General features: G+C 39.2%; 6 protein-coding genes, 4 long non-coding RNA genes and 1 pseudogene across 17 annotated transcripts in view; 4 read left to right on the top strand and 7 right to left on the bottom strand.

The window, feature by feature from the left end:
• The window catches only part of LOC129727465 (acyl-CoA synthetase short-chain family member 3, mitochondrial), a 279,456-nt gene extending 249,164 nt beyond the window's left edge, over positions 1-30,292 (top strand). Inside the window, exons 8-11 of the mRNA XM_055685325.1 lie at positions 14,603-14,748; positions 19,514-19,647; positions 29,537-29,748; positions 29,814-30,292. Of these exons, the coding sequence (XP_055541300.1) occupies positions 14,603-14,748; positions 19,514-19,647; positions 29,537-29,748; positions 29,814-29,977 (656 nt within the window). The 3' untranslated portion in view covers positions 29,978-30,292. The remainder of the gene's footprint in view (positions 1-14,602; positions 14,749-19,513; positions 19,648-29,536; positions 29,749-29,813) is intronic.
• Positions 30,293-105,517: 75,225 nt separating this feature from the next.
• LOC129730690 (uncharacterized) lies at positions 105,518-107,624 on the top strand. Of its 2 annotated transcripts, none has more exons than XM_055690217.1 (5): positions 105,518-106,030; positions 106,090-106,272; positions 106,378-106,413; positions 106,471-106,805; positions 106,957-107,624. In XM_055690217.1, the coding sequence occupies exons 4-5, from the start codon at positions 106,665-106,667 to the stop codon at positions 107,494-107,496; spliced, it is 681 nt and encodes a 226-aa protein (XP_055546192.1). In that variant the 5' UTR covers positions 105,518-106,030; positions 106,090-106,272; positions 106,378-106,413; positions 106,471-106,664; the 3' UTR covers positions 107,497-107,624. The 2 variants fall into 2 exon arrangements, with proteins under 2 accessions (XP_055546192.1, XP_055546191.1); XM_055690216.1 differs by having other exon boundaries at positions 106,324-106,413.
• A 6-nt stretch (positions 107,625-107,630) lies between these two features.
• LOC129730691 (uncharacterized) lies at positions 107,631-110,291 on the bottom strand. The gene is made up of 4 exons (XR_008728911.1): positions 110,051-110,291; positions 109,546-109,780; positions 109,434-109,484; positions 107,631-109,372 (listed from the first exon to the last, which is right to left on the bottom strand). It is a non-coding gene; the product is annotated as an uncharacterized LOC129730691 (long non-coding RNA).
• A 65,950-nt stretch (positions 110,292-176,241) lies between these two features.
• Positions 176,242-178,519, bottom strand: LOC129730688 (uncharacterized). Of its 2 annotated transcripts, XR_008728910.1 has the most exons (4): positions 177,575-178,519; positions 177,316-177,434; positions 177,137-177,250; positions 176,242-177,068 (listed from the first exon to the last, which is right to left on the bottom strand). It is a non-coding gene; the product is annotated as an uncharacterized LOC129730688 (long non-coding RNA). The 2 variants fall into 2 exon arrangements; XR_008728909.1 differs by lacking the exon at positions 176,242-177,068 and having other exon boundaries at positions 177,187-177,434; positions 177,575-177,906; positions 177,977-178,507.
• A 35,415-nt stretch (positions 178,520-213,934) lies between these two features.
• LOC129728811 (uncharacterized protein K02A2.6-like) lies at positions 213,935-218,024 on the bottom strand. Its single transcript, XM_055687278.1, has 2 exons — positions 216,243-218,024; positions 213,935-216,133 (listed from the first exon to the last, which is right to left on the bottom strand). Exons 1-2 carry the CDS (start codon positions 218,022-218,024, stop codon positions 213,935-213,937), a joined length of 3,981 nt encoding a protein of 1,326 aa, XP_055543253.1.
• Positions 218,025-232,015: 13,991 nt separating this feature from the next.
• LOC129730687 (uncharacterized) lies at positions 232,016-232,935 on the bottom strand. Its single transcript, XR_008728908.1, has 5 exons — positions 232,800-232,935; positions 232,642-232,741; positions 232,409-232,559; positions 232,218-232,277; positions 232,016-232,160 (listed from the first exon to the last, which is right to left on the bottom strand). It is a non-coding gene; the product is annotated as an uncharacterized LOC129730687 (long non-coding RNA).
• Positions 232,936-245,641: 12,706 nt separating this feature from the next.
• On the bottom strand, positions 245,642-384,707 carry LOC129730686 (uncharacterized). The gene is made up of 4 exons (XM_055690215.1): positions 384,563-384,707; positions 313,770-313,925; positions 248,375-248,440; positions 245,642-248,314 (listed from the first exon to the last, which is right to left on the bottom strand). Exons 1-4 carry the CDS (start codon positions 384,588-384,590, stop codon positions 245,643-245,645), a joined length of 2,922 nt encoding a protein of 973 aa, XP_055546190.1. The 5' UTR covers positions 384,591-384,707; the 3' UTR covers position 245,642.
• A 1,189-nt stretch (positions 384,708-385,896) lies between these two features.
• LOC129730685 (uncharacterized) lies at positions 385,897-387,354 on the top strand (annotated as a pseudogene).
• A 45-nt stretch (positions 387,355-387,399) lies between these two features.
• LOC129728810 (uncharacterized) lies at positions 387,400-388,398 on the bottom strand. Its single transcript, XM_055687276.1, has one exon. The coding sequence runs from the start codon at positions 388,396-388,398 to the stop codon at positions 387,400-387,402; it is 999 nt and encodes a 332-aa protein (XP_055543251.1).
• Positions 388,399-390,491: 2,093 nt separating this feature from the next.
• On the bottom strand, positions 390,492-390,979 carry LOC129730684 (uncharacterized). Its single transcript, XR_008728907.1, has 3 exons — positions 390,871-390,979; positions 390,677-390,736; positions 390,492-390,619 (listed from the first exon to the last, which is right to left on the bottom strand). It is a non-coding gene; the product is annotated as an uncharacterized LOC129730684 (long non-coding RNA).
• A 4,789-nt stretch (positions 390,980-395,768) lies between these two features.
• On the top strand, positions 395,769-509,858 carry LOC129730678 (3-phosphoinositide-dependent protein kinase 1). 6 transcript variants are annotated; one of them, XM_055690208.1, is made up of 6 exons: positions 395,769-395,990; positions 437,888-438,091; positions 469,577-470,013; positions 479,921-480,913; positions 496,429-496,709; positions 509,714-509,858. In XM_055690208.1, exons 3-6 carry the CDS (start codon positions 470,007-470,009, stop codon positions 509,807-509,809), a joined length of 1,377 nt encoding a protein of 458 aa, XP_055546183.1. In that variant the 5' UTR covers positions 395,769-395,990; positions 437,888-438,091; positions 469,577-470,006; the 3' UTR covers positions 509,810-509,858. The 6 variants fall into 6 exon arrangements, with proteins under 6 accessions (XP_055546183.1, XP_055546182.1, XP_055546181.1 ...); XM_055690207.1 differs by lacking the exon at positions 469,577-470,013 and adding an exon at positions 396,552-396,686; XM_055690206.1 differs by lacking the exon at positions 469,577-470,013.
• The last annotated feature ends 66,858 nt before the right edge of the window (positions 509,859-576,716 follow it).

Genomic DNA, 576,716 nt, shown 5'->3' with positions numbered 1-576,716 from the left:
CGTTGCTCTCAAAACCATGTTGCTCAACTGGTGGTACGATTTTCTCAGCATCTAGTGCGCCGATTTGGCTGAATTTTTTTTACAGCTGCTTGTAAAATTCTAGCCAAATCGGTTTGTAGATGCTGAGAAAAACTTACCATCAGTTGAAAAAGCATGGTTTCGAGAAAAACACTGCCAATAGCGTAATACTCACTATATTTGCACCCACGGTACACAAAATGCATCTTCAAATATACCTTAATCAATAGCCGAAATGCCCGAACACTTCACCTTTCTCTAAACATCCAATTTTCCAAATATCACGAACGTTCATTATTTTTCAACTTTTCAGAGTAGAGTCCTCTCTTAATACTGTGCGTAGTTCTACGTCGGTTGTGCGGTCGTTTCTTGGATACAACCTCCTACTTTTTTGCCTTTTTTGAATTTATTTGGAATCCAGTTTTTTCCAGTTTTTTCTTCAGCCTTTTTCCAGTTAAATCAAAAATTTTATTGGCAACTCTGTGGATCACAGAGAAACTTGCCTTGGCGGGATCCGATTAACCTGCCTCCTTATCCTGATCGCTGTCGTTTGCTTAGACTCGACACTCTTGATTGACGCAGGAAAATTGAGCAAGCGCTTTTTGTTGCTAAAATTATTAATGGTGAAATTGACTCCCCGAAACTTTTGTCACTGTTAAGCAGGTATTACACGAAGCAAATATTTGCTATTTTTGGTACGGATTTTATTTTGTGCAAATGCAATTTGTGTTTTATTTATTTATTTGCAACCAAACCCCTGAGGTGACCAACCTCAGGGAATGTGGGGTTGGTTTGAATCAGTGACCGGACCCACTAAAACCCCTCCTGTCTCCAGCCTATAATACTCCCAGGGACGACCGCTAAGTATTGCTTCGGGGAGCGGCTTTTATGCTTTGAGCAACCTCCTGTCTCTATAAATCTTTTAGCTAATTAGCTAACTAACCTGGAGACTGGCCGTTAGCTAACACTGGCGTGTTGGTGGTCAACCTGTCGCCTGCTTTGCAACTCTAGGACTATTTGAGAGGCGGCTGCACAAACCGCCCTCCAGATGTTCGAGTCTTCACACATCCTATGAACTAGGTTGTCCGGAGTAGTGTCTGGCTCGCTCATAGCCATCATGTCGCTCCGCGCACGCCCAAAACGAGGACATACGAAAGAGACATGCTCAGCAGTCTCTTCCGCATCCAGGCACTCGGGGCACATGGGGACTCCGCATGCCCGAACCTGTATATGTACTGCCTGGAGCAACCATGACCCGACAGAATCTGTGTCAAGTGGAAGTTGACTTCTCCATGGCGTCTACCGACCCACCCGGATACCACCGGAATAAGTCGGTGCGTCCATCTACCTTTCGTGGAGTTGGACCAACCCTGCTGCCATCTGATCATCGATAGTGATCTTCTGGTACCTCGTATGCCCCTTGTGTCACGTTGGTCGAAGCATTCTACGTCCTCCCTAATTGCTATGCTGATAGGCATCATGCCGGACAGGACACAAATTGCGTCGTATGACACTGTACGGAACGCACTCGCAACCCTCAGGCACATGAGCCTGCAGGTACTTTCCAGTTTGCCACGATAACTTTGAAAGACAAAACTGTTATCTACAACTTTTCCAAAGACTCTTTAAATATTTGTAATCATCAATACCTATCTTTGCCTATGAAAACGTCTATGCAAAGTTTCAGCAAATTGGCACGTTCACGTTCTGATGATCTAAACTTGACAGAAAATGTATGGTCGAACTGCTAAAACGACGCAAACCCAGAAACAACGAGTCATTTGTGTTACGTATCTGATTGAGATCCCTATACTCTCATTATCACTGAATAACATCGATACAGTCTATTGTCCGATTATCTAAGCCAGATCACTGTGTGTTCGATCAAGTGTTGGCAAAGGACATTATTGTGGTGAATAAAACGAATACATTATCTAGTACAACATTTGAAAGAACAAGTACAAGTGTCCTAGAGAGTAGATTTTTCAAACAACAAAAAACCAATTCCATCAGTTTCCACCGTTTCATGTACTTTAAGACACAATCGAAAACATTTTGATATGAATGATATGACATGATATGAAAGCATTCAACATTTTCCGCGCAATATTATGAACCACCCTAGGTCGAATAAATGGACCACCCTAGAGAAACATAATGTATTCGATGCTAGTTATAGTGTATATCATTATACAGGCTATTTCGAGAGACTAGCGATCAATTTCATTAAATAGATTCTAAATGTTTTAAACTCCGCCTTCCACAATTGAAAAAAACGACTAAGTCCCAGAGAGTCGATTTTTGCAAAAAAAAAAAATTCAGATGACACCAATTCTCGACATTTCATGCGTTTTTAAGTCATTTGGCATCAAAAAAAAATTGGAAAACCGAAATTTCACGTACCCCACTTTAGTGATTTTTCGGTTTTCAAAAAGGCCAAACTTCAATCGCTGTTCGCCACCCCATTTTCAGTCCGATTGAGCTGAAATTTGCACAGGGTGTTTTTTCGAGCAGGTGAACATTTTGTATAGGGTTTCTTTTTGAAATTTTCTGGTCACTTTTTTTCCATACGATGATTGGCACCCTAATGTTGACAGAGCCGTTCGTGGTCCTCTGTCAAGGAATCCAAATGTTTCGCCAACGTTTGCTTAGCAGAACCGTTCGCGGTCTTGAAGAAAAACTTCTTTCCTGCTTTCTTTACAAATGATCTTGTTTTAGGGGACAACGACAGACGGTCGTGTCCCGGTTTTACACTCTACCTGTTTTTCATTTCATTCAACAGAAGGCTTACTTTCTTTCGAACTAAGTTAAAATGTACCGTATGACAAAACCCTACGTGACGGAACATAAGGTATTTTTGCGCCGGGTGTGACGTCACATATATACAGTATTTAAACATAAAGACATAGTATTAAGATATTTCTTTTTAACTTTTTTCGATTTTTTGTTACAACACTAGCGTTTACAGTTTTTTCTCTCTCTGACAACTCTAGCGTTCTTAGTAAATATTCTGTCTGAGCATGAAACGACTTGAACTGTCTTGCAGCAGGTCTACATCTTATCAACAGCTCAAGGCTTAGTCTTAGACTACCAAGAGATATTGGAAATTTTCCGCTTTCAACTGGTAATCTTTTTAAAAAGTACCTGTCAAATCGCAAAGTACCAAATCTGTATTAAACTAGTGTTAAATGACAAAACTTGTTTCGATTTATTTCTGCTGAAATTTGAGTGAAATCTATAATAAAGTCAAAGAAAAGTGAATTATTCGAAAAACCAGGACGAACCAAAAAAGTACGCTTTGATGCGGATACAATAAAACGTGAGGCTTCTCCTCCAAATGATACCAAATTTAGTAGTAAATTTTAAACCTTCTTATTCAGAACTTCAATCATTTCTCTCAGGTGTAAAAGTTAATTTTGTAATTGGCCACCGAGGCGAAATTCGTGATTTTTTACAGGTCTTAGAAAATTTCGAGCTTGGGGCCAATGGCACATATATAGAAAAAATCAACTTCCGAATCTCGTTTAGCGGTAGGGCTCAAAAGTTTCGCCTTCTCGAAAAGAGTCCCCATGCCAAATTTCAGCTCGATCGAACATCGGGAGCACGTGCCTCCGCTAAACGAAATTACCCTACCGCTAAACGAAATTCGAAAGTTGATTTTTTATATATTTGCCATTCGCCCCAACCTCAAAAATTTTCTAAGACCAAGAAAGTTGATTTTTCAGAAAAAAAAATTGAGTTTAGAAAAAAAAAATTGATTTTAAATATAATTTTTTGAACTTTTTCACGCAATTTTTCAATTTAATTTAAAATTTGCCGCGTATTTTTATAAGAAACATACCACAAATATACTGTAATTTTGAAAGTATATTCTATTCCAAATCAATTGAAAGTAGTTTTGTGGAAATCGGTTGATATTTGGCTAAGTTATATATTTTTTAAGAAAACCAGAATTTTTGGTTTCTATCGCACAATTATTTCACGGGGCTACAAATGATGAAAAAAAGCAAGAACTTTTGATGTGACTTAGAGTGGGCTGTAGCTTTAGTCAAATGTTACTTGCGCGTTTACTTGAAGTTTTTCAAATACCCCAGAAATTATTACTTATGGTCAAAACCCTGTTTATTTACCTTAGCTCACATTTTTATTTTTAATTCGGTTATTTTTCAACCGATTTTTTATATTTTGGCTGTTGTGGAAAGGCGAAGAATAGAACTCTTGAAACATAGAAATATGTCTGAAGAGTTAACCTATATGTGATGAATAGTTATAAATAAAATAAGATGATTTATATTTAATAAAATAAGATGATTTATTTTTTCAAATTTTACCTATATGTGATGAATAGTTTTCAAATAAATAACATAGTTTATGTTATACTCAAATTTTTCCAAATTTATTCACAATTTTTCACACATTTTTGTAAAATTTGAAAAGCATATTTAGTGCCAAACGAAAACAGTAAGTGTTGTTTATGAAAATCTGTTGTAATTTAGCTGAGATATGACTTGATGTATTCCACCATATACTCAGGTTTCATCAAATCATTTCTCAGCCAAATTTTAACAGATTTTCATTAACACCTATTATTTTCGTTTGGTACTAAAAAGAACTTTCAAAATTTTACAGCTATTAAAGCTCCATCATTAAAAAACTGTGTGAAAAATTGCGAATAAATTTGGAAAAATTTGAGAATAACATAAACCATCTTATTTATTTTAAAACTATTCATCACATATAGGTAAACTTCTTATACATATGTTTATATTTTAAATGCTCTATTTTTCGCCTCTCCGAAACAGCCAATATATGAAAAATCGATTGAAAAATAACCGTATTAAACATAAAAATGTGAGCTAAGGTAAATAACAGGGTTTTGAACATAACTTATAATTTTCGGGGTATTTGAAAAACTTCAAGTAAACGCGCAAGTAACACTTGACTAAAGCTGCAACCCACACTAAGTCACATCAAAAGTTCTCGCATTTTTTCATCATTTATGGCACATAATTGTGCGATCGGAACCGGTTTTCTTAAAAAATTTATAATTTAACCAAATTTCAACCGATTTTCACAAAATTACTTTCATTTGATTCGAAATTGAATATACCTTCCAAATTATAGTGTATTTGTGGTATGTTTCTTACACAATAGACGGCAAATTTGAAATTAAATTGAAAAATTGCGTGAAAAAGTCTAAAAATTTAGATATAAACTCAAATAGCTTAACATGTTTTATTGATATTAGAACAAACCTGTATGTATTTCGAAGGCTCTATTTGTCCTCTTTCTAAAACTGCTTAAATATTGAAAATCGGTTAATAAATTACTGAGTTAAAAAATAATCTATGCGCTGAGGTCCAAAAAACCGTATTTTGACCATAACTCCAGATTTGGAAATTTGGAAAGATTTGGGTGTTTGGAAAATTTCTAGTATGAGCGAATGTTACACTCAACAAGACCTACAACCTACACTAGGTCACTTCAGAAGTTCTTGCATTTTTTTTTTCATTTGTAGCACAGTGTTATTGAAAACGTCACATATCGCCCTGATGGGTTTGTTTTGACTATATTATATGTAGAGACAGTGGTAATTCGCGGCAAAAAAGTTGAAAATTCGAGGGTGGCAAAATAAAAAATTTTCAAATTTCGCGGAAGTTTCGCGGCAACCAATTTTTTTTAGAAAACACTAAAAAAAGAGAATTTTTCTGGTAAAAACAAGAAACAACTGTTCTATTTAATTACATGTACGATAATTCAACCGTACGATTCATTACTAACTAAAAGCACATGCTGTGTAAAATTCTTGCAGTTATATTCTGGTGTCGGTAGTTATACTGGCTTACGCTGCGTTCCGTATGTACCGATTTTCCGGAAATCAAAAACTTTTAAATGCAGACCGGGAAAATTCAGGAAAACTTTCGCGATATAAGTATTTGATAGGTATTCGGATACCTGCCAAAGTTTCAATACCAATCTCAATGTCGATTATTTCTAAAAATGCTTGCTTGTATGTCCCTGATTCATCTTGCAACTTGGATTTTTTGGCTGCACACCCAAGAATTTTATCTTGCAGGGCACCAATCGCCAAAACTGTTGAACCGTCCGAAATTCAACTAAGGCTGACAAAGTCGCGTTTAGCATTGGGCGATACGACGGAGAGTATCGATACTTCAGTATCGATACCCGAAGAACCAAAAGTATCGAGATACTCAAAATATCGGTCAAAAAGTATCGATACCAGAAGTATCGATACTATAGCTGAGATCATTTTTTGAATTTTTGATAAATACATTTACTCAGGGTGGCCACTTTACCGGAAAAACGGGAAAAGCGGGGAAAAGCCGGGAATTTTAAATCACCGGGAATAAAATACGGGAATATCGGGAAATTAGGCTTCACGCCGGGAAAATCATCCTCCTTCATGTCTGCCGCTTTATTTGTTCAACAGTTTCTGAGGAAATGTCAACATGAGACCCTGTTTTTTATGTTTACCTAACTGGCATGATTCTGCCGGATAGGGGAAAGCTGGTTGTTGGTTTCAGTTAAAGTCGACAGCGGCTTCGCAGCAAGATCTGCGTCAAATAAAATCAGTCTTGATCAGGTGGATAAATTTACTGTTCCGTAACATATATTGTCAGATTTTAAGGAAGTCAAAAAGTTATCAGCGTCGCGGGAGGCGTATTGAAACTTCTTGTGAATAGTGTTCGACATCGCATCGGGGAGAATCCGGTCAAAAGTCAAATAGGACCGGAAACTTCGAGTCTCGATTTTATTTCGAACCGGACAGGAACGGAGCTACCCGGTTTGTACTTCCCGATTTTTGGTATGATTTTAACCACAAGCAGCAAAAAAAATTTTTTTCATTCTGTGTTGGACCTTTTGACTACTTGATTTTGTTGGGGAAAGACGCCACCTTGAAGAGCTATTTGTTAAAGATTTCTCAGATTTTTTCTATATCAAAAACAAAAAGTAGCTAAAATATTTTTTTTTTGACGTAGGACTACGTCTTCGTTTTCTATACTAGATTACACTTTGTGAAAATGAAAATGAAACTGGCAAATGTTGCGTCAGATTTCAAACGGTTATAGCAAGCGAACGACTCAATGCATCTTAGTCATTAATATGTCGGTGGATAGATAAAATGTGTAACAATTTTTTGATATTATGTTCAACATTGTTTCTTTACTGCTTAATGGTGGAAAAAGGTGAAAAGTTCCAAGGTCAAGCTTTCCCATACATTTCCCTTGTTCTTGGCTTGCTTCCCAAGCACAGATAACAATAACATGGATGAAATAAATTCCACTGCCTACATATTTTGACTCAACAAAGTGTTTTGGTTTGTTTGTCTTTGTCTAAGCTGCGTGGCCACGCCTTAATGGTAAAAATCTACGCTGAACTCGATACAAAAGACGGCGTGTGGAAAATTCAGCCACAGTTTAGTTTGTTCCACAATAGCGAGTACGGTGCAGCTGTTAAGCTTTGCGACATTAAGAAACGAGAGCTGCATACGAGTCAACTTCCAGGCACCGCGGAGCATGTTACCTGTATTCTGCACACGGCAGCAACAGTTACCATCGTACGCTGCAGGATATTTTGCTGGCACAGCTGCTGGAGGGCACAGCGGAGAGCAAATTTTATACGCGGCCAACAAAATAATCGATGCTACCGGTGGTGGTGTGATTATCAGCATTCTGTAGCATACATTTCGAGCTGAAGATTATCGAATCGGTTCTTCTTAGAACTATAAATGCTTGAAGATAGAGTTATGAGAATTTTCACAACTACTACTAGTGTGAAATATTCATCTATTTCTAAATAATCATTTTTAGAATAACGACCAGGACACACCAAAGATAAACGGTAGTGTTACTTATGAATAGTTTGTCACAAGATATAACCCTCATTTCAAGAATTTTCACTGCTAAATTGAGTGATTTTCCGGTTTAATTGTTTGTTTGTGTTCACTCGAACACCGTTATCAGTCAAATATCAGCAACGAAAATTAGTTAATCTAAGAACCAGAGTGATTTTCGCATCGGGAAAGCAAAAACTTTCTTTTGATGCTTATGAAAATCACTCAGTAGTATTGAAGATGTATTGGTTTGTTTCTCTTTCTTTCTATAAGCTACGTAGCCACGCCTTAATGGTGAAATCTACGCTGAACTCGATACAAAAGACTGCGTGTGGAAAAATTAGCTTCAGTTAAGTTTGTTCCACAATAGCGAGAGCGGTGCAGCTCTTAAAGCTTTGCGACATTGAGAAACGAGAGCTGCATACGAGTCAACTTCCAGGCACCGCGGAGCATGTTAATTTTATTTTGCTAACGGCAGCAACAATAACCATCGTACGCTGCAGGATATTTTGCTGGCACAGTTGCTGGAGGGCACAGCGGAGAGCAAATTTTATACGCGGTCAACTAAATAATCGATGCTACCGGTGGTGGTGTGATCATCAGCATTCTGTAGCTACATTTCGAGCTGAAGATTATGAAATCGGTTCTTTTCAGAACTATTAGATGATGAAGATAAGAGTTATGAGAATTTTCACAACTACTACTAGTGTGAAATGTTCATCTATTTCTAAATAATCATTTTTACAATAACGACCAGGACGCACCAAAGATAAACGGTAGTGTTACCTATGAATAGTTTGTCACAAGATATAACCCTCATTTCAAGAATTTTCACTGCTAAATTGAGTGATTTTCCGGTTTAATTGTTTGTTTGTGTTCACTCGAACACCGTTATCAGTCAAATATCAGCAACGAAAATTAGTTAATCTAAGAACCAGAGTGATTTTCGCATCGGGAAAGCAAAAACTTTCTTTTGATGTTTATGAAAATCACTCAGTAGTATTGAAGATGTATTGGTTTGTTTCTCTTTCTTTCTATAAGCTACGTAGCCACGCCTTAATGGTGAAATCTACGCTGAACTCGATACAAAAGACTGCGTGTGGAAAAATTAGCTTCAGTTTAGTTTGTTCCACAATAGCGAGTGCGGTGCAGCTGTTAAAGCTTTGCGACATTGAGAAACGAGAGCTGCATACGAGTCAACTTCCAGGCACCGCGGAGCATGTTACCTTTATTTTGCATACGGCAGCAACAATAACCATCGTACGCTGCAGGATATTTTGCTGGCACAGTTGCTGGAGGGCACAGCGGAGAGCAAATTTTATACGCGGTCAACTAAATAATCGATGCTACCGGTGGTGGTGTGATCATCAGCATTCTGTAGCTACATTTCGAGCTGAAGATTATGAAATCGGTTCTTTTCAGAACTATTAGATGATGAAGATAAGAGTTATGAGAATTTTCACAACTACTACTAGTGTGAAATGTTCATCTATTTCTAAATAATCATTTTTACAATAACGACCAGGACGCACCAAAGATAAACGGTAGTGTTACCTATGAATAGTTTGTCACAAGATATAACCCTCATTTCAAGAATTTTCACTGCTAAATTGAGTGATTTTCCGGTTTAATTGTTTGTTTGTGTTCACTCGAACACCGTTATCAGTCAAATATCAGCAACGAAAATTAGTTAATCTAAGAACCAGAGTGATTTTCGCATCGGGAAAGCAAAAACTTTCTTTTGATGCTTATGAAAATAACTCAGTAGTATTGAAGATGTGTTGGTTTGTTTCTCTTTCTTTCTATAAGCTACGTGGCCACGCCTTAATGGTAAAAATCTACGCTGAACTCGATACAAAAGACTGCGTGTAGAAAATTCAGCTTCAGTTTAGTTTGTTACACAAAGGTGAGAGCAGTGCAGCTGTTAAAGGTACGCGACATTGAGAAACGAGAGCTGCATACGAGTCAAATTCCAGGCACTGCGGAACTATGTTACACCTTTATTTTGCATACGGCAGCAACACTTACCATCGTTCGATGCAGGATATTTTGCTAGCACAGCTACTGGAGGGCACAGCGGAGAGCAAATTTTATGCGCGGCCAACAAAATATTTATGGTGCGATTATCAGCGTTCTGTAGCACGAATTTCTAACTGAATATTATGGAATCGGTTCTTTTCAGAACTATAGATGCTTGAAGATAAGAGTTATGAGAATTTTCGCAACTACTACTAGTGTAAAATTTTCATGTATTCATGCATCGTTAGTTTTAAAATAACGACTATCAAAAACAAACGGTAGTGATACCTATGAACAGTTTAGCGCAGCATATAATAATATTTAGTTAGCATATATTATATATTTAGTCCTACGTCACCATTTCAGACAACCCCTAGGGTTGTATACCTTGTAGTATTTTCAAATTGTTTATTCAGAGTGTCAGTTGAATTTATTTTACGGACCATGAGAAAATTTCTTATACATTACATTGACCCCAGCTCGAAAATTTTAAAGTCCCAGGATCGAAGTTTTTCGAAAAAAAATTGTTTTGAAATAACAGATCTCAACGTTTCATGCATTTTGCAAAATGCATCTAGACAGTTTCATGTGCATTTTTTTCATTGGTCACTCTGAGGCTCTTCTTCCCAAAGTCCGCTTGAAGTTTTGCCTGAGGACATTTTTCTAGAAGACAAAAACTCTATGCCCCAACTCTTGAATTTATCCCACGCATTTCATTGGCATCCTGATACAGAAGCACTGCAAGCTCGAGAGAAGCAAAAAAGCGCGAGAAGGCAAAGATTGTCAACGATTTGGAGATAAAGAGGGCGAAAATTGTGCAGCAGATCACCATGAAGGTACTTGCTAAAGTCGACAAACAGCTAAACACGATGAAGGAGGAATGTTTTTCATAGTTTTGTAACACTATTTTTGCAAGACACAAATAAGCATGTGAAAATTGATTTTTTTCTCATATGTTTTAAAAATAAAACACCGGGAAATTTCACTAAATATCATCGGGAAAACCGGGAAAAAACCGGGAAATTGAAAATTGATATTGAGTGGCCACCCTGAATTTACTGAAAACCAGTATTCGATTCAGTGATTCGCGAAAATACAGCAAAACTATTTGCTGAACAGAAAGCAGTAAATGAATGGTTGCTGGAATCCAGCAAAAGAATTGATATGTCAAAAAATTTACGTCAAGCTGTCATTAGTAAAACGCGCCAACTCGCTGTGCAGCTGGTACGGGATCATCGCTAAGCTCCTGATAGCGAATAGGGACCATAGCTAAGTCCTTGTTGGGCTAGATGAACTTAAAAGTTGAAATGATAATCATACATCTCTAGTTCTACAGTAATTTGCCTATGATCCGATGGGCGGATGGAATCTGGTGCCTGACGAAAACATGGTTCCCTTGAATTAACTGGTTAATCAGCAAATTGATTTATGCTTTGCTGAATGAACAGCAAATTGTCATAGCTGACAACCAGCAAGTTGTATTATGTTTTACCGAACATGCAGCAAACGACCTGTCACTTTTATGCAATTGAGCATTACTGAATAATTAGCAAATTTCATTTTGCTGAACAGATTGCTGGAAGCACAGCACACCAAAAATCAGCAAAATTTTGGTGGTTTCCAGCAATGAAAATTTGATGTGCCGACTTTTTGTTGTTTTTCTGGTATCTATCCGCATTCTCTAGAGCAGCATGAATCAAATGACTTCACAAACAAATACATACAGGTAATGCCGAAATTCTGAGCTTTGGCAAACAAATGAATTAAACATCTTATATCTTCAAGATTTGTATTCACTGGCCCAATGGGCTGTGAAGCTCCCGTCTTATTTGTATAAATTATTGACACACTTCCATATTAATTGATGAGGAAGTTGATGACATAAAAAAGTTAGATATGTCAGCGAAAATAAGATAGTGAAGTCTACCGCTGAATTTTTCTAACTAATAAATATTGCAATTTTTTTTCACTTGTACTCTAACTTGTGTCGACGGAAGCATGAGTTAGTTTCCGCTTGCAAATATTCGATCTGAACAGTGTAACCAGAAAACTTATATTTGTTTTTAAAATACAGTCAAATTTCGCTCGTTGGGCTATGTTTAGTTGGGCTACGTTTTAGTTGGGCTCCCGCTCGTTGGGTTATAGCCCAACTAAATCGAAGCCAAACATCATTTCTGATAACGTTGAATTTCGTTTGAGGGGTTTGTGGATGCATTTTAACGCAGAAAGTAGAATTAATTGAAATAAAAACAAATGAAGCTTAGTATAAATGTAAACAAACAATATTTTAATCAATTGTCAGAGAAACAATATAAGTTTTGTGCCTTAATAATGCAACGTAGAGCTATGCCTATTCTTGAAAGTATTTGAGAACACGTTATTATTGAGCACTCCTTTTTGGCTTTAAATGTGTGGCTTAAGTAAAACAAATTTCGAATTTGGCCCTATGCTGCGTTTGGCTCAGATTTTGACAGTTCGTTTGGCTCACAACATTCTCTCTATCTATTTCTCCATCTAAAGCCTGTAGTACACTCTTTGTCTAATGGTCAAATTTTTGACCTTCTGACATAATGGTCAAATTTATTTGACATCATGGTTGTTGTTTGCCCGTGTTTGCCTCATGTTAAAATTGCAGAGTGACAAATAATTATCTTCGACCAAATTTTTATCTGTCAAAAAGTGCCAAATATTTGACGCTTGGTCAAAAAGTGTAATACAGGCTTAAGTTTTGCTAGTGCAAATAGACTTGTGCGATACTTATACTGACAGTGGCAGCTTTTCAGTGGTTAAAGCTCGTATCAACTAGCTGGCATCTCCATCCGATTTGCTTTGCTTTATCGCAGCCAACATCGCAGCGGTTCTACGATGTGTGGGCTTCACTGACGCTGACAGACAGCATAACATAGCGTATCAAAAGTGGCGGTGATCTCGTGTACACATTGAGATGTTAGCCCTTGTAACATGTCAGCTAGCTGGTCCGTATGCATAAAAGAATATCGATACCAATATCGCGTTTTTCAGTATCGATACGGTCGAGTATCGGACGCTTGTGTATCGATCCAAAAAATCGAAATATCGTCTCAAAAGTATCGATATTTCCGATACCGATACAATATCGCCCATTGCTAGTAGTACTGTTTCATGTTATTCGTTGCGTAGAAAAAGGCCTTCCGTTGCCATCTAGATGCCCATTTATCTTTAGCTTTGTCCTTGTTGCTAGTTTTTATGAATTTCTCAAGTTACAAATCGAAATGTTTCATGATTGTGAATGTTGCTGTTCCATTACTTTCGCGGGTTTCTGAGAATTTCCCTGTTAATGCTAGATTTCGCGGCTTCCGCAAAACCGTGAATTTGACATATTATATTCAAAATTTTATTATATTACATATATTGATAAATTGTAATTGCTCCGCTTGCCAAAAAAAATGTCTTTTAAAAAGTACATTTTTGTGTCTAAATGATTGAAAGTAGTGAAAAAATGAGAAAACCACTACGGTGAGTTCTTATTGATAAAGCCCTCGGGCACCAAGAAGTTTAGACGGTTTTTAGAAAAATTGTATTTTGAGTAATTCTTGATCTTTTTATTCATCTATTTCTCTTAAATTTGAGTCCCCTACAACCAGCACATCGTTTCGAAGGGGAATGATAGTGCTTCCATTTGAAGTGGAACAATATTTTACAACTTATAACTACAAGTGAGCAATATACACTACACACAGAAACACACCACAGCATATTGCACAGCACGTGCTGGTTGTTGGGGCTTCAAGGACGAATTCAAAAGAAATAGATCAATAAACAAGAATTGTTCAGAATACAACTTTTCTAAAAAACCCCTTTGACCCCTTGGAACCCGAGGGTTCTATCAATATGAACTAACTCAGGTGGTTTTCTCATTTTTTTCACTACTTTCAATCGTTTAGACACAAGAAACATCCTCTTCAAAGACCTCGTGTCACCAGTCGGACGTTTTTAGCGTGAATTGCTCTGCCATAATCTCGCAGATTGACGTTAGCGCCAGATATGCCCAGATATCATAATAGAGGTAATGTATTAATGATAACGAACTTAGCAGTAAATTGCTTTAAAAAATGGTCCTATGTAACATTCACAACTATTGAAACTTGAATAGTTGTATTCAAGTTTTCAAAAAATTACAAAAAGAGCTTGTTTCGTGATACCAGTAGATATTTCCCTCAATTTACCGCGATAGACTGAGATCGCTAAGAAAAATGAACGTTATTATAAATAGGTCCAAACCATACTTCAACCGATTGAAAATAAAACCAAAAAAAATCAATACTACCAGCACAGACTACCAGACGTAACACTGGAATCTAGCTCCATCGCCACAATAAAACGACCATTTCAAATTTTCAATCACATAATAGTCATCGGGCGACAACACCGTCTGCGGCGCTATCAAGCCATTTCATATATATCCTGTGATTCCTATTTTGACACATGTACGTACGCTAGCGCTGATATCGAAATACAAGGTGCAGAACGAAAACTGAAGTAGATTGTGCTAGTGTTACTAACGTAAAGTACTGATTTCAGCCGAACGATGATGTTATTGAAAATTTGTTCAAAGTGTTATGTCTGTTGGTCTGATCAGTATTAACAATTGATGGGAAGCTAACTTTTGATTTTAAAATACGCTATCAATGTAAAGGTGATTTATTTCAACAATTTGTGTTTTTACCCCAGTACGCGTATTACAGCCAGACGGATCGGAATCAGCAGCAAACGAACTTGGTCGTATAGTTGTGAAACTACCGCTACCACCTGGAACAATGTCAACGTTATACAAGAATGACGATTTGTTCAAGAAAGTATATTTCACCAGATATCCAGTAAGTTTCTAGAAACTATGTTTTACAGACTGATTGGGCCACAAGTGACAGAATCTAGCGAAACTTTTTTGGTGTTTAATCTACGTCTCATAAACCACCTTTGCCAGCTTTGTTTTCCAAAAATCAATCTGTACTTTCAAAACGGGCCTGATTCTTCCGTCTTTCTTAAACCAAATATATAACTAATACACTACACACATATAACCTGATATCCCATACAATCGAGCTGTCATCGGGTATCACCTCGGCTACATGATATCGCTGATATCATGTTCGAAAACCAATAAAAACCAGATTTGCAGCAGTTGGCAACACGGCCAAAAGACATTTGACGCAACCCTACAAACTTCGCGATTCGCGTTGCATGCGAAAAAGAAGGAAATATTTTTGCTTTTGTCATCCCGCACATTTTGTCCATTGAGTTGTTAAGATATATAAGTTTTTTATGTCATCTGAAAGAGGTGCATTTTCTAAACAAAACGTGATTTTCAAAAATTTTTTATCGTTGTGATTCAATTTTTAAATCACGAATCGAAACTGCTCGAAATCGCTACAATGACAGCCTAAATATCTAATATCATTGTAGCGATTTGGAGTGATTTTTATTTTTCATTTAAAAATCGGAGGACAATGATATAAAATTTTCAAAAATCACGTTTTGCTCAGAAAATTACACTCTTTCATCGGATATATAAAAATCAGAAATTCGTGAGTAGCTAAACAACCCAACTGCATACCAGAGTTTGCGTTGATACGAGCCAACTAGTTGACACCTCTATCCTAATTGCATTGCTCTTGTTGTCTTGTTTTTGCTTTGACCTGTTTTTGTTTTCTTCTCTTTTCTATTACCAAACCAAATGTCAAACTATTATCATCTCACTGTAGTGTAAAAAACCCGAAGTGATATCATCTGGCGATATCATGTGATATGCGGTGTAGTCTGAACAAGGTATAAGAAGGTAGTCGGTTTTCCGGAACCAAACTTTTTTGGTTCTATTTAAGGCCTCGAAACTACCAGAAGTCAATTTTTATCTACGTTTGGCGCATTGCAATTCAAATTTGTATGAAGATTTGTATGGGAAACCTTACTTTTTAAATTCTAATCTCTAATGCTCTACATTCGAATGCCTAACAACTTTGCTGAAGATACTAAAGAGCTCGGATGTTGTTTATTTTTCCAATTTTATATTCCCTTTTTGACATTTAAACAACAAGTTGATTGACCCATAATTGTAGAGTGACTGTAGGTGTTCCAAGTTAAGTATGTCGAATTTTTACTGCTAACATTACCAGTGTACCGACGTCAGTAGATTTCCTATCAGAAGTGTCCTGTCGTATTGGGTTTGCTAATTTAAACAAACAAATTTGGGTTAATATACTAGGCGTAGGTAGGAAACGACAACATTTTGCAGAGTTTACGTCTGATGAAAATCTGGCTGACGCTAGCACATTGCTAGTGCTGGCAGAAAAAATGATTTCTCGCGTAATTTTTCAAGTCTGCGTAAGTCACAAAATGTAAACAAACGAGGTTTCAATGTTATGGTTTTTTTTTCCTCTGTGTAGACTCATCACTGCGATCAGAGAAATTTGATCTATTGTGATATTGCCCAGGTGTTTTTTGTACTCCGCACTTCATATTTTTGGCAGTATCACTGTTGAAGTAAATGATACATTTTTCTTTTATATCCGTGCTTGTGTGTGAGAGTTTACCCTTTCGTTTCAAGCTTACTGCTCTATTATACCGAGCTTCTTCCTATCCTACCAATATCGCAAAATTACAGTTCCTTGGACTGTTCGTTCCTCTCTGGCCAGGTTAATTCTAAGAGGGACTTATATTATGTCAAAAGGAAGGAGTCATATCAGAAACTCGTTCCCCGTGCCAATATCGCCAATTACAATTCCCTGTGGAGTATATATATTCCTGAGATCAGTTTTATTATAAGAAGGACTTATTTTGTCAAGAGGAAAAGTCTTATCGAAACCTCGTTTCTCCTACCAACACCACATCACAATCACAATTTTCTAAAGAGACACTCAATGCTTCACCTCTGGTCAGTTTTACTATAAGTAGGACCTATATTTTTGTGGTCCCCGTGGCTCTGTGGTTAAGCGATGTCGGTCGGCTAGCTCTCCCACACGGTTGTGATATCGGGTTCGATTCCCGATCGAGTCGAGGATCTTTTCGAGCAGGAAATTTTCTCGACTCAGCACTGGGGCACGGTGTATCGTTGTACTTATCCTACACATGCAAAATGTGCCAAAAACAATATCGATAACGAATTCTCTCAACTAATCTAGTTGATCGAGACCGCTATTAGCCCCCAAGGCTAAGCGTGCGATATTGTTGTTATATTTTTTCAAGAGGAAGGAGTCTTTTCGAAACCTCGTTCATCCAGCCAAGACCGCGCCATAATTACAATTCCCTGAAGAGAACTATTATACGTTACTCAGACCAGTTTTATTATAACAGGGACTTTTTTGTTAGGATTAAAGTCAGCAGAGGTACTAAAGAATTCAACTTGGAGGAAGGGTATGTAGTAGAAAGCCTGAGAATAAACCCATGTTAAAGTCCTCTGACAACCAAATGGCCTGATTCTACTAAGATTCGAACCCATGACCACTCGCTTATCAAAGCAGACTCTGTAACCTAGCGGTTAACCTAGGTAACCTAGTTATTAGGCTAACCAGATGAACCGTTTTGAACGGCACAGTACTGTTTTTTCGTTCATTTTTTACCCGTCCCGCTTTTTAACCATTTTGTACCAATTTTTTGGATATTCCTTTAAAATTTTCGAAATAAAACTTTGCAAAAAAAAATTGTTGTATTAGAAAATAAGTTTCTAGACGGCCAAGAATTTATTAATATTACTGAATAAATTTTGTGCCTTCAAGGCAGTACCGCGTCACTGGAAAGGTCCTTCTCAATCGCGAACGGTATGTGGCCTGCGAAATAAAAAATTATCCGATCTTATCGTCAAAAATCACCACCTGAAATTTTATCAAATGCTACAAAATGTACAAAATGTACTGTACAAAATGAGGCAGGTTTATGAGAACAATGATTATTTGTTTGTATGCTTCAGCTAATAATCTGTTTTAAAGATGAATCTTCCCATGTGTCCCGTTTTTGAACCCATTTGTCCGATGAAATCGATAAAATCAGCCTAGTCAGCCTCGTTATTATGCAACATGTAACGAAGTAATGTAAAACATTAGTTAGAAGTACTCTTGAGAAGTATCAATTTAAATAAGTATTGTTTCGTTTTTGAATAAGAAATATTGAATAAAAACTTTCAAAGTTGATTTTCTCAGTTCGATGTAAATGTTGGATTGGTCGAATTTAAAATAACGCGAGATTACTATCTTATGACATTCATAGCATTTCTAGAGACATCCTAGCACTTAAGTGTCTTTGACAAAATTATTAGGCATTAAAAACATATATTTCACGAAACGTATGTTTTAAGCCATTCTCAGCTGTCTAGAAAGAAAAATACAAAACGTAGGATTTTTCCCTTAGAATCTCCAATAAAACTTGAAACGCAATGCACCAATTGGAAACATCAGCAATCGCCTTTCGATAAGTTCAAAATTGTTTGGGGCTCAAATGGAACCATTAAAACTTGGTTATGGCTTTGTACCACAGAGAACAGACATTCATGTTCATATAAAGAAATTTGAAAATCGTGTGTAAAAATCTGGATCAAAATACGTTTATACACTAACGACATTTGGCTTGTTGTGCTCCATTTACACTGCATAAATATTTTTGTATCGATATTTTATCGATATCAGTGCTTGGTTTGCCAGTGACACGAGCGCCAGATAGCGGGAGCATTATACCACTTACTGTTAAATTAAATTAAATAATTAAGTTAAATGTAAGATAAGATGAACGTCTTTTCTTTGTATTTGTACTGTCAAGTTTCAATTTCTCCATATAACGATGACTGTATTTTACAACCTCTCGCTTCGTATTTTACTGATTCAATATGAAACTTAAAACCAGTTTGTATGGCTTTTTTAAGTTTAAAATTATCTGTGTTCTGTTAATGACAGAGCAAATATTTCACAGCAAAGCTATGAATAGAGCACTCAACATGACCTAACATGCAAATTTATTTATAACATTAACTGTTGGAAAGATTTCATATCACAATAAACACTAGTGTAACCAAACATGCAGAGCTCTAGAAGTAAATTAATTAGTAATTTATTTAAACAGCAGTAATCGAGATCCTCTCACACTGGCACTGGTTTGTATTAAACATCAGCCAAGAGATATTCTAGTACCAAACATTTCTAAAATCATGCATCTTACGAGAAAGTAAATGGTTGTTTCTAAAGGATCTTTGCCGTTATTAGGTTATATTTTTATTGAAGATGGGAAATAAAACTTCCTTTTTGAAAAGTTTGTTCAAATTGGTTCTGGAAAAAAACAAAGCATACAAAATTGCTCAATTGGATAATAGGCCGTATGGATAAAAACATTTGCTATACTCATCTCGTCCACATGTTATGGGAGAAATATAGTGAATTCTATTATTCGAACTGCCTAAAGTGTCTACACCCAAAATGTTTCATTGGATTCTTAAAGGGTACCATATCTATATGTAAGTTGGTACAAAATCCATCATTAGAGTTCTCTTTTATTGCAGTATTAGCTTTGATTTGTTTGTATAATTCAAAAAAAAATATATGAAATAGTTTTATATCTTTGGAACGCAGATAAACCAAATTCTCCTCTGATTATGCACTGTTACAGGGATTCTATGACACAATGGATGCTGGATACAAAGACGAACAAGGTTATGTGTTTGTGACTGCAAGAGATGATGATGTTATCAATGTTGCTGGGCACCGAATATCTACTTCCAGCTTGGAAGATGCAGTGTTAAGGTAATTAACATTTTTTTGAGATCAAAAATCAATAACTACAGTCAGTTGTAATCTGATAAAAGCAGCATACAACATGCAGTGCTATCCATTCCATTTTAGTTTTTCATAGCTCTCCATAAAAGTTTGCAAATCGTTTCTCATTGATAAAATTCATTTTAATTCGCCCTTATACGATTGTTCAGTATAGTGAAAATTTTTATGTGATGAAAAGTGGCGCTTCATATTTTATATCCATGCTTCCAACTTTTATATTACTTGCAGTCAAGTTAATTTCAATTGACCATTTTCGATGTGGCTGAAACATTGCACAGATGACCCTTTGGGTTCATCTAATATTCCAAAATGTCATTTTGGAATATTAGTATTTTTTTTCAATCTTGACTGATTTGTGGAAAGGATTTATACAAAAGAGGTATTTTTTATTACAAATATTCTTAGAGCCAGAACGGTTTACTTGATCAGTGTGACGTCGGCAAAGTTGTAAAAAGTAGTTTTGTCTTTCCGAAAAAACACCGTAAAAAATATAATAATATAATTTGAAAACCCCATTTTTCCCCTAATGTTATAAGATTGCCAAAGCATTAATGGTTCTCTTATCATGGATAAATGAAAATCAAAAAAGTTGAATTGTCTTATTGGTATAACGTAGACAGTAATTTTGTCCTCCAAGAAAAAATATACACAATAAGCCAAAAAACCTAAATTAATCCACCTAGCGGTCAGACCCAGCCTCATTCAAACTTTTATTTGTAAAAATAGATTTACATGAACGCTTCAATTCAATAAATGTATATTCACTCTTTAGGTTCTAAAATATTGATGTTGTAATCTATACATATAAAAATGTAGTCCGGTCTGTCAGTCTGTTTGATCCATATAGGCTCGAAAACTACCGAATCGATCGACGTGAAAATTTGTATGTAGGGGTTTTTGGTCCCGATAAAGGTTCCTATGATAGTTTGAGACCCCTCCCTCTTCTGGAAAGGAGGGGTCCAATACAAATAAAACATACATTTCTGCACAACTCAAGAACAAACCAAGCAAATTAAACCGAATTTGGCATGTGGATGTTTTAAAGGGTAATAAATATGTCCATAATGGTTCGACGCCCCTCCTTCTTATGGAAGCACATGTGTCTGCACAAATTTCTGCACATCTCGAGAACTAATCAACTAAATGGAATCATATTTGGCAGGTGATTGTTTTTAGTGGTAACAAATGATACACAGCTGCTGAAATCGACCACAGACCCCATTTTGGATTCTAGGTTGGCGACTTCCGGTTCCTGGGAAACAGCGGAAAATGATCGAATTACACCCAATATGGGTGTTTCTTCAACCAGAATGACGCTCAGAGGCCAGAAATTAATTTAAATACCATTTTGAAATCCAAGATGGCGACTTCCGGTTCGTGAAATACAGCCTAAAATAACCAAATACCATCCAATATGAGTATCTCTGGAACCAGAATGATGCAATGAGCTAACAATTGACCTCAGGCACCATTTTGAATCGCTAAATGGCAACTTATAGGAAACAGTCGAAAATGACCAAATAATACTCAACATGGATATTTCCATAATCGAGATGATGCATAGAAACCAAACATTGACCCTTGACACCAATTTGAATTTAAAGACGACCACTGTTAGTTTCTGGAAAACAACCAAAATAACTAAATACCTCCCAATATGGGTATTTCCGGTGTCAGATTGCTGCCAGAAAATCTGCTGAAATTGACTTTTTTTGACTTCGATCATATCCTATGGCCGATTCGTCGTGCATTTGCAGACTTTAAACACATCGCAAGGAATCAAAGAATTTGGAACGTTCAAATAGTACAAAACCACATTTAAATTATGTTGAGACCACATATATCAATCAAAGCAGGTATAGTTTTAAATAGCCTTTGAATTTCTTTTCTTTCCATAACTTTTGAGCCACATATCAAATTGTTATGAAGTTTGTTATTTGTAAGTTTGAGAGATGACTTGTTCGTATGACACTATTTATGTTCAAATCAGTCATGTAATCTTTGAAATACAGTGCTTTTTCGATTTTATCACGGTCAAAAAAAAATTACCGTGAATTTGGTGAAACCGTGAATTTAGCGAAATGATAAAAATTTCATTTTTTGTGTTGGATTCTATTGAAATTTATGATATTTTGAGTAAAATGATGCACTTTTATAGTTGAATGGAATATAAGTTCAAGATACAAATGAATAAAGAAGAAAAGGTTAGGTTCTGATGCTTTCTCCATTGCATTTTCGCGGACTGTCTCACGGCTATAATACATGCAATATCAATATGATTTGAACTGCCCATTTTTTAACATAGCTAACAGAGTCTAATGCTTGTTTATGTGAAATTGTGGAACCGCTAGATTTTATAATTTTTAAATCCACGTTCTATGAGGACCAAACTGTAGGGCTATTTGAGTTGTTAACAGATCTTTTTTCTCAACTGCTTCAAAGTCAATGAAATACGTATTTCGGTTCGGTTCGTATTCACGGTTCATTTTTCTCAAAATTATGACACAATTTTTTTGTAACAGATATGACACTTGGTTGCCTCAGAAAATTAATCAAATAAATTGAGTTCATGAAACTATACACATGCAAGGACACAAGGCACAAGTGAAAATGATGTTTCGAATACATTTTCTTACAATTGGAAGTGCATTATTCTTGATTTAAAGTTTTTTTGAAAAAGCGTGATAAAAACAAAAAAAAAACGTGAGAAAATCGAGCGTGCATTTGGCGAGTAGTGATAAAAACGACTGTTGACAAAAGCGAAAAAGCACTGTAATAGACTTTCGTTGTTTTATTAACAATTTAATATATAACGATGACTTAAGTTCAATTATAATCAAATGAAATGGGAACGTATAGGGCAGCCAAATTTTGAAACCACGTGTTCAATCATAATTCATCAGTTAACCCTTAACTAGCCCGCTAATCTGATATTAATATTTATCAAATCGGTTGTGTAGTTTCTGAGATAATGAAATTTCGTGATTTTCACATTTCGGTACTTTACAGACGAAGTTACAGTCCGATTACAGCAAAATTCAATAGGGTGTTACGAGGCAGCTAGACTCATTAGTTGACACTAATTTTGTAGAAATCAGGTCAGCCATCACTGAGAAAAGTTAGTGAGTTCAAGTAGTCTTCGGAATATGTTCCTTTTCATAGCTGGATTTCACATTTTTAAACATGACAGGAAAAGTAATAGTCTGATTAAAAAACAAATCAACAGGGTCTTATGGGGCAACTAGATCTTCCATTTGACATTGATTTTATAAAAATCGGTCCAGCCATCTCTGAGAAACATGAGTGAGATTAGGTAGTCTTCAAAACACGTTTCTTGTTATAACTTTTGAACCACAAGTTCAATTATTATGAAATTCAAAAGTTAAGGGTATTTCAGGTAGTTCGTTCATTTGAAATCAATTTTGTTTAAATCGGTTGTGTAGTTTTCGAGATAATGATGTTTCATGTTTTTTACATTAAGAACCATAACCTCTAAATTAAAAATCCGATTACAATGAAATTTAATAGCGTTTTATGGAACAACGAGACCTTTCAGTTGCAATTAATTTCATGAAAATCGGTCCAGCCATCTCTGAGAAAAGTCAGTGAGAATAAAAATCTGCACATACACACACATACATACAGAAAATGCTCAGCTCGTCGAGCTGAGTCGAGTGATATATGCCATTCGGCCCTTTGGAGCACTTTTATACTTTCGGTTTTGCAAGTGATTGCTATACCTTTCTAAGAGAAAGACAAAAAGGTCCAAGCCGTTTTATTAATATTATTGTTTTTTGACAGCGTACATATATGCTTGATTTTGCAACAAACAAGTCCAGTGACAGCGAGAGTGACGTCAAAAGGCAAACGAAATGAAAAAAAAATAAGAATAAAATGTGATTTTTCAACATCTATTAGAGTGCAGGTTACAAACATGCAAACTTCTGGGTTTTTTATTCACGGTGTTATTTATTTTTCGTGTTCGGTGTGGTGAGGGAAAAGACGTTCTTGATAACAGTTTACTAGCAGCTTCAATTTTTGGTTAATTGAACTTTTTTCATATTTTATATTTTTTGTGTTCTTCTTTCCTATTCATCCGTAAAAAATTCATTTAATACTGAAATGATAAATACGTCCGTAATAATTAATTTGTTACATTTAGGACACCACGAACATTACAATTTAAATGAATTTTTTACGGATTGATAGAAAAGAAGAAGAATCTATAACTAAATATAAGTTTGAACCAGCTGCATGTATTTTCAATTAATTGCATGACAATGCATATTCACCTAATTCACTGCGTGGAATTCACTCATATCTTTTAATTTACTAATCCATAATTTTAATTTACTAATCTTATCAAAAAACGGATTTACTGATTCTACTAATAAAAGGGGTTTATCAGAAAAGATTTCCATTGTACGGCCTTTTTGTCTTTTTATAATGATCTGTCGGTTTATGCTGGGGTAATAAAATGGACGCCTGCCTAAATCTCGATTATTACGTTGAAAAACAATACAAATTTCATTGGCCTTATCTTAGAAGCACTAGAAGCTATTTCGAGCATGAAACAGTCAACGTCAATGGCGTTGGAAAAAAAAATCACCTATTTCTTATCATTAGTGTACACCACAACACGTAATTTTCAATGTACACAACTCGGTATATGAAATTATTCTTGCAATGTGCTGTAGGCACCAAGCGAACAATTAGGGGAGCTCTTATCCTCAAGGTAACAGAGTCTACTTTGGTAGGGGAACGGTTATGAGTTAGAGTCTCAGTAGAATTTATGTTGAATTCAGTTTCGCGGTTTAGCTACACTTTTCCGGACTTCACTTTGCATTTACAGATAAAACATTTTCAGTGTAGTTGCATTGGTATGCGTAATAATAACTATATCTTTCAATTTGTTTTGTTTTGGTCATTATCTCCATCATCATTTTATCTCGTCTCCATTTAATATGTTCATCTCGCAATTGTGCTGAAAAAAATTTACCTGACACTTTACCACGTGGAACAAGAACCAGAACAAACCAGTTTTGACACATACGTGTGAATTTGATGGTAACTTTCTACAGTACACTCTGCTTTTTTCGGGTGTAGTCCGGGACAGAAAAAGTGTAGTCAGAGACAGAAAAAGTAACAGGAGGTGAAATAAAACATGTAAGGTGTCAAAAGTGTAGTCCGAGTGTAGCTACACCGCGAAAACGAAAACGACATTAGTACGTTCGATGTCAGAGTGACTTTTACGCATGGGTTTATTCTTCCATCTCCTACTTTGACCCTTCCTTCACGCTAAATTCCATAAAAAAGTCACACGCAGTGATTGATTCATTCCAGGCAGTAGTAATTGTCGATACTTGGCAGGTACCTAACGAGGCTCGACAATGAAGAGCAGTATATAAGAGTGTAATGTGGGAAGAGTAAAGGTATAAACGTCCGTCTGGATGGAGAAATTCAAAACTTGTTTGGTAAAACGGTATATCTCGAGATTGACTCAAATTACTTCGGGGTGTTAGCTGTTTCTTACGTGAAATTTTCCAAGGAACACGAGAAGTTATCAAATTTAAAATAAAAGTGGCTGCATTTGCCGAAAATGTAAGGTTAGTTTTCAAATATAAAAATAATCTATCTGACAACACATCCGTACATGTTTTATGAATTCCTTAGTTTATTATCTTTAAAAATCATCCATCAGTACTTTGCGCACATCTAACGATAAGAATTGTAAGAAAAAGAATAAAGAGATTTTGAACAAAAAATACCTGACTTTGCAACAAAGAGGGTGGTCCTACAGAGCGAGGGGTATTCCAATGGATACCAAAATTGGGATTTTTTCAAAGTGAACCTAGATGAATAATTCCCCCAACTTTGGGCCAAATCCGTATGCCTTACATTGATATAACTATCGATATACGGTAATAACCGGCTGAAAGCGGTTTATTTCATGTTGTCTTACGATTCCACACCTAAAATCGTAAATCATTCAGCTTCCGGCACGATATACGATAAAAAACTAACTTCTACGCATGATAACAAGCATTGTATACGATTTCGACTTCGTTGAGATATATCTACGATAATTATCATTCATTGATTTACGATTTGTGGTTGACTGGGCTCCGAAGAACCACGTATGGAGAAAAAAGCAACAAGCGTCTTGCTTCGCTTCGACTTTGAATTCGCTGGCTGATATAGTCTAATCGTGTATCTGTTTTCACCGACAAACCAATTACCAAACAAGCATTTCATTACGGATTGTGAGGATTCCAGTTTATTCGCAATCTGTACAGATCATGATTTGTGCAGCTGAAGATAAAGCGACGTTTGATTGCAGATGCGCATCTAAAAATCGGTTCAGGTTCTCAATTTTACCCGTGATTGCCTTGATTTGATGGCCATCTAACCATCACTATGTTTTCAACATATACTTCTCATCAGGCAAGAAAGAGTAACACGGTTTTTTCGTGCAATTATGCGTAACAGGGTTTGGGATTTTGGAATGCGAACGTAAAAACGAAAAACCTGAACAGGTTTGACTTCCGCTGAGACGTTACAGTTTACCGTAACTGAAATGATGGAGGGTAAATTAATTGGCCTTCCGAAATAAAAAAGGTTAATTTGCCTCACACACTGATCAACATACCCCATCTGAGGGACTGGTTAACGAATTTAAAATCTACTCATAAAACATAAAACACACAATTGCAAACTGTTTCAAGTAGTTCATATTTTTGCCTTTCTCCTAGAAAGGTATAGCAATCACTTGCAAAACCGAAAGTATAAAAGTGCTCCAAAGGGCCGAATGGCATATATCACTCAACTCAGCTCGACGAGCTGAGCATTTTCTGTATGTGTGTGTGTGTATGTGTGTGTGTGTGTGTGTATGTGCAGATTTTTATTCTCACTCACTTTTCTCAGAGATGGCTGGACCGATTTTCATGAAATTATTTGCAAATGAAAGGTTTTGTTGTCCCATAAGACCCTATTAAATTTTATTGTAATCGGATTCTTAGTTTAAAGGTTATGTATCAAAATGTAAAAATCACGAAACATCATTATCTCGAAAACTACACAACCGATTTGAACATAATTGATTTAAATGAACGGGCTACCTTAAAAACCCTTAACGTTTGAATTTTATGAAGATTGAACTTGTGGTTCAAAAGTTATGAAAAGAAACGTGTTCTGAAGACTGTTTAATCTCACTCATGTTTGTCAGAGATGGCTGGACCGATTTTCATAAAACCAGTGTCAAATGGAAGGTCTTGTTGCCCCATAAGACCTTATTGATTTGTTTTGCAATCGGACTATTACTTTGCCTGTTATATTTAAAAATGTGAAATCCATCTATGAAAAGGAACATATTCCGAAGACTACTTGGACTCACTCACTTTTCTCAGAGATGGCTGAACCGATTTTCACTAAATTAAAGTCAAATGAGAGGTCTAGCTGCCTCATAACCCCCTATGAATTTAACTATAATCGAACTGTAACTTTGTTTGTAATGTGTCGAAATGTGAAAATCACGAAACTTCATTATCTCAGAAACTACACAACCGATTTGATCAATATTATCAATATTATTATCATATGAGCAGGCTAAGGGTTAACTGATGAATTATGATTGAACACGTGGTTTCAAAGTTTGGCTGCCCTATACGTTCCCATTTCATTTGATTATAATTAAACTTAAGCAACCGTTATGTATTAAATTGTTAATAAAACAACGAAAGTGTATCATCTCATAGATTACATGACTTATTTGAACATAACTATTGTCATACGGACGAGTCATCTCTCGAACTTACAAATAACAAACTTCATAACAGTTTGATATGTTGCTCAAAGGTTATGGAAATGAAAGAATTTCAAAGACTATTTAAAACTGTACCTGCTTTGATCGATATATGTGGCCTCTACATAATTTAAATGTGGTATCGTACTATTTGAACGTTCCAAATTTGTTGATTCCTTGCGATGTGTTAAAAGACTGCAAATGCACGACGAATCGGCCATAGGATAAGATCAAAGTCAAATAACAAATACTTTGAAATGATTGGGTTTATCGAAATGACAATATCCTCGACTTTTGGCTTCTGTACATCGCCTTAATCCTGAATGTATTCATATTTGAGGTATTCGGTGATTTTCAGGAGATTTTCTGGCATCAATCTGACACCGGAAATACCCATATTGGGAGGTATTTAGTTATATTGGTTGTTTTCCAGAAACTAAAAGTGGTCGTCTTTAAATTCAAATTGGTGTCCAGGGTCAATGTTTGGTCTCTATGCATAATCTCGATTACAGAAATATTCATATTGAGTCTTATTCGGTCATTTTTGACTGTTTCCTAAAAGTTGCCATTTAGCAATTCAAAATGGTGCCTGAGGCCAATTGTTAGCTCATTGCATCATTCTAGTTCCAGAGATACTCATATTGGATGGTATTTGGTTATTTTAGGCTGTATTTCACAAACCGGAAGTCGCCATCTTGGATTTCAAAATGGTATTTTAGATAATTTCTAGCCTCTAGACGTCATTCTGGTTGGAGAAACACCCATATTGGGTGTTATTCGATCATTTTCGGCTGTTTCCCAGGAACCGGAAGTCGCCAACCTAGAATCCAAAATGAGATGTGTGGTCGATTTCAGCTGCTGTGTAACATTCTAGATCCGGAGATACTCATGTCAGACGGAAATCGGCCATTTTTGGCTGTTTTCCAGAAACCAGAAGTTGCCATCCTACAATTCATAGTGGTGTTCTTGTCACATTCTGGCTCCGGAGATACTCATATTGGGTGGTATTAGGTCACTTTGGGCTGTTTTTCAGAAACCGAAAGTCGTCATTTTGAACTTTGAAAATGCCTGTGAAATTTCTGTCATCTGGGCGTAATTCTGGTTCCGAAAACATTCATATTGAATGGTATTTGGTCACTTCCGGCTGTTTGCCAGACATCGAAAGTCACCATCTTAAAATTCGAGATTGTGTCTGTGACCAATTTTTAGCTTCTGTGCATCTTTCTGGTTCCGGAGATACTCATATTTAATGGGAATCGTCCGTTTCAGGCTGATTTCCAGAAACCGGAAGTTGCCATCTTACAATCCAAAATGTTGCCTGAGGTCGATTATGGAACATATTTTTTACTACTAAAACATTCACCTGCCAAATTTGGTTTCATTTAGTTGGTTAGCTCTCGAGATGTGCAGAAATTAGTGTTTCATTTGTATGGCATCCCTCCTTTCCAAAAGAAGGAGGGGTGTCAAAACATTATGGACATATTTTTTACCCTTTAAAACATCTACATCCCAAATTCGGTTTTATTTGCTTGGTTTGTTCTTGAGTTGTGCAGCAATTTATGTTTCATTTGTATGGGACCCCTCCCTTCCAGAAAAGGGAGGGGTCTCAAACTATCATGGGAACCTTTATCGGCACCAAAAACCCCTACATATAAATTTTCACGCCGATCGGTTCGGTAATTTTTGAGCCTATATGGATCAGACAGACAGACAGACAGACCGGATTGCATTTTTATATGTATAAATTACAACATCAATATTTTTTAAGAGTGAATATACATTTATTGAATTGAAGCGTTCATGTAAATCTATTTTTACAAATAAAAGTTTGAACGAGAAAGGCTGGGTCTGACCGCTAGGTGGATTAATTTAGGTTTTTATAGAAGCTATTAGGTTTACACAACCATCTCATAAATGAGTTTTTACCATAATTTTACCTATAAAAAGATACGAAACATTACTACCAAAAATGACCAACTAGCCCCGTCCTACCCTACATCTAAGAAGTTTCCGGAAAACTACACATATTTTGTCACTCGTGTTACCACCCAACAGACACCCAGATGTAGCGGATGTAGCGGTTTTCGGCGTACCAGAGCCGACAAAGGGACAAATACCGCTTTGCCTATATGTAACTAAGGATGGAGTTGACAAAACCACCGCTAAATTATCAGTTGAATTGATAAACCTAATTCGTGAGGTAATTGGACCGATAGCGGCATTCAAACTGGTTGGAAAGGTGGAAAGTTTACCTAGAACGCGTTCAGGTAATATAAATATAAGACAATGCAATTATGCAAATAAATCAAGCCATCATTCATTTATTTTACAGGGAAAACTATGCGCAAGGCAATGGCAGACCTTGCCGCAAATAAAAAGGTAATGCTACCTGGAACAATAGAAGATGCAAGTGTGTTTGAAGATATCCAAAGAGCTCTTCAAGAACTTGGTTATGCAATGAATGCTCCAACACCAAAAATTGCAGTTAGAACCTAATTACACTTAAAATAATTCTATTTAGTTATTAAACATCTATGCAGTAAGTGTATATACCCATTAACAAGATGATATGGTGTTCTTTTTTAAACAGTTAACACTAAAAAAACGTAAAACACGTGAAGAAATATTTCGCTCAAGATTCCGCAATTTTGAAAACTTAGGATGTTCGATTCAAGAAACTTGATTTTTAACATCACTTATTTCTAACACGGTTTTACTATAATTCACACGAACCTTAACCTTTATATTGAAATGTTTGTGGTAAACTAAATTAATAGAAACATGGGGATAGAATAAAAACCATTATACTTATGACTCAGCTTTTTCTTCGTAAAATTTACTTATATGTGCTTGTTAGCAAAGCAAAGCAGCAAAGCAATTCCAATTCGGAACTCGACCTTCTGTTTATTATACACAGACTTCGCAGCCAACTGTTTAGTGTATAAGACAATTGTGGAGCTAGCACTACGATTCTACTGACACTAACAGTCTCTCCCGCGCCGAGACTCGAACCTACGACGACTGGCTTGTTAGGGCAGCATCGTACCTCGAAACCAACTGGGAGTGTATATTATATATATGCATATATTATGTGTATATATACTAAAAATAGAAGCTTAGAATCGATTTTTGACCAACATACTGGTATTTTTAGTAGCATTTCTATCACAAGTCAAATCGAGTTTTTACACTCAGCTGAATTAAGGGGTAATATCCACCAAAAAAAAATTTATTTTGTCATCTTTTTTATTGCCTTAAATCATGCTTAAACTATTCTGTTATCAAAATCTTCATCGCCCAAGTACTGATCTAAACTCAAAGCTTATACAAAATTGATTTAATTTTCACCGAACAACTTTTATGCTCCAAATCACATTTTCCGTTGATTTTACCGATATTTGTTTTTTTTTTTTAATTTTGGGGCTTTGTAAACTAGTAGAAGTTACCTATAATCGATATCGTATTTTAAAATTGAAGTATAGAGGTTGCTGCATCGAGGTTTCGACCGTTGAAGCGACTCTACAGTACGTGTTTGCTCACAATTTCCCTTTGTTTAGTCGATCAGCCGTTCTCGTTGTGTACGTTCTCTGGACTTAAAAGTACCTAGACATAAGTGACAAGTTTGAGTTTTGCGTGACACCGGACGCCAACCGCGTCAAAGACGCTAAACATTGCATGTCCGAAATTGCGAAAGAGGCTAGGCGCAGCCTTACATTAGATAAAAAAAACCCAAATTAATCCACCTAGCGGTGAGACCCAGCCTTTCTCATTCAAAATTATTATTTGTTCAAATAAATTTACACGAACACCTCAATTTCCAGAAAAAATACACGCTTATATGCTGGATTTATTTACCACTCTAAATAACAAGTTTTTGGTTGCCAACAGTGGAACTGTATCGAACATTCAGAACTTAACATTCAAACACATATGACCATACATTAACACATTACATTAACAACATGTCCAATTTTTATAAAATTTTAAAGTTAAGGGTTTTTTAGGTAGAACGTTCATTTAAACCCAATTTTGTTAGAATCGATTGTGTAGTTTCTGAGATAATGAACCTTCGTGATTGTCACGATTGTCACATTTTTTTTTTCACACAACATTTATTTGACACGGCACAATACAAATTAATGTTTTACGGAGCCAATTAAATCTAATGCCTTATGGTCTCAAATATCTTATAAGCTAAAGGCAAATTTTTTATCCTCGCTGCCGACTACGAGCTGAAACTAAATCTATTACTAAAACTAACATGTTTTTTTTATCCGAGATTCGTTTCGCTGTTGAATGGGCACCTTGATGCTCTTCAAGTAGCTATAAACAAGTAGCATGTATGGCAAGTTTCGCTGAGCGAGGATATCACGAACTGGCACATAGGGCTGTATTCCTCGGGCCCTGAGGGTATCCAAAGGTAGAGATCTGGCGCCGCGGAATTCAGCACACACCCAAACCACGTGTTCAATGTCTTGGTACCCCAATCCACAAACGCAATGATTACTGCTCGCCAACCCAATACGCAGGAGATGTGCATCTAACCCGTAGTGGTTGGACATAATCCGAGACATCATGCGAATGAAATCACTCAGATGTTCCCGTATTTTCCACAGGAAATACGGAGAGTGCCTTACATCCTTCATCGATCGGAGAGCCTCAATAGAACTGAGACTGTCCGTAAAGATGAAGCAATGGTCCGTGGGCGTTTTTTCAATAATCCATAAGGTATACTGAATTGCAGCCAATTCTGCGACGTAAACAGAAGCAGGATTATCGAGCTTGTAGGAGGCGGTAAAATTATTGTTGAAGATACCGAAGCCAGTGGACCCGTTGAGAAGTGATCCATCAGTATGAAACGCATTGTCGCAGTTGATGTTTTTAAATTTGTTATAAAATATTTTAGGGATCTGCTGCACGCGTGAATGATCCGGGATTCCACGAGTTTCTTCCATCATGGATGTATCGAAAAACACAGTAGAAACAGAAGTATCTAACAAGTTGACACGATTGGAGGTGTATGAGGAAGGATTTATACTTTGAGACATGTGATTGAAATACACAGTCATGAAACGGGTTTGAGAATTAAGTTCAACTAGCCTATCGAAACTTTCAATTACCAAGGGGTTCAAAACCTCACATTTGATGAAAATACGAGTAGTCAGATCCCAAAAGCGGTCTTTCAATGGGAGAATGCCCGCCAAAACTTCCAAACTTATCGTATGGGTCGAATGCATGCAACCTAAGGCAATACGCAAACAACGATACTGCAATCGTTCCAGCTTGATTAAATGGGTGGTTGTAGCGGAGCGGAAGCAGAAACATCCGTACTCAAGCACCGACAATATCGTTGTTTGGTAAAGCCTTATATGGTCTCCTGGGTGGGCGCCCCACCCTGATCCAGTAATTGTCCGGAGAAAATTTACTCGTTGTTGACATTTTTTCATCAAATACCGAACGTGACATCCCCAGGTGCCTTTTGAATCGAACCAGACACCAAGATATTTATATACCAAAACCTGAGAAATCGTTTCACCTATTAACTGTAAGTGGAGCTGAGAAGGCTCGCGCTTCCTATAAAAAACTACTATCTCAGTCTTCTCCGGAGATAATTCGATACCTAGCTGTAAAGCCCAAGCAAACAAATTGTCCAAGGTATCTTGCAATGGTCCTTGCAAATCGGCAGCTTTGGCTTCTGTAACAGAGACCACGCTGTCATCTGCAAGTTGTCTTATCGTGCATAAATTTGCCAGACATGCGTCAATGTCATTCACATAAAAATTGTAAAGAAGGGGGCTCAAGTATCAGCCCTGGGGAAGACCCATGTAGCTAATACGAAATGTTACCAAATCACCATGCGTAAAATGCATATGCTTTTCGGACAACAAATTATGCAAAAAAATTTTTAAAATTGGTGAAAATCCTTGTCGGTGAAGTTTGCCCGAAAGAATGTCAAAAGAAACGGAATCAAAAGCTCCCGAAATGTCCAGGAACACAGATGCCATTTGTTCTTTGCGAGCATAGGCTAGCTGAATATCTGTAGAAACGCAAGACAATTATTCGTTCCATTGGCACGGCGGAAGCCTAATTGAGTATCTGATAGTAGACCGTTTGATTCAACCCAATGGTCTAAACGACGGAGTATCATTTTCTCCATCAATTTCCGGATACAGGATAGCATTGCAATCGGCCTATAAGAGCTGTGATCAGAAGCTGGTTTTCCCGGTTTTTGGATGGCGATCACCTTCACTTGCCTCCGACCCTGCGGTACAATGTTTTGCTCCAGGAACCTATTGAACAAGTTCAACAAGCGCCTTTTGGCATTGCCGGGTAGATTCTTCAACAAGTTGAATTTGATTCTATCTAACCCAGGTGCGTTATTGTTACAGGACAGCAGGGCAACTGAAAATTCTGCCATCGTGAAAGGTGACTCTATCGCGTCGTGGCCCGGAGACGTATCGCGAACAAAGTTTTGCGCAGGAACAGAGTCCGGACCTACTTTCCTGGCAAAATCAAATATTCACCGACTTGAAGACTCCTCGCTTTCGTTGACCGATACGCGATTCCGCATTCTTCGGGCTGTGTCCCAAAGAGTGCTCATTGATGTCTCCCTCGACGTCTCGTTTACGAACCGACGCCAATATCCGCGTTTCTTTGCTTTAGCCAAGCTTTTAAACTTGGTCTCAAGCTCCAAATACCGTTTAAAGTCGTCGGGTTTACGTTTCACCCGAAAGAAGGCCTTAAACGCGTCGGATTTTTCCGTGTACACATCGGAGCACTCTTGTCCCACCACGGAGTGGGAGGCCGTTCTTTGATCGTAACGCCGGGATATTTCTTCGCTTGGGCTTGCAACGCGGCGTCAAGAATCAAGCCCGCGAGGAGGTTGTATTCTTCAAGTGGTGGGTGATGTTGAATCGACTCGACAGCTTCAGCAATCATTTCCTCGTATAACTTCCAATCGATATTCCGTGTGAGGTCATACGGAATATCAACTGATCGCGTGCGTGTTGAACCATTATCAATTGAAATTTAAATAGGCAAATGATCGCTACCGTGGGGATCAAGGACTACCTTCCATACGCAATCCAACCGTAGCGATGTTTAACATAAAGATAAATCTAAAGCACTGGGGCGCGCTGGAGGTTTCGGAACGCGTGTCATGTCCCCGTTGTTTAATATTGTCATATCGAAGTCGTCGCAGAGGTTATAGATCAAAGAGGGACGGTTATCATTAGAAGGGGAACCCCAAGCCACGCCGTGAGAGTTAAAATCTCCCAAAATCAAACGTGGCGAGGGAAGAAGTTCTATTAAATCAAAGAGCAGCCGTTGCCCAACCTGTGCTCTGGGAGGAATATATATTGAGGCAATACAAAGCTCTTTACCTTGTATTGTCATTTGACATGCGACAGCTTCGACGCCTGGGACCGAGGGGAGGTTAATACGATAGAAGGAATAGCACTTCTTAATCCCTAGAAGCAGGGTTGCCATATTTATATCTGTATTTATCTTTGAAAATATCTGTATATCTGTATCTCGGGCCAAAAAATCTGTATCGAGCAAACTCAGAATCTTGGATGGAAAAAGTTTTCTTGTAGAACATATTTAAACAAATTCATTCTTCTCTACGTGATGTTCATACAGGTTTTTGTTAAATTTAGTTTTTAAAGTTTTCGTTAATTTAATATTAGAATCTCCTCCTTGGTCTGAATCGTAGCTTTCAGCTTTTAAAATTGAGATCATTAGCTTAGGGGCCATGCAATTTCTGGTTTTCAATTATATATTAAAAGTATGCGTTCTAAACAAGCAGAGGAGTGTAGATTCATATAAAAAAATCTCACAAATGATCTGTAATAGGAACTTGAAATAACTAATGGTGTTCAATAGCTTAGACCAAGTTAAGTCATTTGTTTCAATGAATCTTCCGGTCAAAAAGTTTTTTTCAAGCGTGCGAAATTCGTTAGACATCCCTTGTCAGTCAGTTATTGTTAATTGTATCATTTAAATTTTCAAATTTCACGAACGATTTAAGATTACTTAAAGCTGCCTTTTTTATATTAGGATCGGTGAAATCGCACCTCTTCGCAATTTGTTTTACGAATTTTGAATAGAAATCCTGACAAATATTTCGAAACGTTCGTTTTCGGGTTTCGTTCAAGTCACATTCCATTTCTTATTCATCGATACCTATATAATCGATATAATCCCAGCGTTGCAAATCGAGCGAATGAATAGAAATATATCGTAAAGAAGGAGAGCAAAAAGAGTGCACCAGCACCGATACTTTGTTTTTCGCATACTGACGCCGATGTCAACGCATCCTAGGCTTGTTTTATATGTATTCATTAATCGCTAGAGGTGATTTTTTTCCTTCGCCGCTAGTGAGTAGGAGTACTCGACTAAAACGTGTGTTGGAATACCAGTGACCCGTAGCTCTGCCCGCATTAAAAAAGTCGACCAACTTACGGTAGATCCAACTTCGTTCTTTCTTCCGTGCTGCGAGGAATGCCAATCGTTAGTCTCTACGACATTTGAGGTGAAAACGCTAGCGGTGCAACAAAAGGTGATTTTAAAGCAGCAAAAAGAATTGGTCGATGCCAACCAGCGCATTGCTGCTGACATAAGCAAACTTAGTGTAATGGGTGCGTTGTTTTCCGATATGGAACAACAAATTAAAGAAACTGTGTCAGTGGTCAACCTCAACACAACAACAAAAATTGAAAATGCGGTGTCAACATTATCGCGGGACATCGAAGCCACTAACAATATGAAATCAAATGATCTCGTGGACATAAAAAAAACCATTTGACGACCCTCCTTAACATTTCTTCTGAGGCAACGAGGGATCGTATGGATAAGTATGTAAAAGATCTCACAGACGACTTAGAAAGGGAGTTGAAGCGCATTGCTAAAGAAGTGCACGACCTGAGCTCTGTCGCAGTGGATATGGCAGTACACTGCACTGAACACAGCTCGGCTCTATCGCACACCGCAGAGGAAGCGTCTAATCTGTTAAAAGAGAATGTTTCATCTGAAGTGAAATCTCTCGGTAATGCGATATTGAATCTAGAGCACGAATTGAAAAGCGCTGTTAATCAGAATATTAAAGCTCCATCTGAAACACTTCTAAGTTTGTAAGCTGAACTTCATGTAGAAAATGCTGACAAATCAGGACGGCGCCTCATAGGCAGTAAAAGAATTTGGAAACCGGATAGGACCGACTATGACGAACGAAAAATGCAGTCGGATGCAGCAGCAAAAGAATGCAGAAGCAGCCAGGAAACGAAGGAACCGACGGAAACAGGCATATCTTAACAATACCAATAACAATGCTCACAACAACAACTACAACAACAACCGAAACAACAACTGCAACAACAACCGCAACACCTTTGTGCCGTGTCAAATAAACTATAGACGAAGAAAAAAAAACCGCAACACCAATAACAACAACTACAACAACAATCGCAACAAAAACAACAGCAACAATAACAACAACAACAATAACAACTACAACAATAGCAACTATAACAACAACCAGAATTACAATCGCAACCTCAATAAAAATTACAACCGACTACCGCCTGACCGTGTGCTTCTCGCTGCAGCGAAGGACCAGTTTTCCCGACCTCCACCCAATCTTCAGCTTATTCCTTTTCAACTTGGTGAAGTACTGAATCCGTACCCGGCAAGTTATGAATCATCCTCCTTCACACCTACTGCCTCAACGCGCCCGTTCAACATGACGATTCCTGGGACCTCTTCAGCTGTACCGTGTCCTTACCATTTGGCTGGTGGCCACAACAATAACAACAATTTTAGGTCAACAAGTTTCCCGTGTGATGGATGTTATTGTAAGCATTCGTGTTTTCAAAATCAGTGACGCTCAGAGATAGAAAAAACAACGCCAGTAGTCAGTGAAGTTTTGATTTATGCTCAAAATTTCAACAGGATGCGCAGTGCACTCAAAATTAATCACATTAATAACAGAATAAGTGGATGTTCATACTCAATCATCTTAGCAACGGAAACGAACTGGAACGAAGATATTAATAGTGAAGAAGTTTTCAAAAGTTCCTTTAATGTGTTCAGGAGCGATCGTGATATATCACTATCTGATAAGAAATCAGGTGGAGGAGTGCTTGTGGCTGTTGGGGTTCAGCATGATTCTGAGCAAATCATAACCCAGAAACATGCCGAATTTGAAGATGTCTGGGTTAAAGTTCTGTTGAAGGGTGGAATCCATATTTTCGTATCTGTTTACTTTCCACCCCACTTTGCCAAAAAGCAATCATATGAAAAAATTTTAAGGACGGTAGAATTAGTGAATGATTAATCCAACACTAACTCAAAAATTCGTATATATGGAGATTTCAATCAAAATGATGCTGATTTTATTGTAAATTATGATAATGAATCGCTTTCACCTCCTGTAGTAGGAGAAAACAAACTCTGCAATTTATTTTTGACGGATTTAGTCAACTTGGATTAAATCAGGTAAACTCAATCCGGAATGAGCGAAACTGTTTTTTAGACTTTTTATTCACCAATTGCACGGAAGATTTTAGTGTTGACAAAGCAGAATATCCCCTATGGAAAAATGAAAAATTTCATACTGCAATTGACTACTCGCTAATGATTGATACCGAGAGATCACGACCCTCTGATCATGAGCCTGAATATAAATATGACTTCACTAAAGCAAATTTTGAACTAATCAATCGTAAATTAACTGACATCGACTGGCAGTCACTTCTAAAAAATGAAACAGATATGAACAAAGCGGTTGATAATTTTTTATCATCACTGTACGGAGTTTTAGACTCAACTGTACCAAAATCAAAAAAGAAAATGGCTAGCTCAAAAGATCCCATTTGGTTTACCAGAGAAATTAAAAATTTAAAGAATAGGAAACAAAAAGCTCATAAAACTTACAAAAATCTTAAAGACCAAGGAAATTTAGACAGATATCTGAACATATGTAATGAACTGAATACTAAAATATCTATAGCGTATGAGAATTACAACATAAGGGTAGAAAATAACATTAAATCAGACCCCAAACAGTTTTTTAAATTTACAAACGATAAAATGAAGTCTAATAACTTCCCTTCTCGCATGCAATATGAAGACTTTGCCAGTACTGACTCAAAGCAAATCTGCAACAAGTTTGCGAGTTTTTTCAAACCGTTTATAAAAATAGCGACGAAGTCAGGGACTATGAGTACTTTTCGCACTTGCATGAACAAATAAATAACGTATCTGTTAAACAAATAACTGTTCAAGAAATCCTCGCAACACTAAAAGAACTGGATGCTTCAAAAGGTCCAGGACCAGATGGAATTCCACCCTCACTTATGAAAAATCTTGCCCCTGTTTTCGTAAAACCATTGTTTTGGCTTTTCAACTTATCAACTTATTTCTTACTTCCGGACAATTTCCATCAGTCTGGAAAAAATCTTTTCTTATACCGATTTTCAAGTCAGGTAAGAGATCTGACATCAAAAATTATCGTGGCATTACAATAATATCATGTATCCCCGAACTTTTTGAAGCTATCGTAAACCAAAAAATATTTAATCAGGTAAAGAACCGCATAACGTGTAACCAACATGGTTTTTACAAAGGAAGGTCTACGGCTACCAACTTACTTGAATTTGTTGGTTTCTCTCTTGCGTCTATGGACAGAGGCAACTTCGTGGAAACCCTATACACGGATTTTAGCAAAGCTTTTGACAGAGTAGGTATTTCCATGCTTATGTTCAAATTAAAAAAACTGGGATTTGAGACAGAGCTACTTAGATGGATTGAATCTTATTTGACGAAAAGGACACAAACGGTTAGGTTTGACGGACACCTCTCTGTACCAGTAAAAGTGACTTCTGGAGTTCCACAAGACTCCCATTTAGGCCCTTTGCTCTTCATTCTATTTGTTAATGACGTTACCCTTGTGTTGAATCGTCTCGAAGTATTGATATATGCCGATGACATGAAATTGTACATGGAAATAAGAAACAAATCAGACATCTAACAATTCCAACAAGAGGTTGACATTTTCTACGTTTGGTGTAAAAAAAGTCTTTTGATCTTAACGTAAAGAAATGCAATATTATATCCTACACAAGGAAGAGAAATCCTGAACATTCCAGTTGCACTCTTGGACATCAAATTGTAGAAAGGTGTCATCAAATTAGAGATTTAGGAGTGATTATGGATTCTAAGTTAACATTCATTGATCACTACAATATGATCATCAATAGAGCCAACAGTATGCTGAGTTTTATAAAAAGGTTCAGTTATAATTTCGTAGACCCGTATACTATAAAAACTCTTTTTGTTACATATGTTAGATCTATTTTAGAATACTGTAGTGTTGTTTGGTCGCCTTATCAAGACGTCCATTTCAATAGAATCGAATCCGTACAAAAACAGTTTTTGTTATATGCTCTAAGAAAACTAGGTTGGAACTGACTTCCTCTCCCTTGTTATGAATCGCGTTGCATGCTCATTAATATAGAAACGCTTGAAAAAAGAAGAGAAATTGTTTCGGTAACTCTTGTCAACGATTTAGTTTCACAACGCATATGTTCGGTAAATTTGCTAGGAAAACTAAACTTTTATGCTCCTACACGCTCATTAAGAACACGAAAAATTTTTGTATTAAATTCTTATAGAACAGAATATGCCATGGCCGGGCCAGTTAATAGTATGATGAGTCTTTTTAATAAATATTGTGAAGTTATTGATTTATCGATGTCGCGAAATGCTCTTAGGAAAAAAAATAAACACTATAATTAGATAACTATATTTGTGATGTTAGCAATAGTTTTAAGATGTAGTCTACTATGATTGACGTAAATAAATAGAACTAATCAAATTGCTTGAATAGGAGGAGTACTTGAAAAACTGTGCTCGAAAACGAAAATGCTTTCTTACCGACATGCACCGACGACAGCCGACAGTGGGGTAACGTGTAGGGTATCGGACTGCTTCGATAAGTTTTTTACAGCAGTCTAATGCAAAACCAGCCGAAGCGAACCGCTGCCGAAGTAATGCGATACCCTATCATTTTTTTCCCGCTGCAACCATCGCAAAGCATCTTGAATCAATTGTCTTCGGCTGGTCGTTCTCACGAGTTGGGGAGTAGGTATACACGAGTACACACGGGCATCCCTGCCTAGAAGTACTCCTCCGTAAGGGGTGTCTCGGTCAAGGCGAATTATGTTAAAATCATGAAAGCTAAGATCTACATTTGAAGTGAGCCAAGTTTCACAGAGGGAAAATTCATCTCATTTATGCTTATCAATCAAAACTTTAAATGAATCAATTTTGGGGATGATACTTCTACAATTCCACTGTAAAATAGAGATAGAATCCTTCATCTCAGCCGATTTATTAGCCATCGAAGGATACGATCGCTGCAAGGAGGGGCCATTTAGCAGTCAACTGCTTCAAAAACGTTTTAACTGTTGGTAGAAATGCCAGCAGAAGACTTCTCTGTCCTTTCCTAGGAAGTCTAGGGGAAGAAAGGTTTTTCCTCTTCCTAGATTTCCCGGGTTCAACAAAAGAAGGTTCCCCAACTGAATAGTCAGAATCAGACTCATCGGATGACAAGACCTCAAAAAGATTCGGGGAAACCAGTTTGGTGGCAGCGGCCTCTTTGAGCATTTCTGCGAAAGTGCGCTTAGAGCGCTCTTTCAGAGACCGCCTGATCTTTTATGGTATGGCCCAACTGTTTGCACTTGAGGCAATTCATTACCCGCGGTACAAACAAGCGCACGGGTAGACGTACCTTATCCACGAGCACATAGCTCGGCAGAGCAAACCCGGCGAAAGTCACGCGAAAAGAGTCTGATGGGGTGTAAGTTTTTACACCCTTGTCGAGCGATACTGAATGTAATTGCTTACATTCGAGTATCTTGACTGGTTTAAGACTGGAATCCTTGAAAATGCCTTCTCCAGCCTTCGACAGGTCCTCGACGGTCAGACTCGATTCGCTGACCACACCGTCAATCTCAACTACGCGAGCTGGAATGTACACGTGGTACTCCCGCGTGAAGAGCTCACAAGCAGCAATCTCGTTTGCTTGCTTGAGGTCGGACACCAAAACACGCAGTTTATTCGGGCGTACTTTGGTTATTTCAATCACGGCTGTAAACCGTGCCAGATCTCTACAAATTTGCATTGTGTTCAATACTTTTACTTTCGCCCGGAAAAATACAGCCCCAATACCAGCTTTGCCCTCCGGATACTGCTTTAGCCGATGGGTAGCTTCCTGCGGGGCTCCATTTTTAACCCTTGGAACTTTGTATCCGGGAGGGCTAGGCGGTGGAACGAGCGGGTTTTCATCCCCGCGTTCGTCGTCCATGTTGGACGCGAAAACCACACACGCAAAATGCCAATCAACAAATTATATTGTAGAAAAAAACCATGAAAAAAAAACTACTAAGCTTCTGCAGCCGCTCTCCACCGCAATCAGCGCACGGGCGATGCCAATCTCCAGTCCTTCACACAAGAGTCCGGGAGCAGAAGCTGCAGCTGTTCCAGCCACACAGCAGCACCAATACAGCCAAACAGCCGTGCGCCGGGTATTGGATTTCTCCAAGTAGCGACACAACGCACGGGCTATTGTTGACTTTTTCTTCCTTGTGCAGTGCACACGCAATATAATGCACGGTGACCTTGAAGGCGGATTACTGGTCGTCACTATCGAGATCGAAATAAAATTGCGACCGAACACGACGAGAGCACAACTCGGAATGATTGTCATTTTGGAAAATAACATACAAACTAAAAATCCGATTACAATAAAATTTAATAGGGCTTTATGAAGCAACTAGACTTTTCATTTGAGAATAATCTCATGAAAATCGGTCCAGCCATCTCTGAGAAAATCGAGTGATATTGAAAAGATGCACATACACACACATACAAAAAATGCTCAGTTCGTCGAACTGAGTCGTGATTTTCACATATGTCATTCGGCCCTTCCACATATGCCATTCAGCCCTCTGGAGCACTTTTATATCTTCGTATTTGCCAGTGATTTCTATACCTTTTTAGAAGAAAGGCAAAAAGTCAAATTTGATGCAAGGGCCTTACACACTTAATTTATCTCGGCAAACTTCCCAACAGCTGATTGAGCTCGGCGAAGTTTTCAACGAATGTCAGCAATATATTTCGACGAACATTCAGCAAATATATCGATTTACCGTAAACCAGCAAGTATTGACGTTTCGTTTGCCGAAGTTCTTAAAATTCTGCCGTGAAATATTACTGAATGTTTCAGCAATGTGGAATGTCATTCGTTTTGACGGTACTTTGCTGAATTTTCAGCAATGTGAAATGTCATTCATGTTTGGCGGACTATTACTGAATTTCCAGTGAACGTCCGTTAAATTACTGAAATATCAGTTCAGTGGGAATTCTTCGTGTAGATTTTAAAACACGTTGGAAGTCGATTTTCTGCTTATTATTTATTAACCTTTCACCATGTCACAAAGATAAATTGATCCTCGAATAATGTGTCGCCCGAGTCCGATCCGTTCACCCGATGTCCTTTTGCCATCTTCCTTCACTGAACTAAAGAAAAACAAGATTAATTAATTTTTTCACTCTCCAAACACTTCCTTCACGTCTCAACGGTCGGCATTCAAGTCTTACAAGCCTTTTTTACGCCTTTTTACCCGCGCACATGCCTTTTTTACGAGCGCGGACTAAATATATTGATAACAAGCACAATTTTTTTCATTTTGAAAGTATATTCAGTGATCGAAGGAAAGAATGCTGAATTTCGGTAAACCAAAACGAATCGCTGAAGTTTCAGTACACATTTAAATTACTGAAAATTCAGTACATGGTTTTCATTTTTGAATTTCAGTAAAGATTGCTGAATCTGACTTCGGGAATTTGGTGTGCATGCAGGTCATAACAAAATGTCTCTTCATGGTTCAGCAAGCATATCAGCAAACTACTAGTTTGCTGGTTAACAGCATTCTTTCCAAAATGTTGTGTATTTCAGTTCCAAAATTTGCTGAATTTTATTCAGCAATTTTATTTCTACTATCAACCTAAAACAGGACGTGACAAGAGAAACCAAAAATCACCCACAGTTCTGTCAAAGCGAAAGCCCTCTCTGATTGGTCGATTTTATTAAGCGCACTGTTAAGTTTTATTACTAGTCAGTACGGTTGGCCGTGCTGCGAAAGCTATCAATATTTTTTGTTTACACTGTTTTTGCTTACCAAGTGAATGAACAGCTTTTGGTTTAACAATTTTTTGAAACTTTTTCATACACTAGACTGTGTAATGTCTATAAAAATAAACATTCGAAATGTTGTTCATGTTTTTGAAACTACGTATGATGAACAGTAGTAGATTCATTTCGTGAAAAGCAAGAGGAATCCGAAATGAGTTGAAATTATGGCTAGTTCAAATAAATTTAACATACATCTTTAAATCAATTGAAGATTAAATCATGAACTAGCATTATCAAATGAATTAATTAAAATTGGAAACCAGAACTTAGAAAATCCTTGATGTTGATATTTTCTTTATTTAACATTTTTGGAAACACTGGAGAGGGTCGTGCAGAAAAATCACAATGTTTCATGAGGACAATTTTGAACGAAAAGAAGAATAACTAGAAGCCACTTGTCACGTCCTGTGCTAGCTATTAACCAATATTGAATTGATTAATTTACTGAAAACCTGTAGTCGATTCAATGATTCACGAAAATACAGCAAAACAATTTGCTGAACACAGAAGAGAAAATTAATGTTTGCTGGAAATAGCGAGCTAATCGATGTGTCAAAAATTTTCACGTCAAGCTGTTATCAGTAAATTCCGCCAAACTGCTGCGAAGCTCGTACAGGATCACAGCTAAGTTACTGATAGCCGGTACGGGACCATAGCTAAATTACTGTTGAGCTAGATTAACGTAATAGTAAATATGACAAATACACAAAACCAGCAATTCATCCAGCTTGAATTCAACTACTGAATAATCAGCAATGTAATTTTGCTGTACATTCAGCAAAGCAAAGTAAATTCTGCTGGTAAACCCAGTTAGAGTAAAGGAACCATGTTGCCCTCAACCGTCACCATTTACCCACTCACAGCCACAGCATCAGAACCAAATTACTGTTGAACTATAGGGTGTCATGAGAAACTGTTTTCTCGATTTTGGTAAAAATGGCATTTTAGCCAATTTTTGAATTATGGCCAGAGTAGGCATGGCCGTTGAAAAGATAAATGTTTCCGCGAAATTCACCAAACAGCAACCAACAAGAACCACTAAGATCTCCGCCAACAACAAATCCACCTACCCAATCCGACCAAGGCCAAGAAAAAGACACCGAAAACACCATCCAGCCAGGAGCATCCGAAAAAGATACCCAAGAACAACTTAGAGATTGTCCCAGCGTCACGCAGCACTGTGGGGCAGAACCCAGTTTTGTTGAAAATAGGTTCGTAGGAGGCATAGTATGTAAAACAAGCTTTTCTGGATTTTTTCCTCATTTTAGGCAATATGAAAAACAAAAAGTTCTACGTTGTTCTGCTATGACACTATTATTGAACTAAAATACAAGGTATTGACTAGTACTAAACCAAAAATCAGCTGCTACTAGTTGCGACTTACCGAGTAATTCGAGTTTTTGAAACGATTGTTTTCTTGTCACTTCATGTTAAAAATCGTTAGTCAGCAGTATCCGTATCAAGGTTTTCCTACAATAGGCTTTGCTGAATGCCGATGTATGCCACACGACCATAATTGTGTTCGGGGGTCTTTCAAAACTGACGTACATTAGTATGAAGACCCCTCGGAAATAATTATTAGTACTAGGAAACATTTGTTATTGGGTAAACAGTGTTTTAACCAAAAGCAAGCGTTTAGTATCCATGCGAAATGGAATAAAATTAAGCAAGAGAAGCTCTTAGAAAGGAAACATGACCAACTAATCTTCAATTGAATAATGTTCCTATTTGAAATATTTTGTCACAGTCATGGCATAGTTAGCCCGCACGAGCATGCCGTCCAAGAAGTAATAACTAGAGTCGTCGATCTTCCATCAATCATTCCCGATGAATCTAAAACATCTGTTGATGAGGTGTTAGCTGCTATCAAGCGCACCAAGAACATGAAGGCCGTGTAACGGGCCTGAAATACCGCACTCCCAAAATCTGCGGTTCCGTTCCCCGTATCTTCAAGCAAGTGGCTTAAGCGCCACCTCAAAGGACCACTTGTCTGTCTTGGCTTGCCCGGTCAAAAACTCCGCCTTGTTGATATGCAGACCTAATCTATTAGTTTTCATAAGAAAGTCCAAGTAAGCTTTGTTGATTGAATTTTCTATAAATACCCCCAGCTCTGTTATATATCTAACTAGTTGCTAATAAATCATCACTGCGATAACAACTCGTATATCTCTACAGGTTATGGGCTCCCACAGCAGAAATAACCATAGTAACAGTTGCGTTGATTTTTAATTTTTTCGTCGAGCTCGAAGTAATTTTTTTTCCGGAAGTCTTATTGTAACTCAAACGTCGCGAAATATCGTTGAAATGGAGGAAGACCGTACTCAACGAGTGTACCTGTTCGATGGGCGAAATTTTTCCAATTGGAGTTTTCGGATGGAAGCATACCTGGAAGAGGTTGGTTTGCTGCATTGTATCCAGAAACCTCTGGAAGAGGAAGATTTTTTCCCAAATAACGAGGCAGAAGCTGCAGAAGTTGTTGCGGAGAAGGAGAGGAAGCAAATTCGGCGGAAGCGAGAAGACGCCGAATGCAAGTCAATCCTGATTCACAAAATTGCAGACTCTCAATTGGAGTATATTCGAGGTGCGCGATCTCCAAAAGCCATTTGGACAACGCTGAAGCACACGTTTGAACGAAAAGGAGTTTCTGGAATTTTCTTTTTACTGAAGCAGCTGGTCGGAATCAAGTACAACGATCATTTACCAATAGAAGATCATATTTTGGCGTTCGAAAAAGTAGTTCGAGAATTGGAATCTGCGGAAATGAATTTTGCTGAGCCAGTGGTGGTATTTTTCCTTTTGCAATCAATGCCAAAGTCCTACAACCAATTGATAACTGTATTGGAAACGTTACCAGTAGAACAGTGCTCTATGGAATTCGTCAAAACGAGGCTGCTTAATGAAGATGTCAAGCAGCAACACAGTGGTGAACAGCTGGAACCTGGTACGGCGTTTGCTGGTGAAGGTGGAAAATTCACTTTTAAATGTCACACTTGCGGAAAACCTGGTAACAAACGAGCAAACTGTCCAGAAAACAAACCGGGACAATTTTCGGGAAAAGCTGGAAAGCAGAGGAAACCAAAAGCCAATCTATCGGAAATGAACGACGATGTGGCTTTCGTTACAGCAGAAGATAAATCCGGAGACGAGTTTCGCTGGGCTTTAGACAGTGGAGCATCGGAACATATGATAGGTGACAAGGAATATTTAGTGAATACTCGAAAATTGGAAACACCAGTAGTGATAACTGTGGCAAAATCTAGAGTTTCACTAACGAGCAGCTTTGTCGGTGAAGTTAAAATGGTTGCAGCTGTTGAAAATAGGAAACTGAATTGCACAGTTCACAATGTTTTTTATGTACCTGGTTTATTCACCAATTTATTTTCGGTAAAGCAAATCGCAGGGAAAGGAATGGAAGTTGTATTCAGTCGAAATAGTACACGCGTTATGAGAGGCTCAGAATTAGTTTGTACAGCTAGTCGTTAGGGCCGATTATATGAACTTGACGTGGAAGCTAAACGTAACAATTTAGCTATGATTGGAAAATCGAAAGAAAAAATGTCTTTGTGGCACCGACGGTATGGACATATAGGAAATGCCGGTCTGCAGAAGGTAATTCGTTGCAACATGGTGAAGGGCATCGATATTGGAACAGATATTTCATTGGATTCGAAAGTTTGTGAGTCTTGTATGAAAGGAAAGCAAACGCGATTGTCGGTCAAAGATGTTGTTAACCCTCGTTCTACTCGTCCTCTCGATTTGATTCACACATATGTATGTGGTCCGTTCACGCCTGCTTCCTGGAATGGCTACAAGGTGTTTGTGAGTTTTATTGACGACTACTCGCATTTTACCGCTATTTGCACACTGAAAGCAAAGAGTGATGTACTGGAAGCTTTTAGAAAGTATGCAGCAATGGCTACTGCACATTTTGAAACAAAAATTGCTAGGTTGAGAAGCGACAATGGAGGAGAATATATCAACGAAGAACTCATCGCATATTGTGAAAATGCAGGAATTATCATGGAACCGACTGTACCATATACGCCGCAACAGAATGGCGTTGCAGAAAGGATGAACAGGACAATAATGGAGCGCTCGAGGGCGATGCTTGATGATGCCGGATTTAAAAGGTCCATGTGGAATGAAGCTGTAATGGCTGCTGTTTATGTTATTAATCGTAGTCCATCGGCTGCACTGCTGGAGTCTAGAACACCATATGAAATGTGGTTCGGGCACAAACCAACTGTGTCAAAGCTACGAGTATTAGGAAGTAAAGTATTCAGTCATATTCCAAAGGAAAAACGATCCAAACTTGGAGCCAAAAGTCAGATCTGCTACTTGGTTGGTTACGGAATAAATGGATATCGGCTTTGGAATCCAGCTCAGCGGAAAATTATAATATGTCGAGACGTGGTAATAGAGGAAACTAAATCAAAGGTTACTCATTGTCAAGATATGTATACAGATGATCATTTGGTAACAGATCAATTACCGTTAAACGAGAACGAGCAAAATCTTGATACTGGAAACGCAGAACAGCAGATACAAGGAGCTGAAGATAAACCCGATGTTGATATGGATGAAAGTGATGTAGAAGAGCCTGTTACAATTAGACGCAGCTTGCGTGAACGTAGGCCTCCAGATCGTTTGGCGTAATTCGATACATGTGTTGCTTTTGCTTTAAATGCGGAAACTTTTGTGGAAGACATACCGCAACAAATTGAAGAGCTGCAGAAACGCGACGATTGGCTGTTATGGAAAGCTGCTATAGACGAAGAAATGTGTTCATTGGAGAAAAACAATACCTGGTATCTCGTAGATTTTCCAACGAACAAAAGAATAGTTTCGTGTGAGTGGGTGTTCAAGATTAAAGCAGGTGATGCAGTTCCCAGGTATAAAGCACGATTGGTAGCGAAGGGGTGTTCTCAACGCTACGGTTTCGACTATCAAGAAACTTACGCACCAGTTGTGCGTATGACTACTGTTCGGATACTGCTGTCAGTAGCGTTGCAACAAAATCTTCATCTACACCAAATGGATGTGTGTACTGCTTTTCTCCATGGCGAGCTCACAGAAACAGTCTACATGCGGCAGCCACCAGGATTTGAGAGGGGGAATAAGGTTTGCCGTCTGAACAAATCACTGTATGGCCTAAAACAAGCACCGCGTGGTTGGAATGAAAGGTTCAACAGTTTTCTGCTGAAACTGTGATTTAGGAGATCAAAATATGACGCCTGTTTGTATGTAAAAAATACGAAAGGCGTATGCATTTACCTAGTGCTCTATGTTGATGATATTGTGCTAGCTTCTAATTCTCTGGATGAAATGATGCTTATCAAGAAAAGTTTACAAAGAGAGTTCGAGATGAAAGATATGCAGGAGCTTTGCCATTCCATTGGTTTGAACATTAATTTAAATAGAAGCAAAGGCACGTTGTCTGTTAATCAATATAAGTATATTGGTGATTTGCTGAAGCGTTTTAGGATGGAAAACTGTAAACCAGCACACTTAAAACTGGATCTCGAGCTCGACAAAAAACATCCGAGTTCACTCGGCAACTTTGGATTCAACCGGTATTTCAGCAAAAAAATGCCGGTTGCCGACAGTTGTCAGATCATTTTGCCGAGACTTCGTCCAAAAAACTAAGCTTGACGAATCTCGTCTATATTTTTTGCCCAATTTATCGTTAAACACTGTTGATGCCGAGGTCAGCAAAACATTACAGGTATCTCGGCACAAATTTTACTCGTTGCCGTGTTTCGGCAATACAGCTGTCATTCTCATGAACGAGTTGCCGCCATTTTTCTTAGTGCAAATTTATGCGTGTTACGGGTGAGCAAACAGGAATCGGATACAAGTTTGGCTGAAATTTGTGCAAATTACAAGTGTTTACAATCCGGTAGCAGAAAAAAATGTAGTACAGTTTGGGGGGAAGTGGCTTGAACTTAAAAAGTGTAGTTTCAAATCGTGTGAATACAATATTTTATTTGTTTTTGGGATAGGCATTAGACGTAATTTTAGATTAGATGTTTAGCTCAATGCCCTACTGGCGAGCAAGATAAAGATAAGTATTCAAGATTTAGTATGAATAAATTTCTTTACTTACTAAAACACATCGAGCTTATAATTTATCTTTTGAAAGAAAACTACCTGATTCACAGCAACACTATTTTCTGCGATTGGATTCCACTGAAAAAACGGCTCTTTACTGTGCCGAACATTCAGCTTATATAACCGAAAGGTCGTTAGACTGGTTTGCCGCTTCTCGGCTGGATTTGCCGAGAGCACAGTCAACTGTGTACCGCGATTCTCGGCATAAAATGACATCTGTCAAATATTGGTTTTCCAAGATTCTCGGCAAAAGAGATTCAGCCGAGATGGTTGCCGAGCACTCGGCTGTCAAAATCTCGGCACAAACAATGCCGAGATTCGGCGAAATTTTTTAAGTGTGAGTATCTACCCCGATGGAAGTCAATTTGAAATTGGAAAAACTTAAAGAAAATGAATCAACAACTTGTCATCCATACCGTGAACTTAGTGGATGTCTAACCTATCTGATGCTGTCTTCTCGCCCTGACATAAGCAACGCGGTAAACATTCTAAGTCGATTTCAAAGTAGTGCATCCGATTCACATTGGACTCATCTCAAGCGAATCTTGCGGTATCTTCAGGGGAGGAGAAATTACTCCTTAATTTACCAACGAAGGAATAACGTCGAGCCGATTGTTGGATTCGCTGATGCTGATTGGGCCAGTGACATTATCGATCGTCGGTCAACATCTGGATATCTGTTCCAGGTTTTTGGGAATTCGATTTCGTGGGGAACAAGGAAGCAGTCTACTGTGTCATTAAGTTCCACCGAGGCTGAATACATATCTCTCAGTCAAGCTGCATGTGAAGCAACCTGGTTGAGGTATTTATTATCTGAGTTCAACGTCATTTTGAAAAACCCTACAGTAATCTTCGAGGACAATCAATCATTTATCCACATTGCAACTGAACCACGAGATCAAAAGCGCATGAAACATTTGGATATACGGTATAACTACATCCGTGAGTGCGTTCAAAATGGTTCTATATCTACTCGAAAGCAGCTTGCTGATGTCTTTACGAAAATTTTACCTGCCGCAGTATTCAACGTGCACAGAAAGGCGCTTGGTCTGAGAAGGGGTGTTGATATGCAGACCTAATATATTAGTTTTTATAAAGAAGTCCAAGTGAGCTTTGTTTAATGATTTTTTTATAAATACCCCCAGCTCTGTTATATATCTAACTAGTTGCTAATAAACCATCACTGCGATAACAACTCGTATATCTCTACACGCCTCAGGGCGGGTCAGGGTAATAAACTGAGGGGAAACGAAAAGGCAGATGCACTTCATTAAGGTACGCAGTCTCATGCGTTCAATACCGCAGAAATTCGTAACAAATATTCCTCAATCTCAAAACACCGAGCTCGTGTATTCTCCTCACTGGACCAATTCTGAACGATCAGATTGCTGCCCAGTTTATAGAAAACAGAGTGCGGGACGGTATTCCCAAGCCGTCCACTTGGAGTAACAACACTAACAACGAACGCGAGACGTGAGTTACCTCAGGAAACCTAAATCACACTAAACATTACTCGAACTATATAAGTTAACATTTATTATACATACATGATTTGTTTTAATCTAAATAATTTTGGCCATCTAAACTATCCTACTTATCTATTGTGTGCGTGGGTGGAGACTATTGCTTATGCCATAAAGCTAGTTAAAAGGTGGGGATCTTGGCTAAACTTTTGCCCGGCGCCGGGACTTTATAGTTTGTTACTCACTCGTCGCCAGCTACTTAACCTCGTGGATTTTTATGCGGCAGTCATCCAACGGCGTCGTTTATCAATGTACCATTCAGGCACCGATCACGGCAGCGTCAGCAATGGCGGCTAATGATTATCTCCGCTGCAAATGCCGGTCGGTCCAATCAGCGGCTAAGAGGATAACGCCCAACGGCGGTTGATGTTGAAGGCGGCAAGGTCCGATCAGCGGATAGTTTTGTACGACGGCTTGTTTGGATCCTAGTGCACCGTAAGTCCAGCAGTGCAGGGTAGGAGGGCGGATAAACTTTGCTGGCGGTGGGTATAGTAGCTTCGTCATGCGCTTATAAATGAAACATAAAAAGTGGAAGAGGTTGTTTATAAGAAACGACCGCAAGGTTAACGTAGAATTACGACAGCCTGTCTTATGTCAATAATTTTTGCAATAGCTTTGGAAATACACTCGATTATGGTTAATCATTTTGATGGTGTGAAGCGATATATTTTTCCGTATATGTTTCGTATATTATTTTTGCTTTAATGGAATGGAATGGAATAACTGGAAAAATAGGTGTGATTAAATTATTTCCAGTTATACCATTCTACAACGTTCGAAAAAAATACATCTCATTCATCCTGGCTCAGAGCGATCATTCGATAAGCTCCACCTTTATTTTTAGTTTTCAAGTTTTTCCTCAGTTCCGTAGCACGGATGTACGAAAATGATTTCTTGTGGACAACTGTCGAGCCGGACCGATAGCACTCTCATGAAGGCAACAAAATAACATGTATTGTGTCGTGTTGCGTGGCTTGGAAGGAAAAAAATGTTTCCTTCCCCGTGTCGCATGGAAGTAGATTATTGCGTGTTTGATACTGCCGACGGTAGACAATAGTATGAAGGTGGAAATTCTGCTGTGATGTCGAGCAATAACCGTCTTCTTCAAGACGTTACATCCATGTTAATTAAGTGTTATGAATTTTTTAAAACGGACTCATCACCGTGAACAGAACTTGCTGAACTTTTCTGTTTGAAATCGGATTTGTTTCGCATATACCGCTTGTTATGCACAGTATCAATGAATCGTAATATACATCACACTTCTGCGCAATTGCAGCAGCATCAAACTGCAATCAAAGTTGCAGTTTAGTAATGACCATTCATTATGCTCTTCCAAATACATTTAGAAGCCTTGAAAAAGGATGGTTGCTGCAGTTGCAAATTTCATTCAACTATCGCATAAATGCTTCATGGTCCAGAAAGCGCGCGATAGCGGCTCTGACATAGATTTTTCGCACGTTGTGGAATGGGATAACTGGAAAAATTATTTCCAGTTATACCATTCTACAACGTTCAAGAAAAAAACACAAGAAGGTTGTATGCAAAGCCACGACCGCAAGGTTGAAGTAGAATACTTTTACAAGAAAGATAACCCGGCTGCTTGCGTGTCAGTCATTTTTTCTAGTAAATAAACGTTGATCGTTCATTGGCAGTATTGTAATTTTTTTTTGTTTGATATTTTAAATGAAGTTCATTGAATTTTTTTAAATTTTGTGCAAATGAGAAGCTGAAGTGCTGCCGAATTGTAATATGCACATTTAATACGACATCATTAAACGGGAACAGAACAAAGGCTACGGTTATGCAGAAAGCGAATGCCGGCGCGATGCGATTCGCCTTACCGTGGTGAAATGTACAGCTCTTCTTAAGGCGAAGTAGAGCTATACATTTCAACAGATTTCGTTTTGCCGAATCGCATCGCGCCGTTATTTGCGTTCTGCATGACCGTAGCCAAACACTAAGCGACGCAAACACGTAAAAATAGTCAGAGTATGCATGTAGATGAAGATAAGTAACTTTGGATTATAGCGCAAAACGAGAAAATATTAACTCTTCAAATATTCAGATGTGTTCTTCAAATTTCAGTTGTTCAATTTAATATCCGATGAAATGTCTGTTTATTATCTGATGAAGCTCTTATATAGGCCAAATGATGCATTCCCAATTTACTAGGTCCATAACTCTGCCGACCGTGCTTGGGAAAGCGCGGTATAACGACCAATCAGAGGTCGAACTTTGTGTTTTGACAAGGCTTAAGAATTTTCAATAGTACAATAGTTCGAATGATAAAATTGCAATTTCATGCATTTGGTAAGAATCTTAGAAGATTTTCTAATCGATTGCTGCAAAAACGAAGGAAATCCATCGAAAACTAACCGATTTATTAGCATTTGAAATTTTTTTCAGTTTTAGTTTTTCATTTCACATCCCTATGTAGCCGAACTTCCTGAGAGAAGTATTCTACTTCAAAATTAAATCTTCATTAATTCATTTGTTGTCCTTATAAGGACAATTCGTCGGTTTCGTGCAACACTGGCACAACTCAAAAAACATAGTTTCGAGAAAAACGCGTTTGAAAATTTGCGTCGAAAATTTATTTTTCGATTTTCAAGAAAACTTTGAAGTTTAAGATTACCAATCCTTATTTAATCCTTAATCCTTATTTATTTCCTTATAACACCTTTGGGTCTATTATGCACATATTACGTGCTCACGTTGTCCAAGTTACTCATAACTCTGGAATTTTTGTGATTTTCGAAATGGGATTTCGTGTGATGAAACTTAACAGAATTTGGCATCGTTTGCCATCAAAAACTCAAAAATGCAAAATTTTGAGTTGTGCCAGTGTTGCACGAAGCCGATGAATTGTTCAATTTATCATAGGATGTAGTGTTTATCTTACATCTCTGTGTTACCTTGATAGTGAGGACTAAGGCGCACGGTCAACACAATAAGAAAGGTGTTTTCACATTGAAAACTAGACACGGCTTTACTGGAGGAAGTGTTGGCAAATGCATCTACCGCTAACACCACCGCTATCATACGAAAGCGCGTCGTATCATGTGGGGAATATCAACAACGAAAAATGACGCGCGTCTAAGCATAACCCGAACTGTTTCGCCGTGCTGCTCCCATTTACTTCCACATCGGCCTCAGGGAAGTACCGGCTGCATCTGCATCTACCGCTGAGGCTTGTGCTATACTGCTATTGGTACCAAAAGCTATTAACTCTTCAAATAAGTTTTTTATTTGTTCTCAAAAGAACAATTGTTCAATTCAAAATCGAAATTACGCAATCGCATCTTTGTAATATTACCGACAATAATATTCTTCTGAACAAAATGATGCGACTTTCCCATTAGGCCTCTGCCATAATAGACGCGAAAAGCGACGCGAACCGATTCGCTCGGCTGTAGGTTAATGTACAGCCATCAGTAGAGCTGTACATTAACCTACGGCCGAGCAAATCGTTTCGCGCCGCTTTTCGCGTCTACTATGGCAGGGGCCTTAGAGAAAGTTGCTGGCTGATGTTTTCACTTCATGCAAGCCTGCTGCTGATGCTGATGCTTCCCGCTACCACACTGAAACAGCATTTTAGTGAAGGGAGTGTCGTTGCATCAGCTGACCCTGCTACTATCGATGCTGATATACCCGCTGGAACAGCTACGCTATCCATAGCCATACCACAGTTGTGGCCGCTATTCGCTATCGATGGTATCCACTGCACTGCTGCTAAGGGAGAACTGCTGTTGTCGCTGTTCAGAACTATTATGAGCGGCTTCGACTAAAACAAGTTCTTATATAGGGATGAAAATAGGAATGAATTATTTTTCGTACGTGGTGGAATGATATAACTTGAAAAATATGTGTGACTTCATTCTGGCTCAGAGCGATCATCTGATAAGCTCCACCTCTTTTTTCAGTTTCTAAAGTTTTTCCTCAGTTTCGTAGCACGGATGTACAAAAATGATTTCTTGTGGACATTCTGTCGAGCCGGACCGATAGCACTCTCATTGAAGCAACAAAATAACATGTTTTGTGTCGTGTTGCGTAGCTTGATTGAAGAAAATGTTCCCGTTCCCGTGTCGCATGGAAGCAGATTATTGCGTGTTTGATATTGCCGATGGTAGACATGAGCTGCTGTGATGTTAAACTTCAACCGTCTTCTACAAGACGTTACACCCTTGTTAATGAATAGTTGTGATTTTTCTAAAATAGACTCAGCATCGTAAGCAGAACGTGCTGACTGCTGTACATTTGCAGCAGCATTAAACCTCAGTTGCAGTTTATTGATAACCATTCAATATGCTCTTCGATACATTAAGTAGCATTGAAAAAGGCCGATTGCTGCAATTGCAATTTTAATTCAATTATTGCATGAATGCTTCATAGTCAGATAGCGTGCAATATCCGCTCTGACATAATAATTGTTTCGAATGTTGTGGAATGATATAACTTGAATAATTTGTGTGACTTAATCATTTCCAGTTAAACCATACTACAACGTTCGAAAAAAATACATATCTTCATTCTGGCTCAGAGCGATCATTTGATAAGCTCCACCTCTTTTTTCAGTTTCTAAAGTTTTTCCTCAGTTTCGTAGCACGTTTGTACAAAAATGATTTCTTGTGGACATTCTGTCGAGTCGGACCGATAGCACTCTCATTGAAGCAACAAAATAACATGTTTTGTGTCGTGTTGCGCAGCTTGGTTGAAGAAAATGTTCCCGTCTCCGTGTCATATGAAAGCAGATTGTTGCGTGTTTGACATTGCCGATGGTAGACATGAGTATGAAGGTCAAAATTCTGCGGAGGTATCAAAATATAACCGTTTCAATTGAAGACGCAAGAGCGTAAGTGCTGCATTTCTGTTATCTGCTGCCATCCAGCACGAGAACAAGTATAAATTATAACCGGTCCTTCTCAGGGCCACCAACACGTTCTTGGGGCAATGTTGAATTTTTTCTCGCTTGCAAATGCTGAAATTCGCGGTTTTCCGTCTGTTACACACGATGAAAAATTTTAACTACTTCAATCACATAGTTGAAGAGCACCAAAAGGTGCTATTATATTTCACAACAGTAACAACACTGGCAAGTTTGTTCAATTATCATCATTCCGGATAACCATTCGCCGATGATTCTAGATCTCCCGGTTCCTCTAGTAGAATTGCCTGTCATTTCCAATAATTCTGCAGCTACCGAAAACTCCATAACAGCCGCCAGATAGACAGATGCTCAAGTATCAACGCGCCCAGAACGATCAGCCAGAAATTGAAACCCGGCTTTTCTTTCTTCTTCACGATCAGCAACCAAGTCCGTGTGGTATCTGCACAATCATGGAATGAATTATACATAAAACACAAAGCGCGCATTCTTAGTCAATTAGGTATATTCTGTCGACCTTGTTAGGGAAAGAAGCATTGTGCTACCAATCAGAGGTCGACATTTGCGTTTCGACAAGGCTTGACAATTTTCAATAGTACAATCGTTCGAACAATCAGATTACAACTTTCTGCATTTGGACGGGTGCTTGGTTGATTTCCAATCGATTACTGCAAAAATAACGAAAATCGGTTGGAAACTGACTGAGCTTAAAACGGTTGAAAATGGACAATTTTTGTGACGCTCTCGATGTTTTTGGTTTTTAGAAATTGGATCCCTGTAATGAAATTGGTCCCTTGTATATGTTGCCGTAAGACGTAATTCTACGTCAAAAATTTTCCCTCGTCCAGACGGGATTCGAACCCGCAATCTCCGTTGGCTCCGGCAAGGTGTTTTGGACAATTAAACTACTGGGAAAGGAATAACTAATTCTAAACCAAAGTCGAGTCACCCTCTACTATTGTGTTCCCGTATCTCAGCACGCCAACGATGAACTGCACACACTGCCCGGAGGGAGTTTATTTTTGTAACTGAGAGAGTGATCTCTTCACGCACACAGTGTATAACGACTTATTATATCTACAGTTGCGCAAGCGATGAGACACGTCAGTTGCTGGCTAGACTCCAAACGCATATCACGGAAGAGCTCCGTTGGCTAAATTTACTTTACGAACTAATTTCTTTTTTTTTTTGTAATATGACTTACATTTTAAGTTTAGTAAAGCGGGCAATGTATGCAGTTTGCGAGGATGCGAAAATGAACGGGAATGGTGTGACTTTTTAGGCTTAGAAAAAATTTTCCCTCGTCCAGACGGGACTCGAACCCGCCATCTCCGTTGTCTTCGGCAAGGTGTTTTGGCCAATTAAACTACTGAGAAAGGTATAACTAGTTCTAAACCAAAGTCGAATCACCCTCTACTATTGTGTTCCCACCGGGCAGTGTGTGCAGTTCATCGTTGGCGTGCTGAGATACGGGAAGCCACACACGCTACATGGCAATAATACATGCACAGACACGCGGCAAGTAACCAATCAAAGATCGACATTTACGTTTCGACAAGGTTCAACAATTTTCAATAGTACAATAGTTTGAACAATCAGATTACAATTTGGAAGGGTGCTTAGATGATTTTCCAATCGATTGCTGCAAAAATGACGGAAATCGGTTGGAAACTAACTGAGTTAAAAACGTTTGAAATTGAACAATTTTCGTGACGCTCTCGATATTCTCGGTTTTCGAATTTGGATCTCTGTATTGAAGTTGGACCCCTATATATGTTGCCGTAAGACGTATTCTACGTCAAAAGCCGTCGAATGGCTGTTCGACGCGGTAAGCACACTTATAAGCCAAAATCCTATAATTTTTTTTCCCTTTTTTTTCACCACACTTGCTTGCAAAGTTTCCACCACTAACTCTTCCTAACTGCGCTAACCCTATTAACAAAGTAACATTTAAATATAACTGTCGTGATTTTCGGTGATTTGTTTATCCTTTGATGTTATCGTTTTATATTTTGTAGATGCTGACAGGCCGTTATTAGCCCACGTGCATGGGGTAATCTTTTTCTCTCTCCTTCTTTTTGGTTCCATCGACCGCTCCTTGTTGCGATCGACGGGCGTGACGACTTGTGGATGCTCCATTTTGCTGGGGACTCCTATATGCCACCTATTCGTATTGCTGCCTCGTATTGCTGATGGGGCTCCTTGTTGTCTCCAATTGTCCTCGACAACGTTCGAAAGCGGAATGAGTATGAAAGCTCAATCGCTGTCGTATTTATAGCGTGTAGGGCGCCTTGTTGCCACTAGTTAGTATTGATGATGGGGCTGCTTGTTGCCACCAACTGTCTTCGCCAACGTACGAAAGCGGAATGAGTATGTAAGCTCAATCGCTGTCGTATTTATAGCTGGTAGGGCGCCTTGTTGCCACTAGTCCCTATTACTGATGGGGCTCCTTGTTGCCACCAACTGTCCTCATCAACGTTCGAAAGCGGAATGAGTACGAAAGCTCAATCGCTGTCGCATTTATAGCTGGTAGGGCGCCTTGTTGCCACTAGTCCGTATTGCTGATGGGGCTCTTTGTTGCCACCAACTGTCCTCGCCAACGTTCGCAAGCGGAATGAGTATGAAAGCTCAATCGCTGTCGTATTTATAGCTGGTAGGGCGCCTTGTTGCCACTAGTCCGTATTGCTGATGGGGCTTCTTTTTGGTAAACTCCTTAATATTTGAATCGAATACTTATCCGGCGGAACGAGGGTTTTCTTTTCTTAGCGGTGACGGAGTTGACGAAAGTCAAAACCGTTCGCAATGATAAAACCTCTTATGCTTAAAGCTATTCCGGTGAGATGAACTGGAGTAGACCAGTCGCTGCGGAATGCTCATTGATTTATTCTATCGCTTTATTGAAAATCATTCGCTTTTATAGGCAAATGCAATTGCTAGAATATTTAATTCTATGTGTTACATGTGTGGCCAGCTTGGGCCCCTACTGGAAAACAGCTGGAGAGACGAGCATTAAAATTGCAACGTGTATTTTGCGTGCTGTATGAATCAGGCACCAAACGTTGCGGTACACTCGGCATGGCATGGTAGCGAGTGTGCTGTAACGCTTAGGCTTTCAGTAAGTAACGGAACTTACTTGCGCGGGTCAGTGGTTTGAATCGAAATTTGTTTGTTTATGGCTTACGGTGCCGTACAAAAGAGTTGGTATACGACACCATCCCTCTTTACGAGAGTAATTTTATGGAAAATGAAATTGCTCTAAAAAAAAGTTTAAACGTCTGTCTCCAGTTGTTTTTCACAAATTTTGATAAGTTTGATAAATGTGTATAATATCCTTTTTTTTTGTAGTTCATGAAATAACATATAAATACTTCTTAATATGTACGTTTTTTGTTTCTATTGAATTTATCTAATAATAATTTGATTGTGTTTGTCACACTTGAATCGAAAGATTTTGTTCATGTTTTGATTAGCCTGTTTCTGTTTTTGTTCTTGTATGTTGAATTCTGCAATTGGGGTCTAAAATTTCTTTTACTATATATGAACCTTCGTAAAATGGCCCAAATTTTCTTCTGTTTTCTATTTTTAAATAAACTGTGTCATTGATTTTTACATGGATTGGGTTATAATGTACATTGGAATTTTCTGTTCTTTGTATTTTATGCTCGATTAATTTGGTTCTTGCTATTTCGTTTGCTTTTTGCAGCTTAAACTTCAACTCCTTACTGTATTGATCGAAGTTGTATACGGGGTCTATCCCTTGTTTGAATATATCTTGAGGTAACTTTATTTTATTTCCAAAAACGAGTTCGTGTGGTGAGTATCCGTGGTCTGAGTGTGGTGTCGAATTGTAATTAAATGAATAAAATTTCAACCATTCATCCCAGTCAGATTGATGTTCGTTGACAAAGGATCTCAGATATTCGTTCAAACATCTGTGATTTCTTTCCAACGAACCAATTGTCTGTGGATGATAAGCTGTGCTAAATTTTTGTCTGACTTTTAACATTTTGCATATTTGTTCCAAAATTTCATTGTTGTATTCTGTTCCTTGATCTGATCGTAAGATTGAAAATGTTCCGAACGTAAGTAAGAAATCGTCAACTAAGGCTTTGGCTATTACGTTAGCTTCTTTTGTAGGTACAGGGATTAGTACGACATATTTAGTTAAGTCGCATTGGATGCTAACGGCATATCCCAAGTAACATTCAGAATGCTTCAAGAATTTATTCTGGTTTTATTTTTGTTTCAAGTTGGCTTGCATGAAAACCTTCGATTGTGAGTAGATTTTATTTGATAGTCATGAAATATGTTCTGCAAATAGGCTTTACAAACCATCATATGTCTACCATAATACAACTTAGCCTCACAGTTTTAAAAACGGTCATAAATTAGTTTTATATTGACTTTCATAACAACCAAATAAAACCAAAAATACATACCCCGTGGAGTTGTATGATAGTCCCTCCTAAAGCTAAGATAAATTTTCAAGTTGTGATTTCCTTTTGAACAGAATTTGTTATGGCAACCCCGCCATGTAGGTTATTATTGTGGCTTGAATAAAACTTCATGATCGGAACATAGCCAAACGTATGCTATGATAGGTTGACTTAGGTTATGATATGCTATGTTCTGATCAAATTATAAGAATTCGTTATGACGAAGATTTTAAATTCATCCGGGGTTTTATTCTAAAACAACATGTCGTATTGAATGAAAAAATTGCAAACTTTTGTAATTATATCTGAAATCAGCATTTTCTTTTACGAGAATAACAAAACCACTCCATTGTTTCGAAAATATAATGATAGATAACGGCACACATTTAACAAAATGCTCCAAATCATGGCATTTATTTATTTATCACCTTAGTTTAGAGGAACTGAATTTCAATTAAATATTCATTTCCTACCGAATTCCTGCGGCGCGTATCATTTGCGATGAAATTCGTGGCCGGTTTCACCATAAATATTTTATGGCATGTGTTTTCTCATGCACGAAAACAATTAAAAGGCAACAATATATTCATTAATCAGTCAAGATGGAAATAAAAATTTACACAATTTTGTTTTCGCGACACTGCTGGAAAAAAACCCTGTCATAAAGAAATAAAGCCAAGATAAATTCAATACATCACACGTAATTTGGAGAATATATCTCAATTAAAATTTCGAGGCCATTATGTGGTAAGTAAATCGGGTTGTATAAAACATCAGGTCCTATGTTGGAGCGTATATGAAGTTTTGATGACTGCAATAAAGCTGGGCCAACTAGCCATAACACATGTTTGTAGCTGTTGTAAGTAGGTTGTTATGACCGCATGGTCGGAATTAAGGGTTTTATGTTTTAGTTGTATCATATACTAAACAACTTTGATATAACCGATTTTGTTACTTGGGAATATATTCATTAATCAGTCAAGATGGAAATAAAAATTTACACAATTTTGCTTTCGCGACACTGCTGGAAAAAACCCTGTCATAAAAAAACAAAGCCAAGATAAATTCAATACATCACACGTAATTTGGAAAATATATCTCAATTAAAATTTCGAGGCCATTATGTGGTAAGTAAATCGGGTTGTATAAAACATCTGGTCCTATGTTGGAGCGTATATGAAGTTTTGATGACTGCAATAAAGCTGGGCCAACTAGCCATAACACATGTTTGTAGCTGTTGTAAGTAGGTTGTTATAACCGCATGGTCGGAATTGAAGGTTTTATGTTTTAGTTGTATCATATACTAAACAACTTTGATATAACCGATTTTGTTACTTGGGATCTATTGTTATTATTGCTTTTGGGTAGTGGTCCAATGGTATCTATTGAAATAATTTCGAATGGGTGTGAAGGTGTGGTTGTTATTAATTCTTTTTACTTAGTGTGTTTTATGACTTTGTTTCGTTTGCATGATTCGCAGGCCATTACGAATTCTGCAATCGAACGTTTCATATTATTCCACGTGTATATTTCTCTTTTTTTGAGGTACAGTCGGTGCTGACCGATGTGTCCTCCTGTAGGTGTATTATGAAAATCGTGTAAAATTTTCCGTATCATTTCTTGTTTTGTCACCTTTGTTGGTGGCTTATATAAAATAATTTGAATCGAGCACACTTGCGTGTTCGCAATAATTTTAAAGTTTTCAATTGATATATTTTTGAATGTTTCGTCGTTTGTCGACAGCGCTATTTTATTTGTTCTAATTCTAGAAGAGCAGAGCCGAGTGTCTGACTTCCATTCATATTTTGGAGCACTTGTGCTACTATTTTGTTATTTCGTCTCAATGTAAATATTATTTCATCTTTGAATATTTTCGTTTCTCATTTAAATAATTCGTTTGTTTCCGACGGATTGTTAGTTATGTATGTTGAGAGGTGATCAATCTCTCTTGGTACATAAGTGTGTTCCGTATTATTTTCGTCAATCTTTCGGGTCATGGACCTTGTATTCACCTTAAAAATATTTGTTTGTTTTAGCTCATCCGAAGATGTTACTATTCTCGACAAAGCGTCCGACATTTTCCTTTCCTGGTATATATTCTACCGTAAAAACGTATTCCTCCAAATCAAGCCTTGTTCTAGTTAATTTGGAAGATGGATTTTTCATTCCGAACAGATAGACTAAAGGTCTGTGATCTGTGCGAACTGTAAATTTCCTTCCGTACAAATATGGCTTAAAGTAATTAATTACCCAATGTATAGCCGTTAATTCTTTCAAAATTACCGGTTTATTTTTTTCTCCGGGTGTAAATGTTTTACTTGCGAATGCAATTGGTAAATTTCCATGTTCAGTATGTTGTGAAAGAACGGCGCCACAGCCTATGTCTGAAGCATCCGTGACTAAAATAAATTCCTTCGTAAAATCGGGGTATTGTAGTAACATGGGTGAAATTAGGGCATTTTCCAAAGTGTTAAATGCTTGTTGGCAGCCCTCTGTCCAAACAAAAGTTGCATTTTTTTTTAGAAGTTGATTGAGCGGATGTGCTATTATAGCAAAATTCGGGACGAATTTTCTGTAGTAGTTGCAAAATGCTACAAATCGTCTTACTTCATCCGCATTGGATATTTTACTATTGGACTAAATTTTGAATCATCAGGTAGCATACCTTGATCTGTTATTTTGCGTCTAAGATAAGTAACCTGTGTACTGAAGAATGTGCACTTTTTTGCATTGAGTTTTAAATTATGAAATCTCAGTCGTTCAAAAACTTGTTGTAAATTTGCAAGGTGATGATTGACTGAACATCCGATAACTACGATGTCGTCAATGTAAATGAAAGCTTTTTTCGGCGTTAAGCCTGCCATCGCAATAGTCATCATGCGTTGAAAACTATTTGGGCTTATATTAAATCCGAATGGTAATCTGGTAAATTGGTAATGACCATTCTTCGTGGCAAATGCTGTGAATTTCCTAGATTCATTGTCAAGGAGTATTTGATGGAACCCTGACATGAGATCTAATGTTGTAAAAAATTTTGCTCTACCGAGTTGATCCAGTATATCGTCAATTCTCGGTAGTGGGAATTTATCCGCTAAAATCTTTTTATTCAGCTGTCGAAAATCGACAACTAGACGCCAATTCTTGTCTTTGTCATTAGTTTTTTTTGGAACTAGTAAAATCGGAGAATTGTACGGTGATATGGAGGGTTCGATTATATTATTGTTCAACATATCATTAACTTGTTTCTTAATCTCGTCATGCTGTGCATGGATTGTTTTATGATTAGGAATATATACAGGAATATTGTCATTAAGAGTAATATTCTGTGAGTAATATTCTGTGAGTTCTTTGTAACTGCTTCTTCTGGTAAGCAAAAAATATCTTCGTATTGATTAATTAAATTTTCAAATTTTTCCTTAGCATATTGTGGATTTTTTTCCATAATAATATCATTTGAAATTCGCTCATGCCTATCTGCATGTTTATTTCTATTAACATTAAGTATAAAATAATCAGTTAAACGACTTAGCGTAGGTTTGAACTGAGAGTAGGCTATGTTTTGTTGCTGAAATAATAGTATTTCCGCAGAAAACTCCTGGGCTTATTTCTTCAGAGTGAATTACCATATCTTCTGATATGTTTAAATATGGTATTCTTCTGACGACTTCGCTCCGGCTTGGTAGCATAAAGCCTTCGTTAAGCTTGTCTTCTATAGGAATAGATATTTGCACCTTTTTTATATTAAAGTTAAGTAACCAATATTCGTAATCTATCATGCACTTATATTTAATCAAGAAATCTCGACCTAAAATACCATCAGCTTTGATTGGTATATTAGGGGTTACTAAATGAAAATTATGATTTACATTCATAGCATTATAAAAGTAGATTGTTGTGTTTGTTATCCCTAAAGTTTCTATACTACCAACGGTTATTCCGTTTAAGAAAATTTTGTTATTTGTATTTACACGTTGATCAGGGCGAATATTGTGTGCTTTATACAATGAAATATCCGCACCTGTATCGATTATTAAATTGCAGATTTCATTTCCAGTCATGTGCACTTTGACCTGAATGAAATTTGAAGCATTTAAATTGATGTTTAGGATGGGTAAGCCTGCCGGTAACAATTGTCCAGACTGTCGACGTCTTTGATCAGTTGTTACTGGTGGGCTAAAAAATGATTTTGAGTTTGCATGTTGTTGGTTACTTGTTGGTTAATTTCCTGAGTATAATCTGGATTTTGCTGATAGTGTGGTGAATTATTGGGTATTTGGTAATGTGGAGGAATGTCCTGCTGGTTTGCAAGGTACATTCTTGCTGAGTTGTAATTCTGGTTGGGATTCCTATTGAAATTTTGATTGGAATTTCGGTATTGGTTGGTAGGTGTAAAATTTCTGTTAGAATTTCTGCTGTTGTTGTATGTCGGGTGTTGATTGTAGTGGTTATTATGGTTTCTATAGTTGTTAGTTGGATATCGTGGTTGATATCTATTGTTTCTTAGATTGTTATTAAATTGGTTTCTTTGATTACTATTCCTTTGTGGTGTTCTGTTTGTGGGATAATTTTGGTATCTATTGTTGTCACGTGTGGTGTTTAGTACCACTGCGTTTGATTGTTTAATTGTGGGTTTCTCATTTTCCACCATAGTATTAATGGCTTCTTGGAGATTTGTAAATTTTCCCACTTTTAACATTATTTTTGTTTCAGTGTTAGACGAGTTGGCTACCATCGTTTCAATAGCAGCTTTTTGGGACCATTTCCTTGCTACTTCGCTGGGGATTTGCTCCCTAATATATGTGTCTGTTAATTTTTCCGCAAGTAGGTCTATTTGTTTCGTAAAGCTCTGGATATCATCTGGTGATTTTAATTTCAGGTTGTTCAGAGTGCTTTTCGCTGAATCCGATGAACTTTTATCGCTGCAATTATTTTGTACTTTGGTGATTATCTCGTCGTAACTGGCTGGGGTGTTGGAAAAAAGGTTTCTAGCTTTCCCACTCAGTTTTGTCAGAATGTTCTGTATCGCAGCGATTTTATTGGCTTCTGGTACGATTGTTTTGGCTAGGTTAATTGCGTCTATGAAAGATTTTACACCGTTTGTGTTTCCGTCATAGGCGGGAATTAGCGTTGCTAATTCAGAAGCAGTTTTTATAGCCAGCGCCATGTTTACTTTGTTATGGATTTTTAAACTCCAAATGATGATTTTACTTAATATTTTAAGACTGAATTCTCTTTTGGCTAACTTAATGTCACTGTTTGATCTCGACGAGTTAGCGTCAATAATGGGTTTAAAGAAATCGTTAGACTTGGTTTGTAGTTCTGGTTCGGTGTCGTATTCTCTATTAGTGTTGACTATTGTGCTATCTAAAATTCTGATGCACTCTGAAAAAAATATTTTTATCGCCCCATATGATTCTACCTCTATATTCCATTCACACGGACTGAGTCTAAATTGAAAAGTTTTAAAGATTTGTTTGTACTGAGAAAAATTTTCCTCTAATTGCTGTTTCTTGAGCAGAATATTCTCAAGCGTTCTGCTTCTGTGTTTGTTTTTCTTAAGGTTAGAGTATTCTTTTTTATATTGTGTTCAATAGTTCTTAGTTCTTCCATTTAAGTAGGAAATTGGTCGAACATGTTTGTGTTTGATGCTTTAAAAAATTTTTACTCACGACATTATAATAAATTGTTTCTCGGTGATTGTTATTCGTTTGGTTGCTGTAGATGATGTAGATGATGATGTTACTGTTGCTGCTGTTTGATGACGTTGCTTCTGCTGGTGCTGTTTACCGCTTGTTGATGACGTTGTGGCTGTTGTTGTAGATGAAATAGCTTTTGATCGACTGCTGAAGTTGTTGATTATGTTGCCATAGGTGTTGTAGTTGCTGTTGTGGCGCTGCTGCTGTTGTTTCTGGTTGCTAGTTATTACCGTTAATTATCCACCGTAGCGAGAGGCATTTCGCACCCTCTTGCTGCTCCACTCGGTGCGAGAGGCTTTTCGCACCCTCGTGTTGGTCGTATTTATTTTCGTTTTGACCGTTGGTTATAACAGCTAGTCTTCATCACCAATGCATCAAATAGTCAAAAAAAAAATCACTAGCAACAAATTTTACACATGTAACCATCGTCTTCTTCTAGTCAGGAAAACGACGTTTTTATTTTTCACTACACCAAGTTCATTATTAGTATGCAACTAAGCACGAAACATTCCGATGAAAAGTTCAAATTATTTGCGGTCGCAAGCTGCATGTTCGTGCATAAGTATGTATGTTTTAACCAGCAAGCTTAGGTTCACTTTTAATATAATTGTTCGTTGGTTATCGGTTGGTATTTCATTGATTTTTCTTCACCTCTAATGTCTTCAAACTTTATTGGATATCGGTTTTCATTTATTAGAATTTTCACTAAACTCATTGATTAGAATTTTCACTAAACTCTGTTATATGAAAGTTTGAAATGTTCTTCTTGGTTACTTATTATGTTTATAGTATTGTCTCCACTTTGTGTCCTCGTCGGGCTCGAATTTTTATTGTCCATTTTGCACTGTTATTCATTTATTTTACCAGCCACAGGATCGCGTTAACTTTTTTGCGCTCGTTTATAGTATTATTAGTAGCAGTACTTTTCACTTCAGCGATGCGTCACATTTTTCACGGTCGCGAACTCCGCAATCCGGTGATTTGCAGGTTTTTCACTTACGGTCGCCATTTGGTAAACTCCTTAATATTTGAATCGAATACTTATCCGGCGGAACGAAAGTTTTCTTTTCTTAGCGGTGACGGAGTTGACGAAAGTCAAAGCTGTTCGCAATGATAAAACCTCTTATGCTTAAAGCTATTCCGGTGAGACGAACTGGAGTAGACCAGTCCTGTCACGGTCGCCATTTGGTAAACTCCTTAATATTTGAATCGAATACTCATCCGGCGGAACGAGGGTTTTCTTTTCTTAGCGGTGACGGAGTTGACGAAAGCCAAAACCGTTCGCAATGATAAAACCTCTTATGCTTAAAGCAATTCCGGTGAGACGAACTGGAGGAGACCAGCCGCTGCGGAATGCTCATTGATTAATTCTATCGCTTTATTGAAAATCATTCGCTTTTATAGGCAAATGCAATTGCCAAAATATTTAATTCTATGTGTTACATGTGTGGCCAGCTTGGGCCCCTACTGGAAAACAGCTGGAGAGAAGAGCATTAAAATTGCAACGCTGCATTTTGCGTGCTGTATGAATCAGGCACCGAACGTTGCGGTACACTCGGCATGGCATGGTAGCGAGTGTGCTGTAACGCTTAGGCTTTCAGTAAGTAACGGAACTTACTTGCGCGGGTCAGTGGTTTGAATCGAAATTTGTTTGTTTATGGTTTACGGTGCCGTACAAAAGAGTTGGTATACGACACCTTGTTGCCACCAACTGTCCTCGCCAACGTTCGAAAGCGGAATGAGTATGAAAGCTCAATCGCTGTCGTATTTATAGCTGGTAGGGTGCCTTGTTGCCACTAGTCCGTATTGCTGATGGAGCTCCTTGTTGCCACCAACTGTCCTCGCCAACGTTCGAAAGCGGAAAGAGTATGAAAGCTCAATCGCTGTCGTATTTATAGCTGGTAGGGCGCCTTGTTGCCACTAGTCCGTATTGCTGATGGGGCTCCTTGTTGCCACCAACTATCCTCGCCAACGTTCGAAAGCGGAATGAGTATGAAAGCTCAATCGCTGTCGTATTTATAGCTGGTAGGGCGCCTTGTTGCCACTAGTCCGTATTGCTGATGGAGCTCCTTGTTGCCACCAACTGTCCTCGCCAACGTTCGAAAGCGGAATGAGTATGGAAGCTCAATCGCTGTTGTATTTATAGCTGGTAGGGCGCCTTGTTGCCACTAGTCCGTATTGCTGATGGGGCTCCTTGTTGCCACCAACTGTCCTCGCCAACGTTCGAAAGCGGAATGAGTATGAAAGCTCAATCGCTGTCGTATTTATAGCTGGTAGGGCGCCTTGTTGCCACTAGTCTGTATTGCTGTTGGGGCTCCTTGTTGCCACCAACTGTCTTCACCAACGTTCGAAAGCGGAATGAGTATGAAAGCTTGTTGTTTAAATTTATCTATATTTTTAAGTATTCGTTTGGGCTTTAACATGGTTTTATATGTACAAATGATTTACATTTTTGTTTTCATCTTTGAGTTCGAGGATATGCTTATTGTTACAGTTTACTATAGATATTTGGAAAATTTGTTTGAGAATTTGTTACCTTGGTGGAGTTGGTTTTGTTTTAAAATTTGAAAAAGAAACTACTTAATACTACTATATACACCCTAAACACCAACCTACTATATACAAGCCGCTTATTAGAGCGTATTCTGAAATTTGGCATTTTCGTATAAATTTGACTTTAGTGTCTAAGACTCTCATGTCTACTCTTTGAATAGAAGTCTCCTGGTGGAGGTCTGTAACTCTGGTGTCATAGGGACAATCGAGGATCATACGTAAGATTCGGTTTTGCGCGAGCTGTATTTTGTTCCCACACTGGGGCCGCGTAAAAGACTGCTGGGGCAATTATTTGTTTGTAGACTGCCAGTGGAGGGGGCTTCAGTTTGGGGGATTGTCGATGGAGGAACAGTATTGCTTGGGTTTTGGAAGCGTTGATCTTGATTTTCCAGGTGTTAGCACACTTGACAAAGGCGTCTAGACATCGCTGAAGTTTGTTGGTGATCTCACGAGGCATTCTTCCCTTGACGGCAATTGCAGTGTCGTCTGCGAACAGGAAGAGCACGCAGCCATCTCCCAGGAAAGGAATGTCGGAGGTGTAAATGTAGTTGACGGATCTGACAACCATCGCCTTGATGGAGTGCAACATCATAAAGCTCTTAGCATTTGGTTGTAATGTAGTTTGTATAGCAACCAAATGAAAAATAAAATTTTATCATTACTAGTTCAACCTCAAGCAAGAGTAGACGTCTTTTCCTTTTGTTCCCGAAGATTCCCTGCCTAACTGTAACAGGTTATAGCGACTCGTTGGCAGATGGACAACAGTACCAAAGTCTGATCGGTGCTTTGTTGTACATTGCTGTCAATACGCGTCCAGATATAGCCATCTCAACTTCCATTCTCGGGCGGCGTGTCACCAAACCAACATCGGCGGACTGGAACATCGTATGCGGAATTGCAAGGTGTTCTTGGCTGAAAACAGTGCTAAAAACGATAGGAAGAAACAATAGGCCAAGGCTAAAACAGTGCGCGAAAGCGGCTCAAAGTCGTTCACGTTTATGGTACGGTCCGGTCAGCGTGAGGACGATAGTGCGTGGGTGATCGATTCGGGTGCCACGTCACATTTGGCGAGAAACCGCAGTTCGTTTGTGCGTATCGATGAAAGTGTTCGTCCGGAAATTTCGACTGCTGATGGTAAAATGCTGGAAACAGCAGGACTATGACAACATCGCCAGGCGGGTGCCGGTATTACATGACAATGATTGACGACCATAGCCGCTACACGGTCGTTTATTTCTTAAAGCAGAAATCCGAGGTAGCTGACAAGATTCGTGTGTATGTGAGGTTCACTGAGACTCAGTTCGGTCGAAAACCAAAAGTCATCCGCTCAGACCTAGGTGGCGGGTACACCAGCAACGTTTTGCGAAAATTCTACATCAATGAAGGAATTAAGGCCGAATTTTCCGCTGGGTACGCACCTCAGCAAAATGGCGTAGCTGAAAGAAGGAACAGGACCTTGAATGAGATGGGACTGTGCATGCTGTTGGACGCTGGCTTACCTCGACGTTTTTGGGCGGAAGCCGTTAACACCGCAACGTATCTTCAGAACCGATTGCCGTCGTCAGCGATTGGTTCGACGCCGTACGAGATTTGGTTCGGCCAAAAACCAGATTTACAACACTTGAAGATCTTCGGTTGTGATGCATACGTGTGGGTTCCACCGCAGAAGAGACAGAAATTTGAAGGCAAGTCCACTAAGATGACCATTGTCGTATACGCGTCGGACAGTAAGGCCTATCGGTTGCTGAATAAGTCAACTGGGCAAATCGTTATCAGCCGTGACGTACGTTTTTAGGAACTCGACGAGAAGGACAAGAACATTAACGATGGGACAACCCATGAGTTACCAAGTGAATCCACCAACGAAAACAAACATATTGCGGTACCATTGTTTAATCGTAGACCTGACGAGGATGAAAAAGACGAATTTTTCGAATTTGATGAAGAAAACGAGCATGGTTTCAACGAGGAGGAAGTGCAGGAAAAGCAACCTTCAAAAGCTACCGCCGTTGTGCCGCTGCAGGAGGAGCAACCTGCGGTAACTCTTGGTGCACAAGGTGGCTTGCGACGATCAGAGAGAGCGAATTGCGGTGTCCCACCGGAGCGATATACTGGTACGATTGGTCTGGCAGTTAACACGTGCGCAGAGCCAAGAACGTACAACGAAGCGATCACAAGCCCGGTCAGTGCAAAATGGAAAGCGGCCATGGATGAAGAAATGGCATCCCTACGTGACAACGGAACGTGGACCCTGGCCAAGTTACCCCAGAATCGCAATGTTGTTGGCTGTAAGTGGGTGTATAAGTGCAAAGAAGATGAGTCCGGGAAAATTGTGCGGTACAAGGCCAGATTGGTCGCGCAAGGCTTTTCCCAAAAATTCGGCACTGACTACGATCAAGTGTTTGCGCCAGTTGTAAAGCAGATCACGTTCCGTACCGTGCTGACGATAGCAAGCAAACGGAAATTGATCGTGAAACACATCGATATTAAGACCGCATATCTGCATGGCATCCTGCAGGAGGAGGTTTCTATGAAGCAGCCTCCGGGATATTCGAACGGCGATCCGAGTACCGTGTGTTCCTTGAAGCGAAGCCTGTACGGACTGAAGCAAGCAGCGCGGGTTTGGAACCAGCGGATTGATATGGTTTTAAAGCAAATGGGGTTCCACCCGTCATCGGCGGATCCGTGCCTCTACTTGCGGATTACGGACGGTGTGTACACGTACATACTGATCTACGTGGACGACATCGTTATTGCAAGCAGCACGATGCAGGAGTATCGGCGATTGGTCGGTGCATTGAGCGAGAGTTTCAAGCTCACGGAGCTGGGTGACTTGAAGTTTTCCCTGGGAATCCACGTTTGCCAGAAAGCTGACCGGTTCGTGTTGGATCAGAAGTCGTATGTGCTAAAGATCCTGTCGCGATTCAACATGGAGAACTGCAAGCCTTCTCGTGTCCCGATGATCACAGGTTTTGTACAACAAAAGGAGGAGGATAGCGACTCGTTGGCAGATGGACAACAGTACCAAAGTCTGACGCGTCCAGATATAGCCATCTCAACTTCCATTCTCGGGCGGCGTGTCACCAAACCAACATCGGCGGACTGGAACGCGGCGAAGCGGGTGCTACGTTACTTGAACGGTACAGCAGACCACGTGCTACACTTGGGTGGCGCAGGTAACCTTCAACTGGAATGCTTGAAGTCGACAACAGGGAGTCCAACACTGGCTACATTTTCAAGTACGGTGGCGGACTAGTTGGATGGGGAAGCAGAAAGCAGACGTGCGTATCTCTTTCCAGTACCGAGGCAGAGTATATCGCACTGGCAGAATGCTTGCAGGAGCTGCAGTGGCTGCGTCGATTGGTGGACGACCTGGGCGAGCATCTGATGTTACCTATTGTCGTCAATGAGGACAACCAGAGTTGCATTGCACTTGCAGCAGCAGACAAAACCTCAAAAAGATCGAAGCATATCGACACTAAGTACTGCTTCGTGAAGGATTTATCAGAGACTGGTATCGTATCCATTCGGTACTGTCCCACGGAGCAGATGGAAGCCGACCTTCTCACCAAACCTTTGGGTGCAGTGAAGCTACGACAACTTCGAGAGGCAATCGGAATTCGACCACATGATGTTGAGGAGGAGTGTTGACGGATCTAGGCAACCATCGCCTTGATGGAGTGCAACATCGTAAAGCTCTTAACAATTGGTTGTTTTGTAGTTTGTATAGCAACCAAATGAAAAATAAAATTTTCACATTACTAGTTCAACCTCAAGCAAGAGTAGACGTCTTTTCCTTTTGTTCCCGAAGATTTTCTGCCTAACTGTGACAAATGTTGTACATCAAAGGGCCCAGCAGACTGCCCTGTGGGACCCCTGCTGGGATGGAAAAAGTATTTGATAAACAATCATTCAGCTATAACCTGAACGACCTCTGCCGAAGGTAGCTACAGATGATTTTTGTCAAATATGGTGGAAAGTTGAAGGCACAGAGCTTGTATACCAGTCCATCATGCCTAGGGTGGTCGGTATTACCGACTTTTCAAAAAACCGGTATTTCGGTTTCCATAAAAATAGAAACCGGTAAAACCGGTAAAAACCGATATTTTAATTTTTTTCTTACTAATACAAACCAGGGGCGACTCGTGATCTTTGAACCTACTTGTTCAACTGCAAAATTCTGAAAATCATAGTTTGGGGAAATAATGACAATCATGTCCGCGGAAAAGCGCAAGTCATTTTCTCTGTACTATTTGAAACTAAAACTGAAAAATAATTGAATATATACAGATTTTTGGATTTGAAATTTAATTTTTGCCTAGCGTTTTAGGTCGCATCTATGGACGAGTCGCTGCATAATTATGTTTTTGTATTTATGAGTACCTATGCTTCATTTCGACCCAGTTTTTTTCTGTAAGATTTGGACCACTTGTTTTCATATTTTGTGGTGTTATACCACCCAAATACAACACTGGTTAAATTTAATAGTGTTTGGAAAACTCTAATGCAGAATTCCTGAAATCTCGCTCGCACAAAGAAGAGACAGTGTGCTTTGCGCTACAAGTCTCGTTTCTCATTCAGTCGCTTCGTGCTATGTGCAGCGTGCGAGCGAGAAAACTTACCATTCGTACGAGCCATGTCTCGTCACATGGGAATTTTTTTGCGACGTACACGAAGATACCTCGTTTCTCAACTTAACGAGTGCGGTGCATGGGCGACGCGTACTTGAGACAGCTTGCGTGCAAAATCTCGTGAGCTCGTCTCACGAGCTTGGCTCGCATGTTGCTTTGCGCTAATGGTGCGAGAAGGAAATTGATTTTGCGCAGAAGGATACAGGCAGGGGATTTTCTGTTTTTTTTTAATTACGGTGTTATAGCAGCATGCATCAGAACACCGTTAGAATTATCAATTATATTACCTAGTTCATTTATTTATCAATTCAAAATTCTATGATTAATTCATCCGACTTTTATTAACATGAATTAAGAACGTTTTGCCTTTCTCCTAGACAAGTATAGCAATCACTGGAAAAACCAAAGGTATAAAAGTGCTCCAAAGGGTCGAATCTCGTATATCAATCGACTTAGTTTGACGAGCTGAGCATTTTCTGTATGTGTGTGTGTATGTAACGCTCTCCCAATCTCACTCGATTTTCTCAGAGATGGCTGGACCGATCTTCATGAAAATAATTGCAAATGAGAGGTCTAGTTGCCCCATAAGACCCTATTGAATTTCATTGCAATCTGATTTTAAGTTTAGAGGTTATGTTTAAAAATGTGAAAATCACGAAACATCATTATCTAAGAATCTACTCAACCGATTTTAACAAAATTGGTTTTAACTGAATGAGCTACTTAAAAAACTCTTAACTATTGAGTTTCATGAAGATTGAACATGTGGTTCAGAAGTTATTTAAAGAAACGTGTTCTGGAGAGTGTTTAATCACACTCATGTTTCTCAGAGATGGCTTAACCGATTTCCACAAAATCAGTGTCAATTGGAAGGTCCAATTACCCCATAAGACCCAATTGATTTTTTTTGCAATCGGACTATTACTTTGCCTGTTATGTTTAAAAATGTGAAATCCAGCTATGAAAAGAAAAAGAAATAGAATATTCCGAAGACTACTTAAACTCACTCACTTTTCTCAGAGATGGCAGAACCGATTTCCACGAAATTAATGTCTAATGAAAGGTCTAGCTGCCTTATAACACCCTATGGAATTTTAATGTAATCGGTCTGTTACTTTGTCTGTAATGTATCAAAATATGAAAACCACGAAACTTCATTAACTCAGAAAGTACACAACCGGTTTGAACAATATTGGTATCAAATGAACGGTCTAGTTAAAGGTTAATTGATGAATTTTATAGTGATTAAACACGTGGTTCAAAAATTGTGGAAAGAAACATGTTCCGGTGACCTATCAAATTCACTCGTTTTCCCAAAAATGGCTGGACTCAACAATTTTAGTGTCAAATGAAAAGTTTGGCTTTCCTATAGGTTCCAATTTTATTTGACTATAATCGTATTTGTATTAAATTGTTAAAACAACGAAAGTCTATTACCTCAAAGATCACACGACTTATTTGAACATATCTACTGTCATTTGAACGGGTTGTCTCTCAAACTCACAAGTAAGAAATTTCATAGCAATTTGATATGTGGTTCAAAAGTTATGAAAAGAAACGGAATTCTAAGACTATTTAAAACTGTAACTGCTTTGATCAAAACATATGGCCTCAACAAAATTTAAATTTGGTATTGTGCTATTCGTACATTCCCGGTATTGCTCGTTGAAGTATACGAATTTCAAAGTAATTTTTTTTATTTCGCTATTTTTTTAGCACGAATATTTTACTTCTAATTAATAGATTTTTCAACTTTTTGCCTTTCTCCTAGAAAGGTATAGCAATCACTTGCAAAACCGAAGATATGAAAGTGCTCCAAAGGGCCGAATGGCATATATCACTCGACTCAGTTCGACGAGCTGAGCATTTTCTGTATGTATGTGTGCGTGTGCGTGTGTGTGTGTATGTGCAGATTTTTATTCTCACTCACTTTTCTCAGAGATGGCTGGACCGATTTTAATGACATTATATGCAAATGAAAGTTCTAGTTACCCCATAAGACCCTATTAAATTTCATTGAATATGGATTTTTATTTAAGAGGTTATGTTCAAAAATGTAAAAATCACGGAACATCAACATCTCAGAAACCACACAACCGATTTCAATAAAATTGGTATCAAATGAACGGGCTATTTCAAAAACCCTTAACGTTTGAATTTTATATAGATTGAACATGTGGTTCAAAAGTTATGAAAAGAAACGTCTTCTGAAGACTGTTTAATTTCACTAATGTTTCTCAGAGATGGCTGGACCGATTTCCACAAAATTAGTGTCATATGAAAGGTCTAGTTACCCCATCAGACCCTATTGATTTTTTTGCAATCGGACTATTACTTTGCCTGTTATGTTTAAAAATGTGAAATCTAGCTATGAAAAGAAACAAATACCGAAGAATACATAAACTCACTCACTTTTCTCAAAGATGGCTGAACCGATTTTCACGAAATTAGTGTCAAATGAAAGGTCTAGCTGACTCATAACACCCTATTGAATTTTACTGTAATCGAACTGTAACTTCGTCTGTAATGTACCGAATTGTGAAAATCACGAAACTTCATTATCTCAGAAAGTACACAACCGATTTGATCAATTGTATTATCAGATGAACAGGCTAGTTAAGGGTTAACTGATGAATTATGATTTAACACGTGGTTTCAAAGTTTGGCTGCCCTATACGTTCCCATGTCATTTGATTATAATCGAACTAAGCCACCGTTATGTATTAAATTGTTAATAGAACAACGAAATTCTATTATCTCAAAGATTACACGACTTATTTAAACATTACTAGTGTCATACGAACGAGTCATCTCTCAAAGTTACAAATAACAAACTTCATAACAATTTGATATGTGGTTCAAAAGTTATAGAAAGAAAAGAAATTCAAAGGCTATTTAAAACTGCTTTGCTAAATATATGTGGCCATAATATAATTTCAATGTGGTATCGTACCATTTCAATGCTCCCGGTATCGCTCGTGATTGAATTGTTCGAAATTAAGAGTCATTTCTTTTATTTCGCTATTAATTGAGCATTTACATTACGTCAAATTTCATATTTTATACTTCTATTATAACATCATTAATTTAGAACCCAAAAAGTGAATACACATTTATTGGATTGAAGCGTTCATGTAAATCTATTTTTACAAATAATAAGTTTGAATGAGAAAGGCTGGGTCTGACCGCTAGGTGGATTAATTTAGGTATTGTTACTATACTTATTATGCTAACGGTACGAAATGAGTAATATTTTTCTTTTCACCGGATGCAGAGTGTTACGTTGGTTAACAGAAGTGTTTCTTTCGTCGGTTTAGATGTCATTGACTACCTTATGATAGAACTCTGTTTTGTAGTTCTAAGGATAAAAACCTAAATTAATCCACCTAGCGGTCAGACTCAGCCTTTCTCATTCAAACATATTATTTGAAAACATAGATTTACATGAATGCTTGATTCCAAAAAGGTATATTCACTCTTTGGGTTCTAAAATATTGATGTTGTAATTTAAGTATAAAATATGAAATGTGACGTAATGTTAGTGCTTCAGAAATAGCGAAATATAAGAAATGACTCTTAATTTCGAACAATTTAATCACGAGCGATACCGGGAACGTTCAAATAGTACGATACCACATTTAAATCATGTTGAGGCCATATATATTGATCAAAGCAGCTATAGTGTTGAATAGTCTTTGAATTTCTTTTCTTTACAAAACTTTTGAACAGCATATCAAATTTTTATGAAGTTTATTATTTGTAAGTTTGAGAGATGACTCGTTTGTATGACACTAGTTATGTTCAAATAAGTCGTGTAATACTTGAGATAATAGACTTTCGTTGTTTTACAAATTAAAACATAACGGTTGCTTAAGTTTGATTACAATCAAATGAAATGGGAACGTATGTGGGAGCTAAACTTTGAAACCACTTGTTCAATCACAATTCATCAGTTAACCCTTAACTATCCCGTTCATTCGATATCAATATTGTTCAAATCAAAATCTGTGTAGTTTCTAAGATAATGAAGTTTAGTGATTTTCACATTTCGATACAATACAGACGAAGTTACATTCCGATTACAGCAAAATTCAATAGGGTGATAAGAGGCAGCTAGACTTTTCATTTGATACTAATTCTGTGAAAATCGGGTCAACCATCTCTGAGAAAAGTGAGTGAGCCCAAGTAGTCATCAGAATATGTTTCTTTTCATAGCTGGATTTCACATTTTTAAACATAACAGGAAAATTAATAATCCGTTCGCAAAAAAAAATCATTAGGGTCTTATGGGGCAACAAGACTTTCCATATGACACTGATTTTATGAAAATCGGTCCAGCCATCTCTGACAAACATGAGTGAAATTAAACAGTCTCCAGAACACGTTTCTTTCTGTAACTTCTGAACCATATGTTCAATCTTCATAAAATTCAAACGTTAAGGGTTTTTAGGTAACCCGTTCATTTGAAACCAATTTTGTTCAAATCGGTTGTGTAGTTTCTGAGATATTGATGTTTTTACATTTTTACATTTTGATACATAACCTCAAAACTAGAAATCAGATTACAATGAAATTCAATAGGGTCTTATAGGGCAACTAGACCTTCCATTTGCAATTGATTTCATTGAAATCGGTCCAGCCATCTCTGAGAAAATCGAGTTAGATTGGGAGAGCGTTACACACACACATACAGAAATGCTCAGCTCGTCGAACTGAGTCGAGTGGTATACGACATTCGGCCCTTTTGAGCACTTTTATACCTTAAGTTTTTGCAGTGATTGCTATACCTTTCTAGGAGAAAGGCAAAAAGAGAAATGATAGAAATGACTTTTGATTTCAACTTCAATCCCGAGCAAGGCCGCAAACATTAAAATAGTACAATATTAAATTTAAATGATGTTGAGGCCACATAGTTTGAACGTAGTTATAGTTTTAAACAGTCTGCGGGTTTCGTTTCTTTCTATAACTTTCAAACCACATGTTTGAACATTATGAAATTCATTGTTTAAGGGTTTGAAAGCCCATTTATTTGAATTAAACTATGTTCATAGCTTCTGAGATATAAGAGCGTTTTTAACATTCTGACGCAGCGCCAAAACTAAAAGTTTGATTACAATGAAATTCAATAGCAACCTAAGCGGCAAATAGACCCTTCATTTGACACCAAGATAGAAAGAATCGGTCAGACCATCTCTGAGAAAAGTGAGTGCGAAAGAAAGGTGCACATACACACGTACACACCCACACACAAACCTATACACCTATACATGCATATATGCAGAAAATGCTCGATTCGTCGAACTGAGTTGAGTAGTATATGACATTCGGCCATTTTATTCATTTTTCTACTTTTTAATTAGCCAGTGATCGTTAGGAGAAAGTCAATATGCTTACTTTCATTATGTAATTTCACATTTTTATGAACAACGGACACAGTTACAATCCGATTGCAATGAAATTCAATAGCAACCTATGAGGCAACTAGATCTTTCATTTGACACTAATTTTATGAAAATCGGTTCAGCCATCACTGAGAAAAATGAGTGAGTTTAAACAACCTCAGGATAACTTTTCTTTACATAACTTTTGAACCATATGTTCAATCATAACAAAATTCAAAAGTTAAAGGTTCTGGGGACAGCCCAATCATTTGAAACCAGTTTTATTGAAATCGGTTGTGTGGTTTCTGAGATATTGATGTTTCGTGATTTTTACATTTTATACATAACCTCTAAACTAAAAATCCGATTACAATGAAATTCAATAGCAACCTATGGCGCAACTAGACCTTTCATTTGCAATCAATTTTATGAAAATCAGTCCAGCCATCTCTGAGAAAAGTGAGTGAGAAAAAAAAGTTGCACATACACACACACACACACACACACACACACACACACACACACACACACACACACACACACACACACACATACACACATACATACAGAAAATGCTCAGTTCGTTGAAAGAAGTCGAGTGGTATATGACATTCGGCCATTGGGACCACTTTTATACCTTCGGTTTTTCCAGTGATTGCTATACCTTTCTAGGAGAAAGGCAAAAATGTGGTTTGAAATTACAACATAAGTTTTTCGGGAGTTAAAAATAGTAAAACCATTAAAATTGTTTATAATTTCTAGTACATGTTGATGTTGGATAGAATTTTCGAATTGAGTACACTAAAGTCGCTTTTTATGCGGGGGATACATGCCGCGTAAATTCCGGAATCCGCGTAAAAAAACCCGCGTAAATTCTGCAATCTGAGTGAAGAGGAACCGAAATCCGCACGAAAACAAATACCGCGTAAATTCCGGATTCCGCGTAAAAACCGCGTAAATTCCGGAATCCGCGTAAAAAGCGACCTTAGTGTATAGATATTGCAAATCAGGTTCTGAAGGTTCGTGATAATCTGATCGTAGTAATATAGTTTTGTGAATTCTTCCGATTTATACACCTTCAGAAGGGTCTGACGGCATATATCGTATGTAGGTACGTTAGACAGCCTATACACCAGAGAGACGCAGAGACACTCACCGTTAAGGCAACTGTCAACATCAAAACGGATAACGGCAATGCAAAATTATACAGCTCCCCCGTTTTGATGTTGACAGTTTCCTTAAAGGTGATTGCTTTGTCATTTCTCTAATATACAGGTTCACTAAGGTACAGTACGGGCGTCTCTCTCAGTTCGTAAAGCGATTAGACATCGTCTGGTGCGCCGCAGTCTCTAACCGAAAAAAAAGAAAAGAAACCTCTCGTCGCTTGAGTAAAAAGCGCGTGTACAGGAAGTAAGTGTACACGAGAAAGTCTCACGAGCTGTAGCGCACGAGCTGTATCAAGTATGTACAGTACGGGCGTCTCGCTCAGTTCGTAGTGCGATGAAACATCGCCTTGCGCATCGCAATCCGAACCGAAAGAGAAGCGAAAGAGCAACCTGCAAATTGCATGTGACGTGTCTCGTCTCGTCGCACATACATGGAAATTCTACGAGCGAGAGAAAGATTTCTCTCGTCGCTTGAAAAAAAGCACGTGCACAGGAAGTCTGCTCTAATGAATGTATCCAGTGATATGATTTAAAGATGCACCGAATAATAGGGCTGGGAAAAAGTTATTTTTGAAAATTACCGAATATTAGGATTATCGAATAATGATTTAAACTAGACTTTGTCAGAGGTAATCCACTTTAATTCATGACTAATTTGGTTTTTAGTTTTTCTTATTTAATCATCATGTTCTGTCGAATATTCGGCTGAACAGACGGCCGAATATTCAACGAAACATGATGAAAAGATGAGAAAAACATAAAACCAAATTATTCTTGACTTAATGTGACTTACCCTAAACAAGCTCAAGTTAAAACCATTATTCTGAAAATTGAAAATTCGGTACTTTCCACAAAAAAAAACTTTTTCCCAGCCCTATTATTCGGTGCAACGCTAATATGATTACGAGGAACATAATTTCGAAACTCATATTAATAAAAAAAACATGCATATTTTTATTTCAAATTTCTTTTACATCGCGAAATTTAATTTTAAATTAATGAATAAATTGAAAATTCTTAGAGGAACAATTCTTGAAACAGTTGAGAAGAGGAAATGAATGAAGAAGAAAATGAAATGACGATCAAACAAGAATTTACATTCTACGAATCCAAAGAAATCGAAGGTAAATACTTCTCTATTCTGTTTGTTGCTCTATCAACAGTTCTTCCAAATTTAGTAAAACCTGAGAAAGCTTCGTCTTTGACCATGCTACAGCTATTTTAATTTCACTTTCTCAAGAATAAGGAGCAGTAATTTTTAAGACGAAATTCTTTACTGATTGACTATTCCATCCTGTAAACTAGGTGCAACCTGTGCAATGCATACGAAGACGCCAAACAAAAATTAAATTCCTAATCCAAATGTATATTTACACTGGGGTCTTTTTTTACGCGGGTTATTTTTATGCGGTTTTTTTATACACGACTTTTTTTACGCGATTTTTTACAATAACGCGGATTATTTTTACGCGGTTTTTTTGAAATAACGCGGATTATTTTTACACGATTTGATAGATTATTTTTATGCGGTATTAAATAAGTTTAGTATAAGTAAATCCAATAAAGTAAAAATCAATCATATGGTTCATGACAATAAGATATTCTTTTTAATTAATCTAAAAAATGCATATTTTTTATATATTTACTGTAATAATCAAAAAATAGGCAATTTCCGTTGATTCGGTAAGAAGAAACAAAAATACATTAATAATTGTGCAACGATACGAGTCAGGGTCGTTGCGATTTACTTCCTTTTAAGAAACGAAAGCTTAAACATGTAGCAAAATTATTATAAAAAAGTTATTGTCATGTTCTTCAATGAATTTTTATTTTAGAATCACTAAAACTTATTTTGTGTGTTTCGTTACCATTTTTATATTATTTTTCATGTTTATATTTACTTACGTGCCATTATTTTTAATCGGATCTTATTAATGAATGGAGTTTTATTTTAACGATTTTTTAAAATTACGCGTTTTTTTTATACGCGGATTTTTTCAACGCGGTACAACCAACCGCGTAAAAAAAGACCCCAGTGTATACATTATTTTTTTAGTTTTACCTTTGAATAGCACAAAACGAATAATGACTTACGTTTGTTCGCGGACAAGATTGTGATTACTGCCCCAAACTATGATTTTCAGAATTTGTGGTTGAACTGGCAGGTTCAAAATCCACGGGTTGCATCTGTAAGTATGAGTGTGTGAAGAGATTTGCTGTTCTACTTAAAGAATAAATGTCTTGCTTTATTGATATGAAGTCTTTTGGCATATTATCGATACACACGAATACATCATCTGAATCCAAGCAGAAAAAACAAGAAGGAAACAAAAATTGATAAATAGGTAGGTTAGAGTAAATTAATATTCAAGGTTGCTTCTGTCTAAATATTTTTATTATATACACCGTCATGTGTTTTGTAACGCCTACCTAAGAGGGAAGCATTCATTAACCTTACAATGATTAATGAATATTGTGACAATTATTTTATTAATTTTAAGAAAAATACCGGAAATACCGTTTTTTTCGCCTCTCCAATACCGGTATTTCGGTATTGGAAAAAATATCGGTTTTACCGGTTTTGGTTTGCCGGTAAACCACCCTAGTCATGCCAGACATTGTCAAACGCCTTTTCGACGTCCAACAATGCCATGGCTGTGGACTTGGATACAGCCCTGTCCCTTCTGAAGTTGTTCATCACCCGCACCAGCTGGTGCGTGGTGGAGTGACCCTTCCTAAACCCAAACTGTTGGAGCAAATCGCGTAAAAAAAGATCGCGTCGTTACAAAACCTTTCGCTATGTGGTAAGTGTGTGTATGTATGTCTATGTGTGTGTATGTTTGTGTGTGTGTTACATATTGGCCCATAAACAATATTTCCCATGTCACACATCGCGTAATTTCAAGAAAATCACATGAAAAAATCGCGTAATTTCGAGAAAATCGCGTAAAAAAATCGCGTAAAATAAAATCACGTAAAAAAAAGTCGCGTAAAAAAAGAATTCAGTGTAGTGCAATTCCAAGCATCTTTTGAAGATAGAGCTCAACAACAGGTGAACTCTGTTGCTGAGCTTTTTTAAGACCATATTGAAGACCCCATCAAACTCAGGAGCCTTCATGTTCTTAGTACTCATCAGCGCTGAGCAAACCTGTTCTGCTGTGATTTTATGTTCTTGAGGAATGGTACAAGGGAAGTTATCGAGGTTGCGGACGCACTGCTCGACCTGGTCTTCCATGGGACTAGCCATGGTCGAACCAAGCAAATGCGATGAGGCAATGTGATCACCTACCGCATTTGCTCTCTCGACCGGCGCAACAAGAAGCCTCTCTCCGACCCTGAGGGGAGGAACTGGTTTGGGGTGCGATTTCAGCACTTTGGCTACTTTCCAGAATGGCCTGGAGCGGTCGTCCAAACTTTGGACTACACGTCCGAAATTTTCATTCCGGAGTGAGACCATTCCGGAAGCAATTTGCCTATTCAGGTCTGTCACCTCGAGCTTCATGTCCAGATTCCTGGTCCTCTGGAACTGGCGTCTACGCACATTTCGCAATCTAATTAGCAGCCGGGTATGGGAATCAATGGCAAGGAACTTACCCCTCACAGGAACACGTCGCACACACACCTCATCGGCCACGTTAATGGCTCGATGGAGACCCTCCAACGCCTGGTCGATGTTTTCCCCGCTGTCAAGCGGCGGCGCCTCGTCGATGTTGTTGTCCACCATTCGAGCAAAGCGCTCCCAGTCGACATGGTGGTAGTCTTTCCGCAGACAGCTGGCAGGAGCAACACCGATTCCCACCTCAGCAACGACAGGTTGGTGGTCTGAGCTCAGATCGTTGTGGGCCACTGGTTTGGAGAGCTCGATGTTGGCCAGAAAGAAGTCCAGGGTTGAAGGGTTCCCCGCTGGGGAGATGAAAGTCGGCTCATCCGGAAACTGCACCGTGTAAAAGCCATGCTGCGAGTGTTCGAAGAGTTGGCGACCGTTCTGATTCTGCCGATAATTTCGCCAAGTCTCGTGCCGAGCATTTAGGTCTCCTCCAATGACGAAGCGGGAGTTGGTCCTGGTGATGGTTGCCAGGTCGTTCTTGAACTGGGTGGCTGTACCGTTGCTAATTTTACACTGGAGAGGACAGTAGACGACGATGAACCGGATGAACCCGGTAGCTGATTTAACCTCCACACTAAGGGCTTCGATGATGGCGGCGCGGATGTGCGGCAAGATGTTATATTTCATCCCCTTTCTGACGATGATCGCGATACCACCCCCCCTGGAGTTGCACACTGTTTCCAAAGCAGCAAAAACGTGATCGCAATTGTTTTGACCCAGAAAAAATGATTTTAGAGATACACTGGGGTCTTTTTTTACGCGGGTTATTTTTATGTGGTTTTCTTATACACGACTTTTTTTACGCGATTTTTTACAATAACGCGGATTATTTTTACGCGGTTTTTTGAAATAACGCGGATTATTTTTACATGATTTGATAGATTATTTTTACGCGGTATTAAATAAGTTTAGTATAAGTAAATCCAATAAAGTAAAAATCAATCATATGGTTCATGACAATAAGATATTCTGTTTAATTAATCTAAATAATGCATATTTTTAATGTACTGTTATTATCAAAAAATAGGCAATTTCCGTTGATTCGGTAAGAAGAAACAAAAATACATTAATAATTGTGCAACGATACGAGTCAGGGTCGTTGCGATTTACTTCCTTTTAAGAAACAAAAGCTTAAACATGTAGCAAAATTATTATAAAAAGTTATTGTCATGTTCTTCAATGAATTTTCATTTTAGAATCACTAAAACTTATTTTGTGTGTTTCGTTACCATTTTTATATCATTTTTTATGTTTATATTTACTTACGTGCCATTATTTTTAATTGGATCTTATTATTGAATGGAGTTCTTTTACGCGATTTTTTAAAATTACGCGGTTTTTTTATACGCGTATTTTTTCAACGCGGTACAGGCAACCGCGTAAAAAAAGACCCCAGTGTGTATAGTGTCTTCGGAGAAGAGGTTCCATTAATTATTCTCCATGTCATAGAAGTTGCGATTTTGTGATTGATCCACCTAAGAGTGAGATACGAATTTTACTTTGCTTATTTTTGCATATAAAAATCCAATTTGTTCGCAAAGTTGTGGCAAATTTTATAAGAAATGACTTTGCTGAAGATACCATACTCCTATCTGCCTATTAAAATGGACTTTTGTAGAGTTTTCTACAGAATGCCCCTTAAAATCTATTTTTACCACATAACTTTTTATAGTTATCTTCTACAATTTTTCAATGTTCTACAATGTTGTTTGTTATAACAAAACACACAATTTCTCTTAAAAACGTTTATTTTTATCTCCTATATTTATTCAGTTATTGAAGATTTTTATTAAAATAATGTACTATTTCACTGACAAATATCTACCAAATCTGCAAATATCTGCAGACCAAACCATTTCTATGTTGATGTATAAGTTAAACAGTATTCAACCCAGACATCGGCATTTGTCTCTCGCTGTCTCCTGCATTCGAGAACATGCGCTCAAATATCGACTACTCAGCACGGTTACTGTCGCTCAATTTCTATTTTTACAAGTTATGGCGCTAATTTGCGTCAAGGAATGGCTCTCGGATTATTAAAGTAAAAGAGAGAAATTATTTTGAATATATGTTTATGTCAAAAAGTTATTTAAACTCAATCTATGTGGGATCATTTTTCGCTGTCACTATCACTCTCAGTAAAAATTTCGTCATCAGAAACGACCAAAAGCGATCTTGCTTCCTGCGACAGTAGGCTTTCTTTTTTTTTCCTCTAATAGATGTTATTACTGGATCCGATGTCTCCAACAACCTATGTATGAGATCCGTATTCGTTGCGACTCTGGAGAACTTTCTAGTATGATCTTCTCTGTAGTTGCCAATATCCTTGTTCCGGGACTCTTGGGCCTCTTCCGTCAGCTGGGCAATAGGGATAGGAAAACTTGAGATCACCTTAGCCCCGTGAACAAAAACTTTATGCACCGATGGCGGCATTGGGTACCAATCATAAAGACTAACGAGCAGACGAGCGGTTTTCAATGCATATGCTTCGAATTTTTCACAGTTGATTTCGCATCCTGAAAACAAAACTTTATAAGGTTAATAAAAATTTGTATTTCAAGCATTACCAGATGCTAGTGTTTCAAGTATTATTTTACAACTATATATGGCATCAGGATGAACTCCTGTGATCTGTGCTGATATTTTCCAATTTTTAAAAAATCGTCGTGCGGTATTGCCATCGTTACTATTGCCGCCACCCGTGCAAACAGAAATTGAGCGACCGTAACCGTGCTGAGCAGTCGATATTTGAGCGCATGTTCTCGAATGCAGGAGACAGCGAGAGACAAATGCCGATGTCTGGATTGAATACTGTTTGACTTATACTTTAACATAGAAATGGTTTGGTCTGCAGATATTTGCAGATTTGGTAGATATTTGTCAGTGAAATAGTACATTATTTTAATAAAATTCTTCAATAACTAAATAAATATAGGAGATAAAAATAAACGTTCTTAAGAGAAATTGTGTGTTTTGTTATAACAAAGTAACAAACAACATTGTAGAACATTAAAACATTGTAGAAAATCACTATAAAAAGTTTTGTGGTAAAAATAGATTTTAAGGGGCATTCTGTAGAAAACTCCACAAAAGTCCATTTTAATAGGCAGATAGAAGTATGGTATCTTCAGCAAAGTCATTTCTTATAAAATTTGCCACAACTTTGCCGAACAAAGTGGATTTTTATATGCAAAAATGAGCAAAGTAAAATTCGTATCTCACTTTTAGGTGGATTAATCACAAAATCGCAACTTCTACAACATGGAGAATAATTAATGGAACCTCTTCTCCGAAGACCCTTTTTCTCTAAAATCATTTTTTCTGGGTCAAAACAATTTCGATCACGTTTTTGCTGCTTTGGAAACAGTGTGAGTTGGTGCGATCGAGACGGATGATGTTGTGATCCGGCAGCCAAAAACTGTCTCCGGATTTCAGGTGGTTTTCTGTGAGTAGGCCCACGTCGATGTTATACTTGCGGAGAAAATCAGCAAGCTCGATACTTTTGCTCTAACAGACCAAGCGTTCCATGTGACGATGGAGATGGGCTTAGGATCCATACTGAATGATAAATTTACCGAGCACATAGATTTGCTCGGGCTTGTTGCGACACGCACGAAGGGCATTGGTCATGCTGCAAAAGATTTACAGCAGTTCATCCGCAGAGTACTTCTCGGGCTCAGCGCTCGGTGGTGATGTGGGTGGACGCCAGTAGCCAGGGGGGGGGGGGGGGAAGTGACCGTTGACCGGCTAACCCACCGGATGATGAGTGTGGAAGGTCAAGTTGCGCATGCGTACTAGGTTGTCCTGCTTGCGGGGTGGAACGCAGAGGAGGAAAATCTTCCGACCTGAAGACCGGTGGTTTGTCTTTCTTCCTGCCCGGCTGGTTGTTTGTCGACGCCTGCTTGCGAATGTGCTTGAAGCTTTCCCTTTTCGGGCACTGTCGATCAGAGCTCTGGTGATTGCCGCCACAGTTTGCACACTTAAACTGTACCGCACCGGCACCGTCCACAGGGCAATCCGACGCAGAGTGGTCCTTAGCGCAGATGTTGCAACGCGGTTTGATGTTGCAGTTCCGGGTACCGTGACCGAAGTTAAGGCATCTCTGGCACTGCGTAACATCTCGACGGCCACCACGATAGAGCTCCCAACGGATGATAATGGAGAACAAAGAGCGGATGGCTCGCAATGCGCTCAGTGATACTGTCCCTTCCGGAAAGTGGATCAGAAAGAAGCAGTCCGGGTATTTCCTTTCGTTTTCATTCCTGCGTTTGATCGGATAGACAGCAATTGGGGCCAATTTGTACCGATCCTTTATTTCGGCTCCGATCAGCTTGGGGTCGAAACCTGGCAAGCCTCTGATGACAACCTTGAATGGTTTTCCCCGGGAATGTCGTGGGTGAAGAACTCAGTTTTAGAACTTTCCATGAACGTCATGACCTTCGCAAAGTCCACCTTCGTGTGCAGCATGACCTTCGTGCCAATACCGCACAGTTTGTATTCGGCTGCAACGCCCAGCGATACAAAGTCGCTAATAAGCTTGTTAAGTGGGACATTCTTCACTAGCAGCGGGGGAAGCTTCACTTTCACCGTATTGGGGCTGGCTGAGTCCGGAATATCAGTCGGCCCGCCAAAATCTCCAACGTCGCTTATGTTTGTCACCGTGTCGCAATCAGCCACACTTTTCGAAGTGCAACTGCTTCCGCCTTGTTTTTTCTTTTTACTGCCACCTTCAGCAGCGGGGTTTTGCTTCGAAGGGCTGAAGCCTGCTTTTCTTTTCTTCTTTGACATCTCACACAGCGATGCAAGCGACGAACTGTCGCACAAAACGAAATACGATTTTTAACTAACCGAGCGTTCCAGAAATTGAACCGTACTACTGAATAGTCGGAGATAGCATTGGGCGATACGATGGAGAGTATCGATACTTCAGTATCGATACCCAAAGAGCCAAAGGTATCGAGATACTCGAAATATCGGCCAAAAAGTATCGATACCAGAAGTATCGATACAATAGCTAAGAACATTTTTGTAATTTTTGTAAACACAAGGTAAATAATGAGGACTTATTCGTTGTTTTTCTATCCGCATTCTCTAGAGCAGCATGAATCAAATGACTTCACAAACAAATACATACAGGTAATGCAGAAATTCTGAGCTTTGGCAAAAAATGAATTAAACAACTTAAATCTTCAAGATTTGTATTCACTGGCCTAATGGGCTGTAAAGCTCCCGTCTTATTTGTATAAATTATTGACACACTTCCGTACAAATTGATGAGAAAGTTGATGACATAAAAAAGTTAGATATGTCAGCGAAAATAAGTGAAGTCTACCGCTGAATGTTTCTTACTAATCAATATTGCAATTTTATTTTTCACTTGTACTTAAACTTGTGTCGACGGAAAGCATGAGTTAGTTTCCGCTTGTCAATATTCGATCTGAACAATGATACCAGAAAACTTATATTTGTTTTTGTAATACAAATCTTTTTACTTTTGTCCTGTGTCAAAATGTCATACGGTCATATGCCGTCTAAGAGAGAGAGAGAGTTAGACGATGAAAAAATCACCAATTTGGCAACTGGGTTTTACATGTCAAAGGTGCCAGATCTCTTCTCAAAACGCAAAGTTGAATGACTTTTCATTTGATTCGTATAACCGGTGGTGACGATGAAAGTACTGGGGAGTATTGTTGATTGCGGGAGAATTTATCTCGCAAGGTGCATGAAAAACGCCGTAGAAGTGCGCGGGTATAACCAATCATGTTGGTGTCTTCTACAAAAAGTGCGCAAATTCAATTTCTGCACTTTTTGTAGAAGATATTACCGCGATTGGACGTACCCGCGCACTTCAACAAGAATTTTTCGCGAGAAAATTTGTCGCAATCAACAATAATAAAGTGCATCGCAATAACCGTTAAGGTGTTTAATTCTATGTTTATGTTTAATTTTCACCAAAACAATAGATAATTACTTTGTTAGCTATAAAAGACTTGTCAACCTCCGGCTAAAAATCCCTGTGATAATGCAATTTTGAAACATTCTTATTAATTGTCTAGCAATAGACCTCTCCAATCGTGTATGTATTGGTGCACTTTACACCGCGTGAGTCGGATGTAAAAAGACGCAATCAAAGTGCTGTCAAAATACTTGCATTGATTCCGAAATTTTTATTTACTTTCGCTGACTTGAAAGTTACTTTATTCCTACGCGGATTGTGTGACTTGTTTATGGATAGTATCTTACAAAATGAATATTTAATTTACAGTACCGAGTAACCAAAGCTAAGCAAATTGAAAAATATATAGACTATAGACTATAGACTATTTTTACTTTCGCTGACTTGAAAGTTACTTTATTCCTACGCGGATTGTGTGACTTGTTTATGGATAGTATCTTACAAAATGAATATTTAATTTACAGTACCGAGTAACCAAAGCTAAGCAAATTGAAAAATATATAGACTATATTTTTCGATTTACTTAACCCCGGTGAAGTAAAGCAAGAATCATTCATGAGGCAAACACAACAATATTGCACGCTTAGCCTTGAGGCTAATAGCGGTCTCGATCAACGAGATTAGTTGAGAGAATTCGTTATCGATATTGTTTATGGCACATTTTGCATGTGTAAGATAAGTACAACGATACTCCGTGATCCAGTGCTGAGTCGAGAAAATTTCCAGCTCGAAAAGTTCCTCGACTCGATTGGAAATCGAACCCGATATCACAACCGTGTGGGAGAGCAAGCCGACCGACATCGGTAACCACAGAGCCACGGGGACCATAAGGCAAACAACCCGAATTAAGTGTTTGTGACTAAGTTGTCAGAAAGCTCTATAGGACAAGAAACATGTATGGCAATAAACATGTTGTATATTGTATATATCGTATATTGTTGTTATCTTTCTTTTTCGTTTGGCTATCAACATTCTCTCTGTCTATTTCTCCATCTAAGTTTTGCTAGTGCAAATAGACTTGTGCGATTTTTATACTGACAGTGGCAGCTTTTTAGTGGTTCCAGCTTCAAGCTCGTATCAACTAGCTGGCATTTCTATCTTATTTGCTTTGCTTCATCGCAGCTAACATCGCAGCGGATCCACGATGTGTGGGCCCCACTGACACTGACAGACAGCATAACATAGCGTATGAAAAGTGGCGGCGATCTCGTTTACACATTGAGATGTCAGCCCTTGAAACATGGTGCGATTTCAGCTAACTGGTTCGTATGCATAAAAGAATATCGATACAAATATCGCGGTTTTTAGTATCGATACAGCTAAGCATCGGATTCTCGTGTATCGATCTAAAAAATCGAAATATCGTCTCAAAAGTATCGATATTTCCGATACCGATACAATATCGCCCATTGCTAGTCGGAGAGCGAATGATAATGTGAATCTAATCTGATGATGATGTTTTTTTAATGATGAGTATGAAAGCTCAATCGCTGTCGTATTTATAGCTGGTAGGGCGCATTGTTTCCACTAGTCCGTATTGCTGATGGGGCTCCTTGTTGCCACTAGTTTGTATTGCTGATGGGGCTCCTTGCTGCCACCAACTATCCTCGCCAACGTTCGAAACCGGAATGAATTCACAGCTCAAACGATGTGGTATTTATTCATTTCGTCAATCATGGTAGACTACATACAGTTTACTTACATATATGATAAAATTGTTAATTTTGTCTTCTGTTCAAAGTTTTTCTTATTGATGCCCTGGACATAGTTACGTCAATGTGTACACAATATTGATTATATGTGTTCATCATTTGGTTCATAGGTCTATTAGTTGCATACATTGTTCGTTGAGGAGCCACTTTAAACAAACTTCTGGTTCTAAGTATGCGTGAGGGTACATAAAAGTTTAAGTTTTCTAGTAGGTTTTCTGATTTGACACGATGAGAGATTATATCGTTGATAAAAGAGACCTTAGCGATTTCTCTTCGTTTTACAAGTGTTTCAATGTTAATTATCATGCACCGTGATTCATATGATAGGAGGATCAGAGAGCTCCAACCTAGCTTCCTGAGTGCATACAACAAAAACTGTTTTTGAACTGATTCTATTCTTGCTACATGTGTGAGTAGATATGGACTCCAAACTATACTACAATATTCGAGAACAGATCTTACATACGAAACATAAAGTGTTTCAATGGTATAGGGATCTTTAAAATTGTAGCTGAACCTTTTGATGAATCCTAACATGCTAAAAGCTTTATTGATCATTGTATTATAGTGTTCTACAAATGTTAGTTTTGAGTCAAGTATTACGCCTAGGTCTCTAAACTTGTAACTCCTTTGAATCAACTGGTTTCCTAAAGTGAAACTGAAATCATGATTGGTGTGTTTTTCCGAGTAGGATATAATGTTGCATTTATTAATATTAAGATCCAGTATGCTTTTGGTACACCAATTGAAGAAATCGTTGATTTCATCCTGAAAATGTTGCAGATCTACGCTGTTACGTATCTCCATGAACAATTTCATGTAGTCTGCATAGATGAGTACTTTGGCGCATTTCAATACAAGATTGACATCGTCGACAAACATAATAAATAATAAAGGACCCAAGTGGGAACCCTGTGGAACACCAGAAGTGACATTAATTGCTGTCGAAGTTTTACCTTCAAAACGAACAAACTGCGTTCTATTCGTCAGGTACGATTCGATCCATGTTGTCGCTCTTAATCCCATACGTTTAAGCTTAAAAAGCAACAGCCGAATATCAACTCTATCGAACGCCTTACTAAAGTCAGTGTATAAAGTTTCAATGAAGTTATTCCTGTCCATCGCCCCTAAAGAAAAGTTAACAAATTCTAATAGGTTTGTAGAGGTAGATCTACCTTTGAAAAACCCGTGTTGGTTATTGGAAATACTATTTTTGACTTGACTGAACATTTTTTGATTTACGATTGCCTCAAACATCTTGGGGATCGACGAGATGATTGCAATTCCCCGATAGTTCTTGATATCTGACCGCTTACCAGACTTAAATATTGGGATCAAAAATGATTCTTTCCAGGCTAGCGGAAAAACGCCTGACTTGAGAGACAGGTTGAAAAGCCAAAAAAGGGGTTTAACAAATGAAGTTGCAAATGTTTTAAGTAATGATGGCGGTATCTGATCGGGACCCGGTCCTTTATTGGCATCAAGGCCTTCAAGCGACATTAGGATTTCTTGAACAGTAATATTGTCAACTGATACGTCATTTTCTTGTTCTTTTAGGTAGGAAAAATAGTTTATGTCTGGAGTATCCTCTGATGTTTTATAATTGTTTTGAAAAAATCGCGCAAACTGGTTACAAATATCACCACTATTAGTTCCATCAAAGTCTTCAAATTGCATGCGGGATTTCTTATAAGCTTTATGTGCCTTTTGTTTTCTGTTTTTGAGATTTCTAATTTCTCGTGTGTACCATACCGGATATTTATAGTTTGCCTGTATTCTTTTCTTTCTCTTGGGCACGAGTTCATTGATAATTGAATAAAGGCTGTTACTAAATATGCCGACAGCTTTGTTTATGTCTTTTTCATTTTTCAGTAAATTTTGCCAGTTTACATCGTTTAGTCTCCTATCAAATCCTTGATAGTTAAGGTTTTGAAAATTGTGAACAAGCGCATAGTCGGTATCGCCAGGGCGCTGTCTACGAGAGTCAGTGAACAGTGAATACTCGATGGCAGTATGACATGCTTCGTTTCTCCATAATGGATCTACGGTGGCATCAATACAAAAGTCTTCAGTGCAGTTGGTGAATAAAAGATCCAAATAGCAGTTAAGTTGGTTACGAACATGGTTGATTTGATAAAGTCCAAGTTCGCTGATTTTATCGAAAATAAAGTGCAGTGTATCATTTTCACCAAAGCCAGACTGCAGAAGATATTCGTTATCGACATCCTGAGCAAAATCAATGGTGTTTTGATTAAAATTACCATAAATATGAATTTTAGTTTCAGGTTCTAAACAATCAATAAAAAGTTGTGCTGTTTCGAAAAACTTTTCATACGAAGCTTTTTTGCCATGTCGAGAGGAAAGTAAACGGAAACAAACAGATGTTTTTCATTTTTCATTAAAACATTTACCCAAACGTCTTCAAATTCAGTCTTCAGCGTGTTTATCAGTAGGAAGTAGCTCTGATGGTGAAGTAGCATTAACAGCAATAAGTACTCCACCACCAGATTCTTTTACTGTTAGTTTCAAATCGCGATCACTTCGAAAAACATTAAACCTACTGCCAAAGACTTCTTCACTTTTGATATCTTCTGTCCAGTTTGTTTCAGTAGCAAGAATGACATCATAATGACAGCCATTTACTTTTTTGAAGATTTGCTGCATTTTGCTTGCATCTTTCATTCGATTAAAATTTTGACAATACACTACTGTTTCACTAACACTAATTACCTCTCCTTGCGAGGATGTCGTTAATTCTGTATTTATGTTGTCCTCCAAGGGGTCCGTCAGTTTCTGGCAAAACACGAATGCCTACATGTGCACGCGAACGAGAGGCTCCGGGGTAAGTGTGATGAAACGGAAGATGCCGACGTAGATGATAAGTATGAAGCTGACGTAGATGCTGTACTGCTTGTCAAATCGGAACGCTCTATCGCAGAAACCAGGTTTACTTGTGGAAGTTGACAATCTGCTGGATATGGATTCAGTACTTCACCACGTTGGAACCTAATACCATGCTGTGTTTGTACCGGAGGCTTTGAAAATGTTGTTTTCGCAGCTGCTAGTAGCTCTTTATCCGGGAGAGAATTGTTTACAGGTTTCTGGTTGGTCTGATTGATCCTCGTACTGTCGCAATTTTGGTAACTACATGATGGTACGTTGTAGTTTATGTTGCTGTTGTCAATATTTTTGGTGTTGTTGTAGTTGTAATAGCTGTGTGTGGGTAGATCATTCTGGTTGTTGTTACTCGTGCGGTTACGTGTAATGTTGGATTTGTTATTCAGATTCCAATACTTTTTATTAGCTTTTCTTTGCTTTATGGCTTTATCTTTAACCTTTTGCTGCTGAACGCGGCGCAACTTACTGTAGCAGATAAGAGAAAATAATCATAAACTGTCAAACAAAAAATAATGTAAATATAATTGTTATGGGAACTGACATTATGTTTTGTTATTCAAATATATATATATATATATATATATATATATATATATATATATATATATATATATATATATATATATATATATATATATATATATATATATATATATATATATATATATATATATATATATATATATATATATATATATATATATATATATATATATATATATATATATATATATATATATATATATATATATATATATATATATATATATATATATATATATCACTTCACATCATTACTGTACACCCCTATTTCCGTAACGTCAAAACAGAGAATGAGTGCGGGAGCCAATCAGAAACGTTCGCGCGCTTGCGCAAGCATATGAAAAGGACTTCGTTCAGTGCATTGGGCCAGTCAGAGTTGCCAATGTTCCAGTTTAAACTGGATTCTTCCAGTTTTTTTCAAGTGATCCAGTCAAACAGTTTAATCCCAAAATCTTCCAGTTTTTTTGTATATCTGCCAGTTTTATCCAGATTTTTTGGACACTCAAGCTCCGACTGGTTTGGAAATATTTTTAGAACGTAAATTTTGTGGATTGATAAGCAGCATTTTCAGTATTGTATCTTTTCGCACGAAACACGGCCAAATTAAGGATGTGTTGTGCATGGTTGAGATAAAAAGACAAGTAAGTTCAGCCTTATTCTAAAACTAACAAATATGTGTTATCAGATCATTTGCAATGATGGCTTAATGTTATATAAAAATAGAAACAATCTATCTCAAAGATATCATATACAGACGGCATTCTCCAAATTAATTTCAGTTGTGTAGCAGTTTAAAAATTGTTCGAATTCAAAGATGTAACGTAAGAAAATGTCGCATTAATTAAAAAAGCTTCATTTTCTTGATTTTGCGATAAACTGGTTTAAAATGTTTCTCCTGTAAATGAAAATTTTCAGTTTATAACTTCAACAAAATGTAGGCCCGAAGTTGCCGTATTTAAAACTTATATTGGATTCAATAACCATCAAAGAGAAGCACTCTCACAATTTATTTTTTCGGTATTTTGTAAATTTATTCGAAATCCAGTTTTTTCCAGTTTTTTCTTCAACAATCTTCCAGTTCAATTAAAAATTTTGTTGGCAACTCTGGGGCCAGTCAATATTCGGATACGAAAGAAGTAACATCAGCCAGCAGCAGCAGCCAAACAAGAGTTAACATTGAATTTTCTGGATAGTCCGATAGGCATCGGACTGCGCCGTTCGGATTGGCTATATAAGCCCTCCGTTAGGTGCGTTCACGTCATCATCATTCTTCGTCTCACGCTTGGTGTGTACAGACGTGTTTGTTACAACAACTGAAAGTTTTAGTTTCCCTATCGCATTCGTTTATTTTACCTATCGCATTCGTTATACAACAGTACGTTGTCGTGTCCCAACGAAATGGGAAAAACGGGTTCCAGTAAGGAGCAAAACAATAAGCGTCCTCGTGACCCTGCTGAAAAGGATGATGGAATCGCCAAGAAGATACTAGCTGCTAACAAGTTTGCATCGCTGGCTGACCAAACTACCGAGAAAACGGAAAAGAAGGAGAAAATGCCGCCTTTCTACGTAAAAGGTTTCCCGCCTGGACTAAGGCAACACTTCAATGAACTTATCAGCAAAGGGCTGATAGCTACCCTGAGGCTATGCACGGACGGCTACAAAATCGTCGTTCCATCCACCCCACATTACAAGGCAGTAGAGGCTTACCTGAAGCAAACAAAAGCGGAATATTTTACTCACGATATTGCAGCTACAAAACCATTCAAAGTTGTACTGCGTGGTTTACCGGAATTGGAACTGGACGAGTTAAAAACGGAGCTTGTCGCTTGCGGCCTAGAAGTGGAAGCAGTATACAAAATGATAAGACACAACAAAGCCATCAAGTATCGTGATCAGTTATACCTGATCCACCTGACCAGGGGTTCAACTACACTGAGCACAGGGAAAACAATCACCGCCCTATTCAACATCATCGTGCAATGGGAGCGATACAAACTGATTCATCGCGATGTCACGCAGTGTTCCAATTGCTTGAACTATGGACATGGCACAAAGAAATGCCACATCAAGAGTCGCTGCATGAAATGTGCAGGTCCGCATCGAACAGTGGATTGTCTTGTTGAGGAAGCCGAACAAATCAAGTGTCTCAACTGTGACAAAGAGCATGCTACGAACAGCCGTTCCTGTCCAAAACGAGCAGAATATATCAAAATTCGAAGTGAAATTGCCAATCGCCAGCGACCGTCGAATAGAAAAAATGTACAACCTAGCGTTACACCAACCCCGCCAGCGACTTCAAGTGCGTTGCCGTTTCCACCTGCTCCAACTGGTGGTGTTCCTAGCCGGGACCCCCCGGATTTTTGAGTTATGCACAGGCTGCCAGCATGCCCCCAGCAAGTAGCAATTTGTACTCGATGGAACAGCTAGCTACGCTGTTTCTTAAACTCGATCAGCAAACAAAGGCTTGTCGCACCAACCAGGAACAGATTGCGGTCATGATGACTTTTTACTACCGTCATGGATCCATTCTTTCGAATCCTTAACTGGAATGCCCGAACTTCTACATTTTCTGAACACACACCACATCGATGTCGCTGCAATAACCGAAACACATTTGAAGCCGAACATAAACTTCTGCCTGCCGGAACACTCGGTAGTCAGACTGGACCGCACAACCTCAGCTGGGGGCGGGGTTGCAATCGCCATAAGGAGAGGACTACCATACAAATCACTACCGAGTTTCAACACAACCTTTGTCGAAGCTGTAGGAATCGAAATTACCACCACTGATGGACCACTCACATTTATTGCGCTCTATTGTCCGAAGCAGTCTCGACGGGCAAATGGAACCACGGTGAAATTGAAGAACGACATCCAAAAGCTGTCTAGAAGAGGAGGCAATTCCGTCATCACAGGTCGTCTCAATGCTCGCCACTACGCTTGGGGTGACTCCAGGTGCAACTCAAATGGTAACATCATCGTAGAAGATTCCGAAGCTGGATATTACTATCCCGCTCATCCGGAATTGCCAACTTACATCTCTCCTGGTGGTGTAGGCTCTAAGCTTGACATTTTTCTGACCAACATCACCGATCGATTTTCGATTCCGAAAACCATAACAGAGCTCTCCTCGGATCATCTTCCGGTCATCGCTGAGATTGGTGCTAACGTAGAGCGGCGTCAAGTTCAACAAAGAAGAAATTACCATCGTGCAAATTGGGTTCAGCTGAGAAGGCAATATCAACGTACCCGCAACCCTAGGCACCGATTCTACGCTAGAAAGCTGACAAAAATCGTTCAAGAACGTCTGGAGAAAGTGAAAAACAGACAGTTTGCAACCGAATTACGTAATTTGCCCAGCTGCTCACGGCCATTTTGGCGTGTGGCTAAAGTGTTGAAGAACAAACCAAAACCCATTCCGCCATTCACAGTGAATAGTGAAACTTTGCTAACTTCCCGCGAAAAGGCTTGTGCTATCTCTCAGCATTTTGCCGCTTCCCACAATCTTGGTCGTGATATTGTGAGTGGAATCGAACCAGCTGTCAGTGAATCGATAGTAATTCTGGCCCGCACACCGAATATCTTACCACCTGATCAGCGGATAACAGTGGACGAGGTACAAAACAACATTAAATTCTCTCGGAACATGAAGGCTCCCGGATTTAACGGAGTGTTCAACCTTGTGCTCAAAAACCTTGGACCAACAGCCTTGTCTGTGGTGGAAAAAGTGTTCAACCGATGCCTTGAATTGGCGTACTTTCCAACAAAGTGGAAACTGGCGAAAGTGATTCCCATTTTGAAACCAGGAAAGGATCCCACATGCCCCAAAAGCTACCGTCCCATCAGTCTGCTTTCTGCCCTCAGCAAGGTATTCGAACGATGCATCTACAGCCGTATTCTGTGCCACGCAGAAGTGAACAACATATTCCTGGACGAACAGTTCGGTTTTCGCAGAGGCCATTCAACAACATATCAACTGCAGAGAGTAACAAAACTCATAAATCGGAACAAGGAGCTATCTAAAACAACTGCCATGGCCTGCCTGGACATAGAAAAAGCATTCGACAACGTGTGGCACGACGGGCTTATCTACAAGCTTCAGCGCTACAACTATCCCGTTTATCTAGTGAAGATTGTGCAAAACTATCTTACGCTGCGCAAATCTCAGGTCTGTGTGCTGGGTGGCCTGTCTGACCCATACGACGTAGGAGCTGGTGTTCCACAAGGCAGCATCCTTGGTCCTGTTCTGTACAACTTATTCACATCAGATATTCCTGAACTACCCAATGGAGGCATCCTGTCGCTGTTTGCTGATGATACCGCCATTATGTACGAGGGCAGACAGATCAACCAAATAGTTAAAAAGCTGCAAACTGGGCTTAACGTCTTTGTGAATTACCTCACCTCATGGAAAATTTGTGTGAATGCAGCAAAAACTCAGACCATAGTCTTCCCACATCGGAATAGTCAACGTTTGGTGCCGACAACAAAGATTCGGTTGAACAATGTGGATATTCCCTGGTCGTCAAATGTTCGCTACCTTGGTTTGACCAATGATCATAAGCTACTTTATCGCCCCCACATTGAACAAACAGTAACGAAAAGCTTAGTGCTAATGAAGAAGTTGTACCCGCTAATCAACCGAAAATCGAAATTATCCGTCGTGAATAAATTGACGGTATACAAACAGGTCATCCTGCCGATGCTTCTATACGCCTCGTCGATCTGGAGAACCTGCGCGAGAACCCACCTGCAAAAGATTCAACGGATCCAGAACAAGTTCCTGAAAATGATCTTGAACGTGCCCTTCGGAACCCGAACATCAGAAGTGCATCAAATAGCTGGTATCGATATGACCGAAAACATAATCTCTGCACACGCTGAAAACACTAAAAACAATGCACTTAACTCTAGTGCGGTGCTCATTCGTGAGCTTTATTTATAAGTAGCTAGGTATATTTATTTAATAATTAAAACTCTAATGCCGAGCATTAAAATGTAAATCATGTACGTAGAAAAGGAAAAAGTAGTAACACTTATTGTACATTAAAAACACCAGAGTTGAAAAGTTGATAAAATTGAATCTCTCACAATGTTGAAAAAACAAATGTATAATGAAAATACCGTAAGAAAAATAAAGAATATTGAATCCGGAAGAAATCCGGCGTTCACGTCAGTCGTCATTCTGATGCGAAAGAAGTAACATCAGCCAGCAGCAGCAGCCAAACAAGAGTTAACATTGAAGTTTCTGGATAGTCCGATAGGCATCGGACTGCGCCGTTCGGATTGGCTATATAAGCCTTCTGTTAGGTGCGTTCACGTCAGTCGTCATTCTGATGCGAAAGAAGTAACATCAGCCAGCAGCAGCAGCCAAACAAGAGTTAACATTGAATTTTCTGGATAGTCCGATAGGCATCGGACCACGCCGTTCGGATTGGCTATATAAGCCCTCCGTTAGGTGCGTTCACGTCAGTCGTCATTCTGATGCGAAAGAAGTAACATCAGCCAGCAGCAGCAGCCAAACAAGAGTTAACATTGAAGTTTCTGGATAGTCCGATAGGCATCGGACTGCGCCGTTCGGATTGGCTATATAAGCCCTCCGTTAGGTGCGTTCACGTCAGTCGTCATTCTGATGCGAAAGAAGTAACATCAGCCAGCAGCAGCAGCCAAACAAGAGTTAATATTGAATTTTCTGCTTAGTCCGATAGGCATCGGACAGCGCCGATCAGATTCAGTTTATCCATTCGAGATGGAGCAGCCACCGTCTGCTGTCGGTCGCAACACTTACGTTTGTCGTAATCTGTCCAGTCAGCACGCCACACTTTTTTTGATCCGAGCATTCGCCAACCTACTGTTAATTTTGCTGATTGATCAAGTAACTCTTCCATCAAGCTAGGAGGAGACTCTGATTGCGATCGAGTATTTTTAATGTTTTCTTCCAGACTACAAATCGCATTGCTGAGTGATTTTACTTCAATTAAAACATCACCGCTAACTTTATCTAGAGCCTCATTTGTGGAGCGGGATTGAACAGAACTGTTTTCGTTACAGTGCACTTTCATGTCCTTCGTGAGGCTACCTAGGTTTTCTAAATTATCACTAATTCGCTTGAGATCTGTTGTGAGATCTGTTACATATCCTTCAATTCGGTCCCTTGTAGCTTCCATTGATACATCAAGGAGCTTCGTGATGTGGTTTTTAATTTCAATGAGCTCCGAATTCTTCGCGGTTTTGCTGGTTTTCATGTCAATCGATAATGCGGACACAGCACTATCGACTTTTGTTGCTGTGTTCTGGTTTATCGCTGACACGGATTCCATCAGCTGGTGCTCCATGTGACCAAACAGCTTATCCATTGCATTGAGCTTTTTGAGTTCAGCAGCAATCTGAGAGTTGGCTTCAGTTTGGGCTTTGATTGAGATTATCAGCCCCTTTTGATCGTTTAGCACCTTACTAGTATCAATTCCAGGTTTCAGATGATGCTGGCACTCCTCGCACAGTGGTATCATGAAGCGCGTGATATAATTCTTCTGGTGCCGTTGAACTCCAATACATGCCGCGTGAAAATATTTGGAGCGAAATTCACAATTCCATAGGAAGCGATCGTCGCCGATACTGCATGTTTTTACACAGCAATGCATTTTATATTTACGTTACGCGCCGGTACGGTATAGGAAAAATTTGCATTCGATTACTAAGCGGTGTTGAAAATATACTTAAAATTGCTGACACAAGAGCGCGCGGGTCAATAGAATTGTTTGAAACAAAGTTAAAATGAATAAAAATATTAACGGAAGCGCTACACAAGCGCGTCTGAACTCAAAGGTGGTTCGACTTCGACTTTATACCAGAGAATTTAGATTTGCAACAATTTGCTCTTCCTTTCTGATGTTCGTGTTAGGGAAATAACTTTTCAATACAAAAGGAAGTGTTCGAATATCAATTTTATTCGGGGAATCGTCTTTATTACTACAATACTATCAAACTGTACTCTTTAATCTAAAATTGAAAATAAAACCATGTCATTAAACCGCGAAGGTTTCTTTGTAGATCTCTTAGGTCTGTCATGTGTCTCTTCTGTTGAAAATTCTGTCGATACTTCCGGTAGTTCTATCTCAGATGAATATTTACGTATAATTCGTGATTCAGAATTTCGTTCATGACCGTCCTGAAGCGTGAGAGGAACATTTTTTACATCTTGTACGTTTCTGGAATACTGTACCCCTCTATCACTTTGAACAACGACCTTTGCCAGAATCTCTTGCCAGAACAGTGAAGCGATCTCTTGAAAATGTAGGGTCACCTTCATTTCGTGTATTCTGGGCTAATGCCACTCTGTCTCCAACCGCTATGTCCGAATCTCTCGCTCCTCTGATCATATCGGCATATTTTTTGCTCACAAGTTTAAATGAAGCGTCTTTTTCTCGTATATCTGTGCGATCCACTTGCTCAGATGTTAATTTTTCCCATAGAAATGGGAAAGTTCCTCGGTATTTCCATCCCACAAGTAATTCAAACGGCGTGATTCCGAGTCTTAAAAGGGGTCGAACTTTGTTGTGCATGTGTAAATATTTCTGCAAAGCGAGTTTCCAATTGTGTGTTGTCGATTTTAGCGGCTGTTAAAGCATTTTTATACCTTTATTTTGGCGTTCAACAGCTCCATTTGATTGTGCGCTCAACGGAATCGATTTCCACCTTTATTTTCTAATGTTTTTATGAAATTGTCTCCTTGGAACGGCGGACCATCGTCACTATGGATTGCAAGGGGATACCCCCAAATCTCGAAAATCCTGGTTACGCCTCATTGGTACTGTCAACATCAGTACTTTTCATTTCAATTACGTGTAAGTACCGTGAGTAGACGTCCACAACTACTAAGAACTCTAATGATCCGCATCCGTTGAATGAGAAAAAATCAATCTGGAGGATCTCCCACGGTCCTTCCGGAAGTTCACGGCTAGTCAAGGGTGGATTTTTTCGTGAGAGCTGAAAACATGTTCCACAACCTTTTACGAACGATTCTAACTGTTTTGCCATCCCGGGCCACCAAAAATATGCCCTCAAAATCTTTTTCATGGCAGATGCTCTCATGTGTCCTAGATGCGCTGAGTGCAGTGCTTTTTGTCGTAGGTTGCTAGGCGATATTACTCGGTCTTTAGAATAAACCAACGGTCCTAATACCCTGAGATTTCTTCTTTCTGATTCATATCTTTTTAGGCTTCTTCTCCAGTGTTGGGTTCTAATTGCCTCACGAACTTGTTTCAATTCTTCATCTTCTTCTGATTCCAACTCGATATCATCCCAGGTAAGCTCAATCATACCTGTGTCCAAAAAATACAATAGATGTTTCTCTGAGGACTCATCAATTGAATCGTAATTGTCAATTGCTTGAGAATCTGTTATCAAACGAGATAATGCATCGGGTACGTTCATTACTCCTGGTACCCTGGCAACCTTAAAATTATACGGTTGTAATCTCAATGCCCAACCCAGCCAACAATTTGGTCCGTATATTTTAATTGATGTTGAGATATAAGTACCTTTGTACAATCTGATAAAGTTGTATATGAGTTTCTATAAGAGCTTATAAGTACCAAAGTGGAGGCAATATACGTACCAAAACAGTTCGCGCAGTTAAAGATATATAACTTTTCCTTTCATTTTTTACAATTCTACAACGATTTCCTTTTACATAAATTCTGAGGTATGAACAACTCTGTTCGCTACTTAGTACAATTTCCTTTTGTCATATTTCAAGCATAAATTCAATTTCGTTTCACCCGTATTATGATTCTAGTACGATGCTTCACGAACTAAAACGCAGTGGTGTGTAACATGTACTGCGAACAAATTTTGGATTATATACAACTTAAAGTTACTAAAAATTAAAAATTATAAAACTGAGTAGCGAGAGTATATATATATATTTTTTAATGAGAAGTACGCGTTTTATTTAAATTAGTGCAGTACTTAGTATGTATTAATTATTGGTTAGACACGACACTTTCTTTTAATATATTTTACAAACCTTTCATCAGTCTCGATCCCCCGACGTTCCGATCACTGCTCCTATCCTCTATCCACAACGTTATTTTACGATGATGCGTATCAACAAATTTAATCTAGTACTGTTGATAGCTTAAAATTGTATGCACCTATAAATCGCATATAATGTCACTTATTGTCTCCAATGTTGACCAAAATCTATTTATAGATATTGATGTCGATATATAACTCAATATTACGTCATATACGAAGGAATAATATCATGCGATCTACATTGACCTTCTGTTCAACTGTTAAACAATTCAATCAACTGCAATCGGCAAACTTTAAACAAGTGTGGCCACTTTTAAGCAAAGTATTTTGTAGCTGATTTTAAAAGGTAAAATTATTAGTTTCGAGAAGTTACCGGTGAACAGCAGAAGAACTCAAATTCGCGCAATTGTTAATAATTTACGAAAATATCATAAGAAGAACAACAAAGAAACCACTCTTTGAGTGTTTCTTTGTTGTTCTACTTATTACTTCCAGCATGATAAAACGTATTTTGCAACACAATCTGTGAATAATCAAATAATTTTTTTGTGAATAATCTTTCATTACGATTTATGATTCGAATTTGCATCCCAGCCCAAGCAGCAAAATTTGTTTCGATTATGAACTTTGTGCATCACAGCAACAAATTCTTATGCGAAACTAAGTTGCAGCTACATCTCAGGTTCTTATACAATGACAAAAAAAGCGCAGGAGGCGGAGCCAATTGCAACATTTTCGTTGTTTCATCACAAGTTTCAAGAATAAAACAGCAATGTGTATGAACTTATGCGTGGAATTTGATAACAACATGGTAAATGCTGCACGGTCAAATTTCAGCAACGAGGATGTATCGTGGCAGCAACTAGGGTGAAATAGCAACTACATGGTGTTGTAATAAGATTGTAAAATGGCAAATGGTCAGAATGGAAAAAGATTGTCTGTATAGCGATCTAGCGATTGATCCAGTTACCAATTTCTATTCAATTTTCTTGTTTTTGCTATTTACGTCATTTGCTGTAGCACTTGCTAGTTTATGGCTCAGTTTTTAATTTTGCCTCCCTTATCATGCTCATGCTCATTCTCAGTTTTTAATTTTGCTTTTTAATTCATTAGCACCTCAGCGTGATAATTAAATTCAAAGCAATTAATTTCATTTCGTTTTAGAGACCCACACTGTTTGGACGACTTCCAATCCAAGTATCCAAAAGTTACAACGCAGTAAACTATCTCATCTCAAAAACAAATATAAGGCAAACGATCGGACAAAAGTTGCTGTTACATAGCTTGAGAACATGACAGCAACTTTTAGAAGTATTCTTGTGTGTTTGTTTTGTGTATCTAGCAAGCATCACGTTGGCAACATATATGCTCCTCCCACTAGATCTATTAAGAGAAGGTTAGGTTTTCAAATGCCGTTTACACGTTTCAACAACAAATCCAACCTCGCGAATTACGTTGTTGGTGTGAAGATTTTTGAAGCAGCGATGCAACTTTAGTTGTTGCTTGTATCTTTACAATTTCACCGTAGTAACAAAAAATGTTTCTTAAAACCTCGGAATTTCATTAGTGCAACAAATGATTATAGTTTATTTTTTTGTTATGTTTCAATTGTTGCTTGGGAGAATAATATCTTCGATATGTAATAAGTAAACTTCAACACAGTTTGAGAATGACTTAAAAAAATTTGGCAACTCTGTACAGATGTAAACAACCAAGTGCAAATCAAGTCAAAGTAATCCTGTGTCGTTTTGTTTTAACGTATGTTTCTGTGAATTTCTAATATTAGGGCTCAATAAACATAAAACTCTTGCATTTCAGATGTTTAGTGTCATACAATTTATAGAAAACAATAAATTCAACGTGCTGGCGGTTCCGTCTTCATGGGTGAAACAAGGCAAACTGCTTTGGCCGAAGAATTTGGCCAGTGACAAAATAGAGCTTTTGCGAACTAAGGGTGCTGAGTACCATGGTTCGACGAAAAACATCCCAGCAATTGTGACTAAAAAATTCCGGAGTTTTACATCAGCAGAAGCTGCAGTAGCAGCCATGGACAACAAATAAATGTCGGATATAGAGGGGAAAAAAAGCTTCTCAAATTTGCTGCTAAGCGACCGAAACTGCAACCACAGGTCAATTATGATTCTTTGTGTCAAGGTAAGTCATATGCTTTCACATGCGGTCACTGGAAGCAATAGAATATTCATGATTTTTAGCTCTTGCTCAGTCATCTTCGTCATCACCGTCTCACTCGGTTCCTCCAAAGTTACTAAGTTCGCAACAAGTAACAGCAGGTTCTCCACCACGTTTGTCACCAGCATATCCTTCGAATGCTTCTCCTGCTTTTACTGATAACATTGTTTATTCTACTGAGTTGATGCAGAATCCTGATTCAGCAGGTAATTGATATATTTAGTAGCCTATGCTTCGGATTAAAAAAAATCTTTTAGTTCCGACTTCGCTAATTTTCGACAACATTTACTACGATGAAAATCCTACTGTAGCGCCTGAAGAAATCATAAACAAAAGCGAAGCAACAGGTACGCTCCAAAGCACGCGTATGAATACGTTTTTATATTTTCTCGGTTTATTTTCAGATACTTCAAATACGCTCACATATATATCATTGACAGAGGAGTTAGAGCATGTTGTTGGAGCAACTGTAAAGACAACGGTTGATGAAGCTATTAAAAAAGCCGTGCACACTTCTATTCCGACAATAATTCAGTCTGCCGTGGAGCGTTCTATGAAGTAAGGCTTTCAGGAAGAATTTGCACAATTGGCAGCGCTAATGGAAATGCAAAAACCAACGGGCAGTGCTGTCCAGAGTAGCGTGCTTGCCTATGCTGAAAAGCATGTACTTATTCGTGACGAAAAGGATCTCGACGAGTGGAACATCAGACTTGCGAACAGAGAGATTTTCGAATGCTACGTAAGTTCCATTTATTTTTAACAAAAATCATTCCACAGACAAACAGACACAGCTTGAATATACCTTTATTCATAGTTTATAACTCTTTATGATTTTGCGAGTGCTTTGTAACTTCTTAAGCGAACCGTTTGATAAAATTTCTCATTTGCAGGCCGACTACTTCGGAAAAATAATCATTCCCAATGCATATTACGGCCGTGGAGACAATGCATTTTACACTATCGTAGATTGTCTTTTCACACGTGATTTTTGGAAACAATTTACATGGACGGGGATAAGCCGCGGTGAAAAGTGCAAACGTGGATTTCGCGAGTACGGCAACGTTACTCAGTTGTTGTTATGCATCATACAAGTTGGCGATCCCACTTATAATGCTCAGATGATTGAAGCGTTCTGCAAAACCAAACTTTTCCGTCATTGCAAGCCACGATCTGATAGTCGATTGCTTCGAAAATCAACTGTCCGCCCGGGACGTGGTCGCAAAGGCGAGAAAGGGAACGACAAAGCGAAAAAAAGCGACAGAGGAGAACGAGAAGAGGAAAGAGATAAAAGTGTTGAAGTAAGAGCCAACGAAGAAGAGGTCAAAGATGCTAACGGATATGATGAAGAAGAAGAAGAAGAAGAAGATACTGATCGGGATGCTAGCTATGAGGAAAGCGTTTGCGAAGAAAATACTGGCAACGACTCGTGAACTTTCTCTCCTTATTGTATTTTCTCTTGGATATTCTGATTTTGACTCAGCTGAAGAACTTGAAATGTGATCGAAATGGACAACACAAAGAAAAATAAATATTATAGATTCAGTGTTTTATTTACATAGATCACAAAACCTCACAGATTTCAATCCAACGTATGTATTAGTGGTATGAATACAATGCCTTCTGAACATGAAATAGCTACAAGCTTGCACATTATTGAACAGCATTCGTACACAAGAACTTTCGATCGATTATTAAGGTTCTCTCTGGCAACATATATATGTAGAACAGAAGATTTGAATGGCTTTAAGAAAAAATCTTTCTGCCTCAGTAGATGCTGCCCTTCAATACTCCATTGATTTTTGCTTTCAATGATGCTCACAACACAAACTATGTTTAATGAATTCGACAAAAACCATTTATCTTTGCAAGCAGTGGTTAGTATGAACTTCGGGAAAATAATTTTGCAAATCTTTTCGTTTCTTACTACAGTTATTGTTGGCTTACTTACATTATGATTTTGTTCAAAGGGAAAGAATTCGTTTGCTCTCATGTTCTCTGTAATTCGATTCGCCACTTGCGCGAGAGGGTGTGGCCCTGCTTTGAGCATATTTTTCAAAGTATACAAGAAATTCTCGAACGGATATGCGGTAAGTGTTGATAATATTCCAAACCTCTCAACTTTGTCAGTTACGTGGCACAAATTATGTATATTACTGGTGATGAACTCCACTCCATACAAAGACTTAAAGTTGTTTATAAAATCATTGAACAAACATCTAGCTACTGGCAGTAGATATTTATACTTATAAGCCGAGCAAATTCTTGTAGCGCAGAACAAAAAAAGAAAATGCTCATAAAATTTTTCGGTAAATACGTTTTCAAAACAACTATTCCAACGTAGTTTAGAAAATTGCGATACTCTAACCCTTTCCATAAGGAAACGAATTCCAAAGATCGCATGCGACGATGGATTTCTGAAGGGAACCTGATATTCATGAGAATATCGGAAATTTCCGCTTTCTCAGAAGTGCTCCATTTGGCCCTATTGCTCATTTTTCCGGTTCGCCAGCTGGTCAGTATCTTTTTCATCACACCCAATTCCAGTAAGTGTAGTGAATCGCTTACTATGACATCCTCAACCAAATCGATTGGAAGCTTTATTAGTGGCGTGTCCTGTCGTTGATGGTCCAGAGATTTCTTCTCGCGAAACTCTTTGTTAGTTCTTTTCGGGGCATTTATATCGGGGTAAACCATTGTATTTGAAACATGTGAGTACTGCCCTTTAGTTGTGCATTTAATACAGCTGAATTTTCCGTTAAAATTTACAACACCTTTTATGAAAGCTCTCGCTAGAGTATCACATATGAAGCAACGTATTTTGACGGTGATCAAATGGCCGTTTACGTTCACTCCTGCTTCTGATATAGGCAGCAGCTCTTCAATAAAAGGCGAAAGAAATTCAGAAGCATCCTTGGGCTTGCTGGTTCCGTAATAAATGCCAACAACCAAAGGTGGTATTTTCGGAAATTTCTGAATGGAACAAAGAATCGGCCAAAAATTCTTAAGTGAACTTTTGAAAATCGTAAACCATCTACGTTGATGTTGATGGAAATAGAAATGGATCTTTCAATCTTAGCGAAAAAAATCGAAGGCAATATTCAAATCCATTATGCCAATACTGTCCGTGTTCGCTCATTCTGGTGAACGTTATGTTTCTGGGAGTCTTCATCAGTGTTCTAGGATCCAAAGGAAGATTCACAGCTAGGTTTTGGTTTAAAACTGCGAGCAATGATTTCAATGCTGAATGGGAAACATTAAAATCTGTAGCCCATTGCTGAAGATCAGTTTCGAGACAAGAATTTGCACCTAGAAATGAATGAGTATGATAAGTGATTATGAATCATACACAATATTTCTTTTAGTTTACCAAAATATTCAGATATCTTGGGTTCTTCAGTGTCAATAGATGATGTTGTGTCTGAAAGGTAATAAGTAAAATTCATATGTAAACATTTATTTCCAGATTTGATAATAATTACCAGGACTAGGATCCAATTGGATAAATTCAGCAGAATTTAAATGCTCTTCACTTCCTTGAGATATCTCGTTGGACGCAGAATTCGTAATTTGGGAATTAACTTTTGTTACTTTAGAAGATCTTTTAAATCGCTGCCTGTTTTTGTAAAAGCCGACTATATGTGCCACTTTTTTTTAATTTGATAATTTTCCTTCTACTCAAAACTGAGTTCATTTTTAACACCAAACGCTTCAAACCTTTAAGGAACAAGATTTTTAAAACTGGTTGACAGTTGCTGAACGTGAAAGATTGCGATCAAACTCGACATGAAAATGATATCTTTCTTTACTATTACATCGATTTCATATATCATAATAGGTGATTTTAAATGTCATGAAAAAGTAAATTATACAAATTTTATTATACAATCCTCTTACAACTGTTATAAGAGTTTTCAAGAAATGTCAATGTCATCGTAGATCACACAAATATGAAATCCTACAATTTTGCACTACGATTAAGCTTACCACTATAGACAACTCTACTGCGACGAATCCTAATTTTTTCTATGCATCTATACGAGTAACAATATGCAGTCATATATCACAGACTGTGCGAACAATATATGATAAAAAATAACTTAAACTGGCTATAACATGAACTTTACACAATTTCAATTAAAACTGGATCTTTATACGATTTTATATTGCCATTTTTATACGATTTCTGGTTATCTGGGAAGCTTCCGCACGTGAGACTGCTCTTTTCCCGATTCTATGCTGTCCACCAAAAATAAACTCGTTTGATTCTGCATCTGTGCGAATTGTAAATGGTATGCACAACAGGTAGACAGATAAACGCTCCACTCCCCATACCATTGCCAAAGCTTCCTTGTGAGTATGTGGGTATTTTTTTCAGCAGGTGTCAAGGTTTTTGAAGCACACGCAGTTATGCGAGGTTTGGAGTCCGAATCATATTGAATCAATACGGCACCTAACCCATATGGTCATCGACGAATACACTGAATTCTGTTTTTACGCGACTTTTTTTTACGTGATTTTATTTTTCGCGATTTTTTTTACGCGATTTTCTCGAAATTACGCGATTTTTTTTTACGCGATTTTCTTGAAATTACGCGGTGTGTTTATGAGCCAATATGTAACACACACACAAACATACACACACATACACATGCATAGACATACATACACACACACACAATTACCACATAGCGAAAGGTTTTGTAACGACGCCATCTTTTTTTACGCGATTAGCTCCAAATTACGCGATTTTTTTTACGCGATTTGTTCGAAATTACGCGATTTTTTTTTCGCGAATCTTTTTTTGCGCGCACGTATCAATCGCGTAAAAAGAGAATCCAGTGTAGTTCTGTTTCATCTTCATGGCTATAGTACCCTAGCGTCTTGATAAGATTCCATGCTTTGTCCTTTAGGATGTTAAACTCGTCTTTCAGGTTTTGATTCCAGTAGAAGTCTGATGCATTTGCTAATTCTCATAAATAGTGGGTCTTGTCTGCTCTCTGAGGTATGAATCTTTCAATATATGTTATTGTACCTAGGAAACTCTTGACCTCTCCCTGTGTCTCCGGTTTTCGGGCATTTTTTATTTCGCTTATTTTTTTTTTCTTCGATTTGCCAACCGTTAACTGAAAGGTTAAAGCCCAAAAACTTGACATCTTGTTTTCCGAAAGAGCATTTTTCTCTATTGATTTTCTTTTTTTTGTGTTCTTCAAATTTCTTCAAGACTTCCTGTAGATTTTGGTCATGCTCTTTCTGTGTTCGGCCATACACTAAAACGTCACCCAAATAGTTCATAGTACCTTTGTATTCCGAAAGTTTGCATAACCTCTTGAAATATATCCGGTGCATTTGTAAGTCCAAAAGGTAGTCGACAGCATCTGTAGACCGCATCACCTGCGAAAAAATTCGTCAGATGTCTTGATTCTTCGTCCAGGACAATGTGGAAAAATGCAATGGTCAATTGTGGAGAAATACTTGGCTCCGTGTAGTTCTATCAATATAGATTCAAACGTAGGCATCTTGAAAGGTGTTCTGTTAATGCACTTGTTAGGCCCTCGAAGATCTACCACGAGGCGTATATCAGAATTTCCTTTGGGGATTACTAGCAAAGATGAACAAAAACTTTTATCCATGTCTATCTGGACATTCTCTATTATACCAGATTTTCAGCTCCGAGAGATTTGTTTAGTCAAGTATGCTGCAATGCTGCCAGTATGTTGGTATACACATTTCTGGAAGAAGGCATCGACGAGTCATAGATTAATTTGACTGGAGGTACATCAAATTTTGGAAACTCTTTTATTTTTCTATCTTCACATTTCCAGACTGTGTCTGTTGTTTCCACAATTGGTAAATCTAGACCCACTGCTAGCAAGCTGTATCTGGTAGCAGTATTGAAACCAAGTAGGGCTCTTGATTCACGTACCACATAGAATTTTTCTATTGATACAGGTCTTGCAATTGTCACGAATAGCTTCGCAGAAAAAGTAGCTATAACCTCAATGTTTCCTTGTGATGCGTATCCTCTAAGAGCTTTATCGGATTCATAGCATAGCTCGTGTAAATAATGCTTAGCTGTTTCATGTTGTAGAATAGTCTCGAAAGCTTCTATAGTAATAGTGTCAACCTGTGCACCTGAGTCTATAAAGAACAGAACTTCTATTCCCGCAACATATGCCTTGATATAAGCGGCACAGAATCCTATTTCTTGAATATCTGCTGTTTCCATATTTACTGGTGGAGGTTTATTTTCCTGTAACAATATTGTAAAACAGATACCATTTCAGATACCATTTCAGGCTGATACAAATTTCGAGTTCTTTTTATGTAACCTTAGGGTTATCAAAGTTAGCAAAGGGGGTGGCAAAAAATAAATAACACCGAGACGAAAAAAAAAAGAAATATCTTTGATTAAAGTTTGTGTGCAAGTTTTGACGTTTGTAACTTGCACTCAAATAAATGTTGAAAAATAACGCTTTATTATTATTATTATTTATTTCGCTTGACTTTTGACGACACACTCGATGTCACTGGACTTGTTTGTTGCTAAATTAAACATTAATGCTGTCGGAAAACCAATGAAATGAACAAAACGGTTTGAGCTTTTTTTTTCTTCCCCTTCCAATATTCAAGATTTTTGAAGGGGGGGGGGGGGGGGGTGACATAAAATGAAAACAAAATTTGTAACGGCCTTATTATCAGGAAAAATTTCTTAACATTACAATGAATCTAATTTTTTTTTCATTTTTTTTTTTATTTATTTACTTATTATCTTCTTCCTTTGTTACCTTTGTCTCACTGTCTTTTTCTGTTTTCTGAACAACAGCAATTTTGGTTGAAGGCTCTGATTCTTCGTCTGTCCAGCGGCGCTTACGGAGTTCTGGCTTTACTTGTAATGAACATGCCCTTCGGAGATGTCCACGGCTATCACAGTTTCGGCAAACCTTATCAATATGGAAGCAATAATCAGGTGTGTGGTTTGTATTCAAGCACCTCCAACACGCCTGCCTAGTTTCTTTAACTCTTCCTGGTCCTTGAGTGAAGTATCCTCTACCGCGGTTACTGTTTGTTCTAGGAGTTTCATACCGACGGCGTTGTTCAAAGGAAAGATCCGATACTGCAGCTACCGTTGCCGATCTCTGCTAATGTAGCCTTCTATAATCATTTTCTTTCGCCAGCTCCACTTCTCGAATCCTAACCTGATCAATAAGCTCATTGAGGCATCCTCCGTCAGTGAGTACTCTGTAAGAAAGAGTCCTTACTCGGCTGTCTGTTGAACCTCTAGTAACTGTCCTTGAGATAGCTTTGAACTCCTCCTCTGCTTTGTAATCACACAGTTTTGATGCTGCTGCAACTCTCTTAACAAATTCGATATTTGCCTCGTCGTTTTCCTAAACCATATTTGCTAGTTTACTTCGTTGAGCTAGCATATAGGCTCTTGATCCAAAATATGCGTCTAAGCGAGCAATGGCATTTTAATACGGAAGCAAATTTTCATCTGGTATATCTGCTTGTGTAGTGGTACCTTCGAGCGATTCAAAAAGAAATGGCCCAGCTTTGATGCGGAATGAATCCTATTTTGTTGATTCCTCCGTTACATGAATGAGGTTCATTGAGGAGTCCAAGACCTTCTCCCAATGATCAAAGGCTCTTTTACTGACCTCTGTGTCACCTGCTTCCAGTGTACATTCTGGGATACTAAGGCCACCCATTGTCATTCTATTCATTGCCATTAATAGTCTCATTTTCGTCAGTCGGTTCCTCACGCATTGTGCTCGATCTCGATGGTCCAAAGTCACCCTTCGGACTCATGGCGGCCAAACTGCGGCTCAAATCTTCATTCTCCATCAGAGTTCTTTCTAACTCGGCTTTGATTTTCAATAACTCTTCTTTGAGCTTCTTTGTAGATCCTTCAATATCGTTCTCTTTTTTTTATAGCATTACTTTTATTTGAATCTTGGTTCTCATTACCGACTGCGCCATTGTCGTGATTTTCGGCGATTTGTTTTCCTTTGATGTTATCGTTTTATATTTTGTAGATGCTGACAAGCCGTTATTAGCCCACGTGCATGGGGTATTCTTTTTCTGTATCCTTCTTTTTGGTTCCATCGACCGCTCCTTGTTGCGATCGACGGGCGTGACGACTTGTGGATGCTCCATTTAGCTGGGGACTCCTATATGCCACCTATTCGTATTGCTGGTTCGTATTGCTGATGGGGCTCCTTGTTGCTACCAACTGTCCTCGCCAACGTTCGAAAGCGGAATGAGTATGAAAGCTCAATCGCTGTCGTATTTATAGCTGGTAGGGCGCCTTGTTGCCACTAGTCCGTATTGCTGATGGGGCTCCTTGTTGCCACCAACTGTTCTCGCCAACGTTCGAAAGCGGAATGAGTATGAAAGCTGAATCGCTGTCGTATTTATAGCTGGTAGGGCACCTTGTTGCCACTAGTCCGTATTGCTGATGGGGCTCCTTGTTGCCACCAACTGTCCTCGCCAACGTTCGAAAGCGGAATGAGTATGAAAGCTCAATCGCTGTCGTATTTATAGCTGGAAGGGCGCCTTGTTGCCACTAGTCCGTATTGCTGATGGGGCTCCTTGTTGCCACCAACTGTCCTCGCCAACGTTCGAAAGCGGAATGAGTATGAAAGCTCAATCGCTGTCGTATTTATAGCTGGTAGGGCACCTTGTTGCCACTAGTCCGTATTGCTGAAGGGGCTCCTTGTTGCCACCAACTGTCCTCGCCAACGTTCGAAACCGGAATGAATTCACAGCTCAATAGATGTCGTATTTATACCAGAGAATTTATATTTGCAACCATTTGCTCTTCCTTTCTGATGTTCGTGTTAGGGAAATAACTTTTCAATACAAAAGAAAGTGTTCGAATATCAATTTTATTCGGGGAATCGTCTTTATTACTACAATAACTATCTAACCTAAAGAACATCTCACGTTGAGACAAACCTGCGAATATCGCGAAACAAAACACAAATCACGCACTCTGCCTTCGGTCACTGTTCAAATAGATCTGATCGAAGTGAGCTTGGTGTAATCCTCAGATCAAACGAGAATTTTGGTTTGAAACCGGAAATTTTGGAACGAACTTCCACGGCAAATTCAAACCCGAGTTTATATCTCCCTTTCCCATTAGATTCATGCATGCATGCATGTTAAGTTGTTGCTGAAGAAAAGTGGCGTCATTGGTATGTTTAATTTTGTTGAAAAGTTTCAAATCATCGGCGAATGCTAGACGAGGGCATTTTACGGAGTAGTGAACGTCGTTGAAATAAAGCAGGAACACTAGTGGGCCAACCATTTCATTTTCCGAGTTTAATGACCTGCGCTGGCTGGGATTTTACCAAGAAGAACAAGCAAGTAAGTCGCTGATTCGTGCTTGAGATTTTTGGTTGCGTCACCGCGAATGAGAGGCTGGTTGCGTCACCGCGAAAGGAACGGCTAACTCGTACGCAAGGTGTAATTGCGCCTGGTTAGCCAACTATCCATGATCCTTATGAAGAACTAAGTTTGCAAACTGATCAACGCTTCTTTGATATCCGATAAGCGTTCGACCATCGCGTAACAATACCATTAATTTTTTGTCTACTTCATCCAGCAGATGAGCTGTACCAAAGAGAGGATTTTCCATATTAATCCAAATTTCGTGCTGAATGTACTTTAGTTTTCTAGTGATGGAATTCCGATTTCAAAAACGAACCGAAAACCAATCTGCAAATATAAACAAAGGTTGGCTGGTTAAATTCACCAACATGATTGCTACAGCCGCCGGTGTCGATGAGGTCCTCAATCTTGAGTTGAAATACTTGAGTCGAAAATTTTTTGAACACCTGGCAGCGATCTTCAATAAGTGTCTGGAGCTCAGTTATTTTCCGTCTCGCTGGAAGCTAGCTAAAGTGATCCCCATCTACAAACCCGGTAAGGACCCTACCAACGCTAAAAACTATCGTCCCATCAGCCTATTATCGTGCATCTCGAAGTTGTTCGAAAAGGTGATTCTTAGTCGCTTACTGGAATTCGTAAACCAGAATAACATTTTCCTCCCAGAACAGTTCGGGTTTAGGCAGGGTCACTCCACCGTTCACCAACTCACTAGAGTTACTCAGATCCTAAGGCGGAACAAGTCCGTTGGTAAAACATCTGCCATGGCATTGTTGGGCATCGAAAAGGCGTTCAATAATGTCTGGCATGATGCCCTGGTGTTCAAGCTGCAGCGATTCAACTTTTCGATCTTCCTCGTAAAGATCATCATTTTTATTTACTACTACTGCCAACAGACAGAAAACAACATGTCCTAATGGCTACTAATATAGAAGTCGACGGAACAGTAACTAAAATTTCGAGCGTATAACACTAAATAATAAATGATAATCAAAGACTTGTGATACTCTGTTGAAAGTAGAGGTGGGCGAAACGGCTCTTTTGCAAGAGCGGCTCTGAACCGCTCACTCATCGTTCCGAACCGACTCATATGAACAGCTTAGGTTCAAAATGGTTCACAAGCGTTGACAGTTCGTGTTTTCTCGGTAAACTTCGGATTCGCGTGAACCCATCAGTTCTGGTGCGCTCAAAGAACCGTGGCTCTTTTTCGTGAGCCGTTCGTTCTTTTACTTTTTTCTAAGAACCGGTTCATATGAACGGCTCGTGAGCCGTTCGCCCAACCCTAGTTGAAAGCGCGTTGTACGACGAAAGGGCAATTGCAATGCTGGCATCCTTCGCAGAGTTCTAGTGGGGGCATTCAGGTTAATTTGGCGAAGAATGGCAGGGCAGTAAACTAGTGATGTCAGGATATCTGATACTAGCATAGCACAGGCTGTTTCTCTGCGTAGTTGGAGAGTGTCGATCTGAAGAAGCTGACAGCGATCCTCGTACCTAGTATTACGCATAGGTTGCCGCCAGGGGAGCGTTCGAAGGGCATAACGTACAAACCGCCGCTGGATCTTTTCGATTCGATGGATAGCATTATAAAAGTGAGGAATCCAGACCGTTGAACAGTACTCCAGTGAAGACCGAACCAGCGATCAGTAGAGCGTGACTAAACAGTGGATATTTTTGAAATCACGCGTCATTCGGAAAATAAGTCCCAGTTGTCTGGAAGCTTTCGCTACGATGAAAGATATATGCTGTTTGAAGGTGAGTTTTTCATCCAGAGGCACTCCGAGGTCCTTGATGAATTCGACTCGTTGTATTGGAGAACCGTTAAGGGTATAATCAACATGTAGTAGCCGGAGTTTTCTAGTGAACGTGATCACGGAGCATTTGGATGGGTAAAGTCTCATTCGATTAAACTCGCACCAGTTGGCGAATATGTTAAGTTGTTGCTGAAGAAAAGTGGCGTCATTGGTATGTTTTATTTTGTTGAAAAGTTTCAAATCATCGGCGAATGCTAGACGAGGGCATTTTACGGAGTAGTGAACGTGTTGAAATAAAGCAGGAACACTAGTGGGCCAAGATGACCGCCTTGGGCGATCCCGGAAGTAACGGAAAACGATTGGGAGATTTCGTCGTCTATTTGAACACTCAGCGTACGTCCCACTAGATAGGATTCTAACCAGCTCAGAAGGTGGCCGCTGAAGCCATAACGGTCGAGTTTAACAACAGCAACGCAATGGTTTATTTTATCAAAAGCGGCTGGGATGTCCGTGTAGATCGTGTCCGTTTATGATCTTTCGATAAAGCTGTCGACAACAAAACTTGTCACTCATAGTTAACTTGACGATAGTGATCGCGTAAACAAAGCGTACCACTTGCTGAAAATCTTCTCAGTGCAGCGTTTTTCAACGATTTCAGGCGACGTAGTGCCGATGATTGCCAGGGAAGATGATTCTGATTGCGTACTTTGGAAACAAAGCGTTCTAACAGTTCGCAACAGATAGATGTAAAATCAATTACAACCAAGTGGATATCGATAGGATTTAAAGCATTCGTCCAGTCAACGTTATGTAGCGCGCTTAACAAACCCTCATAGTCAGCTCGACGAAAATTGAATCGAGTCGAGAGTGATAAAAACGGGGGATCGGTTCTGTATCGATTTTCAAGAGACAGTACAAGAGCCGGATGGTGAGGTACAGTCTTAACAAGAGGGTCGGGTGCGTATGCCATCTTGGGGGCCGTCTCGCTAATACTGACGAAGCAAAAGTCCAGGCAACGTCCGTATTCATTAGGTTTTCCGTTGATTTGCTGTAAGCCAGCGGCGTTGTAACCGTCAAGAAGATTCAGTGCATAATCGTGAAAAGTAGAATGAGCTGGTTCGGGGTAGTAGAAGCCGTCGCGAAAAGGGCGCCAGAACAGACTGGGTAGATTGAAATCTCCAACTATTATGATTTCGTCGCACGGTTAGGCTTTAGCGGTTATCGAATAAACAGACTGCAGATGAACATCGATCAGTTGCTTTTCACGAGGTCATCGAAAATTATCTGTCGAACAGATCATTCCAGGTCTTCCTCAACTGATACGTTCAACGTAAATGCTGGGGTTCCACAGGGTAGCCTTCTTGATCCCATCCTGTTCAACATATTTACCTCAGATGCTCCTCTCCTTCTAGGTAGTGGCATCCTGTCTATGTTTGCAGAAGACACTGTCATTATCTACAAAGGAGCAAGATCGCGCCAAATGACCTATGGTCGAATATCGACCATTTTTGATTTGAATGAAACTTTGCACACGTATTTGGCTTAGCAAACTGAGCATTTTTCACATATGGAGAGATTTTTTACACCCATGCGTTACATTCTAAAAGGGCGTATGCCTTTTTTTTTTTCTTCATCTATAGTTTATTTGACACGGCACAAATACAATTTAATGTTTGACGGCGCCAATTATATCTGGTAGCTTACTTTCTGAAGTATCTTAATAACTAAAAGCAAATTTTTTATCCTCGCTGCCGACTACGAGCTGAAACTAAATCTAACTTAAAGCTAGAATATTTTGCATTAAAAGCACAGGTTTGCTGTTTGATGGTTTTCATTGCCATAGGTAAGCAGCATATTAAATTTGTTCCGCTGCTGGGCCAAGATATTACGGACTGGCATATTAGGTTGTTTCCATCGGGCCTTGAGAGTATCGTGCGGGTCTGATTGCTGTTTCCGGATCCGGGGTCTTAACGTGTTCTTGTCGTTTGGTTGGATGTAGGCGGAAGGGGATAGGACTAAACTGGGGCGTGGATGGATTTCAGGAAAACGTATATAAGGGACATGTAGGATAGGTCACGGCTCGCCAAGACATCACGAACAGGAACAGCCGGCTGCCTACCTTCGGCCTGCAGGGAAGCTATTAATCTAGACCTGGCGTCACGGTGTACAGGGCATGACCAAACATCGTGCTCTATGTCGTGATAACCTTCACCACAGGCACAGATACCACTTTCCCCGAGCCCAACACGACGGAGATGCGCGTCAAATCTATAGTGATTGGACATAAGCCGGGACATCACGCAAATGAAATCCCGACCTACATCCAACCCCTTGAACCACGGGTTCGTCGACACCTTGGGGATTATGGAATGTAACCACCTTCCCAGTTCCCTCTTGGTCCAAGAATTTTGCCAACTGATGATCGTATTCTGACGTACAAATGCAAAAAATTCATTAAAGGCAATTGGTCTTTCATAAATATCACCGTTTGTTGCGCCCACCTTAGCCAAAGAGTCCGCTTTCTCATTACCCGGTATCGAGCAGTGAGAAGGGACCCACACTAAGGTAATCTGAGTAGATTTTTCGGATAAAGCACTCAGATGTTCCCGTATTTTCCCCAGGAAATACGGAGAGTGCTTAACATCTTTCATCGATCGGAGAGCCTCAATGGAACTGAGACTGTCCGTAAAGATGAAATAATGGTCCGTGGGCATTTTTTCGATAATTCCTAGGGTGTACTGAATTGCAGCTAATTCTGCGACGTAAACAGAAGCAGGATTATCGAGCTTATGGGAGACGGTTAAATTGTTATTGAAGATACCGAAGCCAGTGAACCCATCAAGAAGTGATCCGTCAGTGTAGTACATATTGTCGCAGTTGATGTTTCGATATTTATTGGAAAAAATTTTAGGGATCTGCTGCACGCGTAAATGATCCGGGATTCCACGAGTTTCTTCTATCATGGATTTATCGAAAAACACAGTAGAATCAGAAGTATTTGATAAGTCGACACGATTTGGAATATTCGAAGAAGGGTTAATATTTTGGGACATGTGATTGAAATACAATGTCATAAAACGGGTTTGAGAATTAAGTTCGATTAACCTTTCAAAATTTTCAATCACGGGACGGTTCAAGACCTCACATTTGATTAGAATACGAGAAGACAGGCTCCAGAAGCGGTTTTTCAATGGTAGTACTCCAGCTAAGATCTCCAAACTCATCGTATGGGTCGATTGCATGCAGCCCAAGGCGATACGCAAACAACGATATTGTATTCGCTCCAGTTTGATCAAATGTATGTTTGCTGCGGAGCGGAAGCAGAAACACCCGTACTCAATAACAGACAGTATCGTTGTTTGGTAAAGCCTTATAAGGTCTCCTGGGTGGGCTCCCCACCATTGTCCGGTTATTGTACGAAGAAAGTTCACTCTTTGTTGACATTTTTTCATCAGATACCTCACGTGACAACCCCAGGTGCCTTTAGAGTCGAACTAGACACCAAGATATTTGTGTACCAAAACCTGAGAAATCGTTTTACCCATTAATTGTGTTTGAAGCTGAGCAGGTTCATGCTTCCTAGAAAAAACTACTATCTCAGTCTTCTCCGGAGAGAATTCGATACCTAGCTGTAAAGCCCAAGCAGACAAATTGTCCAAGGTATCTTGCAATGGTCCTTGCAAATCGGCAGCTTTGGCTCCTGTAACAGAGATTACACTGTCGTCTGCAAGTTGTCTTATCGTGCATGAATTTGCCAGACATTCGTCGATGTCATTTACATAAAAGTTGTAAAGAAGGGGGCTTAAACATGAGCCCTGGGGAAGACCCATGTAGCTAATGCGAAAAGTTGCCAAATCGCCGTGCGTAAAATGCATGTGCTTTTCGGACAACAAATTGTGCAAAAAATTGTTCAAAATTGGAAATAATCCTTGTCGGTGAAGTTTACCCGAAAGAATGTCAATAGAAACGGAATCAAAAGCCCCCTTAATGTCCAAGAACGCAGACGCCATTTGTTCTTTGCGAGCATACGCCAGCTGAATATCTGTTGAAAGCAACGCAAGACAATCATTCGTCCCTTTGGCACGGCGGAAGCCAAATTGAGTATCTGATAGTAGACCATTTGATTCGACCCAATGGTCTAAACGACGGAGTATCATTTTTTCCATCAATTTCCGGATACAGAATAGCATTGCAATCGGCCTATAAGAGTTGTGATCAGAAGCTGGTTTCCCTGGTTTTTGGATGGCGATCACCTTCACTTGCTTCCGACCCTGCGGTACAATGTTTTGCTCCAGGAACTTATTGAACAAGTTCAACAAGCGCCTCTTGGCATTGCCGGGTAGATTCTTCAACAAGTTGAATTTGATTCTATCTAACCCAGGCGCGTTATTGTTACAGGACAGGAGGGCAACTGAAAATTCTGCCATCGTAAAAGGTGATTCTATCGCGTCGTGACCCGGAGACGTATCGCGAACAAAGTTTTGCGCAGGAACAGAGTCCGGACATACTTTCCTGGCAAAATCAAATATCCACCGACTTGAAGACTCCTCGCTTTCGTTGACCGTTACGCGATTCCGCATTCTTCGGGCTGTGTTCCAAAGAGTGCTCATCGATGTCTCCCTCGACGTCTCGTTCACGAACCGACGCCAATATCCGCGTTCCTTTGCTTTAGCCAGGCTTTTAAACTTGGTATTAAGCTCCGAATACCGTATATAGTCGTCGGGTATACCTCCCTTCTGGAAGGCCAAAAACGCGTCGGATCTTTGCGTGTAGACATCGGAGCACTCTTGGTCCCACCACGGAGTGGGAGGCCGTTCTTTGATCGTTACGCCGGGATATTTCTTCGTTTGGGCTTGCAACGCGGCGTCGAGAATCAAGCCCGCGAGGAGGTTGTATTCTTCAAGTGGTGGATGATGTTGAATCGACTCGACCGCTTTTGAAATCATTTCCTCGTATAACTTCCAATCGACATTCCGTGTGAGGTCATACGGAATGTCAATTGGTCGCATGCGAGTTGACCCGTTTGTAATTGAAATAAGAATAGGCAGATGGTCGCTACCGTGAGGATCGAGGATTACCTTCCATGTGCAATCCAACCGTAGCGACGTCGAGCATAAGGATAGATCCAAAGCGCTTGGGCGCGCTGAAGGTTTCGGGATACGTGTCATTTCACCGTTGTTTAAAATAGTCATGTCGAAGTCATCGCAAAGGTTATAGATTAAAGAGGAGCGGTTATCATTGTAATGGGAACCCCAAGCCACACCATGAGAGTTGAAGTCTCCCAAAATCAAACGTGGCGAGGGAAGAAGTTCTATTAAATCAAAGAGCAGCCGTTGCCCAACCTGTGCTCTGGGAGGAATATATATTGAGGCAATACAAAGCTCTTTACCTTGTCATTTGACATGCGACAACTTCGATGCCTGGAATCGAGGGGAGGTTAATACGATAGAAAGAATAGCACTTTTTAATCCCTAAAAGTACTCCTCCATATGGGGTGTCTCGATCAAGGCGAATAATATTAAAATCATGGAAGTTGAGATCAATATTTGAAGTAAGCCAAGTTTCACAAAGGGAAAATGCATCGCATTTGTTTTTATTTATCAAAACTTTAAACGAATCAATTTTTGGTAAAATACTTCTACAATTCCACTGTAAGACAGAAATAGAATCCTTCATATACGCAGTTGAATTAGGCATCGAAGGATACAATCGCTGCAAGGAGGGGCCATTGGGCAGTCAACTGCTTCAAAAATGATCTAACTGTTGGGAGGAATGCTGTAAAAAAATTTTAAATGGATCGGGTACATTGAAATTTTCAAAAATCCAGTCCACAATGTCAGAAAATTTCACTAATCCAGAGTTTGTTTCATCAACTGGATGTGCAAAAGGAACAACTGGGGTTTTAGATGTTCCTGGCAGTGCTGGGAACTCCTTCTGGGACTTTAAATTTGCAAGCCCAGGAGGAGTTTGCTTCGGTTTTTCCGCAGCACTGTTTGGTTTGTTCGTACTTTTCATTACACTTTGGGAAATCTTAGGACCTTTACGGGGAAGTTTAGGAGAAGAAACATTTTTCCTCTTCCTAGACTCCCCAGGATTGGCATAAGATGTTCCCGCTGATGAATCGTCAGAATCGGTTTCATCAGAGGACAACAGATCAAAGGGGTTCGATGTTATGGTAGAAGTGGTCACGGTCTTCTTCAGCATCTCAGCATAAGAACGCTTTGAACGCTCCTTAAGTGACCGCTTGATTTTATCTCTGCGCTGCATGTACACCGGGCATGTGGAGAGCTCATGCTGGTTTTCCCCACAGTGAATACATTTTTCAGCATTTACACTGCAAGAATCTTCCGCATGAGTCTCCCCACACTTGCTACATCGTGCCTTATTGCAGCAGTAGGCGGCTGTGTGGCCTAACTGCTTGCAATTGGTGCAATTCATAACACGGGGTACATACAATCGCACAGGCAGACGAACCCGGTCGATCGAGACGTGGCTAGGGAGTGCAGATCCGGCAAACGTAACGCGAAACGAGTCTGACGGAGTATAAACTTTTTTACCGCCGACGAGAGACATGGACCGCAATTGCTTACAATCCAAAATCTTCGCCTGTGTTTCGGTATTTTTGAAGCAACCGGTTGCGCTTTTTAGGATACACTCGACAGACAGACTCGAATCGGTTATGACACCGTCGATCTCCACGTCTCGTGCGGGTATGTAAACGCGATACTCGCGTGTGAAGACCTCAGAGCAAGCGATAGCATTGGCCTGTGTCAGATCACTGAGCACGACACGGAGCTTGTTAGGTCGGACCTTGGAAATTTCGGTCACGGCCTTGTACCCCTTCGTCAGGTCTTTCGAAATTTGCAGTATGTTTAATCGCTTTGAATTCACTCCTGCCTTTGGACGAAAATAAACAGTATAGCTGCCCTGTTGAGATCCGTCCGGGTAAAGCCTGGGGCGAGGGAGGACTGGAGAATGAACAGGAGAGGGGGTAACAGAAGGGTCAGGGGGGCTCGGGGATGGTGGCACGGGAGGCGAGGGATCTATATCCATCGCGCTAAATGTAGTGCACTAGCGCACTAGCGCCGACAAGAACACGTACCTATTTACTTCTTCCTTCCAGCAGTGGTTGTCCGATCGTTCGAAGCTGCACCCAAAGCAGCCAGCAGCACCAGTACAGCAGCACCAATACAGCAACCAGCAGTGAGCCGGGTGTGAGATCACTCAGCACAGCGACACGACTCGACTCTCAAATGATGGCCTTGAATTAGAAAGATCTATTCACTGTGCACAGATCAAAACACACAGAACGTACATACAGAACGTAGCGACACAACTCACAATCTAGTTGGCCTATAGCGCGAATAATACACTCTTTTGTTTGGCTATTCGTACACACGGACCGGATTGTAATAGAACGACCACTTTGCACGTCCGTTTATGTCGAGTGTTCGACGCGGAATGGCGTATGCCTTTTGGCATAGGTTTTATTCGAAGCATTGTAGCCCAGAAACCGTTGGTTGTATAGAAAAACTGTCCGAGAATGAGTTGTAGGGAATCAAAAATGCATCATAAAAAAATATACACTGTACAAAAAAAAATTTTTTGACCAAAGAAAATTAATAATAAACATTAAATTTCAATTTAAAAAAAAGAGTTGATTTTTTTTTTATTTTTTTTAAAGAAACTTGACGTTAATACGCAACTTTTCAAAAAAAAGTCCAGGATGAAGAAATGAAAAATAATTTTTTTATGGTAGATTAATTTTTTTATAAAAACTCTAATTTAAACATCTTCCAAAATATTTGTATTCTGATGATTTTGAAAGATGCAGAGTGTCATTTTGAAACAAAAAGCTCTTGGTAGTAAACATTCTATAGACATCGGTTTTCGAGTTATTTCTAATTTAAGCTCAAAAAATTATTAATATTTCGGAAAATACACGTTTTTCTTAATTTGTCCATGGTTCTCCAGCAAAAACCATACGTTCATTGAAATGCTTGATCAAAAATATACAATTCATTCTTTGACAACAAAACGATTGGATAAATAACTCAAGCGCTAAACCTTACCCTACCTACACGTTCCCCCTTGCCGAATCTATCTTTACCTATAAAAATGCAGTCCGGTCTGTCTGTCTGTCTGTCTGTCTGTCTGTCTGATCCATATAGGCTCGGAAACTACCGAACAGATCGACGTGAAAATTTGTATGTAGGGGTTTTAGGGGCCGAGAAAGGTTCCTGTGATGGTTTGAGACCCCTCCCTCTTCTGGAAGGGAGGGGTCCCGTACAAACGAAATACAAATTTCTGCACATCTCAAAAACTAACCAAGCAAATGGAACCAAATTTGGCATGTGAATGTTTTGAGGAGTAAAATATATATACATATTGGTTCGACACCCCTTCCTCTTCTGGAAGGGAGGGGTTCCATACAAATGAAACACAAATTCCTCCACATCTCGTGAACTATCCTAGCAAATAGAACCAAATTTGGTGAATGTTTTTAAGGGTAACAAATATATCCAAAATGGTTTGACACCCCTCCTTCTTCTGCAAGGGAGGGGTTCCATACAAATGAAACACGAATTACGCACAGCACGAGAACCAATCAACCAAATACAACCAAATTTAGTATGTGAATGTTTTTAGAGGTAACAAATTGTAACATGGTCACATTTTGACTTATATAGATATTGTACAAATGCATGATTAGAGTTATTTCAATGTTAGGAATTATTATTATAGTATGATTGTTATCCGTATTGTTCACCAAAATCTTCGTTGTATTCTGGTTCACTATTGTGGTGATAATTATTACACCAACTTCAAATCGAATATCTAGATAAGAATGGCACAAGACGCAAGTATGCAAATATCTCAGACACGCACCTTTTCGAGCGAACGTACAAAGCTTATGCGGCTCTCTGCTGCGGTTCGCATAGCTTCTATGAAAGTCCCTGCTGCGTGAACACTTAACCAGAGGATACTCGGTTAGTCTTTATTCCGTCTTTCCACGGTATTCTCTCCGTCGGGCAAGATCTCTCTTAGTAGGGGAATTCTTAGTAGTCGGCAGAATCTGAGATGGCTTAATTTAAACGGCTTGAACGAAAAAGAGATGCCAGTCCGGATTAACAACGAATTGGTTTTTGGGAGAACCTGTCGTTTGGAAAGGTCGTTGTCCTGTTTCGGCTAGATAACGTACTTCCGGTTCAAATTTCCCGAAGATTGCTCACTATTTAACTGAGGGATTCTCGCAGCGTCCAGCTTTATTTAACCTGGTTCGCGAATGTAAGTGGAGTGTTGGATCCGCGCGTTGTCGAGTGATATAAAATAATTAGGTAAAGTGAGTGAAGTTTTTACAGTCTAGCCAGTAACAGTGATGTTTTTCCCCCCGTAAATAGGAGACAGAATTTAGTGCCTAGGATAATTTGTGCGGTATCGTGTGCGTGAAAGGCCTGAGAATATAAGGTAAAATTGATTTAAAAAAATAATTTCGTACACCGCGCCCTAACGCGTTTGAACAGCCGTTCAAACGGCTTTTTGTCTATTAGCGAACAATTCCCACCACCGTTAAGTGAACCATAGGAAACGGTTCTATCGGTGCACGTGGAACGTGCTGCTTTGTCAACCACTTCTAGCAAAACCAGGATCGCTTTGCCCGTCACGGCTTAGAATTGGCTAACGGTCATCCACGGTTCAGTCCGAACCCCGTCGATTCTTCAAGCGTTTTCAACATATCGACAGGAACGAAATTTACCACGTCCCTCGTCGGCGTCATCGCAACCACCAGCGACGCCATCGTTTCGTCGCACCGCCGCCATTGTTTCGTCGCACCGTCGTCATCATCGAGGTATGCTCCCGAGCACTACAAAAGTCTACGGTCAGTGAGTACTCAAACCCTTTTTAATAACATGCGCATGTAAAGTGTAATAGAAGATGATATAATGAAATAACCCGTTCGAAGAGGCCCGATTAGAAATCGATAGAACTAAAACCACACACGATAGGTCAGTAGATAGAGAGGGGGAAAGAAGTGAGAGATGAGACAGTAGGTAGATTGGAGGAGAGGTCGGCAAAGGCCGAGGATAAAGATGCGTGTAATTTAGCTACAAATAAACCAGTGCACTATGTACCGACGTTACCGATAATGTAAACCCACAAATCAGTTGAGATCATTTTGGCGAATATGAGAAGCTACCCCTATTGATTGGTTCGGTCTGTTAGGAACTTCACGTCGCTTGTCCAGTTGCGGTTCGTTCGTTTTCTTCTTTTTTGCTCCAAGTAAGGATTGCTTGGGAATCTCAATCCCCTCCACCCACCTTACCGACCGAAACGGTTAGTTTGATTGGAGTCTGTTTCCCGTGATGATTAAGTAATGGGTGGTGGATTTTTGCTAACTGGCCGAGCGACGGGTTGTTTCAAAGACCTCTTCTGCATTTTTTTCCACTGGCGTTGAATTTTCAGATAGCCGTTTAAGTTGGTTGTTGTTGGCCATACCTTCCGCGATTCACAACTCGGGTTCTTTTACTGAATCCGCTCTGAAAGGAGATCTCTTGCCGGGCAAATACAACACGACGGTTGATCCCCTCCGGGGGTGGCGCATTGAAGTCAATCGTTTGAGTTCCTTTAGAACGAGAATCACCGAACGCGTGACGATCGTCCGCGTTACATTTTGGCGCCCAACGTTTAAAAGGCGAATATTTAAGAATTTGCGCTAGATTTGGAAATTCGTTGCACGATTTTGAATTATACATTATTCGATTGCGATTTTTTTTTCTCGCAAAGTTGATTTCGGATTGTTGCTAAGAAAAAATATACATAACTCGTTGATTCGAAATTTTTATTTGCGTATGCGTCTTACCCTTGTGCCTAATTAAAATTGATTTCTTCGTTATAGTCAGTACTTAAATTATATTTATTTTCTACGTTAATTTAATTATTTATTCATTCGTTTATTTAAAATTTATATTTGCAATTTGTGTTTTTCAAACCCCATAATTTATTTATTTGATAGAACATAGTGCAATTTATATTATTTATTATTGGTGTTAGTGAACATTTTTCTTTGGTGAACGGATTTTTGTGATCATTGTTATATTTTGAATTTGGCGAAATGTAATACCCATATGCGAACCACTTATCAAATGAGGAAGTGGATTATGAATTACTGTTACGTTGTCGTTTAGAGGAGAGACAGAAGGACACGCAGACGAAATTGAGACTTTTACGACATTTATTTTTTGTGAACCAGAAAGAAGGGGAAAATTACCGACCTCCATACAAATTCGAACAGGAGGCAGATGTCATTCGGCATCGAGTCTCCCAGATCGAGCTGGCGTTACAAGACGGGACAAATAGAAAATTAGTCTCTCGGTTGCGGCACTACTTTCTTAGAGTACGCAGGGGAGAGGCAAGCAGCGAAAGTGGGGAGGAACTACGCAAAGAACTACTTAGTAATATTTCTGAACTGTTGCAAAAGGCTACAGCAAAGTGTCCGTTGGAAGAAGAAAAAATCTCTGAGTCTGAAAACGATTTTGAATCGACAGATAGCAAGAAAGGGGCGGAAGGTGAAACGATAGATGAGGAAGCTGTTGACAATGGGAAGAGTTCTTTAGGAGCAGTACCCAAAACGAACCAGGGAGCAAATAATAAAGATTCGGAACGATTAACTAAACCTTCGTACGGTGAACTGCAAAGGCAAATTGCCGAATTGCAATCGCAATTGTGTCAGTTACAAGTAAATTCAAAAACCAACAGAAGGGAATCACTAACTGGAAATTCACGGTGGGGGAGTAGAATAGGAGAGCAGAATAGGGTTGATGATAATTCAGATTCTGACGGGTATTCGCAAAATAATTCCAACGGAAGACTGTCCCATCGGAGCGACTGTGGGGATAGCGCTAGAAGCGTAGGATCCGATGCCGGAAGCAGGGTAAATATCCGTAGATCGCCTCAGAGGCATAGGGATCATGGAATTCAGGGTCAAAGACACTATCGTAGGATTGAAAATTGGAAGTTATCTTTTTCAGGGGAGGGAAAATCGGTTTCTGTTGAGAATTTTTTGTACAAACTCAAAAAAATTGCTTCTCGCGAGGGAGTCTCAAACTCAGCCCTGCTACGTGATATTCACCTTATTTTAGAGGGTATAGCATCAGACTGGTTTTTCACCTACGTGGATGAGTTTATCGATTGGAACGATTTCGAGGAAAGAATCCGGTATCGTTTCGGTAATCCTAATCAGGATCAAGGTATAAGACAACGAATTCAAGAGCGAAAACAGATAAGAGGAGAGAGTTTTATTGCCTTCGTAACGGAAATTGAGCTGTTGAACAAGATGCTTTCTACACCGCTGTCAAAACGACGAAAATTTGAGGTGGTTTGGGATAACATGCGGCAGCATTATCGAAGCAAAATTTCAATTATACGTGTCCGAGACTTGGATCACTTAATTTGGTTGAACCATAACATCGATGCAGCCGATCCTATGTTACAACAATTTTCTGACACGCGCAATCACAAACCAATACACAACGTGGATTGCGAGTTGTACGAAAACGGGAGCGATGACGCTCAAGACGTTAATGTTTTGAGGCCACGGTGGGAAGGTAGAGATGAGAACCGAGTAGCGAGACCGATTAGGAACAAGACAGGTGAAATTCAGCAGAGAGGACAAAACCAGTTAGGGGAATGCGGGAATTGTCGCAAAGTAGGACACAACTGTCGGGACTGCCAAGAGCCAAAATCGATATTTTGCTATGGTTGTGGTGCATTAGGGCAGACTATTAGACGGTGTCCTAAATGCTCAAGTACATATCCAAGACCGGTAGCTCAGAGACAGGGAAACTAAAGTGGGAATGCGCGTTAGGGAACCCGAGCATTCCACAAAAAGAAGTAGTTCCCAATAATGAAATAAATTTTGACCCGATGAATCAGATACATACAATAAAAATCGAAACGAGGAAATGTCCGTACCTAAAAGTAAAGGTTTTCGACACAGAATTGACTGCTTTACTGGATTCGGGAGCCGGAATAAGTGTAGTTAATTCCCTAGAGCTTGCCGAGAAATACGGGTTGAAACTTCAGCCAACAAAATTAAGGGTTTGTACGGCCGATAACACCGCGTATTCGTGCATTGGCTATTTAAACATACCGTACACATATAAACATGTGACTAAGGTGGTACCAACCGTTGTAGTACCAGAAATTTCAAAGTCAATTTTGGGGTGTAATTTTTGGCGAAGTTTTGGGATAAAACCAATGGTAAATTTGGGCCATGGACCAGAACAGATAGGTGAATTTGCCGACGTCGATAATCTAATTGCGTTTACCCTTGAACCGATAGAACAGTTACCTACTTTACCGATTACCGAAACTTTACTTTACCGAAAAGATAAAACTCTTGATGTGCCAACCATTGATATACCAGATAAAAACCCGGAACCGACAGAAGAAACGATCGAGGTTGAACATAAACTGTCGGAGAGGGAACGAGCAGAGTTGATGGAGGCGATACGGGCGTTCGATTTTACTAGCACGCAAAAATTAGGTCGAACAAATCAAATCGAGCACGAGATAATTTTAAAAGAGGGATCTAAGCCTAAAAATCAACCCACTTATCGATGCTCACCTTCCATACAGCAGGAAGTTGACGCTGAGATTGAAAGATTTAAGCAAATGGGTGTTATTGAGGAATGCTATAGCGAGTGGACTAACCCACTAGTTCCGGTTAGAAAATCTAATGGGAAAATTAGGGTTTGCCTTGATTCAAGAAGACTGAATGTATGACAGTTAAAGATACCTATCCGATTCGAAACATGCTCGAAATTTTTGGGAGATTGGAAAGAGCGAAATATTTCTCGATTATAGATTTGAAGGACGCATATTTTCAAATACCCTTAAAGGAAGAAAGTCGAAATTTAACTGCTTTTCGAACTGCCAAAGGTCTATTTCGTTTTAAAGTCTGCCCCTTTGGGGTCACGAACGCGCCATTTACAATGTGTAGACTGATGGATAAAGTTATTGGATTCGATTTAATGCAATCAGTTTTTGTATACCTAGATGACATTGTAATCGCTACTAACTCGCTTAATGAACATTTTCGTTTGCTGCGAATAGTCGCAGAGAGGTTGCGCAACGCAAACCTGACGATCTCCATGGAAAAGTCAAGGTTTTGTAGAAAACAAATAAAATATTTGGGTTATCTTCTGACAGAGAAAGGTATTGGAATAGATAGTTCTCGGATATCACCCATACTGGACTATGCAAGACCAAAATCCATAAAAGACGTTAGGAGACTTTTGGGATTGGCAGGTTTTTACCAGCGGTTTATGAAAAATTACAGCAAAATCACGGTACCTATTACCAATTTGCTAAAAAAATCAAAAAAGAAATTTAGTTGGAGCGAAGAAGCCGAGGAAGCTTTCATAGAATTAAAATCTGTACTCACGTCCGCACCGATTCTCGCCAACCCCGATTTTTCGAAACCATTCACAATTGAATCGGATGCGTCAGACACCGCGGTGGGTGCTGCGCTTGTTCAAGAGCTTGATGGGGAAACTAGAGTAATCGCTTACTTTAGCAAGAAATTGAGCCGAACGCAAAGAGCTTATTCAAGCGTAGAAAAAGAGTGCTTAGGTGTACTATTAGCAGTAGAAAATTTTAGACACTACGTAGAAGGATCGAAGTTTAAGGTGGTAACAGATGCAAGGAGCCTCTTATGGCAATTTACAATTGGGGTGGATTCTGGGAATTCGGAGCTGCTTCGATGGGCCCTTAAAATACAGTCCTACGACATTCAATTGCAGTACAGAAAGGGTGCCAGCAATATTACAGCAGACTGCTTGTCTCGCTCAATTAATTTACTCGATATCAACTGTCAAGATACAGAGTACGAGGAGAAAATTAGGGAAATTAAGGAAAACCCTGGGAAATTTCCAAAACACCGCGTATCGGACGGTATTATCTACCGTTACATATCGTCTCGTCGGTCTGAAGATCCAAGATTTCAATGGAAAATATTGTTGAGAAAAAATGAGAGACTAGAAATAATTAAGCGAGAACATGAAATAGCGCATTCCGGAGTAGAGAAAACTCTCCAGGCAATCAAACGAAAGTATACGTGGCCGGGAATGATGAAAGACGTGAAAAAGGTTTGTTCTGAGTGCAATAAATGTCAGACCTGTAAAGCGGTTAACATTAATGTAACACCACCAATGGGAGGGCAGAAGGGATTCGTCGAATATCCGTGGCAATTTGTCACCCTAGATTATGTTGGGCCTCTGCCGGTATCCGGAAAGGGAAGACATACTTGCTTGTTAGTTGCGACAGATGTTTTTAGCAAATTTGTACTCATTCAGCCATTCAGGGAGGCAAAAGCCGTTTCATTGGTTGAGTTTGTAAAAAACATGATATTTTTGCTATTTGGTGTACCAGAAGTCATTCTGACGGACAACGGCACCCAATTTACCTCGAAAATATTTCGGGAATTGTTAGCAGAATATAAGGTAAATCATTGGCTAACACCAGCGTATCATCCGCAAGTTAATAATACGGAGCGAGCAAACCGTGTCATTACCACCGCCATTCGTGCGACTATCAAACGTCATAAAGATTGGGCAAATGATCTCCAAACGATTGCATGCGCAATACGCAACGCTGTACACGAAACAACCAAATACACACCGTACTTTGTTGTTTTTGGGAGAGAAATGGTGTCCAACGGACAAGAATATCAAAATATGCGACATCAGGGACCGAAACCTTCTGTAGGAAATGATATGGCGCAGCAAAGAAGTAAACTATTCGAGGAAATTAAAGGGCAACTCGCTAAGGCGTACGAACGACATAAAACAATATACAACTTGCGATCAAACTCCGATTGTCCCACCTACACACAAGGGGAAACAGTATTGAAGCGATCTTTTCAACTGTCTGATAAAGATAAGGGTTTTTGTACAAAACTTGCCCCAAAATATGAACTCGCCGTTGTCAGGAAAATACTTGGGAAACACTGCTACGAGCTTGAGGACTTGACCGGGAAAAGACTTGGCGAATTTTATGCGAACCATCTGAAAAAGATGCACCCTCCGACTAAATAGAAATTTTCAAAGCTATGTAACTCTACGGAGAGACCACAACTAAAGTTTAAAAACATCCGTGTAGATAAAATTATGTTAAAAATTTTGTTCAATGTGAGAGACCGAATTCAAAGAGAAGCCAATATTTCGAAAACGGTCATTGGCGTATTTCGAAGTTCACTGTGCAATTGAGAGTAGGGAAGAAGAAGTATTGGCCATGTTGAACTCAGGCATGAAGCATAAGAACGAGCCTGGGCGATGACCTGTACAAAGTAGTGGTAACACGATTTAGAAGCGAGCCCAGAAGGCGATGACTTCGCTTAGGAAATAGTAATGTCTTCGTCCGACATAATAGTTTTTCGTCAAACGTTCGAACATTGCATAGAGAATAACAAAATATAGCTGATTCACAGCCTCACATTTGGAAAATTGAATGAGAAACTTTTTTCTAGCTATGCACACTTCAATGGAAGCAACAAATATCAAAACAAAAAAACACCAAGAGGGAAACAGACAACAAACAAGGGAAGCGGATTCTCATATCCCACCCACTGTAAATTTTTTTTTTAGTAAATAGTTATGTTAGTCGCGCCTATCTATTCTTAATCTAGGTTAGTACTTAATCTAAGGTTAGTCGATAGGTAAAAGTTACCAATTTCATTTATAAGTCCATTTGTTATTCGATGTTGCACTTCTGCAAAAATCCTCTGTCGTTGTACCGTTCTTCTTGGTAATTTTCGACTTGTAATAGATGTTTAGCTCGTAGATCCCTTTGTACATATTTTTCTCCGAAGTTATATTACTTCCTTGTAAATATTTAGCCATAAGTATGATAAATAACTAGCGTGAAATGAGCGACAGTTTTTCTCAGCGACACATTTATCCGACCCCAGCGCACGGGTGGCGTAGCGGCCAGTGTTGGAACTAATTAAAACTGGATATTATTTTATAAATTAATTAAATAAATTAGATTTTCAATATATTACGTGTTTATTTACTGTTTTAAAAGAAAGCCAATAGAATAAGGAATGAAATATTACTTTAAGCGACTTCCCAAATAGGCAAATCAACGAGAAATTCAAGTATGAGATAACCAGATCTAAGAAGCAGAAAATAAAGGTTCATTGCAAGGAACACTAAAAATACCTATCACCGAACCATGTTAGAAAGTTAGCAGGCATGCCAAGCTACCATCTGACAAAATCTTACGGTTAGCTTCAGGGTCTGACGGAAGTTATGGGGCAAAAGGTGTGAATTTTGTCCAAGTTACAGCGGAAATGCTCTTGGTGATGTATGAAACATGAAAAATACCTATCACCGAACCATGTTGAAAAGTTAGCAGGCATGCCAAGCTACCATCTGACAAAATCTTACGGTTAGCTTCAGGGTCTGACGGAAGTTATGGGGCAAAAGGTGTGAATTATGTCCAAGGTACAGCGGAAATGCTCTTGGTGATGTATGAAACATGAAAAATACCTATCACCGAACCATGTTAGAAAGTTAGCAGGCATGCCAAGCTACCATCTGACAAAATCTTACGGTTAGCTTCAGGGTCTGACGGAAGTTATAGGGCAAAAGGTGTGAATTTTGTCAGAGGTACAGCGGAAATGCTCTTGGTGATGTATGAAACATGAAAAATACCTATCACCAAACCATGTTAGAAAGTTAGCAGGCATGTCAAGCTACCATCTGACAAAATCTTACGGTTAGCTTCAGGGTCTGACGGAAGTTATGGGGCAAAAGGTGTGAATTTTTTCAGAGGCACAGCGGAAATGCTCTTGGTGATGTATGAAACATGAAAAATACCTATCACCGAACCATGTTAGAAAGTTAGCAGGCATGCCAAGCTACCATCTGACAAAATCTTACGGTTAGCTTCAGGGTCTGACGGAAGTTATGGGGCAAAAGGTGTGAATTTTGTCAGAGGCATAGCGGAAATGCTCTTGGTGATGTATGAAACATGAAAAATACCTATCACCGAACCATGTTAGAAAGTTAGCAGGCATGCCAAGCTACCATCTGACAAAATCTTACGGTTAGCTTCAGGGTCTGACGGAAGTTATAGGGCAAAAGGTGTGAATTTTGTCAGAGGTACAGCGGAAATGCTCTTGGTGATGTATGAAACATGAAAAATACCTATCACCGAACCACGTTAGAAAGTTAGCAGGCATGCCAAGCTACCATCTGACAAAATCTTACGGTTAGCTTCAGGGTCTGACGGAAGTTATAGGGCAAAAGGTGTGAATTTTGTCAGAGGTACAGCGGAAATGCTCTTGGTGATGTATGAAACATGAAAAATACCTATCACCGAACCATGTTAGAAAGTTAGCAGGCATGCCAAGCTACCATCTGACAAAATCTTACGGTTAGCTTCAGGGTCTGACGGAAGTTATGGGGCAAAAGGTGTGAATTTTGTCAGAGGTACAGCGGAAATGCTCTTGGTGATGTATGAAACATGAAAAATACCTATCACCGAACCACGTTAGAAAGTTAGCAGGCATGCCAAGCTACCATCTGACAAAATCTTACGGTTAGCTTCAGGGTCTGACGGAAGTTATGGGGCAAAAGGTGTGAATTTTGTCAGAGGTACAGCGGAAATGCTCTTGGTGATGTATGAAACATGAAAAATACCTATCACCGAACCACGTTAGAAAGTTAGCAGGCATGCCAAGCTACCATCTGACAAAATCTTACGGTTAGCTTCAGGGTCTGACGGAAGTTATAGGGCAAAAGGTGTGAATTTTGTCAGAGGTACAGCGGAAATGCTCTTGGTGATGTATGAAACATGAAAAATACCTATCACCGAACCATGTTAGAAAGTTAGCAGGCATGCCAAGCTACCATCTGACAAAATCTTACGGTTAGCTTCAGGGTCTGACGGAAGTTATAGGGCAAAAGGTGTGAATTTTGTCAGAGGTACAGCGGAAATGCTCTTGGTGATGTATGAAACATGAAAAATACCTATCACCGAACCACGTTAGAAAGTTAGCAGGCATGCCAAGCTACCATCTGACAAAATCTTACGGTTAGCTTCAGGGTCTGACGGAAGTTATGGGGCAAAAGGTGTGAATTTTGTCAGAGGTACAGCGGAAATGCTCTTGGTGATGTATGAAACATGAAAAATACCTATCACCGAACCATGTTAGAAAGTTAGCAGGCATGCCAAGCTACCATCTGACAAAATCTTACGGTTAGCTTCAGGGTCTGACGGAAGTTATAGGGCAAAAGGTGTGAATTTTGTCAGAGGTACAGCGGAAATGCTCTTGGTGATGTATGAAACATGAAAAATACCTATCACCGAACCATGTTAGAAAGTTAGCAGGCATGCCAAGCTACCATCTGACAAAATCTTACGGTTAGCTTCAGGGTCTGACGGAAGTTATGGGGCAAAAGGTGTGAATTTTGTCAGAGGCATAGCGGAAATGCTCTTGGTGATGTATGAAACATGAAAAATACCTATCACCGAACCATGTTAGAAAGTTAGCAGGCATGCCAAGCTACCATCTGACAAAATCTTACGGTTAGCTTCAGGGTCTGACGGAAGTTATAGGGCAAAAGGTGTGAATTTTGTCAGAGGTACAGCGGAAATGCTCTTGGTGATGTATGAAACATGAAAAATACCTATCACCGAACCATGTTAGAAAGTTAGCAGGCATGCCAAGCTACCATCTGACAAAATCTTACGGTTAGCTTCAGGGTCTGACGGAAGTTATAGGGCAAAAGGTGTGAATTTTGTCAGAGGTACAGCGGAAATGCTCTTGGTGATGTATGAAACATGAAAAATACCTATCACCGAACCATGTTAGAAAGTTAGCAGGCATGCCAAGCTACCATCTGACAAAATCTTACGGTTAGCTTCAGGGTCTGACGGAAGTTATAGGGCAAAAGGTGTGAATTTTGTCAGAGGTACAGCGGAAATGCTCTTGGTGATGTATGAAACATGAAAAATACCTATCACCGAACCATGTTAGAAAGTTAGCAGGCATGCCAAGCTACCATCTGACAAAATCTTACGGTTAGCTTCAGGGTCTGACGGAAGTTATGGGGCAAAAGGTGTGAATTTTGTCAGAGGCACAGCGGAAATGCTCTTGGTGATGTATGAAACATGAAAAATACCTATCACCGAACCATGTTAGAAAGTTAGCAGGCATGCCAAGCTACCATCTGACAAAATCTTACGGTTAGCTTCAGGGTCTGACGGAAGTTATGGGGCAAAAGGTGTGAATTTTGTCAGAGGCATAGCGGAAATGCTCTTGGTGATGTATGAAACATGAAAAATACCTATCACCGAACCATGTTAGAAAGTTAGCAGGCATGCCAAGCTACCATCTGACAAAATCTTACGGTTAGCTTCAGGGTCTGACGGAAGTTATAGGGCAAAAGGTGTGAATTTTGTCAGAGGTACAGCGGAAATGCTCTTGGTGATGTATGAAACATGAAAAATACCTATCACCGAACCACGTTAGAAAGTTAGCAGGCATGCCAAGCTACCATCTGACAAAATCTTACGGTTAGCTTCAGGGTCTGACGGAAGTTATGGGGCAAAAGGTGTGAATTTTGTCAGAGGCACAGCGGAAATGCTCTTGGTGATGTATGAAACATGAAAAATACCTATCACCGAACCATGTTAGAAAGTTAGCAGGCATGCCAAGCTACCATCTGACAAAATCTTACGGTTAGCTTCAGGGTCTGACGGAAGTTATGGGGCAAAAGGTGTGAATTTTGTCAGAGGCATAGCGGAAATGCTCTTGGTGATGTATAAAACATGAAAAATACCTATCACCGAACCATGTTAGAAAGTTAGCAGGCATGCCAAGCTACCATCTGACAAAATCTTACGGTTAGCTTCAGGGTCTGACGGAAGTTATAGGGCAAAAGGTGTGAATTTTGTCAGAGGTACAGCGGAAATGCTCTTGGTGATGTATGAAACATGAAAAATACCTATCACCGAACCATGTTAGAAAGTTAGCAGGCATGCCAAGCTACCATCTGACAAAATCTTACGGTTAGCTTCAGGGTCTGACGGAAGTTATAGGGCAAAAGGTGTGAATTTTGTCAGAGGTACAGCGGAAATGCTCTTGGTGATGTATGAAACATGAAAAATACCTATCACCGAACCATGTTAGAAAGTTAGCAGGCATGCCAAGCTACCATCTGACAAAATCTTACGGTTAGCTTCAGGGTCTGACGGAAGTTATGGGGCAAAAGGTGTGAATTTTGTCAGAGGCATAGCGGAAATGCTCTTGGTGATGTATGAAACATGAAAAATACCTATCACCGAACCATGTTAGAAAGTTAGCAGGCATGCCAAGCTACCATCTGACAAAATCTTACGGTTAGCTTCAGGGTCTGACGGAAGTTATGGGGCAAAAGGTGTGAATTTTGTCAGAGGTACAGCGGAAATGCTCTTGGTGATGTATGAAACATGAAAAATACCTATCACCGAACCACGTTAGAAAGTTAGCAGGCATGCCAAGCTACCATCTGACAAAATCTTACGGTTAGCTTCAGGGTCTGACGGAAGTTATGGGGCAAAAGGTGTGAATTTTGTCAGAGGTACAGCGGAAATGCTCTTGGTGATGTATGAAACATGAAAAATACCTATCACCGAACCATGTTAGAAAGTTAGCAGGTATGCCAAGCTACCATCTGACAAAATCTTACGGTTAGCTTCAGGGTCTGACGGAAGTTATGGGGCAAAAGGTGTGAATTTTGTCCAAGGTACAGCGGAAATGCTCTTGGTGATGTATGAAACATGAAAAATACCTATCACCGAACCATGTTAGAAAGTTAGCAGGCATGCCAAGCTACCATCTGACAAAATCTTACGGTTAGCTTCAGGGTCTGACGGAAGTTATAGGGCAAAAGGTGTGAATTTTGTCAGAGGTACAGCGGAAATGCTCTTGGTGATGTATGAAACATGAAAAATACCTATCACCAAACCATGTTAGAAAGTTAGCAGGCATGTCAAGCTACCATCTGACAAAATCTTACGGTTAGCTTCAGGGTCTGACGGAAGTTATGGGGCAAAAGGTGTGAATTTTTTCAGAGGCACAGCGGAAATGCTCTTGGTGATGTATGAAACATGAAAAATACCTATCACCGAACCATGTTAGAAAGTTAGCAGGCATGCCAAGCTACCATCTGACAAAATCTTACGGTTAGCTTCAGGGTCTGACGGAAGTTATGGGGCAAAAGGTGTGAATTTTGTCAGAGGCATAGCGGAAATGCTCTTGGTGATGTATGAAACATGAAAAATACCTATCACCGAACCATGTTAGAAAGTTAGCAGGCATGCCAAGCTACCATCTGACAAAATCTTACGGTTAGCTTCAGGGTCTGACGGAAGTTATAGGGCAAAAGGTGTGAATTTTGTCAGAGGTACAGCGGAAATGCTCTTGGTGATGTATGAAACATGAAAAATACCTATCACCGAACCACGTTAGAAAGTTAGCAGGCATGCCAAGCTACCATCTGACAAAATCTTACGGTTAGCTTCAGGGTCTGACGGAAGTTATAGGGCAAAAGGTGTGAATTTTGTCAGAGGTACAGCGGAAATGCTCTTGGTGATGTATGAAACATGAAAAATACCTATCACCGAACCATGTTAGAAAGTTAGCAGGCATGCCAAGCTACCATCTGACAAAATCTTACGGTTAGCTTCAGGGTCTGACGGAAGTTATGGGGCAAAAGGTGTGAATTTTGTCAGAGGTACAGCGGAAATGCTCTTGGTGATGTATGAAACATGAAAAATACCTATCACCGAACCACGTTAGAAAGTTAGCAGGCATGCCAAGCTACCATCTGACAAAATCTTACGGTTAGCTTCAGGGTCTGACGGAAGTTATGGGGCAAAAGGTGTGAATTTTGTCAGAGGTACAGCGGAAATGCTCTTGGTGATGTATGAAACATGAAAAATACCTATCACCGAACCACGTTAGAAAGTTAGCAGGCATGCCAAGCTACCATCTGACAAAATCTTACGGTTAGCTTCAGGGTCTGACGGAAGTTATAGGGCAAAAGGTGTGAATTTTGTCAGAGGTACAGCGGAAATGCTCTTGGTGATGTATGAAACATGAAAAATACCTATCACCGAACCATGTTAGAAAGTTAGCAGGCATGCCAAGCTACCATCTGACAAAATCTTACGGTTAGCTTCAGGGTCTGACGGAAGTTATAGGGCAAAAGGTGTGAATTTTGTCAGAGGTACAGCGGAAATGCTCTTGGTGATGTATGAAACATGAAAAATACCTATCACCGAACCACGTTAGAAAGTTAGCAGGCATGCCAAGCTACCATCTGACAAAATCTTACGGTTAGCTTCAGGGTCTGACGGAAGTTATGGGGCAAAAGGTGTGAATTTTGTCAGAGGTACAGCGGAAATGCTCTTGGTGATGTATGAAACATGAAAAATACCTATCACCGAACCATGTTAGAAAGTTAGCAGGCATGCCAAGCTACCATCTGACAAAATCTTACGGTTAGCTTCAGGGTCTGACGGAAGTTATAGGGCAAAAGGTGTGAATTTTGTCAGAGGTACAGCGGAAATGCTCTTGGTGATGTATGAAACATGAAAAATACCTATCACCGAACCATGTTAGAAAGTTAGCAGGCATGCCAAGCTACCATCTGACAAAATCTTACGGTTAGCTTCAGGGTCTGACGGAAGTTATGGGGCAAAAGGTGTGAATTTTGTCAGAGGCATAGCGGAAATGCTCTTGGTGATGTATGAAACATGAAAAATACCTATCACCGAACCATGTTAGAAAGTTAGCAGGCATGCCAAGCTACCATCTGACAAAATCTTACGGTTAGCTTCAGGGTCTGACGGAAGTTATAGGGCAAAAGGTGTGAATTTTGTCAGAGGTACAGCGGAAATGCTCTTGGTGATGTATGAAACATGAAAAATACCTATCACCGAACCATGTTAGAAAGTTAGCAGGCATGCCAAGCTACCATCTGACAAAATCTTACGGTTAGCTTCAGGGTCTGACGGAAGTTATAGGGCAAAAGGTGTGAATTTTGTCAGAGGTACAGCGGAAATGCTCTTGGTGATGTATGAAACATGAAAAATACCTATCACCGAACCATGTTAGAAAGTTAGCAGGCATGCCAAGCTACCATCTGACAAAATCTTACGGTTAGCTTCAGGGTCTGACGGAAGTTATAGGGCAAAAGGTGTGAATTTTGTCAGAGGTACAGCGGAAATGCTCTTGGTGATGTATGAAACATGAAAAATACCTATCACCGAACCATGTTAGAAAGTTAGCAGGCATGCCAAGCTACCATCTGACAAAATCTTACGGTTAGCTTCAGGGTCTGACGGAAGTTATGGGGCAAAAGGTGTGAATTTTGTCAGAGGCACAGCGGAAATGCTCTTGGTGATGTATGAAACATGAAAAATACCTATCACCGAACCATGTTAGAAAGTTAGCAGGCATGCCAAGCTACCATCTGACAAAATCTTACGGTTAGCTTCAGGGTCTGACGGAAGTTATGGGGCAAAAGGTGTGAATTTTGTCAGAGGCATAGCGGAAATGCTCTTGGTGATGTATGAAACATGAAAAATACCTATCACCGAACCATGTTAGAAAGTTAGCAGGCATGCCAAGCTACCATCTGACAAAATCTTACGGTTAGCTTCAGGGTCTGACGGAAGTTATAGGGCAAAAGGTGTGAATTTTGTCAGAGGTACAGCGGAAATGCTCTTGGTGATGTATGAAACATGAAAAATACCTATCACCGAACCACGTTAGAAAGTTAGCAGGCATGCCAAGCTACCATCTGACAAAATCTTACGGTTAGCTTCAGGGTCTGACGGAAGTTATGGGGCAAAAGGTGTGAATTTTGTCAGAGGCACAGCGGAAATGCTCTTGGTGATGTATGAAACATGAAAAATACCTATCACCGAACCATGTTAGAAAGTTAGCAGGCATGCCAAGCTACCATCTGACAAAATCTTACGGTTAGCTTCAGGGTCTGACGGAAGTTATGGGGCAAAAGGTGTGAATTTTGTCAGAGGCATAGCGGAAATGCTCTTGGTGATGTATAAAACATGAAAAATACCTATCACCGAACCATGTTAGAAAGTTAGCAGGCATGCCAAGCTACCATCTGACAAAATCTTACGGTTAGCTTCAGGGTCTGACGGAAGTTATAGGGCAAAAGGTGTGAATTTTGTCAGAGGTACAGCGGAAATGCTCTTGGTGATGTATGAAACATGAAAAATACCTATCACCGAACCATGTTAGAAAGTTAGCAGGCATGCCAAGCTACCATCTGACAAAATCTTACGGTTAGCTTCAGGGTCTGACGGAAGTTATAGGGCAAAAGGTGTGAATTTTGTCAGAGGTACAGCGGAAATGCTCTTGGTGATGTATGAAACATGAAAAATACCTATCACCGAACCATGTTAGAAAGTTAGCAGGCATGCCAAGCTACCATCTGACAAAATCTTACGGTTAGCTTCAGGGTCTGACGGAAGTTATGGGGCAAAAGGTGTGAATTTTGTCAGAGGCATAGCGGAAATGCTCTTGGTGATGTATGAAACATGAAAAATACCTATCACCGAACCATGTTAGAAAGTTAGCAGGCATGCCAAGCTACCATCTGACAAAATCTTACGGTTAGCTTCAGGGTCTGACGGAAGTTATGGGGCAAAAGGTGTGAATTTTGTCAGAGGTACAGCGGAAATGCTCTTGGTGATGTATGAAACATGAAAAATACCTATCACCGAACCACGTTAGAAAGTTAGCAGGCATGCCAAGCTACCATCTGACAAAATCTTACGGTTAGCTTCAGGGTCTGACGGAAGTTATGGGGCAAAAGGTGTGAATTTTGTCAGAGGTACAGCGGAAATGCTCTTGGTGATGTATGAAACATGAAAAATACCTATCACCGAACCATGTTAGAAAGTTAGCAGGCATGCCAAGCTACCATCTGACAAAATCTTACGGTTAGCTTCAGGGTCTGACGGAAGTTATTGGGCAAAAGGTGTGAATTTTGTCAGAGGTACAGCGGAAATGCTCTTGGTGATGTATGAAACATGAAAAATACCTATCACCGAACCATGTTAGAAAGTTAGCAGGCATGCCAAGCTACCATCTGACAAAATCTTACGGTTAGCTTCAGGGTCTGACGGAAGTTATAGGGCAAAAGGTGTGAATTTTGTCAGAGGTACAGCGGAAATGCTCTTGGTGATGTATGAAACATGAAAAATACCTATCACCGAACCACGTTAGAAAGTTAGCAGGCATGCCAAGCTACCATCTGACAAAATCTTACGGTTAGCTTCAGGGTCTGACGGAAGTTATAGGGCAAAAGGTGTGAATTTTGTCAGAGGTACAGCGGAAATGCTCTTGGTGATGTATGAAACATGAAAAATACCTATCACCGAACCATGTTAGAAAGTTAGCAGGCATGCCAAGCTACCATCTGACAAAATCTTACGGTTAGCTTCAGGGTCTGACGGAAGTTATGGGGCAAAAGGTGTGAATTTTGTCAGAGGTACAGCGGAAATGCTCTTGGTGATGTATGAAACATGAAAAATACCTATCACCGAACCATGTTAGAAAGTTAGCAGGCATGCCAAGCTACCATCTGACAAAATCTTACGGTTAGCTTCAGGGTCTGACGGAAGTTATGGGGCAAAAGGTGTGAATTTTGTCAGAGGCACAGCGGAAATGCTCTTGGTGATGTATGAAAAATACCTATCACCGAACCATGTTAGAAAGTTAGCAGGCATGCCAAGCTACCATCTGACAAAATCTTACGGTTAGCTTCATGGTCTGACGGAAGTTATGGGGCAAAAGGTGTGAATTTTGTCAGAGGTACAGCGGAAATGCTCTTGGTGATGTATGAAACATGAAAAATACCTATCACCGAACCATGTTAGAAAGTTAGCAGGCATGCCAAGCTACCATCTGACAAAATCTTACGGTTAGCTTCAGGGTCTGACGGAAGTTATGGGGCAAAAGGTGTGAATTTTGTCAGAGGCACAGCGGAAATGCTCTTGGTGATGTATGAAACATGAAAAATACCTATCACCGAACCATGTTAGAAAGTTAGCAGGCATGCCAAGCTACCATCTGACAAAATCTTACGGTTAGCTTCAGGGTCTGACGGAAGTTATGGGGCAAAAGGTGTGAATTTTGTCAGAGGCATAGCGGAAATGCTCTTGGTGATGTATGAAACATGAAAAATACCTATCACCGAACCATGTTAGAAAGTTAGCAGGCATGCCAAGCTACCATCTGACAAAATCTTACGGTTAGCTTCAGGGTCTGACGGAAGTTATTGGGCAAAAGGTGTGAATTTTGTCAGAGGTACAGCGGAAATGCTCTTGGTGATGTATGAAACATGAAAAATACCTATCACCGAACCACGTTAGAAAGTTAGCAGGCATGCCAAGCTACCATCTGACAAAATCTTACGGTTAGCTTCAGGGTCTGACGGAAGTTATGGGGCAAAAGGTGTGAATTTTGTCCAAGGTACAGCGGAAATGCTCACTCCAAACAAGCAACATAATGTCCGTTCAAAATTCCATGTATCACCAACAGCCGTAGTAACTCAAAATCTCATCCAGTTGTCAACAGTGAGGAAAAACAAAATTAAAAATTAAACAGAAGCAAAGAATCAGAGACAATAGAAAGCAGGTCTATGGCGTTATGATTTTTGTAACCATTTAAAAAATAAAATATCGTGAAGATTTTTAGAATTCAATGTTATGTTTTTTGTTATATTCCAGTTTCATCTCTTTTTTCGCATTTTGCTATTGCTACATCACAATACTTCCCATCTACTAAGACAAACTTGACATGTCAAACATTCTTATGTTCGATTGGAACAAGTTTTGACAGTTCGATTGGAACTTTTCAGTGACAGTCGTCCAAACTTTAAATATAGGGCTTTAGTCGCCATCGGTTATACGAGTCGATTGAAAAAGTTAGTTAATTTGCGCTTTGAGAAGAGATCTGGCACCTCTGACATGTAAAACCTAGTTGCCAAATTGGCGATTTTTTAACGCTTATCTCTCTTTCTCTGCACGCTCGTCAAATTTAACTCTAAACTGAGTGAGATGTCACTCACTTTCGTTAAAAGTGAACCTACTCTGAACCAGGGCTGCCAAGTATACAGATTTTTTTACCAAGATACAGAAATTATATAGAATACAGAATTTTGATTTATACACTGTAAATATAAATCACGTCGAAGTAAAGTGATTTGCTGTTGAATTCGCACTACTTGCCTAACATTTCAGAGTTGAATGGAATTCTTTCGAAATATATTAATGCAAAGAACGATGAAATCAACATCAAATCACCTTATTTTCTGTTGTTATGTTCATCTTTGTTGATATGTTTATGTTTGAGATACGGAATGTCGGTCAATTGGATAATTATATAAATTCACAATAAATTCAAGAGACTTGTTTTTATTTTAGATTTTTCATTTTTATTTTATTTTAGATTTTTAATTTAATAATAAGATAACCCTACAGATGATCCCTGTCACTGTATCGATGCAATCGCTTTCAAGATCTGTAAAAGAGTCGTTTTATTGTTATAAAATTGTTATAAATAAATTTTTGATCTCTGGCTAAATATGCTGCTTGCGCTGTTCGCCATCGTCACTATTTTTGTTTCGTCTCATGGTTTTGACGTCTGTCAATTGGAATTGAAGCTGTAATTCAATTGATTCAAACAGTGGTGATAATACAAGAGATATTCATTATAATACGATGGTGATTTCCATTAACCAGTTTTCAACGCAAAATCATTTCATTGGAAAGTGGTAATCATCGAGAAATCAGCACTAAATCACTTCAACTTGCAGTTCGATGTGACGAATTGAGTCATGTGCAAAAACACTTAAAGTAATCGTGACGTTTTTACTAAGTGTAATACATATTTGTACAGAATTTTAGCAATCGATTTTTTTGACGTAGGACTTCGTCTAACCGCACTATATCGAGATACATTCTGCGGAAACTAAAACCAAGGTGTAACGTTGGAATGAAAGATTTCAAACGGTAATGCTGATGTAACCACATGATGGAGTGCAGAGGATAGGAATTTCTTCAAGGGTGAATGTGATAGCAAACATTTCGGTAAATTTCCCTAAAATTCGCATGCGGGCAGTTCAATGTGTGGGGAGGAATAATTTAATTCCGTCAGGGCGAATATGTATAAATGTTTATAAATGATAAAAACCGAGCACACGCTTATTCTGTGCTACTCAATACTGAGTCAAAACTTACTCAGTTTCGTTAAACCCGTATATAAGATTATTTAGTCCCTAAATAAGTAATGTCGCTGGCGTCGCTGGATTTTTATGTATGTATGTTATGTATAGAGTTGAGATCATCTCCCAAATGGTCTCGAGGTACGATGCTGGCCTAAAAAGCCAGTCGTCGTAGGTTCGAGACTCGGCTCGGGAGAGACTGTCAGTGTCAGTAGGATCGAAGTGCTAGCGCCGCAATTGTCATGTACACTTAATGGTCGGCTGCGAAGTCTATGTATAAATAAACAGAAGGTCGAGTTCCTTATCGAAATGTAGCACCAAGGCTTTGCTTCTTTTTATAGAGTTGATTTGCTGGGGAACGTAACGTCAAGCGTTGATTTCTCCCCGCCGGGAATGGGTTGAGGAAATCTTACACAAACATTAACTGTTTTACGATTCAGTTTCACACCGTTTCGCTTTTGATGTGCTCGTCTATAATCTCTCCCATAGGTGAATCATGCTATTTTTAACTGTTAAGTGTATATTTTTCTTCTGAAAAAAATACTTTTTCTTATGTATTTGAACTGCACCAGCAAAAGATGATAATCAGTTCTAAAATGAGGTACATTCGTTATTCGGGACTCGTTGTTATAGCTGCTGATATTTGTTCGGTTTTTTACATAAAGGCCTATTTAGAGTTCCAAGCAAAATGAAAATCTCATACAAAATGTTCATTTTTTACGCTCGTGAAAAATGCAACCTGCAAAAATCTCACTTCCCTTGGAACTGTAAACAAAACCTGGATTATGGGGATTTAAAAAAAAAGAACTGCATTGAACTAACATACATATTTGCTGTTCTAATATGAAATCAGCATCATTGTTATCTATTACTGTTTCCTCACGTTCGATTATTTCAAGAAAAAATTGGAGTTGCTTCTAACTAGCATTTAAAAAATCGATATACTCCAGTGACAACATCCATAATATAGCGAAGCCCAAGTTAAGCTTTAATCCAATGATCGTATTCGGTTCATTTTTTGAAAACTTGGTATACGATTTGTGATTTACTGGTCTAATAAGTATAAAGTAATAGGTAGTTAGTATGACAAAGGTTTCTGCACCACTAGGTGGATTAATTCAGGTTTTTTGCCTTTCTCCTAGAAAGGTATAGCAATCACTGGAAAAACCGAAGGTATAAAAGTGGTCCCAATGGCCGAATGTCATATACCACTCGACTTCTTTCGACGAACTAAGCATTTTCTGTATGTATGTATGTATGTGTGTGTGTGTATGTGCAACTTTTTTTTCTCACTCACTTTTCTCAGAGATGGCTGGACCGATTTCCATAAAATTAATTTCAAATGAAGGGTCAAGTTGCGCCATAGGTTGCTATTGAATTTCATTGTAATCGGATTTTTAGTTTAGAGGTTATGTATCAAAATGTAAAAATCACGAAACATCAATATCTCAGAAACCACACAACCGATTTTAATAAAACTGGTTTCAAATGATTGGGCTGTCCCCAGAACCCTTAGCTTTAGAATTTCGTTATGATTGAACATATGGTTCAAAAGTTATGTATAGAAAAGTTATCCTGAGGTTGTTTAAACTCACTCATTTTTCTCAGTGATGGCTGAACCGATTTTCACAAAATTAGTATCAAATGAAAGGTCTAGTTGCCCCATAGATCGCTATTGAATTTCATTGCAATCGGATTGTAACTGTATCCGTTGTTCATAAAAATGTGAAATCACATAATGAAAGTAAACATGTTGACTTTCTCCTAATGATCACTGGCCAATTGAAAGGTAGAAAAGTGATCCAAATGACCGAATGTCATATACTACTCGACTCAGTTCGACAAATCGAGCATTTTCTGCATATATGCATGTATAGGTGTATATGTTTGTGTGTGGGTGTGTTCGTGTGTATGTGCACCTTTTTTTCGCACTCACTTCTCTCAGAGATGGTCTGACCGATTCTTTCTATCTTGGTGTCAAATGAAGGGTCTAGTTGCCGCTTAGGTTGCTATTGAATTTCATTGTAATCAAACTTTTAGTTTTGGCGCTGCGTCAGAATGTGGAAATCGTTTTTATATCTCAGGAGCTATGAACAAAGTTGAATTCAAATTAATGGGCTTTTAAACCCTTAAACAATGAATTTCATAATGTTTAAACGTGTGGTTCGAAAGTTCGAGAACGAGTTTATTACCCGTTTCTTTTCGTGCCTTTTAGATATAGGTACTAGTGGCGAGGGGGCGCAAAGCGTGTGTTTTCTTACGTGAATATTCCGGCTAACCGAAAACTTTTGCTCTGATTTTCCGATTTTTTTAGCTTTTGAACCAGAAGCGGCGCGTGGCTCATTACATTACATGTGCACTGTCATTTGTGTAGGTTTTTTTTCAAACCAAAGTGTTTCAAGCTTTGAATTGAAGAGTCTCGCTAGCATGCTTACTTGTTTTTTTTATATATATTTTATTATATTTCGATAATTGCATATATTTGGTGGGTGCACATGTTGCACAGGTGGACCCGACACCACTGTTTTGAACAAATGTGTTATTTTTGAGCGCTTTGACAACAAATTTGAGACATTGACGATTTGAGATTTGGCGTGTATCTACATTTTATAGAATCATATGGAATTGGAGAGGATCGGCAACACTGTTAAGCCCGTACAAGTTGAAAAATAACCGTCTCGCGAATAAAATGAAAAATTACATAGTTTTCGGGAAGTAAGGCCACCGGAGTGAAGTGCGATTAAATCAGATTAGTGCACCATGTCGGTGGAAGTGAAAGTGTGGCTATTAGTGAAAATCGAAGTCCGGATAATCATTAATAAAAGTTGAAATTTTACGATTCATGTGCGTCTTCATAGTGTAGTGGTGCTAGTGTGTGTTATGTACGGTAATACGAATCACCCATAGCGGTGGCAAAACCTCTTGCTGCTGCTCGAAAGCGCAACGCCGCTCGCAATATTACCATGCCTCGTAGGAGAGATGAAGATCAAAGGATAAGTATTTGTGTTGGTGATGTTTTGCATGTACCAAGAATAACTGTGGTACTGGAAAGAGTTTTTGATTTAGGACTCCAAAAAGTACTAAAATTACCAACAATATATTGTTATTATTATTTGGTTGAGTATAAAGAAAAAAGATTTGTTAGCTTGTGTTGTTCCCGAATAGAGGACCTGTATGTTGGAGAGTCGGCGGGGCGCTCGCCGTTGGGGCGGCTGTCAACATCAGAACGGGCGAACTGTATAATTTTGCATTGCCGTTGATCATTTTGGTGTGACAGTTTCCTTAGCGGTGGGTGCCTTGTCGGTTCTCTGACGTACAGGCTCACTATTTCCGAACTATATTTGTGTGTCTGTGCAGATGTGATGAAGTCGATGCGAAGTTTTCCTTTTTTGCTCGGTGGTCGGTGTATAGGCGCTGGTGCGGCTGTGTGCGTATGAAGTTGGAGAGCGAATTTGATAACCGTTTCTTTTCGTGCCTTTTCGCTATAGGTACTAATGGCGAGGAGCATGTGTTCTCTTACGTTTATATTCCGGTTAACCGGGATCTTTTGCTCTATTTTTTCGATATTTCTAGCTTTTGAACAAATGTGTTATATGATATGTCCTATTTTTGAGCGCTTTGACAACATATTTGATTACTTGGAGCGTTGCCAGTTTTTCTATTAATTAGGCAACTCTTGCGTCGTATAACAAGAACCATTTAGATATCTATTCCCAGTGAGCCTGGCTGAAACTGAAGAAAAAATTCTTGTGCCTGTGTTTGCTATCGTTGTCGCCTGTTTACGTACGAACTATATAATGTTATATTTTCCTCCAAATACTGACTATTTATTTAAATTAATTTCGTCAGCCACAGAAAACATCACAACAACCACCGGTGACATTTTGTGATTTTCTTATAATAGTTCACTTACTATTTTTTGAAGTAGAATACTTCTCTCAGGAAGTTCGGCTATATAGGGATGTGAAATGAAAATCTAAAACCGAAAAAAGTGAAAAATATGTCCAATTTCAAATGCTAATAAATCGGTTAGTATTCGATGGATTCCCTTCGTTCTTGCAGCAATAGATTGGAAAATCTTCTAAGATTGCTCCCAAAAGAAGATAATTGTAATTTTATTATTTACACTATTTTACTATTGAAAATAGTCAAGCCCTATCAAAAGGGAAAATTCGACCTCTGATTGGTCGTTATATGATTGCTTCCCAAGCACGGTCGACAGAATCATATACCTTGCAATTGAAAACACGCTATTTGGCCTATAAAAGCCTGTTTCAGCCGAAGCCGCTCATAATAGTTCTAGACAGCGACAACAGCAGTCATCCTTCCTTAGCAGCAGCATTAGCCCTGTGGTTGGTCACCACGTCTCAAATGCAGCGCGGTTTTTCTCAGCGTGTGTCGCCAGACTGCCATTATTCCCCCCGTGTTGAGGAAGCATGAAGATTGCCATCAGAAAATCCAATTTTGGAAATCAAAATGCCTTTTCCAAGGCAAATAAACAAGTCATTGAAAGTTAATAATTTTTGACAACGCAAGCTAGCATTCTGTGTTGGATCCTAGCAATTTAAGTCTGTCGCGCCCGTCTAATTCACTGAATGTGAAATAGCTTCCACAGTGCATGTTGTCCGTGTATCTAAATTCCACCACTATTAGGGCAGCTCAAAATGCCTTTTTCAAGGCAAATAAACGGGTAATTGAAGGTTAATAATTTTCAAATTCTGTTGTAGTTGTCTAATTTTTACTTTATTTAGTAAACCCCCCACTATAAGGGCAGCGCAAAGGCTGCGATCAGCATAACCGACTTTGAATAACAAACTGCCCTGTTAGAACGCATTCACAAAGGCAGTTAGTTCGACTATGCAGAACTAATATGAAGTCGATTCAATCAATCAGCATGAACAAAATTTCGTCGTCTCCCAGCTGCCAAGTTGCAACATGATGCAACACGCAATAGCGAGCAAACGTAATCGCTTGATGTTACAAGCCGCAATACGTTTAGGGGTAAAATCGCTGCGTGTGTGAGAGCACCATCGGTGTTTATTCGCTGGAAACAAAAATCAAATGCGAATTGCGGAATAATTCGTCTGAAGAACATTACAAAATGGTGAAACTGAACAGAAAGGCGTGGCCTATTTCGTAGCACCCTTCGACTAAAAAAGAGTGTTTCTGGAAAAACTAGCTACATTCATTAGTCGGAAGGTGAACTGGATGGACCGTCCACAACGTTGACAGCAGTAGCAGCAGATATCAGCACTCAGCAGTTACAGAGGATAGCAGCGGGTTGCGCCTGTGGCTGCCTTCAAATTAAACAAATCACTTGCCCTGTGGTTGGTCACCACGTCTCAAGCCTCTGCCAGGCTGAACGCCAACGCGAGCGACCGGGCGAGATTTTTGCCGTACATCAGCCGACACTTTCTCTAATGGAAAAGTTGGATCATTTTGTTCAGAAGAATATTACTGTCGGTAATATTACAGAGATGCGATTGCATTATATCCGATATGGAATTGAATAATTGTTCTTTTGAGGACAAATAAAACACTTAATTTGAAGAGTTAATAGCTTTGGGTACCAGTAGCAGTATGGTAACAGCCTCAGCGGTAGGTGCAGCCGGTACTTCCCTGAGGCCGATGTTATAAGGAGTAAACGGAAGCGGCACGGCGAAACAGTTCGGGTGTGCTTAGACGCGCCTCATTTTTCGTTGTTGATATTATTCCCCACATGAAACGACGCGCTTTCGTACGATAGCGGCGGTATTAGCGGTAGATGCATTTGCCAACCCTCACTACAGTAAAGCCGTGCCTAATTTTCAATGTGAAAACACCTTTCTATTGTGTTGGCCGTGCGCATTAGGCCTCTGCCAGGCTAAACGCGAAAAGCGGTGCGAACCGATTCGCCCGGCCGTAGGTTAATGTACAGTCGTAAGTAGAGCTGTGTAAAAGTATTCTACTTCAACCTTGCGGTCGTGGCTTTGCACACAACCCTCCTGTGATTTTTTTCGTAACATATTTTATCATACCCTTGCACATTATAATTTCAGCTGTGGAAGAATACATGCAGCGAAAAAAGGTAATCATAGATAAAGGAGTCAGGGGCATGACAATCATACGAAATGAGTACCCATGCGTTTTACTAAACAATTGTATAATCTATTTCTCTGACTCTCCTGCTAGAAGGCATAGAAACTCCACCGCTTGATTCGCAGATGACAATAATGAAAAATCAAAAGGTCAAGCAAAATCAGTGACACCCTGAATAAACGATTTTAAAAAGAAATATCGTGCAGAATAATCCGTGCAAAATCCGAAAACTGCGTAATTCCGAAGCCCGTGCAAAAACAACTCCCAAATTTCAAAACTCACGTTAAATTTCAAGACTCGTGTGAAAAACCTTGGAAAGTGGGAATAAAAAAATGCATAAAAACATCATCTAAAAAATAATTCGTGAAAAGCGACTTCAGTTACTGCTAAACGAAATCATGACAATTTTTCAAAAATTCTGTAAATACAAGGTCTTTCTTTTAAACACTATCCCCCACATTACCCATAAACCACAACATCTAGGAAACCATTGAAAAATTTCTGATTATGATTAAAATTATGATTTTATGACTGGATTGTGTTGAAAAATCCATTCAAAAAGGCAAACTGGAATAACTGCATAAGTTCTTCACTTTTTCACGAAATGCTGAATGTGAAAAATGTTGAAACTACCAGAGCTGCGATTGTTTTATTTTATTATTATTATTCTTCTGTGAAAACTGGATTGAACATGTACCGTTTTTGGTTGACGGAATGGAAGATTTTAGATGCTAATAGCGCTCAAACAACTGTTCCGATTTCAATAGTTAATATACCGTTGGAAAGCTAAAATATACAAGATTTGTATAACATGATAATTTTAGTTACCATTGCGGAAAAGTTTAAAGGTCGAATATCCACATACATTTTTCATACGATTGGTATATTTCCCTAACGCAGACTTCAAAAACATAGTCGAAATGATTTCACGCATTCAGTAATTGGCTAGCAATGCCAGCCAATTGGCATCGCATTCATCACCCAACGTAAGCGACGAAGAAAGAAAGCAGAGATGCTTCCACGTGATTGGTTCTTCCCCCAATCACCCAAGTTCCCCACACTGAGTGACGCTATAAAAGGGCATTCCGTGTTGAGAGAAGATCATCATTCTTCGTCTCACGCTTGGTGTGTATAGACGTGTTTGTTACAACAACTGAAAGTTTTAGTTTACCCATCGCATTCGTTTATTTTACCTATCGCATTCGTTATACAACAGTACGTTGTCGTGTCCCAACGAAATGGGAAAAACGGGTTCCAGTAAGGAGCAAAACAATAAGCGTCCTAGTGACCCTGCTGAAAAGGATGATGGAATCGCCAAGAAGATACTAGCTGCTAACAAGTTTGCATCACTGGCTGACCAAACTTCCGAGAAAACGGAAAAGAAGGAGAAAATGCCGCCTTTCTACGTAAAAGGTTTCCCGCCTGGACTAAGGCAACACTTCAATGAACTTATCAGTAAAGGGCTGATAGCTACCCTGAGGCTATGCACGGACGGCTACAAAATCGTCGTTCCATCCACCCCACATTACAAGGCAGTAGAGGCTTACCTGAAGCAAACAAAAGCGGAGTATTTTACTCACGATATTGCAGCTACAAAACCATTCAAGTTGTACTGCGTGGTTTACCGGAATTGGAACTGGACGAGTTAAAAACGGAGCTTGTCGCTTGCGGCCTAGAAGTGGAAGCAGTATTCAAAATGATAAGACACAACAAAGCCATCAAGTATCGTGATCAGTTATACCTGATCCACCTGACCAGGGGTTCAACTACACTGAGCACAGTGAAAACAATCACCGCCCTATTCAACATCATCGTGCAATGGGAGCGATACAAACCGATTCATCGCGATGTCACGCAGTGTTTCAATTGCTTGCACTATGGACATGGCACAAAGAATTGCCACATCAAGAGTCGCTGCATGAAATGTGCAGGTCCGCATCGAACAGTGGATTGTCTTGTTGAGGAAGCCGAACAAATCAAGTGTCTCAACTGCGACAAAGAGCATGCTACGAACAGCCGTTCCTGTCCAAAACGAGCAGAATTTATCAAAATTCGAAGTGAAATTGCCAATCGCCAGTGACCGTCGAATAGAAAAAGTGTACAACCTAGCGTTACACCAACCCCGCCAGCGACTTCAAGTACGTTGCCGTTTCCACCTCCTCCAACTGGTGGTGTTCCTAGCCGGGACCCCCCCGGCTTTTTGAGTTATGCACAAGCTGCCAGCATGCCCACAGCAAGTAGCAATTTGTACTCGATGGAACAGCTAGCCACGCTGTTTCTTAAACTCGATCAGCAAACAAAGGCCTGTCGCACCAACCAGGAACAGATTGCGGTCATGATGACTTTTTACTACCGTCATGGATCCATTCTTTCGAATCCTTAACTAGAATGCCCGCTCTGTGGCCAACAAGAAGTTAGAACTTCTACATTTTCTGAACACACACCACATCGATGTCGCTGCAATAACCGAAACACATTTGAAGCCGAACATAAACTTCTGCCTGCCGGAACACTCGGCAGTCAGACTGGACCGCACAACCTCAGCTGGGGGCGGGGTTGCAATCGCCATAAGGAGAGGACTACCATACAAATCACTACCGAGTTTCAACACAACCTTTGTCGAAGCTGTAGGTCTATTGTCCGAAGCAGTCTCGACGGGCAAATGGAACCACGGTGAAATTGAAGAACGACATCCAAAAGCTGTCTAGAAGAGGAGGCAATTTCGTCATCACAGGTGATCTCAATGCTCGCCACTCCGCTTGGGGTGACTCCAGGTGCAACTCAAATCACATCATCGTAGAAGATTCCGAAGCTGGATATTACTATCCCGCTCATCCGGAATTGCCAACTTACATCTCTCCTGGTGGTGTAGGCTCTAAGCTTGACATTTTTCTGACCAACATCACCGATCGATTTCCGATTCCGAAAACCATAACAGAGCTCTCCTCGGATCATCTTCCGGTCATCATTGATAATTAAGCTCACGGATGTCACCCTTTTGAAGTAGACACGTTTGAAAATTTTCCTCATGGGTGTCATCACCAAGAGGGTGACACCCGGGGCGGACCGACCCCCCTCCCCAACCCCCCCTTCCCACGCTACGTAAGTGCCTGTTGAATGGAGAACCAATTTCTCTAGTTTATGAGTGCAAGACAAAGGATGCAGCGTGCGCGAACAGACAGAGAGGATTGAGCGCATCATTCGGTTCTGCAAGATCGGCGCTAAAGAGTGCGATTGAGGCAAGCCAGAGGGCCTACTTCGATAGGCTATACGCGAGAGCCAATACGAATCCGTGAGACAACGCCCACAGGATCGTTATGGCCAAGACCAAAGGCGAGTTGGTGCCTGCAGAGCGGTCACCAGCGATGCTGAAGCGTATCATCGAGGGACTCTTTCCACGCCATTAGCCCAGTCGTTGGTCAGTCGAGTCTTACGTCCGACGTTCCAGTATCTCAGACACATACCAGGTCGACCAACCTGTTGTACATCCAAGGTAAGCAAGGCACCGGGACCACATGGAATCCCTAACCTGGCAATCAGGCTGGTGATAGAAATAACTCCTGGGCTGTTTGGTTAAACAGCTAGGTTTGCGCTAATTGCTATCCTCTCCGTCAACAACACACACCCCGTCACAGTTGAGACTCCAAAGCGTTTGTGCTCAGAAGCATCCATGTACCGGTTGTCGCTGTACAAGGTTCTGGAAAATTACTCCCAAAATCAAGTACTTGTTTACATCCGGAGGAGGGTCAAAAGCAGCGTTGCACTTCGAGCGAGAAGCAAAACCTTTTTCCTCCTTTCTGCTTGAAAACGAGACATATGCTACGCTTCTCAAGTCTTTTACACACACGCTTACGAGATACTCTTTCTTCTTCATGCATTCCCCTGAGTAGCAGCAAGCACGCATCGACAGGATTTTTTTTGTATTGCTACTCAGCGACAGTAAAAGAGTAAGCGAGTTCCTGCTAGCGAGTAGGAGTACTCGACTAAAATTGCTCGACTAGGAAGAATGCTCAAAAAACTGTGTTCGAAAACGTAAATGATTTCTTCATCTACCCGGTTTTACTTTGTGCACCGATAGTCGAACGTGGGGGAAGAATCTGTAAAGTATCGCATACTGGAACGTATAGTGTATCGGACTGATTTCGTAAGTTTTTATGTAATAAAAAAACTGCCATCGCTTAGAATATCTTTCTCTCCTAATTGGGTTGTTAACACAGATTGTTAAGCTACTCACGGATTTCTGATTTTCATATATCAGGTAAAAGAGTGTAATTTTCTGAGCAAAACATAATTAAAAAAATTTTTATATCATTGTCCTTCGATTCTTAAATGAAAAATAATAATCGCTCCAAATCACTACAATGACAGTTGGTATATGGGCGAACTGTCATTGTAGCGATTTCGGGCAGATCTCGAGCAGTTTTAGCAAATTTTTTGAAAATCACATTTTGCTTAGAAAATGCAGCTCTTTCAGATGACATAAAAAATTATATAACTAAACAACCCAATTGGGACGTATTTCTGACTCTCATGACCCTGTGTGAGGCTGTTTGTCGGCTTCGTGTTTTCGTTCGTTTGCTGTAAGTCTGTTCTCTGTGGTAGTGGGTTCAAATCTTGACAGAATCAGACTAATTGTTCAGCGACTAATATTTATCCTCAGCCTTCCCATAAATCCTTTTGACGTAGAATACGTCTTACGGCAACATATACAGGAACCCAACTTCAATATAGGGATCCAATTTCAAGCCCGAAAGCGTCGAGAGCGTCACGAAAATTGTCCAATTCCAAACGTTTTAAACTCAGTCAGTTTCCAACCGATTTCTATCATTTTTGCAGTGATCGATTCGAAAATCATTCAAGCACCCGTTCAAATGCAGATAATTGTAATCAGCTTGTTAAAACTATTGTACTATTGAAAATTGTTGAACATTGTCGAAACGCAAATATCGACTTTTGATTGGTCGCTTGCTACCTTTCCCTAAAAAGGACGACAGAATGGAGTACCTAGTTAGCCGGGCATACACTATTTGGGCTATATAAGAGACTGTTTTTGAAGCAGGACTACGTCTAACCGCACTATATCGAGATACATTCTGCGGAAAATGAAACCAAGGTGTAACGTTGGAATGAAAGATTTTGAACGGTAATACTGATGTAACCACATGATGGATTACAATAATCAATATGCCATTGGATTGATAAAATGATGGACAATTTTGTGATTCCTCAGTTATCATTATCACTTCATTGTTAAACAGTGAAAATTTCATAAAAGTTTCAAGGTCGAATTTTCACGAACAATGTACCAATCAAATGCGAGCACGGTTGGCAGAGACTTCATGAGTAGACACCAACTGCTTACTGTGATATCCTGTATAGCAGTGGCAAAAAAAATTGACAGAATCTCCCCGTCCTAATAGGTCAACTAATATTCGCTTTCATGAGCCTAGACTGTTTTGATGTCTTGAAGGTGAAGCTTTTTCAAAAAGTTCGTAACCACCTCCACTATCAGACAGTTTTACGTTCTGCCAGGCATGTCCAAATCCACCACACCACTGCGTGTGTGTTTTAAGCGGAGGGTATTTTCATTGCCCTTCAGTACTTATACAAAACGGAAACCCAGTGTTCTAAATAAAACAGCCCTTCAGAAGCTTCGGCAAACACAGGCCCGAGTGTTCCCGACTTCGTGAGCCCTCGGAAGCCCGCTTGCTGACACGTGTTTTCTCAAACGCTTCATTTTTACAAAAGTACATATGACAAAAATATTGCAGGTGGTTGTATGCGATGACTACCGTCAAGCTATTTATTATTATATCATTGTCGAACTCGTCGTGGCGACCAATGCTGACCAATGTCCTCGGTTGCCTCATGTGCCGAAGTTAAAAACCCTCGGCTCGCGTGTTAACGAATGGCTCTCCGGTGTTTTGTCTTTAGCTATCAACGGAGGGTAAAACCATAGGTAAAACTAATAGCCCTGCGTGGTGTGTTTGTAGCAGATGGGCCACACGCGCTTTGGTGGGCTGTGTTTCCCCCATGCTTGCGTTCTGCTGTTAGAATGTTATCAAAACTGATGTCTTGAAGGAAAACATGCTGGCACAGGCAACAGTACTGCACCGAGCAATGTATGAATAGAGCGCTGGTCACTCGTCGTCTATCAGTATTATTATGTGACATCTTTGCCGCTTGGTGATCGGAGAGTGAGCCATCGTTCATAAGACAAATAAATATAGTTTAATTTCGAATAAATCGTACTCAATTTAGGTCTGTATAGAAGCTTGCCTTTTCGCGTATTGAAGAAAATTGACTGTATTAGAATGAAAGATATTCATCAATATTAAAGAGAATATTTCTATACTAAAATAGAGTGCTGCAAATAAATAATCACAGACTCCGTTCGATTTTGCCAAACACGATACGCAGAATTTTCCTGTTGCCAAGATTGAACCATGCCAAAAATAAACGGTTCTCTTTTCATGACTTTTTTCATAAATATTTCCACTAATAAACTAGTTTTAGTTCCGAGACGTTTGAGGCGTCGCTTGATGAATTGATGCTGACGACCTAGATACTTGATATTACTACCCGAGTAATTAGAGGCTTAGTACTGCTTGGATCAATATCGTTATATTACCAGCACATGTTCCGGTTACATTCCCGGAACCGTTTCACTGATTCCGGTCATCCACTTCGGCAACATAAAGAACCAAAATACCCTTCTTTTGGCGGATGTTGTGCTTAAATTGGTTGAAATAATCAAGAAAACTAAGAAATGTGGTTAGACACAATCGCTCGTTTTTGGCACATGTGTGCCAAAATCGAACCGTGGCAAAAGTAAAACGAGCTCAAATCAAACAGAGCCTCAAAGGGAAATATGAAACTGTTGTAGTCCTACGTCAACTATGCGGTCGTGTCTTGGATACCACCCTCCTACTATTTCTCAAGCAAATCAGTTTAATAGCAGCAGGCAGCAGCAGCGGACATCAACACCGATGGCAGTAGGCGAAGGCAGCGTGGATCAGCAGCGGGCAACAGCGGCGGTGGTAGTGGTTAGCTACAGTTCCTACCTCTTTCAGTTCGGTTTCCCTTCGAGCTGAGTTGGACCCCACCAGCGGTAATCCAATTCATATATCGTTGGATGAATACAACCCGAAACTGAAAGAGACTCGCACCGCCAGATGGTTTGAAAAGCCACTATCATCCAGCGTATGTATAAAGGGTATGTGCACAAAACGTGTGTGAATATCTATAGCGTGTGTCGCTAGCTATATAAGGTGTGTGGTTAGCGTGTGTGGCTTGCTATATAGCGTGCGTGGCTAACGTGTGCGTATAGCTGGTGTGTATGTTTATAGCGAGACAGCTATATAGCGTGTGTTTATAAACTAAATAAAAAATTTGCCATGTTGAAAACAATTATTCAGCTGTCAATAAAAGGCATTGACAAATACAATTAGGATGGAATGGCGTCGAACCCATAGATGGCCGACTTCGAGCCACCACGTGGTCAACTTCGAATTTTCAAATGCTTACCACTCGGTAATAGTTAGTGCATCACTTGTGAAAACATATCATCATGTTTGTTATGGTGATAAAAACATATAATAGTGTTTTCATAGATAACGCATTAACTATTCCCAAGTTACGCTGGAAATTCGTAGTCGACCACGTGGTGACCACGTGGTGGCTTCTACACACTACCACCTTAATCTTTTTTGACCAATTCGTGTATTCCCAAACCTATTCCAAGAAATACATTGACATAAGACAGACTGTCGTATTCTACGTCCACTCTGCGGTCGTGTCTTATAAACAACCTCTCAAACTATTTTTTTAACCAATGAAAGATAAACTTATTTTGACGTTAAATTGATGCATGAATTTTGAATACTCAAAAAGGCAAGTTTTTGTTTACAATCCAATAGTGAGTGATCATTACGGTGTTAACACATCGATACATAACATATCCCAGAATTCAGTTTTTCGAAAAACGAAAATGGATTCGCACTGTTTGAAAGAGGAGAGGGCAAAGCAGAGCAAAGCCTTGGTGCTACATTCCGATCAGGAACTCGACCTTCCGTTTATTTCACACCGCTTTTGCAGCCAGTTGTTCTATGAGTTGGTTAAAAAAAATGTGATGACTTTTTCTCCTTTCTAGAACAGTTGCAAACAAGATGAGTGTAGGCAGACAGAATAATTAGCTTATCAGTAGTTGTAAGTTGGAAGATAGATGGTACTATTAATAATTTTGTACAACGCATGGGTACTCTTTTCGTGTGACTATTATGCCCCTTATTCCTCTATTGCTGATTATCTTTTTACGCTGCATGTATCAGTCGAAAGCATTAATATAAACAGGCGCTATCTGATGGAAAGAACAAGAGATTCCAGCGATGAAAGCTTTTGTATCGAAAATGGTGGAAAAAGTTGAAAATATTCATATACGCTGACGCTATCTGGTGGAAAGGGTAAGAAAATTTAGTGCAACTTTTGAATTGAATTTCCTTAAGGTGAAACGGAACGCGGTCACGATCACCTCATGCTTTGCAACTCAATTTTCTTCTGAACTACAAATTTTACGAGCATGAAACCTTGATCGATTGTTTGCTTCACCGGTGCATGCCTAGGAGTAGCAAACCTTACCTCAAAATTGTATGGAAAATCACCACAATCCTGTTTCACATTAAAAAAACAAATGCATCTGACTACAAATGTAAATTATCCCATGTTACTTTTTGTTGATTTTCATTTTTCATCACCAAAATGTCTATTTTCATTTATGTTTTTGCAAAACTTTTGAAAACGACATTGCTTGTTCCGCATTCATAATCAATAAATACTAAATCTATTTGTCCCATCGATGATTTTCTACGCATATTTGACCCACTAGATATTTTCTATTCAAATTCCTGCCACTAAACACTTATTTCCATATTCACCATTCGGGAAGGGCACTAAAGACTTTGCCTTACAATGTTTGGCTACATTTCGGATCTCCAGGAATTCTGTACCGAGAATCGCTTTGCTTGATCATTCAAATCCGACACTTTCATGTCTTTGTTAGGGATAATTAAACCTGGTGGGCAGATTTTCATCTGAACCAAATGCAGTACTATTCTAAGCATAGGGAGCATATGCAGTTGAAACACTTCTTTTGTGTGCAAAAATGGTGAAAGCTTAATAACATTTTAATATGATAGGAATGGGCAATCTTTAAAAACATCTCTTTTTAATAATAGATCATCTTGTAATTATTCAAACAACTAAACTAAACTTTTGTCAGATAGTAGCTTTGCTAAGGATACCATCTTGTCGAAGGTAGAAATCAGGACACCTTTGAGTATTAATAGAATCACAGCACTAGCCCCGCAATTATCCTGTATACTAATAGTTATAGATTTGAAAAGGAAGATGAATGAGTAGTATGATTGTAGAATTATTGTTAGAGAGGCACACTGTCGCAGTGGAAAAACACGACATAAGGTGGTTCAATTTTATTGAAGACGCGGGGCATTTCAACGACATGCGAGCGTTCTGCGGGGCGTATTTTGTTAAAAAGCAGTTCTGTCTCGTATTTTCACAATTACTAGATGTTTGACGATTCCAAAACCTCGAAGATTTATCTCGTCACTTCGCTGATATTGTCTCCCGAAATCGTAGAAGATACGCTACAAAATTAACTATTTTAGGAAAATCACGACAAATGCTAGAATATGAAAAATAAATAAGGACGCTCAAATAGAATCACAATATCAGATCATGTGCTGCTAAATCAGGATGGATGGTATCCCTAAGCTGGGCATATCTGCTAATTTTCTAACATGGTTCGGTGATAGGTATTTTTCATGTTTCATACATCACCAAGAGCATTTCCGCTGTACCTTGGACAAAATTCACACCTTTTGCCCCATAACTTCCGTCAGACCCTGAAGCTAACCGTAAGATTTTGTCAGATGGTAGCTTGGCATGCCTGCTAACTTTCTAACATGGTTCGGTGATAGGTATTTTTCATGTTTCATACATCACCAAGAGCATTTCCGCTGTACCTTGGACAAAATTCACACCTTTTGCCCCATAACTTCCGTCAGACCCTGAAGCTAACCATAAGATTTTGTCAGATGGTAGCTTGGCATGCCTGCTAACTTTCTAACATGGTTCGGTGATAGGTATTTTTCATGTTTCATACATCACCAAGAGCATTTCCGCTGTACCTTGGACAAAATTCACACCTTTTGCCCCATAACTTCCGTCAGACCCTGAAGCTAACCGTAAGATTTTGTCAGATGGTAGCTTGGCATGCCTGCTAACTTTCTAACATGGTTCGGTGATAGGTATTTTTCATGTTTCATACATCACCCAGAGCATTTCCGCTGTGCCTCTGACAAAATTCACACCTTTTGCCCCATAACTTCCGTCAGACCCTGAAGCTAACCGTAAGATTTTGTCAGATGATAGCTTGGCATGCCTGCTAACTTTCTAACATGGTTCGGTGATAGGTATTTTTCATGTTTCATACATCACCAAGAGCATTTCCGCTGTACCTTGGACAAAATTCACACCTTTTGCCCCATAACTTCCGTCAGACCCTGAAGCTAACCGTAAGATTTTGTCAGATGGTAGCTTGGCATGCCTGCTAACTTTCTAACATGGTTCGGTGATAGGTATTTTTCATGTTTCATACATCACCAAGAGCATTTCCGCTGTAACTTGGACAAAATTCACACCTTTTGCCCCATAACTTCCGTCAGACCCTGAAGCTAACCGTAAGATTTTGTCAGATGGTAGTTTGGCATGCCTGCTAACTTTTTAACATGGTTCGGTGATAGGTATTTTTCATGTTTCATACATCACCAAGAGCATTTCCGCTGTACCTTGGACAAAATTCACACCTTTTGCCCCATAACTTCCGTCAGACCCTGAAGCTAACCGTAAGATTTTGTCAGATGGTAGCTTGGCATGCCTGCTAACTTTCTAACATGGTTCGGTGATAGGTATTTTTCATGTTTCATACATCACCCAGAGCATTTCCGCTGTGCCTCTGACAAAATTCACACCTTTTGCCCCATAACTTCCGTCAGACCCTGAAGCTAACCGTAAGATTTTGTCAGATGGTAGCTTGGCATGCCTGCTAACTTTCTAACATGGTTCGGTGATAGGTATTTTTCATGTTTCATACATCACCAAGAGCATTTCCGCTGTACCTTGGACAAAATTCACACCTTTTGCCCCATAACTTCCGTCAGACCCTGAAGCTAACCGTAAGATTTTGTCAGATGGTAGCTTGGCATGCCTGCTAACTTTCTAACATGGTTCGGTGATAGGTATTTTTCATGTTTCATACATCACCAAGAGCATTTCCGCTGTGCCTCTGACAAAATTCACACCTTTTGCCCCATAACTTCCGTCAGACCCTGAAGCTAACCGTAAGATTTTGTCAGATGGTAGCTTGGCATGCCTGCTAACTTTCTAACATGGTTCGGTGATAGGTATTTTTCATGTTTCATACATCACCAAGAGCATTTCCGCTGTACCTTGGACAAAATTCACACCTTTTGCCCCATAACTTCCGTCAGACCCTGAAGCTAACCGTAAGATTTTGTCAGATGTAGCTTGGCATGCCTGCTAACTTTCTAACATGGTTCGGTGATAGGTATTTTTCATGTTTCATACATCACCAAGAGCATTTCCGCTGTAACTTGGACAAAATTCACACCTTTTGCCCCATAACTTCCGTCAGACCCTGAAGCTAACCGTAAGATTTTGTCAGATGGTAGCTTGGCATGCCTGCTAACTTTCTAACATGGTTCGGTGATAGGTATTTTGACGTTGACTAACGTCTATATCGAAGTTAGGCCCCTGAATTTGAAAATCTAGTAATTCAACCAGGGAAAACCAGAGAAAAGTGGTCAGGTTTTGAGCGCTTATTTTGCAGTCATCTATAATCAGCTTTTCGAGGTTTTGGCATCAATCGATCAGAAATTCTTTTACGGTTAAATTTATGCAACAAAAACAAACTATTGTTCGAGATACACTATTGAAAAATTGGTAATTAATATCGATTGTCTAAATCATACCGCGCAGCCAATCACTACCTCTCTTCCCAAGCACAGTCGACATTAACGGATACAATCGATCTGACTTTGTTGTTATTGTTGTTGTCACTTTCTGTTTCCGATGTTTATGCTGCTGCTAGTGGAAAAAACCTTGCAAATATGCATCTTTTTGATGGTGTTAATTTTACGACAGCGGCCGGCGCCCCATCATTCTGATTCCAAAACCGCACCAGTGACATGCGGACGCTAGGTGATAGCAGCTGAAAGGAGGAAATACAAAATAGTACCGGTCATCTCGTGCCGGTTTCACCCGTAATGCTGGTGGCTTTAGTAGTAAATGGCTACTGCAAAACACTTAAATGGCTGGAATTCTGGACGGACTAACCAGGAAACTATAATCGGCAACTGGCACCTTTTGGTGCCTCGAAATATTGGTACAGAAGCGGCTAATTGAATTTTCTGTTTTACCACATGCTGCTGCTAGCGGAAAAAACCTTGCAAAAATGCATGTTTGTGTTGGTGTTAATATTACGACAGCGGCCGGCGCAGCTTTCAAGAAACATTTGTCTCTACCATTCCATCATCTATGTAGCCCCTCCCTCTTTCTAATTATCTGACGAAGCCTTGGTATAAAACGTATCGTTCGAACATTTCACCCCATCAGTTTCATTATTAAACCGTACCAGGTACATACGGACGCTCGGTGTTAGCAGCTAAAAGGAGGAAAAACAAAATAGTACCGGTCATCTCGTGCCGGTTTGACCCGTGATGCTGGTGGCTACTGCAAAATACTAAAATGGCTGGAATTCTGGACGGAAACCAGTAAACAAGAAATCGGCAACTGGCACCTTTTGGTGCCTACCAGTTTTATAATAGAAGCGGTTAGTTGAATTTTATGTTTTACAATTGCTGTTGCTGGCGGAAAAAACCTTGCAAAAATGCATGTTTATGTTGATGTTAATTTCACGACAGCGCTAGGTGTTAGCAGCTGAAAGGAGGAAAGACAAAATAGTACCGGTCATCTCGTGCCGGTTTCACCCGTTATGCTGGTGGCTGTTAGTAATAAATGGCTACTGCAAAATACTAAAATGGCTGGAATTCTGGACGAGAATAATCGGAAACTGGTACCTTTTGGAGCCTCGAAATTTTGTTACAGAAGTTTTGTAAAAGAAGCGTTGCAATTCCCTCTACTATTTGCTTTAATGGAATATTTTTTTTTTTTAAGAATACGGTAGTCAACGTCATGCGGTCGTGTCTTGAATACCACCCTCCTACTTTTTTTCATGTTTCATACATCACCAAGAGCATTTCCGCTGTACCTTGGACATAATTCACACCTTTTGCCCCATAACTTCCGTCAGACCCTGAAGCTAACCGTAAGATTTTGTCAGATGGTAGCTTGGCATGCCTGCTAACTTTTCAACATGGTTCGGTGATAGGTATTTTTCATGTTTCATACATCACCAAGAGCATTTCCGCTGTAACTTGGACAAAATTCACACCTTTTGCCCCATAACTTCCGTCAGACCCTGAAGCTAACCGTAAGATTTTGTCAGATGGTAGCTTGGCATGCCTGCTAACTTTCTAACATGGTTCGGTGATAGGTATTTTTCATGTTTCATACATCACCAAGAGCATTTCCGCTGTACCTTGGACAAAATTCACACCTTTTGCCCCATAACTTCCGTCAGACCCTGAAGCTAACCGTAAGATTTTGTCAGATGGTAGCTTGGCATGCCTGCTAACTTTCTAACATGCTTCGGTGATAGGTATTTTTCATGTTTCATACATCACCAAAAGCATTTCCGCTGGAACTTGGACAAAATTCACACCTTTTGCCCCATAACTTCCGTCAGACCCTGAAGCTAACCGTAAGATTTTGTCAGATGGTAGCTTGGCATGCATGCTAACTTTCTAACATGGTTCGGTGATAGGTATTTTTCATGTTTCATACATCACCAAGAGCATTTCCGCTGTAACTTGGACAAAATTCACACCTTTTGCCCCATAACTTCCGTCAGACCCTGAAGCTAACCGTAAGATTTTGTCAGATGGTAGCTTGGCATGCCTGCTAACTTTCTAACATGGTTCGGTGATAGGTATTTTTCATGTTTCATACATCACCAAGAGCATTTCCGCTGTACCTTGGACAAAATTCACACCTTTTGCCCCATAACTTCCGTCAGACCCTGAAGCTAACCGTAAGATTTTGTCAGATGGTAGCTTGGCATGCCTGCTAACTTTCTAACATGGTTCGGTGATAGGTATTTTTCATGTTTCATACATCACCAAGAGCATTTCCGCTGTACCTCTGACAAAATTCACACCTTTTGCCCCATAACTTCCGTCAGACCCTGAAGCTAACCGTAAGATTTTGTCAGATGGTAGCTTGGCATGCCTGCTAACTTTCTAACATGGTTCGGTGATAGGTATTTTTCATGTTTCATACATCACCAAGAGCATTTCCGCTGTACCTTGGACAAAATTCACACCTTTTGCCCCATAACTTCCGTCAGACCCTGAAGCTAACCGTAAGATTTTGTCAGATGGTAGCTTGGCATACCTGCTAACTTTCTAACATGGTTCGGTGATAGGTATTTTTCATGTTTCATACATCACCAAGAGCATTTCCGCTGTACCTCTGACAAAATTCACATCTTTTGCCCCATAACTTCCGTCAGACCCTGAAGCTAACCGTAAGATTTTGTCAGATGGTAGCTTGGCATGCCTGCTAACTTTCTAAAATGGTTCGGTGATAGGTATTTTTCATGTTTCATACATCACCAAGAGCATTTCCGCTGTACCTTGGACAAAATTCACACCTTTTGCCCCATAACTTCCGTCAGACCCTGAAGCTAACCGTAAGATTTTGTCAGATGGTAGCTTGGCATGCCTGCTAACTTTCTAACATGGTTCGGTGATAGGTATTTTTCATGTTTCATACATCACCAAGAGCATTTCCGCTGTACCTTGGACAAAATTCACACCTTTTGCCCCATAACTTCCGTCAGACCCTGAAGCTAACCGTAAGATTTTGTCAGATGGTAGCTTGGCATGCCTGCTAACTTTCTAACATGGTTCGGTGATAGGTATTTTTCATGTTTCATACATCACCAAGAGCATTTCCGCTGTACCTTGGACAAAATTCACACCTTTTGCCCCATAACTTCCGTCAGACCCTGAAGCTAACCGTCAGATTTTGTCAGCTTGGCATGCCTGCTAACTTTCTAACATGGTTCGGTGATAGGTATTTTTCATGTTTCATACATCATCAAGAGCATTTCCGCTGTGCCTCTGACAAAATTCACACCTTTTGCCCCATAACTTCCGTCAGACCCTGAAGCTAACCGTAAGATTTTGTCAGATGGTAGCTTGGCATGCCTGCTAACTTTCTAACATGGTTCGGTGATAGGTATTGTTCATGTTTCATACATCACCAAGAGCATTTCCGCTGTACCTTGGACAAAATTCACACCTTTTGCCCCATAACTTCCGTCAGACCCTGAAGCTAACCGTAAGATTTTGTCAGATAGTAGCTTGGCATGCCTGCTAACTTTCTAACATGGTTCGGTGATAGGTATTTTTCATGTTTCATACATCACCAAGAGCATTTCCGCTGTGCCTCTGATAAAATTCACACCTTTTGCCCCATAACTTCCGTCAGACCCTGAAGCTAACCGTAAGATTTTGTCAGATGGTAGCTTGGCTTGCCTGCTAACTTTCTAACATGGTTCGGTGATAGGTATTTTTCATGTTTCATACATCACCAAGAGCATTTCCGCTGTACCTTGGACAAAATTCACACCTTTTGCCCCATAACTTCCGTCAGACCCTGAAGCTAACCGTAAGATTTTGTCAGATGGTAGCTTGGCATGCCTGCTAACTTTCTAACATGGTTCGGTGATAGGTATTTTTCATGTTTCATACATCACCAAGAGCATTTCCGCTGTACCTTGGACAAAATTCACACCTTTTGCCCCATAACTTCCGTCAGACCTTGAAGCTAACCGTAAGATTTTGTCAGATGGTAGCTTGGCATGCCTGCTAACTTTCTAACATGGTTCGGTGATAGGTATTTTTCATGTTTCATACATCACCAAGAGCATTTCCGCTGTACCTTGGACAAAATTCACACCTTTTGCCCCATAACTTCCGTCAGACCCTGAAGCGAACCGTAAGATTTTGTCAGATGGTAGCTTGGCATGCCTGCTAACTTTCTAACATGGTTCGGTGATAGGTATTTTTCATGTTTCATACATCATCAAGAGCATTTCCGCTGTAACTTGGACAAAATTCACACCTTTTGCCCCATAACTTCCGTCAGACCCTGAAGCTAACCGTAAGATTTTGTCAGATGGTAGCTTGGCATGCCTGCTAACTTTCTAACATGGTTCGGTGATAGGTATTTTTCATGTTTCATACATCACCAAGAGCATTTCCGCTGTACCTTGGACAAAATTCACACCTTTTGCCCCATAACTTCCGTCAGACCCTGAAGCTAACCGTAAGATTTTGTCAGATGGTAGCTTGGCATGCCTGCTAACTTTCTAACATGGTTCGGTGATAGGTATTTTTCATGTTTCATACATCACCAAGAGCATTTCCGCTGTACCTTGGACAAAATTCACACCTTTTGCTCCATAACTTCCGTCAGACCCTGAAGCTAACCGTAAGATTTTGTCAGATGGTAGCTTGGCATGCCTGCTAACTTTCTAACATGGTTTGGTGATAGGTATTTTTCATGTTTCATACATCACCAAGAGCATTTCCGCTGTACCTCTGACAAAATTCACACCTTTTGCCCCATAACTTCCGTCAGACCCTGAAGCTAACCGTAAGATTTTGTCAGATGGTAGCTTGGCATGTTTGCTAACTTTCTAACATGGTTCGGTGATAGGTATTTTTCATGTTTCATACATCACCAAGAGCATTTCCGCTGTACCTTGGACAAAATTCACACCTTTTGCCCCATAACTTCCGTCAGACCCTGAAGCTAACCGTAAGATTTTGTCAAATGGTAGCTTGGCATGCCTGCTAACTTTATAACATGGTTCGGTGATAGGTATTTTTCATGTTTCATACATCACCAAGAGCATTTCCGCTGTACCTCTGACAAAATTCACACCTTTTGCCCCATAACTTCCGTCAGACCCTGAAGCTAACCGTAAGATTTTGTCAGATGGTAGCTTGGCATGCCTGCTAACTTTCTAACACGGTTCGGTGATAGGTATTTTTCATGTTTCATACATCACCAAGAGCATTTTCGCTGTACTTCTGACAAAATTCACACCTTTTGCCCCATTACTTCCGTCAGACCCTGAAGCTAACCGTAAGATTTTGTCAGATGGTAGCTTGGCATGCCTGCTAACTTTCTAACATGGTTCGGTGATAGGTATTTTTCATGTTTCATACATCACCAAGAGCATTTCCGCTGTACCTTGGACAAAATTCACACCTTTTGCCCCATAACTTCCGTTAGACCCTAAAGCTAACCGTAAGATTTTGTCAGATGGTAGCTTGGCATGCCTGCTAACTTTCTAACATGGTTCGGTGATAGGTATTTTTCATGTTTCATACATCACCAAGAGCATTTCCGCTGTGCCTCTGACAAAATTCACACCTTTTGCCCCATAACTTCCGTCAGACCCTGAAGCTAACCGTAAGATTTGGTCAGATGGTAGCTTGGCATGCCTGCTAACTTTCTAACATGGTTCGGTGATAGGTATTTTTCATGTTTCATACATCACCAAGAGCATTTCCGCTGTACCTTGGACAAAATTCACACCTTTTGCCCCATAACTTCCGTCAGACCCTGAAGCTAACCGTAAGATTTTGTCAGATGGTAGCTTGGCATGCCTGCTAACTTTCTAACATGGTTCGGTGATAGGTATTTTTCATGTTTCATACATCACCAAGAGCATTTCCGCTGTACCTTGGACAAAATTCACACCTTTTGCCCCATAACTTCCGTCAGACCCTGAAGCTAACCGTAAGATTTTGTCAGATGGTAGCTTGGCATGCCTGCTAACTTTCTAAAATGGTTCGGTGATAGGTATTTTTCATGTTTCATACATCACCAAGAGCATTTCCGCTGTACCTTGGACAAAATTCACACCTTTTGCCCCATAACTTCCGTCAGACCCTGAAGCTAACCGTAAGATTTTGTCAGATGGTAGCTTGGCATGCCTGCTAACTTTCTAACATGGTTCGGTGATAGGTATTTTTCATGTTTCATACATCACCAAGAGCATTTCCGCTGTACCTTGGACAAAATTCACACCTTTTGCCCCATAACTTCCGTCAGACCCTGAAGCTAACCGTAAGATTTTGTCAGATGGTAGCTTGGCATGCCTGCTAACTTTCTAAAATGGTTCGGTGATAGGTATTTTTCATGTTTCATACATCACCAAGAGCATTTCCGCTGTACCTTGGACAAAATTCACACCTTTTGCCCCATAACTTCCGTCAGACCCTGAAGCTAACCGTAAGATTTTGTCAGATGGTAGCTTGGCATGCCTGCTAACTTTCTAACATGGTTCGGTGATAGGTATTTTTCATGTTTCATACATCACCAAGAGCATTTCCGCTGTACCTTGGACAAAATTCACACCTTTTGCCCCATAACTTCCGTCAGACCCTGAAGCTAACCGTAAGATTTTGTCAGATGGTAGCTTGGCATGCCTGCTAACTTTCTAACATGGTTCGGTGATAGGTATTTTTCATGTTTCATACATCACCAAGAGCATTTCCGCTGTACCTTGGACAAAATTCACACCTTTTGCCCCATAACTTCCGTCAGACCCTGAAGCTAACCGTAAGATTTTGTCAGATGGTAGCTTGGCATGCCTGCTAACTTTCTAACATGGTTCGGTGATAGGTATTTTTCATGTTTCATACATCACCAAGAGCATTTCCGCTGTACCTTGGACAAAATTCACACCTTTTGCCCCATAACTTCCGTCAGACCCTGAAGCTAACCGTAAGATTTTGTCAGATGGTAGCTTGGCATGCCTGCTAACTTTCTAAAATGGTTCGGTGATAGGTATTTTTCATGTTTCATACATCACCAAGAGCATTTCCGCTGTACCTTGGACAAAATTCACACCTTTTGCCCCATAACTTCCGTCAGACCCTGAAGCTAACCGTAAGATTTTGTCAGATGGTAGCTTGGCATGCCTGCTAACTTTCTAACATGGTTCGGTGATAGGTATTTTTCATGTTTCATACATCACCAAGAGCATTTCCGCTGTACCTTGGACAAAATTCACACCTTTTGCCCCATAACTTCCGTCAGACCCTGAAGCTAACCGTAAGATTTTGTCAGATGGTAGCTTGGCATGCCTGCTAACTTTCTAAAATGGTTCGGTGATAGGTATTTTTCATGTTTCATACATCACCAAGAGCATTTCCGCTGTACCTTGGACAAAATTCACACCTTTTGCCCCATAACTTCCGTCAGACCCTGAAGCTAACCGTAAGATTTTGTCAGATGGTAGCTTGGCATGCCTGCTAACTTTCTAACATGGTTCGGTGATAGGTATTTTTCATGTTTCATACATCACCAAGAGCATTTCCGCTGTACCTTGGACAAAATTCTCACCTTTTGCCCCATAACTTCCGTCAGACCCTGAAGCTAACCGTAAGATTTTGTCAGATGGTAGCTTGGCATGCCTGCTAACTTTCTAAAATAGTTCGGTGATAGGTATTTTTAGTGTTCCTTGCAATGAACCTTTATTTTCTGCTTCTTAGTTCTGGTTATCTCATACTTGAATTTCTCGTTGATTTGCCTATTTGGGAATTCGTTTGAAGTAATATTTCATTCCTTATTCTATTGGCTTTCTTTTAAAACAGTAAATAAACACGTAATATATTGAAAATCTAATTTATTTAATTAATTTATAAAATAATCCCCAGTTTTAATTAGTTCCAACACCGGCCGCTACGCCACCCGTGCGCTGGGGTCGGATAAATGTGTCGCTGAGAAAAACTGTCGCTCACTTCATACAAACTGATAAATAGATGTTCCTTGTATATTAGGTCATGTTTATCCAATTCATTTGTTTTTCTTGATTTTTTTTTTTCTTCGGTCAAGTCCTCCGTTACACCTCGAGTAGAAGATATATAGTACACCGACCCTGAAAATATAAACAAGATTCCTATCAGCTTACCGAATATTATACAGTGAATAATAGTATTTCCTTATACTTATCCGACTTTTGCAGCTTGAAGCTAACGCAACACATTTTTTTCTGTCCATCTTTAACGTCACTACGTTGTTTATTTTCACGTTGACGTTTAGTCTAATCTGAGTTGACAATAAAACGGTATGACCATGTAACGCTCGAGTGACGACTCGGCGAGTACAAGTGTGTGAGGGGTGTTTGAGTTGTGATTTAGTTTGTTTTTTCTCGCAATATTTCTGAAGAAATATTGCAGACGAATTTTGATGATGTTATTTAATGTGGAAAACGCTTGCTGTCGATAACTCGAGATTTATTTTGGGGTGATAGCAACCGAGATTCACAAGTTTTGTGGGAAATTTAATGTGGAAAAGGAACATGAGCCGTACATTACCGGGCTAGCTGTCTGGTGGGGAACATGATTCTGGATTCACAAGTCTATTTTTTTTTCAGATTCATGTCTTACTCCTCTGGAATGCGGCCAATTCCAGACGGAAGTATTTTAATGTTATCGTTTATTGTAGAGTATGAGAGTATTGAGAGTGAATGAGGTTTATGTCAACATATTTCATGGGTTCTTAAAATTCCAATAGCCAAAATCAATCAAATTCTTCAAATTATTTCTCCTACGAAAATTTGATTGAAACTTTTAATTTTCAATCAAATTTTCGTACCATTAGTATGGGATGATGTAACATGGTCACATTTTGACTTATATAGATATTGTACAAATGCATGATTAGAGTTATTTCAATGTTAGGAATTATTATTATAGTATGATTGTTATCCGTATTGTTCACCAAAATCTTCGTTGTATTCTGGTTCACTATTGTGGTGATAATTATTACACCAACTTCAAATCGAATATCTAGATAAGAATGGCACAAGACGCAAGTATGCAAATATCTCAGACACGCACCTTTTCGAGCGAACGTACAAAGCTTATGCGGCTCTCTGCTGCGGTTCGCATAGCTTCTATGAAAGTCCCTGCTGCGTGAACACTTAACCAGAGGATACTCGGTTAGTCTTTATTCCGTCTTTCCACGGTATTCTCTCCGTCGGGCAAGATCTCTCTTAGTAGGGGAATTCTTAGTAGTCGGCAGAATCTGAGATGCTTAATTTAAACGGCTTGAACGAAAAAGAGATGCCAGTCCGGATTAACAACGAATTGGTTTTTCGGAGAACCTGTCGTTTGAAAAGGTCGTTGTCCTGTTTCGGCTAGATAACGTACTTCCGGTTCAAATTTCCCGAAGATTGCTCACTATTTAACTGAGGGATTCTCGCAGCGTCCAGCTTTATTTAACCTGGTTCGCGAATGTAAGTGGAGTGTTGGATCCGCGCGTTGTCGAGTGATATAAAATAATTAGGTAAAGTGAGTGAAGTTTTTACAGTCTAGCCAGTAACAGTGATGTTTTTCCCCCCGTAAATAGGAGACAGAATTTAGTGCCTAGGATAATTTGTGCGGTATCGTGTGCGTGAAAGGCCTGAGAATATAAGGTAAAATTGATTTAAAAAAATAATTTCGTACACCGCGCCCTAACGCGTTTGAACAGCCATGATACTGTTGCGGTTCAGGTGTTCATTGCCAAATTAATGAGTTTTTTGAAAACAACAATATAGTTGAAAAAAGCGATATTAATGTCTGATGGAGCTGCCTCACAATATGAAAATAGAAAAAACTTTGCAAGTCAGAGTGGCATTTTTTTGCGACTTCTCATGTTAGAGGCCCATGCGATGCAATTGGTGGCATATTAAAACGAATGGCAGGAAATGCAAGTTTAGCTAAAGAACATGAACATCCCATTACAAGCGCAAAATAATTGTATGATTGGTCTAATCAGAAAAGTAATGAAAATTCATCAAAAATGTCATTTAGTTGGGTATCATATGAAGAATATGTACAAGGAGTAACAGAATGGAGCAATATTTTCAAAAAATCTATAATAACAGCTGCCACCCAAAGTATTACTCTTTTGTTCCGATTTCAGAAAATAAGGTACAAACGAAAATGTTTTCAAAAGATGACGAATCATTTACTCATGATGTATATAAAATATACGGTGAAACTAGTTCTGTTAAGTATCTATGTCATAAAAAAATATGTTCCCAAGATAATAAAACTCGAAAATAAATATTTGATTCTTATATATATTTATATCACTTAGAACATTAACCACTTTTCTCGAGAAACGTTCGCCCAATCGTTTTGTTGTCAAAGAATGAATTGTATATTTTTGATCAAGCATTCCAATGAACGTATGGTTTTTGCTGGAGAACCATGGACAAATTAAGAAAAACGTGTATGATCCTAAATAATTATAACTTTTCAAGCTTAAATTAGAAATAACTCGAAAACCAATGCCTTTAGAATGTTTACTACCAAGAGCGTTTTGATTCAAAATGATTCTCTACATCTTTTAAAATCATCAGAATACAAATATTTTGAAAAATGTTTGAATTAGAATTTTCATAAAAAAATTAATCTACCATAAAAAAAAATATTTTTCATTTCTTCATCCTGGACTTTTTTTTAAAAATTGCGTATTAACGTCAAGTTTCTTTAAAAAAAAATTCAACTCTTTTTTTTTAATTGAAATTTAATGTTTACCATTAATTTTTTTTGGTCAAAAAATTTTTTTTTGTACAGTGTATATTTTTTTATGATGCATTTTTGATTCGCTACAACTCATTCTCAGACAGTTTTTCTATACAACCAACGGTTTCTGGGCTACAATGCTTTGAATAAAACCTTTGCCAAAAGGCATACGCCCTTTTAGAATGTAACTCATGGGTGTAAAAAATCTCTCCGCCGGTGAAAAATGCTCAGTTTGCCAAGCCAAATACGTGTGCAATGTTTCATTCAAATCAAAAATGGTCGATTAAATTGTGGTGGATACGGTCCTTTTAAGATAAGCGAAAGAAAGTAAAATAAACTTAAGTAGTGTAAACACTGTGATCAGCATAAACGCTATCACGCCACCCGCACGATGAACGGGCGACGGCGATTATGCTGAGTACAGCATTAAAGGTCACGTATCGATCTGCGATCGTACGGCCTGTATAGACTAAGGAATAGAAAGAATAAATCACTATTGAATCGACCGTACACTCGAGAGGTTCGAGTTTTCTTTTGGTAACCGAAACACACATAAACAGATATATATATAATTTCAACATTTCATGGCGATTCTGCCAGGAGGCGATCAGAAGATTCCAGGAGATCGCAGGATCAGATCCAATATGTCGTGGTCCTTATTGCCGCTACAGGCAATGTACAGTTCGGTTTTGCCAGGAGTGGGCAAAGAATGAAAAAAAATATACACCTGAAACTAAGTGAAACAAAGTGAAACATAATTAAAAAAAAAGGGAAAAAAATCCCCAAAGTGCGCTAATTGGAGAAAGAACATATGAGCCGACCTGATTTTAGGCGGTTACAATTAATTTCCATTCTCTTCCAAAGAAGGATTAAGAAAAATCCTAAATGGAAAAAACATCTTTGGAAAAACTTGTCATTAATATGCATGGACAAGATGATGAAATCATTTCTCTTGTCAATTTGTTTCAACATCGCAAGTGTTGAAACTTGAAATTCCATCCACCACTCATGTTATGAAAATATGAAAAGTGGATCATAATCAAAGAAGGTATTGTTTTGATTATGGAGGCAAAAACAATACCTCAGTTATTAAATCGAACGCAAGTTCGAATGTTTTAAGTTTATATTTACAGCAAAAAACTCCAATTCGCGGATGTTTAATCAAAACATGCAACCGAGCGGATTTACGAAAAAGTCAACAACGATTGCATCAGCCGTGCACGGGCACGTTCGCGAGGAAAGAGACGGAAGAGCGGCCCGCTCTCGTGAGAAGACGACGCCGCGGGAAAATTCGGAGTGACCGGAGTAGCGGCGAATACTTAAGCTGGGACTTCAAGGAAGTCCGAGGTCGTTATAGTGATACCCCTCGTGAGGCAGGTGCCTACGTCGTTATAGATAGTCCGCGGTTCGTTTAGGTGTTAACTCTTAAGTTTTATTCCGCGAGGCAGAAGTGATGCCCGTTGTTTAAGTTTCGGTTTAGTGTTTAAGTGATTTAATATTTTTTCAACTTAACTGATAGATTAAAAGTAATTAAAATCGAGCAGATGTAGTGCAGTTAATCAAAGGACATATCACATCCAGCAGTAATAGTGTCTAACCACTCGGTACGTATTCCGCTTCATTGGTGACAGCGCAAAAGAGCCTGAAAAGATAGGCTCAGGTGCGCCGTTTTCTGGCTGGGCCAGTAGTGAAAAGGTAGAAAAAACTTACGTGCTTAAGTGACTTTGACGTATCGAAAAAACAGACCCAAATCAACGAAAGTGAATGCCACGAAACATGCAAGTCCAATATTTCTAAGGGCTCCTCCTCGAAGATGGTCGAAACCTAAAAGAACAAATAAAAAGGATTAGAAGAAGAAACAGTGAAAGTGTTAGAGGAACAATAATAACAATCCGAGATCGACTGTTGACCAGTGTTACGCGAATTCAAGTTTTCGAAATCCAATCGCAATAGATCCCACGGACAGGGAGCAGCTCACAGGGCACTGGAACCAGCAACAGGATTCAACCTACAAAAAAAATGAAAATAAGGTAAGATCAACCCAAGTGGTAACCAGCACAAATAAATTAACCTCCCGCTTTAAGGCCCTAGTTGGAAGACCCTAATTCTATTCTTGGTTCATAATCATAGAAAAATACAATTACTTACCCATCCAACCTCACCGCCATAGCGGACTGTTCACCACACTATTCTGGCACAGAATATTCCACTTTCTGGCACAGAATATTCCACTACTACGACACTACATTCTAATCCGTGGCTAGTCACACGCCACTAAGATAACCTCAGAATTTTTTTTTAATTTAATGAACAAATCAAACTAAAAAACCAGGGGTACCGACCCGTACTGCCCATACCGAAACAAATTAAGAATGACGACAATCAATAATGCATAATTGCATTTTTATTAGTCGATTGACACGGTTTCACACATACCAGTGAATCAAGTCCATCGAAAATTTTCCAATTGGAATGGAAACCTAAAAATATATCAACTCACAGTGGGTCAAACACGTGAGTTGATCACATAAAATAACATCAATAAAATACCTTTTCATTCGAGTTCCTCACAACTGGACTCAAAGTAAACAGCGAAACCAAAGATCAGAGGATCTAAGGTTCGAAACAGGAACGTTTTTTTTTTTTTCTCTCTCTCTTTTAGTTTACTAATACATGATCAAATTTTTGTTATTTCACATCATTACATGAATTTAACTTTTACAGCTAAATATCACAAAAGATGACAAGTGACAAGATGACAAGATAGATGATGACACAAATATTAATCCACTGATGACAGGCATCGCCAAATTGTATAGGATTAATCACGTCTCCGATACAGCAATAATCGCGGAACGCATATGAGTATGCGATTATTGCGAACAAAAGTGGGAAGAAGAAAACTAAAGCTTCATCATGACCTACGTCAATAATTGCAAAGCTTAGTAGCTACGCGAGACCTTGACCGTCAAACAAATGGCACATTGAGCCAGTAATGAAAAAATAAAAGTCCAAAATTAATTTTCACGGTTGAAACACAAACGGCAATAAAGAGTGGTCAAGGCATAATTAGGAACTACGCTTAGAGGGAAAGAAAAAAAAAAAAAAAAAAAAAAATAATATAATTATCTTTATATATTAAAGGGAAATGTTTCTTCACAAATGCATAATTTGAGAACAGATAGAAGAAATTGCAAGACTATTGGTGTTGTTTAGTTCGTCTAGAGCCCCGACGGGTTTATAAATAATAATAATAGGGGAATTCCACTAGAAAAGATAATAAAATATTAGCAATAAAATTACAAATTTGACACATACTCATCGGAGCAAAGCCCATCATGCAACACTCACTATGAAAGTGGTACTCCAGGAGTAGCGACCAAAACGACTTAAGAATTGCATACTAAGCAATTCACGCAGAGCCGCAAGGGGAACACAATTCGAACGAAGCGAAGCACGTCGCACACAATTTAAACAAAGCCGTGGTATGAAAAGACTACACATAGAACAAAAAGGTTCTATACCCAATACCAAGACATATAAAGACATGCACGATTGAAGGCAGTTAGCACGTTCAGCCGATACTGGACTAAATTTAGTACCACAAATACATTAAAATTACTTAATCCCATAAGTATGAAAAGGGGAGAATAGAGCAAAAAGACCCAAACAATCTAAAATTGGAAAAAACTCTCGGTATCCCTACAAATATCTCCTTTCTCTTTTTAAGGTCAAATAATATGCTGCTGGAAGCAGGATTAAATGACCAGATTAGAGGAGATCAAGGAATACGTTGAACGGGAATATAAAAATCTACTCAAAAGCAAAAATAGGGCAAGATCACTTCAAGGAATTCTAACGAAAAAAGAACTCCTGAGGGATCACCTAGAAGAATTCGAATCTTTAGTCCTTAAATATGATAAAAGACTAAAGGACAAAGATTGGAACAAGCTCACAGATGACTTTGAGTTTGTAAAAACCAAAGTAGAGCAATCCATTAGAATATTAGAGGGAACTTCGATAATCCCAGAAAAAGAAAATAAGAGGCAAAGACGAAACTCAGACTATTATATCGAAGTGGTAATTCCTACACAAGGATTAAACCACTCGATATCCCTCGAGGATTCGCAAATTTGGGAAGCGTTACCCTTTACTTCATCATTTAATATATCAGGTGAAGTAAAGAGCTTTCTACAAGACAAGAATCAGATAGATAGAGAGGGAGAAAAGGCATCAGGAGAGGACTATCCGATATCGTCTTCATTTATATTACAAGAAGACGCTTCAAGCCGCTTCAAATTTCCAGATCATATTAGTCTGGAAAGCGAAACAAATCCGGAAAATAAAAACCATACAGAGGATTTTGATTTCGATAACACAAGTTTCATTGAAACTTTAGAGAGGCTTAAAAATAAATATTACAAAGATAGTTTTTTCTTCAATAGATTACTAAAGAAGAAAAAAACCAAAATGCCAGCAGAAACAACAAAAATGATGATCGATGCAGCTGCGATCATTCCAAGGCGGAAGAACTAGATCCCTTCCTACTACAAGTTGATTATTTTGCAACAGACATCCCGGCAGCAGCTAGTCACACCCCATTATTGAATGTGGTGTACACAAAGCTCAGAGGGGATGCACTCAAACGGCTCAATGATATAAGGGCCGAGAAATGGCCCGAAGTTAAATTAAAAATGGAAAAACTTTTCCAGCCTGAAAAGAACATCGGGGCAATCTTCAAAGAAATCGAAACCCTACACCAGGGTTATTCAGAATCATTTGAGGAGTATAAAACACGAGCCACAAAAATTTACGAAAGTGTGAGAGATATCCCAGGACAGGAGGGAAATGATTCATATGTGTCAACACACCTAAGGAAACACTTCCTAGGGGGCCTGAGAAATCACACTTTGATTTCGGCAGGAAAGTCTCAACGAGATAAATCCTTTATGGACTTGCTCGAATGGCTACAAAAAGAATGTGAGGAGGAAGAAGAACTCCAGGATATCCACAGAAGGACGAAACCGGAGAACTCACCAAATTCTCCTCACAGAAAAAATTATAACAACATGAACAATAACACTCAAGGAGTTGCTTATTTAAATAACAACTTCAGAAGAAACAATAATAACAATTACCGAAACCAGAACAGAGGACACAATCCTCAGGCAAATAATCAAAATCAAAGTTACCAGAACAACTACCAAAACAATGGTAGTAGCAATAATTACAGAAATAATGGTAATAATACAAACTACCAAAATAATGGTAGTAATTACCACGGAAACAGGAATAATAATAATTATCAAAGAAATGATAATAACCATTCCAATTACAGGAACAGTAATAGTTTCCGGGGGAACAATACCGATTTTAGACCACAGAATAACGATTACCGAGGAAATGGCCAAAATAATGGCTTTAACAGAAATGATAACCGCGGTAATTATCAAAACGGTCATAATTCAAATTATAGGAATAATGACCGAAACAATGATACCAATAATAACAACAGAAACAATGGTAGAAATTCCTACGAAGGAAGACCCTTTCAGGGAAACCAACCTAGGAACCACCAAGGCCAATATGGTAATAACAGGGATTACAGAAGAGATGGGTCAAAAAACTAAAAAGGAGGGATTCAATAAACCAAAGGTTGACGGAATCCCAATTTAAAAGCTGCCTTTTTACATCATCAAAACCAAGAACACAAAAACTAAAAAACAAAGAGACTATAAATAAAACAACAGAAATTAAGTTTCCAATAAAAGAGACCCACGATCAGAGGTTTAGTCTAATACTAAATACACTCGAAAGATCGAATGAGTATACTGATTATCTACTAGATACAGGTGCTCAACCAAATATAATATCATTAAGAAGAGCTAGAAAAGTCGGTGCTGTATATATAGATAAATCCGACAGATCAGAAATCAAGGGAGTGACCAATAGTGAAGCATTGAATTCCATTGGCTCTACTTGGATAAACCTAAAGATATTAGAACATGTAATCCCGACAAAATTCTACGTGATTGACGAATTATCAATTCCAGCAATACTTGGAGCAAAATTCATGAAAAGCCATATTGATTCGATTGGAGGTAACTTTAAATATGTTATCTTCAAATTGAACATTCCAAAGAAATCAATTGAAGATAAAGACAAGGTTGATATTAAAGTATCGAAGATTACCAATAATAATTCTAGAAAACCCGAACAAATATTCATAGCAAATTATCAGGATGAAGCTATATTATCTAACAGTGAATCTGAAGATGAATACTTCGAAGATGATTACACCAGTGAATATTTAGAAAGTTCAGATGATCATGGAGAAAATAATTCAAGCTACTTTAATAGTTTAAAACCTGAAATAGGCTCTGCCGACAATGGAGATGAAGATTACTTCGAAATATCTTCCGCGAACGAAGAGGAACCAATTACAGAACCCGATAACGAATTTAAAATGGAAGATTTGGATTCCAATCAAGATTATAGCTTATTGGAGAACAAAGGAATTACACAAGCAAGAGGAGGAGAAAGAGTGAAAAAGGTTTTGGATAGCCTGAAACTCCAACATCTCGAAAAAAATACATTTTTTGAAATGGAAAATATAATGGCAGAATATAGTGATATATTCTTCCTAAAAGGGGATAAGTTGACTATCACAGATGCAGCAATGCACGAGATAGAGACAACAACCAATGTCCCTATAAATAAGAGGCAGTATAGATTCCCAGAATCTACAAAAAAACAAATTAATGAAGAAATAGACGAAATGCATCGCCAAGGCATAATAAGGCCTAGCAAAAGTCCATGGAATGCACCAGTTTTGTGCATACCTAAGAAGGATTTAGATGCGGAAGGGAACAAAAAGTACAGAATTGTAGTAGACTTTAGAGCTCTCAATTTGGTTACTAAACCATTTGTTTACCCCATTCCCCTAATAGATGAGATGTTAGATACTATAGGGGATAGTAAATATTTTTCTACATTGGATTTGAAATCAGGATTTTATCAAGTTCCGATTGATCCAAGAGATGCGGCGAAAACAGCATTCTCAACCCCGAATGGACATTATGAATATACGAGAATGCCCATGGGACTAAGAAATAGCCCATCAACTTTTCAAAAATTAATGAACTCAGTGCTATATGAATTGCCAGACATAAGGGCTCGGGTCTATCTTGACGACATTTTAATATACGGAAGAAGCATAAAAGAACACAACGAAAATCTGATCAGAGTGTTGAGAGCTCTGAGAAGACATAACTTGAAAGTGGAACCCTCAAAATGTCAAATATTAAAAACAAAGATAAATTATTTAGGACACACTATTGACGAACACGGTATACGTCCTATGAAAGATAATATTGAAGCTGTAAGGGATATGCCAGTTCCAAAGACAGTAAAAGGAGTGCGCTCATTCTTGGGAACAGTGAATTTTTATGGAAAATTCATCCCAAAAATAGCGGAAACTCGAAAACCTTTGAATGATTTATTAAAGAAAAATGTTCGTTTCAAATGGTCAGACGAATGCCAAAGTGCATTTGAGAAATTGAGAAATTTTCTAACATCGGATACTCTTTTGGTAAGACCAAAGTATAACGATACCTTTGTGTTAACTACGGATGCGAGTGACTACGCAATTGGAGCAGTCCTCTCAAATGAAAAAACACCAAATCGACCCATAGCCTACGCTAGTAGAGGCTTAGTAGGGGCCGAAATAAGGTATCACGTAATCGAGAAGGAATTACTTGCCATTGTTTGGGCAGTAAATCGATTCAAGCACTATATATATAATCAAAAATTCATCGTTTATACAGATCACAGACCTTTAGTTTCTCTGTGGAATCTGAAAGAAACATCTCACACCTTAACTAGGTTGAGATTGAAATTGCAAGGTCTGGAAATGGACATACGATATAAACAAGGACGAGAAAATATAGTAGCCGACTTTTTGTCAAGACTTCAACATGAAAATGTTGAAAAGGCCAACGACACTAACGAAAATACGGTCGCTGTGTTGACTCGTCAACAAAAACGACAACAGGATTTACTCATAAATGATGATGAGAATTCCGATGATGTCCCTGAAGATGAAATCTCCAAGATATTAAACTCTGACATTTCGGACAACGAAAAAGTTACCTTAAACGACACAAATGACGCCTTAAAAGACGCAACATATCTATCAGCGGAGGACTTCAAAATCGCTCTGAAACAGGAATTGATTGATGAATCAAAAGTGGTTATTACAAAAACTATTAAAGATGAAAAATCATGCGACGCAAGATTTGTCATCCTAAATAGCAAAACTGCTTTCAATGAGTTAACATCTTTATATGATTACCCTCACGGTATCAAAGATTGGGTCAAAGATAACCTTTTGACACATCCTTCAAATAAGGTAGCAGGAATATTACTCGAAGGGAAGAACAACTCCCTAATGAATTTTGACAATTTTATTGATTTAATGTTAACATATTTCAATAACTGCCCGGATTTCATTCTAAACGCAAAGACAATTCACATGATCTCGTTTAGAAAGATAAAGCAATATCAGATTTTACAAATAGTAAAATATATTGCGTGGAAATTGGATATCAACATCATTTTATACAACGCAGACAGTGAACGAACTATAGTAAACAAGGACGAAATTCAAACAGTTTTGCATGAATTCCACGATGCGCCTCTTGGTGGACACGTAGGAGCAAAACGAATGCATCAACGAATAGGCACACTTTTTGTATGGCCTAACATGAGAAGAGACATTGAGAATTATGTAAAACAATGTGACTCATGTCAGAAGAACAAGATTTGGAGCCATAACAAAATCCCAATGAAGATAACAACTACGTCATCAGAACCATTTGAGAAGGTTTTTATAGACATAGTTGTCTTACCAGAATCCGATTTTGGTAATAAATATGGACTTGTCATGCAAGACGACCTAACCAGATTCTTGGTAGTAGCACCAATGGAGAATCAAGAATCAGAAACAGTCGCCAGGACATTTATAGAACATTACATTTGTAAATTTGGAACACCTGCTGAATTAGTATCAGATCAAGGTTCAAATTTTATGAGTGAGGTGTTCAAACATATTTGTAAAATTTTGAAAATAAAGAAAATCAACACAAGCGCGTATCATCCTCAAGCCAATTTAGTTGAGAGATCAAATCGTGAATTAAAAACATACCTGCGTCAGTACGTAGTAGGCAACCCACATGTATGGGACCAACATCTGCCATACTTTACGTTCGAGTACAACACGACGATTAACTCTTCGACAAAGTACTCTCCGTTCGAACTTGTATATGGACGATTAGCTAGATTACCAGCATCCATATATAACCAAAGGGAAAATGGTCTAAATTACGAAAGCTACTCAAAAGAGATGAGGTCTGTTTTCAAAAACATTCACTCAAAAGCTAAAGAAAACCTAATTCTGTCAAAAGAAAAGCGCAAAGAGCTCTATGACAGAAAAGCAAACGATTGGCAACCTATGTGGGGAGATCTGGTCTTAGTACATGCCAACCCCATGGGAGTAGGGCAGAAACTCCAGAGCTATTGGAGAGGCCCTTATGAAATCGTAGATTTGCCCAGTGAGCAAACCACGGTAATCAAAAACGGCAACAAACTAGAGAAGATCCACAATAATCGCCTAAGAAAATACCATAATTAAAAGAATGAAATGAAAAAAAAAAAAAAAAAAAAAAAAAAAAAAAAAAAAAAAAAAAAAAAAAAAACATTGAATGAAGCATAAAAACACTCAAAGTTCACTACCTCTTCGTTTTATTTTTGGGGTGTCCGGATTTAAAACACATCAACATTTTGGTTGTAAATCCGGACAGTGCAAACAGGAAAAGGACGCCGTTTGACAGTGCGTTTATGTTTCGATTTATCTAAATTTTATCTCACGGCTTACTATGGTATTTATGATGTTTGAACGATCTTTCACATATAAAAAAAAGCTCCTGTATAACATTGCATCTCATAAATTGCATAAATTACCATCTAATTGAGAAGTATTGATGAAGGTGTCCGGATATTGGTACCGTCCGGATTGTGATTCATCACGGTACAGCTCGGCGACTGATCGTCAGCCCTACTGATTTTTGCGAACGAAGTGGAAATAACAAACACAGAAAAAAAAAAAAAAAAAGGGGTAAAACCCACAACGAAAGACGAATTATTAATCAATAAAGGATGTGATATTACATTTGTTAACATAAAGATTAACAAAGAAAGTTTTACAAAAATATTAGTATATTATCAAAAAAAAAAAAAATTATTATTACGTACATAATATTTAAGTCTATTACATAAAAATGTCTCTCAATGAATAAATGTCTACGTCTAATGGCCTATGATCCCTGACCAGAATTGGTCAGGCTTTTTGCAAACAAAAAAAAAAAAAAAAAAAAAAAAAAAAAAAAAAAAAAAAAAATCAGCCAATATCAAAATATTTTCTTTTCTCCTCGATTACAGGAGCATTTTTCTTCTCGTTAACCTATTCTGGTTAACGAATGGTGGATTCATTTTAGAGGAACAACACGAGCCGTTGATAAGAATGGGCACATACGTGTTGAAGGTAAGATTCCCGGTATTAGGATTAGAAGAAGGAGGGAAGGCCTTATTAAAATCTAAGGCAGATTATAATTATACTTGTGTATTATTACAAAAAATAATAAAAAATACACATTGTAATGTCATGCTGAGTGATTTAGAAATGGCATTCAACAAAAGCATGGATATGAATAAGTTCATAAAAGAATTTTTTCCATCCCGAAGAACTCGTGGTTTTATAACAGCCATTGGAGGTATGGATTCTGATGATAGAATTCGGGTGGATATAAATCTGGACAAATTAAGAAGGAACGAGGAATCCTTGGTCTTATCACTAGATCATCAAACTGCGACAATTGATGCTATGTACAAATTTGTAGACAGCTCAATGTTGCATATAGATGATAAGATGAAAAACGTGATGAATACGTTCAACACATTAGGGAAACTGGTCCAAGACGACTTAAGTTTCGCTAGTACATATAAAAAGGCACTACAACTTGAGTCGGAATTAATTGAAATTGGATTTAGAATTCAATCTTTAATAAATGACTTAAATAAACAACAGAATATTATACTACAAGTCTTGCTTAATAAAGACAATAGTATAACATGGTTTATTCAATTACTAGAGCCAGCAATTTTGTTGCAAATATTAAAAGAGGCTGAAAGTAAGATCAAAGGGGGCCTCGAATTTCCAAGAAGACAAAATAGCGGAATATTGTCAGAGATTTTGAGAATAACGGATGTATCCTTTAAAACGGAGAACAACCAAATGTTGTCAATTGACCTGAAGATACCGTTAGTTTCAAAGAGGAAATTCAAAGCATTTAAGGGAAGTTTTATTCCACAAATAAATGGAACTATTATCATGACCATTAATTTGGATCGGAATATAATAATTGAGGAAATTGATAACTATTGGGGATTCCTATTAACGGAAACTCAATACGAAAACTGCAAAATATACATGAATTTTAGAATTTGTGAATTAAAACTGAAGGAGGAAAATTTAACTTCAGAAAACGAGTGCCTATTGAATCTCAGATTCAGAAATTCAACAGAAAATTGTAAGATTAAACTTCTGAGAGTCAATCACGACGCTTGGTTTGAAACCGAGGAGTCAAATGTTTGGGAGTATGTAACCCCACAAGAAGTTGAAGTAAATATTTTCCATGGAGAAAATAAAACAAAATTGATTGTTAGGGGTACAGGTCGAATGAGGCTAACCCCAAACATGAGGATTCAAACAAATAACACAAAAATTTGGTATTCAGATACTACAGTATCGGATAACAAAGCATTAGTAAACACAATGAACTACAAAATAATGAATTTTACGTGGGAAGAAAGTACAATGCATTTGATCCCAACATTGAGTGGAAATTTCTCTAAAGTTTCATTCTATGATCGAAAGAAGCTTTTTGATTTAGGAATCGATGTTGAAGTTCTCAAAAAGCAAAGACCCTTCCTAGAAAATTTAATTTATTCTCCACTTTCATCAGGCTGGACTATAGCTAGTATAGGGACTGGAGCAATAATTATGTTGGCAACGTTGATAGTACTTTTTATTTGTTGCTTTAAAGGGCAGATTTCTTGCCCACAAAACAAAAAGTACGTCTCTTCATATTCCAAGGAAAGGAAGTCGAAACCTTTTAAACAAAGGAATCCAAAGGTTTCAATTCTGAAAAAACCTCGTTCATCACCTCCAAAGATACCGTTGAGAGGACAAAAGATTACCCATTTAGGGCCATTGATCGACCCACGGGAACCGAATTCAGACGCTGAGATGCTTAAAAGGAGGAAAGATATTTTCGCCAATCCAAATTTAGAACATAATGGAGAAATCATGCTCATGCGTGAATTAAATCCACAAGCGAATTTACCAGCAATTCAAAAATTAGAAGAAGAATATATGGAACCAGATATATTTCAAACCTCAACAGGAATAACAAATGAAAGCGATATCCAGGGGATATCAGAAAATAAGACAATTATAAAAACACAAACTAGAAGACCACCAGTCAGAATTCGGTGGTAGAAAAAGTGGATACAGAGCGACAACCTACAGCTAATTATAACATAATGCGTTCGCCAATAGCAACAAAAAAGCATTTGAATGAACCGAAGAGCTGGAAATCCAGGATAAGTAAATGTCTTGTCAAAGATTGTCAAAAATGTCTGCACGTAATAATGTCAAATAGATGAGCACTATAAAAGAATTAAAAGGGGAAGAGGAAACATACCTCCCATAAATAACGCGAAAGAGTAAAACTTTGATTAATTAAATCGGAAGAGACCCCACATTATTTGAAAGAAGGGCCTTTCAAATGAAAATAGAAGAAATGAAATATTGACCTAGAGCGGATAAAAGTTTCCCTCGTTACAATCAGTATCCCATGGGAAATGTTAAATGAGATCGTACTTACCGTTCGACAATAGTAAAATTGAACATTGTCGATAAACTGAATTTTTTTTTTACGATTTTTTATGTTTGAATGGATAGTGAATTATTGGACAAGGGAACACTACCTAGAATGACTGTGATTTGAATGAAATAACAAGGGAGTAGTGACCCAGAATGGTAGTTATTGAGTATACGAATTGTTAATTATATTATATACAGCAATGTATTAAGAATTTATTTTACTCATTTCTTTTTGCAGACAGAGCAAATGAGATACGAACAGGCCTATAGCCTAGGAAATTGAGGTAAATATATATAGAAAAAAAAAAAATAAGAATTTAAATCCTGTTTGTAGTAGTCAACAAATACTTTTGACACTACGTAAAATGTATGCCAAGAAACATTTAAACAAACGAAGAGGACTAAAACATAGGGTAACGCCTCAAATTACAAATATGGAAAGACCGAAAAGACACGAAAATTATGAGATACCACAAAGATTAAAAATTTTGTTGGAAAGACCAACAGTATCTCTGGAAGAACAGATAAGACATTCCTGGAATAAGGAAGACTGTTCTGAAAACATATTTGTAGAAACTAATGGTCTCACAGCCCATCGAACTTATGCAAGAAACAATACTGATTGCATAAGAGGTAAAGTTGGGTTCACAAAAGGTCTCCATGTATGGGAAATAACATGGCCTAGTGAACAGAGGGGGACACATGCATACGTTGGAATAGCAACGTCTGATGCAACCTTACAATGCATGGGTTATCAAAGTCTATTAGGACTAGATAGCAATTCTTGGGGCTTTGACATAAACAGGGGCATGACGCTTCATGATTCAATCATTGACACGTACCCGAAAAAACAAAATGGTAGAGAACGAAAATCTTTTGAAAAATTCAAAATAAAGTTCGAGACTATTAAAGTGATACTGGATATGGATAAAGGCACACTGAGCTTTTTAGCCAATGGCCAATACTTTGGAGAAGCCTTCGAGGGTCTCCAAAATAAGACACTATACCCAATAATTTCAACAGTTTGGGGCAGAAGTGAGGTAAAAATGGAATATTTAGGTGGTTTAGAGTCTAAACCAATTACCTTACAGGAATTGTGCAAATACACAATCTGTAAAGGAATGTGTTCAATACATTTCAAAGAAAATGTCAAACTTTTCCAATTACCAAAGTCAATAGAGAACTATTTGTGCCTCAGGAAAGGACTTTTGGAAAAGGAGTCTGAACACAGACAGAAAACATGAATGCACAAATTATTGTGTCACAAATAACACGATTGGGCTCCGAGTAAAAGACGTGTGAAAAAAAAAAAAATTATGGATTTACACACATCTGTCAGCATATTTTTTTTTAGATATATAACTATGTAGTATGATAGAGTTTAATTTTAATAGTATATAATTATTTTTGGGATTATTCTACATTTTATTATACAATTATTTAATAGAAAACAAAATGAGTATATTTACAGATTAATCCTGCCTAAAACCTCAAATCAGGGGGGGTTTTAGGTCAACAGCAATTTACCAGGCGATCCACAGAAGACGAGAAGGAAGATAAACCAGAATGGTGAATAGAAGGAAGGTAAAACAGAATGATGGTATGGTGAGTGTAGATTGCTGCTATACGGTAATGCAAGTGTAATTTTGGGTTATCCTTTTCGGTATTAAATACTTGCATTGCTGTAGACCTGTTTTTTTTTTTTTTCCTTTCATATTTCCAATATTTTTACTTTTAATTTGGTATAAGATTTTTTGGCTTAATTATTGACAAGAGGGGTGAATTATCATGAATTCTCAAAATTATATATTTGTGAGAAAAATATTTTTCTTGACTCTATATTTTGAGTAAGAAAATGGAAATATTAAAATTAAAATTGTTTTCATTATTAATAAATATTAAAGACATATATGCTTAAATGGGAAAACATGAAAAAGGTATCAAATTGGGAAGAAGTTGACAATAGGAGAGAGTAGAGAAAAAAAAAAAAAAAAAAAAAAAAAAAAAAAAAAAAAAAAAAAATTATTATAATATAAATAAAATACACTAAAATTAAAAGTAAAGTAACATACAATTTAAAATATTCAGAGCGTAAAGATAGGGATATAAAGTTAGGAACTAAGACTAGGGTCAGACAGTAGGAGAACGATAAAAGGATCAGTACTCACCGAACGGACGGCGGAGATAAAAGACGGATGGAGAGAGATGAATCTAGAACGGATTCAGTAAATATATATTTGACTGAATCAGAAATTAATATAGCAGTTGAATAAAACGGAAGAGAAAAGCAGTCTTTCATCATCAATCAAGAAAGATGTTTAAGGAGATAAGACTATTCTATCAGCTAGGAGAAGCCGGATAAGTCATTATATACACACACTTTACACCACTTGCAATGGGATAGACCTGAAGAGCAGGATCGATGAAAACGGGTTTATGTCTTCAGGGAACAGGAAGAATCCCAAATTTATCGGCAGGATTATAAGTGTAGAGAAACACCAGATCAAGTCTTAGGACTACGTGCAACAAATGATCGGTGTTATATCCGAGCATAAAGATTAAAAGCTGTAACATCTAGGATATATCTCAACAGAATTCAGGACTTAGGTCAACCAAGAAAGATCCTGAAACAACAAATATTCTTCGTGTTAATGGGACGGATAATACCAAGGAAGGAGGATAGACAGGAGTGGATAGAGGAGCGAACGAAAGGGGGCGGACGGCTCTCAGGAAAGGAGAAGGAGAAGGAGTACGGAATAGTATGGATAGAACAGTAGTAGCTAGGGAATAGAGTAGTAGGGTACAGAGGCAAAAGATCTTTCATTTCCAAATTATCCAAAAATCAGGTTCCTTCAAATTTTTTTTTTTGTAACCCATGCCAAATACTTTCATCATGTTTTTAATGAATTGCATTAATTAAAAACTCGATCAGTGGGGGTTTTATGAGCCGACCTGATTTTAGGCGGTTACAATTAATTTCCATTCTCTTCCAAAGAAGGATTAAGAAAAATCCTAAATGGAAAAAACATCTTTGGAAAAACTTGTCATTAATATGCATGGACAAGATGATGAAATCATTTCTCTTGTCAATTTGTTTCAACATCGCAAGTGTTGAAACTTGAAATTCCATCCACCACTCATGTTATGAAAATATGAAAAGTGGATCATAATCAAAGAAGGTATTGTTTTGATTATGGAGGCAAAAACAATACCTCAGTTATTAAATCGAACGCAAGTTCGAATGTTTTAAGTTTATATTTACAGCAAAAAACTCCAATTCGCGGATGTTTAATCAAAACATGCAACCGAGCGGATTTACGAAAAAGTCAACAACGATTGCATCAGCCGTGCACGGGCACGTTCGCGAGGAAAGAGACGGAAGAGCGGCCCGCTCTCGTGAGAAGACGACGCCGCGGGAAAATTCGGAGTGACCGGAGTAGCGGCGAATACTTAAGCTGGGACTTCAAGGAAGTCCGAGGTCGTTATAGTGATACCCCTCGTGAGGCAGGTGCCTACGTCGTTATAGATAGTCCGCGGTTCGTTTAGGTGTTAACTCTTAAGTTTTATTCCGCGAGGCAGAAGTGATGCCCGTTGTTTAAGTTTCGGTTTAGTGTTTAAGTGATTTAATATTTTTTCAACTTAACTGATAGATTAAAAGTAATTAAAATCGAGCAGATGTAGTGCAGTTAATCAAAGGACATATCACATCCAGCAGTAATAGTGTCTAACCACTCGGTACGTATTCCGCTTCAATAAGCTAAACTATGATTGTGAATCGGTAAATTTCCCCCAGTGCGCAAAAAGACGAAAGTGAATGAACCAAAATAGGCCAATAGCGCCAACAGAAGAGGCCACAGTGAGTGTTAACGGTTTCACGACGATGTAAGAATGGGCACACCCCAATCCAAGACGGACACCAGTGGTGATGCTTTGGTGCAAGTGGTCAACAATCAAGACCTGCACACCTCATATCACAAAGAACATAGTGTCATCCTGTGGGTCATTTGTGTAGTGGTCGCTATCTCTCTAGTTCTAGAATAAGAGAAGCGATACAAAAGTGCAAAAACACGGGACGCGGAACGCACAGCACGTTCTATCGCCCGCTTGACAGACGTTATTGCTGAAAAATAAACAATTATGAGCAATTACGAACAATAAGTGATAAAATAAAAAAAAATGGATAGCTCGTATAGAGCCGCAATTTCTCGTGCATTCCTTGTACAGTATTGCCGTCGTCATTTAACGCAATTGAGAGACACTTTGTTAGACCATATAAAACAACGACCATTTATGCCGGAACAGGCCGAAGCATACTTGAAACTTTCGGAACACCTGTACCACCTAGCTACAAATGCAGTCATCGGATATAGCGCACCAACGACAACTTTCAACGACCTGGCAGCACAATACGATGAAATAGATACAGTGCTATTGTAGAATAATATGGGAAATCACTGAAATGTGAATTGGACCAACTCGTTTTAGCCTAAAGGAAAGTATCATGAGTTGTTTAATAAAACTTCGCTATATTTAAAAATATACATTTTAGGTAACAACAAGAATATAAGTATTCTATTTTATTTATGGAGTAGCAACGAAAAAAAAACGTTAATCCACGTATACCTGTAAGTAGATATGGATATATACATATATATATATATATATATATATATATATATATATATATATATATATATATATATATATATATATATATATATATATATATATATATATATATATATATATATATATATATATATATATATATATATATATATATATATATATATATATATATATATATATATATATATATATATATATATATATATATATATATATATATATATATATATATATATATTTGGCAGAGCTGTATGCCACCACGGGTCGGTATTTGGCGATTACCGTAGGCCACGGAAGTGCTTACTGCAAGAACGCAGTCCCGGACCATCAGCGAGAGCTAGCCTAGGTTGTGGTGAGACTCAGGCATTGGGCCGCCGAATTCTCACAAAAGCCACATTATCCGGAAGCAGCTCTGACGGAGCGAATAGTGCCGCTCCCACCACCCAAATGCACTAATTCGCCCATTGGGATTGATGCCAGTAAGTTCCCAATTACGGTAACTGGTCGCAACGCCATATGATAAGAGTCGGATTTCGTTTTCGTACCACGATTCTGGGCTGGCACCTGCGCCGAGCTCCCTTAGTAAGGTCGTGTGACAACGGCTTGAAACGGCGAGACAACAACCGGTGCAGGGGTCTCCGTCCCGTAAAACCTGGCAGGCCTTCCAGTACGTTCCAAATTCATTGCCCGGTGGGAACCGGGTAGGAGTGGGATCAGATGTCCTTTCCTGACTTGCGCCGGTCGGGGGTGTCATAGTTGCTCATAAGGCGCTATGGCAGCCGCCCCTAGCCATGGCCTCACTGCTTCGGCATAGACTACCATGGGACCAGATAGGCGACCACTCCAGTATGGATAAGGATAGCGGCTGGAAGGGGGACCCAAATAACAAGAATGAATTTTGAAAAAAATGAAGATCAACAATTGGGCGCAGATGGGTTGAAAAACCCGTTTGCACGAGGAGGCATCCAGAGGTCTCCGCCGAGAAAGGCGGAGATGGATGCAGTAAAGGACGCCTGCGAAGACGGCAAAGGCAGTACGCCTACCGGATCGACGCAAGACATCGCAGTGGCTGGTCCACTGTTGATAAAGGCGGTCGGAAGACAGCGAGACACGCTACCGAAGGTAGTAGCGCTGTCGGAGCAGCTCGATGCCATAATCGAGTTTGCGAAAAGTCGCACCAACACGACGAAGTACCTGAAGCAGGCTCTCTACATGCTTCGGTCCTCCGTCGATGCTGCGAAGAAGGAGCACGCCGAGCTCAAGGCAAGAGCGGTGGCTGCAGAGAAGAATGCAACGGAGGTGACCGGAAGGGCGACGAAGTCGGTCCAAACGGACACCTGCACGTTTGCAGCGGTTTGCGCCTCCGGGTCAGCCGCAAAAAGAGCAAGGCAGTCTCCGGGGGAAGCCCCCGAGAACAGCAAGAAACGGTTGGTTGTGCTAAGCCCGCGAGATAGCACACCAACGGCCTCCAAGTCCGCTGAAAAGTCTGCCGAAGTGGCAGCTACGGGAAACCCTTGGGTTACCGTGGAAGGAAGGAAGCGCCAAAAAGACAGCAAGCGCAACGACGAGAAGGCGACAAATCGTCCAAAAACGGGAAAGAAGGCGCGAAGCAGGGGCGACGCCCTCATACTCAAGACGGAGGGGTCCAAGTACTCCGAAGTCTTGAAGAAAATGAGAGGCGAAACCCAGCTCAAGGATCTGGGAGCGGATGTGCGGACCATCCGTCGTTCTCGCACCGGCGAGATGATCCTTGAGCTCCGTAAGGATGCTAAAAACAAGGGCGCTGCCTACAAGACGGTAGCCGAGCAGGTCCTCGGGAAAGATGTGCAAATTCGGGCACTCACCTCAGAGGTGACTCTCCAGCTCAAAAACCTGGATGAAATCACCGAGAGGTGCGATATTGCACAGGCCCTCAAGGAGAAGTGCGGAGTGGAAGTAGCCACTGAGGTAATTCGCCTCCGAAAGGGTCCAGCGGGGACCCAGGTGGCCACTTTCCGGCTTGCATCGGCCGATGCAACTCTGGCCCTGAAGACAGCCAAACTTAAGGTTGGCTGGTCAGTATGTCCCCTGAGCATACTCCAGCAGCCGGACGTTTGCTTCAGGTGTTTCGAGGGAGGGTACAAGTCCTGGACCTGCAAGGGGCCCGATAGGAGCCAGTTATGTAGGCGTTGTGGTGGTGCTGGCCATAAAGCTAAAGACTGCGGGGAGCCTCCCAAGTGCTTGGTATGTACTGGAAAACGGGACGCCAAGCACTTTATGGGAGGCCCACGGTGCCCAGCCGGTAAGGCGGCCACGAAACCACGGGCGTGAGGGTGACACAATTGAACCTGAACCATTGCTATGCGGCACAGCAGCTGCTATACCAAGCAGCGTCTGAGTCGCGGTCGGACATCGCAATCGTATCGGACCCCTACTGCATTCCTCCCGGAAACGGTAATTGGGTTGCAGATAAGTCCAGTACGGCGGCCATATGCACGACCAGCAAGTTCCCGGTTCAGGAGGTTGTGTCAACCTCAAATGAAGGATACGCGGTTGCCAAGGTGGACGGAGTGTTCTACTGCAGTTGTTATGCTCCGCCGCGTTGGTCTATCGAAAGGTTCACCCAGATGGTCGATCTGTTATCTATGGAGCTGACGGGACTAACACCCTTAGTAGTGGCGGGCGACTTCAACGCTTGGGCTGTTGAGTGGGGAAGCCGCCGCATGAACCGGAGGGGTCAGATCTTGTTGGAAGCTTTGGCAAAGCTCAACCTAGATCTGGCCAACGTTGGAACCAAGTGTACATTCAGCAGATATGGTGCGGAGTCGATCATTGACGTGACGTTCTCCAGCCCAGGACTGATCGTGAACTGGAGGGTAGACGATGGCTACACCTATAGTGACCACCAGTCGGTCTGCTATAGCGTAGTCCAGAACGTGAGGCGGCAGGCGACGGGTAGAGCCAATACTCCGACCGTCCGCGGATGGAAGACATCGCATTTCGATGCCGAGGTATTTGCAGAAGCAATGAGAAGAGAGCGCGAGGGGGGCAGTTGGCTCCGCCCGAGTGCTGACCAATTAGTTGCCACATTATCGCGGGCGTGCGACGCCACCATGCCTAGGACCCGCCAACCTAGGAATGGTAAGTCACCGGTATACTGGTGGACCGACGCGATAGCGGACCTCCGTAGCGCCTGGCTCCGTGCAAGACGGATGTTGCAACGTGCACGTACCGATGCACAGAGGGTAGAGCGCCGTGTAGTATTCGGATCTGCAAGATCGGCGCTTAAAAGTGCGATAAAGGCGAGCAAAAGGGCCTGCTTCGATAGGCTTTGCGCGAGTGCCAATACGAATCCGTGGGGCAACGCCTACAGAGTCGTAATGGCGAAGACCAAAGGCGTGTTGGCGCCTGCAGAGCGATCACCAGCGATGCTGGAGCGTATCATCGAGGGACTCTTTCCACGACACGAGCCAAATCCTTGGCCTCCGGTTGCTGAGTCTTACGTCCGACGTTCCAGTATCTCAGACACAGACCAGGGATGGTCGGCCAACCTGCCGGGCATCCAATCCGTGAGAGACGGCAGCCGTGCAGAGGTTGTGGAGGAGGTAAGGGTTACGAATGAGGAACTCATCGTGATCGCCAACTCCCTAAAGGTGAGCAAGGCACCGGGACCGGATGGAATCCCGAACTTGGCCATCAGGACGGCCATGAAAGTGGCCCTTGATCTATTTCGAGCAGTCACGCAGAAGTGCCTGGATGACTGCCTCTTTCCGGACAGGTGGAAGCGACAGAGATTGGTGCTGTTGCCGAAGGCTGGGAAACCGCCAGGGGACCCATCGGCATACAGACCTATCTGTCTGCTGGACACTACGGGCAAGGTGCTTGAGAGGATTATCCTCAACAGACTGGTGAAGTACACAGAGGGTGTAAACGGTCTGGCAAGTAACCAGTTCGGCTTCCGGAAAGGTAGATCCACGCTGGATGCTATTCTCTCTGTCACCAAGACGGCAGAGGTAGCACTCCAGCGTAAGAGTTGGGGCATTCGCTATTGCGCAATCGTCACGCTTGACGTGAAGAATGCATTCAATAGCGCCAGTTGGGACTCCATAGCGCTCGCGCTTAGGAGCATCCACGTACCGGTGTCGCTGTACAAGATTTTGGAAAATTATTTCCAGAATCGGGTACTAGTTTACAACACGGAGGAGGGTCAGAAGTGCGTCCCAATCACCGCAGGGGTACCGCAAGGTTCCATCCTGGGCCCGGTGTTGTGGAATGTCATGTATGACGGGGTGTTGAAACTAAAGTTCCCTGTAGGGGTTGTGATCGTCGGTTTTGCAGACGACATCACGCTAGAGGTCTACGGCGAGTCGATCGAAGAGGTCGAGTTGACGGCCGCGCACTGCATACGCAAGGTCGAAGACTGGATGCACTCTAGGAAACTGGAGTTAGCGCACCATAAAACGGAGGTTACGGTTGTGAACAACCGCAAATTAGAGCAACAGGCGGTGGTCAGAGTCGGTGACTGCACCATTACCTCAAGGCGTTCCTTGAAGCTCTTGGGGGTTATGGTTGACGATAAGCTCACATTTAAGAGTCACGTCGACTATGCCTGTAAGAGGGCTTCAACGGCCGCTGCAGGACTATCTCGAATGATGTCCAATAGCTCAGCGGTATATGGCAGCAAGCGTAAACTTCTTGCCAGCGTGGTTTCGTCCATACTTAGGTATGGTGGGCCAGCGTGGTCCAAAGCGTTAGGTACCAACAGTCATCGTCGAAAACTGGAAAGTACCTACAGGCTCATGTGCCTGAGGGTTGTGAGCGCGTACCGTACAGTGTCATACGACGCAATCTGCGTCCTGTCCGGCATGATGCCTATCAGCATAGCCATTAAGGAGGACGTAGAATGCTTCGATCAACGTGACACAAGGGGTATACGAGGCACCAGAAGGTCATTCTCGATGATCAGATGGCAGCAGGAATGGTCCAATTCCGCAAAGGGTAGATGGACGCATCGACTTGTTCCGGACGTATCCGGATGGGTCGGGAGGCGCCATGGAGAAGTTAACTTCCACTTGACACAGATTCTGTCAGGTCATGGTTGCTTCAGGCAGTATCTACACAGATTCGGGCATGCGGGGTCCCCCATGTGTCCCGAGTGTGCGGATGCGGAAGAAACTGCTGAGCATGTCTTCTTCGTGTGCCCTCGTTTTGTGCATGCGCGGAGTGACATGATGGTAGTGAGCGGGCCAGACACCACTCCGGACAACCTAGTTCGGAGGATGTGTAAAGACCCAAACATTTGGAGGGCGGTTTGTACAGCCGCCTCTCAAATAGTTTTAGAATTGCAAAACAGGCGACAGGTTGACCACCGACACGCCAGTGTTAACTAACGGCCAGTCTCCAGGTTAGTTAGCTAAGTTAGCAAAGAGATCTATAGAACCAAGAGGGTGCACAGAGCACAAAAGCCGCTCCCCGAAGCAATACCTAGCGGTGGTCCCGGGGAATATTATGGGCTGGAGACTGGAGGGGTTTTAGTGGGTCCGGTCACTGATTCAAACCAACCCCACACTCCCTAAGGTTGGTCACCTCAGGGGTTTGGATGCAAATTTCCCCTCCACCTGAAAAAAAAAAAAAAAAAAAAAAAAATATATATATATATATATATATATATATATATATATATATATATATATATATATATATATATATATATATATATATATATATATATATATATATATATATATATATATATATATATATATATATATATATATTTATATATATATATATATATATATATATATATATATATATATATATTATCCTTGTATCAAAAACACTCCACCTTTATTATGACCTTCGTGTCTGAAGAATATATAGATATAAATAAATAAAATAAAATAAATGTAGCATACATCCTATGCTTTAATGCTAAATGGAAAAAAAATTTGAAGCTGGTGACACTCTAAACAAGTTGCTAGCTAGTTTAAAGAAATTTAAGAATTCAACAGCGCCGACTAGGCATAAAAAGATTAAAGCGGTATACGATCTGTTACGAGAAATCAAGCAGATAACAGTAACGGCTGAAGGAACCGACTATATTATCATTAGAAAAAGATACAAAAAATTAAAAGCAATAGCCATTGAGTGTTTGACCTTGTTAAAGGGAGACTTAAATTTAACGATAACAGAAAACGACCCAAGAGACATAGAAGACGAAGACGACGACGAAGAAAGTAATTTAGGCGAAGGAAGTCAAAAAACGAACATAATGGCTCATAAAATTGATTTGGGAGTGTCTATCCGAGTCGTTGATAAATACGACGGGGATGCTGCTTCTCTTCAGTCTTGGCTGGACAACGTAGATGTCCTACGAGCTGATGACCCGGAAGTCAGCTTTATTACTTTTCTCAAATCCCGATTAGTGGGCGCTGCACGCGGATCCCTCGAAGGGGTTCAAATCCTTGCGGTAGCAAAAGCCACACTTAAAGAAAAGTTTGCTGTCCAGCTCACCCCCATAGCGGTGGAGGCTGAATTGCGATCGTTAAAGCAGAGGAGTGGTAGAACAGTTACCGAGTTCGGCAGTGAAATTGAAAAATTAGCCACGAAACTGGCAGCTGCATGGGTTTCCAAAGGCCCCCCATATACTACCGAAGCTTCCACTAGGCGAGTGGTGGAACCTATAGCCGTACACACCTTTATAAAAAGATTAAGAGACAAATCGGCAGCTTATTTAGTATAGTCCAGAAACCCAAAGACTTTGACTTTAGCTATTTCTGATGCATTGGAGGTTCAACCTCAATCATCGACGGAGCCAGCATTCTGGGCTCAGGGAAAAAGAGTTCCCCATTTCAACCCAGGCCGTAGAGGAGGCCGAAGATTCAATAATAATAACCGTGGTTATCGTCACAATAACAATAATCAACGAAATTATAACCAAGGTCATAACAATAACAACCATGGTTACGATAACCAAAACCCTGGATATTTTAATAACAATCAAGGATACAATTATAATAATCGAAACAATCGACGTAACTTCAACAATAACCACAACAATCCTAATAATAATTATCCTAATAATAACTACCATAATAATAATTACAACAATAACAATGGAAACAATGCTCCTCGGAATAACAACAACCCCAACAATAATAATAATCCCCAGAGACGAAATGCAAATGTGGCGGAGGAACCACAAAAGCAACAACCCCGAGCAGAAGCAAATGTAAGAGAGTTTTTTCGTGAATAATTTTAGCGGCGAGAGAGCTCTAAGTTTGAATTTCAAAATAGATAACACTAATTTTCATTTAGTAGCGGACAGTGGAGCATCATGCTGTCTACTCGATAAGCGTCATTTGACGAAAAATTTAAATTCATATCTTGACACATCACGGATAATTGAAGTAAGTGGTGTAAATGGAGTAACCACTACACTAGGTACAATAGATACTTTTACAGAATATAATGGGTACATGTACCCGATTACGTTTCACATTATGGATGAGTTACCATCCAATGTCATAGATTTAATTGGACCCAACTTTTTGAAAAAGTTTGGAGCAAAGATAAATTTTGAAAATTCTAAAATGACATTAAGAATCCCCCGATTTGAGAAAAATTTCATAATTCCTCCACGAACTGAAGTAATTACTTTTGTTGAAACTTGTTTCTCAGAACAAATGGTTATTCTAAATCAGGAGATACAACCACAAGTATACATTGCAGGAGCAATTGTAAAACCTGAAAAAGGAAAAATTCCTGTTAGGATACTGAACATAAAAAATAAAGCTGTGAAGGTTAATAATTCAAAACCTCAAGCAAAACCTTTAAAAAATTATGATATAATTGAGATTGACAGTGTATCAAAATACAATGTTGCTAGAACGAATCAGAATTAAAACTGGCTGAAATCAATGACAAGGACAGACCAGTGATAGAAAGATTGTGCATAAAATATAACGACATTTTTTGTTTGAAAGATGACAAATTAATAGTGACGAAAATTTATCAACCCTCGCTTACTGTTAAGCCAGATACACATCCTTTATATACCAGACCGTATACATTACCACAAGCTCACAAGAAAGAAGTCCAGAGACAAGTAGACAAAATGTTGAGCGAAAATATCATTGAGAACGCTATTTCTGAGTGGAATAGTCCTTTATTACTGGTTCCCAAGAAATCAGCTCAGGATGAAAGAAAATGGAGGTTGGTCATAGACTACCGTAAATTGAATGACGCATTGCAAGATGATAAGTTTCCACTTCCTAACATAGAAGAAGTGATTGAGTCACTAGCAGGAGCGAAATATTTTTCGCATTTGGATCTTTCACAAGGATATTACCAATGTGAACTGAAGCCAGAAGATAGGCCAATTACCGCTTTTGGTACCAGCGGAGGACAATATCAAATGACACGTCTTCCTATGAGATTAAAAGTGAGTCCATCAACATTTTCAAGATTAATGACCGTAGCCATGTCAGTCCTTAATATGGAGAGATGTCTTGTTTATTTAGATGATATTATTGTTTTTGGAAAGACTCTGGAAGAGCAAAATAGTAACCTTTCAGTTGTTTTCGAACGTTTACGTAAAACAAATTTAAAACTCAATCCGCAAAAATGCAATTTTCTTAAAACCGAATTATTGTATTTAGGACATTTGGTATCTGTAGAAAGAGTAAAACCCGATCCTTCAAAAATTGAAATAATAAAACAATGGAGTAGTCCACGAAGCGCAGATGAGGTAAAAAGGTTCGTTGCTTTTGCGAACTATTACCGTAAGCACATTAAGGATTTTGCGAAACTTTGTAGTCCTTTAAATAAATTAACTCGAAAAAATGAAGATTTTAAATGGACAGAGGAGTGTGAACGATCCTTTCAATACTTGAAGGAGTGCTTCATGAATCCACCAGTCTCGATTACCCGAATTTTTCGGAGAGTAATATTTTTACCTTGCACACAGGAAGGAGTTATTAGGCGTCGTATGGGCAATACGCCATTTCAGACCATATTTATATGGCAGGAAATTTGAAATTTTTACAGACCATCGCCCATTAGTTTATTTATTTACACTAAATGATCCCTCAAGCGATTAACCAAGTTCCGTTTGGCTCTCGAGGAATATAAGTTTGACGTTATATACAAAAAGGGCTCGGAAAACGTAGTAGCGGACGCGTCATCACGTATTTCGATCGATGATCTTAAGGCTCTAACACCAGCAGGTACAGCTTTTATTTTTACCAGAAGTCAAACCGCGAAACAGAAAATACAGTCTGATAAATCGGTTAAGATTGATACACCGAATAATTATATTGAAATTAAAATTGGATCCATGAAGAAAAATGAAGCGCTAGAAGCTCAATTAGAGCAGGGTATTATTTGTATCGACCCTAATACGACATTGACTCACCTACGGGGAGTAATGAACCGATTAGTGGATCTTATCAAAGAAACCAAAATAAAAGGCCTAATCGTTAAATATACGATTGAAAATAAAAAATTAAAGGACAAAATAGAAGTCCTCGATATAAAAGGCATGCCGCCTATAATTATATTAGGCAGAAATACTCGTCAAATAGACGATAGAAACGAACAAAAAATTATTATAAACGATTTCCATGTATTGCCAACTGCAGGGCATACAGGAATAAGAAGAACAATTAATACTATATCATATCACGATATCATTGGAAAACCTTAGATAACGATGTTGTTTCATTTATACAGAGATGTACACATTGTCAGAGAAACAAGAGCCATCACACTAAACAACCAATGCAGCTAACAAGCACAGCTAGTCAAGCTTTCGAAAAAATATTTCTGGATATAGTAGGTCCATTATTGCCGGACGCAGAAGGTAACCAGTATATACTGACTACTCAATGTGATCTGACGAAATTTGTGACCGCAACACCTATCATGGACAAAATAACAGATGCCGTGGCCAAGGCGTTTGTTGAAAATGTCATTTTGAATTATGGTGTACCAGCACAGGTTCTAACAGATAGAGGTACCGAATTTATGTCTACTGTATTTGAAAAAATATGTAAACTATTACAGGTGAAGAAGCTGAATTCCACAGCTTACCACCATCAAACAATCGGAGCGTTGGAAAATTCGCATAAAGTTCTTGGAAATTTTCTACGCATACAAACGAACAACTCTTATGGAAGTTGGTCTGCCTGGATACCGTTTTACAAATTTGCCTATAATACAACGGTACACAGTGCAACAGGTAGGGCTCCGTTCGAGTTACTTTTCGGAAGACTTTGCACCCTTCCTTCCAGGGATGTTACTTGCTCAATTTAAGTACACAAAGAGTGAACTTTGCAACTTCCACTTTGAGAAGAACGGCTGCAGCTGTTGAGAAAATCACCTCCACAAAAAAAAAATCACGCGGACGAACAATGAGAAACGGTAAAGCAAAATTTTACTCTTTGTTATTCTTTGTACTGAGAACTTGTTGTCATCGCACTTGCCATAAGCGCTAGAGCGCGTAAGCACGTATAGATGCTCTCTCATCTTCACTTCTCGTTTGCAATAATGTTGCCGTTAATATTGGCTAAGAAACTATGTTTGTAATTGCTAGGTCTACAATATCCTTGTGTTTGTCATTGATTAACTTTGATTATTTTGTTAAGCATAGTTGGAAACTTCGTGCGAAGTAAAAAAGTGTAAATTTTTGACAGTAAAATCAGTCGGGAAAACCTGGCTATGAACCACGCAAATGTTGCACTAGCCTGTACCTTACCATCAATGTGAAGCGAAATCCATGAGTTTACACTTCGAGCGAAGTCACTAATGTGTGCATGCGTGAAAAAAGTAATCCAAAGTGAAAAAGATTTTCGCCTTATTTGGAACTTTAAACAGTTCTCAGTTGATAAAATCAAATTATGGAACAATATCTGTAACTTTTACTATTAATAAGGTATTGGATATTAATTTTAACGCAATATCCATTCTTGCTAAAGAAAACTACGAACTGCTTGGCAACTCTGCCGTCAATCGAAACCGCGGCGAACGAACGGTGAGCGAAGTCGCAGTTTGAGATTCGAGTTGAAAGCAATTGTCGGGAAAACGTTGGTCGGAAGGAGATTTTTTAAGTTTGTTCCAAAGAAAATTTTTTATTGCTAATGATAAAACGCAAACCATCGTTACAATTTGTTCATTGTGTAGTGATTCTAAAACGTTTCGGTGTAATGCTAAGTTTAATTTGAAAAGGCATATAATCACAAGGAAAAGGCCATAGAGCTATTGTCCAGTTCATTCATCAAGGAAAAATCGTCATCTACTATGCAAGAAAGCACAGGGCGGAATACTGCAGAGAGGATTTTAGATGAAATTTTAAGTGTTCTGGACAGGTTTCCAATCCTGATTAAGCAAATTTTTACGATCACGACGGACAACCCAAGTAACAATTCTATAGCTACTTGGTTTTCCAACGGTTTTATCACAGCAATAAATATTACCAACGATTTCATGGCGGTTAAACCCGTTGCCAAAAATAGCAAGTCGTAATGAACACTGATAGCTGTCAATAAAACTCTAATAAAACTTCCAATAAAACCGGCAAGAGTCAATGCGATTTTGCTTTATTATTGGTTTTATTATTACTATCTATTGCCCTATAAAACCACTCCAGCTTGCTGTCATATAACATAGAAACCAGTTTTATTGCGGTCATTCAAATGCCCAGTTTTAACCTGTCAAACTTGTAAACAAATATATGCAGGCAATGATATACATACAGGTGAGACAAAAGCGGCTGAGTTGGTTTAGTGTGATGCAGAATTCTGTCGCAGTCTCCGTAAGATGTGTGTAAAATGCTTTAGAGCATCTTGCAGCGCATTTGTAAACAATGATGACGTAGAACTCCAAAAATCTAATAAAGTAACACAGCAAACTTAGTACCGTGAGGCGCCCTAATTCCGTGCGGCTCCTTATTCCGTGCACTCCGTATCAAAATGTGAAAAATATCAAATATAAGAAGATGTTTCGAAAAGTAATGTTTGTTGGTGAATTTCTGTATACTATCTGCCATCCTGTGTAAATTTTTGACGTTTAATTGTACGCAATGCCACGAAAAGAAGAAGAAAACAACAATACGATCGACGAATTTCAGTTTTATTTTTCAAGCTTAGCGAGTGTATTAAGAACGAGCAGAGAATATAACGTGTTGTTTTTCGGTGTTCTATAAAGTATTTCCGTGAAAAGTGTATGAATTGTTTTTTGCAGGTAGCATTTTATAATCTGGTTCAATATTGCATTGTTTTACTATGTTTTAGTGTTGAATTTTTCCAAATAAATGTGAACGGATTTTGGAAACCTTCTCTCTGCGCAGGTGCCTAATTCCACGCAACTCGCTCGACAAAATGGGGAAAGCAGAGAAACGATATACCGCAGCACAAATGGGTAAGGCTTTGGAGAATATCCGAAAAGGACATTCTGTACGTAGTACGGCAAAGCTGTTTGGAATCCCAGCGAGTTCTCTGCAGGACAGACGGAACAATCGGTATCTCAATAACACAGCTGGAAAGCCACCCGTTCTCTCGCAAGCCGTTGAAGATGAAATCGAGCAGTGGATAATAAACATGGCCAGAGCAGGATTCCGCGTCAGCACCAAACACTTGAAAGTTTGTGTTGCTCAATATTTGAAAACAAAAACTGAGAACCCGTTTAAGGATGGCAAGAAGTGGGTGAGCGGTTACATATGTCGCCACCCAAACATTTCTAGGAGAGTTGCCAGTGCATTATCGAAACAAAGATGTGTTGTAAATGAGGAACACATTCGAAAATGGTTCCGGGAAGTGCATGATTACCTTGTTCAAGAAAACTTGATGCATGTAATGGAACATCCTGAACAAATTTTCAACATGGACGAGACAGCTGTCAGAATCATTACAACCAGAGAAATAGTACTAGCGGAGTCCAACGGAAAACATGTTCATGCGAGAGTTGGAAACTCTGACAAAGAGTCTTACACGGCACTTTTCGCTGCAAACGCAGCGGGTAGACTTGCTCCTTCGATGATTATTTACCCGTACAAACAGAGAATGCCACACGAAATCTACCAAAATCTTCCAAAAGGATGGGCGACAGGCAAAACGGAATCAGGGTGGATGAACAGAGACTCGTTTCATCTCTATCTGCGTGACGTGTTTTATCCGTGGCTCCTGAAAGAGAACATTTCTTTTCCTGTTGTCATTATCGTTGATGGACATACATCCTATGTTTCAATTAACTCAACAACGTTATGTAAAGAGAAAAACATACTCTTAATATGTCTTTTCCCCAACACCACTCAGGTTACACAGCCTCTGGATGTGAGCTTCTTTAGACCTCTCAAACATTTCTGGAATCAGATGTTGGTTGAGTGGAGAATCAAAAACGCTGCAGCTCTGCTTCCCAGGAAAGAAATCGCTCCTTTATTAAAAATGGCTGTTGATAAAATGTCGAACATGTAAACAATTTTATCAAATGGATTCGCACGTTGCGGTCTTTATCCGTATGATGAGAATGCTGTATGTTACGCTTCTCTTGTCCGCGATCATCAACATAAACTAGCTATTGATTCAGTGCAGATTGTTCGGAACATTTGTATTGACAATCCAGAAAGGATCCACGACCAACCAACCATCAATGAAAATTTGCAACTGGAATTAGAGTCCTTTATGACCCATCAGCAGCTCGAAATGTTTAATCGCAGTGAAGCATTTGGGAAATGGCTTGGTTCTGTCGAAGACACCAATTTGTACATAGTTTGGCAACAGATTAAGTTGAAATCAACCAGACCACCGCTCGAACCACGCTCGGCTATGAATAGCAACGAAGAAAATTCAATTAAATCTGGAATGACATCGATTCTGGACACCGACGACGAGGAACCGTTTGCAGGATTTGATGATTCTAACACAAATGGTAAGCTTAAAACCGTTTTAATTAAGTTAACTGCAAAAATATAATTTTAGCAAATCTCAACTCATCTGTATCTGGTAAAAAATGTCTGAAGCGAAACATATCCGACGCTTTTCGAAAGTGTTTCCAGTATCCAACGGCGAGAAAACAAATGCAGCCAAAGCGAGCACCGAAATTACGTCCCCCAGCTGTAGCAACGAGTGATACGTACCATCAGTGCGTCTTAGACTGTCCTACAGATCAGACGTTTTTTCGGTTGCTTGTGGACTGGTCTTTGACTGCCTATAGCTTCAAAGTTTGTGTTTTGTCAGTGTGTCTTTTAAAGATTACCTGAAAGTTATTTCACATCAGTCTTTCTCAAGACTACCTACTTTTGAATTTAACATTTGTTTTAACTTTTTTCGTATCACCTGAAATGGCTGGACGGAAAAAGAAACCTCGCATCGCTGCGGGGAGGAAAAGAGAGGCATCTCTTTCTGACACATCGAGTGTCTGTAGTGACAATCCTTTTGATGTTTTGCCTGAGCAAGAAGCTGGTGAAATGGAAGTTATTAATAATGAAACTATACAAAATATAAAATCTTTAAAAAAGGAGAAAGTTCCACCTATTGTGGTAACTATTTCTTCTGAATTTAATATATTCAAAAAGGAACTTTCAACGTTTGTTTCTGACGTTAAAGTTACCTATCAAATTGGCCGTAGAGGTGAATGCCGCTTATTAGCCGACTCAGTAAAGGGTCGTGATCGTCTTGTTCAGTATTTAACTGACAAGATGTACAAATTTTTTACATATGACACCAAGAACGCCAAGCCGTTCAAGGTTGTCTTGAAAGGTCTCACCAACGATCAAACCGTTGATGAGATCAAACTTACTTTAACAGAATTACTTGGCATAGCCCCTACCCGAGTAATTCTAATGAAACAAAAATCACGAGGCGAAAACAGTCAGAGAACTGGAATTTCCCTTGTTAATTATTTAATTCATTTTAACCGCAATGAGGTTAACAACTTAAAGTTTTTTGAAAAAGCACATGCTTTGTATAATGTGCGTGTAAAGTGGGAAATTCATAGGAAGTATGGCGGAGGTGAAAAGCATATCTCCCAGTGCCGTACTTGCCAACGTTATGGCCATGGTTCCAAATTCTGTAACATGGACCAAAAATGTCTTAATTGTGGAGACTCTTCTCACAAAAAGGACACATGTCCTGTGAAAGAGAGTAAAAATTTTCGCTGTGCGAATTGTAACGGCAACCATATGTCAAATTTTCATCAATGCCCAGTCCGTTTAGCAATTGTTAAGGCAAGGCAAGGTAAACAAAATTCAATTTCTCAATTAAAACCAACTTCAAAACAAAATTCTCCAAGCGTACCAGTGACGCATAGTTTACCTACTCCTTTGCATACCCGTTTAACTTATGCACAGGTTACAGGTAGTTCGAACATTATACCGCCTAGTGTTGGTAGTTCGAAAATGACCGTTAATATGGGTAAGCAAAACACGCTAGAAAATAATTGTACACCTGTTACTCCAGCTAATATTGCTGCCGAAAATATTTTTTCTAATGTCAACTGCCTGGGGCCTATTACGGCAGGTAAACTTTCTTTTTTGCAACAGGCAATGTTCGATCTTATGAACGCCATGTTGCAGGCAAAATCAATGTTTGAAGCCATTCAAATAGGCACAAATTTTACTATTAAAATTGTTTCTAATTTAAAATTTAGCAATGATTTTAAATAAAACAATTAAAATATTAAATTGGAATGCTCGCTCATTGAAGGCCAATGAGAATGAGCTTTTTAATTTTTCAACAGTAAATAATGTGCATATTGCAATTATTACTGAAACATTTTTGAAACCTAACATAAAATTAATATATGATCCCAATTACGTGGTTCATAGATATGATAGGATTCAGGGTTCCGGCGGTGGAGTTGCAATTGTTATTCATCGCCGAATCAAACATCGTGCTCTTCCCCATCTTGAGACGAAAGTTATTGAAACTTTGGGAATTGAAGTTCAAACTGAACTTGGGATTTTATTTATTGCCGCAGCATATTTACCATTTCAATGCACACGCGAGCACAAAAATTATTTTAAAGGTGATTTACAAAAACTCACCAGAAATCGTTCGAAATTTTTCATAATCGGCGATTTTAACGGCAAACATCGTTCATGGAATAATTCTCAAAGTAATTCCAATGGCAAAATTTTATTCAATGATTGTTCTTCAGGATACTATTCTATTTTGTCTCCGAATAGTCCTACATGCTTTTCTTCTGTAAGAAACCCTTCAACAATTGATTTGGTGCTAACAGATCAAAGTCATGTATGTAGTGATTTGATCACACATGCTGACTTTGATTCTGACCATCTTCCAATAACTTTTTCTTTATCCCATGAATCAGTTTTAAACCCTATGAGCTCTGTTTTTAATTATAACAAGGCTAATTGGGAAAGTTACAAAACTCATATTGAGAGAAATTTCAATAATGAGCTTGATTTGCAAAACGAAGTGAATATTGATTCCGCTTTGGAAGCATTAAAATGTGCAATTGTTGAAGCCAGGAATTATTCTGTTCCAAAGGCTCAAGTGAAATTTGATTCATCAATAATTGACGAAAATCTTCAACTTCTAATTCGTTTGAAAAATGTCCGCAGACGTCAATATCAACGTTCTCGTGACCCTGTTTTAAAAACTGTTTATAAAGATTTACAGAAAGAGATTGAGCATAGATTTACTCTTCTGAGAAATCAAAATTTTGAGACTAAAGTTGAAAAATTGAAACCATATTCAAAACCATTTTGGAAGCTGTCGAAGATTCTTAAGAAACCTTCAAAGCCTATTCCAGTTTTAAAAGATGGTGAACGTTTTCTTGTATCCAATGAACAAAAGGCTCAAAGACTTGCTCAGCAGTTTGAGAGTGTTCATAACTCAAATTTGAATTTTGTGAGTCCAATTGAAAATGAAGTCACACGTCAATTTGATTTAATTTCTTCCCAGAATTTTTTACCTGCAGAAATAATTGAAACTAACTTGAATGAGATTAAATCAATTATTAAAAATTTCAAAAATATGAAAGCACCTGGTGACGATGGAATATACTAATGAAACATCTCCCTGAGAGCACAATGGAATTTTTAGTGAAAATTTTCAATTGCTGCTTCAAAATTGCATATTTTCCCAAATTATGGAAAAATGCAAAAATTACTCCCATTTTAAAACCGGATAAGAACCCAGCTGAAGTTTCAAGTTATCGACCAATCAGTTTGCTTTCTTCAATAAGTAAACTGTTTGAGAAAATTATTCTTAACAGAATGATGTCACACATCAACGAAAATTCAATTTTTGCAAATGAACAGTTTGGATTTCGCCATGGGCATTCCACAACTCATCAATTGCTCAGAGTTACTAATATGATACGAGCTAACAAATCTGAAGGTTATTCCACTGGAGCTGCTCTTTTAGACATAGAAAAAGCATTCGACAGTGTTTGGCATAAAGGTTTGATTGCGAAATTGCAAACTTTTAATTTTCCAATTTTCCTAATCAAAATTTTTAAAAATTATCTTACTGATCGAACTCTGCAGGTTGTCTATCAGAATTCAAAATCTGATAGATTTCCTGTCAGAGCAGGTGTACCTCAAGGTTCAGTCTTGGGTCCAGTCCTGTACAACATATTCACTTCAGATCTTCCTGATTTGCCTCCAGGATGCACAAAGTCATTGTTTTGCGATGACACAAGCATTTTCGTAAAAAGAAAAAGTATTCGTGTCATATGCAGTCGATTGCAGAAAAGTTTAGATATTTTTTCTTCCTACTTGCAAAAGTGGAAAATCTCTCCCAATGCTTCTAAAACTCAAATGATAATTTTTCCGTATAAGCCTAGGGCTTCTTTCCTCAAGCCAAACAATAATCACGTTGTCAAGATGAATGGGGTTATTTTAAGTTGGTCCGACAAGGTTAAGTACTTGGGACTAATTTATAATAAAAAACTTATTTTCAAAGAGCACATTGAGAGTATACAAGCCAAGTGCATCAAATATACGAGATGTTTATATCCTCTCATTAACAGGAATTCTAAACTTTGTTTAAAGAACAAACTTTTGATTTACAAACAAATTTTTAGACCCGCAATGCTTTATGCTGTACCGATCTGGTCAAGTTGCTGTTCAACAAGGAAGAAAACGCTCCAAAGGATTCAGAATAAAATTCTGAAAATGATTTTGAAGCGTCCTCCTTGGTTTGGTACACTCGAATTACATAGACTTACTGGTGTTGAACCATTAGAAGCTATGTCAAATAAAATTATTAACAATTTTCGACAAAAATCGTTGCAATCCTCAATTGCTACGATAAGCTCTCTTTATAGCCAATAAGTTAGCAATTAAGTTAGTTGTAAGTTTACTTCCCCTTTTCTGACAAGTAGGTTTAAATCCCTACGAATGATAAGTCCTAATTGCGAAAGCAAACAAATCCTAACAATTAAAATTACAAATTTCTAACAGTGTTGAGAAGTCACCATTTGTGATTGGACACACATACTCATTATTTACTAATATTTATCATAAATACTTAAGCTACTAACAAATCCCCCCTTAAAAAAAAAAAAAAGTGATACGTACCAACAGTATGTTAACATCCTTGAGAATCAAAGAAAAAATGAACAGATGGAGAAGGAGAAGAAGAAAAATGAAAGGATTGCTGAGAGAAAGCTGAAAGAAAATGAAATTTTGCAGCAAAAAGCAATCAAACGGTTGAAACAAATGAAATAAATAAAAAAAATGACTAAGTCGGAATGTATGAAAAACAAAACAACTAATAAATTTATTGAAATTCTTTTTTGAAATAAACCTTGTATTTAATATTAGTTTTTTTTAACAAAAAAAATTAAATACTGTTGTATGATTGCGTAAAACATGAATTTTTGCGATGCGCGGAATTAGGAGCTTCAATGCACGGAATTTGGACCCTTTTCCTCACAGTGCACGGAGTTCAGAGCTTGCACATTCATTAGGTTTGCTCGTTTGATTCTAATATCCGAAAGTTAATAGACACTTGCGATATTTTTCATTGAAGTTATATCAAATATGCTATCTAAATCATATTTTACATCACAAATATGATCGAATTTGAAATTTTGACAGTTTCCGAAACATTGATATCTCTAAACTGCGCGGAATTAGGGCGCCTGACGGTACTTTTCGGTAGTTTTTTATTGAAATTTTATCGCCAGTTTGTCTCGTTTTGGTTGAAAATAATTTCATATGTCGTTAAATTATGCGTCCTTAAAAATAAGGTAGTGGCAAGACACTATTGATATATTTCGAAATATATTCAATATTCAATTAAACTAAGTATGTATCGTTGCATTTTTCGTGCACCTCTCTATTTATATCAAAGTTTGTTGATTCCTCATTATTGTCGGTGTGATGTCAGATTTTTCATACAAATAAAGTTGTCTAGTCCCCAGGGATTTACCATATTTTTCTCTAATAATGCAGGCATCCAACCTTTGCCGCACCTTACAACATATAAATATATATATATATCATTGAACTAGGCTTATTGCGGCTACGATTAATGCCAACTAATTACCAACCGCGCCATATTGATATTTTTGAAACTTTTTATAATCTTGAAACGAAAATCGAATCGTCGTCTGACTAACAAATAAATTGAATAACCTAAGTTGATTTTGATCTATCTCTGTATTGAAGAACACGGCTAGATTTTTTTTCTGAAAAACTGAGCTGAAACAATCCAATTCATTTTTGCCAACAATGAGATCATTTTTGTAAGCCCATACTATTTTGATGGCGCATAAATTTTAAGCGCCTATGATCTCAAAATGCACGACAAAATTTAATGCGCATATGCTTGAGAGCTACAAAACCTACCAAAAACCCCTCCTTATTCCTTATCTTTCTACAATATCACCATCAAATAAAATCGATTGCACGATGATAACCAACACAGGTGAAACATTTCTCCCGCGACGAGAGATTTCCTTATTTAAAAAAGTGGCGTGATGTTCTGGTGTGTGTGCAGGAACGGCACAACAAATCAACTTATTACGGTTGCTGTCAAGCAATGAAAAGTTGATTGGACTTATTGTAGCAAGTAGCAGAGCGCAATAATGCAACCAAACTTATTGCGCTCTTAAAGAGGTAATGCCAGCTGCTTACAGTATGCGGTATTCTTTCCATGTGGTTTCAAAGTAGTTTTATTGCCATTCTTATAATTGATTCAATAAGCTTGGCAAGGGTGGGCCACCTGGCTGTAAAGCAAACTTATAGCGGTTATCAGGAGGTTCTGATAGTATTTTTAGTTTTAACAGCAATTTTGCAAAATTGGTCATGAAAACCGCTAAAAGAATGCAATACGACTTAAATTGTTACTTGGGAATGGTCAAAATTTCATAGAAGCTTCCGGATTGTTTCGAAACAAGCAAATTGAAGATACTTTGTATGGTGACAACGATTACAAAATTGATGATGAAGAACTAGAGTTGGTCCTGGAAGGTCCAGAATGCATAGATTACGCTGAGAACTATGAATTGACCAGGTAAATATTTCTGTAAAAATAACATAAAATACAATTGTCTTCTTTTAGTGATGATCTTGAAATCGAAGACCTTGATGAGGAAGATGAAGACGAGTTTGTGCTCCTTGAATTGCAAGATGGTCTGCCTGTAGTGAATGTAAATACTTCAACAATCGCCACCAACTGTTTCCGTAAATCTTTATTTATTCCCGTATAGTTCACCTGTTTTACAGAGCACACCTTTTTATCCGCTGCGTCTCCTTACATGCCTTTTTCTGTTCAACCCATCTCTCGCTCCCTTTCCTCTTTTCATTCCTCTTACAGGGTGATTCTGTTTCACGCTTTCTCATCTACAACACTGTTAATCCGTTTTACCTAAAACTCAGCTAGCTCATACCCTACACTCCCCTCTTTCTTTAAACGAGTTATTCAATAGGTTACAAAGTCTTTGAAATGCTTAGGTTCTACTTTTGTTCTTTTAGATGTACTTGCTCTCCGAAATCCGCCTGATGCTCCTTCTGGATTTCTATCCCCCTCTTCATGATGACGGTTACTTGCGAGGGCCAAACCCGGCTTCGACGATTTCGCGTTTCCGGTAGGTTCAGCTCCATCGAGCTCCAAACCCGACTCCGACGATGTTGCATCATCAATGGGATCATTTCCGTTGGATTCTTCGCGGGGAATTGCTTTCAAATGTGCCGCGTTTCTTCTGAATTCCTTCCCTGTCTTGGTTGAACGAATGGTAACATCAGCTCCGCTTCTCTGGACAACATCGAAAGTTTCAGGTGAGAAGTCGGCACACAACTTATTTCCCTTCCTGGTACGCTTCGCTAGAACGCGATCTCCCACTTGCAACCCACTTGGTTTAGCTCTGCGTTTCTTATCCGCATATAACCTCCCTCTCTCTTTTTCAATAGCGTCCCGTTCTCTAACGACGTCGTATTGCTCTGATGCCTTTGAAATGCTTGGCAATTTAGTGCGTATGCGGCGCCCAAACATGAGCTCTGATGGGGGTTTCCCTGTGGTCGTATGATTGGCTGCGTGATACATCAGAAGATACTGCCTCAACTCTTTCCGCCAGTCCTTGTCCAATTCCTGGGCTATCCTCAATCGCTTCAGGATAGAGCGGTTTTGACGCTCAACTTCCCCGTTCATCTGAGGCCAATAAGGAATCGAGTGCACCAACCGGATGTCATACTCCTCACAGAAAGCTAAAAAGTCTTCGGATGTGAACTGCGGACCATTGTCGGCTTTCAGGCTCTCTGGTATTCCATATCGAGAGAAAATAATCATCAGTTCGGTAATAGTAGCAGACGTTGATGTGTCATCCATTACCACGACTTCTAAAAATCTGCTAAAATAATCCACACACACTAGAAGATTTTCTCCTTCAGGAAGCGGTCCTAGGAAGTCAATGGCTATCTGTTCCCATGGTCGTGTTGGTAACTCCTTCCGTACCATTGGTTCCGGCGGATTTGGCAGAGATACCAACAAACATCCGCGACATGTTTTAACAAATTTTTCGACATGTTGATCCATCTTTGGCCACCAGACGTTGGCGCGAAGATGCCCTTTCATGATTCGAGCTCCTGGGTGTCCTTCGTGAGCAAGTTGAAGGACTCGCTGTTGCAAATTTAAAGGTACCACTATACGGTCAGTTCTCAACAACACGTTGTTTAACCTACATAACTCTGAGAACACCATTCTGTACTCTAATGGTACTTCATCAGAACGTCCAGAATCCAGAGCTTGAAAAATTAGTTGAATTTTGGGATCATCACGGCTGGCCTTTTCGAGATCTTCCCATTTAAGAGCAGTAGCACTAATGGCTGAATCAATCACCTCGCGAACCATCAACTCCTCGCCTTCATCAAAGGCTTTTGGTGGAATAGTTGAAAGTCTTGAGATAACGTCCGCTATATTTAGCTTCCCCGAAATGTGCACGATCCTGTATTGAAACCCTTGCAGGCGTAGTACCCAGCGTTCGATTCGAGCACATGGCCGTGACGTAGGTGAAAAAAGAAATGTAAGTGCTTTACAGTCCGTAAGAAGATTAAACTCCCTGCCGATCAGGTAAGTCTGGAACCTCTCAACACTCCACACCAGCGCGAGCGCCTCTTTTTCCGTTTGGCAGTATCGTCGTTCAGTATCCGTCAGAGATTTTGACGCAAAACAGATAGCTCTAGATTCCTTCATAGCATTAGTTTGAATTAGTACTGCTCCAAGCGCATGAGGACTCGCGTCAGCTAGGACCGCTGTTTCGTCCTCTAGTTTGAAGAGCCCTAGACAACTTGCCTTAGAAATTCTTTCCTTGATCTCATTGAAAGCTTGTTCTTCTCTTTCTCCCCATTGGAACCTTGAACCTTTTCGTATGAGGTTACGTAGAGGTTCGTCTAGGGTTGATAGGTTAGGCACAAATTTACCCATATAGTTAGCAAGCCCAAGAAAACTCCGGACTTCGCTATCGTTTTTCGGCCGTCGGAACGTAGTAATAGCATTCTGTTTTGCTGCTGAAGGTAAGATGCCTTCTCGATTTATCCGGTAACCTAAAAAATCAAACTCAGTTGTCCGGAACACACATTTATGTTTGTTCAAGACCACACCCTTTTCCTCTAACTTGTCTAGTACCTGTTACCAAACAATTTTGGGAAAAAAAACATTAAAAAAACGCATTAGTGGAGCAGTAGAGTATTTATTGTATCATCAAAACAGAAATAAATTTATTTTAGAATTATACCTTTGTCAGACGTTCGTCATGTTCGTCAAGAGTGCTTCCCTCGACACCGACGTCGTCTAAATACCAATAGGTACCCTCGCAGTCAGCCAAAATTTCATCCATAGTGCGCTGGAATATCTCCGGAGCCGAAACTAACCCAAAAGGAAGACGTTTGAACTGGTACAGTCCTCGATGCGAAATGAAGGTTGTGACACTTCTAGATTCTTCGTCCAGTTCTAGCAAGAAAAACGCGTCCTTGATATCCAACGTGCTCCATATGTTTCCTCTACCGATCTTTGCCAAAACGTCCTCGATAACTGGCATGGGATGGCGTTCTCTAATTACAGCCCGATTTACGCGACGAAGATCCACACACAACCGAATCTCGCCATTGGACTTCCTCGCCACTACCAGCGGAGAGACCCATGTTGCTGGGCCCTTCTTCGGTTCTATGATATCTCTTTCAAGAAGCTCATCCAGTTTCTTGTTAACTGCATTCTCTAACGGAATCGGAATTCGTCTTAGCGGTTGGAAAACGGGAACAATAGTGGGATCCATTTGGATATGGATTTGCATTCCCTTAATCTTAGGAAACGCCGATGCTGCCACCGGTTCCTCGTGAACCTCATTTGCATCAATTCCGATCTTCAACACGCCGAGTTGCTTGGATGTCGCATCACCCAGTATATTACGCTGACCTTTCTCGACAACGAAAAACTCCGCACTAACTGACCGCTTCGCTAAATCGATCATCGCTATGAATGATCCCAATATTTCTAGCGGCGAATCACTACCATACGCCCTCAGGACCTTGTCACTTCCTTTGTTACACCTCTGGACTGTAATACCTCTGGATTTCATCATTTCCCAAGTTCCAACGGTAATCAGATTAGCGTCAGATCCAGAATCAATCAGCATTTCGGTTGTGATTCCTCCTATTTTACACTCGACAAGGTTCGTCAGATTTCCAGTATGAAAAGTATAGTACACCTTCTGCTCGTTGTTGTTTTCGGATGGCTCGTTCTCAGTTGCAAACGTGGGCGGTTCGTGGGTTATTTCTTGGACTTGTTTCGACGTAACATGCTCCGTAAACTTCGATGGTCGTTTGCGGCATGTTTTCTCGAAATGACCAATAACTTGGCACCTATTGCATTTTTTTCCTTTCGCAGGACAACCGGGATCCTTAGAAATATGCCCGCTCTTACCACACGAATAACATACTACCCTTTGGTCTCGCTTAGTTCCTTTTGGAGAGAAATTATTTCCAAACCGCTTTACGATCCGCTCCTGCTTACGCTCAGTTCTGTTGCTTGCAAATTTATTAATTTTCCGTACTTCGAGTTCTCCGGAATCACCGTGAGAATACTTGCTGCTCATTTCCAACTCCTGTGCTCTAACACTTTCCAAGGATTCACCCAGCGCTTCGATGTCAGACAGAGGTTGATCTTTTTCTAATATCTTTCGACGAAGTTCGGCAGAAGTACAACCTTCTAGGATCACATCGATTAACATCATTTCTTCTACGCTGTGTTTAACGTCTTGTGGATACTTATCCAGTCCACAGTCCTGGAGTTGCTGCCGCAGACGTAGAACGAAATGAGCAAATCGTTCGTTGCTACCTTGCTTCATATTGCGTAACTTATATCGTTCAAGCACGTCTTGACGACGTGGCTTAAAATAGGCATCTAGTCGCTCTATTGCGACGTCGTACCACGGTATCTGGAGCAGCACCGATGGAAAATTTTCCGTCCCTTCCAGACTTCTGAAAACTTTTTGAAGCTGTGGACCTCCCAAATGTAACATTTTGGATCGTTTTAGCTTTTGGTCAGTAATCTCGTATGAATCAAAATAACATTCAAGCGAGCCTTTCCACTCAAACCACGCTTTGGCCAATTTTCCGCTTTCCATTTGCTCGCATCTAAACATACCCAACGGGCGACTCTCATCCATCTAGAGAAAAACAAACCATGGAAAAAAACGTAAGATTCAAAATCGTCACTTGTTTTCGTTTAATAAAATTCACTATTAGGTTCACCCTTTCCAGAAACTAGGTTAAGGGTCTCCCGCAACCACGACGACGAACAATCATCTTTGAACATGACTTGGATGGAAGTCTACAGTTTACTCTATAATCTTCAAGACGAAAAGGAATTCGTTCGTTTGTCATATTGTTTCCAGCCCCCTAGCTGCAGAAACTAATATTTGACGTTTTTCCTACCGCATTTTTTCCAGCCCCCTAGCTGCAGAAATCGTTTCCAGCCCACTAGCTGAAAAACTTTTAACAGTTCATATTTTGTTTCCAGCCCCCTAGCTGCAGAAACCTTATTTATTTCACAATTCCAGCCCCCTAGCTGTAGAAAACTGATATGCGACGTTTTTCCTAACGTTGTTTCCAGCCCCCTAGCTGCAGAAACCGTTTCCAGCCCACTAGCTGAAGAAACATTTATAACATTTAATATTTTGTTTCCAGCCCCCTAGCTGTAGAAACCTTATTTATTTAACAATTTCGGCCCCCAGCTGCAGAAACTTCAATAATATGAAGCATTTAATTGTGTTTCCAGCATCCTAGCTGCAGAAGCTGTTATGAATTCACCCCTCCGGTGATTCAACATGTTACCGTAGTGATTCAACACTTTTCAAACCACCAAAATCTTTTGATTCAATTTGATTCTCTGCTTCATTAACATTAAAAACCAAAAACAAAACACTTTTTTTCAGTGCAGATATGTGGCAACCACTCGTTCTCTCTAAATAACTGGCAACCGACTCAGGCTCCGAACGATGACAAAAAATCCATCACTCACATATGTACTAAAACGCCACCAAGCTAGAGGAAGAAACCCTTCCTTCCCCTCTAACTTGTTCACCAGATAGCAAAAAAAAAGAAAAAGTTCATTCGGACGAAAATCTGTCGCCGCCATGATGTTTTAACTTTCTTCAATCACCAACAAAAATTTCATTTTCATTGGATGTTTCATTGAATTACCTTCGCTGATCCGTATCACTCGTCGCCAGATGTAAATACTTCAACAATCGCCACCAACTGTTTCCGTAAATCTTTATTTATTCCCGTATAGTTCACCTGTTTTACAGAGCACACCTTTTTATCCGCTGCGTCTCCTTACATGCCTTTTTCTGTTCAACCCATCTCTCGCTCCCTTTCCTCTTTTCATTCCTCTTACAGGGTGATTCTGTTTCACGCTTTCTCATCTACAACACTGTTAATCCGTTTTACCCTAAACTCAGCTAGCTCATACCCTACAGTGAACACTCATTTAACCAGCGTTAGATGCGCAGCGCACACAGTTCAGCTTTCTGTCTACGATGTACTAAAAACCAAATCACTGTCAAGGTTTCTTACTAACGCCAGAAATCTCGTAAAGATTATGCGTTGTCAACCATATGTGAATTCCTTCAAGCTGGACCAATCTCGAAATCTACCGTTTTTGGATGGCGATACGCGTTGGAGGTCCGCTTACCTTATGATCAGTCGGTTGCAAGATTGAAAGGATTTTATAATTAGCCTTCTACCGCCGCAACTATTGAAGTCATTCAACACAAAATTTTGGCAACGAGTGGATCAATTCGTATTGGCAGCCAAACCGGTGTATATACTAACTAAACGTATTCAGGAGGAAACTTTGCTATGTGGTTCCTTTTACCTTTATTGGCAAGAGTGCTGTCTTGAGTTGCAGGAAATTGGAGATACAATTTCGAAGCAGCTGCTCAAGGCATTAAATCACCGCAGACACATGTGGATGGATAATGCTGCATTCCTGGCGGCTCTGTATGTCGATCCTCGCCTAACTGATTTTGAACCAGCGGTACTAACTTCAGAGTAGAAGGAAACAGCCATCGTATGTTTACACAGAAAAGTTATTTTAATTTATATATGATTTGTTTTTAAAATTTGTTTTTGATTTTAGCAACATTTACTGGTAACCTGGAAAGTCATTCAATCTCTACGAACTACTGAAACGACACCGGAAAAGACATCAACTTCTCCAACAGCAAGTCCGAGTCTGATCGACTTACATCGGGTTCAAAAGTTCCTGCTTTCTAAGAGACTGTCGAAGTCATCTAGTGACATTGATATTGAGAAATGAATCCGTCGAATTCAAATAGACATGTGCCTGCCATTTGATGCTAATGTACTTGCATATTGGAAAAAATATGCAAAGCATGACAGCGATTTATCTATTTTAGCCCTGACTGTGCTTCAACTACCTTGCACACAGGTTTCAGTTGAACAAGAATTCAATGGACTCGGGCAAATATTGACCAAGTTCAGGATGAATCTCAGTAAGGATAACTTAGAACATTTACTTTTTCTCAAGTCGAACAGTAATGTAGTGGAGGCATTTATGTACGATTTTGATCTCTAAACTATTTATCGATAAGTAAGCAATAAATCTTTGAAAGATGAAGCTTCATTTTTGTACTTCAAATGATTGCTTTTTTCGAACTCTGTTCGAGTAACGCAGTAAAATCAGTTAATTTAAATTTCATTTTTTACCCGTATAATGATAATCAAACATCATATCTTAGAAATATGATTTTTTTTTAATTTAGAACGTTAACTATTCTTTCCGATAAAAAAGTATCAGATCTTAGAAAAATAACGACGCGATTTATGTATGGCCTTAACTTTTTTAACCTTTTTTAACGCCCGTGTTTTTTAACCGCACCGCTTGGATTTACACTGGGGCCTTTTTTACGCGGTTGGTTGTACCGCGTTGAAAAAAACCGCGTATAAAAAACCGCGTAATTTTAAAAAATCGCGTAAAAAACTCCGTTCAAAAAAAAAAGATCCGATAAAAAAAAAAATCACGTAAGTATATATAAACTTAAAACCTAAATTGATCCACCTAGCAGTCAGACTCAGCCTTTCTCATTCAAACTTATTATTTGTAAAAATAGATTTACATGAATGCTTAAATCCAATAAAGGGGTATATTCACTCTTTGGGTTCTAAAATATTAATGTTGTAATTAAAGTATAAAATATGAAATTTGACGTAATGTTAGTGTTTACGAAATAGCGAAATAAAAGAAATGACTCTCAATTTCGAACAGTTTAATCACGAGCGATACCGGGAACGTTCAGATAGTACGTTACCACATTTAAATCATGTTGAGGCCATTTATATTGATCAAAGCAGGTATAGTGTTGAATAGTCTTTGAATTTCTTTTCTTTTTAAAACTTTTGAACAGCATATCAAATTGTTATGAAGTTTGTTATTTGTAAGTTTGAGAGATGACTCGTTTGTAGGATACTAGTTATGTTCAAAAAAGTCGTGTAATACTTGAGATGATGGACATTCGTTGTTTTACAAATTAAAACATAACGGTTGCTTAAGTTTGATTACAATCAAATGAAAAGGGAACGTATAGGGCAGCCAAACTTTGAAATCACGTGTTCAATCATAATTCATCAGTTAACCTTTAACTAGCTCGTTCATCTGATATCAATATTGTTCAAATCGGTTGTGTAGTTTCTAAGATAATGAAGTTTCGTGATTTTCACATTTCGATACATTACAGACGAAGTTACTGTCCAATTACAGTTAAACTCAATAGGGTGTTATGAGACAGCTAGACCTTTCATTTGATACTAATTCTATTTTTTTTTAGAAAATCTATACCGAGCGTCTTAGCAGAGTGATTTAGGAAATCAAAGAAACAGTTATCGGTTTCCGTTATACGTTATACTAAAATTTTTTTTTGGAAATAAATATTGAAATTCAGTCCGCGCAAATATATATTTCGACTGTGACATACAGTCTTCCTCAGTGCTTATGTGGACTGGTCCACCAGTCATCAGTCCACATAAGCACTGAGGAAGACTGTATGTCACAGTCGAAATATAAATTTGCGCGGACTGAATTTCAATATTTATTTCCAAAAAAAAAAATATTTAGTAGAGTATAACAGAAACCGATAACTATTAAAGTTCTGGAGACAGCCCGATCATTTGAAACCAGTTTTATTGAAATCGGTTATGTGGTTTCTGAGATATTGATATTTCGTGATTTTTAAATTTTGATACATAACCTCTAAACTAAAATCCGATTACGATAAAATTCAATAGCAGCCTATGGCGCAACTAGACCTTTCATTTGCAATTAATTTTTTGAAAATCGGTCCAGCCATCTCTGAGAAAATTGAGTGAGAAAAAAAAGTTGCACACACACACACACACACACACACACACACACACACACACACACACACATACACACATACACACATACACACATACATACATACATACAGAAAATGCTCTGTTCGTCGAAAGATGTCGAGTGGTATATGACATTCGGCCATTGGGACCACTTTTATACCTTTGGTTTTCCCAGTGATTACTATAGTGGAGAAAGGCAAAAATGATATAAAAATGGTAACAAAACACACAAAATCAGTTCATAGTGCTTCTAAAATGAAAATTCATTGAAGAACATGACAATAACTTTATTATAATTGTTTTGCCACATGTTCAAGCTTTCGTTCCATAATCGGAAGTTTATCGCAACGACCCTGACTCGTATCGTTATACAATTATTCATGTAATTTTGTTTCTTCTTCCCGAATCAACGAAAATTGCTTATTATTTGATAATAACAGCAAATATATTAATTATTTAGATTAATGAAACAGAATATTTCATTGTCATGAACCATACGATTGATTTTTTACTTTATTGGATTTACTTATACTAAACTTATTTCATGCCTTCCAAATCGCGTAAAAATAATCCGCGTTATTTAAAAAAATCGCGTAAAAAAATCCGCGTTATTGTAAAAAATCGTAGCGTAGCGGTCAGACCCAGCTTTCTCATTCAAACTTTTATTTGTAAAAATAGATTCACATGAGCGCTTCAATCCAATAAATGTATATTCATTCTTTAGGTTCTAAAATATTGATGTTGTAATCTATGCATATAAAAATGTAGTCCGGTCTGTCAGTCTGTTTGATCAATATAGGCTCGAAAACTACCGAACCGATCGACGTGAAAATTAGTATGTAGGGGTTTTTGGTCCCGATAAAGGTTCCTATGATAGTTTGAGACCCCTCCCTCTTTTGGAAAGGAGGGGTCCAATACAAATGAAACATACATTTCTGCACAACTCAAGAACAAACCAAGCAAATGAAACCGAATTTGGCATGTGGATGTTTTAAAGGGTAATAAATATGTCCATAATGGTTCGACGCCCCTCCCTCTTATGGAAGCACATGTGTCTGCACAAATTTCTGCACATCTTGCGAACTAATCAACTAAATGGAACCATATTTGGCAGGTCAATGTTTTTAGTGGTAACAAATGATACACAGCTGCTGAAATCGACCACAGACCCCATTTTGTATTCTAGGTTGGCGACTTCCGGTTCCTGGGAAACAGCGGAAAATGATCGAATTACACCCAATATGGGTGTTTCTTCAACCAGAATGACGCTCAGGGCCAGAAATTATTTTAAATACCATTTTGAAATCCAAGATAGCGACTTCCGGTTTGTGAAAAACAGCCTAAAATATTAGTCAAGCGGGCAATGTATGCAGTTTGCGAGGATGCGAAAATGAACGGGAATAGAAGGTGTGACTTTTAGGCTTAGAAAAAAATTTCCCTCGTCCAGACGGGACTCGAACCCGCAATCTCCGTTGTCTCCGGCAAGGTGTTTTGGCCAATTAAACTACTGGGAAAGGTATAAATAGTTCTAAACCAAAGTCGAATCACCCTCTACTATTGTGTTCCCGTATCTCAGCACGCCAACGATGAACTGCACACACTGCCCGGTGGGAGTTTATTTTTTATAACTGAGAGAGTGATCTCTTCACGCACAAAGTGTATAATGACTTATTATATCTACAGCGGCGCAAGCGATGAGACACCTCAGTCGGTGGCTAGACTCCGAACGCGTATCACGGAAGAGCTCCGTTGGCTTGATTTACTTTACAAACTAATTTCATTTTTGTCATATGACTTACATTTTAAGTTTAAGTAAAGCGGGCAATGTATGCAGTTTGCGAGGATGCGAAAATGAACGGGAATAGAAGGTGTGACTTTTAGGCTTAGAAAAAATTTTCCCTCGTCCAGCCGGGACTCGAACCCGCAATCTCCGTTGTCTCCGGCAAGGTGTTTTGGCCAATTAAACTACTGGGAAAGGTATAAATAGTTCTAAACCAAAGTCGAATCACCCTCTACTATTGTGTTCCCGTATCTCAGCACGCCAACGATGAACTGCACACACTGCCCGGTGGGAGTTTATTTTTTATAACTGAGAGAGTGATCTCTTCACGCACACAGTGTATAATGACTTATTATATCTACAGCGGCGCAAGCGATGAGACACCTCAGTCGGTGGCTAGACTCCGAACGCGTATCACGGAAGAGCTCCGTTGGCTAGATTTACTTTACGAACTAATTTCATTTTTGTCATATGACTTACATTTTAAGTTTTAGTAAAGCGGGCAATGTATGCAGTTTGCGAGGATGCGAAAATGAACGGGAATAGAAGGTGTGACTTTTAGGCTTAGAAAAAATTTTTCCTCGTCCAGACGGGACTCGAACCCGCAATCTCCGTTGTCTCCGGCAAGGTGTTTTGGCCAATTAAACTAATCAATTAAAACTTAAAATGTAAGTCATATGACAAAAATGAAATTAGTTCGTAAAGTAAATCTAGCCAACGGAGCTCTTCCGTGATACGCGTTCGGAGTCTAGCCACCGACTGAGGTGTCTCATCGCTTGCGCCGCTGTAGATATAATAAGTCATTATACACTGTGTGCGTGAAGAGATCACTCTCTCAGTTATAAAAAATAAACTCCCACCGGGCAGTGTGTGCAGTTCATCGTTGGCGTGCTGAGATACGGGAACACAATAGTAGAGGGTGATTCGACTTTGGTTTAGAACTATTTATACCTTTCCCAGTAGTTTAATTGGCCAAAACACCTTGCCGGAGACAACGGAGATTGCGGGTTCGAGTCCCGTCTGGACGAGGGAAAATTTTTTCTAAGCCTAAAAGTCACACCTTCTATTCCCGTTCATTTTCGCATCCTCGCAAACTGCATACATTGCCCGCTTTTCTAAAACTTAAAATGTAAGTCATATGACAAAAATGAAATTAGTTCGTAAAGCCTAAAATAACCAAATACCATCCAATATGAGTATCTCTGGAACCAGAATGATGCAATGAGCTAACAATTGACCTCAGGCACCATTTTGAATCGCTAAATGCCAACTTATAGGAAACAGTCGAAAATGACCAAATAATACTCAACATGGATATTGCCATAATCGAGATGATGCATAGAAACCAAACATTGACCCTTGACACTATTTTGAATTTAAAGATGACCACTGTTAGTTTCTGGAAAACAACCAAAATAACAAAACACCTCCCAATATGGGTATTTCCGGTGTCAGATTGATGCCATAAAATCAGCTGAAAACGACCGAATACCACCCAATATGAATTTATTCAGAATTAGGGCGCCAAAAGCCAAAAGTCGAAAAAGGCCAAAAGGCCGATTCGTCGTGCATTTGCAGACTTTAAACACATCGCAAGGAATCAATGAATTTGGAACGTTCAAATAGTACAAAACCACATTTAAATTATGTTGAGACCACATATATCAATCAAAGCAGGTATAAATAGCATTTGAATTTCTTTTCTTTCCATAACTTTTGAGCCACATATCAAATTGTTATGAAGTTTGTTATTTGTAAGTTTGAGAGATGACTTGTTCGTATGACACTAGTTATGTTCAAATTAGTCATGTAATCTTTGAAATAATAGACTTTCGTTGTTTTATTAACAATTTAATACATAACGATGGCTTAAGTTCAATTATAATCAAATGAAATGGGAACGTATAGGGCAGCCAAACTTTGAAACCACGTGTTCAATCATAATTCATCAGTTAACCCTTAACTAGCCCGCTCATCTGATATTAATATTGATCAAATCGGTTGAGTAGTTTCTGAGATAATGAAGTTTCGTGATTTTCACATTTCGGAACTTTACAGACGAAGTTACAGTCCGATTACAGAAAATTCAATAGGGTGTTACGAGGCAGCTAGACTTATTAGTTGACACTAATTTTGTGGAAATCGAGTCAGCCATCTCTGAGAAAAGTGAGTGAGTTCAAGTAGTCATCGGAATATATTCCTTTTCATAGCTGGATTTCACATTTTTAAACATAACAGGAAAAGTAATAGTCTGATTGCAAAACAAATCAATAGGGTCTTATGGGGCAACTAGACCTTCCATTTGACACTGATTTCATGAAAATCGGTTCAGCCATCTCTGAGAAACATGAGTGAGATTAAGTAGTCTTTAAAACACGTTTCTTGTTATAACTTTTGAACCACAAGTTCAATTATTATGAAATTCAAAAGTTAAGGGTATTTCAGGTAGCCCGTTCATTTGAAATCAATTTTGTTGTCGGTTGTGTAGTTTTCGAGGTGATGATGTTTCATGATTTTTACATTTTGAACCATAACCTCTAAACTAAAAATCCGATTACAATGAAATTTAATAGGGTCTTATGGGACAAAGAGACCTTTCATTTGCAATTAATTTCATGAAAATCGGTCCAGCCATCTCTGAGAAAAGTGAGTGAGAATAAAAATCTGCACATACACACACACAAACACACACACACATACATACAGAAAATGCTCAGCTCGTCGAGCTGTGTCGAGTGATATATGCCATTCGGCCCTTTATAGCACTTTTATACTTTCGGTTTTGCAAGTGATTGCTATACCTTTCTAGGAGAAAGGCAAAAAGTCGCGTATAAAAAAACCGCATGAAAATAACCCGCGTAAAAAAAGACCCCAGTATATATGAAACCCGTGTACAATAAAGTCGCTTTTTATGCGGGGGATACGTGCCGCGTAAATTCCGGAATCCGCGTAAAAAAACCGCGTAAATTCCGAAATCCGCGTAAAAAAATCGCGTGAATTCTGCAATCCGGGTGAAGAGCAACCAAAATCCGCGTGAAAAAAATACCGCGTTAATTCCGGAATCCGCGTAAATTCCGGAATCCGCGTAAAAAAAACCGCGTAAATTCCGGAATCCGCAATCCGCGTAAAAAAACCACGTAAATTCCGGAATCTTCGTAAAAAAGCCACGTAAATAAACCGCATAAAAAGCGACCTTAGTGTATTTAATACACTAGCGCCAGTGCAGGAATGAAATGCATCGAGCAAACCAAAACGAGTTTCACAAAGTTTTACAAAGAGCCACTCTGTGTTAAGGAACAATTTATTTCCTCTTTGTGTGAGTTTCTCAATCCTCTGTGCTGTGTGCACGAGAAATTAGTCAAAACAACAAAGAGAAGAGCAGGCGATTTGAAAACAGAGCAAAGTCAGAATCTCACTTCTCTCGTATTTCCTCTGAGGAGAAACCATCCCTGCTTCCTTCAAATCTGACTGGACAATACCGAACAGACCCAATACATAACATTGACGACTATACGAGTATTTTGAAATACAAGCTACAAGTTTCTCAGAGAGAAGCTAGAGAGAATCTTCTCAAAGTAAAGGCGAATAGAGTTTCAAAATATAATCAAAACGCCAAAGACACAAATTTTACAAAAGGAACATTGGTCCTCGTGAAGACCGAAAAAGGACCTAAATTAGAAACAAAATATAACGGACCATATGAAATTTTAGAAGATATGGGATCAAATGTAAAGATAGCAATAAAAAATAATAAAGATATAGACATAGTTCATAAGGACAGAATAAGAGAATTTTTAAAGTAAAAAAAAAAAAAGAGAGAGAGAGAGAGAGAGAGAGAGGAACCTACATTCAGTTTTTCAGAAAGATAAGAAGATGAAACCAGAGTGGCTTATATTGATTATTTCCATTAATGTTTTATATGAATGTTATTCTTATACATAAACAGTTTATACAAAATTATTTTATACAAAAACGTTATATACAAAAACATTTTATCAAATATTTTATAAAAACATTTGATACAAAAAAATTTTTATACAGATTTTCAACAATAGATTTCGTAACGAATATATTATATTAAAGTAATAGTTATAAATTCAAACTATAAATTTTTATTATTATTATCCACCAATTTCAATTTGTATTATTAATTTCCACTTCATATGTTTTATTCCTAATTTCAAACAAAACATTATATAGATTTAAAAATTAGAACTTTAGGCTAATTTTTAAATTCATTAAGAAAGGGCGTGTGGTGGATATGGCCCTTTTAAGATAAGCGAAAGAAAGTAAAATAAACTTGAGTAGTGTAAACACTGTGATCAGCATAAACGCTATCACGCCACCCGCATTAAAGGTCACGTATCGATCTGCGATCGTACGGCCTGTATAGACTAAGGAATAGAAAGAATAAATCACTATTGAATCGACCGTACACTCGAGAGGTTCGAGTTTTCTTTTGGTACCCGAAACACACATAAACAGATATATATAATTTCAACATTTCAAAATTTTCGCGTATTTCCAGGCGATTTGAAATGATTTTGCTCAAAGGTCGAGTGATTAGAGCCTTGACGCGTAGACTACAGGAGGGCCTGAATGTTCTGTCCGACTATTTCAACAGCTGGAAGATCTGCATCAATGCAGCTAAGACCCAGGCTATTATATTCTCACATTGAAATCAAATCGACTTGTTCCACCTGCCAATATGAGAATCCATCTCAATAACATATGTGTGTGTTGTTTACAAACAAACCCGTATAGGAAACGACCTCCGCAGTTTTTTGAGATTTTTAATGATATAAACAGTATATTCGTAACTTTTGATAGTGTTGGAACTTGTTTAATAGTGTCTACGATAACGATTAGTCGAAGTATAACCGCAAGTGTGATTAAAAACTGTGAAAATGAGTTCTACAAAGGAGCATCTATGCAACGCTTGTGCTAATGTTATCCCGTCTGACGCTGATTTTGTTACCTGTCAAGGTTTCTGTAAGTCTATCTTCCACGTCGGATGTTCGAGGCTCAACCCCGCAATATGGGCAGAGGTAAAATCAAGTGCCGCGATTTTTTGGATGTGTCAGGCTTGCCGAAAACTCATGAGCAATGTCACTTTTCGTGAGGCTCTGAATAACGCTAATGATGCACTTTTTTTTTTCTTCATCTATAACTAATGATGCACTTAATGCTGTGTTGAATCAACAAAATCAGATGTTTGAAGAGTTACTTACTTTTACTTTACTTTTTTGGCTAACGGGCCGTTCACCGGTCTAGGGCCGAACGAATTAGAGATGTCCAGCTTCTTCTGTCTTGGGCAGCCGTTCTCCAGTCTCCCCGTACACCAGCAGATCGTGCATCTTCTTCCACCGCGCACATCCACCGCGTGCGAGGCCTACCACGGAGTCGACGGCTTCTTCCTGGTTCTCTACTGAAGATAGTTTTGGCGGCTCTCTCGTCAGGCATCCTGGCTACGTGTCCAGCCCACTGAAGCCTGCCCCGCTGTATTACCTTCACTATATCAGCATGTTTGTATACCTGGTACAACTCGTGATTCATGCGTCTGCGCCACACTCCACCTTCCAATTTACCGCCAAGTATCGATCGCAGAACTTTACGCTCAAAAACTCCGAGCACTCGTCGATCAGCTTTCTTCAGCGTCCATGCTTCATGTCCGTAAAGGGCCACCGGGAGTATCAGCGTCCTATACAGCGCTAGTTTTGTGCGAGTTTGCAAACTACGGGACCTAGCTGGTTACGCAGTCCGTAGAAAGCCCTGTTCGCAGCTGCAACTCGTCGTTTCACTTCACGGCTCATATCGTTGTCACATGTCACAAGCGTACCAAGATAAACGAATTCGTCAACCACTTCAAATCGTTCCCCATCTATCTCCACCTCAGCACCAACACCACGAGAACTCCCACGCACTCTGCCAGCTACCATGTACTTCGTTGTGGCAGAGTTAATGACAAGGCCCAATCTCGCTGCTTCTCTCTTAAAAGGTACGAAAGCCTCCTCCACGGCCTTACGGTTGATACCGATGATATCGACGTCATCCGCAAAACCAAGAAGCATGTGAGATTTCGTGATGATCGTACCGTTTCTTTCGACGTTTGCTCTTCGTACTTCACCCTCAAGAGCGATGTTAAACAGTAGGTTGGAGAGCGCATCCCCCTGCTTCAGTCCATCCAGCGTTACGAACGCGGCTGATGTCTCGCCAGCTATCCGCACGCACGATTTGGATCCCTCCAGTGTCATACGACTCAGCTTTATCAGTTTCGTAGGGAAACCGTGTTCCAGCATGATCTGCCACAGCTCATTTCTTTTCACTGAGTCGTATGCCGCCCTGAAGTCCACAAGCAGATGGTGAGTCGATAAGTTGTACTCCCGGAACTTATCGAGGATCTGTCGCAGGGTGAAAATTTGATCCGTCGTGGAACGCCCTTGTCGAAAACCAGCCTGGTATTCGCCAACAAAGGATTCCGTTAGCGGTCTCAATCTGAAGAACAGGATACGGGAGAGCACTTTATATGCGGAGTTGAGCAACGTTATCCCTCGATAGTTGCCACAATCCAATCGATGGCCCTTCTTATAGATAGGGCATATGAGGCCTTCCAACCAGTCGTTCGGCATTTGTTCGTCCGCCCAGATTTTTAGTATTATCTGGTGGATCGCATAGTACCGTAGCCGCTCGCTTCCCGCTTTTAGAAGTTCGGCCAGGATACCGTCCTTCCCCGCGGCCTTGCCGTTTTTCAGCTCACTAATCGCCTTTTTCACCTCCTCCTGTGTCGGTGGCTCCACAGCTTGTTCGTCACTAATAATCGTCATCCTGTTCCTGCTCTGCTCATCCGGCTCCTCACCGTTCAATAGCGCCTGAAAATGCTCCTTCCACCTGGCTGCAACCGTCGGTTTATCAGTAAGCAGGTTGCCGTCCTTGTCATTACACATGACCGGCACAGGGAAATTCCTGCCTCTGACTCTGTTGACAGTTCTATAGAATCTCCGCACGTCGTTTTCAGCATAGCTGTCCTCTGCGCTGGCGAGCACCTGCTCCTCGTACTCGCGCTTCTTCCGACGATGAGTTCTATTTTCGGCAGCTCTTGCCACCCTGTACCTCTCTCTGTTCTGACGCGTAGCCGCAGTGAGCATGCGGCTCCTGGCACGGTTCTTCTCATCTGTCGCTCTCAGGCACTCTGCATCGAACCAGCCGTTAGGCTGTCTTCCACGCGTCGTACCCACCACCTCTCTCGCAGTCGTTTCGATGGCCGTGAACACTGCTCCACAGCCCATTTATGTCTTCTACTCCTTCCTCCTGCTGTTCTGCGATCCGTTGATCCAGCTCTCTGGCGTATTCTGCTGCCACGCCATCAGCTTTCAACCGCTGAATGTTGAAACGCGTCGTCGAGTGAAATTAGAAGCAATGCGAACATGATTACCAGAATTACACGAAAGATTCCCATAACACCTTCAACCCCGAAATCAATATCAGGAACTGAGGGACGGCCATCGAAACGACCCCGTATTTTGGTGGACCCTCCACACGATGAGTATAATGCTCCTAAAATGTTTTGCGGGAATAAAGAGCCAGCGCACGGTTTGTCTATCCCGGTTATACCCATTGTCCCTCGAGTGAAAAAATTCTGGCTGTTCCTATCTAGATTCTCACCATAAGCCACTGTGGATGAAATTTCTACGTTAGTTCAGCAGAATCTAAAACTCGAAGGCCCTATAGACGTTGTGAAACTGGTCCGTAGAGATGCCGATTTAAGTCGGATGACGTTTGTCTCGTTCAAAGTGGGAATCGATTCGCAATATAAAGAAAAGGCGATGCAGCCCTCGAGCTGGCAAAAAGGTATTTATTTTCGGGAATTTGTGAATGAACCTATGTCGATGCCATTTCGACCCGAATGTAAGGATAGTGAGCCCACTTCTGACAACTTTCTTACACCGCTTGCCAGTACACAGTAATAATCAAAAACCTGAAATAGTACAACGGTCATGCAATATTGTAACGGATAAATATTCTGGAAACATACCTGCGCCAGTTTCAACTTCGTGCTCATTGGCTTCTACAACTTTGTTGACTGCTCGAAAACCTGCAAAAAAACGAATATTAGATGGGTATTACCAAAATATGAACAGCATCAAAGGAAGCGAACGCCAAAAAACAGTCTATATGGCCGCAATCGAGCTTGATATAGATGTTTTCGCTTTCACAGAAACTTACCTTGATTCAACTGTAACAGATAGGTCACTTTTTCCTCCGCACTTTACCGTATATCGCTGCGACAGAAACATCTCTAATAGCGATAAAAAATCCGGCGGTGGTGTTTTGATTGCAGTCTACAATCATATTGCTAGCACAGAACACGCAGTGGCTGAAAACAATGAAGCGCTTTGTGTTAAACTTTCAGCAGCCACCGGGTCGCTCTATTTGTGTTGCGGATATATTCCACCTACCTCTAGTGTTGATCGTTATCGCTCTTTCTGCTCGTTCGTTGAATCAATTGCAGAATGTATAGGACCAAATGATGACGTGGTAGTAGTCGTTGATTTGAACCTGCCGAATTTAAATTGGAATCAGATACATTTTGATTCAAATAATACTTTTTACCTACCAAACCGAATCAACTCTCAGGCCGAGATAGCTGTTGTTGACAGTTTTCTTTCTGTTGGACTGCTGCAAGTGTGTAGTTTACCAAATCAAAATAATTGTTTTCTCGATTTGGTGTTCACTACTGACACAGATAGTTGTCAATTGGCTTTGACGGATCCAGTGATTGAAAATGAAATTCATCACAATGCGATGTTATTAACCTTCAGGGCAGATGAATCAGATAAGTATAAACCAGGGGTGCTCAAAAAGTGTTTGAACTTGAAAGCATTAAATGTCGCGAGCGTGCGTAAAAGCCTGAGCAATGTTGACTGGAATAACATTTTTATATCGGAAGCAATGTTTATTTGTAATGTCGAGCTATACCAGACGCATGCGATAGAAATGGTTAATTTTCTTCGATCAATTGGCGTTTTTGACGTTGACGTTGGCGATATCGCAAAAGTTAATAACTGGGTGGATTTCAATACCTTACTGTTTTATTTCACAGTATTTGGTATTCTTTCCCGTCATACTTCTGTGATTATGCTGAGAGCTGCTTTAAAGAAAATGCGTCGTGCGAGATCAAACGAAAATGTAACTCACTATAAACAACTGCTGCGTATGTTCAAAGCTGCACACAAGGAGGAATATCAGGTCTACTTGAATAAAATACAGCGTGATTTGAAAAATAATCCTAAAACCTTCTGGAACTTCGTAAATAATCGAAGGAAACATTCTGGGATTCCAGAAAATATGAGGTACAGAGGCGCAACCGCTACAGATACTCAAGCGTCGACTGGCCTTTTCGCCGAACATTTCCGTAGTGTCTTTGCAGAGCAGCCTTCAACGGTGCGTATACCTTCTTTCGAAAGTGGCTTGGAAGTATTTCAAGTATCTGAAACTGATGTTAAAAATGGAATCCACAAGCTTGACACAACTCGTCGCCTGGCCCTGACACTCTCTCTAACAGCCTCCTCAAACAGTTCCAAAGTGAGCTTTTAGTCCCTCTTACCAGTTTGTTCAACGCGTCACTGGCTTCCGGTTACTTTCCTTTGATTTGGAAAATTTCCCACATCACACCTGTTCATAAAAAAGGATCTCGCTCGGATGTAGAGAATTATCGTGGTATAACAATCCAATCGCTACTCCTAAGCTTTTCGAACGGCTAGTGTACGATTCTCTTTACGAGGTAGTCGCTGAACACATTTCTTCTGTGCAACACGGATTTTAAAGAAGAAATCCGTTTCCACGAATCTTTGCGAGTTTAACGTATGAGGAAAAAAATCCGAACAAACTTTCAATTCCAAATTAAAATCTTGCGCAACTTATTTTTCTATACTTGTTTGTTTATTCAAGTAATGTAACTCATTTACAAACCTCATAGAAAAACTCAGCTCCACATCGCGTTGATTTCCTGATCCTCTGGGGTACTTGCTTTATAGCTTCCTGAATTCCGGATGTTTCAATTGTTTTGAGCTTTATCTTGATTTTTCTATCAAACAATCGACGTTTTTTGCTCTGTAACCTTTATGGTAGACCATTCGCTTCAAATTTGCTCAGAAAGTTTCAACAGACTGCAGCTGTGGCACATTTTGAGGATTGTTTCCTTTTGGAATAAACCCGATATTGTCTTGCCGCAAATTCGCTAAAGTTGCATTAGCATAGTTTGACAATGCAAGGTCTGGCCAAAACTACTTTGTAATTTTTATGGTTCTTATATTTAAAGTTTTAAACCTATTTCATGCAGATACTTGTTCACCGTTTTTGAATCAATCGAATATTTATTGCCCAGCTCACGATATAATTACGCCGACCGACCAGTCGTTTCCGCCCTTAATTTCGCTCGAACTTTGCACTCTTGCAAAGTGCATTTTCGTCCGGAACCAGATTTTTATTTGAAGGTATTTTCATTCTCGAAGAGTTTGTCAATGATGTATATAACTGTTTTTATCCATATCCAAGATCTTTAGAATAGTGGAACACTTCACTTTCAGATTTTTCTTCATTTCGCTCACAAAAATTGCAAATCAATTTACGACGATCTTCTTCCGACCACGCCTTTTTCCCAACTAATCGTCACTTGACAGAATCGACTAGTCGTGTTACCAGTTATATAAAAGTGGATCTTCATTTTGTGGTAAAGGATTTTTCGATTTGTGTAGCACTTCAAAATCGTAGACTCAAAAGTTGTTCGGATTTTTTTCCTCACACATTACTTCTCTAGTAACCGATGATATATGCAAAAATTTTTAAGTCGACTGTATTTACACAGATATGAACAAAGCATTTGATGCGGTTAAGACGGATAGCATTCTTCGATCGTTAAGTGACTTCGGTATTGGCGGTCCACTCTACAATTGGTTGCAAACATATTTGGTGGGAAGAGTTCAGTATGTTAAAATTAAGGGACACGTCTCTGATTCGTTCACTGTGAATTCGGGAGTACCTCAAGGAAGCCACTTAGGACCACTTTTATTCGTACTCGTGTTGAACAAGCTCCCAGACAAATTGACTAATGCTATGATTCTGATTTATGCTGATGATGTGAAAATTTTCTTGCCCGTCAAAACGAATGACGATTGTCTTAAATTACAACTGGACTTGCAACGTTTTGGACAATTTTGCTCGGATAGTGGTCTAAACGTTAACGCTGAAAAATGTTCAGTTATGACATATTCTCGTAAAGTATCTCCTATCGAGTTCAAATATCATTTCAATGGAACTGAGTTACCACGAAAAGAAAAAGTTCGCGACCTAGGCGTCACATTTGACCGACAACTTTCGTTTGCAAATCATATTGACAATGTAGTTACAGACAGCTTGAAATTGTTTTCTCTTGTGAGACGGTACGGACGGGATCTCAAAGACGCTTATTCTATATTAGCCATTTACAAAGCGCTAGTACGGAGCAAGCTGGACTTTGCGAGCGTTATTTGGCGCCCTAATATGTAACACATATTCAACGAATTGAAGGAATCCAAAATAAGTTCGTACGTTTTGCCTTACGGAACCTTAGATGCAATGGTGATCAACTACCTGCCTATCAAGTCTTACAGAGCATTAGTTAATATTGACACAGTACATTGCCGACATAGGATTGCTGACATAGTATTTTTCACCAATGTATTAGCAGGAAGGACTGATAGTCGAACCCTTTCAGCCCGAATACATCGTAATAGCAATACGGTTACGCTAAGAAATCCAAGAGTGTTTGACCCTCCGCAACGAGCTCGGAATAATTCACAACATGAGCCTACATGCCGTTTCATGAGATCATTTAATGAACTACAGCATATTGTTAACATCGACATGTCGCCTGCAATCCTAAAAAGCAGACTAAGTTTATATTTAAGAGGACTACTTCATGAGTGTTAATTGATTGTATTTTTGTCTTTAATTTATTGTATTTTAATATTAAGTGTGGATAACGGGCCTAAAGCCTATATATATTCCATAAGAAATAAATAAATAAACACTCCCATTGAATGGTCGAGTGAGGTTGTCTATCTTGGTCTCTCCCTGAACCAAAAGCTTCTATCCTCTCATTAATAGCAAATCCACTCTTTCCCTCACCAACAAGCTTGCCGTTCACAAGCAAATAATTTTACCGGTCATAGAGTACGCTCTGCCTGTCGGGGAGGGTTGCGCTAAAACCCACCATCTTAAACGTCAGATTGTTCAGAATAAATATTACGTATGATCCTAAACACCCCTCCGATGACACGAAACTCTGAGATCCATCGCCTGGCTGGTCTTCAGGTGCTGGAGGAACGGCCAGGTCACCTCACCAGATCATTCGTGAGCTGGTATCTTAGTTTTAAGTTAATTTTAAGTTAGTTATTCGTAGTTAAGTAGGTTATAAAAATTTATTTTTCAATCAAAAACTCCCAGAAAGGATGAACTGTAAATTTCTACACAAATAATGTAAACTTATAGAATTAAGTAACCAGTAAACCTCAAAACAAAGATGCAGAGCCTTAAAAGACTACACAATTATTATGTAAACCATATGTAGCCATATAAAAATATAAATAAATATACTTTGAGTTGAAAAAAAAATACAGAGAGCTCATTCTTTCGGATACGCTGGAGACGACATGGAGCGGACTACCAAGGAGCGGACTACAATTAAGGATCGAACAGCCAACAAGGAGCGGACAACCAGGAAGGCAGCGGGAAGACTGCCAAAGGCGAGTCAACCGATTTTGGAAGACCGTCTTCAGGTGGAAGCGGCTTCAGGACTGGACAGCTCCCCATTCCGGGCTTTAAGCGGACCGCTTGTGGACGTTGCGGCTGGGGAGAGAAAACCAAAGAAACACTGCTACCGTATCCTCCACCGGTCACCACACCCAGGTACCCGTCGGACATGTAAGGGTGTTTTTGTCGAGCAGATAACGGTTATAAACCTGTGCGCCGACTATATCACCGGCGGCGGCGGCGTAGAAAACATTTTACCTCGGCGGCGATCGGCGCGCCGGCGTGACGCCGTTAGCTTTTATCAGCGGCGGCAGCGGGTATCGGCGTGACACTAATTACCACTTATAAAATATTGCGCATTTTTTTTATGGGGGGGGGGGGAGTTTATAATGATTTATTTATGTACTAAAATATCTATTCAGAACTAGTATTGTGTGTTCTGCCACAAATGGTGACATTTCAACACTATTATATATATTTGTACGCTTTTTAGTATTATTGAATGTTGTTAGCTTTCGCAGTTAAGATAATGTAATTGTAGGAAAATTATCAAACCTACTTGTCAAGAAAAAAAAGGAATAAAACGAAACTTAAAATAAACTAAAAATAAACTTAAAACTATCTTACTGACTATAAAGTGAGCTAATCGTTGCAATTGAGGATTGCAACGATTTTTGTCGGAATTTGTTGATAATTTGGCTTGACATATTTTCTAATGTTTCTACATTAGTGAGCCTATGTAGCTCGTTCGTGCTAAACCAGGGAGGACGCTTCAAAATCATTTTCAAAAGTTTATTCTGAATCCTTTGAAGTGTCTTCTTCCTGGTTGCACAACAACTTGTCCAGATGGGAACTGCATAAAACATTGCTGGCCTAAAATTTTGTTTGTAAATCAACAGTTTATTCTTGAGACAAAGTCTAGAATTCCTGTTGATAAGAGAATATAAGCATTTGATATACTTATTGCACTTTGACTGGATATTTTCAATGTGCTCCTTGAAAGTAAGATTCTTATCATAAATTAGCCCTAAGTATTTAACTTCATCAGACCAATTTAAGACCACACCGTTCATCTTAATAACGTGGTTATGGGTGGGTTTGAGAAATGACACTCTTGGCTTATGAGGAAAAATAATTAACTGTGTTTTAGAAGCATTAGGGGAAATCTTCCATTTTTGTAAGTATGAAGAAAATATATCTAAACTTTTTTGAAGCCGACTGCATATAACACGAAGGCTTTTTCCTTTTGCGGAAATGCTTGTATCGTCACAAAACAGAGATTTCTCACAACCTGGTGGTAAATCAGAAGTAAAAATGTTATATAAGATTGGGCCCAAGATACTCCCCTGAGGCACACCAGCTCTAACAGGCAATCTATTAGATTTACCATTTAGATAGTTAACCTGAAGAGTGCGGTCAGTTAAATAACTTTGCATCATTTTTGTGAGATAAAGCGGAAAACTGAAATTTGACATTTTAGCTATTAAACCTTTATGCCAAACACTGTCGAATGCCTTTTTTATATCTAGAAGAGCAGCTCCAGTCGAATAGCCTTCAGAATTATTAGTTAGAATCATATTTGTTACTCTAAGTAACTGATGAGTAGTGGAACGCCCATGGCGAAAACCAAACTGCTCATTTGCAAAAATTGAGTTCTCATTAATATGTGTTATCATTCTATTAAGAATTATTCTTTCAAAAAGTTTGCTTATAGAGGAAAGTAAACTAATTGGTCGATAACTTGATGCCTCAGCTGGATTCTTTTCGGGTTTTAAAATTGGAGTGACTTTGGCATTTTTCCATTTCGTAGGAAAATGTGCTAGTGCAAAGCATCTGTTAAAAATTTTTACCAAGAAATTTAAAGAGTTTTCGGGAAGTCTTTTGATGAGGATATAGAAAATCCCATCATCTCCTGGTGCTTTCATGTTTTTGAATTTTTTGAGAATGGTTCGCACCTCATTCAAGTTTGTCTCCAATACCTCTTCGGAAAGAAATTCTTGGGTGGTGATCTGAACATACTTTTGGTTTACTTCATTTTCAATAGGACTTACTACGTTCAAATTGGAGTTATGAACACTCTCAAACTGCTGAGCAAGTTTTTGAGATTTTTGTTCATTCGTTAGAAAAATGCAATCACCATCTTTAAGGACTGGAATGGGCTTCGACGGTTTCTTAAGAACCTTCGAAAGCTTCTAGAAAGGTTTTGAATAAGGTTTTAGTTGTTCAACTTCTCTCATGAAATTCTCATTTCGCAAGAGAGTGAATCTATGTTTAATTTCCTTTTGTAATTCTTTATTTCTTGTGAGTTTTTGCAAATCTCCCTTGAAATAATTTTTTCGCTCACCAGTGCATTGAAAAGGCAAATACACTGCGGCTATAAATAAAATGCCAATACTTGTTTCAATTTCAATTCCCAAACTCTCGATAACTTTGGTTTCAAGATGGGGTAAAACACGATGTTTTATTCGACGGTGGATAACTATTGCAACTCCACCACCGGCAACATCAATTCTATCAAACCTATGAACTATAAAATTTGGGTTCTTTTTTATAGTTTAGACTTTATGTTTGGCTTTTTATGTTTGGCTTTAAAAGCGTTTCAGTCACAACTGCAATATGCACATCGTGGATTGTTAAAAAATTGAAAAATTTTCATCCTCTTTCGCTTTTAAAGAGCGAGCATTCCAATTTAGAAAATTTACAGCATTATTTAAAATCATTGCTGAATTTCAATTTCATAACAATATTAGTTGTAAATTTTCTACCTTCTTGAACAGCCTCGTACATCGAGTTACAGTTCAACAAAACGGACATTAGCTGCAGCATGGATTGTTGTAGGTATTCAATCTTTTCGGGAGTTGGATTACCTAAATCAATACTGGCTGACTTTTCAGCACCAAACACGAATGGTTTGTTACTGTTTGAATTTGAAATATTACCTGAAAGGACACTGGCATATGAACTGGTGTTGCCTGAACAGGATTATTTTTCTGAAATTTGTTATCTGAATTTAAAATATTACCTACAGACACACCTGCTAATGAAAGTGCTGGTGATGCCTGAACAGTACTGAAAGTCTTTTGATTACCCACATTGACAACAGATTGTTTAGAATTCCTACGTTGTCTAGAAGCAATAATTTTTGACCTTACAGGACAATTAAAGAAATTAGATTTGTGATTTCCCCCACAATTTACACATTTGAAACTATTAGTGATCTCTTTCACGGGGCAGATATCTTTCGTGTGACTAGTGTCACCACAAATCATACATTTTGCAGCCATATGGCAGTTTCGAGGCTTGACAATTCCAACATTGCGTAAGATAATGGATTCCTCCATGTCTTTTGAAATTTTCCCACTTTATTCGCACGTTGAATAAAACACGTGCTTTCTCTAAACATTTTAAATTATGTACTTTGGTACGTTCAAAATGTACTAAGTAATTTTCCTGGTGTATTCCAGTTTGAAAAATTTTGGCATTTGCCTTTCGTTTCATCAAAATTGCTTGGTTGGGGGCAAAACCAAGTGATTCTGACAAACAATCTTTGATTTCATCAATACTTTGATCATTTGAGAGACCTTTCAACACAGCCTTAAACGGTCTCTCGTTTTTGGCATCAAGAGAGTAAAATTCATACATCTTTTCAGTCAAATACTGTAAAAGATGTTTATGGCCATCAAAAGATTCGGCCAAAATACGAATTTCGCCTTGGCGACCAATTTGAAAATTAACTTTCACATTCGATAGAAATGATGAAAGTTCTGATCGAAATGCTTTAAAGTTTGCTACAAATACCACAATAAGTGGAACTTTAATCTTCTTCATAACGGCTTTATGCTCAGTATGAGAAGTTTGGAGTTCTAGATCCCCAACAGAAGAAAGAATATCATACCTGTTAGTCGAAATTTCAGTGTCACTTGGAGGAGATGCCTCACGTTTCCTTGATGCCGTATCAAAGCGAGCTTTTTTATTTTTTCCAGGCATAACTGGACAACTTCACTACACTTTCACTTCACTATAGAATTTAAGTAGAAATATCTCAAACCAAATTAATTCACTAAACACTCGTTAACTTTAAAAACAAATTTATTACTTTGCCTTTCAACAGGTAGTCTTTTAAAAAGATTGCCTGTTGAAAGCGAAAAACAAAATTTTAATATCTCTCGGTAGTCTAAGACTTAGCCTCGAGCTGTTGGTAAAATGCGACCGTACTGTAGGACAGTTCAAGTCGATCTGAAATATTGCGCATAATGTGTGCTTTTGTACTCTCATGTTCGATTTTTTTTTTAATTGAACGTTCATTAATAAAAATGTATGCGTCAGAGTTGTAAAAATGTCAAAAATAGAAATAAAATTGGTAAGATGTCAAGTAAACAAACAATTGAATAATCAGAAAACAATAAACCAAGCAGAGAAAGTACAAACAAGTGTAAATCCCAAAAAAAATCATCAACGAGCCCACAACAAAAAATTACATGGAATACTGTTCCCAAAGACGTTCAATTTAGGAAAAAAGATAGATAGTTTTTTGATATGTTGATTTCGATTAACCGTAGACCTTTGGGAAAATTCGATAAATCTTACGTTAGAGAGTCGTTTTTAACTTTCATATTTTTTTATTTATTTTGTTAGGTTACCCATGGAATAACTGAAAAAATGGGAAACTCTTTTCAATCGAATAGAGTTCTTCGGTAAACACCACAGTTTCTTCATTTTCTATTGCGATTTTTGGGATAAAACTGACCAGAGGTGAAGCATTAAATCCTCCTCGGGTAATTGTGATTGTGACGCGGTGTTGGTAGGAGCAACGAGGTTTCGTTAAGACTCCTCCCTCTTGACGAAATATGTCTTTCTTATAATAAAACTGTTCTGAGGAATATTAATCCTCTCCAGGGAATTGTAATTGGCGGTATGGGCACGAGGAACGAGGTTTCGATAAGGTTCCTTCATCTTGACATAATGGCCAGAGGGGAACGTTAGGTGTAGTCTCACTCCTGGAAATTGTAATTTGGCAATATTGGTAGAATAGTAAGAGGCTCGTTATAGTAGAGCAGTAAGCTTGAAACGAAAGGGTAAACTCTCTCACACAAGCACGGATAGGAATGAAAAGCGTACATTTACTGCCAATAATATGAAGTGCGGAGTACAGAAAACACCTGGCCAATGTCACAATAGATCAAATGTCTCTGGTCGCAGTGATGAGTCCGCACAGAGGAAAAAAAAAATAAAAATTAACGAGAAATCAGCAAAAAATGTAGTCGTGCTTGAAAATGTTGACGAAAAAACTATCTACAAAAATGTCTGTTTCAGCGCAATATGATCAACTATTTAATTTGCGCAAAACTTTCAGTGAATTCCCGCATTTTGATCTCCAAAAAAAACTTTGTATTCTAAAGAAAATTACCAAATAATTAATGAAAAAACACTAGTCATTTTTCATAAATTTTTTGAACATTTTAAGACTGCTCATACGTTTGCATAAAAATAAAAAATAAATTTGCATAAAAATAGAAAATAAATGTTATGATAACTGAAACAATTTTCTTGAAGCAAACTGACGAAGCAAATCACTGATAATGACATTGATATTTTTGATTTCATTCGATTAAAAAGTCTGAATATTTATTGTCAAATATTGTATCAAATTTCCACAAATTAAAATAATTTACACTTAGGTACATTCGTAAATACACGCTCAGGAGAGGGAAAATACTTAACGAAGTGTTACACTGCGTGAGGCCACCATGCAAAATTGCATTACATAGGGGTGAAGAGGTATTAAGAATTTCCAAATTCCGCATTACCTAATACCTATTCGAGTGTTCCCTTATCGGCTGTGATTTGCGGTATTTCTATAACCAGAAAAAAATCCAGCATACACAATCACTATCGGCGCGGTAAAGATTTTCTCGGCGGCGCACCAAAAATTTATTCGGCGTGCGTAAAAGTGTCGGTGGCGGCGGCGCGGCGTGGCGGCGCACAGGACTAAACGGTTATAGGTCCAATAATCAAAATGATTTTTTTTTCTCGGTTTACTTGAAATAATCTGAGATGCATCCCTTGAAAACAAAACAAATATTTCTGTAAAGCTCGATGCGAAGGGAAACTTGAAAATTAATCACAAATTTTATAAAAATATGTATTAGCAACATCAACTGAATGAAAAACTTGCCACTTGTGCATTTTTTTCAAGGTTAACAAAAGTGATCCTTCTAAGCAACATGATTTGTAATATGTACTTGAATCATATACGCTATGATAGCTTTACTGGTGTTGCAACTTTAGAAGGTATATGTCAAACAAAAGTATTACCAATTTTCGACAGAAGACATCGCAATCATCAATTACTATACGAATGATAACCCCTAATTGCGAAAGCAAGCAAATCCTAACAATTAAACTTACATATTTATAACAGTGTTGAGAAGTAATCATTAGTGATTGGCCACACAAACTTATTATTTGCTCATATTTGTTATAAATACTTAAGCTACTAACAAACCCCCCTTTAAAAAAATATATTAGTCTTCACCAAGCATCCCTAGTAAGCAACTGTTCATCAGTGCTGGCCAGATTTACTACCCGCTTCGTTCGACTTGACTAAAGAAGGCAGCCAAACTGATGTTTATGATGATGGGCGAATTGTGAAATGATGAAGATTCAGAAAGCAAAGGGTAAAACGCACTAAACATGTGTGGGGCAGAATATGCATTTTCCAGTTTTTCTTTTTCTATAGTTTTCGTCAAAACATTTTTATGCACCTAAAACTTGTTTTCCGGCATAACCCGTTATTCGCTCAAACGGATGCCTGTTAATTTTCAAAACGGATCATTTTGTTTCTTTGGAGCTTGTAACTATTAACAGGAGAAAGTTGCAGTTTTACTGGAACGAATACGAAGTACCTCCATAAAAAATAGGCCGTTTGGTTAGACAAAAATCCTGTAGGGGTAAGCGGGGTAAGGCCGCCCCCTTAAGCAATTCTGTTTATAGAAAAAAAAGTTGCGGCTGAAATTTCATTTTTTCTTTGCTAAGAGGCTTTTCTATTCAATACCCGCAACTAAAAAATTAGAACTGAAATATTTTCGTTTATTTTCCAGCTTTTTTTGCAATTTCAAAAATGCATTGAAAATTTGCAGATCTTTTTCATGCGGGGTAAGCCCGCCCACCAGCGGGGTAAGACCGCCCATCATCTATTGAGGATAACAAATATTTTTAGAGCCAAAACGGTTGATTTTATCGGTACAGTGTCTTTGGCAAAGTTGTAGAAGGTATTTTTTTTTCTTTTAAAAAAAATATACACTGTGAAAAATCTGAAAAAAAAAAAATTTTCTGAGTTTCCACTTTTTTTTTAGTTTTTAACTATCCAACCTCAAATCAATGTTTGGGCACCTTTTTCTGGTTTTCACAATAAATAGATTTTTCAGAAATGTGGTTTTTCAAGATTTGAATATATAATTTATAATATATCTGCCTTTAAGCTAAAAATAAATACTCAGTAAACCTGTCTTTGGGAGTTTTTCGAAGAATTATTATATATAGAGTAATAAAAACAATAATGAATTTTTTGCTAATATTTTAAATTTTTTTAATGTTTTTTTTTTTTGTAGAACAAAATTACTATCTGAAACTTTACCAGCGACTCTATACTAATCAAACAAACCGGCCAAATAAAATCTTCACAAAATTTAAGCTATTATTTTTTTTTTCTCCACGATCCATCAACCATCAAAGTTTAGCTAACCTTTTGTAGATTTTTCAGGCAAAAATATAATCATAAAATCAATTTGAATTATATTTTTAAAAATTTTATTTTTTATTAAATTTTTTTTATCTTTCCTTTTTTTGTACAGTGCACACTTTTTTCGGAAGGGCAAAAATACTATTTTCTACTTTGCCAAAGACGTCATACCGATCAAATAAACCGTCCTGGCTATACAATTATTTTTGCTCATTAAGACAATTTTTACACAAGTTTACTTCTTTCAAAAATTAGTCTTGTTAAAAAAATATTATTAGAAAAGTCGATTAACATCGTTGTCTATGTGGCTTGAAATCGCATTACTGATCCTGTCAATGTTCCCTTTGTAGTGTCGCGGCATTTGGGTCTTGAAGTAAAAAAACAAACAGTTGTATACGTGGCGGTTCTACCCCATGTATAATGGGCGGCCTTACCCCCAGTGGAACATTTTCATATTTCACCGAAAAAGCAGTCAAAATTACTCACGGCTTTCGATATTTCCGAAAGAAGACATATTTAGGCAACCGATTAAACGTAAATTCACAAACGAAACAATAGATTTTTAGACAGTAAAGCCTTAAGTCCCGTTGCCGCAAAACACTAGCGCATTGACCGGTTGCCAGCTGAAATGTTGTTTTTGATCATTTCTGTGACCGTTCGTGCACTATCAAAGCGGAAAGCGGTGCAAAATGTTATGTTATTATATTGTAACATGTCTATTGAGGAAATTTTTCAATTATTATATAACTTGGAATTGAAACTACGGTGGGCGGTCTTACCCTGTTTACCCCTATCACATTTTATATGGAAAGACGAAGGCTACCTTTTCTTAAGGAGGGGTAAGCATCTTGACGTTGCTTTTGCATACAATGAGATTTTTTTAAAACACGGATTGATATGGAAATTTAAATAAGTGTAATGCAATATTCAGTAACTGGTATTGTTTATTTCACATGTTATCGAATCATTTTGCATACCATAATCATCATTTAAGTAATCAAGTAAACTATTTTGCTGCAGGTCATATAACAATTTTTCTTGATTTGAATCAAGTAATCCTCGATCACAATTCTGATTAGTTATTGGTAAATCAATATTTGATAGCAAGCTATCAAAATCCATTGGACTGATGTGCCCGGCTCGTATATTATTGTTGCTATTTAAATTAGCAGACAGTTCATTACTACTAATTTTTCCTGTATCAGAAAAGCAACATTTGACACGATTGTATTTTTCTTGCGTTAAATTAGAGCCATTTTCTATAATCTGGCCATTTTCTTGTAAATTGTCAGGTTGCGTATTCTTCGTTTTATTACTTTCATAGTAAGGGTTGCTGGAATGCCAGCCCATACGTTTAACATGCGATGATGTACTAGGTAGTGAAAATCGTGCTACTTGATCTTTTGAAGGGTCAAGGGAACAGTTAGTTATATCTGCACAATTTGAGCTATAGTTTTTGTTGGCATCATGTAAAGTGTCAGATATTCTGGACTTTTTCGAATCTCCCATGTTAATACTATTAAGATGAGTGGTAAGTATATTGGGATACGATTCACTATTCACGAAACGGAGACCATCAAAATCATTGAAAATATGCTTATCGGATTTGTGCTCATGTATAGAACCATTACTCTCAGTCAGCAAGTCCGGTTCAAAACTAATTCTCTTCAGAATATCATTATTGTCCAAAGAGTGCTTTACTGAAAACTGAGAACCCTCTGTATGGGGAATCACAATTCCATTGTCACAAGTATCATCAATGTGCATATGAAAATCTAATAAATTCACATCATTGTAATCGTTCAAAACCAATGGACTATGTAAATTGCAATCGTTCAGCGATTTGGTGTTGGCAGAATGGATTTGACAAGTAATTGCATCAGCACCCTTGAACCCTTGTTTATTTTTTTCAATCGAATTAGGAATTCCAGGTTGAACTTGACCCAAAAGTTTGTCGAGAGTTTCATTATTAGGTACAAATTCTGATATTTTGCCAGAGTCGTTATCACACTGAATAACATCATTAGCAGCATTTGTTTTCCATTGTTCCTCACAAGTTTTATTCGTGTCAAGAACTCTATGCTGATTGTCTATAACATTCAAAAGTATTCCGTTATCAGTATAAGTGTGATCGATTTTACGGTGTACATCTGTAGTATCAGGATCAATATGCACAGTAATCTTAATGTCCATATTAGAGAGAATGTTTTCAGTATGCATTGGAGTTATATTATCTACGTTATTTCTACATCCGTTCAATACAATTGCCTCCGTTTTGGGTTCCATAAGCACATCAGTACTTTGGTTCAGAAGTTTAGTCGCACAGTCCTGATGCGTATGCATTTGTATTAACTTTATCTGCTCCAACTCTTCCTGACTCTTTTTCAACTGCTTTTGGAGTTCTGCAATTCGTTTTTGCTGTTCCTTTAGAAGGTTTTCCTCAGTCCCGTCGTAAGTTTTCTGAGTGAGTACTGGTGAGCTTACAGTAGCCAACACTTCAACATCACTCTTTCCATCGAAATCGGAACTTCTCTCCATTAGATGTAGGAAAGGTTTCAATCGATCAATCAGGGTTGACTTTGATCCAGATACTGGCAAGTTATACTTTTTACAATAACGTTTCAGTTGAAAAACTTTCAATTTATTCAAAACTTCAGTTGTTGGATCCGGTGGTAATTTTAAAGATGTACCCTCATTTCCCTGTAAAGATGAGCCTGTATCCTTCTCTTTATTTAAAGCGGAAAATGACATTTTAGAACTCGCCGGTAACATCGGCGGATGCTTGCAAATTTCTTCCAAATACTCTAGCAAATATTGCTGCTTCATTATAAGTTGATAGTTTGTCTCTCCACTATCTATTGGCACGGAAGATTGCTTCTGCGCATTGGGTGGACCCTTGTATTCATGAAATTTGATCGAGCGAGCCTTAGATATAACTTTATGCTTGTTTTTCTTCTTATTCTTTTCCTTTGTTTCACTTTTTAGTGTCCCGTTGTTATTTTTCCTCGAACAATCGACAGTATTTTCCATTCTGGAACACACGTCAGAACCTATGAACGCGGCATAATTATTTATGTTTCCCGATTCATCATTCAAGGATTTGTCTTGCTTTAGCGATGATGCTGTTATTATAGCTTCAACAGGAATTGTTTCTTGCGGCTGTGCTAAGAATAACACGTTAATAGGCCCAATTTTTGTTTCACCTTCGGAACTCAGAGAATCTTCTTCAGTACAAATCATACTTTCTGGACTAAGCAATGATGCCGCTTCATCAGTAGAAGTATAGTTAACCAGACCTTCTTTAACTATTCGTTCTATTGGCTCTTCTGCATGGAGTATGTTTTTTTCAATAAGTTCCAATGGTCCTGGCCGATGAGATATTTTAGAGTTTAGATGATCTACTAGCAAAGCCTTTTCTAGCATTCTTTTTTTCTCTGCCAGACTAGGATCAATGTTTCCTTCCTGATGTTCCAAAATATGTCTCCTCTCAAGTTCTAGTCTATCTGGTCTTTGCTTAATTTTTGCTTTCAATAAATCTCCTGTTTTTGCCCTTTCAAGTTGCCGCTGTTGTTCATAAATTGCAGGAGATGTTTTTAGAGCTGAAATTAGTAATATAAGTGAAAAAATGTTTTAAAATTAATATTAGTGTCAATGCTTACAGGGCATTATTCCTTGTTCTACCAATTGGTTCATTGTTCTTCTTACCAAGAGTTTCACCTTTAAAGCTAAAAAAAAATAAAATTATCAATGGCATGTTTATTTGTTAAAGTTATGTTTCGCAGTATTATTGCTGCATATTTGATATGACATTTGTACAGATATTTACACCCTTCTGATTCAAGTGTTTTTTTTTTTTCAGAAGGTTTTTTATGTTTTAGTAAGGGAAATGTTTGAAAAATTTAAAAAATCCACTAAAATTGATATCATTAAAAAAAATTTAAACTTGTCACAAGATAGTAAGAAACTTAGTTTTGATTCACTTAGAACTTCTCATAAATAAATAATTATACGACGGGCAAAAAAACAGTAAACATACAAGGCATTTGACTTGCCAAAATTTGCGCTCTACGGGACGCTGATTCTACCGGTGCTACTCTACGCCTTTAGCCACGAGTGCTGGCCAATGAAGGAGACCGACTGGTGAGCACTTGGAATCTTTGAGCGTAGTTCAATACTTGGCGACAAACTGGAGAATGGAACTGAAAAGGGTAGTTGGAGAAGACTAGTCCAAGATCGAGGACATATGTTGGATTCGGCGGAATGACTAATGTATTTAGCAGCTATGCTTTATCGATAAGGATCAAAACAGGATAGGGCTTCAATACCCTGTAATTTCGCCAACGTAATCAACATGTTTCATGTCGACGGTGTACTATGCATTGCGTTTTAAATTAGCCTTCGCAACTTGCCAAGCTTGTTCTGCGTTAACCTGTCTTTAGTTTTAGGCCACCACACTATCGAAGCATACGTTGTTCTTGGCCTTATTATTGCCTGGTACAACCAATTAACCATACTTGGCCTTAATCCTCAATTTCTGCCAAAAGCTCAGAGGGCACTCGTAGCTTTACAGATGATATATTCAAAATGTGTATTCCAGCTAAGTTTCTGATCCAAAATTAGTACAAGGTGTTTGGTCTCAATTAAAAACTGCAGTGTAGTCTCGCCCAATTTCAAACTCTTTAAGATGTACATACCTTTTTTTGCGAGTGCAGTCTACGAACTTAGGCAGCATCCAAAAGTACGTCACGCATATGGGGTGGAGAGGGGATTAAAAAAATCGTGACGATTTGTGACGTAGGGGAGAGGGGGGAGGGTATAACGTTGGGTGACGTCACATAAAAAATATTTGAAAATACAAAATTGACTGAAAAAATTGTTTGGTTTACCTCCTTTTGATGAATAACCAAACTGAAACTCATTAGTCTAGACATATTTACGACAAAAATCTGTTCCATAGAAACACAGTTGTTTATTTTATTAACGTGTGAAGAACAACTTCAACGACGTTTGTTCATTGTTTTGAGAAAACTGTGACTGCATTGACTCCGTTTATATTGGTTCTGAACTGTGAGCTCGCTTGCCAATGAAACTTTCAGATTAAGAGATCACGTTCATTGCATCGTAACTGAGTCTGTTACAAGGTTTAGTCTAAACTTTTCTAGCCATTTGAAAAATCTGTACTTTCTCATAAAAATCTCTTAACTGTACAGTACAGAATCTGTTCCGAAAAAAACAAAATTGATAACTCCGGATCGTATTGGTTTTTTGAGATAGTGTTTTCGGCAATGTTCATGAGAATAACCAAAGAATATTCTTGTATGAAAATCTTGTACAAAACTAGTACTAATTTTTTCTTCCTATTTTTTTTAATTTAGAAGGATGCTTTCTTTTACAAAGTTGTGTATTAGCAAATAATATGCAACTCTTCCAAAGTCGCAACTATTCAAGAAGCCACAGTGTATGAAATGTTCATTTTTTTGATAAAATGGACAAAAAACTTTTATTTCCATTCAAATTATTCTCTAAGTGTATTAACAAATTCTATGAGTTTCCAATCTTTCAAACACTGACCTTTTCCGCAGAAACAAGAGGTTATGGCCTGTAGTTTTGGAGATTTAAAAAAATGAAAATTTTGATAATTTTTTTTAAATGTCAATCTCAATTAACGCACCCACCTATGGTGGACCAAAAGAGTCCATAATTGATTCTCTTTAAAATTTTCGAAGACATTTGGCATAACAATACAAACAAGTTCGAATGCATCAATGATTGCATTGAAAATAAAGGGTCTGTAGATAATGCAAACACGCTGAAGATTATTCAATGGAATATCAGAGGCATCAATGATCTTTCGAAGTTTGATTGCGTTAGTGAATTGTTACAAAGGTACAGTAAGCGAGTTGATGTTGTTGTATTATGCGAAACTTGGGTGAAGCAAGATCGGTCCTGTGTATAAATTAGATGGATACACGGGTCTGTTTTCTTGTAGAGATGAGTCAAACGGTGGTTTATTTGTGTTTGTATGTGGTCCCTGTGGTTCTGTGGTTAGCGATGTCGGTCGGCTAGCACTCTCACACGGTTGTGATATCGGGTTCGATTCCCGATCAAGTCGAGGATCTTTTCGAGCTGGAAATTTTCTCGACTCAGCACTGGGGCACGGTGTATCGTTGTACTTATCCTACACATACAGAGTGTGCCAAAAACAATATCGATAACGAATTCTCTCAACTAATCTAGTTGATCGTGACCGCTATTAGCCCCAAGGCTAAGCGTGCGATATTGTGTGTTGTGTGTGTGTTATTTGTGTTTGTGCGTAATGATTTGTGGTTGATGTTTGTCTAAACAGATTTGAGGATGGTTTACATCACATACATTTTAAGTTACGCTCTTCCGGAAAACAAATAGACTTTCATGCGATATATAGACCCCCATCCTATGCAGTTAGAAGCTTTTTTTTCGAAAAGCTTGAACGTTTTCTATCCAAACTCAGCGAAATAGAAGATTGCATCATAGTCGGAGATATGAACGTTCCAACAAATTTACTTTCGAACAACGTCGTGCGCGAGTATCTGAGACTGCTGACGTCATACAATGTCGCTGTTACTAATTCATTCACAACAAGATCTGTCAGCGGGAATATTCTCGATCACGTCATCTGTTCAATCCCACTTGCCAATACCGTCGTCAATGAAACTATTGATAACGATCTAAGTGACCACAGTTTGATCGTGTCCTCGTTTGCGTTCTCTCGGAAGCTGATCACAAAAACACTGCAAAAACAAATTGTAGCCCACTCTCGTCTAAGTCAAATGTTTATTCAGTTTTACGAGACGCTACCTGAGACTTTGACGGCTAGTGAAAAGTTATCTCGCGTAGTTGAATGTTACAACATTTGTCTTACGCAATGCACTAACACTGTTACTGTGCAAGCGAAAGTGAAGGGGCATTGTCCTTGGATGTCGCTAGAGATTTGGAAACTAATTGGTATGAAGGAGCGTTTGCTGAAAAAGCACAGGAGATATCCCACTGATCAGCACACATCCGAACTGCTCGATCACGTTTCGAAATTGTTGCATCAAAAGAAAACAGTCGCGAAGCGTAACTACTACTATAACTTAATCGAAAGGGCTAGTCAAAAAGACGCTTGGAAAGTTGTTAACGACGTCATCGGGAAAAAGCACAACCGAAAGGAACCCATTCATATCCGAATGGATGCTACTACTACCATCACCGATGAGCGTTCTGTTTGCTCGGCATTTAACGAGTTTTTCTGTGATATCGGAGCTAACCTGGCAGCCACAATTAAAAGCGATAGGAATATTGAACGGTTTTCAACTCTAACCCCGCACCCAACCTCATTTTTTCTCACTCCAACTACGGTTAACGAAACGTTAACCGTAATTATAATCCACATTATAATCCACAGAGCCTAACCCCCTCACAGCATGAAGTTTGCCAGGGGTAGGTAAAATTTTCTCAGCAACTTGTTGAGAAGTGCGTCAACTCTATATAGTTAACAAAACAGTATTTATTTCTAATTTTACAGAATTTTACAAAATTACTCACAGAGTAAAAGCTCCAAGGAGTTCCGGATTGAGATTTTGTCTACATACATCTAGTTCAATATTCTTTCAGCCCTGAGAGTTTCAGGTTGCGCCTTTGTGCGCTAATTGACATATGACATTTAAAAAAAATCATCAAAATTTTCGGTATTCGGATTTTAAAAGATTTATAATTAAAAACTCATAGAGTTTGTTAATATGCCTGACGAGAGAGCCGCCAAAACTATCTTCAGTAGAGAACCAGGAAGAGGCCGTCGACTCCGTGGTAGGCTCCGCACGCGGTGGATGTGCGCGGTGTAAGAAGATGCAAGATCTGCTGGTGTACGAGGAGACTGGAGAACTCTAATTCGTTCGGCCCTAGACCGGTGACCGGTTAGCCAAAAAAGTAAAGTAAAGTCAGTGACGACTGACTTGTTAGGTCAGTATCGAACCTCGGGACCTACAGGCAGGCAGTTTGGGGAAGGACACTTATAATTCAATTTTTTAATAGGGGAGGGGAGTTGCTGTTACGTGACGTACTTCTCCTGGGGGGTCTTTATTGTGTGACAAAATGTAACAAGGTGGGGAGGGGGAGTGAAATTCAATCAAAATTTGCGTGACGTACTTAATCCATCGCATCGTATCCATCGCAAATATGCCTTCGTATGCATCAGCTGCAGCCTAATAACAAGCTATTTCGGTCCCATATTCCATGAGAGTGTAATGTTGGGGTCAACTCTATCTCCGACACTAGTTTGATATAATCTCTCAAAAGCTTTACGCTTTTAATGAAACTAATTTGAACTGAACGGCCACAGTAAATAAATATCTGGGTATACCTCACGAAGTCACAACATTCCGGAAACATTTATTTGAGTAAAACTCTCCGGGTCAAAAATGCATTTACACCGGGCATTGTGCACGACCGCTCATCATTCGTCCCTCATTCGTAGGAATTTAAATCTACTTGTCAGAAAAGGGAAATAAACTTACAACTAACTTGATTGGTACTTTTTGGCTATAAAGAGAGCTCATTGTAGCAATCGAGGATTGCGACGCTGACAGAACCAAAAATGAATGAACTCTCCTACTATTGATAAGATTACGGAGGCAGAATTCAAGATTTGTTCATGGGCGAATATAATGTTGCTCTTCTCGCTGCTGCGGATAAACTTCCTGATGTCTTTAAAGGTTAATCAACCAAGCCAAAGTTATTACAAAAATAAGGTTTGGAAGAACAAAAACAAAAATGTAACCCAACATGGCGAGCTAGTAGTTAATATGAGGGAAAATAACTTTTCCATCATTATCGATGAGTCTACTGACTAAAGTAGCAACAAAACTCTTGCAATAGTGGTCAGGACAATGAACAAGAAGTCATTTTGTGCGAAAGATGTTTTATATGCCGCTATTGGAGTTGAGTGTGCTGATCGCGTGACACTGCACACTGGGCCAGAAATGGAATCTAGCGGAACGAAATTTTATTTATTTTTTTTAAATTTCTTACAATTTTTTCCTCGATAGAAATTTAATAATTACGTCGTTTTCTTCCGAGTACAGCAGTTTCTTAAGTACTTAAGTGGAAATAGTTCACAAAATTTGAAAAAAAACATAATTTTGTGAATTAGATATCTCAGCGGGTAGCAAGTATTAGCAAACCATGATTTTTTCTAAAATTTGTCCATCAAAAAATCTTTATTTTCTGAAAATTTGAAAGAAGTGTTTTTTGGTGTTTTTGTGATATTTCAGTTTGAATATAACCATAGGTTTCATATAAAAATACAATTGCTATGTATTTATTGCATGGAATATAATGTTCAGTACTTTGGTAATAAGAACTTCAACTTGACGCTCAGTTTAGTTCGCGATTTGGCCGCAGAGATATTCAAATTCACAACCCAAATCTTCTTACATGTTAGTAGGAGAGACTAAAAAATGAATGAAACTGCGCTGTCATTCATAAACAAACATTGATAACCTTTTTGGAAACAGAGAAAGAATCTGGAAAAAATCTAGATCATTTATGAAAAATCTGGAAAATTGGACATTAAATCTGCCTATCTAGATACATGTTCAAAAATCTGGACACCTTGCAACGGGTAAAAATCAGCAGAGATTTTTATATTTATGAGATTGTCCGTAGCTTGTACCCATCGTTAGGTAGCGAAGCTGGTTCGTTGCATCGTAGTACCGTTTTGATTCAAACTTCGAACAGTCTCAAACTTACAATGAAAGTCGAATTATTATAGCTGGTGTAATAAAATGAATGATTATTATATACCATTTTGTTCCTTGAAATGTCCTTCACCCAGTGATGTATAGCTCTTTACTATAAGGCCACTTCCGGGGTAACAGCAGGCGTTGAAAAAAGTGACAGTCAGTGTTCAGACGGTTTGCCTATCTATCTCTTAGCGATTACGTTGAAGTGTTCGGAATTTGAATCAAAGCCGATTTCTAAATTCTTTTTATTTTCATGTAAAAAACGTATTCAAATCTATATAAATAGCACTCAATTGCAACAACAATAAAATAACCAACATGCTAAACCCTTAGGATCGATGAAAACGTTCATTTTCGTTGATTTTTTAGTGCAAGAAGTTACATCAGAGCTTAAGTGTTCTAAATTTGATACAGTACGGTACGTGTTATGAGCAGTCTTGTTCTTTTACTCATCTTTGTGCATTTTTCAACACATAAATTGCATCACATCAGTTTGTTAGCAGGCATTGTGATGAGCAAATAAAAAATACAAATGACAAGCATCAAATTAAACAGCGCACTCCATCTGTTAAAGGTGGAAGTTTGCTATGAAGGTGCTAGTAATTACATCGCTGCGAAGACAGAATGTGCGTATGTGGTGGTCCAGCCTGCGCATTCGGTTTGCATTCGCATCGCCAGCACACACACTGGCGTGCGTAAGTTCCACTTTACTCAAAAGACTGCGCTACCAAAACTGCTCAATCTCAGGCAGAGTTCCCAGTCTTTTTGATATGGTGTTTTTGGTGCGGTTGAGTGAATTAACTGTGTCTGGGCTAAATTTATCATAAACCTGCACCGTAATAATAAAAAAAACTCAGTGAGAATAACACAGTGAACATAGCGCAGAGCCCAAAAAAGTTTTCAACCAGCTAGAATTTTCATCATAGTGCCCTTATCAATGAGTAATAAAAGTGCTATCTATATTGTATCAGTTGCAATCGAGAAAGTCTCTCTGCGAGAGCTTTATGCGCTTACTCTTCACAATACAAGCTTTCTGATGTTGCGTATTTGGCTTTCTTTACACAGTGTGCATTTGTTTCCAGCGTGCGAAAAAAATAATCAACTCATCCGTTTTTTTCAACATGCTTCTGTGTTCTGTGCAAATTATATGAGCCACTATGAGTATGCCAAGACTGGTTATGAGTGGTTACGAAAACTTAGAAATCTCAGAGCACCCACCGGAAATACCCAAGACCAGCCAGAGGAGGGCAGGGGGTGGCGTTGCCCCCCCCCCTTAGTTGTTGACATTGGTGCAGAATTTTGTTTTCAATAACTCTAGTAGCACAAAACGACATCTTTAGCCCATAGAAACATCTGTGTAAAGTATCAGCCAGATTAAATTGATAATTGATTGAAATGCTTGTTGCGTGGAATTGCACAAGTTTTACAGTTGATCCACCAAGGACATTGCAGCGGAAAAAGTACTAGGCAAATCCGCCTGCATCAACTAACTTGGAGTATTGGAACCGAGCTGTGACAATTCCTTACCTATATTCTCTTGTAACCTCACAGTAAACACGGTTCGGTGAAGATAATGCACCTGCCTACGCGTTGTCCTTGCTGCATCCCGCTAAATACGCATGTCGTTGGACGAGTTCAAGCGCAAAACCGAAAGTTTCGTAATTTTTCACGAAGTTGGCAATTTTGTTGGAGAGGTGGAAGTTTGGTATCAACATTGCAGCAGCATGTGAGCAGATCGTAAGAACTTGGAAGGGCTGGATATTGTAGACCTGCTAGTTAAAGTCCGTTCGTTCTTTCCTGCGACTGAGAAAACAATTGAAATTGCCAGTCCTATTGTGCACTACGTACACTACACCAGTGAATTTGGTTTGCAAGATGTGTTAGTGTTGATTCCGTGCACTCCCGTCAATCAACAAGAGATGAGAACAAACACGGAGAGCGTTGAAATTTGACAACGTTGTACACTCTCCGCAAGTCGCATGCTGCTTCATTCAAGCATCGAATGCAGCTTCATGAGAGAATGGGTAGGTGGGAAACTTAATGAGGCCCTCGCCATGCAGTATGCGGCAAGTGTCATTTGTGACAGTAAGGAATAATATTAACAATGAAAACGATTACGCGCGTCCAAGCACATCACGAACTGTTTTGACGCTATTCGCGCCTCGCCGCATTCTGCATGACAAGGGCCTAAGACCGGTGTTAGTATTGGCTACTGAAAATACTCTCGGTGCCATTGTATGTAACACACACGCGATGTTGTATTGCCTGGGTGGTAGAATGAAATGATTTTCTTTCAGTACTTTTCAAGAGGCAAATGCAGTACGTTAAAATAAATATGGAGCCTTGTTGAAAACCTTCTAAACAAGCCATTCTTAAGACGAACTGTAGAAGATAAGCTTTTGGTCACAAAGATGCAAGTTCCTTGACCAAAGCTAGAAAATCTCAAGTCAACGTTTGTCAGAGGTGGAATGACAATTACACGAAAATTTAACGTGAACGCTTATGATGCAACGTGGCTGTGCGGGTCACAGACACGTGGTAAACTATTTTGCTGGCCGTGTCTCTTGCTTCAAAATCCTAGTAATAAATGCGTGTGGATAAAGGATGGATATGGGGATTTGGACCATCTTTCCTCGGCCATGAAGGGGCGAATTTCTGAGAATAAATCTGTGGTGGCATTGTGCAGCTCGATTCGAACGATTTTCGCTATTTTCGAGCACGTCACATACTGCCAGTTTTTCTTTGAGCTCAAAAGGAGCTTTCATTGTCATTTATTTGTCCTTCAGCTCATCTAACCCGCAAAGTCGAAAAAAATACGAAAAACGAAACATAGCGCTTACCAGCGATCATTTAGTTTTGTTCGAGTTACACGAAACGAAATGCGCAATGCCACCCCTGGTGCTTGAAGACGATATATTTATAAATAAATTTGCTTCTTTTTATGACAGTTAATGATAGATTTCTAGAAAATATGAATACTAAATCAGATAAATGCAATGCATGTGTTTTATTATGTACATTTCTGGTGCTGTCCACTGGGGAAGAGGGAGGGGAGGGGGTAGGTGTTTGTATGGGACAATCTTGAGTGCACAGTCAATATCCAAATCCACGAGACGCCACTGGAAATTGCACTCATTCAGCACATTACGTCGGGTGAAAACCTGGCTGAGGTCAACAATGGTTGAGCAGCGGTTGAATGCTCTCTGCTTGCTGAGTGTTCAACGCCAGATGGTTCGTGATAGTTCGCAATCGTGAAAAAATTACTTTTTTTTCAAAGGGGGGGATTTGTTAGTAGCTTAAATATTTATGATAAATATTAGTAAATAATGAGTATGTGTGTCCAATAGAGTGGCCATTTTTGTAACATCATGCGATTTCGATGAGCGCCGGGCGGAAAAAGTTTCCTTTTTACTCCAAAAATTAGCCATGAAAATTTGAAGTTGATCCGACTTCAATTAATGGACCCACATAACGCTTATATTTAAAAAACTAGATACTCATGAAAATTGCGGTTTTTTTATCCCTTTGAGAAGTTTTTTGCCTTAGTTTCTTAAAGTAGGTGTATATTTTGCGTCAAAATACTCTTTAATCATGAAACCATATCATTGGGGACATTCACATGTTTCGTAACGCTCAATTTTAGCAATACCTTCCATCCCTGAATAACACAATTTTGCATGGGGGCCTCGCACAATGGAACTCTTCATTTAATATCCCCTTCTTCTGAGTACGTTACGTAATAAATGAATGATCTCTTGTATTCGTTAGAGGATTTGAAGCTACCACTCAGTGATTATGAAGTGAACCGTCAATATCGGATTGCTGAAGCAAAATTATTTAAGTTATTAAGAGCTCTTTGTATGGATTTAATGTTAATTTTAGTAGTATTATTTTTTTTCTATGAAACAGTTTAGCACTAGTTATCTAAATTCACTAGGACGGTGATTTTCTTTTTTCAAATAAAGTCGGTAGATCTCATGTTGATCGAACTGCAATTCTTATGAGTTACGATGGAACAGAAAAGTTCTTAGGCGCGCTTAAAATTGATTCAAGCTCCGGTAAAAATATCGCCTAAGAGGTTCATAATACGCTAGTGGAATATTTCGGAAAAGTTTCGAAAACTAACCAATATTACTTGTCCTTCATATCATATCTATTCACTTTTATGCAAAATATATTACATGACAAAAGCATCGGACTTTAAATACCTTTCTTCAACCATTTTACAAGAGCATCAAACGACATTATTCACAGCTTCAATGATCCAAAAGTTCGCTCGAAATGATTCGATGAAGATTGCAATCGAATCAAGCAATTTTATGCAATCAAGTTCGCGGCGATTATGAGGTGCTCTTGGAGTTAGCATTTACATTTCCTAAAGTTACAATTTTGTAAAGCGACCCTTTTTCACTTATCACACGCAAGATTCATGGCAAAAAATTTATTTGCTGAGGAAATATTTGCTCTGATCTTTGACCATAAATTGCATTCGAGAAATGTCCCTTTTTTAGTCAAACTTTACATTCAGGTGTTTTTCAGGTGTACGAATTATTCAATTAATGAATTTTCAAGTTATGAATTTTCTACGGGATTCTTTCGCATATTTCGAAATTGATAGTCGTTTCAGACGGTGTAACTGAAAAGATGAAGAATCGCTTGTGGCATTCAAGCGCAGAATAAGTTGGATTGGCTTGATATCCCGCTTGAAATTAAACAAAAAATGATCAGGCGATTAAACGCGGTTTTTAAGGTGAAACGATATTGAAGCCACGAACAGCCATTTTCGAGCCACCACTTCGAATTTTCAGAAGTACAAGATTCGGAAATAGATAATGCATTCCCTGTGAAAACGCTATTATAAGTTTGCTTCACCGCAGCAAACATAAAACAGCGTTTTTACAGATGACGCTTCACCTGTTACCGAGTCTTGTGCCTTTGAAAATTCGAAGTGGTGGCTCGAAGTCGACCATTTTTGGTTTCAATACCGTTTGGCCTCAAATAGCTGATGTCGAATGTCGCAAGCATTGAAATCCTGAACAGTTATAATTTAGGGGCCATCCACATACCACGTGGACAGCTTTTGGGGGGCCCCACGGAGGGGGAGGGGGGGTCAAAATTGTTAAAAATCTGTCCACGTGGTATGTGGATGACCACTTATCCCATCTCGTTTTATATAAAACCAATGCTTTCTTTTCGAGTTTTAAACTAAATATTGATTTTTTCGACCCAGCCGATTAAAAAAATAATGAGGAATAGCAAACTTCTGTTAAAAATTATTTGCTATAAAGACGCCACAGAACATGGTGTTAAATTCATGAAAAGTTCTAACCGTGTTCCAACAATAATGAAAACGAACTTTGGTTTATATTGCATGTTGTTGATTCATACCGTAAAAATACCCACCTCATTCAAATTCCGAACTTTTTAACAACACCAATAGTTTTAGATAATTTTGAACTTAAATTAGGATAATTTTAGAGCGGTTTTATGAAAATACAAGTGTATTTGAATACGTTTATCGAGAGATATATGTTAAAAAAAGAAAAATCTCCGTACAATTTTCATGTAAATCGATTTTTAAAATATAAGCGCTTTGTGGGTCCATTAAATAAACTCCGATCAACTTCAAATTTTCGTGGCTTATTGTAAAGGTCAAAAGGAAACTTTTTCAGCCCGGCGCTCATTAAGATCGATAGTTTCAAAAACGGTCATAAAAAATATGGCCACTCTAGTGTCCAATCACAAATGGTGACTTCTCAACACTGTTAGAAATTTGTAATTTTATTTGTTAGGATTTGTTGGCTTTCGCAAATAGGACTTATCATTCGTAGGGATTTAAACCTACTTGTCAAAAAAGGAAGTAAACTTACAACTAACTTAATTGCTAACTAATTGGCTATAAAGAGAGCTTATCGTAGCAATTGAGGAATGCAACGATTTTTGTCGAAAATTGTTAATAATTTTATTTGACATAGCTTCGCATGTTTCAGCACCAGTAAGTCTATGTAATTCGAGTGTACCAAACCAAGGAGGACGCTTCAAAATCACTTTCAGAATTTTATTCTGAATCCTTTGAAGCGTTTTCTTCCTTGGTAAACAACAACTTGACCAGATCGGTACAGCATATGGGTCATTCCATGTCAAGTGTCCGAGGAAATGCATCGACCATCTCCGATTTCGACCAAAATTTGTGAGTCGATGTATTTTGGACCGGAACTTAAAAGTACGAAGTGTTGTACCGATTGGTGGACCCCTCGGCCAATGGGACTGCCTCCACTTTTTGCGAATTAAGCAAAACACCTTTTTTATTTTGTGAATATCTCGGGACCCTGAAGAGCTACAGGTGATATTGACATATCATTTTGAAGGGTTTAAGATGTAGAATCGAACTACGTGATAAATTTTTTTCTGCAGTGTTGCCAACATTGCATTTTTTTCGATTCAAAACTTAATTTGCAATTTCCTCAAAATACCCCCCCTTCGATTTTAATTTTGACCACGCCAATGTATTTAGCAGACGATTTTACATAGGAATCACTTATCAGCAAAAAACAAAATGTCGCGTTCCAGAGATACAGCATTTTCAAAATTGCAAGATTTCGAATTTTGTCTACGCACGAAAGCGTTTCTATATAAATTGCTGCTATCTCAATGGTATTCTAGCAGGCGTTTGTGTTATCGAAGAGATGTTCCTTAGAGGAGCATCCGTTAATGATGTAACGCAAAAAATACCGTTCTAGAATCATTTTCACGAAAAGTTACAGGAGAGTTTTGGTTACACTTTTCACATGAATCTTCATTTTATTGATTTAACACATTGTAAAGCATCCTCTCTAAATTTAAAACCGTTTCCTAACAGGCGAATGGTCATGTTTTTTCCTGATTTAAGGTTTACTATGATTTCAAAATTGTAAACAATGTGTCTCATCACGTGTGCAGTCATTTCATTCTTCAAGATGGTGTGTTTAATTGGATTGTATTTAAAACAAATTTGTATCGCTGGAAAACGGTATTGGTTATCACAGCAGCTTACGCGATGAGATTTACTAGCTACTAAGGGAGCATGCATAAATGACGTAGCTATTTTTTAGGTTTTTGTTACCCCCCTTCCCCATTTACCACCATAGCATTTCGTCACAAACTCAGACCCCCTGTAGATAATTACGTAGCTTTATAACAAACTACACTCCCCCCACCCCACACCAATGACTTTATTTTGCAAATTTTATTACTAAAAACATACATCGTATCATAAATGAAAAAGACAAGACTAAGAATTAAAAATGACCATAAACAAACAAAGCGGTGAAAAAAAACAATAAGAGGGGGGATCCTTCTATCACAATAACAATATCGCACGCTAGCCTGGGGGGCTAATGCGATCTCGATCAACTAGATTAGTTGAGAGAATTCGTTATCGATATTGTTTTTGGCACATTTTGTATGTTGTAGGATAAGTACAACGATACATCGTGCCCCAGAGCTGAGTCGAGAAAATTTCCAGCTCGAAAAGATCCTCGACCTGATCGGGAATCGAACCCGATATCACAACCGTGTGAGAGAGCTAGCCGACCGACATCGCTAACCACAGAACCACGGGGACCACTTCTATCACAACTAACATGTTTAAACTTATTGGCAAAAATCGGGAGAAGACTGTTATTATCAATAGGATCATAGCAGTAGTCTCACAATTGTCCTGTACACTAAACAGTTGGCTGCGAAGCCTGTGTCAAATAACAGAACAGAAAAAGCCACCTCCGCTCTAATCCTGGGTAAAAAGTAGAAGAAGAACATAGGCAGATGAATGTTATGATAGGCTTACTTGCTCTATGACGTGCTATGATATGAGCAAATTAAGATATTCGGTTATGATAAAATATTTTGGATGCGTTCGGAGATTTGTTTGAACATGTGGTAAATATGCAAAATTATGAAATGAAATCTTAAATCAGTTTCAAAATTCAAATCATGGACAAAAGTGTACATTTACCAAAAAACAGTTTGAATTTAAATACGAAAAATGTAGTCAAAACTCTCCTGTAACCTGTAGTGAAAATGATTCTAGAACGGTATTTTTTGCGTTACATCATTAACGGATGCTCCTCTAAGGAACATATCTTCGATAACACAAACGCCTGCTAGGATAGCGGCAGTTTACGTAGAAGCGGTTTCGTGCGTAGACAAAATCAACAATCTTGCAATTTTGAAAATGCTGTATCTCTGGAACGCGACATTTTGTTTTTTACTGATGAGTGATTCCTATGTAAAATCGTCTGCTAAACACATTGGCGTGGTTCAAATTAAAATCGAAGGGGGGGTATTTCGAGGAAATTGCAAATTAAGTTTTGAATCGAAAAAAATGCAACACTGCAGAAAAAAAATTTATCACGTAGTTCGATTCTACATCTAAAACCCTTCAAAATGATATGTCAATATCACCTGTAGCTCTTCAGGGTCCCGAGATATTCACAAAATAAAAAAGGTGTTTTGCTGAATTCGCAAAAGGTGGAGGCAGTCCCATTGGCCGAGGGGTCTACCAACCGGTACAACACTTTGTACTTTTAAGTTCCGGCCCAAAATACATCGACTCACAAATTTTGGTCGAAATCGGCGATGGTCGATGAATTTCCTCGGGCACTTGACATGGAATGACCCATATAGCATTGCTGGTCTAAAAATTTGTTTGTAAATCAAAAGGTTATTCTTTAAACTAAGTTTAGAATTTCGATTAATGAGAGGATATAAACATCTCGTATACTTGATGCACTTTGCTTGTATACTATCAATGTGCTCTTTGAAAATAAGTTTTTTATCGTAAATTAGTGCCAAGTACTTACCATTGTCAGACCAACTAAAAATAACCCCATTCATCCTGACAATGTGATTATTGTTTGGCTTGAGTAAAGAAGCCCTAGTCTTATGTGGAAAAATTATCATTTGAGTTTTAGAAGCATTGGGAGAGATTTTCCACTTTTGCAAGTAGAAAGAAAAAAAATATCTAAACTTTTCTGCAATCGACTGCATATGACACGAAGACTTTTTCCTTTTACGGAAATGCTTGTGTCATCGCAGAACAATGACTTTGTGCATCCTTGAGGCAAATCAGGAAGATCTGGAGTAAATATGTTGTACAGGACTGGACCCAAGACTGAACCTTGAGGCACACCTGCTCTGACAGGAAATCTATCAGATTTTGAATTCTGATGATCAACCTGCAGAGTTCGACCAGTAAGGTAATTTTTTAAAATTTTGATTATAAAAATAGGAAAATTAAAAGTTTGCAATTTCGCAATCGAACCTTTATGCCAAACACTGTCGAATGCTTTTTCGCTCCAGTGGAATAACCTTCAGATTTGTTAGCTCGTATCATATTAGTTACTCTGAGCAATTGATGAGTAGTGAAATGCCCATGGTGAAATCCAAACCGTTCATCTGCAAAAATTGAATTTTCGTTGATGTGTGACATCATCCTGTTAAGAATAATTCTCTCAAACAGTTTACTTATTGAAGAAAGCAAACTGATTGGTCGATAATTTGAAACTTCAGCTGGATTCTTATCCGGTTTTAAAATTGGAGTAATTTTTTGCATTTGACCATAATTTGGAAAAATATGCAATTTTGAAGCAGCAATTGAAAATTTTCAATAAAAATTCCATTGTGCTCTTAGGGAGATGTTTGATTAATATATTAAAGATTCGATCGTCACCAGGTGCTCTCATTCAAGTTAGTTTCAATTATTTCTGCAGGTAAAAAGTTCTGGAAAGAAATTAAATCAAATTGACGTGTGACTTCATTTTCAATTGGACTCACAAAATTCAAATTTGAACTCTGAACACTCTTAAGCTGATGAGCAAGTCTTTGAGCCTTTTGTTCATTGGATACAAGAAAACGTTCATCATCTTTTAAAACTGGAATAGGCTTTGAAGGTTTCTAAAGAATTTTCGACAGCTTCCAATAGGGTTTTGAATATGGTTTAAAATTTTCAACTCTAGTTTCAAAATGTTGATTTCTCAGAAGAGTAAATCTATGCTCAATCTTTTTCTGTAAATCTTTATTAATAGGTTTTAAAACAGGTTTACGAGAACGTTGATATTGACGTCTGCGGACATTTTTCAAACGAATTAGAAGTTGAAAATTTTCGTCAATTATTGGTGAATCAAATTTCATTTGAGCCTTTGGAACAGAATAATTTCTGGCATCAACAATTGCACATTTTAATGCTTCCAAAGCGGAATCAATATTCACTTCATTTTGCAAATCAAGCTCATTATTGAAATTTCTCTCAGTATGAGTTTTGTATCTTTCCCAATTAGCCTTGTGTTAATTAAAAACAGAGCTCATAGGGTTTAAAACTGATGTGATAAAGAAAAAGTTATTGGAAGATGGTCAGAATCAAAGTCAGCATGTGTGATCAATTCACTACATACATGACTTTGATTTGTTAGCACCAAATCAATTGTTGGTGGATTTCCTACAGAAAAAAGCATGTAGGACTATTCGGCGACTAAATAGAATAGTATCCTGAGGAACAATCATTGAATAAAATTTTGCCATTGGAATTACTTTGAGAATTATTCCTTGATCGATGTTTAGCGTTAAAATCGCCGATTATCAAGAAATTTGAACGATTTCTGGTGAGGTTTTGTAAATCACCTTCAAAATAATTTTTGTGCTCGCGTGTGCATTGGAATGGTAAATATGCTGCGGCGATAAATAAAATCCCAAGTTCAGTTTGAACTTCAATTCCCAAAGTTTCAATAACTTTCGTCTCAAGATGGGGAAGGGCACGATGTTTGATTCGGCGATGAATAACAATTGCAACTCCACCGCCGGAACCGTGAATTCTATCATATCTATGCACCACGTAGCTGGGATCATATTTTAATTTGATGTTAGGTTTCAAAAATGTTTCAGTAATAATTGCAATGTGCACATTATTTGCTGTTAAAAAATTAAAAAGCTCATTCTCATTGGGCTTCAATGAGCGAGCATTTTAAAATTTTGATTGTTTTATTTAAAATCATTGTAAAATTTTTAATTAGAAACAATTTGAATTGTAAAATTTGTTCCAATTTGAATGGCTCCAAGCATGGATTTTGCCTGCAACATGGCGTTCATAAGATCGATCATTGCCTGTTGCAGAAAATAAAAGTTTACCTGCCGTAATAGGCCCCAAGCAGTTGATATTAGAGAAAATTTTTTTTCGGTAGTAATATTAGCTGGGCTAATCAATGTATTTTTATTTTCTACCGGTTTTGGTTTACCTCACATGTTAACGGTCATTTTCGAATTACCAACATTAGGTGAAATAATGTTCGAACTACCTGCTACCTGTGCATACGTTAATCGGGTATGCAAAAGAGTAGAAAAATAAATAAAAAATCTATCAGATTTTGAATTCTGATGATCAACCTGCAGAGTTCGACCAGTAAGGTAATTTTTTAAAATTTTGATTATAAAAATAGGAAAATTAAAAGTTTGCAATTTCGCAATCGAACCTTTATGCCAAACACTGTCGAATGCTTTTTCGCTCCAGTGGAATAACCTTTAGATTTGTTAGCTCGTATCATATTAGTTACTCTGAGCAATTGATGAGTAGTGAAATGCCCATGGTGAAATCCAAACCGTTCATCTGCAAAAATTGAATTTTCGTTGATGTGTGACATCATCCTGTTAAGAATAATTCTCTCAAACAGTTTACTTATTGAAGAAAGCAAACTGATTGGTCGATAATTTGAAACTTCAGCTGGATTCTTATCCGGTTTTAAAATTGGAGTAATTTTTTGCATTTGACCATAATTTGGAAAAATATGCAATTTTGAAGCAGCAATTGAAAATTTTCAATAAAAATTCCATTGTGCTCTTAGGGAGATGTTTGATTAATATATTAAAGATTCGATCGTCACCAGGTGCTCTCATTCAAGTTAGTTTCAATTATTTCTGCAGGTAAAAAGTTCTGGAAAGAAATTAAATCAAATTGACGTGTGACTTCATTTTCAATTGGACTCACAAAATTCAAATTTGAGCTCTGAACACTCTTAAGCTGATGAGCAAGTCTTTGAGCCTTTTGTTCATTGGATACAAGAAAACATTCATCATCTTTTAAAACTGGAATAGGCTTTGAAGGTTTCTAAAGAATTTTCGACAGCTTCCAATAGGGTTTTGAATATGGTTTAAAATTTTCAACTCTAGTTTCAAAATGTTGATTTCTCAGAAGAGTAAATCTATGCTCAATCTTTTTCTGTAAATCTTTATTAATAGGTTTTAAAACAGGTTTACGAGAACGTTGATATTGACGTCTGCGGACATTTTTCAAACGAATTAGAAGTTGAAAATTTTCGTCAATTATTGGTGAATCAAATTTCATTTGAGCCTTTGGAACAGAATAATTTCTGGCATCAACAATTGCACATTTTAATGCTTCCAAAGCGGAATCAATATTCACTTCATTTTGCAAATCAAGCTCATTATTGAAATTTCTCTCAGTATGAGTTTTGTATCTTTCCCAATTAGCCTTGTGTTAATTAAAAACAGAGCTCATAGGGTTTAAAACTGATGTGATAAAGAAAAAGTTATTGGAAGATGGTCAGAATCAAAGTCAGCATGTGTGATCAATTCACTACATACATGACTTTGATTTGTTAGCACCAAATCAATTGTTGGTGGATTTCTTACAGAAAAAAGCATGTAGGACTATTCGGAGACTAAATAGAATAGTATCCTGAGGAACAATCATTGAATAAAATTTTGCCATTGGAATTACTTTGAGAATTATTCCTTGATCGATGTTTAGCGTTAAAATCGCCGATTATCAAAAAATTTGAACGATTTCTGGTGAGGTTTTGTAAATCACCTTCAAAATAATTTTTGTGCTCGCGTGTGCATTGGAATGGTAAATATGCTGCGGCAATAAATAAAATCCCAAGTTCAGTTTGAACTTCAATTCCCAAAGTTTCAATAACTTTCGTCTCAAGATGGGGAAGGGCACGATGTTTGATTCGGCGATGAATAACAATTGCAACTCCACCGCCGGAACCGTGAATTCTATCATATCTATGCACCACGTAGCTGGGATCATATTTTAATTTGATGTTAGGTTTCAAAAATGTTTCAGTAATAATTGCAATGTGCACATTATTTGCTGTTAAAAAATTAAAAAGCTCATTCTCATTGGGCTTCAATGAGCGAGCATTTTAAAATTTTGATTGTTTTATTTAAAATCATTGTAAAATTTTTAATTAGAAACAATTTGAATTGTAAAATTTGTTCCAATTTGAATGGCTCCAAGCATGGATTTTGCCTGCAACATGGCGTTCATAAGATCGATCATTGCCTGTTGCAGAAAATAAAAGTTTACCTGCCGTAATAGGCCCCAAGCAGTTGATATTAGAGAAAATTTTTTTTCGGTAGTAATATTAGCTGGGCTAATCAATGTATTTTTATTTTCTACCGGTTTTTGTTTACCTCACATGTTAACGGTCATTTTCGAATTACCAACATTAGGTGAAATAATGTTCGAACTACCTGCTACCTGTGCATACGTTAATCGGGTATGCAAAAGAGTAGAAAAATTGGCTGGTACAGCGGGGTTGGAGAATTATGTTTTGAAGTTTGTTTTGGTTGGGAAATTGAATTTTGTTTACCTTGCCTTACCTTAATAATGGCTAAACGGACTGGGCATTCGTAAAAATTTGACATATGATTGCCGTTACAATTGACGCACCGAAACTTTTTACTCTCTTTCACAGGACATGTGTCCTTTTTGTGAGAGTTTCCACAATTAAGGCATTTTTGGTCCACGTTACCAAAATTAGATCCATGGCCATATCGTTGGCAAGTACGGCATTGGCTGTACGGCTTTCCACCTCCGCCAAACTTCCTATAAATTGCCCACTTTACACGCACATTATATAAAACATGTGCTTTTTCAAAAAATTTTAAGTTGTTAACCTCACTGCGGTTAAAATGAATTAAATAGTTCACAAGGGAAACTCCAGCTCTCTGACTATTTTCACCTCGTGATTTTTGTTTCATAAGAATAACTTGGGTAGGGGCTGTCAAAGCAATTTTGATCTCATCAACGGTTTGATCGTTGGTGAGACCTTTCAAGACAACCTTGAACGGCTTGGCGTTCTTGGTGTCGTAGGTAAAAAAATTGTACATCTTGTCAGTTAAATACTGAACAAGACGATCACGACCCTTTATTGAGTCGGCTAATAAGCGGCATTCTACCCCCAATTTGATAGGCAACTTTAACGTCAGAAACAAACGTTGAAAGTTCCTTTTTAAAAATATTGAATTCAGAAGAAATAGCTACCACAATAGGTGGAACTTTCTCCTTTTTTAAAGAATTTAAATTTTTTATAGTATCATTACTAATAACTTCCATTTCACCGGCTTCTTGCTCAGCCAAAAATCAAATATGTTATCGCTGCAGATACTCGAATTGATCGAGAGAGAATGCTCTCTTTTTCTCCTCGTAGTGATGCGCGGTTTCTTTTTTCGCCCTGTCATTTCAGGTGATACGAAAAAAGTTAAAACAAATTAAAAGTTAAATTAAATGTTAATTAAAAAGTAGGTAGGTCTTGAGAAAGACTGATGGGAAATAACTTTCAGGTAGTTTTTAAAAGACACACTGACAAAACACAAACTTTGAAGCTATAGGCAGTCCACAAGCCGAAAACACGTCTGATCTGTAGGACAGTTTAAGACGCACTGTGGAAAATTTACTGAATTAGCGCTGCACACTGCGTTGAGCTATAGACAAAAATGGTTTTTCCTTTTTTATATTTGGATGCACCAAGTACCCCGAAGTGTTCGCAGATACCTTTTGGGTTGTGAACAAGCATTGGGGAGCTTTGGGAAGCATCACAAATACTATAACAAGCATAGCAAGCGTCAGCGTCCAGAGCAATCATTAGTTTAACATTTCGTGCTAAATTGTCGCTCGTTTTCTAAACGTTGGTAAAGCTTAATTACTTCGTGTATTCCAATAACATAAAATGGAAAATAACAATCAAGGTTAGAGCAATATATTTCATCGATAGAGAGACTTAGTTTCGATTGCGTGTATGAGAAATCGGTATGACGGAATTGGTGAAGGTGTCAATCCTTGAAAATAAAAGGAGGGTGGTATCCAAGACACTACCGCATAGTTGACGTAGGACTACAATAGTTTTATTCAGGTATACCTCGATTTTACGCACATTTTCGTTTTTGAAATGTGCGTAAAATCAAATTGTGCGTAAAATCGAAGCAAGATTTTCAAAATTTTTAATAACCTAGAAATAATTTCCGTAATCGGAAAATTGCAAATAAACATGTAAAGGAACATCCAATTATTACGTAACGTCCAAAGAGGGGGTTGGAAAGTTTGACAATCCATATAAAAAAATTTTAAAGTCCGAAAAATAGTTACATAGCGGGAAGGGGAGTCGAAGAAGATAATCATTTGCGTTACGTAATTGATAGACGTTCTCTACTGGGCCATTTATGGCAAGGAACTCACTCAGAATATTTGAACGGAATTAAATGAAACAATGAATATGGGTGCGTGTGTATATGTGTATGTGTGGGTATATAGGCCACATATTTTTACCCATGAGCAATTCTCGTTGAAACTAGGCCACTAGGTGCACAAGGTCTTTCAAATTTGATATAAATGCACATAGTTATTAGAAATAGAGAAAAAATGATAATGCCATTTTTGTTTAGTCGAATTTGTTGACCCCTTGGTCACCAAGGGGCGGAACAGTTTTCAGAAAAGTTGAAATTTTAGCAATTCTTGATGTATTATTCGAGCTATATCTCTAAAATTCGTTATGTAAAGTACTACAAGTAGCACTCTTCTGTAAAGATCTTGAATCACAGCAACCTCAACCTCATTCCAATCACATTTTTCGTTTTAGGAAACAAGTAATCATTTATCATTTTTTAGAAAATTCACAATTTCTGGTGTAAATACTGAAAATTTATAACATTGTATTTTGGCCTTCAGAATGACCACTATCATATATAGTCAAAGTTCAAACGTTTTGGGACGGTTTTCTACATTATTTTTTCAACTCAATTTAGTCTTTTTCACGCGGTTCCATACACATTTGGAACGTATTACCCGCGTAACAAAACTGACATATTTGTGGACATATTTTGGGTGATTTCAGACCTCCGTGGATGAACATTTATATGAATTCTCGAAAAATTATATGAACCGTGGACATCTTCCTACCTCTCTCCTAAGTTTCCACGTGATATATGGACAGCCCCTGATTTGTGAACGATACCTAATTTATATAATCCTGCAATATGCACCTGTTATGTTTAAAAATGTGAAATTCAGCTATGAAAAGGAACATATTCCGAAGACTACTTAAACTCGGCCATTTTTGGCTGTTTTTTTCTGCCAAAAATGGCCGATTTCCGTCTAACATGAGTATCTCCGGATCTAGAATGATACACAGCAGCTGAAATCGACCACATACCCAATTTTGGATTCTAGGTTGGCGACCTCCGGTTCCTGGGAAACAGCCGAAAATGATCGAATAACACCCTATATGGGTGTTTCTCCAACCAGAAACCAGAAGTTGCCATCCTGCAACTCATGATGGTGTCTGAGGTCAATTTTTAGCTTCTTGCAACATTCTGGCTCCGAAGGCTTTGGGCTGTTTTTCAGAAACCGAAAGTCGTGATTTTGGACTTGAAAATTGCCTGTGAAATCAATTTCTATCATCTGGGAGTTATTCTGGTTCCGAAAACATTCATATTGAATGCTATTTGGTCATCTCCGGATGTTTGCCAGACATCGGAAGCCACTATCTTAAAATTCACGATTGTGTCTGTGATCAGTTTTTAGCTTCTGTGCATCTTTCTGGTACCACAGATACTCATATTTAATGGGAATCGTCCATTTCAGGCTGTTTTTCAGAAACTCGAAGTTGCAATCTTACAATTCAAAATGTTGTCTAAAGTCGATTTGTGGTTCCAGTGCATCATTCCGATTTCGGAAATACCCGTATTGGGTGGTATTTGGTTGTTTTCCGCTGTTTTTCCGAAACCGGAAGTTGCCATTTTGGATTACATAATGGCATTTGAAGACAATTTCTGGATTGAACGTCATACTGGTTAAAGAAACAGCTGTTTTTCAGAAAAAAATTTTGCCTGAGGTCGATTATGGAACATATTTGTTACCATTGAAACATTCACGTGCCAAATATGGTTCCATTCAGTTGATTAGTTCGCGAGATGTGCAGAAATTTGTGCACCACTATGGACAGATTTGTATTTTCTTGATTGGTTATTGAGCTGTGCGAAATTTGTGTTTAATTGTATGGGATCCCTCACTTATAGAAGAGGGAGGGGTGTCAAACCATTATGCACATATTCGATACTTCTAAAAACATTTACTTGCCAAATTTGGTTTCAATCAGTTGGTTAACTCTCGAGATATGCAGCAATTTGTGTTGCATTTGTATGCAACCCCTCCCTTCCAGAAAATGGAGGGGTATTAAACCATTATGCACATATTTGTTACCTCCAAAAACATTCACATGCTAAATTTGATTCCATTTTCTCGGTTAGTTTTCGGGATATGCAGAAATTTGTGTTTTACTTGTGTGGCACCCGCCCTTCAAACAAAAAGAGGGGTGTCAAAACATTATGGACATATTTTTAACCACTTAAAAAATTTACCTGTCAAATTTGGTTCCATTTAGTTGATTAGTTCTCGAGATGTGCAGAAATTTGTGTTTCATTTGTATGGAACCCCTCCCTTCCAGAGAAGGGAGAGGCGTCCAACTATTATGGACATATTTTTTACCCCTTAAAACATAAAACAATATCGCACGCTAGCCTGGGGGCTAATGCGGTCTCGATCAACTAGATTAGTTGAGAGAATCCGTTATCGATATTGTTTTCGACACATTCTGCATGTTGTAGGATAAGTACAACGATACACCGTGCCCAGTGCTGAGTCGAGAAAATTTCCAGCTCGAAAAGTTTCTCGACCTGATCGGGAATCGAACCCGATATCACAACCGTGTGGGAGAGCTAGCCGACCGACATCGCTAACCACAGAACCACGGGGACCACCCCTTAAAACATCCACATGCCAAATTCGGTTTCACTTGCTTGGTTTGTTCTTGAGTTGGGCAGAAATTTATGTTTCATTCGTATGGGACTCCTCCCTTCCAGAAGAGGGAGGGGTCTCAAACTATCATAAGAACCTTTATCGGCACCAAAAACTCCTACATACAAATTTTCACGTCGATCGGTTCGGTAGTTTTCAAGCCTATATGGATCAAACAGACAGAAAGACCGGACTGCATTTTTATATGTATAGATTACAGCATCAATTTTTTAGAACCTAAAGAGTGAATATACATTTACTGAATTGAAGCGTTCATGTAAATCTATTTTTACAAATAATAAGTTTAAATGAGAAAGACTGGGACTGACCGCTAGGTGGATAATTTAGGTTTTCTTGGAAAAATCGCAATGTTGCGAAACTTGCTGGAGCCTCAAAAGTAACTTGAATCTTGATGACGTCTAAGGAAAAGTTGTATATAAAATAGTGGAGAATAAATCCTCATCATTGGACATTGTATAATCTAATTGTAATACTCAAGAAAATAAGGCGGAATCAAAAAATTACGTATTTTTAGCATAAAACAGCGTTTAAAGTTTAGACGGCAGGGTTTCGCACTATTGGCACTAGTTTTAAAAGATAGTTTGGAAAAAAGGCTTTAAAATGTATCTAGTCCGATCCTGCGCAGAGTACCCTTCTTTCGAAGAGAAACAACGAGTGTTCGGCACATATCGGACTTTCAAAATGTAAAATTAAATTGTACACTGCATACCGTCAACAGAATAACAAGCGGCTCGTATTAGTTTGATAATAACAACGTTTTCAAACATGTTTCAGTATTATTACTATTCCACACTATTTTCATGTTTACAAGTTAAACTCATCTATATTCCAATATTTAACGAAGTATCAAAACTTACCATTGTTTATGTTTTGGATTACCAGCACTGAGTACCAAAATCATGTTTTAAGTTTATATCATACCAGTCACATGTAAAAACAATCGTGTAAGCACAAACCATGGCATAATATATCGCCTGCTAATTTCTACAGAGCAAATAGTGAATTAGGAGTTTGACGTTAGAAACTGCTTTTTGAAAACCCTCCCTGAAGATATTAATACTGTATTGAAAATGAACACAAAAATGAAGATGAAGGTACAAGTGAATAAAAAGAAGAATGCGATAAATAGAAGCAATGTAGTATAGTCACATAAAAAACACACGTCATAAGTGATTTTCAACGCATATTTTTCAATTGATATTTTTTTTAATTTCTTAATAACTGATGATTAATATTTTATGTTTTTTTTTTATGGCATATAAAAGTCTTTCAAGCATCATGCATTTTATTTTCCATGAAAATTTCCCTGGCGTCAAAACTATGCATTTTCATGCAAAAATAATATCAAATTCGGACTCATTACATAAAAAACCAAGTATTTTCCATGATTTGAAGACATTTTTTTGCTTGGCCAGCATTTGAATGGAGTCGCCCCACTGCACAGTGGTTCAAAACGCGAAAAACGTGATCGTCAGCCTTTTGAGTAAGAAAATGCCATTCAAATGCTATAGAGTATTCGACAAAGTTTGTGTAGATCTTAAGGGGCATCTTTTGATGCAAATAAATTTTTGATTAATTCACCTAAATGTGAGATAAAATTTTTATTTTTGCCTTTCTCCTAGAAAGGTATAGCAATCACTTGCAAAACCGAAAGTATAAAAGTGCTCCAAAGGGCCGAAAGACATATATCACTCGACTCAGTTCGACGAGCTGAGCATTTTCTGTATGTGTGTGTGTGTACATGTGTGTGTGTATGTGCAGATTTTAATTCTCACTCACTTTTCTCAGAGATAGCTGGACCGATTTTCATTAAATTAATTGCAAATTTTATTTTCAATTTTATTGTAATCGGATTTTTAGTTTAGAGGTTATGTATCAAAATGTAAAAATCATGATACATCATTATCTCTAAAACTGCACAACCGATTTGAACAAAATTTCAAATGAACGGGCTACCTGAAATACTCTTAAGTTATGGAAACAAACGTGTTCTGAAAACTGTTTAATCTCACTCATGTTTCTCAGAAATTGCTGGACCGATTTTCATAAAATCAGTGTCAAATGGACGGTCTAGTTGCCCCATAAGACCCCATTGATTTATTTTGCAATCGGACTATTACTTTGCCTGTTATGTTTAAAAATGTGAAATCCAGCTATGAAAAGGAACACATTCTGAAGACTACTTGGACTCACTCACTTTTCTCAGAGATGACTGACCCGATTTCCACAAAATTAGTGTCAATTAATGAGTCTAGCTGCCTCATAACACCCTATTGAATTTTACTGTAAGCGAACTGTAACTTCGTCTGTAATGTACCGAAATGTGAAAATCACGAAACTTCATTATCTCAGAAACTACACAACCGATTTGATCAATATTGTTATCAAATGAGCGGGCTAGTTAAGGGTGAACTGATGACTTATGATTGAACACGTGGTTTCAAAGTTTGGCTGCCCTATACGTTCCCATTTCAATTGATTATAATCGAACTTAAGCAACCGTTATATATTAAATTGTTAATAAAACAACGCAACTTTATTATCTCAAAGATTACATAACTTATTTGAACATAACTAGTGTCATACGAACGAGTCATCTCTCAAACTTACAAATAACAAACTTCACAACAATTTGTTATGTGGCTCAAAAGTTATGGAAAGAAAAAAATTTCAAAGACTATTTAAAACTATACCTGCTTTGATCGATATATGTGGCCTCAACATAATTTGAATGTGGTGTCGTACTATTTGAACGGTCCAAATTCATTGATTCCTTGCGATGTGTTTGAAGTTTGCAAACGTACGGCGAATCGGCAATAGGATATGATCAAAGTCAAACAACAAATCGTTTGAAATGACTGGTTTTATCGAAATGACAACATCCGCGACTTTTGGCTTCTGTACATTGCCTTAATTCTGATTTTATTTATATTGGGTGGTATTCGATCATTTTCAGAAGATTTTCTGGCATCAATCTGACACCGGAAATACCCATATTGGAAGGTATTTAGTTATTTTGGTAGTTTTCCAGAAACTAAGAGTGGTCGTCTTTAAATTCAAAATGGTGTCCGGGATTTGGTTTCTATGCATCATCTCGATTACGGAAATATCCATATTGAGTATTATTCGGACATTTCTGACTGTTTCCTAGAAGCTGCCATTTGGCAATTCAAAATGGTGCCTGACAGCTAACAGTTAACAGCTCATTGCATCAATCTGGTTCCAGAGATACTCATATTGGATGGTATTTGGTTATTCTAGGCTGTGTTTCACAAACCGTAAGTCATCTTGGATTTCAAAATGGTATTTAAGACAATTTCTGGCCTCTGAGCGTCATTCTAGTTGAAGGAACACCCATATTGGGTGTTATTCGATCATTTTCGGCTGTTTCCCAGGAACCGGAAGTCGCCAATCTATAATCCAAAATGGGGTCTGTGGTCGATTTCAGCTGCTGTTTATCATTCTAGATCCGGAGATACTCATGTTAGACGGAAATCGACAATTTTTGGCTGTTTTCCAGAAACCAGAAGTTGCCATCCTACAATTCATAATGGTGTCTGAGGTCAATTTTTAGCTTCTTGTAACATTCTGGCTCCGGAGATACTCATATTGGGTGGTATTTAGTCACTTTCTGTCATCTAGGCGTAATTATGATTCCGAAAACATTCATATGGAATGGTATTTGGTCATTTCCGGCTGTTTGCCAGACACCGGAAGTCACCATCTTTGAATTCAAGATTGTGTCTGTGATCAATTTTTAGCTTCTGTGCTTCTTTCTGGTTCCGGAGATACTCATACTTAATGAGAATCGTCCATTTCAGGCTGTTTTCCAGAAACCGGAAGTCGCCATTTTGGAATTCATAATGGCATTTGGAGACAATTTCTGGATTTTGAACATCATACTGGTTAAAGAAACACTCATATTAGGTGGTATTTGGTCATTTTGAGCTGTTTTTCAGAAATCGGAAGTCGCCATCTCAGAATTCAAAATGGTATCTGTGGTCGATTTTAGATACTGTTTTTCATTCTTGGTCCGGATATTATTATATTGAGTGGTAATTGGCCATTTTTAGCTGTTTTCCAGAAACCGGAAGTTGCCATCTTACAATCCAAAAAAGGGAGGGGTTTCAAACTATCATAAGAACCTTTATCGGCACCAAAAACCCCCACATACAAATTTTCACGTCGATCGGTTTGGTAGTTTTCGAGCTCATATTGATCAGACAGACAGACAGACAGACTGGACTGCATTTTTATATGTATAGATTACAACATCAATATTTTAGAACCCAAAGAGTGAATATACATTTATTGAATTGAAAAGTTCATGTAAATCTATTTTTACAAATAAAAGTTTGAATGAGAAAGGCTGGGTCTGACCGCTAGGTGGATTAATTTAGGTTTTTTATTTACTTATCAAATCAAAACGAAGTCTTCAGCAAAATTGTAGATGATCTTATGTATAATTTAGGGATTTTCGGCTCATCAGTCAGCAAGCATTGGGAAAACGAAAGTGTCGCTAAAAAATTAAAAAAAAAAATAAAAAAACAAAAATTAAAATAAAATAAAAAAAAATAAATTTCTGGCTGCCATATAAACATGTCGACTAAGGACTTCCTTCTTGGGCATGTTCCACGGACTCAAGTCGTCCGGACCTCTATTGCCGTGTTTCTTGAACACGATGTAATCAAAATTATTCCCAATTTGAAGCGTATGCTTCTTTAGAAATTCTGCTCCGATTATTCCGTCGCTTGGCAAATTTTCAAATATGTGAAATTGTGTCGGGATTAGGAAGTCTCCGACTATTAAATCCAACGAAATTGTACCTGACGTTCGAACAATGTTGCGGCCGATACCTCCAAAAGTAGTTAAATTCTGTGTATTTACCGGTACATTCAAACGGTTTACAATGCTTGCATTAATTATATTCGTACATGCACCTGTATCTAAGATCAGGTTTGACGTGAATTGGACATTCTGCTTAGCCAGCAGCGTTAACTTTAAGTACCCTTTGACATCGTAATAGACGCGCTTAGCCACACAAGCGCTGTTATCTCTTATGTGATTGCACGCGGCCTCCCAATCTGATATTTCTATGTTGCTGGGTTCATCTGTACACATACGCCAGTCGACGTCCTGACACAATTCTGCGAAGTCATCGCTGAAATACTCTTGTGCGAACGGATCTTTTATACCTTGGTAATTTGTATCCCCCCTTCCAGTATGTCTTATACTCAAAATATTTCGGTGTCTGCTGTCGCACGAGTGATCGGACCGTTCGTTCATTGATCCGTTCTGACCATAATAATTGTGCTGCCTGTTTCTGGCATAGTTCTCCTGATTACGCCAACGTCTATAACTAGGACGATTCTCGCTATATCTCTCATATTTTACAGTCCTGCGACTAATATGCTTATCTCTTTTGAACTACCTCTTTCTATAACTCGTACCCGTGTGGTTAATTGAGAAATATTTCTGCTTCTGATACAATGCTTGAGCGCGGCGTGCTGATTTTCGAGCAATTCTAAGGCACGCAACCGGTTCTCAATATCGGAGATATGTTTGATCTCCTGTTCATAATCTTCTAAGTTATCCAGCAGCTCTTCTAAGTTCAGCGCTCCTTTACTTCCGGCGGCTTCTTTCAATAAGCTGTCGAGCAGCCCTGCTATGCAATGTAACCGGAGACTCACTATCATACAAGACTTTTCACATTTGTTTTCGTAGAAGTCGATTTGTCTCTTAATTTTAAGTACTCTTCTTTTGTATTCAGGAAAGGTCTCATACACCCCCTGCCTCAACGTTTCTACCTGCATAATTACCGTTCCTATAGATATATAAATATGTATGTACTCACATTAGTGAGTTTTTAAAAAAATATTATTATTAAAGTTCGTTGTACAACTTGCTTCTTCCGCACTCAAAATTAGACTAACTGAGCCTGTGCTCCTGAATTGTATTCTACCTGTCCACTGTACTGCATACTGCTGCGTCAGGTGTTCCTGCTGTTCGTCGTCGTTGAAACTTTCCAGAGTTGCCGTCGATGGTGGCTCGTTTTGTTGTGTCAGGAATACCGACCATCCACGTGTTGTGTCGGATGACGTGCTGCGTCAGGGCAGTGCGTCCGGTGCTACTGTCGTTCAATAATGTCCATGGATCGGAGCATGGAATGTGCATTGTCGGCGTCTATTCCACGATCGTTTGAATATCGTGGATAGAGCATTGGTTTATCCATAACTACCCCCGCGTTAGATTGAACCGTCCCGGTTCAAATTATTGTGTTGGACGTTGTGGGTTAATGGCTATGATTTTCTGATTTTTGTAATCTCTATGACAAGGTATGATATAATGACTGTTGCCACAAAGACTATGAAGACAATACTTCCAGTGTTCACCAGGTTGTCTTTTCGATTAATGATTTCCAGATGGTTTATCTTGTGGCGATTATTGATCTGCAAGTCATGTAGTGTTTCTATCGGTTCTGTTATTACTTCAGTTTCGTTAACGGCCACGAAGTGCAACGGGAGGATTTCGGGTTTCTTGTTAAATCGAAGCACCTTGCTATCGAAGTGATTATTTCCAATAATTAGTGAGCAGTTGTTAAACGTTATGAAAAACGTTCCAGTGAGGTTCTTCGGTCCATACCCACACGTGTTATTAAGATGCATGGAAATAATCGCGTTTTTTACTAGAATGGCGTTGTTTTCGATGATTTCTATCTCTGAAGTGTTAGTGCCACTGATGAATGCACATCTGCTTGGTTTGCCACGAAGTAGCTGGTGAAAACAATCATTATATGTAACATTGATTAAGTTTTCCATATTGCACATGAATGTGTTCTCAATTTGACTGCATTTTCCATCTGATAAAAATGATTCATCTTTGCTTGTAATGGCGAATTTGCTGTTTATTTTTATTATTTTTCGATCAACTGGTATTGGTTCGATACGGAGTAATTGGTAATGGTTTATCTTGTGGCGATTATTGATCTGCAAGTCATGTAGTGTTTCTATCGGTTCTGTTATTACTTCAGTTTCGTTAACGGCCACGAAGTGCAACGGGAGGATTTCGGGTTTCTTGTTAAATCGAAACACCTTGCTATCGAAGTGATTATTTCCAATAATTAGTGAGCAGTTGTTAAACGTTATGAAAAACGTTCCAGTGAGGTTCTTCGGTCCATACCCACACGTGTTATTAAGATGCATGGAAATAATCGCGTTTTTTACTAGAATGGCGTTGTTTTCGATGATTTCTATCTCTGAAGTGTTAGTGCCACTGATGAATGCACATCTGCTTGGTTTGCCACGAAGTAGCTGGTGAAAACAATCATTATATGTAACATTGATTAAGTTTTCCATATTGCACATGAATGTGTTCTCAATTTGACTGCATTTTCCATCTGATAAAAATGATTCATCTTTGCTTGTAATGGCGAATTTGCTGTTTATTTTTATTATTTTTCGATCAACTGGTATTGGTTCGATACGGAGTAATTGGTAACTTCCGTTCCTTAGTCTTGGTATTTTGACTACAAAGATTATAGAGGAGTCGTTGTGAAGTGTCGTCATTTCTAGATATTCATACACTTGATCATAGCTTGAGATTTCGATTTCCTGTGTCTTTAGTAGTTAAGTTGCCAATTTTAACTCCATGGGGTATAGTAATGCTGTTGAGATGATGCCAAGTCGTGACAATTGAATAGCTTCGAATATGGTATCTAGTTGGTGACGGATAGTATCCAGGTTGAAGATGATGTTGTGTATATGCAGTATGTGTCGCCAGTCAACTGATCTGTCTAAGTTCATTTTTGCCTGTTTAATAAATCTACTGATCTCTACTGATTGTTTGTAAGCTTCTTTTGTTATATTGTTAATCCTAGTTCTGATGTTGACATGGATAATGCCTTTTCACATGGCTCAGCATTTGTGCAATTAATTTCAAAAAAACTTTCCACGGGTAGGGTGTTGTCAGGTTTCGTCCAATGAAAGGTTACGGGATTTCCGAAATTTTGTGCCAAAACGTCAATAGTTCCATTTTTTGCTTGGTATAGGCCTGAAGGGATAACTGCATCATTTATTCTGATGCATTTCGGCAGGAAAATGTCTCCGTTTTTTTGAGATACTGGAAGCTTAATGGTTTGAACAGAATTTTCGGTGAGTGTTATTTGTGGTGGACCTAAACATCTTATTTCCATCTTAATTGTTTTCTGTGGTAGTATGAGTTGATGTTTGTTCATATCAATTAAAGCTTCTAAGTCTGATAAGGTTTCATAACCAAGAAGTCCGTCAAAAAAACTGTGAAATTTTAGTAGGTAGAAAGTAACTTTTTTCTTTACACTGAAAAGTGTGGTTACAAATTTATTTTTTGCTATGTGTTTCCCTAAACTGTTTTTGATTGGTAATGGTTTACATTTTAACTGGTTTTCTTCTGGGATTAAACTTGGGGAAATGAAATTTTTGTTTGAACCACTGTCAATAAGTATTTTAGCAGCTTTTCCAAAAAGCTTAATTGTAACGAATGGAAGTCCGTTGATAGCGTTTACGTCGGCTTGGTTTGAAAGGAATGAATTTGAAAATGTGTCTCTGTTTCTTCGTTAACATTGTCATCGTTTTCGTCATTTTCGTATCATCATCAGAGTCGTCTTCTTTAGATTCGTGGTGGAATATTTTTGAATTTTTCGATCTAAGTGATGGATCGATCTCCATAGGGGTGATTTTCGATCGATCAGAATGTTTTGAATTTTTTTGCGAAAAATTATGTTGCTTTGTTGTTTCGTTGTTATCATTCCGATTATAGAATTTTGAGTTTGCTTTTTGTAGATTGGATTGAGTTTGTTTCTTGGTAATTTCTGCATTTTTAAATTTGCATAAAAATGCATATGCAGTTTCTAAATCTTCAGGTTTGGATGCTTGCGCATACCCGAAGTACGGCTTGTTGAGGCCGTTGATAAATTCGCTAAAGATTTCATGTTCTGAATTATTTCTTTAGTTTGTCTAAAGTAAGAGTGGAGAGAATCCTCCATCTTTAGCGACCACAGTTGTGTCTGGTATGTCGCCATGTCTTTTCGATCACCGTACATTGTTCGCAAAATTTCTGCTACTTCGGTGAACGTTATAGGGTCACCGTTGACACAAATTGTATCGCGGGCTTTTCCCTCGATTTTAATAATTATAGTCTGCTCATACAGACTGTAAACGTCGTCAGAAACTCTGTCTCTAAAAAGGCGTAAAGTTCTCTCGGCTGTTGTCAGCCACGAATTTAATTGTTTTTTGTTTCCATCAAACGAAGGAATCGTATTGATGGGGTCCGGAATTCTGAAATATCTGTTTGCCGTGCAGCTACTGCACCAACAACATTATCTGCTTGATTATTCCGATGCTGTTGCTCCGCTCGCATTTACGCGTTGCTCTAGCCCACTAAGTGAGTTGTACAAAGCTTGTAGGTCAAATCCTTCAGCCATGGTTGTGGTTTTGTTAAATTTGATTGCTTTAACTTTTGGAAACGGCCTGTATTTTGGCGTATAAATAATTTTGAAAAGAAAGAGAATTCAAAAATTCGCTTACCGATTGTTCTCCCGATCTCAAGTGGCTAAAGCCAACCACAAACGAAACGTTGTTGAAAAAAGGGCGTCACAAATCTCCTACGGGGCGAGGGATGGCTCATAAAATTGAACTTTTTCGCCGGGCGTCCAATGTTCGGAATTGAGCACAATGGCACTAGCACTTCACAGTGACTGTTCAATTAGAGCACGTAAATTTGTGGCTACGGATCGAGTCCGAATTTCACTAGCCTTCACTGTTTTTCACTGTTCGTACACTTGCGTTTGTTTCAACAATTTTCCGTTGTGTAGAACGGGCCTAAACGACTGCGCCAAATATGTATGTGCTCACATTAGTGAGTTTTTAAAAAATATTTATTAATAAAGTTCGTTGTACAACTTGCTTCTTCCACACTCAAAATTAGACTAACTGAACCTGTGCTCCTGAATTGTATTCTACCTGTCCACTGTACTGCATACTGCTGCGTCAGGTGTTCCTGCTGTTCGTCGCTGTTGAAGCTTTCCAGAGTTGCCGTCGATGGTGGCTCGTTTTGTTGTGTCAGGAATACCGGCCATCCACGTGTTGTGTCGGATGACGTGCTGCGTCAGGGCAGTGCGTCCGGTGCTACTGTCGTTAAATAATGTCCATGGATCGGAGCATGGAATGTGCATTGTCGGCGTCTATTCCACGATCGTTTGAATATCGTGGATAGAGCATTGGTTTATCCATAACTATATTTTCCCCAAATTCCTTTAATAAATTCTGCTTAACCTGTGGCCAAGTGTTTGCGTTGATTCTGCCTTTTAATTTCAATAAAATTATATAAACCTGTGAAGCATGTGATACGCCTTCTGGTTTTTCTAGGGCAAAATGTTCAATATGGTAAATGAACGCTTCTAGTTCGTCTACCGATCCGTCATATTCTGGGATGCACTTCATGGCATCTCTTTCTGGGAACGTGTACTCCATTTTACAAAAAATATTACTCTTCCTGATAAAAGAAAATAATCCCTAAAGTTTCTTTTAAATAATTGTAACACGGATCAAATTCTGATTCGTTTCGTTACTGAAGAATAAATCCAATATTCACCATTAGATCACAAATCAATCAACTGTAAGACTTATGGCATTAATGTGGAATCATTTTACCGTTCAAAATAATCGTGAAATAATTCCACGCGAATCGTCGCTTTTTCCGTTCTCACTTCACTGATATGACACTCATAATAACCCAGATTCCGCGGCAGATGTCACTTTGCGACGCTTTTCTCACTTACGTGAGTCCCGTAATAGGACTTTATTCACTTCACTATGATTTCACCGTGAAGTGACTCCCGTAATAAGCACCTATATTACCTCGCGTGGTCCGTTTCCTTTTCTAGAAATAAAAAAAAACCGCTGTCACCACCGTGTATAGCTGAAACTCTACCAGGACGTGTCCTGTACATGCACTTAGTGCACGGAATCACCTCACGCAGATGATGGAAATGATGGAAGTGATTGATTTTATTGAGTTACAATTTTGCTTAAATATTAACCTACGGGCAACTCAGAGCAAGAGGCTCTGAGACTGCCGGTTATCTTATCTGCCGGTAGCTATCTTATTCAGGCCTATAGTATTTCTTGGCCTGTCTCTATTTCGAACTTATTTTTAGTACATACATTCGACTAATTGCTGAGAACATTACTGCCGGCACCCGCATAACTGTCCCATACTGATTTTGGTCACTTTTGAGTTATCATCGGGAATCGACTTAATTGTTATCATATTTTCTGGAAAAAAATCAAAATTGATACTTTTGTATGGAAAAACATGGAAAAAATACCAAGTTGTCTTTGTCCCATATTGAAAGTACCCGCATTACAGTCCCACTGCATAGTGGAACAAACTGCAAACATATAATTTTGCTCCAGATTAGTGTATATCGGATTATTTTAGGCATATAGAAGTATGTCATTTAATTAACTAGACTAATGTTGTTTTTCTGTAGTACAATCTACGTTGCCAATGACACTGCCGGTTGCTGGTTGAATTTATATGTGATGGGACAAAATATGCGAGTACTTTCGAAATGTACCAGCATATTTTGTCAGATTTTGTCTTTTTTTCAATTTATATAACCTAAAACCAATTCCATCAATGTTTTTTTGTTACAGGACAGGAGGGCAACTGAAAATTCTGCCATCGTGAAAGGTGATTCTATCGCGTCGTGGCCCTGAGACGTATCGCGAACAAAGTTTTGCGCAGGAACAGAGTCCGGACATACTTTCCTGGCAAAATCAAATATCCACCGACTTGAAGACTCCTCGCTTTCGTTGACCGATACGCGATTCCGCATTCTTCGGGCTGTGTTCCAAAGAGTGCTCATTGATGTCTCCCTCGACGTCTCGTTTACGAACCGACGCCAATATCCGCGTTTCTTTGCTTTAGCCAAGCTTTTAAACTTGGTCTCAAGCTCCAAATACCGCTTAAAGTCGTCGGGTTTACGTTTCACCCGAAAGAAGGCCTTAAACGCGTCGGATTTTTCCGTGTACACATCGGAGCACTCTTGGTCCCACCACGGAGTGGGAGGCCGTTCTTTGATCGTCACGCCGGGATATTTCTTCGTTTGGGCTTGCAACGCGGCGTCGAGAATCAAGCCCGCGAGGAGGTTGTATTCTTCAAGTGGTGGGTGATGTTGAACCGACTTAACAGCTTCTGAAATCATTCCTCATATAACTTCCAATCGATATTCCGTGTGAGGTCATACGGAATATCAACTGATAGCGTGCGAGTTGAACCATTATCAATTGAAATTTGAATAGGCAAATGATCGCTACCGTGGCACAGTGGTCTAAACTCGAAAAATCGTGATCGTTTTAGATTTGACTGTTTAATATTGATTTTATGTACCCAGTGTCTTCAGCAAGTTTATTCCATATAAGAAGGCCTTTCTTTTGGCGTTTTCGGTTTTTTGATCAATCCCTCTAGTAGTTAGATAAAAAAAAATATTTTTTCTAATTTTCAAGATACCTAGCTATTTTCAGCAAAAAACTAGAAATATCTTTACAACAAATGAAATCATCAAACCAATATATTCTACAAAAATGCGAAGTTTAGCAGAATGAACAAAATCTTAGAACATCTCTAATTGTTTCGACGGTTACAGAAAAAGTTATGGACAAAAAACTCATTTTGAGGGGTGTTTTTTTTTCATTCAGTACTCGGTAGAATACAACTGGAAACAGTTGAACTCTTATAAGTAATGCAGTTCTTTTGACAAACTTTCAAATGCATACAGTCTGGTTTGCTACTATCAGCAACCTTCGGAGAAATATGGACTCAAAATATGGCTATTCTCAGCAAAAAACTAGCAATATCTTTAGAACAAATGCAAATATCAAACCAATATATTCTACAAAAATGCGAGGTTTAGCAGAATGAACGAAATCTTAGAACATCTTGAACTGTTTTGACGAGTACAGAAAAAGTTATGGACAAAAAACTAATTTTGAGGACTGTTCCTCGTAAAACTCTATTTCGTCATATCAGATGTACAGATAGAAGATTACAGTGTTCAGCAATTCTTTTTCTTATAGATTTTCCTACAACTTTGCTGAAGAAAGCAATCGGGTGTCTTGAAAATTAGAAAAAATAATTTTTTTATCTAACTACTAGGGGCTTGATCAAAAAACCGAAAACGCCAAAAGAAAGGCCTTGTTATATGGAATATATTTGCTGAAGACACTGGGTACATAAAATCAATATTTCACAGTCAAATCTAAAACGATCACGATTTTTCGAGTTTAGACCACTGTGCGTGGGGATCAAGGACTACCTTCCATATGCAATCCAACCGTAGCGATGTTGAACATAAAGATAAATCTAAAGCACTGGGGCGCGCTGGAGGTTTCGGAACGCGTGTCATGTCCCCGTTGTTTAATATTGTCATATCGAAGTCGTCGCAGAGGTTATAGATCAAAGGGGAATGGTTATCATTAGAAGGGGAACCCCAAGCCACGCCGTGAGAGTTAAAATCTCCCAAAATCAAACGTGGCGAGGGAAGAAGTTCTATTAAATCAAAGAGCAGCCGTTGCCCTACCTGTGCTCTGAGAGGAATATATATTGAGGCAATACAAAGCTCTTTACCTTGTATTGTCATTTGACATGCGACAGCTTCGACGCCTGGGACCGAGGGAAGGTTAATACGATAGAAAGAATAGCACTTCTTAATCCCTAGAAGTACTCCTCCGTAAGGGGTGTCTCGGTCAAGGCGAATTATGTTAAAATCATGGAAGTTGAGATCTACATTTGAAGTGAGCCAAGTTTTACAGAGGGAAAATGCATCGCATTTATGCTTATTAATCAAAACTTTAAATGAATCAATTTTGGGGATGATACTTCTACAATTCAACTGTAAAATAGAGATAGAATCCTTCATCTCAGCCGATGAATTAGCCATCGAAGGATACGATCGCTGCAAGGAGGGGCCATTTAGCAGTCAACTGCTTCAAAAACGTTTTAACTGTTGGTAGAGATGACAGCAGAAGACTTTTAAGAGGATCAGTTATGTTAAAATTTTCGAAAATCCAGTCCACAATATCTGAAAACTTCAGCAGTCCAGATTCTGGCCGAACCTTGGACGAAAAAGAGGGAACAGTTGGGTTTTTTGATGTTCCTAGAAGTGCCGTAAACTCCTTAGTTGAATTCAATTTCGCCAATTCCGGAGGAGTTTGCTTCGGATTTTCTACACCACTTTTTTGTTTCTTGGTATCAGTCACTTCAGATGGAGACCTTCTCTGTCCTTCCTTAGGAAGTCTAGGGGAAGAAAGGTTTTTCCTTTTTCTAGACTTCCCGGGTTCAACAAAAGAAGGTTCCCCAACTGAATAGTCAGAATCAGACTCATTGGATGACAAGACCTCAAAAAGATTCGGGGAAACCAGTTTGGTGGCAGCGGCCTCTTTGAGCATTTCTGCGAAAGTGCGCTTAGAGCGCTCTTTCAGAGACCGCTTGATCTTTTCTTGGCGCTGTTGGGGTGTAAGTTTTTACACCCTTGTCGAGCGATACTGAATGTAATTGCTTACATTCAAGTATCTTGGCAGGTTCAAGGCTAAAATCCTTGAAAAGGCCTTTTCCAGCCTTCAACAGGTCCTCGACAGTCAGACTCGATTCACTGACCACACCGTCAATCTCAACTACGCGAGCTGGAATGTACACTTGGTACTCCCGCGTGAAGAGGCCACAAGCAGCAATCTCGTTTGCTTGCTTGAGGCCGGACACCAAAACACGGGCGTACTTTGGTTATTTCAGTCACGGCTGTAAACCATGCCAGATCTCTACAGATTTGCATTGTGTTCAATGCTTTCACTTTCGGCCGGAAAAATACAGCCCCAATACCAGCTTTGCCCTCCGGATACTGCTTAAGACGATGGGTAGCTTCCTGCGGGGCTCCATTTTTAACCCTTGGAACTTTGTATTCGGGAGGGCTAAGCGGTAGAACGAGCGGGTTTTCATCCCCGCGTTCGTCGTCCATGTTGGACGCGTAAGCCACACACGCAAAATGCCAATCAACAAATAATATTGTAGAAAAAAACCAAGAAAAAAACTACTTAGCTTCTGCAGCCGCTCTCCACCGCAATCAGCACACGGGCGATGCCAATCTCAAGTCCTTCACACAAGAGTCCGGTAACAAATACTGCAGCCTTTCCAGCCACACAGCAGCACCAATACAGCCAAGCAGCCGTGCGCCGGGTACTGGATTTCTCCAAGTAGCGACACAACGAACGGGCTATTGTTGACTTTTTCTTCCTTGTTTTTGCTATCTTCAACAGCGACGACGGCAACGAGCAGCAGTGCACACGCAAAACAATGCACGGTGACCTTGAAGGCGAATTACTGGTCGGCACTATCGAGATCGAAATAAAATTGCGACCGAACACGACGAGAGCACAACTCGGAATGTAAATCGCCGTTTTCTCAACATGTTGTTTTTCATTGTGGGACAGTTATCCGGGTACCGGCAGATTAGGGCGCGTGCGAGAGCGCGTATTTACTCAGAACCGCGCGCAACCGTGAGCGCCTGAGGGCAACCGTGAGTGACGCTGTGCCTCCGGCTTCTGTTTTGCTTATAGTTAAATTGAATAGGTATACATGGTGTGGCATGATCGTTAGGATATTTGCATTTCGTAAGCCACCGGTCGTTCGGCGGCCTATACCCGGACGCTTGGTTATTGTTTTAAACGACTCATAATAAGGATATTTCGTTTTGTTCGGTTTGATTCATAATAAAAATGCCTTGATATTGTTCTGTTCGACCAACGATTCATAATAAGGACTGCTAAAGAATGCTATGTTATTGTAACGCGGTTTTCTGCGAGTTACGTAAACTCTTCGGCAAGCTAATGCTCTAGTTTATGTTGAAACCGTTTTATTTAACGTGCAAACTGCTTGATCTACTGTATTAAGTAAACTCGGTAGCAGGCTATTGTTCTAGATTACATTCGTCTTGAGTTTTACTGAATTCTGATGCCAACGTGACGAAACATTGGGAAATTCGCGAGGTGTTGCATCACACTTCTTCTCCAACGTTTCGACAATTTATTTTGTCTTTATCAAGGAGTCTGTAATATAGTGTACGTACAAAGGGGTGGTTTTGTCTTCAAGTTATACTTATTTCGTTAGTTACATCAGCTCTACGTTTTGTCGTCATGTTATTGTCTATGTTTAAATTGAAAAAAGTCACTGTTGTTGCAGATATTGTTCTTAAGAAAAACTGTTCTACTCGATCGCACAGGAATTTACATGTTATACTCATTTGTACGTCTTTTTGAAAAATTGGATTAAATAGATTAGATTACGCTGTTCGATTTTTGTCGTGTACGTTTGAAAAAACTTATAGACCATTTTATGAACTGACAGGTGTCACGGATCCTGCTGTTGCTTTTACGTGCGTTATGTCAGCGGTTCCGAGCTTTCTGTCAAATTTCATTCATGAATTGAGTTCAGAAACGTCTCGTAAAATGGTCTATTGCATTTCAGTATCCCGCCTAAACTTTCAGCCAATATGGCTACCCTGAATGCTCTTCTGCTATATTCGTGCAGTTCGTGTTGTCTGCTATCTGACGTCTATGCGTTTCATGTTTTTTGTCATTGCTTGTTGTGGTACGGAATAAACCAGCATATATGCAACCAACTGAGTCCGTCGGTATCACTTCGTTTGTTAACGGTGTTTTCGTTTGTTGTTATGTGACAGATTTCTAAAATTGGTAGTGCGGTTGTGTTTTTATGTTGGTCAAGTATTTTGACATCGTGTAGGTTAAACGTGTGTTTGTTTTTAATACAGTGGTTCAACAGTGCCGTCTTTTCGCGAGGGATATATCCTTGGACCTCTTCCTAGAACTAGTAGAGTTCTGTGTCGACGCTAGTTTTTTCAAATTTGACGGAAAGTTTTTCAAACAGATATGGGGAACAGCTATGGGCAATCCGCTTTCTCCCACTGTAGCGGATCTTGTCACAGAAACACTGCTTGACTGTGTTTTAAAACGATTAAACATCAAATTACCGTTCATCAGAAAATACGTCGACGATTTGGTCACAGCCATTCCACTCGACCAACTTGATCACGTTCTGGCAACATTCAACAACTATAATCCCAACATCCAGTTTACTTGCGAGGTGGAAGAGAACGAACGGTTACCGTTCCTCGATATGCTACTGGTTAGACATGACGACCAACATATCACAACGGAATGGTATCAGAAACCGATTGCAAGCGGCCGCCTTGTCAACTATACATCGACACATCCTCCACATCAGAAGATTAACATGGCTATGAATTTTATAAATAGAGTGGACCGGCTATCCCCAGGTTTGTCGGAAGCTGCAAAAGTGGAAATCATGAACCGACATTAACAAATTAATGACTATCCAAAATCACTGCGACACCGTCTTATCAACTGGAGAAACAACAGAAATAGCAGCAGCACGCAGCAGAATGTAGCTGATCAACCGGACCTGCAATATACCTACCGTTCAATGGCATACATCCCACAACTCACCGAAAAAATCAGTAAGTTCCTGAAAAAAGACTACACAACAGTAAAAATAGTTACACAAAACACAAACACAGCCAAAGAGTACTATTCCCGAACGAAAGATAAAATACCGAAAGAAGACCTCAACAACGTTATCTACAGCATTCCATGTAAAGACTGCCATAGGTATGACAACAAACAAACTAAAAATTCGAATTAGTGGACACAAATCAAACCTCAATATGCTATAAAAATTATATAACACCGGCACCAACATAAATGATTCACAATTCACAACACTCTGCGAAAAGACGGCACTGTTGAACCACTGTATTAAAAACAAACACACATTTAACCTACATGATGTCAACATACTTGACCAACATAAAAACACAACCGCACCAGAGTCTATGTTTATAATAAGAGTCCCGCAAAGATGAAACCAAAGGAACCAAATCAGTGTCAAACGAGGGTACTAATCGAGCAATGTAAATAAACAAGGTGATAATGTTAGGAGTGGATGAAAAGTGTTGTAATTGAGCGTAATAAATAATATGTGTTTTTCCGAAGTTTTACTCACACATTTTAATCCAACATTAAACCTGTACACTGGTTCACTTAAATTTAACAAAACATCAACGGTGTAATCTTTCAAAACTGTGTACCTTGTGAAGAATTTCAAAAAATGATTTTCGCTCATGCATGTGTGACGTCACACCCCGCGAAGATAACCCAATGTTCCGTCACGATGTATCAGAATTCAGGCTAGAAACCATAGTTTGCTGCCGAGCTTACTCAATACTGTAGAGAATCAAAACAACTTTAACATGAACTAGAGCATTAGCTTGCCACAGAGTTCACTTAACTCGCAGGAAACACCTTGCAATAACATAGCATTCTAGAGCATTCCGACATCAAGGCATTTTTGTATTATCAACCGAACGGAACAAAACATCCTTATTATGAGTCGTTGAAAATCAATAACTACGCGTCCTAGTTATAAAGCGTCGAACGATCGGTGGCTTACGAAATGTAAATATCCTAACGAGCAAGCCACACAATGTTTACCTTTTCAGTTTAACTATAAGCAAAACAGAAGCCGGAGGCACAGCGTCACTCACGGTTACCCTTAGGCGCTCACGGTTGCGCACGGTACCGAGAGCTTGCGCGCTCTCGGATACTCACAAGTAGCGCGCGAACAAATACCATACGCTCTCGCACGTGCTCCGATGCACGCGCTCTATAACGCCGCGGTATAATAGTATGTACTAAAATTCTACTCGAAAACGAAACAGAGTAATAAATACTACAGGTTAGAATAGAACCGCTAGATAGGCGATAACTCAGGTCGGAGGGGAAGAGTCTCTTCGCTCTGAGTTACACAGGTTAATATTTAAGCAAAATTGTAACTTAATAAAATCAATCATCATTATCTATCCAAAAAAGGTGATTCCGTGAATTGAATGTTCGCGTACAGGACTTCGTGTGTTTCATTTCTAAGTGATCACAGGTCCTGGTAGAGCTCTAGTTAGCTCTACACAGTGGTGACAGCGGGTTTTTTTGGTTTCTAGAAAAGGAAACGGACCACGCGAGGTAATATAAAGTCAAAAGAAGCTTAAGTATAAGTAGTGTTCGATAACGGTAAAAAGCGCGATAAAATAGTTCGAAGTATAAAGTGTGTGACGTTGAACGAAAGTGGATATTGTGCAACGAGAACTAAAAGTGTTATAGGAAAAAATTGTGCACGCGAAACAAGAAAAAAACAGCAGAAAATAGTAAGGAAGATCATTGGTTACAAACTTTTATAGTGTTAAAAATAAACTTGGTTCTCACTCGCAGTAAGAAAAATGTAAAAGTGGATTATAGTGATAATGAAGCGACACAGTGGGTACCTGCATAGTACACACTAGGAACAAGAGGAAGAAAAATAATATGATCAAGTAAACAATTATACAATAATAATACGAGTAAAGACGAAGTGAAAAATTATTAAAAATGGACAAGAACAAAAATGCGAAGCTGTTGTTGTGTATGATGAGGATTTTCTTTACCAGTGTGTAAATAGTGTAAAGGAGTGTTGGAAGAAACCTAACATTACGCGAACTCGATTTATTTGTTTTTTTTTTAGACGAATCTGTCGCAACAGGAGGATGAATTTTAATCGGTAAGTTCTTGGTTTTCTTCCCTATAACAAAAAAGATTCATTCATTTCGCCCAAAAATAATGTGAATCCGTACCAGCGAAATAAACTAGTTGACATTTGCACGACCTGACTAATTAAATAGCAGTGCCTGCGGCAACACCGATGGCAAGACGAATTGTAGAACGCAAACAGACAGAGTTACGCACATGGAACTCACCTTAATTGTTCTGAAAAAGAGTTTTAGCTCACTGGTAGCCATACAGCAAGTCTGTAAATTGGGAGCTACGCTATCGTTAGCGATATAAAAGGAGCGTGAGAGCCTCTGCGATCGCGTCTTCACTTATACAGTATAGTAGCATATGCTAGAATGCTTGTCGTCCCGTTCTTATGCCACCAGGTTGAATAGGTGGCGTATTTTACAGTGTTATTGCGATCAGCTGTGCCAGGCACGGTCAAGGTCGCGGTTTGTATGCAGTAATTTTAATGGCCGATGGTAGATCGTGCTGCTAGCATAAGCAACACGATTCAGTAGTGATGAAATGTTTAGTAGGTCAAAAAAAAAAGTATATCAATAAGCGCAACGCGCGCAGCGATACAATTAAATATCCGCCGGGGGAAAATGTTAACAGACTGCAAAGATATGTGATAAATGTTGATAAATGTTGTCGTAAGGAGACAGATGTTGCAATATTCTTATGAAACAGCTCTTAACGCCATCTAATTTGAACATTTACAATTTTTGATTAGTTGTAAAATTGGTTCAATTACAATATAAAAAAATGACTATTTTATCTCAGATATGTTGGGGTAAAAATATTATTAAAATAATTGTTTGATTGATTAACAGAAAATAAACATTGAAGCTTTAACACCAAATGGTTCGAACCCTGGTGTTCAGATTTTTTGATGGCGCGACGAAGAAATTAGAGTCAGTCACGCTACGTTATCACATCTGGCTAACAGAAGCGTTAGTGATACCTAGGAAAAAGAGAAAGAAGGCCACATAAGCCTTTACAATTGTCTTTACAGACGGATATTTTTTTTACAGTGCTAGTAATTTTTTATAATATTTTAAAGCAATATAGAATTCTTATTATTAATGCTTGGAAATAACTTACAATAATTGTAATTATTATTTTGAAGAAACTTAAGAATCTTTTTTATCAGGAAGAGTAATATTTATTGTGAGATGGAGTACACGTTCCCAGAAAGAGATGCCATGCAGTGCATCCCAGAATATGACGGATCGGTAGACGAACTAGAAGCGTTCATTTACCATATTGAGCATTTTGCCCTAAAAATACCTGAGGGAGTGCCACACACTTCTCTGATTTATATAATATTATTGAAATTGAAGGGCAAAGCAGCTGCCGCGATACACAAAGTAAGAGCAGATACTTGGCAACAGGTCAAGCAGAATCATTACAAGGAATTTGGAGAAAATATAGAAGCGGCTATAGAAGCGGTAATTATTCAGGTAGAAACATTGAGGCAGGGAGTGTGAGACCTTCCCTGAATACAAAAGAAGAGTAATTAAAATTAAGAGACAAATCGACTTCTACGAAAACAAATGTGAGAAGTCTTGTATGATAGTGAGTCTCCGGTTACATTGCATAGCAGGGCTGCAACAGCTTATTGAAAGAAGCCGCCGGAGGTAGAGAAGCGCTGAATTTAGAAAAGCTGATTGATTACTTAGAAAATTATGAACAGGAGATCAAACATATCTTATTGAGAACCGGTTGCGTGGCGTAGATTTGCTCGAAAAACAGCACGCCGCGCCCAAGCATTGTATCAGAAGCAGAAATATTTTCTCAATCAACCACACGGGTACGAGTTATAAAAAAATGTGGTTCAAAAGAGATAAGCATATCAGTCGCAGAACTAGAAATTATGAAAGATATAGCGGGAATCGGCCCAGTTATAACAATCACGACGCTCCTAGGCATTGGCGTAATCAGGAATACTATGCCAGAAACAGGCAGCACAATTATTATGGTCAGAGCGGATCAATGAACGGACGGTCCGATCACTACGACCGCAGACACCGAAATATTTTGAGTATAAGACATACTGGAAGGGGGGATACAAATTACCAAGGTATAAAAGATCCGTTTGCACAAGAGTATTTCAGCGATGACTTCGCAGAATTGTGTCAGGACGTCGACTGGCGTATGTGCACAGATGAACCCAGCTACATTAAAATATCAGATTGGGAGACCGCGTGCAATCACATAAGAGATAACAACGCTTGTGTGGCTAAGCGCGTCTATTATGATGTCAAAGGGTGCTCAATGTTAACGCTGCTAGCTAAGCAGAATGTCCAATTTACGTTAAACCTGATCTTAGGCGCTTGTACGAATATAATTAATGCAGGCATTGTAAACCGTTTGAATGTACCGGTAAATACACAGAATGTTACTACTTTTGGAAGTATCGGCCGCAACATTGTACGAACCTCAGGTACAATTACGTTGGATTTAATAGTCGGAGACTTCGAAATCCCGACACAATTTCATATATTAGAAAATTTGCCAAGCGACGGAATAATCGGAGCAGAGTTTTTATAGAAGCATACGCTTCAAATTGGGAATCGGCATCGTGTTCAAGAAACACGGCAATAGAGGTCAGGACGACTTGAGTCCGTGGAGCATGCCCAAGGAAGAAGTCCTTAGTCGACATGTTTATATGGCAGCCAGAAATAGAGTCATTGTGCAGAACGAGCTGCGAGATACTAGTAACACAGTCCGCAATGAGGCTGACGTGGACAATAGCGAAATAAATAGGGAGCACCAAACATATCAGAATGAAGAGCCGGAGAACAATTTTCTTGACTCGAAAAATATTTTAATGCCCGAGTTAGACCTAGACTCGAGGCTTGACTATGACCTGTTGGAGCACAAGCTGACACCAGAGTCAAAAGGTATTGCAAGAATTGAAAACCTACGGCAAGTGTTAAATTTGACCCACTTGCCTGATATGGAATTTAAGACAGTGAAGAATATAGTTGAAAGCTTTGCTGACCTTTTCTTTTTCGAAGGCGACAGATTAACTACGACTGACGCCGCAGTACACACTATTGAAACTTCATCAGATGTGCCTAATTATAAAAGGCAATACAGATTTCCCGAGGCCACAAAAAGGCATATAAATAAAGAAATAGATGAAATGAGGGCGCAGGGTATTATAAAACCCAGTACGAGTCCCTGGAATGCGCCGGTATTATGTGTACCAAAGAAACCGGATGCTGACGGCAATAAAAGCCACAGAATTGTGGTAGACTTCAGGTCGTTAAACGAAGTCACAAAACCGTTTGTATACCCAATACCTCTTATAAATGAGATATTGGATAATGTTGAAAAGGCGAAATAGTTCTCTTCAATTGATTTGAAATCGGGTTTTTATCAAGTTTCAATTGATCGCCGAGATGCGGCTAAAACGGCGTTTTCCACACCAAAAGGTCATTTTGAATTTACACGAATGCCAATGGGGTTGAAGAACAGTCCTTCAAACTTTCAGAAGTTGATGAATACAGTTTTGTTTGAGATCGGGGATGTGAAAGCATTTGTTTACCTCGATGATATTATAGTTTTCGGCGACACCATCGGCGAGCATAATGACAACTTGCGTAAAATATTACGGGCTCTACGTAAGCATTACTTAAAAATTGAACCAGTGAAATGCCAATTTCTGAAGAGAGAATTAGAATACTTGGGACATGTCGTTAACGAGAACGGCATCAAACCCACTAATGCAAATATACAGGCCATACAGAGCCTTAAGCCACCCACTAACGTGAAAGGTATAAGATCGTTTTTGGGTACAGTGAATTTTTACGGGAAATTTATCCCCAACATCGCGGAGAAGCGCAAGCCGCTGAATGATTTGTTGAAGAAAGACGTTAAATTTGTGTGGGGAAAAGAATGCCAAGAAGCGTTCGAATTCCTTAGAGACGCGCTGATTACAGAGCCTGTTTTAGTCCGTCCAGATTATAAAGACACTTTTGTTATAACGACGGACGCTAGCAAATATGCTATTGGGGCCGTCCTGTCAAACGAAAAATCCATGCACCGGCCGATCGCATTCGCGAGTCGTGCACTTGTGGGAGCAGAAACAAGATACCATATTATAGAAAAGGAACTACTGGCAATTGTATGGGCCATAGAATATTTCAAACATTACATTTTTGGTCAAAAGTTTATCGTTTACACGGACCACAAACCACTTATAGCGATTTGGAGGCTCAAAGAGACATCTCCAACGCTGACAAGTTCGAGACTGAAGTTGCAAGGTTTGGAATGCAGCATCAGGTACAAACAAGGAAGCGAGAATGTAGTCGCAGATTTTTTGTCACGTTTGTCAGATGGGACATGTCAGGGGCAAGAAAGTGCTCCCCACAGACAGATAGCAATGATTACGCGCCAGCAGAAACGCCTGCTAGAGCAGCGGAAAAACACTTCAGATGAACTACAGGGCACAATACAAGATTTGAGTGCCATAGACATTGTGGACATCACTGAGGACGAGGATTAGCAACAACTCGTCAATATTTCGTATGATGATTTTTCACAGGCATTATCAGATGACCTGATACCGAGCGAGACGGTGGAAGTCTCGAAGAGAATATTGGATGAGAGAAATATCGAAGCTCGTCTTGTCATTTTAAACAGTCGGACGGCATACAGAGAACTTCAGACACTGTATCAGCTGTCACAAGGACTGAAAGAATACGTAGAGGATGGTGTACTCAAATTAAAAGACAAGAAGGTAGGCGGTTTTATATTAGACGGCAGCGGAAATTCATTAATCGACTGCCGGAAATTCTTTTCACTGTTTTTAGAAAGTTTCAATAGAAGTCCCACGGCTGTGGAAGCTGCTGGGGTAATTCATTTAATCTCATTTAGAAAAATCAAACAACGGGAGATTTTACAAATGATTCAATTTCTAGCGGGTAAGCTAAAGAAGCAAATTATACTATATAATGCTGATGGAGAGCGTACGTTGGTTGCGCCGGATCAGATAGAAACAATTTTGAAAGAATTTCACGATGCACCCTTAGGAGGGCATGTTGGAGCGCGACGAATGCGCCAGAGGATTGGCACACTATTTACGTGGGCCACTATGAAACGAGATATTGAGAATTATGTGCGGCAGTGTGAGTCCTGCCAGAAGAACAAAATTTGTAAGTCCAACAGGATTCCAATGCAGATTACGACAACTGCTTCGGAACCATTTGATAAACTTTATATGGATATAGTTGTGTTACCCGAGTCTGATAGCGGGAACAAATATGGATTAGTCATGCAAGACGATTTGACTAGATACTTGATCGCGGCACCAATGCCGAATCAAGAGAGCTACACAGTAGCTGAAACTTTTGTGGAAAACTATATATGCAAATTTGGGGCACCGTTAGAATTAGTTACGGATAATGGTGCAAATTTTGTGAGCGCACTAATGAAAGATGTGTGCAAGATTTTGAAGATCAAGAAAATTACCACTAGCCCATATCACCCACAGGCTAACTTGGTGGAGAGATCAAATCGTGAATTAAAAACTTACCTAAGGCAATTTATTGGCGGAAAACCGCACACGTGGGATAAATTACTTCCATTTTTTACGTTTGAGTATAATACTTCAGTAAACTCATCAACGGGGTACACCCCTTTCGAATTGTTGTATGGACGTACAGCACGCATTCCCACCTCCATTTACAAGCGGAATGGAGTGGACAATTTAACATATGAAACATATACACAAGAGATGAGAAAAATATTTTTCGACCTCCACGCAAACGCGAAGGCCAACCTAAAGGATTCAAAAGAAAAGCGCAAGCAAGTTTATGATAGAAAGGCAAATGAATGGCAGCCCATGTATGGCGATTTAGTTTTAGTGAAATCAGTCCCGACAGGACCTGGTCAAAAGCTCCAGAATATGTGGAGAGGACCTTATGAAGTAGTGGAACTCCCAAGTGAAATGACCACAGTAATCAAAAACGGAAACCGTTTAGAGAAAGTTCATAATAACCGACTTAAACGATATTATGACTGATTATATGAATTTCAGTTGACGGCAGAGTATGTTTATTGGAATACGATATTGGATGGCATAAGTTATAATAGCAAGCACCTAAAGCTGTATGGAAAAGTATACTGAAGTTAAGGCGTGAAGTCGCCGAAAATATCAAGAGCCTTTCAATGACAGGAATCAGAAGGCGTGACAAGGTTTAAAGAAGGAAATGGCGTGAAGAAATACGAAAAGTCGCCGAAAAAGCGACTCAAATGGCATAACACAGTTGGAAAAATTTAAATACGAATGAAGGCGTGAGGGACAAGGAACCCTGCCGATAACAGTTAAATAAATAGAAAACTTTGGGAATTTAAAGGACTAGGATGACCTGGAAGGTTGTAATGGAAAAAATAAAGGAGAAAAATTATATAGTGAACAAAAGACCTCATGAAAACGAGGTTTGAATAAGAAATAGAAGCAGAAAATCGATTGATGATGTACTAGGGAATTTTGTGTGATGGAGATAATTTAAATGACGGAAAACAATAGAACTAGGAGAGACTTTGGACGCTAAAGACTGCTGACTTTAGGAGATTCAGACTATTCTAATTTTAGTTAAGAACGAGCGAATGTAGACAACGGGGATGGTTACCCAGAATGATTGGCGGGAGTGCAAATTGAGTGAAAGGAAAACAAGGGAATAGCCGGCCCAGGATGATTGAGTGTGCGAGTTTTCGTTTATTTCCTAACCTTCTTATCTTTCAGGAATCTCTAGAGCGGGCGGTCGCACCTTCGGACGGAAGGGGGAGAGGTATTATGCAGACTACTGCATAACAGGAGAAGTGTAAGTAAATGTAAGTATGGCGGGATAAAAAGAAATTCTAGAGAGAATAAAAAAGATACAAAAAAATAAAACTACAAAACCTAATGGAAAACAAGGAAGTCAAAAGAGTATTGAGAGTTTTTAAAAGAGTCGATGATAGGAGATATATGAAGACAGAAGTAATAAAATGAATATTTAACCGACGCGATTGTTTACAACGAAAAGATTTATTTATGAAACAGACAGAGAATACCTGACAAAGAAAAGGAAGAGATTTAACCGATGCGGTTTGTTCGATGAGAACATGATGAAACGAAGATAGAGAGATGAAAGAATGTGTGAAACAGATATATTTTAGTGAAAATGTTGTAAGGAAAATGAAAGATTATATCCAAAGAAAAGCAAGAGGATGGAAAAATATGTAACCAAAAGGTAACAAACAAGCAAAACATTTATGATTTTTCATCAAATTGAAAAAAAGTTATTCAATGGCCAAAGGACAAGTCGAGCTGATATTTCAACATAGAAAGTAAAAGGCCTGTTAAAGATAAATCGGATTGATATGTGTCAACATGATGTTTAATCTGGAAAAACATCATATATCAAAGTTAAAAGTGAAACGAAATAAAAGAAAGAATGCACATTTAAATATTATTTCTTGTAAAATCAGATAAAAAAAATATACACACAAAAATATTGTACACTTTAGTAGCGGAAGAGAATTGGAAATATATTAACCGAAAGAAGAAAAAATACGGGCATAGATTGTAAGTAGAAGATAGAACAGAAAAATAAAATGTAAGAGGCCCGTACGCGAGTGAAAAGTAATTTTAGACAGCAAGTGGAAAGGAAGTAACAAACCAAAAAAGAATTGATGAATTATTAGCAAAAAATAAATGCACCACTTGCTTAGCAGGGTTAGCACGTAAGATAAAAAAGACACCAAGCAGCTAAACGACGAGATGAGCGAATTAACGATTGCGGACTCTAGAGACTACGAGGAGATGCCACCGAGTCGCCAGAAGACAGCAGTTGGCGCTAAGGGGAGACCGGATGGTGGGAGTCGATGGCGGGTGAGGTATTTCAAGCAGTGTCGAGGAGAGAACAACCACCAGCCTCCAGTTTCTAGATCAAGGGAGGGATCACGAACGCGGCGAAGCCACCAATTCAACACAGATCCCAGACAGCATAAAAAAATGGGCGAGAGCTAACCAGATATCAGTTATCGATCTGGTTTAGCTCAGACTAATCGAGACAGCATCAGTTACGCATTTGAAAACTTCCTAAGAAAACTTCATGGGGAGATTACCAATCGAAGTAAAATCACCCACGGAAATCAAGGGGACAATATCCTGGCCGACCCCATTCGAATTGCAAAATTCATGTTTGCATTACGCATCAAACAAATGGAAAAAACAAGTGGAAACATTGCAAGCAAAACAATGCAAGGTACATCACCCCGAGACAAAAGTAGGGCAAGCCAAAGAAATCAGCTGACACCTTACTGCCCCAAAGAGTCCACTGGCCAAGCTTTGAATTTACGCCAAGTAAGGATTACCTAAAGTTACTGAACCCCGTAATAATATAGCAGGGGCAACCTAACGTGAAATAGCATCAACCAGGCACCCAGCTGCATGCGCAGTATGGAGAGTGCGCAAGTAGGAAAACAAACGCGGCAGACGCAGGACGGACCCCCGCCAAAGAAGGAATTCACACAAACACAAACTCGAACGCGGCGGACCGGGCGAGCCTCCACTATGACGGCGCGCACGGCGCTCCGGGTATTCGACCGACTACACCAATGACGACATCACCAGGCGACGAATACCTCCACCGGCGGACACTCCCGCCAGGTCCAAATACGGCAACCAAGCAGCGAGCACCAGTACGCAGCACCAGCACGCCGCCGATGTGAGATATAGGGGGCCGAATAAGTGTATGTAATATGTTGTACAGAACATTGAAGAAAAATAAGAAAGAAGAAAATATTAGGTAAATAAGACGCACAAAAAAAAACCAACATAACTAGGCATTAGGCTGTTATCTCATCGCGATAACAACCACCTCGGGAGAGTGGGGAGATGTGACGTCACACCCCGCGAAGATTACTCAATGTTCCGTCACGATGCATCAGAATTCAGGCTAGAAACCATAATTTGCTGCCGAGCTTACTCAATACTGTAGAGAATCAAAACAATTTTAACATGAACTAGAGCATTAGCTTGCCACAGAGTTCACTTAACTCGCAGGAAACACCTTGCAATAACATAGCATTCTAGAGCGTTCCTTATTATGAATTGTTGGCTGAACAGAACGACATCAAGGCATTTTTGTATTATAAACTCAACCGAACAGAACAAAACATCCTTATTATGAGTCGTTGAAAATCAATAACCACGCGTCCTAGTTATAAAGCGTCGAACGATCGGTGGCTTACGAAATGTAAATATCCTAACGAGCAAGCCACACAATGTTTACCTTTTCAATTTAACTATAAGCAAAACAGAAGCCGGAGGCACAGCGTAACTCACGGTTACCCTTAGGCGCTCACGGTTGCGCACGGTACCGGGAGCTTGCGCGCTCTCGGATACTCACAAGTAGCGCGCGAACAAATACCATACGCTCTCGCACGTGCTCCGATGCACGCGCTCTATAACGCCGCGGTATAATAATATGTACTAAAATTCTACTCGAAAACGAAACAGAGTAATAAATACTATAGGTTAGAATAGAACCACTAGAAGGGAGGGGAAGAGTCTCTTCGCTCTGAGTTACACAGGTTAATATTTAAGCAAAATTGTAACTTAATAAAATCAATCATCATTATCTATCATCCAAAAGAGGTGATTCCGCGAATTGAATGTTCGTGTACAGGACTTCGTGTGTTTCATTTCTAAGTGATCACAGGTCCTGGTAGAGCTCTAGTTAGCTCTACACATGGTAAAAAACAGAACTGTATAGTTCTTGGCAACAAACGGCACAAAAACTGTGTTGCCGAAACGATAGATTTTCTCTTCGCGCGACTCTATATACACATAGACTCTGAACCGCACTACCAATTTTAGAAATATGTCACATAACAACAAACGAAAACACAGTTAACAAACGAAGTGAAACCGACGGACTTAGTAGCATATATGCTGATTTATTCCGTACCACAACAAGCAATGACAAACAACATGAAACGCATAGACGTCGGACAACACGAACTGCACGAATATAGCAGAAGAGCTTTCAGGGTAGCCATATTGGCTGAAAGTTTAGGCGGGATACTGAAATGCAATAAGTTTTTTCAAACGTACACGACAAAAATCGAACAGCGTAATCTAATCTATTTAATCCAATTTTTCAAAAAGACGTACAAATTAGTATAACATGTAAATTCCTATGCGATCGAGTAGAACAGTTTTTTAGTGACACTAAGAACAATATCTGCAACAACAGTGACTTTTTTCAATTGAAACATAGACAATAACATGACAACAAAACATAGAGCTAATGTAAGTAACGAAATAAGTATAACTTGAAGACAAAACCACACCTTTGTACGTACACTATATTACAGACTCCTTGATAAAGACAAAATAAATTGTCGAAACGTTGGAGAAGAAGTAGCGACACTTTCGTTTTCCCAATGCTTGCTGACTGATGAGCCGAAAATCCCTAATAAATTATACATTAGTCACAGTCGAGAGCACTTTCCGATGATCTTATGTATAAAAACTTTGCTTAAGATACTTTGATTCTATCTCTTGAAAATCAACCACATACAGGTAGTTTTATACACAGACATTCTAAAAGTTTCTAAAATCGAAAAATACCAATAACTTTTTCTGGTGTGATTTAGAGGCCTTCTATGTTCTAGACATCTTTTTATATTTCAAAAATACATAATTTTGCCGAACATATCTTGGGCAAATTTTCAACTTTTTCATAGGGTTTAGGACATTTTGGATAAAAAAATGCACTTTTTCAAACTGAAATTTCTCGAAAAGCTGCAAAAATTACAGTCTTCACTCGAAAGATGGGGATTAGTTAGTACTAAGCTAGTAGCTAGCTGGTACTAATTCCTCAGGTGGTTTTATTAGTTTCTTGCAGTCTCTTAAAGTCTTGGGCGTGGGTGGAAAAAAAAGTTTTTTTTTGGTTTTTCGGCGTTTTTTCTTGTTTTTTTTTTCAAAGATGTACAGAATCGAAGCGATTTTTGATTTTCCATTAGAAAGTACGACAAGCATTTATATTTACGGCACCGTGCATTATTTGAAAACATAAAGAAAGAAAAAAAAATTTCACACATTTTCACATTCACAGCCACCAACTGAAGTGTCTCATCGCTTGCGTCGCTGTAGGGTAAACAGATATAATACGCCCCCCCTAAGGAAGATTGTCAATATTGTAGCTATGTTTATCACAAACAACAAATCTTTCATGCAGTTGGATACACTATTTAGTTGGTAATGCACTGCTCTTATTTTGTTTTGTAATTACTGTTACACTAAAACGCCATAATTTTATTAAATTAATCCACCTAGCGGTCAGACCCAGCCTTTCTCATTCAAACTTTGATTTGTAAGAATAGATTTATATGAACGCTTCAATCCAATGAATGATTCACTCTTTAAGTTCTAAAATATTGATGTTGTAATCTATAGGGGGAAGTCCTCTATGTCCGGACACTTCAGGTTTTTAAGCAATAACTAAAAATACGCAACTTTTTATTTATTTATTTATTTACTATTTCAAAGAAAAACAATATTATGATCAAGAAATAACATGAGAAAAAAAATAATCCTGCTTAGTTTCGATTAGTGCTTGAAAACATTTTGAATTCATATTCAGTCAAAACGAAACATGTCCTCTATGTCCGGACACAGTGTCCTCAATGTCCGGACAAAACAATCTTCTTCATCAAACCCTGCACCAATGGCACAAAAATGTAGGAAGACGCTTTACAATACCCGCACAAGCCTTGTGTGTCCAGTCCTTGCATGATGTACACCTTACAAAGCCTTCCTTGTTGGTGTTCTGGCAAACTAAACAAACACGTCTAGGACGTTTTATTTCCAAGTGGTTTTCTTTGTTGTTCTCGCTCTGTCCTTCGGTTGGATTCTGTTTTCTACGAAAATTCTGCATGGACTGCTTAACTCGCTTTTTCTTTTCCTTTTCCTCAATCAGTGTTTTATTTGAGAATGATGTAAGAATTGTGCTTTTTTCTGATTTTCGCTTCCTAGATTCCGAACGTTTCTGTGCGGCATCGGGTAGAGGTGACAGTTTTTGGATGCATGCGACAACTGTAGCTACCGAATGGGCTGACGGGTTGACATCCAGATCTTCAGGGTCAGTTGTACATTCTTTCAGCGGAAGATTTGTAAGATCACAGGGAAGAAAATCAACGTTCGAGAAAATATGTTGATCGAATGGATAAATTCCTGAGCACCGGAAACCCGAAACTGCAATATCAATTCGTGCCACCTTTCCGTAAGCTTCTCCCACAAGCCCAGCAATTTCGTAGTCTGTTATTCGAGCTCCTGTGTTTTTCCGCATCCACGCGTTACAGCGTTCATGATAAGAGTTTTTAAACGGTTTCATGAATGTCCTGTCAAGGGGCTGCAGTTTGTGACTCGTGTGCGGCGGAAGACTCAGAAGATGGACGAAATGATCTCTGCAAAAGTTGATCACTGGTAGCGTCTTGTGGCTGCTGTGCCCGTCAAGAATCAACAATACTGGCGATTGGGATGATGGATGTGCAAAGTTCACAAAATGCTCGAGCCATTTCAGAAAGAAATCCCCAGTCATCCAGCCTTTTGGCTGAGCCACTCCCATGCTTTGTGCAGGGGCGTTCAGCATGAGTCTAGGGTTCATTTTGTGCCTTGGGAAGATGAACAGTGGTGGAATGTAGTTCCCGGATGCGCTCATACAAAAAATGGTTGTTATATTTTTTCCACGCTCAGCAGAAGCTAGTTTACCAACCTGTCGAACACCTTTGGGAGCTAGAATCTTTTGATGCCTAGGTACACAAGTAACTCCCGTTTCGTCGCAATTATATATTCTGGACGGTTCGAATCTGTACTTCGTCATCATATTGTCAAGGTTCGAGTAAAACAACTGGACCTGTGGACGGTTGAATCCAACAGCTCTCATAAGACTTGTCGACTCCGGAGTTCGCAGTGTAAAGCCATGCTTTTTCATGAAACTGTAATAAAAATTTTTCCCTGCTTCACCCTTCTCAATGTTGAAGCGATGTGGAATTTTGAGCTCTACCGCGAGATCATAGGCAAGTTTGGAAAACTCCTTCTTGGTAAGTGGCATACAACGATTTGCCAAATCCGTGACATGATGCGCAAGCAGCTCCTCGTATTCGGGGGAAAATGTCCTTGTAAATCCACCGGGCTTGGGCCCCATAATCATATCTTTACCAGATCTGATGCAACTGATACGATCCTGCAGAGTGCTTTTAGGTACCCCGTACTTTACGGCTGCTTCTCTTATGGTCATCTGTTTCGAGAGCACCATATTCAGAGAAGTCTTTAGATTCTCCGAAGACCAAGAAGGTTTTGTTTTTTGTTCCATATCCTGTTTTAGAGAAGAAAGAGTCTTTGAAAAATCCATGTTCAATGTTTAGTTTTTTCTTGTCCGGACACAGAGGACGAGATGGTGTCCGGCCATAGAGGACTCACTAATGTTTTGAAGAATTTGTTTTTTCCATAGAATTTTTTGATTAGGTATGCGTTTAATATGCACTGCAATGCAAAACAAACTTACCAACACTGACTTCTATGTGCAATTCACCCTTAAGGGTCCAAAAAAGTCTTTTCAAGATTAGTATAAGGTTTAGGCGTTACACTTTGTACCAGCAGGTTGAAACTTTTGACAGCTCTCGTTTGTTTACCTTTGCAGACAGTGATGCCAAAATTTGTACACTGCAAAAAGTTTTCATTTACTCTTCTCCCATCATGTCCAAACAACATTAGGATTTCTTGTTTTCGAAAAATCACTGTTGTCCGGACATAGAGGCCGTCCGGACATAGAGGACTTCCCCCTACATATAAAAATGCAGTCCAATCTGTCTGTCTGTCTGATCCATATAGGCTCGAAAAGTACAAAACCGATCGACGTGAAAATTTGTATGTAGGGGTTTATGGTTCCGATAAAGGTTTCTATGATAGTTTGAAACCTCTCACTCTTCTGGAAGGGAGGAGTCCCATACAAATTAAACATAAATTTCTGCACAACTCAAGAACGAACCAAGCAAATGAAACCGAATTTGGCATGTGGATGTTTTAAGGGGTAACAAATATGCCCATAATAGTTGGACTCACCTCCTTTTTCTGGAAGTGGAAATGAAACAATTTCTGCACATCTCGAAAGCTAACCAACTAAATGGAACCATATTTGGCAGGTGAATGTTTTTAGTAGAAACAAATTTGTTCCATAATCGACCTCAGGCAACATTTTGGATTGTAAGATGGCAACTTCCGTTTTCTGGAAAACAGCCAAAAATGGCCGATTTCCACCCAATATAATAATATCCGGATCCAAAATGATACACAGGAGCTAAAATCGATCGAAATTGTCTTCAAATGCCATTATGAAATCCAAAGTGGCGACTGCCGGTTTCGGAAAAACAGCGAGAAACGACCAAATACCACTCAATAGGAGTATTTCCGGAACCGTAATGATGCACTGTTACCAAAAATCGACTTCAGACAACATTTTGAATTGTAAGATGGCAACTTCCGGTTTCTAGAAAACGGCCTGAAATAGACGATTTCCATTATATATGAGTATCTCCGGAACCAGAGAGATGGACAGAAGCTAAAAATTGATCACAGGCACAATCTTGAATGTTAAGATTGTGACTTCCGGTATCTGGCAAACAGCCGAAAATGACCAAACACCATTCAATATGGATGTTTTTGGAACCAGTGTTACGGCCAGATGACAGAAATTGATTTCACAGGCAATTTTTAAGTCCAAAATGACGACTTTTGGTTTCTGAGAAACAGCCCAAAATGACCAAATACCACCCAATATGAGTATCTCAGGAGCCAGAATGTTACAAGAAGCTAAAAATTGACCTTAGACACCATTATGAATTGTAGGATGGCAACTTCTGGATTCTGGAAAACAGTCAAAGATGTCCGATTCCCGTCTAACATGAGTATCTCCGGATGTAGAATGATACACAGCAGCTGAAATCGACCACAGACCCCATTTTGGATTTAGATTAGGTTGGCGACTTCCGGTTCCAGGGAAACAGCCGAAAAAGGTCAAATAACACCCTATATGGGTGTTTCTTCAACCAGAATGACGCTCAGAGGCCAGAAATTATCTTAAATACCATTTTGAAATCCAAGACGGCGACTTCCGGTTTGTGAAAAACAGCCTAAAATAACCAAGTACCATCCAATATGAGTATCTCTGGAACCAGAATGATGCAATGAGCTAACAATTGACCTCAGGCACCATTTTCAATTGCTAAATGGCAACTTCTAGGAAGCAGTCAAAAATGACCGAATAATACTCAACATGAATATTTCCGTAATCGAGATGATGCATAGAAACCAAACATTGACCCTGGACACCATTTTGAATTTAAAGGCGACCACTTTTAGTTTTTGGAAAACAACCAAAATAAATAAATACCTCCCAATATGGGTATTTCCGGTGTTAGATTGATGCCAGAAAACCTGCTGAAAATGACCGAATACCACCCAATATGAATATATTCAGAATTAAGGCGATGTACAGAAGCCAAAAGTCGAGGATGTTGTCATTTCGATAAAACCATTTCAAACGATTTGTTGTTTGACTTTGATCATATCCTATGGCCGATTCGTCGTGCATTAGCAGTATTAAACACATCGCAAGGAATCAATGAATTTGGAACGTTCAAATAGTGCGATACCACATTTAAATTATGTTGAGGCCACATATATCGATCAAAGCAGGTATATTTTTCAATAGTCTTTGAATTTTGTTGCGTATAATCTTGACAGCTCTGCTCTACACACAGATGCTGCGTAAGGTACTCAAGAAAATGAGAAAAAGCCCAAACTAACAAGTTAGCATCATAAGAGTTTATTACGCCGCCATCGGCCCATTACATCAACTGACCAGATCAACAAGTACACAGCTTTACCTTTATTCGGCACTTAGCCTGAAATGTGACGACACTGGGTGCATTCCTGTCTCTATTCTCATTCGTGCTCCCGACTTTTCACGATCGCCTGCCTTGATGCTGCACAACGCCACTGTCTTGTGGTGCCAGCTATTTCCGTAGACTCCGCTTACAGGCAATCTGCGTCGCAACCGCCTCTCGAGGTAAGCCGTCGTTGATTCCACGTCGCGGCGCTGGTGTGTGTCGCCTGCCAGCGGTTCCTCTGCCTCAAACCTAGCCAATCACTGCTGCCGTTAAGCCGGCTGCGTGTCCCTTTTGAGCACCGATGAATAGCGATGAACTCCGTCACTGCTCTCCTGCGCTGTCTGGTTGCACCGACTCAAGAGGTATCTCACCCGGTCGGTTAGCACCGAATGTCCGTGCCCAATGGCCGCTCTTGCTCACAAAGATCTCAGCGGCCGTCCGTTAATGCCGCACCGTGTGCCAACAGGATGGCTTCCGCTCTCCACGTGTCCGTCTTGCTATCGTCACCACTGTGCCAAAGTGTTTGCTAAGCAATCTCCCACCGCACCGATTGCTAATAAAATCCAAAATCGTGCAGGAAACAAAAGCCCTGAAATGACAGTATCGTGAGTGCCTGTCGGGTATGAGGATTCGTATTTGCTCACCTCACGCGGAAGGCTTTTGATTATTGAGGCTTGACTAGCTGCTGCTATTGTCCGGTCGTGCTTCGACTTGCCGAACTAGGAGGAAATTTTATTTTATAAGCAAACAATTATGGCGCGTGTTTGGATTATTACCTGTGGCTCGTGCCTTTAACGAATCTCTTTTACCTTCTTGTGATTTACTGATCGTGTTAATCACTCTCTATTTTCAAAGTGTAGGCACAACTCTTTAGTACTGGTGAACGACTTTTAAAATGGATATTCTGGTCCTGATTCGACCATACTAGCAAAACTATTTTGCGATCAAACACGGACGTGGCACTCTCGTTCTCTGTTATTCGTCGTAATGATCAGACGGAAGTGCGTCCAGTGCGAATAGCAGACACGAACGATGATGTGGTGGCAAGAAAATTTGGGCACTGATGCTCATCTGCAAGCGAATTCTCCCTACTGCCTTAGCTCTTTTGCTTCCGCTTTTTTTTTGCACGTTTGCTTATTTGTACTCGAAACGTAGGTGTTGAGCTGATTTTTATGCTGCATGATCTGTCGAAAGGCTTAATGAATGGCGATGACAAATTTTAGTTGCCAGTCTTAGGTGATGCGTGTTTGCACTTACAAATGTGCATAAATTTTGTACTACCACAAACAAATTTATACTAAACACAACAATTTCTTTTCTTTCCATAATTTTAGAGCCACATATCAAATTGTTATGAAGTTTGTTATTTGTAAGTTTGAGAGATGACTCGTTCGTATGACACTAGTCATGTTCAAATAAGTCATGTAATCTTTGAGATAATAGACTTTCTTTGTTTTATTAACAATTTAATACATAACTGTTGCTTAAGTTCTGTTATAATCAAATGAAATGGGAACGTTTTATACATATTTACCCTAGATATAATGAGTCGTTATACACAGTGTGCTCTCTCAGTTACAGAAATAAACTCCCACCGGGCAGTGTGTGCAGTTCATCATGGCATGTTTCTATATATCATAACACATGAATTGAAAGTGTTTTCCTTTTGAAAATGAGGTGTTGCACGGTAAACAATTCAAAAGTGTTTCGCATGTGAATTCCATATGTTTTGACCAGTAGGGCGAATACAAGTGCGAAACACCTTATAATATCGTGCCGATTGCTTTCAGTGTACGGTTAGTGTAAATTCAATTACAGTTTAGTTGTGTTAATAAAAAAATTAAATTTTGTTGATCACTGATATGTCCAAAGGTTTAAATGAACATAAGAGTTTTTAATAAAGAACATACTATTCGAGGTTGGAAAAAGAATAATCAAATTTTCCACTCTGATGTCAAGGACAACTTTTCACTGGTTGTCTTGATGTAACATCTGCCTCAAGTTGACAAGGCGTTGATACTCATCAATTAACGATTGGACGTTTTCTAGCATGAAAAGTAGTCTTGCCCGGACATCTGCATAGTTGGTGGCTTTAAATCCGCTGTCGAAAATGAGGCGCTTTAAATGATCCGGTGTTAGGTTCTGGAACTGAAAATCGTCACAGGCTCAATTGACGTTGCTGCCGTATATATCTTCAGATTCGCATTTCACTAACTGCAAACACGCTTCCTCTAGGTACAACTTCTTAGGAAGTTACCTTTTTTTTCTTAAAGTTTGAAAGTTTTTTTTTTCTTAAAGTTTGGACGAAATTAAAAATAAATTTGTTTGCTTTTCAACGGTTTCTGCAAGACATGTTCTTTTAATTTGAAAAATAAAAATTTAAGATCTTTTTTCTGATTTTCAGGTTATTTTTTTAAGTTTCGAAATCACTTATTTTGAAATGTTAGTCCCCAATATCATTTTTTTTATCAGCTTGACCATTTTGAGCGCTGGATGCAAACAAGTTGAAGATGTTGGCAGATGACCAGAGAGATGCAACTTTGATGGACTAGCAAATCAAAATGCTGAAAAAGTTGTGAATTCACTTTCGAAAAGTTTAGAATCTATGTAACGCGTGATAAACGAAACACAGTGAAACCGCAGTATATTTCCCGAACGTAAAATAACATTATCTTTAATTTGAGAAAAAAAAACGCAAACCCATGTCACAAGTTTTGTTCCCTAAATAATCAATTCAATCAAAATGTTTTTTACTCTTAGGTTAAGTAGTTTTATGTTCACCCTTAACTTCCCATGACTTTTTCCGATGATTTGAACAACGGAAAAAAAGCAAAGTGTTGTTTTGTTTGTTGTTGTTCCCATAATAGGTTGTTATGCGTTGAATAAAAACGGTGCTTATATCATATTTTAAGAAGACAGATAGACAAACATGAATGCACAAAATAGCTAACACGATTATTGACTGCTTAATAGAAGATTTGCAAATTTGAGAAAATCGCAAAAATTATATTTGACCTGTCTACCATGAAAAGACAAAGTTTTTAAAGAAGAAAAAGGTAATTTGAAAAATAGAAATTAATACTAGTGTTTAGTGATTATTACATCAAGGCAAGCAGTGAAAAGTTTTCTTTGACATCAGAGTGTATCATTTGTTTATTGTTTGTCCAACCTCGAATATAAATACGTGTTCTTGAATAAAAGCTCTTAAGTTCAATTAAACCTTCGGACATATCATTTTGGGGACGAGGATCTCAATAATCCACGAACATGGCAGAAGATAGAGTTGATCAACAGCCGCAACCGGGAATTCGAGATATGATTCTCATAATGGCCCAACTTTTACAGCAGATGGCGGCCCAGCAGCAGCCTCAGTATCAAACCCCGGAGCAAATTTTAGAGTCCCTCTCATCGAACATCACCGAGTTTGTCTTCGACGAAGAAAACGGAGTTACGTTCGAACGCTGGTTTAATTGCTACCAGGACCTCTTCAAGAACGATGCAGGCCAGCTGAATGATGCGGCGAAGGTACGTCTACTTCTCCAGAAGCTGGACACCCATTCGCACAGCCGCTATCTCAACTACATCTTGCCAAAACTTCCCAAGGACGTGAAGTTTGAAGACACAGTCAAGATTCTCAATAAAATCTTCGGACATCAAACGTCAACGTTCCGGAAGCAGTTCATGTGTTTGCAGTTATATACTTGTATGACTGAAGGGCACTGGGTACTGAAATGACACTGCCACAGTCTTGCTGATTGTCTTTTGTGGCTGGCCCCGATTGCTGTGCATAGGTTACGGATTGCTCGTACTCATTAATGGAGTAGAACTGTTTCGTTGTAAACCTGTGCCCCAATTAGGTACAACATAGTTGATGAAACTAATGACCTGCTTGGGATTAGAGCTCCATACTTGGTATGGAGTTAAAAAAATGTTTCTTGAAATTTTCCCACATCCTTTTTATTAGGATTTTTTCTAAAGAACTTTGAGTTTTTATTCCTTCTTTAACTTCTTCCGTGTTCAAATAATCAACGTTGTAACATTTGGCAACTTAGAATTAAAAAAATAAGCTTTTTGAGATATTCAATCAATATTTTAAATAGAACTACCAACTACAGCTTTGCCGGAAACATCACACCAATCAAGCTAATTATTTTGGCTTTCAGAATATTGAAAGTATTTTTGTTTATTGGCCACAGATTTAGCAGCCAACTCTGTTTAGTGCACGGGGCGATTGTAGGGCTAGCGCTACGATCCTGCAGACACTAACAGTCTCTCTCGAGCCGAGACACGAACCTACAACGACTGACTAGTTAGGCCAGCATCGTACCCTAAGATCAGTTGCAAAACAAAAAGCATGTAAAAAGTCGTATGCAGCAACAAATAAAATAAATAAAATGTTTTCTTGAAAAACCTCGCAAACGATTATGCTGTTTTCTAAGAACATTTCTGATTGTATTTACATCAAAAATAGTTTATTTCACAGTCAAATTGTGTAATTTACAGACAAATACGAATTTGAAATATGTACAAAAATTAGTTTTTCAAAAAATTCCAAAATAATGTTTGCTCTATTTTGTGGCAAATTTGAAATGTTTTTATCAATTAACTTGCTCCGCATAGCAAGTTCCTCCCTAACCCAAAATTTCACCAGCATTGAGTTTCTAAGCGGAAATGGTAGCTATAGTTTCGCTAGAGTTCGCCAAATATTTTTTTAAAAAGACTAGCTGAAATAAAAATCTATTTGAAAAACTGGAGAATCAGAACTGTGTGCCACTTATTTTATCCTCAATTTGTTTATTCAAATAACTACTAATAACTAGTAACGTTAGTAAGATTGTACAGTGAAACTTATTTTGCATTGCTCTTAGAAAATGAAACAGTTTCTATTGTACATATGAGAATTTATGATTGATTCCCTCACTAAAAACGTTTTCTCGATAAACTGGCAACTTCCATTCCCAGACTCCGGACCGGTTTTCGACCCCGGTTTCAATTCGCTTTACCATCTTGAGAAGTTCCCCAGAGTCCATTCAATTTTTTTAGATAACACCAGATTTCGACGTTTTATGCTATTCTAAGACATTTGGTGTCAACGTTTATTTCATTTGAAAAGCAGGACTGATAAAAGTAGTCAGCTGGTCAGCGGGCCAAAAAAAGTAAGTTTAGTGACTTTTTGGTTAGAATATTGACTGCTGAAGAAAAATTTGACTTCTAAGGGATCAACTTGCAGTCCTGCACTTCCAACTTCTACATCATTTGTAATTGCATCATACACAATACTTTAAAAAAATCTTGGTAACAAAATCCCGATTGAATAAAAAAAATCCCGACTTTTTCCCGCATTTTTCCCGATGTAATTCAATTCCCGACTTTTTCCCGCATTTCCCGTTTTCTCGATTGAGTGGCCACCCTGAACAATGAGCGTCGTGTAGCATTATTAAAGACTGCAGAGGTAGAATTTATAAATATAATAAATACATACATTCTTTATTCTTGTCCATAGCCGTCTGCAACGGACTGGAATCAATGATTGACTTGGGAGGTGATATTCGCGTTCCTTGTGCGTCACACTGCATATCATACTCTTGATTATAAGCTGTTTCATTGTGTATTGTGTTGTGTCCTGTAAGACCGGTACCTGCAAATTAAAATAAAATTATTTTAGAAAAAAACATGCATTTAAAATATCGTGTAATAGTTTCGTTGTCCTCACGATTCAGACATATCCACAATATAAAGTTATCTGTAAAAATTGCATAGTGAATATAAATTAATCCACCTAGACCTAGCCTTTCTGATGCATTATATTATATTATCTGATATACCTATTATAGCGATCATTATAGCTTGGCCAAATCTCACCACCGAAGAGCTCGAAACATTATTTGCTAAATCAAGTCATGTTCAATACATAATATTTTCTCAACACAATATAGACGACATCCTATCTGAGCAGTAAGTTGATGTATTTTCTCGATCGGGTTGGTTTGCACGGGACATCATTTTGTAGCGTTAGTTGCACGTGTTTTTTACCCTGTACTTCGAAACATTATTTAAGTCAGACAGTTCACTAACATTATCCATATTCAATTTCAAGTTATGAATAAATATGTGGTGTTTCATATTTTTGACGTAGAATTACGTCTTACGGCAACATATACAGGGGACCAATTTCATTACAGGGATCCAATTTCAAAAACCAAAAACATCGAGAGCGTCACAAAAGTTGTCCATTTTCAACCGTTTTAAGCTCAGTCAGTTTCCAACCGATTTTCGTCATTTTTGCAGTAGTCGATTGGAAAATCAACCAAGCACCCGTCCAAATGCAGAAAGTTGTAATATGATTGTTCGAACGATTGTACTATTGAAAATTGTCAAGCCTTTTCGAAACGCAAATGTCGACCTTCTGATTGGTCGCACAATGCTTCTTTTCCTAACAAGGTCGACAGAATATACCTAGTTGACTAAGAAAGCGCGCTTCGTGTTTTATATATAATTCATTCCATGATTGTGCAGATACCACACTGACGTTGGTTGCTGATCGTGAAGAAGAAAGAAAAGCCGGGTTTCAATTTCTGTCTGATCGTTCTGGGCGCGTTGATACTTAAGCACCTGTCTATCTGGCGGCTGTTATGGAGTTTTCGGTAGCTGCAGAATTATTGGAAATGGCAGGCAATTCTACTAGAGAAACCGGGATATCTAGAATCATCGGCGAATGGTTATCCGGAATGATGATAATTGAACAAACTTGCCAGTGTTGTTACTGTTGTAAAATATAATAGCACCTTTTGGTGCTCTTCAACTATATGATTGAAGTAGTTAAAATTTTTCATCGTGTGTAACAGACGGAAAACCGCGAATTTCAGCATTTGCAAGCGAGGAAAAATTCAACATTGCCTCAAGAACATGTTGGTGGCCCTGAGAAAGAACGGTTATAATTTATACTTGTTCTCGTGCTGGATGGCAGCAGATAACAGAAATGCAGCACTCACGCTCTTGCGTCTTAAATTAAAACGGTTATATTTTGATACCTCAGCAGAATTTTGACCTTCATACTCATGTCTACCATCGGCAATGTCAAACACGCAATAATCTGCTTTCATACGACACGGGGACGGGAACATTTTCTTCAACCAAGCTGCGCAACACGACACAAAACATGTTATTTTGTTGCTTCAATGAGAGTGCTATCGGTCCGGCTCGACAAAATGTCCACAAGAAATCATTTTTGTACAAACGTGCTATGAAACTGAGGAAAAACTTTAGAAACTGAAAAAAAAGGTGGAGCTTATCAAATGATCGCTCTGAGCCAGAATGAAGAGATGTATTTTTTTTTTTCGAACGTTGTAGTATGGTATAACTGGAAATGATTAAGTTACACATATTTTTCAAGTTATATCATTCCACAACATTCGAAACAATTATTATGTCAGAGCGGGTATTGCACGCTATCTGACTATGAAGCATTTATGCAATAATTGAATGAAAATTGCAATTGCAGCAATTGGCCTTTTTCAAAGCTACTAAATGTATTTCGGAGCATATTGAATGGTTATCAATAAACTGCAACTGAAGTTTAATGCTGCTGCAAATGTACAGGAGTTGGCACGTTCTGCTCACGATACTGAGTCTATTTTAGAAAATTCACAACTCTTCATTAACAAGGGTGTAACGTCTTGTAGAAGACGGTTAAAGTTTAACATCACAGCAGAATTATGACCTTCATACTCATGTCTACCATCGGCAATATCAAACACGCAATAATCTGCTTTCATGCGACACGGGGACGGGAACATTCTCTTCAACCAAGCTGCGCAACACGACACAAAACATGTTATTTTGTTGCTTCGATGAGAGTGCTATCGGTCCGGCTCGACAGAATGTCCACGAGAAATCATTTTTGTACATCCGTGCTACGAAACTGAGGAAAAACTTTAGAAACTGAAAAAAGAGGTGGAGCTTATCAAATGATCGCTCTGAGCCAGAATGAAGTCACACATATTTTTCAAGTTATTTCATTCCACAACGTACGAAAAATAATTCATTCCTATTTTCATCCCTATATAAGAACCTGTTTTAGTCGAAACCGCTCACAACATCACCGATCGATTTTCGATTCCGAAAACCATAACAGAGCTCTCCTCGGATCATCTTCCGGACATCGCTGAGATTGGTGCTAACGTAGAACGGCGCCAAGTTCAACAAAGAAGAAATTACCATCGTGCAAATTGGGTTCAGCTGCAGCGGTATGTTGAAAACCATCTTGATGCGGACATCACTTTGAACAGCACTGGAGACATCGATCGTACTCTATAGTCCATGATAGACGTCATCCAGGAAGCAGAGTGCCGCTACATCCCATCTGTTTCAGTGACACGTAAGTTTGCGCAAATCGACGATAACACTAAGCGCATAATTTCCTTGCGAAACTCGCTGAGAAGGCAATATCAACGTACCCGCAACCCTAGGCACCGATTCTACGCTAGACAGCTGACAAAAATTGTTCAAGAACGTCTGGAGAAAGTGAAAAACAGACAGTTTGCAACCGAATTACGTAATTTTCCCAACTGCTCACGGCCATTTTGGCGTGTGGCTAAAGTGTTAAAGGACAAACCAAAACCCATCCCGCTGTTAATAGTGAATAGTGAAACTCTGCTAACTTCCCGCGAAAAGGCTTGTGCTATCTCTCAGCATTTTGCCGCTACCCACAATCTTGGTCGTGATGTTGTGAGTGGAATCGAACCAGCTGTCAGAGAATCGATAGTAATTCTGGCGCACACACCGAATATCTTACCACCTGATCAGCGGATAACAGTGGACAAGGTACAGAACAGCATCAAATTCTCCCGGAACATGAAAGCTCCCGGATTTGACGGAGTGTTCAACCTTGTGCTCAAAAACCTTGGACCAACAGCCTATTCCGTGGTAGAAAAAGTGTTCAACCGATGCCTTGAATTGGCGTACTTTCCAGCAAAGTGGAAACTGGCGAAAGTGATTCCTATTTTGAAACCAGGAAAGGATCCCGCATGCCTCAAAAGCTACCGTCCCATCAGCTTTCTGCCCTCAGCAAGGTATTCGAACGATGCATCTACAGCCGTATTTTGTGCCACGCAGAAGTGAACAACATATTCCTGGACGAACAGTTCGGTTTTCGCAGAGGCCATTCAACAACATATCAACTGCAGAGAGTAACAAAACTCATCAATCGGAACAAGGAGCTATCCAAAACAACTGCCATGGCCTGCCTGGACATAGAAAAAGCATTCGACAACGTGTGGCACGACGGGCTTATCTACAAGCTACAGCGCTACAGCTATCCCGTTTATCTAGTGAAAATTGTGTAAAACTATCTTACGCTGCGCAAATCTCAGGTCTGTGTGCTGGGAGGCCTGTCTGACCCATACGACGTAGGAGCTGGTGTTCCACAGGGCAGCATCCTTGGTCCTGTTCTGTACAACTTATTTACATCAGATATTTCTGAACTACCCAATGGGGGCATCCTGTCGCTGTTTGTTGATGATACCGCCATTATGTACGAGGGCAGACAAATCAACCAAATAGTTAAAAAGCTGCAAACTGGGCTTAACGTCTTCGTGAATTGCCTCACCTCATGGAAAATTTGTGTGAATGCAGCAAAAACTCAGACCATAGTCTTTCCTCATCGGAATAGTCAACGTTTGGTGCCGACAACAAAGATTCGGTTGAACAATGTGGATATTCCCTGGTCGTCAAATGTTCGCTACCTTGGTTTGACCTATGATCATAAGCTACTTTATCGCCTCCACATTGAACAAACAGTAACGAAAAGTTTAGTGCTAATGAAGAAGTTGTACCCGCTAATCAACCGAAAATCGAAATTATCCGTCGTGAATAAATTGACGGTATACAAACAGGTCATCCTGCCGATGCTGCTATACGCCTCGTCGGTCTGGAGAACCTGCGCGAGAACCCACCTGCAGAAGATTCAACGGATCCAGAACAAGTTCCTGAAAATGATCTTGAACGTGCCCTTCGGAACCCGAACATCAGAAGTGCATCAAATAGCTGGTATCGATATGACCGAAAACATAATCTCTGTACACGCTGAAAACACTAAAAACAATGCACTTACCTCTAGTGCGGTGCTCATTCGTGAGCTTTATTTATAAGTAGCTTGGTATATTTATTTAATAATTAAAACTCTAATGCCGAGCATTAAAATGTAAATCATGTACGTAGAAAAGGAAAAAGTAGTTAAGTGTACATTAAAAACATCAGGTTTGAAAAGTTGATAAAATTGAATCTCTCACAATGTTCAAAAAAAAAAAACAAATGTATAATGAAAATACCGTAAGAAAAATAAAGAATATTGAATAAAAAATCGAAGCCGCTCATAATAGTTCTGAACAGCGACAACAGCAGTCCTCCCTTAGCAGCAGCGGGAGCAGTGCAGTGGATACCATCGATAGCGGATAGCGGCCACAACTGTGGCATGGCTGCGGATAAGCGCTACTGCGCAGCTCTACTGATGGCTGTACATTAACCTACAGCCGAGCGAATCGATTCGCCCCGCTTTTCGCGTCTAATATGGCAGAGGCCTAATGGGAAAGTTGTATCATTTCGTTCAGAAGAATATTATTGTCGGTAATATTACAGAGATGCGATTGCGTAAATCCGATTTTGAATTGAACAATTGTTCTTTTGAGAACAAATAAAACACTTGATTGAAGAGTTAATAGCTTTTGGTACCAATAGCAGTATAGTGACTGCCTCAGCGGTAGGTGCAGCCGGTACTTCCCTGAGGCCGATGTGGAAGTAAATGGAAGCAGCACGGCGAAACAGTTCGGGTTATGCTTGACGCGCGTCATTTTTCGTTGTTGATATTCCCCACATGAAACGACGCGCTTTCGTATGATAGCGGCGGTATTAGCGGTAGATGCATATGCCAACACTTCCTCCAGTAAAGCCATGTCTAGTTTTCAATGTGAATTGTGTTGTTGAATTATTGTGTTGACCGTGCGCCTTAGTCCTCACTGTCAAGGTAACACAGAGATGTAAGATAAACACTACATCTTATGATAAATTGAACAATTGTCCTTATAAGGACAACAAATGAATTAATGAAGATTTAATTTTGAAGTAGAATACTTCTCTCAGGAAGTTCGGCTACATAGGGATGTGAAATGAAAATCTGAAACTGGAAAAAGTGAGAAATATGTCCAATTTCAAATGCTAATAAATCGGTTAATTTTCGATGGATTTCCTTCGTTTTTGCAGCAATCGATTAGAAAATCTTCTAAGATTCCTACCAAATGCATGAAATTTCAATTTTATTATTCGAACTATTGTACTATTGAAAATTCATAAGCCTTGTCAAAAAAGAAAATTCGACCTCTGATTGGTCGTTACACGATTGCTTTCCCAAGCACGGTCGGCATAGTTATGGACCTAGTAAATTGGGAATGAATCATTTGGCCTACATAAGAGCTTCATCAGATAATAAACAGACATTTCATTTGATATTAAATTGAACAACTGAAATTTGAAGAACACAAATGAATATTTGAAGAGTTAATATTTTCCGTTTTGCGCTATAGTCCAAAGTTAATTATCTTCATCTACATGCATACTCTGACTATTATTACGTGTTTGCGTCGCTTAATGTTTGGCTACGGTTTTTTTTTCTTGTAGGAGCCTATGACCACTGCTACCATTAGTTAGATATATTGTGGTATGCGCCGTATTGTGGTATGCGCCGTCATTCGCGTTCTGCATAACCGTAGCCTTTGTTCCGTTCCCGTTTAATGATGTCGTATTAAATGTGCATATTACAATTCGGCAGCACTTCACTTCTCATTTGCATAAAATTTAAAAATATTCAATGAACTTCATTCAAAATATCAAACAAAAAGAAATTACAATACTGCCAATGAACGGTCAACGTTTATTTACTAGAAAAAATGACTGACACGCAAGCAGCCGGGTTATCTTTCTTGTAAAAGTTATCTACTTCAACCTTGCGGTCGTGGCTTTGCATACAACCTCACTGTGATTTTTTTTTTCGAACGTTGTAGAATGGTATAACTGGAAATAATTTTTCCAGTTATCCCATTCCACAACGTGCGAAAAATCTATGTCAAAGCGGATATCGCGCGCTTTCTGGACCATGAAGCATTTATGCGATAATTGAATGAAATTTGCAACTGCAGCAACCAGCCTTTTTCAAGGCTACTAAATGTATTCGGAAGAGCATAATGAATGGTTATTACTAAACTGCAACTTTGATTGCAGTTTGATGCTGCTGCAATTGCGCAGCAGAGTGATGTATATTACGATTCATTGATACTGTGCATCACAAGCGGTATATGCGAAACAAATCCAATTTCAAACAGAAAAGTTCAGCAAGTTCTGCTCACGGTGATGAGTCCGTTTTAGAAAATTCATAACACTTAATTAACATGGATGTAACGTCTTGAAGAAGACGGTTATTGCTTGACATCACAGCAGAATTATGACCTTCATACTAATGTCTACCGTCGGCAGTATCAAACACGCAACAATCTGCTTCCATGCGGCACGGGGAAGAAAACATTTTTTCCTTCCAAGCCGCGCAACACGACACAATACATGTTATTTTGTTGCCTTCATGAGAGTGCTATCGGTCCGGCTCGACAGAATGTCCACAAGAAATCATTTTTGTACATCCGTGCTACGAAACTGAGGGAAAACTTGAAAACTAAAAATAAAGGTGGAGCTTATCGAATGATCGCTCTGAGCCAGAATGAATGAGATGTATTTTTTTTTCGAACGTTGTAGAATGGTATAACTGGAAATAATTTATTCACACCTATTTTTCCAGTTATCCCATTCCATTCCATTAAAGCAAAAATAATATACGAAACATATACGGAAAAATATATCGGTTCACACCATTGAAATGATTAACCCTAATCGAGTGTATTTCCAAAGCTATTGCAAAAAATTATTGACATAAGACAGGCTGTCGTAATTCTACGTTAACCTTGCGGTCGTTTCTTATAAACAACCTCTTCCACTTATTCATATTCTTTTTTATTTTTATGTAGATTCAATGTGTGCTTTATGTTTTCAGAATATTTTCACATCAATTTTTTACCTTATTTTGAAACAACAGTTCTTCTGAATGATTAACTGTCAATTTAGATTTTCAGAAATTAATTACTGGTTTAATTAAATAGTTTAACTAAAGCGATTTTTTTGTGACTTTTTGCTCTTTCTGGTGACGGTTTTCGGTATTTTGTAGAGTTAGTTGCTGCATTTTCGATTTTCGAAAATATGAAAAAATCAAAGTTGTTCCCATTAATTTGAAATTGAATTTAAATATATTTGTGATTTTTTTAAAATTGAATTCGGAACATTTTTAAGTATTTCATTTTCTGATTTCTCGGCAGATTGGAATTCAGTATGTTTTCCCCATTTCTAACTAATTTTTTCTCTCGCCAGTTTCAAGCTGTGCTTAAAATTGCATGTTTCCGGTCAACTTTTTACGTTGTAGCTGCATAGAGAAAACATGTTAGGCAGTTATTTTTCGAGGTTTTCAAAAATTTCAAGCACTTTTTTCACCTTGAATAGAGATCATGACTGTTCCAGCCAAAGATAATAGCAAACGTGGTTCTTGCAGTAAAAGGCAAAAAAACACAAAACAACTTTCTTATTTAGAACAAGAATTGTTTCAAAGCAGCAATAAAAATGTATTAAAGCAATAAAAATGTATTAAATCCAAAACTAAGTCTAGAAGGGCGAATACCAGAAAATGGGGAATAATCAAAAATGCAAAAATAATTCCTAAATATTTAGGAATCAATTTTTGCATTTTTTCAATATAATTCAAATTTTTTATAAGTTTTTTGCCTTTTGCTGCAAGAACCATATTTGCTATTTCTAGCTTTAATTTAAAATCTGATTCCCGACGATTCCCAACTTCGAAACGTCTTTATCGAAGAACATTACTGAAAACCGCCAGGAAACGGACGCTCTTAGTAGAGTGACTTCAAGAACGTATGCTTCATTCAAATAACGTTCAATTGTCTTAATTGTCTAGAGTTTCTTTCTTTGTGAGACAAATGCAGCAAGTCTGCCGTTTTATCCTAAAATGGGATTCGAGTTATCGTGCAAGCCCCTGGAGCATTCTGAAGAACAAGCTCGGAATCCACTGGATTGAAGTTTTGACGCTCCAAAGATTTCTGTGAACCGCAGTTCACTTAAAATCATGGTAATTCCGGTCCTACTTACTCAATTCAAATAATAATTGGAACATATATTCAAGAACATTCTTGAAAGTTTATATGTTACAAGCAGAATCACTTTTGTTGTTCCTTGTTATCACAAAACCCTCAAGTATGACCACCGTTTTATTGATTTTGAACCTCTTGCCGTAAATAGCATTCAAAAGTATTTTTTTTTCTCATATCATTTATTTGACACGGCACAAATAAAATTTAATGTTTAACGGCGCCAATTATATCTGAAGACTTAAAATCTTAAAGCAAATTTTTTATCCTCGCTGCCGACTACGAGCTGAAATTAAGTCTATCTTAAAACTAGGATGTATTTTTCAATCACTATTTTGTAGTTTGATGGTCGTCTGATGCTCTTCGAATGGCCATGAATACGCAGCATGTATGGATTTGTTCTGCTGAGCCACGATGTCATGAGCTGGAAGAGGGGCTTGTAATTCTCGGGTCCTGAAGGTATTGTGCGGGGGCTAGTTGCTGGTTATGGTTCGTTGTTGTTGTTCGCTGGTGTTCAAGTGGCCTATGGTATGTGCCGCTGAGCCAAGATATCACTGAAGGCCTCGGGTTCTCAGGTCCTGGTGAATTCGTGTGGGGTGCAGTTGTTGATTCCAAAACCTCTGCTTAACGTTCAAACGTGTTCTTGTCGTTTTGTTGGGTGTAGACGGAGGGGAACGGGACTAGACTGGGGCATGGATGGATTTCAGGAAAATGTATCATGTAGGGTATGTCACGGCTCGCCAAGACATCACGAATAGGAACAGCTGGCCGTCTACCTCCGGCCTGAAGGGAAGCTACTAATTTAGACCTGGCGTCACGGTGGACAGGGCATGACCAAACAACGTGCTCTATGTCGTGATAACCTTCACCACAGGTACAGATACCGCTTTCACCGAGCCCAATACGACGGAGATGCGCATCAAATCTATAGTGATTGGACATAAGCCGAGACATCACGCAAATGAAATCTCGAACTACATCCAACCCCTTGAACCACGGATTCGTCGATACCTTGGGAATAATGGAATGTAACCACCTTCCCAGTTCCCCTCTGGTCCAAGAATTTTGCCAACTGATGATCGTATTCTGACGTACAAATGCAAAAAATTCATTAAAAGCAATTGGTCTTTCATAAATTTCACCGTTTTTAGCGCCCACCTTAGCCAAAGAGTCCGCTTTCTCATTGCCCGGTATCGAGCAGTGAGAAGGGACCCACACTAAGGTAATCTGAAAAGATTTTTCGGATAAAGCACTCAGATGTTCCCGTATTTTCCCCAGGAAATACGGAGAGTGCTTAACATCTTTCATCGATCGGAGAGCCTCAATGGAACTGAGACTGTCCGTAAAGATGAAATAATGGTCCGTGGGCATTTTTTCGATGATCCCTAGGGTGTACTGATTGCAGCTAATTCTGCGACGTAAACAGAAGCAGGATTATCGAGCTTATGGGAGACGGTTAAATTGTTATTGAAGATACCGAAGCCAGTGGACCCATCAAGAAGTGATCCGTCAGTGTAGAACATATTGTCGCAGTTGATGTTTCGATATTTATTGGAAAAAATTTTGGGGATCTGCTGCACGCGTAAATGATCCGGGATTCCACGAGTTTCTCCTATCATGGATGTATCGAAAAACACAGTAGAATCAGAAGTATTTAATAAGTTGACACGATTTGGAATATTCGAAGAAGGGTTAATATTTTGTGACATGTGATTGAAATACAATGTCATAATATGGGTTTGAGAATTAAGTTCGATTAACCTTCCAAAATTTTCAATCACAGGACGGTTCAAGACCTCACATTTGATAAGAATACGAGAAGACAGGCTCCAGAAGCGGTTTTTCAATGGTAGAACTCCAGCTAAGACCTCCAAACTCATCGTATGGGTCGATTGCATGCAACCTAAGGCGATACGCAAACAACGATATTGTATTCGCTCCAGTTTGATCAAATATGTGTTTGCTGCGGAGCGGAAGCAGAAACACCCGTACTCAATTACCGACAATATGGTTGTTTGTAAAGCCTTATAAGGTCTCCCGGGTGTGCTCCCCATCATGATCCGGTTATTGTACGAAGAAAATTCACTCTTTGTTGGCTTTTTTTCATCAGATACCTAATGTGACAACCCCAGGTGCCTTTAGAGTCGAACCAGACACCAAGATACCTGAGAAATCGTTTTACCCATTAATTGTGGCTGGAGCTGAGCAGGTTCATGCTTCCTAGAAAAAACTACTATCTCAGTCTTCTCCGGAGAGAATTCGATACCTAGCTGTAGAGCCCAAGCAGACAAATTGTCCAAGGTATCTTGCAATGGTCCTTGCAAATCGGCAACTTTGGCTCCTGTAACAGAAACCACGCTGTCGTCTGCAAGTTGTCTTATCGTGCATGAATTTGCCAGACATTCGTCGATGCATTTACATAAAAGTTGTAAAGAAGGGGGCTTAAACATGAGCCCTGAGGAAGACCCATGTAGCTAATTCGAAAAGTTGCCAAATCGCCATGCGTAAAATGCATGTGCTTTTCGAACAACAAATTGTGCAAAAAATTGTTCAAAATTGGAGAAAATCCTTGTCGGTGAAGTTTGCCCGAAAGAATGTCAATAGAAACGGAATCAAAAGCCCCCTTAATGTCCAAGAACGCAGACGCCATTTGTTCTTTGCGAGCATACGCCAGCTGGATATCTGTTGAAAGCAACGCAAGACAATCATTCGTCCCTTTGGCACGGCGGAAACCAAATTGAGTATCTGACAGTAGACCATTTGATTCGACCCAGTGGTCTTAACGACGGAGTATCATTTTCTCCATCAATTTCCGGATACAGGATAGCATTGCAATCGGCCTATAGTAGTTGTGATCAGAGGCTGGTTTTCCCGGTTTTTGGATGGCGATCACCCTCACTTGCCTCCAATCCTGCGGTACAATATTTTGCTCCAGGAACTTATTGAACAAGTTCAACAAGCACCTCTTGGCATTGCCGGGTAGATTCTTCAACAAGTTGAATTTGATTCTATCTAACCCAGGCGCGTTATTGTTACAGGACAGGAGGGCAATTGAAAATTCTGCCGTCGTTAAAGGTGATTCTATCGCGTCGTGGCCCGGAGACGCATCGCGAACAAAGTTTTGCGCAGGAACAGAGTCCGGACATACTTTCCTGGCAAAATCAAATATCCACCTACTTGAAGACTCTTCGCTTTCGTTGATCGTTGCGCGATTCCGCATTCTTCGGGCTGTGTTCCAAAGAGTGCTCATCGATGTCTCCCTCGATGTCTCGTTCACGAACCGACGCCAATATCCGCGTTTCTTTGCTTTAGCCAAGCTTTTAAGCTTAGTATCAAGCTCCGAATACCGCATATAGTCGCCAGGTATACCTTTCTTCTGATAGGCCAAAAACGCGTCGGATCTTTGCGTGTAGACATCGGAGCACTCTTGGTCCCACCACGGAGTGGGAGGCCGTTCTTTGATCGTTACGCCGGGATATTTCTTCGTTTGGGCTTGCAACGCGGCGTCGAGAATCAAGCCCGCGAAGAGGTTGTATTCTTCAAGTGGTGGATGTTGTTGAATCGACTCGACCGCTTTTGAAATCATTTCCTCGTATAACTTCCAATCAACATTCCGTGTGAGGTCATACGGAATGTCAATTGGCCGCATGCGAGTTGACCCGTTGGTAATTGAAATAAGAATAGGCAAATGGTCGCTACCGTGAGGATCGAGGATTACCTTCCATGTGCAATCCAACCGTAGCGATGTCGAACATGAAGAGAGATCCAAAGCGCTTGGGCGCGCTGGAGGTTTCGGGACACGTGTCATTTCACCGTTGTTTAGAATAGTCATGTCGAAGTTATCGCAAAGGTTATAGATTAAAGAGGAGCGGTTATCATTAGAAGGGGAACCCCAAGCCACGCCATGAGAGTTAAAGTCTCCCAAAATCGAGCGTGGCGAGGGAAGAAGTTCTATTAAATCAAAGAGCAGCCGTTGCCCAACCTGTGCTCTGGGAGGAATATATATTGAGGCAATACAAAGCTCTTTACCTTGTATTGTCATTTGACATGCGACAGCTTCGATGCCTGGAATCGAGGGGAAGTTAATACGATAGAAAGAATAGCACTTCTTAATCCCTAGAAGTACTCCTCCAAATGGGGTGTCTCGATCAAGGCGAATAATATTAAAATCATGGAAGTTTAGATCAGTATTCGAAGTTAGCCAAGTTTCACAAAGGGAAAATGCATCGCATTTGTTTTTATTTATCAAAACTTTAAACGAATCAATTTTTGGTAAAATACTTCTACAATTCCACTGTAAGACAGAGATAGAATCCTTCACATAAGCAGATGAATTAGGCATCGAAGGATACGATCGCTGCAAGGAGGGGCCATTGAGCAGTCGACTGCTTCAAAAATGTTCTAACTGTTGGGAGGAATGCTGTAAGAAAATCTTTTATTGGATCGGGTACATTGAAAGTTTCAAAAATCCAGTCCACAATGTCAGAAAACTTCACCAGTCCAGCATTTGATTTTTCAACTGGATGTGCAAAAGGAACAACTGGGGTTTTAGATGTTCCAGGAAGTGCTGGGAACTCCTTCTGGGACTTTAAATTTGCAAGCCCAGGAGGGGTTTGCTTCGGTTTTTCCGCTGCACTTTCAGGTTTGTTTGTACCATTCATTTCACTTTGGTAAATCTTAGGACCTTTTCGGGGAAGTTTAGGAGAGGAAATATTTTTCCTCTTTCTAGACTCCCAAGGATTGGCATAAGATGTTCCCGCTGGTGAATCGTCAGAATCGGTTTCATCAGAGGACAACAGATCAAAGGGGTTCGAAGTAACGGGAGAAGTGGTAACGGTCTTCTTCAGCATGTCAGCGTAGGAACGCTTTGAACGCTCTTTGAGAGACCGTTTTATTTTATCCCTGCGCTGCATGTACACCGCACATGTCGAGAGCTCATGCAGATTTTCCCCGCAGTGAATACACTTTACAGCGTTAACACTGCAAGAATCTTCCGCATGAGTCTCCCCACACTTGCCACAACGTGCCTTATTGCAGCAGTAGGCGGCTGTATGGCCTAACTGCTTGCAATGAGTGCAGTTCATGACGCGGGGAACGTATAGCCTCACAGGGAGACGAACCCGGTGGATCGAGATGTGGCTTGGTAGTGCAGACCCGGCGAACGTAACTCGAAACGAGTCTGACGGAGTGTAAACTTTTTTGTCACCGACGATCGATACCGACCGCAATTGCTTGCAGTCGAGCACCTTCACATCGGGACATGTGTTGTTTTTAAAGCACCCTTTAGCACTTTTCAATATACACTCGACGGACAGACTCGAATCGGTCACGACACCGTCGATCTCCACATCTCTAGCGGGTACATAGACACGGTATTCCCGTGTAAAAAGCTCGGTCACTGGCAAGGTCATTGTCTCCCATATTAATGTGCAGCGGACCTAGAAACGAGCCGGGTTGTCGACGTTTAAGGCGGTGAATGTGGCGAACCCAGATTACGATCAAAACACTTCGGCAAAGCGGTGGTCCGGAAAACTGTAACAAAGTTCGACCGTGGGTGACGAAACTTATGTGAAGGTTGATTTCGAGCAGCTTCCGGGACAGGAATTTTATAACGTAGCAGGAAAAGGGAAGGTGGCCTAAATTTTCAAAACCATCAAATTATCGAAATTTCCGAAAAAATACCTCGTCTGGCAGGCCATAAGCACATGTGGTCTAAAAGCGGCATTTCCATCACCACGAAACCTTCAATTACGAGATCTACGTCCAGAAAGGCCTGGAAAATCGGCTGCAACCATTCCCAGAGCAACATAACACGCCTGTGCTGTCCTGGTCAGACTTGGCAAGCTGCCACTGTTGGAAAAAGGCGATCGTGCGGTACGATTCAAACAACGTGGTTGTGGCTCCTACGACCACAACCCTACTAACAGCCCAGATTTCCGCCCTTTCGAACAGTATTGAGAATTGTTCACACGAAATATAAAAAAAATTAATAAATCCATCGAAAACGAGCAACAGAATATATCTAGCTGGCGTTTGGCGACGAATAAGGTCGATAAGACCACTGTACAAAATTTATTGAAAGGGGTTAAGCGGAAGGCACGGCAGTTTGGATTTGGCAAACCAAAATAATAAACGTACATTTTTTCCTTTCAATATGTGAGTTGAACTATCAAAATGAACATAGGAAGTTTTCTGTACTATGAATTTTGACTGAAAGAAACGATTTTTTTGTCGACCAATTTTTGCGCGTTCCAGTCTTTATGGAAGAGTTCTACGCGTAAAACTCGGTTCAAGTGTATCATCGCAATTCACCAACAAGTCAGGAGTTCCCCAAGGAAGCAACATGGGGCCCTTGTTATTTGCACTGTTTTTCAATGACGTGACACTGCTGCTAGGTGACGGCTGCAAGCTGGTGTATGCAGATGATTTGAAATTGTTTTTGGAAGTTCGGACTATTGAAGACTGCCGCCGTTTACAAGAATTTTTGAATGTTTTCTCCTACTGGTGTCGAAAGAAGTGGCTCGTGGTTAGTATTTCTAAATGCGAAGTTATAACTTTTCATCGTATCCTAAAACCGATTATCTTCGACTATCGCATCGACGGTTTGGAGCTGAAGAGGGTCGATCATGTAAAGGACCTTGGTGTTCTACTTGACAGTAGACTTACATTCCACCTGCATCACAGTACGATGATCTCAAAAGCTACACGCCAGCTCGGCTTCATTTGTAAAGTCGCCCGTGATTTTAAAGATCCTCACTGCTTAAAGGCCCTGTACTGTTCTTTAGTACGTCCACTGATTGAGAATTGTAACCTGGTTTGGTTTCCCTACCAGCTAACTTGGAACCTGCGGATTGAGCGTATCCAGAAACGATTCGTCCGCATTGCATTGCGTGAGCTTCCGTGATCCCGCTAATTTACCACCGTATCCAGACCGCTGCCGTTTGATTGGTAATGATACTCTCGAGCACCGACGGAGATTGCATCAAGCAGTGTTCATAGCCAAACTGCTCTGTGGAGAAATCGACTCACCGAAGCTTTTGTCTCTTGTGAACTTTCGAGCTTCACAACGCGCTTTGCGTTCAATTGGATTTCTGCAGACCCCATACCATCGTACATCGTTTGGCTATAATGAGCCCATCACCGCCTGTATTAGAACTTTTACTCGTGTTGAACATCTGTTCGACTCCAATGAATCCTTGGATAAATTCGTGCAGAAAGTTAAAAGAACGAACATTTTATCAACTTGACACTCAAACATTGTTATATTTATTAAGACTCGGGTCAGATAAATTATTGAAAATAAATAAATAAATAAATAAATAAATAAATAAATACTAGCGCCGAATGGTGACCTTATCGCTACAATACATTTTTTTTCGCTGGTGTACGAGGCTGGCGTCACTGGTAGCGCTATCTGGTTACGAATTTCTACTACAAAAATCTTCACACACGTTTGGAACTCAGCTTGGACGTCTGTCTGCGGATATATCGAGCTAAATTCTCCAGTTAGCCGATTGGCGATGATTAACGTCGCTAAATTTTTACTTATTGATGCCCACCAGGCTTGTCGTTTCTCCTCAGAGAATCACTAGTGTATATTTTTCACTGTGGTACAACCACCGATGGAAAAAATCGAATCGGAATACGTATAAACCAAGCCTATGATGCGTTGACATAGTCGTCAGTGTGTGTTATTCTTACTCCTCGCACATTTGCAAACAGACCTCCATGGTAGGTGAATAACGAAGATCTCAAAAGAGCACCACATAAATAAAATCGTTACTGGTGCACTCTCTCCGCCTTCCTTCTTACGATGTACTTTTCTTTGTGGGAGCACGCAATATATGCCATTCTCTATGTGCACATGAATCGTAATATTTATAGCGAATTTCTTTATTCCACCAGCTCACCTCGTTTTGACCTGGAAGCGCACTAACTGCTGTCAAAACCCTTCTTTATTCGCTCGATTTTGACCCAGTTTTGACCTGCCGTGCTGCCCGAAGCGCACTGTAAAAATTGTCAGCTTCAACCCACCACCGCATGTGCTAAGTTCGTAAACAATTATCTGGCATCTCTTTCTTACTTGCGTCTTAAATGGCGATGACGTTTTATTATTCCTCGGCAGTTTTGCCCGCACACAGTGGAATAAAGAAATTCGCTATTAGTCAATGATGGGGATTTTTTGTCAAGAAAGAGAGTTCGTGTTTTCCTACTCTCACTCACCTCAACGGGGTTGGTTTGGTGGTAGCTGGTAGGTGCAAGTGCAAATTACTAGTTGGTTAAAAGCTTTTGCCGGTATAAGGCGTCAAGATGGACAAAAGGCTAAGGAAAAATAATGTATCCGAAAAAGTTCAGCAAATGTTTATGGCGATGAATGGCAATTTCTGGTGCACGGCGGTGGAAAATTGTAAATGTAAATTGAATCGGCCAAAAGATATTAACGTTACGAACTGCCATCGGCATCTTCGTGAGCAGCACCCTGTCGAATTCAACATCTTAAATTTAAGAAAGCGAATTCCAGAAGAGGAAGTGGACGATCTTCTGCGCCGCAAAAGATCGAAAATTGCTGGACAACCGGATGAATCAACCCCAGTGAGAGTATACCGTCGGAAAATCATGGGTGGGTTGATAAAGCTTTGTCCTTTTGCAAGCATGGAGTGGGAGGGCCTCCGTGATATCGTCGATCCCATCCTTGAAGCCTTTAACGTTAAAGTGAATCGCCACAGCATTGTCCAAACGATAAGACAAACTAATAATGCGATAGTGGGAATAATCACGACAGAAGTAGCGGGGCAACTTCTAAGTATGAAGATCGACTGCACGTCCAAAATGAACAAGAGCGTATTGGGTGTAAGCGTTCAATTTTTTAAGGATGTCAACCTCGTCCTCCGCTCTCTCGGTAAGTATTTTTTTTAGAGCTTTATCCATTTATATCCAACTAAGAACGATAAAACTAATTAATACGTGTAGAGAACTGATCAACCTTCAATAAACAATACAGCTTGTACCGATTGTGCATGTAATTGAGCAATGAGAGTTTCAAGCTCAATTATCGAGGTAAAAACAGATTTCCTCCATGGTAGAGAGTAATTTCTTTTTTCAAGTGAAAAAAGCGGAACAGAGCAGTTGATTTTTGCAGTTACTTGAAGGTAAGTTTAAACATGAAACAAAAAATGTTTGTCAAAGCCGACGTTTCAAGGATATATTTCCTCGTCCTCAGGGCAACTACGATTGACAGTTTACAATTTACAGAAATTAGTCACACGAATTAGGTTATTACATACACAACTTACAAACAAAACAAACGAGTTCTCGTCAAAAATTTGTGCATTGGTGTAAAATTGCTTTGGATTAACTATAATACACTGTTGAATGTACAGGATGTAAAATATGTAAAATATTAGTGACTTTTCAAATTTAAAAGACCAACGGATGAGCTTCACTTACACAGTAATTTCCAACAAACATCATACACGATTAAAACCGTCGGGAATTGCTGCGTCAAAAACGGAGAGAAATAATGTTGCAAGACAGAGATAGAGTGTGCTAGAGACTGTAGTAGTCTACATCAACATGTGAGAGATCGTAGCGTGCCAGAGTGAGCGATGCTTAAATTGTTCGTGTCCGTTCTGTAATTTATTACGGATCTGTCACAAGCGATGTAACACATTTCTAACACCTGTAATGCTTGAATCCTGTCATCAGAAGTTAAAATTTTGGTATTGGCAATATTGAAACTGTGGTTCTCTTCTATCGCATGCTTCATTAACGCCGTCTTTTTAAACTCATCTTCCCTTCCCTCCCTCTCAGTGCTAGAATCTTTGTACTGTTCGTAGCGTTTCATGAGAGAGCGGTGTGCGGCAAGACTGTTCTTCAGTTGCTGGGTAGTCATACCAATGCATGAGCTATCGCAGTCTGCACACGGGATACGGTATATTACGTTTCTTTTTGAAAGATGCCAAGAAGAGTCTTCAAGTTTCGTGAAAAGTAGTCTGTTGGTTTTGACGCATTTGAAACTCAGACTGATGTTTTCATGGTTCTTTTTAATGCTGCGTGCAAGTGCGGATGTGAGGCCGTCAACATGATGCAAAGATCGATATACTTTTGGTTCCGAGTTTACTTCCTCAACAACGTGATGCGTGCTTTGGTTGATAAATCTGTTGATTAACCGGTTTATCAGTGAGCTCGGATAGTTGTTGGTAAGCAAGTGCTCGCGCACTATCTGATTATTTTTCCGTGAGCGATATTCGTCGATAATCGAAACACTCTCCCAATAAAACCGGTTGCCGTATTCAATTTCTGTGCCAACGGGTGCATCGAGAGAAAATTAAGATTTCTCCCGGAAGCGACAGGTTTTTTATACCACTCGGTCACGATTTTTTGATCGTTGGTTTTAATAAGAACCATATTTAAATACGGTAATCGGTTGTTATTTTCTACCTCGTATGTGAATTGAATATGTGAGTCGAATCCGTTGAGAGCATTCCTCACATATTCAATCTTGTCAGCTGGGAGAGCGGTGAACAAATCGTCGACGTATTTTTTAATGCATGGAATGTGTATATCGATCTTAGCAAGCACATCATCAAGTAATGTGGTCATTACAAGATCAGCTAAAGCAGGTGACAAAGGATTCCCTATGGCTGTCACCTCCTTTTGCCGGTAATAGGCCCCGCGGATGGTGAAATAGCTGGACGAGATGTTAAACTCAATGAGCTTGATGAAAACATTTTGATCTCTGATCGTTGTATTTTTCTCGATCAAGTTCCAGTTATTTCTCACCGCTTTTACCACCAAGTCTCTCGGTATGCAAGTGAACACGCTTACTACATCAAACGATACCAATACATAGTTGGGGGGAAGTGTGACGTTGTTAATAAACGTGCAAAACTCATATAAGTTGCGTACGTTATATTTCTCGTGGTCTATCGAATGATGCAGAATGCTTGCAAGGTATTTTGAGAGATCATATGTTGGGCAGTTTATGCATGACTGTATGATCCTCAGTGGATTGCCGTCTTCATGAATCTTAGGTAGTCCATAAATTTTAGGGCAAGTCGCGTTGTATGTAGTTAGCCGATTCTTGGTGGGTTGATCAGAGATACTTGCGTGATTTTGCTCGTGAGGGTAGCTTTCGTTTTCTCTAGCGTCTTGATTTTGTGAAAACTATCGCTGATTTCGACGTTCAGGATCGTGCGTTTGAAACGGTCCATCGCCTTCTCCAGCTTCCCTCTGTATGGACTGGTATCCTCCTATGTATTGGTATGTATTGGTATCGTTTGATGTAGTGAGCCTGTTCACTTGCATACCGAGAGACTTGGTGGTAAAAGCGGTGAGAAATAACTGGAACTTGATCGAGAAAAATATAACGATCAGAGATCAAAATGTTTTCATCAAGCTCATTGAGTTTAACATCTCGTCCAGCTATTTCACCTTCCGCGGGGCCTATTACCGGCAAAAGGAGGGGACAGCCATGGGGAATCCTTTGTCACCTGCTTTAGCTGATCTTGTAATGACCACATTACTTGATGATGTGCTTGCTAAGATCGATATACACATTCCATGCATTAAAAAATACGTCGACGATTTGTTCACCGCTCTCCCAGCTGACAAGATTGAATATGTGAGGAATGCTCTCAACAGATTCGACTCACATATTCAATTAATATACGAGGTAGAAAATAACAACCGATTACCGTATTTAGATATGGTTCTTATTAAAACCAACGATCAAAAAATCGTGACCGAGTGGTATAAAAAATCTGTCGCTTCCGGGAGAATTCTTAATTTTCTCTCGATGCACCCGTTGGCACAGAAATTGAATACGGCAACCGATTTTATTGGGAGAGTGTTTCGATTATCGACGAACAAATCGCTCACGGAAAATAATAAGATAGTGCGCGAGCACTTGCTTACCAACAACTATCCGAGCTCACTGATAAACCGGTTAATCAACAGATTTATCAACCAAAGCACGCATCACGTTGTTGAGGAAGTAAACTCGGAACCAATAGTATATCGATCTTTGCATCATGTTGACGGCCTCATATCCGCACTTGCACGCAGCATTAAAAAGAACCATGAAAACATCAGTCTGAGTTTCAAATGCGTCAAAACCAACAGACTACTTTTCACGTAACTTAAAGACTCTTCTTAGCATCTTTCAAAAAGAAACGTAATATACCGTATCCCGTGTGCAAACTGCGATAGCTCATACATTGGTATGACTACCCAGCAACTGAAGAACCGTCTTGCCGCACACCGTTCTCTCATGAAACGCTACGAACAGTACAAAGATTCTAGCACTGAGAGGGAGGGAAGGGAAGATGAGTTTAAAAAGACGGCGTTAATGAAGCATGCGATTGGAGAGAACCACAGAATCAATATTGCCAATACCAAAATTTTAACTTCTGATGACAGAACTCAAGCATTACAGGTGTTAGAAATGTGTTACATCGCTTGTGACAGATCCGCAATAAATTACAGAACGGACACGAACAATTTGAGCATCGCTCACTCCGGCACGCTACGATCTCTCACATGTAGATGTAGACTACTACAGTCTCTAGCGCACTCTATCTCTGTCTTGCAACATTATTTCTCTCCGTTTTTGACGCAGCATTTCCCGACGGCTTTAATCGTGTGTGATGTGTGTTGGAAAGTACTGTGTAAGTGAAGCTCATCCGTTGGTCTTTTAAATTTGAAAAGTCACTAATATTTTACATATTTTACATCCAGTGTTGTATACACCCAACGCAAACGGGGAACATTTTATTACTTTGAGGCAATTTTTTATTACTTATTGTGTCTTATGACTGCGCATTATACACAAATAGTAATAACCGAAAGGTAACAAAAATTATGACGGCCACACGCTTGTACGTGTTTCTGCAGGAGAACATACAGCCAAGCACCGCAATGCATGTGTTAGCAAGACTTCACTCGCTGCATTTGTATTGATGCAACGATCAGATTCATTTTTGTCCCCTTCATCCACACATAATGAGAATCTCACCCGTCAACCTCAAATGTCTAATTAGAAACACTTTCGTTTCGTCCCCCAGTTTTTACTTGAAATGAAAATATGTTATACTGTCTGAACAGAGTTGCCGAAGCTGCGATATTGTTCTGGATGGGCAGGAGTTTTGTATTTTCAAACAGGTGCAAATGAGTTTCCATGAACCAATGAGTATGTGTTTTAGATAGCTTGCAAGAAAGCGAATGTTTTTGTTTTTCTCTAACGCAGTTTACATATTGTGATGTCATTTGAAGACGCATTTCAAGTCTTTGACATCATCAACGTTTGCATACTCTATGACGGAGAAAATGCTGCTTGGCAGCTCTTGTCTTATTCTTTCTCTACGCCGTATGCATACAACGAGCGAACTAATACACGCTCACCGGATGAATTGGAGATTGAAGAAACTTGTAACATGTGCAACATATGCGACAGTGTGTGATTTATTTTTTACTTGAGATGAAAAGGGAGCAGTTTTTGACAGAAAAAATCTTGCATGTGGTTGAAACGACCATTATTAGATAGTCGTACTCCCGTAATACGTGCTAAATATATGACAGTATGTGTTGTTACTTGACTGGGGAAGAATTTTATTGCCTTTTAAGTAATAGGTTTGTTACCTAAAAGGCAATTTTGCGCTATTGCTTCTAAAGTAATAAGAAAAAGTTTTGCGTGTAGTTAATCCAAAGCAATTTTACACCAATGCACCAATTTTTGACGAGAACTCGTTCGTTTTGTTTGTAAGTTGTGTATGTAATAACTTAATTCGTGTGACTAATTTCTGTAAATTGTAAACTGTTAATCGTAGTTGCCCTGAGGACGAGGAAATATATCCTTGAAACGTCGGCTTTGACATAGTAAAACGTGTTTTAAAGAAACCCGTGACCGAAATTGCCATCATTGAACGTATAAACTATTTATTGGTCAAACACCGCTCAACTCAAAAAATGTTTTATAAAAAAACAAACCAAAATATGGACCACTCTGTTCCGCAAGGGCTCGTATAATTATCGAAAAATTGTTAATTCAATAATGCTTTATTATCATAGCGAAATGCGTTCAAAAATAAAAAGAATATTATTAATAACTGAGGTGTGATAGTGCACAACACGATCAGACGGTACCTACTAAGGCTGTGCGAGATTTCGAATGATTTCGTATAATTTCGCAAAACTCGAAATTTCCCGAAATTTCGCGAAATTTCGGTTTCGCGAAATTGCCGAAAAATTTCGTTGAATTTCGCTAAATTCCGCCTAAAATTTCGCGAAATTAAAGTTCCAATTTCGACGATTACGAAATTTCGCGAAATTTCGGACCAAATTTCCGATGCACATTATTACATTATTTTGGTTTGTGCTCATTGCGACTATAAATTAAATTGAATATATCTCAACAGATATCTGGTATACTAAGTCAGTTATAGAAGAATAAACTCTCAGCCGGTAATTTTTGTTTTTAAAGACAAAACCGTAACATCATGCGGGAGGTATTTTTTATTCACGCAGAGCATAAAATTCATGTCATCACTGAAGTCAAATTCGAGGAATATGAAGCCGTCCAAATGCGCTACAAGGTATCTAGTAATTTGTTTGTAGGAATAAATTTTACGCATCTTTTACGTACATCAAAATGTGGTTATATTTGCAGCCCACAAGGTTAAAGAGGTCACTTTTTGTCTTTCGTTTAGGAGGGCATAGCAATTTCTGTCAAAACTAAAGCTCTGAAGCTCTATCTTACAGGCCAAATGTTCTATGCTACTCTACTTGTAAAAATTTTCAAGCGTTTTTTCGGATTTCTCTGTGTTAGAGGACTCCTCTTCGCACACCGTAGTGTATTTAAATGTGTTTTATCAGATAGTTCATTGCTATCACTAGGCTGACCAGATATCATGCCTTATAGTGTGCAGACAGAGTGATCGATGTGTTAAGCAGAAAAAGTTGTAATTGCCTGAATTTTTAGTATTGTTTCAAAACACTCTGACTTCAAAGTCAGCATAAGTTTCAAAATTGCCAGGTACCTTATCAAAAATATTTTAAACGTGTTATCAAAAGAGTATACTTGATCAATGAATGAATAAAAAGTAAATGGTTCGCTATCGTTGAACACATAATTGAGAAATGTTACTCTTGTTTAGGGGACACACAATTTTACAATGTCAAAAACAAGTTCAGATTATGGCATAGAAGTGATTCTGACTTTGCACTTGACGTATATACAAGGTAGAAGAAAAGAAAGGTTAGAAAGAACGAGAAATAAGAGAACGAGGATGATTTCGAATAACTTGATTGAGTAAAGAGAAAACTATTTGTTTTTGCATTACAACATTCCATTCTAACTGTTGATTGGTTGAAAGAAAAATAATTTTTGGTTTGTTTCAAAGGGGCCGTTCCCAAACACGTAGTCATATATAGGGAGACGGGGGGTGGCTTATCAAAAGACCACGAAAAATCCCCCCGCGTGCGGGTTAACGAATAGACCACGTAGTCTTTTTTCTGACTTATAATTTATTATTGCCACTAAGTCAAGTCGAAGCTTTCGCAATTTTTTAATTAATATATTTATTTGACACGACTAATTAATAAGTGTCACGGAAAGTTTGAGAGTTGTCAGCAATTAACTGTAATCAAATTTTTGAAACATATTTCAAATTTATCCGAACGAAGAAATTTTTTTTTGTTTTAAACAGGCTTTGCCTTATATGTCATTTACTTCTTTAGAATAATAGTTCTATTTTGCAATGCGTCGGGATTTATGTTATTTTTCCTGAAAGTATATTTCAATACTCAACGACCGGTAAAAAAATCAACGTTTTGGTCTTAAAAACAATATATAAGACCTGGATGTTCGTGAACTGAAGGAAGAAAGAAAGATGTTTATGTTTTGTTCGACATTCAAAAACTTTGTAATTTATTTCAAGGGAAATACGGCTTTTTCAGTCTCAGGGGTGTATCAAAACGCTACTAGGTTTTATGTCCGACGTTTCGGCATTTGAACTTGGCCTTCCTAAGGGGATCTACAAGTTTATTAAAAACATTTTATAAAAATAGTACATTTTTTTTTTCTTCAAAAACTCTGACATTGTTTTTTTCAAAAAACTTACATATAGTTGTACCGTTTTTTCGTACAAAGCTTTACGATAGGTTGTCATAGCTGTCTATAGGATCTCTTTCAAAGTACCTATATTGAAACGTTAGAGTTAGTTTGAGCTTTACTGCCGCTCATGGCAAGTCCGTCCCAATTGCATTTTTATCAATTTTGAGTTTATTTATGGAATCAATTCCTTTTTATATCTACTTTCGATAAAACAAATATTTTTGAATACTTTGTTCTGAGGAACTATGAAAAAAATAGCAAGTTGGTTTGTCCCATAGCAAAAGTGATCGCTAGTCGGTCCCATTGAAAAAATCTTCGCAATTTAACCCCACAGCCAATAATGATTATGAAAAATGTGATATTTACCAAAACTAATGGTCTTCAGGTTTAGAATTGGATGTACCAAGTGATATTCGATAGGAGGTTTGATTAAATTTTACGCGTTCTACATCGTGTGGCTCTAGCTGATAGTACAATGTTTTCTTCAAGACAAAGTTTCCACCAGTAGCTTCTTTCAGCTGTTGTTTGTTGACAGTGAACGCTTTAGGTGTGTCACTGTATTGTTAGTTGAAGCATTCTTGAGTAAATACTACTTTTCGTATTTTATCCGTATTTTATGTAACGACGTGCTTAAGAATTGTTCAATTATTGTCGTGAATTTCGTTTTGAAGAATTTGTCAGTCATATTAAATACTTCGGTACGCTACTTAGCTGTTTTTTAACGGAGCAAACATTTTCCTAAGCTATAGGTATTCTTTCATATTTGTTTCCTCTGCTACGTGAAAGCTGTCCGCCGTCACGAACGTGTGTCCGCTCTCAGGAAAATTTAGAACAAGTTCCTACACCTAAACTGACTTTGAATTTATCAGTATGTAAAAACAAAATCTAATTTTATTTTGAGCGGCGCAGTTGGTAGGTATATTGTGTTATGCTTCTCACAAAAAACTTGTTTAATAAAGCACGAAAGAAGGCCATTTATGAATTGACCAGCGATAGATTCATTCCAAACGCACGGTATAGCACCGCCATCGATTTGCAGTAGTTTGTTTTTCATCACCGGTCGTAGCTGGCTGTGGGACTGACTTGCTATCATTCTGGCTACGTACCGTAAAAGTAATCGCTTGTGAGTCCCAGCTTATGATTTTCAACAAATTTTAATCAAATTTCGGTGTTCATGCAAGTTTTATGATGCAAAAGTGTTAGATTGTCATTGCAGTACTAAATTCTGTTGATGGTATTGATTGAAAAAGCATTTGAGTGCAAAATTTCACCTAAAGCGTTACGATTTTCAATTGCTGTTTTCTCGTCAGCACCAAAACGCAAATGGGACGGACTTGCTATGAGCGGCAGTTTAGAGATTACCTACAAACTTTTACCACATCACAAAGCACGATGCGTTGGTGGATTCAATTTCTTTTTCTCGGGCTTTTTATCGCATCACTTCCCTACGTCCCAGGTTTAAGTAATGCTATCGTCAGGTGCCTAAAAGATGATTACCCGTTGATCACTATGGGGCCGTGTCGACTGGTGTGCCCCAAGGTAGTAACTTGGGGCCAATTCTTTTTCTGCTGTTTATTAATGACCTGGCCAAGTTAGAGCTGCATGGAAAGTTACGTCTCTTTGCTGACGACACGTCAGTCTTCTATCAAGAAACAGAATGCACTGCTATCCAGCTTCAAACTAATTTGATGTCAATGAATCTATCGAAAACCAAGTATATGCTCATTCACTCGTTCCGCAGAAAACTCCCGGCTCGCGAGCCAATTGAAATCGCCAATCGTGTCATCGAAGAAGTATTTGAATACCCATTTCTCGGCCTAACGCTAGACAATAGAATGAACTGGAAGGCCCATCTTGAGTCTCTCAAGCGAAAGCTAACATCACTCTGTGGTATATTAAGGAAGGTTTCATCATTTTTACCTTTGGCGACTATGAAAACACTATACTTCTCACTAATCCATTCTCGGCTCCAGTACCTAGTTGCAACGTGGGGACTGGCTTGCAAATCTTCTTTGAGAGAGCTACAGGTGATACAAAACAGAAGCTTGAAAGCCGTGTTCCGGAAACCTCATCTGTATCCCACTCATCTACTATACGAAGATCCCAGGGACTCAACCCTACCAATCCGTGTACCCCAGGAGTATCAAATGTTGATCCACTTGCGAAATAACATCAATTCAACCGTCCTTGTCACAAGAAGAATGCACGAAAACCGCTCAAGCAGACAAACTGGTCACCTGTATTTGCCACGATTCAACACGGAATACGGTCGCAAAAAATGTCGTACATTGGTAGCAAACTGTTTAACGACCTCCCCCCATCATGTAAAAATGCCCAAACAACATATATCTTCAAGCGTCGTTTGCGAGCTATCATGAAAACGAAAATACCACAGTATCTAGCCCAATTCTGGATTACACCCGAATACCACAAAACACTACTCACCAATGCCTCTGCCGTACGCCGTAACCAGAGCAACGCCATCAACGCGCGAACCACCAGCACCACCCCACAATTGTCGACAAGTATCATCACCAGCTTCAACTTATAGTTAACAACATCGTATCACACTTCCTTAAAAGAGCAGATGCTCACTGGAAGTGCAAACTTGTTCTAGCGATTCAAGTGTAAAAAATATATCGAAAATAAATTAAATTAAAATTAAATTAAAAGGTTTCACTTATTATCAACTAAATATTTTTCTAGATGATTTCTAGATGAGTATACAATTTACCATAACTATAAGCGAGAAATTTATCGTAGATGATCAATTTGCTTAAACAAATTTTATTTATTTTGATACTCAACAACAAATTAAAAATCATTTTGAATATACTCAACAGAAAAGCGTATTTTAAATTACTTTCAGGTAAGGAAATTATTATATTTGTTAAAGACAATGAAATATTATCAATAATTAAACAACCATTATCTGTTTGTTATTTTGGTTTTGAGAAAATGATATTACTGAAAATTCTATTTACAATTTGCGCAATATCTAATAATCAGTTTTCTTGAACCTTCATTTTTTTCATAAATTTTTCATACTTTATTGTACATATATTTGCAGAATAAGATCACAAAACAAAAGACCACGAAAGACCACGGAGGAGAAGGGGGGTATGAAAGGGATCAAAATATGACCACGTAGTTTAGGAATGGTCCCGAATGCATTTTATTATTTTGGGTGTCGCAGAAACTCACAGGGCATATTTTTTTAGGACAAAATTATTTTCTACAACCTTACCAGAGACACTAGTTATGCCAGTCAAACAAACCGATTTAGCTGAAAAAATAATTTTAATCTCCAATTGGACACTCTGTGGGTAATTAAAATATTTTTATAATCGAAACAGTTGGTTTGATTGGCATAGTGCCTTTGGCAAAGTTATAGATAATAATATTGTCCTTCCAAAAATAAACATGTTGTAAATTTTTCTTAAATTTAATTTTTCTTTGATTTCTTCATCGCTTCGGTATTTTTTTTTGTAATTTTTACACAAAAAAAGATTTTTGAAAAATAAGCTTTTTTATGTTAATTTTAATGTTTCTTTTACATTAAAAAAATCAATTTTTCAGAGTTTTTTTTATCGGAAAGATAAAATTACTGTCTAAAACTTTTCCAGAGACGTCACACTGATCAAAAAACTTTTGGCTCTGAAAATATTTATAATCACAATAACCCTCCCAAAATAGCATTTTAACTAGCTTCTCAGCCTATAGAAACGTTTATGCAAAGTTTAGGCCAAATCTAAAATGACAAAAAATATTGAAACTGAGACATTTTTTGTGGAACTGCTCAGTTAAAAAGTAATTTTAAGTTATATTAAAATATGTGCAAAAATATTGAAAACTTCAAAGTTTACAGAATAGTTAACTTAAATTTTATTTTCCTCGATTTGATAAAAATGTCACTTAGTCTAGTCTGACTAAACGGTGTTAAAAAAAATTCAATAACACTGGTCGACAAAAGCGAAAAAAAAGTTGCCCTCCAAAGGTTTTACAGCTTTTCAACCATTCCTGTGAATTTTGCTGCTTTTAGAGAATGCAGAAATGCATCAGAAGGCCGCCGAGGAATTGCTTATCGGATTCGTCGCTTTTACGTTTGCATAGGGAACAACTCTTTGGAAAAGTTATCTTTGCTAGGGACACCAAAACTCACAGGAATGGTTGAAAACCTACCTACCATCTCTCATTTTTTCCAGTTCGAGCTCTAGGACAAAACTTGGATTTTGAATGATGAAAGTGCTATGAAAGAAGGATTACTATTTTAAACATAGTTGCATTCAAACCAGAAGAATCAGTTCAGAAGTTCATTAAATTATTATTTACAAAGACATTTCGAGTTTGACCTTTATATCCTTTGTATCTATCGCGCTACTATTACCTGCAATATAATCTGTATAAATGAATGCATCAAGATTTTAGTTTTTAACATTTTTGATTTTCTCGTCATTGTCGGTTTATCGATAACTGAATACCTACGTTACTCTTCGTCGACCAGGTAAGCACCTTGCGATCAGCTGTTGAAGGGTACTTCGTTAGCGTACGCTCCAACGTTACAAATCATTGTAATGCTATGTTTCAGAAACATTTATTTTATTTTTCGAAATTTCGCGAAATTTCGCGAAATTTAGAGACCAATTTCGTTTCGTCTCGAGAACTCGAAATCCACCTTGATTTCGTTTCGACTAATTTGGCGAAATCGAAATTAAGGGTTAATTTCGTTTCGTTTCGTTTCGACACCAGAAAAGCCAGTTTCGCACACCCCTAGTACCTACACCAATCGTTTAGCCGCGCTTCGGCATTGTATCGCGGAGCTTCGAAAAGGTAAGTCATAATCAGTAGAGGCACCACGTCCTTATGCCAAGTGATTTCCGCCGCTTTATTACAAGATGGCCGATGCTCCAAGCTTGAGTACCGTAAACTGGGATGACTTTGATCACCGGGGTGACTTTGATCACAGTACCTCTTTTTTGAAAATGTGGTAAAAAAGCGCTCGTAGTGCTTGGGATTTGTCGTAATCTTCACTGATTGTGTGGATATATGTCTGCATTGCTACTATTCATGCATTTCCTGCTATTCAAAGAGTGTTTTTCATGCTAAAATATTAATTGAAAATAAAGTGTATTTTTGGCGATTTTTGTTGCATACAAACAATCGGTTCAAGCAGATTCAAAACAACAAGTTGCAATACGTAAAGTTTCTTAATTTTGTTCCCAGATTAGTTCTTAAGATGAACAAATATAACAATACATTTTATTGTTATTTTGCAAGTTTTTTCTCGAAGGCAATGTTGAGTCCCAATATTCTCCTCAGCGTATTACATATTCCTTCTTAACAAAAACCCAAGACGTGAAGTAACATTCAAATTTAGAGAATTTCATAAGTCATATTCCACGTGGACTAGTTTTTGATGATTTCAGACCCCCTTCCCTCTCAGTGGATAATTATTCATATATATTTCAAAAACTTTGTATGAATCATGGACATTCGCCATTATAAACTGTTCACGTAGACTGTGAATGGCCTCCAAATTGCTTTTCATATTTATAAACTCGTTTAAGTCGTTTTAGGCTGTTCAATTTGGTGAAGGTAGCAAAGTGTTACTCCAAATTCATCAAAACAATGAAGTGATCAAAGTCACCCCGGAATGATGATTGTTGTAAAATTTTTAGAGCATATTTAAAAACAGCAAAATTGTTGCTAAACTTTTGAAGTAGTGACTGAATTTTTCTCAATGCATGCCAGTACTTATTTTAAAAATATCAAACAATATTGTTTTCAGTATATTCTGAAAATATTTGAGATACAATAAAAAAAGTGATCAAAGTCACCCCAGTTTACGGTACCTGGATTTTCACAGTAACATCAGCGCACCAAGAATTATCAAGACTAGATTTCTACCGAAAAAAATTGTTTTTTTTTTCTTCTACAAAATGTTGCCATTACAATATTCTTTCAATAAGAGTTGTCAAATGATAGCTTGATTGAATGTTTGAATTGTAATAAACTAGTGTAGAAGAAAGTCTGGATTTTGGGTTGAATGAATCGTGTGTTTTTTCTTTTCACAACTATTTTTAAGCAACATTGAATAATCGATTTCAAGAAAAAATATTTTATGTTGATTCATTGTTAATCGAATGCAACGATTAATGACATTTGTAATTTTTATTCTTCTATTTTTTTTATCTATATATGGTGCTTCAGAGCACCACAGAGCAATGACAAAAATTACCAAGTGTACCTGCTGAGCATCTTTACAAAAAACGAGAAACCATTTCAATCGACCATTTTTCATTAGATGTTCTTTGCATAGATGTTCCTATGGAGTAGAATCGTCATTTTGTGCTATTTTTTTTTCTAATCACGAATAATTTTTGAGAAGGGTTTAGGTAAATCCGGTATTGATTTACAAAGTCAGAACGGTTTGTTTGATCGGTGTCCACAAAGATGAATATCATAATTTTGCCTCTAAAAAAATGAGCAAAATAATTTTCCCAAAGAGCTCATATTCTAAAAATTTATTTTTGTTCATAAGAACTTCAAAAAGTAAGCTAATTTTTATGGTTGTCTAACAAGGATATATGAGGAAAAAAAGTAAATAAAAGAAAAAGAGAGAAATAGTCTTCGGCAACAATGTAGGTAGTAATTGTGTGCTTCCATATAAATATACACTGTAAGACAATAAAAAAGCATGAAATCCACAAAAATATTATTATAAATTGAATATCTTAAATAATAAGACATAGTTAATATCTGATTATTTTTAACGCAAAATTACACAATGTTATACTTATATTTTGTTGAGCTTAGAGGAATAAAGGCTAAATCATCAAGAAAAACCCCTTCTTGAAAATTAGTCGTGATGCGAAAAGAAGCACAAAATAACATATTTAGCTCATAGGAACATCTACGCAATGTATCTTCTGATTGAAAAATAACAATAAAAAAAATTGAGACATTTTTATGGAATTGCTTTGTTATAAATATCCGTTACGATGAAATATCACATTTGGCAGTAATTGAAAACACACAGATATGTTTTCATGAAATCATCGTGATCGTTCCATGCAATCTAGATGTTCGAAGTGCATAATAAAAGAGAGAAAATGTTTTTGCCTTTCTCCTAGAAAGGTATAACAAACACTGCAAAAACTAAAAGTATAAAAGTGCTCCGAAGGGCCGAAGGTCGTATATCACTCGACTCGACGAGCTGAGCATTTTCAGTATGCATGTGTGTGTATGTGTGCGTAACGCTCTCCCAATCTCACTCGATTTTCTCAAAGATGGCTGGACCGATTTTTATGAAATTAATTAATTGAAAGGTCTAGTTGCCCCATAAGACCCTATTGAATTTTATTATAATCGGATTTTAAGTTTAGAGGTTATGCTTAAAAATGTGAAAATCACAAACATTATCTCAAAAACTACACAACCCACGGTGCTTCCACAGACCGTTATTATAAAAAAAATGCACCAAAGAATCTGAGTACACCATTCGATTCGTTATGACGTCCGGAATCTCTGGTCAAAATTTCAAAATCATCGTACGGTACATTTTTGAGTTATGCCCTCCTGAAGGTCGTAAAGCACAAAAAAGTGATATTAAAACGACGAAATACTCAATGTAAAGCACGTTTTTCAGCCACAATTTTATGAAACACAATTATATATCAAGACATTTACAATTGGTGGAAAGATTTATTTGAAAATCCCACAGTGCACAGTGGTCTTAATTCGAAAAATCGTGAACGTTCTAGATTTGACTATGAAAAATTGATTTTATGTACCCGATGTCTTCAGCAAAATTGTTTTATAGAACAAGGCCTTACTTTTGGCGTTTTTGGTTTTTCGATCAATCCAAACAATTGCTGAATACTGCGATGTCCTATCTGTGCGTTTAACACGACAAAACAGAGTTTTTTTTGTGGAATACTCCTCCTTAAAATCAGTTTTTTGGCTATAATTTTTTCTGTGATTGTCAAAACAATAAATTTTACAAAGTCTTGGGGAAAACTTAGTTGAATGCATAAATTCTTAGAACATTTTGCATTGTTTTGACCATTACAGACGAAATTATAGACAAAAAACTGATTTTAAGGAGGGGTGTTCCATAAAAAAACTCTATTTTGTCATGTTCAACGTACAGATAGGACATCGCAGTATTCAGCAATTGTTTTTTTTTAATTTTCCACAGCTTTGCCGAAGGAAACAATCCGGTATATTGAAAATTAGAAAAAATATTTTTTTATCTAACTGTTAGGTGGATTGATCGAAAAACCAAAAACGCCAAAAGTAAGGCCTTGTTCTATTAAACAATTTTGCTGAAGACCTTGAGTACATAAAATCAATTTTTCATAGTCAAATCTAGAACGATCACAATTTTTCGAATTTAGACCACTGTGCACTGTGGGATTTGCAAATAAATCTTTCCGCCAATAGTAAATGTCCTGAAATATAATACTTGGAATGTGTAGAAACTATTTTGGATGTTGTTTCATAAAATTGTGGCTGAAAAACGTGCTTTACATCGAGTAATTCGTCGTTTTAATAGCACTTATTTGTACTTTACGACCTTCAGAAGGGCATTACTCAAAAATGTACCGTACGATGATTTTGAAATTTTGACCAGAGATTCTGGACGTCATAACGAATCGAATGGTGTACTCAGATTCTTTGGTGCATTTTTTTTATAATAACGGTCTGTGGGAGCACCGTGAACCGATTTTAACTAAATTGATTTTAAATGAACAAGCAATCTAAAAAACCCTTAACTTTTAAATTTTATAAAGATTGGCCATGTGGTTCAAAAGTTATGAAAAGGAACGTGTTCTGGAGACTATTTAATCTCACTCATGTTTCTCAAAGATGGTTGTGTTAAATGGAAGGTCTAGTTGCCCCATAAGATCCTATTGATTTTTGCCTTTCTCCTAGAAAGGTATAGCAATCACTTGCAAAACCGGAAGTATAAAAGTGCTCCAAAGGGCCAAATGGCATATATCACTCGACTCAGCTCGACGAGCTGAGCATTTTCTGTATGTGTGTGTGTGTATGTGCAGATTTTTATTCTCACTGACTTTTCTCAGAGATGTCTGGACCGATTTTCATGAAATTAATTGCAAATGAAAGGTCTTGATGTCCCATAAGACCCTATCAAATTTTATTGTAATCGGATTTTTAGTTTAGAGATTATGTTTAAAAATGTAAAAATGATGATACATCATTATCTCGAAAACTACCCAACCGATTTGAACAAAATTGATTTCAAATGAACGGGCTACCTGAAATACCCTTAACTTTTGAATTTTATAAAGATTGGACAGATGGTTCAAAAGTTATGAAAAGAAACGTGTTCTAAATACTGTTTAATCTCACTCATGAGTTGGCTGAACCGATTTTCATAAAATCAGTGTCAAATGGAAGGTCTAGTTGCCCCATAAGACCCTATTGATTTGTTTTGCAATCGGACTATTACTTTGCCTGTTATGTTTAAACATGTGAAATCCAGCTTTGAAAAGGAACATATTCCGAAGACTACTTGGACTCACTCACTTTTCTCAGAGATGACTGGACCGATTTCCACAAAATTAGTGTCAATTAATAAGTCTAGCTGCCTCATAACACCCTATTGAATTTTACTGTAATCGGACTGTAACTTCGTCTGTAATGTACCGAAATGTGAAAATTACGAAACTTTATTATCTCAGAAACTACACAACCGATTTGATCAATATTATTATAAGATGAGCGGGCTAGTTAAGGGTTAACTTGCTGAATTATGACTGAGCACGTGGTTTCAAAGTTTGGCTGCCCTATACGTTCTCATTTCATTTGACTATTATCGAACTTAAGCAACCGTTATGTATTGAATTGTTTTTATTAACAACGAAAACTTTATTATCTCAAAGATTACACGACTTATTTGAACATTACTAGTGTCATACGAACGAGTCATCTCTCAAGCTTACAAATAACAAACTTCATAACAATTTGATATGTGGCTCAAAAGTTATGGAAAGAAAAGAAATTTTATTATTATTATTATTAAACAATTACATTCACCTGACAAAGATAAGTCTTAATGAACTAAAATTAAAACTAAAACTAAACCGTCACAGTCTGCGGAAAGCATCTAGGAGTCGTTGACGAAACACATTGATTGGCAAGTCGAAGTCAAACAGGTCGTATACCTCATTGAAAAGGTGGCAAATAACACGAATTGGATCATGACAACCATAAAGTCGATTCCGAGGATCCAAATGCAGGAAACTTCTTTGACGCAACGGCCTCTCAGGAGCATATAAGTTCAGCTGTGCTAATATGGCTGGACAGTCGATGTGGCCAGTCAGTAATTTACGGTCCTCGTATGATGGCAGGTTCAGTGGATCTCGCCATGGGAGATGACGAAGCGCATAGCGTACGAATTTTTTCTGTATCATTTCCATTCTGTTGGACCAGTTTGCATGGTAAGGGGTCCATATCACAGAATTGGATTCGAGGATTGATCGCACTAAGGCACAGTAAAGTGCTTTAAAACATAACGGGTCACGAAATTCATCGGCAATCTTGAAAATGAATCCCAATTGTCGGTTAGCCTTGGCGATAATGTTGGTATAGTGGTTTTTGAACGTCAACTCGCTATCCAAGTGTATTCCAAGATCCTTCACGCACTGCACACGAAGAAGGTGCTGTGATGATATGGAATAGTCAAATTCGATAGGCATACGCTTTCTGTTAAATACTGCATTTTTCCACACTCAACGTTAACATGTTTGTTGCACAACAATCAACAAATTTATTCAGATGCTCTTGCAGCTCCAAACAATCACGCAAGCATTTCATAATTTTAAATATTTTAGTATCATCCGCGTAACATAGTCGATATTCGGGTGGTAGCAGTAGTGAAGCGTTTATAAAAATGGAGAATAGTAGCGGGCCCAGGTTGCTACCTTGAGGAACTCCTGATAAATTAGAAAAACAATTCGAAACCGCCGAATCTATTTTCACATACACACTTCGATTAATCAGGTAAGACTTAAACCAGCATACGGATTCCGATGAGACACCGAGTCGTTCTAATTTGGTAAGCAGTATTTCGTGGTCTACCCGATCAAAGGCTGCTTTCAGGTTCAGGTAAATTGCGTCAGTTTGGAAATTAGCAACCATACTTTGCAAACAGCGAGAGACGAATTGCATGAGATTAGTCGCAACAGATCGTTTAGGGAAAAACCCGTGCTGCTCAGCGTCAATATAATACTTAGAGCTGGCAAACAAAGCGTCATTCACAATAATTTCAAACAACTTCGAGCAAGCACACAAGGATGTGATCCCACGGTAATTAGAAACGTCGCGTTTATCTCCTTTTTTGTGGATCGGTAACAGATATTAAAACTTCCATCGGTCGGGGAGTTTACACTGCTGCACAGACAAATTGAAGAGCATCGCGATTGGGGTACAAAGCACTTCTCCATATCGCTTCAGAACCGCAGAAGGTTGAGGTTTGAGCTTATGCAAAGCCGCAGTTACATCGTCAGTACTGATATGCGGTAATCGAAACGAAAAAACATCACGGGGTACTACATCGCTGGCTTCACGAATTTGTTCAGAGGACGCCACGAAGTCGTTGAAAACTTGCTGGAACTGCTCAGCAAAAAGGTCGCATTTTTCACGCTCAGTGTTAGCTACACAATTGCCCAAGAACATTGAAGACGGTAAACCCCGTTCCTTACGTTTAGTGTTTACAAACGACCAAAATTGTTTCGGGTGCATGCGAAGGTTATTTTCAATGCGCTTAACATACCTGTTATACATAACGGTTGTAGTTTCGGTACTGATTACTGGCAATTTTGAACTGATTTTTGCAATACGATGAGCGGTAGCAGCAATATTTTCGTAGCGCAGCTGATCGTAAGCGCTTAAGCGTTCGTAGTCGTGCATTTGACCATGCTGGTTTGCGAGGCGGTTCACAGTATGGCACTGTTTGGGTAAACACGTTTTCGAGTGTGCTATTGAAAGCAGCAACTGCATCGTCGATACTAGAAGACGGTTCTAGTATAAGATCGCCAGTTTATCTCAGAAAGCACTGCGTTCAACGTAGCGTAGTCAGCACGTCGAAAATTTAGAGATCTATATTCCGATGGCTCGTCGTAGACAGAACAGATAGCGGGATAAATCATTTTAAGTTCAACCAACGGCATGTGCAACAGATACATTACTAATAGGCAATGCTTGGTCATTCACCAGTATCAGATCCAGCATGCGTTCACTAACGATCAACAAATTATTAATTTGTGTCAAACCATGCAGACAGAAACCATCCAGGAGAGAATAGCAGCAAGCGGGCATTTGTGAACGCATTGTGTCCACTGAAGGTTGACCGCTGTCCGAGATAAGCCAACGCAAACTAGATTGGTTGTAATCTCCGAAAAGTAACGCTGGCGTTTGAAGTTTCAATCAGGATAGTACCATTCCAATCGAATCAATATGCTGTAGAATCAGCTGAGAATCGGACTTTCGGTCAGGCGGTATATGAACAACACCCACACTTATGTCGCTACATGGCGTTTCAATCATCACCCATAGCTGCTCAAGAGTGGTAAAAACAGGTGCAGGATCCATGCGACAATTTAGTTTCACCGAGACAGCTATTAGGACGCCACCACCACGCTTCTTCTGGCTGTTAAGATGAGATCGATCATTTCGGAAAACTGTATAACGGTTCCCAAAAAGTTGCGTTGACAAAATACGGTCGTCGAGCCATGTTTCGGTTAGGACAATAACATCGTAGTCTCCTTCCTGCCAGGAAGAATGAATCGATTTTAGTACGCAGTCCACGCACATTGTGGTAATAAATCCGCAAACCGGGTATACGAGAAACGGATTCGTGAGCACACACACTGGAACGTAATAAAGTATGAGGTACCGGGAGCTCAGATGCACAGTTATACTTGCCTGACGATGCAGGCTGGAAGACCCCGTCTCCATCTCCGAACACAGGACCAGGACAATGACGAGGACGAAAATCAGCAGACAGCGCGACTGTGTCGGAGGGATCAGGGGCTTCCATAGTGCCTATTAAAGGGTCCAATGAGTTTGATGATAGCATTTGAAGAGTTTTTCAGCGTGTCAGAAAAACAGAAGTTTCCATCGTCCGAGTCACAATGCGGTTTGCCTAAGATTGAACTGCAAGGCTTCGCAAGTACATATTGCTGGGTGCTTTCGGCCTGTAATTGGAGATTTTTCAGTGGCGTCGGGTCCACCTGTGCAACATGTGCACTGCACAGTTACACAGGTTCCATTATATCCAACCATATGCAATTATCGAAATATAAAAAAATATTAAAATACAAGTAAGCATGCTAGCGAGACTCTTCAATTCACAGCTTGAAACACTTTGGTTTGATTTTCTTTTCTAATTCAAGGTAAAAGAACCTAAATAAATAACAGTGCACATGTAACGAAATGAGCCACGCGACGCCTCTGAGATTTTTTCAATGAATTCACGAAAAAGGAGACCTTCTGGCCATGATGATGGCATTAGAGCTTGTTGTTTCAAGGCAGGAGAAAGGCCGACTTTATACGAGACAAATGTCAAGGTATCAATATCCTTGCCTTTCGGAACCAATCTGACAACATCCACGGGGTCTTCATTCTTTAAGCAGCGGGTAACAATTTGGCAAACATCCCCATCGGTGATTAGTGGTTACAATCCCGAAAGGTACAACCAGAACTTGGGTGGTGGTGCTTCAGGTACGATGGAACTGAGAGGCCACTCAAGTCTACTGAATTTGTTCCACAATCAGCCACAACTGGACGTACTGGCATTCCATTATTTCCTCGTCGTCGTTTTACATCTAAGCTAGGCCAATTCGCGGTACTAGGTGGCTGCGGAGTCATATTCTGCTCCGGCTGAACACGATCCAATGTTAAACAGTCCACTTTCTGGCTTAAGCGCTCAACAAACTTATGCAGTTCATGGATTTGTGTTGAAATGTCACTTCTATCAGTCGATATAGCACTGTTTTGATCACCTTTATCAGCCAAATACGAACGAATGCTTCTACCTTGCATTTCATCTCTGCATAACAAGCACAAAAACAACGCTTGCCCAGTAGCAAATAATTCCTTGTGTGCGCGAGTGTTAAATCTGCGTCACTTTTGGCTGATGAGGAAATATGTCTCACAAAAGCCGCAACGAACAGGTTCCAGATCTTTTACCAGCAGCTGGCAGGATCCACACAGCTTCACATCCAGAGCTGATATTGTCTATTGTGTTAGCAAGCAGAACTGCAGCACACAGCCGGTGGTAGCACGGGAAGGCAAAATAAAAAATTGCAGCAAAGTTGAATATGTCACCTCACGAAATACACTAAATTCAATGCCTTTAATATGCGGTGGTAAGAAGGACACGTAGTAGTCAAATTTTCGTTGAAAACGGTTAAATTTACAATATAAAACGGTTATTTAAGCGGAGATAAAAACAAACAGCTTCTAGCTTTCGCGCACACTCAAACTTCTGTCAATTATATAATAATTCAAAGACTATTTAAAACTATACCTGCTTTGATCGATATATGTACTATTTGAACGTTCCAAATTCATTGATTCCTTGCGATGTGTCTAAAGTCTGCAAATGCACGGCGAAGCGGCCATAGGTTATGATCAAAGTCAAATAACAAATCGTTTGAAATGATTGGTTTTATCGAAATGACAACATCCTCGACTTTAGGCTTCTGTACATCGCCTTAATTCTGGATATATTCATATTGGGTGGTATTCGGTCATTTCCAGGTTGTTTTCCAAAAACTAAAAGTGGTCGTCTTTAAATTCAGAATGGTTTCCAGGGTCAATGTTTGGTTTCTATACATCATCTCGATTACAGAGATATCCATATTGAGTATTATTCGGCCATTTTCGACTGTTTCCTAGAAGTTGCCATTTAGCAATTCAAAATGGTGCCTGAGGTCAATTGTTAGCTCATTGCATCATTCTGGTTCCAGAGATATTCATATTGGATGGTATTAGGTTATTTTAGGCTGTTTTTCACAAACCGTAAGTCGCCATCTTGGATTTCAAAATAGTATTTAAGATAATTTCTGGCCTCTGATCGTCATTCAGGTTGAAGAATTATCCATATTGGGTGTTATGCAATCATTTTCGGCTGTTTCCCAGGAACCGGAAGTCGCCAACCTAGAATCCAAAATAGGGTCTGTGGTCGATTCCAGCTGCTGTGTATCATTCTAGATCCGGGGGGGTGTCGAACCATTATAAACATATTTGTTACCCCTAAAAACAATTACATGCTAAATTTGGTTCCATTTACTCGGTTAGTTCTCGAGATGTGCAAAAATTTGTGTTTCATTTGTATGGCACCCCTCCCTTCCAAAAGTAGGAGGGGTGTCTAAAGATTATGGACATATTTTTTACCACTAAAAACATTTACCTGACAAATTTGATTCCATTTAGTTGATTAGTTCTCGAAATGTGCAGAATTGTGTTTCATTTGTATAAAACCTCTCCCTTACAGAAAAGGGAGGGGCGTCCAACTATTATGGACATATTTGTTACTCCCTAAAACATCCACATGCCAAATTCGGTTTCAATTGCTTGGTTTGTTCTTGAGTTGTGCAGAAATTTATGTTTCATTTGTATGGGACTCCTCCCTTACAGAACAGGGAGAGATCTCAAACTATCATAGGAACTTTTATCGGCACCATAAACCCCTATATACAAATTTTCACGTCGATCGGTTCGGTAGCTTTCGAGCCTAGGATCAGACAGACAGACCGGACTGCATTTTTATAAGTATAGATTACAACATCAATATTTTAGAACCTAAACAGTGAATATATATTGGATTGAAGCGGTCATGTAAATCTATTTTTACAAATAAAAGTTTGAATGAGAAAGGCTGGGTCTGACCGCTAGGTGGATTAATTTAGGTTTTTACTTTTCTGGTACGTTATTACTTTGCCTGTTATGTATAAAAATATTAAATCCAGCTATGAAAAGGAACATATCCCGAAGACTACTGAACCCTCTAGTGCCCAGTGCCGCCTTTAGACGGTCGTCAGTTGAACCTCTAAAAAGCTTCAATAAATGCTTGAAAAATGTTTATAAAGATTCATAGTGATTTTTTTTGAAGTCCGTTTCAAAATTAATTTGGGCACTAGAGGGTTAAACTCACTCACTTTTCTCAGAGAAGGCTGACCCGATTTCTACAAAATTAGTGTAAAATGAAAAGTCTCGCTGCCTCGTAACACCCTGTTGAATTTTACTGTAATCGGACTATAATGTATTGAAATGTGAAAATCACGAAACTTCATTATCTCAGAAACTACACAACCGATTTGAACAATATTAATATCAGATGAACGGGCTAGTTAAGGGTTAACTGATAAATTATAATTGAACACGTGGTTTCAAGGTTTGGCTGCCCTATACTTTTTCATTTCATTTGATTATAATCGAACTTAAGCAACCGTTATGTATTAAATTGTCAATAAAACAACGAAAGTCTACTATCTCAAAGATTACACGACTTATTTGAACATAACTAGTGTCATACGAACGTGTCATCTTTCAAACTTACTTTTTTTTCTTTTCTTATTCATTTTTTAGTTTTCTTTAATTTATTTTAATTTTTTGAACTTTTACTTTATTTTATGAATCAATTAAGGAACGTCAATTGGTTACGCAGAACAAAAACAATCAATTTCGAAACCCTGTTTTTGTATAGATTCTTAAAATTTTTCGCATGGGTGGCAACACTTTGTCAGATAGGACTCCGTAAATCGTTATTTAACGTGAAAAATAAAAAAAATATCAAGATGTATTTTTTTCTTCAGTGAATTGGAGTGTTCTTGTAAATCTATTTGAACAAATCATAAGTTAGAACGAGAAAGGCTAGGTCTCACCGCTGGATTGAGTTTTTCTATATCACATAAGAAATAAATCATCAAATGGTCATAAACTTAGTTTTTCTTCAAAAACCATATTGTATTTCATTATTGTCAAAAATATTTAAATAAATACTCTGAGTAGTAAAATATTGGATTTTTTTGTCTTGTAGATGATCTGAATCAGGGGCCATCCACATACCACGTGGACAGTTTTTTAACGATGGCATTATTAGAGACAAGCTCGATGAAATTTTAGAGGCATGCGCTGAAAACTTGCCTATCAACCAAATCGAATGTGTGCGATGTGGAGCACACACACTAAATTTAGTTGTTACGGATGCCACAAAAAAAACTCTAAAGATTTGAAGCCCGTCACCAAGGTCGTTAAGGAATATCGAAAAGCAGAATACCAACCACGGTTTAGATATTCTGGAGTAGCCATGCCCTCAATCCCGAACCAGATTAGACGGAACCACTATTATTTAATGCTAAGGGAGCTCGTAAAAAACCGCGAATTTTTCGCCGGATTGGATGTAAAGCACCCTACGCTAGGTAAAAAAATTGTTTCCTGGAATTTAACGGAATCGCCTCGTCAGTAGCTAAATAAGGTAGTGGTTATCTCGAATTTTTTCGAGGTGAAAAAAGCGACAGAAGGAAATTATCCTCAGAATTTATATTAAAGTAAGTTCGAACATGAGAAAAAAATGTTTGATAAAAAAACATGTAACAAAGTCTTAAGAGCAATTCCATGCAATATAGGACATTCGTATTATATTTTTTAATTGTCATTTTTGATTTGACTGAAACCTTGTACAAATGTTCCAACGAGATAGAGATGCCGTTTGTGCTATTTATTTTGACGTGGGACTACGTCTTTATTTACTATACTGAGATGCATTCTGTAAAATTGGAAATGAAACTGGCAAATGTTGCGTCAGATTACAAACGTTAATTACAGTTTGATGGATAACAATAACCAATATGTTGTTGGATACATAAAATTTAGAACAATTTTGTAATATGCTAGTTATCACTCTAATTTCATTGCTAAGCGTTAAAATTGACGAAAAGTTTCAATGACGAATTTACGCGAACAATAAACCAATTACATGCAAGCATTCCTAGCACAGACGACGTGAATGGACACCAACCGTTCCCTGTGATATTGTCTGTATCAATATCAAAAAAATTGACAGAGTCTCCCCGTCCCAATAGGTCAATTTATTTTTGCCTCCATGAGCTCAGACTAATATGATGTCTCCAAGGTAAAAGTTTTCCGAAAAGTTTGAAACAATCCCCACGCTAGAACAATTCCTAAACCTGCTGTCAGAACATAATAAAAACTCATGTCTTGAAAGAAAACATGTTGGTATAAGCAACAGTACCAGTGGAGCAGAAAGCCACAGGTCTCTCGTCGTCTATGATTGCAGTGGTACTTTTCTATTCGTACATTTCAGCGGTACTGTTTCATTCGTACTGCAGCGCGCGGTACTATTCGTATTGCAGTGGTACACTTCGGTTCGTACATTTCTATTCATGTGCAATCGAGAAAAAACTGCAATGCTGCTGATGGTGATTGAATTTTTATCTCATAAATATGATTACCATGAATTACTCAACAATAATTGTACATTTTTGGAACGGTTATAAGTTATATTTATTATTTTTTATATTCGATATTCACTGAATAATCGTGACCGGATAGTATCGAAAGAATGAATTTCCAAATATATAAATTTATAGAAGAGTATGTGCCGGTGAATGCTTGTTATTTTTTGGTTCATTTACTAAGATTCATTCCGATTTTTTTCTTACATTTCAAAATTGTTAGATGATATTTTATTATATTAAACTTTTCCATCATAAACGTTTACAGCGTCTTCGTAATACAGCGAATGTAATTGTAGGCAGATGAAAAATAAATTGTCAAGCAAAAACAAAAATGGAATTGTTGATTGCTACGATTTTTTGCTGAAACTTGTTGATAATTTTGTTTAACATATTTTCTTATGTTTGCCAATTAATGAACTTTTGTAAGGGCTCCCTTCGATTTAATCAGAGTTAAATAAGACAAAACCATTCATTATGATAACGTAAGTATTATTGGATTTGTTTTTTTAGGATATAGAGTTAATTCTGGCTTTGACGCATTACGAAAAATTCTTGGTACTTCTTCAACAAGAACGATAAGCTTGTGCTTTGTCAAATACATGTTTTTTTTTTATTCTCGCTTATTTTCCGTCGGTCTATTTCCGCCACTGTTGTGGCCAATTACCGACGCCCAGGGAGGCGACTCCACACCCAGGTCCCTAACTCACGACCCGTTTATTAACGGACCGGCGCCAACGGCTTTACTTCCTCATGCGATGGAAGGCGTGATCCCAGAGATTTTTCGCCTCAGAAAATCTCCCGGTGTCGGCTAGGATTGAATCTAGACCAGTTGGGTTGGTTGTGAGTGGATCACGCCACCCCACAACCATCGACACCTATGTCGGCGGTGGGAGTCGAACCCAGGCGTCGAGCGTGGTTGGCTGAGACGTTACCAACCACACTAGGCCCCCGCTCCAACGAATTGGCTTCCAGCCACTAATATTATTTCTTGGTGCTTCTTCAACAAGAACGATAGGCTTTGTCAAATACATGTTGTTTGCACAAAAAAAATACTACAGGCATAATATCGTCAAATATAAACCACATACATAAGACATACGTAACACTGGCGATTTTTTTTTTTTTTGTACACGTTGCCCCATAGTACTCCGTGCCTCGTCCTGTCAAACTGCTCGACAAATAATGAACAAAATGAATTTTCTTTTTCTCGGCTTTATCGAGCCCCAAAGAAAATCCACAGAACTGTCAAAAGGTTATTTACAAAATCAATGCAGCATTTTTCGAGTAGGAACGAGACAAATGCAGGGCTGCGCAGGTACACTGCCTTAAAAAATAACTCAAACTGTGATTTTATTCAGAGCGTGGTACCATTCGAGTAGTTCATTTTGTACCAACTTTTTTGGAAGATTTCTTCCTGAGTGTTACGTATGTCTTATGTATGTGTATAAACGATATTTTTCGAGTGTTGTTGAATATATTTCTGATAATAGATTTCCAGGGAAGGCTGAAAATAAAAGTACGTAAGTCACCGAGTAAACACATTGATTCTGTCTGCGGAATCTGTATATTTTGTAACAAAAAATTCCTTAATTACAGTGTTCAGTCCCACGTCACCATTTCATACAACCCCAGGGCTGTATACCTTGTAGTATTTTTGAATCACGTCTCATTTTTGAGAAATCCCTATGTAAAAAAGGTACCTATCAAAGATTACAAATATTTTTAGTGCCAAAATAAGAATCAAAATAAAATAAAAATTTCTCTAAATTCAAATGATTTGAAATTACGGTATACGTTTTTTAGAACAAAAATACTGTCTGTAATTCTCCTGAAGACATCACCTCAATCAACCGAACCATTCCGATATAATAAATATGGTTGTAACTTTTTTTCTCTCATTTTTCCATGATCAGACAACAAATGTTTAGCTAACCTTTTGTAGTGTTTTCATAACAAAAAATAAGATTTCTGAAATATTAACTTAATTAACTTTTTTAACAATTTTAAATTTTGTGTATTGATAATGCAAAGCAAAGCCTTAGTGCTACATTCCGTCTTGGAATTTGATCTTCTATTTATCATACACAGACTTCGCAGCCAACTGTTAGTGTACAGGACAATTGCGGGGCTAGAGCTACGATCCTTCTGACACTATTAGTCTTTCCCGAGCTGGGATTCAAACATACGACAATTGGCTTGTACCTCCTGACCAGCTGAAAGATATTCGATATATTTAAAAAGAAAATTTTCTACGATGCAAATTTTCTTCGGAAAAATAAAATTATTATTTCCAAATTCACCGAAGACATCACACCGATAAAACAAACCGTTCTGGTCCTAAAAAATGTAATCATCGATAGGTACCTATTTTGGGAAATCCCTTCTCGAAATGAGTCGAGATTAAAAAAACTAATAGTACACAATGATAACTCGAACCCATAGAAACATCTGCGCGAAGTTTCAGCCAGGTTAAAAAAGGTTTATCAAAACCGTTGACCTATGTTGCTTATTATTCTCGACTACTTTGTGATAAGGTCATATGTCTAAACGTAAATAAAACGAGTGAGAGTTATATCCCTTGTACTTCACAAGCACAAATCATCTCTTACTCGTTTTGTTTACGTTTAGACATACGACCTTATCACAAAGTACTCCAGAATTGGTTTTACGCCGTTTTTTTTTTTGTAATCTTGCACGCCAATGCAGCACGCGGGATTGTTAATGAGTCCGTCATTTGGTTTTGATTTTCACAAACTTTTTTTTCTCATGTTCATGGAATAGTGTCACAGAGAAACAATCTAATGCATTCATTCAAATGTCAGTTGTGAATAAATTTCGCAAACAATTACGACAATCTAGTACCAAATAAGAGTTCCTGCGACTGATCCGAACTTCAAAGTTATCCACTACTGGTTTGGCAAAAAATATAGGACGAGCATCTATGGCAAATCGCACGGATTGTCTACGCTGCTGCTTCAACACAGGCATACATTGAACGCGATTTCTCACGGTATAACACCGTTTACACCTCAGTGCGAAACAGGCTTTCTGGAGAAAACGTTGAGAACGAGCTGCGAGTAAAATTGAACCGCGACCTTTTGCCAACTGCTTTAACCAGTATTCTACCAAAGGACAGTGCATCGAAATGTTCGACGAATGCTTCTGAACTCCCTGTTATCAACTCTAGTCAATAATACCTTCTCGCAGAAAAAGACATGAGGCTTATACCGATGTTTTTTTCTGAAGTGTTTCACTATCGCACCAAATCACACACTACACACAAGATACACACAATATGCACAAACACACACGCACACACACACAGAAAGGAGAGAGAGAGGAAGAAAGCACGAGAGAGAAAGAGACTTTATTAGTTCAAATAAAGTTGTTCCTTAATCATTGACAACATTGATTTTCCTTTACGATGGGTAGTTCCTTACATATAATTAGTTGGTGTTAAGTCAGATCAACATTTTAATATAAACTAATTTTAGATTTACTACTCTTTGAATTTCGAAGTTTTCAAGCTTTTGTGCAATTTTGATGTTACGGTCCTGTCTGATTCATCACTAACAGCATGTTTCTCCTACTTGACCCATTATGGCCAAACAACATCTGTCATTACAAACCTAACCAACTTTTCAAAAACAAACTCCCTACGGTGAATGAAAGCAAATAAATATGTTACCAAAATCTAACCAACACTATGTCAACAGGGTGTGTTACAACTGATTCAATTGTGACGTACGAAGAACTTACAAATAGTAGGAGGGTGGTATTCAAGACACGACCGCATGACGTTGACTACAACCGTATTCTTATATTCCATGAAAACAAATAGTGGAGGAAATTGCAACTTCAGTATTTGTTGCAAGTTTATCTAACAGTGCATTTCTGAATGCTGAGATGTTGAAACGTTATAAATAATAATATATACTAAAAGAATGGATCTCTCTTATTTAATAGCTGTCATTTCATACATATTCGAATCAAACTTTTATTCGAATCAAACCTTTGTTTGTAGCTGCACTATCAAGACAATCATTTAATTTAGCGAATTGGGTAAAATTTTCCTATCTAAGCAAAAAGCAAACTTAACGAAACTATTTGAAATTGGAGACCAGAAATCAAATGTATCATCATTGAGATGGCACCGGAGACAAGCGACAAAGGAGCCAGGAAATTTGTCACAACAGGTCACAGGAGAAACATTTTCGGTTGCTTCCCGTTTGACGGATTCCAACAAGCGTTTTACTATTACACTTGCCGCAAAGTTCAGACCGCCGTACGTTTGCTGCTCCAAGTAAATTGTTACATTCCTCCTGCCAACCTAGTGTTGCCTAATAAAGGCAACAATATAACATGTATCGTGTGTTGCGCGGCTTGAAGGAAGAAAATATTCCCGTTTTCGTGTCGGATATAAGGGTTGCAAATCTGCTGTGATGACAAACAATAGCCGTCTTCTTCAAGACGTTATATCCTTGTTAATGAAGTGTTATGAATTTTCTAAAACGGTTTCAGCACCGTGAGCAGAATTTGTCGAACTATTCTGTTTGAAATCGGATTTGTTTAGTATATACCGATACTGATGCACAGTATCAACGAATCGTAATAAACATCACACTGCTGCGCAATTGCAGCAGCATCAAACCACAGTTGCAGTTTAGTAACCATTCATTATGCTCTTCCAAATACATTTAGTAGCCTTGAAAATGGCTGGTTGCTGTAGTTGCAATTCTCATTAAATTATCGCATAACTCCTTCATGGTCAGATAGCGCGCGATACCCGCTCTGACATAACAAAATTATCGAACGTTGTGAAATGGGATTTCCAGTTATGCCATTCTACAACGTTCGAAAAAAATTATTTCACATGTCGTAATACTAATATACGAAAAGTACATCACATTCATTCTGGCTCAGAGCGATTTTCCGATAAGCCCCATATTTATTTTTAGTTTCTACAGATTTTTTCAGTTTCGTTACACAGATGTACAAAAATGATTTCTTGTGAACATTCTGTCGAGCCGGACCGATAAAGCTCTCATAGAGGCAACGAAATAACATGTATGTATTGTGTCGTGTTGTGCGGCTTGGAAGAAGAAAATGTTTCTGTCTCCGTGTCAAATAGAAGCAGATTGTTGCGTGTTTATATGCCTATGGTAGACATGAGTATGAAGGTGGAAATTCTGCTGTGATGTCAAACTATAAACGTTTTTTTTGAGACGCAATAGCGTAAGTGCTGCATTTCTGTTATCTGCTACCATCCAGCACGAGAACAAGTATAAATTACAACCAGCCCTTCTCAGGGCCACCAACACGGTCTTGAGGCAATGTTGAATTTTTCTTGGCTTGCAAATGTTGAAATTTGCGGTTTTCCGTCTGTTACACATGATGAAAAATCTTAACTACTTCAATCACATAATTGTAGAGCACCAAAAGGTGCTATTATATTTCACAACAGTACCAACACTGGCAAGTTTGTTCAATTATCACTATTTCGGATAACCATTCGCCGATGATTCTAGTTCTCCCGTTTTCTTTGGTAGAATTGCCTGCCATTTGCAACAATTCTGCAGCTACCGAAAACTCCATAACAGCCGCCAGATAGACAGGTGCTTATGTATAAACGCGCACAGCGCGATCAGCCAGAAATTGAAACCCGACTTTTCTTTCTTCGTCACGATCAGCATCCAACGTTCGTGTGGTATCGGTACAGTCATAGAATGAACAAAATTCTTTGTTCTTTGTTCTTCGTGTCAAAATTCTTTGCACAGTAACACGCACAAGGCCGGATTTAGACGGTGGGGGCCCGGGGCAAATTTGTTTGTGAGGCCCTCTTTTCTTAAAACATTTAGAGGAGTTAACAGCAAAATCACACGCTTGCCGACACCTTTCACCACTTGCAAACGTGGAGCAAGGTAGAACTTATAACCGTATCACCGGACACCACTATCATCGGACTTCAACGACTTCGACGGCTAACAGACGCCGGACATCGAGTTGCCGACGCAGCATTAACGCCAACCTAGACGTGGATCACACCGTCGTGTGAATGCATCGGAATGAGCTGACGTAGGGACATAGCGACAGGTTAGCTAGGGTAGAAATAAGTTTGGAGAACAGGGTGGCCACTCAAAACCCGAAATCAAATTCCCGGTTTTCTCCCGGTTTTTCCCGGTTCGTTCAAATATTTTTCCTGGTAATTTGTACTTTTGAATCCGTTGTTTTCCATGCAGTTAAGGAATAAAAAAGCGTGACTTTCGATTTACATCTCAATATGCTCTAAGTCAATTCTTGACGTGTTCAGCCTTATTGGAACCAAGAGATATAGTCGCAAAAAATCGAAAAATGCGACGGATGTCACCTCTATAAACCATTATAAACAACGCATATAATACTCATTACCGAGGAATTCTAGGTCAAATTAAGTTTGAAGGAATCGTTTTTACCTCAACCAGATAAGATTCAATATATAAAAAAGTAATATATAAAAGAGTATTTTCATAATACTTAAAACGTGTTACTTCAGCAGCTCACGCATCTCCTCATCAATATCAATTTCGTGTCCTCCTCCGGCAACCTGTACTGTATCGTACACCAAGCGCTGCGCTACAAGTCTGTCTTTTTCCAAATTCATGATTACGCACTCCTTGTTCAAGGAGAATCCTCGCTCCAACGTGGCATTGCCATGCGATAGAATCAGAATCTTCTTAATAAACACAGTAAAATTAGGAAGTATCTTGCCTGGAGCAGCTATCAGATCTCTACAAAAAGTATCAGATAGGAAGTCAGCAATGTCTTCGTCGAATGCATACTCAATAGTTGTGAGTATTCTTGGCGACATCTATCAGCTACAGTTCACGCGAGATTATCGTTGTGAACCATTTGCTCTAGACAAAATTCGAGCCATTTGAATGCTACTTCCGGGGAGCTTAAGCTTCCAAGAGAAAGATGAATAAAAACAAAAACTGTTTTATGCACTGTAAGATATGTCAGCCATCTTTTCCGGGTCACAGGACTAGTCTTTTTTGGGTCAAGTATTCGAGGAAACTTACTTAAGAAATTTTGGTCTTGTGATCGCCATGAGATGGCTGACAAAAAATGGGTTTGTATGGCACAATCCCACCCTCACTGGCACAATCTCACCCCGGCTTGTAATGTTCAGTGAAATTCCCGGTTTTTTCCCGGTTTTACCCGGTTCCAAACGGTTCCAGGTTTTTTCCCGGTTTTCCCGGTTGGGTGGCCACCCTTGGAGAATAAAATAATTTAATTCTGTTCCAACCAACGAGCGAGTAAGAGTTTTTAAAAACTCCCGAAAGTCAAATGCAAATTTAATTGGCGCAGTCGTGCGGATTTTTTGTAAAGTCGTGAGTGAAACAGTTTTCGAGCCATCCGGCCTCCGCGAATGAATATCGCGCTGTAAGAAAACAAGTTATAAAAAACGACGAGACGAAAAGGACCGCTCCCAAGATTTTCAAGTAAAACGTAAGTAATTTTAAGATTTTTCCATTACTTAAAATAATCGGGCGGAGAAAAGCTTTCTTGAAACAAACAAAAGCTCTCTCCGATTCCAAATCATTTAAACACTACTAATTTAGAGAGACAAGCCCGCACCCGTCGTAAGCGAGTCTCTGGATATCACATATACCAGCAAAACTAACATAAAAGCCTACAATATAATTAAAAAAAAAATAAGAAATTAATAACAAGTGAAATAGATTTAAGAAGTGATTAGTCCTCTGAAAAAGTGAAAAAAATGCCTCTAACTAGGCAACAAAGATTAGAAGGGATCGAAGAAGAACCGAACGGCTCGCAGGAATGCCTCGCGGCTGATTCTGGAGCAGCAGAACAGGCTGCTCTGAGAGGCCAAGTCGCCCTCCTCGAACAGGAAATGGCGCGATTAAACAATCAGTTGCAACGACTGGCTACATCGTCTAGCAGCAGCAGAGCAACGGCAGAAGAGGACGTTTTCAAGAACCTCCAAACACTGTCCGCTCTACGTGATTTGATTCCGTTTGATGGAAATCCCATCAAACTACACCAATTTTTAAAATCCGTAGATAGGATTATGCCTATCATGGATCAGGCGGAAAACTCGCCTATTTTTGATGTATGGATGCAGTCCATACGGTCTAAAATTATCGGAGACGCCGATACAATTTTAGAAATGTACGGTACAGAGCTTGAGTGGGCAGAAATTAAAAACAATTTAATCACGCATTACCATGACAAGCGTGATGAGATCTCTCTTACCAGCGACCTGTTTAAGTTACAACAAAATGGTTCAGTGCAAGGTCTATATAAGAATATCTCTCACATAATTTCTTTGCTAATAAATCAGCTCAATCTTAACGAACGAGACTCTAACGTTAAGGCGGCTAAGCAGAGATATTATCAGGATATTGGACTCAAGGTCTTTGTAGCCGGACTTCGTCCTCCTTTAGGGCCAATTATTCGAGCGCAATAATCTCAAACACTAAAGGAAGCCTTACGCTTCTGCTCAGAGGAAAGCAATTATAACTACGTTCAAAATTTTTTTAAACCTGCCACGCTTGCCGTTCCAAAGCAAAATTTTTCAAACCAGCAGAAATCACATCAAAAACCTCCTACACAATATGTGCCCCGAATGCAAACAAATGGCGGTACGTTTCACCACCATCCACCGTACATTCCAGGCCAAAACAATTTTAGACCATTCTATCCACATCCTAACGGGACACAGCCCCCGAGATTCGGATATTATAATATTGCACAAAGAATGCAACCTCCATTCATTAAATCAAATCAAAGCGCAAATGCACCTAACCATGCACCAACACCACAGGTGGCACCGCAACATTTCATCAAACCAAATTAGTTTAACAATTCACCATCAGCTAAAACAAACTTTCGACCGAATTTCCAAGTACAAGATGAAACCTGTGATTACTACTGGCAAAACGGCGATGTGACTTATGACGGGTCATACTATTATGACGAATATGATTCATATGTAAATTATTATGACACTGCATACGGATGGCAATGTCATGAAAGTGATATAAAACAACCAGAGACAGCAGCAACCAAAAATATAAAAGAAAATAATTTAGCTCTCGAAGCGACTACCGATCGAACGAATCAAGTGCAAATAGACGAGTTAAATTTTCATCTGGTCGAGCAAACAACAATAAAAAGGTAAATAATTTTTTACCTTTCATAAAGATTTTAACGGACAAAGGCCCACTAAAATTTCTAGTAGACACAGGTGCCAATCGAAATTACATTGGCTCTGCTCATGTCAACTGGGATAGGTGTCGTCACACCGACCCAGTAAAAATAAAATATGTAAACGGTAATCATGTTGTGAAAAGGTTTGTGGGATCAGACCCATTCCCTCAAATCGAAGATTCACACAAACAAAAATTCTATGTTTTCGACTTCCATGATTTTTTTGATGGTCTCATCGGTTATGAGACATTGCGGTCATTAAAAGCCGATATTTTAACGGTTGAAAATCAATTAAGATTTCCAACAGGAATAATTAAAATGTTTCGGAAATATCCAGATTCCACAGTGGTGCAACTTAACTCCAACGAAACGAAAGTCGTTAGCTTACCAACTGACGCAAGCGACGGAGATTTCTATGTGCAAGACGATACGTTGTTATCAAAACAAATCATCGTTCATGCTGGGATATAAAGATGTGCAGACAATCGTGTTCTAGCAACTGTTTCTAATATCACTGATGAGCCGTATAAGTTTCAAATTACAAATCCATTAGCGGTAGAAATAAACAATTTTACAACTGAGGAATCAGTCCCTCAGGAAAACAACATGTTTCAAAATAAAAGAATTTTTGATCAATTAAGACTTGATCACCTCAACAAAGAGGAGAAAACCAGCCTTTTGAAAATCATTGCAGATTACCAAAATGTATTTTTTGTGGGAGGGGGGGGGGGGCAAAAGAAGTGGAGATTAGTCATAGATTATCGTAAGTTGAACGATAAAACTATCGACGACCGCTACCCAATCCCAAACATAACAGATATTTTGGATAAATTGGGTAGATGCATGTACTTCTCGACACTTGACCTGGCCTCTGGATTTCACCAGATAAATTGCCATGAAAGTAAACGTGATATCGAGAAAACCGCTTTCAATGTCGAAAACGGGCATTATGAATTTTTGAGGATGCCTTTTGGCCTCAAAAATGCTCCTTCGACATTCCAACGCGTCATGGATAACGTGCTACGGGAACACATTGGTGTTCGGTGCCTAGTGTACATGTACGATATAATCGTGTTTTCAACTAGCCTGAAAGAACACTTGGACAATTTACGATTAATATTCGATACACTAATAAAATATAACCTACAAGTGCAACTCGACAAGAGCGAATTCTTACAGAAAGAAGTAGCTTTTCTCGGACACATCGTCACATGCGACGGAGTGAGACCAAACCCTGATAAGCTTGATGTTATCAGAAACTGGCCGTTGCCAAAGAATGACGAAGAACTACGTGGCTTCCTTGGAATTTTGGGTTACTATCGCAAATTCATACGAGATTTTGCGAAGATAGCTAAGCCTTTGACACAAATGTTGAGAAAAGGCGAGAGAGTTTCCCATACTAAGGATTTTGTGGATGCTTTCGAACGTTGTAAGAGTATTCTCACCTCGAGCAGCATCCTGCAGTACCCGGACTTCAATAAACCTTTTGTTCTAACGACAGACGCCTCTAACTATGCTGTAGGCGCTGTTTTGTCTCAAGGTCAAATAGGCAGTGATAGACCTATTGCCTTTGCATCCAGAACTCTCAATATGTCGGAAGAGAATTACTTCGCTATCGAGAAAGAATTATTGGCTATCGTGTGGGCCTGTAAATATTTTCGACCGTATCTCTACGGAAGGAATTTTACGCTCTATACTGATCATAAGCCATTGACATATAGTTTGAATCTCAAGGACTCAAATAGCAGGCTCATTCACTGGCGCCTATATTTAGAAGAGTTCGATTATGAAATAAAATATAGACCTGGCAAACAGAACGTCGTGGCTGACGGTTTGTCAAGGATGAAGGAGGAGTGTAAAGTCAATGAACTAGACGACATTTCTTCTTCTTCTTCATCGGAGGGTGAAGATGATTCTTCTTCAGACGGAGACACGGTTCATTCGGCTGACACAGATGCTTCAGTATTTATTCCTTGTACGGAAGCACCACTAAATAGTTTGAGTAATCAGATCCTTTTGAGGATGGGGATCTGGTGAGGAGGAAACCTACGAAGAAATTTTTCCACGAATGTTTAGACGAAGTATTACTAAGCATATTTTTGGGGTTCCCTACCTCATAAGATTATTTAATGAATTTATTGATCCTAAAAGATCAAACTGTATCTTATGCCCAGAGCGATTAATACCAACAATTCAAACGGTATACAAAAACTACTTTAGTAGAGGGAAACCTCTTAAAATTTTTATCACGCAGAAATTATTAATTGATCTGCGAACATTGGAGGACCAAAATCTTATATTAGAACAAACACATTCCAATGGCCATCGAGGCATATGGGAAAATAACCGGCAAATCGCAAGCCGTTATTTTTTCCCCGCCATGAAAAGCAAAATATGCCAGTTTATAAGGCTCTGTAGTACTTGCAATAAGAATACGAACGACATCCGTACAAAATAAAACTCGGATCAACACCAAATCCCAAAAAGCCTTTAGAGATAGTTCATATAAAAGTGTTCATTAAAAGTCCTTATATATTTCTTTCCTTTTCAGATAAATTTTCTCGTTTCGCAACCATCATACCCATTAAATCCCGGAATATCAATGATATGAAAAACGGATTAACCAAATATTTTTCCCTATATGGTACCCCAAATTTAATTATCTCTGACAATGAACCCTCTATAAAGTCCATCGAAATAAGGTCTCTTTTACAAAATTTAGGTGTCCAGATTTATTTCACACCTCCAAACACCACAGTACGAGCAATGGTACCGTTGAGAGGTTTCACTCCACCTTGGGTGAGATCTACCGATGCACTAAGCCCGACTATCCTTACTCAACCGATAAAGAAATTTTTAGGATCGCATGCACTATTTATAATAATACATGCATTCAGCTACCAAATTTAAACCCAGGGAAATATTTTACGCACTGCGAGATGGAGAGGAAAGGCCTCTGGACATGAGACGGATTTTAGCAAATAGGGATAAATTTTTCGATGAAATAATTTTACAATCTAATCAAGTTAAAACGAAAAATTTGGAGTACCATAATCAGGAAAGAGAAGACCCACCAGCCCTATCAACAGAAGGCAGCGTGTACAATAAAGTACAAGGTATCAGAAACAAAGGGCGGGAAAGATATCTCCCGGTCACGGTTGTCCAGGATAAAAGACGAACTTTCATGAACCGCTCCGGCCTAGAGATACATAAAGATAACATTCGGAGAAACTGAATCCATACAAAATTTCTCTTGCTTGCAACAATTTCAAAATGTGGATTCAATACATAACTACCCTGACTGCCTTGGCATTCGTGACGATCGCATCACAGACCATACAACTTTACGACCTGACAAGAAACCTAGGACTACTGACGCTACAAACAGGAAACACTCTCATCAAGACTGGCAGACATCGCATATACCACGCTATCGATTTAATCAAATACAAACCGCTTTTGGATAAAATTGAACTTGCCATCGACGGACTCAAAGTTTTCACAGACTCTACGGACATGACCTCTACGTTAAATTCAAAGTTTGAACAAGTCCAAAACTCATACAAAAAATTATTACCAAGCAAACAGTTATCGATCTTTTACAGAAGAATTTAGATTCAATTTTCGAAGTAATTCAATTAGCAAAAATAAATGTAATTTCAAAAAAATCCTTAGAACCAAACGAACTCAAATTTATCTTAGATAGATTAGAAGAGCAGAATTTAATAATACTGAACACAGATCAGGCCTACGATTATTTAGACATCCGCGCACTTTTCAAAGGAACAATCCTATACCTCATCATCGGCGTACCACAGTTATCACCCAACACTTACGACAGCCTTTTACTCGAACCACTACCGATTAACAGAAAAATCATTAAACTACCATGGCGTCGAGCGGCCATCCATAAAAATCTAACCTACTTTCAAAAAAAGAACCGTCTGTCTCTCGAAGGAAAAACACTTTGCGAAGAAGAAAACCTCCAAGACATTTCAGACGATGAATGTTTCTCAAAAATTATTAGAGGACTGCATGGCAAATGTACCTTTACAGAATACCACAATTCACACAAAATAAAACAACTCACAGACAACTATGTCATCGTGAAGAACGCCTCCGTTACACTGGCAACAGATTGCTTACACAACGAACGAAAACTATCCGGAACAGTTTCGATATATTTCTCAAACTGCACTATCACCATCGACAAGTTAAAATTCATCAATACAACATTTTCGGCACACATTTTGCCAACCATAATACCTTTGGATGGAGTAAAGATTGAACAAGCTACGTTCGAATCAGAAATAGACCTTCAAGGACTAAAAAAGCTACACATTGACAACCGAGATCAGTTACAGATCCTGCAGAAAGAACATTCTCTCCAAACAGTCACAAGTTTGGGGGTTATCTTCCATTTGTATCATTTCAGGCATATTCTTCCTTATCTACATCTTCTATAAAAGAAAAACTCCATATACAGAAACAAACCTGACAGTCAACATAAAAAAACCGACATCCTCAGAGCAAGACGAGATCGATCATCGGAACATCGGATTGGGACGATCCGATCTCGAGGAGGGAGCAGTTAACAGCAAAATCACACGCTTGCCGACACCTTTCACCACTTGCAAACGTGGAGCAAGGTAGAACTTATAACCATATCACCGGACACCACTATCATCGGACTTCAACGACTTCGACGGCTAACAGACGCCGGACATCGAGTTGCCGACGCAGCATTAACGCCAACCTAGACGTGGATCACACCGTCGTGTGAATGCATTGGAATGTGCTGACGTAGGGACATAGCGACAGGTTAGCTAGGGTAGAAATAAGTTTGGAGAATAAAATAATTTAATTCTGTTCCAACCAACGAGCGAGTAAGCATGTTTAGTTATTAAAAACTCCCGAAAGTCAAATGCAAATTTAATTGAGGTAACGTTCTGAAAGGTGACGAGCAAAAAAAAAGAAAAAGTCGCTCCAGGACTAGAGGGGGCCCTTGAATCGGGAGGCCCGGGGCATTTGCCCCCCCCCCCTCAAATCCGGGCCTGAACACGCAACACGTATAAAGCTGCGTGTGCGAGAACCCTATCGGTCCGGCTCCGTCAGCTGCCAACATGAAATGAAATTATTATTTTGTGCATTCGCATTACGAACCAGAGACAGGAAGAAACTTGAAATAAAGGCGGAGTCTTGTACCTGTAAGACTCCACCTTTATTACAAGTTCTTTCCAGTTTGTCTCTGGTTCGTAAGTTACAACAGAGCTCTAAAAAATGATGACACCCCGTTAAGCAAACAGACGCGAGGCATACGGACGCGAGGCGTAGTACGCTAGGCATAATGGATGGCAGGCATACGGACACGAGGCATATGGACGCCGCCGAATGGACGCGAGGCCGAGTAGTCACGAGGCCGAATGGATACAAGGCCGAAAGGACACAAGGCCAACGGGAAGTGATGCGGAATATGTTATTATAGTCATCATCATCACAGCATTCAATAACATGTATTTCGCTTCAAACTGTCATTTGGAAAGCAACACACTCGCGGCCTTCCGCCGACTCGCTGTTCGAGCGAATGCTGTCCTTACTCGCTACCGCTCGTTCGGACTTAACTAAGGGAAGAAAACTCTGTTTGAGTAGACCTAGCAAACCAGTAGATCAGTCGTTTGGGTGCGAGAGGCCGCCGCTTCCGACGGCGGGTCGGCGGCCGGCTCGGACTGCGGAAACCACGGCGGCTTAGTGCCGCCTCGTTTCCTTGCCCTCGATTATGCGTCTTCGCCGCATGATTTCAAGAAAAGTATTATACCCAACTTAAACTGTTTAGGAATATAATAACACCTGAACTACATAATTGGATCTCATGCGATCGTACAACATCGCATTCGGCCTCGCGTTCATCCGGCCTTGCGACCGTTCGGCCTCGCGTCCATTCGACCTCGCGTCCGTTATGCCTTTTGGCAGTATGCCTCGTATCCATTATGCCTCGCGTCAGTATGCCTAGCATACTATGCCTAAAATCCATATGCCTAGCGTCCATATGCCTCGTGTCCCGTCCCCCTAAAAAATATTAGTAACAGAAAGCGACCTCGAGTAAACAACAACAACAACAAATCGTTTACAAAGTCAGATCGGTTGTATCCGTTAGTGTCGACTGTGCTTGTGAAGAGAGATGGTGATTGGTTGCTTGGTATGATTTAGACAATCAATGTTATTCATCAACTTTTCAATAGTGTATCCCAAACAATAGGTTGTTTTTGTTGCATACATTTAACCGTAAAAGAATTTCTGATGATCGAAACCTGACCACTTTTCCCTGGTTGAATTACTAGATTTTCAAATTCAGGCGTCTAACTTCGATATCAAAGTCAACATCAAAAAAATTTCATTCAAATATGTATTAAAAATTTTTTTTCTTAACTGTTAAAAGTGTATAAAAATTTTAATCGAATATTTCCAAAACGAATAAAAACAAACTGTAACTGTTTTTTCAGTACAAAGCATATAGCATTAAATCTAACCTTATAATCGTTGTGGTAACGCTTCTCGGTCGGAGGGCTGTGGAATGAGCGCGAAGCACTCCACTATTGTTGGCCCTAACTAGTGTTTCATGAACTGGTATTCTGCAAACATTCGACTAATTTAATTCAGACTAATTAGAAAAAAATCTTCGATGAGCTTTAGATTATTCAGGCATTAGACGTAAAAAACACTTGCCATATCTTATTTGGACTTAGGCTGCATAAAATTTTTGCTAGGGCAAATATGTTTGTTAATTTAGCCGTTACAGATTTGATCTGTACATACTATATGTCATTCGTACTCAGAAATATAGAAAATTGAAAGGGAAAGAAAAAAAATAGATCTAAGTTGTAATGAATATATTCCAAGATTCTCGTTGAAATAAGTATGAATAAACAAGTCCAGTGATAATAAGAATGTCGTTAAGTGGCAACGCATATGTTTAATAAGAATGATAATTCTTTTCGTTCATGTGCATACTACAAATTTTTGTGAAGATAGCCTTATTTTTCCTCTCGGTGTTATTTCTGTACTTCTGTACAAATATATTCGGTTCAACACAATTGGCATACAGCGCTAAAACCTGAAAAATCGCAGCACTGAAACGTGAAAATGCAGTATCAAAATCTGCAATCAATAATGCATCCAAAACCAGCTCAAAAGCAAGTCAAGCATTATTCAAAGATTTTTTAAACTCCATCTCCTCACACTCTACTCACAACGTTACTACCCAAATTAGTATGAGGAAAATATTCCATTCACTAATCATAACAAAAACTAGTGAGAAATGTCATTGACGAAATTGCAATACAAACGCACGATTTCTCGGTGACGAACATAGCACATTTTGGTATCTGTTTGGCTGCTATAGAAAACCTGCCGAAAAAAATATCTGCCGAACTACTTACTATCCCTCCCATCATCACCGCACCGCATCATTCGCGACTACGAAGGTGCTGATATTTGTTTGGTTTTTGCATAAGAAAAAGAAGGAAATATTTTTGCTTTTGTCATCATGACAATTGCAGCCTTTAAAATGTCTTTCAACTTCGTAGTCGCAAATTGCTGCTGCGTGACTGTGATGCGAGGTGCAATCCATCCAACCAACATTTATGTGACTCTCAATTATTCTCTTGCTTGTTGCTATCGTTTTTATTTCCAACGATGCGCCCCGTACGAAGAGAGAATCACAACGGAGCAACGCCCATCACTCTATTTTCAGAGCTGTATAGTGAATCTATTAGCGAATTTCTTTATTCCACTGTGTGCGGGCAAAACTCCCGAGGAATAATAAAACGTCATCGCCATTTAAGACGCAAGTAAGAAAGAGATGCCAGATAATTGTTAACGAACTTAGCACGTGCGGTGGTGGGTTGAAGCTGACAAATTTTACAGTGCGCTTCGGGCAGCACGGCAGGTCAAAATGGAGCGAATAAAGAAGGGTTTTGACAGCAGTTAATGCGCTTTCAGGTCAAAACGAGGTGAGCTGGTGGAATAAAGAAATTCGCTATATATTTTAGAGAAATGACAAGGCACTTACCGTTAAGGCAACTGTCAACATCAAAACGGGCGAGCTGTATAATTTTGCATTGCCGTTATCCGTTTTGATGTTGACAGTTGCCTTAACGGTGAGTGCCTTGTCATTTCTCTAATATACAGGTTCCTTAGAGCTGTATGTAGTCTACTGTTGTATTTGTCATCTCCGAGAGACCAAGGCACCAACATTTTATTACGTATTGAGAGGATACAATTTTAGTCATGACCTGTGCACATCATGATGTGTACAACTTAACTGCTCTCACACTGGTGAGCATATCGACCCACGTGCTTGAAGAGAACAACGAATCGTGCACATCTGAGTAGCTTGCAAAAACACCTTGAAGAAATATAAAATATTGTGGAACGGACAATCGTTACCGTTGCAACATTGTTTTCGTTTTCGCGGTGTAGCTACACTTTTTCCGGACTATACTTTGCAGCTTCAAATAAAACATTTTCAGTGTCGTTGCATTGGTATGCGTAATAATGGGATAGCTGTCAATTCGTTTTGATTTGGTCATTATCGCATTCGTCATTTTGTCTCGTTTCCATTTCATATGTCCATCTCGCAAATGTGCTAAAAAAAATTTACCTGACACTCAACCACGTGGAACGAGAACCAAAACAAACCAGTTTTGACACATAAGTGTTAATGTGTTGGTAGCTTCCTACAGTACACTCTGCTTTTTTCGGATGTCGTCAGGGACATAAAAAGTGTAGGCAGAGACAGAAAAAGGGTACCTTGCTGGATCGAAACCCGTACAGTATCGAAATCCGTACACCGTGATGTTTTTCTTCAGTTTTAAGCATTATAAAAATGAAAATTCATATGATGATTACATGTACAATGTACATGTAACTATCATATGAATTTTCATTTTTATAATGCTTAAAACTGAAAAAACATCAAGGTGTACGGATTTCGATACTGTACGGGTTTCGATCCAGCACGGTAGTCCGAAAAGTCAAATAAAACATTTACGGTGTCAAAAGTGTCGTTTGAGTGTAGCTACACCGCGAAAACGAAAACGACATTAGGATTTAGTCTCGAGGTATGGGAAAGTAGGTAAAGACGGAAATTGCGGGTAAAATGGACACTTTTAATGTTTCACAAACTAGAATGTATTATGATAGTTGAGTGATGCGAATACTTTCTTTGTAGTGTGTTAATACTTTTGAGATGCATATCGGTTTTCAACAAGCAAACTGTCAAATTTGTAAGTAAAACAAAGATTATTTTCGTGAACGCGCTATTTAATGTAATTTTCATTCCACGGAAAATAGTGGAAAACTCGTGAAACTTATGTGTTTTCATCTGTTCCCGATAGTAAAGTGTTTAATTAGTCTGTCCTCGGTTTTCTAGTGAAAATCCAGCAGAATTTCGATGTTCCAATAAAGAGCTATGATTGTTTGAAAAATATATAGCGGGCAAGACGGAAACACTAAGGTAGGGAAACATGGACACACGGATTTTCCAAGATTTTTTACATGTAATATAGGTTGTGTATTGACTGTATTACAAAGTACAACCACGAGAGAATCAAGCAGATATTAAACACTAAGCAGTTACAGACCATATAGGCCGTGAATTTTTGCCTTCATCCAAACCCACCCTCCCAAACTGTTCACGTGATGTATAGATGGACTCTAATAACGTGTAGTAGTGTATATGCATGCCGTGTCTAATGATAACGGCCATCGGTGCATAAACTTTGCGGCCTCCCGTCGTATGGTATTCCGAAGTACCTTCTTCCCCCGCAAAGGTATCCACAAACCCACCTGGAGATCACCCGACCAACAGACAGAGAACCAAATCGACCACGTTTTAATCGACGGCAGGTTTTTCTCCGACATCATCAACGTTCGCACCTACCGCAGTGCGAATATAGACTCGGACCACGACCTAGTAGCTGTGTGCATGCGCTCGAAACTATCGACGGTGTATAACACCCGCCGAAGTCGAACGCCGCGACCAAATATTGAGCAACTGCGGGACGCCGAGGCTGCACAGGAATACGCGCAGCAGCTGGAGGCAGTGCTACCTACGGAAGAGCAGCTTGGCGCAGCTACCCTTGAAGATGGCTGGAAAAAGTATCCGATCCGCCATAGGTAGTACTGCAGTAGCGCTACTAGGTACAAGGGCCCCGAATCATAGAAATGACTGGTTTGACGGCGAATGCAAACGGTTAGTCGAGGAGAAGAATGCAGCACAGGCGAGAATGCTGCAACGATACCGACAGGCACGGAACACCCAAAACTCAGTCCTCCGAAGGAAGAAGCGCCAGCAAGACGACCGAGATCGCGTAGCGATGGAAGAGCTGTACCAAGCTAACGACATAACGACACTCGGAAGTTCTACGAGAAGCTGAACAGCTCCCGCAAAGGCTTTGTGCCGCAAGCCGATATGTGCAGGAGCTTGGACGGCAACCTCTTAACAGACGAGTGTGAGGTGATCGAAAGGTGGAGGCAGCACTTCGACGAGCATCTAAACGGCGATGCAGTAAAGCGCGAGGACGGTATGGCAATTAATCTTGGTGCACGAGCAGAAGACATCAGAATTCCAGCCCCCGATCTTCTGGAGGTGGAGGAAGAGATTGGTCGGCTGAAAAACAATAAAGCTGCTGGAGTGGACCAACTTCCCAGCGAGCTATTGAAATACGGTGGAGAAACACTGGCTAGAGCCGTGCACTCTGTCATTGTCAAGGTTTGGGAGGAAGAACGAGTACCGGAGGAGTGGATGGAGGGTTTTGTGTGTCCCATCTACAAAAAGGGCGACAAACCAGAGTGCTGCAATTACCGGGCAATCACTCTGTTGAACGCCGCCTACAAGGTACTCTTCCAAATACTTTGCCATCGACTATCACCATTTGCGAAGCAGTTCGTGGGGCACTACCAGGCGGGATTTATGGGTGCCCGCGCCACCACGGATCAGATATTCGCGGTTCGGCAGGTTATGCAGAAATGCCGCGAATAAAACGTGCCCACACATCATTTGTTCATCGATTTAAAATCGGCGTACGACACAATCGATCGGGACAAGCTATGGCTAATTATGCACGACTACGGATTTCCGGACGCGGTTGGTCAAAGCGACGATGGATCGACTGTTTAACATTGCCCTGGAAGATGTCATTAGAAGAGCGGGGATTAACACGAGTGGCACGATATTCCAAAAGTCGGTTCAACTGTTTGGTTTCACCGACGATATTGACATTGTGGCTCGGACCTTTGTGAAGATGGCGGATACGTACATCGGACTAAAGGCTGAAGCCAAACGGATTGGACTGGTCATCGATGCATCGAAGACGAAGTACATGAAAGGAAGGGGTTCACGAGAGGACAGTGCTAACCTCCCACCTCAAGTTCAAATTGGTGGTGATGAAATCGAGGTGGTTGATGAGTTCGTGTATCTTTGCTCACTGGTAACTGCCGACAACGATACCAGCAGAGAAATTCAACGGCGCATTATGGCAGGAAATCGAGCATACTTGGGTCTCCGGAGGACGCTCCGATCGAGTAGAATTCGTCGCCGCACTAAGTTAACCATCTACAAGACGCTGATCAGACCGGTAGTCCGGTAGGGCATGAGACATGGACTATGCTTGTGGAGGACCAACGCTCCCTTGGGGTCTTCGAGCGGAAGGTGTTGCGTACCATCTTCGGTGGACTGCAGATGGAAAACGGAGTGTGGATAAGGCGAATGAACTACGAACTGCAGAAGCTGCTTGGGGAGCCATCTATCGTCCACACCGCTAAGATAGGCAGGTTGCAGTGGGCTGGGCATGTTGTAAGGATGTCAGACGACAGCCCGGTAAAGATGGTTCTTGAAACCAATCCGTCAGGGAGGAGACGGAGAGGTGCACAACGGGCAAGGTGGATCGATCAGGTGGAAGACGACCAGCGGACCCTACGCAGACTGCAGAGCTGGCGAACTGCAGCCATGGACCGAGTGGAATGAAGACGACTCTTACGTACAGCAAAGGCCACACCACGGCTTGGGACTGTTTGGTAAGTAAGGTAAGTGTATGGCCATCCGTAGAAGGCCCTGTTCGCAGCTGCAACTCAACGTTTCACTTCACGGCTCATATCGTTGTCACATGTCACAAGCGTACCAAGATAAACGAACTCGTCAACCACTTCAAATCGTTCCCCATCTTACTCCACCTTAGCACCAACACCACGAGAACTCCCACGCTCCCTACAATCTGCCACGTTTTGGCAGAACTAATGACAATTCAAAATCTCGCTGCTTCCCTCTTAAAAGGTACGAAGGTCTCCTCCACGGCCCTACGGTCGATACCAATGTCGCCCGCAAAACCAAGAAGCATGTAAGATTTCGTGATGAGACAGTGGTAATTCGCGGCAAAAAAGTTGAAAATTCGCGGGTGGCAAAATAGAAAATATTTAAAATTCACGGTAATTTCGCGGCAACCTTTTCTTTTGAAAACGTCAAATAAACTGCAACAATAAACAATAAAATTATTATTAGTTTATTTAATTTAATTTACGGTAATTTAATCGTATATTCATGATTTATTTGTAGTACGGACTACTGTGTTAAAGTGTCTTCAAGCATAGTTTGGTGTCGACAGGCACGCATTATTCAAGTTATTCTGACTCACGCTGCGGCTGCATTACGCATCTATCGAGTTTCCGGGAATCGATAAATATTTATTTTCCAATCGGAAAAGTCCAAAAAATGGTCCGCGTTCCGAGTACTTACCCAAATTGTAATATCAATCGCGTATTTTTAAAAATGCAAAAATGCTTGCTACTTGAAATAAGTAGGTACATCTTGCAACTTCGATTTTGCACTCTGGAATTATATCATGCAGGTCCCCAATCGGCAAAAATCTTCACCGGAAGAGAATCTAGTAACCGAACCGTCCGACAACAATTCAACCCTGACAAAATCTTGTTGTAAGAGAGCCATCGTTTTGGTTGCGTAGGAAAAAAAACTACCGTTGCCATCAAGGTGCCCATTAATCTTTAGCTTTGTCCGTGTTGCTGGTTTTCGCGGCATTTCGCGGATTTTTGTTAATTTCGCGGCTAATGCTGGATTTCGCGGCTTCCACTGTACCTAGTCATGATCGTACCGTTTCTATGCACGTTTGCTCTTCGTACTGCACCTTCAAGGGCGATGTTGAACAGTAAGTTAGAGAGCACATCCCCCTGCTTCAGTCCACCCAACGTTACGAACGCGACTGATGTCTCGCTAGCTATCCGCTAGCTATCCGATTCTTTCAGCGTCATACGACTCAGCTTAATTGGTTTCGTCGGAAAACCGTGTTCCAGCATGATCTGCCACAGCTTGCTTCTTTTCACTGAGTCGTATGCTGCCTTGAAATCCACAAATAGATGGTGCAGGCATATGAGGCCTTCCAATCAGTCGTTCGGCATTTGTTCATCCGCCCAGATCCTTAGTTTTACTTGGAGGTGGCACTCGGCATAGAACCAGCCGTTATGCTGTCTTCCACGCGTCGTATCTACCACCTCTCTCGCACTCGATAAAAGGGGGTTGTTATGTTTCTTAACAACGTTTTTTCGGGCATTCTTCTCATCCCGCATAATCAATAACCATGGTGAATTTCAACTCAGCTCTTTTTACATATTGAGGATAACAAGCCTACCACTAGGTTTGGCTAGTACTATAGACTTCACTTTGATTTGGCAAGTCATATGTTTTTTTAAAGGGGGGTTTGTTAGTAGCTTAAGTATTTATGATAAATAGCAGTAAATAATCAGTTTGTGTGACAAATCACAAATGGTGACTTCTCAACACTGTTGAAAATTTGTAATTTAAATTGTTAGGATTTGTTTGCTTTCGCAATTAGGACTTATCATTCGTAGGGATCTAAACCTACTTGTCAAAAAACGGGAATAACCTTACAACTAACTTATTTGCTAACTTATTGGCTATAAAGAGAGCTCATCGTAGCAATCGAGAATTGCAACGATTTTTGTCGAAAATTGTTAATAATTTTATTTGACATAGCTTCTCATGTTTCAACACCAGTAAGTCTTTGTAATTGAGCAATTCTCGCTGAAACCAGGCCACTAGGTGCACAAGGTCTTTAGAATTTGATATAAATACACATATCAGTTAGGAATAGAGAAAAAAATGATTATGGCATTTTTGTTTGATTGAATTTGTTGACCCCTCGGTCACCAAGGGACGATCCATTAATGATGTCACGCAAAATTTGGAAAAAATTAACTTCCCCCCCTCCCCCTTATCACAAGCTGTCTCAACTTTCTTGACCCCCTCACCCCTAATTACGTCACGTTTGAATACCCCCCCTCCCTTTTCTTTGGTAACAATTGATTGAAAATCGAGAAATTTGTTAAGAATGCATTTTTTCCTAATAAGAACGATTTTACTGAAAGAAAAACTGAAACAAAAAGGAAAATAAGATTATAGAAGATAACTAGAAAAAGCGTTCAGTTCTTATTCCAAGGATGCTGTTGATGGAGTCGCATATCGACGACATAGAAAGCCGAGACAGTAACTGCAGCATCGTTGCTGATTTTTGAAAGACCATCAATATTTAGTTCCTCTTCTTCAATCAATTCGCAATGCAAATCTTCTCCACATGTTACAAAAGCCAAGCATTTTTATTCACGTTTTGTCACAATTTTTGTATTGATTGGATTGAGACACTAAAATTTAATGAAATTGCGCTGGCATTCATAAACGAACATGCACGGTAAAACAGAATTAACGAACATTATGCTTTTTTCCGAGAAAAAACAAGTCAATTATTTTATCTAAAGCAAATCTTAAGCAAAAAAAGGGATCGTAGAGCTATAAATAAATGATGCAAATATCATGAATAGTTCTGAGTTGAACTCTGTGATTAGGTATGTGACTTTTTTATTAATTTATTTTTTTTTTCGAGTTAAATTGTGATGTCACACTCAAGCTAACCCCCCCTCCCCCATATGTCACAAAGTGTCACAGTAATTGAAACCCCCTCTCCCCCCCTAAACGCGTGACATCATTAATGGATGGTCCCTAAGATACCTATTATTTTTCCTCAAATGTCTTTCCTGAACATTAACAAACATTTCAATGAAGAACAATTACATATCATAGCTTTGATTTTAGATTTAGGGGCGAATTGAGTTCAAATATTCATGATTTTGCTTGTTTAACGTAGTGTTGTGAATAATATCTCAATTTTCGTCCTTATTCGAAACGGTGCATTCATGCGCCACCGTGTGAGCTTATTACCTACTTACTTATTTTCGTAAAATGGTTTTTGTCTTTGCTAATGGGTGCGCACGATGCGCACGCTTGCTTAAATCATCACAAGTGAGCAGCATTATTGATAGTTTTTGTCTTCGATAATGAATGTGCACGCTTGCTTATAGCGACACTAGCGGCATTATAGCCCACTAAGCAAAATTTCAAAATTATCGTTATTTTTCTGGTCGATGAAATCGTCATCGAGTGGCATGTCTGGTTGTCTGTGGATATACCATTGGAGTTGAATGAAATAAATATGTCAAAAGCTTACTAATGGATGATATTTTATTGCCTAAAAGTTTGAAAAGGATCGGTCTACTTGGTAATTTCCTGTAGCTTTTTTTCGTGATGCCATTTTATGTGGGACACCTTTTAACGAACAGTAAAAAACCCGTTTGTTGAAAGTCTAAAACAGAAGGTTGGGAACTACTGTTCTAGAGGATACCCAGACGATGGCAAAGCTCATCCTGCCAGTGTTTTCCAAGATGACACCCCGTTAAGCATACAGACGCGAGGCATACGGACGCGAGGCCGAATGGACGCGAGGCCGAATGGACGCGAGGCAGAATGGACGCGAGGCCGAATGGACACGAGGCCGAATGGACGCGAGGCCGAATGGACGCGAGGCCGAATGGACGCGAGGCCGAATGGACGCGAGGCCGAATGGACGCGAGGCCGAATGGACGCGAGGCCGAATGGACGTGAGGCCGAATGGACGCGAGACCGAACGGACGCAAGGCCGAATGGTCGCGAGGCCGAATGGACACAAGGCCGAGAGGACACGAGGCCAAGGAGAAGTGATGCGGAATATGTTATTATCGTCATCATCATCACAGCCCTCTTTCAATAACATGTATTTCGCTCCAAAGTGTCATTTGGAAAGCAATACACTCGCGGCCTTCGGCCGACTCGCTGTTCGAGCGAATGCTGTCCTTACTCGCTACCGCTCGTTCGGACTTAACTAAGGGAAGAAAACTCTGTTTGAGTAGACCTAGCAAACCAGTAGATCAGTCGTTTGGGTGTGAGAGGCCGCCGCTTCCGACGGCGGGTCGGCGGCCGGCTCGGACCGCAAAAAACCACGGCGGCTTAGTGCCGCCTCGTTTCCTTGCCCTCGATTATGCGTCTTCGCCGCATGATTTCAAGAAAAGTATTATACCCAACATAAACTCTTTAGGAATATATTAACACCTGAACTACATAATTGGATCTCATGCGATCGTACAACATCGCATTCGGCCTCGCGTCCATTCCGCCTTGCGTCCATTCGGCCTCGCGTCCGTTATGCCTTTTGGCAGTATGCCTCGTATCCATTATGCCTCGCGTCTGTATGCCTAGCATACTATGCCTAACATCCATATGCCTTGCGTCCATATGCCTCGTGTCCCGTCTCCGTTTTCCAAAAGGAAGACAAATGGCATAATATTGCTAATAGTAACGCAAATAACAAGACTACTATGGATAATTTGGTTAACGCTGCTATGCGGTCAAGGCATGTGTGTGATGTAGGTAAGAAGGAATTACAGCGAAGTGCTTTGAAAACCGATGGTTTAGAAAATATTAAGCGGCACAAAGGTAAAATCAATTCTGCTGAATTGAATCTTATTTTTGAAGAACCGTCATTGAGATCTTTGGGGATCTCACCACACCATACGAATGGCTTAAATTTATTCTACTTCAATAAATCTACAATAACTAATAACTTCTTCTAACATTAAGTACAATAGAACACTTTCTGGAACATGATAGAAACAAATCAGGCATTAAGCGTAATGTTTACCTATATTTGCAAGCTGTTTTTTTTTGTTAGGGAATTAATATTACGAAATTATTTGCAAGCTTGCTAGAATTACTTTTTTTGAAGAACTCAAAATTCAGAATCTGTAGAAATATTTTTTTTAATTAAGAAACAAATTAGCAACAAACAAGGCTTGCATTAACAAAGATAAAAATACCCAACAACAATAAAAAAGTTATTTACCTCTCATATTCGATTTTCTATGTTTTAGCTGTAGGTACAATAAACATTCTTACTAAAAATGAATATCTATAAAAAACTTGGTATCTCAACTTTTTTTCGCTCACCTTAGTACCTAGCTTCGTTTTTTTGGTGGGCTTCACATTTTTACAAAGTAACAAACTGAAATATAGATTTTTTTCTAATGAATGTGGCCATATGAGCGCTTTAGTTTTTTTTTTCAACAAATCAAAAATTTGAGCCCTAATGGGTTAATTAAGCACGAACCAATTTGTCCAGAAAAAATACTTAAATTATTTATCTAAATGGAAATTACAAAAACAAATTGTATTGTTTAAGATTTTCATCCAAAATCCGAATTTATGTGGTCCTACGGAAGCTATGTGGTCCTACGGAAGCTATGTGGTCCTACGGAAGCTATGTGCTCGTGTCTTGGACACAACCACTGTAATTTTTCTAGTATTCTACATGGATATTTCATAGCCAATAAAAGGTACCAGGAATTATGCATCAGGAAACCCTAACGAAAACTTATTGTAATCAACGAATATTAGGAAATTAGAAAAAATGAATAATTGATGTAATACGTATGCGACATCGAATTTTATGGTAACTTACAAGTATTTTTCACAACTGTTGATCTCAATTATAGACACAGGCCCAAAAAATTATGATATTTCTCATGTTTGCAAAATTGAATTATTAATATTTAATATGAAACATTCTATATAGACCAAATATATTAAAATTTATTTTCAGCTGTCGCTGCTTAGAAGCCGCCGCCTAAGTTCAGTATTTATTTATAGTTCATTGTGGTATCATTAGTGGGTGGAGTACGAGATTTTTCATGTAAACACTCGATAGCGTGAAATTAAACCTAACAATCCTTAACATACCTTTTGTGGCCAAATTAAATGTTTCCATAGTAAAGAATGAAAAAATCTTCAATATTTCGTATATTTTTATATCAAGTGAAGAGATCGGATTTCTTCTTCAACGAAAATATTTTTATTACTAACAATATAGGTAATGACAGCCAGAGATGCCAGATGTTTTGAAAAATGTCTGCAACTGCTCGAAAAACCGGAAAAATGTGCTCGAAATCTGAAAAAAATCCGTCCGTGATCCGAAAAAATTTCGCTCGCGCAGGCAAAAGTCTGTAAAAATCTGCACACATTTTAAGAAAATCTGCACAAATATGAGGAGTCTCTTAAAAAATCTGCAGAAACCGTGAAAAAAATGCAAATATCTGCAAACCGATAAATATCTGCACACGGACTCCAAAAATCTGTGTTTTGCAGACAAATCTGTACATTTGGTATCACTGATGACAGCAGAGATGCCAAATGCTTTTGAAATATATTTGGAACTGCTCGAAAAATAGCCAAAATCTGCTCGAAATCTGCACAAAAACTATCCGCAATTGGGTTGTTTTGCTATTCACGAATTTTTCATTTATATGTATCAGCTAAAATAGTGTAATTTTCCGAGAAAAACGTGATTTTTTAAAATTTTATATCATTGTCCTTCGATTTCCAAATGAAGAATTAAATATCGCTCTAAATCGCTAAAATGACAGTTGGTACATGGGCGAACTTTCATTGTAGCAATTTGGAGCAGTTTTAATTCGTGATTTAAAAATTGAAGGACGATAGAAATTTTTTGTAAATCACGTATTGTTTAGAAAATGCAGCTCTTTCAGATGATATAAAAAACCGATATAGCTAAACAACCCATTTTTTTCCAGTGGTAAATTTTTCACTGCAAGCATGCAGAGATAATAATACATGTCAAAAGGATCTATCTTCTTTCATCGATTTTCTTGATTGACTTTTCATTTGTTTAATAGTTCAGCTAAAGTAACTATTCCCAAGGTGGTTTTTATTTAAAAAGCTTTCCGCTATCAAATGGTGTGAAGGACATATCATGAAACGTGTTTAATAAGCCGTGGTGGTTGAAAGAAACCGATCGATCAAAAAATCGATCAAAGCAGATAGATCCTTTTGACATGTTGCTCTACATATATAAATTCATTGCAGTATTTCCCGTTACTTGAGAAGGTAGTTCAAGTTCGAATAAATATTGTGGATTTCAGGATAATTACACGAATCACGATCAAACTAACTTGAACCCTTCGAACCCCGCGGCGACTGCGCCAGTATGGTATGAAGTAAATGAAGCAGTCCAAACAGTATAATGAATCTGGCAACCATACTGTATATAAATATTAGGCGACGAATTTCGGCATCACAATACCGCTGCCAGCACTTTTTACGTAAAAATCATTGCTTGTTTCTGTTTGGTGTTGAACATTTGGAGCATGCACTTTATGTGAAAAATTGAAATCCTGGAACGCATCAATTTCGTACAATGGGGGATACAGAGGAAATCGATAAGAATGCTCACAACCTCGAGAATGAAATGATGGAGATTGGAGGACGAAACGAATATGAATATTCCGCAGAGCCGCTGCAGATTGACGACGATGTTTTGTACGATTCTGAATACCTGGAAGATTCGGAACAGCCGCCACACGATGTTTGCTCGGATTTTAGTACTGAGTCTGAGCCATCGACTTCCAAGGGTCTACCAGCAAAAAAGGTAAGAGTTGGATTTTTTTACATGCCACAATATGCATTGGTTATGAAATTCAATGATTTTAGGCAAAGATTAATCGGAGTTTCTGCGCCAACATGAAGAGTATAACGGCAGTATTGAGCGGAAAGAAGTTCAGATTCCAAGCCGCAGTTTACTTGAAGAAGTTCAAAAATCAAAAGTCATATGAAAACTGCGGGACGGTTAACGTTGATGGAGACACAACCGAAGAAGTTGTTCTAAAAATTTGGGAGTTCTGTTCCAAGTTTGTTTATCGCGCCGTTTTTTTCTCGGAACCGTCCGATTCACGAGCTGACCCTAAGTGGGTTGAATTTTCGCCGAAATACGATGAACGTGATGATACATTTGTTGTTTTTCAGGATAAATCTAGCAAGAAAAACATTGCTCCCTCTAAAGTAGATAGCAATTCTTTGGTAAATTGGATAGTAAAAGAAGTTTTCGTAATCGTATACAAGTACTCGGAATCAGTTACAAGTCTTGAGAAATGGCGTCTTGTTGAAAACCAGCTCCTTCGCCCATTAGAAACTGACCGTTCGGGTGCGGAATCTGTAACTTCCATAAACCGGCTGAAGGAGGAGCTCAAACGCATACACGGAAAGTACCTATCAGGTGACGACGTTAATTGGGGATGCTGGGCATGTTGGATATCGAGCAAGCCGTATTGAAAAACCAGGCGCCTCCCGAACATCTTATTAACCTTTTTCGCAGTGTACCTGTCCATAGTGACACAATTTTGGTAAAAGCAAGACTTGATCTACAGGTGGCCAGCACGGTTAACTCTGCATTCCGAAACATACTCGGCGAACTGAAAAATGATCACCAACAAGCGAGCAACATATTGAATATTATGGGAGAAAGGATTTCGATGATGGAGGCTAAGCAGAAAGAATACGACGACATGTTAGCAGCAATGAACACTTCAGTGAGTGTGAAGGAAAATAAATTTTCGGTTGAGCTTGCTCATAGTATTACAAACTGCCTCGACGTAGATCATGATTTGATTTAAGTTTGTTCATTTTTACCTGTGGCTGATTAAAAACAATTTCCGAATGAAGCCGAACATCGTTTATTTTTCTATAAAATACATTGATGGAATAAAATGAGAAAATGTTTTATGTTAAGTTTCAAATCCGAACTTCTTAATATCTAGTCCCAAACCCCGACTGGGATCGAATTGCCTTCCAGGAAGATAACCACATTTTGCGAACACTCTTGTGAAATCGTAGTTTTTGAAGTGTCGGAAAGCCTCAGCGATGACAACTGTGAGATTTTTGGAACTATTTTCTACGTAGACCCGTTTCAAGTATTTCTTGAGATACCCAAAGAGAAATTCAGTTGGGTTGTAAAATGGGGCATAAGAAGGAAAAAAAACTACAATACCCAATGATCGCAAGTATTCGATTATCGATTTATGACAATGGATTCTCGCTCTATCGAGAATCCATACAGAGTATGCTCCAGGGTTTCGCTGTACTAGACAGGAAGTAGCGAAAGAACGAACGCAGTTGAAAAATTTTTCTCTGGTAAACGTGCCTTCGGTGGAATAGGTATCGAGTACTCCGTTGTACCCTATGAAACTGAGCAGGGAACAGAGAGGCCGACGTACAAATTCTCCTCTGTATATGATTTTTTGCCCAACTCGAGCATACCCTTTATTTCTGAGCATGCTTCGGTTATCGCACGATGCTTTGTCGAGAAATACCAGTGAATGAATATCCCAGGTGACAAGAGACATATCCGAGGCAAACCTGTAGATGCCCAGTATTCGTATTTGGATTGCCCGGCGTTCTAAAACTTTCCAGGAGAGTCCTTCTTCATGAAGGATTCGGCATATAGAAGCTGTGCTTATTGTTTTGTAAAATCTTCGCTCAAATTGTGACTTGGTCTCGTCAATGTAAAGAATGGGACAGTCCTTGTAACGATCGACCAGCCACCTTCTCTGGTCGGAGTTGAACTTGAGATACACCTGTTCCCTATCTTTCCGCTTGAAAATCTTGTTCTCTTCGTAAATTTTTATCCAGTTTGAGAGGGTTGTTCGATGTTTCGCATATATTTTCGCAAGTGTATTTTTACTAAATCCAAGAAAGTTATATCCATACAGATAGTGATACCACATACTTAAGAGAGCTTATCGTAGCAATTGAGGATTGCGACGATTTTTGTCGAAGCGTTTTCTTCTTTGTCAAACAACAGCTCGACTAGATCGGCACAGCATAAAGCATTGCTGGTCTAAAAATTTGTTTGTAAATCAAAAGTTTATTTTTTAAACAAAGTTTAGAATTCCATTGCCACATCTTGTATATTTGATGCACTTTGCTTGTCTACTCTCAATGTGCTCTTTGAAAATAAGCTTCTTATTGTGAATTATTCCCAAGTATTTAACCTTGTCGGACCAACTTTAAGTAACCCCATTCATCTTGACAACGATTATTGTTTGGCTTGAGGAAAAGATATACGTCGATATTGCCTTTTTAATATAATTCTTTTATATCCTGAAACTTATAAACCTTTTTCACAAATCTTTTTCCTACATTTTCTTCGGGGTATCTTTTTGAACTTTATTTGTTTTTTTTTTGTTCTTTTTTTTTGTCCCTTTCTGGCATTTGGTCCTTAATGTTCCTATTTTTGAGGCTCTGCAATATCATTTCCGCTACTTTCGGTTGTTGGCAACGCCAATTTCTTGAATACTTTTCTGGCATTTCGAGTAATCTTTCAAGCTTAAATGACGCTTTTTTATATTCGCTAACTTTCCGTCGGGCGACTGTTGTGTTGATCACTGACGGACGGAACAAGAAAAGGAAATGATGTGACTAAATATCTTTCTCACACATAAACATAAACACACACAGACATAAACATACACACACACAGACACAAACATACGCACACAGACACAAACACACACACAGACACAAACATACACACACAGACACAAACACACACACACACACAAACACACACACCCACCCACACACCCACACACACACACACACACACACACACACACACACACACACACACACACACACAGACATACATATATATATACCTATCAAATTTGCCAAGAGCTTCCTGGTCCCCCTAGATAAGTCTCGCGACGGACCCCCGGTTGAGAACCACTGTTCTAGTCGTTCAGAGTAGTTTTGGATTCCGATAGCTGATGGACTTTGCATACTGACGATTTCGTTGAAAATGTTAAATTCTTGGAGAGAAAAAATACTGATTGTTTTTTTTCGATTTCACAATATCGCCAAGAGCTCTAGTCAAGGAAATTTCTTTTCCAAATTCGACTTTGTAAAAAAAAGGCAGGACTTTACATTTCGTTTCGGTAATTGATCTAATTTATTGTACACAGATTTCGCAGTTAACTATTTAGTATACAGGATAATTACGAGGTATGCCATACTGCTACTGCTCTACTGCTGAACAGTTCGGTTGTTTACAAACAAACACGTATAGTGAAACGATCTCCGCAGTTTTTTCGAAATTTGTAGTGATAAAATGATACTTACGTAAGTTTTGAGTAGTGCTAAAACTTGTTTGATAGTGTCTACGATCACGAATAGTGAAAGTTCAACCGCAAATCTGATTAAAACTGTGTAAAAGCGAATTATACAATGGAGCATCTTTGCAATGCTTGTGCTAGTGCGATCCCGGCCGACGCTGATATGGTTACCTGTTAAGGCTTCTGCAAATCTATTTTTCACGTCGGATGTTCGAGGCTCAACCCCGCAATATGGGCAGAGGTGAAGTCTAGTGTCGCGATTTTTTGGATGTGTCAGGCTTGCCGAAAGCTTATGAGCAATGTCACTTTTCGTGATGCTCCCAAACTCCAAAATCAATTTTGAGAACCGAGGAACGGCCACCGAAACGACCCCGTATTTTGGTGGATCCACCACACGATGAGCATAATGTTCCTAGAATGCTTTGCGGAGATAAAGAGCCAGCGCACGGCTTGTCTGTCCCGGTTATACCCATTGTCCCTCGAGCAAAAAAATTTGGCTGTTTCTATCTAGATTCTCGCCGCAAGCCACTGTGGACGAAATTTCTAAGTTAGTTCAGCAGAATTTAAAAGTCGAGGGCCCTATAGATGTTGTCAAATTGGTACGCAGAGACGCCGATCTAAATCGGATGACATTTGTCTCGTTCAAAGTAGGAATTGATCTTCAATATAAAGAAAAGGCGATGCAGCCCTCGAGCTGGCAAAAGGGTATTTATTTTCGTGAATTTGTGAATGAACCTGTGTCGATGCCATTTCGAGCCGAATGTAGAGATGTCGAGTCCAATCCTGACAATTTCCTTACACCACTTACCAGCACACAGTAATAACCATCCATCTGAAATAGTACACCACTCATGTAATATTGTTACGAATGATTATTCTAAAAACATACCTGACCCGGTTTTGAATTCGCGCTTATTGAATTCTACAGTTTTGGTAAATGCTCCAAAACCTGTAAAAAAGAAACGAATATAAGATGTGTATTACCAAAATATGAACAGCATAAAAGGAAGCGAGCGCCAGAAAATAGTCTATATGGCTGCATTAGAACTCGATATAGATGTTTTCGCTTTTACGGAAACTTACTTGGACTCAACTGTAACAGATAGGTCGCTTTTTCCTCCGCACTTAAACGTATATCGCTGCGATAGAAATATTTCTAAAAGTGGAAAAAAAAATCCGGCGGTGGGGTCTTGATTGCTGTCCACAATCACGTTGCCAGCACAGAACACGCAGTGGCTAAAAACAATGAAGCGCTTTGTGTTAGATTATCAACAGCCACCGGCTCACTCTACTTGTGCTGCGGATATATGAGCCGTTGAGAGCAAAAGTGGTACATGTGCCATCAAGTGAATTTTTCAGGAGACGCGATAAACGAAAACACTCAAATAGTAAATTATTTTCAACAATTTTTTCCAACATAACTGCACTAAATCATTGCTCACGAAGGTTTCAAAAGACCTTTGAAGCATTCTCAATTCATTGTTAAGCAATAGAGCATGAAAAACGTGTAAAGAAAAATATATCCTTTATTGTACCTGATTGCAATACCTTTTAATGTGTTACCTTTCTTGTTCGTTTGGCTCAGATTTTGACATGTTCGTTTGGCTCACAAGATTCTCTTCGCATATCTCTCCCTCTGAGTATTGCTAGTCATGTCCTGTGGCTAACATTAGCAATACTCAGAGAGAGATATGCGAAGAGGATGTTGTGAGCCAAACGAGCATGTCAAAATCTGAGCCAAACGAACAAGAAAGGTCACACATTGAGAGGTATTGTAATAAGGTTCAATAAAGAATATATTTATTTTTACACATTTTTCATGTTCTGTTTCTAAACAATAATTTGAGAATGCTCCAAAGTTGCTTCATCACAGTGATTTTTAACTGGTGGTTCACAAACCCTCTGTATGGTCTACAAAATCATGATCATAGTATATAAAATTGAGCATAAACATAAAATTTAACACCTTCACGGTTATTGTGATGCACTTTATTATTCCCCAGGACTTACGCCAAGTGAGTCGAGTAAAAAAGTTAGTCAACACTGCGCTTTGAGAAGACATCTGGCACCTCTGATATGTGAAACCTAGTTGCCAAATCAGCGGTTTTTTTCATCGCTTATCTCTCGCTCTCGAGTATCTCTACACTCTAAAAAATACGCACGTAAAATCCACCTGAAAAATCACGTAAGTGACTGACCTTACGAAAATCTGCCATTTTACGTGACGTTAGTAACTTTCACCTAAACTTCACGTACGATTCACTGTCAATTCACGTACCATCGGTATATGGTTACAGCGCGTTGGTATTTGTGTTTTTTTAACACAAAGTTAAGTGTGGCTGTGGTTTGACGTTTCTGACAACGATGTTTACGTGAATTTTTAGCATGCAAAAAAGTCAATATGGCGTACAAAGGACTCCTGAGCTGCTCCAGCTAATTCACTATTGGAAAACACGCAATGTAAGTAGCCAGAATAATATTCATATTAACAAAAGAAACATATAAATCTTTTGAATTTTCAGTTGGTGAATTCTTTCTGGAACGATTGTAATCATCAACAGGTAGCTTCGAGCAAAACATCTCCGGCACCAGCTGCGGATGAACGGTTGACAATCGTTTCGGCCAATCCTGTTTCTCTCCTGTCGGAAATGTCAATTCGGAGATTGTAATTATTTGTTGAAAATTTAAAATAAATTTTGTCATATGCGCCATGTATTTTATTTACTGAAAGATCACGTGGATTTCATCTGAATAACACGTAAAAAGTACGTGAAAATCATGTGGGGTTTATGCGTTTTATTTTTGGTTTCACTTAAATATCACGTAAAAAGGTACGTGAAAATCAGGTAACAATTACCTGACCAACACCTGGTTGATTGACACTAACACACTGACACATGGTCGGCTTTCGAGAAATCGACAAAAGTTACGTGAAAAGAAGGTGGATGAGAATCGGTCACTTTTCCCGGTAAATTTTACGTGCTTTTTTTTCAGAGTGTAGCTAACATAGGCTAACATCAGGGTACCAGATGTGCAGATTTGTCTGCAAAACGCCGTTTTTAAAGCCCGTGTGCAGATTTTTGTTGATTTGCAGATATTTGCAGATTTTATATATTTTGTTCAGATTTTTGTCAGAGTCTCCTTATATTTGCACAGATTATCTCAAAATGTGTGCAGATTTTTGCCTTTGCGAACGAATTTTTTTTCGAATCACGAATAGATTTTTTTCAGATTTCGAGTAGATTTTTCCGGTTTTTCGAGCAGACATTTTTCAAAAACATCTGGCATCTCTGGCTAACATATTCTTGAATTAGGGTTGTCGATATTTAAAATAGAATATCGATATCTGCTTTTTCGATATTAAAAGCGGCATCGATATTAACATCGATATTGCGCGCTAATTTGGATATTTTATCGATATTTTCCTTTATGCACTACACGGTAAGAGTCGAAAACCCATTAATGGGTATTGTTGTACCCATTTTTTTCTGTCATATGCGGCTGTCAAAAGAATGGGTAAATTTAAAAATGTGAAATGGGTAAAATTGTACGCATTAGAAAGACATGTTCTTAGCAAAAAGATGGGTCATTTGTTTACCCATTAATGGGTGAAAAAATACTTCAAGCATCGTTTTAGTTTGCTCTGTCGATTTGTTCGCACTCGTTACTTCTACGATCTGTTTTGTTTATTATTTGTCAACAATTGCCCTGGAAGGACTTTAAAAGAGATTCGATACTGCGTCGTTTAAGAAGTTGCAAGGTAAACAGTATGTTATATCAAGTATTGAATTTTACAATGTGAGATTTTTTTTATATTAGGTCTAGAATGTTCACTATCCGTCTGGTATTGGCTTTGTTGCAGAGAATAGCGATCCTGACAATTGATGATAGCAGATAAAATACTCCTGTTTTCGTAAATAAGATTCATTTTTGCAAATAAATAAAAATAATTGATTTCACTTTAACTTCTTTTCATTTTTTTGAGTGATAATCACAAAGTTTCCGTTTATTTAATAATGGGTAAAATTTCACCCATTTCTTTGAGAAAATTCATTTCTCAAAATGAGTGATTTTGTACCCAGTTTTTGATGTTTAATCGGTTTACCCGTTAATGGGTTAATCGAGTTTACCCACTAAATGGGTTGGCTCACTTTTTGGCGAAATGGTTTTAAAAGTACCTATAAATGGGTTTTCGACTCTTACCGTGTAAGGTCGCTCTTTATGCGGCTTTTTTTACGCGGATTCCGGAATTTACGCGGATTCCGGTATTTACGCGGATTCCGGAATTTACGCGGCTTCCGGAATTTACGCGGTTTTTTACGCGGATTCCGGAATTAACGCGGATTCCGGAATTTACGCGGATTCCGGAATTTACGCGACACGTAACCCCCGCGTAAAAAGCGACTTTAGTGAATATTTTTTGTTTGGCTTTCAGCAACCCGGTGGCATCGGCTTTGTTTCCTGAAGCTGCCGTGAAAGACAGTGGCGCTAATCTCATTTATGTTTTTGAAGGTTTGTTCACACAGCAGTGTGAGCGCAACGAGCGAAGCATAATATATGTTGCACAGAGTTATGCGCTTGAATCAATTTAATTATTTAAAAAAAGCTTAACTTAGCTTTGTGAATGTTTAAAAGTGGCGCTGATATGCTATCTTATTTACACGTACGTTGAAATGTTATTCCTTAAATCATCGCGTGATGTCAGCTGCCTGCAAGAAACACCGCCGTTCGCAATCGGCAAGAATAAACGTCGTGTACATTCTGAAATAATGCAACGCATTTTTCTTTTGTTTCATCAAGCAAAGCACTCGAAGTTTCGTGCAATATATACATCTCCCGAAAACAATACAAAAGCACACTGCCACTGAACACCGATACTGTATGCACGTATGAACACTGCTTTTTTTCGTGTTTCGATGAATCAGCTGTCAAATTACATGTAAAACTGATCCAGTGATCCAGCTAATGCTAGCTTCACTCATGTTGAACGTAAACGTCAGTGATGCCACCGGGTTGGCTTTCTGTTAGGCTTGAAACAAGCTGAACGCCAACGTGAGCGATCGGGCGAGATTCTAGCCGAGGGTTAATAAACAGCCGTGAGTAGAGTTGTTCATTAACCCACGGCAATAATCTCACCCGATCGGTCGCGTTGGCGTTCAGCATGTTTCATGCCTAAGTATTGAATATTCCGGCGAAGTGTTTGCTATTTCATTTCATCCGTTACGACAGCGGGCCGATTGCTGATCGCTTTACGCAAGGTGCATTTTCCAATCAGATTAAACCGACGTTTCGTGAGTCGCGTCTCCTAATCGTCACTGATCCATTGACTAATCACCAGCCAGTTACTGAAGCATCCCACCTGAACATTCATATTATCGCTTATGTAACACCGATTCTTTACTGAAATTCATCGATTCTGCCATCCCAATGCAACACCAAGGCATCGCATTTGATCGGTTTAATGTGGTGGTTATTGCCCCGAGAAGTTCCACACCCAAATTTCTGGAAATTCGCTCTAAGCATGCTGTCAATAAAAATGGAGATATGGCAACCATATTTCTGTCGAACTGCTTACATTTTCCATCTACCACTTATTGATTCTAGTACCAACAATTCTGGTACCTATACTTTTGAGTTGATTTGCCCTAAAATAGCTGAAATAGAGTAAACGTCCTTTAATTGCTATTGACCTATTTTCGAATAAATATATTTATCAATGGAGAAACCAAGCCTTAACGTTTGTTTTCAATATAATGTGCACTTTCAATGAATATTTTATATTGCCTGTAAGCATTTTAAATTTAATTTTGATGCCATGATGAATTTATGATTGGTAGGCAAAATTTCGACGGCAGCATTCACCTGATGGCAACCGAGAATATCGGGCAGCAATATCGAGTCGCAATATCAAAATATCGATAATATCAAACGCGCCAATATCGGTCAAAAATATCGATGTTGTAAGTGCCAGATATCGATAATATCAAAAATCGATAAAATATCAGCAACCCTTTCTTGAATCCGATCTACAAAGATTTACAAATAAACCGTGGCAAACACACTTTTATAATAATTTAATGTGAATTATCGCGTTAGAGGTAGAATTTCTGCTAAATTTATGTGATGGACCTGTTAAGCTTTTAAAAAATTTAAGGAATAAGGATGCATATCAGAAAAAAATTACATTAAGTACAACAGTGCAAGTAAGTCAATAGTATTAAAAATGTTAATTTTTAAGTTTATTTTGATATTTGCACTGTGAAACGAAGTATCAAAGTTTAATTTGCTATTTATTTGAACATTTCAAAGGCATCAATTACGTATCTACTTTCATCTATGAAATCTATTAACAATTAAGTGCGGTATTGTAACATTTTTAGTACAATATCTTATTAAAGTGTTTTTGTTTTCAAGCGTTTTGCTCTAATTTTGATTTGCCTTCAAATACAAAAGCAATTTTAACTTACTATAATGAAAGTGGGATTAGAAATTATCGAAATTATTTCATTAATGCTCTTATTGTAAATTATATATATTACTTCGGTTTCAACAGTTAGGCCTATAGCTACACTTTGTTTAAACCTTATACAGTGTTGCTATACACCCATATCACATGTTAGTTTTAATTAAAAAAAAACGCAACCATAGTTAGTTTTGTACATTCATTATCCATACGTGATAAAATACTTGGTTGAATATTTTGACATGTTTGTTTCGACATAGCCAATAATATCCAGTATTTTGTGTAATCTTCACATCTTCAGGTTTACCGTTAGAAGAAATAGTTTCGACGTCTGGAATATGTTTTTCATCTCTTGAAGGATTCGCTGCAAATGGATCCATGAATTAGGACGTTAAAGGAAGTAGATCTTGGCATCACTTGCACCTGGTTCGTTTGGGTGTGTTTCAATGAAATTTATAAGCTCATAGAACTTATATAAGCTCATAGAATACTTTCGTTCGGTTATTTGTCCACAAGTTTTGCAGTGATGGGAACTGTGTGAAGATGTTTGTGGAACTGTAAGAACACTTCTCGTTGAACTCGTAATGCAGCCCGCATAATCAATAAACGGATGATAATCCATATGGTTTAACGATATCCCATACAGTCGGGACTATATCCCGAACTAGGTGTTAGGCACGTTTTATAGTTATTGATTATGCGGGAGAACGTCAACAGATCTAGATTGCTTCTGAAATACTTGTCCGTTCGATTGCGGATAATATGAGGCCGTTATCAACTTCCGTAATAGTCGCGTCCTAGGTGCCTTCGTAGTTAGCGCATTTGTATATGAGATAGACAGAGACATCGGTGGATTAGATCACACTGAACAGGAATGAAGGACTCTTCAGATTTTTTTTTATTATGTGGCCATCACCGTTTAGGGCTTAATCAATATCAAAATATTTTGAATAAGTTTTCTCGAATACTTAACCAAGAAAAACTAGTTTTCTTACCCGGAAGAGATGGCTGACAAGTCACGGGTTGAAAGGTAAAATCTCACCGCGGCTGACGGTACTTGCAGTATTATAAAATTTAGTTTTTGGTTGGGTTAGATGAAGGCTAATTCCTTCCCGTATCGGGTATGTTTTAAACATTTTTACTTTACACTAAGACAGTAATTTCAACAATTCAGAATCCTCTTCCAAAAAGTTTTGTTTATTGTTTAATAAATTACGGAAGCAGTGGCAGGTGAAAAATTTCGTATATATTCATTTGCCTATTCGATATCCATTTGTTTTTATTAATATTTAAATCTTCTTATTATACTCTGTAGGTATCAGAGAAATTGTACTCAGCACAGTTTTAATTTCAGCATCGAAGCAAGAAAACATGTTTCGGTACCGCCGCGTAAACTTGTATGACACGATTGTTTTTAGGAAACGTAAACTCAGGCAGCATTACTAAAGAGATTATGTTTTGTAAAAAAAACCAGTGCTGAAAACAATCATCTCCTAGAAACTTGAATCAAGACAACTTTTAAACATCTTTCCTAACACAAGCACAAATTGCAACTAGAACTATCTCTAGACGAATTGAACCTTTTGTTGGTGGGCATTTCTAAGTCAACATTTACATTTTTAACGGGAGTTTGTTAGTAGCTTAAGGTGGAACTGTATTAAAGCCACGAAGTCTCCTCGTCATATAATCATATTTTGGAACATTCGCATGGTAATACAGAATAAAAGAATTGGATCGCCGGCTAGGGAACTGTGGCAAACTGCACACTTCACAAGTATTTTGTTTTCAGTGCAAACGGGAACATTTTTCCCGAAAAGACATGTTTTGAGCGCTGAAAATTGCACAAAAAAAAATTGTTTTTGGTAAAGTACTTCGTGTTTCAAAAATCAATCGTTCAACGACCGGGGTAGTGTTTGACATCGGACCGGGTAGGGTCCGGTAAAAGTCCGGTCCGGTCCGGACCGAAGTCCGATCGGACCGGAACCTTCAAATTTCGATTATTTTCCAGACCGGAACGGAACGGAGCCATCCGGACTTCGGAACGGACCGGGTAATGCTTCTCGGACCCCGGACATTCTCGGTGAAGAAAAAAAAATTTTAAATTTAGAACATAGAACGCAGCAAGTTGTTCTTTCTTTTTGATTTTCTTCGCTGCTTTGATTGAAAGTTAACCCATATGGCCTTGCTCGCCTTTTTACCCTGTAATATGTGCTTTAATTGATCATATGGTTCTTATAAAATTAAAAAGACATTGATTGTTAAATTTTTTTCCTATTTCAATTTTGCTCTTGCTATCACTTCGAAACTAGTGAACAACTGCAGGGTTGTTACAGTCGGCGCAGATTTTGCGTTTTTTGCTGATTTTGCGTTTCTCATGGCGCGGATTTTGCGGAGAGCCTTGCAACCTAGAATTTAATATTCAAGGATTTGGCAGCACCCTCTCAGACTTCAATGAAACATTGTGGGTGCAAAGCAATTAAGCAATTTCGCATACTTCCTTCATTTTTTTTCAAAATATCTCAACTAGCGTTTGAAAAGGACTAAAAAACTACTTGAAAAGGACTATTGAAAAAAAAATACTTTAGAGACAAAAAATTGTATAAAACGATTCTGATTTTTACCAAATTAGGTTTTTAGATAGATAACTACACTGTCTACTCTTCGGAACAATTCAAAAAGAGCACTCTCAAAGAGAAAAAGCTTATCCAAAAAAGCTTATTTAGTCGCTTATAATATCCACCAAAAAAATGCCATTTTTTTATCGGCCTAAATCATGCTAAAACTCCTATCCTAGAATCAAAATCTACATCGCCCAAGTACAGATCCAAACCCAAAGTTCGTTTAAATCAATTTTTTCCGAACAATTTTTGTGCTCAAAAATCACATTTTTCGTTTAATTTGGCGATACTCGGCTTTGTAAACTAGTAGTAGTTACCTATGATCGATATCGTGTTTCAAACTTAAAGTATAGAGGTCGTAACATCAAGTTTCGACCGTTACAGCGTCTCTACAGCCTACATGTCCGATATCGCGAAAGAGTCTAGGCGCAGCCTTACACCAGACAAAAAACGGAATGAGAGGCAAATAAGGCCCACGAAGGACAATTTTACGGCGCAGGGATAGCTGACTGATGGTAAAAAAATTATTAGGGGCTTTATTATTGCAATTCTTAGAATTTAAAGCATTTTGAAACTTTGAACGCGTTTTTCTCAAAACCATGTTTTCAAAATCGGCGATCAGTAGAAAGTAGAACTGAAAAAGTTTACATCCGGTTGACTTGAAATTTTAACTTTAGCTTCTTCAATAGATTATCTAGTGAAGTACACACGATTTTAGCGATTGATTAACAACAACAAAAGTTATAAACAATTAAAGACGATTTTATTTTGTCGAAAAAGAATTTTTTCTTCCAAACCGTTGCCGTTTCGCGAAGGAAAATTCTAGAAATATAATCATGTGTACTTCACTAGCGACACTTATGTAGATAATGAGAAACTTTTTGTTTTGGTGAGAGGTGGAATTGGGGCACGACTTCTACTGCTCGCCGTGGAACAACTTAAAAAAAGGGGTTCACGGCAATCGCTGCACAGCCGCCATTTTGTAACAAAAATAGCAATAAAATTTTTCTTTCTACTCTGCAAGAGTTGTTTAATACAATGATATATTATTTATATACCTTACATCTAAAAAAAAAAGTCCTTTAAAAAATATGAAAAAAGCCTTGTTTTTTGAGCGTTTGGTGGATATTACCCCTTAAGATTTTGCTTTAGATGGGTATTCTTTAAATTTTATCAAATTAATCAATTTTGCAAATGGAGATTATATACCACAGATATGACAAGGCGCCAATCACTTAATATGTAGTATTCTCGGTCTAGGTCACAATCAAAATTATTTAACAATCTCACTCCTAAGTCAGTCCTATTCGAATACAGATTCTACAAAATTTTAAATGGTTGCTTTATCCATTATTGGCTCTTTTGCTTCTACATTGTTTTCATGGGCGTAGCCAGAATTTCAAATAGGGGGGGGCAAGCTTTTCAAAATTTTTGAAGTAAAAAAAGGTACACTAAGGTCGCTTTTTACGCGGCTTTTTTTACGTGGATTCCGGAATTTACGCGGTTTTTTACGCGGATTTCGAAATTTACGCGTTTTTTTTACGCGGATTCCGGAATTTACGCGTTTTTTTACGTGGCACGTATCCCCCGCGTAAAAAGCGACTTTAGTGTGTTTTGAAAAATAGAAATATATACTAGTCTTTAGTAATTGTTACATCAAGTCAACCAGTGAAACGTTGTCCTTGACATCAGAGTGGAAAATTTTATTATTCTTTGTCCAACCTCGAATATAAATAGATGTTCTTTACTAAAAAGTCTTCAGTTCATTTAAACCTTTGATCATATTATTTTGGCGACGAAGATCTTAAAAATCCACGAACATGGCAGAAGATAGAGTTGATCAGCAGCCGCAACGGGAATTAAAGATACTATTCACAAGATGGCCCAAATTTTACAGCGGATAGCGGTCCAGCAGCAGCAGCGTCAGTATCAAACCCCGGAGCAGATTTTAGAGTCCCTCTCTTCGAACATCATCGAGTTTGTCTTCGACGAAGAAAACGGAGTTACGTTCGGACGTTGTTGTTCAACCGCTACCAGAACCTCTTCCAGAACGATGCAGGCCAGCTGAATGATACGGCAAAGGTACGTTTACTTCTCCGAAAGCTGGACACCCATTCGCACAGCCGCTATCTCAACTACATCCTGTCAAAGCTTCTCAAGGACGTGAAGATTGAAGACACAGTCAAGATTCTCAATAAAATTTTCGGGCATCAAACATCAAACGTTCCGGAAGCGGTTCATGTGTCTTTTCACGATTGTTGTTGACCATCTGCCGATGAACACTCAGCAAGCAGAGAGCACTCAACCGCTGTTCAAATATTGTTGACCTCAGCCAGGTTTTCACCCGACGTAATGTGCTAAACGAGCGTTCAATCGTGCATGTTTCCATGGTAGAGCAAGTACAATTTTAACTGCCTTCTCAGTCGCAGGGAAGAAAGAACGGGCTTTAGCTATCAGGTTCTTACGATCTGCTCTCATACTGCTGCAATGTTAATACAAAACTTCCACCTCTCCAACAAAATGGTCAACTTCATAAAAAATTACGAAATTTTCGGTTTTGCGCTTGAACTCTTCCAACGACATGCGTATTACGTTAGTGGGATGCAGCAAGGACAACGCGTAGGCAGGTGCACTAACATCATCGAACCGTGTTTCCAGTGAGGTTACAAGAGAATCAAGGTAAGGAATTGTCACAGCTCGGTTCCAATACTCCAAGCTAGTTGATGCAGGCGGATTTGCCCGGTACTTTTGCCGCTGCAATATCCTTGGTGGATCAACTGAAAAACCTGTGCAATTCCACGCAACAAAGCGCAAGCATTTCAATTATTTTTGATCTGGCTGTTAATTTACACAGATGTTTCTACGGGCTAAAGATGCCGTTTTGTGCTATTAGAATTATTGAAAACAAAATTCTGTACCAATGTCAACGTTTAGGGGGGGGGGGGGGCAACGGCCCCCCTCTGGCTACGCCTATGATTGTTTTTATTGTTTTTTTTTTCAATTCTATGTCATATCATGTTGCTATCAATTTGGCTGAATTCGTGCGAGCAGAGAATAGAAAGAAAAAAATGCGTGAAACCCCTTCTTAAAGAACTTTTAAGTGTGAAACAAGATACAATTTTTACTTGAAAAAAATTCAAAATAGACAAAAACAATGGAAACTTGAGCTGATAAAAAATCTGGATAAAACTGGAAAAATATATAAAAACTGGATGATTTTGTGATTCAATTGTTTAACTGGATTACTCGAAAAAAAAAAACTGGAAGAATCTAGTTTAAATTGGAACATTGGCATGTCTACTAATATATTTTTAGAATTTTGTATGATATGGTACTTCTGTTTGTCTGTGGCACCACTATCTTTCGTACATAAAAACTCTCTCTCCATGTTTCTTCAGATAAATATAAGTTAAATGTTAGACATGAATTTGAACTCAGTTATTTTTATGTACATGTTTTTTATCGAATTAAAACATTCTTAGCTTCATTTTTACTAATTCTACTAAGCTAAGGTTTGCTTCTACTTTTCCGAGCTTGGTGCCATACTTCAACTCGTAATAGTAATGATATCTTTTCATTTTCCAACTGAAACTTGGCTTGGCCTTCTGTTCTTTTGAACTGTAAGTTTTTGTAAAACGTTCTATGGATTGCATTATTAACTACTGATTGAATGTTCCTGGCAATTTCAGGATTATAGAGTTAGATTTTAAAGTATGTATCTGTATCTGTATACCTCTTAGTCCATATTTTTTAAATCTCATCTTTCAGTTCTCTCTTCAAACATCTATTTTTTATCTTACTGGTACGTTACTCGTTATAATAATATTTCCCTAAACAGAGGAAAGGAGACAAAAAATCAGTAATACGAACATTTTGCATTTATGAACATGATTTTTCAAACAATTTTTTTTCAACATTATTCCTAAACATTGGCACAGTAAGGGTTTCGACTTACGATGAACTTTAGTTCAAAAAGTTCATGTTCAAAAGCATTTTTTTATTTAATTAAAGACGTTTTAGCTACTAGGTAATTATTCGCGTCGTATGTTTAAAATTTAAATGTCCTGCGTTTTAGGCTTAACACAAACTAGCTATACCTTCATTAGCGTGGGACAAAAAATCAAAGTCAGCTGTCCAGTTTCCATACGATTTTTATGGAAAAATTTACTTTTCTAACCTTGTTCTCTAGAAATGTCCAGTTTGCTATTATAAATATATCAATACATGATATTTGAAGGAAAAACGCTACAATGCTTGAATCATTAATTTTTAATAGTTTTTTCGGCTCGAATTTAGTTCTCACGGCGCGGATCTTTAAACCAAGTGGCTCGGGTTTTGCGGATTCAAAATCAAGATTTCTGTAACAACCCTGCAACTGATAGACTCGCACAACTTCTTCTGAGTTTGTGCTTAATTGAATGCCATCGGCATACATGCTCAATCAGTTTGAGAATTGGGAAATAGAGTTAGATAGAGTTGTTACTACACTCCAAATTTTTCAATTGGAAAAAAATATAATAGAAAAACAAATTGGAAAATTGTTCTGATTTAGTCAAATACTTTCCAACATGCATAAAAGTCTTTATGATAACTTTTTCACTAAAATAACGCTCTCGACAAAACTGGCAACTTTTGTTCCCGGACTTCGGACCGGACTCCGGACCGGAACCGGAACGAAGCCAATCGGACCGGATCCAAATCGGACCGGAACGAGCTAGTTCCGATTTTTTACCGGACCGGAACGCGGACCCAACGTTTGTGGTCCGATGTCGAACACTAGACCGGGGAATATAATAACGAATATTTAAAAAAAAGACGAAGAAAATCGGTTCAGTGTAGCTTTACCGCAATCGTAAACACGGCAAAGTCATTTTTTGAGAAACGCCATTCCGAGATAAACGCGTATAAAGTTTCTAGTTAAGCTTTTGCGGCCGTGGCGTGGCGCACTGCAAATCACTCTACCTTTGCTCAGAGCTTTATGAAAATTTGTTAAAATGTTCTCAAGATGTTGTATTTCAAGATAATGTCATAAAAAAATTGATTTTTGAAAACTAAAAAGGTATATAACCCCTTGAAGCCAAGCATAACCGAAAACTGAGAAAAGTGAATAACTCTGCTGTAGTTAAATTTTAGCCATATCCGTAGAAGTATTTTTTTCCATCAAATAGGGTCTTCTATCATTCCTTACAGGATTTTAAGTGAGCACCCTGACACCCTGTATGATCGCGCACGATAGGACCCGTTGGGCTTCGTACACAAATTATGTAACGCCAAAAACCTAGATTTCACCTCCCCCCCCTCTATGTAACAATAAGTGACGTTCGATATGACTCACCCCCATAAAATTACGTAACACTGAACAACCTGCCCCCCCCCCTCCAAATTTGCAATTTAGAGCAAACATCACACGTTCGTAACTGTCTCAACTAACCTCCATCACATCCCTGTCACGGACGTCATTCCCATACATTCTGTTTGAAGCCGTTTTTCTCTGGCTCTCTGGCTCGATTATACGTCAAAAGGCTGTCAGTGCTCGCGAAACAGCAGGGGGATGGCAACAACATGCTATCTCTTTCTATGTTGAATGAGTGAAAAGTCTTCCCGACCAAAGTGAAAAGTATATGGAACTGCGCGCCTGCCTCGGGGCTTTATTTTTAAATATAGCCCCTATATGTTGTCCTGGGCGCAACTAAGGAAAATTTCTAGGGGGGGGGGGGGCTAGTTTTCATACATTTCATTTAGAAAAGAGAGAAAAAGAGTTTTTTTTTTCTTCATCTATAGTTTATTTGACACGGCACAAATACAATTCAATGCTTAACGGCGCCAGTTATATCTGGTAGCTTACTTTCTAAAGTATCTTAATAACTAAAAGCAAATTTTTTATCCTCGCTGCCGACTACGAGCTGAAACTAAATCTAACTTAAAGCGAGAATATTTTGCATTAAAAGCACAGGTTTGCTGTTTGATGGTTTTCATTGCCATAGGTAAGCAGCATATTAAATTTATTTCGCTGCAGGGCCAAGATATTACGGACTGGCATATTGGGTTGTTTCCATCGGGCCTTGAGAGTATCGTGCGGGTCTGATTGCTGTTTCCGGATCCGGGGTCTTAACGTGTTCTTGTCGTTTGGTTGGATGTAGGCGGAAGGGGATAGGACTAAACTGGGGCGTGGATGGATTTCAGGAAAACGTATATAAGGGACATGTAGGATAGGTCACGGCTCGCCAAGACATCACGAACAGGAACAGCCGGCTGCCTACCTTCGGCCTGCAGGGAAGCTATTAATCTAGACCTGGCGTCACGGTGTACAGGGCATGACCAAACAACGTGCTCTATGTCGTGATAACCTTCTCCACGGGCACAGATACCACTCTCCCCGAGCTCAACACGACGGAGATGCGCGTCAAATCTATAGTGATTGGACATAAGCCGGGACATCACGCAAATGAAATCCCGACCTACATCCAACCCCTTGAACCACGGGTTCGTCGATACCTTGGGGATTATGGAATGTAACCACCTTCCCAGTTCCCCCTTGGTCCAAGAATTTTGCCAACTGATGATCGTATTCTGACGTACAAATGCGAAAAATTCATTAAAGGCAATTGATCTTTCATAAATATCACCGTTTGTTGCGCCCACCTTAGCCAAAGAGTCCGCTTTCTCATTACCCGGTATCGAGCAGTGAGAAGGGACCCACGCTAAGGTAATCTGAGTAGATTTTTCGGATAAAGCACTCAGATGTTCCCGTATTTTCCCCAGGAAATACGGAGAGTGCTTAACATCCTTCATCGATCGGAGAGCCTCAATGGAACTGAGACTGTCCGTAAAGATGAAATAATGGTCCGTGGGCATTTTTTCGATAATCCCTAGGGTGTACTGAATTGCAGCTAATTCTGCGACGTAAACAGAATCAGGATTATCGAGCTTATGGGAGACGGTTAAATTATTATTGAAGATACCGAAGCCAGTGGACCCATCAAGAAGTGATCCGTCAGTGTAGTACATATTGTCGCAGTTGATGTTTCGATATTTATTGGAAAAAATTTTAGGGATCTGCTGCACGCGTAAATGATCCGGGATTCCACGAGTTTCTTCTATCATGGATGTATCGAAAAACACAGTAGAATCAGAAGTATTTGATAAGTCGACACGATTTGGAATATTCGAAGAAGGGTTAATATTTTGGGACATGTGATTGAAATACAATGTCATAAAACGGGTTTGAGAATTAAGTTCGATTAACCTTTCAAAATTTTCAATCACGGGACGGTTCAAGACCTCACATTTGATTAGAATACGAGAAGACAGGCTCCAGAAGCGGTTTTTCAATGGTAGTACTCCAGCTAAGATCTCCAAACTCATCGTATGGGTCGATTGCATGCAACCCAAGGCGATACGCAAACAACGATATTGTATTCGCTCCAGTTTGATCGAATGTGTGTTTGCTGCGGAGCGGAAGCAGAAACACCCGTACTCAATAACAGACAGTATCGTTGTTTGGTAAAGCCTTATAAGGTCTCCTGGGTGGGCTCCCCACCATTGTCCGGTTATTGTACGAAGAAAATTCACTCTTTGTTGACATTTTTTCATCAGATACCTCACGTGACAACCCCAGGTGCCTTTAGAGTCGAACCAGACACCAAGATATTTGTGTACCAAAACCTGAGAAATCGTTTTACCCATTAATTGTGTTTGAAGCTGAGCAGGTTCATGCTTCCTAGAAAAAACTACTATCTCAGTCTTCTCCGGAGAGAATTCGATACCTAGCTGTAAAGCCCAAGCAGACAAATTGTCCAAGGTATCTTGCAATGGTCCTTGCAAATCGGCAGCTTTGGCTCCTGTAACAGAGATTACACTGTCGTCTGCAAGTTGTCTTTTCGTGCATGAGTTTGCCAGACATTCGTCGATGTCATTTACATAAAAGTTGTAAAGAAGGGGGCTTAATCATGAGCCCTGGGGAAGACCCATGTAGCTAATGCGAAAAGTTCCCAAATCGCCGTGCGTAAAATGCATGTGCTTTTCGGACAACAAATTGTGCAAAAAATTGTTCAAAATTGGAGAAAATCCTTGTCGGTGAAGTTTACCCGAAAGAATGTCAATAGAAACGGAATCAAAAGCCCCCTTAATGTCCAAGAACGCAGACGCCATTTGTTCTTTGCGAGCATACGCCAGCTGAATATCTGTTGAAAGCAACGCAAGACAATTATTCGTCCCTTTGACACGGCGGAAGCCAAATTGAGTATCTGATAGTAGACCATTTGATTCGACCCAATGGTCTAAACGACGGAGTATCATTTTTTCCATCAATTTCCGGATACAGGATAGCATTGCAATCGGCCTATAAGAGTTGTGATCAGAAGCTGGTTTCCCTGGTTTTTGGATGGCGATCACCTTCACTTGCCTCCAATCCTGCGGTACAATGTTTTGCTCCAGGAACTTATTGAACAAGTTCAACAAGCGCCTCTTGGCATTGCCGGGTAGATTCTTCAACAAGTTGAATTTGATTCTATCTAACCCAGGCGCGTTATTGTTACAGGACAGGAGGGCAACTGAAAATTCTGCCATCGTAAAAGGTGATTCTATCGCGTCGTGGCCCGGAGACGCATCGCGAACAATGTTTTGCTCAGGAACAGAGTCCGGACATACTTTCCTGGCAAAATCAAATATCCACCGACTTGAAGACTCCTCGCTTTCGTTGACCGTTACGCGATTCCGCATTCTTTGATGATGATGATGATGGTCCCACCTCTTACCCCTACAAAGGTTTGAGAAAGACGATTTATCTACAAGATAATTATTATAAAACAATTAAACCAGATAAGCAAACAAAACGAACTGGTTTTCATCACAGATATAAATTTCTTCACAATTGATCCAATGCTTTGCAGCGATTCAAATAGAGAAAATATTCGTCAAAAATCAAGTAATTCATCGACAAAGCGTTGTCGGTATCAATTTATTTGCAACTGTCAGCCAAAAGACATTAATTGCATCTGAGTTAAGCCAACATCCAGTGTAATCATCCACAAAGTCGATACAATCCCGACGAGGCCATTCCTGCCGTGATCAGCAAGCAAAGCACAAGTCCAGCTGTCAACTTCGATGTGATTTATAAGAGAGCCCCCACCTAGGGAAGTCGAAAATATTTCCAACTCGAAAATATCCTAGACCGGCTAGGAAACCAATGTCCAATGACAACCAACAGAACTAAAATCGTTCCGATTACTCTGACGAGTATCTTGATAATGTCAAAATAAAATAATAAAGGTATTCTCCATCTCAAATGATTAAATTTCTAAATTCAGTCCTTCATATCTGATCATCGCGCGCGATTTTCAAACCTTCGTAGACTACTCTTTTTTATTTTATACTACATCAATAATTACAAAATCCATCATCACCCTCGTGACGAACATAATAGTTTTTCAGTGCTACCATATTCCTTTAAAAAGCTATATAAGCAGAGTCCACAGAGATCATCCGTTACAAGAACTTCGTCAATTACAGTTTAGCTAAATTAAAAAAAATTAAATAACTGCTTAAAATTCAGCTTTGACGTGTGAAATGCATAGTCTCTTGAATTCTGATAGCGTCGCCGTACGTCTGATGTGTCTAGGCATCGAATTGTATAAATTTATTCCTTTAAAGAACAATGAATTTTGTGAAGCACTAGTTAAAAAATGTGGTGTTCTAATTTCTCCCGCATTTCTTGTGTTATATCTATGGATGTCACTTCCTCTAACAATTCGATCACACAAATATCGGGGCAGCAATCCATTAGCTACTTTAAAAATGAACACCATTGTCAGAAAAACAATTCGTTGCTTCACCGATAGCCATTGCAAAGCGTCAAGCATCAAGGACGAGGAAGTGTATCTATTGCATCTCAAAATCAACCGCATTATTTTATTTTGCAAACGCTGCAATCTCGATATTTGTGTTTCATTTGCCAAAAATAAAATGGAAGTGCAAAAGTCTAAATGAGGAGAGATGATTGATTTATAGAGATGAATCTTGCTGAAAGTATTCAACTCCTTTTTCAAACGACAGAGGATTCCATATTTCTTGGCAATTTTCTTGATGACATTATCAATGTGAACATTGAACTTTAGCTTGTCATCAATAATCACGCCAAGATATTTGATCTCACTCACGCGATCGATTGTCTCACCATCAATTTCAACTGAGACATTTTCATTTACACGGTTTCGCGAAATAATCATGAATTTTGTTTTGTTGGTATTCAATTTTAGCTGTTTGAATTTCAACCATCCGCTCAGCGATCGCAAATCTTTGTTTAAATGCAATATGGCTTCTTCGAGATTTTTAGCTGCAATGAACAATACTGTGTCATCAGCAAAAAGATTTATGTCACAAAAACGTAAGACTCTTCTCATATCATTAATGTACATAATAAACAAAATAGGCCCTAATACACTTCCCTGAGGTACACCAAGAGTGTTCCTTATGGGATCAGAGGTAAAATTATTGAAAATAGTCCTTTGAGTTCTGTCACACAAGTAGTTTTCAAACCATTTGTATGCAGTACTCGTAATTCCAAAGCGCTTTATAGTTTGTAACAATAAGGGCCTAGAAATCGTTTCAAAAGCGCGTTTAAGATCCAAAAACACCGCAACAATAGTATCCTTACGCTCAATGTTTTCTTTCCATTTTGCTAACACCAAATTCAATGCAGTTTCACAAGAATGGCCTTCCCGATATCCTGATTGTTCTGGTATCAGCAAACCGTTAGAGTTCAAATATTGTAACAGTTGGCCTTTTACAGCAAGTTCTAAGATTTTCTCTAAAGTGTGCAACATATTGATAGGACGAAACTCTTCGGCTTTAATCGTCCCAGCAACTTTTTGTATCGGAATCACTAACGACTCCTTCCAAATTTGTGGCACGTGCCCCGTTTGTAATGATTTGTTTATAAGGCCAAGTAGATCGTGCCCAATAACATGAAAACAATCTTGAATAACTCTAGCATTAACGTTATCAATTCCAGCCGTTTTATGAAGAGAAAAACATATGTTTTTGAGTTGTTCTAGTGTAAGTTGGTGAAAGCTTTCAAAACTACAATTAACATTATACGGCCGTTTTATTTCATTCGGTTCATTAACCAATTCAATTGATTTATTGATCAATGAAACACTTTCGATGAAATAATCATTGAACTTACTTGCAATTGTTGCTTCAGAATGTTCTTCAATGCCATCAAAAGTTATGGACCGCGGATTAAAATTGCAAGGTTTCAGTAATGACTTCAGTATTCTCCATAACTCTTTGCTGTTGTTTTTATGTTGATCAATTTTCCCCTGTATATATTCGCTCCGTGTTTTGTTCAGAGATTGTGAATATATATTCCTAGCAACTGTATAATTGTACCAATCATTATCATTTGTTGTTCTACAAAACTTCTTGTACAATTTGTCTCTTTTTCGCCTGAGGCGCAAAAGATTTAGATTGTACCAGTTGTTCGAGTTCTTAACAACAACATTCTTTTGTTTGACTAACTGATTAGTACAGTTTTTTAAAACATTGTTCAAAATAGTTGCTTTATCATCAAGGCTACGAGATAGGGAAAAGTCCAAGTTTCTTGCAACAAGCTCCGAAACCTTTCGTTTCGAGTAATTTTTCCAGCACTTAAATTTCACTTGATTTATTTTACTTCCCGTACCACAATTATTTATAACAATCGTTTCATGATCGGTAACTTTTAAATTGGGACTCACCATTGCAGAAACGGAGTCAAAATTAGTATAAACGTGGTCAATCAAAGTCCTACTATGTCTGGAAATACGGTTATACTCATTGATTATTTGTTTCAAATTGCAAAATTCGGCTAAGCGCTTCAAATGATTTGAATTGAGGTTATCGCGCCAATTCATGTTAAAATCTCCGGTAATAAGGTTAAATTTACTACAATCCACAAAAACTTCGAACCAAGTTTCCAAAATCTCCATAAAACGCTGGTCACTTGAACTGGGAGAATGATAAACAACACCATAATTACCCATCTTCATGCCACCTTCCACCGTAATGCCCAAGAACCAGTTTCCATCAATTGCTTCGTTGTGGCGAAGATTGAATCGAATTGATTCCTGTGCATAAATAGCAACACCGCCAGTGTGTCTGGAATGCGAGCAACAAGCAGCTATTTTGTATCCCGGTATAGAGTATTGGTCGAACGCATCAATATCTACAATGTGAGTTTCTGATAAAAATACCAAAAATGGACGCTTTTCCTCTACAATCTGTCGCAAAGCAACGTAGTTTGTAGATAACCCTGCAATATTCAAATACATCATATCGAATTGATTCACATTCCACTTGGAACTTGGTTGCTATTTATCGAAACGCAGGCTGCTTTTTTTTGCTCATACAATTTCTTGTAAACTGAGCATTCCGAGCTAGATGCTGCGTGGTTAACGTCCAAATTCATTTTGCGTTCTTTATTAAATTTTAAACAGTTAATGCATTTCGATACAGTGGAAGAACATTCAGATGTCTTGTGTTGCCCGCTACACAAGGAGCACTTTTCATCGTTTTTACATTCTGTGCTCTTGTGCCCAAATTCTCCACATTTGAAGCATCTCAAAATGTTAATCGCTGGAATGATGTGGCACCGATCCCACCCAACATTCACTTTTTTCGCGGTCAACAAACTATTATACGACTTTTTATCGACTTCAATTACCACGTTGAACTTGTTATATTTGAAACGTGGATTTTCGTACATACTAATAACCTTGATACTATCGATAGAAACCGCCTCGTTTTGACTCTTTAAAAGGTCAATGAAGGCGTCAGGAGAATACTGATCACTCATACCCATTACTTTTAATCTTGGCACCGGGGGAACGGGTACAACAGCTGTGTAGCTTTCACCAAGGTTGTTTTCAATACCACTTTTCACGATCTCTATGTTATCATTTGTTGCACACTCAACAATAACTGAGCCATCTTTCCCGTTTCTAAAGTTACTTATTTTGTGGGTCTTCGGATCTAAATTCGACTTTAAAAATTCCCTTGTAGCTTCACTACTCTGGGAGGACTCTTTTGGCTTGATCACAATGACTGGACCAGCCTTACGTTTTTTTATATTACCACGAACTACACTCGCAAAAGTTAAAACTTCTGTTTCGTTATTCGCGCAATTACCATCTTCATTTAATTTACGTTTTTTAGTCTTTTTTGCCACATTCCGATTCAAACTATCAGAATCCGACACATTATTGCCCATTTCAACTAACTCCTGTCTACGTTTATTTTCTAAAAATGAACTAGTCATAATATCCATTTTTCCACTAATAAATTTATCAAAATCATCGCCTCTTTGCTTTAGAGTACTGATTATATTTAAGCTCATTTCTTCCATCCCGCTCTTTAACGCGTTGCCTATCTGAGCAGTAATGTTGTTTTGAATATCTGCAACCAAACTTGAAATCTGTTTGATCTCCTGTCTTAGTGCATCAACATCCAAAACTGAAACATTCTGTTCGTCACAACTCTGAACTGATAGACAGTCGTTGCATTTAAACAGAACATTATCGCTTGCATTGATTAATTTCACTGAGGGTCCACTTATTCCACCGCAGCGAGAGTGAAATCTCCCTCCGCAGCGAAAACAGCAAACGAGATCGTTAATCAAGACAATACATTTACACTTTACACATTCCATTTCAGCCTTACACAGTGGACGCTACGTACGGCGTCGCACAGGCAACAGAGACAATAGAAAAAAAAAACAGCACCAAACAAACCAGCTCACACCGCAGTGAGTGGCGGAAAGAAATAACAAATTTATATCAAAACAGGTAGTAGTTACTACTGCACTTCTACTTATCCTGATTGAGATCCTTAATAGGTACACTTTGGAATCACAATTTCCACTGTATACACACAATTTCACACGTAAATTAGTTTGAAAATTTCACAGCACGCAATAAATAAACTATGATGTTCGCCATTACAAAGAATTTTCTTCGGGCTGTGTTCCAAAGAGTGCTCATCGATGTCTCCCTCGACGTCTCGTTCACGAACCGACGCCAATATCCGCGTTTCTTTGCTTTAGCCAAATTTTTAAGCTTGGTATCAAGCTCCGAATACCGTAAATAGTCGCCAGGTATACCTCCCTTCTGGTAGGCCAAAAACGCGTCGGATCTTTGCGTGTAGACATCGGAGCACTCTTCGTCCCACCACGGAGTGGGAGGCCGTTCTTTAATCGTTACGCCAGGATATTTCTTCGTTTGGGCTTGCAACGCGGCGTCGAGAATCAAGCCCGCGAGGAGGTTGTATTCTTCAAGTGGTGGATGATGTTAAATCGAATCGACCGCTTTTGAAATCATTTCCTCGTATAACTTCCAATCGACATTCCGTGTGAGGTCATACGGAATGTCAACTGGTCGCATGCGAGTTGACCCGTTAGTAATTGAAATAAGAATAGGCAAATGGTCGCTACCGTGAGGATCGAGGATTACCTTCCATGTGCAATCCAACCGTAGCGACGTCGAACATAAGGATAGATCCAAAGCGCTTGGGCGCGCTGGAGGTTTCGGGATACGTGTCATTTCACCGTTGTTCAAAATAGTCATGTCGAAGTCATCGCAAAGGTTATAGATTAAAGAGGAGCGGTTATCATTGTAAGGGGAACCCCAAGCCACACCATGAGAGTTGAAGTCTCCCAAAATCAAACGTGGCGAGGGAAGAAGTTCTATTAAATCAAAGAGCAGCCGTTGCCCAACCTGTGCTCTGGGAGGAATATATATTGAGGCAATACAAAGCTCTTTACCTTGTATTGTCATTTGACATGCGACAACTTCGATGCCTGGAATCGAGGGGAGGTTAATACGATAGAAAGAATAGCACTTTTTAATCCCTAAAAGTACTCCTCCATATGGGGTGTCTCGATCAAGGCGAATAATATTAAAATCATGGAAGTTGAGATCAATATTTGAAGTAAGCCAAGTTTCACAAAGGGAAAATGCATCGCATTTGTTTTTATTTATCAAAACTTTAAACGAATCAATTTTTGGTAAAATACTTCTACAATTCCACTGTAAGACAGAGATAGAATCCTTCATATACGCAGTTGAATTAGGCATCGAAGGATACAATCGCTGCAAGGAGGGGCCATTGGGCAGTCAACTGCTTCAAAAATGATCTAACTGTTGGGAGGAATGCTGTAAGAAAAATTTTAATTGGATCGGGTACATTGAAATTTTCAAAAATCCAGTCCACAATGTCAGAAAATTTCACTAATCCAGAGTTTGTTTCATCAACTGGTTGTGCAAAAGGAACAACTGGGGTTTTAGATGTTCCTGGCAGTGCTGGGAACTCCTTCTGGGACTTTAAATTTGCAAGCCCAGGAGGAGTTTGCTTCGGTTTTTCCGCTGCACTGTTTGGTTTGTTCGTACTTTTCATTACACTTTGGGAAATCTTAGGACCTTTACGGGGAAGTTTAGGAGAAGAAACATTTTTCCTCTTCCTAGACTCCCCAGGATTGGCATAAGATGTTCCCGCTGATGAATCGTCAGAATCGGTTTCATTAGAGGACAACAGCTCAAAGGGGTTCGATGTTATGGTATAAGTGGTCACGGTCTTCTTCAGCATCTCAGCATAAGAACGCTTTGAACGCTCCTTAAGTGACCGCTTGATTTTATCTCTGCGCTGCATGTACACCGGGCATGTGGAGAGCTCATGCTGATTTTCCCCACAGTGAGTACATTTTTCAGCATTAACACTGCAAGAATCTTCCGCATGAGTCTCCCCACACTTGCTACATCGTGCCTTATTGCAGCACTAGGCGGCTGTGTGGCCTAACTGCTTGCAATTGGTGCAATTCATAACACGGGGTACATACAATCGCACAGGCAGACGAACCCGGTCGATCGAGACGTGGCTAGGGAGTGCAGATCCGGCAAACGTAACGCGAAACGAGTCTGACGGAGTGTAAACTTTTTTACCGCTGACGAGAGACATGGACCGCAATTGCTTACAATCCAAAATCTTCGCCTGTGTTTCGGTATTTTTGAAGCAACCGGTTGCGCTTTTTAGGATACACTCGACGGACAGACTCGAATCGGTTATGACACCGTCGATCTCCACGTCTCGTGCGGGTATGTAAACGCGATACTCGCGTGTGAAGAGCTCAGAGCAAGCGATAGCATTGGCCTGTGCCAGATCACTGACCACGACACGGAGCCTGTTAGGTCGGACCTTGGAAATTTCGGTCACGGCCTTGTACCCCTTCGTCAGGTCTTTAGAAATTTGCAGTATGTTTAATCGCTTTGAATTCACTCCTGCCTTTGGACGAAAATAAACAGTATAGCTGCCCTGTTGAGATCCGTCCGGGTAAAGCCTGGGGCGAGGGGGGACTGGAGAATGAACAGGGGAGGGGGTAACAGAAGGGTCAGGGTCAGGGGGGTTCGGGGATGGTGGCACGGGAGGCGAGGAATCTATATCCATCGCGCTAAATGTAGCGCACTAGCGCCGACAAGAACACGTACCTATTTACTTCTTCCTTCCAGCAGTGGTTGTCCGATCGTTCGAAGCTGCACCCAAAGTAACCAGCAGCACCAGTACAGCAGCACCAATACAGCCACCAGCAGTGAGCCGGGTGTGAGATCACTCAGCACAGCGACTCGACTGTAAACTGATGGCCTTGAATTAGAAAGATCTATTCACTGTGCACAGATCAAAACTGCAGCTGGTATTTTGCACCAATACAGCCAAAGTTGCGAGCCGAGTACAGAACGTAGCGACACAACTCACAATCTAGTTGGCTTTTAGCGCGAATAATACACTCTTTTGTTTGGCTATTCGTACACACGGACCGGATTGTAATAGAACGACCACTTTGCACGTCCGTTTCTGTCGAGTGTTCGACGCGGAATGGGAAAAAAGAGTTACAATGCGCTTGTTTAAAAACGCATAAAGTAATGTCGTAGCAGTAGAAAAAATTACTTCAATCGGGAATAATTCTCCGAAGATCTGTTGAATATCTTTACCACAGCGTCAACGATAATCTCCTTCACCAATTATCGATATTAAGGAGAGCTAGGTTTGGTAAACGGCTGGGTAGTGCGTACCAGCAGTAAACCCGTACTAGTTGGCATATAATAGACCCCAGTGTGGTCCAAGACATAATGCCATCTCCCTACCTTCACGTGGAACCGACTGGAATACGAGCCTTCAAGGAAAGCTTGGGGAACCGGTGGAAACTTGGTCGTATGCTGACAGGAAGATGTAGTTGTTCTCCTTGGAGAGCAGCTTGTCTGATCGTCTGTTTCCCAGGATAGGGGCGGCTCGAACAGCGACTGATCCGAAGCGGACGGCTGAACTATGAAATGCGGTGTCTCGTCAGCTATACCCAAGACGTACTGTGGTCCAGAAATGAAAAAAGGTGGTCAAAAGTCATTTTCTCGTAAACGTTACATTTTAGGGCAATACTGTCTTCGGGAAAGTTTTAGAGTAAAAAAGACCCTTCTTTGGACATTAACAAATCCGTGATGAATCCCCCTACAAGTGAGATAAGAAGAATATTTTCTCTAAAAATCAATATTTTTCATCGCCGTTTTTGGCAAAGTTTTCCAAAATAACATGACAAGTAACTTTGCTGAAGACACTAGGTAAATATTTGTCAATCTTACTGAGCTATCTGATTATTTTGAATGAAGTTTAAAAAAAAAGTTTTTGCCGTTCAAATTCATATTTTATACCACTATACCTCTGATATTCTCACTGAAATTTTCAAACAACATGTCCGATTATACTTCAAAAGATGCATCAAAACGTAAAAATGTAAGGCTTGCTATGTTTTTTTCCAGCAAATATCCGCTATTGATCAACATGACATAAATTAACTTACGTTAAAGTTGTTTTGTTCCATGATTTTATAAGTTTCTGCAAATTTTTGCAAGAAATTTAAACTGCCTTGTGTGCAGAACACATGGACAATTCAATTGGTGGTAATCTTGCCGTGGGATGTTCTGGAAAACGGCAGAAAATCGAAAATTACTTGTCAAAAGTAAATTTTTTGGCAAGAAAAATTGATAGAAACCTAATTGTCATAAAATAAAGTCTGCTGTAACATATAAAAAACAAAGGTCTGACGTTGTTTTAAAAATTCAGAGCGAATTTCAAAGGTATAGTGGTATAAAATATGAATTTTAACGGCAAAACAGTATTGCTCTAAAATGTAACGTTTATGATAAAATGACTTTTGACCACCTTTTTTCATTTCTGGACAACAATGAGACGGCAGCCCCGTCGCGAGACTAGGCATCGCAGCCCTAGTAAAGCAGCATGCTAAAATAAACATACTACGAACAATCAAGAATTGAAAACGAACCGGAATAACTGGCAATAACCTAGCCGACGGAATAAGTATGACGATTAGAAGCTCGGTACATGTAACAGTAGATCGCCCAACACTCGGGTGCCGACCGGATTCTGCTGGATCAGCTAGAACCCCACCAGTTCGACATCGTTGCGCTCCATGAGCTTTGCCAAAAAGGAGAGAAGGTAGGCGGATTTGTGGCCGCAGGGCACAGTACTACCAGAGCGGCGGTACAACAAATGAGCTGGATACCGGCTTTATAGTTCTGGGCAGGATGCAGAGTCGTGCGATCAAGTGGCAGGCGTTCAGCGACAGGTTGTGTTTGTTGAGAATAAAAGGCCAGTTCTACAACTACACCATCCTCAATGTCTACTGCCCTCACGAGGGACGACCCAACATAGAGCAGGAAACGGAAACTCTAAAGGACATCCGCGAAACCACCTGGAGATTTCTTGAAACAGCACGAGCCACTACAGCTCTCGTCTTATTGGTAAGGTAAGTAAGAGAGCAAGGTTTGAGAATTGATCAAAATTTTCTAGAGGGGGCTGAAGCCCCCCTAGCCCCCCCGTAGTTGCGCCCATGATGTTGTCTACTGTCAAACGTGTAGAGTTTAGATAGGGCTGCCATCCCCTTGCGAAACAGTCTGATAAGTTCCGTTCATGCGAGATCAACTGTTGGTGCAAGTGGTATGTAGAAATGCGAAGCCCCAAGAACGTTTGTTTCGTTTCGAAAGTTTTATGGATTTTGTGCAGGACATAAAGGGTCACGTTCAAACATGTTCTAACACGTTCCGGATAACCCTACATTCAATATAATTAGAAGCACTCAAAAAAAAACATGTGTTACTGATGCGGCACAATGAACGAATCTTAAGACAATATTTTCAACACTAGCGCCATCATCGTCAGCGGCGGCTTCAGGAAACAGTTGCCATGACATGGGTCTGTCCTCCATCCCTTGTATACGACGCCTTGTTACAACCAAAAGTAGCAAACGAACACAAAGACGAAACGGTGACATATTTTGGCTCCGCGGTTCCTTTGCTACACAATCCCGCAGCAGTGTTAATATAAAGTAACAAGTATTTTCGAATTCGTTTTCGCCAGAGGGGATTCACTACTGTCAAACTACATATATGTGTGCGTTATCGCAGATCAACTCTGGTCCATGACGTTTGTTGGTCCATGAGGTTTGTAACTAAAAACAATAATGGGGAAAAATTCACTACACAACACATTATTCATAAAAGTTTTCCGCGATTTCTCGAGTTTTGATAAAAAAAACCTTCCAATTCTGTAATGCGTCAATTTAGAATATAATTAATTTTATCAATTAATTGGGATTAATCCCATACAGAGCCTGACAAAGTCATTTTCAATTGACAATTATCAGGTTATAGTGACGCTTTAACCTGTCGCTTTCAATTGAAAAGCTTATGTATCATTTTCGAGCACTTCGTGAGTCACATGACACACAGTCGAAAGCTCTTGCTGTGACTCTGACAACTAAAGGGCTTGGAATTGATACAAACGCTTTCCAATTGAAAGCGGAGATTAGCACCATCACTCTCACATGACGAATCTCAATTGAAAATGGCAATGAGCGCTGACGGAGACAGAAGGCTTCCATACAGTATATATATAGGAAAGAGGAAGAAAATATTGATCGGAACTTGCGTAACGTATTTCTTGGATGTAGGGTGGTTTACCGGTAAAACAAAAACCGGTAAAACCGATATTTTTTTCAATACCGAAATACCGGTATTGAAGAGGCGAAAAAACCGGTACTTTCGGTATTTTTCTTAAAATCCAAAAAAAAAAAATGTCACAATATTCATAAATCATTGTAAAGCTAATTAATGCTACCTACAGGGTGACAAAAAAAGTCCGGTCGCACAGGAAAATCTCAATATTTCAAAGAATAAGAAGAAAATCTGAATCTGGCTTTTATAGCTTTATTCAGTAACTCATAAAGATACTCCACAGAAGATATCTCGAAATTACACCACCTTTCTCTGATCGAACCAGCTTCAGACGTCTCGAAAAGTCGTCGCAAGCGGCGCGCACGTGCTCCATCGGCATCTCGTCCGAGATTTTCGTGATAACTCGCTTGAATTGCTCCAAATTTGTTATTTTATAGTCGTTCAGCTTCGACATCATGTATCCCCACACGAAATAATCCAGTGGTTTCAGATCCGGAGACGACGGAGGCCATTCATTCTTCGAAATGAAATCGGTTAAGTTTTCCTCACACCACGCCTGAACAACCTTTGCGGTGTGGGATGGGGCGCCATCTTGCTGGAAGCGGTAGTAATCGTCTTCAAACAATAGTTCAGCTTGAGGCAGAACATTTTTATTCAAAACTGTGTCCAGGTAGTACGCTGCGTTGATTTTGACCCCTTTATCGATAAAAATAAGAGGCAGTTTACCTCTCTTGCAAATGGCTCCCCAAACCATCACTGACGTCTTATTTTGGAACCGGGAAACGTTCTCAAACTCGATCATTTTGGCGATTGACTGTTTGCTCCAAAACGAACAGCTTCTCGTCCGAAAAAACAATCTCGTCATCTGCGCGCCAACCGAGCAACTCCTGCGACCGTTGGTAACTCTTGTCCTTTGTAACTTTGGTAACCCCATGAACCACCTGTTTTTTGTACGGTGTAAGTTTCAAATCTTTGCGCAGAAGTAGGCGGATTGATTCTCGGTTCATTTTAAGGTTCCTGGCCAGCTTCCGTGCCGATTGGGCGGGATTTCGGCGAATCCGGTCTCGTATAATCTTTTTCAGCCTTGGAGTTCTCACAGGCCTGGGTAGTCCAGATCGTGCCTTGTCCTCGGTGTCTATGGTCTCTAGGCACCGATTTATGGTCCGGTACACGAATTTCCGGTTGATTCCGAGCGGTTTTAGGTGTTTGAATATGTGTCCGGGTTTGTACCATTTCACATATTTAGCGATAACGGCTGCTCTTAATTCTGCCATGGCTCACAACTCAATGTAAACAAACTGCACAGAAACGAAACTCTGCCACTTTGGGCAGCAAAGTTAACCCTTTCATTTGACATATAGATGGCACCGAAGAGATGCAACGTGTAGGCTACAGGCGACCCCAAAAAAGTGTGACCGGACTTTTTTGTCACCGAGTACTTAGGTAGGCTTTACAAATCACATGACGGTGTATATAATGAATACATTTAAACAGAAGCAACATTGAAAATTAATTTTTTCTCACCTATTCATCAATTTTATGCTTCCTTTTTGTTTGTTCTGCTTGAAATTAGATGATGAGTTTGCGTGTATTGATAATATGTCAAAAAACTTCATATCAATCAAACAGAACTTTTATTTTCTAATAGCACAGCTAATCTCTTTACACACTCATACATACAGAGACAACTCGTGGGGTTTGAACCTACCAGCTCAGCCTAAAATTCTGAAAATCATAGTTTGGGACAGTAATCACAACCATGTCCACGAAAAAACGTAAGTCATTATTCGTTTTGTGCTATTTAAAAGTAAAACTAAAAAAATGATAAATAAATATAAATTTGGATTAAAAATTTATTTTTTGTTTGGCGTCTCCGTATGCCACAGGTTACACCAAGTTATAGACAAATTGCTTCTGATACAAAGTGTTTATAGGATGAAATCATCAATCATAGAGAATTTCACCCTAAAAATTACTGCTCCTTATTTTGAAAAAGTGAAATTTAAATAGCTGCAGCATGGTCAAAGCTTCGTCGCCCAAACCGCAGCGGATTTTATTAGCAATAATTCTAGCTGAGAAACTCAGGTTCAACTGGTTCAACTGAATTTGGACGAACTGCCTAAAGAGCATCGAACACAATAGAGAAGTATCTATCTTCGATTCCTTCGGATTCGTAAAATGTAAATTCTTGTCTGATCATCATTCAATTTTCTTCTTCATTCATTCACTCTGCTCAACAGTTTCAAATATTATTTGCCTTTAGATTATAAGATACTCTAGACCATAAGGCATTAGATTTAATTGGCTCCGTAAAACATTAATTTGTATTGTGCCGTGTCAAATAAATGTTGTGTGAACAAAAAAAAAAACAGTTTCAAATATTGTTTCTCTAAAAGTTTTAAAGTTATTCAATAATTTAAAACTAGTTATGCGATGTGAAAGAAAATTGAATTAAAAATTTGCATGTTTTTTGTTAATATGAGTTTAGAACTTATGTTCTTCCTAATCATATCACTGGATCCAATCATTGAAGTTTTTCAAACACTGTTAAATTTATCCAGTGGTGTATGTGGATCGTATACCACAAGAGATCACAGCAATGGTCGCAGTGGCCCAAATCTTAAAAAGACATCAGAATCGTAAGGAAGAATAGGTTCTCATAAATTCAAAAACAATTATACAGCGACACATTGTTTTTCAGTTTTATTTTTAAATAGTACAGAGAGAATGACGTGCGTTTATTCCGCGAACATGATAGTCATTACTTCCTCAAACTATAATTTTCAGAATTTTGTAGTTGAACAAGTAGGTTCAAAGACCACGAGTCGCCCCTGGTTTGTATTCATCCGAAAAAAATAAAAATACCGGTTTTTTACCGGTTTTATCGGTTTTTATTTTTATAAATACCGAAATACCGGTTTCTCGAAAAGTCGGTAATACCGACCACCCTAATTGGATGCCATTGTCGTTCTAACTACGGCCTGCGATATTAGAAAACTACCATCAAACGACGCGATACAGTGCTTATTTCAATTGAGACGCTGAAGGAAAGGAGAGAGTCTCTCCCTCCGTCACTCTCTCCGTCGATTGAAATAGAAAGAAGAAAGAGGGAAAGAGAGAAAGAAGTGATTCGTTGATAGTAACCGAAAGGAATCAAGGGAAAATGAAACTGTTCGAATCGAAATGACAGCGCGAGTATATCAGTTTCATTGTTTCGTTTCGAAAATGTAGAGCCCTGGTCCCATGTCCCAAACATGTTATCAAAATACAAGGTCAAGAAACGGCTTTAAAAATTAAATTCGACTAATCCTTCACAATTTTCGATCACCAGATGGTTCAAAACCTCGTATTTGATAAGAATACGAGATGACAGGTTACAGAAGCGGTCTTTTGACGGGAGAACCCTGGCCAGTTCAACTGGCGTTTGCTCGCAAAGAACAAATAGTGTTTGCGTTCTTGGAAATTCTTTCTTGGATATCTGTTCCTTTAGCTCGGTGGAAACCAAATTGAGTATCCCACCTTATTGTTACAGGACAGGAGGGCAATTGAAAATTGTGCCATCGAAAAAGGTGATATTATCGCGTCGTGGCCTAGAGACCCATCGCGAACAATGTTTTACCCCGGAACAGAGTCCGGACATCCTTTTTGGCAAAATCAAATAACCATCAAATCGAAGACTCTTCGCTTTCGTTGATTGTTATTCGATTACGTATTATTCTTAGATGTCTCCTTCTTCTGGTAACTTGGTGGTGTCTGTGTTCTCCTTTAATAAGATCGGTGGTTGTATAGATACTTCTTCCCAGTATCTGAAGAATATGGGTACCGACAGCAACTGTGTGGATACTTTTGTGAGCCAAGTTTCACAAAGGGACAATGCATCGTATTTGTTTTTATTAATTGAACCTTTAAATGAATTTACTGTTGGAAGGAATACTGTAAGAAACTTTTTAATTCGCTCAGGTATATTGAAAGTTTCAAAACTACAGTCCACAATGTCAGAAAATTCACCAATCTAGCAATTGTTCTTTCAACTACATGTGCAAAAGGAACAACTGAGGTTTTGATGTTCCTAGAAGTGCTGGTAGTTCCTGAGAAGTGGTAGCGGTCTTTTCAAGCATGTCAGCGTAAAAACGGTTTGAATGCTCTTTAAGATTTTCCCCACAGTGAATACATTTTTTAGTGTTTCTTCTGCATGAATCCTTAGCATGGTTCCCCCCCACACTCGCCGCAACGTGCCTTATTGCAGCGATATGCTGCGGTGGGGCCCAACTGCTTGCAATCCAGGCATTCATTGCGCGGGCATATATTGCCGTATAGGGAGACGAACCCGATGGGTCGAGACGTGGCTAGGAAGTGCAGATTCGGCAAACGTAACACGAAACGAGTTTGATGGAGTGTACATTTTTGTATCGCTGATGAGTGACACGGGCTGCAATTGCTTGCAGTTCAAATCTGTACATCGTGAAACACAGTATTTTTTAAGCAGACGATACCTGCTTTCAAAATACACTCGACAGCTGGACTCGAATATGTTATGACTCCTTCTCCAAGCTTCGCTCGGGTACATACACGCGATACTCACGTGTAAAGAGCTCAGAGCAAGCTATGTCGTTGGCCTGTTTCAGATCATTGACCTCGACACAAAGCTTGTTCAGCCTGGCTTGAAATTTTTCGTCACAACCTTGTAACGTGACGTCAGGTCTTTGGAGATTTGAAAAATGTTCAGCGATTTTGATTTTGGTCCTGCTTTGGGCCTAAAGTAGAGTTCATTAGTTATCTGCAGCAGCACGATTACCGTGTCGTTTGGTTCAGAAGCGGACAGCGACACAGCCACAGCAGGATGGCCTTCAGTGCGGATTATCTTCACACAGCACAGCACTCTTATAAGCCGGGTTCGGGTAAATAATGCCGTTATTTCGATTACTCTCATACACAAGCGAGTTTATAACGAGACGATCACCAAACACGACCGTTGTTGTCGAGTACTCGGGCGCAATGATGACAACCGTCTGGACAACGATGCAGGGCTGGTAGCAAGTCACTTTTTAGTGACTTGGTCACTATTTCGAGGCTGGTCCCTAAAAAGTCTCTATTTTCGAGGCAGTTTGACTAGTCACTTTTTCTTTCATTTTGTCACTATTTATAACCATTTTGATGATCAATTGAAGCGGGAAATAACATGTCACCGACAAGGATGGAAAACATCGTATCGCATAACAATCATTTGGGTATCATTTCTGAACGTGCTATTCATAAGCTTTCAATCACAGCAAACAATCGCTATTGAAAATTTCACATTCTCACGTATGCGAGACAACTTAGATTATGTCCAACCACTACGGGTTAGATGCACATCTCCTGCATCTGTAATCATTGCGTTGGTGGATCGGGGTATCAAGACATTGAACACGTGGTTTGGGTGTGTGGAATTCCGCGGCGCCAGATCTCTACTTTTGGATACCCTCAGGGCCCGAGGGCTGTATCTATGTGCCAGTTCGTGATATCCTCGCTCAGCGAAACTTGCCATACATGCTACTTGTTTATAGCTATTTGAAGAGCATCAAGGTGCCCATTTAACAGCGAAACGAATCTCGGATAAAAAAACATGTTAGTGTTAGTAATAGATTTAGTTTCAGCTCGTAGTCGGCAGCGAGGATAAAAAATTTGCCTTTAGCTTATAAGATATTTTAGACCATAAGTCATTAGACCTAATTGGCTCCGTAAAACATTAATTTGTATTGTGTCGTGTCAAATAAATGTTGTGTAAAAAAAAAGAGACAACTTAGAGCAAAAAAATATATGGTGGCTTTCTTTGATGATTTTTTTCAGTGTTGCCTGCTACATGCGGAGCGAGCAACATATAGCGAGTGCTTCACGAAAGAATCGTAAACGATTGCATTCCAGCGATCGCAACAATTCTTTCAAATGTTGGTTGCTTGTAGGCGGATTTCGGCTTCTTCAGGTGGTGCTTGCACCGTGATATTCCTCGGTGATTCTTGGTTATTTATTTATTTATTTATCATTTATTTATTTATCATCAGACCGACATCGGTCTCCATGAATGCTGGGTTAGGAAAAGCTCACTTGAGGTGGTTGCAAGGACCTTCCCCAAATGTGCACAAAAACCTCACCATCTTTTAGTATACAACATATAATAAAAACTAAAAAATAACAATACATCAGAATGATTAAAACAAACTATTGGAAAAAAATCTACGGCGATACACGAATGAAGATTCATTAAAATTGAACAATTCGCTGAACTCGTTGAATTGGCGAATCATAGATGTGATTGGAGAGTTAGCAGCGTACTGTGTTGAATGGAATCCCACCTGTAGCATGGCTCTGGGTCGTAGCGTTCTGGATGGTGCATAGAACCCGATTTCTTCTAAAAGGTCAGGAGCATCAAATACAGCAGTTACCAACTTGCACACAAATACGGCTTGTAACACTCGACGGCGTTGATCCAGAGTTTTTATGCCTAACAGGCGGCAGCGGTCTTCGTAAGGAGGCAAGTTCAGTGGATCATTCCAAGCAAGATTCCGCAAAGCATACCGAACGAATTTGCGTTGGACACTTTCTAGTCTGTTTATCCAAACTGCTTGATATGGCCACCAAACAATACTGGCGAATTCCAACGTTGAACGAACAAGTGCACAGTACAGCGTTTTAAAGCAGAGCGGGTCTGTAAATTCACGAGCGAATTTAAAAATAAAACCGAGCTGACGATTTGCTTTGTCGATAGTAGCAGTGATTTGGGGTTTGAACGAGAGTTTTTCATCCAGTATCACACCAAGATCTTTCACTTGTTCTACTCTTTTCAGTTTTATACCAGCCATCTCGTAATCGTAGGGCACAGCATTTCTAGTACGATGGTAGCTAATAACATAGCATTTCTCAATACTCAATAACAAGCTGTTTCGAGAGCACCAGTCACTGAACAGGTTTAATAAGTTTTGCAACTCCTTGCAGTCCTCATGGCACCTGACAACTGAGAATATTTTCAAGTCGTCAGCAAAAAACATTTTTCCTCCGGAATTGAGCAGCAGTGCCGCATCGTTAATAAAAATTGAAAATAACAGTGGTCCAAGATTACTGCCCTGCGGTACTCCTGAACAATTTGAAAACATGGCAGAATTACAGTTTCCAATGCGTACAAACAATTCTCTATGCACAAGATATGATTCCATCCATTTACAGAAGCGCACAGTACAGCCAAGTTTCTCTAACTTGGATAAGAGAATGGAATGATTGACCGTGTCAAACGCGGCTTTCAAGTCAGTATACACTGTATCAACTTGAGATTTGGAGCCAATATTCTTAATACAAAGCGATACGAATTTCACGAGATTGGTTTCCACCGAGCGACCTCGAAAAAATCCATGTTGTTCTTTGCATATATAACTGCGACACGCAGCGACGAGTGTGTTGTTAATAATAGTCTCGAACACTTTAGATTCTGCGCGCAAGGAAGTAATTCCCCTATAGTTTGCAACGTTACACTTATCTCCTCTTTTAAAGACTGGACACATGGATGATTTCTTCCAAGCAACGGGAAAGCATTGATGTTGTAGGGAAGCATTGAACAGCCAAGTTAGTGGAGCTGCTAGGATATCGGAGCATTGTTTCATCAGAGCTGCAGGAATTATCCCCGGTCCAGGCGAAAAAGATGATTTTATACTCTCAGTGGCGCGTATCACTGACTGCTCGCTCACATCAAAAATATCCATGTTTAAAACTGAATACGGCACATCCCTCAAGGCTTGTTCTCTTTGTTGAGCAGTGACTGTTTCGCTACTAAATACGCTAGCAAAGTGTTTTGCAAATAAGTTGCACTTGTCATTTGGCGAAACGGCACACACGTCGTTGAGAGATATAGTTAAGGGTAAACCATTCTCTTTCCGTTTGGAGTTAACGAATTTCCAAAAATGTTTGGGATTTCTCCTCAAATTTTGCTGAGTGTGAAGAATATAGCGCATATACAGATGCCTTTTGTAATGACGATATTTATTACTAGCAACAGCAAAACTGCGTTTGGTGTTCGGTTCACGTTGACGGGTATATTTTCGAAGGGCTTTAGCTCGAATGATTTTTAGGCGTCGGAGCTTTGCATTAGACCAAGGTGGCTTCCTAGAGACTTTACGTAAAGGTACAGCAATCATGAGACAATCATTCAACTTTTGATCGTAATAGTTAACTGCATCATTTACATCAGTGAAAGTTTCAAGAATGCTCCAGTCAATTTGCGATAGAAGATTTCGTAATTGGTCAATATTCGTTCTACGATAGTCAAGCTGGTTTAAGTCAGGAACATCTTCAAATTCCACTGGGCGACAAGCAGTTACTTCTACGTTGAGAGCGGGGTGGAAAACATCAGGTGGAACCATCGTTTCAGGAGCTTCATGAATTTTGCACTGTGAAACACACTTCATTTACGAAAACGAGGTCCAAACAGCGTGACTGGTGATTGCGAATATCATTTATTTGTTGGTGTCCCAAAAAAGCGATTCCGTCAAGCAGCATACGGCTAGAAGGCGTGAACGCAGAATTTTGTGGATCAACGTATAAAAGCCCATTCGAAGTGTTTTTCCAGAGTAGACCAGGCTGGTTGAAGTCACCTAGAACTAACAGTGAATCTTGCGTGTTCATTTTAGATGAAACAGACTCGGAAACATCTAGCACATTTTGCATTACGTTACAGTCGAAACGTTTGTCAGGGGGAATATACACAGCCCTAATAAACACGCTTTTAGATTCAGTGAGAATTTTAACCCAAGTCGTTTCAAGATTAGCTGGAACACATTCAGTGATTTGATGGCAGACGTATGACGACGAGACAGCAATCAAAACACCACCTCCACGCATGAAAACACCGCCATCAAACTTGTTATGCCTTCTTAAATCGTCGAAGTCGTCGTAGTGCAATATATTAGGATGATTGTTCCCAGAATCGTCGTTGTCTGCAACTGCAACAGCATTATTTGTTGCTCCTATACCTCCCCTTGCATTTTCGTCAAAATAGCAGTCATGACGGTCAGTAGTCAACTCGGGTTCGCTAGAAAAAACGCACATTCCCTGAGTTTTTTGCAAGCCAATTTTTTTTTTCTTCACAAATCATTTATTTGACACGGCACAAATAAAATTCAATGTTTAACGGCGCCAATTATATAGGATGACTTAAAATCTATAAGCAAATTTTTTATCCTCGCTGCCGACTACGAGCTGAAATTAAATCTATCTTAAAACTAGCATGTATTATTCAATCAGTGTTTTGTTGTTGAATGGTCGTCTGATGATCATCGAATGAAAATGCAGCATGTATGGATTTGTTCTGCTAAGCCACGATGTCATGAGCTGGGACAAGGGCTTGTAATCCTCGGATTCTGAGGGTATTGTGCGGGGTCTAGTTGCTGGTTTTGGTTCGTTGTTGTTGTTCGCTGGTGTTCAAGTTGCCATATGGTGTGTGCCGCTGAGCCAAGATATAAAGAAAGGCCTCGGGTTTTCCTGGCGAGTTCGTGTGGGGTTCAATTGCTGGTTCCAAAATCGAGGTCTACGACGTGTTCTTGCCGTTTTGTTGAATGTGGGTGGAAAGGAATGGGACTAGACTTGGGCATGGATGGATTTCAGGAAAATGTATATAAGGGACATTTAGGGTAGGTCGCGACTCGCCAAGACATCACGAACAGGGACAGCTGGTTCTCTACCCTCGGCCCGGAGGGAAGTTATTAATTTAGACCTGGCGTCACGGTGTACAGGGCATGACCAAACAACGTGCTCTATGTCGTGATAACCTTCACCACAGGCACAGATACCACTTTCCCCGAGCCCAATACGACGGAGATGCGCATCAAATCTATAGTGATTGGACATAAGCCGAGACATCACGCAAATGAAATCTCGACCTACATCCAACCCCTTGAACCACGGATTCGTCGATACCTTGGGTATAATGGAATGTAACCACCTTCCCAGTTCCCCTCTGGTCCAAGAATTTTGCCAACTGATGATCGTATTCTGACGTACAAATGCGAAAAATTCATTAAAGGCAATTGGTCTTTCATAAATTTCACCGTTTGATGCGCCCACCTTAGCCAAAGAGTCCGCTTTCTCATTACCCGGTATCGAGCAGTGAGAAGGGACCCACGCTAAGGTAATCTGAAACGATTCTTCGGATAAAGCACTCAGATGTTCCCGTATTTTCCCCAGGAAATACGGAGAGTGCTTAACATCTTTCATCGATCGAAGAGCCTCAATAGAACTGAGACTGTCCGTAAAGATGAAATAATGGTCCGTGGGCATTTTTTCGATAATCCCTAGGGTGTACTGAATAGCAGCTAATTCTGCGGCGTAAACAGAAGCAGGATTATCGAGCTTATGGGAGACGGTTAAATTGTTTTTGAAGACACCGAAGCCAGTGGACCCATCGAGAAGTGATCCGTCAGTGTATGTAATATATATATAATATATGTAATATGTTCATATTGTTGCAGTTGATGTTTCGATATTTATTGGAAAAAATTTTAGGGATCTGCTGCACGCGTAAATGATCCGGGATTCCACGAGTTTCTTCTATCATGGATGTATCGAAAAACACAGTAGAATCAGAAGTATTTGATAAGTTGACACGATTTGGAATATTCGAAGAAGGGTTAATATTTTGGGACATGTGATTGAAATACAATGTCATAAAACGGGTTTCAGAATTGAGTTCGATTAACCTTTCAAAATTTTCAATCACAGGACGGTTCAAGACCTCACATTTGATAAGAATACGAGAAGACAGGCTCCAGAAGCGGTTTTTCAACGGTAGAACTCCGGCTAAGACCTCCAAACTCATCGTATGGGTCGATTGCATGCAACCTGAGGCGATACGCAAACAACGATATTGTATTCGCTCCAGTTTGATCAAATGTGTGTTTGCTGCGGAGCGGAAGCAGAAACACCCGTACTCAATTACAGACAATATCGTTGTTTGGTAAAGCCTTATAAGGTCTCCTGGGTGGGCTCCCCACCATGATCCGGTTATTGTACGAAGAAAATTTACTCTTTGCTGACTTTTCTTCATCAGATACCTAACATGGCAACCCCAGGTGCCCTTAGAGTCGAACCAGACACCAAGATACTTATGCACCAAAACCTGAGAGATCGTTTTACCCATTAATTGTGCTTGGAGCTGAGCAGGTTCATGCTTCCTAGAAAAAACTACTATCTCAGTCTTCTCCGGAAAGAATTCGATACCTAGCTGTAGAGCCCAAGCAGACAAATTGTCCAAGGTATCTTGCAATGGTCCTTGCAAATTGGCAGCTTTGGCTCCTGTAACAGAGACCACGCTGCCGTCGGCAAGTTGTCTTATCGTGCATGAATTTGCCAGACATTCGTCGATGTCATTTACATAAAAGTTGTAAAGAAGGGGGCTTAAACATGAGCCCTGGGGAAGACCCATGTAGCTAATTCGAAAAGTTGCCAAATCACCATGCGTAAAATGCATGTGCTTTTCGGACAACAAATTGTGCAAAAAATTGTTTAAAATTGGAGAAAATCCTTGTCGGTGAAGTTTGCCCGAAAGAATGTCAATAGAAACGGAATCAAAAGCCCCCTTAATGTCCAAGAACGCAGACGCCATTTGTTCTTTGCGACCATACGCCAGCTGAATATCTGTTGAAAGCAACGCAAGACAATCATTCGTCCCTTTGGCACGGCGGAAGCCAAACTGAGTATCTGATAGCAGACCATTTGATTCGACCCAGTGGTCTAAACGACGGAGTATCATTTTTTCCATCAATTTCCGGATACAGGATAGCATTGCAATCGGCCTATAAGAGTTGTGATCAGAAGCTGGTTTCCCTGGTTTTTGGATGGCGTTCACCTTCACTTGCCTCCAATTCTGCGGTACAATGTTTTGCACCAGGAACTTCTTAAACAAGTTCAACAAGCGCCTCTTGGCATTGCCGGGTAGATTCTTCAACAAGTTGAATTTGATTCTATCTAACCCAGGCGCGTTATTGTTACAGGACAGGAGGGCAACTGAAAATTCTGCCATCGTAAAAGGTGTATCTATCGCGTCGTGGCCCGGAGACGTATCGCGAACAAGGTTTTGCGCAGGAACAGAGTCCGGACATACTTTCCTGGCAAAATCAAATATCCACCTACTTGAAGACTCCTCGCTTTCGTTGACCGTTACGCGATTCCGCATTCTTCGGGCTGTGTTCCAAAGAGTGCTCATTGATGTCTCCCTCGACGTCTCGTTTACGAACCGACGCCAATATCCGCGTTTCTTTGCCTTAGTCAAGCTTTTAAACTTGGTATCAAGCTCCGAATAACGTTTAAAGTCGTCGGCATCGTCTGTATCCCGGAAGGTCAGATACGCGTCGGATCTTTGCGTGTAGGCATCGGAGCACTCTTCGTCCCACCACGGAGTGGGAGGCGGTTCTTTGATCGTTACGCCAGGGTATTTCTTCGTTTGGGCTTGCAACGCGGCGTCGAGAATCAAGCCCGCGAGGAGGTTGTATTCTTCAAGCGGTGGATGATGTTGAATCGAATCGACCGTTTTTGAAATCATTTCCTCGTATAACTTCCAATCGACATTCCGTGTGAGGTCATACGGAATATCAATTGGTCGCATGCGAGTTGAACCGTTAGTAATTAAAATAAGAATAGACAAATGGTCGCTACCGTGAGGATCGAGGATTACCTTCCATGTGCAATCCAACCGTAGCGACGTCGAACATAAGGATAGATCCAAAGCGCTTGGGCGCGCTGGAGGTTTCGGGATACGTGTCATTTCACCGTTGTTCAAAATAGTCATGTCGAAGTCATCGCAAAGGTTATAGATCAAAGAGGAGCGGTTATCATTGTAAGGGGAACCCCAAGCCACACCATGAGAGTTGGAGTCTCCCAAAATCAAACGTGGCGAGGGAAGAAGTTCTATTAAATCAAAGAGCAGCCGTTGCCCAACCTGTGCTCTGGGAGGAATATATATTGAGGCAATACAAAGCTCTTTACCTTGTATTGTCATTTGACATGCGACAACTTCGATGCCTGGAATCGAGGGGAGGTTAATACGATAGAAAGAATAGCACTTTTTAATCCCTAGAAGTACTCCTCCATATGGGGTGTCTCGATCAAGGCGAATAATATTAAAATCATGGAAGTTAAGATCAATATTTGAGGTAAGCCAAGTTTCACAAAGGGAAAATGCATCGCATTTGTTTTTATTTATCAAAACTTTAAGTGAATCAATTTTTGGTAAAATACTTCTACAATTCCACTGTAAGACAGAGATAGGATCCTTCATATACGCAGATGAATTAGGCATCGAAGGATACAATCGCTGCAAGGAGGGGCCATTGGGCAGTCAACTGCTTCAAAAATAATCTAACTGTTGGGAGAAGTACTGTGAGGAAATTTTTAATTGGATCAGGTATATTGAAGTTTTCAAAAATCCAGTCCACGATGTTAGAAAAATTCACCAAATGAATGGGTGTGCAAATGGAACAACTGGGGTTTTAGATGTTCCAGGAAGTGCTGGGAACTCCTTCTGGGACTTTAAATTTGCAAGCCCAGGAGGAGTTTGCTTCGGCTTTTCCGCAGCACTTTTAGATTTGTTCGTATTATTCATTCCATCTTGAGAAACCTTAGGTCCTTTCCTGGGAAGCTTAGGAGAGGAAAGATTTTTCCTCTTTCTAGTCTCCCCAAGACAGGCAAAAAAAGTTCCCTCTAGTGGTTCGTCAGAGTCGGTTTCATCTGAAGACAACAGATCAAAGGGGTTCGATGTTATGGTAGAAGTGGTCACGGTCTTCTTAAGAATCTCAGCGTAAGAACGCTTTGAGCGCTCCTTAAGAGACCGTTTAATTTTATCTCTGCGTTGCATGTACACCGGGCATGCGGAAAGCTCATGCAGATTTTTCCCGCAGTGAATACACTTTTCAGCGTTTACACTGCAAGAATCTTCCGCATTAGTCTCCCCACACTTGCCACACCGTGCCTTATTGCAGCAGTAGGCAGCTGTATGGCCTAACTGCTTCCAATTGATGCAATTCATAACACGGGGCACATACAAACGCACAGGCAGACGAACCTGGTTGATAGAAACGTGGCTAGGGAGTGCAGATCCGGCAAACGTAACGCGAAACGAGTCTGACGGAGTGTATACTTTTTTACCGGAGACGAGCGACATGGACCGTAATTGCTTAACATCCAATACTTTCGCCTCGGTAGTGGATTTTTTGAAGCAGCCGACGCCGCTTTTTAGAATACACTCAACAGTCGGACTCGAATCGGTTATTACACCGTCGATCTCCACGTCTCGTGCAGGTACATACACGCGATACTCGCGTGTAAAGAGCTCAGAGCGAGCTATATCGTTGGCCTGATCCAGATCATTGACCACGACACGGAGCTTGTTTGGTCTGACTTTTGCGATTTCGGTCACGACCTTGTATCGTGACGTCAGATCTTTCGCGATTTGTAACGTGTTCAGTGATTTTCCTCCTGGTTTGGGCCTCATGTAGAGAACCAGTGGACCCGTTGATCCGTCTGGGTAGAGCCTGGGACGAGGATTGACTAAAGCAGGGACAGAGGGGGGGTGAACAGGAGGGACAGGGTCGGGTGGGTTTGGAGACGGGGGATCGGGGGCTAAGGGATCCACATCCATTGCGCTCAAACTAGCGCAACAGTACAGTGGCAAAGAATCGCGTACCTCTTCTTCTTTGTTGTCTTCAATAGCACAATCACCGAGTCTTTCGGTGCTGGAACGGGCAGCTTCGCAGCGGCACAGCTATAGCACAATAGCAGGATGACCTTCGGATTATCAGTTTGTCTTTACACCGCACTTCGCACTCTTTAAAACACGACCGAGTAAGCAATGCTTCTTTTCTTCTTCACACAGTAGCGACTTTATAGCGAGACAATCACTTATTGCGTCCGTTTTCGTCGAGCGTTCGGGACGGAATGTTTTGCAAGCCAATATCATACATATACTTAACTGGCGAGGGGGCCCGTTGGCCCCCTGAGTCCCCCGTTGGTTGCATCGTGGTTATTGATAAACGGGTGTCAACGCCAGTGGTGTTGCAGGTGCCAAATCGCGACCGTTTTTTGATCCATAATCTACAAATTCCCTGAACATTATTCCGATCGGCCAAGTATTTGGCGAAAGAGCAGTAGATTTATATTTGGAATCAATGCCCACTTTGAACGAGACAAAACGGAGTGATTTTATATCAACATCCTTTTTAATCAATCTAACCACCTCAGCCGGCTCGTTGCATTGCAGACATTCCTTTATTAATTCATTAATGTTTTCACATGATACATCTGGATGTATTCTTGATAAGTAAATCCAGAATTTATTTTCAGCGGCAGGAACAGTAAGTCGCTATTGTTGTCACCAGACTGGAGTTCGTTCCAACAACAATGTCACGGTTAGCAGCAAACTGCTCTTCGCGACGTCGCTTAGACACTGGGCGACTAATTGTAGGCCAGTAGTGATTGCCGCGCGGAGTAGAGCCTGTCTTGTCGATCAAATTGGTAGAATTAACGGGTTTGCACTCGGTCAGCTGTTTTTCAAATTGACGCAAGTTGGCTGAGGTGCTGGCGACACTTGCATCAACCACACCGGTCAATGTTGTTATTCGCTCTTTCAATTGATCCAGCTCGTTCTTAAGAGCCTGCAAAGCAGGAACATTGTCGCACAGTTCTTTTAAACAGCGATTATTCACAGTAGCGCGGCATTCATCATAGAGCCAAAAAGAATTGGATGAAATCGTTTCATATACAGGACGGGTTATTCCGCAGCAAGTAAAATGAAATATATTGTCACAGAAACCACCACACTTAGCAAATTCAATGCCACGAATAGCTTTAACACATTTATCACAGTTCTTAGCCATTTTGTCGGCGACGAAACGCTCGCTTGCTTGAGCAGAATCTAGAATGCCGGTATTTGACAAAATCTGAGGTAAATTTCACAATCGATCACTATGATTACGTGGTCCGGTGTTAGAAATATCAATTTACGACAGCAGCAAAACAAATAAATCAATTAGCATCAGAAAACACAGTAAACTGAACGGAGGTAAAAATCACTAGCAATAACAAACAATCAGTGTTGCCATTATTATTTCAGATATCACATGCTAATCCACCATGCTACAATTTCCGTAAGCATTGATGATATCTCCTTGCTCCGGTAAGCAAACAGTTGAACGCAATCGAACGTTCGTTTGGATTCATAATTTTGTATCACTTACGATAACTGCCCATAAAGCATAAGAGTCGCATATGACTTTTAGGCAAATTTAAGTTTATGCCATCAATGTATCTAATTTTGTTCAAATTTTCGTATGCTTCGATGAAATTTGAAGGTTTGTTCTGAAAAATACTGGAAAAACCAAACCTTGCCTGTCCCATATTGAAAATAAAGGTATACGAGTCTCATCCTAAGTATATTATCAATTTTCTAAAAAAAAACATTTTTACATTTGTTAGGTATCAGTTAAAAGAAAAGTGTTCACATAAATCACTGACTTAAATAAAGTAAAACAGAGGTCATGTTTGCATGGTTCAATTGAAAATCCACTACAGACATTAAAACTGATTAAACCTTATGTTTATTTTCGAAGAAAATCGAAAGTTAAAACGATTTTTTTTTTTGGAAACTTGGAAATTTCGGAAGTTTTTCTTAGCATCTGGGATGAGTGGAATCATAGTTTTCAGGAGTGTGTCTTTAGAACTTTATTTGCTGTACATTGACGACTCTTCAAAAATTTCATTGTAGACTCTATGTCGAACGAGCTTTCGTTTTTCAGCTAGAGTTGCTTCTTGGTAAATAACATGCATCGCAATCCGTTGAAACCAAATCGCTATATTGCAATTCGTATGATCCAAATCGCTTGGATAACTGTTTACATGACAGGCACGATAAGGAATAATAATAAATGCCTTGGCCGTCTTAGATATGCTTTTATTTTTTGTATATAGTGGAAAAATAAAGGCAAACGAGTCCCATCATTCATTTCCAAGCCTGGAATTCATGCTAAAGTTCATATATAAAATATATAATGTTCCACCTTATAAACATGCAGTTGAATAAAACAAAATTTTAGTTAAATCATAGTTATTTGCCCTAAATTCAAGATTAGAACTTGATTTGCAATTTCCTCAATTGTGAGAATTTCCATATGGGACTGATATGCTTTTATGAGCAGATAATCTCTCAAAGATTCTCGCGATATTGTTGGATGCAAGTGAACTTGGATACAATAAATTTTATCGAGTTTGAATCATTTAGCCTCCTTCTATGGTATTCGAAACACTTAGAAGCGAAAAACAATCAGCAGTGTTTCTATGGGAAACTTGTACGCGAGTGAAAATAATTGGACGATACCTGATGAATCAAAGAATACATTTGCATGAAATATTGCTAATGAGTGAAACTTTCCATGCTTGGTCACCGAACCAAAACCATTTCTTGTTGTATTCATCGCCATTAAGGGGAAACCTCATTGAATCCAGAAATGGCCGACTTCGAGTCACCACTTCGAATTTTCAAAAACACAAGACTCGAAAATACTCATTGCGTCCCCTTTGAAAATTCTATTTTATGTTTGCTTCACCACAGCAAACATAAAATAGCATTTTCACAGGGAACGCATTAACTATTTTCGAGTCTTGTGCTTTCGAAAATTCGAAGTGGTGACTCGAAGTCGGCCACTTTTGGATTCAATGAGGTTTCACCTTAAACTTGATTTCATCCTGCCAAATTACATCTATTTACTGCTGACTTGATGTATTTCAACACGTTAAAAGACCACGAGAATCCACGCAGGGCTGCGGCAAACCACGTGGCCTTTATTTTTACTGATTTTTAGATTTTGATATTTTATTCAAATACGTTTTCGTCATGTACTCATGGTCGATTTACCGCTAGATCGTATTATCAAAAATTGAGAAGCGCTTCAAGGTTTTACAATTCGCTTTTGGTTACCTAATGTAAACAAATTTTTGAAGCGACACTAAGTTTATTAAATCGATGAAGTTCATGAAGATGAAGGTAACAAAATTATTGGATTGAACGCAATTTTATAATTTTTTTTTTCTTAAGATCAGAAAAACTACAACGCTTCAGAACTGAGACTTGAGTTGTATTCGTTGCCATGCTTACAGCATTCAATCGATTCATTATTGTTACATAAAGCTGCTGTTTAGGGAAAAACACTTTTTACCCAGTATTTTTAAAACTACAAATTTTATAGTAAAATTTTACCTTTACTTTTTAGTATTTTCAAACTTAGGTCAATCGGACTTCTGGAAGTCGTACCTCACAGCATTCAAAGTTTCACTTTTTGACTGATAAAAAAGGCAGACTAATAAAATTGTTCAAATCGATTCTTTAAGCGTTTAAACGTCTTGGAAATGCATAAAATATCAAAATCTGATATCAGATATCAACGTTTCATGCATTTCTAAGACTTTTCTAATTTCTAAGACATTTCGTCAAACCAACTTACATTTATAACTAATTTACATGCTATATTATTAAATCAATGTCGTTAATTAATGACATTATTGCACTACACGGCCCATTTATGTTTGAATGTCGATAAGTTTGCATCCTACGTCATATGATGAGGAAATGACATCCATCGTAGATTAGAGGTCTCCTAAACAAATGATAGAATTAGGTATGTGTCATTTTTGGCTAGGAGCCGTCGAACTACATTTTTCGAGTTCTTTAGCAAATATAGAATATTGTAAATATTTATATCATTATCATTTTTAATTTCAAAGAAAAGTTTGTCGGCATAAATAAGATATTTTACATTTTTAAAAATAGAAAAAATTTCGTTTACAAATATTATAAATAAAGGGGCCCAAGTGAGAGCCTTGAAAAACTCCCGAGGTTACTTGAATAGTTTTTACAATGTATTGTGTACCGTTAAAATAAATTTTTCTTTTATATTTCCTTATTATAGCTGCTTACATTCAACAACGTTCGTGGTTCTGGATGTCATTGGTTGCCAAAATGAGTAGCGACTCTCAAGTACAAGATAAACTCGTCAACAATAATCGTTCCAGGCGCAACGCAAATGATTTTATATTTGGAAAACTAATCGGCGAAGGCAGTTTTAGTGTAGTATATTTAGCAAAGGATATCCATACATCAAAAGAATATGCAAGTAAGTTGTTATGTTTTCGCTTTATTATTTTGTTTTAATTAGTGCAAAACAGTATTGTAGTAACGCGTCCTATTCCTTGCTTGTCGTCTCACGAATCCCTTCTGATACTGATTCTCAAATCCTCTTCGCTATCCTCTCACTACTACACTCTCATTCATTAAAAGCGTATTAATAGGAAAGGTAACTGGTATTTCACCGAAGCAAAGATAATCGGATAAAGGTATGACTAATATTTTTTTTTATTATTTATTTGTAGTGGATCTAGACTACTGCGTCCATTAAATAGAACTATTGTAGTATATCCCCATTATTATACGTACCATGTAGCAAACCAGACACCCACTATTGATCGAGTGAATGGCCGGTTGCCTCGGCACGCTCCCAGTCAGGTAGAATGTGCTTAATAAAGCCAACTACTTTACCAGGATTGGCAGACCAAATCTCACACGGTTGCAAGCAGCCCTTGCTAAAAAATTTGATTCTGCTCATGTATAATGCACCGCAGCTGCATAGTAGGTGTTCCGAGGTTTTGCTTTCCATATTACAGAGGCGACAAGTGTCATCCTGAACACGGCCAATGTTCTTTAAATGATACTTACTCGGGCAGTGCCCAATTATTAGTCCTGTGTAAGTACAAAGAGCCCACTTGTTGAGCTCTAGGAGGTTTTTAGTAATTTTCCGGTTTGGCGTAATTACCCTTTCCGACTGGTGACACCCTCTGACAGCCATCCAGTCGGCTGTCACCCGTTGCTCTTCCCAGTATTTAAGTTCCATTTTGATAGTGCAATTTGAGATACCGCAAAGGGGTTCCGGACCAACAAATTGCGAGTTGGAGCCCTATTTGGCCAGTTCGTCTGCTTTTTCATAGCCGCTCCAGTTTTCGAACCGATTTTTGAGCCGTCCGTGAAGAATATCGTTGATCCCTGACGGACAATATTAACTCCGCACTCCCAGTCGGAGCGCGATGCTTCACGCACCTTGTAGGGAATGTCGTAGTTGTCCAAAGGTTTCATCCAGTCTCCGCACATACTCAACAAAGGCCCTCTTTCAAAGTGTTGCAATATACTCAGATGACCAACCAGATCACCAGGTAAGACCTCTTTAAGACGTTTGAGCCGCAAGGCGCTCCTTTCCGCTTCTAACTGCACAAATTCATGCAGAGGCAGCAGGTGAAGAATTGCATCCAGCGCTTTCGATGGAGTGCTGCGCATTGCTCCAGTTATGGCAATACACGCCAGTCTCTGAAGCTTTGATAGCTTTGTTCTTGCAGTAGCCTCTTTTGTTTTAGGCCACCACTCTAAAGAAGCGTATGTTATTTTCGGTAGTATGATGGATGTGTAGATCCATCTGACCATTTTTAGTCTTAGGCCCCATTTCCTACCAACCGTTTTGGAACATAACCAGAACGCACTGACCGCTTTGCTTACTGCAATGTCAAGATGGGCGTTCCAGTTAAGTTTCGCGCTAGAGTTTATCCTAAAAATTTAACCCTTTCGCTAAACTGGATAGAACTTTCCTCAAGCTTAAGAGGTATTAGGTTAAGTTTCCTCTTTTTTTTGAAAGGTACTATTGTTACTTTTGCCGGGTTGATGTTCAGACCCTCTTTTTTACACCAGAGATAAGTTACGTTTAAAGCAAGTTGCATTCTTTCCGAGACAACATTGTCAAATTTTCCTCTTACCATAATGACAATGTCGTCTGCGAAGCCTACAACTTCAAAACCTTTATCTTCTAAGCTGCAGAGAAGGTCATCCACAACTAGAGACCACAGGAGTGGTGAAAGTACTCCGCCTTGAGGGCATCCTTTCGTGGCTCTTACAGTTATAGATGTTCCCCCCAGCAGAGATTATTCTTTGTGCAAGCATGGTATGAATCCAGTTGACTATGCACGTGTGAAACATCCTCTTCTTCATCGCTTTTGCCATGGAAGAGTAGGTCGTGTTATCGAAGGCACCTTCAATATCCAGAAAAGAGCATAATGCTATTTCTTTTGCCGAAAGAGTTTTTTCAATTTTTGTTACCAGCGTGTGAAGCGCTGTAACTGTAGAGGTACCTGTTTGATATGCAAATTGAAATTTAGATAAAGGGTATCCAAGCATGTTTGTTGCATATAGATATTCCTTTAGTACTTTTTCTATTGTCTTCAGCAGGATCGAAGACAAGCTTATGGGTCTAAAAGATTTGGGGTTATTTCTATCTCTATTTCCCGTTTTTGGTATGAAGATAATTCGTAATGCCCTCCATTTCGATGGAATGTAGTTAAATCTTAAACTGGCCTTAAAAATCTTGGTTAGTAACGGTATCAGAGTTGCCTCACCTTTTTGAAGTAACGCTGGAAACACTCCGTCAACACCTGCAGATTTGAAAGGCTGGAAAGATCTAACAGCATTTTCCACTCTGGTCGACGAGAAAATTTCGTCAAGTAAGTTAGAAGTTGAGACATCTTCTCTTTCAGATTCCTACAGAGTCTCTAGAGGGTCGTCTCCCACCTCACCATTAGCGGAAACCTCGCATACAGCCGAGCCCGGGAAATGGGTTTCCATCATCAGATTCAGCGTGTCAGCGGGAGTCTTCGTAAAGGTTCCATTCTGATGCTTCAGACTGCCAAGTACAGTAGTGTGATTCTTGGCCAGCGTTTTGTGGAGTCTAGCAACCGTAGGTGTGTTGTCTATACTTTCACACGTTTGAATCCACGTTCTCCTCTTGGATTTTCTAATTTCTTTGTTATACTCGGTAAGAGCTTTCCTGTACTGCGCCCAATCCGAAGTACGTTTCGCTTCGTTAAACTTTTTTCGGGATGTTTTTCTTAGACGCTCCAACTTTGAGTTCCACCACGGCACATCCCTGTTTGAAGACGAGACTTTGACCGGGCAGCTACTGTTGTAGGCGTCTAGGATCATTTTGTTTAGCGTTTCAGAGAAGTTTTCAAGTTGCTCTATTGAGCCGATTCTGTTGTCATTTGTCGGAGCAGCAAAATTCAAGTGACTAGCATATCGATCCCAGTTAGTTTTCCTAGGATCGCGATATTCTGCCAATGATTAATTGCCGCCCCCCCAATCAAAGATGATGTGTTTATGACCAGATAAAGAAGTCTCGTCCGAGACACGCCAGTTCTGATTTTTTTCCGAAATTGCAGGGCTGCATAATGTCAGATCCAAAACTTCTTCTCTGATCGCGTTTAAAAAAGTCGGTTTATTACCTGTGTTACATATGTCAATGTTGTTAGATGAAAGATAATCAAAAAGACTCTCACCTCTTCTATTGATGTCGGTACTTTCCCACACTGTGTGATGGGCATTGGCGTCACAGCAGTTGATAAACGACCCATTAGTGCTGCGACAGTAGTGAACGAACGCTGCGATCTCAGGCGGAGGAACCTCAGGAGCATCACCCGGGAAGTAGGCTGAGGCCAAAACGATCTCAGTCCTTCCTCTGGTGGTTGGTACCTCGACCATGACCGCTACGATGTCGCGTTTGATGAACTCTGTAATAGGGTAACATTTCAGTGTATTATTAGCGAGAATAGCAGTTCTAGGCGAACTCTGATTCTCGTCATAAAATAACTTACATTTGTTCGATTTAATTCCGAACATTTTGCCTTTATTGGACCATGGTTCCTGAATGAGAGCCATGTTCATCCCTTCTTTTTGAACCTCCTACACAACACAGCTGAAGCACCTTTAGCGTGATGGAGGTTCACCTGTAGAAACTTAATTGGTTCCATTATTATTTTAAGTCTGCTCCTCATGTCTTTTAGGCGGAGCAGAGCCAGCATTTCCTTCCCGTGGGGAACTATTATCGTTTTCCACTGATTTTCCTGTCGCCATCGCTTCTATCCTTAGGAGCTGGTCTTGGCGCCACCAGTTTGACACCGCTAGGTCCTGCTATCGAATCGCTGGGCGGTAGACTAGTGGGATCGGTACGTTCAGGCTTCTTTACCTTCGGCTTAGAGTTCTGACGTGGTCGATGTTTCATTTTACGAATCTGCATTTCGCCAAAGCGGAAGTTTAACATGAATTGACGCTTAGCTAAAATCTGCAGCGAATCTTCATCCATGTAGAGCGTCCATTCGGCATGTCTGTTTGCGTTCGTGCGGTTTATTATTTGCCAGTTTTTTGTGGTTATACCACTATTTTGGCTCTCAATGAGGCCTCTTATCCTTTCGTCGCGGAAATCCGCGCTTAAGGGGAAGAATGCATGAAAGATTTCCAGACGAGGAATGTCTTTCACGTCCAAGGCAACCAGTTCAGCATTCTCCCAAGGCACGAGTGACCGAGTCACATCCTTCAGCCACAAGGCAGTTTCTTGGTCCTTACAGTAAAGAACCATGTAGCTGCATTTTGCAAACTTCGGTTTGACCACCTCGTGCCTTTGCTCTTCGACTCTAAGGAGAAGGGCATCTTGTACAGCGTCCAGATTCGCTGTTGTCATTTATTTTAATGGAAATCCCCTGTGAATTATCCCAACTTTCACCAAGCTAACTACATCCCTGAATGAGCGACCATCTGAGTGGGAGTTGGCCGCTGAACTTGTAGCTCGTCTTTGGACGCCTCTGGTTCCTGCGGCACCGTTTGTACTCCGGCCTGCCTCCATTCTAGTTGTAGTAGCCTGATTACTGGTAAGAGATAAACCAGCGCGCTGCCTCGGACAAAGGGATTTTGTTCTTTTCGCGTCGGGTTTCTCTCCACTACTGCCATGCTCACCATTTCTGGACCGCTTAGCAGTGCTAGAAGTCGTATGAACGCCGGTCGAAAATACTATCGACCGAGCCTCAACGCTAGTAAACCCGACAGCACGCATTTTCCTCATTCTTTGGCGTTGACCCTTGGAGACACAACGACGCCATTTTATTGTTGCGCTGTCTTCGCTTTCCGACGGGTCCCCACCAGAGGGGGTGGGTCTTATGGTAACGTTAATGTCATCATCGCTGTCACTATCATTGCGTTTCGGCGTATCCGAGATCGAAGAATATATATAATATATATATATATATATATATATATATATATATATATATATATATATATATATATATATATATATGTTTATATATATATATATATATATATATATATATATATATATATATATATATATATGTTTATATATATATATATATGTATATATATATGTTTATATATATATATGTATATATATATATATATATATATATATATATATATATATATATATATATATATATATATATAAATATATATATATATATATATATATATATATATATATATATATATATATATATATATATATATATATATATATATATATATATATATATATATATATATATATATATATATATATAAATATATATATATATATATATATATATATATATATATATATATATATATATATATATATATATCATTCTGTGCCGAACACGCATCAGTACTGGACGTGTTTGGTGATCGGTCCGATAGAGTATAAAACAAAAGACGTGTGAACAAGTGTTGGCATTGTTTGCCTGGTCGAGTGAAATAAATCCGGGTTCAAGGTCGTTCCTTTGTGCAACTGTTTCGCATCGTGACTGCCAGCTGGTGCGTAAGCCGATTTGGCTGCTGGCTGGATTGTGCTACAGCAGTGGACGAGACACAAACGAGGAAAAAGAAGAAGCCATCAGTGTCAGCGAGTCGTATCGCTGTGTGGAGTGATCTCACACCTGGCTCGCTGCTGGTGGCTGTTTGGTGCTGCTGTATTGGTGCTGCTGGCTGTAACGGCTGCTACTTCGAACGATCGGACAACCAACCTTACTGGAAGGGAGAAATAAAAAGGTACGTGTTCTTGTCAGCGCTAGTGCGCTAAACATAGCGCGATGGATGTAGATCCCTCGCCTCCCGCGCCACCATCCCCGAACCCCTCTGACCCTGACCCTTCTGTTACCCCCTCCCCTGTTCATTCTTCAGTCCCCCCTCGCCCCAGGCTTTACCCAGACGGAGCCCAGGGCAGCTATACTGTTTATTTTCGGCCAAAGGCAGGACCGAAATCGAAAAAGTTGAACCTCTTGCAGATTTCTAAAGACCTGACGAAGGAGTACAAGGGCGTGACCGAAATTTCCAAGGTCCGGCCTAACAAGCTCCGTGTCGTGGTCGGTAACCTGAAAGAGGCCAACGATATAGCTTGCTCTGAGCTCTTCACACGCGAGTATCGCGTTTACATACCCGCACGAGACGTGGAGATCGACGGTGTCATAACCGATTCGAGTCTGTCCGTCGAGTGTATACTGCAAAGTGCCAAAGGGTGCTTTAAGAACAAAACGTGTCCCGAAGTAAAGGTGCTCGACTGCAAGCAATTGCGGTCAGCATCGATCATCGGTGGCAAAACAGTATACACTCCGTCAGACTCGTTTCGAGTTACGTTCGCCGGGTCTGCACTACCAAGCCACGTCTCGATCCACCGGGTTCGTCTCCCTGTGAGGCTCTACGTGCCCCGCGTCATGAACTGCCAGAATTGCAAGCAGTTAGGCCATACAGCCGCCTACTGCTGCAATAAGGCACGTTGTGGCAAGTGTGGGGAGTCTCATGCGGAAGATTCTTGCAGTGTTAACGCTGAAAAGTGTATTCACTGCGGAGAAAATCTGCATGAGCTCTCGACATGTGCGGTGTACATGCAGCGCAGGGATAAAATAAAACGGTCTCTCAAAGAGCGTTCAAAGCGTTCCTACGCTGACATGCTGAAGAAGACCGTTACCACTTCTCCCGTTACTTCGAACCCCTTCGATCTGTTGCCCTCTGAGGAAACCGATTCTGACGATTCACCAGCGGGAGCATCTTACGCCAATCCTGGGGAGTCTAGAAAGAGGAAAAGTGTTTCCTCTCCTAAACTTCCCAGAAAAGGTCCTAAGATTTCTCAAAGTGAAATGAAGGTTACAAACAAACCAAACAGTGCTGCGGAAAAACCGAAGCAAACTCCTCCTGGGCTGGCAAATTTAAAGTCCCAGAAGGAGTTCCCAGCACTGCCAGGAACATCTAAAACCCCAGTTGCTCCTTTTACACTCCCAGTTGATGAAACAAACTCTGGATTAGTGAAATTTTCTGACATTGTGGACTGGATTTTTGAAACTTTCAATGTACCCGATCCAATTAAAATTTTTCTTACAGCATTCCTCCCAACAGTTAGATCATTTTTGAAGCAGTTGACTGCCCAATGGCCTCTCCTTGCAGCGATTGTATCCTTCGATGCCTAATTCAACTGCGTATATGAAGGATTCTATCTCTGTCTTACAGTGGAATTGTAGAAGTATTTTACCAAAAATTGATTCGTTTAAAGTTTTGATAAATAAAAACAAATGCGATGCATTTTCCCTTTGTGAAACTTGGCTTACTTCAAATATTGATCTCAACTTCCATGATTTTAATATTATTCGCCTTGATCGAGACACCCCATATGGAGGAGTACTTTTAGGGATTAAAAAGTGCTATTCTTTCTATCGTATTAACCTCCCCTCGATTCCAGGCATCGAAGTTGTCGCATGTCAAATGACAATACAAGGTAAAGAGCTTTGTATTGCCTCAATATATATTCCCCCCAGAGCACAGGTTGGGCAACGGCTGCTCTTTGATTTAATAGAACTTCTTCCCTCGCCACGTTTGATTTTGGGAGACTTCAACTCTCATGGCGTGGCTTGGGGTTCCCCATACAATGATAACCGCTCCTCTTTAATCTATAACCTTTGCGATGACTTCGACATGACTATTTTAAACAACGGTGAAATGACACGTATCCCGAAACCTCCAGCGCGCCCAAGCGCTTTGGATCTATCCTTATGTTCGACGTCGCTACGGTTGGATTGCACATGGAAGGTAATCCTCGATCCTCACGGTAGCGACCATCTGCCTATTCTTATTTCAATTACTAACGGGTCAACTCGCATGCGACCAATTGACATTCCGTATGACCTCACACGAAATGTCGATTGGAAGTTATACGAGGAAATGATTTCAAAAGCGGTCGAGTCGATTCAACATCATTCACCACTTGAAGAATACAACCTCCTCGCGGGCTTGATTCTCGACGCCGCGTTGCAAGCCCAAACGAAGAAATATCCCGGCGTAACGATCAAAGAACGGCCTCCCACTCCGTGGTGGGACCAAGAGTGCTCCGATGTCTACACGCAAAGATCCGACGCGTTTAAGGCCTACCAGACGGGAGGTATACCTGGCGACTATTTACGGTATTCGGAGCTTGATACCAAGCTTAAAAGCTTGGCTAAAGCAAAGAAACGTGGATATTGGCGTCGGTTCGTGAACGAGACGTCGAGGGAGACATCGATGAGCACTCTTTGGAACACAGCCCGAAGAATGCGGAATCGCGTAACGGTCAACGAAAGCGAGGAGTCTTCAAGTAGGTGGATATTTGATTTTGCCAGGAAAGTATGTCCGGACTCTGTTCCTGAGCAAAATATTGTTCGCGATGCGTCTCCGGGCCACGACGCGATAGAATCACCTTTTACGATGGCAGAACTTTCAGTTGCCCTCCTGTCCTGTAACAATAACGCGCCTGGATTAGATAGAATCAAATTCAACTTGTTGAAGAATCTACCCGGCAATGCCAAGAGGCGCTTGTTGAACTTGTTCAATAAGTTCCTGGAGCAAAACATTGTACCGCAGGATTGGAGGCAAGTGAAGGTGATCGCCATCCAAAAACCAGGGAAACCAGCTTCTAATCACAACTCTTATAGGCCGATTGCAATGCTATCCTGTATCCGGAAATTGATGGAAAAAATGATACTCCGTCGTTTAGACCACTGGGTCGAATCAAATGGTCTACTATCAGAAACTCAATTTGGCTTCCGCCGTGCCAAAGGGACGAATGATTGTCTTGCGTTGCTTTCAACAGATATTCAGCTGGCGTATGCTCGTAAAGAACAAATGGCGTCTGCGTTCTTGGACATTAAGGGGGCTTTTGATTCCGTTTCTATTGACATTCTTTCGGGTAAACTTCACCGACAAGGATTTTCTCCAATTTTGAACAATTTTTTGCACAACTTGTTGTCCGAAAAGCACATGCATTTTACGCATGGCGATTTGGCAACTTTTCGCATTAGCTACATGGGTCTTCCCCAGGGCTCATGTTTAAGCCCCCTTCTTTACAACTTTTATGTAAATGACATCGACGAATGTCTGGCAAATTCATGCACGATAAGACAACTTGCAGACGACAGTGTAATCTCTGTTACAGGAGCCAAAGCTGCCGATTTGCAAGGACCATTGCAAGATACCTTGGACAATTTGTCTGCTTGGGCTTTACAGCTAGGTATCGAATTCTCTCCGGAGAAGACTGAGATAGTAGTTTTTTCTAGGAAGCATGAACCTGCTCAGCTTCAAACACAATTAATGGGTAAAACGATTTCTCAGGTTTTGGTACACAAATATCTTGGTGTCTGGTTCGACTCTAAAGGCACCTGGGGTTGTCACGTGAGGTATCTGATGAAAAAATGTCAACAAAGAGTGAATTTTCTTCGTACAATAACCGGACAATGGTGGGGAGCCCATCCAGGAGACCTTATAAGGCTTTACCAAACAACGATATTGTCTGTTATTGAATACGGGTGTTTCTGCTTCCGCTCCGCAGCAAACACACATTTGATCAAACTGGAGCGAATACAATATCGTTGTTTGCGTATCGCCTTAGGTTGCATGCAGTCGACCCATACGATGAGTTTGGAGGTTTTAGCTGGAGTACTACCATTGAAAAACCGCTTCTGGAGCCTGTCTTCTCGTATTCTAATCAAATGTGAGGTCTTGAACCGTCCCGTGATTGAAAATTTTGAAAGGTTAATCGAACTTAATTCTCAAACCCGTTTTATGACATTGTATTTCAATCACATGTCCCAAAATATTAACCCTTCTTCGAATATTCCAAATCGTGTCGACTTATCAAATACTTCTGATTCTACTGTGTTTTTCGATACATCCATGATAGAAGAAACTCGTGGAATCCCGGATCATTTACGCGTGCAGCAGATCCCTAAAATTTTTTCCAATAAATATCGAAACATCAACTGCGACAATATGTACTACACTGACGGATCACTTCTTGATGGGTCCACTGGCTTCGGTATCTTCAATAACAATTTAACCGTCTCCCATAAGCTCGATAATCCTGCTTCTGTTTACGTCGCAGAATTAGCTGCAATTCAGTACACCCTAGGGATTATCGAAAAAATGCCCACGGACCATTATTTCATCTTTACGGACAGTCTCAGTTCCATTGAGGCTCTCCGATCGATGAAAGATGTTAAGCACTCTCCGTATTTCCTGGGGAAAATACGGGAACATCTGAGTGCTTTATCCGAAAAATCTACTCAGATTACCTTAGCGTGGGTCCCTTCTCACTGCTCGATACCGGGTAATGAGAAAGCGGACTCTTTGGCTAAGGTGGGCGCAACAAACGGTGATATTTATGAAAGACCAATTGCCTTTAATGAATTTTTCGCACTTGTACGTCAGAATACGATCATCAGTTGGCAAAATGCTTGGACCAGAGGGGAATTGGGAAGGTGGTTACATTCCATAATCCCCAAAGTATCGACGAACCCGTGGTTCAAGGGGTTGGATGTAGGTCGGGATTTCATTTGCGTGATGTCCCGGCTTATGTCCAATCACTATAGATTTGACGCGCTTCTCCGTCGTGTTGGGCTCGGGGAAAGTGGTATCTGTGCCTGTGGTGAAGGTTATCACGACTTAGAGCATGTGGTTTGGTCATGCCCTGTACACCGTGACGCCAGGTCTAAATTAATAGCTTCCCTGCAGGCCGAGGGTAGACAGCCGGCTGTTCCTGTTCGTGATGTCTTGGCGAGCCGTGACCTATCCTACATGTCCCTTATATACGTTTTCCTGAAATCCATCCACGCCCCAGTCTAGTCCCGTTCCCCTCCGTCTACACCCAACAAAACGACAAGAACACGTTTGAACCTTAAGCACAAAACCAGCAACCAGACCCCGCACAACAGAACCAGGACCCAAGGACTACGAGCCTCTGTCCCAACTCACGACATCGTGGCTCAGCAGAACGAATCCATACATGCCATTCGACGATTATCAGACGACCATTGAACAACAAAACACTGATTGGAAATCCCATGCTAGTTTTAAGTTAGACTTAATTTCAGCTCGTAGTCGGCAGCGAGGATAAAAAATTTGCTTTAGTTTTTAAGTCATCAGATATAATTGGCGCCGTTAAACATTAAATTGTATTTGTGCCGTGTCAAATAAATGTTATGTGAAGAAAAAAAAAAAAAAATATATATATATATATATATATATATATATATATATATATATATATATATATATATATATATATATATATATATATATATATATATATATATATATATATATATATATATATATATATATATATATATATATATATATATATATATATATATATATTTATTTATATATATATTTATTTATTTATATTCCGTAGTGCCCAATTATTGCCACTGAGAAAATCGATATGCAGTGTCAATGCGTCTTTTACGGTGGATAAAGCAACACTGTTTCTCCACACAACCATACGGCTTACTAGCTTCCGTAGGAAAAAAAAAAGCAAAAAGCTTGAAAGCTTTTAGCCTCTTCCCGTTTAGCGTCACTTTTGTTTGTTAGCATCGAAGCATGGATGCAACTTTCGGAGCTAACAAACGGTCACTTTTATTCTACTTCCTACCTGTGCACTATCCAAATCTTTGCCGCAGCAATTTAGTGATCACTTACACCCAGGGATGCCACATATACAGATTTTTCTGTATTTTACAGTTTTTTGACCTGAAAAAGCAATACAGAATCTGTATTACAGAATTACAGAATATTGCCAAAAATACAGATTTTACAGATTTTTTTGTTATACCGACGAAGTGGAATGTGACTTGAACGAAGCGCGAAAATGAAAGTTTCAAATTATTTGTCAGGATTTCTATGCAAAGTTCTTAAAACAAATTGCAAAGAGCCCGATCCTCTTGTAAAAACGGATCATGATCTATTCAAGAAGAAGAAATTCAGGATCCAAATGCGTTATGTGCTGGTTCGACTATCGCTAACACAAATGCGCATAATATAGCCTATCCTGGGAAAAGTTTCTCCATCATAACATTGAGTGTTTCAAGAGAATCAGCAGTAAAAGTACCGTCGTCCTTCTTTATTCTGCCCAAGCTATTCGTGTGATAGAGGAGTTTGTAAGTGTACTGGATTTAAAATTTTGAATACTATCCCTTACTGGCCTCAGTCTAATGGCAAAGTGGAGCGGCAGAATAGATCAATTCTGAAACGACTACGCATTGCACAGGAGCTGGGCCAGGACTGGAGAAAAGAATTGCGTGATTACATCTTAACGTATCATTCGACAAATCATTCATCAATAGGAAAATCACCCGCAGAACTCATGTTTGGAAATGGAATCAAAAGCAAGGTTCCATGAATCATGATTTTCAACGAGGGCGGTGCTGTACGTGAGCGTGATGCAATAGTGAAACAAAAAGGGAAAGAATATGGAGATGGTAAAAAAAGCTCTAAAATAAATGAAGGCGATACGGTACTAGCGAAACGTATGCGGAAAAGTGATAAACTGGACACTAATTTCAGTAACGAGGAGTTCATCGTGCAGAGTAAAGTTGGATCTGATACAATCATCAAATTTACAAGATCTGGTAAGGAGTTTAGACGCAACCCAGCTCATTTGAAGAAGGTGTTAGACAAAGTTGTCGATAATGATAATGATAATTCGCCAGATGACCCTGTTACCGAGCCGGTTGATCCACAGGTTCGAGAAAACGATGACACTGAGGATCCTACTTCTACAGAAGGACTAATAAAGAGAACACGGAAGACCCCAAGCAAATATGACGATTTTATTCCTCATTGAAAGTAAATAAATAAACCAACGGATTATAGTTTAATAAGTTTCATTCCAAGGGGGGATTGTAGTATATTAGTCCTGGCAACTCTGCTTTTTTACGTGCATAAGCAATCCGACATCGGCTGGCAAATAAAGCTAAATTTAGTGGTGTTTTTCGAGTTACTGGTTCGCGAGTGACGGTGTAAGCAGGGTTGCCACATTTATATCTGTATTTTGCTCTGAAAATTTCTGTATATCTGTATCTCGGGCCAAATAATCTGTATTAAAAATCTGTATCGAGCAAACTCAGAATGTTGGATGGAAACATTTTTACTTGCAGAATATATTTAAACAAATTAATTTTTCTCTTCGTGATGTTTATACAGGTTTTGTTAAATTTATTTTTCAAAGTTTTCGTTAATTCAATATTACTATCTCTTCCTTGGTCTGCAACGTACACACTTAATTGCACAATGGTTTCTCGGTAATACTTAATACCGAACTACTTGAAAACTTTTTAGTTTACCGTTATTTCGTAAAAAAATTACCGAGAAATCGGAAACCGAACGTGTTTACCGGAATACTGTAAATTTGTTTACCGAAGAAAACCGTAAAATAGAGAATTTACGAGTTCAGTAAACTAAAATACCGAAACTCGGAACCCTGACATCATTTAACCGAGATTTCGTCGAACAAAAAAGCTCTTACCGAGATTCCGAAAAACAGAACTGTCAAAATAACGAGTGCTTCACTAATAGTTTTGTTCGTGTTTCGGTGTAGATGTAAAACGAGCAGGATTTGCGGCTGATTATTATCATGGAAAAATCTGCAGACCAATTTAAATATTGAGTGAGTATACTTTTTTAAATCTTGTTTTTATTTTGCTGCAAAAAATATTTGAAGACAAAGGATTAATTCAATTCTTTCTTCACTCAATTTTGCAGGTTAACGACTCGCTTCGCCGGATGGAAGTTGCAGAGTGGTAGTTGCTACTTTATTTCCTAGAAGCATTACAACTGTCCTGTTTACAATAATGCTCTATTTTGTTGAATCAGTTGACTTAATAATTAATAAATTTATTTGTATATTTAATCGGTTTTAATCATATTCTGAGTTTATCTGAAAAAACCGCAAAATACATACTTTAGTAAATTTTACCGAAGTTCTCGTAATAATTCGACAGTTAAATTTTCCGAGCTCCGTGATTATTTATTGAGTATTCCGGTAAAACATTACCGAGAATCTCGTTAAAGTTTGACAGGTTTTCAATTTTTGGTTTTACAGAATCTCGGTATTTTAATCATGATCTATTCAAGAAGAAGAAATTCAGGATCCAAATGCGTTATGTGCTGGTTCGACTATCGCTAACACAAATGCGCATAATATAGCCTACGATATCTTCACTGAATCGAGAGTGGAATGGGCAATTAACTCATTTGAGCCCTATAAGTCCCCGGGCTTGGATGGATTATTGCCAATGCTTCAACGGTGTAAAAGGGTAATAATTCCATTCATAACCGAGATATTTAGGGCTAGTTTAACACTTGATTATATACCCACTAATTGGAGAAAAACGAGAGTGATCTTTATACCGAAAGCGAGGAAGCGCGACAGAACACTTCCAAAAGCCTTCAGACCAATTAGTCTAACATCCATTATGTTAAAAATTATGGAAAAACTCATTGATTACCACGTCAAATCAACTTACATCAAAACATCTCCGCTAAGCAAATCTATAGAAGCAAATGAAATCGCACTTGCTGAGTTTTTAGACATAGAGGGAGTTTTTGATAATGTATCCCATCGCTCAATGCTCACAGCAATGAGATATCATCGATTCGATATATATATACTTCAAAATGGATTCAAACAATGCTGAACAGTCGTGAAATAACTGCAGTATTGGGAAATACCACCCTCACAAGAAAAACAACAGAGGGATGCCCGCAAGGTGGAGTTTTATCGCCTTTGCTGTGGTCACTGGTTGTAGACCAGCTGCTTAGAAACCTGACTGAACAAGGTTTTGAAGTAGTCGGCTTCGCCGACGATGTAGTTATTATTGTGAGGGAAAAATTTGACAGTATAGTATCGGAAAGAATGCAGTTAGCTCTTAACTGCACTTTAGGATGGTGTAAACGAGAAGGGCTGACCGTTAACCCCTCAAAAACAACCATTATTTCCTTCACCCGGAAGAGAAGGTATAACATAGATAGCCTGAAATTGGGTGAAACCATACTTATGCTTTCCATTGAAACCAAACACCTTGGAGTGGTTTTGGATCAGAAACTCAGCTGGAATGCACATATTGAATATGTCATCGGTAAAGCTACGAGTGCCCTCTGGACATGTAGCAAAGCTATTGGCAGAACATGGGGTCTAAGGCCAAGTATGATTTATTGGTTGTACCAGGGGCAATAATAAGACCAAGAATAACGTATGCCTCGCTATTGTGGTGGCCTAAAACAAAAGAAAGGTCAACGCAGAACAAGCTTGGCAAATTGCAAAGGCTAATTTGTAATGCAATTACAGGAGTAATAAAAAGTGCTCCGTCAAAAGCCTTAGATGCAATTCTGCATCTATTACCACTCCACCAGGTAGTACAACTAGAGGCGGAAAAAAGTGCATTGAGACTAACACGCCTTAAAAAAGTACCTGATGGAGATCAGACAGGCCAGCTGGCAATCCTCAAACATTTCCAGTTGAGCAAACATATACCAGGTATCAAAGACTGGATGAATACAGAAGCAAACTTCGAAATACCTTCCAAAATCATAGAGACCGAACGGGAAGTTTGGGAACAAGGTGGCCCGAATATCCGACAAGGCTCTGTCGTCTTTTACACAGATGACTCAAAAATGAGTGATTCAACCGGAGCAGGTAAAAATGGTCCTGGGATAAGTATCTCGATACCTACAGTGTTCCAGGCCGAAATATTTGCAATTTATGAATGTGTACAAGTCTGTTTGGCTAGGAAATACAGGCATGCTAACATATGCATTTTTTCTGATAGCCAATGAGCACTTAAAGCACTAAAAGCCTTCACATGTACCTCTAAGCTAGTATGAGAATGCATCCTTTCACTGAAACAAGTGGCAGAAAGGAACCAAGTATGGTTATACTGGGTTCCTGGTCACTGCGGAGTGGAAGGCAATGAAAAAGCCGATACGTTAGCTAGACAGGGGTCATGTACCGATTTCATTGGCCCAGAGCCGTTCTGTGGGGTGTCATCAAGCGCCTTGAAAGCAGAATTGAAAACCTGGGAACATAGGACTGTACAAGAGAACTGGATATGCTCAGTAGGGCTACGCCAATCTGAACGCTTTATAAAATTAAGCGTGAAGAAAAGCCAGCAATTGCTTAGTTTAAATAAAAAGGGACCAAGACAATTACTGGACTGTTTACAGGACATTGTCCAAGTAAGCATCACCTAAAACAAATTGGTCAGTCAGATGACGAAATTTGTCGTCTCTGCGGGTTCGAATGTGAAACCGCAGAACATTTGCTCTGCCACTGCAGTGCACTAATACAGCACAGAATAAGAGCCTTTGGAAAAGGAACTTTGGAGCCTTTTGAGGTCTGATCTGCGAATCCTAATGAGGTAATACATTTCATACAAAATTCAGTGCCTGATTGGGAGAAAGGGTGCGATATGACAACGACGATCACTTCCATCAATAGTGATATGTCTGCCAAGAGTACCTAAACTAAAGAAGAGGTATACCACGAAAGATCAAAATAAAGGTCGCAGTGGTCCAAATCTTGCAAAAAAACTCCTCTATCTCCGTACACTCAGTGCTAAACTGAGGAGCATTATCTGCCTTTATGAACGACGGAATACCAAAGCTCCCGAACATAATTGCCAGTTCTCTTACCGCATCAGTTGCTGTAGTAGTCTCCATTTCGCAAACCTCGATGAATCGGGAATAATAATCGATCACCACGAGCAGGTTCTGTCCTTCCGGAAATGGATCGAAGAAATCGATAGCCAATGTGTGCCAACGATATGACGGAAGTTGGCTGCAAGTCATTACTTCCGGTGTATCCGGTGCTGCTACAAGAGTACAACCTCTACAGCCTTTTACGTAGCTCTCGACATCGCCGTCCATTTTCGGCCACCACACGTTTGACCTTAAATGATTCTTCATCATCGTTATTCCCGAGTGACCATCATGAGCAGCAGACAGCACTCTAGTACGTAGAGATTTCGGAATTACAATCCGATCACCACTGAGCAGAACATCTTTAAACTGACACAGTTCATTTTTCACCAGCCGATATTCAATTGGCAAGCTATCTACGTCATTGAGCAGGAAATCCAATTTTGATTTCAGAATCCGACACAGAAGCCTCTTTAATCTCTTTCCACGTAAGTGCCGTACAAGAGCCGACATAGTTGCTTTTTGAACTATTATCTCTTCATTAGCGTCAAATGGTTTGGGAGCTTGTACCGCTAGACGGGAAAAAGAATCAGCTACATTTTCTTTACCAGCAATATGTATCACCCTATAGTCAAAAGTTTGTAACCTCAAAACCCAGCGTTTGATTCGCGCGCCCGGCTTGGAGCGGATTGCAAACAAAAACGCTAATGCTTTGCAATCAGTCAGGATATCGAACGATCTCCCTAGTAAATAGAACTGAAAACGTTCTACTGCCCAGACTATAGCCAGCGCCTCCTTTTCAGTCTGGCAGTATCTACGCTCAGTTTCGGTCAACAATTTGGAGGCGAAACTTACTACACGATGCTCGTTATGCTGGTTGAATTGGACTAGTAATGCCCCTAGCCCATGCGGACTTGCATCAGCAATGACAGCTGTTCGGTCTTCTAATCTATAGAATCCTAGATTTTGAACATTGGTCAAAACCGATATGATCTCGTTGAAAGCATCGTTTTGTTCCTTTGACCAATCGAATTTGACATCTTTTGCTAACAATTTTCGTAGTGGTTGATCTATAGTGGCTAAATTCGGTATGAATTTGTTCATGTAGTTGGCTAAACCGAGGAAGCTGCGAAGCTCCTGGTCATTTTTAGGTTCACGGAATGATAACAAAGCTCGCATCTTCGTATCTGAAGGTCGGATCCCTGTTCTGGAGATTCTGAGTCCCAGGAGAGCCACATATCGATTTTTCAAACGAGTTGTCTGCAACAATTCATACTTTGTAAGGATTTGCTGAGTTATAAATAAAACTAGTGATAGTGAAATAATTAAAGCCAACTTTATAAACTAAAAACCGTTACATTACCTCATTGAGTCGTGTGTCATGCTCGTCCATGTTTTTTCCTTCGACCACATCCTCACACCCGGCTAGAATCTCATCCATAACCTTTTGATAGTTTTCGGCTCAATGATGTCACGTCGAAGAAGCTCGTCTAACTTCTTGTTGACAGCTGCTTCCAATAGAAGAGGTAGCGGCGCATAGGTTGAAACACAGGAGCCATATCCGGATTGATGTGAATGAATGCTTCAACATCCTTGATAATCGAGAATGGCTGTGGTTTATTGTCGACCTGATTAATATTCAATCCGACTTTGAGGATTCCTAAGCACTTTGCCGTAGTGTCACCAAAGAGGCAACGCTGTCCACCTTCGACAACTAGAAATTCAGCCCGAGTCGTCTTCTTACTAATCCCTATCTCCGCCACAAAAGTTAGTAAAATCTTCAACGGATCGTTGCTTCCGTATGCCTTTAAAATGCTGGTGCATACTTCCGTTTCTCCTTTAGGTTCAACCAGGCTGGCGTCGGACGGTTAAGTATTACGTCGGGGAGTGGCTTTTGTGCGTGATGCACCCTCTTTACTCTTATAACCTCCTAGCTAACTACCTGGAGACTGGTAATTAGCTACCACTGGCGTGTTGGTGGTTGACCCGCCACACACGTTGCAGCTTCAGGATAATCTGAGAGGCGGCCGCACAGACCGCGTTTCAGATGTCCGGGTCGTCGCACATCCTCCGGATTAGATTGTCCGGAGTAGTGCCAGGCCCGCTCACAGCCATCATGTCGCTCCTCGCTCTTACGAAACGGGGGCATACGAAAAAGACATGCTCAGCAGTCTCCTCATCCTCCATGCACTCGGGACACATGGGGGACCCCGCGTGTCCGAACCTGTGCAGATATTGCCCAAAACAACCATGGCCTGACAGGATTTGTGTCAGGTGGAAGTTCACTTCACCATGTCGTCTCCCGACCCTGCCGGATATCTCCGGTATGAGTCGGTGCGTCCACCTGCCCTTTGTGGAGTTGGACCATTCCCGCTGCCAGCGGAGCATCGACAATGACCTTCTGGTACCTTGTATGCCCCTTGTGTCACGTTGGTCGAAACACTCTCTGTCCTCCTTGATGGCGATGCTGATAGGCATCATGCCGGACAAGACACAGATTTCATCGTATGACACGTACGCACTCGCAACTCTCAGGCACATGAGCCTGTAGGTACTTTCCAGTTTACCACGGTAACTGTTAGTACCTAGCGCTCTGGATCACACTGGCCCATCATACCTAAGTATGGACGAAACCACGCTGGCAAGAAGTCTTCGCTTGCTGCCATAAACCGCTGAGCTATTGGACATCATACGAGATAGCGCTGCAATAGCCGATAAGGCCCTTTTACAGGCATAGTCGACGTGACTCCCGAACGTGAGCTTGTCGTCCACCATAACTCCCAAGAGCTTCAGGGATCGCTTCGAGGTGATGGTGCAGTCTCCGACTCTGACCACCGCCTGTTGCTCCGATTTTCGGTTGTTCACAACCGTGACCTCCGTCTTATCTTGCGCGAGCTCCAGTTTCCTGGAGCGCATCCAGTCCTCGACCTTGCGTATACAGTGCGCGGCCGTCAACTCGACCTCCTCGATAGACTTGCCGTAAACCTCCAGCGTTATGTCGTCTGCAAAGCCGACAATCACAACCCCTACAGAAAAAACTTGAGTTTCAACACTCCGTCATACATGACATTCCACAACACCGGACCCAGGATAGAACCTTGCGAAACTCCTGCGGTAATTGGGACGCACTTCTGACCCTCCTCCGTGTCGTAAACAAGTACTCGAATCTGGAAATAATTTTGTCACACGACTTTACTAAGGGAGCTCGATGCAGGTGCCAGCCCGATGGTCCAGATGGTCTATATTGCTACAGTTGTAGCAGGCTCTATCTGTATTGGATCTCATCGATGAGCCTTTGTGGTTCGCAAATCGTTCCTTCGGTGGACCTACGCGACAAATCTTCTGAGGTGGCTCATTCAATTCCTCGATTTGTTGATTCACGCCCTCCAATGATATTTCAAGAACTTCAATTTCGGCAAATGGCAAGTCTTTAAGCATAATCCTTTTTCTGACCTCGTGAATTGCACCCTTCTACAACCGCTTCGGTAAGGTAAATTTTCGTTATTATTTCTTCGATGTCACCTCCGTAGCGCTCGAAACCACATTCCGAAACTTGTTGCTTCAGCCGGATTATAAAATCGGCAAATCTCTCTCCAGATTTTTGTTTGAGCTGGCGGAGCTTGCGACGTTATGATGTTATTTGGTGCCGCGGCTCAAAGAATTCATACAGTTTGTGGACCGCGGCATCGTGGTGTAGTGGGCCACCTAGATTCAATAGTTTCGCCTTCATAACCTGCTGATCCGTTTTGCCATAAGCCGCGAAATAGCATCCCAAAAATTCCTTCCATGATCTCCACTCTTTTGCCAACTTGCCTGTCGCAACCTGGTTGCACCTGAAAGGTGGCACCGGGCGTGAATCTTCCATCTGAAAGTGGAATATACACCAACACCTATTAGCAAACCCTTTCAAATAGGTTATCTACGCATCAATATCGTTTCAAAACAACAACGAAAACCATCCCGTTTTCGTTTGCTCGTGGAAAATTCTGCTAATTTTCGCATTTTCTACTTCTTTTAAAAAATTAAGCCGTCTTGGAAAATCCTGTCGATTTTCGCCATTTTGAATCGAACTTTCCGATACCACATGGAAAATCCCTAGGATTTTCGCCCATTCTGAAACGGTCAACTGAATTCCCGAAAAACCCTTTTCGACTTTTATATCTGGGTTCTTATTAATAATAAGACCCTTATTATTTTAACACTATCACCTTATTTAGGGGTTTCGATCCCAGGAAACAAGACAGCTTACCTAGGCTTTAAACCGCCGAAAGTAGACACCAGCAAACGTTGAATCCAAATGGAATTTCAAAATATAACTCCGGGGAGATAGATGATGGGGGTCTTCAACTTGGCACGATAAAAAACACTATTCGGTTTGAGGTATGAAACAGAATTCAGAGCTGGAGACCAGCTCCAGATCGTTTTATTATTGTCACACATTTTTGGACAGTGTTGCCGTTTAGGTGACATTTATCACACGGTGTACACTGAAAAAAAATATATATGTATAAAACCCACTGCTCGAAAAGCAGGGGTATAACCTCTTCCCCCTTTAAAACTAAATTTTTCTGTCCTACATTATATTCGAAATTATATTGAATAATAATAATTGAGTTACGAATTTTTCGATCAGCCTTAGCCGTAAATAAAAGTTAGGAAAATTATTAGTTTATGAAATCCGGATCGGCCTTCACAGTTCGAAGGCGTTTGGATCGCCTGGGCCTGGCCATCGCCGGCTCCTGGGTTTCTGCTTTTCGCTTCTTTTTGTTGACATCTTGTTCTGCAAAGCCCCTGAAAGGCTGCTCGTCATCGCTGTCTCCCCTCGAAGCCTTTAAGGAAACGTTTAAGTTCGGCCGGACGCAATTATCCGGAGTATCTACCCTCAGTTGGTTTCAGTGGGCTAGCGTGTTTACGCTTCCAACTGCAACCTTCATCACGATCATTATCTTCGGCAGAGTCGCTCTCAAGACCTATTCCCCTCCATTCGCTCATAATCTCTTCTAGAACACCCTCTTGCGGGCGCCATGGCTGACCAACGAATTTAACATAGTTCCTTCTCATGTTTTTCAGTTTGAAACACTTGCGCTTAATGTGTCCCTTGACACCGCAAAAGTCTGTTGTTGTTGTCCAAATACCATTCTGAAGGTTTATACCCTCTTCCTCTTTGGTTAGTAGGTTGGAACCTAACTCCTAGCCTCTCTTTCACGCTGCCCCTCTGATTGCCAAATCGATTAGCTGGGTGTCCAAATCTAGTCATTCTTGATCCTCTGTTCTAACTGTAGGACGAACCCGGATTAGCCATCGTACTGTGTGATGCAATCCTACCTTGGTCCTGCGCAATCGTTGAAGTAGTTCCAAAACTCTTAGCGTTGCTGTCCGCCATTTCCCAAGTAGTCAGGAACCGTTCAGTCGCCTCTAGGGTGTTCATGTTTTTATTTATTAGTTTTTTTCGTAAACCCGTACCACGAACCCCCGAAATAATTCTATCTATAATTGCCGCGTCTTTAAAGTTGCCAAATGAGCAAAATTCTGCTTGGAGTTTCAAGGCGAGAACAAAATCTTCTAAGGATTCAGTCGGTTGTTGAACTCGGTTGTCAAATTATAATCTTGGAATCAAGTCAGATTCCACTTTATCGAAACGAGCCTTCAATTTGCTTATGATCTCGTCATAAGTCGTAGAATGGAGCTGGCCATTTGAAAATATTAATTTCATTTCTGTGTACACGGCAGGCTCAGATAATGCAATGAAATGCCCTTTCCTGTCCGCTTCCGGTACTTTGTTTACTATGAAAAAATAATTCAACCGTTCAGCCTGTGAAGGAATTTCCTTTACGGAACGGTTCTATGGTTATGCCTATTTGAGCCATTTAGGCCAAGGATATCAGAATATTTATAATAATGCAAAGGTATTTATTAAAAATAAATCAAATAGCAGCTTAATATCTGAGAAAGAACAAAAAAAAAACTCGAAAATATCTAAATTAAATATTCAAAAATGTTTAGAGTATTTCAGAAAAATAAAAAAAATTGTTAAAAATAATTTAGAAAAAAATTCTAGTTGTTTAAAAAAAAATATTTAAATTAAATATTATGAAAATATTTAAAAAAATACTTATAAAAATATTTAAGCAAAAAAAATTTTTTTTAAAAAAATCTCAAATTTAAGTTTTGTTAAAATTCAATAGTAAAAAAATTATTCTTCCTACCTTACACACGTGGTTTTCTTTTTGTATTATTGAAGCCAGTAAGTCGCTGCCGTGTGTCCTTTACTTCTATCCTTTGTGCCACCCTTTGGCGTCAATGACCCTTGCCGTTATTATCTGGTGTCTCCTTGTTCCTTAGGCTTTATTCCTTTGTTTCTTAGGCTTTGTTCCTTTGTTCCTTAGGATTTGTTTCTTGGGCTTTGTTCCCTTGGCTTTTCTTGCGTCTTTACCAGTCCTAACACAAAGAACAAAATGCTATTAGTTTTGAATTATTTTTTATATTGTGCTGAAACGCAAGTTCAATTGAATGCAACAAAAGGGTACACGAAGAATGTGTTAAATTTTAACATACAATATGGTCGACTGTTGTCGACTTCACCCTATATGACCCCTACCCGACCGAGAAGAACAAAATGGCCACAAATAATTTCGACCGCGTGTCGAAAATCCACTTCATAACCGAGATCACTTAATTAGCATCCGAAACGCACAGAATAATTAGTTTTCCAGCCTATTACTGTATTTCACACTGCAGAATAACCACTCTATGGTTTTGTTTCTTGCCTTGCAGCGGAACACTTGATGCGCACTACCAAACAGTAAGAATTATGGAACTCCTGTTGTACTCCAACCAGAAATTTATCACTAATTTCCACGGAATTTTCCACGGAATTTTATCACTAATTTCCACGGAATTTTATCACTAATTTCACTTTTTTCCTTCGTCGCCAGCTTTTATATCTGGGTTCTTATCAATTATAAGACCCTTATTATTTTAACACTATCACCTTATTTAGGGGTTTCGACCCCAGGAAACAAGACAGCTTGCCTAAGCTTTAAACCGCCGAAAGTAGACACCAGCAAACGTTGAATCTAAATGGAATTTCCAAATATAACTCCGGGGAGATAGATAATGGGGGTCTTCAACTTGGCACGATAAAAAATACTATTTAGTTTGAGGTATGAAACAAAACTCAGAGCTGGAGACCAGCTCCAGGTCGTTTTATTATTGTTTATTGTTGGGTTTATTATTTCGACAGTGTTGTCGTTCAGGTGTACACTGAAAAAAATATATAAAACCCACTGCTCGAAAAGCAGGGGTATAACATCGACGTTCGCAACAACTCGGGGAAATACTTCTTATTCCCGCTTTCCTCCAGAAAGAAAAACATCCGACACTACGGCCCGCATGCTTCAAGAATTCTCAGAATTCGACACACGCCACTGCCGTAATGTCGTGCTAGAAATTATCTCGCCAAAAAAACTCTAGCCAGAGGAAATTTTCCTCATAACTTAAACGCTGAACATTCTCGCGACAGGCATTTGTCGCCTTTTCTAGATTTTCACAAATCCTTTATGCTTACCATGTTATTTTTCGCAATAGAATCCCTACAAGTCGCCAGGTTGTAGTAACGCGTCCTTTGCTTGTCGTCTCACGCACGAATCCCTTCTGATACTGATTCTCAAATCCTCTTCGCTATCCTCTCACTACTACACTCTCATTTATTCAAATTATATTAATAGGAAAGGTAACTGGTATTTCATCGAAGCAAAGATCATCGGATAAAGGTATGACTAATATACTACAAGTGTCATATATGCCTATTGATCGGGATAGCTCCAAACGGCCAAATTATATCAATACTAACGAAAGGCCGAAATATTAATTGGTTACGAAAGGCCGAACTTGTTTTGTGACATTTCTTAAGCAACATCAAATGATTGATTATTAAAATGGAGACTCGCCATAATACACAACTAGTTATTTTCGTTGAACATTCTACTTACAATCCATATCAATGCGGCTACACATTACATTTTTTGTACGCGAAAAATGCCCAATGAATCAAACCTGATAATGTGTCAACCCATTCACAAAGTTACTCAAATACAAACAAGCGATATTCACAAAATTAACTGTAAAATTAAATTTATTCCAGTTTTGGCTTTATTGTTTTGTGTTCAGTCTACAATGCAGTACAATATTATTTGTATTATAATGTAGTATGAATAATTCAAATGTTCGATCGCAGACAGACGTTCAAGCTGAGTTCCAAACTTGTGTAAACTTCATAGTTTTGACTATAATAATAACTAGCAATACGCAACCAGATAGCGCTACCAGTGACGCAAGTCTTGTATACCTGCAAAAAAAAATTGTAGTAATAAGGTCACCATGCGGCGCTAGTGTACAAGTAATTCATAACGTCTGCCTGTTTTATTTATTCTCATCATCATTCAATTTGCAAGAAATTGTTGAAAATTCTCGATTCGGCCGTTTGTTATTTCAGTCGTTTTAAATTCGGCCTTCTGTGATTCGGCCGTTTGTAGGTAAACCTTATTAATTCGACTTGTATCAAAGATGACTAGAACAAGATACCTGACTTCCAGTTTTTTCATACATTTTGCCCAAGACACCTTTACAACATTTAGTGCTGCCATCTGATAATTTAAATGCGCATAAAACTGTGGTTATTAGCAAAATCGATTTATCGTGCATAATCCTCCAGATGAAAATGAAAACTAGATGGCTACACCGTATGAGGATATTAAAAATTAGATGGCCGCACCGTGTCTATAGTGTTGATATGTCACCGTTTGTGGCAGAACACACAATAAAAATTCTGAATAAATATTAGTAAATAATTAATTCATCACAAACCCAACCCCCCCCCCCTATTAAAAAAAAGATGGCCGCACCGTGTAAGGATATTGAAAATCAGGTGGCAGGACCATACAAGGATATTGGAAAAAGTTGCTTCACCTTTCGCCACCATGGGGTTGTTCTATAATTACGTAAGCAAATAAGGGGGGAGGGGGTGTGTGCAATTTTCTTACGTTATCTTACAAGGGGAGGAGGGGGTGAATTGATTATCATACGTAAAGCGTCGTACGCAGTTGAAAAGAAAAGAGGTTCACGAAATTTAGCCCTTTTTACCAAACGGAATTTTGACAGCTGAGAATGCTTCACAGTAACAATATCTGACGTTAGTGAGCGCATGATTTTTGCTTTTGTTTTCTAGAACACTTTTTTTTTTCCTCATCAATAGTTTATTTGACACGGCACAAATACAATTCAATGTTTAACGGCGCCAATTATATCTGGTAGCTTACTTTCTAAAGTATCTTAATAACTAAAAGCAAATTTTTTATCCTCGCTGCCGACTACGAGCTGAAACTAAATCTAACTTAAGCTAGAATGTTTTGCATGAAAAGCACTGATTTGTTGTTTAATGGTTTTCCATCGCCATAGGTAAGCAGCATATTGAATATGTTCCGCTGCTGGGCCAAGATATTACGGACTGGCATATTGGGTTGTCTCCCTCGGGGCCTGAGAGTATCGTGCGGGTCTAGTTGCTGTTTCCGGATCCGGGGTCTTAACGTGTTCTTGTCGTTTGGTTGGATGTAGGCGGAAGGGGATAGGACTAAACTGGGGCGTGGATGGATTTCAGGAAAACGTATATAAGGGACATGTAGGATAGGTCACGGCTCGCCAAGACATCACGAACAGGAACAGCCGGCTGCCTACCTTCGGCCTGCAGGGAAGCTATTAATCTAGACCTGGCGTCACGGTGTACAGGGCATGACCAAACAACGTGCTCTATGTCGTGATAACCTTCACCACAGGCACAGATACCACCTTCCCCGAGCCCAACACGACGGAGATGCGCGTCAAATCTATAGTGATTGGACATAAGCCGGGACATCACGCAAATGAAATCCCGACTTACATCCAACCCCTTGAACCACGGGTTCGTCGATACCTTGGGGATTATGGAATGTAACCACCTTCCCAGTTCCCCCTTGGTCCAAGAATTTTGCCAACTGATGATCCTATTCTGACGTTCAAATGCGAAAAATTCATTAAAGGCAATTGGTCTTTCATAAATATCACCGTTTGTTGCGCCCACCTTAGCCAAAAAGTCCGCTTTCTCATTACCCGGTATCGAGCAGTGAGAAGGGACCCACGCTAAGGTAATCTGAGTAGATTTTTCGGATAAAGCACTCAGATGTTCCCGTATTTTCCCCAGGAAATACGGAGAGTGCTTAACATCTTTCATCGATCGGAGAGCCTCAATGGAACTGAGACTGTCCGTAAAGATGAAATAATGGTCCGTGGGCATTTTTTCGATAATCCCTAGGGTGTACTGAATTGCAGCTAATTCTGCGACGTAAACAGAAGCAGGATTATCGAGCTTATGGGAGACGGTTAAATTGTTATTGAAGATACCGAAGCCAGTGGACCCATCAAGAAGTGATCCGTCAGTGTAGTACATATTGTCGCAGTTGATGTTTCGATATTTATTGGAAAAAATTTTGGGGATCTGCTGCACGCGTAAATGATCCGGGATTCCACGAGTTTCTTCTATCATGGATGTATCGAAAAACACAGTAGAATCAGAAGTATTTGATAAGTCGACACGATTTGGAATATTTGAAGAAGGGTTAATATTTTGGGACATGTGATTGAAATACAATGTCATAAAACGGGTTTGAGAATTAAGTTCGATTAACCTTTCAAAATTTTCAATCACGGGACGGTTCAAGACCTCACATTTGATAAGAATACGAGAAGACAGGCTCCAGAAGCGGTTTTTCAATGGTAGTACTCCAGCTAAGACCTCCAAACTCATCGTATGGGTCGACTGCATGCAACCTAAGGCGATACGCAAACAACGATATTGTATTCGCTCCAGTTTGATCAAATGTGTGTTTGCTGCGGAGCGGAAGCAGAAACACCCGTATTCAATAACAGACAATATCGTTGTTTGGTAAAGCCTTATAAGGTCTCCTGGGTGGGCTCCCCACCATTGTCCGGTTATTGTACGAAGAAAATTCACTCTTTGTTGACATTTTTTCATCAGATACCTCACGTGACAACCCCAGGTGCCTTTAGAGTCGAACCAGACACCAAGATATTTGTGTACCAAAACCTGAGAAATCGTTTTACCCATTAATTGTGTTTGAAGTTGAGCAGGTTCATGCTTCCTAGAAAAAACTACTATCTCAGTCTTCTCCGGAGAGAATTCGATACCTAGCTGTAAAGCCCAAGCAGACAAATTGTCCAAGGTATCTTGCAATGGTTCTTGCAAATCGGCAGCTTTGGCTCCTGTAACAGAGATTACACTGTCGTCTGCAAGTTGTCTTATCGTGCATGAGTTTGCCAGACATTCGTCGATGTCATTTACATAAAAGTTGTAAAGAAGGGGGCTTAAACATGAGCCCTGGGGAAGACCCATGTAGCTAATGCGAAAAGTTGCCAAATCGCCGTGCGTAAAATGCATGTGCTTTTCGGACAACAAATTGTGCAAAAAATTGTTCAAAATTGGAGAAAATCCTTGTCGGTGAAGTTTACCCGAAAGAATGTCAATAGAAACGGAATCAAAAGCCCCCTTAATGTCCAAGAACGCAGACGCCATTTGTTCTTTGCGAGCATACGCTAGCTGAATATCTGTTGAAAGCAACGCAAGACAATCATTCGTCCCTTTGGCACGGCGGAAGCCAAATTGAGTATCTGATAGTAGACCATTTGATTCGACCCAATGGTCTAAACGACGGAGTATAATTTTTTCCATCAATTTCCGGATACAGGATAGCATTGCAATCGGCTTATAAGAGTTGTGATCAGAAGCTGGTTTCCCTGGTTTTTGGATGGCGATCACCTTCACTTGCCTCCAATTCTGCGGTACAATATTTTGCTCCAGGAACTTATTGAACAAGTTCAACAAGCGCCTCTTGGCATTGCCGGGTAGATTCTTCAACAAGTTGAATTTGATTCTATCTAACCCAGGCGCGTTATTGTTACAGGACAGGAGGGCAACTGAAAATTCTGCCATCGTAAAAGGTGATTCAATTGCGTCGTGGCCCGGAGACGCATCGCGAACAATATTTTGCTCAGGAACAGAGTCCGGACATACTTTCCTGGCAAAATCAAATATCCACCTACTTGAAGACTCCTCGCTTTCGTTGACCGTTACGCGATTCCGCATTCTTCGGGCTGTGTTCCAAAGAGAGCTTATTGATGTCTCCCTCGACGTCTCGTTTACGAACCGACGCCAATATCCGCGTTTCTTTGCCTTAGTCAAGCTTTTAAACTTGGTATCAAGCTCCGAATAACGTTTAAAGTCGTCGGCATCGTCTGTATCCCGGAAGGTCAGATACGCGTCGGATCTTTGCGTGTAGACATCGGAGCACTCTTGGTCCCACCACGGAGTGGGAGGCCGTTCTTTGATCGTTACGCCGGGATATTTCTTCGTTTGGGCTTGCAACGCGGCGTCGAGAATCAAGCCCGCGAGGAGGTTGTATTCTTCAAGTGGTGGATGATGTTGAATCGACTCGACCGCTTTTGAAATCATTTCCTCGTATAACTTCCAATCGACATTCTGTGTGAGGTCATACGGAATGTCAATTGGTCGCATGCGAGTTGACCCGTTATTAATTGAAATAAGAATAGGCAAATGGTCGCTACCGTGAGGATCAAGGATTACCTTCCATGTGCAATCCAACCGTAGCGACGTCGAACATAAGGATAGATCCAAAGCGCTTGGGCGCGCTGGAGGTTTCGGGATACGTGTCATTTCACCGTTGTTTAAAATAGTTGTCGAAGTCATCGCAAAGGTTATAGATTAAAGAGGAGCGGTTATCATTGTATGGGGAACCCCAAGCCACGCCATGAGAGTTGAAGTCTCCCAAAATCAAACGTGGCGAGGGAAGAAGTTCTATTAAATCAAAGAGCAGCCGTTGCCCAACCTGTGCTCTGGGAGGAATATATATTGAGGCAATACAAAGCTCTTTACCTTGTATTGTCATTTGACATGCGACAACTTCGATGCCTGGAATCGAGGGGAGGTTAATACGATAGAAAGAATAGCACTTTTTAATCCCTAAAAGTACTCCTCCATATGGGGTGTCTCGATCAAGGCGAATAATATTAAAATCATGGAAGTTGAGATCAATATTTGAAGTAAGCCAAGTTTCACAAAGGGAAAATGCATCGCATTTGTTTTTATTTATCAAAACTTTAAACGAATCAATTTTTGGTAAAATACTTCTACAATTCCACTGTAAGACAGAGATAGAATCCTTCATATACGCAGTTGAATTAGGCATCGAAGGATACAATCGCTGCAAGGAGGGGCCATTGGGCAGTCAACTGCTTCAAAAATGATCTAACTGTTGGGAGGAATGCTGTAAGAAAAATTTTAATTGGATCGGGTACATTGAAATTTTCAAAAATCCAGTCCACAATGTCAGAAAATTTCACTAATCCAGAGTTTGTTTCATCAACTGGATGTGCAAAAGGAACAACTGGGGTTTTAGATGTTCCTGGCAGTGCTGGGAACTCCTTCTGGGACTTTAAATTTGCAAGCTCAGGAGGAGTTTGCTTCGGTTTTTCCGCAGCACTGTTTGGTTTGTTCGTACTTTTCATTACACTTTGGGAAATCTTAGGACCTTTACGGGGAAGTTTAGGAGAAGAAACATTTTTCCTCTTCCTAGACTCCCCAGGATTGGCATAAGATGTTCCCGCTGATGAATCGTCAGAATCGGTTTCATCAGAGGGCAACAGATCAAAGGGGTTCGATGTTATGGTAGAAGTGGTCACGGTCTTCTTCAGCATCTCAGCGTAAGAACGCTTTGAACGCTCCTTAAGTGACCGCTTGATTTTATCTCTGCGCTGCATGTACACCGGGCATGTGGAGAGCTCATGCTGGTTTTCCCCACAGTGAATACATTTTTCAGCATTAACACTGCAAGAAACTTCCGCATGAGTCTCCCCACACTTGCTACATCGTGCCTTATTGCAGCAGTAGGCGGCTGTGTGGCCTAACTGCTTGCAATTGGTGCAATTCATAACACGGGGTACATACAATCGCACAGGCAGACGAACCCGGTCGATCGAGACGTGGCTAGGGAGTGCAGATCCGGCAAACGTAACGCGAAACGAGTCTGACGGAGTGTAAACTTTTTTACCGCCGACGAGAGACATGGACCGCAATTGCTTACAATCCAAAATCTTCGCCTGTGTTTCGGTATTTTTGAAGCAACCGGTTGCGCTTTTTAGGATACACTCGACAGACAGACTCGAATCGGTTATGACACCGTCGATCTCCACGTCTCGTGCGGGTATGTAGACGCGATACTCGCGTGTGAAGAGCTCAGAGCAAGCGATAGCATTGGCCTGTGCCAGATCACTGACCACGACACGGAGCTTGTTAGGTCGGACCTTGGAAATTTCGGTCACGGCCTTGTACCCCTTCGTCAGGTCTTTAGCAATTTGCAGTATGTTTAAACGCTTTGAATTCACTCCTGCCTTTGGACGAAAATAAACAGTATAGCTGCCCTGTTGAGATCCGTCCGGGTTAAGCCTGGGGCGAGGGGGGACTGGAGAATGAACAGGGGAGGGGGTAACAGAAGGGTCAGGGTCAGGGGGGTTCGGGGATGGTGGCACGGGAGGCGAGGGATCTATATCCATTGCGCTAAATGTAGCGCACTAGCGCACTAGCGCCGACAAGAACACGTACCTCTTTACTTCTTCCTTCCAGCAGTGGTTGTCCGATCGTTCGAAGCTGCACCCAAAGCAGCCAGCAGCACCAGTACAGCAGCACCAATACAGCCACCAGCAGTGAGCCGGGTGTGAGATCACTCAGCACAGCGACACGGACTCGACTGTCAACTGATGGGCTTGGATTAAAAAGATCTATTCACGGTGCACAGATCAAAACTGCAGCTGGCATTTTGCACCAATACAGCCAAAGTTGTGAGCCGGGTACAGAACGTATCGACACAACTCACAATCTAGTTGACCTTTAGCGCGAATAATACACTCTTTTGTTTGGCTATTCGTACACACGGACCGGATTGTAATAGAACGACCACTTTGCACGTCCGTTTCTGTCGAGTGTTCGACGCGGAATGATTCTAGAACACTTGAACACACTTGTTTACCAAACGTGATCTGGTGTGAGAGCAGGGATGCCAGGTAAGTTTTCATGGTGCGCGAAAAAATGTCTTCCTACCCGAAGGCTGAAATAACTGTCGAGCAAAAAAAATCGGGTCATTATCACATATTTTTCAATGTCTTCACATGTTTTCTCCAATGCACAATGGTCCAGAAACCAAATTTGGGGGGAAATTCGGGTCTAGAGCTCTATAGCAACATTTTAGAGAAAAACTTTTTTCTACAAAGTTGTTACATATGATAAAGCGCTTATTGAAAAATTATCAAAAATTAGGGTGACCAACATTTTCGATGCAATCAAGTATCTAACTTTTTTATCTTTGTAGATAGAAGAAAAATTTGTTCTACAATGTTAAAGCTCCATTAATTTTAGGTAACTTAAAAAAAAGTTTTTTTCTATCTTTGAAAACAACCGATTTATATTGAAAAAACATATTTTACGCTCTAACTTTTTTTTTCAAGTTTCATCTCAAAACTGTCTTTGAACGACTTTTAGAGCTTTTTAAGAGAAACAATTTGCAATGCTGACATCGTAAATATCTCAATTTTACTCAAAGTTATTAATATTTTTCATCAAAAAATATGCGTTTTTTATTTGTATGTCATTCTTTTTGGGGCAAACATAAAAAATATCTCTTGGTCTCATTTTGAAGGGCATACTTGACTCTATAAATGGAGGAACTTTTAGTAATATGTTATTTTTTAAATTTGAGTAAATTCAATTTAAAACAAGACGAAAATTTCAATAATTTTATTCATTATGCATATAAAAGCACCCAGATTTATTTTTTGGTATTTTTTCTTATAACTAGATGTAATTACCTTTAATTTGACCCAAATAGATCGAAAATCGATCAACTGGTTCAAAAGTTATGATTTTTTTTAAATAAAATACATCGAATATAGCCGTTTTTTATGGTCACCTTATTTCGAAGCTGGTCTCCTCAACAACCCAACGAAACAATGCGGGTTTGATTATTTCCAACATAGATGCATCCCTGCGATTTTGAGCACAATTGAAGCACTTTGCGTGACCAACTTCGAAATTGGGTGATCATAAAAAATGACTGTGTTCGATGTATTTAATTTAAAAAAAAAATCATAACTTTTGAACCAGTTGATCGATTTTCAATCTTTTTGGGTCAAATTAAAGGTAATTACGTCTTGTTATAAGAAAAAATACCAAAAAATAAATCTGGGTGCTTTTATATGCATAATGTATAAAATTATTGAAATTTTCGGCTTGTTAAAAACTCAAATTACTCAAATTCAAAAAATAACGTATTTCTAAAAGTTTCTCCATTTATAGAGTCAAGTATGCCCTTCAAAATGAGACCAAGAGATATTTTTTACGTTTGCCCCAAAAAGAATGACATATAAATGAAAAACGCATATTTTTTGATGAAAAATATTAATAACTTTGAGTAAAATTGAGATATTTACGATGTCAGCATTGCAAATTGTTTCTCTTAAAAAGCTCTTAAAGTCGTTCAAAGACAGTTTTGAGATGAAACTTGAAAAAAAAAGTTAGAGCGTAAAATATGTTTTTTCAATATAAATCGGTTGTTTTCAAAGATAGAGAAAAACTTTTTTTACAAAGTTACTTAAAATTAATGTAGCAATAACATTGTAGAACAAATTTTTCTTCTATCTATAAAGGTAAAAAAGTTAGATACTTGATTGCATCGAAAATGTTGGTCACCCTAATTTTTTATAATTTTTCAATGAGCGCTTTATCATATGTAACAACTTTGTAGAAGTAAGTTTTTCTTTAAAATGTTGCTATAGATTTCTAGACCCAAATTTCGCCCTAAATTTGGTTTCTGGACCATTGTGCAATGTCTTCACTTTGTTGTCACAAAAATGAATGTCTTCATCGTACACTCAAAATATACTTCACGTTATTATTACGTGGAAGTTCCTATACTTGTTCATTTTCTCTCATTTTGCATGATTTATGCGACAAATATAACATCTACGTGAAAATCTCATGCATACCATGGTTAATCACGTACCATCTACGTGAACGTGACAACGTCAAATAGGATGTATCGCGTGAATTCTCTGTGCGAAAATAACCAGAAATCAAAATGGCGAAGCTGTTGTCTGGTTCTGAACATAAAACTGAATTTCTGGATGGCTTGCAAATAAGTGAATTTTCGAAAAATCCTAATAAACTCGAGACTTGAGTTTACAGGTTTCACACAGCTTCAGTTCAAAGGTGGAAGAGTTACCTGAACTAAAACAGCTGCAGCGGACAATAACAATCTCCGGCGAATGTCGTAATATTTATCAGTTTTCATGTTGTTTTATTCATTTACGAATTGATGAATTTGCATACCTGAGTGATTTATTGGGCAACATATTTTGATAATTTCTAAAACCCGTTTCCTAGCTCATTAAAATTAGAGAAATGAATGTAAATTGTACATTTCCTAAAACGTGATTGCAATCAGATATCCAAATGTGAAACTCACATAAAATGCATGCATTTACTGAATAAGTTTCAAAAGATAATTCATCTCACCATGTCATGATGAACTCAAATGACAATCACGTAGAATCTACTAGAAAGCGATAGTAGAAAATATTCACGTAACTTTTCCGGTAACTATAACGTGAAAAATATTTTGAATGTAGGCTAAATGTCTTCCAATCTGGCATCGCTAGGTGTGAGACGACCAACCAACTGCCTGACTCTTTCAGTACCTGAATAATGTCAGTGCTCATTATTCTGTGCATGAACAAGTTTCATTTTGCTTCACAGCAGTGTTCACAGCAAGTGAACTTTGTTTTCCCTTTCGGTTTATGATATATTTTTAGCTGCGTACTATTACACTAAATTTTTATTGCTGGAAACCAGCAAAATTTTGCTGACATTCATGCTGACATACATGCTGGAAAATCAGCTATGATATCAGCAAATCTTCTCGCTGAAACGATCAGCAAATCGAAACGTCAAATTTTTGACACCATTTTGCTGAAAATCAGTTGTTTGAATAAATTGCTGCCTGTTCAGCATTTGAGCATTTGACACGAGCCTTTGGCATCCCTTCACACCAAAATCTGACAAGAATTTTCAGCAAAAAATAATACTGAAAAAAATCAGTAAAAATATTCTTGCTGATTATCAGCATTCAGAATTCTGTTTGCCGGAAATCAGCAAATTGCTGGTAATTGCTGAATTTCTGGCAACTCCATCCGTCAAACAGTCAGAACAATCGCCATTTGGTACTAAAAAATTAACAAAACTATAGAGAAATAGAAATGAGCTTATAAGCGTATGTACCATGGATGTGGAATTTTAAAAAAGCATTGCATGCGCTTGAATAGAATAATTGTGATATAAAGAATATGTGTGATAAGTTAATTTTCAGTCTTTTCTAGGATTTTGGGAATATGGGCAATATAGGTTATGGTTATGTCGATGGGCTACAAAGACATTTAGAAGTTCATATCGATAATTTAGATTTAAAGTCAGATAACTTTAAAATAAATATTCGTATTGTAAAACATTTATTTTAATAAAATAACAAAAAACAAAAGAACATTCTGTGTGTTGTCTAACTTTTGCTGAGATACATCAGCAAATTCATGTCAAATCACCCCTTTTGCATCACGCCATGTTTCAAGGGCTAACATCTCAACATATGTGTAAACGAGATAGCATATCACCGCTTCTTTTCATACATCTTTATCTTACTGCTGACAGTGGGCACAACTTAATTTGAGTCCAGGACATGAGTTCATTGTCGTTCACTGTTACTCGGTATAGGGATGCCAAAGGCTCGTGTCAAATGCTCAAATGCTGAACAGGTAGCAATTTATTCAAACAACTGATTTTCAGCAAAATGGTGTCAAAAATTTGACGCTTCGATTTGCTGATCGTTTCATTGAGAAGGTTTGCTGATATCATAGCTGATTTTCAAGAATAAAAATTCAATGTGAGTGTACGCTGCATACTACAACAAGAGTAAAGGTTACTAGTTTAGTGCTAGGACAGGACGTGACAAGAGAAACCAAAAATCACCCAAAGTTCTGTCAAAGCGAAAGCCCTCTCTGATTGGTCGATTTTATTAAGCGCACTGTTAAATTTTATTATTCGGTGCGGTTGACTGTGCTGCGAAAACTATCGATATTTTTTTTATAAATATCGATATTTTTTGTTTACATTGTTTTTGCTTACCAAGTGAATGAACAGCTTTTGGTCTAACAATTTTTTGAAACTTTTTCATACACTAGACTGTGTAATGTATAAAAATCAACATTCGAAATGTTATTCATGTTTTTGAAACTACGCATGATGGACAATAGCAGATTCATTTCATGAGAAGCAAGAGGAATCCGAAATGAGTTGAAATTATGGCTAGTTTAAATAAATTTAACATATATCTTTAAATTAACTGTAGATTTAATGTACTAGCATTATCAAATGAATTAATAAAAATTGAAATCCAGAACTTGGAAAATCCTTGATATTGATATTTTCTTTGTTAAACATTTTTGTAAACACTGTCAAGCGTGGGCCGAAAAATCACAATGTTTTATGAGGGTAATTTTGAACGAAAAGAAGAATAACTAGAAGCCACTTGTCACGTCCTGTCCTAGGTTTAGTGTTATTCCCCGTACTCGAAAACCCCTAGGCGGCATCCATAAAGTACGACACGCATATAGGAAGGAGAGAGGGTTAAGAAAATTGTGACGATTTGTGACGTAGGGGAGAGGGGGGTATGTGTGACATCACATGAAAAATATTTAAAAATAAAAAATTTACTGGAAAAATTATTTAGTTTACCTCCTTTTTATTCACAACCTTTTGATTAATAATCAAAATAAAGCTAATTAGTCAAAAACAATAATAGCAAAGAAAATTCTGCTGAAACTGATTGCTTCAAGGCATCAGCAGAAAGTCGAGATTCCCCAAATGGGCCTGACGCAGTGATGCCACATTTTCATTTGTACTGGGAGCTGCAAAAACGCTGTTCATTTGTACTATTTCCGACAAGTTTGTTCAAGTTTATCAAAGTTTTATAGCGCTTTATACAGCCAAAACAGCGCTATAAAACTTTGATTAAACCAGTTTTGTTACTTGGGTTGTATCGTTACTAATTCTGTTACAAAGTATGATCCAATCTTTTCTAGCCATTTGAAAAATCTGTACTTATCCGTACTTTTTCACAAAAACTGTACAGTACAGAATCTGTACCGAAAAACCGAAAAAACCTTTTTCCAGGAAAAATTGTAGAATTTGCAACAACGGTCTGACGAGCTCGAAATGATGCATACAAATTACATGGATATGAAAGAAGCGTCCACATATCTAAGGCTACTGAATCATAACCGAAGAGGTTATTTTCCTTTTTTTGTTAATTTTTCTTGGGACATTAAATAAAGTACTTCGAATCGTAATTTGACCATATGTTTATTTGATAAAAACTCCGTAGCCAACTGTGTTTTATTTGTAATTTTAATGTTATCCCGAACATCCTTATTTTATTTTCTACATAGTGAAAATTTATGCACCATGAAGAATGTAACCTGATGGGCTACACTTCAGACTACGCCATACAACTCACGCAATAATGACTACCGTTTGTTTAGACCTTTCACCTGAACTAACCGTCGTTCAATACTTCTCTGCACCTTCAAGTGCGGCAGGGTAGACACAGTCATTTATACTCACCACTACTAATGCGACGCCTCGCGTAAAAATGACATTTTTGGTTCAAACTTTCTGCTGAACAAAACCGATGTCCGCGAGAGAAAACATTCATTACACACCACCTCTCTTTAGTGTCTGGTAATCTTCAGAGCTTTCGTAGTGCAAATGAAAACGAGCAAATTCATTCATTATTTCTGTCAATGTGGTGGAATTCTTCCGTCGATGTATAGTTTCATTCAAACCTCTACACCCATTTTGTTCATTCTAAAACTTGAACCTCGCATAGTCCGCATAGTATACGTTTGTCTTCTTACGCGCTGCTTTCTTTTTAGTTTAAAATTTTAACATCGTCAAAGGAAACGCTTTAGCATTGAACTAAGATTTGATAAACAAAGATAGGTTTTTTACTCATGCGAAAAGCTTAGAGGCAAAAAGATCATAAACATAATTTTAATTATCGTTGGACAAAACCTGAATGATACTGACATTGCATATCACAACGCCATCCGTCGAGTGAACTTTTCTAGTTCTTCGACGGATCAAGAGTTATTTACGACTGAAACCGATCATTGAGAATCATGATGTGATAAATGTGGATAAAGATTTCCTCTATGAAATGATGCAGATATCATTATTCTACGAGAAAATTATCTGAAAACTCGCGGTCATAATAGAACCGTAGAATTTCTTTGCCAAATAGATAAATGTAGAAAGATAAAAGTTTTCGAAACTGTTATCGCGATACTGTTGCTGACTGAACAGGTAGCCCACTTGGTCACGCGTCACCTCTGGTGTTAACGTACAAGACAATTGCTAGCGCTAGATTCCAACTTACAACGACTGACTAGTTAGGTCGGTATTGAACCTCGAGACCTACTGGCTGGCACTTTTGGGCTGGATACTTACGGTTTAATTTTGACGTTGGACTAACGTCTATATCGAAGTTAGGCACCTGAATTTGAAAATCTAGTAATTCAACCAGGGAAAACCAGGGAAAAGTGGTCAGGTTTTGAGCGCTTATATATCAGTCATTTCTTTTCAGAATTTCGAGGTTTTGGCATCAACCGATCAGAAATTCTTTTACGGTTGAATTTATGTAACAAAAATAACCTATTGTCGAGATACACTATTGAAAAATTGATAAATCACATCGATTGTCTAAATCATACCGAGCAACCAATCACCACCTCTCTTCACAAGCACAGTCGACACTAACGGATACAACCGATCTGACTTTGTAAACAGTCTCGCAGCTTTCAACCAATAGCGAGCTCGCTTTCGGTAGTTGCAACAGGTGTTTCAACACCGTTTTATAATGCTTCTTTTATCATTACCACTGAACAGATTCTAAACACCAATGGCTTGATTGATAGGGGAAATATTGCGCAAGATTGTCATATAATAATTTAAATATGTTTTCGATACTAAACTAGTTAAAAGTTGTGTTAAAAGTCGTGCACATTCAACCAATCACAAGCTCGCTTCTCCTTTGCTCGCGGATGGATTTTTGCTCTGGGCTATATAATAGCCTGCGTCGTCTCATAGCAGCCATCGGTTAACAAGTGGAAGGCCACTAGAACGGTCCTGATTTATCAGCAGAGGTGGCTGATTCCAGTGGCGGAACTGAGCTGCAGCAGAACCAGAGCGGTGGTATCAGGCATCAGCGGCGGTGGTAGTGGGCAGCTGCATTTCTTCATTCAGTTCGGTTCTCCTTCGATCTGAGTTGGACCCCACCAGCGGTAATCCAATTCAGATATCGTTGGGTAAAAACAGCCAGAAACTGCACGAGCCAGCACCGCCACTAGGAAAGCTACCTCCATTTAGTGTGTGTGCAGTGTGAACATATAGCGTATGTGCATCTGCATAGCTATGACATTTGCGATAATAGTGATGATAGCTAACCAACCCATGTGTATTGATAGCTAGAGCTGTTGCTAGCTATAGCGTGTGTAAAGCAGGTATTAGACGAAGAAAATATCTGCTATTTTTGGTACGGATTTTATTTTGTGCAAATAAAATTCGTACCAAAAATAGCAAATGTTTGCTTCGTCTAATACCTGCTTAAGACATAGCATGTGTAGCATATTATGGCTATTGCGTGTGTATCCAGCGTGTGTACGGATAGTTATAGCGTGTGTGTGGATAGCTGCTGCGTGTGTAATGATTAGTTATAGCGTTTGTATGGGTAGTAATAGCACATGGTTGGATAGCTTATGCGATAGTTGTATCGGATATATGGATAGGAATAGCGTGTGTATAGATAGCTTTAGCATGTGTGTATAAAAAGCTACAGCGTGTGTATAAATAGTTTTTACGTGTGTATAGATAGTTATAGAATGTGTGTGGATAACTATAGCGGGTGTTTATCGAAGATTATTATTGTTATTAAAAATATTAAAACGTCTTAGCGAACACAGTTGTGAATTTGATTTTACAGCAGCGATTTTAACTTCTTCACTCAGTCTTAATTCATCGAGGAAAAATTACTGCCTATGAATGATCAACACTTATTTACTAGAAATTTCATTTAGATCAAAACAGGTTCTTTTGAGTATCATAAAATATTGGTAAAGAGAGTTGCAAGTTTTCTCAATGAGCATTCATTAAATTTTCGTTTTTGTTTCTCGGTGCGCGGTTTTGATTTTGTTTCTCGCACACAGAGAAAGAAAAAACTTGTCGCTATCGTGAAGAATTACAAAACAATTAGAAATGCTCTGAATCACAATTGAAGAAGTTAAGATATTTTCCTGTCACTCGCCAAAACCTTGATAACAACTACCGAAAAACGTGTAATTGAGCTCTCGCTATATAAGGTTATTGAAATAAACGTATTTTTTTAAAACATGAAGCTATATGCTGGGCTGGAGCTAACCTAGCATGAGTTTTATCGATTTAACCCTTAAATGCGCAATGTTGTTTTAAAACAACACTACTAAAAACGTTTTAAAGTATACGTATTTTAGTATTTTTTAGAAATAAATTTCATTAGAACAACTCTCTAGACTCTAACGAAGAAAACTTAACAGCTGGAAGTACTGTATTTGAATGTTTTGTTTTTATTTTTGGTGTCAAAATCTCGGAAACGAAAAAAAACATGTCGAGATTCCCGACTGGTGCTGACTGTCTTTGAAAATAAATTTTAAAATAAGGTTAGTGGTTAGTAAAAATGTTTGAATTATCAGTAATTATACTAACAAAAGGTCAATTTTAAAGATACTGTTAACAAAAGTAATTGTTTCGACTTTATTCTGCGATAAAGTCACAGTGTTGTTCAAAAACAACATGATAATATTTGCACATTAAAAAGTAAATCTTTTAATTTTTTTATGCATATTGGTTAGTTTTAGAGCAGTTAACCTGTTGAACAAAGATTTTATGTATTTAGATGATTTTTTAACATCGTGCTCATTTAAGGGTTAATGTCAAACAATTTTTATATTCAAAATTTTCGTTTGAATCGTTCTGGGCTCCAATTTCAGATAGTTTCGTTAAGTTTGCTTTTTGCTTAGATAGGAAAATTTTACTAATTCGCTCAATTAAATGATTGTCTTGGTAGTGCAGCTACGAACAAAGGTTTGATTTGAATATATATGCAATGACAGCGATTAAATAAAAGATATCCATTCTTTTAGTATATATTATTATTTAAAATGTTTTAAAGTTTCAGCATTCAGAAATGCACTTGTTAGATAAAATTGCAGCAAATACTAGAGTTGCAATTCTCTCTATTATTTGTTTTAATGGAATATAAGAATACCGTAGTCCAACGTCATGCGGTCGTGTCTTGAATACCACCCTCCTACTTTTTTTCTAATAGGGGAGGGAAGTTGCTGTGACGTGATGTACTTCTCCTGGGGGAGGGGAGGGGTGGTTCGTAAATGTGTGACAAAATGTGACAAGGGGGGAGGGGGAGTAAAATTTAATGAATATTTGCGTGACGCACTTAATGGATGTCGCCCTATGTACGAATTTTCATGGAAATCGGTTGTGTAGTTCTTCAGTCTATAGGGAACAGACAGACAAACATTCGCATTTGTAGATAAAAATAGAAGAAGATTTATGAACAAAAAATAGTTTCGTAACTATCCTGTTGTAAATAACATAACAATAATACAATAAGTTATGTCCATTAGTGTTATTGTTAAAATAGTTGGAACACTGGGGTTAACTTTTACAAATTGTAAAATTCAATTAGAACAAGTTTGAACCAAAATCAAAAAAATTCTCATATGTAGATATTAATCTATTTTTTGTTTTTTTTTTCAGTTAAGGTGTGTGAGAAACAGCTCATCGTGCGAGAAAAGAAACAGGAGTACGTCAAGCGCGAACGTGAAGCTCTTAATATTCTAAGCGGAACGCCAGGATTTCTAAGCCTATATTGCACGTTTCAAGACACTAGCAAACTGTATTTTGTTATGACGTATGCCAAAAATGGAACTCTATTACAATTGTTGGAAAAAACAAAGGCATTTGATAACTCAGCTGCGAAATTTTATTCTGCGCAAATCTTACAGTCCATCGAGCAAATGCATAATAATAAAATAATACACCGGGATTTGAAGCCAGAAAATATATTGCTGGATGAACATTTTCACACTATGATAGCAGACTTTGGCTCAGCCCGTATCGGAGATACAGGAGCTGATTGTAACAGCAGTAATGATAGCGAAAAAGAAAAATCAGATTCAGATTCAGATGAAGGAAACAATCGTCGGAAATATTTGAAACATAAACGAGGCAGCTTTGTTGGTACAGCGCAGTATGTATCACCAGAAATAATTAAAGGAAAACCTTCAAGCAGAGCTTCAGATCTCTGGTCACTAGGATGTATCATTTATCAATTGGTAGCTGGAGTTCCACCATTTCGTGGACCAAACGATTATTTAATTTTTCAAAAAATAACTAGGTTGGAATTAGAATTTCCTAGCGACTTCGATGAAGGAGCAAAGGATTTAGTCTCAAAGTTGTTAGTTCTTGACCCAAAAAATAGGTTAGGTGCCAGGGATAATTCTCCTTATGCTAGCATACGAAATCATCACTTTTTTGAAGCAACGGATTTTTCTGCTATACGCAAAGCGGTTTCGCCAGTTGTGCACTCCTCTGAAGGCATTGTAGTTGCTAAAGATGGCAGCGAGAATGATGGATTTAATTTTCCTGATCACATAACACCAGGTCTAGATGATAAACATTTAACAAGACTAATGGGTTTGGAATTAGGAGTGTCCCCGGATGTGCCAAGCTCATCGTCAGATGTTAAAAGTAAGTACGTATGTTTAATATACATTTTTTAAGGATATATGAGATAGTATGTTATACAGCTTCAGCGATAAATCTGGTGGCCATTTTTGTAGCCTAAGAAATTCGGTTAAAAAGAAAACAATATAAAAAAACAATTACTGAACGATTAATTCATTTCGAATGCATGTTGCCTTGTTTAGCTGTGATCAAGCTTATGAAAAGACTGCATATCCATGACAGCAACTGATTCGGCTGTCATTGCATTGCACAGCTCTCCCTGCTCCCCGTACATTTGGTACATAACCCATCAGTAACTGACGACAGCACACACATCCAATGCCAAACGGGCTGTTATTTTTCATCTTTTTATGTCTGTTGGTTATTCCAAGCTGTCGCAAATGACAGCCTATAATCTTCGACATTCTTCGGCACGAATCCGAGCGGGATGTCAGGTGGTTATAGGCGAATTTCTTTAGTCCACCAGCTCATCTCGTTTTGACCTGGAAGCAACCTAACTGCTGTCAAAACCCTTCTTTATTCGCTTGATTTTGACCCAGTATTGACATGGCGTGCTGCCCGAAGCGCACTGTAAAATTTGTCAGCTTGAACCCGCCACCGCACGTGCTTGGTTCGTAAACAATTATGTGGCATCTCTTTCGCACTTGCGTCGTAAATTGCGATGTGAAACGGTTGGCTTTGTATTCAATATCCCACCGGCATATAAAAGAGGAGAAACGAAAAAGTGTAAGTCGATGACAGCCGCAGTCGATCAGCCTGCTCAACAGCGCAAGCCAAGCTAACAGGACACCCTCAAAATGAGCAAACTAGGCTGTCATGTCCGAACGAACAAAATACATGCGCAAGAATGAGCTGTAGTGTGCAACACAAGACAGTAAGGGAACATCCATGAATTGCGTAGCATTTGAGGGGGGAGGAGGGGGTTTGCAGTTTTGAGACAAAATGTGACGAGGAGGAGGGTAGGTGGTCAAGCCAAGCTACGTAGCCAATATGAAATTTAGGAAAAAAGGTTTTTAATTGTTTTATTTTATCACTGTTTTGTCTGTTTAGGGTTATTTTTATTGCTTTCTTGTTTTTTCTTGTTCATTTATGTGTTTTGGTAATAAGAACAAGCAAAAAGCTACGTCATTCATGGATGTTTCCTAAAAAGAGAGAAAAGTTGTCAGTATCGTGTCACTCTCCAGTCTTTATTTGGCTGTGATACTAAAAATTAAAAAAATATTGCATTGCTGATTTACTCGTTATAACTTTATGTTCAGGAGCCGACTAACCCAAGTAACCATAAGCATTAGGAGATAGAACTAATTCAGGGCTGTTAATGCCAAATAGCTTTATATCATGTTTTTTTAATGTTTAGGGCATTATGCTGAACTAGCATTACTGAGAGCAAAATATGCGCTTAAAGGGCTACCGTAAGTGCTACGATGTAGTGTTTTAAATGCATATAGAAGACGCATTACATTTTTTCGTAAGTGCCAATAACGAGCGATATCGGGTGTTCAATTAAAAATAGACGGAACGTGGATACTCCACGTAAATGAAAAAAAAAACCTAAATTAATCCACCTAGCGGTCAGACCCAGCCTTTCTCATTCAAACTTTTATTTGTTAAAATAGATTTACATGAACGCTTTAATCCAATAAATGTATATTCACTCTTTAGGTTCTAGAATATTGATGTTGTAATCTATACATATAAAATGCAGTCCGGTCTGTCTGTCTGTCTGATCCATATAGGCTCAAAAACTACTGAACCGATCGACGTGAAAATTTGTATGTAGAGGTTTTTGGTGCCGATAAAGGTTCCTATGATAGTTTGAGACCCTTCCCTCTTCTGGAAGGGAGGGGTCCCATACAAATGAAACATAAATTTCTGCACAACTCAAGAACAAACCTAGCAAATGAAACCGAATTTGGCATGTGGATGTTTGAAGGGGTAACAAATATGTCCATAAAAGTTGAACGCTCCTACTTTTTCTGGAAGTGGAAATAAAACACAAATTTCTGCACATCTCGAGAGCTAACCAACTGAATGGCAGGCATGTCTAAACCCACACCACCACCCGCGTGTGTGTTTCAAGCGATGCCACGGAGGGTATTTAGATTGCCCTTCAGTGCGTATACAAAACGAAAAATCCGCAGTGTTCTAGATAAAACAGCCCTTCGGAAGATTCGGCAAACACAAACCCGAGTGTTCTCAACTTCGTGAGCCCTCGGGAGCCCGCATGCCTACACGTGTTTTCTCAAACGCTTCAATTCTTCAAAAGTTCATATAAAAAAAATATTGCAGGTGGTTGTATGCGGTGGCTAACATCCAACTATCCTTTATTATTCCGAAACTGCAAGCCCTCGGTTGCTTCATGTGCCGAAGTTCAAAATCCACGGTTGGCGTGTTTAGGAATGTCTCTCCAGTGTTTTGTCTTGAGCTCGCGACGAAAGGTAATACGAAATGCCCTGCGTGGTGTGTTTGTTAGCAGATGGGCCACATGCGCTTTGGAGTGCTGTGGTTTCCCCATGCCTGCTAAATGGAACCATATTTAGCAGGTGAATGTTTTTAGTAGAAACAAATTTGTTTCATAATCGACCTCAGGCAACATTTTGGATTGTAAGATGGCAACTTCCGGTTTCTGGAAAACAGCCAAAAATGGCCGAATTCCACCCAATATAATAATATCCGTATCTAGAATGATACACAGGAGCTAAAATCGGTCGAAATTGTTTTCAAATGCCATTATGAAATCCAAAATGGCGACTTCCGGTTTCGGAAAAACAGCGGCAAATGACCATATTCCACTCAATATGGGTATTTCCGGAACCGTAATGATACACTGGAGCCAAAAATCGACTTCAGACAACATTTTGAATTGTAAAATGACAACTTACGGTTCCTGGAAAACGGCCTGAAATGGACGATTCCTATTAAATATGAGTATCTCCGAAACCAGAAAGATGGACAGAAGCTGAAAATTAATCACAGACACAATCTTGAATTTCAAGATGGTGACTTCCGGTGTCTGGCAAACAGCCGGAAATGACCAAATACCATTGAATATGAATATTTTCGGAATCATAATTACGCCCAGATGACAGAAATTGATTTCACAGGCAATTTTGAAGTCCAAAATGACGACTTTCGATTTCTGAAAAACAGCCCAAAGTGACCAAATACCACCCAATATGAGTATCTCCGGAGACAGAATGTTACTAGAAGCTACAAATTGACCTCCATTATGAATTGTACGATGGCAACTTCTGGTTTCTGGACAACAGCCAAAGATGTCCGATTCCCGTCTAACATGAGTATCTCCGGATCTAGAATGATACACAACAGCTGAAATCGACCACAGACCTCAATTTGGATCCTAAGTTGGCGACTTCCGGTTCCTGGGAAACAGCGGAAAATGATCGAATAACACCCTATATGGGTATTTCTTCAACCAGAATGACGCTCAGAGGCCAGAAATTATCTAAAATACCATTTTGAAATCCAAGATGGCGACTTCTAGTTTGTGAAAAACAGCCTAAAATAACCAAATACCATCCAATATGAGTATCTCTGGAACCAGAATGATGCAATTAGCTAACAATTGACCTCAGGCACCATTTTAAATTGCTAAATGGCAACTTCTAGAAAACAGTCGAAAATGACCGAATAATACTCAATATGGATATTCCCGTAATCGAAATGATGCATAGAAACCAAACATTGACCCTGGACACCGTTTTGAATTTAAAGACGACCACTAGTTTCTGGAAAACAACCAAAATAACTAAATACCTCCCAATATGGGTATTTCCGGTGTTAGATTGATGCCAGAAAATCTGCTGAAAATGACCGAATGCCACCCAATATAAATATACTCAGAATTAAGGCGATGTACAGAAGCCAAAAGTCGTGGATGTTGTCATTTCGTTAAAACCAATCATTTGTTATTTGACTTTGATCATATCCTATGGCCGATTCGTCGTGCATTTGCAGATTTTAAACACATCGCAAGGAATCAATGAATTTGGAACGTTCAAATAGTACGATACCACATTTAAGTTTTGCTGAGGCCACATATATCGATCAAAGCAGGTATAGTTTTCAATAGTCTTCTTCTTTTCTTTCCATAACTTTTGAGCCACATATCGAATTGTTATGAAGTATGTTATTTGTAAGTTTGAGAAATGACAATAGAAATATTTAGAAAAACTGTGAATTGCTGATGGCGTACGTAAACTGCTTCGAAAGATGAACATACTTTACTGCGAAAGTTACTTTTGTCAGTTTGTTACCCTAGAATGGAGTTTCAGTTATCGCACAAGCCACAGGAGCATTTTGAAGAACAAGCACAAGGTCTAGATTGAATTTTCGACACACCAAGAACTTTGGTACATTGCAATGCGCTTGAAATTATGACAACTTTGGTTCTACTTTTTCGATTCAGATAATAATTTGAATTTTTATGAAAACTTTTTTTAAGAGTATCTATTTTCAATGCAAGCTAAATAACTTTTGTTATTCTTGTTTATACAAAATCAAATAAGAATACCGTTTCGTAAACCTTTTACTGTAAATAGCTTTAAAAAGTAATTGTTTTCGTTTGTTTAACCCTTTCCGACCGGGCCCGTATAATTGCGCAGGTAGGAGGTGACTTGAACAAAACCTTCTCTCTCGCTTTTTTCACGTCCTATTCATTGTTTTATTGTTCACAACGCTAGTGTCAACTAGAGATGGTCGGGTACGGGTATTTTTACCCGAAACCCGTACCCGACCCGTATCCGAGGGGTTCGGGTCGGGTTTCGGGCAACGCCAAAAAATATTTTACGGGTTCGGGTCGGGTACGGGTAATTTAAAATACAAGGCTTCGGGTTCGGGTCGGGTACGGGTCGGGTACGGGTTTGAAAAATTCTTAATTGGTCGGGTACGGGTCGGGTACGGGTAATTCGAATTTCGTGCATTATGAGAATTTAATTTTTAACATTACAAGCCTAGGTGTTTCCTCAATGTCGATAATCGGAAAGATGGGAGAAGAAATCGCCCATTCTCACTCAACGAGAGATCGCCCAATACCTATTCTGACAGTTGCCGGCAGTGTTTGCATCAAAAGCATTCATGCATTCATGCTTTCTCTCTCTAATGTGAAAGTGAATAGTTTTTCCTGCAAGCGTTCTGAGTTAAATGTCATTTTTGCCGGTTTTTTTTTTCATATCTGCCAGGGAAACCGCAGACAATTGAGATGTTTGGTACGAAGCAAATAAATGAGATTTGACAGATGTAGTGAATTATCAAACTTTTCTCAAGTTATAAACAATATTAACTTTGACCTTATTATAATATTTAGATTTCAGGTTGCTGCGATGTTCACATAAAACTTGTCGTTTATTTTAAACTCTATCAGACATGCACTTTTCACCATTCTCCGTGTTGTTCTAGTGGGGTAAATTAACATATAGTGGACCCCCTCCCTATGGTGGCCCACCCGCCAGATTGATTCATTTTATGAAAAACTCGAGTGATTTTCAAAAAACTTCCATCGGGAAACATCTTGTCCAGCCAGTCTGCATCATAAGATTGATAAAATAAAGGGATCCACTAAAAGTTAATTTACCCTATTCTTCTACTTGTTTGGATCTGATTCATTATGAAGCTATTCTAAATCTTTCAAAAAAAATCTATTGAATTTTTATTAATCTCTCGAAAACAAAATAAAAGTTTTCAGCAATTTATATGAAACATACGAATGCATTCAAAATAGATAATTGAAATCCCTGATCAATTTTAATATGAGGTAACACACACGAAAAATGAATCCCAAATGCTCCGTACACAGTTATGGATAGATATTTTGCAGAGCAATTAAAATGGTCAAATTTTTTATCATCAGATCAGATGAGCGGACAGGTGCTACACTGGATTCTAGGAGAACCAATATATCGCCTGGAACTCCGGGCTCAATAATATTCGTTCACATGAACACTCGGTTCTAACCTAACTCCGGCCATCATCTCGAGAAACCACCTATGACAATAAGTGCATAAAATGTACGAAGTACTCGGATATATTGAAAAAAAAAATAAGAAAATAAAATTTAATTTAATTTAATTTAATTTAATTAAACGAAAAAAAACAAAATCCAGGACGGGTCGGGTACGGGTCGGGTACCGGCAATTTCGGCGTTTTTTTTCGGGTACGGGTCAGGTACGGGTAATTGGAACAACTATTTTTCGGGTTCGGGTCGGGTAAGGGTATTTTAATCAAACCAGACTTCGGGTTCGGGTCGGGTACGGGTTTGAAAATTCCCGATGAGTCGGGTACGGGTCGGGTACGGGTAACAAATTTCCCATACCCGACCATCTCTAGTGTCAACATCGCAGCTGCTACGAAAAATAAAAAACCGGAGCAAGAAAGTGTTTTTAAATAGGAATTGCTTCGATTTATGTTTTGTTGTCCGTCATATTTTACCTACACAATTGTGTGGGCTCGGTCGGAAAAGGGTTAACCAAAACAGATCAAAGTGGTCCAAAATATTACAAAACACGAGCAATAAATATAGCGATATGACTATTTACATATTAAAAAGTTAGCGATTAGCGATTAGCGAAAGCTCCGCCAATGTGGGTTTAGCGTTTAGCGATTATCGAGCTAAATTTTCCGGTTAGCGACTTAGCGATTAGCGTCGCTAAATTTTCGGTTAGCGGTGCCCACCACTGGTACCTTCACATTGTTCCATTTCGGGTAATGAGAAGGCTGACTCTTGAGCTAAGGTGGGTGCATTCGATGGCGATATTTATGATAGACCAATTGCTTACGATGAATTTCATAGTATTTTGCGTCAGAGAACACTTAACAGTTGGCAATCATCATGGAACTCAGATGAACTGGGACGGTGGCTACATTCCATTTTTCCTAAGGTATCGACGAAAGCATGGTTCAAGGGGTTGGATGTTGGTCGAGACTTCATTCGCGTGATGTCCAGACTTATGTCCAATCACTACACGGTAAACACGCACCTCTTTCGTATAAGGCTTGTAGACAGTAATCACTGCGTTTGTGGCGATGGCTACCATGACATCGAGCATGTTGTTTGGTCGTGTGCCGAATTCTGTGATGTTAGGTCCGAGCTAATAGATTCCCTTCGGGCCCGAGGAAAACAACCGAACGTTCCCGTTAGAGACATTCTAGGAAGCGGTGATCTTCAGTACATGACACAACTGTACTGTTATTTGAAAAAGGCTGACATTAAAATTTAAAATTCTTTTGTCTATTTGTCAGAATACCCGTATACGACGCTGGAGACACGAACACGTAGAGCCTGCATCTATGTTTGAAAAACAAAAAGAACACCAGTCGAAACACAAATAGATCGTATATACTAATTAGTTTTAAGCAAGAATTGTATCTCCCCTCCTCTCACCTTTAATCCCCACTAGGTCGTAGCCGGCCGCGAGAAACAAAAAAAGTGCCTCCTTCCTTTTTCCGCTAATCTAGAATTAATAAAAAGTGTACTTGGCTCAGTTAAACATAAAATTGTATCGTGCCGTGTCAAATAAACCATGTATATAATATTTTCCTCAACATTCGTACGTAAAAAGACACCCCTTTGGCATCGCGCCATGTTTCAAGTATAGTCACTGTATGTTTTACTAGTCTGGCGGAGTGGATTCGGGAACCAATTTTAACTGTTATAACGGTAACCAGTCAATGGAAATTCAATCCGACTGGTTCCCGTTATAACAGTTAAAATTGGTTTCCGAATCCACTCCGCCAGACTAGTAAAACATACAGTGACTATAGTTTCAAGGGCTAACATCTCAACATATGTGTAAACGAGATAGCATATCACCGCTTATTTTCATACATTCATATCTTACTGCTGACAGCAGGCACAGATTAATTTGAGCCCAGGACATGAGTTCACTGTCTTTCACTGTTACTCGGTATAGACCATTTCTCGCTAAACATGTGAAAAGGGCCCATGTGCCATATGTAAACACGCCACAATTTCTCGTTTTTCAATGAATACAAGCTAAATCTACCCTTACAAATAAGATTGTTTGATTAAGAGTAAATTCTTTTATCAATAAATCTTATTGGTAAGGGCAGATTTCGCTTGTATTAATCAAAAAACGAGAAATTTTGGCTTGTTTATATATGGCACTTGGCCCCTTTTCACACATGTTTGGCGAGATTTTACGATACGTTTCTGAACTCAATTCATGAATGAAATTTTGACAGGAAGTTCGGAACCGCTGACATAACGCACGTAAAAGAAACATCAATATCAGCAGGATCCGTGACACCTGTCAGTTCGTAAAATGGTCTATAGGGATGTCAAAGGCTCGTAAAAAGGTCTATTGGCAACAGAAATGTTGCCAGGTTTATTTCTTTTTTGATAAAATACGTGAAGACTTCAAATTGATATGAGCAGAGTTTACAAAAGGGTGGATGATTTAATACGAATTTTAGCGTTCGCCATTATGGCGCGTGAAAATCTGGATACCAGCTTTTCTATATCATTTGAAAAAGCCGCGTTTTCTTAACAAAACGTGATTTTAAAAAAATGTTTATCGTTTTCCTTCGATTTTAAAATGAATAATAAAAAACTGCTCGAAGTGTCTTAAATGACATTTGACACACGTACGGTATATGGGAGAATTGAGTTGTTTAGATATATCAGTTTTTTATGTCACCTGAAAGAGCTGCATTTTCTAAGCAAAACGTGATGTCCAAAAATCTTCTATTGGTGTCATTTAATTTTTAAATAACGAATTAAAACTGATCGAAATCGTTACAATGAAAGCTCGCCCATATACCAACTGTTATTGTAGCGATTTTTATTTTTCATTCAAAAATCGAAGGACAATGATAAAAAACTTAGAAAAAATCACGTTTTGCTCAGAAAATTACACTGTTTCACCTGATATATAAAAATCAGGAATCCGTGAGTAGCTAAACAACCCAATTGTCATTTAAGGTATTTAGAGCAGTTTGTTATTCTTCATATAAAAATCGAGGGACAACGATAAACATTTTTTAAAAATCACGTTTTATTCAGAAAATTGCAATTATTAAATTAAACACAAAAATAGGCGGGACGAAGTTTGCCTGGTCAGCTAGTTCCGAATAAAAACTTGCGCAACTTATTTTTCTAAACTTGTTTGTTTACTTAAGTGATGTTACTCATTAACAAACCTCATAAAAACACTCAGATCCATATCGCGCTGATTTCCTGATCATCTGGGGTACTAGCCTCATAGCTTCCTAAATTTCGGATGTTTCAATTCTTTTGAGCTCCTCCTTCATTTTTCGATCAAACAATCGACGTTATTTCGCTCTGTAACCTTTATATAGACCATTCGCTTCAAATTTGCCCAGAAAGTTTTAATAGACTGCAGTTGTGGCACATTTTGAGGGTTGCATTCTTTCGGAATAAACTCGATATTGCTTTGCCGCAAATCCGCTAAAGTTGCATTAGCATAGTGTGACACTACAAGGTCTGGCCAAAACAGTACTTTGTCATTGTTATGGTACTTATATTCTAAGTTTTATACCCATTTCATGCATATACTTTTAATTCATTTTTGGATCAACCTGATACCTGATGACCCAGCTTTCGCCGACCAACCAGCCGTTTCCGGCTTCAACTTCGCTCGAACTTTGCTGTCTTACAAAGTGCACTTTCGTCCGGAACCAGATTTTCTTCTGAAGGTACTTCCATTCTCGAAGAGTTTGACAATAATGTATATGAATGTTTTTTTTATATCCAAGATTTTTAAAATAGTGGAACATTTCACTTTTAGATTTTTCTTTATTCTGCTCACAAAAATTGTTAATCAGTTGATGACGGTCTTCTTCCGACAACGCCATTTTCTTAACTAAGCGTCACTTGACAGAATCGACTGGTCGTGTTGCATGTTATATAAAAGTGGATCTTCATTTTGTGGAAAAGGATTTTACAATTTGTGCAGCACTTCGAAATCGTAGACCAATTTAAAAGTTGTTCGGATTTATTTCCTCACACGTTAGTGAGTTAATGTCGCGCGCAGCATCGTTACATTCCGTCACTTAAACTCGGTCTCCGACAACAACGACTGTGACACCTCCTTCCTTACAATCGCCTTCTTTACCCTAACGATCGCAAGGACGTGGCCGGCGCCGTTATGGATCTATACAACGCGGGAGCTAATGGATCCGCAAAGCGCTTTCCGACGAAGGTTACTTAAGGATCCTTCGCTCGCAACCGCCTGATCATTTTTCGTTTAATTTCGAGTGGGATTTTGGGCTTAAATACCACATGTGATTCATCTTTTCAATTCCAGCATGTGAAACGATATTATCAATTTCGGCATATGCAAACCAATCACGTGAAAAAATCATATCCTTTTTTGCATACTAGTTCATTGATATGATGACGACAATTAACGCAAGTAAGATTAGTTTACGATCGAGCAAATCATCTAGGAGAAAACAGCACCTCTTGTCCGAAAAATTTCTATCCACTAGCGTATTATGAACTCCTTCGACGATTTTTTGCTAGAGCCCGATTCAATTTTAAACACGTCCAAGAACTTTGCTGATGATATTCATGTATTTATTCATATTCGATAAATATATAGTCTTAGACACAGTTGATATTTGGATATATGGATATATGGCGGATTTATTACACAAGTTCGCTCTGCGACTCCTCGGTGAGCACTCTAATGGCGTGCACACTTTTGGCTTTTTTTTACCTATGCCACACACAAAACTGGTAACTCTGTTTGTGCTATTGTATATTCAGTTTTACTACCTGTGTTTAAATTCCGTTAATTCATCGTGAACCCGTACTCTCGAGTTACTTCTGTGCTTTGAAACCAATATTGGGCTAACAGTGAACACTGGAAGAGTGAAGTACAGTTATTTTTTGTGCTAATTTGCCCAATTCAATACTCTCAAGTGGATCGGATTGTGTGCTGGCATTGCCATTGTTATTGTTTGGAATCGTGTAGCAGAGCAAGCAGCAAGTGTTCTTCCTTGCCTATCCAAAGGCGTTTATCAAGCATGGAAAAGAAATTATGCGGCGAGTGCAAACTCGAAGTTAATGATCTCGAACCGGTCCGCTGTGGTTTTTGTGATGCTCGCTACCACATTAACCAACAGTGCTGTGGATTCAATAGCAGAGTTTGCAAAGACCTTTTTTCGCAAGGTAAAATCATGTTTATTTGCCCGCACTGTAGAGATAAATTGAACGGTCAATCGATCGGTGCTTATGTGGCTGACATGATAGATAAACAACCTCCCCCGAATTCACAACAGCTTATTGATTTACCGGCTCAAGTGCAAAAACTTGCCGAGGTAGTTGAGGGTTTGAGTAAGAAAATTGACAACATGCCTCATAAACCACTGAATATTGATGGTTCTGCTAGCACCCCTATAAATTTATCAGCGACACCAGTCTGGCCAGCATGAAATCCTAAGCGCCGTCGTGCTGATCGTTTGCCAGTGGAAATTGCATCTGACCGCGGCACTAACACCATCGACATCAGCGATCTCTCTGTGCCGTCTATTACTTCTGCAGCAGCACAGAAATGTTTTTGGCTTTATTTATCTGGTTTAAACCCAAAAATAAGCGACGGCGATTTGCAAAAAATTGTATCACGTTGCTTGAATGGAATTGAGCCCATTGCAGTAATTCGACTAGTACAGCGAGGTGCTGATACAAGCAATTTTTCGTACGTATCGTATAAAATCGGATTGGACCCGGATGTGAAATCTATTGCCCTGGATCCTGCTTCTTGGCCAGCTGGACTGTTATTTGGGGAATTCGTCGACCGTCCAAAAAACTAACTCCTGGAAGCAGAACACAGTCTGCTACATCATTTGCTGTAACAGAACCTACTATTTTGCGTTCTTTCATTGACGGTGGGAGCTTACGGGCTCCCACCAGAGGCGAGTATTCCGTAAATTCTTTTGCGCCCCCTGTGCTGTATGGCTCGTCTTTTCAGAACACCGTTTGTGATGTGACCAACGTTAGTATGTACTACCAGAACGTGCGTGGATTGAGAACGAAGATTGACGATATCTTTTTGGCGACCAATGACTGCAACTACGATGTGATTATGCTAACCGAGACGGGATTGAATGACAGTATACTCTCACCACAGCTATTCGGCAGTGCCTTCAACGTATTTCGATGCGATCGGAGTCCAATGAACAGCAATAAACGTTCTTTCGGAGGTGTTTTGATCGCTGTCGCACGGCATCACACTAGCACAATCTTTGAATCTGTACATGCAAACTGTCTTGAGCAGGTATGCGTAAAAGCCTTAATCCATGGCCTAAAACTCCTACAATGCGCGATATACATTCCTCCTGACAAGAGTAACGATAGTACTATCGTTGATGCTCACGTCGCTTCCGTTCGAGACTTTTTTGCGAGCAGCGCAGACGATTGCACGTTGATGGTATGCGGCGACTATAATCAACCGCGTTTAGCATGGGATAACTGTAATGGTGTCATAAAACATGATGAGTCTACGCAGCTACCGAATGCAAGTGCTACTCTCATCGACGGCATGGATTTTCTCAATCTAAACCAGGCAAATTTAATTCGAAATCACCTTGGACGCGTGCTTGATTTGGTGTTTTACAACTCTGATTGCGAAATTTCCGTAGAGGAGTGTGTTGCCCCGATGCTGCCCGTTGATTTACACCATCCTCCATTGACAATCTCAACTCCCACCACTAAAAATGCGATGGCTGGTTCTAGTCTCCCTTCCGCGAGGCGAGTATTAAATTATAGAAAAATTGATTTTGTAGCTTTCAATGCTTTTATATCGAACATTGATTGGCCAGCACTGTGGCCAGACAGTAACGATGCGGACTCGATGGCAGCAAATTTTTGCGCACTTGTTGGATCATGGCTTGCAGATAATTTGCCATTTGTTAGACGACCTTCTTACCCTGCTTGGAGTAATCACAGTTTGAGAGTTTTGAAACGTAAACGGAACGCATGTTTGCGCAAACTCCGTCGTTTACGGTCAGATGAATCGAAGTATGATTTTAAACGTTCAAGTGAGGAGTATCGACGGCTGAATTCAAGTCTCTACAAGTCATACGTGTTGGGAGTTCAAACAGACCTGCGTAGAAACCCGAAAATTTTTTGGAATTTCGTTAATTCAAAACGGAAATGCTTCTCGACCCCAACGGACGTGTATTTGGAAGAAATGGTATCCTGCTCGGATTCTGATTCTTGCGAACTTTTTGCGAAATTTTTCTCTTCTGTATTCGCCTCCGATTGTGCCTCGAATGACGATGCTGCTCGCGCCGCTGCGAATGTTCCTGCAGATCTTGTTGATCTTGACATCTTCGAAGTTACACATGATATGGTTACTGCCGCCGCTAAGAAACTCAAATGTTCGTACACTGTTGGTCCCGATGGAATACCTGCCGTGCTTTTGTGCCGATGCATTGATATTCTAGCCGCTCCACTTTGCACCATATTCAACAAGTCTTTGGTACAAGGGAAGTTCCCCGAGATCTGGAAGCACTCCTATATGTTCCCGGTCTTCAAAAGTGGTGATCGTCGTAATGTCAAAAATTACCGTGGAATAACCAATTTGTCTGCCGCGTCTAAACTTTTCGAGATCGTTGTAAGCTCTGTTATATTGAGTAGCGCACGCAACTACATTTCTTCGGACCAGCATGGTTTTCTCCCCGGACGATCTGTGACAACAAATCTCATGCATTTCACGTCGCATTGCATTTCAGAACTCGAACGTAAAGTACAAGTCGATGTCATTTACACGGACCTCAAGGCTGCTTTTGACCGAATCGACCATAAAACATTGTTAAACAAAATCTCCCGTCTTGGTGCCTCATCTCGGTTCGTTAAGTGGCTTGAATCGTTCCTGCGTGATAGAATTTTACAAGTCAAGCTGGGATCCGGTGTATCGTCTGCGTTCACAAATAAGTCTGGTGTACCACAAGGTAGTAACCTTGGGCCGCTTCTCTTCATTATTTTCTTCAACGATGTCGCTGATACTCTTGGGATCGGTTGCAGATTAGTTTACGCCGATGATTTGAAAATATACTTGACGATTCGCAACACCGAGGATTGTTATCGTTTGCAATCACTTTTAAATACATTTGTGACGTGGTGTAAACTAAACTCTCTGATTATAAGTACTGCAAAATGTGAAGTGATAACATTTCATCGCACTCAAACACCAATCATTTTCAACTATACTGTCGATGGAGAAGTGCTGCGTAGAGTAGATTGCGTAACTGATCTTGGCGTTATTCTTGACCGAAAGCTTACTTTTGATAAACATCGCGCTGCAGTTATTTCGAGAGCAAGTAGGCAATTGGGATTCATCGCTAAAGTTGCGCGCGACTTCAAGGACCCTCACTGTATGAAAGCACTGTATTGTTCGCTAGTGCGCCCCTTACTTGAAAACGTTAGTGTAGTCTGGACTCCGCACCAACTTTCATGGAACCTGCGCCTTGAGCGTGTACAAAGACGGTTCATTCGACTGGCCCTGAGAGATTTACCTTGGCATGATCCTACCAACCTACCACCCTATCCGGACCGTTGCCGCCTACTTGGACTTGACACTCTTGACCGCCGCCGTAAGTTACAGCAGGCTGTATTTATCGCCAAGATTTTGAATTCTGAACTGGATTCCCCGAAGCTGCTGTCCATGATGAATTTTCGTGCATCACAACGCATGCTAAGGCCCTCTTCTATGCTTGCAAACCAATACCATCGTACAAACTTTGGTTTTTATGAACCTGCTGCGTTTAGTGTAAGAACTTTCACGAGTGTAGAGCATTTATTTGAGTATGGTGAGCCTAGTCATATTTTTAAACATAGATTAATTAATTGTAGAAACTTTTAATGGCTCTTTTAACATTCATTAAGACTTTACGTCAGATGATATAAATAAATAAATAAATAAATGAATAAATAAATAAATAAATTATTTTCATATTTGGAAGAGTTTTTTTTTGACAAAAACTGTTTATAAATAAATATCATTTTTTTTAATAATTCTCTATATTAAAAAACTTATTTCATTAACCTTAGGTAAAATTGTTGTATATTTTCATTATATTTATAGAATATAATTTCGTAGAAATAGTTCTAGTTGTTGTTTATAATTATGCACTTCAAACCAGCACGAGCCACCGTGCGAGATTTTCAATAATTCCACTATTTTGTTAAATTCTCATATCTAAACTTACCATCAAATCAATGCAAATAAAACTTCTCTGTGTCGCTTCTTGGACCTCGAAAACAAAAAAAAAATCACCTCCGACTTATGAGGAGAGCCTCATTATTCCGGATACCCACCTTAGAATGTGTGAATATGTAACTTTGTTTTTTATATTGCTTTAATTTGAATTCAACATGCAACAACAATATAATTAACAAAGTTTTGTTCTCCGTTGTACAAGGATTATAATACATAAGTAATGCAAATTATCTTAAAATATCCCAAAAAACAAGGATAAAGTATAAGCTTCTAAAATATAGATTTGTGTTTCAGGTTCGACTAATATAAGTGAAATCGATAGAATAACTAAATTAGAGAAACAGAAATCCGATTTATGGCATCAGTTTGTTGAAGGTGAATTGATTCTGAAGCAAGGTTTTGTAAATAAACGTAAAAGTGCACTCTACGTACCGAGACGTCGAATGCTACTGCTCACTTCAGGACCCCGATTAATATATATAGATCCAGTGCAGATGATTAAAAAAGGCGAAATTCCTTGGAGTGCAGAGTTAAAAGTTGAGGCGAAAAATTTCAAAAACTTCTTTGTTCATACGGTAAGATTTTATTTCTTAATATATAGTACAGTGCCTCAACAGTTATGGGTCAGCTACAATTATGGGTCACTTTTACGCAAATACGTCTATTCTAACGAAACTGAACAATTTTCATTAGCAGTGGTATTTTTTGTAACGCACTTGTAACCCCATTTATACGATTAAAATGATTTAAAGTTGAAAATGTCACTAAAATCTATAATTGTGCTCGGTGCAATAAGTGAAATGACCCATAATTGTAGAAATGTTACATTTTGCGGTGCACAATTGTGGGTCAGTCCATATTTTGGCTATTTTTATTACTTTTACGTGATAATGCATCAAGACTGGATAAAATAACTTATTAATAAGTTTTTACAACAATAAAATAACTTGCGATATGTATTTTGACGATTTTATACACAAAATGATTTTGAATGCCTAAAGTGACCCATAATTGTGTCTTTTGTTATGTAAGTGATATTTTTCTTCCTAACCGATTCACACGCATCAACTGCTGTTGATCGAAAGTACACATCAGAACACAGAGATAGATAGTAAAACATTCGTAGTTGATAACTTTTCCGATTTTATATTCATTTTTGAACATTCAGACAACACGTTGACTGACCCATAATTGTAGAGGGACTGTACCATGGAACAAGGCGAAAGTGGGCAACTTTTATAATATTTTACAATTAACTCGCTTCATATAGATTTTTTTTCCGAAAATGTACATATTTTAAACAAGTACTGGTGTATGCTTGGGAAACCCCCAAGGCTATTGATGAAATTGTTATTGTTTACTTTATGAAATAAATCTGAGAGCTCGGGGTAAAATTGATTGGCTGGGAATGTGCTGTTATTCGATATGTTCATGTTAGATGATGAGTTCTGAACTAAAAAATTTCTATCACAGTTAGTTTAAATACGAAAATAACGATATTTCAGGTTAAGTGGCGACCCCACTCTGAAAAGTTGAAACTGTGAATTTTCGTGATTTGTTTTTTTTTATGTTTAGAGTAACGTGAAATGTTCGGGTATTTTGGCTATTGATTAAGGTATATTTGAAGTATTTGGCTTGTCGTGGATGCAAATAAAGTGAGTATCACGCTGTTGACAGCGTTTTAAAGTAGAATACTTCTCTCAGGAAGTTCGGCTACATGGGGATGTGAAATGAAAATCTAAAACCGAAAAAAGTGAAAAATATGTCCAATTTCAAATGCTAATAAATCGGTTAGTATTCGATGGATTTCCTTCGTTCTTGCATCAATAGATTGGAAAATCTTCTGATATTCTTCCCAAATGAAGATAATTGTTATTTTATTATTCAAACTATTGTACTATTGAAAATAGTCAAGCCTTGTCAAAACGAAAAATTCGACCTCTGATTGGTCGTTATATGATTGCTTCCAAAGCACGGTCGACAGAATTATATACCTTGCAATTGAAAATATGCTATTTGGCCTATATAAGAGCCTGTTTCAACAGAAGCCGCTCATGATAGTTCTAGACAGCGACAACAGCAGTCATCCCTTAGCAGCAGTCGCGGCCGTCTTATTTACTGAATGCGAAATAGCTTTCACAGATTTTGAACAGCAAAATGTCTTTCCCAAGGCAAATAAACATGTAATTGAAGGTTGATAATTTTTTGGCAATAACGCAGGCAATCTGTGCTGGATCCTAGCAATCAAACTGCGATCAAAAAAAAATTATTTATCTAATCCCCCCCCCCCGCCTGTTGGGGCAGCACGAAGGCTGCGATCAGCATAACCGATTTTGAATAACAAACTGCCCTGTTTTTTTTCTGTGTGGACTCATCACTGCGACCAGAGCTTAGATCTATTGTGATATTACCCAGGTGTTTTCTGTACTCCGCACTTCATATTATTGGCAGTAACACTATTGAATAAGTAAGTGATACGCTTATCATTCGTATCCGTGCTTGTGTGTAAGTTTTACCTTTCCGTTTTAAGCTTACTACTCTACTATACCGAGCCTCTGTCCCTCCTAACAATATCGCCTTATTATAATTCCCTGGAGAGAACTTTCATATGTTACTCACATTAGTTTTATTATAACAGGGACTTAATTTTGTTAGAAGGAGAGTCAACAGAGGTACTGTAGAATTCAAATTGAAGGAAAGGTACTTGGTGAGAAGCCTGAGAATAAACCCATGCTAAAGTCCTTTGGCAACCAAATGGCCTGATTCTACTAAGATTCGAACCCACGACCACCTGCTTACCAAGGCGGACTCTGAACCTTGCGGCTACGGAGCTCCCCAACTGCCCTGTTAGAACGCATTCACAAAGACAGTTAGTTCGACTATGCAGAGCTAATATGAAGTCGATTTAATCAATCAGCACGAACAGAATTTCGTCGTCTCCCAGCTGCCAAGTTGCAACATGATGCAACACGCAACAGCGAGCAAACGAAATCGCTTGATGTTACAAACCGCAATAACATACGGGTTAGAACCGTTGCGTGTGTGAGAGCACCATCGGGGTTTATTCGCTGGATACAAAAATCAAATGCGAGTTGTGGAATAATTCGTCTAAAGAACATTAGAAAATGGTAAAACTGAACAGAAAGGCGTGGCCTATTTTGTAGCACCCTTCGGCTATAAAAGAGTGTTTCTGGGAAAACTAGCTACATTCATTAGTCGGATGGTGAGCTGGATGGACCGTCCACAACGTTAACAGCAGTTGCAGCAGATATCAGCACTCAGCAGTGACAGAGGATAGCAGCGGGTTGCGCCTGTGGCTGCCTTCAAATTAAACGAATCACTTGCACTGTGGTTGGTCACCACGTCTCAGGAGCAGCGCTGTTCTTCTCAGCGTGTATCGCCAGACTGCCATTATTCCCCCGTGTTGGGGCAGCATGCAGATTGCCATCAGGAAATCCAATTCTGAACATCAAAATGCCTTTTTCCAGTCAAATAAACAAGTCATTGAAAGTTGATAATTTTTGACAACGGAAGCAAGCATTCTGTGTTGGATCCTAGCAATTTTAATCTGTCGCACCCGTCTAATTTACTGAATGTGAAATAGCTTCCACAGTGCATGTTGTCCGTGTATCTTAATTCCCCACTGTTAGGGCAGCTCAAAGGTTGCGATCAGCAACCGATTTTGAACCGCGAAATGCCTTTTTCAAGGCAAATAAACAAATAATTGAAGGTTAATAATTTTCTGGTATCGACACAAGCAGACATTCTGTGCGGGATGCAGTCAAATTCTGTTGTAGTTGTCTAATTTTTACTTTATTTAGTAAACCCCCCACTGTAGGGACAGCGCAAAGGCTGCGATCAGCATAACCGACTTTGAATAACAAACTGCCCTGTTAGGCCTCTGCCATGCCAAATGTCAACGCGAGCGATCGGGCGAGATTTTTGCCGTAGGTAAATAAACAGCCGTAAGTAGAGCTGTTCATTAAACTACGGCAAAAATTTCGCCCGATCGCTCGCGTTGGCGTTCAGACTGGCAGAGGCCTTAGAACGCATTCACAAAGACAGTTAGTTCGACTATGCAGAGCTAATATGAAGTCGATTCAATCAATCAGCATGAACAGAATGTCGTCGTCTCCCAGCTGCTAATTGCAACATGATGCAATACGCAACAGCGAGTAAACGAAATCGCTTGATGTTACAAGCCGCAATACGGTTAGGGGTTAAATCGTTGCGTGTGTGAGAGCACCATCGGTTTTTATTCGCTGGATACAAAAATCACATTTGATTTTTTATTGTGGAACAATTCGTCTAAATAACATTGGAAATGGTAAAACTGAACAGAAAGGCGTGGCCTATTTCGTAGCACCCTTCGACTATAAGAGAGTGTTTCTGGGCAAATTGGCTATATTCATTAATCGCTAGGTGAACTGGCAGGACCGTTTACAACGTTGACAGTAGTAGTAGCAGATAGCAGCACTCAGCAGTAACAGCGGACTACAGCGGGTTGCGCCTGTGCACAGTGGGGAATCGCTGGCCATCAGCCAAAAAATTTTTTTTTCGTTAGCTGTTTCATAATATTTTTCCTTTTTTGCTATAACATTCAAATGTCTAAATCCAAAATTTGAGCGCAATATCATGAAACCTGAATTTTTTATGACTTTTCAAAGCTTGGCATACTGACGTTTTTTGACATTTTTATGAAAAAAGTACATTACTTTAAAACGCTCTGTAGCTTCAACGATAGCTTGGATTTTTTTGACGTCAAAGGAAATGTTGTTGTGAATATTATGCAAAGCATACCCCGTTTATTAGATATTGTAAAATTTGGTCATAGAAGGCCTGACACTGAAAAAATTAAAAAAAAAACATGATTTTTTGTAGAAAACTAGCTTAAAAGTTTAGTTGCCGCAGTTTGCCACGGTCACTACATTCAGAATTTAGGTAAAATCATAAGCGTTCAAATGCATACTGTCCGTTGTAGCGCAAAACTGCGCAAATTGTCACTTTTGTGGAAAAACCGATAGCAGATTTTTTTTATTTATTTATTTTTTTTTTTGAAGTTGAAATTTCATTCAGGATTAATTTTAATCATAACCATGATACCCCATTAATGAAAATTTATTGTATCGAACTCAATCCGTAAGGATAAAATATAAATTTGGGCAAAAATCACAAAATTTATCAATAAAAAGTTATAAAAATAAGTGTTAAAAAAGAAAACTCTAAACAAATATTTATGAAATCTTAATTATGTCAAACTAAATGATCACTTTCTGCATTTTAGGAACAATATTGAAAACATTCAGTTCTTTTTTTATGATCATGAAATTCGCTAAACTGATTGAAGTGTCAAATCCTAGTAGCAAATTCATACCATCAAACTCCGGCCCGTTTGCAAATAGCTTTTGCTTCGCACTCGTTTGCATACAAAAGAAAAGCACACAGTTTGCTGTATGAGAAAAAAACAAAGAACATTCATCGTCTTCCGCATCTTTTCGTATTCATTTAGAACGTTATGTGATTCCAGTGTTTTGGTTTTCACATTCATAAATTCGTTAAATTTTATTATGGAGCCTTCAACTTCAGCGGCACCACCGCATTTAATGTCTAGTAAGTTGCCAATTCATGGTTTAATACATGTATTTACATGTCCTCTTCTAACCATAGGAACCGGATTAGAAAGACAACATATATATGAAACAATGAGACATCAAAAATCACTAGAAGCAATGAAAATAGTAGCGAAAGAAATTTTTCCTGCTGATAAGTATAAAAAGCAAAGCCTTGGTGCTACATTCCGATTCGGAACTTGACCTTCTGTGTATTTATACATAGACTTCGCAGCCGACTGTTTAGTGTACAGGACAATTGCGGGGCTAGTGCTACGATCATTCTGACACTAACAGACTCTCCCGAGCCGAGACTCGAACATACGACGACTGGCTTGTTAGGCCAGTATCGTACCTCGAGAACATCTGGGAGATTTTTGCTGATAAGTACAATGAATTTCAAATTCTCTGGAAACAATTCAACAGGAGATTTCAGCAATCACAGCGAAAGATGATGATAATGATGATTTTTTCAATTTGTAGTTAGTTTGTATTACTTATGTTGTTTTAGTTTAATTAAAAAATATATATATTTAGGCAAAACTTGTTTAATTTGATGGGTTGTCCATAAATAACGTATTTTTTTTCAATGGCGAGCACGCCCAGTAGCACTACTTGTGGTCAAAGTTTATATAATTCTATAAAAAAAAAACGTAAACAAAAAAAGTACCAAAAACATTAAAAATTGGATTTCGTGCTTTATGGACGGCCCCAAACAAAAAATGGGTGCCAGATTCGTGTTCAGCGCCATAAAATTATGTAAATACTAAATTTTTGTCGCATTTATCGACTCTTTTTTTGCTTGGCCAGCCTTTGTATGAAGTCGCTCCACGGTGCAGTGTGATGTTTATTACGATTCGTTGATACTGTGCATCACAAGCGGTATATGCGAAACAAACGATTTCAAACAGAAAAGTTCGGCAAGTTCTGCTCACGGGGCTGAGCCCTTTTTTAGAAAATTCATCACATTCATTAACAAGAATGTAACGTCTCGAAGAAGACGGTTATAGTTTGACATCACAGCAGAATTTCCACCTTCATACTAATGTCTACCGTCGGCAATATCAAACACGCAACAATTCGCTTCTCTGCGACACAGGGACGGGAACATTTTCTTCTTCCAAGCCGCGCAACACGACACAATACATGTTATTTTGTTGCCTTAATGAGTGCTCTGAATGAATTGAAAATTTGATATTTTTTCGTTCTGAGCTTTAACCAAAAGTTAATTATTTTAATTTGAATTCACATGTATACTCTGACTGTTGAAACTTGTTTGCGCCGCAAAGAGTTTGTTCGTTTCCTGTTCACAGAGGTTGTATTTATATGTGCAAACTGAAATTGAGTAGTACTTTCATTTGCACAGAATTTTCAATATTGCCAATGAACGGTCAACATATATCTACTAGAAAAAATGACTGACACGCAAGCAGCCGGGTTATCTCTCTTGTAAAAGTATTTCACTTCAACCTTGCGGTCGTGGCTTTGCACACAACTCTCCTGTTATTTCTCGGAACCACGTTTTTTCAACTGGTGGTAAGTTTTTTGTATTTGAGCAAGTAAAAATGGATTATTTAACTTGTTACATAGCCGTTTTTCGATATCTGAATTTTTAATTTTTTTATGATTTTTTAAATAGTGGTTTTTCATGGAATTTTTTTTCATTAATATGGCCGCCATTTTGTCAATTCTCGGAATTTTTAAAAACGGCTATGTAACAAGTACATTCTAACATGCTCGAACAAAATTTTAGCAAAATCGGTTTTGTAGATGCTGAGAAAAACTAACCACCGGTTTAGATAGTGCACTTTCACGTTCCCTGCTGCCAGCAGCGTAATAATCACTATATTTGCATCCACGACATCCAAAATAAATCTTCGAATACACCTCAATGGATAGCCAAAATACCCGAACACGTCAATTTACTCTAAACATCCGAAAAAGAATCACGAAAATTCATTATTTTTCGACCTTCCAGAGTAGGGTCCCCCGTTAAAATCTATTCATTTTGGCTCACGAGATGAAGTTTACTAATTTTGCTCTCATTTGATCATCAATAGACCGATTCCAATTCGATTTATTGCTGAAGATCAAAAACCAGGTCTGAAATTAAATTTCTTGTAATTTCCTGCTAAATCATTTTTTAAAGGGGGGTTGTTAGTAGCTTAAGTATTTATAATAAACATTAGTAAATGATGAATATGTGTGTCCAACCACAAATGGTGACGTCTCAACACTGTTAGAAAAAAATATTTTCAATTGTTAAGGTTTGTTTGCTTTCGCAGTTAGGACTTATCATTCGTAGGGATTTGAACTTACTTATCAAAAAGGGAAAGTAAACTTACAACTAACTTATTGGCTATAAAGATAGCTTATCGTAGCAATTGAGGATTGTAACGATATTGTTAATAATTTTATTTGACATTGCTTCTCATGTATCAACACCAGTAAGTCTATGTAGTTCGAGTGTACCAAACCAAGGAGGACGTTTCAAAATCATTTTCAAATGATTTTTTGAATCATAAGTTTATTCTTCAAACGAAGTTTGAAATTCCGATTAATGAATGTTTATATCCTAAACATAGCGTTTATATGATGCACTTTGCTTGTATACTCTCAATGTGCTCTTTGAAAATAAGTTTATTATCGTAGATTAGTCCCAAGAACTTAACATTGTCAGACCAACCTAAAATAACCCCATTCATCTTGACAATTATTGTTTGGCTTGAGGAAAGAAGCCCTAGTTTCATGGGGAAAAATTATCATTTGAGTTTTAGAAGCATTGGGAGAGATTTTCCACTTTAGAAAGTGGGAAGAAAGACTTTTTCCTTTTACGGAAATGCTTGTGTCATCGCAGAACAAAGACTTTGTGCATCCAGGGAGGCAAATCAGGAAGATCTGAAGTAAATATGTTGTACAGGACTGGACCCAAGACTAAACCTTGAGGCACACCTGCTCTGACAGGAAATCTATCAGATTTTGAATTCTGATAGACAACCTGCAGATTCGATCAGTTAGATAATTCTCCATAATTTCGATTATAAAAATTGGAAAATTGGAAGTTGACAATTTCGCAATTAAACCTTTATGCCAAACATTGTCGAATGCTTTTTGTATGTCTTGAAGAGCAGCTCCAGTGGAATAACCTTCAGATTTGTTATCTCGTATCTTATTAGTAACTCTGAGCAATTGATGAGTAGTGGAATGCCCATGGCGAAATCCAAACTGTTCATCTGCAAAATTTGAATTTTCTTTGATGTGTGACATCATTCTGTTAAGAATAATTCTTTCAAACAGTTTACTTATTGAAGAAAGCAAACTTCTCGATAACTTGAAACCTCAGCTGGATTCTTATCCGGCTTTAAAATTGGAATAATTTTTGCTTTTTTCCACAATTTATGACAATATGCAATCTTGAAACAGAAATTGAAAAATTCTACTAAAAATTCTATTGTGCTCTCAGGAAGATGTTTGATTAATATGTTTTAAATTCCATCCTGGTGGCGCTTTCATATTTTTGAAATTTTTTATAATTGATTTAATCTCATTCAAGTTAGTTCCAATTAGGTTTGCTAAATAATCAGTATTACATTAATGGTATGGAATGATCATTGATAAAAATTTTATTTTTTAGCTTTTATCAAACTTTGCTCAGTTCTCCAAATTTCACCGTAATTTGCTTTTAAGCCAGTTTACTTTAAGTTAAGAGAACGTTTAGCTGAAGAAAAGTCCACATTTCATTTCCTCCTCGAGTTCTCCAGCCAGATCTCAGGAACATTAGCACCATTGCAATCTAAGATAGTGTGCGTAAAATTCATCTCTGTTTATTTATATTTTGTTCAAGATTCTTACAGCTAACAAAAAATTCTTGCAGCTAACAAAGAAAACTATCTCACTAACACTAATGCATCACACCAATACAGAATTAAATGGAGAACTCTAAATCTCCCAGATGGTCTCGAGGTACGATGCTGGCTTAACAAGCCAGCCGTCGTAGGTTCGAGTCTCGGCTCGGGAGAGACTGTTAGTGTTAGTAGGATCGTAGCGCTAGCCCCGCAATTGTCCTGTACACTAAACAGTCAGCTGCGACGTCTGTGTGTGTATAAATAAACAGCGGTGCCTCTAAAAACCGCTATCAGAATCGCTGCCGACTGAAAACTAAATAATCAGCGCAGCTGGCACGATGCTTCCGTACCGTCACACAGTACAAAGCGAAGAACGAAGCAAGCAAAGGACGCGGAGATCGCTCACACGAAAGAATAACTGGCTCGGGAGACAGCGCCAATGCTGTTTAAACACAAGGAAAATGAGCCACCACACTAAGGTCCAATGCGCACTTCTAGCGAACACAAATAAATACTTTCGGATTAATGATAAAGCACTGAGATCGTTTACCTTAACCTTTAATTAAAAACAATTCGTTACATCTTGGAAATAAACACTCGGTTTAAAATACAGTGTGTATTTTCAGAATACACAATGGGTTCAAAATACACATTGTAAATTCAAATTCATACTTCGCAATCAAAATACACAATGAACTACAGGGTGGCGACTACCTGGAAAAACCGGGAGAATCTGGGAATATCAGGGATTTAATTTTTCGATCAGGGAATATCGGGGAATTTTAAAGGTCATCAGGGAAAATTTCAGAGGTTTTGGATTTTTTACGGAGTTGATTCCGAATTGAAATTATTTCGATGTGGACGCTCACCAGCAACCTGAACCTAAATCTGAACCAGCAACCTAGATCTGAAGGTTGTGGTAACAACACTCAATAATAATTAGGTTACTTAATTTGCTTTTTAAAAATGAGTTCAAAATAGGTATGCAAAAAATAATCGATCATTTTTTAATTGACTAAACCTATGCACTCGTACTTGGTTCAGCAAACTAAGTATTTGTTCCTGGTAAAAGAATTTTCCTGAAAAGTAATTTTCAAGAAGAACGTATCCATTTTAGCATGTAAGCTTTATTTAACCTTTCCCGCGAAGTGATAGGGTTTTCCCTCGATACATGACCCTCAAACTTTTTTCACTCAGCGACCACATGCACAATTTGCACAAACTTAAAGATCGATCTGTTCTCTAATCCTTTTGAATAGATCCAAAAATTTCAAGTATATTTGTTAAACTGCAATCAAAGTTCAGATTTCAGTTGAATTCCCGCGGGGCATGCACGGAAACTTTTTGTTGTACAGTAAATCTTCCTGAGAATGAATTGTAGGGAACTGATGATAGCTTGTACAGGGCTCATAACGGTTAGACAATGCAACAGTAGTGACTTTTGTGATATCAAGAAAAAATGAATTTGAATTTTTCGAAAAGTATCCAAATAGGTACTAACAAGTCATTCAGTAACAATATATATCGCAACCTTAGCCTTGGAGCTAATAACGGTCTCGATCAACTAGATTAGTTGAGAGAATTCGTTATCGATATTGTTTTTGGCACATTTTGCATGTGTAGGATAAGTACAACGATACACCGTGCCCCAGTGCAGAGTCGAGAAAATTTCCAGCTCGAAAAAATTCTCAACTCGATCGGGAATCGAACCCTATATCACAACCATGTGGAAGAGCTACCCGACCGACATCGCTAACCACAGAGCCACGGGGACCAGACGAGTCATTTAGTAGTGCGCGCATTTTATGCTAATTACTACTTTTCTTCCGTAAAAACCAGTTGTCAGATGAGATTTTTTCCAGTTTCTTGCACTTCATCATCATCACGTTTACAATTGCTTCCGAACTATTGACACACCTTCTAACATCGCCTGTGCAAGCTTCACTATCGCCATTGTCATATTTCAGCAATCAAAAACTGTGTTTACTTCCTTGCAACCAATTCACAGAAGACTTAAAGACTTGCTCAGTAGTTTGAATGTGTTCATAACTCGGAATATAGTAAGTCCAATTAAAGACGAAGTCACACGTTAATGTTATCAAATTTCTACCCCGAAATTTTTTACCAGCAGAATTAATTAGAATTAGCTCAAATGAGATTAAATCTATCATTAAAATTTTCAAGAATATAAAAGCACCTGGCGACGATCTGATTTTAAAAGTTTTAATTGAAGTTCTTTTTGAGAAATTCTCAGAAATTGTTTCAATATGAATATTTAGCCAAATTATGGAAAAATGCCGAATATATTCAACTTGAAGCCGGATGAGGATCCAGCTGGGGTTTCAAGTTGTCAACAAATCAATTTCTGATGATACGAGCTAATGAATCTGAAGGTTATTCAAGAGGAGCTGCTCTTCTATACATAGAAAAAGCATTCGACAGGGTTCAGAATAATGGTTTGATTGCGAAATTGTTTATTTCTAATTTTCTAATTTTTACAGTCAAGATTTTGAAATAATTATTCAACTGATCCAACCAGAATTCCAAATCTGATTGATTTTCTTGTCAAAGCAGGTGTGTCTCAAAATAGTTAATTGCCCCTCAAAAAGTTAGTGCCCCTAGACGTTTCAGAAATGCCTCAAGTTTTCAAAGACTTCCATAAAGTTTTCCCGTAAGTAAACGTAAAAACGACGAACACGGCGAGCAATTACCCTGCGGCCTTCTGACGCACTTCTGCATTTACCAGGAGCACCCAAATTAATAGGAATGCTATAATTTCTAGGGTACTTATTTGAGCTTTGGGTAAACTTTTTTTTCACTTTTGTCGAGCAGTGCAATTTTTATTTTCAATTTTATCAAACTGGACGTGTTTCTCAACAAAAATATATTTTTGTTCAAGATTCTAGTTAGCAAAATCAAAGCTAAACTGTTTCAATTACCGGTGCGAATTTATTTCTGGAAATTCAGTCGCCACCCTGAACTAGCTTGCGCAAAAGCGCGGTATTTATACTGATTTAATAGCGGCGCAGAAAGTTCTCGTCTCCTCTATCATCTTCCTCCATGCGGTAGAATGAATTAGATTCTGTTGAAGCGCAGTCGCTCACGTGTTGTGTTCCATTTAGCAGGAGAATATACCAGAAGCGTCATGAAATGTCCTTCGGTGTGTTCCTGCATTCGTAAAAGACATTTTACGTTGGCGTAGTGAATGGAAAGAGCATTGTCCTGCAGCGACGATGTAAATCGGTGTGAGATGCTCAAAACGAACATCATTCATTTCCTCAAATATTGATTAAGAGATGAATTGATTTTTTTTTATTTTAACGTTGTTTTATTAATTAAAGCACAGTTTTTAGTGTTCAAAAAACCGTCACTTTTCTTCAGGCGTGTTTCTCGGGCATATGCAAACATTTTCGTATAAAAAATCCATATATCGTCGCTTTGGTCTTTAATGTGGAGGAGAACTAAGCATGAATTTTTCTCACGTCGGTTTCATATCACATCACGACGTGCCAAAAGTGACGTAAAAAGAGGTTTTACTGTATACGACTGTAGGATGGTTCCACCCAATGTGAGTATTTTCGGAACTAAGATGCCCCAGGTGCTCAGAGGCCAGAATTAATTTCGAAGCGCAATTTCGAATTCCAAGATGGCGAGTCGGGTTTCACGAAAATATCCTAAAGCGGTGTTTGGCCAAAAGTTCCAATGCTTTCGGAAGTGGAATTCCAGATGTCATTTTGAAATCCGAAATGGCGACATTCAGTTTCTGTCAAATAGCCCAAAATCAATATTCAATATTCGGCATTTTCGTTTTTTGCGTTTTAAGAATATTAATATTAGTTTTTTTTAATGAAAAAGGAATATGCTCTTGAAAAAGCTAAGGTTTTTTTAAAACAAAACAAACAAACATTGAAAAACATGACTTTATATTTAGAGAAAATATCATGCAATCTATCAAAATGACAAACCTACGTTTATCTTAAATGTGAATTGTTCTGGTTCATATTGTCTAATTGTCATATTTGATACACAGTTTTTGTCGAACAAAACATTTTTGCAAATATCAATATACATAGCATATGTGTAACTTTCAGTTCCAAAATCGTACTAAACTAAATTGTTTTTCAGCCTCACCGAACGTACTATTTAGAGGATCCAAAAGGATATGCACTTGAATGGTGTCAAGCAATAAAAGAAACATACGATAAAATATATGGAAAATAAATGTAGCTTCTTCTTAATTTTAACAAAATACAAAAATAGATTAAATTCATTTGATTATAGTTTTTGTTATGTAGTAGAAATTATCACAGATCACTGATGAATCCAAAGTAACGCGGAGGTAGAACTTAAATCCTTTTTTATGAGTAACGGACAGACTTCCATAGAAGTTTTTCAGCTAATCATAGTGTAGTAAAGTTTCTATATGAAATGAATTCAATAACTCATCAGTCAGCCACTTATGTCTGCGTTTATAAAAAAACATCATTTTTTTTTGTATACGTAATTTAGCTTACACATAGAGTTCTCCAAGCAAGATCTCAGGAACATTAGCACCATTGCAATCTAAGATAGTGTGCGTAAAATTCATCTCTGTTTATTTATTTTTTGTTCAAGGTTCTTACAGCTAACAAAGAAAACTATCTCACTCACACTAATGCATCACACCAATACAGAATTAAATGGAGAACTCTAAATCTCCCAGATGGTCTCGAGGTACGATGCTGGCTTAACAAGCCAGTAGTCGTAGGTTCGAGTCTCGGCTCGGGAGAGACTGTTAGTGTCAGTAGGATCGTAGCGCTAGCCCCGCAATTGTCCTGTACACTAAACAGTCGGCTGCGAAGTCTGTGTATGTATAAATAAACAGAAGGTCAAGTTCCGAATCGGAATGTAGCACCAAGGCTTTGCTTTAGAGTTGAATGGGCAATAGGCTCCTTTGAGCCCTTCAAGTCACCTGGTAGGGACGGGATCTATCCAGTACTACTACAGAGGGGTAAAAAAGTTTTAATACCAACACACCTCTTTCAGTCAAGCCTAATCCTAGGTTATGTTCCGAGAGTGTGGCGCCAAGTACGGGTTATTTTCATCCCCAATAAAAGGAACAAAACATCACCAAAATCCTTTAGGCCTATTAGCTTATCGTCAGTCCTTCTCAAAACAATGGAAAAAATAATCGGTGAATACATCAAGTCATCATATTTTTCTAAATCTCGTCTCAGCGAATGTCAATTTGCATATCAGAAGGGTAAATCGTCTGTAACAGCACTTCACACTATTGTTACAAAACTAGAGAAATCTTTTGCAGCGAAAGAAATTTCACTTGCGGCGTTTCTTGATAGAATGAGAATGAATTGTAGGGAACTGATGATAGCTTGTACAGGGCTCATAACGGTTAGACAATGCAACAGTAGTGACTTTTGTGATATCAAGAAAAAATGAATTTGAATTTTTCGAAAAGTATCCAAATAGGTACTAACAAGTCATTCAGTAACAATATATATCGCAACCTTAGCCTTGGAGCTAATAACGGTCTCGATCAACTAGATTAGTTGAGAGAATTCGTTATCGATATTGTTTTTGGCACATTTTGCATGTGTAGGATAAGTACAACGATACACCGTGCCCCAGTGCAGAGTCGAGAAAATTTCCAGCTCGAAAAAATTCTCAACTCGATCGGGAATCGAACCCTATATCACAACCATGTGGAAGAGCTACCCGACCGACATCGCTAACCACAGAGCCTCGGGGACCAGACGAGTCATTTAGTAGTGCGCGCATTTTATGCTAATTACTACTTTTCTTTCGTAAAAACCAGTTGTCAGATGAGATTTTTTCCAGTTTCTTGCACTTCATCATCATCACGTTTACAATTGCTTCCGAACTATTGACACACCTTCTAACATCGCCTGTGCAAGCTTCACTATCGCCATTGTCATATTTCAGCAATCAAAAACTGTGTTTACTTCCTTGCAACCAATTCACAGAAGACTCAAAGACTTGCTCAGTAGTTTGAATGTGTTCATAACTCGGAATATAGTAAGTCCAATTAAAGACGAAGTCACACGTTAATGTTATCAAATTTCTACCCCGAAATTTTTTACCAGCAGAATTAATTAGAATTAGCTCAAATGAGATTAAATCTATCATTAAAATTTTCAAGAATATAAAAGCACCTGGCGACGATCTGATTTTAAAAGTTTTAATTGAAGTTCTTTTTGAGAAATTCTCAGAAATTGTTTCAATATGAATATTTAGCCAAATTATGGAAAAATGCCGAATATATTCAACTTGAAGCCGGATAAGGATCCAGCTGGGGTTTCAAGTTGTCAACAAATCAATTTCTGATGATACGAGCTAATGAATCTGAAGGTTATTCAAGAGGAGCTGCTCTTCTATACATAGAAAAAGCATTCGACAGGGTTCAGAATAATGGTTTGATTGCGAAATTGTTTATTTCTAATTTTCTAATTTTTACAGTCAAGATTTTGAAATAATTATTCAACTGATCCAACCAGAATTCCAAATCTGATTGATTTTCTTGTCAAAACAGGTGTGTCTCAAAATAGTTAATTGCCCCTCAAAAAGTTAGTGCCCCTAGACGTTTCAGAAATGCCTCAAGTTTTCAAAGACTTCCATAAAGTTTTCCCGTAAGTAAACGTAAAAACGACGAACACGGCGAGCAATTACCCTGCGGCCTTCTGACGCACTTCTGCATTTACCAGGAGCACCCAAATTAATAGGAATGCTATAATTTCTAGGGTACTTATTTGAGCTTTGGGTAAACTTTTTTTTCACTTTTGTCGAGCAGTGCAATTTTTATTTTCAATTTTATCAAACTGGACGTGTTTCTCAACAAAAATATATTTTTGTTCAAGATTCTAGTTAGCAAAATCAAAGCTAAACTGTTTCAATTACCGGTGCGAATTTATTTCTGGAAATTCAGTCGCCACCCTGAACTAGCTTGCGCAAAAGCGCGGTATTTATACTGATTTAATAGCGGCGCAGAAAGTTCTCGTCTCCTCTATCATCTTCCTCCATGCGGTAGAATGAATTAGATTCTGTTGAAGCGCAGTCGCTCACGTGTTGTGTTCCATTTAGCAGGAGAATATACCAGAAGCGTCATGAAATGTCCTTCGGTGTGTTCCTGCATTCGTAAAAGACATTTTACGTTGGCGTAGTGAATGGAAAGAGCATTGTCCTGCAGCGACGATGTAAATCGGTGTGAGATGCTCAAAACGAACATCATTCATTTCCTCAAATATTGATTAAGAGATGAATTGATTTTTTTTCATTTTAACGTTGTTTTATTAATTAAAGCACAGTTTTTAGTGTTCAAAAAACCGTCACTTTTCTTCAGGCGTGTTTCTCGGGCATATGCAAACATTTTCGTATAAAAAATCCATATATCGTCGCTTTGGTCTTTAATGTGGAGGAGAACTAAGCATGAATTTTTCTCACGTCGGTTTCATATCACATCACGACGTGCCAGAAGTGACGTAAAAAGAGGTTTTACTGTATACGACTGTAGGATGGTTCCACCCAATGTGGGTATTTTCGGAACTAAGATGCCCCAGGTGCTCAGAGGCCAGAATTAATTTCGAAGCGCAATTTCGAATTCCAAGATGGCGAGTCGGGTTTCACGAAAATATCCTAAAGCGGTATTTGGCCAAAAGTTCCAATGCTTTCGGAAGTGGAATTCCAGATGTCATTTTGAAATCCGAAATGGCGACATTCAGTTTCTGTCAAATAGCCCAAAATCAATATTCAATATTCGGCATTTTCGTTTTTTGCGTTTTAAGAATATTAATATTAGTTTTTTTTAATGAAAAAGGAATATGCTCTTGAAAAAGCTAAGGTTTTTTTTAAAACAAAACAAACAAACATTGAAAAACATGACTTTATATTTAGAGAAAATATCATGCAATCTATCAAAATGACAAACCTACGTTTATCTTAAATGTGAATTGTTCTGGTTCATATTGTCTAATTGTCATATTTGATACACAGTTTTTGTCGAACAAAACATTTCTGCAAATATCAATATACATAGCATATGTGTAACTTTCAGTTCCAAAATCGTACTAAACTAAATTGTTTTTCAGCCTCACCGAACGTACTATTTAGAGGATCCAAAAGGATATGCACTTGAATGGTGTCAAGCAATAAAAGAAACATACGATAAAATATATGGAAAATAAATGTAGCTTCTTCTTAATTTTAACAAAATACAAAAATAGATTAAATTCATTTGATTATAGTTTTTGTTATGTAGTAGAAATTATCACAGATCACTGATGAATCCAAAGTAACGCGGAGGTAGAACTTAAATCCTTTTTTATGAGTAACGGACAGACTTCCATAGAAGTTTTTCAGCTAATCAAAGTGTAATAAAGTTTCTATATGAAATGAATTCAACAACTCATCAGTCAGCCACTTATGTCTGCGTTTATAAAAAAACATCATTTTTTTTGTATACGTAATTTAGCTTACACATAGAGTTCTCCAAGCAAGATCTCAGGAACATTAGCACCATTGCAATCTAAGATAGTAAAATTCATCTCTGTTCATTTATTTTTTGTTCAAGGTTCTTACAGCTAACAAAGAAAACTATCTCACTCACACTAATGCATCACACCAATACAGAATTAAATGGAGAACTCTAAATCTCCCAGATGGTCTCGAGGTACGATGCTGGCTTAACAAGCCAGTAGTCGTAGGTTCGAGTCTCGGCTCGGGAGAGACTGTTAGTGTCAGTAGGATCGTAGCGCTAGCCCCGCTATTGTCCTGTACACTAAACAGTCGGCTGCGAAGTCTGTGTATGTATAAATAAACAGAAGGTCAAGTTCCGAATCGGAATGTAGCACCAAGGCTTTGCTTTAGAGTTGAATGGGCAATAGGCTCCTTTGAGCCCTTCAAGTCACCTGGTAGGGACGGGATCTATCCAGTACTACTACAGAGGGGTAAAAAAGTTTTAATACCAACACACCTCTTTCAGTCAAGCCTAATCCTAGGTTATGTTCCGAGAGTGTGGCGCCAAGTACGGGTTATTTTCAATAAAAGGAACAAAACATCACCAAGATCCTTTAGGCCTATTAGCTTATCGTCAGTCCTTCTCAAAACAATGGAAAAAATAATCGGTGAATACATCAAGTCATTATATTTTTCTAAATCTCGTCTCAGCAAATGTCAATTTGCATATCAGAAGGGTAAATCGTCTGTAACAGCACTTCACACTATTGTTACAAAACTAGAGAAATCTTTTGCAGCGAAAGAAATTTCACTTGCGGCGTTTCTTGATATAGCGGCATTTGATAACTCATAATTCAGTGACCGCTGCAATGAAGAAACGTGGTTTCGACAATTGCATTATTAATTGGATCACCGAGATGTTATCAAAAAGAGAAATATCAGCAAACCTTGGAAGCTCGTACATAAGTGTAAAAGCAATAAAAGGATGCCCGCAAGGAGGAGTGATATCTCCTCTATTGTGGTCGTTAACAGTTGATGATCTTCTCAAAAAATGATAGATGTGTTGAGTCCGACCCTGAACAAACATCAATAGTTACTAAAGCAACGTTTCTTATATACGTTTTCCTGAAATCCATCCATGCCCCAGTCTAGTCCCGTTCCCCTCCGTCTACACCCAACAAAACGACAAGAACACGTTTGAACCTTAAGCACAAAACCAGCAACCAGACCCCGCACAATAGAACCAGGACTCAAGGACTACGAGCCTCTGTCCCAACTCACGACATCGTGGCTTAGCAGAACGAATCCATACATGCCATTCGATGATTATCAGACGACCATTGAACAACAAAACACTGATTGGAAAATCCATGCTAGTTTTAAGTTAGACTTAATTTCAGCTCGAAGTCGGCAGCGAGGATAAAAAATTTGCTTTAGTTTTAAAGTCATCAGATATAATTGGCGCCGTTAAACAATAAATTGTATTTGTGCCGTGTCAAATAAATGTTATGTGAAGAAAAAAAAAATAAAGCAACGTTTCCTAAGAAACGTAATATAATATTTAATCCCAATAAAGAGAAAATTTGTTCACTCGTTATTAGTTACTTAAAGAGACAACACGTTCATTTCTTGTTCTCCGAAATCCATCACTCGAGTCCAGATACTCAGAACAGGTTATGGTACCCAGTGTATTACGCGAGAAAGATTAAAGTAAAATTTGAAAATCTTGAAGCGAAGCGGTTTTTGGAATACTCTCGAGAATGGAATTGGCATGAATAGCGAAGTTGAACAATGGCAACTATCCCACTTGGTCCTTCTCGGTCCAGGCCTTACTGCGGCGGGAACAAACATGGAAGTACGTCGATCCAGGAATTCCACCAGCATCGTTAACAGCTGCCTGGAAGGATGGCGACGCCCGGGCGCTAACTACAATTCAGCTCATGCTGGATGAAAGTCAGTTTGGTGTAATTAGAAGAAAAACGACAGCGAAAACGACATGGATGGCACTTAAGGAGAAACACAATAAAACGTCTCTAGGCCAAAAGGTAACGGTGTTAAAGCAAATCACGAATCAAAACTATAAAGATGGCGAAAACATGGATGTGTATCTCGCTGAAATTGAGAAGCACTATGCTCGATTGGAGAACTCCGGATTCGAGATGAAGGAATGTCTTAAAGTTGCGCTAATTTTAGGAGGACTGCCAGCTTCGTTCGACCCACTCACGACTGCTTTGGAAGCTAGAAATGAAGATGAACCGACGCTTGATATGGTAAAAGTTAAACTCATAGACTTGGCGGATAAGCATCCGAAGGAGCAGAACGGATCGGAAGAACAGGTATTAAAAATTTGCTACAATCAACACAAGGCAATTGTGTGCTACAATTGCGGAAAGCAGGGTCATCGAAGAAGAACTGCAAGGCGATGTGAGCAGAGAAAAAAAGCTGAAAGAAAAGTTAGTGAAAAGAAAAAGCTAAAACAGTGCGCGAAAACGTCCAAAAAGAGTCGTTTACGTTTATGGTCCGACACGGTGAAACGGTTTCGAATGCATGTGTGATTGATTCAGGTGCGACATCACATTCGGCTAACAATAATAAGTCATTTGTTCGATTGGATACAAGTATTTTTCCAGTGATTTCAACAGTCGACGGGAAACTTCTTTGTACCAAAGGAATTGGTTACTGTTTGATCGATTGTTGTGACGATGCTCGAGAAAAAATCACTATAACTTTGACGGACGTTATATATGCACCAGAGCTGGAAGGCAAGCTTGTTTCAGTTACGAAATTGGCAAAGAAAGGTGTTTGTACGAAGTTCGATGCTGATCATTGTAGGCTAGGGTGCCAGCCAAAATGGTCATCTCGAATTTCAAAAAACCCTATACAAAATGTTCACCTGCTCGAAAAAACACCCTGTGCTAAATTTCAGCTCAATCGGACTAAAAATGGCGTAGCGCAAAGCGATTGAAGTTTGCCTTTTTTGAAAACCGAAAAATCACCCAAGGGGGGGGGGGGGTACGTGAAATTTGGGTTTTCTAAAATTTTTTTTTGTTGCCAAATGACTTAAAAATGCATGAAACGTCAAGAATTGGTGTCATCTGAAAAATTTTTTTTGCAAAAATCTACTCTCTGGGACTTAGTCGTTTTTTCAATTGTGCAAAACGGAGTTCAAAATGATTAGAATTTATCATTTGAAATTGATCACTAGTCTCTCGAAATAGCTTGTATAATGATATACACTATAACTAGCATCGAATACATTATGTTTCGTCAGGGTGGTTCATTTATTCGGCATAGGGTGGTTCATGATATTGTGAAAAATGAGTATAAAATAAAAAAAAACACTTCGGTTCGTTTTATTGGTGTGACGTCTTCGACAAAGTTGTAGATAATAATTCCGTCTTTTCAAAAAAAAAATTAGACTTAAAAAATTATTTGATTATTTAATTTAAGAAAAATTAAAAATTAATTATTCAAAAGGGCTCAATTTTTAAAAACTTGATTTTTTTAATGAAACCTACAAAATATTACCAAAACAATGGTGATCATTTAGAAATCAAGAAAATAAGTTATCATTTTTTGAAAAAAAAATATTTTTAAAAAAAAAAAGAAATAGAGTATCGAACGTCTTCGTCAGTGGTTTTCTTCGGTCCCCTTTTGCATAAGATTGCTGCAGAAAAACTGCCGAAGAAAACCACTGACGAAGACGTTCGATACCCTATATTTTCAATATTTTTTAAAGGCTTTTTTTTGGAAGGACAAAACGTTATTCACAACTTTGCCGAAGATACTATGCCGTTTCGACTGTAGACATATTTTTAATTTCCAATAGAGCACTCTATGAGGAATTAAGGATATTTCTACAGTCAAAACGGTTTATTTGATTGGCATAGTGTATCTGGCAAAGTTGTAAATAATAACTTTGATCTTCAAAAAAAAATGTATCCTATGAAAAAAAAAATAAATTAAAAGAAAAAATATAACTTTTTTTTTGATTTCTCCATGGCCGGTTTCGTTGTTCAGGTAAACTTTCGTAGTTTTTATACAAAAATCAGTTTTTTTTAAATGGGCTGTTTTGGATAATTAATTCATAACTTTCTTTTATTTTTTTTCAAAAAATTAATGATTTGTTTTTAGAGTGTATATTTTTTTTGAAAAACAAAAATATTATCTACAACTTTGCCGAATACGTCACACCGCGCAAACGAACCGTGTTGGCTCTAAAAATATTTATAATCATCAATACCTATCCGAAATAGCATTTTCAATAGCTTTTCAAAAATGAGTTGTGTTTCAAAATATTAATCCAATAGCACAACATGGCATCTTTTGCCCATAAAAACGTTTATGCAAAGTTTCAGCCAATGGGCACGTTCACGTTCTGATGATGTAAACTTGACAGAAAGTATATGGTCGAACTGTCAAAACGACGCAAACCCAGAAACAACGAGTCAATTGTGTTGCGTATCTGATTGAGATTCCTATACTCTTATTATCACTGAATAACATCGATATAGTCTTTTGTCCGATTATATAAGCCAGAGCACTGTGTGTTTAATCAAGTGTTGGCAAAGGACATTATTGTGGTAAATAAAACGAATAAATTGTCTGGTACAACATTCGAAAGAACAAGTACAAGTATCTTAGAGAGTAGATTTTTCAAACAAAATAAAACAAAACATATTCCATCAGTTTCCACCGTTTCATGTACTTTTAAGACACTTGGAATGTAAAACATTTTTCAAATATTCGAACTCCATGTACCTCCCGTGTGTGATTTTGCAAATGACATGAAAGCATTCAACATTTTCCGCGAGACACAATCTTAATTTTGGTTGAGATAATTTTTTTTGCACAGAGTAGTTTTTTGACACATTTTGTAAATTTGTTTTGTAATATCTTGCTATTTTACATATAATTTTTCCAATTCAACATTGCCACCCTAACGACAATGATATAACAAATATTATATTTTCAGGAATTTTTCAATAGGGTCCTAAAGTTTCAAACGGTTTTTTGATTTTTATATATCAACTGGAAGAGTGCAATTTTCTGACCAAAACGTGATTTTTAAAAAATGTTTATCGTTTTCCTTTGATTTTTTAATGAAGAATAAAAAACTACTCGAAATGCCTTAAATGACAGTTCTCTCATATACCGTACATGGGCGAAACGTCATCTAAGACCTTTCGAGCAGTTCTTTTATTCTTTATTTAAAAATCGAAGGAAAACGATAAACATCTTTTAAAAATCACGTTTTGCTCAGGTAATGCGGCTTTTTCAAATGCTGTATAAAAACTGGTATAGCTTTAGGACCCAATTGGTATTCAGTGAAAAGTGTTTTTTTTTTCATTTTATATTCATTTTTATACAATATTATGAACCACCCTATGTCGAATAAATGAACCACCCTAATGAAACATAATGTATTCGATGCTAGTTATAACGTATATCATTATACAAGCTGTTTCAAGAGACTAGTGATCAATTTCAAATGATAAATTCTAAAAATTTTTAACTCCGCCTTCCACAATTGAAAAAACGACTAAGTCCCAGAGAGTAGATTTTTGCAAAAAAAAAATTTTTTTCAGATGACACCAATTCTCGACGTTTCATGCAATTTTAAGTCATTTGGCATATCAAAAAAAATTTCGAAAACCGAAATTTCACGTATCCCCCCCTTGGGTGATTTTTCGGTTTTCAAAAACGCCAAACTTCATTCGCTTTGCGCCACGCCATTTTAAGTCCGATTGAGCTGAAATTTTGCACAGGGTGTTTTTTCGAGCAGGTGAACATTTTGTATATTTTTTTTTTTTTGAAATTTTCTGGTCACTTTTTTTCCATACAATGATTGGCGCCCTATTGTAAGCTGGTGTTTAATGGTAAAATAATAGCGGAGGCGGACAAAGTTGGCGGTCTTCATCGGTTGAACTTGTAAGGAGAAAAGCAGCAATTATTGATGGTAGAACAGAAGCGTCATAATGAGGATTGTCAACACATTTGGCATAGAAGATTTGGACACAGAGACCCAGATGTTATTGGAACTATTGAGCGCAAGAGCTTGGTTTCAGGTATGAAAATTATAAACTGTGGTGTTCTTCAAACCTGCGAGTGTTGTGTTGAAGGAAAAATGGCTCGTCCTTCGTTTCCGGTAGCAGCGACAAAGAAATCTGTGAATGTATTCGATTTGATCCACTCTGATGTAGCTGGTCCAATGACGCTAACACCTGGAGGTTGCAGGTACTATATGACGATGATAGATGACCATAGTCGGTATACGATAGTGTATTTTCTCAAGAACAAGTCCGAGGTAGCAGATAAAGTCCGTGAATACGTACGATTAGTTCAAGCTCAGTTCGGAAAGACGCCTAAGATTATTCGGTCAGACAGAGGAGGCGAGTATACTTCAAGCAGTCTTCAGAAGTTCTACAAAGAAGAAGGAATTAAGGCTGAGTACACCGCCGATTATGCACCACAACAAAACGGTGCGGCTGAGCAAAAGAACAGATCTTTAAAAGAGGTGGCTCTTTGCATGCTACTAGATGCACGAATGCCACAACAATTTCGGGCAGAAGCAGTCAACACAGCAACATACATTCAGAATCGACTACCTACAACAGCGTTAGAAACTACACCATTTCAATTATTGTTTGTGGAAAAAGCCAGATTTGAAGCACTTGAAGGTGTTCGGTTGCAGCGCCTGTTTGGACACCTACTCAGAAGCGAAAGAAGTTTGATGTACAAGCCGTTAAAATGACTTTCGTTGGTTATTCTTCCGAGAGCAAAGCCTATAGATGTCTGGATACTAAAACTGGACAGATTGTGATAAGCAGAGATGTCAAATTTTTGGAAGCCATGAATGAAGGTAAAAAGGCAGCTAATGATACTCCGAAAAAGGTTGGAAGATATCCTGACGAATCTGGTGAAATTGCAGTACTTACTGAAGTTCCAGTTTCTTCAGCCGAAAAGCAAGAAAATGAAGATTCCTCAGACGAGTTTTATTCCGATAGTGAAAACGAAGCGGTTGCTGATAAAAATGTGCGTCGGTCGAGTCGTGCAAATTTTGGCGTAGCACCGGAAAGGCTAATGATTGGTATAGCAGCAAGTCCTTCTACTGATCCAAAAACATTTGCTGAGTGTAAGCTGAAACCTTACGAGGATAACATGATCCTCCAAATTTTAATGACTTTCCAAACGGACCCACAAAACATATTCCCACGGGCCGGATAGTCAAACATCTTCCAAATTATTCCCACGACAAGTGTTGCATATGACATTAGCCATACGCAAACCACTTCTTTCCCACCGAACTAACCCAATTCCTAAAACCTATGTTACTTAGCAAATCCTTATTCTAACATACGATTTCCCACGACAAGTGTTGCATATGACAACAAGCCATACACAATCCACTTGAGAATTCCCACCGAGCCAGCCAAATTCCTAAAACCCATGTTTCCTCAATAATTCAAAATTACCACACATTGGGTTCTAATGCATGTGCATGCAACCACTGGAAAATTAACCAAGTGCATGTGGATATATGAGAACCAAAGAACCTTTTCGATCCCATATTTGCAACACCTCATAAACTAACCAAAACATTGCCAGCACAGCCAGCAATGTTTAGCTTCCCACGATTCTTTCTCGTCCCACTTTATCCTTTCGAAATAGAACGAGAGCCGCAAGCAGCTAAGACACTAGCGCAACTTGCGGACATCGTGAACATGTGCTATTGCCTACACTCAGGCGTATAGGAATAGCCCGTTAGCAGTGTGAGTTTTATAGCAAGCCACGCTGTATCAACCAATGACAATTCGATGCTCTGGTTCCGCCTATTTTCAAATACATATTACAGACTTACATAAACCATGTTACATGTAAAGTAGTATTAGGTAAAAGTTAGAGATTAAGAAGTGACTTAGAGTTAAGTAGAGTTTTAATAAATCAATCCCGTTTGGGACATGGTAACAACAAGTCGTGTTTTAGTGAAAACCAAAAGAAATGCCAGAAGTTCAGATGGCGACCGTGTGGCGCGAACTAGCACGCCAAGTAAATGAAAATATTAAAAAGTGAAGTGTAATTAGTAAAACAAGTGAGCGAAGAATGAAAAAAAAATCCCATAGCACGCCAAGTGAGCGAAGAATGAAAAAAAAATCACATGGCACGCCAAGTGAGCGAAGAATGGAAAATCTCATGGTGTCATAGTCGCAAAGAGTGAAAAGTAAAGTTCAGTTGAAGTGAAAAAAAAAATAAAAAAAAGAGTATTTAATATAAACTATATTCGTGCTAGCAACACGTAAGTGAGTAGAACTCAAATAAATAATCCAAGTGTATAAACACAAAAAAGGGGGCATTATAAACAATGGGGTTTTTCAGTGCAGACGAAGTGATAACGAACACCGCGAGCAGCAGTGCTAACAGTTTGGTCGAGAATAAATACGCCGCGGGCGCACTGTGTTTAATAGCATTGATCTTAATTTTAATAATCGCGTTTAGGTTGCTACGAAGTGCAACCAAAAATTACATTGAAAAAAAAGTAAAGGCAGAAACACGCCTACAAGTCATCAGTGCCTCGACAGTATAAGGGACAATTAAAGACAAAACAAAAAAATAAAAAATAAAAAGTGACAATGGAAACGGCATATGAAACAGCCTATAATAGAGTGATAAAATATCTGCCAGAATTATACGAGTTAAGAAAAGAAGAAGCAACAAGGGAAATAATAAACATGAACAAACTCTCAAAGGTGTGTGTGCTAATCGAACTCCTAAAAGAACGTCGATTAGACGAAGAATCACTATTAAGAACCGAGCGATATATGAAAGTTCTGTTCGGAGAAAACAATAACGAAGAGTAAGTGCGAATAAAAACAATGAAAAACTATATGGAAGACTTTGAAGAATGCTTAGCATTCTATCAAGCGTGGGAAGCAGCTATTGCAGCCAATACACCCATAATACGAGAAAAATACAAAAACACTAAAGATAAAGAAATCGAAGTGATACTAATATTTGAAGTGAACGGTCAAGTGGAAAAAAGAAAAACGCGTTTCGAGCGACGACCGACGGTGCTAGAAGACTTAACCAAAGAATGGTTCGAGTCGTGGAATAAACTCAACATTACACAATGAGAAGAAAAAAAAACCAGATAGGTAGTAATAAAATTGGAAAGACAATACAAACAAGTGCACAAAACAATAAGGGCAACTATCTCGCCCATAAGAGATAAACAGTGAAAAAAAAGAGGAGAACAATTATAAAAATACAACGACAGCTGAAGTAGCAGAAATAACGATTCGGTGGACGTGACCGAACCGGCATCAAGGACAACAAGCTTGTATCCAGCAGCAACACAGGTGACAGCAGCAGCAGCATCGCCACGGAAACAACAAGTAACCACACTAATGTCAAAACAAATTTTTATATATATATATTTACAATTAATAATACAATGTTACAATGTTTATATAGTTAAAAACTGTGTACAAATCAAATTTTTTTTTTATCTTTTCAATATACAAATTATGCAAAAAAATTTTTTAGAAAGATATTATAAATAAATGTTCAATTTAACAAAACAGCATATGCCTAAACTTTAAAAAGCAAAAGCCTAAATATCAAAATCATACGAGGATTTGGAAAATTTACATAGATACCTCAAGAAAGCTATAAACACAAAGCTCACGGACGAACTTTTACATACCAAAAGACACCTCAGTAACATACTAACAAAAGGGGTAGAAGAATTTTACATGAGAACAACGACAACATCCCCGACAAAGAGTTTAACACTATCGTGAAAAATACAAGGACTCTAAACTACGAAATCAACAACATAATAGACTTAAAATTACAATACAACAAAAATAACACTACTGACCCAATTACTGGCAGTAGCAGAAGCAATAACCCACCTGCGGGAAATAAAGACAATACAGCAAAAATCCATAACACTAACCCACCAGACGGTAGCAAAAACACCACAGCAAAAATACAAACCACTGACCCACTCCCGGGCAGCAGCGGAATTAACGGTAAAGGGCAACAAATAGCTAACCCATTAAGGCAGACGACCAACATGACGAGCAACGACACGTTCGACATAAAGCAAGCGACCGCGCTTGTACCAACATTCGACGGAAGTGCTGCGGACTCAGTTCATTCGTTGACGCTGCCAACCTATTAGCTGAGTTAACTCCAGCAGACCAGGTGGCAACGGCTATAAAATTTTTGAAAATTAGATTGGTTGGAAAGGCAAGACAAGGCCTACCAACCAACATACCAACAATCAACGCTTTAATCCTCGACGTCCAAAAAAGATGTAAATCTAAAGAAACACCCGACACGATAATTGCCAAGTTGGGACAAGTGAAATCAAAAAATACGAACGAGCTTTGTGATGACGTGGAAAACCTCACACAAAAACTCAAATTCATGTACATGGAGCAAGGTGTACCCGCTGAAACAGCAAACACTTTGGCTCCAAAATCAGGGTTAAACTCCTTGATAAAAGAAATAAGTAATAGAGAATTAAAAACAATCCTCAAAGCGGGGAAATTTTAGAAATAAGCGAAGCGGTCCAAAAGGTGCAAGAATACACCATGGACGCTGCTCTATCGTCTGAAATTGGAAATACAAACAACGTGTTTGCAATGCAACACCAGAGAAGTCCTAATAGGTTTCAGGAAAACCTTCATAGAAATAGAGGAGTTAATTACACAAACCACCGTGGAAATTTTAGAAATTTTTACAACAATCTATCTATCAGAATCACTATCAGAATTACAGACCAATTAGAGAAAATCAAGTATATCCACAATATAAATACCAAAATCGAAATTTTAGACGAGGAATGAGTCGAAAACATTTCCAACATCAACAAAATCACAGCAATTTTCAACATCAGGAACAACCAAGTATTTTTAATAAACCAAAGTCAGTTAGGCAATGACAATAACAGCCTTAAATGGGAACTTTGGAGGCGAAATACGGATTAGAGGAGCTAGAATAGAATTAATTTTTTTTTCTCACTAAATTAAATTTTTTTTTCTTTTTCTTATTCTGCACAATACATTGCTTTGCACCAATTTATAAATATTATTTATTACTTTTATAGAATAATTATCTAAATCTACGTCGTTAAGAGAACATGTGATCGATCACCACATGAGCTCAAAACGATAAATAAACTGCAATCTTAAGTCTGATCAACTTTAGATTCCAGTGGATTTCGAAAATTATTTAAATTTAAGACGTTTATTCAAGTAGGAAGCGGATACCACATCTGCTAACCTAGCTGAGTAACCAAAATATTACAGATTTACCTGGTTGAAATGGCTTGAAATCACCAGTATAATCTTTTAAGAGGCGATACATTGTTGAGCGAAAAGGCTAAAAATCCTCAGCAAAGTATAGAATATAAGAAGGAAACAAGAAATAACGAAATTATTCCTGGAACTCAAGATAGTTACCAGATGCCCGGGAAGCAACTAAACAAGACGGTATCAAATGGACACAGAACTTCACGCTCTACTGTCCAGGAACCATATTTTTATAATTTTCCCCGGATGCCTGGCACAAAGAGGTGAACCAGAAGGACGTCAATAAACTTATGAATATAATAAAATCAATCAAAAAAAAAAAAAAAAAAAAAAAACTAAACAAAGCAAATTAAATTAAAGAAACTCATAAAATAAACAAGATGGAACTAAATAAAATTCAAACAACTAAACAAACACAAATCAATAAATTTCACAAACTAAACAAACAGAAATATAGACATTAGGAACAACAAAATTAAAGAAACAAAAACACGTAGACATTAGAGGCAACACGATATCAATTATATATACTTAAACATATTAACATTCATATACAAAAAAAAGGGAAACAAAACAAAAAAAAAATAGCAAACGTAAACACAGAAAAATATTCACAAAAAAAAAATTCCTTAACTATTCCACAACATACAAGAAAAATACATACAAACAACATTTGAGCAGTAATCAATTAGCTCGGTAGCGCATGAATTAAGATAACACACAAACTGTTTTACAAATATCATAATTAAGAATTAAACATTTCATTCATTTAGTTCATCATACCGATGACAAAATTGTACATAGTAGAGTTCAAAAAAAAAAATCATAGACAACAAAATCAAAAATTGTAAATAGTAGAATATAAGGAATGTAGTAGCTAACGCACCACCACGATTAGCAACTACATCAAGCACTAAAATCATCATAAAAACAAGACTATACAAAAGATTACAACAAAATTTAAATAAAAGATTATATTAAGTATACAAAAAAAAAACACACACACTACGATATGTCATGATTATAACTTACAAATATTATACTATTTTATCATCAAAAACACATATTACATACAACATTTTTTTATATAAAAATATTATAACATATCATATCACTACATACATTTTATATTCACATTTTTGTTATACATTTTTATAGAAAAAAATAATAATAATAATATATACACGTACAAGAATTCATTATACAACAAAATTTCATCAGTATTGTAAAGGTGAGCAATAAGGCATTTTTCACGATTTATAAAACAATTATTGACAACAATTACAGAAAACCCTACCTATCCTTTTTCAGAATGATCCTTCGGCTTCACCCTCCAGATCATTCTTGGGGAGGAGATGTAAGCTGAAACCTTACGAGGATAACATGATCCTCCAAATTTTAATGACTTTCCAAACGGACCCAGAAAACATATTCCCACGGGCCGGATAGTCAAACACCTTCCAAATTATTCCCACGACAAGTGTTGCATATGACATTAGCCATACGCAAACCACTTCTTTCCCACCGAACTAACCCAATTCCTAAAACCTATGTTACTTAGCAAATCCTTATTCTAACATACGATTTCCCACGACAAGTGTTGCATATTACAACTAGCCATACGCAATCCACTTGAGAATTCCCACCGAGCCAGCCAAATTTCAAAACCCATGTTTCCTCAATAATTCAAAATTACCACACATTGGGTTCTCATGCATGTGCATGCAACCACTAAAAAATTAACCAAGTGCATGTGGATATATGAGAACCAAAGAACCTTTTCGATCCCATATTTGCAACACCTCATAAACTAACCAAAACATTGCCAGCACAGCCAGCAATGCTTCCCACGATTCTTTCTCGTCCCACTTTATCCTTTCGAAATAGAACGAGAGCCGCAAGCAGCTAAGATACTAGCGCAACTTGCGGACATCGTGAACACGTGCTATTGCCTCCACTCAGGCGTATAGGAATAGCCCGTTAGCAGTGTGAGTTTTATAGCAAGCCACGCTGTATCAACCAATGACAATTCGATGCTCTAGTTCCGCCTATTTTCATATACATATTACAGACATACATAAACCATGTTACATGTAAAGTAGTATTAGGTAAAAGTTAGAGATTAAGAAGTGACTTAGAGTTAAGTAGAGTTTTAACAAATCAATCCCGTTTGGGACATGGTAACAACAAGTCGTGTTTTAGTGAAAACCAAAAGAAATGCCAGAAGTTCAGATGAGGCTTTGGTCAGTGCAGATAGTGATAAATGGAAGGTGGCTATGCAAGAAGAAATAGCATCTCTTTGTGAAAATGAAACATGGGAGCTAATCCAACTTCCTCCCGGTCGAAAGGCAATAGAGTGCAAATGGATTTATAAACGGAAAGAAGACGAGTCTGGAAAAGTTGTACGATTCAAAGCAAGACTGGTAGCGCAGGGTTTTTCTCAGAAGTTTGGAACCGATTATGATCAAGTGTTTGCCCCTGTTGTCAAGCAAACTACTTTCCGTACCGTTCTTATTTTGGCAAGTCAACAAAATATGCAGGTGAGGCACATAGACATCAAGAGAGCCTACCTGTACAGCAAGCTTCAGGAGGAGACTTACATGAAGCAACCGCCAGGGTACACTAGTACGGATCCAAATGCTGTTTGTCGATTAAAACGAAGTCTTTACGGTTTAAAGCAAGCAGCTAGAGTTTGGAATCAACGAATCGATTCAGTACTCCAGGAAAATGGATTCAAACGTTCCAGTGCAGATTCCTGTTTATATATTCGACGATCAAAGGGACTGAAAATGTTCGTGCTCATTTACGTTGATGACATTGTTGTTGTTTGCACTAGTCTCAAGGAGTATAAGCTTTTCGTCGAAGTTCTAAGCCGCAAGTTCAAGCTATCTGAGTTGGGAAATCTGAAATATTTCCTTGGAATACATGTTCGGTTGGAAAATAATGTATATATTATCAGCCAACGAAACTACATACAGAAAGTTCTTGTGCGATTTGGATTGGAACAATGCAAACCCTCAAAAGTTCCAATGGCAACAGGATTTTTACAACAAAAGGAGGAGAATGGTGAAAGTCTTCAGGATCGAGAATCTTTCCAGAGCTTAATTGGGGCTTTGTTGTACATCGCTGTTAACACCCGTCCTGATATAGCTATAGCGACATCTATTCTTGGACGCCGAGTATCAAACCCAACCAGTGCGGACTGGATAGAAGCAAAGAAAGTGTTACGATATTTGAAAGGCACTATAGATCATGAACTGCATTTGAGTAACAACGACACGAAACAAATATTAGAAGGTTTTGTGGACGCTGACTGGGCCGGTGAAGTAAAAAATCGGAAACTTCTGTTGCATTATCTAGTACTGAAGCCGAATACGTAGCATTAGCAGAATATTCGCAAGAGTTGCAGTGGTTAATTAAATTAATGAACGATGTAGGAGAAACACTCGATCTACCAATATTAATTCACGAAGATAATCAAAGCTGTATTGCACTGACTATCGGTGACAGGAATTCACGAAGATCAAAGCTATAGATACAAAATATTGTTATGTGAAAGATTTAGTAGATACTGGCGTTGATAATATTCAGTAATGTCCCACAGAACGAATGGAGATATTCTTATCAAACCGTTAGGAGCAGTCCAACAAGCTTAAACCATCTGATGTTGAGTAGGAGTGTTGAGTCCGACCCTGAACCAACATCAATAGTTACTAAAGCAACGTTTCCTAAGAAACGTAGTATAATATTTAATCCCAATAAAGAAAAAATTTGTTCATTCGTTATCAGTTACTTGAAGAGACAACACGTTCATTTCTTGTTCTCCGAAATCCATCACTCGAGTCCAGATACTCAGAACAAGATGAATGGTTTGAAATAGTTGGGTTCGCTGATGATATAATTGTTCGTAGTATGACGCTATCATCGCTAACCGAATGCAAACTGCCCTAAACATTGTTTCCTCGTGGTGCGATAGGGAAGGTGTAAATGTAAATCCTTCAAAAACTACTGTCGTTCCATGTACACGAAGGAGGAAAGTTATGCTAAATCAGTGGCGTCTCGTGGATTTGGATGTTGACTGTGCACTCAAGGTTGTCCCATACAAACACCTACCCCCTCCTTTCCCCCTTCCCAAGTGGCCATCACCAGAAATGTAAATAATAAAACACATGCCTTGCATTTATCTGATTTAGTATTCATATTTTCAAAAATCTATCATTAACTGTTATAAAAAGAATCAAATTTATTTATAAAAATATCGTCTTCAAACACCAGATTAATTCTTAGAAATTCTGGTCGCAATCGATCATGCGAACGAAGTAAGCAATTCCTTTCCTTTATAGTCATTAACCTTTCCCATTCATCCTTCAAAACACATCCCGCAATTGCAAGCCGCAACTCATACAACGCAATGTGTGGTGTGAAAGGAGCGATGCTGATCAACACACATCGAGCGTCGTGTCGCATGAAAGACGTGATGCCACCAACAAGAGGCCTTTTATAGTTTCCCGTTGAGGGGAGTTGACAGTGGGCTGATTTACTCCCGTCACAAACAACGCTGATTGGTCGCCGGTTTTTAATAATTAAGAATAAGAAGAAAACTTATTGTATAAAAGAAGGGTTCTCATCATGATATATTCATTAGGGACGAATGACCGTTTGGGGTTAAAGTCCCTTTAAAAAGAAATCAATCAATCAATGATATATTCATTCAAAGTTTATACGTTGTACTATACATATTGGAATAAAAGTTTAAAATTATTCGCGTCTTTTCCTTCCTACTTAACGCTCCAAGCTGCAATCAATGGTTTTTTTTTCAAGACCTGAAGAGTTTTGTTAGTTTTCTGCGGTTAGAGCATTCTTCCTCCACTTAGGTCGACTCTATCGAAGGTAAGCGTATGGTCTAGGAGAGACCATATTTTGGTCCTACGGAACCGGATAAAAAACCACAGCCGTGGTTTGTGATCAGGCAATCGTGTCGTTTCCGCTCAACCGAGCACATTTCCTTTTCGTTGCTCCCGGCAACATGTGATGGATGATCAATCGATCGTCAATATTCCAGCCGTGATTGCTCTTAACCGTGTAAACCAAATCTACCGATCGCAGCTGCGTAGAAAAAACCTTTGCGAATAGTCTACCTACCGTTCATAAGTTTGAAATTGAATTCGTTTGTACGAGCGCCGGTCGAAAACAAATCAAACGAAGTGAATACGAACCATCCCGCGCATGCTTGTTCTGACACGGTGTAGCATGTTCGGACGTGTTGTTTTGATAAATAACAGTAGAGCAAAATTGTATCTTTAGCTCATACTTTTTAAACTGTTTAGAGTGCGTGTGTGTTTATGAACATAATTTTGTGATGTCAATGCAGCATACTCCCGCGAAAGTGAATACGAAGGAAAGGATGGCAGATTTAAAAGTGTTGATCCATCTGCGGGGCCAAGCCAAGGCAAAGGTGACGCGCATACGTGAAGCGGTTGAAGATTCCGCTGGAGCTGGTGTCATACGCCATGATGCAGCTCAATTGAAAGTGTTCGCTCGAATTTGGAGGGCCATTACCAGGAATATTTGGGCCTCTTGGGATCGAAGAGCACGATCAAGGATACCTTAGTTTCGAAACACATTACAACGAGACGCTTGTTTTGGTCGAGCAAGCAGTCGAGATGCTACATCCAGTTCCTACGCCACAACGTCAGCGTACTGATGTACCCGCCAATAATGAACCTCGAGTAATCGTTCAGCAGCCATTGAAAGCACCCCTTTCGACTTTCGATGGCAAACCAGAGAATTGGCCACAATTCAAGGCTATGTTTCGTGATGTGATGCAATCATCTACGGATTCGGATTGTATCAAGCTGTACCATTTAGAGCAAGCCATGTTGGGTGATGCTGCTGGTATAATAGACGCATGCACTTTAAATGACAAAAATTACACCCATGCCTGAGAGGTCCTTGAGGAGCGTTTCGAGAATATGCGTTTAATTATTGACACCCATATACATGGTCTACTGAGCCTTCGACACATGAACCGTGAAAATCCGAAGGAATTGCGAGAGTTAATCAACGAAGTGACTCGCCACGTTGACGGACTAGTGCTAATGCAGGAGCAACTGCTAGGAGTGTCCGAGCGTTTTGTGGTTTACCTGGTAACTGCAGCGCTAGATAAAGATACTCGGAAGGAGTGGGAAGTTTCAATCCCACATAAGTCGATACCGACCTACAATGAAACGATGGATTTCCTGAAAAAGCGTTGTGCCATCCTCGAACACTGTGAAGTTCCGGCGCCAAAGTGAAGCCGATACCAATCAAAAACACCGCCAACCTGATAAAGGGTACGCAGGCTAAGTTGTGCGGCATCTCTGGAACCACCGAGATGTCCTGCGACGTGGGTTCGAATCTTAGTAGAACCAGGCCATCCGATGCCAAAAAGGACCTAAGCATGGGTTTATTCTCAGGCTCCCCACCAGTTACCCTTCCTTTATAAAAATACCTTTGCGTGACTTCCTCTTAACAAAAAATAAGTCCCTCTAATCAATAAAACTGGCCAGATGGACGCACGACGAAACTTCTCCAGGGAATTATAATTGGTGATATTTGGCAAGAGGAACGAGTATCGGTATACTAGAACAGTAAGCGTGTAAGGAAGAGTAGCACATTACACACAAGCACTGATGAACAATAATAATAAGCATGCCACTTCTCAATAGAGGTATTGCTATTAACAGAAGTGCGGGATACAGCAGACACCCGGGCATATCTCACAATAGATCTACGATTCTGGTCGCAGTGAGGAAGCCCATACAGGAAAAAAAATGCATACAAAATAAATAATTGAAATCCCTGATCAATTTTAATATGAGGTAACTAACGGAACCCAAATTATCCGTACACTGTTATGAATAGATATTTTACTGCGTGATAAAAATGATCAAATTTTTCAACATCAGACGAGCGGACGTTCTCAGTGACAGATGCTACGCTGGATTCTGGGAGCACCAATACATCGCCTGGAACTCTGGTTCATTGACATTTGTTCACATGAACACTCGGGTCTAGCCCAACTCTGGCCATCATCTCGAGAAACCACATATGACAATCAGTGCATAAAATGTACGAGGTAATCAGGTATTTAAAGAAAAAATAAAATAAAAATCCAGGACGGGTACGGGTCGGGTACGGGTAGTTGAAAACAAACGTTTTCGGGTTCGGGTCGGGTACCGGTATTTCAAACAAACCCGACTTCGGGTTCGGGTCGGGTACGGGTTTGAAAATTCTCGATGAGTCGGGTACGGGTCGGGTACGGGTAACAAATTTCCCTTACCCGACCATCTCTAGTAGCCAGTCGTCTTTACAAAGAATTTTTTGGAGAAAGGAAACTACCGATCCTTCAGAAGTACTCGAATTGACGACAGTCACATACGGGACATCCTGTGCACCATACCTTGCTACACGCACTTTGAAACAACTGGCCATTGATGAAGCGGAACGTTTTCCACTCGCGGCAAAAATTGTCGAAGAAGATTTTTACGTTGATGACGTGCTCACTGGTGCCGATACCATTGATGATGCATTGATGATTGAGAAAGCGGAATGAATTGACACATTTGCTAACAAGCGAAGGTTTTCCAATCCATAAGTGGTGTGCGAATGAAGAAGCCATCATAAAATCTGTGCCTGAGAAAGATAGGGAAAGGCTTAGTACATTTGAGGATGCCAATGTTAACCAATCCATAAAAACGTTGGGCTTACTGTGGGATCCCGCTTCTTTTTACCTGAATGCTTTGGTAGCACCCTTGAGCAACATACGAAACGCCATGTGCTCTCTGAAATAGCAAGGCTGTTTGATCCTCTCGGCCTGATCCTCTTCACGAAATTCAACGCATAAGAATTCCCCGATATGTAACATTTCCTAAGGCAAGTTTTTACGAAATTCATGGCTTTGCTGATGCATCCAACCTAGTATACGGAGCGTGTATATTCGTTCAGTGTCTGCTGAAACTATAAAGCTATCGTTAGCATGCAGTAAGTCTTAGATAGCTCCAATACAAGCTGTAACCATACCGAGAATAGAGCTGTGCGCAGCTCGTTTACTTGCTCGATTGGCATCCAAGGTGATTCCCGTTCTCAAAATGAATTTCCGACAGATCGTGTTTTACTCAGACAGCCAAATTTTTCTGGCTTGGTTAAAGAAACTGCCATCCCAGTTGAACTTGTTCGTTCGTAATTGAATAACAGAGATAAACAATCGCTCAGAAGGTGTCAAATGGAAGTATGTGAAAACTGAAAGAATCCTGCAGATGTGATTTCCCGTGGCCAGCCACCTCAATTGCTAGCTGCCAGCAACATGTGGTCAAATGTATCAGACTATTGATCCCGATCCTGTTCCAGATGATAAGTCACCTGAATTTAAACCTGTCGGGATTGTGAGACCATTTGTTTGTCCCCAACACCTTCCATTCATGTATGAGATAAGCTTTCCGCAAGTTACAACGAATCGTTGAATACATTTTGAGGTTTCGCAATAGTTCAAAACTTCCCAAATCTGAGAATGTGACCCCAGGAGTTGTAGTTTTATTGAAGGAAGTTAATATTCCATTACAGGCGTGAAAACTTGGTAGGGTTGTGAAGGTTTATCCAGGAGCTGATTCTACCATAAGAGTGGTTGACCTCAACTGGCATGTATCGTCGACCAGTGTCTAAGTAAGCTCCACTTCGAGTCGAACTTTCCACAACCAAAGGATACTGTTCTTAGCTCGGGGGGAGAATGTTCGCAATCGATCATGCGAACGAAGTGAGCAATTCCTTTCCTTTAAAGTCATTAACCTTTCCCATCCATCCTTCAAAACACATCCCGCAATTGCAAGCCGCAATTCATACAACGCAATGTGTGGTGTGAAAGGAGCGATGCTGATCAACAAACATCGAGCGTCGTGTCGCATTAATCACGTGATGCCACCAACAAGAGGCCTTTTATAGTTTCCTGTCAAGGGGAGTTGGCAGTGGGCTGATTTAGTCCCGTCACAAACAACGCTGGTTTTTAATAATTAAGAATAAGAAGAAAGCTTAGTGTATAAAAGAAGGGTTCTCATCATGATATATTCATTCAAAGTTTATAGTTTATTAGAAGTAAAAGATTATTCGCGTCTTTTCCTTCCTACTTAACGCTCCAAGCTGCAATCAATGGTCTTTTTCAAGACCTGAAGAGTTTTGTTAGTTTTCTGCGGTTAGAGCATTCTTCCTCCACTTAGGTCCACGCTATCGAAGGTAAACGTATGGTCTAGGAGAGTCCAAATTCTCAAGTAAGCATCCATTTGTACAGCAGCGGAATTCTACGAGCGAATCTATCGATTATTTCATCACTGAAACCACTCTGATGTTGTATCTGTGTAGCAGAGAACTTTCAACAGCCATTAGCATAAGCCATTTTAGCCTATTGTCTTTCATCGTTAATCGTAGTTACGATTTGAGTCCTCTCAGGATTGATTTCAGGATTCTTTCGACTGATGCTGTTGTTGAAGGGAGCGTCAAGACCAATCGAACAAGGCGTGAAATCTCCGAGAAGATGTCTTCAAGGTTTTGTTCCATTAGGACCTGCATGATTTCCGGTACTTTTTTTCCTGAAAATTCCTCTTTTGAGTAGAAAACTTTAAGTTCGTTTCCCAGTTTCACTTTGTCAAAATCAGTGTACCGAGAACAAATAGCATCAATCAAATCCCTAGGGAACTGCTCGCAATATCAAACTTAGAACAGTCCAGCAGACTCAAATAGCTCCGCTTGTTTAAGTCTGCAAAACGTTGGTCCAATTCAGAAATTATGCGTGTGATCATTGCGTTATATTTCTTGAAGTATTGGTCGTATCGATTTCCGTCGTATGTTTCACCAGTAATTTCCAAGCATTCCTGCCAGATCGCTTTCTACTTCTTGTCCGTCTGTAAATTACTAATGTTCCACGAGTATTTCTCACGCTTTTGCCGCATTTAATGTAGTCAAGTTCCTTCATTTGAAGAGTTTGATACAAAATATCAGTGAACGAAAATACTGCCGAAAATACCTTTAAATAGAAGATGGTGTCGAATTCAAGCATGAAACTGTGTAACCCCCTTGCTAGGGAACAAGTTTCGCCGTCCCATTGAACGTCTCCGAAATACATTTCGCCCAAACACGTGGTTAGGTCAGAATAGTGAGCTTCTAAAGGGTGATTTTTTTGCTATTTGGTTTTACGTGTATTCACATTTGACAGTTCACGCGGGAATTCTGACAGCTGTCAAAGTCTAATGTACTCAGTTTGGTTTGCCATTTCACCATGAACAGACTTACGCCTGAACAACGCTTACAAATAATCGAATTTTATTACCAAAATTCGTCCTCCGTGAAAAATGTTTTTCGCTCATTACGACCATTTTATGGTCGTCATAATCGACCTACTGAGCATAATCGACCTACTGAGATCTCCCAAATGGTCTCGAGTAACGATGCTGGCCTATCAAGCCAGCCGTCGTAGGTTCGAGTCTCGGCTCGGGAGAGTCTGTTAGTGTCAGTAGGATCGTAGCGCTAGCCCCGCAATTGTCCTGTACACTTAACAGTTGGCTGCGAAGTCTGTGTATAACAAACAGAAGGTCAAGTTCCGAATCGAAATGTAGCACCAAGGCTTTGCTTTGCTTTTGAACAAGCTATTCAAGCTATTGTGATGAAATTTCAAACCAGTTTTACTCTGTTGGACATAAACCCAACAACACGTATGCATAGAGTGCGTACAGAAGAAAATATTGCTGCCGTATCAGCCAGTGTAGTGGAAGAACGTGAAATGTCAATTCGACGCCGTTCGCAGCAATTGGGCTTGTGTTATTCGACTACATGGAAGATTTTACGAGAGGATCTTGGTGTAAAGCCTTACAAAATACAGCTCGTACAAGAATTGAAGCCGAACGACTTGCCGCAGCGTCGATTTTTTGGTTTTTTACCGAAAAATTGTGTTCAGTGACGAAGCTCATTTCTGGTTAAATGGGTATGCTAATTTCACTGAACACAAGTTTTCGGTAAAAAACAAAACATTTTTCACGGAGGACGAATTTTGGTAATAAATTAGATTATTTGTAAGCGTTGTTCATGCGTAAGTCTGTTCATGGTGAAATGGCAAACCAAACTGAGTACATTAGACTTTGACAGCTGTCAGAATTCCCGCGTGAACTGTCAAATCTGAATATACCAAAAACCAAATAGCAAAAAAATCACCCTTTAGAAGTCATTGAATCTTTTATGATTGAAGAAATCTTCCGGGAAGTGCAAAATGCTGAATTTATTTCTGTGATGGTCGATGAAACCACTGATGTTGCAAGAAAGTCTTAGTTGGCTACGACTTTTCGATATTGTTTGAAAGATGGTAAGTAAAATTAATAGTATTTTTCGCGTAATGAAAAGGATTGAGTTAAGATGTATTGTTATCTTTGTGAAACCCGTCTGTAGGTACGCACGTTGCAAGATTCGTGGATTTGTGTGATGTAAGCAACGACAAAACCGCTGTAGCCCTTGTCAGAGAAGTAGTTTCGTTTTTGGAAAAATTCAGCGAAACCCCTGAAAAATTGGTAGCACAGACATACGATGGAGCTCATGTTATGTCGGGTGTTACTGGCGCAACACAAGCGATCGTCAAAAAGTCATACCCTGATGCCGACTACATAAATTGTGAGGCCCATGTTTTAAATCTTCTTTTGCTGCACGCTTGCAACCACCAAGATACAAGAAAGTTTTTCACTACACTGTCTACACTGGCTTCGTTCTTTACTCAAAGTCATAAAAGAGATTCAGAATTGAAAAACTATATCCAGCGTAAAATTCCAAACGTTTGTAAAGTGAAGTGGGCATATACATCCCGAATGGTATGGTAAATCTACTATATAAAAATGGAATTCCGTAACGCTTGATCTTATTGATATTATTCCCTCAGTCTCTGAGGTGTGCAGTAATCATCATCATTTTAAATCGTTTTTAATCAAAAATAATAAGCGGCGACATTTAGGTTTTTTCACATGAAAATGTTTGCTGATGTTCAGGAAAGACATTTGAGAAAAAATAATAGGTATCTAATTACTAAAACTTGAGATATTATTCACCAAACTACGTAAAACATGCAAAATTATGACTTTCTGTGCTAAATTTGCCTCTAAATCGAAATTCAAAGCGATGACATATGATTCTTTTTTCACTAAAATGTTTGTTAATGTTCAGGAAAGACATTTGAGGAAAAATAATTTGTATCTGATCACTAAAACTTGAGATATTATTCACAAAACTACGTAAAACATGCAAAATTATGACTTTTTATACTTAATTCAGCAATGATATTCGAGAAGAAATAATAGTTATCTGATAACTGAAAATAGAGATATTATTCACAAAACTAAGTAAAACATGCAATATCTTAAATATTTTGGCTCAATTTGTCTCTAAATTCAAATTCAAAGCTATGATATATGATTTTTTCCATTGAAATGTTCGTTTATGTTCAGAAAAGATTTTTGAGTGAAAATAACAGATTTTTGTTTGCTGAAAATTGAGATATTATTCAAAACACTACGTTAAACAAGCAAAATCATGAATATTTGAACTCAATTTGCCTCTAAATCGAAATTCAAAGCAATGATATGTAATTGTTCTTCATTGAAATGTTTGTTAATGTTCAGGGAAGACACTTGAGAAAAGATAATGGATATCTTATTGCTAAAAGTTGAGATATTACTTTGAAAAACTACGTATATTTGAAGATGATTTTCTGCATACAGAAAAACACATTAAAATACTCTTTTTGAAATTTATATATATATATATATATATATATATATATATATATATATATATATATATATATATATATATATATATATATATATATATATATATATATATATATATATATAAATTTCAAAAAGAGTATTTTAATGTGTTTATATATATATATATATATATATATATATATATATATATATATATATATATATATATATATATATATATATATATATATATATATATATATATATATATATATATATTATACATAAAATACATGCAAAATTTTTTTTGACTTTTGACTTTTTGAGAATGAGCTCAATTTGCCTGTAAATTTTTTTTTTTTCAATAAAATGTTCGTTGTTCCTTTCAACATCTGCAAATATTTTCTAGCAGAAGAATTTATGTTTTAATTTGGTGCGAGTCGAGCAAAAAAAAATTACATTTGTGGTGTTTTCGTAGTTTTGTGAATAGTAACACATTACGGGATTCGAAATACTTTTTTAATTTTACCAAAACTATATTTTGGGACATTTGGCTGGAGGAAAGGCCACTTTTTTTATCCTTTTTTTTTTAATTTCTACGTAGTTGTGTGGATTGAAACGTTAACTTCTTCTCAGACGTGTTCCTTGGACACCAACAAACATTTTTGCTATAAAAATTCACATGTTATCTCTTTAGATATGATTACAGAGGAGAACTAAGCTTTAGATATGATTACAGAGGAGGTCACGCTAAATTCTTCTTACTTTGATTACTTTCTTCTAAAAGTTACATAAAAAGTGGTTTAGCTGTGAACAATTGACGAATATCCGGCTATCACCCGAGTGTGGTATATTCGGAACTGGGATGACCCCACATAACATTTTCCAAAATAACGACTTCTGGTTTCAGGAAAGTAATCTAAAGTGGTATTTGGCCGACCATTTAAATACTTCCGAAACTTCCGAACTCCATACGTCATTTTGAAATCCGAAATGGCGACTTTCCAGTTCCCAAATCACAAAAGGCAATCCATAATGGTTATTTCCGTTCTGTGCGTTCTCAGAATATGAAAGTACTTAAAATGATGATGGACGTATAAGATGTGAGATATATTTTTGAAGTGAGTTCTGCTAATAATGCAATGAATTATCAAAAATGATTCCTAATTTTGAAATTTTTGATCCCGAGCATCGCCGGGAACGTTCAACTAGTATTATATATTTTCAAATCAGGCCGGAAATCCGACATACGTAATTATCGTGGAATAGCCCTAATTTCTTGCATTCCTAAACTATTCGAAGCAATTGTAAATGAAAAAATATTTTCCCAAATTAAAAACCGAATAACTGAGAAGCAACATGGCTTCTTCAAGGGCCGTTCAACATCGACCAATTCACTTGAATTTATAAATTATTCATTGAATGCAATGGATAATGGAAACCATGTAGAAGCTCTTTACACAGATTTCAGTAAGGCATTTGATTGCATAGACATACCAATGCTACTTTTCAAATTGCAAAAAATGGGACTTGAGCCAGAACTCCTGAAGTGGCTCGAATCATATTTAACCAATCGCCAGCAAATAGTTAAATTTAACGGACAAAACTCAAATCCGATTCTAGTCACTTCTGGTGTCCCCCAAGGTTCTCATTTAGGACCTCTTCTTTTCATCTTGTACGTTAACGACATTTCCTTTACTCTCAAAAAACTAGAAGTGTTAATTTATGTCGACGATATGAAGCTCTTTTTGGAAATAAGAAATGAAGAAGACATCAATGCATTCCAGAATGATATATACATATTCTACAATAATATCAATATCGCACGCTAGCCTGGGGGCTAATGCGGTCTCGACCAACTAGATTGGTTGAGAGAATTCGTTATCGATATTGTTTTCGGCACATTTTGCATGTTGCAGGATAAGTACAACGATACACCGTGCCCTAGTGCTGAGTCGAGAAAATTTCCAGCTCGAAAAGTTCCTCGACCTGATCGGGAATCGAACCCGATATCACAACCGTGTGGGAGAGCTAGCCGACCGACATCGCTAACCACAGAACCACGGGGACCATATACATATTCTACACATGGTGAAAAAAAAGCTTGCTAGAGTTAAATGTAAAAAAATGCAACCACATATCATTCTGTCGAAAAAGAACAACACCAAACCTTACAATATCATTAGGAAACCAGACTGTAGCAAATTGTGAAAGAGTTAGGGACTTAGGAGTTGTCTTAGACTTCAAACTAACCTTCATTGACCACTACAACACAATAATCCACAAAGCTGATAACATGCTAGGATTTATAAAGCGCTTTTGTTACAACTTTCAGGATCCGTATACCATCAAAACAGCCTATGTAAGATCGATACTGAAATACTGCAGCATTGTATGGTCACCCTATACAATCACACACGTAGAAAGAATAGAATCAGTACAAAAGAAATTTCTATTGTATGCTCTTCGTAAATTAGGTTGGACATAATTTCCTCTTCCATCATATGATGCTCGTTGCATGCTCATAAATATACAATCATTGAAAGAGCGTCGTGAATTCGCAATAGTGTCATTTGTAAACGACATCGTTTCGCAGCGCATTGATTCAGCTACACTTTTATCTAAGCTAAATTTCTACGCACCTCTTAGACAACTTCGAAATCGAAACACGATTGCTACCAATCATTACCGCACAAATTATGCAAAATTCGGACCCTTCAATCGTATGATGGCCACTTACAATCAATACTGCGAAACCATTGACTTTACAATGTCTCGGCATGAACTTAAACACTTTTTTAGCTCAATACGCAATCGCAACGCTTATTGAAAAAACCTAAATTAATCCACTTAGCTGTCAGACCCAGCCTTTCTCATTCAAACTATTATTTGTAAAAATAGATTTACATGAACGCTTCAATCCAATAAATGTATCTCCACTCTTTAGGTTCTAAAATATTGATGTTGTAATCTATACATATAAAAATGCAGTCCGGTCTGTCTGTCTGATCCATATAGGCTCGAAAACTACCGAACCGATCGACGTGAAAATTTGTATGTAGGCGTTTTGGGTGCCAATAAAGGTTCTTATGATAGTATGAGACCCCTCCCTCTTCTGGAAGGGAGGGGTCCCATACAAATGAAACAAAAATTTCTGCACAACTCAAGAACAAAGAAAGCAAATGTAGCCGGATTTGGCATGTGGATATTTTAAGGGGTAACAAATATGCCCATAATAGTTGGACGTCCCTCGTTTTTCTGGAAAGGTGGGGTTCCATACAAATGAAACACAAATTTCCGCACATCTCGAGAACTAATCAACTAAATGGAACCAAATTTGGCAGGTAAATGTTTTTAGAGGTAACAAATATGTCCATAATGGTTCGACGCGCCTCCCTCTTCTGTAAACACATGTTTCTACACAAATTTCTGCACATCTCGCGAACTAATCAACTCAATGGAACCATATTTGGCAGGTGAATGTTTTTAGTTTGGTTTTTAGGCAACATTTTGGATTGTAAGATGGCAACTTCCGGTTTCTGGAAAACAGTCAAAGAGGGCCGATTTCCACCCAATATAATAATTCGGATCTAGAATGATACAGAATGATACACAGAAGCTAAAATCGACCACAGATACCATTTTGAATTCTAAGATGGCAACTTTCGGTTTCTGAAAAACAGCTGAAAATAACCAAATACCATCCAATATGAGTATCACTGGAACCAGAATGATGCAATGAGCTAACAATTGACCTCAGGCACCATTTTGAATTACTAAATGGCAACTTCTAGGGAACAGTCGAAAATGACCGAATAATACTCAATATGGATATTTCCGTAATCGAGATGATGCATAGAAACCAAACATTGACCTTGAACACCATTTTGAATTTAAAGACGACCACTTTTAGTTTCTGGAAAACAACCAAAATAACTAAATACCTCCCAATATGGGTATTTCCGGTGTCAGATTGATGCCAGAAAATCTGCTGAAAATGACCGAATACCACCCAATATGAATATATTCAGAATTAAGGCGATGAACACAAGCCAAAAGTCGAAGATTTTGTCATTTCGATAAAACCAATCATTTCAAACGATTTGTTATTTGACTTTGATCATATCCTATGGCCGATTCGTCGTGCATTTGCAGATTTTAAACACATCGTAGGGAATCAATGAATTTGGAAAGTTCAAATAGTACGATACCACATTTAAATTATGTTGAGGCCACATATATCGATCAAAGCAGGTATAGTTTTAAATAGTCTTTGAATTTCTTTACTTTCCATAACTTTTAAGCCATGTATCAAATTGTTATGAAGTTTGTTTTTTTGTAAGTTTGAAAGATGACTCGTTCGTATGACACTAGTTATGTTCAAATAAGTCATGTAATCTTTGAGATAATAGACTTTCGTTGTTTTATTAACAATTTAATACATAACGGTTGCTTGAGTTCTATTATAATCAAATGAAATGGGAACGTCTAGGGCAATCAAACTTTAAAACCACGTATTCAATCATAATTCATTAGTTAACCCTTAACTAGCCCGCTCATCTGATAATAATATTGATCAAATCAATTGTGTAGTTTCTGAGATAATGCAGTTTCGTGATTTTCACGTTTCGGTCCATTGTAGACGAAGTTACAGTCCGTTAACTTATTAATTGACACTAATTTTGTGGAAATCGGGTCAGCCATCTCTGAGAAAAGTGAGTGAGTTCAAGTAGCCTTCGGAATATGTTCCTTTTCATAGCTGGATTCCACATTTTTAAACATAACAGGCAAAGTAATAGTCCGATTGCAAAAAAAAATCAATAGGGTCTTATGCGGCAACTAGACCTTCCGTTCGACACTGATTTTATGAAAATCGGTTCAGCCATCTCTGAGAAACATGAGTGAGATTAAACAGCCTTCAGAACACGTTTCTTTTTATAACTTTTGAACCACATGCTCAATCTTTATGAATTTCAAAAGTTAAAGGTATTTCAGGGTGCCCGTTCATTTGAAACCAATTTTGTTCAAATCGGTTGTGTAGTTTTTGAGATAATGATGTTTCATGATTTTTACATTTTGATACATAACCTCTAAACTAAAAATCCGATTACAATAATTCAATAAGGTCTTATGGGACAACAAGACCTTTCATTTGCAATTGATTTTATGCAAATCGGTCCAGCCATCTCTGAGAAAAGAGAGTGGGAATAAAAATTTGTACACACACACACACATACAGAAAATGCTCAGCTCGTCGAGCTGAGTCGAGTGATATGTGCCATTCGGCCCTTTGGAGCACTTTTGTACTTTCGGTTTTGCAAGTGTTTGCTATACCTTTCTGGGAGAAAGGCAAAAAATAGTTTGTAAGTAAACACTGTATTAGAATATTGTATATAGTCTACCTCTGATTGACGAAATGAATAAGCAAAATTGCCGCATTTGGATCGAAGAGCAACCAGAGGCAATACATGAATCGCCAAGGCACCCAGAAAAATGCACGGTTTGATGCGGTTTACACGCTGGAGGCATCATTGGTCCGTACTTCTTCAAAGATGATCAAAATCGCAACGTTACGGTCAATGGCGCTCGCTATCGCGCGATGATTTCTGATTTTTTTGCCGGAAATGGAAGAGCTGGGTCCTGTTGACATGTGGTTTTAGTAAGACGAAGGAACGTGCCACACATCGCGCGAATCAATGGACATATTGCGAAATGAGTTCGGTGAGCAATTCAGCTCATGAAATGGACCGGTGAATTGGCCGCCTATATCATGCAATTTAACACCGCTAGATTATTTTTTGTGGGGCTACGTTAAGTCTCTCGTCTATGCGGACAAGCCAGCAACAATTCCAGCCTTGGAAGACAACATTACAAAATTGGACTTTTCGTATGGACCACGTATGGGCCAACATTTGAATGAAATTATCTTCAAGAAGTAAATGGCATAAACCAATTTATCGGCTCAAGTAAAGATTTCATACAGTTTTGTAATTTTTATGCGTTTTTTTAAAGAAAAAGCAAAATTCATAAAAAAATACCTTTATGAGCTCATTCTGAATGGAAGCGGATGTTTCCGAAAACACTTAATTGTTGTTGACGAAATCAGCGAATGCCACGTCTCTGGATGCTATGAATTCACAGAGATCCTTATAATTGCCTTTATTGACGGAATCGTGTTGTTCGTTATGACCTCGAAAGCTCAGACCATGCGAGCCAAGGAAACATGTTAAATCAATCAATGTTGTCATTCCTTCCCTATTTCTTTTCACTTGAGTGTTATGGTTTTTCCTTGAAATTTCATGTGCATGATCCAGCGCCTCATCAATCCTCGTTCTTCCAAACGTGTGGTGTGCCATAGCGTTGTTAATATGCTCTTTAGTCGCTGCATGTCCCTTCATGGCCGAGGAAAGATGGTTCAAATCTCCATATCCATCCTTTATCCACACGCATTTATCACTAGGATTTTGAAGCAAGAGACACGGCCAGCAAAATAGTTTACCTCGCGTCTGTGAGCCGCACAGCCATGTTGCATCATAAGCGTTCACGTTAAATTTTCGTGTAATTGTCTTTCCACCTCTGACAAATGTTGACTTGAGATTTTCTAGCTTTGGTCGAGAAACTTGCATTTTTGTGATCAGAAGCTTTTCTTCTACAGTTCGCCTTACGAATGGCTTGACAAGAAGGTCTTCAACAAGATCTGGCTCCATATTTATTTTAACTTACTGCACTTGCCTCTTGAAAAGTACTTAATGAAAATCATTTCATTCTACCACCCAGGCAATACAACATCGCGTGTGTGTTACACACAATGCCACCGAGCGTATTTTCAGTAGCCAATACTAACACCGGCGAATAGCGTCGAAACAGTGCGGAATGTGCTTGGACGCGCGTAGTCGTTTTCATTGTTAATATTATTCCTCACCGTGGAAAAAGACACTTGTCGCGCCTTGCCGCATACTGCATGGCGAGGGCCTCGCTCAGTTTCCCACCTATCCCTTCTCTAATGAAAGCTGCATTCAATACTTGCGGAGACTACAACGTTGTCAAATTTCAACGCTCTCCGTGTTTGCTCTCATCTCTTCAAGTTCACTAACGGGAGTGCACGGAATCAACACTAACACACCGGTCTTGCAAACCAAATCCATTGGCCACACGCGTACACAGTCTGTATGTAAATACATAACAATCAGAGGCGACGCGTGGCCAAGTGGCCTACCTGTTCAATCAATTTTTGCAACATTGAAACAATAGTATTGTGAAAAAAGATTGGACAAATTTTATTTATCTATATTGCAAAGGAACCCTACTGTCTATTATGAGCGCTAAATTTCGATAATTTCTTCGTAGAATAATGATACCTGCTTCATTTCATAGAGAAAATCTGTTTTCCATAGCTGGTATCATGATTCTCAATAATTATAACCGATTCTGGCCCTATCCCAGCCACAAATAACTATTGATCCTTCGAAGAACTGATAAAGTTCGTTCAACGGTGTTAGGCAATGCCAGATCATTCTGCCAGCCGAAGCGTTTCAGGATAAATTTTTTGCAGGTTTTTTCTAACCACAGTCAAAATTATGTTTATTATCTTTTTGCCTCTAAACTCTTCACGTGAGTAAAGAACCTAGCTTTGTTGATCGAATTTTAGTCTAAAACTAAATCGTTTCCTTAGACGATGTTAAAATTTTAAACTAGAAAGTAAGCAGCGCGTAAGAAGACAAAGGCCCTTGTCATGCTAAACGCCAACGCGAGCGGTGAGGCGAGAGAATTGCCGTAGGTAAATGAACAGCCGCAAAGAGAGCTGTTTATTCACCTACGGCAAGTTTTTCGCCCCATCGCTCGCGTTGGCGTTCACCATGGCAGAGGCCAAACGCGTACTATACGGGCTATACGACGTTCAAGTTTTCGAATGAACAAAATGGATGAAAAAGCTTGATTAAAAACCAAAGAACACCACCACATCCAGAAAAATAATGAATGAATCTGCTACGAAAGCTCTAAAGATTGAGATCTGCGTACTTTCGCGGTTGGTCTCTCTCAAATTCCAATGGTGTCGAGAGAAGAAACAGGAAGGCAAAACGAAACAGGTGAAAAAACACTGAAGAGAGGGTGTATAATTAATGTTTTCTCTCGTTGACATCGGCTTCTGTTCAACAATGAGTTTGAACCAAAAATGTCATTTTTAAGCAGGGCGTCGCATTAGTAGTAGTGAACATAACAGACTGCGTTTACGCTGTCGCAGAGAAGTGTTTGAACGACGCTTGGTTCAAATGAAAGGCCTGAACAAACGGTAGTCATTACTGCGTGTGGGTTGCGTAGCGTGTAAGTTAGATAGATATTGCTTTTATTAAAGAGTGTTTTTAACCCTGTGGTCATTCGACACTCTGTGATAGTAGAAATAATATGTACATTTGATGGGGATACTTCTTATTCTAATCATATAACAAATTTATATGAGATCGTAGATTTCGGCATCTCGTAGAAAATTTAATGTTTGTTGTTCTTTAACTGGGTCATTGGAGAGGGCATCTCTTACTGAACATTCGATCTGATGTGTTGCTCGTAGTTCCTGATAAATCGGACAATTCACCAAGATGTGTTCGACTGTTAGTGGGTATTTGCAAGTGTCGCATTTGTTTCTGCGACCGCTTTCAAAGAGCCCTCCGTGTGTAAGCAATGTATGTCCCGTTCGAAGCCGGAAAAGAATCTGTTGTTCTCTGCGTTAGGGTCGGTCAGTCCATTTTTCTGTATCACCTTTGATTTTTCTAAGGAATTGATTTTGTTCCGTTCGCCAATTTTCAGCTGTTGCGGATTTGATTTTGTTCCGGAAATCATTTTTAATATCCATGCCTGGAACCTCTGTTGTTAGCAATGAAGCGTGTCTGCCTAAATTCGCTAATTTATCTGCCTCATCGTTGCCGCTGATGCCCGTGTGTCCTGGAATCCAACATAAAGTTATATTAGCTGTGCATGCTTCTTCGATTGCTTGTATCCAAGGATGTCGAGAGGATCCTTTTTCTAAAGCCATCAACACACTGGCTGAGTCGGAGAGGATGATGGTTGGCTCATTTTCGTTTCGCTCTGGGCCCGTTATGGCTGCATGAATGGCCGCCGCTTCCGCAGAAAAAATTGAGCAAGCGTTTGGTAGTTGATGGGATGCGAAAATGGTGTTACTTGATATGCCTATTCCGACCGTATCATTTGTTTTTGACCCATCGGTGAAGATTTGTTGATGATATGGGTAATTATTTCTGATTAATTCTTGAAATACCGCTTGGGCTTTACTGGGTGGGTCTCCTGCACGGAGGTGTTTTTGGTTGGAAAGATCGATTTTCGGGCCTTTTTTGTCCCATCTACGATCCCCTACTCGATGTAATTGAGGAATGGGGGGAACTTTTATCGCGGGGTATTGATCAAGAACAGGTCTTATAGCGGCTGCTGTAGGGTCATAGTCGCCAGTTTTCCTCGCTAAATATCCGATTACTCTATTAAGGATGGATTGTGCTACTACTGCTTCAAACGGGTAGGTCCCTGCTTCAATGCAGCTGCTGATTGCTGGTGTACTTGGTAGTAATCCAGAGCAATTCCTTATCATTTTGTTATATTCTGGACTAAGAATTTTTATCATGTCATTGTAGGATTTAGCTGTTATTTCGATTCCATATAGCAGTTTACTGGTGAGTATACTGTTTCCAACCAATAGCAGTGAGTTTCTATTTCCCTGTTGATGTCGTCGGCTAATGGTGCGTACAAGTCTGCTGCGTGATTGTGCTTCTTTTTTTTACATTCGCGTAATGCGTCTTAAAATCGAAATGACGATCAATCATGACGCCTATGATTTTAATTGATTTTTTCAATGGGACTACTACGTTATTTACGACTACTTGTCTTCCCCAAGGGTTGTGATGATGGTGACAAATATGGGTAACGGCGCATTCCTCGATTGCCATACTGAACCCAACCTTTTTGGCCCAATTAGCTACTCTTTTGATTGCTGTCTGTATTTTGATACGTACTCTAGTTGCGTTAGGGCCTGTTGCGATTAAGATAATGTCGTCAGCGTACAGTAATATGTAAATGCCACTTGGTAGGTCTTCGAAAACTCCATTCATCTGGATTAAAAATAGTGTGACAGCTAGGACTGATCCTTGTGGGACTCCGTTAATCTCTTGTTTTAATGATGACAGTGAGTCTCCAATGGCAACTTGGAAGCGCCTTTCGCTTAGAAAGCCTTGAATAAAATGTCCCATGTTACCTTTGACACCCCAGTCTTTTAATTGACTAAGAATTGAATGTCGCCAGGTACAGTTGTATGCTTTCGATAAATCAAGGGTGGCTACGTCAATATGCAAATTTTCGGTAAGTGCACGGTCGATGATGTCACCGAGGGCCATTAGGTACGTGCCCGTTCCACGTCCTTTCCGGAATCCGAACTGCCTGTGGTCTAGTAGTTCTTTTTCTTCGAGTAGGCAGACTAGTCTTCGATTGACCATTCTTTCAACAACTTTGCCAAGGCAGCTTGTTAAGCTAATCGGTCGAAAATCAGCGGGACCGCCTGAATTTTTTCCTTGTTTCGGTATCGGGATAGTGATGCTTTTACGCCATTTGTCCGGGTAGATACCACGTTGCCATGTGTCGTTAATTGATCGTAATAATGCAGCTTTACCAGGTACTGGTAGATTGTGAAGCAAAGGATACGCGACATTATCATGTCCGGTGGATTTTCCTTTGGAGCTTGAGATGGCGTAAAGTAATTCATCCATGGAAAAATTTTGGTTGTAGTATGACGTCTGTCCTTCCTGTTCCTTTTCGAACACGATTGGGTTCAATTCTTTGTTTGTCTTTATTTTTAGAAACTCCTCTGAATAGGATTTGCTGCCGAAGAGCTCCGCAAAGTAGTCCTCCAATAAATTAGCAATTTCCAGTGGGTCATTGGTATATGTGCCGTCGTTTCTCTGAATTGTTCTCCCTGTTTGTCTTCGTTTGCCAGTTAAAGCATTCACTCGTCTCCACATTTCAGGTACTGATGCGTTGATGTCAATTCCATCGAGAAACTTTTGCCAACTTTCAGTTTTGGCCTGTCTGATGGCTTTTCTGCATTCATTTCGGGCATCTTGGAAAGCTTGTAGACGCGCAGCTGCTAGTTGGTGGTCCGGTGGGGTTTTTTTCATTCTACGCAGAGCTGTGCGTCTTTTTTTAATAGCTGTTTCTACTGTGGGGTTCCACCAATGAAATCCTTTCCTGTGGGGTTTTCCCGAAGTTTTTGGAATACTGTTTTCTGCTGCTGTTATTATCACGCTAGTTATTTCGTCTATATTTAACGTTCGTTCGGTATCAAGTGACTCATAGATTAAGTCGTTGTATTCCTGCCAGTTAGCTTCCTCTAATTTCCATCTGCGTCTCCTTGTTGTGGTAGGGGGTTGATCATTGTGGTTGATGTGAATTGGAAAGTGATCACTTCCAAACGAGTCCTTCTCTATACTCCAGCTGAGTTGCCTAGCTATATCTGCCGATACTATTGTCAAATCGATAGCCGATTTACGCGCTCCCCTAATAAAGGTTGAAGTTCCGTCGTTTAGAATCAGAGTGTCAGTGTTTTCGATTACATCTGCTATAATGTTGCCTCTATTGTCGTTTCTAACTCCGCCCCATGTAGTGTGGTGTGCATTAAAGTCTCCCATAACTATAAATGGTCGTTCCAGACTTTCGATAGGTTTAGATAAGTGGCTCTGAAGACCGGGTGTTTTTACTGAAGGTAGATAGATATTTACTACCGTTACCGGCACCACACCGTGTAATCGGATGGCAACATTCAGAAGCGGACAATCGATGTTGATTTGCGTGTATCTTATATCCTTTATAACTGCTAGGGCGATTGTCTGGTATAAATTGTTCCCGTAGTTTTGTGTCCAAAAATACTTGTTGCCGGTCCAATTATTGGGGTTGTGGGTTCCTCTTAGGTGGGTTTCCTGCAGGGCAAGACACATGGGTGGATTATCGTTGATCTGGAGCTGTAAGTCATCCCACTGCTGTCTAATACCATTGGCATTTCATTGGAGGGCAATTGGTAACCCTCTTTTTTCCATAAAAATAGGAAAGTCGCTATGGCTCGAAAATTGGGATGTATCCTTGATATCAGATGTCGCTTGAGATTGATTGGTCGAGTGATGGATCTGCATATTGCTGGTGAGTGAAGGATAGTATGGAAAGGTAATTGGTTGGTGAGGTGGTGCCCCAACAGCGCTAGGATCATCACTAGATGGTACTTCTAGTGCCTGAAAGGTTAGAGTTGGTTGGGTGTTTTGTGAATTATTTTGGTTTAAGATAAGATTTCTAGTCGGTCTTGGTGAGTTCAACTGGTCTGTTTCTGTGTGTTTTGGTTTGAATTTTTCTAATCTGAAATCTCGACGTCTTCGACGGAAAAGGATCCGGCAACACTGCTTAGTTGCACAGGTTTGGACATTCCGGCTCGCGAAAATTATATAATTTGCATTGTTTTCGAGAAGTAAAGTGGTTGGAGTTAAGTGCGAGTTAGTTATTTTAATTCAATCTGTCGGTAAAAAGTGAAGGCATGCCTATAAGTGCAAATGAATCCTCCATTTGAATATTAGAAAAATTCGCTTCGCAGCCTCATGATAATGTAGTGTTGGTGTTAGTGCTGGTGTCGATGTTAAAACTCCCCGCGTCCGACACTGCTCGCAACATGGCCCTCCTGACAAGAAGAATAAGGATAAGTATTAGTATTAGGGTTGGTGATGTAATGTTTTGCATGTGGGGTGGGGAATAAATTGATAAAGCTGCAGTTTTGGCACCTCTGATTTGACGGGCATTGCAGCAAAATTCCTTTCGAGCAACATGAAAAACTAACAATACCAAGATGTGAGTTGAGTATACCCATATTGGATTTGTCTGCAAAACTTTTTCTTGATTACCTTCCAAAATTCAGTCCGTGTGCAGATTTACGTTGATCCGCGGATGTTTGCGGATTTTTCATGGTTTCTGCGGATCTTTGTCAGAGTCTTTCTCAAATTGTGTGCAGGTTTTTGCAGAATTGCCTGCGCGGGTCAAATTGGTTCAAATCATGGATAGATTTCAGCTTTCGAGCAGATTTTCCGTTTTTTGAGCGGTTGCAGACGTATTTCGAAGATATCTGGCATTTCTGGTTGATCGATTGGTGAATGTAAACATGCGTTTGATGCAATTGAAAATTTGTGCGAGCCGCTGATGGAGAGTTTCTTCCCCCACAAACACGGTAATAATTACTAGCTAATCATAATTAGATTAACAGGAAAAGTCCATTGCGCCGCGTGCAAAGCTATTTTAGCTGAAATTCGATGATTTGGACTAATCGTCCACTGTGCCTCTCCAGCCATCATCAGTTTGGTGTACCTAGGCGGATAGAAATTGTTTTCAAACCACTTTCTGAAGCAATGCTTTTCGCAGGAAAATTCAGATCTGAAGTGTCTGGGCATTTTTTCTCTTTTGTGAGTATCTCGTTGCTAGTGCAATAGTTGCAGAGTTATGATGGGTCGAATATGATGATGATTTTATCAATTTCGGCCCATTCCTCTTCCCCAAGTTTTGTTCATCGCAGTGATCAATTTGAAATCAATACTAATATAATCAATTGTTAATTTAATGATCACTTGCGAATCTGTTTTATACATTAAACAAAAGACGGGACGCAAGGAGAATTATATAATAGTGGTTAGTGCGAATCTGCACCGCACAGGTTACATCGGGGCCGTTTCTTTGGGAGTGAGAATATGCAGAAATTTGAATGTCCGGGGGTTTAATAGAGCCTTGTGAACATGCTTCACTTATGTCCAACAACTGGTTGATGCTGTGTGTGCCAGGGACAAAATATTGTAGTTTTGGAGAGTATTCTTGTTGCGGGGATGCATCCAGGAGCGTGTATATTTCACTACTGTTTCCAACTTATAGCTGAATAAGGTTAAATAATCAATAGTTTTACAACAAATGTATCTAGTACTGTTTGGGCCAACTCATGATTCGTGAGGGTGAACATCGGAATCGCTCTTTAAAATGGAATTTGAGCCAGGTGTTGTTTTAGTGTGGGGGAAACAAAGAAAATACCAAAGCAACACGCGTGCAAGTCGGCCACCGACTCGTTGGGCTTAAGTTTCTGTTAACTTTGTAATAGTGATAGATCAAACAAGGGTGGAAATGATGAATTTATAAATGGGCTAGAAATGCGAAGCGGGTACCTACTTTATGGGGGAAAATAGACAAAGAAGAGCACCGTGTATCCTGAGCGGTTGCTTGAGTTTGGATAAGTACACGATGGTGGATCAGGTGGGCTGTGCAGGTTAAGTGGATGCGGTTTAGCGGCGGATTTGTGCGTAGTACTTCGGCGTGGTCGCGTCTCCAATCCGAATGGGGTTTGCTTGAATACGGATTTCCGGGACGAGTGTGGCGGCTTCGCCACGTAGTGCCCGGATGACTGAACATGTCTTATGGTGGACTTTTGGCCAAGTAGGTGCGTCCATTGATTTTGTGGGGATGCGATTCACGTCAGAATGGATCTCGCTTGGAACTCGTCAGTTGCCACGGTTGTGCGCGGTCGGATTCAAGGTAGGGCTTTGTTATCAAGGGACGTTTTCAACACGTCTGTTGGTGGGATTGTTTCGTGAAAGCTTGGAGCTTTAGTGTGCGTATGATAGTAGATATCTTATGCTTCAATTTTTCGATTTTTCTAGCTTTTGAACAGTGGTTTTATATATTATGCCCCAATAATGACTAGTTCGGCATTTTGTCAACAAACCTAAAACTATGTTCTGACCAATATGTTCACTTGAAGTTTTTTTTTTTAATTTTTAAGGCTTTGGATGCATGAAATTTTGCCATTTGTTTTTGTATTTAGTAGGTAACACTTACACTGAGAGAAGTGTAAATGTGTCATCTGTTGGGTGCACAAAGTGTGGTAGCTTTTCGGTTGCGGGTAGTTTTTTTTTTGTATTTACAAACCATTTACAACCATCCTTGAGCATAGCATAGCATAGCATAGCATATTTGATCGCCCGTGTGTTGCCCGCGATTGACCAGAATCAGCTGAAATTGCACAAAGAACCGTCAAAATGGTGCCTAGGAGTAGCAAGCCATTTTCAGTGTACAATTCCTGGTGATTTTTCTTTTCACTGGTCAATAACGTAGCTGGCCACGCCCAATGCAGATCAATAGAGGAAGGGATATCGGGAGTGTTAGTTTAATACTTGTTGCTACTAGAGACCGAGGAATCCTCTGCATCATCCACAAGTATCAAAGGAAGGAATTAGTGTTAGTGGAAAGGAATTGATCTGGATCCATCGAGGTTGATGGTGCGATCTTTTCTACACAAATTCGCGCCCGATATGGATATTTCTCGGTCTCTGCGCAACCGGCCATCAGAAGACGATATGAATAGAACCGCATCACGATCGCTGTATCGGCATATAGGAGAATCGAAGTTTCTACCAATCGTTATTATCAGCAACCAATCGTTAACAGTCTGTATCACACCAAACTTCGCGTTTCATCCTGTGAACTATTGAAAATTTACCTCGAAACGAATGAATTTCGTAAAACGCACCGCCCGCCGAATGCAAACTACTGGTACCAGCTCAAAGAACCGATAGAGCGAGTAAAAAAACCCACAAGGCACACCCGAGCATTATACGATGTAATGGTCATTAATCTCCGAAACCGCTGTATTAAGATAGTTACACTGAGCGCTGTCAAAATAGCGTGCGCGAAACTGAGCTGACCTCCCCGAAGCAAACTATAGCGTGCCCACTACACTCCGGAAACCCTTAGATAAACAAAACTCACCCGGGCCGATGATGCGTTTCACCGGGGCATTATGCACGACCGCTCCATTTTCTCCTACCGACGCATACGCGACACGACGTTTCGCACCAAAGACACCTACTGAGTATAAAAACTGACAAAGTTCCATGCATTCATAGCCCAAAAACTTAAAAAAATGCAAAAAAGCATATTAAACAAAACAGAGTTCCAAATTTATTATAAAAATGCCAAAATAATTGCAATCAAAGTTCAGTTGTCGTGAACTATTTTCACGCCCAAAACGATTTCAACATAATTGAATAAAAGTTACTTATGTATATCAACATTTTTCCAAAAGCTAGGAAAATCATAAAACAAGAACATAGACCTGAATAAAATATCACCGCCCTGCCAGGACTCACAATTGTAGACGATGCATCAATCGCATGCCGCATTGTCATGCTCGAATGATAAATTTTGAAACTATATTGTAAAACTGCCAATTTTGACCTGTGAGAGTGCATCGCACAATCTGGTTTGTAAATATAAAAAAAAATACCCGCAACCGAAAAGCTACCACACTTTGTGCACCCAACAGATGACACATTTACACTTCTGACAAAGTCCAAAACCCGCTGAAAACCACTACACACAGATTCTATGCATTCTTAAAATGTTTGATACAAAAACTTATACTCATCTGTTTTATTTTGGTTATGCCTATGCCAGCGAAACAAACGCCGACAAGCACAGCGCAACACTACTCTCTTCGCTCTCTCTCCAGATATTATCGTTCTCTTCGCTCACACTGCCATGCATTCCATTTTCGCATGTTAATAACGAACCGCTAGTTAGCGCGACGCACAAAGTAGGCACTCACACTCACGCAACTTAGCTGGCCTTACAATTTCCAATTGCAATTCGAGGAAAAATTATTACTTTCACGCAAGGAACACTGTGTTTTTCACAAAACCTTCACTTTTTTTACTTAGACATAGCATCACAGATCACAACTTGACACTTTTTAACAAGTTTGGCCACTTAATTCACCTATAAATTAATAACTTAAACGGATAGCTTTCGGGGCACGTATTATTAGTTAGCCGTGATGCCAGCCTATCTCACAAACCATTTACAACCATCCTTGATATACAAAAGTAACTTTTATTTAATTATGTTGAAATCGTTTTGGGCGTGAAAATAGTTCATGACAACTGAACTTTGATTGCAATTATTTTGGCATTTTAATAATAAACTTGGAACTCTGTTTTGTTTGATATGCATGTTTGCATTTTTTTTTTAAGTTTTTGGGCTATGAATGCATGGAACTCTGCCAGTTTTTATACTCAGTAGGTGTCTTTGGTGCGAAACGTCGTGTCGCGTAAGCGTCGGTAGGAGAAAATGGAGCGGTCGTGCATAATGCCCCGGTGAAACGCATCATCGGCCTGGGTGAGTTTTGCTTATTTAAGGGTTTCCGGAGTGTAGTGGGCACGCTCTTGTTTGCTTCGGGGAGGTCAGCTCAGTTTCGCGCACGTTATTTGTACTGCGCTCAGTGTAACTATCTTAATACAGCGGTTTCGGAGTTCAATGCCCATTACGTCGTATAATGCTCGGGTGTGCCTCGTGGGTTTTTTACTCGCTTTATCGATTCTTTGAGCTGCTACCAGTAGTTTGCGTTCGGCGTGCGGTGCGTTTTACGAAATTCATTCGTTTCGAGGTAAATTTTAATAGTTCACGGGATGAAACATTCGTTGTTTTGCTTTCGTCTCGATTAGACGCAAATTGTTTATCTCCGTTTGAGTTCGCAAAATAACAATACACGAGTTATCGTACGGGTGTTTTTTTGTCGATTAGTTCTCGTGCTGCGCAATAACAATAGACTGTTATATATCGGCAGAAACATCTGCACACTGGTAGGGGCAGGCTACCCCGCCAGTGATTCGATACGCAGCTGATATATCAGCAAGAATAATTCTCCCGCACCGCTGTTACCCCGCTAGCAGCACGGACCATCATACGATCGAGCGAGTGGAAGTCAACTACAAGTGGCATCTACAAGGTCGCGTGTAGGACACGGCCACTGTGTCTCAACACGAAGCTGGATCGTCATTGTTTGTTCTGCGGAGACGCTCGATTAATCCTACTATCAGCCGTGAGGTCGTGACTTAGACGTTCGGTGAAGTATTACCTTTAGAATTTTTACTATTATTATCAATATTATTACTATGTTATAATATTATTATTAATATTATTATTGATATTATTATTGTTATTATTAATACTATTACTATAATTATTATTATTATTATTATTATTACTATTGTTATTAGTATTAGTATTACTGTCTTTTTTTTTATTTGATCCATTGTAGATTGAAAAATTGTTTTTAAAATTTAACATCAACTACTTGAACCCCCCCCCATATTCGAATATTTATCGTTTGTGTGCGGTAGAGCGTAACGCTCCCGCAAAATGGACGACATGCAGGTGCAACTTTTCCTGGAGGTGGAAACAAACGGGGAAGAAATTGAAATTTCTCCCATCAGCACACCCCTACCTTCCCCTGTGCCCTCCCCTTTGCCAAGTCCTGTACCAAGAGTACCGGAAGTACGGGTAAAAGCTTACCCAGATGCCGCTGGCGGTCCCTACGTTGTTTTTTTCCGGCCCATAAAGAAGCCATTGAATATTATCCAAATTGGCAAAGACCTGGCAAAACATTTTTCGGCCGTAACCGAGATTACGAAGGTGAGGCCGAACAAACTGCGAGTTGTCGTGAGTAGCTTGAAGCAAGCAAACGAAATTGCTGGCTACGAGCTCTTCACGAGAGAGTATCGCGTGTACATCCCTGCCAAGGATGTAGAAATCGACGGTGTGGTTACCGAGGGGAATCTCACTGTCGATGACATTTTGCGTCATGGAGTTGGCTGCTTTAAAAACCCCTTGATGCAAAGTGTAAAGATACTGGATTGCAAGCAATTGCATTCAGTATCCATCGAAGAAGGGAAGAAGAAATTCCTCCCTTCGGATTCCTTCCGAGTAACATTCGCCGGATCCGCGCTGCCGAACTACGTCCGCTTGGACAGGGTTCGTCTACCTGTACGCCTGTTCGTACCGCGGGTCATGCATTGCCAAAACTGTAAGCAGTTAGGTCACACAGCCACCTACTGCTGCAACAAGGCACGCTGTAGCAAGTGCGGAGGCAATCATGCTGAGAACGCTTGCAGTGGGGATACTGAAAAGTGTCTTTATTGCGAGGGAACTCGGCATGACCTTCCGGCATGTCCCGCGTACAAACAGCGCGAGGAAAAAATTAAGCGTTCCCTTAAGGAACGATCAAAGCGCTCTTTTGCAGAAATGCTTAAGAGGGCTGAGCCACCCTCGACAGGAAACATCTTTTCCTTTTTGCCAACCGATGAGGGTACATCTGACGATCCCGTCGAAGGGTGTTCCTATGCCTTGCCAGAGGGATCTAGGAAGAGGAGAATGCTCAACTCTCCTAATCTTTCTCGTAAAGGTCGTAAGATAACCCCTAGCGGAATGACCAATAAGACAACACAAAAAGGAAGCGGTGAAGAAAAACCGAAGCAAGTACCCCCCGGTTTTAATTTCAAATCAAACCAGGAGTACCCACCGCTTCCTGGGGCACCAAAAACCCCTCGGGCACCCATTTCTCGATCAGAAGACATAAAAGAAACAGGGTTCATAAAATTCTCTGATATTGTGGACTGGATATTTAAAACATTCAACATACCAGATCCCCTTCAAAACATTCTTCTTGCCCTTCTCCCAACAGTGAAAACCTTTTTGAAGCAACTCACAGCAACTTGGCCCCTCATTTCAGCTATCGTATCTTTCGATGACTAATTCGTTGAAAGAGGTTAGGAATTTTGTCACTGTGTTACAGTGGAATTGCAGAAGTATCATCCCCAAATTTGATTTATTTTCACATTTGATAAACACATACAATTGTGATGCGTTCGCGCTTTGTGAAACTTTTCTCAATTCAAATGACCAACTTAATTTCCACGATTTTAACATCATTCGTCGAGATCGAGACTCACACGGTGGAGGGGTACTTTTAGGGATCAAAAAGTGCTATTCTTTTTTCAGAATTGACCTCCCCTCGATCTCGAATATTGAAGTTGTTGCCATTCAAACGAATATGAATGGAAAAGACCTTTGCCTTGTTTCGTTATATATTCCCCCATCCGCGCGGATTGAACAGAAGCAACTCCTTGATATAGCAGAATTGCTTCCCGCACCTTTTTTGATTTTGGGAGATTTTAACTCTCACTGTTCGCTATGGGGGTCGCTGTACGACGACAACCGATCTTCTTTAATCTGTAACTTGATCGACGACTTCAATATGACAGTTTTGAATACTGGGGAAGCGACACGCGTACCTAATCCTCCGGCACGTGAAAGCGTGCTTGACCTATCCCTCTGCTCGACATCACTAGCGTTAGATTGCCAGTGGAAAGTAATCAACGATCCCCACGGTAGTGATCATCTTCCAATCGTTATATCAATTGCTAATGGTTCAACTCCCCCGAACCCAATCAATATTTCCTACGACCTTACACGTAATATTGATTGGAAGCGTTATGAGTCTATTATAGCGGAATCTATCGAGACTCACGAGGAACTTCCTCCGGAGGAAGAATACGCGTTCTTAGCTGGCTTGATAATCGACGCCGCGACGCAAGCTCAGACGAAACCGATACCCGGGGTAACGATTAGACAACGCCCTCCCAACAAATGGTGGGACAAAGAGTGCTCTGAGCTGTACGCGCGAAGGTCCGCGGCGTATAAGGACTACCGGGAGTACGGCACTGTCAACCTACTACGAAAGTACGAGGCACTGGGCAGGCAGATGAAGAGCTTAGTAAAGGCGAAAAAACGCGGGTACTGGCGGCGGTTCGTAAACGCGTTGTCGAGGGAAACAGCGATGAGCACTCTTTGGGATACCGCCAGGCGCATGCGGAACCGTGACGTTTCGAATGAGAGTGAGGAGTATTCAGATCGCTGGATACTCGATTTTGCCAAAAAGGTCTGTCCGGACTCTGTACCGGAACAGAAAACCTTTCGCGACGCGTTTATAGTAACTACGGAAGAGCCTCCATTTTCGATGTTGGAATTTTCAATGGCTCTCCTGTCGTGCAACAATAAGGCTCCAGGGTTAGATAGAATAAAATTCAACCTGTTGAAGAATCTACCCGACTCTGCAAAAAGACGCTTGTTGGACTTGTTCAACAAGTTTCTTGAGCTAAATATTGTTCCGCATGACTGGAGGGAGGTAAAAGTCATTGCTATTCGGAAACCCGGGAAACCTGCCTCTGATCACAATTCATATAGGCCGATTGCAATGCTCTCTTGCCTCCGGAAATTAATGGAGAAAATGATCCTCTTACGGTTAGACAAATGGGTCGAAACAAACGGTTTACTTTCAGATACTCAATTTGGCTTTCGCCGGGGCAAAGGGACGAACGATTGCCTAGCGTTGCTTTCTACTGAAATTCAACTCGCATTTGCTCGAAAAGAGCAAATGGCTTCTGCGTTCTTGGATATTAAGGGGGCTTTTGACTCTGTCTCTGTAGAAGTTTTAAGCGCGAAACTTCATTCGCAGGGACTTTCACTAAATTTGAATAACTTTTTGCTCAATCTGTTGTCAGAAAAGCATATGTATTTCTCACATGGCGATTCGACAACTTCCCGAATTAGTTACATGGGCCTTCCCCAGGGCTCATGTTTAAGTCCTCTCTTATATAATTTTTACGTCAATGACATCGATGAATGTCTTGCAAATTCATGCACGCTAAGGCAACTTGCAGACGATAGCGTTGTATCCATTACTGGTAGCGAGGCTAGCGATCTGCAAGGACCATTGCAAGATACCTTAGACAATTTGTCTGAATGGGCTCTTAAGCTGGGTATCGAATTCTCTCCGGAGAAAACTGAGTTGGTCGTTTTTTCTAGGAAGCATAACCCAGCTCAGCTGCAGCTCCTACTAACGGGTAAAACGATCTCTCAGGTTTTAGTCGCTAAATATCTCGGGGTCTGGTTCGACTCTAAATGCACCTGGGCTTGTCATATTAGGTATCTGACACGAAAATGCCAACAGAGGATTAATTTTCTTCGTACGATTACCGGAACCTGGTGGGGAGCCCACCCAGGAGACCTTCTAAGGCTTTACCAAACATCGATATTGTCAGTTCTTGAGTACGGCTGTTTCTGCTTCCGCTCCGCCGCGAACACGCACATTATAAAATTAGAGAGAATACAATATCGTTGTTTGCGTATTGCCTTGGGTTGCATGCAGTCGACCCATACGATGAGTCTTGAAGTGTTAGCGGGTATTCTTCCGTTGAAACATCGTTTTTGGAATCTCTCTTACCGGTTGCTAATTCGATGCACAGTTAGGAACCCATTAGTAATTGAAAATTTCGAGAGGTTGGTCGACCTTCAATTTCAATCCAGATTTATGACTTTATATTTTGACTATATGGCTCAAGATATTAATCCTTCTTCATACGATTCCTCCAATGTCGCACTTTTAGATACTTCTAATAATGCTATATTTTTCGACACCACCATGAAACAAGACATTTCTGGTATCCCGGATCAATTGCGACCCCAAGAGATCCCTAAGATTTTTTCGAATAAGTTCAAACATGTTAGTTATGATAAAAGGTTTTACACTGACGGATCTAATCTAGATGAGTCCACTGGCTTCGGTGTTTTCCACGAAAATTTTACCGCCTCCTACAAACTCGATGCTCCTGCTTCCGTGTACGTCGCAGAACTTGCTGCTATTCAGTACTCTCTTGGAATCATCGAAACTCTACCCACAGACCACTACTTCATCTTCACAGACAGTCTCAGTGCCATTGAGGCTCTGCGATCGATGAAGCCTGTGAAGCACACCCCGTATTTCCTGGGGAAAATACGGTGGTTTTTAAGTGCTTTAACAGATAAAAATTACCGGGTTACCTTAGCGTGGGTCCCTTCTCATTGCTCGATTCCGGGTAACGAAAAGGCTGACTCTTTAGCTAAGGTGGGTGCTATTGATGGCGATATTTATGAAAGACCAATTGCTTATGATGAATTTTATAGCATTTTGCGTCAGAGAACACTCAACAGTTGGCAATCATCATGGAACTCAGATGAACTGGGACGGTGGCTACATTCCATTTTTCCTAAGGTATCGACGAAAGCATGGTTCAAGGGGTTGGATGTAGGTCGGGACTTCATTCGCGTGATGTCTAGACTTATGTCCAATCACTACACGTTAAACACGCATCTCTTTCGTATAGGGCTTGTAGACAGTAATCACTGCGTTTGTGGCGATGGCTACCATGACATCGAGCATGTTGTTTGGTCGTGTACCGAATACTGTGGTGTTAGGTCCGAGCTTATAGATTCCCTTCGGGCCCGAGGAAAACAACCGAACGTACCCGTTAGAGACATTCTGGGAAGCGGTGATCTCCAGTACATGACACAGTTATACTGCTTTCTGAAAAACGCTGACATTAAAATTTAAAATTTTCTTTGTCTATTTGTCAGATTAAGGATACAAATATGCTATGCTGAAGACACGGAAACGAAGAGCCCGCAACTATGCTTACACAAATATTTTGAACCCACAACAAACAAGAATACAATTGCTCTACCAGTTGAAAAACAAAGTTCCAAAATAGTTTTAAGTCAAAATTGTATCTCCCCTCCTCTCACCTTAAATCCCCACTAGCTCGTAGTCGGCCGCGAGAATAAAGAAAAGGCCTCCCTCTTTTCCCTGCTAACGTAGAATTAAAACGAATTGTACTTGGCTCAGTAAAACAGAAAATGTATCGTGCCGTGTCAAATAAACTAATTTAAAACTTAAAACGGGATGAAACGCAAAGTTTGGTGTGATACAGACTGTTAACGATTGATAGGTTGCCGATGAAAACTAGAAACTTCGATTCTCCTATATGCCGATACAGCGATCGTGATGCGGTTCTATTTATATCGTCTTCTGGTGGTCGGTTGCGCAGAGAGTGAGAAATATCCATATCGGGCGCGAATTTGTGTAGAAAAGATCGCACCATCAACCTCGATGGATCCAGATCAATTCCTTTCCACTAACACTAATCCCTTCCTTTGATACTTGTGGATGATGCAGAGGATTCCTCGGTCTCTAGTAGCAACAAGTATTAAACTAACACTCCCGATATCCCTTCCTCTATTGATCTGCATTGGGCGTGGCCAGCTACGTTATTGACCAGTGAAAAGAAAAATCACCAGGAATTGTACACTGAAAATGGCTTGCTACTCCTAGGCACCATTTTGACGGTTCTTTGTGCAATTTCAGCTGATTCTGGTCAATCGCGGGCAACATACGGGCGATCAAATATGCTATGCTATGCTATGAAATCTCGACGTCTTAGACGTCCATTTCATTGAAGCTATTTGTGCGAGATGGTCCGACATTAATATCCGTTTTTCTTGGTTGTGTACATAATGTAAAGTGGGTTTCCGTGTCCTTATTCCGGCTTCTGGTCAGTATTGAAGGTTGGTTGTCTCGTGGATTAGTAGGTCTGCCTTCCTCTTCGTTGCTGTCATTTCCTTTAGTGTTAATGAATTTGGCTTTTTTGGATTGCGGTTGTGATTCTTTTGGCTGTGTGGGCTTGGTTACAGATAATTGGTTTTTGTTCAAAATTATACTGGATTTTAGCGTGGCTAGTTCTTTTACGTTGGCTTTATAGGCCTCGCGTTGTTTTTTTAACTCTTTCTTCAGCAATTCTATTTGTTTTTCCTGCCTGCTTGAGTTTCTTATGTTTGATATAATTTCTTTTAACTTTTTAACCTCCTCTTTTAGAGCATTTGTTTCGGAATCCTGATTTTTCCTTTTCTCCAGTTCATCAAGTAATTCTTTGATTTGGTTATCTTTAGCATTTTCCGTTTGAGATATTCCTTTGCACGTTTGGCTAGCGTATGTGTTCGGGTTTTTCGTTTTTCTGAATTCTGCTCTTGCTTCTCCGTAAGTTAAGTTCATGTCAACTTTTATTTTTATGATGTGCTTTTTATCTTCATATATTGGGCAGTTTTTGTCTGTAGGACCGTGCGCTCCCTTACAGTTTAAGCAGTATTGTCTTTGTGTGCAAGGCTGTTCTCTTGATGAACTATGCGTGGTCGAACAATTAAGGCATACCGCATCTTTGTGGCAATTTTTTCGTGTATGACCGTATTCGGCGCAATTATAACAGAGCAATGGAGTGGGGTAGTACCTTCTGACTGCAACTCTGACTAACCCAAAGTAAAAATACGATGGCGGAACTGATGTGCTGAAAGTTAGGATTAGCAGCGGGGTGTTTCGAATTGACTCACCTTCACGTTTTGTTATTCTTCGTACGTTAACAACTCTTTGACCAGTGAGGTTTTCCAAAAGTATATCGGTAGTGTTTTCGACAGTATCCGCGTCGTACACAACCCCTTGTGACGTGCTAAGCGTGGGATGTGGAAGGATTTCCACTGCCGTTCCATCAACTAATTTTTTCATTCGCAACAGTATATCGTATGCACTTTTTGATGTTGTCCGTAAAACGTATCTGGCACCACGGGCCTCCTTGGTGGCAAACACGACATTTCTCGCTGTCTCACCAATTGCACTTTCGACTGACTTCTGTATGATAAAGGGGTTGGAAGGGAGTTTGGTATCAGGAAGAGTGGGGGAGGGAGGTGTACAGTTCGATTTGTTCTGCAGATTGGTACATACGGCTCTAAGCAAGAGAGTTCGGTTGGATATCCGATCGCCTTAAGGATCCAAGCAGGATGGTAAGCTTCTTTGGCTGGAAGATAGTCGTTTATTTCCATACGTTTATCTTTTGATCACAAGCAGTTCACTTCGAATAGTGTCACGGCACTAATTTTTGCTCCGTAGGATTATCACAGTCGGCCAGCGGACTGGGCGACAATGCCAGTGCGCTTTTACTCTGGGTTTGTATGGTTTTTGCAGCTTGCTTTACGCTGGACTTCTTTGGCTGCTACGGAGATGAGTAATCGGTGGCAAACGTTTTGTTTGGCGCTTGCAATTCCTTCGCAGCGTGTTTTCAATTGTGGCTTCCACTCACTATCCCTTTTGTTTTGTAGCAAAATCGGCGTTGACTAGGAACGAAATATATTTCGATTCGATAAGCACTTGCGTCGATAGGGATTTTAAATGCTTGGACGCTATACTCGTATCTTATACGTACGGTTGGTATAATATATTGTTGAATTATTTTCAATGTTCAGATTTCGAATGCTTGAGCTGTTATCGCGACGGACTAGAGAATACGTCTTTCTTCCACCGAGTGACAACTCGAACTGTTGCGTGTAAGTTGTATGGCGTATTTTGAACTAAGTGTAGCCCATCATGTTACATTCTTCACGGCGAATAAGATTCCACTAAGTTGACAACAGAATAAGCATGTTTGGGATAACATCACAATTACAAATAAGTTACCTTCGATGATTTTGTGAAACGGTTAACTTTTTGTCTGAGATTGTCTACCTGTCCTATGAACAGGTTGAACAGGTGGACGAGACGCCTCTGAGAACAATATTGTGTACATTGATAAGTGCACTGCGCAGAGAGGTTTTTAGTCTGTTTTATGCCTCTCGTTCGCATGACTCATTGATTTTCAGAGTTAACTTATGGTAGAGTGGGTAAAGCATGGTCACATGTATTTTTCAATTTGGGCACTAGAAATGGTTGATCATTGATACTGTTTGATGGATTTTTTTAGCTTTTGATTTTTGTTTGATATTCTTGAAATCGGCCCCCGCCCACAACACTGGTGTAGTGCACGTAGTGCACAATAGGACGAGACGCCACTGTACTAAATAATATAAGATTGACAGGTGAGCTTTTGGAACTCCCAGACAACGTCAAATATCTCTGGGTACACCTTGAAAAAAAATTTAACTGGAATACACATCTAGAGCAGGTAATAGGCAAAGCCACAAATACTCTATGGATATTTTTTTTTGTTCATCTATAATTTATTTGACACGGCACAAATACAATTTAATGTTTAACGGCGCCAATTATATCTGGTAGCTTACTTTTTAAAGTATCTTAATAACTAAAAGCAAATTTTTTATCCTCGCTGCCGACTACGAGCTGAAACTAAATGTAACTTAAGGCTATAATATTTTGCATCCAGTGCTTTGGTTTACTGTATGATGGTTTTCATTGCCATAGGTAAGCACATGTTCCGCTGCTGGGCCAAGATATTACGGACTGGCATATTGGGTTGTCTCCCTCGGGACCTGAGAGTATCGTGCGGGTCTAGTTGCTGTTTCCGGATCCGGGGTCTTAACGTGTTCTTGTCGTTTGGTTGGATGTAGGCGGAAGGGAATAGGATTAAACTGGGGCGTGGATGAATTTCAGGAAAACGTATATAAGGGACATGTAGGATAGGTCACGGCTCGCCAAGACACCACGAACAGGAACAGCAAGCTGCCTACTTTCGGCCTGCAGGGAAGCTATTAATTTAGACCTGGCGTCACGGTGTACAGAGCATGACCAAACAACGTGCTCTATGTCGTGATAACCTTCACCACAGGCACAGATACCACTTTCCCCGAGCCCAACACGACGGAGATGCGCGTCAAATCTATAGTGATTGGACATAAGCCGGGACATCACGCAAATGAAATCCCGACCTACATCCAACCCCTTGAACCACGGGTTCGTCGACACCTTGGGGATTATGGAATGTAACCACCTTCCCAGTTCCCCTCTGGTCCAAGCATTTTGCCAACTGATGATCGTATTCTGACGTACAAATGAGAAAAATTCATTAAAGACAATTGGTCTTTCATAAATTCCACCGTTTGTTGCGCCCACCTTAGCCAAAGAGTCCGCTTTCTCATTGCCCGGTATCGAGCAGTGAGAAGGGACCCACGCTAGGGTAATCTGATACGATTTTTCGGATAAAGCACTCAGATGTTCCCGTATTTTCCCCAGGAAATACGGAGAGTGCTTAACATCTTTCATCGATCGGAGAGCCTCAATGGAACTGAGACTGTCCGTAAAGATGAAATAATGGTCCGTGGGCATTTTTTCGATAATCCCTAGGGTGTACTGAATTGCAGCTAATTCTGCGACGTAAACAGAAGCAGGATTATCAAGCTTATGGGAGACGGTTAAATTGTTATTGAAAATACCGAAGCCAGTGGACCCATCAAGAAGTGATCCGTCAGTGTAGAACATATTGTCGCAGTTGATGTTTCGATATTTATTGGAAAAAATTTTGGGGATCTGCTGCACGCGTAAATGATCCGGGATTCCACGAGTTTCTTCTATCATGGGTGTATCGAAAAACACAGTAGAATCAGAAGTATTTTATAAGTCGACACGATTTGGAATATTCGAAGAAGGGTTAATATTATGGGACATGTGATTGAAATACAATGTCATAAAACGGGTATGAGAATTAAGTTCGATTAACCTTTCAAAATTTTCAATCACAGGACGGTTCAAGACCTCACATTTGATAAGAATGCGAGAAGACAGGCTCCAGCAGCGGTTTTTCAATGGTAGTACTCCAGCTAAGACCTCCAAACTCATCGTATGGGTCGACTGCATGCAAACCAAGGCGATACGCAAACAACGATATTGTATTCGCTCCAGTTTGATCAAATGTGTGTTTGCTGCGGAGCGGAAGCAGAAACACCCGTACTCAATGACAGACAATATCGTTGTTTGGTAAAGCCTTATAAGGTCTCCTGGGTGGGCTCCCCACCATTGTCCGGTTATTGTACGAAGAAAATTCACTCTTTGTTGACATTTTTTGATCAGATACCTAACGTGACAACCCCAGGTGCCTTTAGAGTCGAACCAGACACCAAGATATTTGTGTACCAAAACCTGAGAAATCGTTTTACCCATTAATTGTGTTTGAAGCTGAGCAGGTTCATGCTTCCTAGAAAAAACTACTATCTCAGTTTTCTCCGGAGAGAATTCGATACCTAGCTGTAAAGCCCAAGCAGACAAATTGTCCAAGGTATCTTGCAATGGTCCTTGCAAATCGGCAGCTTTGGCTCCTGTAACAGAGATTACACTGTCGTCTGCAAGTTGTCTTATTGTGCATGAATTTGCCAGACATTCGTCGATGTCATTTACATAAAAGATTTAAGGAAGGGGGCTTAAACATGAGCCCTGGGAAGACCCATGTAGCTAATGCGAAAAGTTGTCAAATCGCCGTGCGTAAAATGCATGTGCTTTTCGGACTGCAAATTGTGCAAAAAAATGTTCAAAATTGGAGAAAATCCTTGTCGGTGAAGTTTACCCGAAAGAATGTCAATAGAAACGGAATCAAAAGCCCCCTTAATGTCCAAGAACGCAGACGCCATTTGTTCTTTGCGAGCATATGCCAGCTGAATATCTGTTGAAAGCAACGCAAGACAATCATTCGTCCCTTTGGCACGGCGGAAGCCAAATTAAGTATCTGATAGTAGACCATTTGATTCGACCCAATGGTCTAAACGACGGAGTATCATTTTTTCCATCAATTTTCGGATACAGGATAGCATTGCAATCGGCCTATAAGAGTTGTGATCAGAAGCTGGTTTCCCTGGTTTTTGGATGGCGATCACCTTCACTTGCCTCCAATCCTGGGGTACAATGTTTTGCTCCAGGAACTTATTGAACAAGTTCAACAAGCGCCTCTTGGCATTGCCGGGTAGATTCTTCAACAAGTTGAATTTGATTCTATCTAACCCAGGCGCGTTATTGTTACAGGACAGGAGGGCAACTGAAAATTCTGCCATCGTAAAAGGTGATTCTATCGCGTCGTGGCCCGGAGACGCATCGAACAATGTTTTGCTCAGGAACAGAGTCCGGACATACTTTCCTGGCAAAATCAAATATCCACCGACTTGAAGACTCCTCGCTTTCGTTGACCGTTACGCGATTCCGCATTCTTCGGGCTGTGTTCCAAAGAGTGCTCATCGATGTCTCCCTCGACGTCTCGTTAACGAACCGACGCCAATATCCGCGTTTCTTTGCTTTAGCCAGGCTTTTAAGCTTGGTATTAAGCTCCGAATACCGTATATAGTCGTCGGGTATACCTCTCTTCTGGAAGGCCAAAAACGCGTCGGATCTTTGCGTGTAGACATCGGAGCACTCTTTGTCCCACCACGGAGTTGGAGGCCGCTCTTTGATCGTTACGCCAGGATATTTCTTCGTTTGGGCTTGCAACGCGGCGTCGAGAATCAAGCCCGCGAGGAGGTTGTATTTTTCAAGTGGTGGGTGATGTTGAATCGAATCGACCGCTTTTGAAATCATTTCCTCGTATAACTTCCAATCGACATTTCGTGTGAGGTCATACGGAATGTCAACTGGTCGCATGCGAGTTGACCCGTTAGTAATTGAAATAAGAATAGGCAAATGGTCGCTACCGTGAGGATCGAGGATTACCTTCCATGTGCAATCCAACCGTAGCGACGTCGAACATAAGGATAGATCCAAAGCGCTTGGGCGCGCTGGAGGTTTCGGGATACGTGTCATTTCACCGTTGTTCAAAATAGTCATGTCGAAGTCATCGCAAAGGTTATAGATTAAAGAGGAGCGGTTATCATTGTAGGGGGAACCCCAAGCCACACCATGAGAGTTGAAGTCTCCCAAAATCAAACGTGGCGAGGGAAGAAGTTCTATTAAATCAAAGAGCAACCGTTGCCCAACCTGTGCTCTGGGAGTAATATATATTGAGGCAATACAAAGCTCTTTACCTTGTATTGTCATTTGACATGCGACAACTTCGATGCCTGGAATCGAGGGGAGGTTAATACGATAGAAAGAATAGCACTTTTTAATCCCTAAAAGTACTCCTCCATATGGGGTGTCTCGATCAAGGCGAATAATATTAAAATCATGGAATTGAGATCAATATTTGAAGTAAGCCTAGTTTCACAAAGGGAAAATGCATCGCATTTGTTTCTATTTATTAAAACTTTAAATGAATCCATTTTTGGTAAAATACTTCTACAATTCCACTGTAAGACGGAGGGGCCATTGGGCAGTCAACTGCTTCAAAAATGATCTAACTGTTGGGAGGAATGCTGTAAGAAAAATTTTAATTGGATCGGGTACATTGAAAGTTTCAAAAATCCAGTCCACAATGTCAGAAAATTTCACTAATCCAGAGTTTGTTTCATCAACTGGGAGTGCAAAAGGAACAACTGGGGTTTTAGATGTTCCTGGCAGTGCTGGGAACTCTTTCTGGGACTTTAAATTTGCAAGCCCAGGAGGAGTTTGCTTCGGTTTTTCCGCAGCACTGTTTGGTTTGTTTGTAACTTTCATTTCACTTTGGGAAATCTTAGGACCTTTTCGTGGAAGTTTAGGAGAGGAAATATTTTTCCTCTTTCTAGACGCCCCAGGATTGACATAAGTAGTTCCCGCTGGTGAATCGTCAGAATCGGTTTCATCAGAGGACAACAGATCAAAGGGGTTCGATGTTATGGTAGAAGTGGTCACGGTCTTCTTCAGCATCTCAGCGTAAGATCGCTTTGAACGCTCCTTAAGTGACCGCTTGATTTTATCTCTGCGCTGCATGTACACCGGGCATGTGGAGAGCTCATGCTGATTTTCCCCGCAGTGAATACATTTTTCAGCATTTACACTGCAAGAATCGTCCGCATGAGTTTCTCCACACTTGCTACATCGTGCCTCATTGCAGCAGTAGGCGGCTGTGTGGCCTAGCTGCTTGCAATTGGTGCAATTCATAACACGGGGTACATACAATCGCACAGGCAGACGAACCCGATCGATCGAGACGTGGCTAGGGAGAGCAGATCCGGCAAACGTAACACGAAACGAGTCTGACGGAGTGTACACTTTTGTGCCGTTGACAAGAGACACAGACCGCAATTGCTTGCAATCTATGATCTTTACTTTTACGTCGTGACACAAAGCATTTTTGAAGCAGCCAAAACCGCTTGCCAAGATACACTCGACCGACAGACTCGAATCGGTTATGACACCGTCGATCTCCACGTCTCGTGCGGGTATATAAACGCGATACTCGCGTGTGAAAAGCTCGGAGCGAGCAATAGCGTTGGCCTGTTCCAGGTCGCTGACCACGACACGGAGCTTGTTGGGTCTGACGTTGGAGATTTCGGTCACGGCCTTGTACCCCTCCGTCAGGTCTTTCGAAATCTGCAGGATGTTTAACGGTTTCGATTTCGGTCCTGCTTTTGGCCGAAAGAAAACAGTAAAGCTGCCCTGAGATCCGTCCGGGTAAAGCCTGGGGCGAGGGGGGACTGGAGAATTAACAGAGGAAGGGTTGGCAGGAGGACAGGGTCGGAGGGGTTCGGGGATGGTGGCACGGGAGGCGAGGGATCTACATCCATCGCGCTAAATGTAGCGCACTAGCGCTGACAGAACACGTACCTCTTTACTTCTCCTTTCAGCAGGGTTGGTTGTCCGAACGGTCGAAGCTGCAGCCGTTACAGCCAGCAGCACCAATACAGCAGCTCCAAACAGCCACCAGCAGCGAGCCGGGTGTGTGATCACTCAGCACAGCGACACAACTCGCTGTCAACTGTTGGCTTCTTCTTTTTCCTCCTTTGTGTTGAGATTCTCGTCCACTGCTGTAGCACAAATCACTTAGCAGCCAAATCGGCTTACGCACCAGCAAACAGCCTCGATGCGAAACAGTTGCACAAAGGCGGGCGACCTTGAACCTTCACTCGACCAGGCAAACAATGCCAACACTTGCTCGCGCGTCTTTTGTTTTATATTATATCAGAGCGATCACCAAACACGTCCTATACTGATGCGTGTTCGGCACAGAATGACTCTATGGATATGTAATAAAGCTTTTGGTAAACAATGGGGACTAAAACCGAAAATGATCTGTTGGATTTATTCGGCTATCGTGAGACTCAGAATTACCTACGCTTCACTGGGCTGGTGGCCAAAAACAAAAGAAAGGTGCTCAAGATAAGTTGGAAAAACTTCAACGGCTAGCTACTCTCTCAATAACGGGTGCAATGAGAAGTACACAAACCAAGGCATTGGAAGCTTTACTCTTTATGCTTCCACTGCATCAGTGTATACAATTAGTAGCAGAGAAGAGTGCTTTAAGTATCAAAAAACTTTTGAAACTCTTCGAAGGTGACCTAACAGGTCATCTAAATATTCTAAAAACTATTCGTATCAATCCCCTAGTATCCAACAATGAAGACTGGATGAAGAAAAGATACAACTTGTAACCGTTGCCGGTTACAGCATAATGCAGTACGGTTGAGTTGGAAGCGATAGAATATTCTTACTATAAAATTTAGAATATAACACTTAAGTCCTGTAAATATTCACCTTGATTAGTGCTCAGTTGGATTGAGTCTAAGATAGGATCGCCAAAATGTAAGCCACGCGTCGCACGTCCTTGCGCCGACCACTTAGATAGCCGAAGTAAATTGTATAAGGTGACCCGAGTGAGATTGCTTTACAGACAAGTTCAAAGCGAACCGTCCTGGTAAAACTGAAGGAAAGGAAAGGCAAATCCATTTGCGTAAGCCTAAACGAACCGAAAGAATTCCTTAGCGAATTCCGAGTGATCCCGGAGGATTTTCGGTTATGTACTTCCGGCAAGTACTCAGGTTCTCTGCTTTTTCTGAGGGCTAAAATTTCTCGTTCATTTTTTTCCAAACCGTCAAAAGTAGTGGAAGCGAATTCGCGTTATTAGATTTGCTGCTTGAAGGTATAAGCAGTTAGGGCTAGGGAAATAGAGCATATGCTAAAAGTTCTTGTATTTTCTCAGGAGGTAGTTTGAGTGTTAACTCGATTCGTGTGCAGGATAGGAAAAAAAAGGCCATGTGCGTAGAGGCTAACGACCCGTGCGAGAGGCTAACGACCCCTTTTGTGTATGCCATCAGGCAATTTATATCCTAGGAATCGGAGAATCCACGAGAGAGCACGTTTTCCATACGCTTGCCGCGCCGCTTGCGCGCCACCCGTTACCCGCTACCGCGTTGAGCCAGCACCGACAGATTCGCCGGATTCGTCCAGAAAACACTTCTGCTGGCCCGGATCAACCCTTTCCGGCCGGCACCTGCAGTTAAGTTTTGAGCTTAAGTGACACGATTCGTCACATGTAACCGAAGTTACGGACGCGCCGTAACGTAAATTGCGATCGCTCCCGGGAGATCAAGTCGATCTATCCTTGGCTCTCGGGAATAGTTTATGAATGATTAATTAGAGTCGTTATGCCCGCATGCACCGTGGGAGTTCGAGAGAAAAAGAGATAAGTTTGTAGGAGAATTTGCACACGATAGAGAGTAGAAAGTTAGAAGTGAAGAATGTACAAATAAATAAGCTGAATTCGAGATTAAACCAAATTATGTTACGTCGTGAATAAACCCGCTTTTCGAGTAATGCAGGACTTTTAGACAATGAAATGTTTCCCTAGTCACCTTAGTTTTGTCCACTCCGCTTTGATTCGCAGCATGCGAAAGAACATAAGTACGGTTCCATTTAGGTTGGCGCTGTCTGGTGGTGGGTTCGGGAAACTTCCAGTGATGAGAAAAGCTTTAAAGATGGAACTTTTTATGTCGGGAATTACGGAAGGCAATCTCAGGCTTCGTTAAGTTTCTTTCGAGTTTGCACCTGTTTTGGCGAAAACTCGTGTAGCGCGCTGGACCGATCTGGATCCTTTTCTAGGAGAGGATTCAATTTGGACCTGCATAAAAAGCAGTCTCATCCGGGCAAACTTTATCTCGGCGGTAGTCTCCGTATGGAGTGGCGCTTAAATTACTCGCTTAAGCATGATCGGTTCGCGACGGGTACAAACTTTGAAAGAAGATTTCGAATCTTTAGGCCTGAGCGCGATGTTTGGGAACGCGGGTGTCCCGCGGGAGCTACGTCCGGGATCAATTGTTTTTTACACAGATGGTTCAAAAATGAACGATCGAGTGGGAGCAGGAGTAACAGGCCCAGGCGTAACTATATCTATTCCGATGGGTCGATGGCCAACCGTCTTCCAAGCCGAAGTCCAAGATATACTAGAATGTTCTGTTATATGCCTACGCAGTAAATACAGACACTCAAACATTTGCATCATGTCCGACAGTCAGGCAGCTTTTAATGCTCTGAAGTCTGCAACATGCATATCAAAACTTGTTTGGGAGTGTTTTCAATCACTTCAAACACTGGGTTGCAATAATCAAGTAAATTTATTTTGGGTTCCTGGTCACTGTGGAATCGATGGAAACGAAAAAGCCGATGAACTCGTCTCATTAGTTCATAGGACCAGAACCTTTCTGTGGCTTATCCGCATCTTCACTCAGAATGGAGCTGAAAGCATCGGAAATTTTGATGGTGGAGTCCAACTGGACAAACACTTTTATTGTTAGGCAGTCAAAGAGGTTTGTCACACCGAACGGTTCTATGACTCGCAAAATACTGGAGCTTTCAAAGAAAGATCTAAGCACATATACTGGTCTAATAACAGGGCATTGTCCGAGCCGTTATCACTTGAAGGTTAAGAAAAAACTTCAAGATGATACATGTCGCTTATGTGGCATGGAAAAAGAAGATTCGGAAGACCTGTTATGCGAATGTCCGGCAAATATTAGTAAAAGATATAAGTTCTTCGATAGGGGGCTATTAGAACCCTCTGAAATCTGGAGAACAACTCCCAGTACGGTTATTCGCTTCAAGCGAAGTGTAATACCAGACTGGACTAATGCTATTGGTCATATCATAACGACCACTTCTAATAGTGGTACGTTATCCTGACTTAGCAAAATTAAAAAGGGCATATGTCACAAAAGATCAGAAAATTGGTCGCAGTGATAAAATACCCAACATGGAAAAAGAGGCTTTGCTTTTTATGCGTCAAAGCCAGTTGATCCGTTTTCAACTCGAAGGCATCGCATTTTTAACGGGAAACGTAATATGGGTGCCGTTCCTAAACCACGTGGTTATATTTTGATTAATTATTGTACCCACCTACCTTCTCGTTCCCTCACCGTTTTCAACCACGGTCTTTTCGTTTCGTCAAAAATGCAATTTTTCCCCCATAACAAGCTCAGATAACGTTATTATTATTTAAAAGTCAGTATATTTGCACCCTACACAAACGAGCAAGATTTTATTACTTTAGTGCGATATTTTATTACCTTATGTTTCTAAGGACCGCGCATTAGGCAAAAAGGGTAACAAACTAAAGGTAATGAGGCGGCTTTCATAAATTTAACGCTCATAGGGGGGAGGGGGGTCCTTGAGCGTTACGATATATAACACAGGTGAGGGGTGGAGGTGAGCTCAGCGTTACGTAACAAAAAATCTCTGAAGAGACTCTCCAAAAACGAGCATTTTTGTCAAGCAAAGCCTCTCGTAGCGTTACGTAATTCTTATGAGGGGATAGGTGTTGGCGTTACGTTTCGTTACATATGGGGGGGTGGAGGTACAAAAATTGGGTTTTTGCGTTGCGTAATTTATGGATGTCGCCTAAAATAAAAGACAGCTACGTGGTTGTATGCGTTGTTGCAGTGGAATATACAACCAAGAGCCGCAATGCATGTGTAATAGGGTGGGGAAAAGTGATCGGTTTTCCAGAACCAAGTTTTTTTGGTTCCTTTTGGGGCCCCAAACAACCCTAAACTTACCGAAAGTCGATTGGTTTTTTCTCCGCTTGGCGCATTGCATTTCAAATTTGTATGAAAATTTATATGGGAAAACCTACTTTTTGCATTTACCTTCCTAGAGAGTTCCTCAACAATGCTCTAATAATGCACTACAATATGGTAAAGTATAGTATTTTAGATGCCTAACAACTTTGCAGAAGACACTGAAGAGCTAGGATGTCCCTAAGAAGAGCTATAGCTGTTTAAAGTTGAGTAAGTCGATTTAAATGCAGAAAATCTTGTTTTCTGCCAACATTACCAATGTACCGGCGTCAGTAGGATTCCCATCAGAAGTAACCTGTCGTAACGAGTTTATACACTCAGCTGGATCAAGCAAACAAATTCAGGTCAATATTCTAGGTGTAGGTAAAATCTACAACATTCAGAGGTTACTTCTGATGGAAATCTGACTGACACCGGTACACTGGCAGTGTTGGCAGAAAAAATGATTTGCAACATAAATTTCGACATAATCAACTTTGAACAGCTCTAGTATTTTTTTTGGGACACCCTAGCTCTTTAGTGTCTTCGGCCAAGTTGTTAGGCATCAAAAAACCTACCATTTGAAGTCATAAAACCTATGGTTTGGGCCATTTTGGGCTCTTTAGAATGGATAATGCAGAAAAGTTGGTTTTTCGATACAAATCTCCATATAAATTTGAAATGCAATGCGCCAAGCGAAGACAAAAGCAATCGATTTCCGATAAATTTGGGATTGTTTGGGGCCTCAACTTAGTTCTGGCTTTCTGCTATCAAGTTTCGTTTTTTCCATATAACGATTCCCCACCCTAATGTGTAGCGACTCGCTACTAGCGAGATTTCACCCGCTGCATTTGTATTGATGTAGCGATCTGGTTTATTTCAGTCTCCTTTATTCACACATACGCAGAATTTCTTCCCCCCCCCCCTGTGTTGTTGACACTGGTGCAAAATTGTGTTTTCAATAACTCTACTAGCACAGAACGACATCGTTAGCCCATAGAAACATCTGTGTAAATTATCAGTCAGATCAAAAATAATTGATTGAAATGCTTGCACTATGATGCGTGGAATTGCACAGATTTTTCAGTTGATCCACCAGGGACATTTCAGCGGTAAAAGTACCGGGCAGATCCGCCTGCATCAACTAGCTTGGAGTATTGGAACCGAGCTGTGACAATTCCTTACCCTGATTCTCTTGTAAACTCACTGAAAACACGGTTTGGTGAAGATAATGCACCTGCCCACGCGTTGTCCTTGCTGCATCCCGCTAACGTAATACGCATGTCGTTGGAAGAGTTCAAGCGCAAAACCGAAGCATTCGTAAATTTTTATGAAGTTGACAATTTTGTTGGAGAGGCGGAAGTCTGTTATCAACATTGTAGCAGCATGAGAGCAGACTGTAAGAACTTGGAAGAGCTGGACCTTATAGACCTGCTTGCTGAAGCCCGTTCTTTCTTCCCTGCGACTGAGAAAGAAATTAGAATTGCACATGCTCTCCCATGAACAACATGCACGATTGAACAATGGTTCAACAGCGGTTGAGTGCTCTCTGCTTGCTGATATCGAATTTCTTTATTCCACCAGCTCACCTCGTTTTGACCTGGAAGCAACCTAACCGCTGTCAAAACCATTCTTCATTCCTCCGATTTTGACCCAGTACTAACCTGGCGTGCTGCCCGAAGCGCACTGTAAAATTTGTCAGCTTTAACCCGCCACCGCATTTGCTTAGTTGGTAAACAATTATCTGGAATCTCTTTCTCACTTGCGTCGTAAATTGTGATGTCGTTTCTTTATTCCTCGGTAGATTTGTCCGAACACAGTGGAACAAAGAAAATCGCTATTGTAATATACGATCTAAATTTAAGTATTCAAAAAGTAGAGTGTACTTTGGTTCAAATGTCAAGTGGGCCTAATGCCCAAACCCTTGTTATGTAAACATATACACAATTAACATATAAGCACAGACTAACAGACATAACACATCGAACAAATTTTCAATAAAATCATCGTTTGGATGATTCCAGTACTTTACGTTAGTAACACTAGCACCATCTGCTGTCGTGTTTGCACTGCGTCATGTATTTCGACATCAGCGCCAGCGTTACTGCATGTGTCAAATGGGGAACTACAAAATATGTATGAGATTGC

This window comes from Wyeomyia smithii, chromosome 3 (assembly GCF_029784165.1).
Source record: "Wyeomyia smithii strain HCP4-BCI-WySm-NY-G18 chromosome 3, ASM2978416v1, whole genome shotgun sequence".
Lineage (NCBI taxonomy): Eukaryota > Metazoa > Arthropoda > Insecta > Diptera > Culicidae > Wyeomyia > Wyeomyia smithii.
The sequence above is the reverse complement of the archived record's forward strand: the minus strand, read 5'-3'. Positions and strand labels throughout refer to the sequence as shown.

Coding starts and splice junctions, on each gene's coding strand:
- LOC129728811 (XM_055687278.1), bottom strand. CDS start 218,024: ATGTTACATTTGGGAGGTCCACAGCTTCAAAAAGTTTTCAGAAGTCTG. Junction 216,134..216,242: donor ATGACGAACGTCTGACAAAG/GTATAATTCTAA, acceptor GTTTGGTAACAG/GTACTAGACAAGTTAGAGGA.
- LOC129730690 (XM_055690217.1), top strand. CDS start 106,665: ATGGAAATGCAAAAACCAACGGGCAGTGCTGTCCAGAGTAGCGTGCTT. Junction 106,806..106,956: donor GAGAGATTTTCGAATGCTAC/GTAAGTTCCATT, acceptor TCTCATTTGCAG/GCCGACTACTTCGGAAAAAT.
- LOC129730678 (XM_055690205.1), top strand. Junction 438,092..479,920: donor TACATCAAAAGAATATGCAA/GTAAGTTGTTAT, acceptor TTTTTTTTTCAG/TTAAGGTGTGTGAGAAACAG. Junction 496,710..509,713: donor AAAACTTCTTTGTTCATACG/GTAAGATTTTAT, acceptor ATTGTTTTTCAG/CCTCACCGAACGTACTATTT.
- LOC129730686 (XM_055690215.1), bottom strand. CDS start 384,590: ATGGAAACATTTAATTTGGCCACAAAAG. Junction 313,926..384,562: donor ATTTAATTTGGCCACAAAAG/GTATGTTAAGGA, acceptor TTTAATTTGCAG/GTACCGGTCTTACAGGACAC. Junction 248,315..248,374: donor AGAACAAGGAATAATGCCCT/GTAAGCATTGAC, acceptor TACTAATTTCAG/CTCTAAAAACATCTCCTGCA.
- LOC129728810 (XM_055687276.1), bottom strand. CDS start 388,398: ATGTGGTATCACTATCTGTATGGATATAACTTTCTTGGATTTAGTAAA.